Source organism: Scardinius erythrophthalmus (genome assembly GCF_964197995.2).
Source record: "Scardinius erythrophthalmus genome assembly, chromosome: 5".
In the NCBI taxonomy this organism is placed as follows: domain Eukaryota; kingdom Metazoa; phylum Chordata; class Actinopteri; order Cypriniformes; family Leuciscidae; genus Scardinius; species Scardinius erythrophthalmus.
This window is the reverse complement of record NC_138225.1, coordinates 6,310,491-6,856,373: the sequence shown is the minus strand read 5'-3', so window position 1 is coordinate 6,856,373 and position 545,883 is coordinate 6,310,491. Positions and strand designations below refer to the sequence as shown.

The window sequence follows — 545,883 nt, the reverse complement described above, 5'->3', positions numbered from 1 at the left end:
ATGTGTTCTGAATATAAAACTAGTGCTTACTGCAAAGTACACACTGAATATATTTTAAGTATGTGAGTATGCTGTGTGTGCTAAAGGTTTTAAAAAGTAGTATGCAACATTGTTTCATCATAACATGCAAGATAACTGGACGTTATGCTGCGAGTAGAACCTCTTAGAAATGAAAAGGTTTTTAGCCTATATGCATAGAAATGTTGTATGTAAAAAGTTTTGGCAGTCTAATAAAAAAAACTGTTTATGAAAACATGTTAAAAATCGCAGCTGATATAACGTCGGGCTCATTTGTCACATTGGCAATAGAAGGACACAATATTTCAAATGCAGTATTTTCTGTTATATACTGGTAACAAAATTAAAACTACCTTTAAATATCTCTGCCATTTTAACATTGTAGAATTATTTATATATCTAACTACCGTTTAAAAGTTTGGAGTCAGTTATTTTTTTTTATTTTTTTTGTCTTTAAAATAAATGTATGCTTTTATTCAGCAAGGATGCATTAAATTAATGAAAGTTTCACTAAAGACATTTCTAATTTGACAGAAGATTTGTAGTTCACATAAATGCTGTTATTTTCAACTTTTTTATTCCTGATCGAATCTGGAAAAAGTCACAGTTTCCACAAAATATTAAGCAGTGCAACTGTGTTCAACATTGCTAATAATAATAAGAAATGTTTCTTGAGCAGCAAATCAGCATTTAAGAATGATTTCTGAAGGATCATGTGACACTGGAGTAATGGCATCTGGCATCTCATGAATAAATGTTTTAAAATGTATTCAGATAGAAAACAGTTATTTCAAATTGTAATAATATTTCACGATATTACGGTTGTACTGTATTTTTGATTAAATAAATACAGCCTTGTGAGCATAAGAGACTTCCCTCAAAAACAATATAAAAAAATCTTACCAACCCCAATTTTTTAATGGCGTAGCAATAATCATGTTTATAATTTATAAATTTATATCAGAGCCTACTCATATTGCGTTTTTAACAGTCTTCTGACACATTTTGGTCACTGATCGAACAAAATGGAGCTTGCCTAGCTAGAGATATCTGCGTTTGATTTTTTCTCTGTGCAGTTAGTTATAGTTACCTGCACATTTCCAGCGGTGCTCTCTGACCTCTTACAAACTCAGATCAGCACTGAATATTTCACAAGCCCAGGGTTACGGTGCAACTACGATAAAAGACAAACACATACAAAATGTATAATTCACACAAACACTATTGTGCCAGATGCACGGGAAAAGCAGCCAAAAGAAATCATCTGGTTAGGTTTAAATTAGCTCTGTTTGGCAGCACCAGCTTTCAAAACCTTTAAAACTAGATCCTCACAGCAATTGTGCTCATGCAGAAACACATTTACACCCTCAGGAGGCATATCATGGAAAACAGGATTTTTCTTTCTCTTCTGAAGTAAAAGACTTCCACTTTTCATGCTTCATCTTCTCTGATGAGTAGAGTCTTTCCCTACCTTTTTTTCTTCTTTCACTAGGAAACATGTCACATTATGGGAGTAAAACAGGTTACGAATGTCATTTAATGACTTTAAAACAACAAATAAACTTGTGTCAGAGAGAGAGAGAGAGTTAAAAATGGTCATGAAAAACTTAATTATGACTGTTTTGGGTGCAAGAAACCTCGACTAAAGGCCCGTTCACACCAAGGACAATAACTATAACAATAAAGTTGTTCATTAAAAATCTAAACGTAACACAACACAACTATAACAATAACAACAGAGGAATGATAAAGTTGGAATCACTTTCAGAATTATTTTTTTTTCCAGCTAATGAACAAAAAAAATGTTGACAGCCAATCAGAATCCATCCTTCTTTAAAGCGCTCAAGCATTTAAAGTGGCAGACGACAAAATTGCAGTGCGTGCTTTTAATAAACAGAATGATATTGTCTAATAAAGTTGATGTTATAGTCATTTTTAGCGTCCTTGTTATGAACAGGCCTTAACATTATAAAATTACATTTAAGAAAAAAAAATTGCTCAAAAACTGTATAATATTGGCCCTTTTTTATCATATGATAACACAGAGGCAGCAGGGGCGTGTGTGTTTTTTGGGCAGCTCCTGCTCCTCATTAGGAGTCTCCATGGTCGAGCCTTGCTCTTGACTCCGCCCATCACACAAAGAGTGGGAGGAGTCAGAGGAGATTGACTGGAAACGCCCACACACGAGCTCGGCCGCGTTCCCGTCTGTAGTGGACATGTCCGTCACTGTCCTCTCCCTCAGGGACATATCATCATCATCCTCATCAATCAGCACCACATCCGTCTTCACGTCCACCTGGATGCACGGAACGGTCTGAACATCCTCCGAGCTCTCCAGGTTACTGGAGTCGATGAAACCCATGAGAGACGACTTGTCAATGTCCAGTGACGCGTCCATTAGACTGTCCTCCGCCTCGTGGTGCAGATATTGCATCTCTTTCAGATTTTGGATATTGGAAACGCTCCATACATTACATGTCTGTTCATTTGTTTCTATAACACCGTTCACTGCGACCTCTGTCGAATTTGTTTTCTTTCCATCATCAGCCGTGACCTCTAAGGTCAGCCCGGGTTCAAATATGGTCTTCTGTGGGTCCCTGAAAAGCGTCCCATCCTTTTGAGAACTGTTCATCATACACTTTTGCTTCTTCACACAGGTTGTCTTTCCAACAGAGCCTAGGACAGTGAAAAAGAGGATGCATATAGCTATAGATACATAAGCACATGCAAGTCACCGCTACGATATCAGGGCATTGTTATATGCAGTTGCTAAGATATCATTTTTAATGTGTTGCTATGTGGTTACTTAGTCAAAAAAGACCAAAATAGTCTCTACTGTAAAAAAAAAAAAAAAAAAAGTACAATCAACTTAAATGTTTAAGTCTTTTCAACTTAAATTACATTAAAGAAAAATGAGTTGAATCTTGTATAACTTATAAAAACAAGTTGAAAACTTAACTTATTTTGATGAGTTAACGCAATGTAAAAACCATGTTATCATAACTTATTAATCATATCATTTATAATGACAACTATAATACTGGCATCTATAGACATGGTTAGTCCCTCCTTTAAAAGGTCTAAAAGATGTTTTTCATAAATCATATGTTGAAGCACTTCTCCTTAACAAGCCACATAATTTGAGGTTACATTCATATCTGGGATGAGTTATACAGACTACAGTATTTTGAGTTATTGTCTTAATACTTAGTATTAGTAGTTAGCTCAAATAACTCAGCATTAGTAAATATTACGAATAGCAAACGAATAAAAATTGGAATTTATCATGAATTTACAATCTGTCTGTCTGTCTATCCTACCTTTCAATGAGGTTGGTAAGATTTTGTAATGTTTTTGAAAGAAGTCTCTTATGCTCAACAAGGCTGCAGTGCATATATAGAAAAAACTGAAAAATTGTGAAATATTATTACAATTTCAAATAGCTTATTTATATTCAAATATATTTTCAAATGTAATTTATTCCTGTGATCAAAGCTGAATTTTCAGCATCATTACTCCAGTCTTCAGAGTCACATGATCCTTCAGAAATCAGTCTAATATGATGATTTGCTGCTCAAGAAACATTTCTTATTATCAATGTTGAAAACAGCAGTGCTGCTTCATATTTTTGTGGAAAGCATGACACTTATTTTTTCTGGATACTTTGATGAATATAAAATTTAATGCATCCTTGCTGAATAAAATTATAATGACCTCAAACTTTTGAAAGGTAGAGTATGTATATCTAAGCCATTTCTTACAAATCTGAATGAGAAAATATTTCTATGACATAAACATTAAGTTTTTGTTCATTTAAAGTGCTCTGAGATCCTTCTCTACTCACCAGAGTTAGCGTTGTCTTTGGTGACCATGGCAAGCTCTTCCTAACACACCTCAGAGAGCGCTGGTCCAAGAGACAGGTCACATCTGGACAGTCAAGAAAACAAAAAGAAATAAGATCTCCTATAAACCCTCTACGGATTCAGGATTACCACAAAGGAATTAACCTTTTGCCCTTCCACCACCACACTAATACCTCAACATCCATGCCTTTACTTTTAGCATCCACAGATCCAGCAATATTAATGCTCCAGATGTTGCAAACAAAGGAGAAATGCAAAACAGCCAACCACAAATGCACTGATACACATTACGATATTGAGAGAACAGAAAGATGAAGAAACTGGAGTAGACGAGGGAATGAAAATGGGAGGTGGGCAGATTCTTCCCCGGCGCTCTCCAAAGGATGAATACACACACGATGCCTTTAAAAGCAGCAAAAATAACTCAAAGATCCCAAGAGACTTCAAGGCATTTTCAGAGGAAGAAAGACATTCAGACTGGCGCGGCCGTCACTCGTGAGGAACACAAAAACAGACACATCTGCATATCAAGAGTCATAAGCAATACAGCACAAACTACAGAAAAGATCCCACTTCTCTTAGAAATAAGATAGTGAAGTCTTACCAAAGCTTATTAGACAATATTGAACTTACACTTTCATTATTTTCTTCTTTGATCACAGCAGCTTTTCCACTCACCGCTCCAAACACACCGATTACACATGACTGCACATTACACACGACAGAATCAGGCCTTTATGAATTAATAATGTCTATTAGGCCATATGAGTAGTCAAGAATTCACTACACAGCAGTCTTATACCAGATATTAGTTTATCGTGTCTAAGACTATATACTGTGCGTGTATAACAACAAATTATTAGGCCCTATAACGCAATAAAAAAAAAAAAATATATATATATATATATATATATATAATAAAAAAAAAATATATATATATATATATATATATATATATATATATATATATATATAAAAAACACACCTAAGTTATATAATACATTAAATTGCTTTATGATGGTTATTTGATTTAGTGTGCTAGCGGGAAATATTTTAGATTTCCAAACATTCCTTTCGCAAATGTGTAATTTGCACCAAAAAAAAGCAATGTCATATTTGTGTAATGTAAAATGTATATTTTAAAGCATCTATCCCACAAAATTAAATATATTAAATTCACACTAAAAAGAGACAACACAACTAGCATCAAAAACTGATCATTATAACTCGGTATTTCCTAACTAATTACGATCATGTTAAATGTGTAGCACTAAATAAACAACAAATTCTCATTTTCTCAGCCATTTACGAGTACAGCTGAATGTATAAAAATACCTCTATCCACCAAATTCCAATGAAATTAAGATTGCATTTACAAAAATGAGTTAATTAATCCCCATCAATAGCTTAATTGTGTTTCAATGCTAACTAGGATTATTAAAACCCTACTAAGTAAACAAGTTTGAAGTAAACAACAGCAACATCAGATCATTTTGTCTGAAAACAAGTTAAGATGTTGCAAATTAAGGATCGCTACAAATCATCAAAAAGTGAAATTGGAGAAAAGGAATTGTTACGTACATATAAAAGTTATAATATATTTATATTGTTCAGAAAAGAGCTTCTGTGAGAAACCCCCTCCTCATATACGCTGAAAACACACTAATGAATAATACACACGGAGCACTTACACACGTGTGTGTGTAAGCATAGGGAAGGGGAAAGAGAAGAAAAGAGGCGAGAGAGTGAAATATTCATGAGAAACGGCCCTCCACTCAACTCCTCCCCACTGATACAGACGCTGATTAGAACTGATACAATATTGTTAGAGAAATGCAAACAAATTAGGCTGAATTCAAACAAAAAATATAGAATAAAATCACATTTAAAAGTCAGTATTTTTCAAATTTATTTTATTCCCTTTAAGTAGGTTATTTTAAGTTATTGTATCCCACTTTTATAAATCTATTTATAGTACTATTTATCACGTTTCTTTGCACAAACAAATACAGTGCATAATTTAGTTCTACATGATGAAGGATATACGTACGGATTTTTAATAGCAAACCTGTGTGTGTTATTTAAGAGAGCAACCATACATCTGTGTTGTTTTATTTTCTTTGTTAATTTATAATTATTTTTAATCATTAGTCATTTATGTAGCTGTCTGTGATGATCCAAGGGGCTGTGGTGCTTTGTTTTGCCAGTAGGTGTCTCTGGGTAACACTTTTTGTGTCTTCAGGTTAATTGCTGTGTAGCAGGTGTGGAGAATTGGTTGATTAACCATGCTGCTTATAAGATGCTGGCTTTCTCACCCTCGAGGAAAAACAATTGGGCTTGGTCTCTGCTGGTCTCGTTGCTTGGTGGACATGCTGACTTTTCACTCTCTCCAGTCCAGGGCTTGATGTTGTTGTTTGTATCTTTAATTTTTGTCTTTTACTTTAAATGTAGTTATGTCTGTTTTTTCTTGATTAAATATTAAATGTTTCAAATTTGATTATGTGTTTGGCCTCCCCATTCATGTTATTGCTCCTTGAGCCAAGGGGTTGTAACACTGTCGTTTGATGATGTCTTTTTATTGTTATTAATTTGTCATATATATAAATATATATTACATTACTTATTTTACTTATTTCCTTGCTGTTGCAATGCTTGCTAGTGTTGTTTAATGTTATGATTGTATGGTTTGAAGGGACGTTTGTTTTCTTGAGAAAGAGATTTCAAGGTTTTTACCGTCACAGGATGATGTTGTGAAGCAGTCATTTTTTATTGTTCTTGCTGTGGTATAATAACACGGATTTGTACTGTTCAGACGGAGTCAGAGCATCGGGATCGGGATCAGATCTAATACATCTCATATTTCTGGAATTACATGGAAATCCATCCGGCCTAACCACGATTTTTCCCAACCTTTATCCAATGTTTAGAAATAATCAGCATTCCACCAGTTCGACACAGTCCCCTGCCCTTAAAGTCACCATGAAATCAAAATTGACAATTCTTACTTTTTATGGAATATTGCGGTGTTTCTTATGATTTATCTGAGCACTTCATTATTTTTTTATTAATGTGCTCTCGTAATCTTTAATCAAAATAATTTCCCCTCCCTCTTGCAGCGTCATCACTTCTCTTCTCTGACGATGTGTTTACTGGCGAGGGCGGGACAACCTGTCACTCACATGAGATCGACCAATAGCAAACCACAACAATCCAACCATCCAATCAATTCCCCATGGACAAATATACATCGCAACTTAAATTTAATGGTGACTTTAAGTGTTTAGTATCCCTTCTGACTCTGTAAGAGTTACATCACCATCACTCTGTCTTCTCCTTTGACTGTTGTTTAATCCGTCCGGAGAGGTACAGTGTCCTGGTTCTGTGGTCCTCCATTGAAAATGATGCTGTGCTTGAGGTTTCAGAAGTGTTTTCACTGACTCTGATGGTGAATTTCCTCGGAAAAGACACAGGCTGTTTGTAACGGACTGACACAGTCAGAGGAGCTCTCACCACTTCAACTCCTACAGGTGCAGAAAACGAGGATGAAACGACATTGGGAAAAGTTGTTATATATAATATAAAAGCAGAAAAATAATCATACATTCTATAATAACTACATTATAAATGTAGGGCAAAAGGGCAAAGGGTTATAAATATACATTTATAAATATATGAATACTATATAATATGTATTACTCTTAAATTTTATATATACAGTGCAATGCATAAGTGAATACACCCATGCTAAAGTTGACTAAAAAGAGGAATAAAAAATCATATTTTGGAAATTGAACTTAATGCCTTAATTTAAAAAATTAGGAAAAATCCAACCTTTAAGGACACCAATTTTCTTTGTGAATGAATAATGTATCGTAAATAAATAAATGTTCTTCCTTAAAATACAGGGTGCATAAGTGAGTACACCCCTATGTTAAATTCCCATAGAGGCAGGCAGATTTTTATTTTTAAGTATTTTTTTTTTTTTTTTTTAGGATTCTATGCATCCTGATAAAGTTCCCTTGGCCTTTGGAATTAAAATAGCCCCACATCATCACATAGCCTTCACCATACCTAGAGATTGGCATGGTTTTATTTCAGTTAGCCTAAAAGCTAGTTTGATTTGCATTGAGAGATGATCCTATGGAAAGTACTCCATGCCAATCTCTAGGTATGGTGAAGGCTATGTGATGATGTGGGGCCATTTTAATTCCAAAGGCCAAGGGAACTTTATCAGGATGCATAGTATCCTAAAATTTAAAAAAAAAAAAAAAATACTTAAAAATAAAAATCTGCCTGCCTCTATGGGAATTTAACATAGGGGTGTCCAAACTTATGCACCCTGTATTTTAAGGAAGAACATTTATTTATTTACGATACATTATTCATTCACAAAGAAAATTGGTGTCCTTAAAGGTTGGATTTTTCCTAATTTTTTAAATTAAGGCATTAAGTTCAATTTCCAAAATATGATTTTTTATTCCTCTTTTTAGTCAACTTTAGCATGGGTGTATTCACTTATGCATTGCACTATATATATATATATATATATATATATATATATATATATATATATATATATATATATATATATATATATACACACACACAAAATTTATTAATATATTATAAATAAAAATATATTTTACTAATATATTAAAATTTATTTTTTAATATATATTATATTATGTTCATTTTTTTATATATTTTATATTTAATTTTATATAAAATAAATAATAATAATATATAATTTTAAAATATAAATTAATAATTATATACTATCATTTAATATATTGTTTATATATTTTGTATATATTAATATATTAATACTATAATATATTATAAATAACTGAATGTAATAAAAAATACAATATTCAAGTATCTAATTATAGTATATACTTAATAAATTATATAATATTGTCGGTGGCCCTCGAGGAGCTGAATTTAACATTAACACAATTTCTTTTTTTATTGTATATAAAATGAATTTAATAAAGTAATACATCAGAGATAAAAAGTCTGAGATAGGCTATTTACACAATGCAAAATTTTGCAGTGAAAGTCATTATACATTTAAGCAGTGTATTCCTATGGACCTAAAAAGACATTTATGCCATTCCACTGCTGGTGTGAATAGCCCTCCAAACATTACTTACCATTGTGCTTCTCCATCTCTGCCATGCATCTGGAGAACATCCACAGCATGTGTGTGGAGGGACGGGTAAACCCCAGCCAAGAAAACACATGCAGAGGGCAGAGGTCACCAAACACCCAGGCACATCTCACACCGCTGGACCAAGGAACAGCCAGGCTGATACATCTCTCTGAGACAGGATCTGGGAAAAACCAAATAAATCACCAGCTGAAAGGGTCCTGCATTAGGACGAACACCCTCATGTTGAGTAAAACGCTTTTCACAGCCACTGATATGAGTCCGTTGTGTGTCATTGGGTCCCTTACCATGGGTGATCTCTAAGTCAGGCTGAGCCTCAGGCCTGAATTTATTGTTTGGAGAAAGTAGAGTGAGTGTGGTGGTCCATACGGTCTGCTGATGTCTGGATGCGGTTAAAGTGAGATCCACCTCCACTCCCGCACTAACGGTCCTGTACTCCAGCACTCTGGCCTGCAGGGAGAACGTCCCTCTCTTCAGCTCATCCACGGGCTCGGTCAGACTCAAGACCTCACGGACACTCAACAGACCTGCAGGAAATAGAAGTAATTCTTATCTGAGTTAACTCAAATGAAAACCATAAAAAACATTTCCATTACTTGAAATAAAAAAAAATGCAAAAACAATAAGTTAAGTTTTTTTTTTTTTTTTCTCATTTACGCAGTTAAAAAAAACTATAATTGAAATAAAAATGGATAAAGACTATATTAAAACAAAACTAATAAAAATTACAAAAAAACATTTAATTGTCAAGCATATGAACTCAAGACCTCACAGACACTCAACACACCTGCAGAAAATAGTAGCAATTCTAATCTGAGTTAACTCAAATTAAAACATGTTCATTACTTGAAATAAAAGAAACGTTAACTGACATAAAATGTGACCCTGGACCACAAAACCAGTCACATGGGTAAATTTTTTGAAATTGAGATTTATACATCACAAAAAAGCTTAATAAATATTATTACCATTGATGTATGGTTTGTAAGGATATAATAATATTTGGCCGAGATACAACTATTTGAAAATCTGGAATCTGAGGGTGCAAAAAAATCGAAACATTGAGAAAATCGCCTTTAAAGTTGTCCATTTATGTTCGCGATTGTGCTGCATCCATTCACAAAAATAAATGTTTTATATATTTACAGCATAAAAGTTACAAAATATCTTCAAGGAACATGATCTTTACTTAATATCCTAATGATTTTTGGCATAAAACAAAAATCGATAATTTTGACCCATACAATGTATTGTTGGCTATTGCCACAAATATACCCGTGCTACTTGTGACTGGTTTTGTGATCCAGGGTCACAAATATAAAAAAATACATTTAAGAATTTTTTTTTTTTACATTTCTTACAAATTGAAATAAAAATGGAGAGAGACTATATTAAAACAAAAACGAAAACAAGGTTAAGAACCTTGAGCATTAAAAAAATGTATTTGTTATATTTGATCTGGATTATTGACATTTATTATCAGATATATATAACTACAGAGCTAGTCTCTGATTCAGATTGGTCAAAATAAGACTTTCTGAAGTCAATTATTCCAAATGGCTGTTTATTTTGCTGACTGTACATTATCTCTGACTTATTTACACACTGAATGATTTGTCGTAAAAAGAAAAATTATATATATATTTTTTGTTTTCTATTGTAATTATAATTAGAATTTGAATTGTATTGTAAATCTTAAAGAGGACAAATAAAAAATCCTATATTAATAAAATAAAATCACACTGGACAAGAAGATTTTGGGACAAATATATGCAGTAGAATCTTATTTGATTCTTAGATTATTCCTGTTTGAATCCAAATTATGATAGAAATAGATTTTTTTTTATTTTATATATATATATATATATTTTTTTTTTTTGCAAGAGTTGTGCTCAACCCACATGCTGAAAAATACGATCTTACCCAAAGGGCTTAGATTGAATCTCTCTGAGCACACAATCATGGTGAGCAGTCTGGTGAAGAGAAACTCGGGATAGCACAAGGGAACATCTCTGAAGACACTGTCAGGATAGTCCCAACCGTAACCCGAAACACTGCAGAACCTCCTCAGAGACACAGCATCATACCTACAGATGATCAAACAATTACAGGTTTGTTTACTTATTAAGAACTGGAAAATATAATGAGTTTCAATACGCTTTTTAACATTATGACATATAAAATGCTTGACAGATGTTTATTCAAATACAATAATTTAATCTGAAAATATATAAAATGATGTAAAAAAAATATAAATAATAGTTTGATAACTTAAAAAAAATACATTATTACTTAGTAATCATTCATAGGCTCAGTACATAATACAATAAATCAATACATTCAATTAAAGTGTCTTTAAGTCAACTTACCTGCAGTTGATCAAAGTGAAAACAAGCTCGTCATTTGTGTCTTTGTTTTTCCACATTTTTCCTCGTTTTTTGCGGAGAGATTCATGAAGGTATCTGGTCATAAGGTAAACAGAACCTGGCAAATGTCTCCGGGAGTCAAAGACTGTGCGAGTTTTAAAGGAGACGTGAGAAGTGTAAAAGACTGAATGAAAGAGGTACACCAAAGTTACACCTGACACCACAGCCACAAAAGTGCTAAAATGATCCATATTCCGGTCCATCATTAACATTCTTTTACAAAAACATGTAAAGAGAAACTGTTTATGATGTGTTCAAAGTTCAAAATAATTTCACGCTACTACATTTTTGCGTGTTTCTTCTTTCTGTTGACATTTTTGATCGTGATTATGAAAGAGAGCGTTATCGCTCTCTAGTGTCTGGGAATGCCAATTGCGAAATCACTGTGGTGCCAAAGTGCCAAAGTAACAACCTGACACGATGAACTTAACTTTTATATTAATTATGAACTAAATAAAATTATAATTAATTAAAATAATTGAGTTATTTGAATAACACAAATGGAAGAATACCAATGAAAATTATACGAATGAATGAATTTATGAAGTAGCCTGTAAGTATTAACATTAATAATAGCATAAATTAAATTATGGAATTTAATAAATTATGACATTTTAGTTACCATATTAAATGTATTGGTTATTACTTTATGAAAATTTCAATAATAATTGCTAATAATAATAATAATAAATTGTTAATATTAGTTATGACGTTTTAGTATTCTAAACTCTAATAAAAAAAATATTATAGAAATAAATTCAATTACACAGTTTATTAAATGTATTTTCAGTAGCCTATTAAATCCGATATCATCGCTCATCATGTGTCAATCATCTGATCAATTAAAGCCGCATCGATCTCAGCTGCGCGCGCGATAAAGCGCCCGATCTCGAGCTGAGTCGGTTTGACTCGCTTTTCCCTGCAGTGAAGTCATGTGTTTATTTGTGCTGCTGAATGTCGCTTCAGGGATCTTTCTGCTTCTGCTTCTTAGAGGTCAGATGAAAGTCTCACATTTAACTTTAGCCTAGCCTACTGTAATATTTTCCTCCCCTAATTTATCTCGTTCTGAGAAACTGGTGCAGCAAATAGGTGTCGATGAAGTCACTGCATACTAAATTACAAACGAATACTAGACTATTTATCCTGTCAGAATATTTTATTTTCAAACACTTCTAACTTTAAGTCGTTTCAGTTTCATAACGTGCTTTAGGTTAACTTATTTCAGAATGATAGTATCTTAATAAGTTATATAAATAACATATAAATATATATAATTAAATACTTCCATTCTTGTAGTCTTTGCCTTAAATTCCAAATTTAAACTTGAAGCTGCCAGTGTGAATGTTTGTATGAATCTGTGTTCTCTCTCTCTCTCTCTCTCTCTCTCTCTCTCTCTCTCTCTCTCTCTCTCTCTCTCTCTCTCTCTCTCTCTCTCTCTCTCTCTCTCTCTCTCTCTCTCTCTCTCTCCCCATTATTTTTGACAAATTTATTTTTCTTCATCGGAATGGTACGGAACTTGGTAAAGGTTTTGGCACTTGCTAAATCTTAATGAAAGCTCTCTTTTTTTTTTTTTTTTTGATCAAGCTCAAATTTGGAACATTTATGGCTTTGATTTTCCTTGCAGTTTTAGAATAAAATATTTTTTGGGAAATATTTATTTCATATAAAATTTGAAAATGGTATTTTTGACATTTTTAATAACAAATGTAAAATTCAATACCTTTTAAGTTTGCTTTTTTAAAAACTTTTTTCACTGTGTCCCCTTTAAAAAGAGACCCAACTGAAGTCCGTGCTCCAAAGCATCCAATATTTATGACAGTTAAGTTGGAAATGTCTTTTTTTTTAGGTCTATGCTCAAAAAGTGAATAAATGGATATAACTACTGCATCTCATTTTTGACCGCCACTCGAAGAGCACCAGAATGTTAAGCACATTTCTACCATGATGTAGGCCTATACATTGTGCTTGTACATCTTGGTAGTTTTTGTTGTAATGCTTTTGTGTTGATTTAAATAATAATGTAAAATGAGTGCATTCCAGTATTGAGGATCTAATGTTGTGCTGTCTCTGCTCCAGCTGAATGTATTGTGGCTGCAGAGGCTTCTGAACATGTTCCCCTGCGCTGCAGATTGGGCTTCAAACCCTGTAAGGACGGGTCAGAGTGTGTTCTCTACAGCCATGTGTGTGATGGTGAGATTGACTGTGCTGATGGCTCTGATGAAGATGAATGTGCATCTGTCTGCAGCATGGGTACGTTTTATAGCCTACATTTGTAACAAACATTTTTATTAATACTTGACTCCCAAGTTGATTTCCAGAATACAGGGTTAATAAATTATAACAACATGCATCAATATTAGGGATGCATGATGCACCGATGTAGTGGCCAGTAATCGGTATCGGCTAATAAAAGCAATTATTTTCTCTATCGGCCATTGGCCGATTGTTTAAAAACAGCCGATGATCAGGGCTGATTATCTCCTGTCAATCAAAAGCGTGTGGGAAAATGTCAGACTGTAAGTCACGCTGTGTGTGTTGAAATTGGTCATAAAGACGAGCACATAAAAACTGCACATCTGAGTTGTAGCTATTCAAACATTTCAGTTTTTGTGTAATTAATACATCTGAAAATAAATAGCATTTGAATATAATAGTTTGGGTTCTTGTACATTTTACCTCTAATATTATAATGTACCAAATGACAGGGTTTACAGCATTAGTTCGAAGGGGTTTTTTTTCTTTAAAGGGGTGGTATAATGCCCTTTTCACATGATGTAAAATAAGTCTCTGATGTCCCCCGAGTGTGTATGTGAAGTTTTAGCTCAAAATACTGCACAGATATTTATATATAGCATGTTAAAATTGTAATTTTTTTAGGGTGAGCAAAAACGCACCATTTTGTCTGTTCCTTTAAATGCAAATGAGCTGCTGCTCCCGACACAGGGGGCGGAGCTTCAACAGCTTGCACTCACACACACATGCATTGAAAATTTCAAAAACTTTTAGCCTTTTATGTTCAAACCAGAGTCAGACAATGATGGAGAGACTCAAGAAGTGACAACATGTAGAAGCAAAAGGACATTTCTGAATGGTTAGTTGATGAATTTAGCTAGCTTATGTTAAGAGTTCTATTCATTGATTAGCATATTCTGTCTTGATAATCTATAAATCGTCTTCCGGGGGCGGGGTTTATGTAAATTTAGGTTTGGTAATGTCACTAACCCGGGAGGAATGTTGTGTAGTCTCTACCAGCCGTTTGTTGAAGTCCTTAAAAAGCGATTTCTTTAAAAGCAAATATCTCCCTTTGCTTTGAACTTTGAGCGTTGTAACTTTGCAGATGTTGTTTATGCTCAAACAGCAACATTACACACTAACTAAAGTTAGAAAAGTGAAATCATAATCAACCACCCCTTTAAGAAAATCAAACTATCCGTATCAGCAGATATCATTCCGAATAATCGGCTGGTGTTATAATGGTGTTATAATAATTGAGCTGGTGTTATTTAACATAACATTACTTAAACATGTCAACTATAGTTGCAAAGGCAACATTTCTCATTTTCATTTAGTTTAACTTGATATACTAAAATAGAAGCTAGAAAAAAAGAGGGAAAAAAATACCAAAAACTAATAAAAATGAGAACTGCACCACAAAATTACTAAAACCTTAAGTAAAAATGAAAACGGAACATAAATAACTATAATACTATCTCAATTATAAAATGAAACGAAACTGAAATGCAGAATTTATTATAATTTCTGGCCTTGGTGCTCATATTAATTGGTTAATGTCTGATAACCACTTTTTAGATTCATATAGTTATAATTGTTCTATAGTCCAAGGTGAACGTGATTTCACCAAGTACCACATGTTCCTGGATCAACATCTTTGTTGATCCTGGAACAACTTTCCAATCAACCAATCAGATTTGAGGAACAAGTTTACAGTTTGTCAAGTTTAGGCTTAAAACCAGGGTGAGGTGCTTCAACATCAGTGTTATTCACCTATCATTTCCCTCTGATTTTAGGGAAAAGTTTGGGTGGGGTTAGGATAGGGTTAGGACTAAATTTTGGGGCAGGAATGTTATTCCAGGATCAACAAAATATGTTGATCCAGGACATGTCTGTCTTGGCAAAATCACGGTGACCGTCAGTCCAAGTATTCAATGCAATTACATCAGATGTAACTAATTCAATTACAGAAAATGAAGAGATCCCTTACTTTACTTTTTCAAGGGAAAAGTAATTAAATTACAGCAATTAATTACTTGGCAATGCATTACATCCAACACTGGCCACCTGATTAATTTATTACACTATTTATAGCAGGCTTCTAAGAATGCTGTAATAATTCCATCTGTCCTCAGGTCAGTTTCAGTGTGCTCATGGGAAGAAGTGCATTGAGCAACGGCAGAAGTGTGACGGTGTGGCTCAGTGTCAGGATCGCTCAGATGAAGTCGACTGCTTTAAGGAGGGCTGCGCTCTTCGTTGTGACGAAACCCGATGCATCCCAGAATCCTTCATCTGTGACGGAGATGCAGACTGTGCGGACGGCAGCGATGAGGCCAGCTGTGGTAGGAGTTTTGTTTAGACTTCTGTATTTACTGGATTCTAGCTATGCTAGAGGAAGTGTAAAATCATCTGCTTGGACCATTGATGGGCTCAGAATGGAGCCTAGCATACTGATTATGGCATACTATTATAAAATGGATATACATTGCATACTTAATTCGGAGAGTGGCAATTAATCTCAATGGATATAACTGGTTATTTTATTGTAACACATGTGGGAAAAGAACTGTGCTTAATTGAAGTAGCCTACATAAGTGCAAACTCAATATTATATATAAACTCAAAATATAAAGTATATTTCTGAAATAAATAAACTTCTTGCAGATAATATATTAATGAAAAGACCACTTAAGTGTATTTGGAGTACACTTTCATGACTTAACAAAAAGTGCACTTTGTAATATCACGTTAAAAGTTGTACTTACTGTTTTAATCTTTTTCATGTTTAAAGAAGTACACTTTTGTTGTGTTGACTCATACTAGAGCGCATGTTAAGTATTTGTAGAGTAGTAATCTGCACAGTATGCTGTATTTTAAAGCGATATGGAGGAGATCAGGAGGAAACTGCGGCTTTGCCGAACTCAACGGCTCTTATGGCAAGCCGTTTTAGCTTAAATTGTACCCAGCATTACTCGTCGTAATTGCATTTTTACTAGTAAGAATTACATTTTAGAGCTCTACAATTCAATTCTTACTAGTCATATGTCTCCATTGTCTTCATTTTTAATTACGGAGCTCTACAATTGAATTGTTACTAGTATTCCAATGAGAGAGCTCTATTTCAATTGTTACTACAAAGAATGCAATTGCAGAGCTCTTTAATTCAATTACAGAGCTCTGCAATTATACATATCTTTAATTCGTTTTTTTACTAGTAAAAATTCAATTGTAGAGCTCCGTAATTGGAATTGTTACTAGTAAGAATTGAATTGGAGAGCTCTGTATATGTAATTCTTACTAATTGAATTGTAGAGCTCTCTAATTGTAATTGCTACTAGTAAGAATTGAATTGTAGTGATCTCTAATTGAATTCTTACTAGTAAAAATGCAATTACGACGAGTAACGCTGGGTACAATTTAAGCTAAAACGGCTTGCCATACGGCTCTGGCCGAACTGTGCTATAAATTAAATGCCATTGGCTATCGAGCTGTTCGATATATCCCACCCTGTCTTCCTGTTTCAGTGGAAATAACGTCAACACATTAAATAATGCTGCGCGTTTAAAAAAAAAAAAAAAAAGGTAATTGCGAGTCTCTCACATTTCAGATTTTATAACTTGCGATTCCGATTTTATAACATGCCATTCAGATTTTTCCCAAATGCAAGAACGTCAATTGTGTTTCCTCTGGTCTTAGATGTTAACCCTAATGAATATGATGAAGACAACACTGAGAATGAAGTAAAGTCAGCGGAGGATGAAGTCTCAAACGCTCCAGCAACTAAAGGACCTCTGCGCTGTTCTATCGGCTCTAGGCCATGTAGAGACGGGACGGACTGTGTGCTGTTTAATCATGTGTGTGACGGCGAGTTTGACTGTAAGGACGGGTCTGATGAAGATGAGTGCCCTTTGCAGTGTGAATCTGGTGAGGAAACCACATAGCAATACTCCCATTTAGGCACTTTTACATGTTGAGAAAATGTCCTCAATTCCTGCTTCAGCGTTAACTTAATATTCCGTCTATCTGTCCTCAGGTCAGTTTCAGTGTGCTCAGGGGAAGAAGTGCATTGAGCAAAGGCAGAAGTGTGACGGTGTGGCTCAGTGTCAGGATCGCTCAGATGAAGTCGACTGCGTTAAGGAAGGGTGTGCTCATCGTTGTGACAAAACCCGATGCATCCCAGAATCCTTCATCTGTGACGGAGACGCAGACTGTGCGGACGGCAGCGACGAGGCCAGCTGTGGTAGGAGTTTAAATTCACTCTTTCTTGAGGGAAGCAACTTTGGTTAGCTGTCAATAGAAACATAAGATTACTTTTGTGTGTCCATTGCAGCATTGTTAACTAAAACAATTAACAATTTTCACTCATTGAAATAAAGCTAAATTAAAAAATAGAAATTAGAAATGTTGCCAACTAACCGAAATAAAATGTGTAACGATGACAAAAGCAAATTACTAAAACTTGAAAAGTTAAAACTGAAAATATAAAACTTAAAGCTAATTCAAAATATTAATAAATACAAAAAAGCTAAGTGAAATAAATATACATTTTAGATGAACATTTCTAAACTCGAAATGTGCCTTAGCAACTAACTGAAATAAAATGTTTAAACTAAACAAACTGAAAATATAATAAAAATAAAGTAAAATTGAAAATAAATGTTAAAAAATGTAATAAAATTGACAAGCACATAAAATTACTAAAGTAAATTAAAAAAATATTTAAAAATGAAAACAAATTCAAAATATTAATATTTACTAAAGTAAATTAATAATATAAAAATAAGATGCTAAAATAACTGCTCCATTATGCATGGTTTCTGCAAGTTGTCATGGTTACTCATTGTGTTTCTAATGATAGCACACCTGTTCTGTGTTGAGTTCTTTTGCCTGTGTATTAAAGACCTTCAGATCTCTCCACTCTTTGTCTGGTGTTTGTGTTCAAGTACACACGGTTACTTCGCTTGACTACTCCGTAAACTCCGTAGTAGTTACTCTATATTTGAAGAGATACCCTTTTCATCGCCATCCTTTGTGGACCAGATCGTGACAATAACAGACATGACAGACAGACAGTCTGAAAAAAGTATTGATTTTTTTTTTTTTTATTGACTTAAAAGCACGTTTTCCATCCCGTGTCCCGTAGGTGAGGAGAGTTGCAGCAGTGCGGAGTGGCAGTGCAGCAGCGGTCAGTGCTTGTCGGTCAGTATGCGCTGCGATGGACACCCGGACTGCAGAGATCATTCTGACGAGGAGGACTGCTCTAAACCTCCGCCGTGCAGCACGAAACGCCGCTGTCCGAAGAGCCAGGAGTGTCTGCTGGACGAGTGGATGTGTGACGGAGAGATGGACTGCAAGGATGGCACAGATGAGAAGGTGTGCGTTACATGACCAAAAACACATTATTAAAGGAACATGATTCCTTTAGTTGTTGTAAACCCCTTTGACTGACTTTCCCATGTGGGACAGAACTGTAAGGAGTCTCCAGTGCAGTGCGGGGAGTTCCAGTGGCCGTGCTCCTCTAACACACAGTGTATTCCACAAGCCTGGCGCTGTGACCGCTCTGAAGACTGTAGCGATGGAAGCGATGAATCTGGTTGTGAGTTTCTACAGTTTTATCTAACTGGAACCGGCTGAACCCAGCTTTGACCCCAATGCAAGAGAATTCCCAAATACTTTAAACATTAGAAATTAGTCAACATGAAATCACTATTGACCCCATTTAATTCAATACACGTTCCTGTTCTAATTGTAAACAACAGTTCTCCAACCTCCTGTTATAGAGATACTTTTAACAATCCCCAATTGATAAAGTTATTGACTCTGAAATATGCCATATTACAGAAGTAAAATGGGTTGCAAGGGTCATTTAGAAATGGATTTTGAGTCACTTCTCAGGAATAAGTTGAGATGATTGTATAGACTAAAATTAAGGAAATATACTCTACCGTTCAAAAGTTTGTGATTTGGTAAGATTTTTACAATGTTTTTAAAGTATCTGGCTGCATTTTTGATCAAATACAGTAAAAGTTTTATATTTCAAAATATTGTTCCATTTTAATATTTAAAAATGTAATTTACTCCTGTTTTTAGCATCTTTACTCCAGTCCTCAGTCACATGATCCTTCACAAATAATTCTAATATGCTGATTTGCTTTTGCTGCTGATTATCAATGTTGATTGTTATGCTTATTAATATTTTTGCGGAAACAGCAGTAAAAAAACCCATTCTGGATTCTTTGAATAGAGTTCAAAAGAACAACATTCATTTGAAATAAAAATCTTTTGTTACTGTTTTTATTTGAAAACATTTGACAAACCCAGACTTTTGAGTGATAGCGTAATATTATTCAATCACTTTTGAAAACCCTGATTGAATATTGTATACATGTAAATAAATAGCATTTCTGTCCACATTGTTTTCATTTTGATACTTTCCTGTATTTCACAGTTTTGGGACAATTTCCTAATTTTACATAAAATTAAAACCATTTCAATGGGATTCTATCTATTGATGATAAACCGTAATGGTTTCACCAATTTTGTAGTCAAATCAGTACTTGATTTGATCTGCATTTGAGCGTCTTGTCTGTTTTAACAGGTCCGAGTGTGTCCTGTCCTCCTCATCTGTTCCAGTGTGGTAGTTCGGAGTGTGTGGACCCGTCTCAGCTCTGTAACGGAGTTACTAACTGTCTGGATGGTTCTGATGAGGGCGGGAGCTGCCAGAAAGATAAATGCTCTGAACAGTTAAAGTGTGCTCAGGATTGTCACAGCACACCTACAGGGACGGTATTCCTCTTTCTGTTCTAATGTTATAAAATTACACTTTTTAATATTAAAACCAGCCTCATAAAGTTTGACTAATAATATTGACATGACAAAAGTTTGGGGTCGATAAGGATTTTGAAGTCTCTTATGCTCACCAAGGCTGCATTTATTTGATCAAAAATACAGTAAAAAAAAAACCATTTTATGAAATATTGTCACAATTGATATTAAAAATAACTTTTCTATTTCAATATTTCAAAATGTTATTCCTGTTATGGCAAAGCTGAATTTTCTTGGAAACCATGATGCATTTTTTCAGGATTCGTTGAATATAAAGTTAAAAAGAACCATTAATTTGAAAATTAATTTTGAACATTATTAATGTATTTACTGTCACTTTTGATCTATTAAATGCATGCTTGCTGAATAAAATAAAAATTACATAAAATAACGTGATTTTAAAAAAGTAGTGTTGACAGGTTTGGGAACCTTTAGGTTCTAAAGTAGATTAAATAATTTTTACAACCATTGATGACAGTCAGATTTGTTAATGTACTACACAAATAGGAATATATATTTATTTACAGTACTGTGCAAAAGTCTTAGGCATGTTAATAACCTAAATATTATAATAAAATAATATAAATATCAGTTATTTATATCTTTTGCTATTTAATTGTAATCCAGTGAGATTTGTGTATGCACAAGGAGTCTAAATCCTGAAGAACTGCGGGAACGTCTCCGAGATGCTTGAAGAAACCTATCAGCAAAGCTACAGTACTGTGAAAAGCACTGGCACTTGTGTTAAAATGCTGTAAAGTGAGAATGCTTTCAAAAATAAAATCACAAATTGAATTTATGATTTAACTTCTATTAACTAATTCAAATCAATATATGGTGTAACGACCCTTTGCATTTAAAACGGCTTTGGTCCAGGTACACTTGCGCACAGTTTTTCAGGGAGCTTTGCAGGAAGGTTTCTTCAAGCATCTCAGAGACGTTCCCACAGTTCTTCTGGAAGTTTGGGGATTAACATGCCTAAGACTTTTGCACAGTACTGTACATAAATAAAATGCATATTGAAATAACTTTTGTTAGGTGTTGCAAAGATCATATAACCTAAATTTAGGTAGGAAAGTTTCAATAAAATTGAAAAAGCAGAAAGGTAATATGGCTGATCTTACAAAAACAGATCTCATTGTACTCCACATGACCCAATGAATCTAAAAGGCTTAAATTAAAAGCATTTTATCAATGTTGACCAGTTGGCGGCACTGTCCTCAAACATGTAAATATCAGGGCGAAGCTCTTGGTGCTTGGCCTCTTATTGTGATAACTGCTTTTAAATTCCTTCCACTGTTTTTATTTTCTTCCTATAGCGCTGTTGGTGCAGGATCGGCTACAAGCCTGTAGATGGTGGTCTGGTGTGTGTTGATGTGGATGAGTGTGTGGACCGTCCAGACTTCTGTTCACACTACTGTAACAACACTCAGGGTTCATTTGTGTGCTTTTGCAGTCAAGGTTATGTTCTGGAACCTGACGGTCACAGCTGTAAAATCACAGGTATATATTATGAGCAAAAATTTACAATGCATTTTTTTGGGGCGGTTATAAACTAGCATAGGCTTATGTTTGGAATGGCATGCATACTGAGCAGCATACACTATTTTGTTTTTAATGTGTTAGACCGTAAGCATTATGCAACTAATATTATAAACAGTACTGTTTAACAGTACTACATTTTTACATGTCCTAATTGCATGCATTTTTAATCGAATAGTGCCATCCAGTTATCTAAAATAAAGCTATTTAGCATTTCAAAGAGGTTAAACATTACATTTATTTGATCTTCAAAGCTTTCATAATCTTTACTTTTTAAAGACATTTCATCCTGTAGTTTTTAAATTAACATTTTAATGACAGTATATTTATTAAACATAATCAAAATGAATAGAAAACGGTTCAAACTTTGCTGACTTGATTTGTTTTTTTTTAAATAACTTTTTTTTTTCATAACCCACAAACTTTGACACACTCAAGCACCGCAAAGTTCGTTCATTCGCCTTTCTTTACACAAGTTAAATTTTGCCCCTGTCTCAGGTGAGCCGTACCTGCTGGCGTCTGTGCAGTCCGAGGTCTTTCTGCTGGGTCTGAGGAGCTCCAGTCTGGACGTTCTCCTCTCATCAGAGAAGCATTTCGTCCTGTCGCTCGACTATGATTGGCAGCAGCAGAAAGTGTACTGGATCAACCTCAACACTGACAACATAAAATGGCTGTCACTGGATCAGAAGAGCAAAGGAACCATCATTAAAGGTCAGTTATTATTTGGTAACTGAAATAAAGTTGAAATAAAATAAGTATTGGATGGAAAAACTCACACGTTAAAAAAAATTAGACAAACATGTTGAAGTTGAAATACTAAAATAAAATAAATTAAAGCTAAATAGAAATGTAAAACATGCGTCGCGTCTGAACGCGTTGTTGTCTTTGGAGCTCTATCGATTTGATTTATAATTCTTGATTTTACTCTTTAAACTTACTTACAACAAACATTTTCTACTTTTCCTCACTGAGAAGCACTACTGCTCAAACCTCATAGTTACAACGCGGACTGTTGAGCAGACGTGTCTCAAGCCTGTTAGTGATTCTACGCTGGATACTCTTATAGGTTACTCCCGGGGATCACGGCTGAACGCGTCTTCTCAACACTCACTTACAAACATTTTTCACCTATCGTGCGTCTACTCTACACCCGTACCACTTAAAAGACGGATTATATCTAAGACGCTTGTCAGAAATTAGTATTAATTGATAGCATCACTGGTAGTGTCGTTGCTAACTTACTGTCCATCTGTTAAAATGGCGAATATATCAGATGCAAGTAGTCTACCTTTTGGTGCAGGTGAGGACACATTTGAGCTGCACGCGGTACAGTCTGAGCTGGAAGCTGTTGAGAAACAGATCCACGACCTTTTAGTGAGACAGGCCGAGCTGAGAGACCGGCGTTTAGCTCTTGAAACATCACGCGCTGATGCTCACAAATCAGAGATTAATGTTACTAACCGGCTGACTCCGACCTCGTCTACTCCGTGCGTTACTCGGCATCGGTTCCGAGCGCCAAGGTCGCGATCAGCCATGGTCTCGTTCACTCCGGCTCCAACACGCCACCACGAAGCCTGGATATTTCCGCAGCGGAAGACGCGAGTCAGGTCTAGACCAAGACCCTCTCCGACCCTCCCGGTTTTCGAGTTATCCACACAAAACCGCTTCTCCGCTCTTCGCGAAACAGAACGCGATGCTGTGATCATCGGTGATTCCATTGTTCGGCACGTCCATGCTACATCAGGTAAAAATAAGGTGCACAGTCACTGCTTTCCTGGTGCTCGTGTTTCTGAAATCGCTGCTCGCGTTCCCGAGATTCTGAACGATAACGAGCGCGTCGGAACTTTGGTATTGCACGCGGGAGTGAACGACATCAGGCTGCGCCAGACGGAAGTTCTGAAGAAAGACTTCAGGAATCTGATCGATACGGTACGCAGCACATCGCCTGATATAACGATCATTGTGTCAGGACCGCTTCCCACGTACCGTCTAGGACATGACAAGTTTAGTAGATTATTCGCGCTAAATGAATGGTTAACGTCATGGTGCAATGAGCAGAAACTGCTCTTTGTAAATAATTGGAATCTGTTTTGGGAGCGTCCTAGGCTTTACCGTGCTGATGGCTTACACCCAAACAGATTCGGATCGGATCTTCTGTCAGATAACATCTCCAAAACGTTAAATACCTTTTGACTAGTAACCAAAAGTCCAAATCATAGTCTCTGCTGCACCAAATTAACTGATATAAATACTAGTGTAGAACATTGCATAGAAACTGTGTCTATTCCTCGCTTAGTGCGATCAAATAATAAATCTACTGCAGGATCTAGGAAAAATCTAATTGTTATTAAAACAGAAAATGTTGCTATTAGTAAACAAAAACAATTTCTAAAGCTAGGTCTTTTAAACATTAGATCACTCACACCTAAGGCAGTTATTGTAAATGAAATAGTCACAGATAATAGCATAGATGTACTTTGCCTTACTGAAACCTGGCTTAAACCAAATGATTATTTCGGTCTAAATGAGTCTACTCCATCAGGATACTCCTATAAGCACGAGCCCCGTCTGATTGGTCGTGGCGGCGGTATTGCAACTATCTATAGAGATATTCTCAATGTTACTCAGAAAACGGGTTATAAGTTTATTTCATTTGAAGTACTTGTACTAAATGTTACGCTCTTAGATGATAGAAAAACATCCCTATTATCTTTAGCCTTGGCTACCGTATATAGACCACCAGGGCCTTATGCTGATTTCCTAAAAGAATTTGCAAATTTTCTCTCAGATCTATTGGTCAATGTCGATAAAATATTAATTGTTGGAGATTTTAACATACACGTAGATAATCAAAATGATACGTTAGGGGCTGCGTTTATAGACTTATTAAACTCCTTTGGGGTTAAGCAAAACGTTACCGGACCGACTCATCGTTTTAATCATACACTCGATTTAATTATATCACATGGAACCGATCCAACCGATATAGATATCATTCCGCAAAGTGATGATGTAACTGACCATTACATGGTAACTTGCATATTACGTACCCCGGTAATATATCATGCTGCGCCGCGTTATCGATTAGGCAGAACAATCCTTCCATCCACCATAGATCATTTTTCAAATTGCTTATCGGATCTGTCTCAGCTGCTGCCTGAACCTAAACAAACAGATGAACTAGACGAACTAACCAGCACTATGAGCACCGTTCTCTCTGGAAAATGGGATATTGTTGCACCTATGAGACTAAAAAAGGTCAGAGAGAAAATTAAAGCACCATGGTACAACAATACTACTCGTGTTCTAAAGAGAGAAACCCGTAATTTAGAGCGTAAATGGAAACAAACTAATTTAGAGGTTTTTAGAATCGCTTGGAAAGACAGTACGTCACGCTATAAAAAGGCCCTAAAAGCGGCCAGGGCTGAGCATCTCCGCAAACTAATAGAAAATAACCAAAACAATCCTAGGTTCTTATTTAACACCGTGGCTAGACTAACAAATAAACAAGCGTCACCTGAACAAAATATTCCGTTACAGTTTAGTAGTAATGATTTCATGAATTTTTTCACTGAGAAAATAGAAAACATCAGATCCACAATTGTAAACGTTCAATCTTCAATCGCGCCTTATAATTCAGCCTCGATTATCACCCCGCAAGAACAATTACAGTGCTTTACAACTATAGAACAAAAAGAGTTAAATAAATTTATCATTTCCTCTAAAACAACAACATGTTTATTAGATCCCATACCAACTAAACTATTGAAAGAAGTGTTACCTATAGTGGAAGAGCCTCTCCTCAATATTATTAACTCGTCTTTATCTTTAGGTCATGTTCCAAGAACATTTAAATTGGCAGTTATAAAACCACTAATTAAGAAACCACAATTAGACCCAAATAACCTAGCAAATTATAGACCCATTTCAAATCTTCCTTTTATGTCCAAAATATTAGAAAAAGTTGTGTCTGCCCAACTGGGCTCTTTCTTGCAAGAAAATGACACCTATGAAAAGTTTCAGTCTGGGTTCAGGCCGCATCATAGCACTGAAACTGCGCTCGTTAAAATCACAAATGATTTACTCTTAGCTTCTGACCAAGGCTGTATCTCAATACTAGTTTTACTTGATCTTAGTGCTGCGTTCGATACTATAGATCACACAATACTCTTAGATCGGCTACAAAACTATACCGGTGTTCAAGGACAAGCATTAAGCTGGTTCAGCACAATTTTCTTTTATTAAATCCAGATAAGACAGAGGTAATACTTATCGGTTCAAAAAACCGCCCACAAAACCTCCTTCAATACAACTTTAACATAGTAGGGTGTCCTGTTACTTTATCCTCTACAGTAAAAGACCTGGGTGTTATATTAGATTGTAACTTGTCTTTTGAAAATCATATTTCATATGTTACAAAAACAGCCTTTTTTCACCTTAGAAATATTGCTAAATTACGTAACATGCTATCTGTTTCTGATGCAGAAAAGCTAGTTCATGCATTCATGACCTCGAGACTAGATTACTGTAATGCTTTATTAGCTGGTTGTCCTGCATCCTCAATAAACAAGCTACAGTTAGTCCAAAATGCCGCCGCTAGAGTTCTTACTAGATCAAGAAAGTTTGACCATATAACACCAATTTTATCATCACTACATTGGTTACCTATAAAGTTCCGTATTAATTACAAGGTATTGCTACTGACTTATAAAGCCCTAAACGGCTTAGCTCCAGTTTATTTAACGGATCTTCTATCGCCCTATAATCCATCGCGCTCTTTAAGATCACTAAATTCGAGGCTTCTGGTCATACCTAGGATATCCAGATCCACCAAAGGAGGGAGAGCATTTTCACATTTAGCACCAAAACTCTGGAATAGCCTTCCTGATACTGTTCGTTGCTCAGATTCGCTCTCCCAGTTTAAAACTAGATTAAAGACGCATCTCTTCAGCCAGGCATTCATATAATATTTTAATCTTACAGTTAAATCCGGTCTCTACTTCATAAACGCCAGAGGAGAACTGGCCCCCGACTGAGCCTGGGTTCTCCCAAGGTTTTTTTTTTTCTCCATTAGGTCACCTAATGGAGTTTTTCGGTTCCTTGCCACTGTTGCCTTTGGCTTGCTCAGTTGGGGATACTTAATTTGATTAATCGATTCAACAGTGCTATTGATCTGCATTACCAAACGTGGATGTTTTACACCAGAAACATACACTGATGTACTATTTTATTTAATACTGTGAAGCTGCTTTGATACAATCTGTATTGTGAAAAGCGCTATATAAATAAAGTTGACTTGACTTGACTTGACTTGACTTAAAACCTAAAAATTACAAAATATGAATAAATACTATAATAGTACATAAATAATACCAAAATAACAGTTAAAGGTGAGATGCAATAAAATAAAGGAGCCTTCTACATTTTTGTCCCTTTAAATCCACTTATAGTGTTGGTCAAGGTTATTTGCACAAATGTAATAATTTAGAACTTAATTTGGTACATAATTTGAACTAAAATGAGAGGCATTAAATTCTGACATTTATGCTAATGCCTGACCTGACTCGACAGGTCATGTTGCAGAAACACTCAGTAGGTGTAAATGTGTAAAAGTATTCATGTTTTTGACATCGCAGAATTGGGAATGTAAGTGTCTATCTTTATACGTCAGGTATAAATGCAGAAAGTCTGGCAGTGGACTGGGTGGCGAGGAACCTCTACTGGGCCGACAGTGTCAACGGCCAGATCAATGCAGTGGGACTGGAAAATGATGCCGCCAAAACCACAGATCGTGTGACGATCCTGGGTGAAGATCTCGGCCAGCTTCGCTCCATCGCTCTCCTGCCACAGAAAGGGTTAGAATAAACATTGTCACATTATTGGTTAGCTATTTTGGATGGATGGGTGGATGGATGGATGTTAACATGCATTTCTAAAAAAAAAAAAAAAAAAATTCTTGGTGTAATTACATTTATTCATATTTGAGAACCACTGATTTTGAATGTCTAATGTAAGCTGACCCTGATATATTTGTCATCCTTTCAGAATAATGTTCTGGTCCGAAACGGGGGACGAGGCTCAGATAGAAAGGGCAGGAATGGACGGCTCAGACAGACGTGTGCTGGTCAGTCACTCTCTCCGGTGGCCGGTCAGTCTGACTGTGGACTCCATTCATCACAGAATCTACTGGACAGATGAGAAACTCAAGTGTATAGGATCAGCCAATATTGATGGAGGAGATATTAAGGTAGTGGATGTCCACCAGGCCGTTTGAGAACTGTAGCATTTCACAAAATGTATAATAGGGCAAAATACTACAGTAGCTTCTAACATGCTTTGCTAGTACTTGAATGTATTTAGTTGGATACCTTGTTTCTGGATCAACATTTCTGTCCATCAATCCATGTGTTAGTCTGTTAGATACAGTGGTGGATGAAGTACACAACTCAATATTTCATTAGGGCAATACTTTCACTCCAGTATACATACTCCTTTTCAATTTCACTCCACTAAAAGTAGTTGAAGTTGCTGATGATTTAAGTGTGCAAATAAGTTAAATATACCATATACAGTAGTATTTTAAAATTGAGGGGAAAATAATTTGTGTAAATATGTGGCGCAACAACTATATACAATGTACACACATCACATGGGCCAAAATGCGTTAACATTGTAACATTGAGAAACATTTTAGTTATTTGATACCGCTACAGATGTTGAGAAATGCAGACATGTCCACATTCATGCATTTCAAGTCATAACGTAAATATGATTTTCATTTACAATAATCAATACTAAAACTTGACAGTAACTCTTCACGCCATCAGCTGCATCCGACAATATTCCATGTCTTGGCTCCTTCTGACTAGATCATTGAATCTTAATAGTTTATTCAAAAACAGCTGTAATCAGATCAGTCGTATTTGCAAGTGAATCGTTCAATGTGATTTGTGAACCAATTCAACAGGTTCATTGGTCTCAGGGAGTGGTGATTTAATTCCGTTCAAAATGAGGTATGATTGGTTTTTATGAAATGTAGTAAAGTATAATATGCTTTGAAATGTAGTGAAATAAAAGTAACAATTTCCCCAAATAAAAATGGTCTGATAAACGGATACTTGAAGTCCACCACTGGATAGACATGGGTCCTCAATGAAAGAAAAGATGAGTTGAAGATATGATCAATTAGATTCCAGCATCTTTTAAAAACAGAATTTCCCCCCTCCATCTTCCATTATTTTGCAGATCTTGCAGCTGATGGAGACTCCCAGTCCATTCTCTGTGTCTGTATTCAATGATAAGGTCTACTGGTCTGATACTAAAAGAGGAACCATTCAGAGAGCTCAGAAAACCACGGGCAAACAGCACCAAGTCCTGCTCAAGCGTCCTGGACAGCCATTCGGTTTGAAGGCAAGTATGATCAGTGATCAGTAAAGTGTATGCTTGCTTTGAAACATGCATGTGTAGGATGTAATGAAGTTTAAATCGGGTGCTTGTGTGCCTCTGCAGGTCATTCATGCACTTTTCCAAGTGGGCGTCTCTAACCCCTGTGCTTCCCAGCACTGCTCTCACCTGTGTGTGTTAGCACCAGGGCTGAAGGCCGTTTGCAAGTGTCCATCTCAGTTGATGCTGGATGAAGATAGACTCACCTGCTCCAAACCCAAAGACTCCTCTTTCCTGCTGTTTCTTTCTCCTGCTGCAGTCACACAGGTGTTGCCGTTAATACCTGATGGTTAAAATTAAATGTTAGAAGTCATCAGTGTTTATTGAGTAGGTCATCTTACCGTGATTTTGCCAAAATATGATGGTCAAAATGACAATTGAAACTGTGGTCTCTTCTGGTTCTAGCAAATGGTCGGGAAAAGGGTTCGTTAGTACTGTGTTTGACAGCAATGTTTTATGATGCATTTTCAGTCAGCATCCCCGATGTATGCGTGTTTGAATACACGGCATATGATCCAGTTAAAAGGTCAAGCACACCTCTAGTTGCACCAAACGGAATTGCGAAAGTAATGATTTGAAGGGATTGTTCGGAGTAAAATCAACCTAGGGTTGATCAACCCCCTTTCAGGACATTGCTGTTTTTTTATAATTATTTTTTTGACTTGAAAGCTTAAAGTTGGCATGACATTTAAAATTTATCCTTTCTATTTTCTAAATTAATAATTCTGAACACAATGTGCATGGAACACAAAAACATCTTAACCAATGGATGGAACTTTTTCGATTATCCATTGCACTCGGATGCTTGTCACAAAATGGAAGAGATCATTTGTCACCAATGTAATGTTATCTAGCTGGCTAACATGGGTGAGGTGTAATCTAAAGTGAAGAATTTTATATATTTATATATATATATATATATATATATATTTCAAACATTCAAACCAAAATATCTGACCTCCTGTTGGTCGGAGCTAATAACTGTAAATTAGAAAGTAGTCCGGCTCGATGAGAACAATATACATACCGATTTTTGTGATTCTAGGAAAAACTAAGCCCCCATTTTTGACTAAAGGTGGCACTACTGAGCCCCTCACCACGCCCATTTCTGAAACTTTGCACATGTCTGCTTGTATATATATATATATATATATATATATATATATATATATATATATATATATATATATATATAAGGGATGGCCCGATACCGATACTGGCATCGGGGATCGGGCCGATACTGTCCTCATATACTCGTACTCGTACTCATAAAAATTCGCCGATACCACGCACCGATACCACGTACATTTTGCAAAACGAAACTGGCCGCCGCGAGTGCTTTGTGGAGGTGAACGGACTGAGGCATAGGAAAGTATAATGTAGGCGGTTTGGGCTCATTTCACATGGTTCGTACAAGGTGCGTGTGTATAGTAACATAGCTGTGGTGCGCGAGCTGATAAGAGAAAAACGCGCAGTGGATTAAGTGCACAACGGCACAGACGCGCGAGCTGGTCGAGCACATCCCTTTAAACAGACATCAGTGGAAAGTTTGTTCAGTCGGATGTCAATGGCAAAGAAAAGAAAACGAGGCATGTAGCTTATTAACGTTAACTGACCAGAGAGAGAGCGAGCGAGTGAGCGCACTTCTGTTGAATGCTCTTGATTGCTGATCGTTCACTCAGCACATGTTATTTGGATGAAAACTAAATCGTTTAAGTAAAGTAAAACATGAACTGTTACCTGATTTAAGTATAACGAGTGGTTCCCTACATTATTACAGGACGTGTGCAAGTCAAGAAGTTCCATGAACGCAAACATCCAAAGCGCGTGCCCCGCAAACCAGCATCTTAGCGCGCGAATACTGAATTAAATTGTCTTGCACTTGTACTGACGAATTCACACAAAATTAGGTAAAAACGCCCGTCTTGGCGAGTATCCTATAGTAAACAAAGTCGGTTATATCTCAAATGAACGTAGCATGTTCAAATGCGGTCCGTGCGTTCGGTCTTAAAGGGGCAGCAGTTTAATAAACCTGCTTGTTTTAATGTTAATCACACAAAGGATAAAGAAATTACTCACTGCTCTTGACTAAATAGGCTACCCTTTTCAACTTTACAAAAATATCTATCTATATATAATTTATACAGTAATGAATATGCTTTATTTCACATTTGATTACTTTATTCAAATTTCTGTACCTGTTAGATCTACCCGAAAAACTCTAATTCTAACTGCTAATTCGATTGTTTGTTCTTATTTTGTTACTGACTGCTTACTTGTTTTAAATTCACATTAATTAAGATGGTAGTTTTTGTTGTAGTATCAAGATTGGAATAAATAATTGATATTTCACTGGTTTTGACAAACATTTGAACATTTGAATTCGATGAACAAATTAAGCAAACTAATATGATGTATATTCTTTTGGTTTATCAACTAATACATTTAAAAATTACAAATGCAGTGTAAATTCAGGTATCGGTTTACGGTATCGGTATCGGCGAGTACCAAAAATCAAAGTATCGGTATCGGACTCGTTCTGCAAAAAGTGGTATCGGGACATCCCTAATATATATATATATCTCTATCTTGAAAGCATCAATGAGCATGTGATAAACCACAAAGAAATCAGTAATGTTTTGCATTATAGGCTGTGCTACTGTTTTCCAGCAAAAACAGTGTTTATGGATTTGAATTACATTTATAGTTTATAAATTCCAGATTTTGTAAGCAAAAAACTGAAGAAATAGAAAAAAAGCTAGATTTAAAAATATTTTGTTTTTATATTTCTAACAAATATAAAATTACATTAAATATGAAAAAAAATGTAAAAAATCCTTTTCAATTGAGTACTTCATACATCTTTTAAAAGTCTCCTATGCAGGGTTAAGTGTATTAAACTGATTAAGTTTGTCTTTCTCTCAGATCTATTTACAGAACAGAGACAGTGGCGTGAACCTACAAAAGTGGCCCGAACATCGCCATTTAGACCTTCCCAACATGAACAAGCCAACCATGTTAGATTTAGTGCTGCGTGACCTGACCCTGTACGTGTCTGATGGTGGTCAGCCCGTCGTGAGACTCTTCAAGATGAAGGACAACACGCTGGTGCCTCGTGGGAAACTTCTCCAGCTACATAAAGACTCGCTGCGTGTGTTTGCCGTGGACTGGATCACCCTGAATGTGTACTGGAGCAGCGAGAAGCTGCCTGGCCTGCAGGTCACCTCACCGGACGGCACACACACCAGTGTGTTGATACAGGACGGCGTCGGAGCCATTGAATCCATTGCTTTGGACCCACCCAGTGGGCGTCTCTGCTTCTCAAACAAAGTCCAGGGAGGTCAGGTGACCAGGGTGGAGTGTGCCTATATGAATGGACAGAACAGGACAGTGGTGTGGAATAGATCAGTCCGGCTAACTTCACTGCTCTTGACGGATGAAGGGAATAAACTGTACTGGGCTGATACTGGTATGCTTTTTGTATCAAAAATACAGTAAGAACATTAATATTGTGAAATATTAAATTTAAAATAACTTTTTTCTATTTGAATATGGTAAAGCTGAATTTTCAGCATCATTACTCCAGACTTCAGTGTCACATGATCCTTCGGAAATCATTCAAATATGCTGATTTGCTGCTCAAGAAACATTATCGTCAATGTTGTAAACCGTATTGCTGTATAATATTTTTGTGGAAACCATGATACATTTTTAGGATACTTGTGTTCAGTATATTAAACGTCTTTACTGTAACTTTTTACCCACTGTTGCTGAATAAAAGTATTAATGTTTTAAAAAATCTTGAGCTGATATAATGAAATATACTGGACTTTTCTCTAGGTCTTGCAGTAATTGGTTCAGTTGGCATAGATGGTTCTGGATACAAGGAAATAAAGACAGAAGGCAGCTTGATGGCATTTGCTTTGATTAACAAAGTGCTTGTTTGGATTACTAAAAAAGGTACATTTGTACGGGGAAGTTTTGTGCTCTTCCTGTGGGAAAAGCCAGGTCATACCAGCTTAAGGTGGTTTTTAACCTGATCAAATCTCCATTGTTATTTAGACTCCACTAAGTGTTGGTTCAGTGATGATGAGCATGTGGGGAAGCTGTGGTTTGAAGTGGACACAGAGATCGTCAGTCTGAAAGCATTCACAAAGTCGAGACAAAAAGGTGAGCAGAAAATCATTTCAAACCTGGTAAACTTCACTTAAGATAACTGTGGGCAGTTGAGCATTGCAAGAGCCGTGATGCAGTGGTAGCAGAGAGTCATGTCGCTCTAGTGGAGACACAGACTGTCGTTTCCTGATCTCGTTCTCCCCTCCTATCTGTCTCTCCTCTGTCCTGTCCATTAAAGACATGCAAATTATGGAGCATTAATTATTCTGTTTTATATTTCAGGCACTAATCTCTGCTCTAATGGTAATGGAGGCTGCAGTCACCTCTGTCTTGCGTTCCCCGGAGGAATAACGTGCCATTGTGCCCATGATCACCGCCTGGTCAACGGCAAAGAGTGCAGCTCCGACCCCCGCTGCCCTGAAGCCACCAAACCTTGCCTGAGCGAGGACCTCTGCCTACCTCTGGAGAAGTTCTGCAACGGCGTCGCGGACTGCCCAGATCATTCTGATGAGAACTGTGAGGAATCACCAAACCCCACCCTTTGGCTTACATTTTTGAAGTATTTTAGGGAGAAAAAGTTGCCTTTACTAACAGTGTGCATTATGCACACTTATTTTTCTATTAATTTTTCTGTTTTGTTTTGTTTAATTTTAGTTGAAGTTTTGTCATTTGTAATAGTTATTTTGTGTGTTTAATGTTTTTAGTTATTTTAGTTCAAGTTAAACTACATTAAAATGAGAAATGCTGAACGTTTATGGTCAGGAAAAGGGTTTGTTAGCTCTGTTTCACAGCAATGTTTTATGATGCACTTTCAGTCAGCATTCCTGATGTATGCATGTTTGAATACACAGCATATGATCCAGTTAAAAGGTGAAGCACACCTCTAGTTGCACCAAACGGAATTGCGAAAGTAATGATTTAAAATAAATTCTGAATTAGGCTATATATTTTTTTTTCTGAAAGTTTCTCAAAAATAAATTATTTCAGTTAGGTTTTTATTTTAAGTACCTTTTCTTTCTTTTTTTTAAGTTCTAGTTAACTATAATAACTCGTTTGCTCTTCTGTTTTGATTTCTCAGGTCTCCAAGATGCACATAAGAACGTTCGGATCAATCCTAAATCGTTCCGTCCAGGTTTGAGTGAGAACGTCATACCAGAGAACGTGGAGTCTGGGGAGTGTGGCTTTAAGCGGTGTAACGGCAACGGTAAATGTGTGACCCAGAACGGAGCGACCGTGTGCATCTGTGAGCCGGGTTATGGTGGAGAGCTCTGCCAGGATGTTTCAGGAGGGTTTTCACAGGGGCCGGTTCTGTACGGGGTGGCTGGACTGTGTGTCGCTGTGGTCGTCCTGGGGGTTGCCGTCGGCATCATTCAGAAGAGAAAAGCCACAAATCAGAGGTACACTGTAATCTGCTTGCTTTTATTTGCTCAAGAAGGTTGAAACCATATTGGTAATGAGCATTAAAGTATGTGTGTTTAGGCAAGCAGCACAGGCTGTGGATGTGCAGGAAACGGGCATGAAGGATATAGAGAGAAGACCTAAGCCGTCTTCTGAAAAACCTAAAGGAAAAGACACAGAATCGTCAGAGGTAGGAAATAAAATGTAGGGGTGTAACGGTGCATATTTTCATCCTGAACAGTCATGGTTCGGTGCATACAGTCAGATGACAAATACAGTTAGTCACAGGTGATCCACACTCCAATCCAGAGGGGGGCGTGCAGTCACTGTCTCCTAATTTTTTTTCTCCTTCTCGCTCATCTTTCCGTGATTTCTTGAAAAAGCGTAATATCAGAGCCTGACTACGGAGAGCCTGGCCACTCCCTATTAAGCTCTATTGTACCGAATTTTGGTTGTAGTTCCACCAGAGTTCCACTGGGGGCGATCGCCCATGAGTGCAAAATGAATGGGAGTCTATGGGGCTAGACGGCTAAATTTGTCTTTCACCCGATTGCCGTTGAGAAATCTGATTTGATTGTAGGTTTTGCAAGTTCAACATGGGTTATAGGTCGAAAGTTGAATGAACGAGTACTTATGTCCTTTTGATTTCTTACAGGTTGAGTTGTTGCCCATAACACGCTAGCATTCTGCTAATGAACGCTGATTGGTCAGTAAATGACTGATTACGACCAGAGATACCGCTTGATGGCATCGTGTGTTTGTATTTTCGGCGTGGTCTTTTAAAACAACAAAACAAAAACTCTTCTAGCACGTGTGTTTACCTGTGTCAGCTGTGTTGTCGATACCTCGAGAGAAAAGTGCAGAGCACCAAAGTGACTGAAGGATTGCCATAAAGCAGTATCTCTGGTCGTACAATGTGTATGACGTCATTGACATTTTAAAAGACTTTTTAAAGCAAATAAGTGACTGTAAAAAAAAATCTAACACCCAGCAATGTGTAATTTCTTTGCATCTCCTTTTCTAAAGCAACATTCAAATTACTAGACAAATTATATCCTGAGAAAAGTGGATTTCGAGGGGTATAGGTCCATAGACCTCCATTCATTCTGCACTCGTCCTGTGAGCGCCCTCATATGGAACCAGAGTGGAACTGCAACCAGTTCAGAGGCCGGAAGTTTACTGAGAGTGGAACTTCTCCCCTTATTACTATTAGACATTCTCTGGTAATATTGAACTTTTCACATCTGTAAATATATCGAACCGTGACCCCAAAATCGAGGAACGTTCTGAACCATGACTTCTGTGTAGCGTTACACCCCTAATAGAATGGTAATGAGTTTAAAGAATTAATTTACCCAAAAATTAAATGTCATAATCTCACCCTCTTTTAATTCCAAAACCACTTGACTTTTATTTTTACCCTGTCATTGGTGATGAAAACAATTAGCAAAGATGGTGTAATATTCGGTGTGAAAATGCTTCAGAAGGTTTTGGAATGGCTTGAGTCTCTGGACATCTTTTGTCCAGTTTTGTCTTTGCATACATCCGTTCATATGGAAACCGTGTGAACATTCTTTTATGCTCCACAGAAAGAAATCCATATTTGGGTGGGTGACTGAATAATGTGGTTTTGGGTGAACTATTCCTTTAACGTGAGAGAGAGAAATCATGTCATATCTTGTACATGCAAATAAACACACTTTGTTCTGTCTTTAGGAAAATGAGGTAACGTCTGTGGACTAGCTTCATCATGTCAGCTGTAGCATCTTGGTTTCTTTGAAATAAAGTCTTGTTGCGGTTTAACTTTTGCCATCTGTTTTCATAACTATCATTCTGTATTTATTTAATGGGTCACTTACTGACGATAACTTGGTTTACCACACAAGTACAGCAGAAATAAACTTTTGCCACAGCACCACATTGTGTACCTGACATGCCATGAAAGATTCAAGTAAATTAAGAAACCTATTGTGAAATGATCACCTTTACCACAAAATTTTGGGAAGGAAGATGATGGGAAAACTGGCTGCATGGAAACCTTTGGCCTCACCTACAAAATGACCAAGTCAACAAGGGTTTAATGCATTTAAAAACTGTGTAGGAAGGTACAACACTAGAGGAGGTCCTTGATATCTTAAGGTAACAATTTATAGTTTGTCAATCTTTACACTTAAATTTAAAAGGAATTAAATTAAAAATAAAATCTCTTTTCTAAAATGGAATGAAGAATCTCATAATTTGTCACCATTAAAAGCATCACCCCTCGGCTTCCCAGTGGGTTCACCTTTATATTAGGTGAGTTTCACAATTGATAAAATTTAATGTCATTTTTTTTATTTCAAATTAATTATAAGATACGTTATTTATATTTTAATATTAAATTAGTTTACAATTAACTTACATTTAAATTGTAAAAAAAAATTTGCTTTTAAGTATAATGACCTCTCACGTTATCAAGACATGTAATGAAGTGTTTCAGTAAACTGTTTTGGATATGATCCAGAGAGAAAGATGCAGACGTCAGCTGGGTTTTGGTTATGAATATGGACCGGATTATCCGTTCTATGGTCCCTTCATTCAGCCAGATCATTACAATGACTTCACTCCTGAAATTTACATCTGTATCACGCAGACCTTCCATTCCCAGGCCAGTGACGCCCAGGTCACCGTAATGTCCACTGACGTTTGGTGACCTCTGCCCTCCGCCAAGAGGTGGTGATTTAAACAACGACCAACTACCAGTTTTCATCTGTCGACCCCAAGGAGAGGAGCTTGATGGGTGAGGACAGACATCTTTCCCCTGGTCAGTCTGGGTCCAACAATCTTCAGCCATTTTTCGTCATTGTCCCTACTGTCTTCCTCCCCGCATCTGAGGACAGCCAAGTAACACAAATTCCCATGCAAAATACCAATGGGCCAAAAGCACCAGACCCCCTGACGGTCACTGAATCTCACAGAAAACAGAAAGACTGTTAAAGACGTTGGCCTTTGGCAAATCTGTCAATTAAAGGTCATGAAAGTAAATATATATCCTTTTAAAGGCTTGTTCACTCCAAGGACTCCATCACTCTAATTCTATTAGAATAGGCAAGTCCACACCGCAGCTGTAACGATAGTGAAACCTATGAACTACATTATTGGAGTCTCTTTCGATCCTTATAATAAATCATATTAGTTCATTGGTATGGGAGCAAAGTGTGATTGGTGTGAACAGGCCTTTATGAATAAATGAATGGATACATTTTTATTTTTTCATGAAATTGGCAAACTGCAATGAATTTTTCCTACATAATCATTTACTTTTAAACTGCTGGAAGATTTACCAACCAAGGTTATATGTAGATGAAATGTTAAGTACTGTAATAAAAATGTAGCCTCACCCTCATGTTTTTCGAGCCTAATTTTGAATGTGTTGCTGCTTTCATGCAATGAAAGCATATAGTGACCAAGTTTAACAAATGACCAAAGAACAAGCAGTCTATAATTGTGCATATCCCACTTCTTTTGAATATATTTTCTGAGAGACTGAAATTTAAAGGGATAGTCTACACCCAAAGAATGTCTTAATTTACTCAACTCCAAACCTGTTTGACTTTATTCTGCAGAACAGAAATAAGAATTCATTTCCTTCTCTCTGGGCCTCGAGTGAGTTCACGTAGTGTTTTTGCATAGCGCGTCTGTGTTGTACGTCACACGCATCACACATGACCAGCGTCGGCCAATAGTGAGCCTACGTGTGACGTACAACATACACGCGCTGCGCAAAAACATTACGTGAATTAGCTCGAGGCCCAGAGAGAAGGAAATGAATAGTGGAATAAAGTCGTTATTTTTGTTTACTTTTTGCGCACAAAAAGTGTTCTCGTCGCTTTATAAACTTAAGATTGAGCCACTGATGTCACATGGACTACTTTGATGATGTCTGTACTGCCTTTCTGGACATGGACAGTATGCCGTCCATTGACTTTCAATGGAGGAACAGAAAGCTCTCGGACTAAATCTAAAATATCTTAAACTGTGTTCCGAAGATGAACGGACGTCTTACGGGCTTGGAACGACATGAGGGTGAGTCATTAATGACATAATTTTCATTTTTGGGTGAACTAACCCTTTAAGGTTTTATCTTTTTATTTTCACGTAAAGCACTTTGGGGCAACCTCGGCTGTAAAAATAAACGAAAGAAAGAAAATCATACAGGTTTGGAATGACATGAGGCTGATTAAATAATGACAGAATATTCATTAAAATGTAAAGGCTTGTGTTTGTGATTTTATTCCACAGTTTGTGCTTTGTGTTGATTAAAAATAAAGTTTTGACTGGTTTCCTGCAGCGTTTTTGTCCTCTGACTGGAATCTCACTGTAGGCTGTTCCTGTCACACTGCGGCTGCTCTGAACATGTTCTCACCACAGACACGATAATGTGTTTTCCTATAAAAGCATTTGAGGGTTTTAGATGGATTCATCTTTACCATAAGAGTTCACAATGACTAGCCCTTGGGTGTGTTCTCAATTAAGTTCAGCCAAACAAAACATGTTTACTGAAATGATCAAATCAACGTCTTTGATAACCACATGATCTCTTCAGCGGAGGTCTGACTTCCGACTAAAACCTTGCAAACCAAATGTGAAATTACAGAGAAAAGGAGCATAAACACATCAAAGTTTTGACACCAAACGTAAATTTGTCCATGTGTCAGAAACTAAACCTCATATAAAAGTGCTCAGTTCTGTTCAACTTTCAGTGCAAGACTGTCACACCTCAAATATTCTTGCGTTTTTCCGAGGAGCTTGAACAAGGTAAAATTTTAACAATTTATTCTTTCATATTGGATGCTTTTTTTTAATCATGTGTTCCTTTTGTAATGTTAGAGTTATTGTCTATTATGTGTCCATTATATGTACACATTGTTTTATCAATTTTCTTTCTCTAACAGAGAGAGACATATAATAAGAGATGGAGGGTTTGGGACCAGCACTGTTTGGATTATTTTTAGTGTCTTTCGCAGTTTCTAAACCGGTAAGCAAACTTCATCATTTAATTTCACAACCAGACTGACTTATGCAGTCTCATATATTAAGCATGTTTACTTCGTGGAACTAGGTCATTACAGTATTTGTGTCCTTACTTTTTTCCCTTTTTTTAATAACATTTTAAACTAAACTCTTTCTTATTCCCTGTATCATTGTCCATTACAATTTCTATGCAATTTACTTGTACATTAATCATTAGTTACAAATTTGTGAAATGGATCGCCAATCCTTTACATCTTTAAATTTTTATCCTTTACATGTTTAAAGCTTGTCTTAAAGAAGCTTATTTCACTACTTTTTAATTAAGGTTGAACGAATCCATTTAGGATTGTATTTTTCTTTTTCTATGATATTTTATCTTTGTGTAACTAAAGCACTCTGTATAGAGCTTCACAAATAAATTGTGATTTTATTTAAAAAAAAAAACACTTGCCCTTGGTTTCATAGACAAGGCTTAAGATATAGTCCCAGACTAAAATGCATGTCTGAGCTGTTTTAACTGAAAGTAACTTGCACTGACGTATCTTAAAATGTCACTGCCATGATTTTATCTCAAGATGCACAGCATAATGTTTTTTTCTAAGGCATGTTTATAAAAGCTACTTAAATGTCCTAATTGAACTAAGACCTAATCCTGACTTAATCCACGCCCTGTCTATGAAACCGTACCTTAATCTGATGATTATCTATGTACAATCCTCTGACAGGTTTGTCTGCATCACCAGCTGGCATTATCCAGTTCTGAATCCTCTGAATCAAATGAGCCAAGCTCTTCGGAGGAGATCAAGGTACACAGAACCACAATAGCGAGAACCACAATAGCACCCATTGTGCAGAACACCTTGAGACCGGACATCCTGGAGGACAACCGGCCCCAAACCAATGACCGTACTGCGCATCCGGCCCTTGCGCTGACTACACCTAACCCTGCCAACACGGAGCAAAAGGTTGTGGAATTGGGCCTGGATACAAGCCTCAGTCCTCCTCAGCCGGGGCCGGCTGTGCCAGATCTCGTGTCTCCAGACGTCACCACCCCAGAACTACGATGTTACGTGGTAGATCTCACCAGTCCTGCGCCCAAACCTGCCAGAGGAGATAACATTTAATTAGCCAGCATGCTTTTATTTTACTTCACACTACAACTTTCATGTGTTGCATTTGTTAAAATGGTGTTCTTCATTAGCATTTTTTCATCATTATTATTAGCTGAAACAGTATTTAAGAAATATGAAATGGTTATAGGCGGCTATAAAGCAAAAGACAAAGAGGCATCCTGACGCTTATAAGGGACAAGAGGTTCTTCAGAAACTTTGCAAATTCAAATAGAAATAAAAACGTGCAAAATAATATAGTAAAATCACTTAATTGTTACTAATAAAACATTGGGTTATAGAATGATGACATTTGTGAGCTTTTTTTCCACATTTAAAACACGCAACAATTTGGCTATCAGGATAACTCATAATTGGTTCAATGCAAATTAAGATAATTGCACAGAAATAATTATAATTTTTCATCTAGAAGATTTAAAAGCATAAATGCAGGTCATATTTTTGATAAAGCACTTTAGTCTCCCATATAGCTAAAATGGCGCTATACTTTTAATGTAACTAATGTATTACTGATTCTTGTGGCCAAAGTTGGCAACATGTTTGCTTGGCTAGACACTCGCCCCCGGTTTCAAAGACAAGGCTTAAGCTATAGTCTCAGACTAAAATGCATGTTGAGCTGTTTTAACTGAAAGCAACTTGCATCTTAAAATGGGCTACAGTAGTCAACATTTGAAGTGGATCAAAACCTTTCTTCAAAGTTATACATGAATTTTGAACAATACCCGTTCTTGTCTCAGGACAACTTTGATTAACTTTTTTGATCCACTTCAAATGTTGACTAATCAGGGCACACCACCACTATATAAGGGCTATATAAAAGCACGTTAAAAGGTTAGTTGGTGAATGCTAGTCTCATGGTAAGACATGTAGGCCTATACTGTCTAAACATTAGGCTACTAAATAATTATGAGATAAATTAGGCTACATCAATTTTGATTTTGTTTTGTTTTTTGGACTAAGTATACGCCCTAAAGGGACATGGTGGTGGAAAAAAATGAGATGGGAGGAAAATTAGTAAGTCAATGCTTTTGCATTCTCCCGAGAAACTTGTGTTCTTTGCGAGTGAACGCAAAGTTTCTCAGGGAACGCAAACATTTTGCGAGCGAACGCAAAGACATTGGCAAATAATTTTTTCTCCAAATCTCATTTTTTTCTTTCACCATGTCTCTTTAGGGGCCCAGCAGTAGACTTATCATAACTTTTCATTACTTACCAATTTTCTTCTTCTTCTTGTGTCCGAAATGAGCTTCCCGTGTCGAATTTTAAACTAAAAAAATATGTTGCGTGAACGGACACTTTTAACTTGACAAGTTCTAAAAACTAGACGCAAGAACAAGTCGAAACAAGAAGTCTGCCTAGCGGATGTTTGCATAGAAAAACAATGGAAAACTGAACAGTGGAATGCAAAAACGCGTTCTGTGTGAAGCAGCCCTAACCTATAGCCTACTGTCTGCTGTTAACGTTTCTCATTCAGCTCATAACAACTAACAACTTCTGCTAGCTCGTACTGAGAGTAACTGCTCATTCAACTGCTCATGTACAAGTGGATACAGTTTTAAGTATAAATCCATTTCCTATAGGCTATTCAGAAATGGGCATAAATACATGAAAATGTATTTAAATAAAAATGCATTTAATGAAATGTATCAAAGTAAAAATCAGATACTGTGTAGGGAACGTTTTTTTATTATTATTATTTAAATACAAATACAGTATTTTGTATTTGGAAAATAAATACAAAAAATACATTTGAAATTGGCCATTCAGTGAAGTTTCACTATCGGGCTGAAATCAAGGAACTAATCTGAATGCAAACAACACTTTGGTGATCACAACTGCTTAGAAACTTTTGTTTTTATTTCACTTACCTCTTCCCCTGCCCAGTAAGAAATCATTTTTTCACCATCATTACTTCTCTAACAATGACATGTATGTTTCAGACATTTATTGATTCAATACTGTTTAGCATAACCAACTTTTCAAAAAGACATGCTTTAAGTTGTCATCTGTGTGCAAGATGCCAAATAGAAGCCATTTCTATACTTATTTCTGACCAGGTTACACTGCAGCCTATTACTTGTGGTGAACTGTGGGAACAATATGTTATTCATAAATGCTTTTCTAAAAACCTGAGGTATCCCATGAGTCATCATGACTCCATTGAGATTTAGGATTTAGTATGGTAGAACTATTTTACTGTTTTCTTACTTGGATTATTCATGATAGATTGTTTTATTCTCATCCGAATTGCTTCAAACACAAATGCTGTATGCATGTGAATAACACCACTCTGATATAGTCATTCAGGTTGAGAAAAGCACATACTGTCTGCATGAACTTGTGTTTCACCATTCACTGCTGCCAGCAAAACAACACATGAATAACCCACCGCCGCAGGAACAGGAGATACTGCAGAAGTTATTACCGGATGGTGCAACCCAATCTGACTGAAAGCAGCTTTGAACCCTGCAATTCATGAAGGTTGGCCACCACTGTTTCTGAGAGCAAGTAAGGTGGAATAAAAGCACACTTCGGATTTCATTCTCAAAAAGTCTGCACTACAAATATCAACAATATCTGAAATCGCGCTCAACAAAATAAATAAAACGAAAAAATACAAGCACAAAATTATTTCTAGAAGGAAAACTTTAGGAAAATAAGATTACTTCAATTTTTTTTATTCAATGAAATGTGCAATGCGATCACGCAATGTGATCATTTTATTTTATTTTTGTAACACAATGCTTCTTTCTTGCCCAGCATTAACCAATAAATAAGCATTAAATCATTTTAAAATTAACAAAGTTCAGAAATGATGTCCACATTCTTAAAAAAAAAATATTCTTGATAGATGAGGATTTAGTAATCAAATCATATTTTAGTAAAAGTTTATCCTCATTGCACTGGATTATCTTTAACATTTTCAAAGAAATTCAAAAAATGTGTATATTGCAAATCTTACTGTGCTAGATCAGTTGGTTTCCATCAAAGGCGGGAAAAAAATTTCTCATCCAGTTTAATCCAGCAAAAAAAAGTAAAGAAAAAGACAAAAGAGAGCAGTTGTACAGACATGGAAGCAGTGAGAGAGAAGAGTTTGTATTTCTAAGCACAGTCAGTTCTGTAAAAGCTTAACTGGGAGATGAATCGACAGCCTAAACATCAGTCGTGGTTCTGCGTGTCGGTCTCTTCTTCTAGCGGCTGCGGCGCAGGCTGTCGTGGGTCAACAGCGGGGGGCGTGATCAGACCCCCGTCCTGTGCCGTGTTGTAGGAGCCACAGGTGCTGCACTTCATGCCCAACACGTGGAAGGACACAGTGCAGTGAGCCTGGCAGTCGTTGCATATGATCTGTAGACAAACACAAAGTCAAGTTGACTTATTGGGGAAAATCTCTCAAAATAGGTCACATTTCACAGTAAAATCAAGGAAAAGATAACTTGTGGCGCTCTAGCGGTTAATAAACAACACTGCATGAGTCTTGCATTGTAGCCGGAGCTACTTCTCTCCGTTTAAGTAGATGACGAGTCACACAGGAACTGGTACACTCCGCAGCGGTTGTCTTCCCGCCCGGTCTAAAATAGTCCGAATATAAACACTTATTAGGAGAAGACAAAAACACGGTTTGGATGATGTACTCGCTCATTTAAAAAAAAAAAAAAATTACTTGGTGTACCTTAAAATAAACAAATCGTAAAGAAAATTAAGCCAATTTCAGGGTTATTTAGAATTGTTGCATTGTGACCCATGGTTTTGGGAATTCCCATTATTACTCCCAGATTCTCATTTCTGTAAAATAGTAAAAGTACTATAATTATACTGATTTAATAAAAAAAATAATTAAAGGCAAATTCTACGATGAGGTAAAAATAACAAAATTCTTTCTTTTTTTGCATTATAGAAATGAGAACGCAATTTTTTTTTTTTTTCAGAAATGAGAATTGGGAAATAAGAGAAAATTGTTATGAAAACAGTAAAAATCATAATGGTCCTACAAGGTGCAATTTTTTTATGCAATGCAATACAATATAAATATATATAATTATAAATGTACCCAATTTAAGTAAAACCACATAAGATTTTCTCCAGAAACTAAAACTAGAACTTTTAAAAATAATTTTCGTTCATTGAAATACAGCTGGAAAAATATATAATAATAAATAAATAAATAAAAAAAGATTTAAAACATTTCATATAAGATGAAAAACTCAAAAGAAAATTAGAAATGTCGCCTTGGAAACAAATTAAGTTTGTTGGAGTACTAAAATTACTAAAACTAAGCTGAAAATAAATTAAAGCTAAATAGAATAAAAAAAAACTAATAAAAATGGCAAAGCACTAAAATTAAAATGAAAACAAAACATAAAAATCAAATAATATTAATAAAATCTCTTTTTTTTAAATCAACAGAATTAAAAAACTGAATTAATAAAATAATTATAATGAGATTCACATTGAAATGACCAAAGTAGATTTCTCCAATCTGAGCTGTCATCATTTTACAACTGCATGGTATATGAGTACATCTTACACACTCATTAACGAATATTCACTTCTGCTTTGCTCCTCATTTGCATGTCCAGTTGGATAAAAGTGTCTGCTCAGTGAATGCATGCAAATGAAGGCTCTGTTACCTTTACTGTAGTGTCCTGGTACTCAGTGGGCATGGGAGTCTGGGCAATCTCCTTATCTCTCTGTTCCCAGAACTGCTTCATGTTGAAGGCAGAGTGCATACACAGGGGACAGCGGTAAGCACTGTGGGACAGACCGCCACATGTAAGCACATCTCTCCACAGAGGCTGATATTGTATATGGCTGTGACACTTATTAAGTTAGAGAAATGTCACTATGAACATATGCAGAATTAGCAATGAGCCATAAGACGACATTAATACAATAGTCAGAAAACAACAACATTCCTTACCCAGTTTTGCACATGTCATCAAAGCATGTTCTGCAAGCAAAAAGATAGTGTTTTTACATCAAATCACATTCATTTGATAGGGCACCAGATGATACACACATAGAGACTTTTATATTTTATGGAAATCATGACTTTTTTCTAATATATATTGGCCATTACTTGTGTTCAAACCTTTAACTGGTAAAAGCCTAAATTCAATCAAATAAAGCAATCAAGTCTCTTCTGAAAATCTAGACTAAACCGCTCGATTCATATGGATTAGTTTTACGATCTCTTTATGAACTTTTTGAAGCATCAAAGTGTCAGTTGTGTAGCTGTCAATGGAAGAACAGAAAGCGCTCAGATTTCATGAAAAAGATCTTCATTTGTGTTCAGAAGATGAACGAAAGTCTTACGGGTTTGGAACGACATGAGGGTGGGTAAATGATGACAGAATTGACATTTTTGAGTGAAGTATCCCTTTAACCTTTAAGTGCGTAGGGGAAATCTACCACAACTTTGAGCATATAAAATTTCACTTTGCAGCCTCTTTTTTAAAAACATAATTCGAAATAAAGTAGATGAAAAATGTGAGAATATGCAAACACAGCATCTTGCAGATTTAAAGTTTCATTTCTTTTAATTCAGCTAAAAGCTCACGCTGTGGCGTTACAATCTTCTTTTGGTCACGTGAAACAAATTCGCAGGTCAGAGTTCACCAAACTTGAACTTTGGAACGCTTTGAAATGTGAAACAACTTTACTTGAGCCTGCGTTTCCAGTCTCCTGCATTTGCTTATGAATGGAAGTCAATGGAAGGAAAAAGTGTGGTGTGACCGCCTCTTAACACAGCAGATGATCAAACACTCACTTGTGTAGCAGATGACCGCACGAGAGCACATGAGCCCCTATTCTGGACGTGTGGATGTCCTCCATACACACAGGGCAGTTCTGCCTAGACACGTTCTCAACACACTGAAACCACAAGCACCGCTTAATATTTCACTATTAACAACAAAATGATCAAGTAACGTACTTTTCATACCTTGTGATTATCTTTTAGATCAGTGGCTAAACATAAATTGCACTTCGTACAATGGAAGTATTTCTCTCTTGGGCCAATTCTAAAAGTAACAGAGGAGAAGAAGGAGGTCAATGAGAATCTTATTAAAAGAATTACAAATGTATTGCTTCGGTTGAATAATGAAGGCACCTCTCATTTGTTTTGCATGAAAGTGTGTGCTAAATTGATGAATGTAAATGCCATGCAAACCTGCATATCCCGCAGGGCTGGCAGTGGTACTGCTTCTTGTCTTTGTCAAACAGATGGCAGATGTCACAGTAATACTCCCCGAACTTCACTTCACATTCTTTACATGTCTGTTGAGCCTGATGAACACAGAATGAGCAAGAGTTTTAATATTAGCAAAGCTGAAAAGCAAAAAAAAGTAAGAAATCATATTTGGCATTAAGAAAAAGCCTTTTTAGAGGACCATTAAAATGTGCTGCACTTTGACATTTAATGATTTATACAACAAATAGAATCATGATGTGTAATTATTTATTTTGCATTACAGTAGCCTAAAATTTTATTAGATGATGACAAGAATTGCGTGTAATATATACACTGCCGTTCAAAAAGTTTGGGATCTGTAAAATGTTTATAAAAAGGTCTCTTATGCCCAACAAGGCTGCATGTACAGGTGAAACTCGAAAAATTTGAATATCGTGCAAAAGTTCATTTATTTAAACCAAGTACTGAGTACATGTGCATGATTATACTTTTCAGAGGGCTGACATTTCTGTATGTAAAATCCTTTTTTTTATTGATTTTGTGTCATATTCTAATTTTCTGAGATTTTGAATTTGGGGTTTTCATAAGCTGTAAGCCATAATCATCACAATTATATCAAATAAAGGCTTGAAATATCTCACTTTGCATGTAATGAGTCTATATAATATATTAGTTTGACCTTTTAAGTTGAATTACTGAAATAAATGAACTTTTGCACGATATTCAAATTTTTCGAGTTTCACCTGTATTTGACAAAAAATACAGTAAAAAAAACAGTAATATTGTGAAATATTATTACAATTTAAAATAACTGTTTTCTATTTGAATGTATTTTAAACTGTAATTTATTCCTGTAATGCAAAGATGTATTATTCAGCATCATTACTCATGATCCTTCAGAAACCATTCTAATATGCGGATTATTATCAATGTTGAAAACAGTTGTGTCCAATTTCTTTCAACATGCTTTGATGTATAGAAAGTTGAAAAGAACGGCATTTATTTGAAATAGAATCTTTTGTAACATTATAAATGCTGTTACTGCCATTTATGATCAATTCAATGCATCCGTGCTGAATAAATGCATTAATTTATTCTTTATTTTGCGTTTGTGGTTAAATAATAACCACAAATAATACCCAGACATCTTGACAGATTTTGTGAGATTCACCCAAGCAAATTTTAGGTGTTAAGAGGTAAGCTTAAATACGACTTTACCTCTTGAATAGTATTGCACGATGCGCATTTGACCTCTCGGACCTTAAATCGGTCCATTTGATGGTTCTCTTCATCATCATGACAGAGTCTGCAAACATAAAACTTCCCACAGCAGGGCGCCTGCAGAGACATACCACAAATATAATAACCTATCACCATCAATGCACATACAAAAGTCCGCATATATTACAGCAAACACATCAAACACTCACAGCATAACTTATTGACTGACATCAGAATATGTTGTAAGTGCAAATGCAGGACCATAACAAAACCCCTAAACTGCTACTTCTTAGTCCATACCGAGCAAAGCAACAAGTCTAAACTAACATATCTTATTTGTTGCATTTAAACCAACAATAATTCAATTTTACTTCATAAAATAATCTTATATTACAGCTCAAAAGTAGTCAATGGGTGTTCAGTGATGTATATACAGAGTTAGCTATATGCTAATAAGACTTGTTTCAATCACACGCTACCGTGCGACCAAGGAAAGTATTTACCAAAACAATCGTGCAAACTTATTGACATTGGCAAGCATATATGAAATACAACGTATACATGTAATGAAATGTCGCTCACTTTTAACAAACAGCTGCGAACATAGTGCACACATCCAACTTCAGTGGCGGCCATGTTTAGTTCAAATACGAGAGAACTTTATTTAACAGTCGGTTATGTATCAAGTGTTTATCCCGCTTTCACATTATAATGTTCCCTCGTAATATATATATATATATATATATATATATATATATATATATATATATATATATATATATATATATATATATATATATATATATATATATATATATATATATAAATAAATAAAAGATTAGCTTTGCCTTTTGATTTGTTGATTTGTTGATTTGAAAATTATTTTCTGTTCGATAAGTTTAGTGTTAATTGAAGCTATTTTTATGATTTTTACATGAAACGGTCACACGGGACAAGCTTTGATTGTAAACAATCGACATTTTTGAAGATTACCATGTAGGAGTACATGTAAAGTGAAATAGTCTTAATGAAATGAAATGATGTAGAATTACTTCATATTTCGTGTTCAATTTATAATCAATATGTTTATTATCACAGTAAAGTTGTCACTAGGCTTATATCTCAGGGTTTTGAGTCAAACATCCAGCTAAACTAATGTTTAATTACTTAAACATTTGGTTCTAATTTACCGTCTTATTTCTGTAACAGCATTTTGAAACAAACATTCTGTCCTGTAGCCTGCTTTTATAATATTAGATTTGTATTATTAATATTGTCCCTTTATTTTAATATAAAATCACCATGCAAATAACATTTGGTGGATAAATCCTTTATTAAAGCTGCAAATAAAAATCAGACCCATTTGTGTGGGTTTGTCACAAACTGAGCCCAGTGGCAGACGGTGGCAGCATCTGCCCCTCCAAGATTAAAAACCTGCCAAATGTCTTTCCTGAAATGATTGCTTAATCTAATCTACTGTGGGTTTAAGTCCTAAAGAGTCTATAAACCAATGAACATATAAGTATATTCATGTTATAGCTGAATATATGATTTATTAAGCTCTGCTTTTGGACTTGATGTTGTAAAACTTGTTAACATGCTCAGTTTGATTTGTTTCTCTCTCTCAGATGCCCTTGAGATCTGGAGGGATGTGGATGTGTTTGATGTCACTATTATTTGTTATACAGGATTATTTTGTGTGTTGATTCTTTGTTACATCCTGCTAGACTTTTATATGGAAAAATCAGTTTTTAAGATATAAAATAAAGAGATATAATAAGAATAAAATCAAATCATAAAATACAATGGATTATTTCTACAGAAGAGAATATATTAGATGTGGATGATGGCAAATATCTTAACACAAGTTACTGAATAAATACAAATTCATTCTTTTATATATTTCCTTTTATTATTCTATAGAAATTAGGAGAAAGTCATAAACATCATGTGATTATACAAAACTCTAGAAAGTAAATAGGATTAATTACAGTAACTGAACTCAACTTATTCGTAACTATTGCACATTTTGGTGAATTGGTTATAATGTGTATGAATTTGTACAATCTCATTCATAGATCTCATGACGGTCAGGTTTAGGGTGAGGTTCTTTCTAAAAAATCGTACTTTTCCATACGAATCACATTGTATGTTTTCTCATTAGATCATGTTGAAGCCTAAGTCTCGAAGGTCTTAGTGACCCGGTTACCTTAAGTGACTTGGCATTATCCAACCTGCTCTTTCCAATGTTTACAACTCTTGATTCATGCCCATTTGAATTTGTTTTGTTCTTGAAAGCAGATAAACACTGCATACATTATTCAAAGAAACTCTTAATTTCATAATCACATTTTCAATCCTGAATTCCTCTTCACCAGTTTTATATAACATTATACTGTATATATCTTTGATTATTAAAAAGCTCAAAAGAACATTATTTTTTAAAACAGAAACATTTTGTAACATTATAAATTTTCAAATTCACTTTTGTTCTATTTAATGTGTCCTTGCAGAGTAAAACTATTAATTTCTTTCTTTAAATCATATACCTCAAACTTTTGAATGGTGTATAATTTTCCACAACAAATATTAAACAGCAAAAAATAAAAAATAAAAATTCAACATTGATAATAATAGTAAATTTTTCTTGAGCAGAAAGCATATTAGAATGATTTCAGAAGCATCATGTGACAGTTTCCTTCATTCATGAATTCCTTCATGTCCACTTACTTCTGTTTGGCTGCTTGTTTAAATGTTACTATCATTATCCTCTAGTAAATATCTGCTCTATCATTAACTAGATAAAGATGCCCATATTTTAGAAGCAGTTTATAAATAAGCCTCATTCATTAGCAAGCATGTCATTTCAAAGAATTAAAAGCAGACTTCCCCCTCAATCAAAGGCTTAACGGATATTGGCATTTAAGTTGAACCCTTAGCTCCTTATAGGTGGCATTAGAGGACTGGTGCTTCCTCCTGCCTGTCTCTTTATACTTAAACAGAGTAGGTTTTGTGTCAGTAAAGCTCTGAGATTAACAGGCGCGCTGTACAGTTCCTCCTCTAGGAGGATAGCGGAAGACTGAGAGGATGTTCAGAGATCAGAGAAACAGGAGACAGAGCCTCTTTCCCAACTGCAAAATAGCAACTTCTGAGTCAACAGACGACACCATCCCATTCGCAAAAGGGTGTTTGGTGAAACAGTGGAGCTCTTTAGAGGAACTACAGGCGGATTTCTATGACATCTTTGGGGATGTCGACGATGGGGAGATTGAGAGGTATTCAGAGCCTTCGATATGGTTTACCAGCATATCACCAAGCAGGAATTGCACGCTTAACCTCAACGTTGGAGGAAAGTCCTACCGTATCGCCTACAAAATGGCAGCGAGATACCCACAGAGCAGAATTGGCCGTCTGGCCACCTACACTGACCTCAAAATGAAGCTGAACCTCTGCGATGACTACGTCGTGAAGGACAACGAATATTTCTTCGACCGAGATCCAGACGTCTTCAACAGCATCTTCAACTTCTACAGGACCGGTGTGCTGTGGATCAAGGAAGAGCTCTGTCCGAGGAACTTCTTGGAGGAGATCAATTATTGGGGCGTTCGGATCAAATACTCTCAGCGGTGCTGTCGGATCCTGCTCGAGGAGAAGCACGACGAGTTGTGCGAACAGCTCAAAGTTCAGAAGGAACTGGAGGCGGAGGTGGTAATCGAAGAAGACGAGGAGGCATTCGACAGCATGTTTCTCGGCGAGATGCGACGGTCACTTTGGAACTTCATGGAGAATCCGTTCTCCTCGTTCCCGGCGAAACTCATGGCAGTCGCCTCGAGTATGTTTGTGCTGGTGTCGCTGGTTACGATGACTCTGTCTACGGTGGAAGAAATGGAGAACATGGCATCTACTAACCAGTTTAGTGGCAAGACATTCGGAGAGTTTGTAGAGACTCTGTGCATAACCTTCTTCACCACTGAGTACCTGTTGCGTCTGGTTTCAACCCCAGATATCTGTTGCTTTGTTAAGAGCATACTGAACGCTGTAGACCTCTTGGCCATCCTACCGCAGTTTCTGCAGTTCGTGCTCGAGAGCTTCGAGACCTTCGGTCCTGGGAAACAAAATGCGGATATGCAGACTGTAGGTCAGGTGAGCAAGGTTGGACAAGTGCTGCGAATCATGCGACTCATGCGTATTTTTCGGGTTCTGAAACTGGCACGTCACTCCACGGGACTGAGAGCGTTTGGCTTCACGTTGAGGCAGTGCTATCAGCAGGTGGGGTGTCTCTTTCTCTTTATTGCCATGGGGATCTTCATATTCTCTGCCATGGTTTATAGCGTTGAATTCGACGCCCCTAATACCAACTTTACCAGTATTCCACATTCTTGGTGGTGGGCATCTGTAAGTAAACATTATTTCTATTAATCATGCATATATGATATATTATAGATGATGTTATTCAGTACTCACCCTAATGTCTGTCAAAACCAGTATCACTTTCTTTTTTCTGTGGAAAACGCAAAAGGAGATCTTGATAAAGTGCAACAGTCAAGTTCTAGAGGTAAAATCCAATTAATTTTCTCCATAGGGGAATTGACTTTGAATGATAAACCTTTAAAGACAGACCTACAATGAGCTACAGTACGAGGTTATTAAAGGAACACTCCTGCGTTTTTTCATATTAAACTATGTTATTCCCTTAACTAAGACGAGTTGATACATACCTCTCTCGTCTCAGTGTGTGCACTCAATCGCTCTGGTGCGCGGCAACACTTCGATAGCACTTAGCTATCAAAAAAAGAAGAAGTAAAAAGTCACGCCTGAAAAAACCTCTCCCCCTCTCCCTCTCACTTCTGTCATTAGAACCAACGTGACTTTTTACTTCGCCGAGTCGAAGTGCTCCCAAGTGCTATTCCGCCATACATTATAGTTATCCTTTTTACCCGCTTAGAAAAGCGCCACGTTTTATTTTGTGTCACCCATACTTGGTCGTGTAACTACTCGTGTAACTGTATTTAAATAGGGAAAACGTGGAGGTGTTTGGTCGCTTCTAACTTCATCTCAGTTTGGTCCCTAATGAATGAACTGGGCTAAGCTAAGTGCTATCGTGTCGCCGCGCGCCAGAGCGATTGAGTGCATGCACTGAGACGAGAGAGGTATGGATCAACTCGTCTTAGTTAAGGGAATAACATAGTTTAATACGAAAAAACGGTGGAGTGTTCCTTTAATCAATGGTACATTTTTAAATAATCATGTTTAACAGTGGAATTCCTGAGATGGTCCTCAATGCAGTACAAAAGATCCGGAGGGAGGAGTCGGATCCAGATCCAACTCCTCCCACCTTAGATACCTAAACCTACCCAACTCCACCCCCTGATCCCTAGACCCACCCCTAAACCTACCAATCTCCACCCCTTATATGAGATCCGACTCCTCCCCCCGGATCTTTTGTACTGCATTGAGGTGCTACTGGAATTCCTGGTGAAAAGTGGCATTAACCATGATACAGCAGAGAAATCTCTACCAATCAGAGAATCGCAACAAGCAAATCGTGCCAAAATAACTCTTTAGCTCTGCCCACGCCCTATCTGTGATAGAGTCAGTCTCCTCACACTCTCAAACTACTTACACATTTGTATGCATATTATTCCCTCATCTTTCCCACAGTCTTGTACCTGTGTCTTTTCGTCCAATTTTCAAATGTTGTGATTGTTGGTTTGGTGCATGGCTTATAACTCTTATAACTTATAACTCTTAAACAAAGTTTTTTTTTTTTTTAATCCCTATGGGAAAAATACATACGGAACCAAGGCCGCTGAAAAAGTGGACTGGCACTATTGCTCTCTATAGCACAAAATCCTCTGCTCTTTTCCATACAATAAAAGAGAATGATGATTTACAGTGAATTTTCAGTGAAATCTATTATAGCCTACGTCTTCAGGTTTGGAAAATGGTGCAAAAAATTTGGAAAAAGTCATTTTAACTACTTTTATGAAGTTTGCATGGTGTATTTGGAGCTTTACCACTTATGGTCCCCGTCCACTTTCACTGTGTGACGTAACGCTCTGCTAAACTTCTCCTTCAGTTTTCTATGGAAGAAAGAAAGTCATAGGGGTTTGCAACAACACAAGGTTGGGTAAATTATTTATTTTGATCAGTTTACCAATAACTTCTCATTCCAGGTGAGCATCTCTACTGTAGGCTATGGTGACATGTATCCAGAGACCCTATTGGGGCGGATATTTGCCTTTGGCTGCATTTCCTTTGGGATCATATTGAATGGCCTTCCAATCTCCCTCCTCTTCAACAAATTCTCAGATTACTACGCCAAACTGAAGTCTCATGAATACACTTCCAACATGAAGAACAGAGGGAAGGTTAACTTCATCCTGAGAGCCAGGAAGAAACTAAAAGAATGTGGCTGCATCGAAACTAATGACACTGTTTCATAGACACTAGTGAAATTGAGTTCCCAAAAATATTATTTTATTGATGGCATTGTTAAGATGTACTGACATTTTTGTCAGAATGGGATCATTTTGTAAAAAGCCTCTCATGTAAAAGTGCCAAATGATGAAATTTTCAAACACAAGTATTAAGTAACACTGATTTACAGTAAACGATCAAGTGGTTCATACTTGCAGTCTGTTATTCCTCATTTCCTGATCCTTGAGCATTATCGGTTGTTTAATGAAGTTGTACAACAGCAATAAAGTACATTTTAATGTTTGGACATCATGTTTTGTTTTTGTAACTCTGTACCACTGTAGTTCTGCTCTTTTGAATTATTTTATGCTTTTCACCTGGTTACAGAAGCACATTTAGCCACATAACACTGACCTGCATTATCCTCACAGTTGACGTTCTACCTTGCACGTCCTGATTTTCCACAAACCTAACACCGTAAGTTATCCCTAAAATCAGAGGGAAATGATAGTGAATAACACTGATGTAGAAGCACCTAACCTTGCAAGCCTGAACTTGACATAAACTGTAAACTGGTTCCTCAAATCTGATTGGTTGATTGGAATGTTGTTCCAGGATCAATAAAGATGCTGATCCAGAAACATGTTAAACTTGGTGAAATCAGGCTCTGCTTCTAACCTTACCTGCCCTTTATATCCCGACCTGTCTGACAAACACAAAAGAAGATTAATCTAATTTACAAATAGAGTTAATCTAATTTACAAAGTTTCCCTGACACGTCCAATTAAATCAACACCGTATTTAGCCTCCAGAGACCGAGCAATTCCTTATTTGTTCTCAGCAATTTCTCTGAGACCATACAAGCCTTTGGGTTCAGTTAGGTCAAATTGTCACAACACTTAAGAGTGACTTATATAGTGACTTAAAGGGGCTATATGCTTTTTTCTGAAATTTAAACTCGCGACTGACACCTGTGGCCAAAAAACAGAACTGCTCTTCCTTTCTGCTCGCTCGTACGTGCACACTTCACAAGTCATCCGCTGCAAAGAAGTCAACATTATGTTTACTGAGGTAAGAACAGTCAAATACATATATACATATATTAGCGGTGGTGGCAGAGTGATCTGAAACGTTTAACATGAACGCGCTTGACGTCACATCCGCAGACAGCGCGGGAAAAATCCGACCCGACAGAAAATAGGAAAAATATAATACAGGCTTATAGGTGCACCCACTGTGAGCGGACAAGGTGTCAGTATGCTCATCAGGAGATGTTTGAGTCATAAATGGTAAAATAAAAAGGCTATTGTTACGTTTATTTTGGGGAAAGAGCTGCATATAGCCCCTTTAATATCCCCCCCCCACACACACACACACACACACACACACACACACACAAAAAAATGACACTGGAAAAACAAAATCTGTTTTGATATTGAGTTTACTAAGATTCTCTGGAAAAAAATTTTGAGCATTTTGTGTGTGTGTGTGTGTGTGTGTGTGTGTGTGTGTGTGTGTGTGTATATGTGGTATAATTCCTGATAACTCTTTGAAATATGAAAATGTTATTCTTGTTATTCTTTTCACTCGTTAATTGCTAGTAAATTTCATAAAAGATTACAAAGAAACGGCAAGACAAATAACACACTGAATTAAACGTATACTATTGAAGTAGAAAGAATGAATTAATTAGTAACTCCAAATTCTTGTTTACAACTTGTATAATGGTTTACAATAATGGTTTACACTAGGTGGCTAATGACAAAAAAAAAACTCCTCAAGATGTGAGAAAGAACCCCTTGGTTTGGCGGAACATCCTCTCTCAAAATACATTTTAGCAAGACATATATTTATAATATATTACATATTAATAAAAAAGAATGTCAAACCTCTTTTTCGGACTCGTCGACGACACCGCGGTTGCTCTCCAGGACTGCAGGAGGCGGTATGACGTCGCGCGCTCATAAGCCTCACTTCTTCTTGCTGTGCTCTTGCGCGTCTCTGACCTCTGCATACTGAGTGCGGTCCTGAAGTCCGGCAAAATGGTTCCTCCAGTGCAAGTGTCGCCGCTGATTAAGGTTTGTCTTTATAAATCCATCATTCAAGATGTTTATTACTCGATTTAAACGAAGAATGGCGTCTATCTTTCCCTCCTTCTGTCAGAGCGGGCTGTGATGTTTTGACGTCTGTTAAAATGGCCGTCACGATATTACCTTCCTTTTCTGTTAATAAAAACAAAATTACTGCTATTAATGAGATTTATTTTGTCTTTCAGACAGCCAGATGGTCTGCATTGCTTGTTGGCATTATCTATGGAAAGCGCAGATATGGTAAGAACAAGCAAGTTGATCTGAAACAGTGAGACAGGTGTTCAAATGACATTCAGTGGACAGAAGGACCTTTAAATCATTCATAAAACATTAACAGTGGTTATATGCTTGCATACATACTTGCATACACTCCCTTTTAACAGACTGCTTGTGGAAGTCGCATGTTTCAGAGGTTCATTCTTTCATTTTTAAGCTTATCAACTCTAGAGTGCATGTTTCTGTAGGTCTGAACTACATTTATTGGTTTAATTAAAATATATACAGGAATGAAAGTTGGTGGCCAAAATGGTGCTAAAAGTTTAAAAATGTTTACACACTTGATAAAGTTAAAAAAGCTTTTCTTTATCTCCAGATAATCTGAAACCAATCGCAGAGGAGGAGAGGAGAATAGAAGAGGAGGAGAAGAAGGTGCGAGAGGAGAAGGAACGCATTGCTAAACAAATAGCAGAAGGTAAGGTTTCACCTTAACATTTTAATAGTGATTCTTCTGCATATTCATCAGGTGAATATTGGAATTGCTTGCTCGGTCATCCTGACTTCTTTTTTTTTTGTATTCAACAGCGAGTGAGGACACAATCCTGAAATGAGCTGCCCAAAATGTCGGTTTTATCGTGTCATTGTAAAAATCTTGTTATCTGACTGGATAACTAATGATGCTTGTATTCTGCCATTTTGATTTTACAGTGCCCATTTCACCCCTTTCAATGTTTTCTCTAATAGGTTATGCCAGACTAATACCTGTTTTTGTGAAATAATCACTGAGTACATGCAAATATGTGTGTATGACCTTGTATAAATTCCCTCTGATATGACCACTGGTTTGTTCTTTAATTGAAGAATCTTTGATTACAACATGATACAGATGTAGTCCATGCAATGTTAAATATACACTGAATCAGAGTTTCACTTTGGTAAACATCCCCACCAATATTTATTAATAAACTGTTAATCCCTATTTCTTTGTTTAATTTAGATGTATAAAAATAATTGATGTCCAGGTGGTTCAAACTATGAACTGAGACAGCAGCATTTTAAATTAAACAATCATTCTTCTGGGAAATCCTATAAATAAAACTTCAGGTTATTAAAAAAATAATCATACAGTCAAGGTCCATTCAAACATTAACCAATCCATTTTCATCCCAGATGGCATATGCCTGTGGACTGTCTTTTATGCACACTGAAAAAAACAATTCTTCTTGTGGCGAGCCCTAATCTGATTGGCTGGCTTTATGCAACTTCAGTTAGTAGGGTGCACAGACTTGTATAAGTCTGCTGGTTAAATAGTTGTTTTCAAGTTGTGTGCTTTTTACAAACTAGTTACTGTATTTGCCAAAGATAGATTAGTGCTATCAAATATTTGATACTGAAGAGTTTCGTTTGAGGAACCTTATGTTGGTCAACCCAATCTCATCTTGTATTTATGAGTGTTTGTTGGTTAAAATAAGATACAAAGTAAAATATAATGTATGTGGACAATTATTTTAGTGTCACTGAGATACTTAATTTTAGTCCTCCCAAAAATGAGAGTTTCGTTCATCTTAGGAACACAAATGAAGATTGCTTTGGATTACTTAAATTATGTCTTTTTAACTTTCTGGGGCTTGAAAGTGGTAGTTGCATAGCTGTCAATGGAGGCACAGAAAGCTCTCAGATTTTATCAAAAACATCTTAATTTTATTTTTCTGAAGATGAACGAAAGCCTTACGGGTTTGGAACGACATGAGGGTTAGTAAATGATGACAATTTTCATTTTTGGGTGAACTAACCCTTTAACTATAATAACCCTGGTGGACAGTCAAAAGTCTGGCTGATCAAGACTACCGGTTCTCTGAATATTTCTCTGTGAGAGAATATTCTCCATTTCTTCCCCAGTAATCCACGGCTCTCACTCTGTAGTAACCCTTGACCTCCAGACTCTCTGTGCAGGGAAAAAACACAAGCAGGTCAATATAATATGGATCAGTGCTTGAAGTCATACATTTTGATTTCAACTGAATTCATACCTGGAGAAAAAGTGAAGTATGTGAAAATAGTGTCTCTGTGATTGATCCTCTGGAAAGTGGTTTCATCTTTGGAAAATTCCACTTCGTATGTCTTTATACACCTACAAATGGCATGCAGATCACATTTACAGTTTGAATGAACTAGTTTGATGAACTGCTGTACTTTAACAGTTCTTACTTTGTGCCGATGCAGTGATCCTTCCAAAAGATCAGAACTTGTCCTTTGGTGACGGTGATGAAACGCACCCCGTTCACCTGCAGAACGATAACTGCAATATTAAAACCAAACCACAAGGTTTCTAAATCTCTGCAAAGAGTAACATGCACCTGGAATGCAGAAGTTTTGCAATCATACTTAAATTAATTTCATGCACAGACAGACACAATTTCGGGGCGTAGGTGAACAGCAGATGCTATAAATTCACTCCACATCATGACTTCAACATTACACGATATTAAACTCAAGGGCAGGTCCAAAACCTGGAAAATGGTGCCTTACTAAGCTTCATGAGGTGCATCCTGGGATGCTTTTAAACAGTATTAATGGAGTTCACATGCATAAACATAATTTATATTTGTCTACAAAGCTAATTTCAAGTATTTCAGCATCAGCCTTCAGATCAAAATGTTTTTAAAATCGTGATGTCAATGTTATGTCATGTTGCCACCAACCTGGTTGGGCTTTTCTTTAGACTGGGCACATATGTGTACAAGCAGCACTGAGGGGACGGGAAGGATTGTCTTCAGCGTCAGAGAGCCATCTGGTGGAACCGGCAGAGGTCCATCAGTTTGTGGGTCCTACGACGTACACATTCATTTAAAGACTCCTTTTTTTCACTCTTGGCGTGTGATTTTGATGTTTTATGTAGATATTTATATAAAATAAGCTGCAAAACCAGCTCATTTTGAAACCATAAAGGTTATGAAGTCGCAATCATACACTCATTAGCATATGGCCAGCCAACACCGTGAAAAAGTATTTTTCTAAGATGTACAGTAGTGGCCAAAAGTGAAGTCCAGCCTAGGAAAATTTACATCTTCACTTTTTATTCAAATATTAAAAAAAAATTAGTTAAAGATTTTGTAAGTGTAATTGTGCTTGGAGTCAATGAAACAAATCAAATTTTACTGACATCATTTTTGGCCATGCAGTCATTCAAAGAAATGATAAACACTTGCAAAACCAAGAGAGAACCAACGAAATATTAATAACTGATTATGTTGTAGTCAATGTATGCTTTTTCCTGTGAGCTGTTTGTTTGTTTTTTGCTAATAAAACCTGGAGTTTGCCTTTTTTGCTAAATAACTGTGTCAGATAAATACCCTAACCAACCTTAGTTGTTTTGTTCTGCCCTCATATTTAAAATATTTAAAAACATAAAATATTTTCCTGATATTTTGACGGTTTCATTAAACTTACGGTCATTAAAAATAAATAGCCCGTCCGGATATCACTTTTGGCCACTATAGTAAATAAAGTTTATTGGAGTATGTTTTAGACTATTTCAGTCTTTCTACTTCAAAATTTCACATTTAAGTCAGTGTGTTATTTGCAGATTCTTTGTAATTATTTGTCAAACTCACTAGCAATTTAAAAAAAGAGTGAAAAATTTTTCTACACCATTTTTTTTCAGTGCATATGAAAAACATACAGAAGTCTTAAAGGCACAGTAGCAAAAACAGTTTTTTGTCCAAGAAACCAGTAACATTATAAGCAAACTTCATGGAAGTCATCAATAAAGGTGTGTGTTATGAATGAGTGTGCATGTGTGTGTGTTGAACCTCTCGGCTCCGCAGTGTTTTGAACTGCTGTGCGGTGGGATAGTCAGGGCTGCCCATGCTCTCCCACAGTTTAAATGGGTTTGTCACGTTATTATCCATGTAGTGTGTCACATACATCAGACCTACAAACACAGACAGGATAGAACTATAAATACAAACATATTCTGTATTTTCGTTATACACAATACACAGTTTCAAAGCAGCTTTAAAAAAAAAAATTTAAGTTAATGTTTATAATATCTTAAAGTCACATTTAGCAGATGAGAGCTGTGCGATAATATAGTTGACATTTTTCAACGATATAAACGATCAAGTTGAGATTTGCTATATAGTATGTCAACCTACATGAGTATATTGTGTGTATGCGGTTAAAGTTGGACATACTTATATATACAAATTTATATAAAGAGCTGGATGATAATACAGTTACATTTTGTAACAAAATAAAAAATCTACATGCTATATAGTATATATCGCTTTACGTGAGTGTACTGCGAATACAGTTAGATATAATATACAGTATATACAACTTTGTAGGTACGGTAGAGCTGTGCGATAATTTAGGTTACATTTTACGATGATACAAACAATTATGCAGCTGAAATCTGCTGTATAGTATATAATGATTAATGTGAATAATATAATATTATATATATATATATATATATATAATTAATATATCGCTGGGCGATAATATAGTTTACATTTTCCTAAGATACTGTTGTATAATATCAAGAAAATGCAATTACCTGCCTCCTTATTTATTATAGATGCCTTTATTGTTGCACATATTTAGCCAATGTATTGGATATAATGCATTGCATTCAATGTTGTTATTTATTCTGTTTGTAAAAGATGGCTTATATTGTTTTGGCATAGATGTACAGTAATTGGTTATGTATATATGTGACTGTGCCAACCCATGTTGAGAGGAGCAGAAAAGTGAGATTATGTGTGTGCACTAGACTCCTAGAACTGTAAATGAACTCAGCCATCTTAGTTGAGTTTACTGTAGTTCAAGGACATGAAGAGGTGGACCGCTTGCACCTGCCTGGAGAAGGATCTGGGAAACTTTGGAGGAGTTTGAAGGAGTGACAACCCAACGCCTGTTGTAAACAACAGAAGTATAAAAGACTGAAGAACTGATTTGCCCTTCGGGATACTGATACGCCAGTGCCCCCGACGCCTAGAAGCCCAGAGCTGAGGACAAGAAACCCCAAGCAGAAGAGAAGAAGCCCAGAGCTTACTACACCTTTGATTCAAGACGTGATTATTGTATTTTATACTTAAACGATGAAGTTTTATTTGCCTTTATATTTTTGTTTATTATAAAAGAAAAGTAACCAATTAAAATAAATTTAATTGATTACAAAATCTGCCTACCGAGACTTAGATTTATGATGCTGGAAGACTTTTAATGCGAACATACCACAGGGGAGTCTTCTGACCAAATTGTAAGTACTTTTTGAATGCTTACGGTTTAGGTCAGATTTGACTTTCTTTACCTTACCTGAGAATAATAAATAAATAGGTAAAAGGTGTTAAGATTAAAGTACACACCGTAAAACAATACACAGAATCGAGCAGATATGATTCGCTACATAGTACATACAGTTTAACATGAGTGTACTGTATGCATCCAGGTATGGTTGGATATACTTATAATAGTTGTTTTAATTAATTATTAAATTGTTAATTCATTCAAATTATTAATTCGTTACATGGTGATATTGAGTTCTGAAACCTGTGAGGTTTATTCAATTTGGTGTAGTGACAAGCCTAAGTTCTATTCAATTCTACATTCTTGAGCAAATATAACAGAAATGAATTGTATTTTTATTCAATGGGGAGGTCTTTTGTGATCACTGACCCATATGTTTAGGTATTCCAGTGAGGCGCAGATTGATGATGTCAGTGGTGGAGGAGGTCTGGTTATCTCTGCTGTTGTACAGCAGGACGGTGGTCTGCCAGCTATCGGCTGTGAACCGCACCTGAGGGACGTGAACGGTGGCCAACACACCCACTGACGAATTCACAGTCAACACCTCAGCCTGCACCTGAGTCTCGCCTGAGGAACAGTACATGAATATGAGATTATCACAAACTCTCCATAGATGCAACAAATGCATAATCAACAGCAAAGTCCAACAATTTTGAACATTTATACTCTATGTGATATACAGTAGTAGTGGGCGATATAAGCATTTATCCTAAATTTATTTCTTTTTATTAAACATAATACTGAATTTGGTTAAATATAATATTTTGGTCATTATATCACAATATAGACTTGCGATGCACCGAAATGAAATCTTTACCAAAACACTTAACCTGAAATTAGGCTTTAATTTAGCTGAAAACCAACACTAAAGTTTTGTTTATTTAATTTTGGGCAGCTGAACTCTTTATGCTATTCAGGGTGTTGTGTTTTCAGGTGATAAATTAAACAAGTCGTAGTAAAGTTCTTCCTCAAATTTGTTCAATGTCACTGTTTCGCTCCATTGGTGTCGGCCTTCCTAAACTATTCTGGCCGAAACTAAAAAAATTTTGCCAAATATTTTCAGATGCCAAAATTGTGGTGCATCACTAATATACACATCTTTATAGCAAAGTAATTTAAATACTCGGATGAACATATTAAACAAATGAAAATAAAAAAATTACATATTAAAGTAACACAAGATATAACAAAATATTATACAATTATTATATAAATATATATAGAATTACTAATTATTTTATATAAATACATTAGTAACACTTTACAATTAGGTTTCATTAGTTAACTACATTAGTTATCATGAACTAAGAATGAACAATACTTCTGCAACATCTATTATATTCATTTCAATTAATACATTATTAAAATCAAAGGTTATATTTGTTAACATTAGTAATGCATTGTGAATTACCATAAACAAGCAATGAACAGCTGTATATTTTAACCAATGTTAATAAAGATTAATAAATACAGTAACAAATGTATTGCTCATTGTTAGATCATGTTAATACATTAACTAATGTTAACAAAATAAACCTTATTGTAAAGTGTTACCAATATGTAATATGCAAAAAAATATATATTTATGTTTAAATAGAATATTGAATTATATTAATATTTTGGTCAATATATCACAATATACATATTTTTATAGAAAAGTAGCACTTTTTTTAATCTACATGGCATTCTTTCTTCTAAGCTTTGAAAGGCATTTGCCATGAGCTTCTTTAGCTAATTATACAGTTTGACATACTTAACTGTTATATCACCCACTAACACTGATGATTCATTATAAACGTTCATTACCTAACAATGCCAACAGGCCCATCGCAGTCAGGACAGGTTTCCGCAGAAACTGCACGTGTGGCGGGTTTGTGTTGTTGATCTGGAATCGAGCGGTGAGCGTGCGCTGGGTAAACGGGTGTGGGTGGTAACTAAGGAAAGCATTGTCGTTGCTAAGCAGCGTGTAGTTGACGGTACTGTTCTGGTCCGCGATGAGCAGGTTCTGATGCTGTGTGATGACCTACAACGCAAGACGCATGAAAGGAGACTGTAATACTGCACCAAATATACCTAGACTCACTAAACTAACAAGCTTTAACGAATCATAGAAAAGAAAGCAAATAATTGAAGAAATTAAAATAAAGACCCCATTAGAAATAAAAATATTTTGTGTCTTTAGGTTTGAATTATAGGGCTGCACAATTAGGTGGAAAAAGTTTAATTGTGATTTTTTTTTCTGAAAATAGTATTGATATATATATATACAGTACAGGCCAAAAGTTTGGAAACATTACTATTTTTAATGTTTTTGAAAGAAGTATCTTCTGCTCATCAAGCCTGCATTTATTTGATCAAAAATACAGATTTTTTTTTAATATTGTGATATATTATTACAATTTAAAATAATTGGTTTTCAATTTATTATACTTTAAATTATAATTTATTTATGTGATGCAAAGCTTAATTTTCAGGATCGTGATAACAAATAGTAAATTGAAAACCAATTATTTTAAATTAATCAAATAAATGCAGGCTTGATGAGCAGAAGAAACGTCTTTAAAAAACATTAAAAATAGTAATGTTTCCAAACTTTTGACCTGTACTGTATGTATATATGTATATGTATATATATATATATATATATGTATATATGTATATATATATATATATGTATATATGTATATATATATGTATATATATATATATATATATATATATATATATATATATATATATATATATATATATATATATATATATATATGTGGTCATAATAATAATAATAATAATTATTATTTTTATTATTATTATATACACTATATATATATATATATATATGTTATGATAATCATTGTTAGTATGATAACTATTAGTTAGGTATCTCATGATTTCTGTTTTATTTTGATTAATTGTGCATACCTACTTTTAGCTACTGGCTACTTAAAACTTTCATTTGTCTTGCTCTAACTTTGTGTTTTAATAGGAAATACATCAACTGAGGAAAGACAATTTTATTTGTCAAACCATTTAAAGTAGTTTTTGCTATTAAGGAATGGCCTCAGGACAATATGATGTCCTCATGTAAATCACATTTAGATATGTCCTACTGATGACAGAAAAACACAGCTGGTGAAATGAGATATTAGAGCGAGAGCAGAGAAACACAGCACTCTCGTGTACCTTAACCACCATGGCTGCATAGGTGACATCCGCTCTCCAGCTGAGCGGTTTGTTCCAGCCAACCAGCGGATCAGCCTCGTCGTTGTAGATCGGTACAGAACCGAACTGTGGGAACCGCTGCTGGATCTCTCGTACAGTGGCCACTTCCTGCTGCAGGATGGGCAGCGAGCTTCCACCTCCCTGAAAAACAAAGAAATACATACTACAATAATCAAAAATCGAATTACTCATTTATATTTATTTTACACATTTATCTGAAGCTACTTGCAGTACACTTATTACAGGGACGAGATCAAAGTCAACATGCAAAACTATCTCTACACATTTTACTTCGGTTCGGGTATATAATGTGATATTCAACAAGGACAAATTTAGGTCATGATTTGATTTCACATGTTATATTTGCGTTTTATTATCACTTATTACACAGGTCTCTGAAATGCTTGATTCTGATTGGGCAGTTGTGACATTAATTCCCTGTTAATGACCACCAGCAACCCTGTATAATTTCACATTTAGGGATTTTGCAAATGCTTTTATTAAAAGAGACTTGTATTGTATTCAAAGTACACATTTTTATCAGTTCTTGCATTTGAGGCTAGCACATCCACATCTTTCATGTCTCTCATATCACAACAAGGACGTGCTCTCTCTCTCGTATCATCTCTCTCGTATCATACAAACGCAGCTGGTGCCATTTTGTGTCTCAGTTATTAACTTGTTACAAGCCCAGTTTCTAAGGTCTAGGCGCAGGAAAGGAGGGAAACCAAAATTATTGGGGGAAAGAGAGAGAGAGGGGGGGGGTCCTGGGACAGGAACAAAGCACCAACACCAGATGTTAAAGAAAGATAAAACAATTTTTATTTAAATAATCAGTGGGATATAAGGAAATAAGATTTCAGGAGGGGAAACGGCCAAAACAATAAAAAAAAGACATTCTTTCTGAGGGCATTTAGAAATAACTTACCTATATTCAAGAGAAAAGAGAAATCAAAGACATAAACTCTACCTTTACTCCCTCTTTATTTAAAAACATGGAATCTCAAATGAAATGGCATCCACCTCCATACAAATGATACCACAATAAAGATCTAAAAATAAATCTGTGCATTACAATAGTTCTTCTCAAATCAATATTTATGTCTGCGTCATTATTTATGTAGTGAAAAGCTGTTTAATAAGTGATACGACTGTACATTATCCCTTAAATGCCGTCTTATTGGAACCTGTTCATCCGTCTAGGCTCAAATCTGTTTGCAAGTAACCGTTTTTCTTTGCTGAAGCTTTGTGTTTAAAGTCGACATGAAATCAAAATGAACCCTATTTACTTGTTAGTGCATATTACTAGTCTTGTGGTGAACAATTAATCCGTGCAAGTTAATACACAGAAAAATCTAAATCTGAAAAGTTACTTCCGGTCTGGAATGGCGTTCTTTCTCTGATGACGTCAGTTTGACGGCTTGGGTTGGGAAACGCTTAACCACTCCCCTCAAACCGTTAGTCTGCTATGAGCAGAGATGGAGAGGAGGAGTGCTAGAGTAAAACCCTGCCCTCTGTTCAATATTCCCTTTAACTGGGAAATACGTCACAACACTGGAGAAAAGTCGTTTGCAACTTCTGGTTCACGGGGACTTTAATGATGAGATGATCAAATTTTCCCACTCAAATTAATATTTGTTGTCTGATTATTTATGTGGCAAGCAGCCATGTAATGTGTGCATCTGGGTTCTGATCATGCTGTCAGAGTTTATTTTGCGGCTGGATGTACATTACTTATCATAAACTATCATGTACCTTCTTGTGTAGTGCGATGTAGTCTAGCCGTACGCCGGTCTCTCCAGTAAAGTAGTTTGTGCCGTTGTAACAGTGCTGCAGCATCTCCCAGCAGTACGGCGAGCGGGGTGGAGAATGACAGGAGTCTCCCGGACCCCCGAACTTCAGGACTGGGCTCGCTGCGCGAAGGCCCTCAGAGCAGGCATCGTAATAGTTTAGAAACCCTGGAGGAGTGGAGCGGGAAAAATTCACTGTCACCACAATGAGGCTGGTAGATTGCCCTCAGCAAAACCACTCATTCTTCTATATGGTAGCATTCAATTAAAACTTGTCAGACACTTTCTTGTTTTGTCCACACCACAAAGGCGCACAATTTCAATGCTCGAGAACAACAACATAGACGGTGCTATATAAATCCAGAGAGGACTTACATTAGAGCATTTGTTGTCACGTTATATGACGAACAGATTGAATTTAGGCTTTTTATTCACATATAAACATTGATCAGTGAACGTAAACAGAAGCTCAACCAAATCTGCTTGACGCACGAGAACAAACTGAAGCTCAAACGTGACGCGTAACACAAGAATGAACCTCATTGGTTCTCACACGTCAAGCGAACAAGTGGGAGCTTCCGTTTACCACAACTGATGTGTGAGTTGATGAATGTTAAGATGTGAATAAAAGCCTAAATTCAATTTGTTCATCATAAAAAGTGATCAAGTCTCTTCAGAAAATGTGGACTAAACCGCTCAATTCATATGGATTAGTTTTACGATCTCTTTATGAACTTTTTGAAGCATTAAAGTGTCAGTTGTGTAGCTGTCAATGGAGGAACAGAAAGCTCTCAAATTACATGAAAAAGATCTTCATTTGTGTTCCAAAGATGAACGAAAGTCTTACAGGTTTGGAACGACATGAGGGTGAGTAAATGATGACAGAATTTTCATTTTTTGGGGAACTATCCCTTTAAAGCTGCTCATTTACAAATTTCCCCAAAATACAGACATAAACATAGACCCTGGTTCAGTTTGGTGCAAATTACATATGTCTATTTCAACATCTCCCCTCTACATGGTACAATAAAATTGATGACTTCCAGATCTTCCAAAAAAATATAGCTGCAATTACAGGGCCTGAGGTTATATACCCGCAAGACACGGTCCCAATGGATCTCAAGACGATTTTAAAAGTTGGGCAACTTGGGACTATTATTAACTTGCAGCAATCATTGCGGGATGTTCAAAGAACAGAGCAAGATATGCAATGCAATGTGCGTGACTGTCAGAAGACTAATCAAAATAAATGCTGCTAAAAATACGGGGAAAAAATCTAGGAATCTAGATTTTAAGAATCTAGGAACATTTTGTTTCTAGTCCATTTGGATAAAACTGTTTTGGCTCAGACAACAAAAAATCTATATTAGACTGTACCTTGGATTGACACAGTGATGTTGTCAAAGTCGTGGTTGTTCGGCTCATTCCACGTCTCGAAGTTCCACTGAGAGACAAAGCTGAGGCCATATTTCTCTGCACACATATAAAACAGCAGGAACACACACAGCTTCGCGGTAAACACAGCTAGAAAACAAAAGGTTCGAACTGCACAACAAGTGCTTCCTGATCCATCATCACTATCTAAGACATTACAGCTTCACTCTCATACTCACCTATGTATCTTTTGCCGATCAAATAGACCAAATTTCTCCATTCAGTAACTTGTCTTTTGTCTTCAAAGTTGCTGAAGGTGTTGGACACACTGCCCATCAGTTCAAACCCTTTAAAAAGAAGCAATCCTCTTTGACACAATGCAAAGTTTTTAAATTAACCCTATTGGGAGCAGCCTAATAATCCTACATTATGCAAGCACAGATTTTACTGTAATATTCAGAATTTGAAAAACAATATTTGAAATCTTAGTCCTACTTAGTCAAGAAATAATGCAGAATAGTTCATGTGTCTGTTGCATTACATACCCGGCTGCAGTCCATTCTGCCAGAGAAGGTCAATCAGCTGGTCTAAGTGAGTGAAGTTGTAGTGATATTCTCCACTGTTAACTCTACACAAACATCAGAGATAAAAAAAATATCAGTACTACAGTAAACTAGTTTATATGGAGATATAAAAAATGCATTTAAGTAAGGATTATTTGTTGATTCACAAACAGAAAATTAGATAGTATGTCAAAACCAGATTCCAAGAGAATATTAAAGTAGTTTTTGTAGCATTTAGATTTTATTTACTGCATCCCCTGAAAACTAATAAAATCTTGTTAACACTTTACAATAAGATTTCATTTGTTAACATTGATTATATCAGTTAACATTAACTAACAATGAACAATACTTCTACAGCATCTATTAATCTTAGTCAATGAGAATTTTGATATTTCCTAATACATTTTTAAAGTTTAAATTTGTAAACTGTGAACAAACATAAAGAAACAATGCCTAGTTAAATTTTTACTATCTAACATTAAAAAAAATGCTTTAAGAATATATTGCTCATTTTAAGTTCATGTTAGCAAATGCATTAACAAATGTTAACAAATATTGTAGTTACCAAAATCTTTAACAAGCAATAGACATCTGCACGATAAATGCTTGATAATGTAAATCATTTGAATTTTATCTTAAACCTTTGAATTTAAATATGACCCAGATGTTTTTAGACAAAATAATAATAATCAGAGCTTAGTAGCGAGGTTTAAGATTTTTAATGAGAGAGAGATGCATATGCATATTACATATTATTATCAATCTTAATGTTTGCATATTTACATACACAAGCTAAGTATGTTATTTATGAAAATATTTCACATTCACCAACAGAAGACGAGAAAGTCTGACTCTGGGAATATGGAGTGACTGACCGTGCGGACACCAGCTCCAGCATCCAGTGTATCCGCACCTGCTGGATTCCTCTGTGTGGCACAGAGCCGATCAACGCCAGGTTCATCTGCTGGTCTGCACTGAGATCGTACAGGTGTGCATCAGTGTGTGGCTGTGGAGGGCTGCAAAAACAGGACACACAGGTGAACGATGTGCTTATTCATATTTATTTACACACTAAAACAATTACATAGACAATGTTTTCCTGGAAATGCTGCGGTAGATGTCACTAACAAAAGAGTACAAAAATTATAATGGTATTAACACACTTTATTTATTCATTCTTTCTTTCTTTCATTTATTTGTTAAATAAGGTAAGAGTTTGGGCATGTATCATAGCACTACTACTACTAGTTTACAACTACTTTGTTTTGAGTATAATGTAAACACTGTGATGTATGAATATGTAATCATGCAGTGCTATGGTTTCCCTTAAAGTAGCAGTATTAAGTAAAGTGATTATATCAGAAGGTAATATCATGATAATTAATATACCATACATATTTAAATGGCAATCCAATGTCCAAAGTAGTACCATGGTACTCTTTTGCCGTAATATCATTTTATACTCTTGTACCATGATATTATTAGTAAAGTTTAGTGTTCAACATTACAGTTTTATCCTACCAGAATCCAGTGCTTCTCCAAAAGTGCTTCAAGTTTCGTAGGCGCTTGTCAACATTCACTTGAACCTCCACAGATGAAGATATAACAGACTGCAGCTGTTTTAGCATCAGGACTGATATAAACACTGTCCATGTGAACGAACTGTGTTTACATCTATGCATGCTGCTGATGTCACTTGTAAACACACACGTTCACTTTACGTGTCTTTCACTTAGCAACTTCATAGACATATTATGTCATGTTTAAAATTTCAGAAATCGTTCTGAAATATAAATCGAAATATTTCCCCCAACTTCTGTGATCATAAGATGCACTGACGTCATTGAAGTGCGACTTGTGTGTTTGTGTCGACAGCTGAATGTCGCTGCCAGCTGGTCTAAATGTGAAATGCCGTCAATGAATGAAGGGCAATGGAAAAAAACTTTTTTTTAGATCTACACTGCATTTTTATAAGCATATAGTACAGTATAATATAGTATAGTGACAATATAGTAGCCCAAACAATATACACAATCAAGCTAAATGTTCAAATATCCTTTTGTCCTAATGTAAAACTCAGTCAAGGTTGTTAAACAAAATTTTACTTTATTTTATTTCATCAGTCTTTCTTTGCTTGTTTTTTTTTTTTTAAGCATCTGAAGCAGCGTGACTTTTAGGATAATAAAAAAAAAGATGTGGGTTTTTATTATGATCAGTGGGTTTAAATTGGCAAATGTTGTTCTAACAGGCAAGGCTGACATATGTATATAGGCCTAGCACATTTATTACATTTATAGAATATATCTATATACATAGTATTTATATATGCATAATATAGAAAGAAGAAATCATGTTAAAAAAAATCATATAAGACCATTTTAAAATGGAAGAAAATAAAGGAACAAAAAAGCATTCAAAAAAATTATAATAAAAGTAAAATAAGGCATGACGATGTTTTATAGATTGCAACTACTTTAATGTATAAGATAAAATCATACAATAAAAAAGTCCCATCCTTTTGTTTTAACTCTTTTCATCTGTATCTCATCCATCTTCTTGGTGGTGTCTCATATACAATGTGACTTAAAATGACCCCTGCGTAGTAACCCACGCCCCCCGAATAAGACAGGGGGTGATATTGCATCATTGGGCATGCCGTAGCTAAAATTGGGATTGGGAGGATACATCTGTGGATAAAAAGGGTATGGACCAAATCTTTGAGGACCTAGAAGAGGATTTACAGGCTGAAAGTATGGGTTAGCCTGTGGGCAGAGGAAAGCAGAGATCTGATTAACAGTTTGCAGAGATTCGCATTAACAGTTTGTCCTTCACAACCAGCTCTTACCTTAGTTTTTCCTCCAATATATCTGCAATAATATAATATAATATTTATATATATATATATATATATATATATATATATATATATATATATATATATATATATATATATATATATATATATATATATATATATATATATATATATATATATATATATATATAAAGCACAGGTGCTGTTAAAGAAACAAATAAAAGTATCAAATTTGCATTTATGTCCTACAACCTGCTTATAAAACTCTTACCTTCTGTGAACAGTTGAAGTGAAGTTCCCTCAGATTAGAGTAGATGCTTTAAAGGCCTCCTAGTTTTGTAAGAATTTGGATTCATCCAATCAGCGATGTTTTTTTTTTTCTCATTTCCCCCTAAATTGCAGAATGTCTCAATATTAAACACCATTACCGCTAAAAACTCCAAGATTTATTGGTTTCCAAATGTGTTTTAACATCAATGTTATGATGCAATGTTTGTAGTGCAACATGTCTCAGTATGTTACGCAAGTGGCTTTTCCTTATATTGAGGAAAAATCAAAGATATGAGACACAAACAAGATCAACTGACTGAGAAATAGAGGAAAACACCCCAAAAACCCTCTTTTAAACATGCATATTGCATCGACTGTCTGAAATCAAATGTTACATGTTAAATATCTTTTTATTTTTATTTGAGAAAAACCAAAGCTGAAGAAGTTTCATTGTCCCTTGAAATGTAAGATGCAAAATTAAAATGCACAAGTATGTGATTATGTTTGTTTGCTATTTATAAGAAAGTATATTAATATGGTTCTTACGCATGTTATTTTAGGCCAGACACTCAGTTTTTTACAGTCTATGGTTTTATACTATGATGTAAAGGTATAATGTTTACTAATGTATAAGTTACATTATTTATAATATTATATTTTTGATTATGGACCAAAAGTCTGTCTAGCAAGATAAAATTAAAAATGATGGAGCGACCATTCCATGATTAGAATGGCAAGCGGTTTACTTTGCAGGTCAGAATCAGCTGACAACCCTAATCTTGGTTTTCAGTCTCCTGCATGTCTGAGTCTCTGTTCCTGTGAGTTGAAAATATGATTCTGTTGGAAATAGGTGGAAAAATACATTTTAATAATGGATTAATAAATGCGGATAATTGAACTTTCTATTCATCAAATAATCCTAAAAAAAGTATCACTATTTCCACAAAAATATGAGGCAGCAGTTTTCAACATTGATAAGAAGAAATGTTACCTGAGCAGCAAATCAGCATATTAGAATGATTTCTGAAGGATCATGTGACACTGAAGACTGGAGTAATGAAGCTTTGCCATCAGAAGAATAAATTACATTTTAACATGTATTAAAATAGAAAACCGCTATTATAATTTGTATTAATATCTGTGTTTTTTTGCGGTCATGGTTCATTTTTACTCCCCTTTGCAATTTCAGCTAGTAATGCTGAGACTAAATATAATGAAGGCAATACCATTTCATATGAATAAACAACCAAAAGCGAGTCATATGAATGAGTCCTGTTGATGAGATTTATTTAAAAGAAATGAACAGACTCAAAAAAAAAGGTTCCATTAAAATACAACTCAAATAGCATTGTTAAACAGTCAGTTTTACATGTTTTCTTTATACTACCTGTACATTAGACTTCACAATTGCAACTATTTTCAAATAACTTAAGTAACTTGTTTTTAAAAGTGCAAATTCATAATTCATACATGGGAATTCCATGGGTAAGACGTGGGTACATGGGAAAGTTCACATTTCCTTTGTGCAACGAGAGTGAGAAAGAATGAGTGAGCGAGTGAGTGAGTGAGTGAGTGAGTGTGAAACGCAGTGTATTGACTATGACTTCTGCTCCGCTCCTGTGGAGGACTGAGGCGTGCTGTCCGGCTTTATTATCTGATAAGTGATGAGATACTCTGGATAGGCCTGGAAAACAACAAAACACATTAAGAGGCCATTCACACAGAACATGTTTTTTCTTTCCACTGTGTTACTTTTCCATTGTTTTTCAATGTAAACATGCTAGGTGGACGTGTTTAACCATTGTGTTCGTATCTCACGCATGACACGCCATTCTAAAAACAGAGACCTAGCCTGCGTCAAAAATGCGTTCTGTGTGAACCGGCCCTAACACACTACGGTTACACTAAAGGCCCTGATATACTAACAAAATCTGGCCAAAATGAAGCAACTTATCAAAGCAAACTTTCCAGAAAAGACTGTTAAACAACTTGGAACTATCATTGGTCTTTGGCGTACCTGTTCTCCGCGGTAGATGACATACTCGGCGTAGGCCAGGCCGTTGACACTGGGACGGCCGATCACAGAGTGATGTCCAGGGGGAGCGTGGGCCATCTTCATGGCGCTGAACTGCAGAAAGGACTTTCCCAATGTCACACGACAGAACAACATTTGCCTGTGGGAAATCAACACATGAACATGAAGAACATCCACTTGTGCATGTGTTTACATTGCATGTCTTATTGTGTCAGGTGTGTTCATGTACCTGTGGCACACGTAACAGGAACGGTCTTTGTGAGTGGGGCAGCCAGTGCCGCCCCCGATGCCATAGACGTACTGGTTACTCTTAGACGAGTTCTCTGCAAAATATATGCCAGCTCCAAACATGCCACCAATATATGCATGACGCTCATCGAATCCTTTATGGATGATGGCATTTATGAACGGAGATCCTGAAAAAACAAAACATGCTTAGGATAATGATAAGGAAAACAACTCAACTCAAAGCAAAATGCAATTCATGGCTACACATAGCAGTGATGCATTTACAGCACATTTCAATGACAGAAAGTACTTTTAACTTGAACTTTGAAGGTCATTTGGTATTAATAATTTAATTTGTATAGGCAAATGGTAAGGTTTGTGGTCTTATAAGGGATAAAAACAAATAATGGCCTACCAAAACTAATTAATTAAAAATTAGCAGCTCAAACAGAGCATGGTCGGTACAATTTTTTAAATGTTTTTGTAAGAAGTCTCTTATGCTAATCAAAGCTGAATTTATTTCATCAAAAATACAGCAAAAACTGTAATATTTTGAAATATTTTTTACAATTTAATTTGATTGTATTTCAATATATTTTAAAATTTAATTTATCCCTGAGATGCAAAGTTGAATTTTCAGCCTTCAGTCTCATATCAATGTTGAAAACAGAATTTTTTGTTGAATAGAAAATTCAAATGAATTGAATGTGCATATATAAAAGCAAACAAATTCCCAGTATGAAGATAATTACATTGGGGCAAAAAAGTAAATCTTAGAATGGACCATTTTCTTTGTGTCCTTACAAGGTAATATATTGTTTATATCAACGAGGCCTACAATTTATGCACTAAATATAAAAACTGAAATGAAACTGAAGTTATACATTTATAAATATAACTACTTTTATTCTTTACGTTTCATTTGTCTAAGCATGTTTTCAATTCAAGCGAGTTCTGCACTTACCGTGAAACAGCATTCGCTCATTGTGGTGGTTGTGATTCTCGTCTGCAATCTCTTTCTGCCTGTGTGTATATCGCTCTCTCAGTTTCTTATTCACCACCTTCTGGATCTACGTGACAATTAGATGACAGTTAGATTTTGCTCAAGAGTAAAACCGATTTAGATAAAGTGATAGTTTATACAAAAATTTTAATTCTGTCATTTACTCGCCCTCATGTCGTTCCAAACCCATAAGACTTTTGTTCATCTTCGGAACACAAATGATCAGCAAACAATGTTTACAGCATTCAAATATGGTCAAGGAAGCTCAAGCATGAGAACCAATGAGGTTCATTCTCGTGTTACCAAGCATGTTTGAGCTTCTGCAAGAACCAATGAGGTTCATTCTTGTGTTACGCATCACGCTTGAGCTTCTGCAAGAACCAATGAGGTTTGTTCATGTGCATCAAGCAAATATAGTTGAGCTTGATTTTATCTTTGCTGATCAATGTTTATACGGTATGTAAATAAAAGTCTAAATTAAATCATAAAGCGATCGTGTCTCTTCAGAAGACTTGGATTAAACCACTAAATTCACATGGATTTTCTTTACGATCTCTTCACAACCGTCAGAGCTTTGGGTGAATAGACTTTCAATGGAAAGAAAGAAATCTCTCAGATTTTATAAAAAATATCTTCATTTGTGTTCCAGAGAACTAGTCTTATGGGTCTGGAACGACATGAGGATGACAGAATTTTCAATTTTGGGTGAACTAACCCTTTAAAGATATGTTTCTATATCAAAAAAAGACCATACAATATGTTTATGTAATACTCTTTTGGACAGCAATACCCATTTTAGATCAGTTAAATATCACTAATGTTGAATACATTTGGTGTGTGTTTACCTTGAGGACATTATATCGACTGAAAACGCCTCCCGCGTTTCCTCCATCCCTGTGCTCCCGAATTGTGCTTTGCATCTGTGAACAAAAAACAAACACTCATCACACAGAGCCCAAACACACGGCTATTTGAAACAGCCCAGAAGTGTTCATGTTTTACCTCTTCCTCAACGGACTGAAACTCTTTATCATCCACAGCCAGGTCAATCAAAACTGTGCCCTGATTGGTGCAGTGGAAGGTCAGGTATGGGTTGGCACCTGCGGCGTTACAGATAACAAGATTCAAATCTAATAAAAATATACTGATGCAAGCAGGAGCAGCAGAACTGATGTTTTAGGGGATAGACACTCACCCTGCTGTCCTCCCAGAAGCCTCTCAATGCCTTTGATGAGTTTATGACGGTGTCCGTAAGCGTTGATGCCGATCTCCTTGAGCTCCTCGTGACCCATGTCAGCCAACACGTCCAGAGTGATCTAATGGAAAAAGCACACACCGTTACAAACACGAAAAAACTTTGCACTAGAAGAAATAAAAAAGTTGAAAGATGTCTGTCTTTCTCACCTGTTCTCTCTCAAAGATGTCCCTCAAGTGTTCAAGCCCCAGACTCTTCAGGAATTGTGAGATGTTCATATCTAGGACAGCTATGATACAAAAAGCCATTTTAACAAAAATTTTTTTTTTGCAAAAATGTTAACTTTTTTTTCAGAAGTGAATGATTTTAATGATATAAAATTCTACTAGCGTTACTCAGACTTTCATTCCTCTACCAATGTTAGCAAATTTACTGAAATACTATTCATCAGCAGCAGAAGTTAGTCCGATACCCGAACGAATGACTCATGTGCCGGTTCTTTTGAATAAATCAGTGCGATCAGTGTAGTTTGATTCCAGACCAAATGTTTCTTATAAGGTAGTAATTTTTAGTTGGGGAAAGTTACTTTAAAAGTAATGCATTACAATATTGCTTCACTCCCTAAAAAGTAACTAACTGTAGGTGCGTTTCCTTTACAGATTTGCGCAAAACCTTGCGATTTTTTCTAAATGTCGACAGAAAACTATTGTGAAATGACAGCGTTTCCATTAACCAATGTTATGCGACTAAAACTTAATTTTTTCCTTTCGCGATGAGTAAAATCATTCCAAAAACCATGGCAACGGACGTTGGTAGGTTTATGTACTAATCCCAGCCACTGCACTGTCCATTATTATTAATCCAAGGAGATGTATGTGTGTTTTCCAAGCATTAATGGTGAGGAACGACCCTTATTATACTTGTGAGCAGCACATATGAGGTGTTTCTGGGTGTTTCTCCCTCATTTCTGCTTCGAGATCTTGATTGTGGCATTTATTTGAGGTTTAGAATCCATTATTCCTGTAATTATTTTGTGTTACATGAATTTAATAAAGAACTCTGTCTCGTATTCTGTCCAAACACACCGCGTCGTCTACGTCTGGTGACCTGTAAATGCGCAAAAACTGTTTCCATTGCAGTTTTTCGAAATATTTATTTTTCGAATTGCCTGAAAAACCTCCTCATGCGAGCGTGAAAACTTTTTTGCGATAAATGGAGTTTTTGCGAAATTGACGTGTTTCCATTGGGCGTATTTTCAATTCGCAATTTCTATTTGCGCAATTTGAAGGGTAATGGAAACGCGGCTTGTGTTAGTTACTTTTTTTGGAAAGTAATTTGTTACGTTACTTTTTTGCCAACTTTTTCTCAACTGGGCTGGGCTTGTTTGTTTAAAAATAAAACTTTTAATTTTGGCAAATGTAAAGGCCATTTCCCACTAAAAAAGAAGTGAATAAGCGAACGAATGAAGTGAACATTCTTACTTCAGCATTAAAAATAATAAAATGAAGCAAATATGATGATTAACTAAAGTCAGTTTTCCTTATTAATTGGTTAATAAAGTGAGATTATTTAACATTTAATTATTGCATAATATTCTAAGTTTGCATTTAACTGTCTTTATTCATTTTGAGGAATACTGAACCTGTTTTTGTGCAAGTGAGATTTAGTCTAGAACTACAATAACCATCATGTTTACACAACGCCTCCACACTTACTCCCGATTTCTCTCAACATGGGGAAAGGAGAGCTGTCAGTCAATAAATGGGAAAACAAAGTCACTTATTTAAAAAAAAATTAACTTGTAAATTTAAAAGTAGTGCATCTCTTTACTAGTTACTTTAAAAAAAGTAATCTGATTACATTACTCGCATTACTTGTGATGCATAAGCCCCAACACCGGTGATCAGTGTAATCTGGTTCAAGAACAAGCTATGAAGTGGTTCTTTTTAGAGAATCAAAGCAATACGGTATCAGTGTATTCTGATTCCTGAATGAATGACTCTTCTGAGGCAGTTCTATTGTTTCTTCTCACTAACTTCTTTTCACAACATCTTGATCTTTCTCACCGTCTCCTTCCTTCCGCTCAGTCCCGGCGGCTCCATCAGCAGGTCCTGCCGCCCCTCCACTGGCCCCGTCGCAGAGGGGCCCGGCCAGGTTATCGATGCTGGAGGCGGCGGAGAGGCAGGAGGGTGTGGAGGCGGGTGATATCAGAGCGGCGCTGAGGACGGTGGCCTGCGGTTTGAAACAGCTGGGAAGAGCATCAGGAGGCATCGCGTCCATCAGCAACGCACGGATGTCATCGGCCTGATAAACACAGAAGAATGAACTTGATCAGTGCCTTACTAGTGAACACGAAATCCAAAAATCAACCTTTATTTACTTTATTACAACATGTTTCTGGTCATATTGTGCATTATTCATCTGTGTAATGTTGAACACATGACAATAAGGTTATATTTGGTAACAGTAGTTAACGATAGCAAACATGAATTAATAATGAAGAATACAGCATTTGTTTATCTTAGTTAATGTTGATATCAACACTTACTAATACATTTTAAAGTCGTATATTGTGTATATGCGCTGTGAACTAACATGAACAAACAATGAAGAATTATATTTTTATTAACTAACATTAACATAAATTAATAAACGCTGTTAAATATTAATTACTTATTGTTATTTCTTGTTAGCTAATGCATTTACTAATGTTAATGAATTGGACTTTGCTGTAAAGTGTTATGTTTTTACAATCTTCATTACGATTACGGTCTGCTTTTTGACTAATTGCTTTTGTTCCTCTTTTGCAAGTTGTGTCTGCTGGATAAAAGAGTCTGCTAAATGCAAAAATGTTAAAAGTTAAATAAAATTCTCCACCACTGAAACAACTTTTTTTCTGTTTACATAAGTGGGGAAAATAACATTGACCAATAATATTGCAGCCTAATTTTCCACAATTCAATCAAATCTGTTATTCACAAGTTCTGTTATTTCAGAAACACGTCATATGTAGAAGTTTATTTTAGAAGTAAATTTTCAAAGCATTTGCACAATTGCTTGTTGAATTCCTCATTTGAAAGCCTAAATGAATACATGTAAATGCATACATTTTCACTTTCCTTTAACATTTTTATTGCAAATTGCAATTTTAGTTTGGAAGTTTATGTTCCAGGATCAATCTCTTATCTTAAAGCCAAGTCAACACTGATATTTTCTTAAGTGGAGTATAATCTAACAGTTCTGGTAGGGTAGTTTACCGTGGCCAGGTCCAGAGCGGTCTGTCCCTCCTGGTTCTTCATGGTGGGGTCAGCGCCGTGTGCCAGTAGCAGTGCACACAGCTGTGTACGGCCCTTCTGTGCAGCCTCGTGCAGCGGAGTGAACGCCCACTTATCTGTCGCATTCACGCACGTGTTAAACTTGATCAGGAGGGCAGCGATGTCCACATGCTGGACAGAACGAGAGAGAAAGCAATTATAGAAGCAGTATTAGTGTCATGATTCCACCACAATATTGCTGTTCAGCACGACATATATATATATATATATATATATATATATATATATATATATATATATATATATATATATATATATATATATATATATATATATATATATATATATATATATATATATATATATATATATATATATATATATATATATATATATATATATTTATTTATTTATTTATTTATATAGAGAGAGTTCAGATGCAAAAGCCTCTAAGTGCCATCTGAAATTTTCTTCTAGAATGATAATTTTTATCAAGCTTGTATATTTAAGTTCAATAATTTCACTTAACAGCAATGCAAATTACCTATTACTTGTCATTTAAGTGAAATTACTTAACTTAAATATACATGCTTTATAAAAATTTCAGATGGCACTTAGAGGCTTTTGCATCTGAACTCTTCATATATATATATATATATATATATATATATATATATATATATATATATGTATCACATTGTTCTCTACTGACTTTGGGGCAGTGAGGCAGTATTTATTTTTTTAAAGAAATTACTTGTATTCAGTAATGATGCATTAAACAAAAGTGACAATAAATAGATGAAATTCAGTTCTTTTGAACTTCCTATTCGTCAATGAATCCTGAAACAAAAAATTTATCACCGTTTCCACAAAAACATTAAGCAGCACAACTGTTCTCAACATACTGATCATAATAATAAATGTTTCTAGAGCAGCAAATCAGCATATTAGAATGATTTCTGAAGGATCATGTGACATTTCAGACTGGTGTAAGTATTCTACAAAACCAATCCTTTAAAGATAAAGTCATTTATGCAGACTAAACTTCCCAAAGCCTGATCTCTCACCCCATATGAAGCAGCGTTATGCAGAGGGATCAGTCCTCCTTTATCCTGAGCGTTCACATCCGCTCCGTGCTCCAGGAGATACTCGGCCACCTCCAGGTTATTGTAACCAGCTGAATTCATTTAAAAATGAATTAATTCATCAATAAAACAGCAGACAGACGAGATGAATGCGTGTTCATTGTGAGAAAGCACGTTACCTGCCAGGTGCAGTGGTGTGGAGTTCCTGCCCTGTGTGTCTCTGCAGTTGATGTTCTCAGGACTGCAGAGTTTCTGCACGCGAGCTAAACAGCCCTTCTTAGCGGCATCCAGCAGAGCAGCGTCTCCACGCAGAAGGTCCTGGATGTCCGTGTCTCCGTCCTTCACCATGTCCAGAGCCATGTTGCCATCGCGGTTCTTCTTAGATGGGTCAGCGCCATGCTAAAGAGAGAGTAGATATGATTTAAGATTGCCAAAAAAGGTAAAACATAATTTTAAAGTTGATGCTAAAGGCACAATTTCACCTTTAACACAGACTTTAAGTGAGGAAAAAGTAGCATGCACGTAAAATTACTGGTGAATGGTTTAACTGGATTTAATCTAAATGGCAGCTAAAATGTTTAATGAGATTCTCAAAAAAGAAAATTCTTAGTGAACAAATCTTAATTTGTCTTTTAATAGATATTTTTAGGACACTTTGTTGTTGTTTTTTATAATAATAATAATAATAACTATAATATATTTACAGATATTTAAGTATTTATATATATTATTAAATATTATTAAATATCATTATGTATATTACAATATTGATATATTCCAAAAAGTCTATCTATTTTTATCTAGAATCTGACAAATTTAAATATGAAAAAAAAATGCACACATATACACACACACACACACACCAAATAAATACAGGACACTGGATAATACTATATTTATTCTCTTCTATTATATTCTATTCACGCATAATCTACGAAACATGGGTTTGTTTATTTGATAGTATTTGTGAGCCGAAAGAGAAATGTAGAGTGTGGCAAGATAAGCGGTGAGCGTCTCAACGATATGAAAATATGAAATCCCCAAGGCAATCATGATATTCATTATGAGGCCAACATGTGCATGATTTCTCCATCTGAGATATCAAACCTTGAGCAGTAGTTTGCAGATCTCATATTTGCCCTTGGCTGCAGCTTCATGTAATGGTGTGAACTTCCAAAGGTCCGCCACGTTCACAGACGCTCCATGTCTCACCAGCAGCTCTGCCACCTCATAGTGACCATACGAACACGCGTTGTGTAAAGGAACCAGACCACTGATCAAGAGAAAGATAGAGAGTCAGTGACAGTCACATAATGCCAACACAGAGCAATGATAGTCAGAGGAAGAGGATCGTACCCTTTATCTTTAGCGTGCACATCGGCCCCATGATGCAGCAGGTATTCCACCACGGCCACGCGGTTGTAGCCTGCAGCAAAATGCAGCGGGGTGGAGTGACGGCCCTCCAGATCACGACAGTTCACGTTTTGAGGGGAGCACAGTTGCTATGGAGGACACACATAAACATATTCCTTCACAAACCACCATCAAATGAATAATAATAATTTATTAGGTATGTTTACATGAACCAATTTTCCCCAGAAGTCGAATTCGCTGCTGGTTCTTTGAGATTTTCCTGTTTTTTTTTTAGCAAAATAAGGTCTGTGGTAAATATCTTGACAATATGTTTTGCTCTTCAACATAAATTCTTATCTAGTTATTTATTAGAAGCAAAAATAAAAAACAAACTGTGTGAGCAATTTAGTTTGTAGAACAAGTATCGTCGAGTTAGTTTACCACAGACCTTATTTCACCATTATAAATAAAAGAAAACATCGTCCTGGTTCTGCCGTCATACCTGCACCACTCTATTGATCAGATTATTAACTTCATTCAAATCGAGCTCAATCAGACTGGTCGAGGTGTTTACATGAAGGCTTTTCAGTCCGATTAAGCCATCAATACAATGAGCAGATTATTTGAGTGCAAGTAAACATAGCTATTGATTTCCTGATGGATAAAATCGCTAAAAAAAAAGTCCTTTTTATAATGTCCTGTTTTACGTCACATTGCTGAAGTGAAATGGATTTTGAACATGTTAACATTAAAGTTGCTAAACTGTTATTTACCTTCACTGTGTCAAGGTCTCCGGCTTTAGCAGCCTCGAGAAAACGATAATCCACGTCCGAATTACGGGGAGGAATGTTCTCTGGAGAAATAAATGCAGGAAAATCATTACAGATTAAGGACATCTTTAGCATTTAATTCAGAAAATTCATTAATCATACTGGAAATAAAGCTCAGAGTAATGGATGTAAAACTACCATTAAGTATTTGCTGAATGGCTTCATTCCCCATTTGTGAAGCTGTGAAGCCCTGCAATGAAATGATTGACGGGTCGGCTCCGTAACTCAGCAATAGTCTGCAAGTCTGGATGTGGCCAGCAAGGGCCGCCCTGTGCAGAGCTGTCTGTCCCAGTGTGTCCACAGCATTGACCTGAACACACACACACTCACAAAGCTCAGTGAAAAAGGTTTATTATAAAGATAAAGTACTGTTCAAAAGTTTGGGGTCAGCTTTTAGTAGTATTACGGTTTCCACAAAAATATGAATCAGCACAACTGTTTAGAAACATATTCGAATTATTTCTGAAGGATCATGTGACACTGAAGACTGGAGTTATGATGCTGAAAATTCAACTTTGAATCACAGGAATAAATTACATTTTAAAATATATTCAAATAGAAAACAGTTATTTTAAATTTTAAAAATTTCACAATATTACAGTTTTGAAGAGAAATCGGTAACACTTTACTTGAAGGGGTGAACATAAGACTGACATGACACCTTCATAATCATGACATGACATGTCATGAACATGAAGGAGGTTTTATGCATGTTTATGACAACTGTCATTAAGTGTTATTCGGTCCAATTATGACATTTTAATGCAAATATGACATTGTTTGTGATGTCTTTGTCATGACAACTTGACATAAATCAATACATAATATCCTGTCATAAAAGTGTCATAAACATGACAAAGCAGATTAATTATCAAACTTAAGAAACCACTTAGCTTTATGGGTTATGATGTATTGGTTTGTCAAGTTGTGATAAAGACATCTCTAACAATGTCATCTTTGCATTAAAAATTACATAACTGACCGAATGACACTTAATGACAATTGTCATTAACATGCATAAAACCTCCTTCATATTCATGACTTGTGTCATGTCATGATTATGAAGGTGTCATGTCAGTCTTATGCACACCCCTTCAAGTAAAGTGTTACCGAGAAATCATACCGACCCCAAACTTAGAAAATAGCTCCTAGTTAAAAACGGCACAATTTCACTCAATATTTGTGTGCAAATGTTCTGCATTTTGAGGGAATTTATATAGTGAAAAGCCATAGTTATATAGTATATATCATAATTATAGAACAGTATATAACATTTTGGTAACACTTTACAATAAGATTTCATTAGTCAACATTAGATAAATACATTAGTTAACATGAATTAAGAATGAACTGCACTTTTACAGCATTTATTTATCTTTGTTAATTTCAACATTTATACATTATTAAAATCTAAAGTCGTATTTGTTAACATTAGTTAATGCACTGTGAACTAACATGAACGGCTGTATTTGAACTAACGTTAAAGATTAAAAAACACAATAACAAATGTGTTGCTCATGGTTAGTTAATGTTGGTTAACACATTAACTAATGGTAACAAATGAGACCTTATTGTAAAGTGTTACCAAAATGTTTAATGTATCATTGATTTATAATTTACAATTTGATTTATTAAAAAAAGTCGTCCTGAAGTGTGAAACACATCGTATCCCATAGGGTAAGGTATGAGATAACAGATACATTTATATAGTTGAAGATGAAAGCAGCTGCCAAAGTAGACGGCATATAGCAAAGCAGCTCACTAGATCCTGGAACATATCCCATGCTGGTACCTTCGCTCCATGTTTCTGCAGGACTTCAAGCGCATCATTATGACCCCGCTCAGCCGCTACGTGGAACGGAGTCATAAAACTAGTGGAAGAAAGAATAAGCGAATGTGAGAAACAGCAACCAAGAGATTCAACAACGCATCTAACAAAGTGGAAGACTCACTCCTTGTTCTTCTCGTGAATGTTGGCACCTTTCCGCAGGAGCAGCTCTGTGACCTGTTTGCGTTTGGGATGAGGAGACGCTACGGCGCAGTGCTGCGAACAAAAACGGTTAGAGATCTTAATAAACACATCATCAAAACCCTCAGCATTCAGAGATCATGCCCTGCGCTCACCAGAGCGGAGTCGTGCGAGTGAGGGTGTTTGAAGCTGATGATCTCTTGAGCCGTTTTCTTGACCTTTGCCATGTCTGCCTCACGGGCCGCTTGCAAAAGCGTGTGTCCTTTAAACTCATCTGGACGAAGGAAAATCGCAAAAGATCAAATGATTGCACCTAATATATTGAAATAAGCGGATGCAGGGTGAATTGCACTTACAGGTGAGTCTCTCTTTAAGCTCAGGTGTGGGCGCCACATCCACCGCGCTCTTGCCGTGGCAGTTGAGCAGTGTGGGATCGGCGCCGTGACTCAGCAGCAGTGAACACACCTCCACTCGATTCTTACTGGCCGCCTCGTGCAGCGGGGTGAACTGCCATAAGTCCATGGCGTTGACGCACGCCCCGTGCTGGGAGCGAGACATACAGGAAACCGTCAATCACAATAAACAGAAACTCAGAATCAAAACAATAAAGCATCTGTGCTGGAGGAGCAGATATATTTCAATCAGTAAGTATCGGCTGGATTATTCTATTTACCTTTAACAGGAGCTCTGTGACCTCGTAGTGACCATAAGAGCACGCATTGTGCAAAGGAACCAGACCACTGATAGAGAGAAAGGGATAGAGGAAAAAAAGATTATTTGAGAATTTATCAAAAGATCATGATAAACGCTGATGACCTTGTGTTAATACATGTTCCTGGTCTAATTGTTCAGAGCAGATTATTTAAAATAAATAATATATGAAGAGTTCAGATGCAAAAGCCTCTAAGTGCCATCTGAAATTTTCTTCTAGAATGTTAATTTTTATAAAGCTTGTATATTTAAGTTAAAAAATTTAACTTAAATGACAATTAATAGGTAATTTGCATTGCCATTTAAGTGAAATTTTTGAACTTAAATATACAAGCTTTATAAAAATGATCATTCTAGAAGAAAATTTCAGATGGCACTTAGAGGCTTTTGCATCTGAACTCTTCATATGCAATCAAATATGTATTATATATATATATACACATATACAATACTAATGATATTCAAAAGTTTGGGGTTGTTGTTTATTGAAAGTCTCTTACACTCACCAAGACTGCATTTATTTGATCATGTAATATTTTTAAAGATTACAATTTAAAAGAACTTTAAAATATATTTTAAAGTGTAATTTACTCCTTTGATCAAAGCTGAATTTTCAGCATCATTACTCCAGTCTTCAGTGTCACATGATCCTTCAGAAATCACTCCAATATTTGCTGCTATTTCTGATTATCAATGTTGAAAACAGCTGTTACGCTTAACATATTTGTGGAAACCATGATATATATTTATTCAAGATTCTTAGATGAATAAGAAAGTTCAAAAGAACAAAGTAAAAGACTTAACAGTCAGTTTTGATCAGTTTAATGCATCCTTGCTGAATAAAAGTATTAATTTCTTTAAAACAACATCTTACTGACCTCAAACTTTTGAATGGAAATGTATTTATATAATACATTTTTTTTGTTTGTTTTGTTTTTATGTTTAAACTTTGAAATGTGTCAAATTGTGGAAGTAAAAATAGGTTACATTTCATGTTGGCTTTACACACTGTAGTTGCTCACCCTTTGTCTTTGGCATGGACGTCAGCACCGTATTGCAGCAGTAGCTGCACTATACGCACACGATTATACCCAGCGGCCAGGTGAAGAGGGGTGGACTGCAAAAGAAGAGAGAAAAATGAATAACCTGTCTAAATATATTCAGTTCACTTAATGGAGCTAAATCAGTAATACAAGTGCTCATCTCACATAACCCAAACCCAAATATAATTATATAAACTTGCATGTAACTCATCCCAACATTAGACAGCTAACTTGAGTAATGCATTTCAGTTTTGAAATGACGTTCTTGATGTTTTCGTGATGCAAATGGAGAAGCGGTGCCTAAACGCCCGTTCACATCAAGAACGATAACTATAAAGATAAATATATTAGCATCCACACAAACGCACAATATCATTGTTTATTCTAAGCGCGCTGCAGTTTTGTCATCAGCCACTTTAAATGCTCGCGCTCTTAAAAGCAGGATGGATTCTGATTGGCTGTCAATGTTTTTATCATTCATCAGCTGGAAAAAAACATTCTGAAAGTGATTCCAACAAAATAATTTCTCTGTGCCGTTATCATTATAGTTGTGGTGTGAAATCTGCTATTCTTTTATACTTTTTAGAACTATATCATTATCATTATTCGTCATATATATATCAGTTATTGTCCTTGGTGTGAACGAGCCTTTACTAGTACCTCTAAAATCTGTTTCTACAGTCCACATTGAATTGTAAATATATGGATGCAATTAAAGATCTTAAAGAACAGGTAAAAGCCTACTCGCACCAAGAACAAAACAAAAAAGTGGAACAAATCACAGACGAAAGCTCACACCAAAAGCGAAACACTTGGGTCAAATCACATGCCTTAGCCTGATGCGTTTTATACTTTCTTAGTCATTATATATGCTTCTCTAGAAGCCGAAATTCAGTGTCCCTACCATAAACCTAGAAGAGTCCAACTATTGAGAAAATAACCACTGTTACCATAGAAACAGAAATAAAAAGCAAAAGAGCTCAGCACCAACAACAAACTCCCATGAAGCACTGAAAATGATGTAACAGTCAGTATCCAACATTATTTTGCATTAATTTTTTTTTTTAAATTGGTTTTATACTTCTAATCGATGACTCTAAGCCAATAATAGTTTTATATTTTACCACCGTTTTTTAATTAAATCACATAATTTGCATTGCACTGCCTTAAGTACACAGACCAGCAAGTTTGTGATGTCAACTCGACTCAATTGTCAGTCAGAGCCGGTTGGATTGGTTCATGTCTTAGATATCTTTATTGCAAGATTATTGAAATTCTTTTAAAGAAAATGGGGAAAAATAGGAATACTTTGTGGAACCACTAAAAAAAAAGTGAGCAGTCACTGTTGCGCACTATTGCCTCTTGGTGCAAATAGGCCTTTACAGCTACAATCTGTCTTGAGCTCAATCGCTTAAACGGATAGTTCACTCAAAAATGAAAATTCAGTCATTATTTACAAACCCTCATGTCGTTTTAAACCTGTAAGACTTTTGTTCATCTTCAGAACACAAATGAAGATCTTTTTAATGAAATCTGAGAGCTTTCTATCCCTCCATAGACAGCTAGGCAACTACCACTTTGACGCTTCAAAAAGTTCATAAAGAGATCGTGAATAATCCAAATGAATTGAGCGATTTAGTCCAAATTTCTGAAGAGACTCGATTGCTTTATGATGAACAGATTGAATTTAGACTTTTATTCACATATAAACATTAATCAACTCGGAAGCTCGGTAAACGGAAGCTCAAGCATGTTCGTTTGACGTGTGAGAACCAATGAGATTCATTCTAGTGTTACGCATCACGTTTGAGTTTCAGCAAGAACCAATGAGGTTTGTTCTCATGTGTCAATCAGGTTCGGTTGAGCTTCTGTTTATGTTCACTGATCATAATATTAATAATACATTTTATTTGTAACGCACTTTACATTTAAAGCAAAATCCCAAAGTGCTACAATTTAGAAACAACCAAAATAAAAAAAAAAACTCTTCTAAAAAGGTGAGTTTTAAGACCGCATTTAAAAGCAACCACAGTGGGACTGGGAGCGGCTGCACAGAAAGCCCGATCTCCCATAGTACATAGCTTAGTCCACTCCTGATCAATGTTTATATGTGAATAAAAGCCTAAATTAAATCTCTTCATATAAAGCGATTAAGTCTCTTCAGAAAATTTGGACTAAACTGCTCAATTCATATGGATTCATTTTACAATCTTTTTATGAACTTTTTGAAGCATCAAAGTGGTAGTTGCGTAGCTGTCAATGGAGGGACAGAAATCTCTCAGATTTCATAAAAAAAATCTCTTCATTTACTGTATGTTTCAAAGATGAACGAAAGTCTTGCGGGTTTGGAACGACATGAGGGTGAGTTTTGAATGATGAAAGAATTTTCATTTTTGGGTGAACTATCCCTTTAAAAAGAGATCATTATAAGTGACTCAATAAACCACTAGTAACTTAAATAGTCTAAACACACAAAAAAGTTACAAATTCATTCTCAGTTCATGCAGTGAATAATGAAGAAATAATGGTGACATGCCCTTGAACACAACCACAGCAAAACAATCTCAACAACGCAGCCATTTAGTAATGAAGATGTGCCTCAAATGTATGATGCATTCTCTGAGAGAATTATGTTTTTCAGTGCAGGATGGAGAGGCAACATTCAAGTTCATATCATTATTAATGAGGACTGAAATAGAGTACAGAACAAGCAATGGGCAACAGTGCAACGTTTCTAGCAAACACACAATGGATCTAAACAGGGCAGGATGTCAATCAGAAATCAGGAGTTAAACACCACGTTTGTGGAGAGCATGCGTGCTGATCACAACAAATCAAACAAACGGATTCAAAAACGTGAGCGATGGTGCGTGGATGTGGAGTTTAGGGGTAAAAACATGGTGGAGTTCTTGCAAAGGAAGACAGTTTAGAGAAGTTTTGTAAAAGAGTCAAAAAAGAGGTAAATGAAAGCCTTGTATTCAGAACCTGCAGGAGTCATCAAAACATTAGCAGAGCTATTGGTTGATTGATGGATTGTGACCAGCAGAAAAATAAGGCAGGTTTCTGTGCATTTTAAGTGTGAACCAGCGTATGGATGGATTTTTAGGGGCAAAAATTAACAAAAACAAATTGTAAGAAAAAAAAATGAACTCACAGAAGACCAAATAAAACTAATTTCTGTTTCACAAAATAAACTTACCAGCATTTTTTGTGATGTTGACTGAATGTCGCCAGAACAAAAAACAAAAAAAACAAAAAAACAAAAAATTAGCTATAAACTAACATATTATCCATCAGAGCTAACTGTGGTGCTTGAAACCTAAAACAACAGCTAAAGCATCCTACTAAATATTTTGCTACTTTTTTTAGAAACATTATTTCTTTGAAATGTATATTTCAATTTTTATTGATCAGTTCACACAAGAAGATAATGCTAAAATCGATTAGAAATTTTCAATGGCTGATATAATACTTACACAGTAGGCTATATACACACGACAGTTCAAAAGTTTGGGGTTGGTGAGATTTCTTTTCTGCTCACCAAGACTGCATTTATTTGATGAAAAATGCAGCAAAAACAGTAATATTGTGAAATATGAATTACAATTTAAAAACTATTTTAATATATGATAATGTGTAAATTATTCAAAGCTGAATTTTCAGCATCATTACTCCAGTCTTCAGTGTCACATGATCCTTCAGAAATCAGTCTAATATGATGATTTGCTGCTCAAGAAACATAACTCATTATTATCAATATTGAAAACAGTTGTGTGTGGAAACTGGCTTTTTCCCCCCTGATTCTTAGAAATGAATAGAAAGCTCAAAAGAGCAGAATTCAAGTGAAATAGAATTCTTATTTCAACCTACATTCATCCTATGTATTTACTGAGATCCTAAGACACTGTACAATGTGTCCTTACTGAATAAAAGTATTAATTTATTTAAAACCCCAAACTTTTGAACGGTACATACACACAATTTAATGACAGAAAATGAGAAACAAAATTAGTTAATTACTTTCAACAATATTTCTTTGTATTCTTTACAACACAGAAAACCTTTATTATTGTATCAGTGCATCCCTTAGGTCTATAACCCCTTTCTTTGCTTATGCTCAGATATCAAAAACGATACCTTTCATATATACTATGTTTGTTGCATAAATGTTGCCACACAAAAAATCTCAGACTGCAAAACAAAATGTCAGCGGTTCAAGGATATTTCTAGGTTTACAACGTCTAAGGCATGATATCACTCCCAATATTAATGTCTATGTAGTTCATTCAAACATAATTTATGCTTGATCAACTATAATGTCCTGTATTTGATGTGAATTGTGGTGTTAATAGTTTAAAAAAATGCTAAACACGCTACTCTCAAATTATCAGTCCAAATTATATCACTACACAATTTACACATAGGTATCAAAATCAGTACCAGTAAAAAAAATTAAGTATCAGCCTCTAAAAAAATCTATCACTATACTACAGCATGAGTTACAGTAACTCAACATCCACTACAAGAAAAACAAGCAAATATTTAAGAAAAGCACTAAAGTGAACTCATTCCTAAAAAGTCCTTCTGATATAAAGACACAGAGGTCTGGAGGGAGAACTGATGAATGAAGTGACCTGAAATTATCAGGGATGACAGAGGATTTAAAGGGAAATCAACGGTCCTGTTATAATGTTTAGAGAAAGAAATGGATCACAAGCTTTTGCCTAAAACATCATAAAGGTCAGATGTGCATCCAATAAGCGGCAAAGACCAACTGAAATCCCTTATAAAAATAGCTGACATTAAAAAGCGGTCAGAGAGAACAAAGGGGCAGTTAAGACTCGAAACTAACATTATAAAATGACATCAACCATACGTCCAGACTTGAACTCATTATGGGTAAAACTAGGTCAGAGCTGTTTACTCTAAACATGGTATTACGGAAAGAAAAAAACTCAAACAAGGGGACTTAGGATTGCCTTGACCTACAACTATATCATTTACATGACCAATGAAATACATGCAATCACATCCTGTATTTGAGTTTGAACAGAAACAAAGTCGGACATAATGTTTCTAAAATAGTCATACTAGGAATTTACATCTTATAAGGTATGTCAAATATTAAAAGGAAAAATGCATGCTGATTAAATAAAATAACTCAGATCTGTTACCTTGCGTCCATCGCTGGCATGACAGTTGACGTTAAGTGGGGTCAAAAGCGCCATTAGCTTTTCCTCATTCCCGCTCCTAAGAAAGACGTTTTTCAAACAGAGGGAGACAAACACTGTTAGGAATGGCAACTTAAAGAAAAGACATTTCTGGATCAGTGACAGTAAGAGAAGATTCCAACGTACTTAATGGACCACGTCATCTTTTGAAATGCAAAATTTAACAAATTATTGAAACCTAGCTGCAAAAACGGCTTGCTTTTGGATTGTTTTGAGAGCTGTAACTAAAGGATAAAGGAACTATATTGGACTTAGTTACTCATTTCGCATGCAAACACAGCCAATTTACATAGTCATGAATCTTTTCAAGGCACAGTTACAAAAAAATCTATTTAATTCTAAAAGATCAGAGAGAAGGTAGAACAAAGCAATGAAAACATAGATTCTGGGAGCAAGAAACCTATAAAAGTCTAATGTCATATATATTTTAACATAATAGAATATAATTTAAGAGTTCATTGCACTATCACTCACTACTAAGAAAATAGTCAGTAATTTTAGGATTTAGGATTCTGTAATCTTAGGGGACTATTTAATCTCCCCAGTCCAAAAAACATTTATTGAAAACCAAATGGCTAAAAACGCTATATTCTTGAAGTTTTCTAAACATCAACAACATATGACCAATATGGCCAATACAGCACCTACAGCTCTGCACATTCTTCCCAAAGTACTCAAACAATCAAATCAAGATGTTTGAACAACAATCCAAAACCCCTTGAAACCAATTATAGAAGCATTTATTTCAGCAACACACTGATATTAAATTATTATAGTTACTGTGTGCCATAATCTCACCTTGCTGCCTCCAGCAGTTCATCCTTCTTATATTCACCTAAGGAATAAAGACAGACAGCAGGTGTCAGACAGACTTGAAAGATGTGTGAATATGCTTAGTGTTCAGTGTAATGAAGCTATTTTCAGACTGGAAAACAAGCATACGGTTTATATTATGCAGTACTTTGCAGTTTTTTTATTAACATGTGAAACGGTATGCGGTATGGATTGATTAAAGTGTTCTGCTGCAACTTCACAGTTTAATTGGGCGAGTGCTGTCAAGATGGCATTTTAATCCAATTTTGTGTACAAACGCTTTGACATATGGCCACCCAGTCAAATAATGGATGATGGCCTTCACTTCTCAGACTGGAGTGCAGTACATTGTGGCACTTTTGTTATATATTGCACATTTTGTAGCGGGTCATTCAGGCATTCCGTGCAGTCAGAAATCTAGGGAAATTTATTTACTGTGAATAATATCCATACTACATGCCATTGCAAAACATACCCAATGTGCATGTACATGTCTGCTCATCAGCTTGAGTGTGTGTGTTTGGTAATGACTGTAAAGCAGATGTGTATACGTGCATGTCTCACCAGTGAGGACGGTCTTAGCAGAAGGGTCTGCCAGGTCCAGAGCTGATTTGCCGTCAGTGTTTCTGATGTTTGGATCAGCACCGTGCTGTAGCAACACTGTAAGAAACAGAATCAAGCAATAAAGTCACAAGGGATGCTCCGATACTGACGATTTCAAAAGCATATCATATTTTAAACTTTGGCCAATAACTATAAATATCTATACTGTTTTGCCACCTAAAATGTTCATACTAGATCTGCAATTGGAAATTTTAGTACAATCACCCATTGAAACATTTTAACACATACATATATAAAAATAAACATACATAATTTACATATATATGAATATGGCGAGTATATGAAACGGTGTCACTCGCCAGTATAAGCCTATGCAATGTTAGTTTACATTTGCTTAATTTATTTCATTTGTATCTTTTTTATATTGTTTTTATTTGTGCTTTTGCTTGTAATTTGATTATATGTTCTTATTATATTACTGATTGTTTATTGTCTTTAATAATGTTTTAAATTTATATTAGTTAAGCTAGTAGTTTTAAGCTGTGGTGTTGAAATTGCAATAGAGAATTGTGAATTTTCACTGGTATCTAAAAAGTTGTTGTCAAACTGCCTGTTTTTGCAACAACAGCTATGTTCGGTACATTTTCTTAAGTCACACAGTTATCCATCTACATACTATAAATATTTTTGGTAACACTTTCCAATAAGGTTCCCATGCGTTAACATTAGTTAAGGCATTAGCTAATATGAACTAACAATGTGCAGTATATATTTTACAGCATTTATTCATCTTTTTTTAATAAAAAGACAATTTTTCATCGTTTCTTCATGTTAGTTCACAGTGTGCACAGTACATTAACTAATATTTAAAAAAATCCTGATATTATCGGTTTCTAATATCAGCATAATATCAAACCGGATAAGCCAGAAAAATATATAATACTGACCAAACCTGATATTTTCACCAATATATTGCACATCCCTAATGGTCACTCTCCACACTACGCCAAATAACTTCGAAGAAACAGTACACACCGTACTCGGACAAACCCATTCATTGTGCAACTAATGCAAACATCAGAGATCCTGTCAGTTTTTCTCACTGAGAGTGCTGTTTCAGCACAGAGGTATTCAGCCGGACACTATGACATCAGGCCGCAGGAGACAAATGCTGCAGGACAACAACATTACTATCACAACACAGCAATCCTGCAGCATGCTGGAACGCAACATCAGCTGGAACAGCTCTATAGACAACTGCTCAACTCCACACAATGATGACTGAGACTCATTTCTAGACAACTAGCCTTTCAGCAAGGGATGTACGATATATCGGTGACAATAAGAATTTGTTATTATTAGAGCTTTTTTAATGATCAGTATTGGTCTGATTAGACTATAATTGAAAACACAGGATTTCTCATATTAATCCGTACCAATGCACACGTCTATTTTGCCCTTGATGGCGGCCTCGTGCAGAGGTGTGTAGTTCCAGTTGTCTCGAGCGTTGGGGTCCGCGCCGCTACACAGCAGGAGGCTGACCACCTCCGCGTGTCCGAACGAGCAGGCGTTATGGAGCGGGATCAGACCACCGTCGTCGCGGGAATGGACATTCGCTCCGGTCTGCAGGAGATGCTCAACCACGTCCTTTCTGCCAAAGCCTGTCAATCATCACAAATGACAATCAGTTTAAAATGCATTGAATCTAATATGATTAAATGAAAAAAAAAAATCACATATCAGATCTTATTGCACCTAACGAGTCTACTGAAAAGATTTTAGGTTAAAAAATATACATTTATGACAGTGAATGTGTATATGGTTTAGATGCAGCAACTCTCTTAAATGATAGTTCACCCAAAAATTAGTGAACTACAATTTTCATGACATTTCAAACCCTTTTGATTTTCTTCATTAAACAAAACCAGATAGAATTTAGTAGAATGTTAATGATACTGACAAAAAGCTTAATTCTGATTGAAATACTGCGTTATTTGTTTTAAATCAACTTAAAAAATTAGCTGTCATTTGTTAGCCAAATTAAATGGTCCTGCAAAGCCACATACATTTTTATAAAGTGCTAATAATGAATCCATATAGTCTCTTAATTAATATGAGATCATGAAAACTGCATGCTTATGCTTACTAATGCTGAAAATATCTCATTATATTAGCATGTCTGTCCACAAGGTTCTTTTTTAAAAGGCAAGCATTTTTTTTTTACTTCATAATAGAAATTATAACACATTGAATAGATATTTGATCTCATAGACTGTCATTTTCCTTTCAGAACTGCACAAATACATGTCCAAGTTACCAAAACCCATCTTTTACACATGCAGATTTGCTTCAAATGATACATTATGGAAGATTATACCACGACACAATCACTGTGAGTAGTCAACTTACAGTACATCATTTTTATCAGAAAACAGCGCGCACTCTCTCTAAACACATTATATATAACGTTACTTCTATTGACAAATCTCATGCTTCTATAAAACAGATTATTGTGGAACCAGAGGCAAAGGTGACGTTTTGTTGTTTTATAAGGTCACGAAACAAAGCAAGATGCTTAAAAACACATTATATCTGGCAAATACATAAATATAGACCTGCTGCGAAATGCAGAGGGGTTGATTTTCGTCCGGCCATGTCTTTAGCGTTCACGTTCACCGAGTCCACCAGCCTCTTCACCCGCGACACATCTCCGTTCCGACAGGCCTCAAATAGCTCTCTGAACGCTCCGCCAGCCCCGCACACTCCTTCCCCGGGACTGGTCGCTCCTGAGCCGGGACTCTGGCTGCCCGCGGTCGCGCTTGAACTAATGCTGCTGCAGCTGGAGCTCCCCGGTGCTGTCGACGCTGCGGCGGCCACTGCTGTTACTGGGGAGGGCCGGTCCGGGGAAGAGGCGGAGGAGGAGGAGGAGGCCGCTGCGGACTCCATCGCCGCTCCGCCGCATTCCGCTGCGCCAGTAGACGAGGGGCTCAACAAACTCGTCGATTCGGGGATAATCGCGGACGGCGATTCGGGAGGGGGGGACGCGATCAAGGCGTTCCGCGGAGACGGCTGCAGGCTGCTTTGTTGGTGCTGCGAGGATCGACGGGGCACCGCCATTTTCCCCCCGAAGCTCCGTCTGTCAACAATAACAGCTGGAGCCGCTGCACTTCCGCTCAGTGCGAGGAGGCTTCCGGTTGCAGGCTATGCACTACTGATGATGCACTGCTGTTAATTGCCTTAATTTCTTTTACTACATTACATTGTAGTAATGTTTACTACATTAGCCTAAATTAATTATAACTTCATATTAAATTATCTGCATTATCTATCAATATCCATCCATCCATCCATCCATCCATCCATCTATCTATCTATCTATCTATCTATCTATCTATCTATCTATCTATCTATCTATCTATCTATCTATCTATCTATCTATCTATCTATCTATCTATCTATCTATCTATTAGTTTATCCAACTATGTATCCATATATCTATCTATCTATCTATCTATCTATCTATCTATCTATCTATCTATCTATCTATCTATCTATCTATCTATCTATCTATTAGTTTATCCAACTATGTATCCATATATCTATCTATCTATCTATCTATCTATCTATCTATCTATCTATCTATCTATCTATCTATCTATCTATCTATCCATCCATCCATCTATCCAACTATCTATCCATCCATCCATCCATCCATCCATCCATCCATCAATCAATCAATCTATATTTTAGTTTATCCGACTATCTATCTATCTATCTATCTATCTATCTATCTATCTATCTATCTATCTATCTATCAAGGACCAGCAGGTTGATTAAACAATGTTTATAAAACGGTTAATTCCCATCCTCGATTCTGATGTTGATTCGCGATAAAACACGGCTATGACCGCTTCACCCAACGGTTCTATGTATTACACAACAGCCTTAGCAACCACTCTTAGCAACTTAAACATATGTTTGTTCTCATTGATATTGTTCATTGAAGCTTGAGTAGAGTATTGTGAGAGATTGAGTAAGCGAGTGTACCTGCATTTACAGTAGACATAGCAATTTCCTTCAGGTCAGTAAAAATCAGTTTGAATGTCCGCTACGATATGTTGTCCTTTAAACAGTTAAGGGGTTTTCCCGTGCCCTAGTCATCTGTCAGTTGCGTCTGGCTTTTCTGTGTTCACAAGTTTGAGTCCTTTCGATGCAGCACAGCCTCTCGTACCTTATTGCTTACATAATTTAAATTTTAACAATTGATATACAGTATTAGTTCAGGGCCAGCTTGTGTGCTGTATGTTGGTTAGTCTTACTCTTGGTGTAAAAGAATATAACGTTACACATTGTGATAGTGAGTAGTGTGTTGTGTTGTTGTAACTTAGCTGGAGAGATGCCCAATTCCCCTCGTGCTACAGATGCTGATGATGGGAAGCAAGATTCCTATTTGAAGGAGTGAGTTAAGCTTATGCACACATTTTTAATGTATTAACCATTTTATTTTTTCATTATAATCATATTTGGCAGACTGGTTCTGTAAATGATAGTCTGCCCATTCACAGGTATTACAGAAGCCTTCCCAAAGAAAAAAGATTGATGATGGAAAAGTCTTTGATGGTACGTTACAAACATTAAAGAAATAATTCAGACAAAATATATAATTCTGTTATCATTTGAACTGAATGATGAGGACTGAAGCTGGCACGTTCCAATATGAGTCGTTTGAGCTACTTGTGTGTGTGTGTTGTGCAATTATAATAACCATGTCTTCTTCATCCAGAATGCAATTAATGACCAAGCACCAGCGAAGGGTCATGTGGGTGGTTCCACACAAGGTAAGATGTCAAAAACATATTGAGATTATTTAGCTAAATAAAAAATGAATCCTAAACTGATCAGATGTTTGTAATGTTGATGTATGTTTCTGTGTGTGTAAGTTAGTTCCTGATCCACAAAAAGAGGCTAATAAACACAAGAATGTGGCAGATGCTGAAGAAAAGCCTTCGTCCAAAAAATCCTCCACATGCATTGTGTTATAACATAACACAATTACGTGCTTTGGGTATAAGAAAAGCGCAATATAAATAAAATGTATTATTATTATAACATCACTTCAGAATTACCTCACTGGTAATCTTTTGCCAGTCATAATCATTTCAGTGTATTAAACTTGCTGGGAATGCAAATGTACATGCCATATGTTGTATTAGCAGTATTATTTTTTATTTTATTTTTCTACTTAAGACTTTTTGTGACAACTGATTATGATGAAATTAAATCTGCATTACCTACTGGTACATTTTCTGTTGCATTAACCAACACTGTTCATCATCATTTCATAAGTGCAGGTTTGAAAATAATTATTATGCATGAAAAATTCTGTCTAAATTTATATTTCATTTCAAATCAAGACTGAATGGGTGTTTTATTAAATTCGCAAATTACATTCTGTGTGCAACAGGGGTTTGTAATCAGCACTAGCAGATTCAATGCAACCAGTCTATACAGTCTATAGAAATATGGTGTTTGTTTTCTTTGTATTTGACTGCTCACCTCTCACAGAGAAAGTGTGACAAATAAGAGCAAATGGAGCAGATCAGTGTCATAAAACAGCCAGACACCAGCAACACCTCTAAAACTGTGTGTGTATATGACCATGCAAGCACTATAAACTGTGAAAGAACTGAATTCAGGATTCCTGATCAATGTGACTTTGGCTATCAAGATAAATCACTTATGTAAAATGAATTCATGACATTTGGTTATCCATATCGGAAATTGCAAACAATTTTTATAGAAACTGTCTATATACTCAGTATAGAAATTTACTAAAATGATTAATTGATTAACTATTAAATTGAGTTGGATTGAACCGAACGAGAAGAGATGCAAATCAAATGTTTGATAGTAAGAGGAGAGCTTTATGAAAGGTAGGCTATACTGTGAGTGACACATTTATATAGATGAAACACTTAGTGAAAAAGATACTTTGTGATTTTGTGCATTGTATCAACACAATTGAAAATATGCTGAAATGTTTGAAAAATGCATGTTTGATGATTTTTAATTATATAATAAAAATATATTTCACAAATTCCCACAAATTTGCCCTTTATCCCTGATATTTCCAGCATGACTGTGGAGACCCCAGCAATCATGATAGTAGACATATCTGACAAGAACAAAACTTAAAAAAAGCACAAAAGTTTATTTGAGAAATAAATTAGCACACACTTGAACTGAATATTAACCCCAATCATGCATTTAAAATTTTGTCCTTTTTACATATTCTGAATTTCAAAAATGAACTTTCAAAAGACACAAAAGCTTTTTCACTCAAATAAAACTCTTCACAGAAAAGCAGTGTGGCCCATATGACACTGGGATCTATAGCGTTTGCAATAAAAACATTTTTTATTTCCATTTATTTTCTAACTCAATTCATTAACACATTTAAACTGTATTATAGCAGCAGTAGTATAAAAAGTCCCTCCTGTTCGTTCATCCACAAGTTGACATATTTCCAGTGATTGGTGAATGAGAATATCAAGCCCTCTGATCATTGGTGTGTGTGTGTGTGTGTGTTCAGTCACTGCTGTCATCACCCACCACCATGTGGCTGTACTTCTTCTGCTGTTGTTCCTTGAGCGAATCCTTCACCTTTGCCCTCTTCAGACCCCCATCCCTGAGAAGCACACAGAAAAACACACAAAGTCATAAACCTTTAGTGTGTAATGTTGTTGTTTGAGCATGAAAAAGGTCTGCAAAGTTACGAAGCACAAAGTCGCTCCAAAAAGAGTTATTCTCTATTTCAGTGTCAGTGTTTCTGAACTCCCTGAAACTCCTCCATTGTAGTCTTGAGTTTACTTCCAGAAACAATCAGGTCATAAAATTCCTCTTTTAAATAATTCATAAGCAAAGCAAAGGGGCGGGGCCTGATTGAGTTACTAGTAGTGTGTTGAAACTCGCACTCAAAACACACTGATCCAGCCGACCAATCAGAGCACATTGGGGTTTTAGAAAGGAGAGGCAGGAACTAAAGAGAGCATTACTGACAGACTGGAAAGAGAGGTGCTGCAACAATGTAAAATATGTGAAAAATATTGTTTTTTGAACATTCAAGCATGAAAACCTATAAGGTAGACCACAAAATTAAGGCTTAATTAAGACATAATATGGCTTCTTTAATTCATTTAGGAAGGCAGCTGAAGAAAAACTCATTTACACACCAGGCCAAGTCCACTAAACCTCCTTGTTGTGCAATGGTTGATTTCACCCTGTTGGCAAACTGCACAGCATCCTCCCCTTCCTGTGCACACAGGAAATGAGTCAGTGAGGGTGTAATCAATCGCATCAACATCGTGGCACAAAAATGCGGCAGTTCACTAGTTGTGGAGATGATGACAGCTACTTTATCATTTTCTGCTTGATCTCTCACCTGCTGTGTCATTGGAGGCAGATACCAGACGTTACACACTATCGCCCAGCTCGTCATCATCCGCAGCAAATAGCTCACCATGCTATATTTGCTGCTGTTCCAAAATGCATCTCCAAACTGAGGGTCGTACTATATATAACACACACGGACATTGCTTGAGGGTCACAGTAGGCCGAAACACAAACACACACTATGAAGATTATTGCAACGTGTGACCAAAACACAGTACTCTGTTGGAATTAAAACTGTATACTACCAATTTATTTTAAATAGTGTGTGAAACAGTAGGTGTTATTTAATGATAAAACATTTAATTTATTAAAGTTAATTATTTTTAATTATTATTTTTATTAATTATGCTACAGGAATTATTTTATATATTAAATAAACAAAATTATACAGATCAAAAAGTATACATAAATTATATATATATATATATATTTGTGTGTGTGTGTGTGTGTGTGTGTGTGTGTGTGTGTGTGTGTGTGTGTGTGTGTTTGTCTCTCTCTCTGTGTGTAAATATATATTTAGGCAAGATTTCTCATTTTCATTTAGCTTAAAGGAGAACTCCGGTCAATTTTAAAATTGAGCTCATTTTTTTGTACATTTGGAGTGCTGTCAATACAGAGAACAACGACAAAAATCGGTGTTGCCTACACCGAGTTATTCTATTTTTAAAATTTGCACCCTGTTGACTTCAATAGGGCAGGTACTAAACCTGCTTTTAGCCTCTTAACATCCTTGATGTGTCATTACAAGTGCACAGAAAATGTGAGTGATTCCTTCTGAGTGAACACGAGTGAATCTGACTGCAGTAGATGTGAAAGATAGGGATAAAAATGATGTTATTTAAGCCAGCGCAAATACCTTTGTTTACATCCTGTTTTCGGGTGAAGTCCAAAGTAGTCGATTGCCGAGTTCACGCGCATAGGTTTAGTACCTATGATCACGCGCGTGAACTCGGCAATCGACTACTTTGGACTTCACCCGAAAACATCATTTTTATACATTTCTTTCACATCTACTGCAGTCAGATCCACTCGTGTTCACTCAGAAGGAATCACTCACATTTTCTGTGCACTTGTAATGGCACATCAAGGATGTTAAGAGGCTAAAAGCAGGTTTAGTACTTGCCCCATTGAAGTCAACAGGGTGCAAATTTTAAAAATAGAATAACTCGGTGTAGGCAACACCGATTTTTGTCGTTGTTCTCTGTATTGACAGCACTCCAAATGTACAAAAAAATGAGCTCAATGTTAAAATTGACCGGAGTTCTCCTTTAACTTGATGTAGTAAAAATAAAATAAAATATAGACATTACATTAAAAAAAATTTCAAAAACATTCAACAAAATTACTAAAACTTTATATTTAAAATATTCTATTTTATTATAATTAAAATTATACTGGAACATATAAAAAATAATTTAAAATATTAATTAAAACTATAATAATATCTCAATGATACTAAAATAACATTATATGACCCCATAACATTATAATTCACTTTATAATGGGCAATGTGCATAAAAGACGAGTACTGATATATTACCTTTATAGCCACGGGGTAAATAGTTCCTCCAATTTCAAAACTTCCCTTTTTAAACATCATTACTGATGTATTATTGATGCAAGTTCCTGCAGGACAACCAGGTGCAAGCATTAGACTTCAACCTTAAGAGGCTTTAGAAACAACTGTGCTTAGCAGGACCTGAAATACGATGTTCCTCACTATTATTATGCACTTACCCTCAGGGAAGATGAGTATTGGCAGCTTTGTTTTGTCATTTACGTGATCTCTTAACCTGTGAAGGATGAGAAAACAAGAAAGATGAGCAGACCATTATGTTAACAGAGACAATATGAGGAGGACACAGGATACTCGTGGAAATATGCATGAAAATTTGATAAATTAAAGAAAATGTAACATGGAGGATGTAAGAAATGAAGTCATGTCTTTGAATTATTGGAGCCAAACTGTTATTTTTAATAGATACATACATTCATATCTATAAATATTCAATCATATTTCATTATTATCCCTATTAGAATTGCATTTAATTATTATGTAACCCTAAAGATAATGTCACTATCTCAAATATAATATTATTATATTAATCTTTAGATTACATTTGACATAGATTAAATGTACAAGCAGAATTTAACTGATATTAATAGAAAGTAAGGGAAGAATTCTGTATTTTTTTCAACAACAAAAAACTTATTTGTGAAAATGTATTTTCTTTTTTATTCTAGGTTAAAATGTAATGGTGATGAATGGCAAACGTCATTAGAACAATAAACGATATTTAGACAAAAAATAAAAAATGAACTTTTCGTTTGCCTTATGCTAAACAGAGATAAATCTTTCATGTAATGTGACTAAGTTCAGTTTCCTGTTAATTTAATCAGCAGTGTGATGCAAATGGGGCACAAATGGCACAGTTTCCTGAGACTGACGCATGTGCAATAGCTCCACCCAGAGACGGATTATGACCTCGGCACGGACCTGTCTAAACCCCCCCCCCCCCCCCCCCCCCCCCCCCCCGCGTTTAGATGTCAATGAGCGGGTGGGGGGTGGGGCAGGGGCGTCACTAGGCCCATTTTAGGAGGGCTGTAGCCCCAATAAAATTCCACCCAGCCCTGCCTAAACAGGACAACATGTGTGCATTTAGTGATATATTCTTATGATATCTGCATCTGTGTAGTTCTTTGTCATAAATGCAGTTTATATAATATGATGCGGGAGCAATATAAGACGTTTTCCCATCCACTGTAAAGGCTAGGCTTATTTATTTATTTGAATGAAATACCTTTCATCTAAATGGCATGAGACTTTGTGACTTTTCCTACTCTTGCTATACTTCATACTTTAGTGCAATAAAATGGCTAAAATCTGTTATAATATTCATTTTATAATAAATCCAAACACAAAACACATAAAAAGAACAATAGAAAGGGAGTGGAAATGGCAAATGAGCTAATGAGTGGTCCTCTACTGGTTATATTGGTAATTTCATATCATTTTCAGGTTAAAAGTGTGTTTTCCACCAGGTGACAGAAATCCTGCACTAAAGCATGGCACATTTTCCATGTCATCTCCATGAATGAAAATGAGAAATGTAATGATCTTCGTTAAAGTTAATTTAACTGCATAAATGTAGAGTTAAAAAAATAAGGGTTTAAAACTGTTAAATTTTTTTACCCACATCTTGCCAATTACAGTTATATAAAGTTTGTCTATATTATTAATGAATATTAGCTGGTTACGTAAAAGGATTAGAAATTAATTCAATAATCAGGGACTGACTTGATAGGTAGTGTAGAACCTACTGTATTGTTCATGCCTACCCTAGTATCCAAACAATATATATATATTTTTTTTTTTCTTAGGCGGAGGGCCATAGCAATTCGTAACAGTGCAATATATATATATATATATATATATATATATATATATATATATATATATATATCTCATTGCTGTCCGATTCGATTGACTATTTAAAATAAGTTTAAAATATGAAATATAGTTAAGTCCAAATCATTTTGGAAATTCTCATTCAAGAAACTGGAGCTGCACTGACACGAAAAGCTGCCTGGGGCGCCACCGAAATGGCCATGGACTGAACTTGCTTTAAAACAGCATTATCTGGGCCCACAAGGAAACAGACTGACAACAAACCCCAATGAGATCACTGTGCATGAAATAATATTGAATTGTTGCCTACATTAGATACCATTATGTATGAAAATATATTTGTGTGCGTGTAATTTCCAATACTGCTTGAGTCGTCAATGCATGTCAGAACACTGTGTGTTTTTAAATAAACGTGTTTCTGTTGCGCTGTGAGGCAAATAGCAGAGAGACATGACCCAGCATGAAACAGGGAGGTATTTTGTCTCTAGAGTATGTAGAGAAATATATGCATTTGTTTACGCATATATGTAGTTTTACGAAGAGGAAAGATGAAATGAAAGTAGAAAGTTTGAAAATCATGAAAAAAATGAGTTTGTAGTGCTCTGAACTTGATTAACAATAATAAAACATTGTTATTGTTGTTTTACCTTTGTGTCACTAGGTGGCGGTCTCTCATCTCTGCTCTCTCAAACCAGATGTGAGGGCAAGATCGCTCCATAGCGCGCTGGACAACTCCCATTAAACCACCATGAACCTGCCCTACCTGTTAGAGAGAGAAAACGAGTCTATTCACAACATTTCACTTTTAGAACAAAGTGCTAATCATGCAGAGAATTAATTCCTATGTGACTAAAGTGGGGGTTCTAAAATGATTTTGGTGACACATACACACACAAAAAACACATTTAATAATGAAAATAAAACACATTATTTACATGAATTAATTTAGCTGATACTGACAAATGAAACAAACACAGCAGCCCACAATATTAACAGTTATGTTATTATTGAAAAACATTAATCTTCTGTATTTTCTTTATATATATATATATAGTTTTAACCAAGTCAAGTCACCTCTATTTATTTACCGCTTTATCCAATACAGATTGGTTCCACAGCGATAAACAGGAAAATAACGAATAATTATGAAAATTACATCAAATATTCATATGATGAATAATGAAAAAGAACTTTTACTGGATAAATAATTTTTGTTGAAAATAAAATACATAACATTTAAGGTATTCTAAAATGGCTTTTAATATATATAATACGTTTATACTGGCTACTTTTGCTAAAAGTATTTGTGTCCCTCCAAACTCCTATGACTTTTTTATTTGTTATACACAAGAATGAAAGATTGGTGACTGTAAATATCAAGCTCCAAAAAGCACATAATGTGCCGTTTGCTTAATGTGAAAAGCAGAGTCATATTCATACAAGTTATATTCATTAAAAATTCTACCCCATTCGTATACCCCATGCAGATATAACTGCAGGCCTGAGCGCTATATGCAAATAAAATCCAATGTAAACGCGGACAAAATGTGAAACAAGGTTTAAGAACCACTGCACTAAAGTGTTAATTCTGTCTCACTCACCATGGCGTAACAGCTGTCATTAGCCAGAATAACGACATCAATTGGCGAAGTGTGATTAGCCACACAAATGCCTCCTCTCTTAGGTCTGTTCTGTCTGAAAAAAAGAATTAGCATTGCACAGTTAGACTCATTTAATTTACACAATTTACACATTTGATACAGATGTTCGTCAACTAGGCCCTGGTGGTAAATGCTGCAACTACACCCATTATGGGCATAAAAAAGCTATTTTCTCCACTGACAGCCATTCCAAATTAGTCATAGTACTTTTACAAAATATAAATAGGCAAGCAACGTGAAAACAACATTATATTATAGTAGATGTTTCCTCAGTGTCATCTGCAAGGAGTTCAAAGAGAGTAATCAGCCACATGACATTTACAGCTCAGGTGATTGGCTAAAAAATGTCTCTTGAAACGCACATGAAGCAAAGATGGCAGCATCTGATTTGGGTACATGTGCTCTCATGGAGATGAATGGTCTAAGACTCTTAGCAAAGAATGAAAAAAAAAAAGAACTTCGCCGTGAGTATATCGGGGAATTAAATCTCGTTCAGTCTCTTGTGTGTTACGTGGGCATGAGCAATAAGGTGCTCACTGTAGTTCACCTAACGGCCACCGGTGTCGCTAATAACAAGGGTTTCTGAATTCTAAATACACTCACCTAAAGGATTATTAGGAACACCATACTAACACTGTGTTTGACCCCCTTTCGCCTTCAGAACTGCCTTAATTCTACGTGGCATTGATTCAACAAGGTGCTGAAAGCATTCTTTAGAAATGTTGGCCCATATTGATAGGATAGCATCTTGCAGTTGATGGAGATTTGTGGGATGCACATCCAGGGCACGAAGCTCCCGTTCCACCACATCCCAAAGATGCTCTATTGGGTTGAGATCTGGTGACTGTGGGGGCCATTTTAGTACAGTGAACTCATTGTAATGTTCAAGAAACCAATTTGAAATGATTCGAGCTTTGTGACATTGTGCATTATCCTGCTGGAAGTAGCCATCAGAGGATGGGTACATGGTGGTCATAAAGGGATGGACATGGTCAGAAACAATGCTCAGGTAGGCCGTGGCATTTAAACGATGCCCAATTGGCACTAAGGGGCCTAAAGTGTGCCAAGAAAACATCCCCCACACCATTACACCACCACCACCAGCCTGCACAGTGGTAACAAGGCATGATGGATCCATGTTCTCATTCTGTTTCCGCCAAATTCTGACTCTACCATCTGAATGTCTCAACAGAAATCGAGACTCATCAGACCAGGCAACATTTTTCCAGTCTTCAACTGTCCAATTTTGGTGAGCTCGTGCAAATTGTAGCCTCTTTTTCCTATTTGTAGTGGAGATGAGTGGTACCCGTGGGGTCTTCTGCTGTTGTAGCCCATCCGCCTCAAGGTTGTGCGTGTTGTGGCTTCACAAATGCTTTGCTGCATACCTCGGTTGTAACGAGTGGTTATTTCAGTCAAAGTTGCTCTTCAATCAGCTTGAATCAGTCGGCCCATTCTCCTCTGACCTCGAGCATCAACAAGGCATTTTCGCCCACAGGACTGCCGCATACTGGATGTTTTTCCCTTTTCACACCATTCTTTGTAAACACTAGAAATGGTTGTGTGTGAAAATCCCAGTAACTGAGCAGATTGTGAAATACTCAGACCGGCCCGTCTGGCACCAACAACCATGCCACGCTCAAAATTGCTTAAATCACCTTTCTTTCCCATTCTGACATTCAGTTTGGAGTTCAGGAGATTGTCTTGACCAGGACCACACCCCTAAATGCATTGAAGCAACTGCCATGTGATTGGTTGATTAGATAATTGCATTAATGAGAAATTGAACAGGTGTTCCTAATAATCCTTTAGGTGAGTGTATAACCCCTTTAAATTTTGCATTTTTAAAATTCGGCTATGAGATCATGCCATGGCGTATCAATCTTCTATTAATCAGACCTCTTCAAGTGATACGAACTTGCAGGTCAGACTTTACCAAAATTGAATGCAGCGAAATGAGGAACATCTTCGCATGAGTTTGTGTTTCCTGTCTTCAACATTTGCTTGCGTATGAATGGAAGTCAATGGAGCGAAAAGTGTAGTGTGATCGCCCCTTTAGAAGGCAGCTGACTATGTAGAAAGTAGACAAAACAGCTCAACAGGTTTTTAGAACAGAGCCACAGTGTGACTGTACAAGTCTAAACCATTTAATTGTTACTTGATTAGACGGGTTGTCGTCAAATGGAGCCTTGAACTCACTTGTTGTGGTAGTGAATCGTAGCTGAAAGGCCTCTGGCACAGATCCTGTAGCACATCACGTGTACGAGTTCACTCAACCAACCCTTCACTCTGAAACAACAAAGGTTTGTAATGAATATAATTAGGACTAAATAACACTTTAATGGACACAAAGGAAAAGACTATGGATAAATGAGCTCAACAGGTGTTTTATTATGAGTGCATTTTTCACCATTCTGCATAGACGTTTGTTATTTACATGTAAATAAATACATTTGTCTAAATAAACAGATTGATGTAAATTGTGTTATTAAATTTTAATAGTATTATTAGGAATACAATTATATATAAATATAAATGGTAAAATGATTCGTATAATATATTTAAAAACTTGTTTTGTGTGTGTAAATCATTGATATCAATGCAGATTTGATCATTCACTTCTTAGCTGTTGGACCTTTCAATGTCTCAACTGTTTACCCATAATAATCATTACCCACTCATCAAATGTTTTGGGAGAGAAGTAGATTTGATTTGTTCATCAAGCCCACTGAGTCTATATTGCATTAAAGAAATGTGCTTGGCTTCGAAAATGTCTTGTAAACTGCAGTAACAGCTTATGATTTTCTCAGCATCCAAGTGGTGTAGATGCCTCAGGTTGAGTTGAATAATGAAGAAATATTCTTTTTAACTTTTTGTTGGCTAAATAGTCTAGCAAATTTAGACATTTGTTCATAAGTTTTGTGGTTAAGAAGCCTAGTGGAGACCAGCACACTATTATCTCATGTTGGAGACACCAGTGTCCAAAACATAATATAGTCTGGGAACATAATATAATGCTGATCTCTTCAGCATTAAGTGATCTCAACTTGAATCATGAATAATTCACGCATTTGTAAGGCTGATAACATAACCAAAGCATTACCTGAAATTAGGGAGGAATCCCACCATCGTTGTGCCAATTACCAACCAGCTTAACCCTATAGTTGTCAGTGTAATCCTGAGACAACAACAGAAGAGCAGATGCATGAAAAAGATGCATGGGAAAAAAGTAATAAAAAATTTATTTGACATGACAATTTGACAACTGAATCAAACTGAATTGAAATTAAATCAAATTACTTTTTTACAACAAATATACAGCCAACAAAAGAACAAAGCACCAAATCTAACTACTATACACTACCATTTAAAAGATTATAGTCTGTAAGATTTTTTATTGTTTTTGAGAGAAGTATTATCTGTTCAGCAAGGCTGAATTTATTTGATAAAAAATACAGTAAAAACAGTAATATTGTGAAATATGTCTGTTTTCTGTTAAACTGTTTTCTATTTTAGTATATGTTTTAAAATGTAATTTATTCCTGTGATCAAAGCTGAATTTTCAGCATCATTACGCCAGTCTTCAGTGTCACATGATCCTTCAGAAATCAGTCTAATATGCTGATTTGCTGCTCAAGAAACATTTCTGATTATTATCAATGTTGAAAACAGTTGTGTTGCTTCATATTTTTGTGGAAACTGTGATATATATATTTTCAGGATTATTTGATGAATAGAGAGTTCAAAAGAACAGCATTTATTTGAAAGCTTTTTCCTTGCTGAAAAAAGTATTAATTTCTTAATTAAACCCCAAACTTTTGAACACTAATGTAAAGTATAACTGAATTGGTACACTACCGTAGAGGAAGCAATATGCCGTATCTCACAACCACACCAACCCCCCACAGTACAGTGAGCCTGAGAGAGATGTACTGGAAGTTGTTGTTGGTTCTGGTGAGGAGGTTCCAGGACACCAGCTCCTCTGAGGTGAATCTCTGCGTGACGTCGTCTTCCACTATGCTCTCGATGCCTGTCTTGGTGAAGTACAGGACGTCGCTCAGGGTGAAGTCTCCGCGCTCGGCCGACTTTGGCCTGTTCCGACGCAACTCCTCAATCTCCTGCTCCAAAGAGGAATTATCCCGCTGAATCAAACCTGAGTCACACACACAAAAGTCCTGGTTAACTTTATAATGAAAGGCTCAACAATGATCAAACTGTAATATTGTGAAATATTATTACAATTTAAAATAACTGGTTTCGATTTGAATATATTTTAAAGTGTAATTTATTCCTGTGATGCAAAGCTGAATCTTCAGCATTATTACTCCAGTCTTCAGTGTCACATGATCCTTCGGAAATCATTTTAAAATGCTCATTTGTTGAACAAGAAACATTTCTTCTTATTATCAATATTGAAAACTTTTGTTTTTCAATATTTTTGTGGAAACCGTGATACATGTTTTTATTTAGATGCATAGAAAAGTTCAAAAGTACATCATTTATTTGAAATAGAAATCTTCTGTAACAGTATAAATGTCTTTACTGTTTGTTACCATTCACTTTCCCTATATGGAAAAGAACAATGTGAACATCTCTCTTTTTCTATTCTAGGGAAGAAATAAAGTCATGCGTGTTTGTAGCAAAATGAGGTAAATGATGACAGACTTTTCTCTTTAATGTACGTAACCACAGTGAACACAGTGCCCATTCTGTGCCATAATAAGAAACACATTCAAACAAGAACACAGTCAGACGCTTTATAACTGGGTATAACGCTATCATCAGCTTAGATGTTGATTAATCAGTGAAGATCAGGGAGGTATTGATAAAGAGCATTGATAAATCTAATGGAAGGTGTAACTGATAGAGACAGACTAAAGTCCATCATGAATGTGTGAGAGAGCAAGAGCAACTGTAATCATTGTGTAACACGTGATTGTTTGAGTAGACAGATAAGCTGAGAACCCAAGAGATCCCAAAGCTCTGCTTGCGTCTTGAAAACAGCCATCATGCAGCTAAACTAAAAGACATAAAAGACGTCCACATTTACAAGAACATGAGGAATGATATAGAAAAGACAGAAACTCTTTTTCCATTGAAAGAAATGCAGAAATACTCAATAATCATCATAAAATGGCAAGCTGACTGATATTTAAGTCGTCATTCATTCGCATTTTGCCGTCAACAACTTTGACATCAATGTGAATGACTTTTAAATTTCAGCTTGTTCCTCATTCAAAGTTGTTGTCATATACTTCATTTGAATTAGAATATAGTACACAAGTCATATGGACCAATTACACCTCTGTGAAGTAATAAACGAAAACGAAATAATACCCAAAAATATGCCATTCATTGTGCTATGTTCGCTAAAATTATTGTTTGTGCTGGTTTGGTGTTTGAGATATTGAACATTATTTTTTGGGGATGTTGTGTGACGTCGCTCTCCACCCCATATCGTCCAAATCACTCCATTCGTTTGTGCTCGGTTTGTGGCGTTTAAACAAACACTAACTATTTTTTTGCATATTTAACAAATATAATTCGGGAGCTGTGACGTCACTCTCCACCCCATTTCGTCTAAATCGCTCAAAGCGGTATCATTCGTTTGTGCTCGATTTGTGCCGTTGAAATGAACACTGTGTCTATTTCCCCTCCTTAGAAACAACAAATAAAATTCGGGAACTGTGACATCACTGTCCACCCCATGCCAACTTCACAGAGGTTAATGAATGAACACACCGCAAAAGCAGTGCTAATAAATTACAAGTGTGAAATGTTCCTTTACCGGGGGTTAAAAGCAGTGTTTAGAAGGATGATAACCCGTGGTCAAGCACAGTGTGAAAAGCCCTTATGTGTGTAAACTCACCATTTGATGCAGAATGTTTCAGTATTTCCTCTGCTCTACTCGCTCTTTGTATTCTGTGTGTTGCCCACTGTAAAAACACAGAGTAAAGCTTAATATATATTGTATGATTTCATTTGCTTCTGACACTAGGCTTTAAACTTGCATAATGAATCCCAATTCATTAAGACCAAAGGGCACTTATCACTTATGATGATACAGCACATTTCAGTTTAAGAAATACGTACAGTGCCATCTGATTATGCCACAGTGTTCATTGGTCAACAAAACTGTTTCATTTCCCCTCGGGGAGTGTGTGCAATAGTGTAGCGTCCTGGTAGATGTAACATGTCAAGGACTATTCTAGAGTGTGTCATGCTGTACATCTCAAAGTTGTGTATAAATAATATATGCAGTTTTTAAAAGCTCAACAGAGAGAATTTGTGCTTTAATAAAATAATCTGCCACAGCAGAACTTTAACTTTAATGCAGGACTATTTCAGGACTACCATTTGAAAAGATAAAGAGTGATTAAAAATGGTGACAAGCACAATCAACATGAATTGAATGGCTTTGTAAACCATTTACAGTTTAGAAATAAATGTAGGGCATGACACTTTATCTTTTGGGAGCTGATAGGAGGAAAATTGGGTGTTACATACTAGAATGGATCCAGACAGAATGTCAATCGGTACGGCTTAACTTACATCAGTGAGGAAAAGGAAAGTCGTCTCAGTTGGTGGAGGAAGTTACAATATTTTGATAAAGGGCTACATGGATTTTTTTTTTCTTTGGAGTTATGTGCACAGTCAATTGTTCACATTAAGACATTCAGTGTTTTAAAGGTCCCGTATTATGCCCCTTTTCACAAGATGTAAAATAAGTCTCTGATGTCCCCAGAGTGTGTATGTGAAGTTTCAGCTCAAAATACCCAACAGATAATTTTTTACAGCATGTTTAAATTGTCATTTTTTGGGGCTCAGAAAAACGCGCTGTTTTAGTGTGTGCCCTTTAAATGCAAATGAGGTGCTGCTGGACGACACAGGGGGCGGAGCTTCATGAGCTCGCGCTCAGTCTGTCAGGACAATTTCATCTCACGAATGATGATAATATCAGAAACTCTCAGTAACGGTGTTCAGTTCGAGTCGGACAATAATGCCTACAGAGTCAGAGTGCTGTATAGAGATGAAACAGGTATAGTTTAGCAGTTTAATTACGGTTATTATAATGTATTTGTCGTCTGCTTGTATGTATCCATTATTTATTAATAGCCTACAAGTCTGCTGTCTGAATGATGATCAAACATACTGATGAGTTTAATAAGTTTATTGTACATCACACAAAAGATGAAGCGTCAGTTTTACTTCAGAAAATCACCGTAAGAGCTGAGTAAACAGTAAGTTATTAGAAGTGCGTTAGTACATAAACGAATTTCGGTAGAGTTGAGGGAGCATTCCTGTGGGCGGAGGTTAGTCAAAAAACTGTTCTAGTGACGTCATTAAAGAAGGAAGTAGAGGGATGTAGTCCAAACGGGCCGCTTGATGTAGTCGACTTCTGTTAAATAAAATATCTTGCTTGGCATTGAACTTTGAGCTTTATAATTTTACAGATATTATTTATACTCTAACAACAACATTACACACTAACTAAAGTTTGAAACATGGGATCACGAAGAACGGGACCTTTAAGAAAGTAAAAAATGACAGTTTAATGTCATTAAAAGAAAATGTGACTAGATATGGTGCCTAAAATATACTTTCTTTATAAATTCATATATGTAATATACATATTAAAAGCTTAAGGTCATGCCACAAATTTATGTCTATAAATATGTAAGTCGTACAGTGTTATTTTAGTATTGTTTATATACTATTATAGCTTTTATAAATATTTTGAACTAGCTTTTATATTTTTATGCTTTCATTGTAGTTATTTTTTTCCATTTTAGTTTAATATTTAGTCATTTTTTAATCTGATTTTGTCATTTTATTTAGTTTAAAAAAAATATGTCAGTTTTACTGTTATTTTAGTACTTCAACTGAAACGTATTCCCTTTACTTGCCAAGGCAACATCTCGTTTAAGTTTTCATCTAATATTTATATTTTATTTTATTTCAGCTTTAATTACAATTAAAAGGATAGTTCACCCAAAAGTGAAATAAAAGCCTAAATTCAATCTGTTCATCTTATAAAGCGATCGTGTCACTTCAGAAAATTTTGGACCAAACTGCTCAATTCATATGGATTAGTTTTATGGTCTCTTTATCAACTTCATGAAGTGTCAGAGTGTCAGTTGTGTAGCTGTCAATGGAGGCACAGAAAGCTCTCAGATTTCATTAAAAAGATCTTCATTTGTGTTCTGAAGTTGAACGAAAGTCTTACAGGTTTGTAACGACATGAGGGTGAGTAATTAATGACAGAATTTTCATTTTTGGGTGAACTATCTCTTTAACAAAACTGATTTCTAATAGTTAACAATAGCAACACAGGTCTTACGCACCTCTAAGGATTTGATAAGGAGCTTCATGTAGGTCTCTGTGATGCCTAGAGAGATGCCAAACATGGCAGGCAGCATTATCAGGACCACCACACAGGTGAACCAGATCCTCAGCACAGGGAAAAACGCAGCCCAAAACCCCTCCATGACCACACGGACTACACCACTTCACTGTACACTACAACACTGGGAGGAAAATATGATTAAATGCATTCAGTAATGTTTATTTAAAATAAGCATAAACATTTATGATAGTAATAAAACTTGATTAAAACAGACTTTTGATGATTTGATATAGCCCTGAAAGTCTTAAAAATCTGTATTTCTCTTTTAAATCAATCAAGGCAACATGTAGTTTAAGCCATAAAGCAATATAACACAAAGCAATCAGTCAGATTAGCTTTTGTTTTCTCAATGAATTAAGATCAAACTCACCAGGTTTGCTGAATTCAGCAGCTCTACAGGACAGAAAGCAGAGAATGTCCCTCGATGTCATACTCCTCTGACCCTTAGCATGATGGCGAATGTAACCTGAGGTGTTTAAAAGTCCGTTTAAGGAACTTCTTCAGCCTTTACTCAGAGTGATTGGGAAATGGCAACGCTGGAAGACATCCTAGACCAGTAAAATGTAGTACAAAGTTCAAGAGCAACAATAGAAAAATCCGCCATCTTGTGGAAATAATGTGTAGTGCATTTATGCACAGATGTGGGTTAAAAAACAAAGGTCGTAGACAGGGACATGACCATTTCTCAACATCAACAGGTTAGAACCTATTTATATATATTTTAACATATAATATATAATATGTGCATTTACATTCATGCATTTAGCAGATACTTAGACGCTTTTTTAATCAACTTAAGTTACAATAGAGGAATAATAAGCTATTCGTCACCAAGCCAACCATATTTGTAGTCTACAATCTTAATAATAAAAATAATTATTATGATATTATTATATAATGAAAATGTCAGTGGATGGTCAAAGGACAGGACTACAGTGGAACCCTTTTGAGCAACTGGAAGATCTTGATTTTGAAGATGACCTGGCTTTGATCTCAGAAACACATACACACATTCAATGCAAGACCACAAGATTGCATGAACACAGTAAACAGATAGGGCTCAGGATAAATGTCGGGAAGACCAAGGTCATGAGACTTAACACCAAACCTACCAACCTATCACAATCGAGGATAAATCCCTGGAAGATGTGGTCGAGTTTGTATACCTCGGAAGCAACATCAGCACAGATGGTGGAGCTGATAAAGATGTCAAGCTGCGTATCAGCAAAGCAAGATATGGCTAGAACGCTCCGACCTGTATGGCTCTCTTCCCAGCTCTCTAGAAACACCAAAATCAGAATCTTCAATACAAACGTAAAATCTGTCCTGCTATATGGCTGTGAAACCTGGAAAACCACCAAATCAATCATTGATAAATTACAAGTGTTCATTAACAACTGTCTCAGATACATACTGAAGATTTGGTGGCCTAATAAAATATCAAATGTTGACCTGTGGAGACGCATGAACCAGGAGCAAATACACATTGTAATCAAATCTAGAAAGTGGGGATGGATCGGTCACATACTAAGGAAGGATTCGAGGAACATAGCAAGACAAGCTCTGGACTATAACCCCCAAGGCAAGAGGAAGTTAGGGAGACCTAATCCAACTGGAGGCGGTCCACGCTTGATGAACTGACCAAGACGGGGACCTCCTGGCAAGAAGTAAAGTCCTTAGCACAGAGGAGAGTGAGGTGGAGATCCATGGTGGACGCCCTATGCTCCCAAGGGGGCCAAGAGGATTAAAGAAAGAAGAAAGAATAAATAATAATAGAAGCAATAATAATGTGTCTCTGTTTTTTTCAGTATCCCAAAACTTACTGTTTAAATAATATTTTGAATCCCAGATTTCCAAATTGTAAGGGAACATCAGCATTTTAGGGGATGTAACTAGTCACCTTAAATCACCATTTTTAATCATATTTTTGTAGCTAATTAAAATAGTACTGCACTGACATAAAACGGCATGCATGATTAAGCAAATGTTTAAACCAGTTTGACGTTTGGCATGACACTTCTGTCACTGCATAAATGAATGAATGAATGAATGAATGAATGAATGAATGAATGAATGAATGAATGAATGAATGAACGAACAAACAAATGAACAAATGTATGAATTCCTCTCTTTTTTCACAGCATTCAGCGAAATTAATGAAGAATATAATAAATAATGTAGGAAATTAAAGGGTATATAAAGTTAAAACATCTTAGTGGGATGGAAAATAAAATCTGCAACAACAGAGCAATTTTGGCCGGGGTGTGAGAGCATGTGTGATCCATATGGATATGTAATCTTCTCTAAAATTAGACAGTCTTTAATTAAATAACCATATCAAGATGAGACAAAGGAACTAGCCCAAAATAGTTTTCTTTCCCTAAAAGTGTATGCTTTAAAACAGGAGAAAGGAGATTTGCCTTTGAATATAAGTTCAGTTTTGCTACTGTACCAAATGTACAAATATAAATGTACCACATGAGCAAAATGTGACTTTTTTTGTCCCATAGTTCAAAAAGCACTTAAAGTCCCCATGAAATCAAAATTGACCCTATTTACTTTTTTAGCGCATATTACTAGTCTTGTGGTGAACAATTAATCCGTGCAAGAAATGCATCTGCATTGGAGGACCTTCCCTGATGACGTAGGTTTGAGGAATTGGTTTGGGCAACGCTTAACCACTCCCCTCAAACCGTTAGTCTGCTATGAGCAGAGATGGAGAGGAGGAGCGCTAGAGTAAAACCCTGCCCTCTGTTCAATATTCCGTTTCACTGGGAAATACGTCACAACACTGGAGAAAAGTCGTTTGCAACTTCCGGTTCACGGGGACTTTAAACTGTCACGATTCACTCTGTAATACTTGATTCTAATTGGTCAATAGCGCCTTCCAGCGGTCAGATATTTCCTAATATTCGCTGAAATAACACAAAAAAGTGACTCAAAAAGGTACTCCGAGGACTTCAGTGTTACATTACTGTAATATTTTTTGCGTTGTTTTTTTTTTACACAATAAATGGCCGTTCACACAGAACCCTTCGTTTTATTACATTTTTATGTAAACATGCGGACGTTCTCGCCTCACGTATGAAAACGGCATTCCAAAAATGCGTCGAGCTCAAGTTTCTTTTCATCCCACTGCCCTGCGTCTTGCGTTTTTATGGTCGTTCACAAAGAAATGGCACACAGTGGAAAGGGAAAAACACAAGATGCGTTTTTTAAAGTCCCCATGCAATCAAAATGTAAGTTTTTTTAGCTTTTAGTATGAATATGTTAGCCTTAGGGGAGATTGGGAGCGGTTGCAACACTTTTTACATTTCCTTCAGTTTCTCAGCGACTGTTTGTAAAGACAAATTAATTAAAATATATATATTTTATATATATATAGGCTATATATATATATATATATATATATATATATATATATATATATATATTAAACCCATATATGTCACCTACCTGCCCATACTGTTGCAACATGTGTACATGTGATAATATGAAAGTAATTTGTTCTTAAATGGACCCTGAAAAATGTTGCACAACAGTAGGCTACCGAGGAGCAGTTGCAACAGTCATTTAGATGTAATAAAAGTCATACTTCGGCATAATTTTTAAAATCTTTTTTTTGTTTTTTTTGAGACCAGAGTTCACTGAGTTAACTTATTAAAGTAAAAAAACAAGTACACAACCATGTAACACCTTTGTCATTCCCACAAACTGATTTAAGTAGGCCCTAACAATTTCATAACACCACCAAAAGAACACAAACTGATTATTTCATAGCATCAAGTATTCACAATTCCACATCTGACTCACAATTGTGGCAAACGTAAATGGAACCACCATCAGTGCAGGCTTCATGAGCCCATGCCTTGCACTGCCAACATTGAAGCCACACCTCGCTCGGTCTGGAGTAGCTCTCCAAACAGACAATGCAAAAATCTTCTTCTTTCTCAGAGTCACTGTCCTTCTCTGTATGCTTTTTCTTCTCGGTTTTGGTTTGTTGGCTTGTTTCCAGTGTGTTTTTTGTCAGTTTTCTCTTAACTTATGTTGGCTTTCTCTTAACTTTTGCTTTCTCCCTCTCCAAAGCCTCCTTTTCGGGGGTGTCTGTGCATTTTTTCCTACCGTTTGCTTTCGTTATTTTCCGTGGTCCTGCTCTGGGATGAGGTCTAACAGTCTCAGGTGAGAACTCAGCTTGCACTGGAGGAACTGTAGTAGAAGCAGAAGTCCCAGCATGCACTGGAGGAACTGGTGGTGGCAGCCGGTCTGTCACCAAAGATGGTGCAAAGTCACTGTCTTTGAATTTATCACGGTTATAAGGCCAAATTCCAGTGCTGCTAAAGCCATTCTGCACATTGCCTGGTGTTCCAACCAATGGGAGGGCCAACCTAACAATTCCAAGAATGTCATAGATGGACATCGTCAGGCCTGGGTGACTTCTCATCCAGGTATCGTAAAATATATTGACATGACGTTTTAGGAGGCCATAAACGGTACGATCCAGTGGCTGTAATTTGTGGGAGCAATGGGGTGGAAACGATAGCATGACAATGCCATTTTCTCTGCAGAAATCTATATTCCTCTTACAGAAAGATGGGAGGAATGATTATCAAGGATCAAGAGGACTTTGGCATCCAATGAGGCCCTCGTGTGGTGGTGGAAATGTTTAAGGAACTGAACATCCACCCTGATTTATTGGCGGCTCCAATGCATCCAGGTGGGCCATCGCGGATAAAATGGTCCTTGAAGTTAACCCGCGGGAATATGAACATGGGTGGAATCATGTTCCCTAATGCATTGCCTGCCCATGCAACTGTTACTAGTGTTCCTCTCTATCCGGAGGTTACTGCCCCCACATGTCTGACGCCGCACCCGGCAACAACATTTTCTGGTTCTTGGACAGTTGTGACCCCGGTCTCATCCATATTCCAGATGTCCTTCCCTTCAAATTTGTTTTTGTCAAGCACATTTGCAAGATTGTCATAAAACAAGGATACATTGTGACGGTTGAAGCTTGTGTTCCGTGTGAGACTGGTAGCTTGAGGGCACCGTATAGACAGACTGGGCTGTCTTTTCATGAACCCCATAAACCAATCCCGGCTAGCCAGGGAGCACTCATTCCAGGTTTCAGAGTAGGAGCACTTTAGTAGACAGCCAGTTGGAAGGCCAATGTCGAACCTGCGAAATGGATGGTAAATGAAAATGGATGGCAATAATATCTTATTATTTCACAGTCTCAATATTCTTATATAATCCTCCCTACCAGCCTTCCCTTTAAAGGTTGTATCAGTGATTTCAGGCCCCCCCAAAAAAAGATCACATTCATCTAGTCTTTCCTAACGATCCGCTAAACAAAAACAATTGGTTTCTCCAACCACTCAAAACCAAAACAAATAGTGTTCCAACCAATCACTGACAGGGGGAGGGTGTTGTGAGGTTTTGTGCTTGTGCACGGCTGCAGCGAAGTCGGAGCTGAAGAAGAAAGCTGGCTCAAAACCTCACAACACCCTCCCCCTGTCGGTGATTGGTTGGAACACTATTTGTTTTGGTTTTGAGAGGTTGGAGAAACCAATTGTTTTTGTGTGCAGATCTCAGAGCCTAGGCTGCCTACAGAGACGCGTTTTTTTGACGGCATGCTTATGGGGCGGGCAGCTAGCGGATCGTTAGGAAAGATTTTTTGGGCCTGAAATCACTGATACAACCTTTAAGCCTACACTCTGCTTTAATACCTTCCTCATGCTTACCTCTTTAGTGCTGAGACTACTGTATTACTGTATGGATGGATCAATGTAAAATACCAGTAAATTACTGGTAAATGCGCTGTGTCAACGCAGAATGAAGATTACTGGTATTTTGCACGTATGAGGTCAGAACGCGCTGACGTAAGAAGTGATTTGGGCCAATCAGAATCCGTTGAAAGAGCAAAGGCTCTGGCCTCTGGGCCATTCATAAAATTATGACGCAGATGATGCGTTTACTTAGCACTGTTTATAAATGTCTTCAAATTGGAGTGATACCGAAACTAAAGCGCTAAAGCGTTTTCAACAACTTTAGAGGTCACTTCCGGTTAATGACATCATCACAGAGATTACCGGTATTTTGGAACTGATGTGTGAATGATCTGTTACCGGTAAAAAGCCAGAACGCTGTTGCTTGTGTGAACAGCACATTTTTGAATCACCTCCTACTCACACTCTCCGTCTCTGCAAGTTTCGGAAGGGAATGATTCAGATTTCTCATGGCACAGCCACTAGAAGACAGACGGGTTGCTCACGTCACATTTACGTCGTCAAGCACAGTTTGAGTCTGCGCAGTACGCTCGGCCATCAGGAAGTGAGAGCTTCTAATTGACTTCACTTTTCTCCGTTGAATCCAATGGGGTCGCTGTGTCCATTTCTTTTACTGTCTATGTGTGAAACGGGCTACGCAAACCGTTGCAGCGATAGCATAGAGCGGATCACATGCACGCGTCGGAGCAAACTACAAAACATATTGGACTCATTTGAATTCTACACAGAATGCTATATTTTATAGCGATATGGAGGAGATTAGGAGGAGAAACGTTTAGAAATTAGGAGAAAACTGCAGCTTTATCTAGCTCAACGGCTCTGGCCGAACTGTGCTATAAGCGAAATTATATAGAGACAGAGCGCATTTAGGCCACGCCCACACCGGGGGGGGGAACAATCCAACCGTCTCCATTGACTTTGCATTGCGAGAGGCTGCCTCCTTGTCATTTATTGCTTTTAACAAAAGACAGAAAAATGCCTAAAAGCTGCTGTGTGACAAGGTGTACAGCAAACAAGCTAAAAAACCCAGAAATAAGTTTTTATTAGCTCTCGACCCCAAAAAATGAGTGTTTAGGACATAAAAGTGGACACAGGCAGTTGAGACAGAGCGTCACGTGTCTCATTACTCTGAGAACTAACATACGCCCGCTGGAGGAGACCGTAATCGGCAACACAGGATAGTTTATCTTACAGAAATATATATAAAACTGACATTTGGATATTTGACTCACCAGTGACCAAATGTTTAACTTACTGCACACGTAGTGTATTTCTAGTGCATACTGAGTGTCAGGATCCCACAATTTACCCATTCGTTCCAGCCTGTATCCACTTTTATGTCCTCAAACGCTCGTTTTTTGGGGTCGACAGCTTATGAAAACTTATTTCTGGGTTTCTTAGCTTGTTTGCTGTACACCTTGTCACATAGCAGCTGTTAGGAATTATTCTGTCTTTTGTTAGAAGCAAGAAATGACAAGGAGGCGGCTAGCCTCTCACAATGCAAAGTCAATGGAGACGGTTGGATTGTTTTCCCCCTTGGTGGGCGTGGTCTTCAGATTATGACGCGTTGCGCTCTGTCTCTATGCTATTGGCTATTTAAAAAAAGGGGAGGAGCTGTTCGATATGTCCCGCCCTGTCTTTCTGTTTCAGTGGGCCTTTAATCTGAATTAATCTGTGGGCGAGCGCAGCGGTAAACACGTCCGCATTGTTTACATTGATAGCTTTAAGACCCTATTGGCTACTTATAAAATTATGAAAAAAAATAAATCAAATCAAATCATTATTTATATAAACGAATTTGGTGAGGAGCAGCCCCTGGAGTAAGCGGGATTATGTAGAGTCAGCTGGTCATTATCGCAAAATAAACCACTGAGGAATAATGACCAGCTGACCGTACATTATCCCTTACTTAAGACACGTACACAATTCTGGGTTGAACCAAGATTTCCTTATGGATAAGCATCTATTACAGTCTATTTTTGACAAATAAAAAGTGTCATTTGAGCGTGTACTAGGTACCTCCCTTGTTTTTATTCTCCTGTGTTGATCTCCTCTCCTCTCCTCTCTCCTCCTGCGCGTGGAAACAGGAGGAATCTCTCCTCCCACTCCACATCATATTCCTTCATTCTCTGTTCACTTTTCCTTCTCCGTGTCGCTGACCCCAGAGGTCTCCCGCTTTCACCAGAAACTCCCCTCAGGACTGACTTTAACTAGTTCTTCGGCTTCAATGCCGCAGAGCGTTTATTTACCCTTTTAATTTTGCGTTGCAGAAACATGCCAAGTCGGGTCAGCGTCGCGATTTTGCGGTTTAATTGTGTTTTCTTTCTGGCTGCGAGCCACGTCAAGAGCTCTGATCCGGACTACCTCTTTCCAGACACAGAACAAGGTTTGTGTTTTCATGCATAAGAATTATACAGTTGTGTTCAAGCATATTTTACTACAGATTTTAGGCTGTTTTATTTACAGAAGCAGCTGGTAAGTCTTATGATATGTCAAGTGTTTCACTGAGGCGAGTGGTCAGTCCATGTTTCTGTTTATGGATCCTGAACTTTACACAATCTCATATAAAAGCACATTTAACCCTTTGACTGATTCAGTTACAAAGGATTTTTTTAACTTCAATATAACATTCTTTCTTGTATGGCTATGTATTTGGAGAAACTTGCACATCTGTTCATTGCAGTAAAAGGTACTTGGTACATCAACTCTTTCATCAGTCATTTTGACTGTTTTATGATGTCTGACATGAAGAGGACAGTGATGTAGAATTATGGGTAAGGATCAAAGGTAATCATTCATTGTGGTTTGGATAATGTCACTCTCTGAATGGTTAAAAATGGCTTGAATAAATCAATGCCTATAGGTTATATTTCACCCTATCAGAAGAACATTTTTTTATTACAAGTAATCTGATATTAAAGGATTTTAGGAGTATTAAAATTCACACATTTTGTATTTTTCACACTTTCCACATTCACTTTTTGTGTCATTTGTTTTTAGTTTTTTTAAAGAATGCATGCATATATATATATTGTGTGTATGTTTTTATTATGTATATATATATATACACACACATACACGTATATATAGTGTATATGTGTGTGTATATATTGATGCTATGTATAGCATAATGAATGAAATAATATTATAATTGAATACAAATATTTAATAAAATGTCATAAAGATGCAAAAAGATTTAATGGTCCTAAAGGTCCTAGTCTTTTGCTAAATGTAAATTATTTATTTATTCATTCTCTCTTTTTTCCCATTTAATTTTATGATGAAATATGACTGAAATAACTCTTTTTTGTGAGTTGTGCCCTTATCCTCTGGTAGCTCCAGAAATGATTATCTGCTGTAATATGTACTTGAACTGAAAAATTTAAAGTATTTCTTGTTTTCATTCATTCGTAGACCTCTTCATCAAGCAACACTCTGAATTTTATGTGGATCACCCTGAAAAAGTGGACAGGAATGGAAAATTCATCTCATACGCTTTATCACATCACTTCACTAAAATGCGACATAAGAGGGACCTGAATTCAGCGGAGAGGCGGGTGTATTACAAACTCAATTACAAAGGTCGGGAGTACACTCTCAATCTAACCACCAATGACAACCTACTCTCTAATGAATATGTGTTGGAGAGACACAACGGGAGTTTAATGGAAAAGTGGCCACGAACATCTGGGAATGGTGCCTGTCACCTTCTTGGCACAGTAACGGTTGATAACATGCCAAGTGTTATCCGGACCGCCGCTATCAGCACCTGTGAGGGACTGGTGAGAAATATCTGACTTAATCTGTCAATTGTTTATCATGCAGTTCATTTCTGGGCCAGTTGCATAAACTGCTTAGACTAGTCTTAAAAGTAATTAAAAACTTTTTTTTTTCAAGACTGGTCCTAACTTTTTAAAGTCAGTTACATAAAAAGTTAGATCTGTCTGACTGATTACCTCGTAACTCATTTCTAATTGGTCAAATTGTTTCTTAAGACACAGTCTTAACAGGCTAAGTTGATGCAAATGGCCACTGGTGTAAATTCACATACTTGCAGTAGTGCTGATATTGTCATTAGCTGAGTCAACATAAAATTTCTATTGACCTTATTACTTTCTTTACGGATATCCCTGATCTAATTCTGAACAATTGATCAATGCACGTTTTAAAGAAAGCCATTTTTTCTCTGAACAACTCAAGTGAAGTCTCCTTTATTTACAGTATATAACGCTTTATACAATTCAGATTGTGTCAAAGCAGCTTTACAGTGATAAACAGGAAAGTAATGATTCGATGATGCCAACAGAATTCAACTCTGCAGTAAAGCAGCTCTAAAAGGACAACAGTACACAGTTATTATGCATTTGAAATCAGTTCAGTCAGTGTTGATTCAGTTTTGTTCAATAACTGTGTAAAGTCAATTATGGAATGAGTTCAATTCATCTGTAAAGCAGCTCTGGAGAAATCAATGATGTCGTCGTCCAGCTCAGTTCAGTTCTCATCCAATAGTGTCAGTGCAGTAACATCAATAATATTTCTGAGTATTAAGTGTCCCCAACTAAGTAAGCCAAAGGCGACAAAGGCAAGGAACTTAAACTCTCCCTTAAGCCTGACATTACCTGTCGTCCTATTCCCAAATGATCATAGTTTTAAAAATTTAGGAAAATAATTTTTACCGTGTTCTTATCCAGCCTTACATTTTAATTTTGAATATTCTGTTATCTCTGAAATCCGCCACATTATGGAAGTAGAATGGGTTGCGAATGCAGTTTCATGTATTTGAAATGAATCTGACTGTTTCTTTCAGAGTCCACTAGTAAACAATGTTATTTTAGTATTATTTAAGCCCCTGGTTTCACAGACAAGGCCTAAGTCTAGTCCAGACTAAATGTCTGAGCTGTTTTATGAAAGCAACTTCCATTGACGTATCTTAAAATATGTCAGTGTCATTGTTTTGTCTCAAGATGCACACCAGTAATGTTTATCTAAGGCATGTTTATAAAAGCTATTTAGATGTCCTACTGAACTAAGGCCTAATACTGGCTTAATCTAAGCCTGGTCTCTGAAACCGGGCACTATACTATTATATATTTATTTTAGTAATTCAGTAATAAAATTTTCAGTAAAAAGAAGGAAAAAAATAAACTTCAACTTAAACATATACAATTTCAATATTTCTAATTTTAGTTTTAGTTTTTTTTTTTTAAGTTTAAGCATTTCACCTTATATTTATTTAAATGAACGAAAACAAGTTTTAGTTTTAGCTAACAATTACCAAACAGCTAGTGAAAAGCTCCCGTAAACCTGGTGGTCCCAGACAGAACAAATGCCTGTCTGGAGCGACATCGACTGGCCTGGTCGACTCTTAACTCTTTGGCCCCTGTTTTGTTTGCAAAAAGAAGTCAGTGTTTAGCCCTCAGAGTGACTCTACAATGGGCTGACTCACTGTGTGCTCAGCAGAGTAGATATGAAAGAGTTTATATTTTCCAATAATGACTGTAAATCGTCCCACTATTACACAACTACTTACCAAATAGATACACAAATGGACATGAACTATTGATCTGAGTTTAAATGATTTTAAATCTATGAAGGAGATTGTGCCTGACAACTAAATTTCACTGCAAAATGCCACGATTGACCAATCAGAATTAGCTGTTCCAGAGACCCATGTAAAAAGATCCAATAGTAGTCTGTTATTCGAAGTGGACGCTCATAAAAAGCGGGGAACTTGAGAAGAACTGTAACCAGGTCAGTGTGTCAGCACATAACATGACTCATTCTGACTTGGCAATTGAACAAGAAGTTGCAAACAGGGAAAAGAGGAGAGGCAGAGGGATTCGATCGCTGGTGAAAGCACAGCAAAGAGTTCTGGACTTGAAAATGAGCTTCGATTTATTAGGTGCATGCATAATTTGCAGAAGAATGCATGCATTACTTGTGGTAAATGCTGTCTCTCTCTGTCAGTCACTGCCTGAGCATGCATGCTCCTCCTGTAAGGTCAATCAACAGCGCTTCATTCCGTTCTCATGTTATCTTCCCCTAAAAACATTCTCTCTCAGTCTCGGGTGCCATTACACTCGCATTCCATTCGCTTGTATGCATTCACTCCTCAGAGACTCAGGTGTTTAAGCAGAAAATAAATAACAGACAGATAGAGCTCTATAAAAATGCTGTACAGGTTATTGATACAATGCCAGGTGCTTGAGACAAAGTCAGGATTCCTTGTGACCAAACTAAAATATAATGAGGTGCAAATGATCAGTACAGAGCGTTTATACACTACAGCCAGGCACACAAAAACAATGTGCTAATGCAAAGCATTTGGTGGTGGAGCAGAGGCCAGAAACTTCACGTTCAACATTGCAGGGCTTGTGGAAATTCTTCTGTAGTTTTTGAAGTAACAGTTTACCCAAAAAATAAAAATTCTGTCATCATTCTGTAATTTGAATCATTCTTTTTTTTCCATACAAGGAGAAACTCACGCCATTGGTTCAGCCAGAAGTTGACATTTTGAACCACTCAAACAATACACTAGTGTTCAAAAGTTAAATTTTAAAGTTAAAAGTTTAATCAATTTAAAAATGAAAAATTTTGTTAGTATTTTTTCAAATGTAATTTATTCCTGTGATCAAAGCTGAATTTTCAGCATCATTACTCCAGTCTTCAGTGTCACATGATCCTTCAGAAATCATTCTAATATGATGATTTGCTGCTCAAGAAACATTTCTGATTATTATCAGTGTTGAAAACATGTAGTGCTGCTTAATATTTTTGTGATAACCAGAGTTAAATTTTTTTCATTATACTTTGATGAGCATAAAGTTCTAAAGAACAGCGTTTATTTAAAATAGAAATATTTTGTATAACATCAGAAATTGTCTTTACTATTTAATTTGTCCTATTTAATACTGATCCCAAACTTTTGAACGGTAGTGTATCTTGAAAGCCGTACAGAGCCATAGTGTTTATACTTATAGTCGTCTCGCACAGAAATCGAGGATGGGAAAAAGTATTTTAGTAATTTTATATTTTTTATTTGCATGATAAACTGAACTTTAAGACTGTTTACTGATTGGTTCATGGTCCTTGCAGTGGTCCTTCACTCATTAGCACTGAACTCTTTTGACTTCATTTTTGTTAAACTTTTATTTCAAACCAGAGCAGTGACAGATAAACAAATCTACCCGTCACTGACCCGCTCTGCATTAGTCATTAGATCCACACATTCTTCCTGCCCTCCAGAGGATGTATGGCTGGTTTTGAAGGACTATACTATAGTTTATAGTCCTTTACATAAGCCTATATCCTGTTAGAAGTCCTACCAAAACCTGCAGGAACTCTGGAAGCCGAGCAACACACACATGGCTTCTGTATTTAGCAGTTCAGGTTTTGTTTTCACAATGCCCCCTGACACCAAAGCTCACGTTTCTGCTGTGAGGAGCAGATGAGGAGAGAGAAAGAGAGGACAAAAAACAGAGATGGAGTGAAATGTCTTATGTGCTCATGTAAAGTACTTTGGTAGAATATGGCGATTGTATTGTATGGCGATTGTATTGTATTTTGTATGCAGTGCATATACTGTGTATGAATGTATATATATATATATATATATTAGGGCTCGGTGCTAAGTGGATCGGGCGGCAGTCGAAGGCGGGAGCCTAGACAACCCGATCCCTGGACGTGGAATCTAGCTCTAGGGACATGGAATGTCACCTCTCTGGCGGGGAAGGAGCCTGAGCTTGTGCGTGAGGTTCAGAGATTCCGACTAGAGATAGTTGGGATCACCTCCACGCACGGCTTGGGCTCTGGAACCACACTCCTCGAGAGAGGATGGACTCTTCACCACTCTGGAGTTGCCCATGGTGAGAGGCGGCGGGCTGGTGTGGGTTTGCTTATAGCTCCCCAGCTCAGCCGCCATGTGTTGGAGTTCACCCCGGTGAACGAGAGGGTCGCTTCCCTACGCCTTCGGGTCGGGGATAGGTCTCTCACTGTCGTTTGTGCTTACGGGCCGAACGGCAGTGCAGAGTACCCGGCCTTCTTGGAGTCTCTGGGAGGGGTGCTGGAAAGTGCTCCGACTGGGGACTCCATCGTTTTACTGGGGGACTTCAACGCCCACGTGGGCAGCGACAGTGACACCTGGAGGGGCGTGATTGGGAGGAACGGCCCCCCTGATCTGAACCCGAGTGGTGTTCTGTTATTGGACTTCTGTGCTAGTTACAGCTTGTCCATAACGAACACCATGTTCAAGCATAAGGGTGTCCATCAGTGCACATGGCACCAGGACACCCTAGGCCGGAGGTCGATGATCGACTTTGTGGTCGTTTCATCCGACCTCCGGCCGTATGTCTTGGACACTCGGGCGAAGAGAGGGGCGGAGCTGTCAACTGATCACCACCTGGTGGTGAGTTGGATCCGATGGCGGGGGAGGAAGCTGGACAGACTCGGCAGACCCAAACGTACTGTGAGGGTCTGTTGGGAACGTTTGGCCGAATCTCCTGTCAGAGAGATCTTCAACTCCCACCTCCGGCAGAGCTTCGACCAGATCCCGAGGGAGTCTGGAGATATTGAGTCCGAGTGGACCATGTTCTCCACCTCCATTGTCAACGCGGCCACTCGGAGCTGTGGCCGTAAGGTCTCCGGTGCCTGTCGAGGCGGCAATCCCCGAACCCGGTGGTGGACACCGGAAGTAAGGGATGCCGTCAAGCTGAAGAAGGAGTCCTATCGGGCCTGGCTGGCTTGTGGGACTCCTGAGGCAGCTGATGGGTACCGACGGGCCAAGCGGACTGCAGCCCGGGTGGTTGTGGAGGCAAAAACTCGGGCCTGGGAGGAGTTCGGTGAGGCCATGGAGAAGGACTATCGGTCGGCCTCGAAGAGATTCTGGCAAACCGTCCGGCGCCTCAGGAGGGGGAAGCAGTGCCCTACCAACGCTGTTTACAGTGGAGGTGGGCAGCTGTTGACCTCGACTGGGGATATCACCGGACGGTGGAAGGAATACTTCGAGGATCTCCTCAATCCCGCCGTCACGTCTTCCATTGAGGAAGCAGAGGCTGAGGGCTCGGAGGCAGACTCATCCATCACCCAAGCTGAAGTCACCGAGGTAGTCAAGAAACTCCTCGGTGGCAAGGCACCGGGGGTGGATGAGATCCGCCCTGAGTACCTCAAGTCTCTGGATGTTGTGGGGCTGTCTTGGCTGACACGCCTCTGCAACATCGCGTGGCGGTTGGGGACAGTACCTTTGGACTGGCAGACCGGGGTGGTGGTCCCTCTTTTCAAGAAGGGGGATCGGAGGGTGTGCTCAAACTATAGGGGGATCACACTTCTCAGCCTCCCTGGGAAAGTCTATGCCAGGGTACTGGAGAGGAGAATCCGGCCGATAGTAGAACCTCGGATTCAGGAGGAACAGTGTGGTTTTCGTCCCGGTCGTGGAACACTGGACCAGCTCTATACCCTCTACAGGGTGCTGGAGGGCTCATGGGAGTTTGCCCAACCAATCTACATGTGCTTTGTGGATTTGGAGAAGGCATTCGACTGTGTCCCTCGCGGCGGCCTGTGGAGGGTGCTCCGGGAGTATGGGGTCCGGGGCCCTTTGCTAAGGGCTATCCGGTCCCTGTACGACCGGAGCAGGAGCTTGGTTCGTATTGCCAGCAGTAAGTCAGACTTGTTCCCGGTGCGTGTTGGACTCCGGCAGGGCTGCCCTTTGTCGCCGGTTCTGTTCATAATTTTTATGGACAGAATTTCTAGGCGCAGCCAGGGGCCGGAGGGGGTCGGGTTTGGGGACCACACGATTTCATCTCTGCTCTTTGCGGATGATGTTGTCGTGTTGGCCTCATCAGACCAGGACCTCCAGCATGCACTGGGACGGTTTGCAGCCGAGTGTGAAGCGGCTGGGATGAAAATCAGCACCTCCAAGTCCGAGGCCATGGTTCTCAGTCGGAAAAGGGTGGCTTGCTCGCTTCAGGTTGGTGGAGAGCTCCTGCCTCATGTGGAGGAGTTCAAGTATCTTGGGGTCTTGTTCACGAGTGAGGGAAGGATGGAACGGGAGATTGACAGGCGGATCGGTGCAGCTTCTGCAGTAATGCGGTCCCTGTACCGGTCTGTCGTGGTGAAGAAGGAGCTGAGCCGCAAGGCGAAGCTCTCGATTTACCAGTCAATCTACGTTCCTACTCTCACCTATGGTCATGAGCTGTGGGTCATGACCGAAAGGACAAGATCCCGGATACAAGCGGCCGAAATGAGCTTTCTCCGCAGGGTGGCTGGGCGATCCCTTAGAGATAGGGTGAGAAGCTCGGTCACTCGGGAGGAGCTCAGATTAGAGCCGCTGCTCCTCCACATCGAGAGGGGTCAGTTGAGGTGGCTCGGGCATCTTTTCCGGATGCCTCCTGGACGCCTTCCCGGGAAGGTGTTCCGGGCATGTCCCACCGGGAGGAGACCCCGGGGAAGACCTAGGACACGCTGGAGAGACTATGTCTCCCGGCTGGCCTGGGAACGCCTCGGTGTCCCCCCGGAAGAGCTGGAGGAAGTGTCTAGGGAGAGGGAAGTCTGGGCATCCCTGCTTAGACTGCTGCCCCCGCGACCCGGCCCCGGATAAGCGGTAGAAGATGGATGGATGGATGGATATATTAGGGCTGTGAAACGATTATTCGTGATTAATCGCATCCAAAATAAAAGTTTGTGTTTACATAATATATGTGTGTGTACTGTGTATAATTATTTTGTATATAAATACACACACATGCATGTATATATTTAAGAAAAATGTGGTTATATGAAAAATATTTATATTTCTATATACTATAATATAAATTATATATATACAGTATATACATGCAAATATTTCTTAAATATATACATGCATGTGTGTGTATTTATATATACAAACTTATTATACACAGTACACACACATATATTATGTAAACACAAACTTTTATTTTGGATGCGATTTAATCGTTTCATCGTTTCACAGTCCTAATATATATATATACTCACCTAAAGGATTATTAGGAACACCATACTAATACTGTGTTTGACCCCCTTTCGCCTTCAGAACTGCCTTAATTCTACGTGGCATTGATTCAACAAGGTGCTGAAAGCATTCTTTAGATATGTTGGCCCATATTGATAGGATAGCATCTTGCAGTTGATGGAGATTTGTGGGATGCACATCCAGGGCACGAAGCTCCCGTTCCACCACATCCCAAAGATGCTCTATTGGGTTGAGATCTGGTGACTGTGGGGGCCATTTTAGTACAGTGAACTCATTGTCATGTTAACCAATTTGAAATGATTTGAGCTTTGTGACATGGTGCATTATTCTACTGGAAGTAGCCATCAGAGGATGGGTACATGGTGGTCATAAAGGGATGGACATGGTCAGAAACAATGCTCAGGTAGGCCGTGGCATTTAAACGATGCCCAATTGGCACTAAGGGGCCTAAAGTGTGCCAAGAAAACATCCCCCACACCATTACACCACCACCGCCAGCCTGCACAGTGGTAACAAGGCATGATGGATCCATGTTCTCATTCTGTTTACGCCAAATTCTGACTCTACCATCTGAATGTCTCAACAGAAATCAAGACTCATCAGACCAGGCAACATTTTTCCAGTCTTCAACTGTCCAATTTTGGTGAGCTCGTGCAAATTGTAGCCTCTTTTTCCTATTTGTAGTGGAGATGAGTGGTACCCGTGGGGTCTTCTGCTGTTGTAGCCCATCCGCCTCAAGGTTGTGCGTGTTGTGGCTTCACAAATGCTTTGCTGCATACCTCGGTTGTAACGAGTGGTTATTTCAGTCAAAGTTGCTCTTCTATCAGCTTGAATCAGTCGGCCCATTCTCCTCTGACCTCGAGCATCAACAAGGCATTTTCGCCCACAGGACTGCCGCATACTAAATGTTTTTCCCTTTTCACACCATTCTTTGTAAACACTAGAAATGGTTGTGTGTGAAAATCCCAGTAACTGAGCAGATTGTGAAATACTCAGTGCCCGTCTGGCACCAACAACCATGCCACGCTCAAAATTGCTTAAATCACCTTTCTTTCCCATTCTGACATTCAGTTTGGAGTTGACCAGGACCACACCCCTAAATGCATTGAAGCAACTGCCATGTGATTGGTTGATTAGATAATTGCATTAATGAGAAATTTTCCTAATAATCCTTTAGGTGAGTGTATATATATATATATATATATATATATATATATATATATATATATATATATATATATATATATATATATATAATTTATAATTATAATATGTTATTAATTATTAATGTATTATATTCTGTGTACTGTTCAGTATCACAGTACTTTAAATATATTGGTACGGAATGATTTCCATATTCATATACACTTCAAAGAATATTGTGTCATCATATGATGATTTACTGATTCAATTATACTCCTATGATAATCATAGTATTACCATGGTAAATGCCCAAAAACATGGCACTTTTTGTAGCATGAAGATTTAAATGAATTATTTGTTTTGGCTATAGGATCCAGATGAAACTTTTATTGCTCTGCCGTTTCACTTTCTAGATAAATAATGTTTTAACTGTGTCCCAGATATTAAGAGAGAGAGAGAGAGAAAAAAAATAGAATTATAGAAAATAGAACACAAATAAGACACTTGTTGACATATAGTAAGAGTATGGCAGCTCAGATTATTTGGTTTGGGAAGTATTCAATGAGAAATGTTTGAGTTCATATTGAGATTTTTGATGCCAAATTTTGGTATCTTGGCAAATCTGAGCACAGTTTGAGATCTCTTCTGAAACTCTAGAGGAGAAACGTGAGATTACTGGGTTCTTTTCTCAGGAGAAAAATCAGAGACGTAAACAAATCCATACTTTTATATTGACTAAGGGAAGCAATTGAGACACTAAACAGATCTCAGTTGGGATTTTTCTTTGATTTGAGGAGATAAGAGTGCTTCTCATGCTATACCTGTACAACACAGGGTTAGTATTGTTTAGACTCTGTGGATGATCAATATATGAGTGTGTCTCCAGCCCCCTGGAGGATTCATGGTCTTTTCACAAATCCTAGTATCTGTTTTGCATTACAAGCAACCCAGTTTCAAAACATTTGGAATGTTTTTCTGGTCACATGTTTATTTAGTTTGCACTGAACACACACACACATGCATACACACCTGTTTTTGGCCTGTGGGACTGATTCATTCAGCTGGGTGGTGAAGCTGGGATTTCACTGCAGCTCCAAGAATGAATGGCGATAAGAGAAAAATGGCACGTTTCAGAGATGTGTTGTTTGCCAAATTAAATCTCGCAGGTTGAAGTGTTCAGAGTCCAAGACATACAGACAATCACACTTTAAGAACAATCTAAAAAGTTAACATGCAACCTGATCTGACCCTTAAAATGTGTGTTTAACAGTTGGGGTTATGAGTTTGTTCAAATCTCTAACCTTAAGTATAAGCAATAGCAATGGTGCTTGCTTAGGATTCAATTCAATTGACAAAAGTAAAGACAGTAAATACTTTTATAAAATACACAAATTCAATAAAATTTCAAATAAATGCAGGAAATTTCAAAGCATTTAAAAAAAAATGATCACAGTTTCCACCAAAATATTAAGCAGCACAGCTGTTTTCAACATTGATAATAATAAAAGTGTTTCTTGAGCTGCAAATCATCATATTAGAATGATTTCTGAAGAATCATGTGACACTGAAGATTGAGTAATGATGCTGAAAATTCTGACTTATATCACAGGAATAAATTACATTTGAAAATATATTCAACTAGAAAACAGTTATTATAATTTACAATATTTCACAATAGTACAGTTTTGACTATTTTTGATCAATTTACTGCAGCCTTGGTGGGCATTAAAACATTAAAAATCTTTTTGAAAGGTATTGCATATATATATATATAATCTTAAAGGTGCAAATAGGATTGAATTCAATTTAACACTTGCATGTCAAACTGCACGGATGTGTGGCATTTAACAGTTATAATGTGTTCGTGCTGTGTTTTAGCATGTGCACGTGACACATTCTGGCACACCAGGTGGGTAGTAATCCTACTAAAGCCCCCGCAGTGTGGAGAAAATGTCAGGACTGGCAAGAACTTGCAGGAAAAATGAACAAACAGAGGGAGTGTGACAGGGAAAATACCTTCCCTGCATTCAGCGGAATTCCAACAGATCTAAATAATGAGACTTGACACCTGAAGTGTCATTACAGGACAAACTACTTTAAACCATTTGAACAAACCCTTCCCTAGTCCCTAAATTTTAACCGTTAATGTGTAATGCGTCCCACACTGTTTGGGCTACAGACATGAATGACACATCAAACTGAGTGGCTTGTTGTGGAGAGTTGGGCTGTAAATATGTTGGGTGTGCCATTTTCAACTGGTGGATGTTAAAGGGGTGGTATAATGCCCTTTTCACAAGATGTAAAATAAGTCTCTGATGTCCCCAGAGTGTGTATGTGAAGTTTTAGCTCAAAATACCCCACAGATATTTTTATATAGCATGTTAAAGTTGTCACTTTTTGAGGGTGAGCAAAAACGCATTGTTTTGTGTCTGTTCCTTTAAATGCAAATGAGCTGCTGCTTGTGGCACAGGGGGCGGAGCTACAACAGCTTGTGTCCTTTTACCTCACACAACATGCACTGGACATTTAAAAAACGTTTAGCCTTTTTATGTTCAAACCGGAGTCAGACAATGATGGAGAAACTCAAGAAGTGACAACATGTAGAAGCAGCAAGACATTTCTGAATGGTTAGTTGATGATTTTAGATAGTTTATGTGTAGTTATCTTCTAGTCATTGATTAGCATATTTTGTCATGATAATCTATAAATTGCATTCCCGGGGGTGGTGTTTATGCAAATTTTAAGGTTAGTAATGTCACTAACCCGGGAGGAATGTCGTGTAGGCTCTACCAGCCGTTTGTTGTAGTCCTTAAAAAGCGATTTCTTTAAAATAAAATATCTCCCTTTGCTTTGAACTTTGAGCGTTGTAAATTTGCAGATGTTGTTTATGCTCAAACAGCAACATTACACACTAAGTAAAGTTAGAAAAGTGAAATCATAATCAACCGACCCTTTAAAACAGGTGAAAAATTACCACAGATTTACACTGACAAAGTGCGAACCCATGGGACCCCTAAATCATACAGTAGATACAGGATGGTTGGCTCTTTTGCTTTTGAGCAATGTACACAGATCCCAATTCATATAGATAATCATAAACTGTTACATACAATGTAACAGTATATATTGTGAAAAAAATACAGTAATATTGTGAAATATTTGTTACAAATCATTGTTTTTTTTAGATATTATATAAAATATATAATACATCAAATGTAATTTATTCCTGTGATGCAAAGCTGAATTCTAAAGGGTCATGTCACGTCAGTCACACGACCCTTAAGAAATCATTATAAAATGCTTATTTAAACATTTCAAATTATTATCAATGTTGAAAACCGTTGTACTGCTTAATTTTCTGAAAGTCGAAATATAAATATTTATTTGAAATACAAATATTTTGCAACATGATAAATGTCTTTTCTCCAACTTTTGGTTAATTTAATGCATCCATGATGAATAAAAGTATTCATTTTGTTTGTTTTTAAAGGACTTCCCCCAAAAATGTTTACGGTAGTATAAATGACATCTGTTATGATTTATGACTAAGTGTGTTGTTTTTTACTTATAGAGGGGGCTGTTAAATTTACCGGAGGGGCCGTTATTGATCGAGCCGGTCCGTGGCCTCGCCCCAAATGTCACTCATCCTCGACACCCGCACGTGATCTACCGGAGTTTAACCTGGAGCGCTCTCAGGCGGCGACGCAGCACAGATGCACACAGTGTTCACTATAGTCCCTGTGGTGTCAAAGGTCAGAGAAGCAAGAAATATATTTCATTATTTTAGATGCATAATCTTTATATGGTGTTAAAAGGATATTTCACCAAATAATACTTTGAGAAACTAGTAAGTACTGCCCGGTTTCACAGACAAGGCTGAAGTCTAATCCCAGACTAAAATGCATGCTTGAGCCATTTTAACTGAAAGCAACTTGCACTGACATATCTTAAAATGTGTCACTGCCATTGTTTTGTCTCAAGATGCACAGCAGTAATGTTTTTTTTCTTCTAAGGCACGTTTATAAAAGCAACTTAAAGGGATACTTCACCGATTAGCATTAAGCTTTGTATCAGTTGAGACCGTGCTTCCCTCCCTCATGTGCCCCTGAGACGAGAGATTTCTGTATTGTGTGTCTGGAAAAAAACACAGATGAGGCAAAAATTGTCATTTTGCGTCATCTGAGGCTTTTTTGTCCAGAGGCGAGAGACTCCAGCCAGTAGGAGGAGCTCGTCCCGCATGTCTTCAACCCGCTCATAGGGGGATCTCACGATAAAACGCCGTCTTTTCAGTTTCAAGTCGACTAGTAGCCTAGTTGTATCATTTCTTCCGATACTGCCCTCTGTAACCGGTAGGCGTGGCTTGGGAGTGTCCTTGTAGGGCAGCGAAGCAAGTGCATTCTGGGAGTTGTTGTCTTTCATCCACATGAGCCAAAAATACATTTTCTGGCTTTTCTCAGTCTAGAAGACACCAACTTCTAAAATAATTTCACATTTCTACTACATAAATGACCCAATTTAAATACACATTAATCTTTCCAGCGGTGAAATATCCCTTTAAATGTCCTAATTGAACTAAGGCCTAAACCGGGCCTACATTTTTTTAATCAGTGTGAACTGTGTTGCATGAGCAGGATTTGTCTGTGTTTGTGCAGATGGTTCCAAGTATTCCCAACAGGTGGAGCAGGAGAGAGAGCGCTGTGAGCAGGAACTGCAGGGTGGGGATCGTGATGAAGAATGGAGTCGACCTCGGAGGATCTCCCCTCGCTCCATCAGCAAAGAGCGCTGGGTGGAGACCATGGTGGTGGGCGACTCCAAACTCGTGGAGTACCACGGAAGTGGAAACGTTGAGTCCTACATCTTTACCATCATGAACATGGTAAGTGATTCAGTTTTAACTAAGACTTTCATAGTATAAAAAAAACAGCTAGGTGAACTGTTACTTCGATTGCACCGCTGACTTTCATATGTAAAGATTTTGCATTACTTTCTTGTAGGTGGCTGGAATTTTTCACGATGCCAGCATCGGTAATGCAGTCCATATCATATTGGTCCGGCTCATTCTGCTACAGAGAGAGGAAGTACATATACATTTATTTTGATATTTATAGATTTATTTTGTCAAACTGATTTATGCTAGTTGATGAGGCTGGTTAAACATAGACATGATGTGCTTTTTTTAGCAGGGTTACTGGACACCATAGAAATAAAATTAGTTTGGACTTTTGTGTGTTTTCAGAAAGGGCTGAAGATCGTTCACCACGCTGATACGACTCTCAACAGCTTCTGTACATGGCAGAAAAACCTCAATCCTCAAAGTGACACTCATCCTGCGCACCATGATGTTGCTATACTCATCACACGGTAAAAACACTGTTAATATCTTTTATATTTATATAGATTTTTATTTATTTATTATATTTTATATTTTTCATACCTTATATATTTAAAAAAAAAAATATTTAGGTTTTTATTGCAGTAATTTCAACATTTCTTTACAGGTGGATGGTACCTGAAATATCAGACAGTAAAGTATAATAAAGACAATAGTATAAAAATGACAATAAAGACATCAGTTGTGGTAACAATGATTATATGATATTATATTAATAATTTTATAATAATTTTTACTATATATTTATATATATATTTCCCCCCAAATAAATGCGGCCTTGGTGAGCATAAGGGACATCTTGCAAAAACAATATATATTCTGATGTCTCTACATTTTTGTTTTATTTTGCGTGTGTTATGATGTATTCACTGGAGGCAAGCTGGTTGAGAACCCAAACGCAACTTTAATAACAAAACAATTCAAAAACAAGTTAAAACGTAAAACAAAAGCGTGGCATAGAATTAAACTAGAAAACAGGAAACTGGAACCGAGACATAGAACAAACAATACTTGACAAGAACACAGGCCAAACATGAGGGCTTAAATACATAGACTAATTACAAGACAAGGAACACCTGTGAACAATGATCAAACGATTAACCAATGACAAGACACATGGCAGGATCACATGACAAACAGGGAATCACATGACAAGACACAGAAACATGACAATGACAAGAAAACCCAAACTGTGACAGCGTGCACACACACATGTATATACAGTATATGAAATTAAAAATGCATAAGATGGATATATGAATATATAATTATGAACAGTACATATTCATATATTCATTCTTTTGCCAGTAAAATGTATTGCCAGTTGTCAGTATCTAAATGATCCAAATAATATTTAAATATCTTTATCTAAATTTACTGGATTTATTCAATTATTTAATAGTGCTATATTTATTTAATATTTAATATTGCTGACCTAAATACAGTGGAATGCACCACTGAAACAATTGCACATATACAGCTACCTAGTAAGAAACCTAATCCAATTTTCAAGAGGTAAAGTGATGTCAAACATTCACATGAACTCGCTCACTCTCATTTATTATCATAAATATCAGTTTCTTGGTTACAGTAATGGAGCTCTCGGTCTCTGAGCTTTTAACAGTCCCTAAACGCTCTCTTTTCAACCCAGAGCACCACAGATGGAATGACCTCATCATGCTCTGCGTCCAAGGCTTTGAGATTCTCCAGAGCTCATGCATGCTTAACACAGTTTTGCATAATGGCAAAGAATTCAACCCAAGACCATAACCCTTGTTCAGCAGTTTTTCCCCTGTGGCACAACTTTAGTAGCCTATAAAATGAAAGCTGTCTGTCATGCTCTTTTGTGTCTGACCCGATGTGATCTCTGCTCTCAGGAAGGATATCTGCGCAGGCATGAACCAGCCGTGTGAGACGCTAGGCTTGTCTCACCTGTCAGGCATGTGCCAGCCACATCGCTCCTGCAACATCAACGAGGACTCAGGGCTACCGGTCGCTTTCACCATCGCTCATGAGCTTGGACACAGGTACGTTTGGATCAAATGCTGTCATTGGTGCCTGAAATATGGCATTCATTTTTTAAATCCATCATTTGGAAAGGTCACTGTAGGTGAACTGTAAAAAGTTTTCTTCCTTTAGACCCAATTCCCTTAGGGTCAAATAAAAATATTTTTTTTTTTTATCAAGGATTCATTATATAGTCAGCGTTGGTTGCAGGAGAGATGACCCAGGATCTAAATGCAGCAGTCTTTATTTAGAAATAAACTCAAATCTTCACAAAACAGAATCTCAGGAACAGGAACAAAATCAGGAACAGAACAACCAACTCTAAACATGAACACACAAACTTAAATATGCAACATAAATAGATCAAAATTGAATCTATTTCAAATAAATGCTGTTCTTTTGAACTGTATATTCATCAAAGATTTTTTTCTTGAAACCTGAAAACTTGAAACTGCACAATTGTTTTCAATAATAAGGAATATTTATTGAGCAACAAATCATCATATTAGAATGATTTCTGAAGGATCATGTGACACTGAAGACTGGAGTAATGATGCTGAAAATTAAGGAATAAATTACATTTTAAACATATTTAAATAGAAAACAATTGTAATATTTCACAATAATACTGTCTTTACTGTGTTTTTGATTGAATATATGCAGCCTTGGTGAGCATAAAAGATTAGACTTCTTCTAAAAACATTTAAAAATCTTAGCCAATAGTGTACATTTGAAGGGATAAAAGGTGTTGAGTGATTTAAGGAGTGATTCGCCTTGTTTTGTTGTAGTTTCGGAATCCAACATGACGGTCAAGGGAATGACTGTGAGTTAGTGGGGAGACATCCCTTCATCATGTCCCGTCAGCTCCACTACGACTCCTCTCCTCTCACCTGGTCCTCCTGCAGCAAGGAGTACATAACCCGCTTTCTCGAGTGAGAACACGCTCTCTAGTACAGGAACATGTAATTGCATGCTTTATATCTTACGTCTTACCACTGATTTTTGAGAATTCCATACTATGACCTTCATTTATAAAGCTCTGTCATCTCCCTCTCACCTGCTCAGTCGCGGTTGGGGTTTCTGTCTGGATGACCGTCCATCTAAGAAGGGCCTCAGCACCCCGGGGGCGGCGCCTGGAGTGCGATACACACCCCAGCACCAGTGCCAGCTGCAGTACGGGCCCAACGCCACCTTCTGCTCAGAAGTGGATGTAAGGAGTGCATTGTTCAGAAAACAAGATAAATAGAAAGGATCCAGGATCAAATCAAGTTAAATATCTAAATATTAAACAATAATAATCATTCATTCATATTATTATCATCCAGCTCAAGTTGTATATGTAAGTATGTCCAACTTTATCCGCATAAATACAGTTTACTCACTTTAGCAATCTCAATTGCTTGATTGCCTGTATTGTTGTAAAATGTAAATTATCGCTGCGTCCAAATATGCCAACTTCCATACTTTATAGTTGGCAAAAAAACAGTATGGCTGTGTCCTAAAAGTTAGGCAGCTGACTTGTTGCCTCGCTGCCTTATCAGGCAATGACTTTATAGGCAGCGTTGCGCACAAAGGTACTTCACAAAACTGATTTCGGACGGACTTCTGAGGCAGCGAAACGGTTTAATGATCTACAGCAAAATGGAGCGAGCTTTGGTAAAACCAAGCAAATATTTAATTACACTGAAAAAAATTATTCGTTGAAATTAATCAATTTCTTTATCGTAAGTGGTTGCATTCAATTGCTTTTATCTACATTTAAACAAATGCATTAAGTTTAATCAAAAATTGATTAAGTTGAACTTAATGCATTTGTTTAAATGTAGATAAAATCAATTGAATGCAACCACTTACGATACATTTTTTAAAATTAATTTCAACTAATCATTTTTTCAGTGTACTACAATAGTAATTTACACACAAACTGACCACCAACCGAAACTTTCAGACGCCATCTTTATTTTTCTTGCTCAACTGTCACAGAATGGAAAGCACAGGATTGTGGGATATCAAAGGCAGGGAAGGATACATCTATGCTGCCTTTAAAACTCGATCAGATGAAGGTATCTCAGGAGACAGGAAGTGAAGCTACCATTGGATTCGAACGTGCCTTGATGCATTCCTATCTTGTTATGCATCCGCCAAGGGCAACATTTATCAGTTTTCGGACGCAGCCGATGTGAGCCGAGTAATGTGTCCGAATTCATAGTGTTCATAAAACAGTAGGCGAAAAATACCCGAATGACCTACTACTTCTGGTGAGATTATGGAATGTGCATTCGACGGATACTTTACCTATCCCATGAGGCCACGGGAGAGGATTTGTGAATGGAAGTGAAGCAACACAACCGAAGGTGTAGGTCACATGACAATGTCAACACAGCGAATGTAGTACGTCCAGATTTAATTCTTTCTACACATATACACATACTATATAGAACATACTTTTTTAACGGTCAACGGTTTCAAACCAAATGTTACATCTACTACTAAATAGTTTGCGATTTCAGACGTAGCAACTATTATTGCCCAGCTCTAAGGCATGAAATTCTTAAGATATTATAAACATTAGCAATGTAATTTTCTGTATAGCTGCTTTGAAACTATATCTACTGTGAAAAGCGCTTTATAAAAAAGAGGAGTATTTACCAAGCGAAAGTCACCACTGTTATACTAGCATGTTCTGGATGGATTCCAGGGTGTTGAAATGTTGTTGCTAGGCGGATTTTAGTGGATTGCTATGCAGTTTTCAAGATGTTCCTGGTGGTTGTTTATTGCCTCTGTTTAAAGGAGTCTATGCCCAAGTTTCTGTGGTATTGAGGTCCCTAGATTTGGATTGGGACACTGTGGAATGTTTTTGGCCATTTTATTTTTCCCCAGGCAAAAGTTTTCAATCAAAATTTTCAGAAAAATCACTTAAATAATAATAATAATAATTGCATGCCTCACCTCAATAAGCTGCATGATTTGGTGCTTTTACACCAGAGTTTAATGCTTTCGGTGTTTGTTCTAAAAGTTTAAACTTTTTAGCTTAAAGTTAAGCTTTAACTTAACTTTTAACTTTGCTTGTTTTTACAAGCTGAGGGGAAATATTTTTGTTATAATGGACACAGATACAGTTTAGAGTTTAAGTTTATTCATTACAATATTAGGCTACTTAGATTTTTTTTTTTCAAAAGTATAATATATTTTCTTGTCTCAAATAACAAAAGGGGATCTTCAGGTTGTCAACTAAATAGATAAATAATTCTGGCCCTTTTGGTTCCAGAATGTGTGTCAAATTCTGTGGTGCTCTATAAATGGAACGTGCCGCTCCAAACTGGACTCGCCAGTGGACGGAACCAAGTGTGGACCGGAGAAGGTAGGAGAGATTTACATTAAGAGAGAAGTGTTTTTTTGTGTCACTATATATTTAATCTTGTATCTGTGTGTGTCAGTGGTGTATCTCTGGTGAGTGTGTCATCGTTGGGAAGTTACCGGAAACAGTGCATGGAGGCTGGGGTCCCTGGAGCACCTGGTCCTTCTGCTCTCGGACCTGTGGAGCCGGCGTCCAGTCCGCAGACAGGGAATGCAACAAGCCTAAGTACCATTATTCCTCAGTGATGTACAGTTTTACTGTATGTTTGATCAAATGGTAAAGTGTAAAGTGTTACCGATCAAATAAATGCATAATTTGTGAGCATAAGAGACTTCTTTCAAAAATATTAAAGATCCCAACATTTTGAACTTTAATGTATTTGTGTGTGTGTATATATACATATAAATATGTATATTGAAAACTAAAAAGTTAAAAATCAAATATTTATTTGTCACGTGAAATGAAAGGTCAAGTTGGGTGCATTGTATTCTGGGATATAGTATTCTGTTCCTGCACATTTTTGTAAATGTATTGAGCCATTATTGGGTGGATATTCTATGCATACAGAGAATTTACATACTGGCTACAATAAACATACTGCATAAAAAAGTACAGTGGTAGTTGTATGCGATCCTGACAGCATGTTCATGTATTTCTGCATATTATCTTCTGTACTACCTGCAGAAAACACTAGAGGGCACACCTGTACCTATTTTGCGAACTGCTACTGCCTTTAGTGTTGTCATATATTCACACTAGTGTCTTAAATTTATCATTTTTACCATTTTGAGTCTTTAAATAACCACTGTCTCTTTTTTTCTCCTTATTTCAGTTCCTCCCCCTTCTCAGTCTTTCCTTGTATATTTTGCTGAACACATGATCTGTAGCATGATTTTTGTTTCCATGTCCAGACCTGAGTTTGGAGGGAAATATTGTACGGGTGAGCGGAAGCGCTACAGGATTTGCAACACGAAGCCGTGTGCCAGAAAACAGCCCTCCTTTCGAGAGATGCAGTGCAGTGAATTCAACACTGTGCCTTACCACAATGAACTCTACGAGTGGATCCCTGTTGCGGCCAACTGTAAGATCACATGCATCAAAATATTCCATTCAAGTGTGTATATGCATGGTACAAGATCAGTATTTGTGGTCAAGAGAAATTACACTACCGTTCAAAAGTTTGGGGTCATTTATTTGCTGCATTTATTTGATCAAATGTGAAATATTATTAGAATTTAAAATGACTATTTGAATAGTCTATTTGATTGTTTTCTATTTGAATATATTGTAAAATGTAATTTATTCCTGTGATCAAAGCTGAATTTTCAGCATCATTACTCCAGTCTTCAGTGTCACATGATCCTTCAGAAATCATTTTAATATGCTGATTAGCTGCTCAAGAAACAATTCTTATTATTATCCATGTTGGACATAGTTGTGCTGCTTAATATTTTTATGAAAACCATGATGCATTTTTTCAGGATTCTTTAAATTAATAGAAAGTTCAAAAGAACAGCATTTATTTGAAATATAAATCTTTTGTAATATTATAAAATCTTACCCCAAATTTTCATTATTGTTTATCTATCTTAACTTTCATTAGCACATTAGCATATTGATGGCATCAAAGCTTGTATACTTAGATTAAAAGAATTTCATGGGTCATGAGGATCTGCTTCAGAAATAATTGTATGTAAACCTCTCTAGCTTATTCAAAATATTTTTTTGTCAGCCATATCATGTGGACTAAACCACACCTAATTTTTTGGGGCATGTAAGCCACCACCCCTGCTATTTCTTCTCAAGAACTGTTTGAATAAACACAACTTTCTACAGATCTGTAGCGCTATTAATGTTTGTTACCCTGAAGACTCGAGAAATGAAAACATGTGCTCTCTACAACTGAACAGCTGAGCCAAGACACTGAGTTAATGCACGCTGCGGCGGGTCGAGGCCTGTTGACATTAACATAAAACTCCTTACACGTGGCTGCTTACAGCTTTATAGAGTTTGTTGGTTCACTTTCAAGAATGCCCCACTTTTATTAGCCAGCTTTAGAGGTGTGTGGGTTCCTGACACAAATGTTTAGTCATTGTTGTTTGCTATGTTTAAGCAGTTGGAGCACAGCAGGAATTTTGGATTGTAGATTATAGCCTAAAGACTATTTGATGTTTGCATGGTAACAATATCTATTAATTATAAACTTTATATGGTCTTTTGGTAACTTAGATTTACAAAAAAAGTTCTGTGGCAGGCAGTACTATGGTATAGAATAGTATCTATGCCTAAACTACTGTTCAGAGGTTTGGAGTCAGTAAGATTTTTTTTTAATAAATATTTGTATTCAGCATGGACACATTAAATTGATCCAAAGTGACAGTAAAGACATGTATAATGTTACGAAAGATTTATAGTTCAAATAAATGCAGTGACTTTGACCTTTATATTCAGGATAAAGGATCCTGAAAAAATCGTGTCATGTTTTTCCACAAAAATATAAACTGTTTTCAACATTTATAATAGTAAAAATTGTTTCTTGAGCATCAAATCAGCATTTGAGAATGATTTCTGAAGGATCATGTGACACTGAAGACTGGAGTAATGATGCTGAAAATTCAGCTTTGAATCACAGGAATAATTTACATTTTACAATATATGAACATAGAAAACACTTGTTTTAAATTGTAATAATATTTCACAATATTACTGTTTTTACTGTATTTTTAATCAAATAAATGCAGCCTTGATGAGCATAAGAGACTTCTTTAAAAAACATTCAATAAAATCTCACTGACCTCAAACTTTTATGATACTTTCCATGATATTAAATGTATTAGTATAAAGGATTTTACAAACACTTATAGTGAAATTCTTCACTGTATCATACCGTAAATAGCAGGCCTGTCTCTCTCTCTCTCACAGCGCGTCCATGCGAGTTACACTGCAAGCCTGTGGATGAGGACTTTTCTGAGAAGATGTTGGACGCAGTCACAGATGGAACGCCCTGCTTCATGAACAACAACAGCAGGAACGTCTGTGTCAATGGTGTGTGCAAGGTAGTGTGGCTGGGTATGTCTTACTCAACCCAATTGTGCTTGTGTATTGATGTTTTGTCTGTTCTACAGCTGTGTATATCAGTGTATAACAAAGTATTTAGTGACACGTTCACATGTCTGAATGTCATTACACATTAAATGATCCAAGCTGCATCTGTGTTGCACAAGCTTCACTAACAACTTTTTTTCTGCATTATTATTGTTCAATGTTCTTTTCAGCTTCATTTTGAACTGTATTCACTACCATTCAAAAGTTTAGGGTTGGTAAGATTTCAAAAAAGAAAAAAAAAGAGAAAAAAAAAAGCTCACCAAGGCTGTAATTATTTGATCAAAAACTGAAATATATATTTTCCTTTAGAAATATTTATGACAATATAAATGTCTTTGTCACCTTTGGTTAATTTAATGCCTCCTTGCTTAATAAAAGTATTTCATTTCTTTCACACACACACAAAAAAATCTTACTGACCCCAAAATTTTGAACAGTAGTATATATTATCCAGATATGTCACCTACAGGTCCATTTACAGGTAAATCAACCTTAAAGTAATATTACATGCAATTTTTTTTAATTCTGTCATCATACTCACTGTTCTGCCTTAGGAAAGCCAGTCATACAGGTCTGGAACGACATAAAATGTTTAAATTATTTTCATTTTTGAGTGAATTATTTACAAACACATATATTGGATGGTCAACCGCAAGTAGGTGCATTTTTTTTTTGTCTCCTAATATTGGCCTTTCATGTTATGTGAAAAGTAAATTGTGTTTTTGTGCCATAGAACAACTATATATTGTGTGTGTGTGTGTGTGTGTGTGTGTGTGTGTGTGTGTGTGTGTGTGTGTGTGTGTGTGTGTGTGTGTGTGTGTGTGTGTGTGTGTGTGTGTGTGTGTGTTTGTGTTTGTGTAATCTTTCTCCAGGAGGTGGGTTGTGATTTTGGCATTAATTCTAATGCTAAAGAGGACAGCTGTGGCGTTTGTCTCGGTGATGGATCCACTTGTGAGACGGTGAAGGAGAACTTTGTGAAGCAAGATGGATTTGGTGTGTAGCACACATGAATTATATATTTATATGTATATTTATATATTTTAGAGATTAAATTACATTTAACAAATGATAAATTGAATTCTATATGTCCAGATGAATGTACTGTTTGTTGAAACTCCAATGTTTGAATGATGTCTTGTATGGTTTATAAGTGAGATCATGTGATTTAGGTTACATGGACCTGGTTTTGATTCCTAAGGGAGCTCGGGATATCTTCATACAGGAAGTAGAAGAGGCTGGGAATTTTCTTGCGATCCGAGCGGCTGATTCGGATGAGTATTACCTCAATGGGAATTACATCATTCAGTGGAACGGAGAGTATGAGGCAGGTGGCACAAAGTTTTACTATGAGCGGAGCGGAAACATGGAGAATCTCACCTCTGCAGGACCAACAACTGAACCTGTCCGGATCCAGGTATCTGCCTAAATGCATACAGCGGGGGAAATAAGTATTGAACACGTCATCATTTTTCTCACTAAATATATTTACAAAGGTGCTATTGACATGAAATTTTCACCAGATGTTGGTAACAACCCAAGTAAGCCATACATAGAAAGAAACAAACAAAAATAAGTTCAGAAATTAAGTTATGTGTAATAATGTGAAATGACTTAGGGAAAAAGTATTGAACACATGAAGAAAGGGAGGCGCAAAAAGGCATGGAAAGCCAAGACAACTGCTGAAAACTTACAGTAATTAAAAAGCAATCCAGCCCCCTGTCAGTGGACATTCATAACAGCTGGTTCAGTCCCAAATGATGGCCTACAAAAAGGTCTCATTGCCAAGGTGCCACACAAGACACATCTCATGATGGGTAAAAGCAAAGAGCTGTCTCAAGACCTTCGCAACCTAATTGTTGCAAAACATAATGATGGCATTGGTTATAGGCGCCATTCTAAGCTTCTGAATGGTCCGGTGAGCACTTTTGGGGCCATAATACGGAAGTGGAAAGACAATCATTTCACCATAAATTTGCCTCGACCAGTGCTCCTCGCAAGATTTCTGATAGAGGAGTGAAAAGAATAATCAGAAGAGTTGTCCAAGAGCCAACACCAAGTTGTATGGTGTTTTTAGGGTAATGTGCACTGCCATTTCTCCTCCAAATATGGTGTGTATTATGGCATCCAAACAGTTCAATTTTGCTCTCATGTGACCACACTATATTCTCCCAGTATTTCACTGGCTTTTCCAAATGTTGTGCAGCAAACTTTAAATGAGCTTCAACATGCTTTTTTTCAGTAATGGAGTCTTGCGTGGTGAGCGTGCATACAGGCCATGGCGGTGGAGTGCATTACTTACTGTTTTCTTTGAGACAACAGTACCTGCTATCTGCAGGTCTTTTTGAAGCTCTCCACAAGTGATCCTTGGCGCCTGGACAACTCTTCTGATTATTCTTTTCACTCCTCTATCAGAAATCTTGCGAGGAGCACTGGTCGAGGCAAATTTATGGTGAAATGATTGTCTTTCCACTTCCGTATTATGGCCCCAAAAGTGCTCACTGGACCATTCAGAAGCTTAGAATGGCGTCTATAACCAATGCCATCATTATGTTTTGCAACAATTAGGTTGCGAAGGTCTTGAGACAGCTCTTTGCTTTTACCCATCATGAGATGTGTCTTGTGTGACACCTTGGCAATGAGACCTTTTTGTAGGCCATCATTTGGGACTGAACCAGCTGTTATGAATGTCCACTGACAGGGGGCTGGATTGCTTTTTAATTACTGTAAGTTTTCAGCAGTTGTCTTGGCTTTCCATGCCTTTTTGCGCCTCCCTTTCTTCATGTGTTCAATACTTTTTCCCTAAGTCATTTCACATTATTACACATAACTTAATTTCTGAACTTATTTTTGTTTGTTTCTTTGTATGTATGGCTTACTTGGGTTGTTACCAACATCTGGTGAAAATTTCATGTCAATAGCACCTTTGGAAATATATTTAGTGAGAGAAATGATGACGTGTTCAATACTTATTTCCCCTGCTGTATATACCAAAGGAATTTTCTTGGTTCAACATCTTTTAAACCCTATAGACACCATCAGGTTTATAAAAACAAAGAAAAAATGTGAACTTACATTTAAAGACGTTCAAGAAATTCTTAAAGTAAAGGAAATGTAAAGCTAAAAAACAATAAATAATAATAATTATTTTAGTGTTTACGGATAGTTGCATCACATCCCTTTCTGGCACAGATATTTCTGTTGAGAACAGAAAAGGTTGGCAAATGATTTTATAGCACCATTCTCATACATGATACATAAAAATGTGAAGCCATTTACAATTTAATTCCTGTTGTATAAGTTCAAATCAGTGTGTATTTTGGCTTTTATTCTTGAGCTTTGCTTTGCCACATAGACTTTCATTTAAAAATGCAATTTTTGTTTGTATTAACACATTGAGTAAAGAGTCTGTGGCTTTACTTTGGTAATCAATTCTAGTGAACCTACAATATTTGTTTAATAAACCAATGGACAATTTGCCCAGAAAGCATTTTTGCTAGAATACCGGATTTTAATTCAATTCTCTGGTGAAAAACAAAATCATTATCGGGGCAGGCACAAAGAGTGTTTTTTATTTATGTGAGAAAGCATGAAAAATACCATGACAAATAAAGCCGTTGCGTCTTAGACTGGCCGCACTTGCAGAACAAGATGATTTCTTGAATACTGCGATTAAATGATAGATGTTTTTGTTTTAATTTGAAATGTTCAGTTGTTGTTCCAAGAGCTGAATCCTGGTGTCAAGTATGAGTACACCATTAAGAGGAGTCGCCCGCTGGGGAACGATATTCTGGAACCTGAATATATCTGGAAATACGGAGCCTGGACTGACTGCAGCACCACCTGCGGGCTTGGTATGGAGATTTTCTTTACTTTTCATTACAGTCCATACTTAAATTGACTCATTTTTGGTTCCAAACAATTGAATCGCAGTAGTTACTGGGTTTGTTGTTGTTTGAAATATTCTCCCATTATTTAGATATCTTTGAAAGCTGATAGATCTGATTTTTTTTCTCTCTCTGTATAGGTGAGCAGCATCAACCTGTGCGCTGTTTCGAGGCAGAGGTTGGCGTGGTTGAAGAAACACTATGTGACCCCAGTACGCGTCCTGATGACAAGCATCGCAAGTGCAAGAACATGGACTGCCCTGCAAGGTACGGTAATGTATAAATAATGGCTATGTGTTAAAGGAACACGCCAACTTTTTGGGACTTTATCTTATTCACCGTATCCCCCAGAGTTAGATAAGTCCATACATACCCTTCTCATCTCCGTGCGTGCCGTAACTCTGTCTGACGCACTCACCACTAGCCTAGCTTAGCACAAAGACTGGAGGTAAACGGCTCCAGTTAGCATACTGCTCCCAATAAGTGACAAAATAACGCCAACACAGCAAAGTATACTGTTCTGATAACTGTATCCCATAATACAGCATGTCGTTTCCAGCGTGACAAAATAACCAGAAATCATATCAGTGAGCTTTTAAAAAATCTTTTTCTTGAACCCTAGATTATAAAAAATATTTTTTTTTCTTTAAAAAGAAAACTTTTATATTTGCGTATTTCATACCGTTTCAAATATAATATAGGCCACAAACAGTATACAACATTGAAAAGGGGGCCTCATTATTCATTAAAATAGGCTAAAACAACCAAAAATCTAGATATTTATTAGTATTTGGTTATTTTTATAATGAATATACATCTTTCTAGTTATGCCAAGCACTAAAATATTTTATTGGGGAGAAAACAAGGCTGTGAGGTATAGAATACATATGTGTATTTTGGCTTTTATTCTTGAGCTTTGCTTTGCCACATAGACTTTCATTTAAAAATGAAATTTTTGTTTGTATTAACACACTGAGTAAAGAGTCTGTGGCTTTACTTTGATAATCAATTGTAGTGAATCTACAATATTTGTTTAATGAACCAATGAACCAAATTTCGTTCAATGGATTGTACTGTTGTTTAAAAACATAGCATTTATTCAGCTTGTAAAAATTGAGTTGTAAAAATTACATGATCTAGGATCTTTATTCAGTGTACGCAATTGTAAAGGCTGTTACGGAGACCCTGAGTGGAAAGAAATATGAGATGGGAGGAAAAATCAATGTTTTTGCGTTCCCCAAGAAAGAAGTTTCTCAGGGGAGAGAATGCAAAAGCATTGCCAAATAATTTTAACTCCCATCGCATATTTTTTTTGTTCACCATGTACATTTAGGGGCTCCTCAGGCTGTAAGTCTATCCCTCACAGCCTCATTTCCATCCGTGTTAAATTTAATATGGTATCTAACCTGGCTAAGGTTTATTGGGGGCCTTGAAGTCAAAAAGGTTGAGATACACTGGCCTAAACCCTCGCTGACTTCAGGTGGTGGCTGGGAGGATGGCAGACATGCTCAGCTACATGCGGTCCAACCGGAGTGAGAAAGCGCACCATTCTGTGTGTACGTACGGTGGCCGGAGAGGAACGCGTTCTGCACCCTGGGGACTGTAAGCAGCTGCCCAAATCCAAAACTGTCTTACCTTGCAACCGAGATGTACCGTGTGGGTCAGAATGGACTGTGGGGAACTGGAGCGAGGTGGGCTGTTTTATTGCAAATTAACCTGATTGATGTTCTTTATGTAAGAGCTCTTATAAGAGCCCCTAAAGGGACATGGGAATTGCAAAAAAAATGGAAATGGTAGGAAAAATTATATATCAATGCTTTTGCGTTCGCTCGCAAAATTTTAGCACTGTCGGAAATATAATTTCTCCTAGCATCTTATATATTTTTTCTATCATCATGTCCCTTAGGGTCTCCGCATCAGTTGCATGTTTTGTGGATTGTTTGGAATTGTTTTTTTACTTTGAATTGAAAAAGGCCAAAAATCACAGTAAAAGTCATAAAATCATAATAAAAATATCATAAAACTGGTGTCTGTATATGTACTTAGACAGATAGATAGATAGATAGATAGATAGATAGATAGATAGATAGATAGATAGATAGATAGATAGAGATGGATGGATGGATGTGCATTATTCCAAGTCTTCTGAAGTCATGCAATAGCTTTGGATGAGGACAAGACCGAAGTTCAAGTTGTTTTTTGCCTGTCAAATCTCATTCATGTATGCACATATTTATGTCACTTTTGCGTAGTAATTAGTTGCACTGTCATATTATTTCATTTTTGTGTTACTGGAATATATGATTGTCACCCCGCAGTGCTCTCTGTCTTGTAATGGAGGAATACAGTCCAGAACCGTCAAGTGCGTTGCAAAACAACCCAGCCAGTGCAACCCTTCCAGTCGGCCTCGTTCCACAAACTTCTGTAACCTCCAGAGCTGCAGACCACGGTTCCGACCTAGAGTCCCTCCTAAAATCCCAACGCTGGCCCCCGCCACCCAAACACCAGGATATAGCACCACTATCGTTCCTCCAAAAACCCCTACTCCCATAACGACACACACCAACACTTCCCCAACATCCACAACATCTGATATCATCCATGAAGATGACCAAGACTTTATCTTGGTGAGGGATGGTCACAAAGACAATGATGGTCGGGGAGCGGATCCCACAAATACCAATGACCGGGGAACTCCTGAGGACGAGGAGGGAAGCACAGACCTGCAGCCTCCGGATAAAAGCTACACAACGGGTTATGATTACATAGTAGAAGATCCAACTGGAGAAGAAAGAGCGCGTCATGATGATATGTTTACCAGCCCTCCTGAAGAAGTCCCCACATCCACTGTCCGACCAACCACAACCGGAGCACCAGTGCATACTATCACTGACACAACAAATCCACCCTCTACCAGTAGAACCCAATACATTGATCTCACAACACATCAGTGCTCTAAAACAAGCCCGTTTGAGCTAAATACCACCCCAAAACCCAAAGTGCCACTTTTAAATACTCAAAGTCCCCAAGCAACTTTTCCTACAGTGAAGATACTGAAGAAGGCCTCACAAACATTGAAAGGTCCCAGCAAAGGCAAGGCGCCTAAAGCTCTCAGGCAGAGGCCGGAGACGGCGAACACCACCGATGACTATGGGAACCTGAATGCACGAGATCCCATCAGGAGGAGTGCGTTTTGGGAAGTTGGCAACTGGAGTGATGTAAGAATGAAAACTTAATTAGTCGATGTCTAAGGTGATCATCTGCCTCTCGTTGCATTACCTGCAAAAGAATTATAACTAGATGTGCATTTCCAGAAAGAAACAGCAATGCTTGTGTTGCAGCAAAATAATTGTGTTAAAGGTTTAGGGAAGTTTAGGTTTTAGACTTTGAATGGCATGATGCTGTTGTTGTTCTCATGAACTTCTTCCTCAGTATTTTTGTCTTGTTTTTCAGTACAAATATCTGAATGTTCTTGAATCAAGATATATTTACATGAGAAGCAAAATAAGTCTTTTTCTGATGATTATATATAAATATTAAGTGAGTTTATGCCTAAAATGGGGGGAAAAAAATCTGCTAAATTCATTTTAGTTTTCTTACCCCGTTTTAAGCACAAACTCAATTTTGATATATTTCTGAGAAAACAAGACATTTTTTCAGGATTTTTTGATAAAAAAGTCTTCACTGTCACTTTTGATCATTTTAATAATAGAAGTATTACATTTATTTAAAAAAAAAAGAAGAAAAATTATACTTACCCCAAACTTTTGAACATTGACCCCCAAACTAGTGTAGCTGTTTATTTAGGCTTGAATCACTTGCAGTTATGCAGTCTCCAATGTGTTTTTTTTCTTCAGTGCTCCACTACGTGTGGTCTTGGAGCGGTGTGGCGGTCTGTAACCTGCAGCTCAGAGCGTGAGGAAGACTGTGCCAGTGTGAAGAAGCCAGAACCTGCCCGACGATGCAACTTGCAACCCTGCGCCATCTGGAAGAGTGGTAACTGGACCAAGGTAAAGCCACGTTTTCAAGCGAAACCTTAATTACTGTATGCTGTTCTGAAATGTGATATCTCCCTCTCTTTAGTGTCCTGAAGGCTGTGTGACTGATATGAAGCATCGAGAAGTGCAGTGCATCGACACTCAGAGCGGACGACCATTGAGGCCGTTTCACTGTCAGGCTCTGTCATATAAACCACCCAGCAGTCTGCCCTGCACAAGCCGGCCCTGCCTGCAGTGGACGCACTCGCCCTGGGGAGAGGTACTAAACTGAGGATGCACACACTAATGTGTCCGCCGGATCCAGGCCATATCCAGACCTGATGAAGGACCTGCGCCTGGACACGGCGACAACGCAGTCCTGAAGTGTCAACTAGTCTCTCTCCTGTGAAGGCCTCCTTCCCTTTACCTCTGTACAGATAAAACGTTGTCAAAATGATTCCAGTTCACATGGATACGCGGAAGCGACAAAAAAATCTGTATTATGATTATTTAAGGCCAGACAAGTAATTTGGTGGTGTCAATTTGTAAAGAAGGAATACACGCCTGCGCACATATATATTCAAACACGCATACCTATAGACTGAACACGTAGTACGCATGTGCACGGCGTCAGCATTCTCGAGGATTCGCGTTTTTGAAGTTCGCGCGGAGATGATAACGGTTTTCAAAATTTTTCATTTCAAGGTTTGTGTTCTCGAGCCAGCAAGCTCTGTTGTTGTGCGAATGAGCGGGCCGGAGTGCGTTAAGGGTTTTCTGTTAGAACGGTGTCGTGTTAGCGGCCCCTAAGTTAATAACTAATGATCGTTGCGACGGAAGTGAATCAATCAAAACTAACTTTAGCTGGACAATAACTTTATTCTAGAGCTGCTGTAAAGCCAAAACAATCTCGGTTACTTTAATTTCCTATTATCAATGTAAAGCTGCTTTGAAACAATCTATATTGTTAAAAGCACTATGTAAATGAAGGTGACTTGACTTGACTTAAAGGGTTAGTTCACCCAAAAATGAAAATTCTGTCAGTAATTACTCACCCTCATGTTGTTCCAACCCCGTAAGACTTTCGTTCATCTTCGGAACACAAATTAAGATATTTTTGATGAAATCTGAGAGCTGGATCACTCCTTCATAGGCCTATGGACACGTTAACTTGCTGGCCCAGAAAATGTATTAAAGACATCGTTAATATAGTCCAAGTGACTCCAGTGGATCAATCTTAAGTTTATAAAGCGACGAGAATACTTTTTATGCGCAAAAACAAACAAAAATAACGACTTTATTACACTTTTCATTTCCTTCTCTCTGGACCTCGAGTTTTTTTTACGTAGTGTAATAGCGTAGCGCGTCTCTGTTTCACGTCAAAACTCTGAACATTTAAATACAAAAAAACAATACACAAAAATAATGTATAAAATAAAATTTTCAGTCTCAATCTAGGGCATGCTTTATTCCAGATTAAAATGTTAAAGTTTGAAACTTTTTGAGGTCATGCACATTGTTATTATGATATCGTATTACCATATATATACAAATCTAGTCTAGATAAATGTTTTTCATCTGTGATTGACAGTGCTCTAAAAGTTGTGGGCAGGGAGTGAAGGAAAGACTTGTGCACTGCCCCGAGTATCAGCGCTGCAACATCACGCTCAAACCCTCCAGCACTGAGTCCTGTCGTCTGCAGCCCTGCACCGGCTGGGCCCCCGAAGCCTGGGCTCAGGTAAAACACTGCACAAACCTCACTCTTCATTTATACAAAAGAGGAAATGTGGTGTTTGACTTGAGATCATGATGAATGCAATGTGTTGATGCACTATTAGTAATATAAATTTTTTTAATGAATGCTTTTATTCAGCATGGATGCATTAAAATTTTAAGTTGTAATAATATTTCACAGTATTACTGTTTTTACTGTAATTTTGATTAAATAAATGCAGCCTTGGTGAGCATAAGAGACTTCGGTAACACTTTACAATGAGGTTCCATTTGTTAACATTAGTTAATTCATTTACAATCCATGATTTGTGTCTCTATTCCAGAGAACATTTTATTGGACAAAAGTTGGTATACATCCATCTCTGTGCATCCATGATGTCATCCTGGTTTTTATTGATTGACAGTGCTCCAGTAGTTGTGGTGGAGGGGTTCAGAAGAGAGCGGTGAGGTGCGTGAACCAGGAGTCCGGCGAGGAAGAAAAGGCGTCACTTTGTGCAAATAACAATAAACCTGACAGTGTGCAGAACTGCAACCCAGAGGAGTGCAAAACTGATTTAGGTAAACTCAGTTAAATAATATCCTTCATAATTTATGATTAACATACAGTGTCCCCTAAATATGTTTGGACACTTAATAGTGCTTGAATGTCATTGCATAACAAAATATCAAACAAATACTGCAAGATATTCTCTTCACTCTTATTTTTTCTTCATCATTTTTGCTCAGTGCCTTTTAATCAGCATGTTGATTTTTAGTGGATGTATGAAGTCAGTTTTTCTCAAACAAGTTCCCAAACAGAGAAACCACAGGTTTAGTTCATTACATTACCTATCAGCATGATCCACTATACACTGCAGTTAAACGCTTTCTATTGGAAACAAGACCTAAATATTGCAACCTGCATCTGCCTACTTTTAATAACTCCATAAACTGGATCGCTTTATGAGCCAAGCGTTAACAAGTCTCAAAACGTGTATAATAAGTGTACATGGCAACACTTCAAGCCTTACAAACATAAACAGAACATGATGCCTCCGTCCGTAGACTGTGGTTTGTTTAAAATTACAGAACACAAGTGTTTGGTTAGTTGTGATATTACTTTTCAGTCAAAAAGATAGATGATACCAAACACACAAGACTCCAGAACATTGCTATGGTTACCATACTGTCAATCATCTGTCATTTTGGAAGTTATTTGTGTTCCGTACACACACGGAACGCTAGAGATTCACTCCTATATTTACTCTCATGTTTGGTTTAATTAAAATGAACCCTGGTGCCATTGCTCTGTTAGTGCGGTTCATTTGAATAAGTGTGAACGCTCCCATCTGAACCCTGGTGTCACCAAACAAGCGGACCGAGACGCTGAAAAGATGGGTCTCCCAAACGATCTCTGATGCGGTTTGACTAAAATATGAACGCAACACAGACCAAAGACATAAACAAACCAAAAACGGAACATGATGTTACAAGATGCGACCCTAAAAAGGACAGAATGCTCAAGCATACCTGTTTTTTCTCGTCATAATCGCGAGATTGTCCATCACAGTTCAGTACAGCCATCAGAACCAGTAGATCTCTGTTTGTGTGTGTGACGGAGGGATTTCTGCCGCTGTTTTGACTCCTTTACACATTTATAAGCTCTTCACGAGTTCTCAGCTGGTCAAAACACCATCATATGTAGCTACGCACATACAACAAGCACATTTATCCCAGAACACGGCATTGGTTTGGATGTTCTGTAAATTCCATGTCATAAAAGCCAACCAATCAGGTTGTGAACATATCCCTGTGCCTTAAGGTTGAGTGTTAAAATGCCAATGTGAACGCTAAGCGAACCAGGACTAATTTTTTTTTCTTTTTTCGGTCTGTATCAAATGAACCAAGCGAACTACAAGTGTGAACACCCTTAATGCGGTTGTCACTCCAAAAAATTTACTTATTGTTATTTTAGTGAAAACTTATTTTTGTAAAATGGTTTGCTTCAAAAGTCTGCTTTCTTTCTGTAAAATAAGTTATTTGATTTAATGTTTTGCTATCTAATGCAATGACAATTCTCTTTTATACATTTGTATGCATGGCTTTCATGTGCCATTGTATGAAATCTTTTTTTGTGTAAGAGACCAACGATTGATCTCCTTACCCAAGACATTGTGGAAAACAGTGTGCTACCATAGATCACTCATTTTAATGAGCTGCTCCATGTCTTTATAGTTTATTTTTAAAGCCCCTTAAATATTTTTGTTGTTTTTTTCCCTCTTCTTCTTTGCAGGTCTAGTTTGCAAGAAAAACAGCATGTCGACACGTTTCTGTGAGAAACTCAAGCTGCTGGGTCGCTGCTCCCTGCGCTCCATCCGTAAGCAGTGTTGTGTCACTTGTATGATGTAACACTTGCAGAGGTCAGGCTTGGGTCATCGACCAAAAGCGCAAACTACTGGACTTGCTGCGGGCAGGGTTCACGGTGCTCTAGAAATGCAGAAGTCCCTCTCAAATATATGAAAATATGAGGTTTTTACTTGAACAAATTAATCCTGGGCATGTTTCCCTCCATTTGTTTCAAAGTGCATCATGAAATGCATCCGGACACATCAAGCTTTAGTTACAGGATTCATCATCAGTTAGACAGTTAACCTATGTATTGTTTTTTGCACTCATTTTATGTCATTATTTTAACCCAAAACGGTGCGTTTTGACAGGTTTACCAGTCAAGAACTGGTTGAACACATAGCAAGACACCTGTTTTTACAGAACCATTATTTAAAAATCATGGATCAGTTGAAACTGCCATGAAGGGAGCAAAACCTTTGCATGTACAGACTAATATTCAGGTTATTCATTAAAAACAGTAGTTTTTATCTGATGTGTCATGTGACCACTGTCTGATGAACATTAACGTTTTCACAGTATAAGGGGAACATGTTTTTCCATTCCACTGCGGTGCTTTTCCATTGTTTTCTATGTAAACACGAGCTAAAAGGACAAGTTTAATTTTTGATTTCGCATCTCACGCTTGACACGCCATTGTAAAAATGCACCTCTCAAGTTAAAAGCAGTTCAACTTTTAAAAAAAAAATGTTTTTTTGTTTTTCCACTGACCTGCATTTAACCGCAAAAACTTGTTTTGTGTGAAACAGCCCTAAATGTGCAGTTCTTAAATGATTGTAGTTTTATGAACTTATTTTGCACAAACCTAAAGTTAATAAAGGGTTTCTGCAGGTTTAATGAATGTAAATTTAAGACTTAAAAAAAACCTTTTTAAGTCTAAGTAAAGAAAACGCATATCAGATTATATAACAGATATCAGACATTACGTTTTAATTCATTTTTACAAAAAAGTAGCTTGAAAACCTGTGCTTTCAACCATCTAGAATATGGAAATATCTTTTACTCACACTGCAAAAAAATATATACTGTATATATGTCTTCTTCAATATTTTTTTTTTTTTCCAGTGCAAATGTTTTAAGATTCCTAAATCAAGATGCATTTACTGAAGATTCAAAATGACAAAATAAGTCCTAGTTTTATGCATAAACTCACTTAATTTTGCTCAGACTTTTGTGTTGGAAAACAGGCCAAAAATATTGAGGAAGTTATTATTTGCAATGCATGCTACATTTACTGCCATTAAGACTTTCTGCTCTGACTGAAGACCCTTCATTTGTGTAAGCGCAAATGAAGACTTTTAAAGACCTTTTTAGATCCACAGAAACCCTGTAATACAATAATTTGTGAATGTATGAATCAGTTTATGTAGAATTTTTAACAGATTAACCCAAAATATTATTATACAGCATATTATTAGGCTGCATGAAAAATTGAGAACATACATTTGATTTCCGAGTTATGATCTCAGGTTTTTTTTTTGCAAAAATTGCTTCACTAAGCAAATAACATCACTAACATCTCAACATAAACTGAGAATTTTAACACTTTTTTTTTTCTCTGCTACTTTTGTTGATTATTCGTTTCATTCTGTGAATATTGTCATAAAGCTTTTCATTCAAGCTGTTTATTTTTCCTGCATTGCTATAAACAAAAGATTCATAATTGTAAATGCACCAAAAAACACAAAGTAAATGACTGTAAAGTAACAAAAATGCAAAAAGTAAATGACTTTGAAGTAACATGCTGTTTAAAAAGAAGAGAAATGGTACTTTAAGCAGTGTGTATTTGTAACTTCATTCTCCTCCAACCATTAATAATGGATGTTTTTAAAATAGTTCTTGTCATCCAGTGAATCATTTTTAGTATTGTGATGAAATGCAAGTAAAATTATTTAGGTACAAATAAAATAAAATTAAATCCAAAGGAGCCAGCAGCATCAGAATTTTGGGTTTATGAAAGATCTAGTTTAGTTTCCATACAACTATTGTTATTTTAATAAATAAATAAAAATGATTCCTAACAAAACACAACCATAACTAGATTTTTTATAAGTTGTTTATAAGGTAGATTTGGGTTATCTGCACTGTATTTGTGGTAGGGTTTTCTAGTTAATGTCATATGAAAATATGGATCAAACGTGAATATTGTGCTCGTGTGGCTCATGGGAGCCTCGTGGTGCTGTAAACTGTTGGTGCTCTGTGCTTGTGAAGATTCAAGCGTTTAAGACATTGTTAACAAGTTAAATGCACATTACACTGAGGATGGAGGTGTTGCAGGTCAATCCTCTGAACGTTTTATACTGCTCATCTGTACTGCTGATATGATCATCAATAAATGCAGTCATGATGCGCGCAAGATCTTTTGTCTGTTGTTTGATGATTTTCCTGATTGCTTTCAGATCATTCTGAGACCGTGTGTGAGATCCAAGCTCTGTTCCCAAACCTAGCGAGCTGCCCTTAAAGATCTGTATAGTACCCTTAATATTCCCATTCATTTCAATGGCATTTGCTTGACCCTGTGTCAGTTCTGTAAAAGGTACTGTAGGCAACAACATTGTGATGATGACTTTTAAGACCTTTTTAAAGTCTACATCCTAGGATTCATTGTGTGCAAAAAAATATTATCCAAGGATGGAAAACGGAAATATAAATGTTGATTGAAAATATATTTAAAAGTGCACTATGTAACTTTTGGCCCTCTAGTGGTTAAAAATAAAACTTCATGCATTTTGCAGAAGAACATTGTTTTGGTTGTGCTTCGGCTCTGACTGTGTGGATGAATATGGTTATCCGACTGCTCATAAAAGATTCACTACTAGGCTTAAGAGATATAATCAGTTTAGATGGAAGGGATCTCAAGCTGACTAGCTGAAGACATTACTGTATCTTTACCCGTTAATAGACACGTTAAAAATAAATCCCAGCACAGCGTTACAACCACCATAATGAAATGAGCCTTCACAATAGATAATGCTTTACAGAGAGAGCTATATATGGCAATTTATCTGTTCAATAAAATACCATACTCCCCTGTTGAGTAATAAAAACGCCATCATCTCCGCATCGCTTTTACAATATTTTAAATTCATCAGTTCTCTCAGAAAAGCCAAGCCAATGTTGATTCTTGTTTTATTACGAGCTCTGTCTCGTTCTCTTTTTTCTCTCTCTCCTCAGTTCTGCTTTTTGTTTTTGTTTTTAAAAAAGTTTTTTAAAAGCGCTATATAAATTAAGATGACTTGACTATTGAAAATATTTTCAAAAAATTTTCATTTCTAAATAAAATTGATTTTATGGATATTATATTATAAAATGTAATTATCTCTATTATTTCCATTTCAAATAAATGCTGTTCTTTAGAACTTTCTATTCATCAAAGAATGAGAAAAAAAAAATTTATCACTGTTTCCACAAAAAGCACTGTTTCCACAACTGTTTTAAATTTTTTTAAATTAAATGAATGATTTCTGAAAGGATCATCTGACACTGAAGACTGGAAACCGAGTAAGAAGGTGGCTGGCCGCACACTGAATTCAGGACAGACTACAGAAGTCTATCAAACATTTTTTTTTCTGGATTGCATAGTGCAAAAAGTATTAAAAACAAATGAACGAAAGCAAACGTTACAGCACATTGCCATCTTCAGTACTCAACTGAAGACTGGAGTAATGATGCTGAAAATTCAGTTTGATCACAGGAATACATTACATTTTAAAATATATTCTAATAGAAAACCGTAATTTTAAATTGTAATGATATTTCACAATATTACCAGGGGTTAAAGTGAAAAAAAATCCTGAGCCTGAAAATTTTTTGGGAGGCGCGGGTGGGGGGGGGGGGGGGTGGGGTGCGGTGCGGTGCCTTGGGCTTCATTGGCACCATTTATTTTCAAGCATGTTAATGGCATATTTTTATGAATAAAGACCAGTATCACTGATATAGCTACTTATGTCTCTTTGTCCAAAATTTGAAACATTTATTAGGCTTAAAAAAATATAACAACTTTTAATTTAAGTAAACTTAAAACAATCATCACTTAAACCCATAATAAATGTAATATTTACCTGTACCTTACCTGTCTAACCAATGTGAATATAGAAATTGAATACGTTTATAAAACAGTCCGCACTGCATAAATTATAAATGAAAAATAGATTAATCCTTAAGCGTTTGGCAGTTAGTAATTTTCTCTGTTCCCATTGTTCTTTGGTTAACTTTACTAACAGAGAGAATTGCTGTCACTTACCAGCCGCTGCTGACAGGATCTCACGCATTCTCTACTCTTTACGAACTATTTAAGATTGTATTTAACTCATTTTACTGTTCTTGTGAAGATACTCGACAAAACTGACAATTTGACATAGCCTAAATGTGTGTGTTATGGTTCGTACAAGCGCGAAAGGGAACTCGATGGCGCGCTGTCGACTGCGAATGCGATACTGGCGCGCGTCTTTCTGTGTGTGTGTGTCAGGACTCAGGAGGACATTCATTCACTGACAGCGCTCTTTTGTCTTCTCGCGCATTGATAGTTTAAAACATTTGCGTGAAGGAGAGCATGATCATATAACCCAAAGGATGACAGAAAGAACAGACGCTGCGATAAATATTTTAATACGTTAAAGCTGGACAAATTAATCGCATGCGTTTACTTTGACAGCACTAACGTTAGGCTACTTGTTGTACATTGCTGACAGAAAATGCTGCGGTTTAAAGTGGACTCGTTTTCATGGTAGGTCTACACAGAATGTGTTTTTTTTTTTTTTGTAAGCTACACAGAATATTTAATTAAATATTCAAATGAAAAATTTAGCCAAGTCTGAAGTTACCAAGGAGCAGCATATGTTAACGTTAGCTCAGTTATCAACAGGTGTAGACAGAAAAGATGATTATCCTGACCTGAGCTAATTTACTGAACCAACTCACACCTCTCCTTTCTTTCTTTCTTTTCATCCATGATGACATTAAGTCACGTACCGTTACCTGTTGTTTCTGGCGTTTCATCGCTGTCTGTGCTGCAACCGCTAAGTTACTCGCTCATTAGAACATTCAGTGAGCTATTTTACACAGGCTCGGTCCTGCTCCGAGTCCTCCATGTCAATGACGGCGTGCGGTTAAACATGATAACAAACGAATTTGAGTGGGGGTGGGGAGGACAACGGGATTTTGGAAAGTGTCCCCATAGGAAATTACGCCCGTGCAGGACATCATCCCCAAGCATCATGAACTAGCGCTCCTTTCCCCCACAACGTTAACGTGACGTATACATCTCAATCACACTGTGTTGCCAGGCCCCGCCCTGCTCTGCTTCTGATAGGCTTGTAACGTTAGTAGAGCTGCGTTTCTTTCATATGATTGGTAGGTGAAATCAATTGACTCGAAAATATTAAACCGCATGCAAGATTCAAATTTATTTATTTTTCTTCCTCACGGCCGCACGCCGGAGATCCGGCACAGTGCCGGAATACTTTAAGCCCTGTATTACTGCTTTTGCTGCATTTTTAATTAAACTAAATTCAGATTGGGATACCTTTTACCTGTGTGCTATAGGATCATGATAATCCAATGGTATCCCAATATTACTAAAAGGTTTTGAAGAACTCACTGATGGGTTGATCCAGAAAAAAAAAACACAATTGGTTTTTATAATCTAATCCGTTTACAGAATCTTTTTTTTCTTCTTCTTTTGAGCGACCAATTTTCAAGATTTGATCCAATCAAATTACTTTAGAACAACAGGTCCATGGCCTAAATAAAAATTTGGTGTGGCTTCAGACCTTTGATACCAATGTAAGTATTGGTTGCTCTTAACGTCAAGAGGTTTAGACAGGACATGCAGAAATATTGTGGGTTTTTTTCAGAAACTTGTATAAATGTAGCCTGCCACTCACCCACTGTTTGTTCTTTACCAACACTTTTTCAGGTCACCGTAAAATGGGAAGAGGTGACTCTGCAATCCAAGCCATGCCGAATCAGGCTCCATTACAGAGGTCGGGTTGAATTAGGCCAGATTTGGCAGGTTCTTCTATCCCTTATAACTTGAAACCCACTTGGCACCACAGCACTGTCAGCTAGGTCACAGAACGATCACATTTGTCAGCACTGTCACACCATGCTGGTGCCCTAGATTTCATGCGCTTCATGACAAAGCGCATTACTTAACCTTGATTTTAGCTCAGTTATATAATCACACATTACCGTAATGTGCTTCCAGCAAAAGAGGTCCGGATACAGAGGTACGACTCTTGAATGGCAGTGTGGCGACTTCCCTTTCCTGTGTACCACTAAATAATTCAGACATCCAGTCAGAGCGAGAGACCTGATTCAACGGTCCTGATTAAACTAAAAGCAGATCACTCCATAATATTAGTTAACTAGAACAACTTGTCTAGCTTTACACCTTGGACCGACTGGTGACACGCACGTCACTCACTACAATATCATGACCACACAGCGCTTGTAGAGTCAACAAGTTCAATTCAGTGTATAATTAGAGAGTTTACGGGCTGACTTGGGTTAGGATGAGTTTATTTTATATCTGTTGATTTACAGATGATGTAAGTTCAGGTCAACTGATCAAGGATTACATGACAAGCATGTCCAGAAGCAGGAAAACAAGAAACCATCACTGCAAACCGACACCCCGACACCTTCAGTGGACACTCGCCTCATCAAATATTTACATTTAGTGACTGGCAAAACTGCTCAGGGCCAGAATGGACGAAGACGAAGAGATTTCAGAGCCAGATTCAAATTCCCTTACTCTAAGTCTTAAACTTGACTGTTTATGCTACAAACATGGATGACACCTTAACATGGACCCACCTTAACAGTCTCAGGTGTTCCCAGAATGTGTCAGTGAAGTTTCAGATCAAAATACCCCATAAATCATTTATTATGCCATGTTGTAAATGGCCATTTTTAATTTGAAGCAAAAACATGTTTTTTTTTCGTGCATGTATCTTTAAATGTAAATGAGCCGCTGGTTTGCGCTCATGGGAGTCAGATTTTACATACTGTACCAGACGTTATCAAGAAAGTTGCGAAAGGTAGTGGAAGGACAGTGATGTGTCAGAGCTCATATTACAGTGACAGCTCAACATGAGGGCTCCTATCATAAATGTTTAAAACCTGCTCTTTTTTCGTATTCTCACTATGTTTTTTATATTGCCTGCGCTTAAATTCACTGACTTTGGCAGTAGATCAAACTATAAATGAACTTGTAAACGCATACTTAAAAGTTTTCCGTGTTTACTTTCTTTTGCACATGTGGTTCAGTCTAGAACCATGATCTGTTCACACTAGGATCTGATATTGGCCACATTTAAAACAACAATGTGAACAGCTATACAAAAAACAAAAAAATCGGATATGAGCAAAAATTGAGTACTAAGCCTTGCAAGTTCTCTTTCACGTCTTATTGCGCTTAAACTATCAAATACACACAAGGTTATGTCAAAAACACACAAAGTTCACGTAAACACAGCCGGTTATGTCTGTGAATGTAAACAGCAGGGAAAGAAATCCCATGTGTATATTAGATCTGTGTACACAGCGTAATATACAGTACCTACTGCTATATATGCTGTTATGAATCAAACAGCAAAAGAAAAACAGAAAATCACTCACTGATCTTGACTGATTAACTTTAATAGCTTTAAAAAGAATAAATGTCTTACTTGAATGCTGCTGTGAAATGTTCTGGCGAGGAGATAAACAAACATGGCGGACTGTGTGAAGTTTCACTCTCAGTACACTTCCGGCTTCTGAACTGGTTGCAGTTCCTCTCTGATTCCATATGAGGGCGCTCACAGGACGAGTGCAGAATGAATGGAGGTCTATGGCGCTATACCAATAAAAATCCACTTTTCTCAGGATATAATTTTTTGTCTAGTAATTTGAATGTTGTATTCGAAAGGAGATGCAAATAAATTACACATTGCTGGGTGTTAGATTTTTTTGAGTCACTTATTTGCTTTAAAAAGTATTTTAAAGTGTCAATGACGTCATATACATGTACGACCCATAGACTGTAAAAAATATGGACAAAGCGTCTGTGACGTCACCCATTGACCTTCTGAAGAACGGTTTTGAAGCCGTTTATGGGGGGTATGGGCGGCGCCATCTTTGAAAATGACGTCATATACATGTACGACCAGAGATACTGCTTCACGGCAGTCCTTCAGTCACTCTGGTGCGTTCGCGCTCTGCACTTTCTTTTCACTCGAGGCATCGACAACACAGCTGACACAGGTAAACACACTTGCTAGAAGAGTTTTTGTTTTGTTTGTTTCTGGTCCCGCTGCGGATGACACGATGCCATCAAGCGGTATCTCTGGTCCTAATCAGTCCTTCACTGACCAATCAGCGTTCATTAGCAGAATGCTAGCGTGTTATGGGCAACAACAACTCAACCTGTAAGAAATCGAAAGGATATAAGTACTCGTTCATTCAACTTTCGACCTAAAACCCATGTTGAACTTGCAAAATCTACAATCAGATTTGAGATTTATCAACGGCAATCGGGTGAAAGAGACACATTTAGCCGTCTAGCCCCATAGACTCCCATTCATTCTGCACTCATGGCGATCGTCCCCCAGTGGAACTCTGGTGGAACTACAACCAAAATTCGGTACAATAGGACTTAATAGGGAGTGGGCAGGCTCTCCGTAGACGGGCTCTGGTGCAGCTCACTCAAGGGGAGGAGCTAAGTGGGCGGAGCCTGTTGATGTGACGTCAACAAATAGAGTGGATGGATTTTTCTTCTTCTTCTTCTTTTTTGTTTATTGGCGGGTGGCATCTAACGTCTAGGTGTGGATGGATTTTTCAAATCCAAAAACAATTTAAAAGTAAATTTTGCATTACATGTCCCATTTAAAGGGGTGGTTGATTATGATTTCACTTTTCTAACTTTAGTTAGTGTGTAATGTTGTTTGAGCATTAACAACATCTGCAAAGTTACGATGCTCAAAGTTCAAAGCAAAGGGAGATATTTTCTTTTAAAGAAATCGCTTTTTAAGGACTACAACAAACGGCTGGTAGGGACTACATGACATTCCTCCAGGGTTAGTGACATCACTAACCCTAAAATTTACATAAACCCCGCCCCCGGGAATACGATTATCATGACAGAATTTGCTAATCAATGACTAGAAGATAGTTAACTCTACATCAGCTACATACATTTAAACATAAACAAAAAAAGTTTTTGACATTTTCAGGACACAAGCTGTTGTAGCTCCGCCCCCCGTGCTGGGAGCAGCAGCTCATTTGCATTTAAAGGGACAGACACAAAAACGGTGCATTTTTGCTCACCCTTAAAAAGTGACAATTTTAACATGCTATATAAAAATATCTGTGGGGTATTTTGAGCTAAAATTTCACATACACACTCTGGGGACATCAGAGACTTATTTTACATCTTGTGAAAAGAGCATTATACCACCCCTTTAAATCATGTCTTGTTGAGGAAAGTTTTACTTTTAATAATATTTAAATAAAGGGTGAGGGTGTTCATTTTCCAAGCCCTTTTTTGGCCACTACTATGTATTTATTTTTTAGTTATGTCATAAAACAAACATGTTGTACTGTCATTCTTTGTAGGTATGCTCTTATTTGATGCAAGTCTCTCACTGGAACTCGAGCATAACTGCTGTTTCTAACTCTCTACGCTTGGATTTGAGGGGCATTACCACGAGATAGATCTACTGAGATAAAACTAAAACTCTAGCTTCCGCACAAGTCCTCTAAATCTTCCTTATATTACATGTGGCCCGAAAAGGAGTTGGGAAAGGCCACATTTCAATTGCATTGACTATTGCACGTTTTTCAAATCAAATCCATGACTGTGAGATTGCATACGGAGCGGTTGTTGGCTACTGCAGCATTTGACTTTATTTGAGTTTTATCCTTGGGTTACAAAAACAAAGCCTCACAGAAAGAGCATGTTGCACACTCACTGCATGTTAAAATGCAGGAATGTGTGACTAGGACTGGATAAGGTTTAAGGCACTGTGACTTTTTATGATTGCATATTTCAAGAAAGAATAAACACATTATTGGTGTGATCGTAAGAAGGGGAACAAGTCAACCTCATTTCCAGTGAAGAATCCAGCAAAGGCTTTTATGGGGGAAAACAGGAAATGCAGATAAGATAGTGATGTTTGAGCAGATAAACCAAACCACACAAACCATTGGTCACTGGCAACACATTTCAGTTCATCAATACTCCATAAAAATCTGTTGGGTGGGATCAATGCAATCCCTGTAGAAGTCGCACAACTTTTTAATTCTTGTTTTGAAGGGATTTTAAAAAGCAACAAATATTTCGAAATAGAAAGGTAACAGAACAGTCTTAGAGTGAACTAGAACTAGCGGATAAAAGAGTGTAGAAGAATAGTTTACCTGAAAACGATTGTCATTATTTACTTTTCATAATTTTTCATGTATGTTTAAAAAAGTCCAAGACACACTATAAAAACAGCATAAACGTTGTTCATATGACTTGCATTTTTGGGGAAAGTTACTTTTAAAAGTGTGTTCCAATATTGTGTTACTCCCTAAAAAGTAACTAATTGTGTTACTTGAAATCTATGAGTGTTTTATGCCAAGTTTATGCTGTTTTTATGGGGGTTTTTTTAAGCACGCTCACTAACCGTGACTGTATATGGACAAGAGCAGCGTAATTATTCTTCAAAATGTCCCATTTTATGTTCAACTGAAGAACGAAAGTGGTTTGGAGCAGCAAGAGGGTGACAGTTTTTCTTTTTGGATGAACTGTACAACATGTTCAGATCAACATCTTTGTTGATCCTGGAACAACATTCCAATCAACCAATCAGATTTGAGGGGAACGTTTACAGTTTATGTCAAGTTTAGGCTTACAACCAGGGTTAGGTGCTTCTACATCAGTTGTTATTTACTATCATTTCCCTCTGATTTTAGGGATAACTTTTGGGTAGGGTTAGGTTTAGGGGTAAAAAACATGTAAAACACGTGAAAAATCAACACAGAAAATTCCTTCATATTAAGTAGTCTTGAATCTTTTCGAATCTTTTATATCATTAGTTTTGATGACAATTTAGAACTTTCTAAAGGTTTTGTGACTTTTTGAACTAGATCGCTTGCTTTAGATTCTTAATTAAATGCTTGTGGCTTTGATAAAGTAATAAATTCATAACGTTCCGCAGAATAGTAATGACATGTAATGTGTAACAGACAAAACCAATGTCTTGACTGTTCAGATGCCTCAGGATAGCATACGAGGTGAAAGGGACATGATCCACGACGAAAGGAAAAAACAAAACATGATGATTCCCAAACTTTATCAAACTAAAAGCTTCTTATCATCAGATTGGACCAATCAAGAGTGGCCTCTGGTTAGGTTTGTTCATCTTTTCAAGCGTCTGTGCTCTTTTCCTAGTCCACTATCAAAGAGCTCCAGATAACAGCCATTCACAAAAGCCCTATCAGACAAACCCACACCTAGGGAATTCAGCGAGGAGGGGCAGAGTGTGAGAATGGAGGTAGGGACGTAAAATGACAGACAGGAGTATAGGGAGGGGTGAGGAACCCGAGAGAGAGAGAGAGACAGCAGCATTTCTATGACCATCCTGGAGGTAGAAGATCACATCAGGAGACAGGATGCCAGGAACAGGGTCGTTTTGACGCGCATTCCCTGGAAACGCAGGAGGAATGAGTTTTGCCATGATAATGATTCCCAAATGGGATTAATAAAGTGCTCTATCTCACCATCAGAAGCTTCACAGACTCGCCTAATTCCACAACTTGATGGTTTCTTCACTGGTCTTATGTGGAGTTCTCTGGAGCGAGAGGCATCCATGCACATTCACTGAGCAGCATGTTCCATGAGGAGTACCATGAGGAGATGGACAGTGAGTAAGAGTGTGTCTGCATGCTTATCGGTGTGTGTCGTGTATCTTCTCGCGGTCTCCGTCAGCTGTGGCCGCGCATGTCCCGTGCAGAAGGCGCTCAGGGTCGACAACTCTTCATCCTCATCCTCATCCACCTCCACCTCAGGCCGGCATGTGCGCAGTTACGTGCACCTCCAGGGAGACGTGCGCCAGAGGAAACTCTTCTCCTTCCAGAAGTTCTTCCTTAGGATCGGGAAAGACGGGAGAGTCAACGGCACCAAGAGAAAAGACGATCCCTACAGTGAGTTACCTCAGAATAACGTTACGTTCGGTTTATTCAGAATCACGTCGCTAATGGCCAAACAAAAACATCGTGATGTGAAATTTAACAACGTCTCTGTGAACATTGTCAAACTAGTCTGTTAAGAAAATATAGCTATTGATCAAGTTTAAATGCATAGTTGTATTAATCCTGATTAAAATGTAGGCTACATTTAAAATGTTTGAATGTTGGATAGCATCTAGGCTAATCTTTTGGAAGTTATGAACTGAATTTTCATTTAGAATTCAATTAAGTCCAAAAAAACAATTCTGTTTTTCTGAATAATAATATAGGCTAATAATAATAAGAATTAAATAAATTTGGTATAATTAGTTTTAAACCCATTTAGAATAACTTCATTAATTACCTAACATACATAGTTCAGATCAGTAGGCTAGTTGATGTATAAAAAAAAAAAAGAATATATATGAAAATAAAGTTTAATGTATATATAGCCTATTCAGTAATGTTAGTCCCTTTTATTTATGGAAGTTATTATGAAGTGTTTCTGGATAAGAATATTATAACACGTTATAAATACTTTTATCATTAAATTAGATTGTTTTTAGATTTACCTCATGTGCATTCACATATGAATCAAATTACCTCATGTGCATTCACATATGAATCAAAAGTTTTATGACATTTCTATTTGAATGTTGAATTATTATGCTGCAATATTTGTTAATGACTTTTTTAAATAAATTTTTTAGCAAATTGGTAGACATAAAAAAAACACCTGATGTGAATTCAGAGGTAATGGCTGTAATGAACCTCACAAGAATAATAATACTAATATTTAAACCCCATAAATGAAATTAGCTGCTCTAATAAAACAAACAAAATTAATGGGCCATTAAAGAATGGTGCTATTGGCTGTAATAACCTTTTAAATGCGTAATTGTGTCCTGCTGACACCCAGAAATCTGAGAGCAATTAACTCACATATTGCCGTAAATGTTTCCCCTGACACAGCAGAGGAAACACATCCCTTATAATGTGATCAAGGGTTACGCTTGTGCTTTCAATGGCTATATGTCCATAATAGAGTCAAGTGTCTGTTATTAGATAGTTTGTGGTTTGTTTCATGTATTATGAGCCCATCAGTGAAATGCAAAATATGTTTTGGTGTTTTACAAAGAACAAGTTAATTAGCCATTGCTCATATGGAGCCCATGTGCAGATAAGGGTCTTCCTGTTTCCTCTGTGTGTGTGTGTGTGTGTGTGTGTGTGTGTGTGTGTGTGTGTGTGTGTGTGTGTGTGTGTGTGTGTGTGTGTGTGTGTGTGTGTGTGTGTGTGTGTGTTTCCTTTTCAAAGACGCTGGGCATCTTGATTCAGAAGCGTGTGGTTGTTTTTGTCTGGTGCTTCTATAATCAAACTTTCTTTTTAAGGTCTCATTTGTTTCTCCTGCATAAAGCATGCAGTGAGTTTCCTCTTGAGTTTCAGAAGAGATCTCAACTATGTCTCAAAGTGTACAAGATACCACAGACTGTCATCAAAAGTCTGAGATCTTAAATATTTCTCATCAAATTCTTCCATGAGCTGCTCCACATTCATATATCAGCTCTTTAACTTTATGACTATTCATATGGATTAGTTTAACAATCTCTTTATGAACTTTTTGAAGCGTCAAAGTGTCAGTTGCGTAGCTGTCAATGGAGGCACAGAAAGCTCTCAGATTTCATCAAAAAGATCTTCATTTGAGTTCCGAAGATGAACGAAAGTCTTACGGGTTTGGAACGACATGAGGGTGAGGAATGACAGAATTAAAATTTTTGGGTGAACTTTTAAATGAAACATAAAGGAGTCTCTTGAGCTATAAAGGAGCAACCTCTGTGCAATAAAAGTTTGATATGAAGAACATATTTTGACAGAACCTCCTTAGCTTCTTCTATAAAAAAATGAAACAACGAAAAATGAAACCTTTTATAGAAAGTGCACTCTTTAATTGTAATGTTTTTAGGTCATTAGAGATGCATGGAAATGTACCGGGTGTTTGAGTTGTCCCTGTTAGAGGGCAATGTGTGTTTGTGTAGCATCAGACATCACTGTGACATCTGACTGTGTAAACATGTAATCAAGCCCTCAGAGGTGATCAGGCATTGAGAGGAAGTGTCTGTCAGATCTGTGTGTGTGTGTGTGTGTGTGTGTGTCAGTTTTCTTCTGATAGCCTCATCTCTGATAAAACAACAGACACAAAACACCCAGCCAGAATACACAAATCCACACCAAGCTGTGAATTGAAACATCATCAGCAATCATCAGGTAATCAAACTGTTTTCTCTTGCTGGATGATAAAATTAAAAATGGAGGAAAACAGACTTACACTAAAGGACGCTCATATCATAAAGCCATATCATTTGACAACCACTCATTACATTTCCAACTACTTAGAAACCACACTTTACATCCTAGTAAACACCAACCGCTCAGAATGCTATTGTAACCACTTGTCTACACACTTAGAACATCCTAACAACTTCTCAAAACATCTTAGCAAACACTTAGAACATCCTAGCAACCCCCTAACAATTACTCAGAACATCCAACCTCCTAACAATCATTCAGAACATTCGAGCAACCCCCTAACAATCACTCAGAACATAGCAACCACCTAGCAATCACTCAGAACATCCTAGCAACCCCCTAACAATCACTCAGAACATCCTAGCAACCACCTAGCAATCACTCAGAACATCCTAGCAATCCCCTAACAATCACTCAGAACATAGCAACCACCTAGCAATCACTCAGAACATCCTAGCAACCCCCTAACAATCACTCAGAACATCCTAGCAACCCCCTAACAATCACTCAGAACATAGCAACCACCTAGCAATCACTCAGAACATCCTAGCAACCCCCTAACAATCACTCAGAACATCCTAGCAACCCCCTAACAATCACTCAGAACATCCTAGCAACCACCTAGCAATCACTCAGAACATCCTAGCAACCCCCTAACAATCACTCAGAACATCCTAGCAACCCCCTAACAATCACGCAGAACATAGCAACCACCTAGCAATCACTCAGAACATCCTAGCAACCCCCTAACAATCACTCAGAACATCCTAGCAACCCCCTAACAATCACTCAGAACATAGCAACCTCCTAGCAATCACTCAGAACATCCTAGCAACCCCCTAACAATCACTCAGAACATAGCAACCACCTAGCAATCACTCAGAACATCCTAGCAACCCCCTAACAATCACTCAGAACATCCTAGCAACCCCCTAACAATCACTCAGAACATAGCAACCCCCTAACAATCACTCAGAACATCCTAGCAACCCCCTAACAATCACTCAGAACATCCTAGCAACCCCCTAACAATCACTCAGAACATAGCAACCACCTAGCAATCACTCAGAACATCCTAGCAACCCCCTAACAATCACTCAGAACATCCTAGCAACCCCCTAACAATCACTCAGAACATAGCGACCACCTAGCAATCACTTAGAACATCCTAGCAACCCCCTAATAATCACTCAGAACTTCCTAGCAATCCCCTAACAATCACTCAGAACATCCTAGCAACCCCCTAACAATCACTCAGGACATAGCAACCACCTAACAATCACTCAGAACTTCCTAGCAACCCCCTAACAATCACTCAGAACATAGCAGTCACCTAGCAATCACTCAGAACATCCTAGCAACCCCCTAACAATCACTCAGAACATCCTAGCAACCACCTAGCAATCACTCAGAACATCCTAGCAATCCCCTAACAATCACTCAGAACATAGCAATCACCTAGCAATTATTCAGAACATCCTAGCAACCCCCTAACAATCACTCAGAACATAGAAATCACCTAGCAGTCACTCAGAACTTCCTAGCAACCCCCTAACAATCACTCAGAACATAGCAACCACCTAGCAATCACTCAGAACATAGCAACCACCTAGCAACCACTCAGAACATCAGAGCAACCCCCTAACAATCACTCAGAACATAACAACCACCTAGCAATCACTCAGACCATCCTAGAAACCCCCTAACAATCACTCAGAACATCCTAGCAACCCCCTAACAATCACTCAGAACATAGCAACCACCTAGCAATCACTCAGAACATCCTAGCAACCCCCTAACAATCACTCAGAACATAACAACCACCTAGCAATCACTCAGACCATCCTAGAAACCCCCTAACAATCACTCAGAACATAGCAACCACCTAGCAATCACTCAGACCATCCTAGAAACCCCTTAACAATCACTCAAAACATAGCAACCACCTAGCAACCACTCAGAACATCATAGCAACCCCCTAACAATCACTCAGAACATAGCAACCACCTAGCAATCACTCAGACCATCCTAGAAACCCCCTAACCATCACTCAGCACATAGCAACCACCAAGCAACCACTCGAACATCCTAGCAAACCCCTAGCAATCACTCAGAACATAGCAACCACCTAGCAACCACTCAGAACATCCTAGCAACGCCCTTACAATCACTCAGAACCTAGCAACCACTCAGAACATCCTAGCAACCCCATTACAATCACTCAGATCATAGCAACCATCTAACAACCACTCAGATCAATCCTAGCAATCACTCAGTACATCAGCAGTGCACTATCAAGCACATTGAACACCTCATCATTGTGGCAGCGCGTTTTGCATGAGTAAACTCTAGTTTTATGTGTTCTTATTAGCAAGTGTGCCTTAGAAAAGGCATTTTAGTGTTTAAGCATACATGTGTCTCTCAAAAGCTATGTGCTGTCCTTTTAAATTTCACAACTCATTTATTCATAAGAGATTAGCTAATTTAAGCGGTGTACAGCACAGCTGCTTGCTCTTATGTCTGTTGGGGTGAGCACATGTTACTTGTGTGTGTGTGTGTGTGTGTGTGTGTGTGTGTGTGTGTGTGTGTGTGTGTGTGTGTGTGTGTGTGTGTGTGTGTGTGTGTGTGTGTGTGTGTGTGTGTGTGTGTGTGTGTGTGTGCGTGTGCGTGTGTGTGTACATGTGTCGGGAACAGCAGCAGTAATACACATGTTCTCACTTAACTGCTCTCAACTTTAACTAGCCCTAAAGAGCCTCATGAGAGACTGAAACATCACATTCGGTTAAAGTTTCTCGATAGTGAGAACAAATGTGACAGCGTTCAATATGTAATCCCAGAGGACAATGTTACTGCTCGAAGATATCGACTTCATCTCTGATATTTATCCTAGAAGTAAAAATAGACACAAATGAAACAATTGTTGACAAAGTAAGAGTACAGAGTTGTGCCCTCTTTTGCCCTCAGCTGAATTTGATGAGAAATGTTTGAACTCATATTGAGATCTCTGACTTTTGATCGCAGGTTTAGTATCTTGAGCAAATCTGATCAGAAAAGCAGTCTGATTCACTGTTGAAGCACAAGGGTGAACTATTTGAGAAGCAGGAAACATCATTGTATACTATACTTATTAAAAGTTTGGGGTGTAATATATTTAACGTTTCTAAAGAATATTCTTATGCTCACCAAGGCTGCATTAATTTGACCAAAAATACAGTAAAAACAGTAATATTGTGAAATATTATTACAATTTAAAATAAGTTTTCTATTTGAATATTTTTTGCATGTAATTTATTCCTGTGATGAAAAGCTGAATTTTCAGCATCATTACTCCAGTCTTCAGTGTCACATGATCCTTCAGAAATCATTAATTTAATTTCAAAACCTTTCTTGTTATTATCAATGTCGAAAACAGTTGTGCTGCTTAATATTTCTACAGAAACCGTAACAAATAGAAAATTCGTAATTGATGAATAGAAAGTTCAAAGTAATGGCATTTATTTGAAATGGAAATCTTGTGTAAAAGCTTGGACTTTTCTTTCACTGCTGTAAGATTTTACATTTTGACATATTTTGAACATATTTGCTCAACACACATGACATCCTGAACCTTACGGATACGTCCGAGCGAGAAACAGGGCTGCTACTGTTCGAGTTTTATGAATGGCGTGATGTGAATATCACCAGCGACACATCAAAGGTGAGCGTCTTTCACATTCAGCAATGGCCTCCGACAAAAGAATAATCCTCCGCGGGTGAAATTACACTAGTCTTTCTAGCACAGATCCAGTGTTGGTGGAAATGGATACTGCAGTAGTGATGCTGTCCTTAGGCAAGACATGATTTGGGAAACACTGGCCTTTGAGGTGCTTCTGAATGATGTCATGCATTTGAAAAGACACCGTTAGCTGGGAAAAACAGAAACAAGGGATCTGAGAGGGGCGAGACATCATTCTGATGACCCATGATGCAGAACAGCTCATGTCAAAAACTTATTATCTATGTTTCGGAGAGAATGTTAGATGTAGGTCATTGGAGTAATGTAATCCTAAAAGAAATATCACTACAAAAGTGTTTGGGGTCAGGAAGAAATACATGCTTTTATTCAGCATGAACACATTCAATTGATTAAAAGTGACAGTAAAGACATTTATAATGGTACAAAATATTTCTATTTCAAGTAAACGCTGTTCTAAGCTTTCTATTCATCAAATAATCCAGAAACATCATCATATTAGAGTGATTTCTGGAGGATCTTGTGACTGAAGACTGGAGTAATGATGCTGAAAATACACATTTGCTTCACAGGAATAAATTACATCTGAAAATGTATTACAATCTGAATACATTATCAAAAGCAGTTGTTAAGAGTCACATCAAGCAAAAAAAAAAAGAAAAAAAAGCATAACCTTAAATCAACATCATGTTCCTGTATGATTCATCGGTGCATAATAATCCAATCAGTTTTATTTACTTTTACTGTCATTTATTTACTTATTTTTGTCCTGTTTCACATTCAAAAATATGTCACATTACACAAGTAAAATAACAATAAAAGGTTTCATGTTGATTTTAAGCAACAGCACATTTACAATTTTTGTCTGTAGAAAAAAGCATATGTACGTTCACAACAGCAATTGTAGTTTTAAAGATTAAAAATTATTAGATATGAATGTCTCACAATACATTTTAGCATTATTTGTTCTACGCAAAAAAAAAAAAATAAAAAAAAAAATTGAAAAGGACAACTTTGCTGTTGTCCTATACTGGCAGAATCTGATTTCACCAAGTACAACATGTTCTTGGATCAGCATCTTTGTAAATTCTGAAACAACATTCCACTCAACCAATCAGATTTGAGGGACAAGTTTACGGTTTATGTCAAGTTTAGGCATACAAACAGGGTTAGGTGCTTCGACTTCAGTGTTATTCACCTTCATATGATAGGTTATGGGGTTAGGGATATAGGATTATTTTTACCGACAGTGATGTTGTTCCAGGATCAACAAAATATATTGACCCAGAAACGCGTCTAACTCTGCAAAATCAGGACGTGCCCTACATTGAGTGTGGCAAATTGAACTGTATGTAAAAGTCTTGGGGAATTGAATCAGACTGATGATTATAGCGCAGTGGGGGTGTTTAACTCAGCGTCTGGTCTGTCCTTGTGAGAGACTCCAACAGATTTATGAGCTTTTATGTGGATTCCAGTGTAAAGCTGTCCCACGTGTATCCTGATCCTGTTTGATAAAGCAGAAGTCTGCTGTCTGTCTGACTGGAACAGGGTTTGATGCTAATAAGGGCTCATGCTAACTAAACCACATGCTAAAAAGGCTAATTAGCAAAACAAACAGACAGTTATATTTACTGAATATTAGTTTTAAAGCGTTTTTTTCTTACTTATGTGAACGTTGGAGAAAACAATAAGCGTTTTTTTATCATTTTGTCAACTATATGTCAACCTATATGTCAACTAACTCTCATTAGAGTACTAGTTAAGTATTAGTAGACTGTAAGGGACTAGGGTTTGTAGAATAAGTTGACATGTAGTTGCAAAGTTACTTATGGTCATTAGGTCTGTTGGTGGAGCATCAAGTGAGTATAAAGTGTTAGCAGATATTAAGCAGACGGTCTAATACTAATACTTTAATGAGAGTTAGTTGACATGCAGTGGTGCAACGTTACTTATAGCCAAGAGAATGTCTAAAGGGGACCATCAAAATAAAGTGTTACCAATGTGACTTTTGAATGTTCTCTAAACCATCTAAAGTAGTAAGTGCAGTTGTAACGTTATCAAAACGTTAGATTAACGTCCAACTAAGGCCTCGTTTACACCTGATATTAAGAAGGGTTTTGGTCGATCGGATCGCAAGTGGATGACTGTAAGTAAACGGGGTCTGAAACACTTTGAGCTTGTCCACATTTGATCACTTCTAGAGGAAGTTGAAAACGCGTTCGTTCGGATTGCTTTCGTAGTGTAAACACTTATGTGATCGAATGTGTTCAAACAGACACAAAAGAGCGTCTACTCTCCGTCTACTGACCTAATGAGTAACATTATAGGAAGAGCGATAGCCAGACGGGATTTAAACTGTCGGCTGAAGACCCAAGTTTGGTTTGAAGACGAAAAACGTACCAATCACAGTGTTCTCTCACCATTCCTGATTTTTAACACACACTCACAGTTTTCGGCTGGTCTTGCGGCTGTGAGAGCAGAAATGAAACCTGATGATCTCTGTGTGTTTTTCCATTGTCTTCAGGTGTGTTCATATGTAAATTGCATGAGCTTACTTGGTCAACTAGATCGAAAGATCTGAAAAAGCCCATAGATTTACATACATAGACCGTCCCCTCGAAGAAATCAAAAGTGGTTGGAAGTGGACAAAAGAGACGGATTAAAACACCAGGTGTGAACAGGGAAACGCCAAAGTATAGTCACTATTTTACAAATAAATCGAAAAAACCCATTATAAAACTTGAACATCTTGAAGGATCTCGAATTAGTCTTCCGGGTTCTGACATCACACCTGCACCACTCTATTAAGTAACAAAATGAATATGAAATTTTGAAGTAGAAAGACTGAAATAGTTTTCTCATGTAAAACATACTCCAGTAGTCTTATTCACAACTTTAAAAACCATGTTTTACAGTGTACGCATGTCATTTTTTGAAATGCATTGGAGTAGCATAGAAATACCATGTTTTTTGTTTTGTTTGTTTTTTCCAACATGTTTTTAAGGACGTATTTAGCCCAGTTGTGTATTCCTTTTGTGTAAAGACTAAATATCAGCGATGACAGGGTTTATTTGTTGCGTCTGCTATCATGTCTTCAAACATCCTCAGTGTCGTTGTCTCAGGAAGCAGTCGGGACGCTTCAGGCATGAGCCGGACGTACAGGAGACCACCAGTACAGTGCGAGATCGCTGCCATGTGTGCCACAGATGCCTTCACAACTCCACCGACACAATAAAACCAAGCCAAGCGCCTCCATATCACTGACAAATAGGCATGATGCAATGCTGTTTTGTAATCTCAGAAAATACAACTGTTGATTTAGCTTTTTTTAGGCACCAGACATCATCATCCCAGCACAAAAACACGGCCAGTTTTGGCAGAGCGCTGTGGAAAATGCACGTCTGCGCAAACAACTGCAAGCCAAAGACGCAGCGTTTAGTAACGTGCAGCAGAGCATGACGCGCGAGGGAAAACAACAGCGTGCGAAGACAAACCAGGGCGGATAGACCCAGTTTAAAGTTGACCTCCTGGTGCGCTGCTCGACATCTGCTGAGGGCTTTCTCGCCTTCGGTCGCTCTCGCAGGTGTTTGGCTCGAAAGGTGGGATTACGAACACATTTACTGTAATGGCTTGGCTTGTTCTCCGATCTCTCTTTTGTGGTTAGTTAAGTGTGGCCTCACTGACATGGAACCTCAAAGTGTAGAAATTAGTGCTGTTTTTGTTCATTTTAGTGTAAAAGTGCAGTCATCAAAACTGTGAAATTACATAAATTGAGGTTTGGGAAATGAATAGGGACCAGAACATGCAAAAAAAAATATATATATATATATTTGAGCTTCTTCTCTGACTAGATTCTAGCTCTGCAACTCTGGACATTTGCAGATCAAGACAACATCTTTGTTGATCCTGATGATTCCAGTCAACCAATCAGATTTGAGGGAAAAGTTTACAGTTTATGTCAAGTTTAGGGTTTCAAACAGGGTTAGGTGCTTCTACATCAGTGTTATTCACCTCTGATTTCAGGGATACGTTATGGATAGGGTAATTTTTGGACAGGAATGTTGTTCCAGGATCAACAAAATATGTTGACCCACATCTCGGCAAAATCAGGATGTGCCTGCCGTTCATCATCCAACTTTATGACGTGCATCTTGGGATGCTTTTTAAACATTATGATGCAGTATTAGTGAGATAGCCTATTATAGTTTTTATTAGTTGTTTGCATTCGTTTTTATTTTTACGTTTCCCAATTTGGTTGTTTGTTTTTGGCATTTTGATGACTTTTTTATTCATTTTTATTTCAGTTTTAGTTTTAGTTATTTAAGTACATCAATGAAAACTAAATGAAACTGAGAAAAGTTTCCATGCCAACTAGCTGAAATAAAATAAGTTTAATTTTTTATGCATTTTATTTCAGTTAACATATGCTTTTAATTTGAGTTAACTAATAACCCTGGTATGATGGACATGTCAAATCTCAAAATCATCCATAAAATGTAGTTTTGTAAAGCACTTCATATGTAACCACAATTTATAACTTTTCCCAGCATACTTCAACTTTTTTGACTAGGGATTCTATATTTTGGGGACAAATTTGTACCCAGAAGTGACCAAAACCTGACAAAATCTCCTCATTTGTAGATCCGGTATAAAAATAAAGCAATTAAAAAAAATGTTAAATGTAAAAATGCAGAAAGTTTTGTGTGATGGGTTTAGGAGTAGGGTTAGTGTAATGGGAGAGAATATGCAGTTTGTACAGTATAAAAACCATTACGTCTCCATTTAGTTAGCCAAGTAAACGTGTGTTTGTGTGTGTGTGTGTGTGTGTGTGTGTGTGTGTGTGTGTGTGTGTGTGTGTGTGTGGTACAAGCATATGGCAGGCTGACATGCATGCTTAATTTCGCATGAACTTGTTGGTGGTTGGAGTCTGAATGTGTGTGTGTGTGTGTGTGTGTGTGTGTGTGGGAGAGCTTCATTCAGCTTTTTGCAGTAGGCTTCAGCCTGGTGTCGCTCTCATCTTTGATCACTGATCATTGAAGCTTCTCTAATCCGTCTCACTGTCATCCTGTCTGTGTCGTTCCTTCCTTTCATGCTTTCATCCCAGCGCTGAGAGGACACAGAGCACTCAGATAGTTTTACCGTCTCACTTGATACCTGCAACCCGAGACCCCAATGGAGCCACTTCACACACACACACACACACACACACACACACACACACACACACACACACACATACACACACACACACACACACACACACACACACACACGGACAGATGAGTGCAAACGCTACCTGCGGACATATATTCGCTCACTCGCATGAAATAAATGTTGTCTGATATTGTTGTTTGAATTTTTTTTATGTTATGGCCGAAAACCAATTGATTGCAAATTAAAAAAAAGAAAAAAGGTCTTAAACCCACTACAGTTCTAGAATTTTATGTATGAAACAACAAGTGAAATACACAAGTGAAATTAGACAATATACAGTTGAAAACGGATAGCTGCTTATTAGAATCTTAAAATTAAAAAATAAATTTGAATTGGGGAAAAATAATCACAAATGAGTTCTCTTTAATATCTCAGTTGTTTCTCATAAACATCAGGGGGATTAAAGGGAGAACAAATGGAGAAATTCTGACATATTAGAGAAAATTTGGCCAAACAATTATCATTAGGTTATGACAATATGACATTAAATAATTTCATAATATAAAAAAAAAAAATCTATTTCATTCATTTTAGTTTAAAATTTAGTTCTGTGTTTTGCCGGTTTTAAAAAAAAGAAGAAGATTTTATTCATTCAGTTTTAGTTATTTTAGTACATCAGGTTAAACTAAATGAAAATTAGAAATTTTGAAAAAATTTGAAATGTAGATAAAAGTTGTTTTTTATAATTTATTTTAGTTAGACCTCTGATTTCCCCAAAAATAAATACTGAATATATATTATTTTATCCTTAAAATATATATGACAGATAAAATTAATATTATAAATTACAAATGTATATATATATGTATATATAATTCATGACATAATGACATATAATTCATAATTATTATTCATTAATTCAGTATTTAATAATTATTATTTAATATTAATTTAATAATTTAATTTTATGTGTATACAAACAAAACGAAAACATTAAACAAGAGATTGAGATTTCGCATTAAATGTCTTTCTCATTTAAAAAATGCAGGACAAAGTTGATTTTCCGCTGATGATCTGCATCCATCAGCATCAAACTGATATCGACAATTAGGAAAAACACAAATATTGACTGATAGTGATGAGCTCACTGATCACATATAAAATAAAGCGTAACATAACCCAAAGCCACACGACTCTCAGTGGATGAAGTGAACAGGAGTGTTTTAGATCTGAGGAAGCTCTCGGTAGGAGGGCAGCACAACTGTCCAGAAGAGCAGCTTCAGCTGTCGTGAGAGAAGCATCTTTCCACACTTTTACTCTGATCAAAGAGCAGCCGCACAAACCCCCCGCAACCGCAGCCCCAGGGTTCACACTCGCTGCCACTGGGGTTATCACAGTCTGATAACCAGCGTCACATGCTCCGGTGCGCGTGTGTGTGTGTGTGTGTGTGTGTTGACAACTGAACTAAAACCTGCCAGTGAGCAAAGGTCAAACAAAACTGTCATTTCACCTCTGACCTCTTCACAGAAACACACACATGCACACACCCTTTGATTTGTTCCCCAAAATGTTATTCCTTATTGAGGTTTTAAAGCAGAAACTTAACCATTTAAATGTTTTTACAATTGCTGAAGAAAAAGTGAGGAGTGTATATGCTCATGCAAGAGTCACATGGTGCAAACTAAAACTAAACATGGAATAGTAAACCTAAATAGTTTGCCCTGTTTCACATGAAAGCCTCTGTATTGTTCTGTTAACTGTTAATGTGTTGTGTATTTCAGGTATTTTGGAGATCACGTCAGTGGATGTTGGGATCGTTGCCATCAGAGGTCTCGGCAGTAACCTGTACCTGGCTCTCAGTAAGAGAGGAGAACTGTACGGAGCGGTGGGTGTCCTGCACCAAATCTCCATCAAAATACACCAGGAGTTTAGTCTAGGTTTTTTTTAAACTGGGGTTATGGGAATATTTAGTGAGCCACAATGGGGTGCTAAAATAAAATAAAATAAAATAATGTATTTAATTTATTAATTACTATTAAATTATTTGATTATATTGTCATACAGTTTATTTACATAGTTGACATTTCTGTTACTTAATTTAAATACTGTTAAACATACTATTAATATTGTTATTTATCACAGTATAAATAGGGCTTTATACATGAAAACATATAGCTTATATTTTAGGAGTTCTACAAATAATCTTCATATCTAGGGGTCCATAACACCAACAAGTTTGAAACCCCCTGTTTTAGGCTGTACCCGCTGAAAAATAAGGTGTTGTGTGTGAGTTCTGCAGCACTGTCTGTCATTGGTCAAACTAACACGTAGCCCCGCCCCAAACTCACACCATTGGTTGAGTTAGTGTTGCTGACACAGTCAAGGGCTGCGTCCGAAATCACATACTCTCTTGAGTAGGTGCTTATTTTTGAATAAGTACTTCACGACCACTAAAAAGTATAGTATGTGAGTGTGTGTATGAATGTTATCTGGACGTACTACATCCGCCATGCTGTCATTATCATGTGACCCTCCACCATTCACAAATCCTCTCCCGTGGCCTCATGGGATAGTAAAGTGTCCATCATATGCACACTTCGGAATCTCACCGGAAGTCATCCGCGTACTTTTTATGAACACTGCGAATTCAGACATACTTCTTTTGTCGTATACTGTTTTTCACCTACTAAATAGTAGGGAAGTGTGCGATTTAAGATGCAGCCAATGCTTTTTTGAGGGAAAATGTACAAATAGCTCACTTATTTTAGTATTCAATACAATAAACACATCACCTTTAACATATTTGATAAACTTAACCACATGTGATAAAGCGATAAGTGATTGAGAATGAGATTTATTCAGTCAGAGCTGATACACTCGACCATGTTGGACCAGCAATGTTTCAAAAACCAGCGTGACTGTGGCCTTGCACTGTAAAAAAATATATATTTTCATTATTTGTTATCACAACTTTTTATCTTTTGTCAAATCAATTTAGATAATTAATGTGGCTCAGATTACATAATATTTAGAGTTTCTATTGATTAAACCAATCTCCTTCATTGCATTAACTAAAATTTTTAATTTCAATCAACTTAACATTTTAAGTTCAAACATGTAACTTACTCTTTTAAGTTGTTACAGTGTGGTTTTCCTTGCTGGAAGTCTAATAAACTCTTTGTTTCTTGCATTTCAGAGAAACTATGGTGTGAACTGCCGTCTGAAGGAGCGCATCGAGGAGAACGGGTATAACACGTACGCATCCGCCGAGTGGAGGAACAAGAAACGACAGATGTTTGTAGGTCTGAGCGCTCATGGGAAGTCTCTGCGTGGGAGAAAAACCCGCAGGAAGAACACAGCTACACACTTCTTACCCATAATGCTGTGACTTTAGTTCTGCAATGCTGACGGGATGGAGAGAGAGACTTTGTCCACACACGCCTCTCTTTGCTTGCTCCTTCATTATAACTTTATGCTCATGCCAGCTGATATTAAGTGGTAAACATTCTCAAAACAGCAAATGTTTCATTTCCATTGTGCGTTATTTCAGTTATTGTGGATTATGTGTGCAAGAGTTTCCTTCAAGCTCTCTTCAATAGGATCATATTTCTAAGATCATTTATTTCTAATGGACATGAAGATCGTGTATAGGAGCGGCTCTACGGCTGAATGCGTCACACTGGGAAAGATAGTGGGGATGTACAGTATATGGGGAATTTGTATCTTCAGTTTTGGACTGCTTTGAAATGACTATATTATTTATTTGTATTGTATTTAAATAAAATACTCTAAAAACATATTAAAAGCATATCAAATGGATAACCTCTTCCTGTGAAATAAAGTCTATTTTGTTATCCTCCTGCAGAGCAGCTTGTGCCGTGTTTCATGTTCACGTCCCAGACTGGAGGAATAAGAAGCACATGTGGGTGAATCTCACTAAATGTTCAGGTCAAACCAAAATCAAAAGAAATATTTGAAAAGTAAATAAAACATATTTCAATTTTCATTTTCATGATAATTAAGCACAAGTGTCATTACCATTTTTTTATTTTATTTTTTATTCCATAATTCATATTCGGAATTCTATTTAAACTTTTATTAATGCAGTAATTAATGTAATTCACTGAAATATAGATATTATAAATATTAACATTTAAACTAAATTAAAATTAGAAATATTGTTTTGGAAAATAAGTTGAAGCACTAAAATTATTAAATAAAATGGAAATAAATAAAAACTAAAATTGTTAAAATTTTACCTAAAAAATTACATAAATAAAAATCACATACATTAATAAATAACATAAATTAATAAAAATGACAAAAGCACATACAAGGAAATTACTCAAAATTAAACTCAAGTTAAAATAAAAAACTGAAAATATTAAATTAAAAGCCAAAAACAGATAAAAATGGATCCGCAATAGAAATCAAATGGAAATTAATAAAAACTAAAAATGAAATGTATTAAAAGTTTTTTCAAATTAAACCAAGAAATTACAAAAATAAGTAAATAAAAACATAAATGAATAAAACAAAAGACATAAATTGATAAAAATGACAAAAGCACATACAAGAATATACTAAAATATAAATATAAAAGCGAAAATGGATAATAAATAAAACGGAAATAAAAAATACAATTCACATGAAGTAATAAATTACATTAATTAATAAAAGATGACAAATTAATAAAATGACAAAAGGACATACAAGAAAATTACTAAAAATTAAACTAAACCTACAAATAAAAAACTGAAAATATAAAAATAAAAGTGAAATAGTATGTAAACAATACTAAAATATCAATGCAATCTATAAATATTTTAAATTTAATCATATACAATGAGAGTGAGGGATTTTATTTTATTTTTGCATTATAATAATGTATCCATTAATGGTAAAGATATGCAGTGGGGTGATTGAATTTCCCGTAATAACACTTGGGAATCATTACCTTTGCGGATGCTGTTTGGTCACAACAACACTTACATCACTTACAACATTTACAACAGCCCAGAGAGAAGTCTGGCTTAACTGACACATACAAAACAAAGTTAAACACACTAACCATTACATTTTCCACTCGCTCCTTGTCTCCAACAAATCATTTGTTTAGTTTCACACCTATTGCATCCACTTGCAAAATCAGTTGTTCCGTTTCCTTTACAGATAAAAACATTCAGTAACGGGAACTAAATCCTGCTATCTTTTATCTAAATAGTTCTAGATAATTGGGGGAGCGAAAGGCGCTCACTCAAATAATGTGATCCAGCTTGGAGAAACAAGTGGAAAAAGACTTGGGGCGAGTCTTCTAATGAATGCTTATGTTGAGCGGCCGACTCTGACACACGGGGTGTTAATGGTTTCTTCCCAGTGACTCGGGTGGAGAGGCCACCGTGGCCCGTTGAAGCCTTATGGGGGTCAGGCCTGGTTTATAGGGGCCCGGGCCCTTCCTTATTAGTGACTGTCACACTGCTTCAGTCTGGGCAGAGTGTGTGTGTGACGTTCTCTGAATCACTCCTGCTGTCATCAGACATCACACCAACATTACCCTTGACATAAAAGGTTATCATCTGTCAGCAGTCATTAATGGAAATTTAAAGAAAAGGCTGCTTTTTAAGTGGATTAACAGTTTGACATGGTTGTTTTAGATGTATTAAAATGTATAGATATATTTTATATATTTATAGATTAAAATATATAAAATATTTTATGTATTAAAACATAATTTTATTAAATATTTTTAATCTACATATAAGTATATCATATACATATTTATTATATATAAATGAGAGTAAAATTATTTACAAAATTAGGCAGAAGTTATGTAATTTATCTTATTCAAAATGATATTATGTAAAGATATTACAATTGGTTACATTTTCAATGTAAAATGTATCCAAACTTTTGTAAAAAATAAATAACTGAATACATACATAAATACATACATACATACATAAATAAGGCAGTTGTCCTCAAGAATTTTTTATTGCAGACTGACAACACGTTATCGTATATCCAAATGAAATAAGAACAGAAACAAAAACAAAATACCAAGTTATTGGTTATATTACATAAAACAGAAAAGGTATACAATTCATTCTATAACAATATAATAATAACAAAAATATATAGGCATAATTTATGTAATATTTATCTTAGTTTAATAGTTTAAAGATTTTAAAATCAATGTTATATAAATATATTACAATTGGTTTCATTTTTTACTTTAAATTATATTGGTAATATTTCATAAAAAACTGGGGGAAAAACTACAATTTATACTATAACAGCTCTGTTTTAAAGACATCCTTTTGTGGTATTGTTTAGGTAAACTATTTTTTAATTTAAAAATAAAATAATTATAAAAAATAACGTTATAAAGAATCAAATTATTTAATAACAAATGTTTCCGATTCCTGACCTTTATTATTTAGTTTGGGAGAATAAAGCTTTTATTTGTTCAGTTTCTGGTTTGAGACTTTTATTTTGAATTCACTGCGCGGAAGTTAACCCCGGAAGAAAACGTCTTTGCGACCTCCCCACACGTGTGCGCCACACTCTCATGATGGTTGCAGTGATGCAGGGAGAGATGGGAGAGATCGAGAACACCACCGTGCGACCCAAAGTTACCGATGCTAAAGGCATTCTCAATCAGAACCGACAGTTTCTGGATTATTTCTGGGACATCGCGAAACCCGAGCGAGACATCCGCCTCAAAGCGATAGAGGATCTGATTGAACACCTGAAGCAGAGCGAGAAGGTATGAAGTCATCATATTAATATTGGCTGATCACTGTTGATCAATATTGTTCTCAGCTAGAGTTGGTCGTTAGTGCTGTTTTATCACCCGATGTAATAAGCTGTCATTGCCTGAATACTGTGTTCTGGTTTGGTTGTTGACGTAAACACGTGGGTTTCATGGGGCTGTTGTATATGGGGGATTTTTTTATTTATGAAAACTTTAATATCCACTGACTCCAGACAAGATGATTTAAAGAGAAAGAGGGGAAAAAAGTTTAAATTGACCACATTTTCCCATTATTTGGAGTGTTAGAATGGGTTTAGTTTGTCCCTCTATGACAAATATGAAGACTTTCTATTCTGTCACGTATCTATCTATCTATCTATCTATCTATCTATCTATCTATCTATCTAGTCACATGTGTCTATCTATCTATCGATCTATCTATCTATCTATCTATCTTGTCACATGTATCTATCTATCTATCTCTATCTATCTATCTGTCTATCTAGTCACATGTGTCTATCTATCTATCTATCTATCTATCTATCTATCTATCTAGTCATATGTGTCTATCTATCTATCTATCTATCTTGTCACATGTATCTATCTATCTATCTCTATCTATCTATCTGTCTATCTAGTCACATGTGTCTATCTATCTATCTATCTATCTATCTATCTATCTATCTATCTATCTAGTCACATGTGTCTATCTATCTATCTATCTATCTATCTATCTATCTAGTCACATGTGTCTAGTCACATCTATCTATCTATCTAGTCACATATTTCTATCTATCTATCGTTCTATCGTTCTATCTATCTATCTATCTATCTATCTATCTATCTAGTCACATATCTATCTATCTAAAATCATTCCATCTATCCTTCTGTTTATCTATGTAAAATCCATCTAGCCTATCTGTCATCCATCCATCTATCTAAAATCTATCTATCTTTCTATCTAAAATCCATCCATCTGTTTATCTATCTATCTTATCAATCCGTTATCCACATGTTTTCAATAGTGCTCCTAATTGAAGAATGCTAAGCTGATCAAATGACCTTGCGTGATAAAGTCAGTGGATTCTAGATGATGGCGTATATTTATGTGTTTCCTCAGTGTTTCTGTTCTGTGCTGTCTTCTAGGCAGATGAATTGAAGTATTCACTGAAGAGACTAGTGGATGGTCTCTCTCACACAAGAGAAGATGCTCGATCGGGATACAGTGTGGCTCTCGCTCAGGTATTTTTAGCCATTCAAGTGTTATCTTCATGTTTTTCCTTATACAGCAGTCATTAGTTATGTAATCGGCTGTTATTGTTTCTTGTCTGAAGCTGCTGAGTGTGTTTGAGGAGATCTCGCTGAAATCCACACTAGACTGCGTCAAAGAAAAGCACAATGTCCAGACAGCCAAAAAGGTGAGTTTTTGTTTTGTTTGTTTTTTAGCGTGGAACCCTTATTAGTCCATATTCTAATCATTAATCTGTCATATTCACGAGCGCCGATTGTTGTGCTTTGATTCTTTTAACAGAAATTCATCAGAAATGCAGCATTTGGGAATTTCTTCGGGGTGCTCGCCCTGTCTCAGTCCACACGCCTGCATAAGGTAAGAGGAGGATTGTTACATCACATAATTCTTAATTTGCATATTATTTATGATGGCATTTGGGATGCATATAAACGCTTATTTGTGTTCATGATCTCTTTCTGTCTCTCAGGAGCCGCAGGTCATGCTGGAGTGTGTCCAGCTCCTCCAGAGTCTGTCCCAGTACAGAGAACACCTGAAAGACCTGCCCAGAAAAACCATGGTGGACATCCTGTCAGAGGTGATTAATGACATTCTGTCATCATTTACACACTCTCATGTCATTCCAAACCCGTAAGACTTTCATTCATCTTCAGAAACACAAATGAAGATCTTTTAATGAAATCGGAGCGATTTCTGTCCCTCCTTTGACAGCTACGCAACTCACACTTTTAAGCCCCAGAAAGGTAGTAAAGACATCATTAAAGTAATCATAGATGCACCGATGTGTCGGCCAATAAGCGGTATCGGTCGATTAAAGCTCCCGTTATTTGTAGCGAGTCTCTCATCCAGTAATTGCAAAGAGCTTTGTGCTCTGTTACTTCTGATAAGAAACAAAGTCTCAGCTTTCAAATTCTGTCCATTTTATCATTTTATCATGAAATCCAAACAGTAAATGGCGGGGTTGACGCTCTTAAATGTGACGTGACAGATCGCTGTAGCGCCTCAGTTCAAACAGCAGCTGCACTTTAATACAAGTCACATGTCGAAAAACATGAATGAATATCAGAAAGTATGTTGAAAGATACAGTACAACTCACCGAAATCCGTATCATGCAATCACTTAATCTGCGTTTCAACCGCGGAAAGACGTCGATAAAACGGCTTGTGCACAATATCACTTAGTGTTGCATATACCTTAGGGAAGTCATCCAGTGTCCACAGTTCCGTTAGCTATTAAAAACACTAGAGAAGAGCTTATTTACTGTTAATTATACATGTATGTTTGAATAAATTTGCCATGAAGAGTTTGCAGCTTTCAATTTCAGCTTTTATTTGAGTGTAAATATTATATCTGGAAAGGAAATAAATTGCAGTTGAATATAATAGCTCTTGAAGAGGTGCTTTTGGGCTCCCCAAAAGCAGTACAAATATCTATAGCATTAATAATACACTTATAATTATAATATTATTTTAAATAATATTCATATTACATTTACATTTATGCATTTGGCAAGCGACGTACATTGCATTTCAAGGTACACATTTTTATCCCAGGACCTTGGCGTTGCAAGCGCCAACACTCTACTGTTTGAGCTACAGGAAAGCTGTTAAAAACATATTAAAATATTAAAAACAGTAACTATAAAAAGTATTATTATTATACAAATTAATATAGAAATGTTAATACTAATACTATTCATTTGTATTCTATACATTATACACATTAATAATAAAGTGTATATGTTACATGTAATGTTTAATTTGCGTTGTGTTTTGTTGTTTAGACATCGAAGGACGTGTTTGAAGAGGTGCTCTTGAGCGCCCTGCAGTCGGACCTGACCTCTGCCCTCCAAACCCCCGAGCAGCTGGAGCTCCTCCTAGTGGCACTGCACAAGTTCCCCTCGGTGCTCAAGCCCAAAAAACTCAAGAAAATATTGGGAACCACAACAGTCATCACTAAAGAGAACATGCCCAAGTGAGTGTGTCGAACTCTCCTTTTCTGCTTTCTTTCTCTGTGTTGTTTTGCCTTTGCTTTCAGAGATTTTTAAATGTACAAAAAAAGATGTGGTTTAATTTATTTATAATATAATTTATTATTTATTTTTTTGTGTTGTTTTACACATGGTAGGTTGAAAACACGCTCGTATTTTGTGTGCTTTCTTGTTTTGTTAATATTGTTGATGTGCGCTCCCAGGTTAGTGGAGGTTTTAAAGATGGCCGCTCGCTCTGTGAAGAAGGAGAACATTCTGCCCCCGGTCGCTTTGGATTTGCTGCAGGCGTCTCTGCGAGAGGACAACTTCGAGATGTTCTGGACTGATGCCATCATCAGAGGCATGATGTCAGAGATGCCTGGACCCACACAGTGAGTTTTACATGTGTAGTCAAACCTTAACCTGCTAGTTTTAGTTTGTTTAATATGCAGCCAGATATGGACACGCCTCACTTCATGTGATGAAAGGTTATTTTGCACGTAATTATGACACATATTGATATGCGAATGCATCCTTTTTTTAATATAAATGATCGTAGTAGAACAATTGCAACCAATGGCCTCTACGATCAACTTAGGCTTACGATGCTTTTTGGAAACACAGCCTAGAATGTTTTCAAGATCTTAATTCATTTCTACTACATAAATGACCCAATTTAAACACACATTCATTAATTTCCAGCGGTGAAATATCCCTTTAAGTTAGCAGAAATTGTTCATCTGGGTTGGTGTCGATTGTGTTCTTCAAATCAACCAACTGCATAATAATAATAATGAACATTTTTGTATTGTTTGGGAATGTATTTGCCCTGCTCACTTGACATTTTTATGTATGCATGTAAATTTATTTAAAATGTAGTTTAATTGTGTGTATGTATGTATGTATATATATATTAGGGCTGACTTCAAATAGTCGAGGATTCGATTCGGAGAGGTCTGATTCGACTATGAACCTCATAGTCGAATACATGGGCTCAGTTTGGTTTGAAATGTGCTGGGGACAGAGACGCATTCGCATTTTCAGAAGGGCTGGGTACCATGTTTATTTTATTTTTTCGCTTTCGCGCAGGTCATGTTTTGAAAGACGATGTCCTGTAGCGTACTAATGTAAATAAATAAAAATGTATTCAAAAATCTGCTTCACATTTTCAGCAGGGCTGCGGAGCGGCTGTGAGTTGACTCCACACGGTTCTCATGTGCGTTAAAAAGCTTTACGTGGTTTAATGTACCTAAACAATGATTACCAAATTCCCCTCTCATGTTGCTCCTCATAACCACTTAAAATGGTAAAAAAAAATCGAACCCAGAGTCCAATTATTATGGACTTTAACTGATATTAAGCGTTTCTGCTTCACATTTTCAGCAGGGCTGCGGAGCGGTTGTGAGTTGACTCCACGCGGTTCTCATGGGCGTGAAAAAGCTGACTCCACACGGTTCTCATGTGCGTTAAAAAGCTGACTCCACACGGTTCTCATGTGCGTTAAAAAGCTTTACGTTGTTTAATGTACCTAAACAACGATTACCAAATTTCCCTCTCATATTGCTTCTCATAACCACTGAAAATGGTCAAAAAATCGAACCCAGAGTCCAATTATTATGGACGTTATCTGATATTAAGCGTTTCTGCTTCACATTTTCAGCAGGGCTGCGGAGCGGCTGTGAGTTGACTCCACGCGGTTCTCATGGGCGTGAAAAAGCTTTACGTGGTTTAATGTACCTAAACAACCATCACCAAATTTCTCTCTCATATTGCTCCTCATGTTTATGAAATGTTATGATATATGTGTGATATATATGTGTTTTTAGCTCTTTTGTTTGAAATGGAAAAAATCTAGCTGCTATCAAAAAAAAGAAGAAAAAAAAAAAGGTTCGACTATCAGTTGACTACAGCAAAATCTAACGAATCAGATTCGACTATGAAAATCCTTAGTCGAAAACAGCCCTAATATATATATATATATATATATATATATATATATATATATATATATATATATATATATATATATATATATATATATATTATTTATTTATTTATTTATTTAGTGTGTGTTAAATTGTTGATTCATTTTATTGGTTTAAAATGTAGTCTATTTTATTTATTTTAAGTTAAATAATTGAATTGGCTTAAATAATAGTCTCTTTGTCTCACTATCTGTCAGTTATTTGAGTTTCCGGTTGCTGGCCGCATCCTTGCCGCTGCTGTCGATCCCTCAGCTTGAGTTTGTGTTGTCCGGTGATGTGATGAGACATTACGGTGAACACATACTGTCCGCACAGGTCTGTCTTTATGTTTGGTTATATATGTATATGTTTCATAGGATTGATGATAATGATAGCATCCATTATTTTTACTTTAAATTTATTTTATTTTTTTAAATCAATTGAATAAATGATTCAATGACTCGCTCATAAAGACTTCACATTCAATGAAAAAAAATTAAAATTTGAACAGTTACTTGTCACCACCTACTGGTGTAACTATGTAATTTATGCAATCTTAGGGTACGTTTAAACGACAACAATGTACTAAAACCGGAAAAGTTTTTCCTTTCAATTTTTTGTGTACAGATTTGAATGTTCGCTGGGTCTAAAAGACACTGTTGTCATTTAGGAATAAGATAACGTGGGTGTTTGAAGATTGTATGTTTAATGCTCATCTCTCCCTTCAGTTGCCAGATCGATTCAAGTTTGCTCCGGAAATGGAGAAGTATGTGAGCGAGTTCATGCAGGGCTGCCCTGACGCTGACAAACAGCTCACAGTGATGCTCAGCTTCACCCAGCTCACCAACCAGGGCTACCCAGTGGTCCCGTCCTACTGGAAGGTTCTGGAGCATGTGGTTCCGTCGGCGCTGGAGCAGTACGTGGAGTGGCTGATGGAGGCGTTCTGCAAGCCACAGCTGGAGAATTGTCTGGACTTCAGCACTCGCAGACAGAAAGGAAGCCAAGAGTCTGGACCAGAGTGAGTTTACACTGTGTTTTAAAAGAATTAAGATTAGAAGCTTCGGGGGGGAAAGTATCAACTTCGACAAAGTTTTGCACTAGGGTTGGGTTGGTTTTATTTTAGTATTATTTATATACTATTATTTTGATTTTTTTCAGCTTTTATTTTAGTAGTTTATTTAATATTTCTACTACTTTTCAGTTTTAGTACTTCAGTCGCCATGTAGCCGTGTTATAATTTTTTTATCTTATTTTGTATTTTATTTCAATTAACGGAAACCAATTTTAATAGTTTGTTTTAGTTAACTGTAATAATAGTATTTTTATTTTATTTTATCAAATTAAAATATTATAATTAATAGCAGTAATAATAGTTTTTGTTTAAAATAGCATATATTTAGTATTGTTATTATTAATTAAATAAATAAAGTGAAATTATTTGTTTTAAGAATTATTTGATAATTTTTGTATCTTTTTATTTTATCAAATTAAAATATTATAATTAATAGCAGTAATAATAGTTTTTGTTTAAAATAGCATATATTTAGTATTGTTATTATTAATTAAATAAATAAAGTGAAATTATTTGTTTTAAGAATTATTTGATAATTTTTGTATCAATTAATTTTCAATTCAAGGGTAATTTATTTTTTGTCACCGTTCAGGCATTTTCCTTATGTCAGTTTCATATTTCTTCAATTTTACCTCGTCCTGTAGGAGTGACAGCTGTGTTGCCAGGTTTCGTAAATGGATCATTCCACGCCTCACTTTCATTGTGGAAAACCATCAGATTAGGAAGCAGGAGGATCTCGTCATGAAAATAGCTAGGTATATTTATATTTTATATTAATATTTCACCAATGGTCTCTACCTGGCATGTATACTGATATGAATGGATGGCGTTGTGATGTTTTATCTTTCTCCTGTAGGTTTATTTTCTTCCACGGCTTCTTTGATGTGAAGAAACCCACCCCTGAAGTCCCTGAGACAGCGCAGGCCTTTTCAGTGCCCATAGATCAACAAACACGAGCCACCCTCTCTGCAGCCTTCTACAGGTCTGATTTCTGTTATCACCGCCACACCATACATGTTTAATTGTCTAGAACTATTCCCATGTTATGTATCACTGGCTATGTTAGTCTTGTTTCACACTAGCGATTTGCTGATGCCAGTAATTATTAGGGCTGCACGATATTGAAGAAAAATGCGATATGCGATAACTCATTCAATAATGTGATATGATAATGCTTAAAGTGTGTAAAATATACTTAAATTATCTTTAAAATATATTTAAAATTATATTACATTTTCACATTCTTTTTGTGACAAGAACACATCCCTACAACTTCTGAAAGTGAACATCAGTGTTTTACTGTAGCATAAGAAGTGTTATTTTAACATCACTGGGTTTAGGGTTTCAGGAAAGCCTTCATTAGGTTTATTTAACAACAGAAACTGAATAATCAAATGTAGAAATAAAACACTGCTTAATTTTGACTGTATGAATTAAATATATACTGATTCTTATTAAAGCTACAAAAGTTATTTAGCCAAGAGCAGTGAGTGATTTTCTCTTTGTCCTTTGTTCATGACCACAGTTATTGCAAGCTGTTGCGATATGCATATTGCGAAATATACATTAGCTATATTTCGATAATTTCGATATATTGTGCAGCCCTAGTAATTATGGCTGATGATAACTAATAAAAAGGCAATATTAGAATTAAATACAATTTTGGAAATTAAAAATAAGTCGTCATGAAGAGCATTTTATACAGAGATTTTTTTTTGTTTCTTTTCTTCTAAATGTTAATTAAATTAATAAATATAATTAAATTAAAGGTGCTGTATGGTTTTTTTTCTTTCTTTTTTTTACTGTAGTAAAGCATAAAAATACCATAGCATGTTTAATAAAAAAAAGATAATCTGCATCCGTCTAAACAGCTCTTTTCCCAGAGGCAAATTAAAATGCTGATAAATCAGTTTACGGTGATCGTCGCCTTCAATGTTCTTGTTCTTGTCCTTGTTGCATGTCCTCAATCTGGCTAAATGCTTGAGCGTCGAGTCTGAGGTGGATGTGCAGGAGAAACAACTTTTTCCAATATTTAGAATTTCGACTGCAGTTCCCAGTTCAACCACTAGCTGTTAATATTACATACTGCACCTTTAAATTAAATGAGCTCTATCTCCTCCAGTCTTCTGCAGGGCCTGAACACAATGGCTGTGTTAGGAGATTCGCCTGAGGTGGAGGGACTGAACCCCAGGAGGAATCTGGGTGTTAAAGCAGACGGGACCATGTGGATTTACTGTCTGGTGCAGTACGCCGCCATGCTCCTCAACCAGAGCAAATACGTTCAGAGCGTTCAGACCTTCAGTTCAGAGCAGAGACAGGGCTGGGACAGGTGACCTATCCTACAAAACACTACTTATAATATAAAGAAAAAAGCTGTTTTCCACAATATGACTGATTAAATGCAAACTAAAGTGAGGTGCTTGTAGTGATTTTGTGTTATGTCTGTGTGTGTGTTTTCAGTATGCTGGAATCAGTGGAAGCCTTGAGGAAAAAAGCAAAGAAGTCTTCTTCACCTGAACACACAGCGTTCCAGCACCTCTTCCTCCTCGTTGGGATTCAGATGTTCAAGGTTTGAATCTTTCTGGCTTAAAAAATGCCTGGTGTATTAGATCAGGAGTTCCCAAACTTTTGTCACCCAATATATTTTTGAAATTCTGAGATTTTTAGTTAATATTTAACAATTTAACAACGCATGCACGTTCATGTTTCTCTGATGTCGATTAATTGTCACACGGCATGCTGGTAAACAAATAAAATATTAATATAAGCTATAAAGTATAAAAGCTACGCAACTGACACTGTCAAGCGGCCACTTTATTAATTATTTATTCATCTGTTAATTATTCTATATCCTTGTTGTGCATGGGAAGCTCTTTTTGTTAATACATATTCATGTTGCTGCTTGAAAATAGTTTTTGGATATTGAGTACAATAAAAGATCAAGTGCTTTACATTCCTTTTCCAGATAAACCAAACAGAGTGATTGTAGACTGATTTCAGAAAGTTCTTAAGACTGTTTTACTGCCTATATTTTGTGATCTTGACAGAAGTGTTGATGTTCTTTCCTCGCTCCAGGCTCCAGAAGAAAGTTTGGAACTGTTGAATGATTTGCGGACTTGCATGGAGAAAGCTCAAGCTAAGAAATCCAAAAAGAAGAAAGCAAGTAAGTTGGAGCGGTTCAGTGATGTTAATGGATTTAATGAAATACGGCCATTGTTTCGGCTTCTGTTATTGATTTGTGATCCATAATTCCTGATGTGTGTTTGTTCATTGTGCGTGTTGTGTTTATGCACTAATGGTGTGTGTGTGTTACAGATGGCAAGGGCTCAGACGAGGAGCCGCACTGGGTGGAGGTGGTTGTTGAGATCCTGTTGTCACTCCTGTCTCAGCCCAGTCGACTCATTCGCTGTGTGTGTAAAGCTGTGTTTAACCGTATCTGCCCTCACCTCACCCAAGGAGCTCTCAGCTCCATCCTGAACGTAAGAGACTAATGAACAGTGCTTTTTTACTGTTGTATTATATACTATTATAGTATTTATTCATATTTAGAATTTAGCTTTTTATTTATTTATTTATTTTTATGTGGTTTTGACATTTTATTCGTTTACTATATTACTTTTTTTTGTTTTTTTTGTTTTAGCTTTAATAATTTTAGTACTTTTTATTTTATTTTTTTATTTAAGTTACTTGCCAAGGCGACATTTATCTTAAAAAAAAAAGTTTTTCATTTAATATTTATATTTTATTTCATGTTTATTTAAATTTGCAAAAACACTTTTTGGTAACACTTTAGTTTAGGGTCCTATTCTCACTATGAAATAGTTGTTTATTAGCATGCATGTTACTAGAATATTGGCTGTTTATTAGTAAATATAAAGCGCACATTATTATTTTGCCTTACTACATCCCTTAAAGGGGATAGTTTACCTAAAAATTCAAAACCTGAATGAGTTTCTTTAAGTTACCTTAAGTTTCTTAAGATATTTTAAAGAATGTTGGTAATCAACAATGTTGGTAAAGGTAGTCATTGACTTCCGTAGTAGGAAAAAAAATACTATGGAAGTCGGTGTCTACCGTCAACTGTTTGATTACCAACAATCTAAAAAATATCATCTTTTGTGTTCAACAGAAGAAAGAGCCTCATACAGGTTTAGAACAAAATGAGAGAGTAAATGATGACAGAATTTTCATTTTTGGGTGAACTATCCCTTTAATTTCATCCAATACCTAAACTTAACAACTACCTTACTAACTATTAATAAGCAGTAATTAGGAGTTTGAGGCAAAAGTCGTAGTTGATAGTGAGAATTGGACCCTAAACTAAAGTGTGACCCATTTTTTAAATAGTTTGTTTTAATTGTAGTTTACTTACAGATTCTGTCAATGTGAGCTTTAAAAGAGCTTCTTCGTTGTCTTTGCTAGCTAGTATAATTTATAATAAACAGACAGTTTTCATAACTTAACACCTGTAATTTGACCCACAATGCGTTTAGCTTCCATAATGTGATGTATTTCTGAGCGAACATTCTTCTGGAAATAGTGTTGGGCGGGGCTTTACTTTAAAAGGATTTGATTGGATCGTGGATGTTAAGATCCTGTGTTTTTCCTGTAAGATCCTGTGATTTTATTATTGGTTAATTCTACATTTCCCCATCCACGTGTGTGTATTTTTTCTTTTGAAATAATGTACATGTGATTATTTGTGCAGAATAAGATGCAGAGAATTTAAGAAAGTAAATGGGGTCTGTTTCGATTTCTTGTTGCTTTTTAGGTTCTGGACCCTAGCAAGGATGAGGATGAAAGTGGTGTTATGGTTACTGATGAGAGAGACAAAAAGAGAAAACAAAAAGATGAGGAGGAGCTTGATGACAAAGAAGAGGAAGAGGACGAGGAAGAGGAGGTGAGACTGATCAACATGAATATTTATCGCATCAAACCAACTAAATCGGTAAATTAAAAAATGTTCTCGCCTCTCTTTTTTAAATTACATCAGGATGAAGAGGGTTCTGATTCCTCAGATGATGATGATGATGAAGATGATGATGAGGATGAAGCCATGGAGGAAGGAGGAGAGGTTGATCAGAACTTCCGATTGGAGTTGATGAAGGTTCTGCAGGGTCAGAATGCTCTGGTATGAACAAATAAATGAATTTTCACTACTAAAATGCAGGCCTGGGCGTTACAATGAATATTGCAGATATTATTGCAACATCTTTTCATAAAGCGATGTTCTGCATATGTGCAGAGCTTAGTCAGTGATTATAAAGGGAGTGTTCTCTGTTTACTTTCTGTTTTATATAACTCATTCATAATTTAAACAAAAATAACTACATGTGTGGAGCAACAGTAGCAGATGCTCTGTTCTCGTTTAGGCCACTGAAGAGGATCGCAGTGATGATGAGGATCTTGATGATGCGGCGATGATGAAGCTGGACGGAAGCCTGTCTTCTCTCTTCCTGGAGCAGAAGAAAAGGATCCAGGCCAAGAAAGACGAGAAGGACAGAATCAGCAAGGAAAAGGTCCTCGTGCGGGACTTCAAGATTAAAGTAGGTCTTGCCCCGTTGGACTGTCTCACATTTATCAATATATACAGGATTATTTTGATCTTATTCTTATCTATTTGTATCTATAGGTCTTGAATATATGCATTGTTTTAGTAGTAGTTCTTCTCTGCTTGATGGAACAAAGAAGTTTTATGCTTTAAAACACACACACACACACACACACACACACACACACACACACACACACACACACACACACACACACACACACACACACACACACACACACACACACACACACACACACACACACACATAATATGTACATTATTAAAACATTTTATCGTAATGTATTTTTTTTATAGTGCTGTTAGGGTTAGGCCTAACCCTAACCCTAAATTAGCAAGGTTGAGTTTAGTTAGTTAACTACACTTTTTTTAACTACACCTTTTCTTTCTTTATTTATTTATTTATCTTTCTTTATTTTTTTTTTATATATATATATATATATATATATATATATATATAATTTTTTTATTTTATTTTTTTTTTATTTTTTTTTTATATTTTCAAATTATTTAATCTGACTGCATGATGTGCTTTTTAAAGTTTCGAACCATCAAATCCTCTGCGGCTGCAGCCATACACAGTCGGATGACTTGTTTTTTGAGCTTTTAAACTTTTAAAAATCATTCTGTAAAAATGTCCGATTGAGGACAGGTGAAACTGAAACCAGCCCAATCACACAGCGCTTCCTTAAGGCTGATTAGTGACTTGTCGATTTTTAAAAAAATATGTAGTTAAAATATGTGGTGTTTGTCTCTCAGTGGCTAATTTAAGTAATTTGGGGTGTTATTTTCAGGTCCTGGACATGGTGGAGATTTTCTTGAACAAACAGGGAAGCAGTGCTCTGGTTCTTGGGATGGTGGAACCGCTGCTTAGTGTGATCGAGAACGGGATGAGCTCTGAAACCAGCCAACAGGAACAGGACTACCTGCGCAAGGCCGCAGACATCTTCAGGTGAGCAGTGTTGTTTTAGTATTATTTACTATTATAGTATTTATTCGTATTTTGAATCGGCTTTTATTTTTAGATTTTCAGTTTTCATTTTAAATTAGTTTAAGGGTAAGATAGGCAATTTCAAGCTTGCTTTTGAAAGCTTAAGATCCCACCCTCCCTTCAGAGTGTTTTCAAAGCCACGCCTCCTTCAAAACACATGAACGCACACAGCAGAGTCTGCAAAGCGTCATGAGAGATGGCGTTAAACTACCCCTCTACTCAAAGCTCAGAACATTACAATAATAATGAACGTAAACAAAAGTTATATATGGTATATACAGTGCTATGCTATATAAGTTTAGACACCCATACTAAAGTTGACTAAAAAGAGGAATAAAAAATCATCTTTTGGAAATTGAACTTAATGCCTTAATTAAAAAATTAGGAAAAATCCAACCTTTAAGGACACCAATTTTCTTTGTGAATGAATAATGTATCGTAAATAAATAAATGTTCTTCCTTAAAATACAGGGTGTCTAAGTTAGACACCCCTATGTTAAATTCCCATAGAGGCAGGCAGATTTTTATTTTTAAAGGCCAGTTACTTCATGGATCCAGGATACTATGCATCCTGATAAAGTTCCCTTGGCCTTTGGAATTAAAAAAGCCCCACATCATCACATAGCCTTCACCATACCTAGAGATTGGCATGGTTTTATTTCAGTTAGCCTAATAGCTAGTTTGATTTGCATTGAGAGATGATCTTATGGAAAGTACTCCATGTCAATCTCTAGGTATGGTGAAGGCTATGTGATGATGTGGGGCTATTTTAATCCCAAAGGCCAAGGGAACTTTATCAGGATGCATAGTATCCTAAAAAAAATAATAAAAAAAAATACTTAAAAATAAAAATCTGCCTGCCTCTATGGGAATTTAACATAGGGGTGTCCAAACTTATGCACCCTGTATTTTAAGGAAGAACATTTATTTATTTACGATACATTATTCATTCACAAAGAAAATTGGTGTCCTTAAAGGTTGGATTTTTCCTATTTTTTTAAATTAAGACATTGTTCAATTTCCAAAAGATGATTTTTTATTCCTCTTTTTAGTCAACTTTAGCATGGGTGTCTAAACGTATGCATAGCACTGTATATTATGTGGTATATATATAGCTTTAATTGATTTCAGTTTTAGTTTCAGGAGTTTTGCTTCAACTTAAAATATTTTATATTTTATTTCAGTTTTATGTTCCTTAATAGGTTTGAGATTCGCTTCCTTAAGTGAAAGCTCATGGAAAACATTCTGCTTATTTTCCTCATTTTACATACAATTCTTATAGACCCCTTTTGCGCCTACGTCACGGCGCTAGCTGGAGGCAAAACAAACGGAAAACTGGAGGCGGTTAATACAAACCAGCACAGATTCGGCTACATAATAAGGAGCTTAAATTATTATTTTTATTATTAAAAGTCATCTTGTTGTGTTCTTGGGTGCAAGAATCAATGAAAAATGAGTATGCTGTATCTGGAATTTTTATTTCTAGAAAATATTCATATCATTAAAATTGCACCGTAGTGTCACTCTTTACATTGTCGTCTTGGCGCTGGCTAGGCAGAACTGCGGATTGAACCACACAAGTCTTTACATGACCATTCAGCACATAGTTATATTATTATAGGCATCTAAATATATTTATATGTCCTCAGTTTCTCTTTACCCTCAGTTTCTCTATCGGGTAGGTGTAGAAGTCAGGCCACTCAACCGGAGGTAGCGTTAACATTAATCCTGTCAGTTCGTCCATTGACTGAGCGTGTACGGTCATCTGGTTCCGTCCGTTAAAATTAACTTTTGCAAATAACAATCGGCATCCTGGACAGTGAGTGACCTTGCACATTAAGACAAAATCGGATTTTCTCCAGTCATTGTTAAAAAACAAGCTAACAAAACTTGCAAACTAACGTTAGTGAAGCGGCCAGAGGGATCTTTCTGCCTCCAGCTAAGCTCCGCCCACACAAACACGTCACCGTGTTTACCAACTGTAAAAGGGTCTATAGCTTGTTGCTCTGTCTCTGATTGGCAGGAACCGACTCTGTCGTGGCAAGTATTACTGTAGGGAAGTTGATGGGCGAGAGGCGGAGCTTCATGAAATGTTTGAGCGTCTGATTGGTCGAGCTCAGAAACTGACAGACTCATCTGTGTGTCTGTACTACTTCAGGTAATGACTTCTGGATGTTGATGCTTATTCAAATATTGCAGGCGAAACTTCTATCTGTGGTATACAAACTCTTTTATGTTCATTGTGAATATATTTATGTGTTCAAATTACATTGTTTTGTAGTGCTGCTCTCTACTTGCTGAAGGTGTTGAGAGGCGTTGTGAGCGGCGAACAGGGCTCGACAAACGCACCGTCACAGGTAATCTACAATCTCAAATTGATACAGCGTTGCTAATCTCTAAGTACTGAGCTTGATGAGATAACTTTGTGCTAATTGCAGGCAAAGTTTATGGGTAAAGTGGATGTTGAGAGGGTCACAACTTGCTTCAGGAATGCGTTGACGTCTTTCATGACGAGAAGGAAAAGCGCTTTCACTGGAGCCATGTTCAGCGACCTCTTCATCAGGTTCCCTGTGAGTCTAAACCGCTTCAATAGTAAATATCAATTGTATGGTTAAAGGTGCAGTAAGCGAGTTCTGAGAAACACTGTTGATTTAAAATCAACTCAAACAAACACACACTTCCTTGCTCCGTCCCCAAAATGCACAAACTCGCTATGCGAGTGTCTCTAAGAGTGTCTCTTTTATCATAGCAGATAATTGCCTAAATTTAAACATAGACAGCTCATTATTAGTGAGATTTGATAAGGCCAACAAACATCACTATTGCTTTTGCTCATACTTGATGTTGGCATTTTTCAAAGAATATAAATGTTGATTGAACATCTTACACTGGAAAACACCACTCAAATATATATATATATTTTTTTTGATGTGTTTGAAGGTGTTGTGTGTGAACCTGTTGGACATAGCTGTGGAGAACATCACAGGAGGACTGAGGGAACATCAGCAGGTAAAAAAAAACCTAAGAATATTGAAGTATGACATTTATTACTAGGTCATTTAATTATAATTTATTGTTATGTTCAATGTTTTTTTTCAGGGTCAGGCATGTGTCATGGTGCTGCAGGCCCTGCAGACTAAAGAAGTGAAGAAGCTGATGTCTGATGTCCAGACAACTGAGCTGCATCAGAAAGTTGCGGATCAGCTCGCAAATGTAGGCTTCCTTCAGCTCTTAGCTTGAATTTCTCAAAATGCAACGTTTTTACTGTTGAGAGTATCTGTACTCTCAACACACAAGTGCATGGTACTAAAAGATCAGTGCTTTGCACTAATTCCTGTGAAACCACCATTCAAAAATCTGGGGTCAGTAGGATTATTTTGAAAGAAGTCTTTTATGCCCACCAAGGCTAAATTTATTTGACCAAAAATACAGTAAAATCTGTAATATCGTGGAATATTATTACAATTTAAAATAACTGTTTTCTATTTGAATATATTTAAAAATGTAATTTATTCCTGTGATCAAAGCTGAATTTTCAGCATCATTACTCCAGTCTTCAGTGTCACATGATTCTTCAGAAATCATTCTGATATGCTGATTTAATGCTCAATAATTATCATCATCAATAATGTGAACGTCTTTACTGTAATTTTTTATAAATATAATGACTCTTTGCTGAATGAAAGTAATTTTTCAAAAAAACTAAAACTAAAAAAAACTTACTGACCCCAAACTTTTGAACGGTAGTGTAATTATTTTTTAGGTATTTTTATTTATTTATTGCAGAATAACAAGCATTACTTAAAATTACAGTTTAAATAATTAATACATTAAGGGAAATGGCTTGTAGCAGTCAATTATTTTTCAACAAAGTAAATATATCTACAAAATAGAAAAGTTGCTTAATCACTATACATTAATGTTTACCATTTTGACCAATAAGCTTTCCTTGAGTGCTCTTGAGGGAACATGTGCATATTACTAACAAAATAATCCTTTTCTTCCAGAGTTTTGAAAATGTACAGTGTAAGAACAAAACGGTTCATGAAAAGATGGTGAAGGCGCTGGAGCTCTGTCAGTACCTTGTCAAAACCGTTCACCATCAGGTAATGAATCACTGTTTCTACTAAACCTTGTGCTTGTTTACGTCAGGTCATTTGTGAGAGTGAAAAGGGAATTTTGTTTCTTTCTGAGCAGAAGATGCAAGTTAATCTGGAGCTCCTTCAGAATATTCTCAAGTCCATGAACGCAGAAGGAATCCTGCAGAAACCAGGGAAGCTGGAGGACACGTACTGGAGCGTGATGAGATTATTTGGCGTTCTGTGAGTCACATTACTAACATTTATTTGGATTATAATTTTGAGCATATGTGTGTGTACATAATCATACATCATTTGTTTGCCATGAATAATCATCTCTTGGTTTGTGTCCATGTTGCAAATAAAAATAGACAATAATAATCAAATAAGTTGTGTACCTTTCAAATACGTCTTTAAATAAGTAATTAAAGCAAAGATATTCTAGAAAATGTAGCTATATTGCTAGTACCACCCATCTGATAATGAACCTGTATTCAATGCTCCTTCGCTTTATGTAGAAAACCAAAGATGGAAAAGGTGAAGAAAGTTGTAGAGGAAAAGCAGACAGAAGAGAACACAAAGAAGAAGAAGGGCTTCCTTCCTGAGACGAAGAAACGCAAGAACCGCAAGAAGCCCGCGGTACTGGAGGGGAAAGAAACGCCAGCCGCCACAGAAACCCCTGAAGGAGCGTCAGGAGAGGGAAAGAAGAAGAAGAACAAGAAGAAAAACAAGAAAAGGAAACAGCAAGGAGGAGAAGAGACACAAGATCAGCCGGCCACTAAGAAAACCAAAACACAGCCGCAACAAAAGAAGAAGAAAAAGAAAGGAGGGCAGCAGGGAGATGATGGGAAATAATTGGACAATAATGTGATATAACTGTGATGAATACAGGACTGTTGCTGTTTGTCTATGCAGTCCAAAGTGTGGTCCTGGTCATCATAATTCGGTGATTTAATGAACGGCTCAAGATCAGCTTTTCTGTTCAGAGAAATCAGCCAGTGTGAAGAGAGACTTTTTTTTGTTTCAGATATCTGTATTATTTGCCTGTGTGTGATTACTTGCATGATACAATTTTTGTAAAAGCAATATGTGGAATACTAAAAGGTATTTTATTCTTTATATGTGGTTTCAGTGTTTTTACTGTATGTGTCTGGCAGTAATTGAAAATGACTTGCTGTTTTTCTGTTTCAGTTTCACTGTAAAAGCTATGAAACAAATGTACAGTATTACTGTACAGTAATGTAAATAGATGGATAGATGCATAGTTGGATAAATAGAGAATGGCTGAATAATTAGATAGAAAGATGGATCCAGCAGTAATTGAAAATGAATTGGGTTGTGTTCCAATTAAAAGTACAACAGTGAAAACTAACGCCATGCTTCGTAATGATATCTCCCAAGCGTAGCATGTACAGGGTGAAAAGCAACGGTCCTAGTTCTGAGCTTTGAGGTACTCCATACTGAACTTGTGATTGGTAACGGTCAGATGAGTATGATTTGAACCATGCCATCCATATGTGTTTTACTCTCAACTGTAAATTGATATTCAATTAATTGTAGTAAAAAATTAAAATAATTTAAATTAAAGATTATTTAATGACCAACAATTTTATATTTAGCTGCATCCAACTTTTTGTGTGCAACTTTAAATAAAATTGCCACACCCAAGAGATGACATTATTTGGACCCTTTCTAAAGCATGATGGGAATAATTTGTTCCGTTTGATACATTTTTGACAACGCATTGTAGTGCTGAATCAATTTGCCATGCATCAGATACCAGTAATCTCATTTTTTACATTTATGAGAAATATATATCAGTAAAAAATTATGCTTAACTAAAAGTATTAAAAAATTCAGTAACTAAAATGAATCTGAAATAAAATAGAAATTTTAGATGAAAAACTCATTAAAATGTAAAAAAGAAAAAAAAAAGAAAATGATAAATGTTGCCTTGTAAACTAACTGATATAACCTTAAATAATTATTAAAACCAACACTGAAATAAAAATAAAGCTAAATAGAAAAAAAACCCGAATTAATAAATATTATAATAGTATATAAATAATACTAAAATAACACTGCTACAAAATATTGATGCCAAACTAGCTGAGTGGATGAGTTGCTCATTGTGTTTAATGTAAAGTTTTATAATCTTTTTTAAATTGTAGGCATGTCCCACATTTTGTTATCAAGCTGTAAAGTGATTATAAGCCTCGTATAAAATGGTTGAGCGACTTTTTTGTTTGTTCATTTGTTGTTAAAGAAAAATGCTTTCTTTTTTTTAAATGTAGGACTTATGTCTTATGTTTATGGAAAATATATAACAACAACAATAATTGTTATAAATAATAAATAATATTGTGGTATTTTCGTCGGAAAGTGTAGTAATCATGCTTAAAGCTTAAAATGTCCTACATCTATTTGAAAAGCCATGATTTACTGCAACAATAGTGTGATTTTTTCATTTCCAATAGATGGCAGTGCTCCTCTGATGAGCAGGTATTTCTGGAGAATGACTGAGGAAGTGATTAGTTCTTTATAGACTAGACTAGGGCCAGATGCCAGAAACAGAAATAGTAAACATGAAAGTGAGAAGCAGACTGTAGATTGAAGCTGTCTGTGTCTGTAGTGTTCAGCGGCCTCCTGAGATCTGATCCGTGTGTCTATTCGTGTCTGACGCCAGACGGGGACAGAGAAGATCAGCGAGAAGAAGATCATGTACAACAACAACAACAGCACACCATCCTCCTCCTCCTCATCCGAGGCTGGAGATGCTAGAAATTCGCTGTTTAACCCGGGAGAGCCGCTCAGACAACCGCGAACGACTCCTCCGGTGTCGGACGGCAACTCAGGTGAAGTAAAGTTCACTGCTAGCTGACATGCTAGTCCGCTAATAACCACCTCTGTGAAGTAGCTAACTGTGTCAGAGGCTTTTGAGGGGAATACATTCGCACATTTCTTTGTCTTTTTTGTTTAGTCCTCTATTTGAGTCAGGCTCGGTTAAACAAAGCAGAACATGTGGCTTAATTAGCCTGTGGAGTGACTTGAGTCGACGGCAGTAAATGCTAATCACTGTTTAGATGTGTATTATCATGATTTGACTTGTAAAAAGACTGATATATGTATTTATATTTATATGGGTGTAAATGTGTTTGTATGTATGCTTAGAATATAGATTTATAGACTAATGCTTTGTAAGTGCAAAGCTTCTTTTTTATTACAATGCCAGTAGAGATGCCTGAATATGCTTGTCCATGTTTGTTTAAATGTCTGAGGTTACTAATGTTTTGACAATGTAAAGCTTATTTTTACAATTTCAGTAGAGTTGCCTATAGATATATAGACAGACAGACAATCAGATAGATTCATACATGGATAGATGGATGGATATATAGGTAGATGGATGCATTGTTAGATAAATTCAATGGATAGAAGTTGATGCATAAATGAATGAATAGATAGGTGGATAGGTGCATATATATAGATGGTAGATAGATAGATGGATAGATATAGATTGATAGATGAATGGATAGATATAGACGAATGTATATATTTAGATGGTAGATAAATATAGTTGGATAGATGAATGGGTAGATAGACATGGATAGAAAGAGACACATGGACAGATGGAGATAGGTAGATGGAAAGACAGACGGATGGATGGATGCATGCATGGATAGATAGACAGATGGGTGCATAGATAGATAGATGGATAGAAAGATAGACAGATAGATATATGGATAGATAGATGATGGATGGATGGATGCATATATAGATAGACAGCACACATAGACAGATGATGTATGGATAGATAAGATAGACAGACAGATGGATAGAAAGATAGACAGATGGACGGATAGATAAATGGATAGATGGATGATGGATGGATGGATGGATGGATGCAGAGGTAGATAGACAGATGGATGCATGGATAGAAAGATAGATAGATAGATAGATAGTAGAGATGCACCGATTACAATTTTCTGGGCCGATTCCGATTTCCGATTTTTCATTAAGTTTGACCTGCCGATACCGATTTTGGCCGATTCCGATTTCATTTTTTCTAACCACTTTACAGCACACACAAATATTTATTTTATATAATTTCTGTAATAGAACATTTTACAATTTGCATAGTTCACACACATCTAAAGTGCAGTGTTGTGGAAAAACCATTTCCTTTTCACATTCAATATCCAATAATTTTATATAGCCTATATATGTATTTAGCAAACGAAACGTCTGTATGAAAACAGGGAATGGCAATAAAATAATATATAAATACAAAATAAAATAAATATAGCCTTGCAGTATAAAGATATTTCTCAAAGCACACACACACAGGCCTATTGCAATCACTTGTACAAACTGAATAATAAAACAATTTTAAATGGGTACATTTTCTATAAATATTAGTCTTTGTTTTCTTTTCTGACATAGCCTACTCCAGTACTTGTTAAAACACGCAAATTCTGTGCATTTTGGGCACTTTTTTTGTAAAACCCTATTTAGGCTATTTTCCATCAAAAGTGTGCTTTCCCTTTAATTGAGCGTGAGCAGTGCAGCAGATAGACTCGGCGCCGAAACACGCGCTTCACTGCTCGCGACGCTCCTGCTTGACGCTCACGCGCTGCTCCTGCTTCCGTTGTGAATGCACTCATTGATTAACATGCACGCCGAAAAAAAAATTCGCGCTTGCGGTCTGAACGGACGTAATTCACGAGGTTTTCTACATGTGCTCTGCTCCGTGTGCACGTGTGATGCTGATGTTGCGCGATGTTAATTATGCGGCGCCCGAGTGCATTTGACCGGCATAAAATCGGCATTTGTCAGACTGACCGGCCGGTCGCCGGTTATGGCCGATCACGTGAAAATCGGCCAATTCCGGTCACCAGCCGATCAATCGGTGCATCTCTAATAGATAGATAGACAGATGGACAGATGGACAGACAGATAGATAGGTTATTGCAGTCTTCAGAATAAAGCTGGTTAAACGGTCACCAGCAGTTAGTGGGCGAGATGGTTAATCTGGCCAAATCTGTCATGTGACCTGAGTGGAGAAGTCATCTTGATGGAGTTGGTTTTGCATCTACACTACAAGTCTTTATTATTATTGTTTCCCAAGTTTTAGAATAGTCATCAAAACCATGAAATAACACAGATGGGAATTATGTTGTGACTAAAAATGTTAAATGGATTAATTAAGGTCTTCATTGCTTCATCTTCCAGATAGCAGATCCCCTGTACTTCCTAATTCAGGACACAATAGCAGCAGTGCTGCAGATGCACTGGTGAAGAACTCCACACTGTCTGCTGCCGCACCTGAGTTTGTCCCAGGATGTTATGCATTATGCCAGGTGAGTCTATGTGGCCCTTTAAAAAAAATATATATATATATATTTACCCGAATGTTGGTCTAATATTCTCTCTCTATAGGGTGATGTGTATTCGGAAGAGTCTGAAGAATACTTCGCTGAGGCCTCACTGGCTGAATTAGTTCAGGATTTTGTAAGCCATCTGAACTCGTCTCCAGGGTCCTTTGAGTCAGAAATTGAGTACATCACAGACACGCTGAACAGCTGGGTCACTACAGAGGAGATACTGCAGGAGCTCGTAGAGCTCATCTACGTACAGGTGTGCTTGTGATGAGTTTCTCAGAATGGATCTGTGTGGTATCCTGCCTAAGTGCACATCTTAAAGGAATAGTTCACCTGAAAATAAATTTTTCTGTATTATTTACTCACCCTCATGTTGTTCCATAATTATGAGAGAATTTTCAAATTTGAGTGAACTATCAAAATTAGGGTTGACTTCATAGCGACCTTTTTGACTTTGGTGCCATACTAAGTTATATTTTCCAAATGCATTTTCAATAATATATTTTGTAACAAGATACATTACTGTATCAAATGAGCATTTATAATGATTTCTGAAGGATCATGTGACACTGAAGACTGGAGTAATGATGCTGAAAATTCAGCGTTGCATCACAGAAATAAATTATATTTTTAAGTATATTAAAATAGAAAACCATTATTTTAAATTGTAATATTATTTCACAATATCATAGTTTTTATGTATTTTTTTGATAAGCAAGGCTTGATGAGCATAAGAGACTTCTTATAGAATAGTAATGTTTCCTAACTTTTGACCGGAGATATATATATATATATATACACACACACGTGCATTTTTCAAGTGGACACAAATGGGAATAATATGAAATTAAAATTATGACAAAAAGCTGCATGAATTTTACTCTAAATTGTGTTTTTGTTTTATTTAGTTTTGCATGTTCATTGTGTGTTCTGTTGAAAAAGCATGCATGTAACCTGAGATGGCCTCTGTAACACCTTTGGTATTTTTATATTATGGATAATCATTTATTAAATTTTGTAATTGGTAAATCTCAAATCATGCAACAGTGCTGTATTTGCTTTCCACAGTCCACGTCTCTCCCTAACTTCGCCTACACTGGTGCGCGGCTCTGTAACCATCTGTCTCTTCACATCCGCCTCACGCCACCCAGCGGTAACTTCCGCCAGCTCCTGCTGAAGAGGTAAACCATTAAAAAAAAGGCCTCCTTAAACGGTAAAACTATGTAGCTTTTTGCCCTCTAGCGGTTAAAAAACAAAACTTCATGCATTTTGCAGAAGAACATTGTTTTGGTTGTGCTTGTGTGGATGAATATGGTTATCATACTGCTCATAAAACATTCACTACCAGACTTAACAAAACCAGTTTAGATGGAAAGGATCAACAACTAGCTAAAGACGTTACTGTATCTTTACCCGTTAATAGACACGTTACTTCCTTGAAAATAAATTCCAGCACAGCGTTACAACAACCATAATGAAGTATTTCACAATAGATAATGCTTTACAGTGAACTCTGTTAGAGAGCTATATATGGTAATTTATCTGTTCAATGAAACACCTTACTCTCCTGTTGAGTAATAAAAACGCCATCATCTCTGCGTCACTTTTACAACGTTTCAAATTCGCCAGTTCTCCCGTCTCTGAAAAGCCAAGCCAATGTTGATTCTTGTTTTATTACGAGCTCTGTCTCGTTCTCCTTTTGCCAGCAGATTCTCCTCTGTTTGGCGTTTGTTTAAAACAGATGCACATAATAATTTGTAAGACAAAAACACATTTTTGAAAAAAATGGATAATTTATTGACTCATTTAAAATATTATTAATTTTGAATAAAAAAATAATCTAATAATCTATCAGTCATAATCTTACACCTGACATACAAGTCATAGTTTTCTGGGTGTGTTTCACAAAAGTGGCTTGACTTTTTGTTCTTAAAGTCACTGATTTCTCCCCTTTTCTTAATAGCCTTTACTTTCAGTTTTGTTTACTCTCATTTTTGTAAGTTTCATTTCCTTCCTTAAACCCTTAAATCCTTAAACGCCATTCTGTGGTGCTTGTGTAGGTGTCGAACTGAGTATGAGCTGAGGGAGCAGTCCATGAGAGGAGATCCAGAGACCCAGAAAAAGTTTCACTCATATGTGCTGTTTCTGGGGGAGCTTTACCTGAACCTGGAGGTCAGTTCACAACCAATGCTTTTCTTTTCTTACCACAAAATATGGTTATTACACAGCTATCTGGAATACAGTCTAATAACCAATGGACCCTTTTTAAAGACTGTGATGAAAGGTAAAAAAAAAATGTAATGTACATTTAGAACGCTATATATTGTGTTATATTACCTTGTCAGTACACACTTAAAAGTGCTGGGTTGATTCAACCCAATTTGGGTCAAATATGGACAAACCCAGACGTTAAAGCGGTTTAAATTTTTAAATAAACCAGTTTTAAACCAATTTAAACCAATGGTTGGCTTTGTCCATGTTTCTAATACAATGCCTGAGGGAATGACGGCAAATTTGAAATCTTTCTCTCTGACCAACATAATCAATTTTCCTCTTTTGGAAAGCCATGGAAACTCTATCATGGATTTTTTTCTCTTGCTGTTGGAGCAAATGGAAACACAAAAAAATTATATATCTGCAGTTGTCTCCCATTCACCTCTATAGAAGTTTACCCAGCTATGACGAATTTCACTTCTGAGAACCCAAGAAATGTGAAAAGAGTCCATAGAAATCAATAATAATTTACTATATAGTTCACTAGACGTCATATAGGTCATTGACTCATGGATTTCTGCTTAAAGACGAAGACCCAATTTTATGCATGTTCTAATAGAGACCACTCCTTTCCATCAAACATGTTTTATTGGACTGTCCCACTTTTAATGCAAGTAGACAACATTTCAATGTAGTAAGCTCTCTTTAAACGGACAGTATGGCATTTTTCGCCTCTAGGGGTCGCTAACCTATTTACAAAAACAAAGGCGTAGATTGATGACGCAACATTTGCTAAGAATTATGGATCTTGTCGTCAACGTCAAGCAGACCGATCTAATAATATTTATGGATGACTGAATACATCGATGCTTTTATCATGACTGTGATATAAAGCAGTTCGGGATTGCTATGACAGCTATCAGCTCCACACGCGACGCGAGTCCCATATTAGAATGAAATATGGACATTTCATTCTACCGAACTACACGCAGAATTACTACTCACAGGTCAGTTTATTAGACAAATTAAACTTTGAGGTAACGCAGCGCTGTTTCACTTGGTCTAACATTACACTATCACACTAAACTGCATTTAAATGTGTTGAAATGTATGTGTTTGTCTGTATGAGACTAGCAGTAAACTAGATCAACATTAGAATAACATACAGATCATATTCTGACATTTATAAAACATTGATTAGTTTTATGTAAATGTGCTCACCTGTTTAATAAAGTACATGTAGGAGCGGTCGAAGTCTCGGACGAGGAGCTCTCGTTTATATACGCTCTAGGCATCTCGAAAACACCGCGCTGATATTGATTCTCGTTTTAGTTCTCCTTTTTTATCCAAAGTCTGCTTGCCATGGTCCATAATGTTTGAACGAAACAACAACAGCGTGCAAATAGACATTGCGAACTACAAAGTTGTCTGCGTCAATCGCTTTGGTTACTATCAGAGGGCTCTGGTTCATAGCTCTGGTTGCCATGGCAGCACGAGCGGAAACCAGGGACAACGCGGATATGACGCCATTGACGGCGACAAAACGGAAATAAAGAAACGGGACGTTTCTCAAATTAAATTACAAATTTCTCCTGGTTTGAAAGTTGTTGGAAACAGTCGGGATAATGTAAGTACACAAAAAAAAAATATATAACATAGATATAGTGATTTTGGTAACACTTTATTTTGATAGTCCGTTTGTTGAGACTTTACTAGTTATTAGTAGCCATTCAGTAGCTTGTCAACAGTGCATCAGTTGACATTCAACAAAACTGTTTCAACTGACAAGTAACATACGTTCAACTGACTGCCTATAGACTATAAGGTACAATTCAAGAGTTAATCTACAGATTTTACGAAAAAGTGCCTGTTGACTGTCAATATTATTTTGCAACAGGTTATTAACCAATTGTCGACTAACTTTCAATTGTCAACTAACTTTCTGTAGATTGAGTACCAACAACTCAAGATCATTCTGTCAGTTAAATGTCAACAGTCATGTCAGCATATGAAGTATATGATACTGTATATCCTACTCAAGGGGTCTGATGTGCATCAAATTAATGATTATATTAGCTGATTTAAAGCTGTTTTTAAAAAATCGTTAACCATTCGTAGATAATCTGTTGATAGTCAACTAAAGATTAGATCTGTTGCTTGTCAACAAATGAATTGTTTATGATCAGTAGACTATTAATAGACATTATCCACTAAGTGTTAGTAGATACATTTTAGGACTATCTAATTAAAGTGAAAGACAGTTTATATCAGTAGAAAGTCTATAACCTATCAACAGATTAATAGGCTATATTGTTTATGATCAGTTGACTATTAATAGACATTATCCACTAAGTGTTAGTAGATATCTTTTAGGACTATCTAATTAAAGTGAAAGACAGTTTATATCAGTATAAAGTCTATATCAACAGATTGCATACCTAACCTGACTGAAGTAGAACAAACACTATGGCCAGCACATCAGAGAAAAAAATATTAATATCACTTTTATTAAATAAAAAAATAATACAACCCATTATTTACTAGGATATCACGATCACATCTGAACCATCTGATTATGTGAAAAAAATTATATTGAGCATTCCAAATGAGAAAACTCTCAATAGTCTACATCATTTCAAATGCCCAAGGCCAAGATCAAAAGTTATAAACAACAAATAACAATAATTATTAATTAATACATTTAGCCTTTCATAACAGTAAGTTTTACAGAAAATCGCATTTATTAAATGCAGTTTAGGCCTAACAGTTACTCATTTAAGAAATAATCTCTGTTCCTGCTACAAACTCTCTCGCTTCGGAGGATTAACAGACAGGACTATAGTTTAAACCCTTAACAATACCTTCTTTAATAGGGCTGTAACGATACGCGATATGAAATCGAAATCGCGACACTCGGATCCACGATCCTGTTTCGCGGTGTGAGAAGGCAAAATCGCGACACACCCCTTCCAACTCTCAGAGTAACGGCCGTTTCACACATACTCCGTTTGCAGTGCGTATACGGTGCATATTTTTTCCGTAGCCTACCCATGTTAACCGGTCAGAGCTTTCAGACTGCACGCGGTTGCCGTCCGTCGATCCGTTCCAGTTGCCGTGCGTATACAGCAGTGCAGCGATCGTTTCCGCAACGAGTATTTCTTTTGTGCTGCACGCGCTGAATTAAAGTGACAGCGCATGGTTCGTGGTCAAAATGAACACAGATTGACAATAAATGCGATTAATTAAATAAAATGTAGTAATCTCACTATAAATGTATTTAATTAAATACTACCTTTTTCACTTTATGACTGGGGAAAAGCAAGAAAAAACACAATTTACCTCAATTTGTAAGGTTTGATTGGTGGTTTGCAGCACAGGCAGTAAGCCTCAGTTACCTCAGTGTGAAACAGTAGCCATTTAATTTAGCCTACTTTGTAAATGTAAGAGAACTTGATTGAAGGAGAATTTTCAACATGCTCATCACCACAATGGAGTTTAGTTCTGTTTGCTTTTCAACAGTATTTTGTTACAAAGAAAACAGAAGTGTTATAGCTTTGGCTATTTATTTATTTTATATATGGCTATTTATATTGTTAATAATTTGCATAGTTAATCTTGTTCTTTGGTGTTCAGTTTATAAAGGTTTTACAAATGTTATTTAATAAAAAATATTGTTTTAATAAAAATCATTCCCCCCCCCCCCCCAAAAAAAAAAAATCGTGATACGAACCGAATCGTGGGTCAAAAATCGTGATACGAACCGAATCGTGGGTTTGGTGTATCGTTACAGCCCTATTCTTTAATCGTTTTGTAACATCTAGTTTATTTAACGTTACGGTGAGACACAAAAGGCGTTTTCTCCTATAGAACCATAATACACCAAAACACAATATAAATTAACAAAATACATCATTTTTATTAGCTAACATAACGTTAGATGTAATCCAAATCTTTATAATCCATACGCAAGCAAGAAACAGATCCAAATTCAGCCCTTCATCCACATCCAGCGATCTCCATCTCCATTCTCAGCAGCGACCGTATGTCAAATCCCGCGCTCGTGATGAATTTAAATTTAAAAATTGCGCCCTCAAGAAGCGTTACGACATGTTTTACGGCAGTGATATCAAACGCTCATTGGCTCTCGCCTGGTTCGTCACAGATTGCAGCGTGCCGTATTTCAGTTGAAACAACATTGAAATGCAGAAGCGTGTGCGCGCGCGCCGTCTTCACGCAGAGGGAAGCTGGGTTAACATTTTCATGGACTAATAACTTAAATTCTGCTCTGTCTCTTATACAAAATTATTATATACTGCCAGAGAGGACTGCAACACACATCGTCATTTGAGCGACTTTTGGTACCGATTTACATTTTCGCAATAAATTATTATGACATCTGATGTTTTTCTTCATAATTTTAGCCTGCATAGTTTTAAGAAATGGTTATGGGTAGGTTTAGGGGCAGGAGTAGGATTAATGTTAGTGGCTCAAAATATATTTTAATGCTATAAATAAAACTGGCATTTCCCTACACATCTCTGTCCATAAAGTGTTTTATTCTTTTTATATTCTGTATAAAATGAGTAATTTATATTTAGGTTTGGGAGTAGGGTTAAGGGAACTTACATTTATCTATAAAACAGTAGGCTATAAGGGAAATGATACAGATATCTTTATGATTCGTAGACGTTTTGTAGTTGTGAATTCGTAATAATTCTACGTTGCAGACATGTCTGTATCATACGTTTCAGCATCTATCCAAACGTACAAAACAAGTATGTTTACAATCTGTTGATAGGTTATAGACTTTATACTGATATAAACTGTCTTTCACTTTAATTAGATAGTCCTAAAATGTATCTACTAACACTTAGTGGATAATGTCTATTAATAGTCTGCTGATCATAAACAATTTATTTGTTGACAAGCAACAGATCTAATCTTTAGTTGACTATCAACAGATTATCTACAAATGGTTAACGATTTTTTAAAAACAGTTTTAAATCAGCTAAAATAATCATTAATTTGATGCACATCAGACCCCTTGAGTAGGATATACAGTATCATATACTTCATATGCTGACATGACTGTTGACATTTAACTGACAGAATGATCTTGAGTTGTTGATACTCAATCTACAGAAAGTTGGTTGACAATTGAAAGTTAGTCGACAATTGGTTAATAACCTGTTGCAAAATAATATTGACAGTCAACAGGCACTTTTTTGTAAAATCTGTAGATTAACACTTGAATTGTACCTTATAGTCTATAGGCAGTCAGTTGAACGTATGTTACTTGTCAGTTGAAACAGTGTTGTTGAATGTCAACTGATGCACTGTTGACAAGCTACTGAATGGCTACTAATAACTAGTAAAGTCTCAACAAACGGACTATCAAAATAAAGTGTTACCGTGATTTTTGCTATTTTAAAAAGAAAAAAAGTTACATATTGTGCCTTTAAGGACAGTAATGTTGTCAGAAATATCGATATTTCAGTATGTCTCGATATACAAACGGTTTAATATCAGAAACGGTTTCAATACTCCTTTTTTCAGTGTCGCTTTTTTGCTCTTCTCTCCGACAGCGAGTGACACGCACCCGCCTCCTCTCATTCAGTCATCTCATTCACTCCAGTTAAATAGTGTTGGAGTGACCAGGTCTGAATTTCGGCACGGTACATGCATAATAAAGCTGCCTCTGACATACAAGTGCCAAAATTAGTTCTTTTTCGCAGCTTATTAATGGTCAGATACACTCAAAAATAATGTCACTATGCCCATCTTGGTGAGTATTATCATAAACAGTTCAGGAAGAATGCGTAACAGTATTTTGGATCCGTGCGTGCGTCAGGTCTTAAAGGGACAGCAGCCTAATAAACGTTAATCAAACTACAAAAGACAAAGAGAAAATCACTTACTGCTCTTGACTGATTAACTCGTGTAACTTGAATTGATTATTCTGTATTTTTACAATAAAGTTTATCCAGTGTTATTTTAAATTTGATTATTTTGTTTCTTTATTTAGTTTCTTACCTGAATACTACTGTTGGACCTACCTGAAATAAATAAAGCAGTCTATTTCATTTGTATCTTTAATCTACTGTTTTTATTTGTGATATGGTTAGTAATGTTTATTTGTTCTTATTTTATTACTTTTTTAAATTCAATTTACCATTTGAAATCAAGCTTCCTTGTGCTTTGTGAAGCTATTGCAACAAAATTACCCCATTGCAAAAACAAATACATTGAGTTAGAAAATATTTGTGAGATAATTGTAATGGTAATTGATCAACGTTTATATATGAAAAAGCTTAAAAGCTTCATCATATAAAGTGATCTCAACATGAGGAAATTTTTGATTGCCTAGACTTTGAATAGAAAGACAAAAAAAGAAATAATAATAAAAATATCTATATGAGTATATGCAGCGTTATTTTTCTCCGTGGTATCGAATATCGTTACTTTAAGGTATCGTATCGAAGTTAGAAATTCCAGTATCGTGACAACACTAAAGGACAGTAAGATATCCCTGAAAAAGTTAGCTACTGTATTTTTCTTTTTGTTTGTTTTTAATTTTAATTGTATTTATGCAACTCTTGTATTATTTTGTAATTCAGTTTTTGCCATGAAGACATGGCATTAAAATCTGTACTACTACTATATTTACTATATAATGATGAGTCAGAATTGTCCGTTTTTATATATCTGTCTAATAAACTCTCCTCATTTGTAAGTCTCTTTGGATAGAAGCATCTGCAAAATAATTAAATATAGATTATGGACAGTTTATTTATTTATTTATTTATTTTATTTTTAAATATTACTATTTAGTTTAAATTTGTTTTTATTTATTTCCAGTTAGTAATTTTTGTACTTAAACTTATTTCAGTTAAACTTATTTCTCATTTTCAGTTAGTTATATTTTTTCATCTCATATTTATGTTTTCATTTTTATTTATTTTTTCAGTTTTAATTCAGTTAACCGTAAAAAAAAAAAATATGTAGTTTAGTTAATTTAACTAACCCTGGTACATTCAGCCGTTCATCCTTACTAAGTAAACCCCAGGGCAGAGCTTGATCTGCTATGTCTGAGCAAATTATGTAATGCTAAAGCCTAAACCAATTAAAACCCTTTGTCTATTCCTTTGCATAACCTAGCATATAAAACCTGCCATATATATCTGCTTGAATTCAAATGTCAAGTCTTTTTCAATGTCTTTCATATTTGTAGCTGGTTATTCAAATATGAACAGCTACAATTTTAAATTTCAATTCTTTTAATGTCTTTCAGGTGAAAAGTGGTAAAGGCACACCAGGACGAGCTAATGTCTTACTGGGAGCGCTAAAGGATCTTTTGAACACATTATTCTCTCACCCAGATGACCCAAATCTAATTTGTGCTGTCAAATTACTCAAGGTGTGAAATATTCCTGTTCTTATACAGTGCAAATGTAAGACTAAGTAGAGCCAATACTCTGCAGGAGTTATCAAGTGATCTCAGGACTCAGCTTAAGATCATTTGTGACAGTAATCCTGACGTAAACAAAGACAACTTAAAGGGATAGTTCACTTTGAAATAAAATTTTGGTATGTTTTAGCTTACCTCAAGGGCATCCAAGATGTAGGTGTCTTTTTTTCCGCAGTAGTTTCAATTTTGATATTTTTAGGTCAAACCGTTCTTGTCTGTCAGTCATATAATGCAGGTCTATGGTCACTGTCTCAAAGAGCATGCACAGAGTCCAAATTAAAACAATTCCCCATCGTTCAAATTAAACAATTCCCCAACGCAAGTACACATTGATGGCCTAAGACACGAAACGAGCGGTTTGTGTGAGAAAACGAACAGTGTTTATATTGTTTATACCTATAACACAGCCACGTCCGAGTGATCTGAGGGCGCTCGCTTCCTGCTGTGTGACGTGTGCGCAGACTGGTGCATAGATATATACACTAGATGTCACCTTAAAGACATTCGTTCCAATGAACTGCCGTAGACAAGGCGACATCTAGTGTATATATCTATGCACCAGTCTGCGTACACGTCACACACCAGGATGCGCGAGCGCCCTCAGATCACTTGGACGTGGCTGTGTTACAAGAGGTATAAACGATATAAATACTGTTCATTTTCTCACACAAACCGCTCGTTTCGTGTCTTAGGCCATCAATATGTACTTACGATGGGGAATTGTTTAATTTGGACGACGGGGAATTGTTTAATTTGGACGACGGGGAATTGTTTTAATTTGGACTCTGTGCATGCTCTTTGAGACTGTGACCATAGACCTGCATTATATGACTGACAGACAAGAACGGTTTGACCTAAAAATATCAAAATTGAAACTACTGCGGAAAAAAAGACACCTACATCTTGGATGCCCTTGAGGTAAGGCAAAACATACCAAAATTTTATTTCAAAGTGAACTATCCCTTTAAAACACTGAAATGGAATAATACCTTTAATTTAATCAATCCTCAGATAATAATGCTGTACTAAGCTATTGGCGCTGACTTGCATTGTTTTACTGTACTGATCTGACAAGCTGAGCGGCTCCATTCTGGATGACACATGGAAGGAGAGAGGGCAGTCAGACATGAGTGAGATCATCAAGAAGATTGAAGACATCTTGCTGGACGCCAAATGCAGCCGGTGAGTGAAAAGTGGCCAAAAGTGATGTCCAGCTTAGGAAAATTGACATCTTCACTCTTTATTTAAATATTATTAAAGATTTATTAAACGATTTTGTAAGCATATTGCTTTGTTGGGTTTGGAGTGAATTGTTTTATATTTGTGATGATAACGCAATGAAACCAAATTGTGCAGACATCATTTTTGGCCAGACTGTCAATTAAAGAAATTATGACTTGCAAAACCAAGAGAGAACCAATTAAATATTAATAACTGTAATTAATGTTGTAGTCAGTGTATGCTTTTTACTCTGAGCTTTTTTTTACATGGTAAAATAAAAACCTGTAGCTGTCGTTTTCCTTTTTTGCCAAATAATCTTGTCTGGTTGGTTCTTCAGTGTTTTGGACTTCAAAATATTTTGATGTAGGGTCAATGATAACAAATATCCCCTCCGGACATCACTTTTGGTCACTACTGAATGTGTGTAGCGTTGAGGTTTTTGAACAGAGCACTGTCTGCACTCCCATTTGTGATCACTGACTGCACACTTGCATAAGAGCACAACTTTTCAATTGTTGTTGTTGCTCATGACGATATAAAAATGTCCTCTTCCAGTTGCTTTGTTGCTGCGTATGACTGTCAGTGTGAATTGCCTTTATATTGATGAGAGCTGTTCAGTTGCATTATTGAGATGTCTATTGTATCTGTGCTTTTGTAGAGATGTCAGACAGATGCTATTGAAACTGGTGGAGTTACAGTCCAGTAACTGGGGGCGAGTTCTCACAGCCGCTGTGTCCAGTGATGCTACACCTGACAATGACCCCAACTACTTCATGGTGTGTATATGCTGAAGAAATTAAATTCATTCAGATGCACATCATTTTGGAGTAAAATATGTCATCTGTGACAGTCTCTTATGCTCCCAAAGGCTGCATTTGTTTGATAAAAAATACAGTGAAAACAATAATATTGTGAAATATTATTACAATTTTAAATAACTGTTTTCTCTTTGATTATATTTTAAAATGTAATGTATTCCTGTGATGGCAAAGCTGAATTTTCTGCAGCCATGATCAGTTTAATGCATTCTTGCTTAGTAAAAGCATTATTATTATTTTAAAGTACTCTGTGACAGTATCTTTGGAGGCTCTCTTACTGTGTTTCTCTCATATTCATATTCCTCAGAATGAACCAACCTTCTACACGGCTGATGGGACGCCTTTCACAGCAGCAGATCCTGGTGAGTGTCGTCTGCTGGTATGACCCGTGTACAGACTTCATCTGAATATCACAGAACCATGTTCCAGTCCAAAAAAACAAAGCCTATTTTATGACCATTACTAATACTTGCATTAAGTTTTTACATATTTTTGTATAAATTCTGTAAGTTTTAAAAATAATTTTCTACCAAATGTTCATTATCATACCATGTTTTATTTTTTTGTAGTTTTTTTTTAAAGATTAATAATAATTACTGTCTTTTTAAATATATTTTTTTACTTCATTACACTAAAATTTAAGATATATTTTTTTCAGTACAATTTTATGTTTTTTTATTTTTTAAAAAGTCTCATGCTCACCAAGGCTGCATTCATTATACAAAAATACAGTAAAAATTCTGAAATATTTCTACAAAAATAAAATAACTTTTTTCTTTTTGAATATATTTAGGGGCCAAGGCCCGAAGGGGATAGCCCCTATTATATCTGTTAGTTTACTTATTATTATTATTCCGTAAGTGGAAGTCTATGGCAGCCCTATGAACCGTACATAGGAAAATGATGAAATTTGGCACACTTGTATTGATGACCATGAATAGTAAATGTAGCAATTTTTGTGTCTCTAGGACCAACTCTATAGCGCCACCACCAGTTCAAAAATACTATCAATAATAACTGTTTTCTTTTTTAATATATTTTAAAATGTAATTTATTCCTGTGATGGCAAAGATGAATTTTCGGTAGCCATGATCCTAAATACTTGAGTTTTTTTTTTTTTTAAATTTGCATTATGGTAATGAGAAATGTATTTTGATTTTTAATACAAATGACACAATGCTCATACAGGTTTAATTTTCTCTAAGTGATGCATAATTTCTTTTTTCTTTTTAAATTGGGTTTAAAATATGACTGACATTCTACTAATTTGTTCACATTCAATTCGATTCACATTTATTTGTATTTTCAAAGTAGCTTTACAAAAAATACATATTTCTAGGTTACAATTAAGAGTAATCTGTTGGTGACTGTCAAAATAATGTCCATATGGCAGAAATGTACAGTTCAAAGATAATACAAGTTAGCAAACATCATGTATTAATTTAAGCAGAAACAATGAGCAAGTTAAAGTGTAATTTGTCCTCTCTCTTTTTTCTTTCTTTCTTCCCCACCACAGAATACTCAGACAAATATCAGGAGATTCTAGACAGAGAAGACTACTTCCCTGATGCATATGAAGAGAATGGAAATGAATCGTGAGTAGATGTTTGTACATTTGTGTTCAGAATATCCATTATAACGTCCGTTTACTGCACAACTTAGCAATATAGTAAAGCTGAGGGGATAGTGAGACCAGCAGCAGCAGTTAGTGTGACCTAGTGTTATTTTAATATCAATGACATAAAAAAAAGTGTCTATATAATTTTTATTTATTTTTTAGATATTTATTTTATTTTAGTCAAGTTAAAATAAATGAAAACAAGAAATTTTGCCATTAGCTGAAATAAAATAAATAAATAAATAAATAAATAAATAAATAAATAAATAAATAAATATATATATATATATATATATATATATATATATATATATATATATATATATATATATATATATATATATATATATATATATATATATATATATATTTATTTCAGTTAAATTTCATTTTATTTCAAGTAACAAAAGTTTTTTTTTTATAGTTTTAGTTATAACTAAAATAACCCTGGTGTGTGACCATCCCCTCTGCTCAAACTCCAGTAATTGTCCTCATCACAATGATGCTTGATGGAGTCAAAGAGCAAATTTTAGTGAAGTCAGCAGTCCAGGGAGAGCACTCTACTCTAACAGTTTTGTTTTAAACTACACAGTTGCAGTGAGGCTTTTACAATGAAGGAATCCATGAACATAATAAAAATGTTTAGTTCATAGTGCAGTCATCCAATCTTATATTGATGATTTAGACAACTGCACACATTTATTTATAATTAACTGGTTAAAGGATAATTCCGGTATTTAGCACTTTGAGTCTCTTTTCTGGTTTGTTTTGGATGAACTAGAGTGGTGGACACAGAAATGTTGACGATGGGTCCTGTCTTGACTTTGACTCGTTTAGAATCGCCTTTGACCGCTTCAGAGTGGCTGTCTACGGGCATGCACGAACATGTCCTTAAAACAACCATTAACGTCCGTTTTCAAAACTGTGCAACTCACCGAGTGGTTAGTGGTGTTCGTTGATGATTAAAAACAAATATATCGGCGCAATGTATGATTTCAATCCGTGTTATTTGCTATAGTGGAACTATTTTTTAGATACCTCACAACCGCGTATAAACTTCGAACACCACTAACCACTCGGTGAGTTGCACATCGTCAAAATTTCTGTGTCCACCACTCTAGTTCATCCAAAACAAACCAGAAAAGAGACTCAAAGTGCTAAATACCGGAATTATCCTTTAACCATTTACCAACTATTAATACTATCAGTTAAATGGTTTAAAAAGTAATTTTTCAAGATTTTTTGAAAATGTTTGCTGTATGTTTTAAAAAATGCACTATACATATAAAATTGGGTTTCTAGGAGAGAGAACATGTGACGCTCTGTCTCAACTGCCTGTATCCACTTTTATGTCCTCAAACGCTCGTTTGTTGGGGTCGACAGCTTATGAAAACGTATTTCTGGGTTTCTTAGCTTGTTTGCTGTACACCTTGTCACATAGCAGCTGTTAGGCATTATTCTGTCTTTTGTTAGAAGCAAGAAATGACAAGGAGGCAGCCTCTCGCAATGCAAAGTCAATGGAGACGGTTGGATTGTTTTCCCCCTTGGTGGGCGTGGTCTTCAGATTATGACGCGTTGCGCTCTGTCTATATCCTCAGGAGGGTGGAGCTTAGACGCGAGGAAAGGAAGCGAGAACGCACAAATATAAGGCCATGTAAATAAATATCTAAGCTTTCACTGTTCCTTCTGTTTCAGTTCCGATGATGATGATGATGAAATGGATCCAGAGATCGAGGAGGCGTTTGAGAAGTTTTGCATGGAGTCGGACGCAAGAAGAAAGAAATGAGAGACTGTGAGATTGTCATGTTAACGCATTACCCGACCAGCTGGAATGTTTCAGAGTGGGCGGAACCAAGAACATTTTGGTTGATTTTTCGTTTAATTTCTCAACATGCACTTCTTGGCTACAGTGTCGCTGGATTTATGGCTGCATTGGTTTAGTTGAAATGCAGAATAATTTGCAAGTCCATCAGGCCATCAAATTGTCAGTAGCCATTGGTTTGGCATTTGGGTTGTGAGGTTTATTTTATGCGTGTTCTGATTTATCAAACACCCCCCCCCCCCCCCCCCCCCCCAAAAAAAAGTTTGCAGTGAGATTTTAATATGAGCCGAAGAGTAGCATCATCAAGTGTACGTGTGGTTTGTTTGCAGATTAACTGCTCAGTAAATGTAGGAGAAATGAGGCGGGACGCATCGGTTTGTGTTTTACTCCTCAAGGCATTGCCATTTAAAGTTACAGAGCACAGAAAGTAAGACAACAAAGTTTTAAGAAAACAAAACTACTGTTCTTTCTTTCACAGATTCTCCTCGAATCTTTTCTTAGCGTTCTACTTTCGATTTATGCACATGTTTGAGGAAAGGAGAAACCCCAACTTTAAAGTCTGTTTTTTTTTTTTTTGAATGCAGGGATACATTTTCCACATATGTTAAGCGTGTTAAATCAGAGGAAAAGCTCAGTACAGTTTTGGGGCTTTACACAGATTCATCCGGCACTGTGATTTACAGATCACCAACATCTCATGGATCCCAGATAAAGGAATGTTTATTTTAATATAGCTGTAAATATTATTTGCTGCATTGTTTGCCTGCAATAAATCTTTATTAATACACTGTCTCTTTGTGTTTCTGTTGGTCAGAACTGAGCTGTTTTTGTTTTTTTCTTCTTTAGTTAATGGACTGTTAGATGAGATGCTGTCCAACTTGTTTTGCAATCTGTTAACTCTTTCATGAGTTAAAAGCATGGCGTCCCCAGTTGCAGACCAGTGAATGAAATATTTTTACACCAATGTAATATTAAATATAACATTAACTATGACCCTTTTGTAAAACTGATGATGATTTACAAAGTAAGAAAACTAAATTATACTGAAATTCAGAAAAAAAAATTTTATGAAAACGATTATTTATATGCAGTTATAATGCAATATGCAAAGAAGTGGTGAATATTTCACACTAAAATAATGAAAAAGATAGCAAATCATATATCTAAATTAAATCTTTATTTATGTTCATAGCTCAGGTTAAATCTTTACACCAAGGGGGCGACAACAGACACACCGAGTTATGACTATTGTAGAAGAAGTGGTTCATCCAATCAACGTCGTCCTCTTCATGAACCGCGAAAATTTACATGGCAACTAAGGACAGTCCGATTCATTTCTGCGAATCGGTTCTTTTGAACAGTCGTGTCAAAGAAATGAATCAAAAAACGATTCGGCGATTATTATTTGGTCCATGACATCCTGACGTTGCAATAAAGTCTTATCTAGGAACACATGGCTGATTATGATGGGTTTTTTTTCGAGCAAGTTTAATCAATAAAAGTGTTGTAATTCCGTGTCGCAGTTCATTTTGATATAGCTTTTAAAAATAATTAAAATCTCCATGAAAAAACTTTTGACTTCCACATTTTGATGTAATGCTATTTATTTGAGTCATACAATCAAAAAGTACATTTCTGCTTTTTGGCTATTTACTTATATTTCGTCCCATAAGTGAGATCCCGGGTGTGTAAACCAGTTCTGTCGATTCATTCAAAAGATCCGACTCCCGAGAACGATCTATTTACGAATCGAACAGCGTAATTTGACTCGCGCCTGTGGAGTTTGTTTTGTGTCTCTTCAGTTTAGTGTTTACGTTTAGACCGTCGCAGTCAAATGATTATGTAAATTGTTTTGAGTTCCAGCCGTAGCGTTTTCAGTGTCATGTTGAGTGAGTCATGTGTTCAGTTAGGTTTATGGTAATGTATGTGGACGAGTCTGTGGATGTGTATTACGCAGACGGGTGCAGACTTCAGCTCTCACCCTGCGGATCTGAATTCATGATAGAGAAACACTTGTCACCCTCTGCACACCCGCTACAGCCCAAAGAGAGAGTCAGACAGAGAACAAGATTCGCCATCAGCGAGTATAAGGTACACATATCACCCTTTCATCTGTATAACTATCAACTGTGTCATTGTAATGCTAAACGTTTTGTGTCTGACTGTTGCATTGCAGTCTATCTATCTATCTATCTATCTATCTATCTATCTATCTATCTATCTATCTATCTATCTATCTATCTATCTAATTATCTATCTATCTATCTATCTATCTATCTATCTATCTATCTATCTATCTATCTATCTATCTATCTATCTATCTATCTATCTATCTATCTGAATAACTCACCATCTGCTGTTTATACCGTATTATCTATCTATCTATCTATCTATCTATCTATCTATCTATCTATCTATCTAATTATCTATCTATCTATCTATCTATCTATCTATCTATCTATCTATCTATCTATCTATCTATCTATCTATCTATCTATCTATCTATCTATCTATCTATCTATCTGAATAACTCACCATCTGCTGTTTATACCGTATTATCTATCTATCTATCTATCTATCTATCTATCTATCTATCTATCTATCTATCTATCTATCTATCTATCTATCTATCTCTCTGAATAACTCACAATCTGCTGTTTATACCAAATAATCTATCTATCTATCTATCTATCTATCTATCTATCTATCTATCTATCTATCTATCTATCTATCTATCTATCTATCTCACCATCAGCTGTTATACCATATCCCTCCATTCATCCATCCATGAGCCGTCTTTTGTTTGTCTTAAGTGTTTTACTGCTGTTAATATGGATGCACAATATAAAATTAAATCACTTGTTTTTTCTTTCTCTTGTTTAGGCACTGGTAGTGAATGCTTTGGCATTCAGAAACAAGTATGCAACTCATCCATATTTGCCTGAAGAGCTCATAACAGTGGAATTCAACAAGGTTAGACTGTCCTTAAGATGTACTTTTTATTACTGAAATCATGTAAATCCAGCTTAATTTCTCTTTTATGTTTATTTGCTTAACCAAATGCTCATTTGCAGAAGTTCAACAGTGCCATAACTGAGGTTGAGTGGCCTGGGTCTGACTCTTGCACCACTGGGTCGCATGGAGAGATCACAGTTTGCTCTGTTGATGGACATGCTCAACTGGTGCTTTCCTCTTCTGGAGAAGAGTTCACGGTGGAGTTCATCTGTCGGTCCAGCCAAAGTGAAGTAGAGTCGCAGTATTTGCAGCTTCAGGGTCACCAACACAAAAGCACATGTTTATTAAGTGGCTTGTCTTTAAAATCCGCCACGGTTAAGGGCTTAAACTCCTCAGCTGGTGCTTGGTTGGACGATCCTGGGTCAGTCGGAAAAGCCCCCAATATGGAAAGATTGGAATCAACAAGCTTGAAGTCTGAAAAGGTGCATGTGTACACCACAGTGATCCAGCAGTATTCCCGAGTGCTTTACCCACAGATGTGGTGCTATCCTCTCTCATTGGCTGTCAAGCAGTGGGAATCACAGAAAACTAAAATAAATGCTATAAATGGGCAAGATAGAAAAGGTTTAACAGACAGCGAAGATCGACAAACATCTGAAACAGGGCTGAAGACTCATCTTCCCAAACCATTGCCTTTAAAATGTCCCTCTCCTCATCAGCACAGGTGAGGAACTCCAAACAAACACACACAGTCTCATCTCATCTCTCTCTCTTTGGCTTTATTTATGGATGAATCTCTCGACCTGTCAAGAACCCCTCAAATAAGTATGTCATCCCCAAAATCGACCATGTGATGTTCAGGTGGAGGTATAACACCGTGAATCCTGATTTGCTGGAAGAGGAAGTCACAGCTGAGCTGGTGAAAGTGGTCTGGTGCAAAGGCATTGTATACCGGTGATTACTGATTCATTTCATGTTCATACATCATTACCTACTGCATCATCTTAAAGACCATTACTAGGGTAAAAACTTTACAGAGGGCAAAAATATAATTTGTAAGGTTAATCCCAATAGGTTACATTTATTTATATATATATATAGACACACACACACATACATACATGCATACACATTTTAAGTAGTATATTATATTTTTATATTATGCCTTTCCATATTACTTTCAATTAAAAGAGGATTTTATCTAATCATTATTCTTAAGGATTGGTTTCAAATTGTATGAAAAAAAGCAATATATTTCAGTATATTTACTTTACTTTTGATTCATGATTTTTTTTGCACACAGTCCTTAAATGGATAGTTTACCCAAAAAATAATTTGCTCACCCTCATGTTGTTCCAAAACCAGTGTGGTTTTCTTTCTTCAGTAAAACATAAAGGAAGATATTTTGATAAGTGTCTGTAATTTTTGTCCATACAACGAATGTCGAAGGAGTCCAATGTTGTTTGGTTTCCCAGAATTCTTCAAAATATCTTGATTTGTGTCATTTGGAAAGGTTTGAAATGACGTGAGGTTGAGTAAATGATGACAGCTTTTTCATTTTTGGGTGAACTGTCCCTTTAAGGACTATGTGCCAAACAAATAGAGTATGCATTAGACTTAAACACTGACTGATGATGATTTCATGTATTTTCTCTCCTTTAGTATAGTAGATGGAGTGATACCGATGGTAGAAATCTCACCTGGTGATGGTTCAGTCATTAGATCCAATGGCGTTTTAGCCAATTACTTCACACATTACAAAGCTGGAGCTGCTCACAGAGATGTAAGACAACACTGTCAAGATGTGCTTGGTCTCAAGAGAGGCTGATGTACTGATGCAGAGAGCATTACATGAATAAATGATTCAGAAGATGAGTTGATTTCTGTGTTCTCAGGCAGTGGAGTGTGTGTATTACCTGTGTGGTCTCCCACCTGATGTACCGGGTCAGCTGTATTCTGTCCAATCTATTGTCACACGGGCCAGCAGGTGAGATGAGAGGTTACTAGCAGACAGCTCACATTAAAACCAAAACCAATAGACAGGATTCCAGGATAACTCATAATGCCATAATATTCCTAAATAGAGGAAAATTCCTATTTATAGAATTCAGTCACTAGGGGGTGATAATGAGACCCAAAATGTTGCACTGCAAAGCTATTGAACAATTGTGTTTGCTAAGTCAAGCATCACTGTTAACACATTTATTCAGCAAGGATGCATTGAACTGATAAAAAGTGACAGTAAAAGACATTTATAATGTTGCAAAAGATTTCTATTTCTAATAAATGTTTTGTTTTTAACTTTCTATTCATCAGAGAATCATGATTTTTTTTTTCATTATGGTTTGACATAAATTATTCAATATTCAACGTTGACAATAACAAGGAATGTTTCTTGAGCAGCAAATCATCATATCAGAATGATTTCTGAAGGATCATGTGACACTGAAGACTGGAGTAATGATGCTGAAAATTCAGCTTTGATCACAGGAATAAATTACATTTTAAAATATCTTTAAATAGAAAGCAGTTATTTTAAATTGTAATAATATTTCAAAATGAATGTTTTCACTGTTTTTTGATCACATAAATGCAGCCTTGTTTAGAATGAGAGAGTTCTTTCAAAAACACATTACCGACCAATAACTTTTGAATGGTAGTGTATAATTTGTGTATTCCACAAACTACATTACACAAAAACAAAGAAAGACTATTTGGTCTGTGTTTTGTTAGGATTCTGAAATGTTTCATCCAGGCCAGAAGCTCCCTGAGGGTCCCGCTCTCTCTTTACTGCTGGAACGAGGTGTGTGTATGACGGAGACTCGCTCAGTGTCCGGTGTTTATGTGTGTGTGTGTGTGTGTGTGTGTGTGTGATGATAATGGTTCTGTCTTCAGCAGGCTGCGGTGTGTGATTGTGTACGTGTAGTTCAGGAGGTGACGGTGGCAGGTACAGGACATTTCAAAGCTCTCTCAGACGGGGCGGTCGAGGTCTTGTTCCTGGATGGAGTTAGGGCTCAGATGATGTGGAAGTCTGACACATGTTCACCTGCACAGGTACATAAACATACTGTGTGCATTTCATTAGTGTACAACTACACACTGATCATGAATCATCTCACCAAACTGCTTGTTTACTTCCACATTTAATCAGCTCTTCACCAGAGCCTATTTGTTAATGCGATATGCTTACATCGATTCACATGCTAAGTTTTTAGTAATTTAGGGGATTCAAACTCAAATTTGCATCATCGAGTTTTTCATAAATTAAAAATATGAATTAAATATTATTATATAAATGTGATATATTATTTTATATATTAAATATTGATCATTACATTACAATATGGTTATATTGGTGTATATAAATGAAAATGTAATGTTCATTTAGTGAAAAACACTTTTTTATTTTGGTATCATTAAGATAATATAGTTTTTATTAAAAACAAATTTAATCAGTTTTTATTCTTATTTTTTTTTTTTTTTAATTTTATTTGAAAGTTTTAGTAATTATGTTGTGTGCTATGTCTATAGTTTTAATTCATTTTTCTTTGTTTTAGTTTATTTTAGTACATTAAAGTCAAACTGAATTAAAATGTTGCCCTGGCAACTAGCTGAAAAAAAAAAAATTTAAAATGTATATATTATAATTTTATTGATATAATAACCAGGATTAAGCCTGATTTTTTTTTTTATATTTAACTTTTATAAAACCTTTTTTTCTTCTTCTTATTTTACATTTTAAAGGTATATATTAATTTTGTCATATGTATTGTTTTAGCTACATGGCCCAGTCCTAATCAGCTTGCCAAATGCTCAATAGAGCATAAATTAAGTTACATTGGAACCATGTCAATAAACAAAGTTTAAAATCCAGATTTTAAAAAAAAAAATGTATTATGAATTCATGATTTATATATATGTATTTTAATTATGTGTTTGTGATGGCAGTGTGGAGAAATGGAGCAGAGACTCAAGACAGAAGCCAAACCATCTCACAGCTGGTGCCAGCTCAGTTTGCCAGATGGGCACCAAACTCTTGTCCAAGTCGAGACAGACAAAACATATCACAGGTAAAGAGATAATGAAGAAATCAATGCACCAATTACTTAAGAAAATACGTAATTTCCTATTATACATCTCTCTCTTGCTCAGGTATGTGTCGGTAGTAGTGCAGTGGTGTGACTGGGTGAAACAGACAGAACAGAGCATGAGCGCAGTGGGTGTGGCTCTCTCAGACTCCGCCCATTCTGACACTCCTCAGCCAATAACGTGCAGGTATTAAGGAACTCTTATTCCCTGTATCATCTTTATTATAGTATTATAGTGATGCATATCAATCAATCACTCTCTCCCAGAAACCTGCTCTCTATGTTCTTTCCAGGGTATTTTAAAATATAGTTATCCAGTATAATTGCTTTTCTATGCAGTGAAATTGAATGGAGGATTGACACAACAAACTTATTTGTCTCTTTACTAAGTTTAATGCATTTCAAAGTGTAAAAGGAAAAATCTTTTTTATTTTTCCTTACATTTTTGGGAAACTATCCCTTCATCATCCTGATTTCTTTCACCCCTACAGGTCTGTTGTTTCAGAGCTGGAAAAGATCAAGAGGTTTAACTGTATCCTTTTTTTTTTTTGCTGAGATTATATGTGTATGTCAGGGCTGTCAAAATAAAATTAGAATTTTTAATATTCGTCAATCAAAAATAAAAATCCACATTCTAATTTTACCTGTGCGTCAGTCAGCCTTATCAGTGGCGAACGAGATGTGATGATGATGTAAGAGTTGTTTTAATGTTTTTCTTAGCCTATCCAATTGAACCCACTTGATGCAGCGCTGCTGTGTTGCTCATTCAAAACACTGCGGAAATAGAGAAGCTCAATGCGATCTAAGTTACGTCAAAACCGTAACCAAGCCTTTCACACAGAAGGCATTTTCTGCGCTGTTTTCTATGTAAACAAGCGCTGGACGGACATATTTGACCGTTACACTCGGGTCTCGCAACAGAGAGCCACATGTTTAGAGAGCTACATAAAGTAAAAGAAGTTCAACTTTTAAAAAAACATGTCTCGAAACATTGTGGGTGTATTTCCATTCCACTGCATGTTTTTAAACGTAAAAAAAGTACTCTGTCTGAAAGAACTCTTTGTATTAAACTTTGCATAAATATATGATGCTGTTTTGTTCATAATCGTTTATGCAATTTACGAAATTATATTTGATTTATAAACATTAGTTTAAATGTAAAGCACTCTTTTGTACAGACTTTCATGTTATTTCATTGCTTTGAATAAACCATCATTTACCGCAGTGCATTCATATTTTGCTCATTGCGCCCTCTTGTGGCCTCAGGAGACCTAACTGAAATTATGACTTTTAAATTCAAATATAATTTGAATGTTAGCAATATTTACATTTACAGTTTTTCAGCCATTTTGACAGCCCTATTGTTGATGCAGAAGTTGATTATTGAGAGCAGGATGTTTCTTTAACACAAACCATCAGTTTTGTTGGAGAACAGTCCTGTCCTGCGTTCTACAGCGAGATCTTTGAGATGTGAGCGTTCTCCTGATCTCTCCGAGATCAAACTCACAGAGAACTGCATCTCTGAGGCTCTGCTGAAAACCTCCAGAGCCATACGGGACATCGACACGCTCTTATCGGACAGACCGTAGGCTAGACACGCACAGTTCCAGAAGAGCTTTCCAAAAACATTCCCCAAAAATTGTCTGGTTTTATGGATCAGGGAAATGGAAATGAGGCTGTATGGGACAAACATGAATCTCACTAAACCTGTCAAGAACATGTCTGGGTCATATTTTACCCCACAAAAAAAAAAAAAAAAACATGGTCAAAAGACAATTTTATTGTGCCTATTTTATATAAGTAATTATATGATTAAAATCGTAAGTATTTATATATTATAGTAATATTTGTTATATTGCCTTTATTACTTTTAAGAATAATTATAATAAAACAATTATGGAAAAATGTGCTTAATTGTACAAAAATGTCTGAGAGAAAAAAGGAGCAATAATTAAAATTTTCATGCAAAATATAATTTATATTATATAATTTATAATTACTTTTCTTGTTTTGAATTCTGAGGTGAAATGTTACCTAGATATGTTTTAGCAAGATTCACCCCTTAAAGCCATTGATTACATATTCATTTCCTGAGTTTTGTTTCCATTGACTGTTTCACACACACACACACACACACACACACACACACACACACACACACACACACACACTTTTTCATTGTCACAATTAAATTATATTTTTAAGGTTTTGTTTAACATTATACTATGCAATATCATATCTGATTGTGATTGAAATTACTTATTAAATTATTGAAGTTCTCTTTGCCCTATAAATACATGTTCTTTACTCATTGATTTAACTGAGTGTGTTTTGCTTAAACGTTTTAACGGATAGTTCTCCCAAACATAAAAATTCTGTCATCATTTACTCATTTACTCCTCGGAACACAAATAAAGATTTTTGATTAATCTGAGAGCTTTCTGTCCCTCCATTGACAGCTACACAACTACTACTTTAACGCTTCAAAAAGTTAATAAAGAGATTGTAAAACTAATCCAGTTAGTCCAAATTTTCTGAAGGAATTCAATCGCTTATATGATAAACAGATTTTATTTAGGCTTTTCTTCACATTTAAACATTGATCAGTGAACATAAACAGAAGCTCAACCGAATCTGCTTTACACGTGAGAACAAACCTCATTGGTTCTTGCTGAAGCTCAAACCTGATGCGTAACACGAGAATGAACCTCATTGGTTGCCACACGTCAAACAAACATGCTTGAGCTTACTTTTACCACAACTGATGTGTGAGTTGATGAATGTTTATATGTGAATAAAAGCCTAAATTCAATCAGTTCATCATATAAAGCGATCGAATCTCCTCAGAAAATGTAGACAAAACCGCTCCATTCATAGGGATTCGTTTTTATGAACTTTTTGAAGCCTCAAAGTGTCAGTTTTCATCAAAAAGATCCTCATTTGTGTTCTGAAGATGGATGATACAATGGTAAAAATGAAGTAAATACTACAGGAAAAAAAAACAATGTAATTTACATGAAAAATTTGTTGGGCAAGAATAAAAAAAAAAGTACATTCTATATTAGTACTCAATTCAAGCATGTAGAAATGAAAGCGTAAATATCAATGTTATAAAATGAAGTAAAATTACTCAACTTTTCTGATACTGGTGTTTCCATCATGCACTGGGCCTTGAATAATTAATGAGGTTGATTTTGCACTGTTTTCCAGCTGTATTTACATTATTTTATCATTGCTTTTCTTGTTAGGATTTGTAACTTGCCATTTTGTGACATTTAGACTTCAATTTCTACTAATGACAATTGACAAATTCAAACACAAAAATGACCCATCAAATGTTACCGTCATTGTGTATTGTCTACCAAGTATTGAGGTCTCTGCGTTTGTAACCCCTCTCACCCACACGTTCACATAATGCGTAACTTCTGATATGTAGATATGGTGTCTCACACAATATCTATTTACTCAACCTTTTACTAGACAAGTTAAAAGTACTTATTTTCTTTGTTACTTTCCCTTAATTTAGTTAAGTAGAGTTTACTTAATTCCATATGTGAAATGTACTTAAAAAATATGCGTGAAATTTGACTTAAAAAATATTTGTGCAAAAATCTTGCCAAAGTAAATTTCACTTATTGTTTTTTTTTTCAGTGTAGACTAACGGGTTTGGAACGACATGAGGGAGAGTAAATGATGACAGAATTTTCACTGTTGGGTTGAAACTAACCCTCTAAGCCATTTAGGAGAAAGAAAAACAGTTGCGGCAAAAAGTTTTAGTCATCAGTTCTTGTGCATGTTCAACCACACTCCTTGAAAACTCATCAGACAAACTAATAACCTAGTGGAAGTTGTTCTGTTCGTCATTATGGTGAGTCTCACTTGTTTGCTCTCACTGTGATATTTGTGAAACACTTGTGTGGCGTTTAGAATTAGACGACTGACCTTTATACGCGGCTCGTCTTAACACCAGATATACTATTATTATCATTGTTCATATTAGAACAGTGATCTTATCATTGTCATTTGGAACATCTGACCAGAGTTTGTGTTGTTTCTGACACTAAATGGCTGTCCAAAGAATGAAACACTGGTTTTGAGCCAATATTAAACCTGACCTCAGATCAGGGATGTTATGCTCGATAGATGAAACACTGGTTACACCTCTTCCTTATTAAAGTTATAGAAACGTGCATGCATTTCCTTTGGGTGTATTTGTGATTCTCACCAGTTTCTGAGCCACTGTACTTCTACACACACTTATGTGCTGGCTGGGTGAGTTTGCGGAGAAATATTGCTGCTTTATTTAAATGAGTGTCTTTTATTTCGATTTTTGACTTTTCTGTTGATTTAGTTCTTGATTATCTTGATTATACTTGTGTTAGTGCAGTATATTAGAGCAGATGCCTTCAATACTTGAGGATTTTATTATGTTTCTTATTACGATTGATTACTAGTTTGAAGATGTGACTGATAAGAGAAACATACAATAATATTTGATCATATAGCTGCATTTTGAAGAAGCAGATGCAGTAAAGCAACTCAGTGTTTTTCACACTTGTGAATGTAAAGAGTGGCTATAGTGTAAAGGCACAAAGGTGTGAATTTAGACTGTTTTCACAGCTTCTTTAAAAGTTCAGAATGTTTTATCTGTAGCCTGTTCAAGGAGGTTTGCTGCATTAATTATAATGTTAGGGATTATTGTAATAAAAAATGTTTTTCTTATTTTCTGGAGAAAATGAGTTGTTGACTGTAAAACCACAATGCTGGGAGTGGTTGCTAAAGTGTTCAGATTGGCTTTTAGTGTGTAAAGGTTCTTTATTGGCATCAATGGTTCCTTAAGGAACCATTGAAGCCAGTAAAGAACCTTTACTCACTAAACTTTAAGTAATTTTTGCATTTTTGTTAAAGTAAATTTCACATATGGAATTAAGTAAACTCTACTTAACTAAGTTAAGTGAAAGTAACAAAGAAAATAATTAATTTTAACTTGGCTAGTAAAAGGCTGAGTAAATAGATTATTGGGTGAGACACCATATCTACACATCATACACACCATTGCTGAGTAAGAGAATCTTTGTTTCTGGAAGTTACAAGACAAATTTCTGAGATATTTTGGTATGCAGATGATCAAAAATTATTATGCTTGTTTAACTATGATGTATTTGTTTCAAAGGCCTGGAAAAGAAGGCAAGCCAGTTTGTTTAATTAGATTTAATTTTGTTCTGTGTAGGATTATGGGTTTATATGGGTGGTTATGTGAATAAATGAGAATACACGTACATGATTACATATATGCATGGATTTGAATACATATGTACTATTATTATTATTATTATTATTAATTCTATTACTATTTTTTGGGGAGCATGTATTCGGTGTTCTCTGGATCTGTCTATTTTGTATATTTATCTTGTATATTAATCGTCTTACTTATGCTTATTAATGTTGGTGTCTTGTAAGTCCATGCGGGCTGGGCGTAATCATACGCATGACACAATAATAAAACTTCATTCATTCATTCATTCATTCATATCAGAAATTACGCATTATGTGAACGCAGAGACCTCAATACTTGGTAGACAATACACAATGACGGTAACATTTGATGGATCGTTTTTACATTAAAAAATTCTTGAATAAAATTTGTCATGCCTTAAAATATCTTGAATGTAACTCTACACCCTTGCTTAATTTAGTATATGTGTATTCATGAATATGCAAATTAGTAAAGGCAGCAGGAACACTTACTTTTTTTAAGTTGAATTTTTTTTACAATGCACTGTAAAAAAAATTGTTTCAACTTAAAAAAGGAAGTGTTCCTGCTGCCTTAAAATGTTAAGTTCAGTCAACTTGAAATGTTTTCAAATGTTTACTCATTTGCATATTCATGAATCCGCATATACTAAATGAAGCAAGGGTGTAGAGTTACATTCAAGATATTTTAAGGCATGACAAAGTTTATTCAAGAAAAAATGTTTAAATATGTAATTTTTGTGATCAAAGATACACTCACCTAAAGGATTATTAGGAACACCTGTTCAATTTGTCATTAATGCAATTAACTAATCAACCAATCACATGGCAGTTGCTTCATTGCATTTAGGGGTGTGGTCCTGGTCAAGACAATCTCCTGAACTCCAAACTTGAATGTCAGAATGGGAAAGAAAGGTGATTTAAGCAATTTTGAGCGTGGCATGGTTGTTGGTGCCAGACGGGCACTGAGTATTTCACAATCTGCTCAGTTACTGGGATTTTCACACACAACCATTTCTAGTGTTTACAAAGAATGGTGTGAAAAGGGAAAAACATTTAGTATGCGGCAGTCCTGTGGGCGAAAATGCCTTGTTGATGCTAGAGGTCAGAGGAGAATGGGCCGACTGATTCAAGCTGATAGAAGAGCAACTTTGACTGAAATAACCACTCGTTACAACCGAGGTATGCAGCAAAGCATTTGTGAAGCCACAACACGCACAACCTTGAGGCGGATGGGCTACAACAGCAGAAGACCCCACCGGGTACCACTCATCTCCACTACAATTAGGAAAAAGAGGCTACAATTTGCACAAGCTCACCAAAATTGGACAATTGAAGACTGGAAAAATGTTGCCTGGTCTGATGAGTCTCGATTTCTGTTGAGACATTCAGATGGTAGAGTCAGAATTTGGCGTAAACAGAATGAGAACATGGATCCATCATGCCTTGTTACCACTGTGCAGGCTGGCGGTGGTGGTGTAATGGTGTGGGGGATGTTTTCTTGGCAAACTTTAGGCCCCTTAGTGCCAATTGGGCATTGTTTAAATGCCACGGCCTACCTGAGCAATGTTTCTGACCATGTCCATCCCTTTATGACCACCATGTACCCATCCTCTGATGGCTACTTCCAGTAGAATAATGCACCATGTCACAAAGCTTGAATCATTTCAAATTGGTTTCTTGAACATGACAATGAGTTCACTGTACTAAAATGGCCCCCACAGTCACCAGATCTCAACCCAACAGAGCATCTTTGGGATGTGGTTGAACGGGAGCTTCGTGCCCTGGATGTGCATCCCACAAATCTCCATCAACTGCTAGATGCTATCCTATCAATGTGGGCCAACATTTCTAAAGAATGCTTTCAGCACCTTGTTGAATCAATGCCACGTAGAATTAAGGCAGTTCTGAAGGCGAAAGGGGGTCAAACACAGTATTAGTATGGTGTTCCTAATAATCCTTTAGGTGAGTGTAAGTTTTAAGGGATACAATTATTGTCTACAGGGGAAGTTTCACAGGAAAAACATTCAAAGTCCCCCTGTGGTGAAAATCAAGTTTTTATTGTTGTTTATATGTCTATGTGGTGTTTTAATATGATTTAAGACAAACCATGTGCAAATTCATTAGTCGACACCATTGCTGAGTATTTACTCCTAAAACTGCAGTGAACCAAAGACCGTCTCAAAAACACAGTTTGAAATCGCTGGTGTTTCTGACGTCACAAACTACCTGTAACCAATCAGATCAATGTGTGATCGTCAACGATCGGATCTCCGAGCTGCTTTGAGTGAGTCGAGGCGGGGATCATTTGCATATTCGTAGAACCGCGTATACTAAATGAGGCAAGGGTGTAGAGTTACATTCAAGCTGTTTTAAGGCATGAATAATTTTTTTAAAAATAATTCCTTGTCATTTTGATGATCAAAGATGAGTTTTAAGGGACAACCACATTATTGACTACAGGGTAACTTTAATAACATTAACATGCAAGTTTGTGCATTGACTAATGTTAACAAATGAAACTTTATTGTACAGTGTTACCAATGTTTCTTTTATATTTGACTTCTTTTAGGCCACATTCACTAATGTACAAGCTCTGATGTCTCACTTTAACTCACTGGCTGGTGAAAGTAAGTTTTCCCAACCTAATCAGAGCAATCAATTCAGGAGCACCAGGACTGAGGACCAGAATCCACCGTTGATCCCCAAGCCGGTGAAACTCAAACCTGTGGACATGCATAAAGGAGCAGGCTCCAGGCCTTTCCCTAAACCACTCATGGTCAAACCCAACTTTACAGTCAACTCTTTACAGACTAGATTCAATCCTCAAGTTTCTAGCAACCCGCTCTATAGTGACTCGAGAGGGGATGCTGTTGGAGCGAAGCTGCCCAATAGAGAACAACAGGAGAACTTGCATACAGAATCCCTTTCTGCAGGAGCCAGACCCTGGACTCCTGCCAAACCATCTGCTATGCAGAAACCTGTTTTTCATAAAGACATCTCTGCAGCGCCGGGAACTGCTACTGATGATTTGTCAGCGCCAAAAAAAAAGCCTCTCCCCAGTGTGTTTGCTTTAGGAAAATGTCCTGCCAAACCAGAGAGACCTCCACATGTTAACCTCAACAAGTTCAGAGGGAACGGTAAGACATGGACATCACCATATGGGTTCATTCTTTTTAAATGTCTAGAATTATGTGAGTGTACAGCTAAAATACAGTGGTGTCAATAAGATTTTAGACACTTACACAACTGTTCAAAAGTTTGGGGTCAGTAAGTTTTTTTTAATGTTTTGTGAAAAGTCTCTTAAGCTCATCAAGGCTGTATTTATTTGATTAAAGGTGCTCTAAGCGATGTCACACGTTTTTTAGGCCAATACATTTTTTTGTCACATCCAGCAAACATCTCCTCACTATCCGCTAGCTGCCTGTCCCCTGAACACACTGTAAGAAAACGCGGTCTCTGTAGACAGCACAGGCTCCACAAACGGCAAGAAAAACAAAGTGGCCCAGCCTGGACCACGAAACATAACAAACAGTGTTCCAGCCAATAACCGACAAGAATGATTTGGGGATGGGGGATGGGGTGTTAGTGTGCATGCACATGAAGGGGGGTGTGGGGGGTGAAGGAGAGAGAAGCATGAAGAGGGAAGTTAGCTAGAGGAGAGATGTCCGAGACAACGACTAACGTTAGAATTATATTCTCTTGAATTTTGATATGGCCGACACACGACCAAAGAGACGACGTTCCGATGAACAAATAGCAAAGAAGAGGGAAAAAGGAGAAGGAACGCGAAGTCACGAATTTACATCGGGGGAGGGGACAGGATGAGGAGGAGGGAGGGTCGAGCTAGTCTCAATTTTGTTTGACTTTGACAATACTTCGAACGTCAACAAGAAGTGGCGTCACCCAACTCGCTTAGAGCACCTTTAAATTATAGAAAAAACTAATATTGTGAAATATTATTACAATTTAAAAGAACTGTTTTCTATTTAAATATATTTTTTTCAAATGTAATTTATTCCTGTGATCAAAGCTGAATTTTCAGCATCATTACTCCAGTCTTCAGTGTCACATGATCCTTTCATTCTAAAATGCTGATTTGCTGCTCAAGAAATATTTCTTATTTTCAATGTTGAATTTTTTTTTTTTTGCAGAGTTTAGAAATTTCAAAAGAACAGCAATTATATGAAAGAAATCTTTTGTAAAATTATAACATTCTTTGCTGTCCCTTTTGATCAATTTATTGTGTTTGTTGAATGATTAAAGTATTAATTTCTTTAAAAAACATTACTGACCCCAAACTCTTGAACTTAATTTTGAATCACTTAAAAATGTCTGAATGTCATTGCATTATATTACAAAATATCAAAACAAGAGTCAAAAAATGAAAACATTCCACAAAAAGAATTTTAAGATACTAGAATAATAAAGAAATAAAGAAAATGAATCCTTTAGTAGGACCATTCATAAAGTGTGACTCAAATGTCCAAATACTTTTTTGGGCCCACCATATTCTTGCCTAAACACCCAAAATCCATTTCCCTGAGCTATGAAATATAACCTATATTTGAAAAAAGAGATTACATTTACAGACTCATGGACGATTCAGTGTCTAACAGTTTAGTTTTTGTCGCTTCATGTTCTGTTTCCATCTGCTGGTTCATCAGTATCCGACACCAATAATCCTGAGCTTGATCCTGGAATTTTCCCCCTCCCACCGCCACCGGAACGCCTGTCAATCACATCTATGACTCCGCCCCCATCGCCAAACTTCACACTTCCACCTGCTCTCCCTCCACTGTGAGTGCTGACTTTGAGATGCACGTAAACACAAATCTGGAAATACATACAACATTACAATGCAATACATTAAAAAAAGAGTGTCATGAAATAATAATTACTAATAATTAGTTAATTTCTTGGGACATGGTACTATAGTAATACCATGGGGATTTAGTAGTGAAATACACTGTAAAAATCATTTTTTTCAAAGTTGTAAATAAATAAAAAAAGAGTTATTTTTATAAGAAAGTACTATTTCAGTCTTTCTACTTCAAAATTTCATATTTAATTCACTGTTACTTGTTTCTTTGAATTATTTGTGAAATTTACTAACAATTTCTGAGTAAAAATAATTTCAAAGTAAAGCCTATACACCATTTGTGTGTGTGTGTGTGTACGTTGACATTTAAATACCATGGTACATGAATATGGTACCACTGCTGTACTGTGAGGTAATGCAATAGTACAATTGCATATATTATCATTAACACAAAGCTGTGAAGCAGAAATTCACAAGTAAGCTTGTTTTTACTGTTTGTTCTGTTGTGAACAGGGATCAGACTCTCCAGGAAGATTTGTACGATGATACGGACACCCTGAACAGGACAGAGACTTCACTAGGTCTTCAGAGAGAAGTTATATAAATGAGTTTCAAATTAACGTTTGATACAGTAACCCCAAGAAATTAATGTCACTGCATTAGATTACAAAATATCAAAGATATCGACCTCATTTTAAGAAAAAGCACATTCAAGCATCACATGAAATATAGGTGTTACTTTAATATTATTACGGGGGTTTTTAGGTCTTTTTTCAAAGTCTGTAAACATCTCTCTTTTCTGTTTTAGGTAAAAGCAGCAATGATCACGAGGTAAGGATTGTGTTTGCTTAAGCTGACATCTCGCATAGAGCTGTTTTAAATAGCACATCAACATCTCGCTGCTAAAACACTTGGTAAAAATAGTCTGCAAAAGAACCAGCTTCTCAAAAGGAAATGAAGGCATTAACAAGACAGATATTATTACAGACTGAAGAAAATGATTGTGGAAATAAAACACTGAATGTTTAAGATTAGTTCATTTTAACTTTTACCGTCTCTGTTTGTTTCTTGTGTAGGAGTCGGGTGAGGAGATATACGAGGATCTTGACAGCAACCGGTGAGATCTCTTATTTAATTGTGGTTGCTAAGTCAAGCATTATTATTACTCAAACTTAGATTTAGTGATTTGAACAAACTCCTGCACCAAAATATAAAAAGCATAGGTTATGTTATGCCCTTGTACAAAGTCTTGATTTTGTTTTTGGGGTCTTGTTTTTTTTTTTTCATGCTTGAATGTTAAAAAAAAAAACAATTATTTTTCACATATTTGACACTGTTGCAGCTCCCCTCTTTCCAGTCTGTCAGTAACGCTCCGTTTAGTTCCTGTCTCTATGAAGCCCCTCCTTCTGAAAAGCTCAATGTGCTCTGATTTGTTGTGATTGGTCAACCGCTTTGTGCGTTTTGGTAATGTCACGCCCCTCACCATAACTGTGAGTTTCAACACACTACTAACACATCTCAATCAGGACTTGTCCCCTTTATTTTGAGTATGCGGGTAACACTTTATAATAACGTTCAGTTCCTGATACTGTTCGTTGCTCAGACTCGCTCTCCCAGTTTAAAACTAGATTAAAGACGCATCTCTTCAGCCAGGCATTCATATAATACTTTTAATCTTACAGTTAAATCCGACCTCTAGTTTATAAACGCCAGAGGAGAACTGGCCCCCGACTGAGCCTGGGTTCTCCCAAGGTTTTTTTTTCTCCATTAGGTCACTTGATGGAGTTTAAGGACACCATTAGGTCACCTGATGGAGTTTTAGGACACCATTAGGTCACCTGATGGAGTTTTAGGACACCATTAGGTCACCTGATGGAGTTTCAGCTCACCATTAGGTCACCTGATGGAGTTTTAGGACACCATTAGGTCACCTGATGGAGTTTTAGGACACCATTAGGTCACCTGATGGAGTTTTAGGACACCATTAGGTCACTTGATGGAGTTTTAGGACACCATTAGGTCACCTGATGGAGGACACCATTAGGTCACCTGATGGAGTTTTAGGACACCATTAGGTCACCTGATGGAGTTTCAGCTCACCATTAGGTCACCTGATGGAGTTTTAGGACACCATTAGGTCACCTGATGGAGTTTTAGGACACCATTAGGTCACCTGATGGAGTTTTAGGACACCATTAGGTCACCTGATGGAGTTTCAGCTCACCATTAGGTCACCTGATGGAGTTTCAGCTCACCATTAGGTCACCTGATGGAGTTTTAGGACACCATTAGGTCACCTGATGGAGTTTCAGCTCACCATTAGGTCACCTGATGGAGTTTTAGGACACCATTAGGTCACCTGATGGAGTTTCAGCTCACCATTAGGTCACCTGATGGAGTTTTAGGACACCATTAGGTCACCTGATGGAGTTTTAGGACACCATTAGGTCACCTGATGGAGTTTTAGGACACCATTAGGTCACCTGATGGAGTTTTAGGACACCATTAGGTCACCTGATGGAGTTTTAGGACACCATTAGGTCACCTGATGGAGTTTCAGCTCACCATTAGGTCACCTGATGGAGTTTTAGGACACCATTAGGTCATTTACTAGTGATTGGTAAATGATTAACTAATTATTTACGAAACATGACTATGCGTTCATAAATGATTAATAAGTGATATGTTAATAATTGTATGTAGAATCAGTTTAAAGTCATTTACAATTGATTAGTAAATGATTAACTAATCATTTACAAAACATGAATATGCGTTTCATAAATGTTGAATAAATATTTTTTTTTTTTTTGTATGTATGCAACAATTAGAGGGTGCAGACAGTGTTGTAAATGCCTTGAATACATGTACAGATCATTTGTAACAGTTAAGTGTAACATATTTACAAGTGATGAATAGTTTACACTTTAGATTAGGGGATGCAGAAAGTGTTGTAAATGATGTATAACACTTTCTGCATCCCCTAATCTAAAGTGTAAACTATTCATCACTTGTATATACATTCGTAGATAACATTCGTAGATCTTATGCCTATTTGATTCTTGAAGTGGTAGTCTACAAATGAAGTGTAAGACATTTACAAGTGATGAATAGTTTATACTTTAGATTAGGGGACGCAGAAAGTGTATGATTTATTCATGCGTTTACACATCATCTATGACAGGTGTTGAACACTGTAGTGTGTAGTGTAGTGTGTACTGCAGTGTAAGTGCTGACTGGTGAGGGTTTAGACAGCTGTCTTCTCTGAAACACATGGAGTCTTTAACCTGATGTGAGCAAAACATACAAAAAATGTTACATCATTTATTAAACATTTATGAAAAGCATAGTCATGTTTTATAAATGATTAGTTAATCATTAACTAATCAGTTGTAAATGACTTGTAACACAATTTACAAAACATACATAAAATGTTAGTATATCACTTGCTAATCATTTATGAATGTTTTGTAAATGATTAGTTCATCATTAACAAACCACTTATAAATGACTTAGAACTGAACGTTATTATAAAGTGTTACCAAAGAAATTAGAACATGTAAAAAAGCATAATTGATCCACTTTAAACACAGCATTAAACTGAAGTTGCGATAGTCTTTTCTTCCCTATTGTGATGTATATCCGAGTGAAATGACTTTTCAAACGAGAAAAAATGTAGGGTGGGACTTGATTTTGTCCATGGGGAATTGATTGGATGGTTGTGGTTTGCTATTGGTGGATCTCATGTGAGTGACAGGTTGCCCCGCCCCCACGCCAGTGAACACATCATCAGAGAAGAGATTATCCATTAGAGAAGTAATTTTCAACAAACTTGTGAACCATCACCCATCATAATAGCAAGTTCTGCACCGACAAATGCCACTCACATTTTCTTCAGGAAATCTAGTTACCTTTTAGCAAAGGCTGCAATTCAATTGGTCTGAAATTTTAATATGATTAAAGAAATAAAAGAAGAAAGAATACTTACTCAAAACTCTTCTAATGGAAAGCTTTCCTCTACACAGGCCCGAAGACAACAAAGAAACGATGGAGGAAAAGACGACAAAAGAATCAAAAGAACTCAAGAAAAAGCTCGAAAAAGAAGAGAAGAAACGTTTGGAGCAGGAGAAGAAAGAGAAGAAAGAGCGAGAGAAAAGGCAGCAGGAGGCCAGGAAAAAGTTTAAAGTGATTACAAACAGCTCAATACTGGATATCTCTATCTGTTTTGAGATTATGTGGGGGGGTTTATTTTCATGAATCTTATAAAACCTGTCAAGGACATGCCTGGAGACACGTTTCACCTCAAAATCTAAATTATATTTCAGATTAGAAGATATTTTTTAAGTATATTAAGACTTATTTATATATAAGACTTATAATATACTTATATTAAGTATATTATTTTTTATAATCATATCATTTTTTCTCTATAATCATAGGAGTCTTTACTTTTGATATAAATTACTTGGTTCATGTTGATTTTAAAAATCATGTTATTACCAAAAATTTTAATTTGTGGATAGAAATTGTTCTTAATTTAAGTTATTACGTTTTTGTGTGTGTGTATTGGGATTATCCCATCTTTCTAAAAAATGCTTGGTTGTTTCAACCCAACTTTGGGTCAAATATGGACAAACCCAATGGCTGGGTTACATTTTTAAATTACATGTTTAACCCAATGTTTGGGTTTGTCCATATTTGACCCAAAATTATGTTAAAACAACCCAGCATTTTTTAGAGTGATTAAGTAACTGGAATATTTATGTGTTTATAACCTTTTTTTCTTTTTTTTTTAAATGAAGGCTAACATTAGTAAGTGGTATAGCGATGGCTATAACTTCACCATCACTGTAATTTCTGCTTGGCTAGATCAAGGGTACGATTGAGGTAGTGGACACAGTGAAGGCCAGAGTGGACCACAAAGGTGGGAAGAACAAACTTCCACTGAAGCAGGGAGAGACCATTGAAATCGTGCGCAAAACAGAAAACCCGAAGGACTACTGGCTCGCCAGGAACACTGAAGGCCACTGTGAGTTCATCTGGATTTACACACAAGACATATGCTGATATTCTAATATATGTATATGCTGATATGTTTTGTTAAACTGAACATGCTCAGTCTATATTAGACTAAAGCATCATGTTTGTCTCTTCCTCGTTGACTAGCCGTGGTTCAGCTGCTATTATTGTGTTGGTGTGTTTTTCCATACAGATGGTTTTGTGAAGCCTGACACTCTAAATGTGCGAGGTGAAGTGAGCAACACACAGGATGGACAGGAGGTGTATGATGACGTGTGTGCTGGTGAAGTCAATAAGTAAGAGAGTAACTAGTACACTTATTTACAGTATTAACATTATTGAGGTTCATTTATTATTTATGCTTTAACTAAAAAAAACATCTATTTTTTTCAGTCTTCCAGATGGTAAGCCATTGCATTATACATTTAATAAATATAAATGTAAATAGCATTGCAATCATTTATTGAGTGTCAAGTGAAGGAAGCGTAAAAGGATATACAGTCTTTGTTTTGTTTCCCCTTGTTCACAAATTTGTCATGTGACTACTGACAGCAGTTGAGTGTGAAGATATTTATGAGTGTGCAGAAGATACGCAAGATGATTTCAGGTGAGTTCATTTTTCATGTTCAAAAGCTCTTAATATTTCACTAAAACTGGTATATGCATCTAAGCAATCAATGACAGCACTTTTCATTTGACTCTCTTTTGTAGTACTTATATAGTTTTTGTATATATATATATATATATATATATATATATATATATATATATAGTGTGTGTGTGTATTCCTGTGATGGTAAATTTGAGTTTTCAGCATCATTACTCCAGTGTCAAATGATCCCTTGCTTCAGAAATCATTATAATATGCTGATTTAGTAATCTTGAAAACATTTGTGCTGCTAAATATTTGAATGGAAACTGTGATGCATTTTTACAGGATTATTTGATGCAGCTTTAATTTGAAATAGAAATCTTTTATAATATTATGTATATTTACTGACACATTTGATCATTTTAATGCATCCTTGCTTGCTGAATGAAAGTATTATTAAGCAAATGATTGAAATCAACATTTATCTCTAAATTTAGGGGATTTGAGCTTATGTATAATAAATACATATTGTATAACAATAAATAAATATATTAAATAATGTTTCAAATGCATATTAAACATATTTGTGTATAAAAACACACAGTTTTATAAAATGTAAAAAAAAGAATAGTCATATTTGTAGTAAAAAAATAAAAAATGAACACTAATCTGTGCAGCTTTCACTCTGATAGGTGACAGTCTAAAGTCCTTTTTTAGAAAACAAGTATTATTTAAAGCAACTTTAACCTTTGTGAAGCGCATGTGGATTTACTGGTAGTTTTCTGTCATTTTGCAGCTTCCTCCCTCCACCCCCTTCAGCTGATTTCCCTCTACCCCCTCCAGACTTTGAATTTAATGTTACGGGTGAGTAATACTCACTTTAACTGTACATTAAAATAATATTAATTTAGTTCATAATCTAAAAGCACTCTATTTCATTTAACATTTAGAAATGCTTAAACTGTAATGTTTGCTCACTCCTATTTAAGAGGAACTCCTGTGAATGCATGATCAAAGGAAGCACAAATCATATATTGGATGCAGTGTAATTCACTTTGGATAAAAGCATCTGCCAGTTGCATTAATGTAAATGCTCCACCCAGAAACCCCTGAGATGTTTTTGGTTTATGCCCAGCAGATGCCACTGATGACACGTATGATGATGTGACTACAACAGACTTCCCTCCACCTCCTTCTCCTTGCAGGTTACTTCATACATGTTACTAAAGAAGAACAGCAGACACACATTTTCATCCACATGTTGTTTTAGGAGTAGGGCTGTCACGAATATGATATCGCGATTATCGCATCCAAAATAAAAGTTTATATTTTCATAATAAATGTGTGTGTACTGTGTATAATTATTTTGTATATTTAAATACACAAACGTGCATGTGTATATATATATAAAAAATGTTATTTAGATATACAATATTTATATTTATATAATATAAATTATATATATAAATCTATAAACAGTATATACATGCAAATATTTCTTAAATATATACAAGCATGTGTGTGTATTTATATATATAAAATAATTATACACAGTACACACACATTTATTATGTAAATACAAACTTTTATTTTGGACGCGATAATCGCGATATCATATCGTGACAGCCCTATTTAGGAGGTCCTCCATTTAATTAGAATTGGCAACTAGGTAACTTTAAGATCATGACTATAAACTTTGGCCTTTTACCCCAAGACCTGCATGGTCTATTTTCTGTGAATCCTTGAGTTTTAGTGCTTTCAAGTCCTCTTGGGGAGTTCATATTTATGAGTTGTGAAGTCGTAATTAAGATTTAAGGTGCGTTCAAGTCATTGTCGTCGAAGCACGATGGCAGCGTACCTTCTCAACTACAAAAGAAATACAGAAATACATTCTAGGAAATGACCAAAGCACTGTAAACATTGTTACATGTTATATTGTTATTAGGGATACACGATATATCAGCCATCATATCGATATCGGCCGATATATATGTTAATTTTTAATGTTATGGTTATTGGCCCAATAAGAAAATTTGGCCGATATATTAAAGCCGATAATCCGCCGCCATCTTTAGAATATTGTCTTTGAACTTCCATTTTTGCGGTCGCTCTGTATATTTCTATGGCATTGCTGTCCAGGAGTAATTAGTTTTTGAAGTGGATTTACTTAATGTAAAGTTAGCGAAAGTCATCATGAGGGCTGTAATGTTTAAAGCAGATATCTTAACAAATGTCAGTAGACCGGGAAGATTTTAAAACGAGCCGTTTATTCATAAATACGCAAGATCGCTGTGAAAATACAGACCGGAAGTCAAAAGACAACGAGTGCAGCGCTGAAAAGGGGCGGGGCTACATAAGGTCTATAAGATGACTTAAAATTATAATGAGAACATCATTATAATTGTGTGCTTGGCATGGCTTTTAATGGTGAGACTTTTGTTTTTGTAATCAGGCTCTCAAAAATTATGATTATAATTATGACAAATTTGGATTTAGATTCATCTGCCAAAAAAAACGGTTATCGGGTTTCAAATATAAAGATTTATCGGTTATCGATATCGGCCTAAATGTTCATATCCCTAATTGTTATATTACAATGCTATCACATTTTGTGCAGGCAGTGAGCTTATTTTGTTGTAAATAAAAAAGTCTGACAACGTCACTTCTAAATAATTGTAGGTATTGTGATATTCCGCCATGTTTCTCACTGAAACGCCCCCAACTCATAAACTCAAGGCTTAAAGAAAATCCTCGCAATTACAACTTCATGTGTGTTCACTTCGTAAATACGATCTTTCTGACATGACTTGAACGCGCTATTTTTCCTGAATCTAGAGGTATCGTGGATTGTAATTTTTTCCCCTCATGTTTGTATCCACAGATCTATTCTATCAGTTACTTTCTTCAATAGTTTGGACCTGATTAGTGCTCCTATTTAACCTACGATTATCATTCATCATATTTTTTCTCTTTCACCCCAAATTTTGGCAAGTAACTGTTCTCGTGATGTTACACTACAGTTCAAATGTTTTTGAAAGAAGACTCTTCTGCTCACCAAGGCTGCATTTATTTAGTTAAACATTACAGTAAAAACCGAAATATTGTAAAATATTATTACAATAATTCTGTTTTTTATTTGAAGATATTTTAAATGTAATTTATTCCTGTGATGCAAATCTGAATTTTTAGCATCATCACTCCAGCCTTTAGTGTCACATGATCCTTCGATTTATTTATTGTCACTTTTAATTAATTTAATGCATCCATCCTTGCTGAATAAAATAATCGATTTCTTTTTAAAAAAAAGTCAGTATGCGTAAACTTAAACATACAGATTTGGCGCAACTTGAGGGTGAGTATAGGATGACAGATTTTTTTATTTTTGGGTGAATTAGACTTTTAAGTGATCCGACTTAAAATGTTGAATAATAAGAATGGCAGCTTCAAAATTATGTCAGTGAGTTTTGCACCACTCAGATGTAAAAAAATAATGTTTGTATCTTCTTTTCTTTTCTTGTTCACTGCAGTAATCCAAAGTTCACCTCAACAAGCAATACAAACGTGATGGACCCAAAGAAAAGGAAAAAGTTTGAGAAGGAGGAAAAAGAGTTTAGGAAGAAGTTCAAAGTAAGACACACACACTGTTTTAACTGCTGGTGTGGAAGCGGTCAGTGAAATGATTCTGTATGCTAACCCCCTTACTGCCTCTTCTTGCAGTATAATGCAGAAATCAAAGTGCTTTATCAAGCTACTGTTCTCCCATCACTGTCTGTGAAGAAGTTTGGTAATAAAGACCTGCCGATAAAACCCGGAGAAATGATTGATGTGATAGTTCACCCTGTAGATGACAAACTCATCTGCCGAAACAGCGAAGGGAAATGTGAGTTGATTGAGGGTATAATACCTGTGCTGAGATGCACATGACAGCCAAATAGGAAACTGTTATTAAACAGTCTCTCTCTGTTTCAGTTGGCTATGTGTCTGCAGCTAATTTGGAGCAGTAAGTACAATCGTCTTGTTCAGTTCACTATTTCTATTCTGGTACATCCTTTTGCATGTAAATTTCTTTTTTCTTTCACACCTGTCAATAGCTACAGGTTTTGATTTTTTTTAAGCACTCCTGACTCATTTGATATGCCTAAATATTTGTGAATATTAGTGAATTTTGAGTAAATATTGTGTACAAATCAGCAATACCATCAGCCACCTTGCTCTCTTGATATTAAAATAGTTTCATCTGATCAGTTGACCACAACTTCATATTTTTTGTCTCACTTCCTCTCCTCTCTAAGGGACGGATCTGTTTATGATGATGTTGGTGATGGTAAGGTTCAACTTGCACCGGCACAGTTAATGAATATGTATTTAGTTTACATCCTTTTACTGCAAATAATTGTTTCTACTTCATCTTGTATGTTACAGAGTGCATCTACGACAATGATTAAGCACGGATCAACTCATCTAGCATGTTTTCATCACTTTGAACATCCTTATTTGTCATCGATCCTTTCACAAAAAACAATGTTTTATCATTGTTTGAGAATGATATATGGGTGGTTCTTCAACTATGGGCACTTTTGGCCTTTTTTTTTTGGTAAAAAAAAGTGTTCAAATCAAAATTGTCACAGTCTAACAGTTAAATATAACTAGTCTAGTTTAATGATCCATAAGAGAACGCACTTACATTATAAGACAAATCGGTGTTTTTTGACATATTTTCCGATCCACACTGAACAAATGTCATTTCCATCACATGCAAATATTTGATTATTATTTAAAATTATTATGAAATACATAATTTCTTAACAGTGTAAGACCACTTTCACACATAGGTTTACCAATTTATACCTATATTGCAATTACCATAGATTTGTGGATTAAGTAAATTAATTGTCATGAGGCCCAAACACAAAGCTTACATCCACCACAACCTGAAATATAATACTGCATTGGTTAGATACATTTCAGAAAAATAACTACTTGTGTTATTACATTAAGTGGAACATTATCCCATAAACTATGCAGAAATTTTTAATGAGTGATTAGAATTTTGTACATATTTTTTAAAAAGTTATGAGGTGGTGGAAATGACTGGGTGTTGTGGAAATGACAATGAATGGACATCCATGTAGAAAAACAGAAAACATTTATTTGAAACCCATTTAACAAATCATTAGTCATTAGTCTGTTTGGTTCCATAACCAGATGAACAGTTACTTACTGTAAACAAACTTTAACCACAAATAGTGAGACCTTTATCCAGTTGACCTCCGCAGCATCTTAAAAATAGATGAAAAGGCATTTAAACAAATAGATATTTGAATAAATACATTAGCGTTGTACATTTCAATAAGTAAAATATTCATATGTAGCCACTCAATCTATGAATTCCACCTTGTAAGCATAAATGTCATTTCCACCTCACCTTTGTTATTTCCACCCAAGAAGGTAATGCGGTGGAAATGACGGTAATGTGGTGGAAATGACGGTGGTGGAAATGATAATCCTACAGTATTTTGAAAAAAAATCCAAGCTAGTATTACATATTAGCTATGAATTGATAGTTAGCATTGCATGCATGCAAAATACATCTATTTGTGTTAAAAAATCTATTTATTTACAAACTCATTTATTGTTACGCCATGTTTGGAAATGACATACAATAAAAATATTTTCATTTTAAGCAACATTTACCTTGAGTTTTCTTCTCCAAGTTGCTGAAGAAATTTAAAATCTCCTCCATGTCAGACATGTACTGTGATGTCATTGTTCATTTCCATAGAAACTACCCAAACAATCTTTCAAAAAAACTTTTTAAAGGGACATTACAGCGTTGTGGTGGAAATTACAGCAATACTGTGGGACAACTATATTTTGTATATAAAATCACATTAATAGTTGTCTGACCTTAAATACCTCAATTATGTTTTTATTCTTTTACGGATACTTTATTCAGTCATATTAAAAAAAAATAGATAAATCATTTTTTTGCACTTCTTTTTCATTATTGAAGGTCAGAAGTCTGGGTATTTTTGCACAAAACAGCAATATTTGCATGTATAATGATGTTTAAAAAGGTGAAAAAATCATCGTAGACTACCGGTAAAAAGTTCCTAAAGTACTTTCATTGTAAATTTAACTATGAAAGTGTTCATTTTTCTAAATTAAATGTTTTTTATAAAATATGATCAAAGGACATGAAAGTGCCATAGTCTAAGAATTGCCCATATAGTGAATATTATACATAGTGACCTCAGTAAGAATAAAGTAATGTGATCAAAAAACTGTAAACATGTCCTTTCTTTCATGAATTAAATGTTTTGCTCTAACAACTTTAACTAAAACGTAAAAATGTACACCAGTGAAGCGGCAATTGAATTAAAATGTACATTTAAAATAAAAATGTCCACATGACACCCCAAACCATCCAAAAAGAAGTTTTGACGATGGAAAAAACTAAACCTGTGCTTGAGACTGTCTGAATAGTAAAAAAAAAACAAGTTTATAAAATTATTCTACATATAATAATGTTATAATATTTTAACGAACCCCGAACCTTTATAATTAAACACAGTGTGTATATGAAGTGCCATCTGAAATTTTCTTCTAGAATGATCATTTTTATCAAGCTCGTATTTTTAAGTTCAGTAATTTCACTTAATGACTTTAATTGTCATTAAGTGAAATTACTGAACTTAAAAATACGAGCTTGATAAAAATGATCATTCTAGAAGAAAATTTCAGATGGCTTTAGCATCTGAACTCTTCCTATATATTATAATTCAAGTGTTAGCTTTTAGAACATTTTCTGACGCCCAAGATAATGAAAGAAAAAATAAACCTCGCGAGAGTTTACGAGAGTTCCGGTGTTGTGATGATGAACGTCCCTGCCAACATGGCGGTCAGCATCCGCGGCCGTCCGACCCGGAGTGTACGGATGAGAGGCAAGTTAACGGCACCCACACCCCCGTCACCATGCGCAGCACGCTCTGCTTAAATCCCTCCGCTTGTGCAGTTTCCGTTAAGCCTCGGATAAGGGATTACTATGTCTTTATTGTTTCGTTTTTTGTGTTTGACAGGTCGGAATGACAGCGGGGAGGAGAATGTACCGCTGGATCTTACGCGGGGTGAGAGTCATCATAGAGATCATAATGAACATCTTATTAGTGTCTTTCTGTAATAATAACAACCAGGCCATGAACAAATCCCCCTTAAATTCAAGAAATTAGAGATAATAATTTCTCATCTCCTCTCTCTGGCCTGCAGACAGGAGAATGAGACTGAATAAGATGTTGTCTGTCTCAAAAACTAATGGGTTTCCTTAATAGACTGTGAAGGCAAGCCCCAAATATGCTGTCTAGCTAGGCAGCTCACTATGATTTGGGACCTAGCTGTTGTTTTGATCTGTAATGCACAGCCCCATCAGTTTGTGTTGTCCAGTTAGTAAGCATCTGCATGTCAGCAGAATAACTGCAGTGCATTTATCTCGGTTAGGCTGTCGGTAAACAAACATGCGTCATGATGCCTTCATATCTTCATATGCTGCCTTATAAATCTGTTTTTAAGGTTTCAGTCTCTGATTCATGTAAGCTGGTGGGTATTAAACGCAGAAAGTCTTTGACAAGCCTTATCTTGATGAAACTTGAAGTGACATCCCTCTTGAGAAATGTACTATTTAAAGACTAAGACTAATCTTGTATATGCAAAAAATCACTCTCATACAAGATCCTGAACTATGTGATTATGTTGTGATTTTAAGAGTTTTTAAAGAATATCAACAAATTAAATAAACATAAACATAATTTCCAGTTGCACTAAAATATCTGATATATTACGTTCCACTGGCTATTAACCTTACTGTGTTTTAAGGATTTTAATCTGATTGTTTATGCTTTCCACAGAACCCTCAGATAACCTGCGTGAGATCCTTCAGAACGTTGCCAAATCTCATGGGGTTTCCAACATGAGGAAGCTCGGCCACCTGAACAATTTTGTTAAGGTAGTGCAACTTTTATTTATGCTGGTTGTTGTATGATTTCAGCTATGAGAAAACATCATGACTAGGTCTTGCACTGAAAATACTACAAAATAGTAAATGTAAACATGGTAGAATGTGTTAAATGGAGCTGATAATACTATAATCTTACCAATTTGCCGAAAGCAAATTTCCCAAAAATACTTGCAATCAGTTTTTTTTGTTCTGTAGGTGTAGATGTTAAGTGGCCGTGATCATGACCTGAACTGCATGGTCTCATGTTTGTATTGCAAAAGCTTTATAGGAAGCAGGGGCATCAATTGGGTATGGCGGCTGCCATACCTTGGCTTCCTGGTCAGGTCAATACAAAGTAATATTTTTATTGCAGGATTAACAGAGTTTTATTAGTACGGGTAACATATCATTTTTAATTGTTTAATAATAATAAAAGCCATCCGGTTGTTATATTCATGTCACATGAGTTCAACGGCACTGCAAATGTGTCTGTTTACAACGGGATTTTGCAGCGTTGCGTATTGTAGCCAATCACAGGCATTTCTGTTGAAAATAATGACCAATCAGAGGAGTTACCTTTAGTGAGAATCGGCTCAGTATTGGTCAAAAAGCTGAATGAGTTTGTTTTGTGCAAGTTTACTAAGTTTTACTCGCGCACAAATCCTCTCATCATAACAAACAAAGTGGACATGATGTAAATAAAAGATTCAGTGTGAAGTTTAGTCAGATTCATTGGTTAAACCTGGAGTTTTCGCACAGTTATTAAATGAAGCACTCTTTACTCGCTGGCTGTCTTGTTAGGGAGTGAAGATGGCTAATGAGCAAATAAGTTCTCCTCTGTTGCCATCTACTGGTTATAATGGTAATTATGTGTCTTTTTTTTTTTTTTCTTTAGTTTTAAAATAAGTGTTTGTATTTCACCAAGTGTTTTCGGACAATCTTTGGAGGATGAACAAAAAAATATTTTTGGTCATCACATTTAAATTGGATACTATTCAGACTTTTGAGCTTTAAAGTCCCCGTGAACCGGAAGTTGCAAACGACTTTTCTCCAGTGTTGTGACGTATTTCCAAGTGAAAGGGAATATTGAACAGAGGGCAGGGTTTTACTCTAGCGCTCCTCCTCTCCATCTCTGCTCATAACAGACTAACGGTTTGAGGGGAGTGGTTAAGCGTTTTCAACCCAAGCCTTCAAACCTACATCATCAGAGAAGGAACGGCATTCCAGACCGGAAGTAACTTTTCAGATTTTGATTAAAGATTACCATGGCAAACAATTTTTTTCTGTGTATTAACTTGCACGGATTAATTGTTCACCACAAGACTAGTAATAATGGCTAACAAAGTAAATAGGGTAAATTTTTATTTCACTTTTAAGTGCTGGAACATTTTTTTGTAGTACTTAAAGTCCTTATAACAGTGGTCTATAACTTTCTAATTTGCTGTGGCAGTGAATTGATACACATCACAAAATAATAATTAGGCTTGTCACTGCATCAAATTGTTGTAAATCGAACAAAATCTTACAAGTTTCATAAATACAAATATCACAAATTAATAACTTCAATTTGATGGCGCAGTGGATAAGACACATGCCTTTGGTGTGAGAGACCCGGGTTCAAATCCACTGTGAGACACCAATGTGTCCCTGAGCAAGACACTTAACCCCTAGTTGCTCCAGAGGCGTGCGACCTCTGACATGTATAGCAATTGTAAGTCGCTTTGGATAAAAGCGTCAGCTAAATGAATAAATGTAAATGTAAATGTAAATGTATATCCAACTTTGTCTGCATACCGTACAGTATACTCACATTAAGCAAGTAAACATCTCAACTGCTTGATTGTTTATATGGTCACAAAATGTAAACTATTTTATCGCACATCTCTAATCTGCTAAATGTGACTACAAGGCATTAAGATATTATAAACATTACATCACCATGATTTTCTGTAACTACTAATCTTAACAATGGACAAACAAATACATTTGACTTGACAAAGATTGATTTTGGAGTCAATAAGGTTGAAATACACTGTTTTAGAATGAGTTAATTATTTTATTTTTGTGTAATGTTAATATTAATGAGGTGTTTTTTTGGCCTGGTCCTGTAAGAAGATCTGTTCTGTAACATGGTAAACAGCAGCAGGCAGTGTGTGTGTGTGTGTGTGTGTGTGTGTGTGTGTGTGTGTGTGTGTGTGTGTGTGTGTGTGTGTGTGTGTGTGTGTGTGTGTGTGTGTGTGTGTGTGTGTGTGTGTGTGTGTGTGTGTTGTCCAACTTGGGTGCCCTCGTCTAACTTTCACTTTCTTTCTGAGAGAGTTTGTTTTGTGTGTGTGTGTGTGTGTGTGTGTGTGTGTGTGTGTGTGTTGTCCAACTTGGGTGCCCTCGTCTAACTTTCACTTTCTTTCTGAGAGAGTTTGTTTTGTGTGTGTGTGTGTGTGTGTGTGTGTGTGTGTGTGTGTGTGTGTGTGTGTGTGTGTGTGTGTGTGTGTGTGTGTGTGTGTGTGTGTAAGTTGTCCAACTTGGGTGCCCTCGTCTAACTTTCACTTTCTTTCTGAGAGAGTTTGTTTTGTGTGTGTGTGTGTGTGTGTGTGTGTGTGTTGTCTATCTTGGGTGCCCTCCTTTCACTTTCTTTCTGAGAGAGTTTGTTTTGTGTGTGTGTGTGTGGTCTATCTTGGGTGCCCTCCTTTCACTTTCTTTCTGAGAGAGAAAACTTTTTTTGTTTTGTGTGTGAGAGTTTCATCTCAGTGTGACTGAGGTCAAACCTTAAGACTGTTAGGTGTGTGCAGTTTTTCATGTGTTTAACTGTTTTGTGTGTGTGTGTTTAAGTGTTTCTTTGGTGAATAATAACTCAAGCGGTGTGTGTGCATGAATACCATGTATGGCCTTTTAAGGATGCTGAGATAGAGGCGATGTAATCCTCTCCGAGGGTCACACGACCCCTTCAGACTTCCTGAGCTCTGACATCATCATAAACACATGCACAGCCTGCCAAGTTCATCACACTACTGCTCAGTAACACACACAAACATCTTTAATAGACACAGCGCACTTATTTTACACTGTACAGTCAGCTTAGTGCAATTGTTGCTGTGTCTGTCTTACATTTTATTTTTGGGTTCAGTTTATGAAGCTCATCATTACCAGATGATGTTTTGCATCTTTGATCATATTCAAAACAGCTTTTATTTGAGAGATTTGAAAAAGGATGACTTTTAAAGAATATTATACATGTGTATTTTCTTTCCTGGATGCTTATTGGTCAAAACAGTGTTCCAGTTGCACTAAAATACCCAACATTTTAGCAGCAACTGATTACCTTTGTTTGTATGTCAGAAACTAGATCTAGTTCTAGTGCAATGTTGACACTAATCAAAATAATGTTGTAAGGAAAATCCTTTTTCTTTTTTTAAATTCTGTTTTATACTCATTTTGTGTCTGACAAATCCTTTAACATTGACTAATAACATTGCTTAATATTATTACCTTTGTTTTAGAGCACTTATTAATTAAAAATTGAAAGGGTTCTGGATGATCCATGTTCAAAGCTGTTGAATTCTAGAATCTTTGATTAATAGAAAAACTGTCATCACTGTCATTTTTGATCAAGTTAATCGGTTTTTGCTGATTAAAAGTAGTCATTTCTTTTGAAAAAACAACAAACAAACTTTTAAACGGTAGTGTATTCTGTGAAATCCATATAAATGCATATATAAATGCATGTAATGCATATAACTGTACATTTGTGATTAGTACTATTAAACACATTGAACACTGAAATCAAGGATTTGAATGTTAATAAATATAATGTGTCTCTCTATTACTATTCTCTCTTATTCTCTCTCGTTCTCTCTTAGCTCCTGAACAGTGTAAGTCACTGTGAAGAGAAATTAGGATTTACACATGAGGAAATCATCATTTGGTAAGTTTAACAGTAGAACTTTCTCTTATTCTGTTCCAATAGCTGGTCACCGACTACATCTCACAGATGAATGATTTGGTGCGCTCTTCTTGTGTTTCTCATTTATCGTTTTAGTCTGCGTGTGGCATTGCTGAATGAGGTGAAGGAGGTTCGGGCTGCAGGTTTGAGAGCGCTGAGGTATCTGATCTGTGACAGCAGCATCCTCCAGAAGGTTCTTCAGCTGCAGGTGGATTACCTGATCTCCAGGTGAGCTCGCACTCCTGCTTAACTTTCTCAGTGTCTTCAAGATACAAAGAGACGATGTAGATACCCTACTGTCTTATGTCGTTTTTTTGTCTGAGATTTGTGAAATGATTTGCTCATCTTTTCAATGTAAAACTAAATTGTGAATATATTACCATTGGTAAGCTTTAAAGTGCTCATGTCGGTGAACTTGACTTTCAGACTCCGTGTCCTGGTCAGAAAGTTTATCTTCAAACTTGTTGATTTGTGTTCAGGTGTATTGACATTCAGCAGAGCAATGAGGTGGAGCGAACGCAAGCCCTCAGACTGGTCAGAAAGGTACTACCTTACAACTGTTGAACTTAGTATAACCTGTTTATGATTTTGCGCTGGGTGAATTTGATCTCAATCTGTTATTTTTCCCTTTCAGATGATAACAGTGAACGCACAGCTCTTTCCCAGCTCTGTGGCGAACTCTCTGATCGCTGTGGGCAACGACGGGCTGCAGGAGAGGGATCGCATGGTTCGAGCCTGCATCGCCATCATTTGTGAACTTGGTGAGTTAAAGGAGTGATGAACTGAGAAATAAAAGTTTCCTTGAGCTTTTGACATATAAGAGGTCATCATACTATAAGAATATCCTGTAAGTTTCAGAACTGAAAACTTCCTTGCTAGTCCAATAAAAGCTTTTATTGACACCAGGCACAGCGAACGACGGGTTTTTCAAAGTTGGGATCTATGACGTCAAAGGGTATCAAACACCGCCTCCACAGAAGAAGAGCAACGCCTACTTCAACACTGCCTGTTTAGCCCCGCCCTGTTTACATGAAACTTATTATAATATGCAAAACTGTTATCCAATCATAGCAGTGGGCGTTTACTTCCAAGTCTTCAATGCGGCACGTCCATAAAAACCGAGCGTTTCAGGAGCAAGGCTCAAAACCAGGGTAGAAAATAGCCTATTACTTATTCATTTTGATGTTTTTAATGTAAAAACCAAGCGAACGTCATAAGTTGACCTCAGACAACAATATAAAAAATTTAAAAAAGCTAGTTCATGACCCCTTTAATAGTGGCGTTTGTTTAGTCAGCGTGTTAATACTTATTTTAGTGAATGCACACATTTTCCTTTGTGTGCACAGCTGTGGGTTTTTAGGCCGTGTCCTCAAACGCGTTGCTGTGAGTGCTTTGGTGACGCAGCATTTTTTTTTCCAGTTGAAACGCTGATACGGAACATCCACGGAGCTGTTACTTGTGTCTGATTTCGCAAATAGTTTGTTTCTATATAAATATGTCGACACAATGTAACACTCTTGTTCTGGCACTAGCTTTGGATGAAGAGATGTGCTTGTTGTTGTCGTTTGTTATCGTTGCACAAACAGGATGTGGCTGTTGGTCAGTGTGGTATTTGTCCCGCTGAGATTCAACGGCTGGATAAAAAGTGATGATGATTATTCTTTTACTTTTCGGTGTTAATATTGTAAGCAAATGTTATGTAACAGTGTTTTGTTTATGAAAAAAAAAAAATCTATAAAAACACAGTAAAAAAAAAAGTGATGAGCACCATGGAAAACAATTGGAAAAAATACGCTAGCCTCGGGGAAAAAACGCTTTGGTGGACACACGGCCTTAATGCCAATTCTATTATAGAATATGGACTCAGAGGAGCCGATTCATGTGTGAAAATGATTCTTCATGCTTTCTCCCAAACATTCTTTCACAATGTGAGCCTGATGAATCTTGACATTGTCTTCCTGGAAGATGGCCATGATGTGTCGTCTTACATGGTTGTTTAAGAAATGAAAAGCTACACACTCCATCAGTCAGTGTTAGAAGAACTGCTGGCAAACATATAACATGCTAGAAACATAATAATCACTGCAATAATGATCCAATCATTGACTCTTAAGTCATTTGCCTATTAAAATCCAAACAGAGCGACTTTTTTTTTGGTCAGGCAGTGTATATCAACAATATATATCTCTGTTGTCATCCAGCACTGAAGAACCCAGAGGTTGTGGCCCAGCGGGGGGGTCTGAGCACCATCCTGAAGAATGTCATCGACTGCCAGCTGAGCCGCATCAACGAGGCCCTGATCACCACCATACTGCACCTGCTCAATCACCCGCACACGCGCCAGTTCATACGCCCTGATGTTGAACTCGAGGTATGCATGCGTGCAGCCGCATTGTGGCCAGTGCTCATGCTCTTGCTCAAATTAAATTGAATTAACTAAACTTTTCTGACAGCAGTATGTGTTTTTTTTCTTTTTTTCTTTTCAGCAAATCCTTGCACCTTACACAGATTTTCACTACAGACACAACCCTGACACAGCAGAGGCACAAATCAAGTGAGCCCTGTTTTTTTTATTCATTTGATTACATTTTAAATGATTGATTAAATTGTTAAGATTTCTTGAATTAATTTCATTAGACACCATCAATATCAAAACAATATTTAAAGATAATCCATATCTATATTTGTCTAAAATAAATATATGAAAATAATTCATAGTTCCATAGTATAATTTTTGGTAACACTTTAGTTTCGGGTCTAATGCTTACTATTAACTAGTTGCTTATTAGCATGCATTTATTAGTACTTATAAAGCACACATTATTCTGCATGAACATATTCTACGTCCTTTAATCCTGCCTAATACCTAAACCTAACAACTACCTTACTAACTATTAATAATCTGTAGGAGTTTATTGAGGCAAAAGTCGTAGTTAATACTTAGCTATTTGTGAGAATTAGACCCTAAACGACAGTATGACCTAATCTTTATACATTTTTGTGTGTGTTGGCAATACCTTATTTACCTGCAATGCACTGTGATCATGTGCATTTCTAAATTAATATTTTATTGAATCATTGTGCTCCACAGGGAGGACAGAGAAGCTCGTTTTTTAGCCAGTAAAATGGCCATCGTGGCAGCGTTCCGTTCTTGGTCAGGTATGAAATCGACTTCATCCATGAGTAGAAAAGAGAAACGGCCAGATTCTGCTCTTCATCCTTCTCTTCTGCTGTTCTCCTGCAGGTATCATAAACCTGTGTAAAGTAGGGAACTCAGGGGTCCAGTCTTTGATAGGCCTGCTCTGTATACCAAACATGGATGTCAGGGTGAGTGTTTTTTTTTTCTTTTCTTCACTTGTTCATGCTAAAATGTGTTAGCTCTATCAACTCTCTGCTCTATCTTACAGAAATGCTGGATAAAATAGCTAATACATTTTCCACAGCATTTTTATTCAATATATACTACCATTCAAAAAACTACCATTTTTTTTAAAGAAATAAATACTTTTATTGAGAAAAGATGCATTTAATTGATCAAAAGTGGCGGTAAATACATTTATAGTGTTATAGAAAATATTTCTGTTTTATTTAAATGCTGTGCTTTCGATCTTCCTATTCTTCAAAGAATCCTGACAAAGTGTATCACAATTTCCACAAAAATATGAAGCAGCACAACTGTTTTCAACATTGACTATAAGAAATGTTTTTTTAGTTGCAAATTATTAGAATGATTTCTGAAGGATCATGTGACACTGAAGACTGGAGTAATGATGCTGAAATTTAAGCTTTGCATCACAGGAATAAATTACATTTTAACACTTATTTTAAATTGTAATAATATTTCACAATATATATATTTTTTTTTTTTACTTTTTTATGATCAAATAAATGCAGCCTTGGTGAGCATTGGGATACTTTAAAAGACCTTCAAAAGCAAATATAACGTTTTGGACATGCATGGGCATAAACCGCAATATTTATTACATATGTTTTAACTGAAACATTCTAAAGTGCATTAAATTCCATTTGAGTGATGAATTTGGAAACCTACAGTAAGTGTTGAAGCATTTGCTGCGTTTACATGGACACTTATAATCGGATTGACGGCTCAATCGGACTAAAAAACCTTCATGTAAACACCTTAATTGATCCGATTGAGCTCGATCCGAATGAAATTTCGATCGGATTGAAAGGGGTGGTTTATCCCTTTTGTAATCCGATCGAGAGAACATGTAAACACTTGATCGGATTGAAAACCGAAACTGAAAGGTCTGCGCATGTGCAATGACGTTAACTAGCGTAATGACGTATGACGCGCGGAACGAGCTGTTCTTCCTGTTGAATAAAGTGTCATATTAATAAGTTTCCCGTCATTCTAAAATTCTCATTTCACTCGCGCGTCTGTGAAGTGAAGCAGGACAACGTCCCACCAGTCCTTGTTTTGGATTCTCATCCACAGACGTCTGGTTTTGGCCGCGGGGAGGGGCATTTTTACTGCGTGATCAATAAGCAGCACGGCAAAACGGTTAATGTGCTCTAAATTATGACCAGAGACGAATTCATATTACGTCTGCTGTTTAAAACAAATAAAGATCCAATAGAGGAGAATATTTATGCGCGAAAAGCGGGAAACTCTGTATATTCGTGCAGTGTGCGCATGTCAAAACATCAGATCCGATTTAAAACTTGTGACATATAAACGCGCACATCAACCCGATTACTTTATTTATCATTCATGTAAACACCTTGTTCGGATTCATCAGTCGGATTGATTTCATTCCGATTGTGTCCATGTAAACGCAGCTAATGTTTGCAACTGATTCACTGAAAAGGTCAGTTCGAAAGAACTGATTTACAGCAATGAACACATTTTAAAGCCAGATCTGTCCATTTATGTTTTTGTCTACAGAAAGCCTTATTAGAAGTCATGTACGAGATCTTCAGATTGCCAGTTCCTATAGTGACAGGAGATTTTGAGGAAGCTTTGCACAGTGTGGGTAAGAAAATGAAAATGCCTCACAGACTGCTTTGAACTCAGTGAAGGTTTTTATGTTTGCAAGTTGCTTTTTCTGTGTGGGATTTGCGTTTCATGCGGATGTTTGTGCCTTTCAGACCCTAGCAGGTTTCAGGACAGCTGGAGACTATCTGATGGGTTTGTGGCTGCAGAGGCCAATGTCATATTGCCTCACAGAGCACGATCCAGGTGAGACACGTCCAACTGATGTAACACATATTCTGGGTTACATGTATTCATGCTCTTCTGTTTTCCATCACCAGACCAGACCTCATGGACAACTACCTGGCCCTTCTGCTGTCTGCCTTTATCAACAGTGGACTACTGGAGGTAAATAATCACAAGATCACTTGATGGATCCTTGATTTTCTTTAACTTTAATGTAAGAGATCTTACATGTTTTTATTGATAATGTTTACTCAGGGTCTGGTGGAGGTCGTGACCAGCAGTGATGATCAGATTTCAGTGAGAGCCACGATACTGCTCGGAGAACTTCTGCACATGGTATTACACTGCAACAGGGCCCAACATAATTATTTATTACTGGGCTGTGAACTTGTATTATGTAATATTTCATATTAGACAACTTACTATGTTTTTGTAAACTGTACACAAATGTAGCTTTACTTAAAATGTATGTAATATTGTAATTTTTTTTTTCTTTATAATGAGTTTTTTTAATTCACATTTTGGTGACGCTATTGAACAAAATGTATTAATTTCCCCTATGGCAGCAGTGTTGTTATTGTTACCTAAAACAAAGAATATTAAAAATGTGTTTTTGGTAGTGGAAATAAAGCTGAAATACAAATATAAATATCGTTGAAGTAAGTTAAAGTAAACTAAAATTGAACTAAAAATAAATTAAAGCTAAATAGAATTTTTGTAATGAATTCAAATGACAACAGCACATTACAAAATTACTAAACTTGAACCAAAATTAAAATGAAAAATTGAAAAGCTTATTCAAAATAGTAATAATAATACTATAAAAGTATACTAAAGTAATACTAAAATAACATTGTATGGCAGTGAAAGGGAAAAAAGCCTTCTTAGATAAACTTTAAATATATATAAACCGGAAATAAATTTAGACTTTACATAGAATGGATTATGTAAAAGCAAAAACTAAAGGGAAAGTTGTCGGACAGTGCAACTAGGGATGGGCATAATTAATCGACGATCGATAATCGATCGTTAAGAATTTCGTCGATCACGTTTATTTGTTATCGATTAATCTAATGCAGGTTGCGTTGCGTGAGTCTTGAAGCAATGGAATTGATTTTAGCGCGGAGGTACCTGTGCATCCCGGCAACGTCATTCCCCTCAGAGCGGGTGTTTTCGGCGGCTGGACTGGCTGTCACCAGGTTGCGGTCGCATCTGATCCCAGATCATGTCAACATGCTTATCTTTCTCAACAGAAATCAGTGGACTGGTGCAGAAGTTCTATGGGAACTAAATGCGTTTTCTCAGATCGGATAGCTATCTGATTTATCAAAACGATTCCATTTACACCCGGTCATATAAATGTGTTTTTGCAAAACGGATATAAATCCGATCTTGAAATCCCGCGCTACATTTTTAAATTGTTGCACGTCCGAAAGCAACTGATATGAGCTGCATTTTATTGATCATCAGCGAAAATTTCTAAATCAAAGACTGCAACAATATTGCGGCAACAGCCCTGGTAAGATCATTTCGGTTCTTTACTTTTAATGAAGATGATTGTGTTTTGATGAATGACTTTCACTTTGATTTGCGATAGTTTGCACGTTGGCTTGAATAGATGCTCATCTGTGGTGATGCGTGTTCCAGTAACGCCGTCATATCTGGCTATAACATGACATATAGCCTAGGCCTATAAAACGCTCTCACATGTTTATTTCTTAGCATTTTTGGGATAAGTCAAATTTACATATGTAGTTTCAACAACCAGATGCATTTACTCTTGTCCAGTTTCGTCTGGAATGCGTCTCAGATCTCCTCCTGAAGTGGTTTGAGCGATCGGGTTTAAATCCGCCTCGAATGCGTTCCGGAGGGCATTTACATTTGGTCTTTTCACGATCGGATAGTTATCCGATCACAGAAAACGGATGAAATGGCCATGGGTCTCTGTTTAAGAACGCCGGCTCGCTGTTCCGCTGTTTTAGAGCACCGCAGGGCATCTTCAAGTCTAACGTTACCGAACGTGCAGTTTCACTGCCACAAGTTGATCTTCTTGTAATAAAGATCTCATCGAGGACAAACAAACTGTATTTTTGTATTTTCATTGCATTTTTAATTTATAAAAAGTTGAAGAAATAATGAATTTCAACATAAAAATATTAATGATTAATCGATAGTCGATCGTTAATTCTCCCGACGATCGACTAAGAAAATTTAATCGAATGCCCATCCCTAAGTGCAACATAGTCACTGAACTGTTATTTAGTGAACCATTTATTTTACATTTTGTTTTACATTGTGATTTGAAATGTATATAATATTAGTTTGTAAAAATGTATGTTATTTTCTTGCATTTTTTACACTTAAAGAGTGTAAATGTTACACTCTGTCTGCACACACATTTGGACTGCCGTTTAATTTTCCTTTTAGCCTTTATTTTTCAACCTAAAATGATTTGTTCACCTACTGTACATCTTCATCTTGACTCTTCTCTCTTCCAGGCCAATACGATTCTTCCTCACTCACATAGTCATCATCTGCACTGTCTGCCCACGCTAATCAACATGGCTGCTTCCTTTGACATCACTCAGGAGAAACGGCTGTGAGTGCAACAATGCAAACACACACTCAATAATCCACAAGCATGTGTCCAACAGCATTCTCTGTTAGTTTTTGCTTCTGAATCTTGTTGTCTCCAGGCGTGCCAGTGCAGCCGTGAACCACCTGAAGCGATTCCACGAAAAGAAACGACGTGGCCCCAAACCTTACAGCCTTTACCTGGATCACATCCTGCACAGGACGTCCCCCTCCAGTCACAAGAGAGACCAGCACCAGCGTCCGCACAAGGACATCTATATTATAAAGGTACACACACTATATCATTGCTGTGCCTGCTGAATGTCAATAGACCTGTCAAGTAAATGTCTGGATCATTTCACCCCAAAATCAAAAGAAAGTAATAAGAAATTAAATTTTGCTTAATGAAAATGGTGCCTACTTTTAGAACCATCAAAATGCCCATATTATGCTTTTTCAGATATGACCTTTCATGTAGTGTGTGATATAGCTGTTTGTGAGTGTAAAAGGTCTATAAAGTTTCAAAGATCAAAGTGCATAATAAATGGAGTTAACGCCATCAGCGTTTCTCACAGGTTCGCGTTTAAAGTCTGTGTAGAGAGAATGGTGTCGTCTTAGCGGCCCCTAATTTAATAACAAATGATCATTGCGACGGAACCAAATCAATTAAAACTAACTTTAGATGGAAATAACTTAACTCTGCTGTAAAGCCGAAACAATCTCTGTTACCTTAAATTATACGCTTATCTCTGTAAAGCTGCTTTGAGACAATCTACATTGTTAAAAGCGCTATATAAATGAAGATGACTTGACTTGACTTTTCCGAAAGAAAGAACCGATTCTGATATATATGAATTTAGAACATTAACTTTTAATTACATGAATACTAATCACCATTGAAAATAATTGGAATTAAAACAAGTAAAACGTTCAGATGCATTATGGTATTAAGAATCTGGGGGTCAAAATGCGCTTAACTGACATGATGATAATGTCACAATGTAAAAAAAATAAAATAATTATGATCCTTATGATAGGCTTAATTTTGGAGTGATCTTGACATGGTTTTATGAAATTCACACAATGTATATGTAGATTAATATAATAAGATACTTAAACAGAAGACTTTGTTTCTGAGTCGTGTGCTGTTTGTGTTGTGTAGGACACTGAAGAGGCGCTGATGATGAACTTGAGGGACAGTCAGATCCTCAATCACAAACAGAACCTGGACTGGAACTGGGTTCTGATCATCACTATACTGAAGGTAAAACCTAAGGCCATACTGTACAGTATACTATCCACTACCTACTAATTTTGAAAAATAGTATGTGAAACCACTATGATAAACAATTGATTATTTTTCACAATGTAGAATGCTAAGTTGTTACTACACTGCATGTTTAATTCAGGAAGTTACAGTACATTCAATTATAAATATTATGAAATAGTACATATTTAGCATATTCAATCTGTAAAATTTCTCAGCTTTTTAGCAGTTCAATTAAATAGTCACATGCTGTGTACAGTATACATGCTGTATGTTTCATAAATTGCATCAAGTATGATAGTGTGCAGTACAATGTGCTATATATGATAATGATAGTGTGCTATACAGTGACCCTTAACACTTTAGTCACACTTTTAAATGTCAGAATTGTCAGCATTAGATTATAAGTGGCATTTAAAAAATAATAAATAGAAATGTTTCTTGAGCAGCAAATCGAGTAATGATGCTGAAAACTCAGTTTTGCATCACAGGAATAAATTACATAGGCCTATTAAAATATATACAAATAGAAAACAGTTATTTTAAATTGTAATAATATTTCACAATATTGCTGTTCTTACTGTATTTTTGATCAAATAAATGCAGCCTTGGTGAGCAGAAGAGGCTTCTTTAAAAAACATGACAAGATATTACCGTCCCTACTTTGTGTGTTGTTGCTTTTCTTTTCTAGTGGCCAAACGTGAATCTCAGAAACAACAAGGACGAGCAGATGCACAAGTAAGACACACAGTGTGTGTTGTGACCTATCTTCAGATGTGTGCTTGCTAAGCACTAACCACAAACTACATCCCTAACGTATGTGTGTGTGTTTGTTCGCAGGTTTGTAAGGCGTTTGCTGTATTTCTATAAGCCCAGCAGTAAGCTGTACTCCGCTCTGGAGCTGGATCACGCCAAAGCCAGACAGCTGACGGTAGCGGGCTGCCAGTTCAACCAGTTCCTCTTGGATTCGGATGAGGTGAGAAGGCAAACAATTAAGACCCATGAGCCTTTGATAAATTGCTCTATAAGAAGCACAGTAGCAGTTAGGGCGGCACCATTAATGGAAATAAAACCAAAATAGTGATATGGCTTAGTGCAAAGATCAAATCACAAAGCGTGTTTCACACAAGCAGCTCATGATCTGGTGTTTTCAGCGTCTCGGAGCTTCACAGTAAATGCTGCTCCACGCAAACTCAACTATACATCTGCTCTCATTTATTTGGGAATGTGCATTTGGGAACGCAACATTCGCTAACCATCTTGCCAAACTTAATGTAAAATGCTCATCAACAAAAGAGAAGCTCCCTGCGGTGTTCTGTCGAAATAAAAGTAAGAAAAAAATTAAGAAAGTTAGAGTTTTGTAATTTTACAATTGTAATGATAAATTAAATTATTATTATATAATTTGCTTAAATACTTGTAAACTTGTTATTTTACAGTGAAGTAATACAATACTAATATTTCTTATTTATTTAATTTGGTAATTTGTATATTTTCTAATTTAGTAACAATAATAATTATATGAATTATTATTATTTTATAGCCATATTGATATATAATCACAACATTTTGACCAAATTGTGCAGCCCTACAATCAAGCACAGCAAACCCGTTCACACTCTAAATCGCAAGTGCAATTTTTATCAGAAAAATCACAGTCGTTCCCACCCCCCAAAGTCATGCAGACTGACAGTAGTAGCAGTTAACTTGGTTTATTGTCTTCTGTTTTTTTTTGTAGGATGGTCAGATGTATTTGGAGGAGTTAGTGAAGGATATCGTCCAGTGGCTCACATCCTCTACTGGGCTTAAACCTGAACGCAGTCTCCATAGCAATGGTCTTCTTAGCACCCTCAGTCAGCACTACTTCCTGTTTCTGGGTACTCTATCTTCACAGCCAAACGGTGTCAAAATTCTGGAGAAATGTGGTGCATTTCAATGGTGAGAACACACATAATTTAATATCTCAGTGTCCTAATAAACTTTATTATTCTGGCTATATGAAAAAGTGAAAGTACTGTGGCGGTACCATATACAGTGGTGTAACGAATGGAACATTAAAATATACAGTTTCACGGTGCTGAATTATTACCATTTTTTAACATTTATGCATTTGGCAGACGCTTTTATCCAAAGCGATTTACATTGCATTTTCAAGGGACACATTTTAAATTCTTACCAGTTCTTGATTTCCCTGGGAATCGAACCCATGACCTTTGCGTTGCAAGCACCAACACTCTACTTTTACATCTCAACTTTATTTCTCAGAATTGCGAGATATAAATTCAGAATTGCATGAAATAAAGTCTCAGTTGCGTCTTATAAAGTCAGAATTCTGACTTTTTTTCTCGCAATTGCAACTTTATATCATGCAATTCTGACTTTTTATCTCACAATTAGAGATATAAACTCAGAATTGTGAGATATAAAGTCCAATTCTAAGGGAAAAAAAAGACGGGATTTCTTTTTTTTTTTTTACCTCAGAATAGTTTATTTCTCACAATTCTGACTTTATAACGCGCAATTGCGACTTTATATCATGCAATTCTGACTTTGTCTCCCAATTGCGACTTTATTTCTCAGAATTGCGACTTTATATCTCGCAATTGCGACTTTATTTCTCACAATTGCGACTTTATATCTCGCAATTGCGACTTTATTTCTCGAATTGCGACTTTATTTCTCACAATTACGACTTTATTTCTCACAATTGCGACTTTATTTCTCACAATTCTGACTTCATATCTCGCAATTGTGAGAAAAAAAGTCACAATTCTGACTTGATATATCGCAATTGTGAGAAAAAAAGTCAGAATTGTGAGATAAAACTTCGCAAGTATTATTATTTATTATTCAGTGGCGGAAACAAGCTTCCATATGTTTATACTATGATACTCGGAAGCGGTGTGATTAACTATGTTTGGTTTTGATCTGTTTTGTCCAGTCTGTTGAACTTGTGCTCGATGAAAAACCAGGATCACCTCCTGAAACTTACGGTCTCCACTCTGGACTACAGCAGAGACGGACTCGCTCGAGTCATTCTGTCCAAGATCCTCACCGCGGCCACTGACGTAAGAGCACGCTCATGGCTTTTCTGTGTTCTGAGCTGGGTTATTATACTTTTCGAAAACCATAAAAAGCTTAACATAACATCATCAAAAACATAACCTTATTTTATTTCAGCTTATTTCTCATTTTTGTTTAGCTTAACTTGAACTAAAATAACTAAATCTTACATAACATTTCTGTGTTCTAAGTTGGGTTATTATACTTTTCTAAAACCATAAAAAACATTTTAGTTATTTTAACTAAAGTAAACGTAAACTGAAATAAAAATCGAATATTAAAAAAAAACATAACCTTGTTTTATTTCATCTTTTCTCATTTTTTTATTTAATTTAACTTGACCTAAGATAACTTAATCTTAAACTGAAAAACATTAAGTTCTTGAATTTACTTTTTACACCTTTCACTCATTTCATCCTGTTCTAGATCAATATCATTTTAAGTAAACCACATAAACCAAACATTTCTAAACACATAGCATTCAAACATCTTTATATGGCATTATCTCAAATAATATTTCTTTTAAACTTTTAAATAAATAGCTATCAAAACAACTAATGTAAAGATGTTTTATTGATTCTAATCTAATAGTAACGTTAAATAATAAAACTAACAAGATTTATTTAAGATTTGATATACGGCAGATAACTGTTATATCCATCCTATACGATTCTTGTTAAACCTGATTGTATATTTGAATTCAGATTGATCTGACTGAGTGATTGTCCCTGTATGTCCTGCTGCAGAACTGCCGTCTGTACGCCACCAAACACCTGCGTGTGCTTCTGCGTGCTAATGTTGAGTTCTTCAGTAACTGGGGGATGGAGTTGCTAGTCACACAACTGCATGACCACAACAAAACGGTCTCCGTTGAGGCGCTGGACGTCCTGGACGAAGCTTGTGAAGACAAGGTAATCAGCATCACCGTTACAGAAATTGATGCAATTAAGTAATGATCTGCTAAGCATTAAAGCATTTTGACATTAAAAAGTGTTACCCAGGACCTCGATTGGTTTGTATTAGTTAAATGTGTTTCTTACAGCAACTCTTGTGCTCTTTATTTCTGATGTGTTGTGATCACTCCAGGCCAACCTGCACGCGCTGATCCACATGAAACCTGCTCTGTCTCACCTGGGAGAGAAAGGCCTTCTGCTGCTGTTGAGGTAAAACACTCTTGGTTTTTAGTTAGTGTCTGCTTAGTACTTAACGTCATAGAGCTTAAAGGGATAGTTCACCCAAAGATACCTGTAATCCACAGCCTCTGCAAACGGTCCTTAGCGCGTTGACGACAGTCTGAAGCACTTCCTGTTGCATAATGATGCTCAAATGTTGGGAATCTGTGAAAAGTCAATGTTCCCAATTGAGATTGCACAAGCAAACGTAATCTTATGTTGCAACATTCTATAGGGGGCAGCAAGTAAGCACTATTTTGATGAAAAATACAACACACGTGTCCTCCCTTTCTGTTGTAAACAAACACAGCATCAGCTCACGTGTGATTTTGTTCCTGCGCATATGTCATACTACGACAGGAAGATTGCACACCAGACTGCCATTAACACGCTCAGGCTGTGGATTCAGTCAAGTCACCTTTATTTATATAGCGCTTTTACAATACAGATTGTTTCAAAGCAGCTTTACAGTGATAACAGGAAATAAACAAAGATTGTGTTGGCTGTACAGGTAATAATGTTATAAATAATATTCAGTTTCTTGCACAGACAGATTGTTTCGCTTCATGTGTTGAATTTAATGTGTTACATTTGTTTTGCCTGTAAATGTTTTTTTTTTTTTTTTGGCTCATTGACATCAAATCATTGACTTGCATGATTTGCAAGGACCACAGTTTCAGATAGAAATCTTCTTCTCTGTTCTACTTTTTGAGTGAACTATCCCTCAAAAAAAAAAAAAAAAAAAAAATTATATATATATATATATATATATATATATATATATATATATATATATATAAACAAAAAATTCCGGGTTGAATTCCCAGAATTAACAATTTTGTCATATGCAAATATATAATTATCATTTTAGTCATAACACATTTCAATAGATTATTGAAAATAATAATTTTTAGTTCATCATAATTTAATTTCAAATTTATCTTTTTTTTGGAGTTACTTAGAAATTTCATATTTTAATGCAACTTACCTTTTAAATAATGTTTTATTAGTGCTGCAGTAATCTACATTTCTCTGTGTAACCCTTTATCTAATCATTTATCACAATAATCTAACCCTAACCCTTGATTGTTTAATATACAAAGAATGCAAATAGTTTTTAGTAGAAGTCCATAAAGTTTTTATTTAAAAACAAATTTACCATCAGTGAGCTTTCTCCATCATTTACTAATAAACGAATATCCAGTTATGGCGTTTATTTATATAATTTTTTTATTTAATGATGTTTAGCCATATTATTTAACAGTCATATATAAAGACAATGTCTGAATCTGTCAACTTTGTAAAATGAAATATTTAAATAAGGCCATAAGCTTTTGTACTCATTTGTAAGTTGTTTGGTAAATGAATAAATGTGTTAAATGTGTGTCTGTTCTCCTCTGTAGGTTCCTGTCCATCCCGAAGGGCTTCTCTTACCTCAATGAAAGAGGCTACGTCAACAAACAGCTCGATAAATGGCAGAAGGTGAAAGCAGCAAACCAATAACTCTCTCTCAGTCTCAGTTTCACGCCTGTGTGTGTTTGTTCCTCTTGAATGCAAATGTGTTAAGCTGTGTGTGTTTTTGCAGGAGTATAACCTGAAGTATGTGGACATGATTGAAGAGCAGTTGAATGAAGCTCTCACAACATATCGCAAACCTGTCGACGGAGACAACTACGTCCGGCGCAGCAACCAAAGGTCTAAGCACTGCTTATCTTGTAAAGATCTTGAAAATGAAGAAATCAGTTTTTAATATCCTATCAAATGACCATTGCTATTGCACATACTTGGTTAGTGAGATGTTAGGTATGAATTAGTAGTGTTATTGTAAACTAAAACTATAAAAAATAGTTTTCAGTAATTAAAATAATGCTAAAATAAAATATAAATATTAGATTAAAAACTTGTTAATAAAAACTTGTTGCCTTGTAAATATGTTTAAGTTCTAATAAATCTAGATCGATATAAAAAATAAAAATGACAAAATTACTAAAACTAAAGTTGAAATGAAAACTGAAAAGAAAATTAAAGCAGGAACACTTTACAATAAGGTCCCATTAGTAAACGTTATTTAATGCATTAACTAATCAACAGACAATGACAAGTGCATTGTTATAGAATTAATTCATCTATGTTAACATTAATAATAGTAATAAAAACTGCTGATTGTCAGGTCAGGTTCATTAAATAATATTAACAGATACATCTTTTGATTTTAATAATGTATTAGTAAATGTTGAAATTAATATTAACTATGATTAATAAATGCTTTAGAAGTATTTTTAATTGTTAGTTCATGTCAACTAATATTAACAAATGGAACCTTATTGTAAAGTGTTACAATTAAAGCTCATTATACTATAATAGTATATAAATAATACTAAAGTAACACTGTTATGAATATGAAGCATACTCTCTCTCGCTCTCATGTTGTAGGTTACAGAGGCCAAATGTCTTTCTCCCTGTGCATTTATATGGGCAGTTGGTCCACGATAAAACCGGCTGCCTGCTGCTGGAAGCTCAGGTAGCTGATTATGCACACACTGCTTGCTGTCTCTGTATAGCTTCGTATATGTTTTTGTGCATTTATTTGTGTGTATTTGTTAGGGTGTTATCCCGGATCTTAGTTACACTGTCCGATCTCCAATGTTGGATAAATGGGAAGGTGTTAAACTGCTGAAGGCGGCACTATGGGCTCTGGTCAGTGATGGTTTTGACTTGAGTAGCTAAGGATGTCCTTAAATGTCTCTAGTTTCATGTGGTGTTTATGGTTTTAATGTTTAACATTTTTAAATGTTCCAGGGCAACATTGGCAGCTCAAACTGGGGTCTGAACCTCCTACAGGAGGAGAATGTGATTCCAGATATTATTGCTCTGGCTCAGCACTGTGAGGTTCTGTCCATACGTGGGTAAGACTGCCTAATATAGGAATGTACTGGGTTATTCACAGCTTAGTGCGTATGAACACCATCTGTTGGAAACCAAGAGGTGATGCGTAACAAAGTCATATAGTTAAGTTAAGGCCCACTTACACTAAGGAAGATAACTGTAACATAAACGATAAAGATGTAGTTATAATAATTGTTCTAATTCTATGAGAATAGGGAAGTCCACACAGCAACTATAACAGAACAGAGAAACTCTATTGTTGATCACTTTCACTAAGATTTTTTTTCCAGCTAATGAGCTATTAATAGATTGAAAGCCAATCAGAATCCACCTGACTTTAAAGAGCGTAAGCACTTGAAGAAGAGGACGGCATCTGCAGCATGCACTTAAATAAACACAACGATATTGTGCAATGGTGTGTACGCTAATCTAGATATCGTTATAGTTATTGTCCTTGTTTTGAACGGGCCTTTAGACCCAATGTTTACATGCAGTTTGGGGTCAGAGAGGTTTCTTTAAAGGCACAATATGTAACTTTTTTGCTTTAAAAATAGCAAAAATCACTATAGCCTATCTATGTTATATATTTTTTTTAGTTGTGTACTTACATTATCCCGACTGTAAACTGTTCAACTGTTGTAAATTGTTCAACAATGATAAAATTTTAGTATATGATCTGTATGTTATTCTAATGTTGATCTAGCTTACTGCTAGTCTCATACAGACAAAGTAACACATTCATTTCAACACACTCAAATGCAGTTTAGTGTGATAGTGTAATGTTAGACCAAGTGAAACAGCGCTGCGTTACCTCACAAGTTTAATTTGTCTAATAAACTGACCTGTGAGTAGTAATTCTGCACTTGCGTGTAGTTCGGTGGAATGAAATGTCCATATTCCTTTTATATCCGCGGGACTCGGGTCGCGTGTGGAGCTGATTGCTGTCTCTTAGCAATTAGATCGGTCTGCTTGACGTTGACGACAAGATCCATAATTCTTAGCAAATGTTGCGTCATCAAACTACGCCTTTGTTATTGTAAATAGGTTAGCGACCCCTAGTGGCGAAAAATTCCATACTGTACGTTTAAAGAAATTGCTTCTTTTATTTGTCATAGATGCATTAAATTGAACAAAAGTGACAGTAAAAAAATTTAAAATGTTCTTTTGAACTTCCTATTCATCACGGTTTCTACGAAAATATGAAGCAGCACAACTGTTTTCAACATTGATAATGATAAATGTTTCTTGAGTGACAAATCTTCATATTAGAATGATTTATGAAGGATCATGTGACACTGAAGACTGAAATAATGATGCTGAAAATTCAGCTTTACATCAGGAATAAATTACATCTAAAATATAGTAAAATAAAAAACAGTTCGTTTGAATTGTAATAATATTTCACAATATATTTTTGATCAAATAAATGCAGTCTTGGTGAGCAGAAGAGACTTCTTACAAAAACATTTTAAAACTCTTGCTGACCCCAAACTTGTGAATGGTAGTTTAGAATATATTTTCATATTTTACAAATTCCTGAACCACCTTCTTATTTTCTTGACACTCTTAATGTCTTTTTAGTTTTTCCAAAGTGTTTCCACTTTGTCTTTGGACAATAAGAGATTAACTGAAATGATAATAGTGTAAAATACAATTAACTCTTTCCCCTCCGTTGATGAAATTTTCCATAATTTATGAGAGGACACTTCCCAGTCATTGAATGAATTTTCCGGCTTTCCGTGTTTTCACTGTTATACGGTAGGGGGCACTATGACACATCTTCTAAAAGAGTGCATCATCTTTGGATCAAAACATAGGCAAAAAAGGAGAAGAAACAAGCGATAAATGCACGTTTTAGTATTTGGAAAAAAAATAGATTTTTTGGAGAATTTTTTTTTAATGAAATTTATCCACATTCAATGCATGAAGCTAAAATAAAACGGTTCTTTTTGTTTAAAAGCAGAGGATCTTTTCTTTCTTTTGATAAATTGCATATTCAATATTCATACAATAAAATAGTCTTGAGGCCATGAAAGTTTTGTGAAAATGGTTAAAGTGTTGGCGCTGATTAGCAACTTTATAAAAGAAAAAGAAAAGCTGGTGGGGAAAGAGTTAATAACCTGTTAGCATATGTCCAGTAAGTAACCAACAGCTCTGTGTGTGCAGTACGTGTGTGTATGTGCTGGGCGTGATCAGCCGGACGCGGCAGGGCAGTGATGTGCTGAAGGCTTCGGGATGGGACTCTGTACGGCACAGCCGCAGGCAGCTGTGGCCCGTCGTCCCTGATGAAGTGGACGCTCCGCTGCCCAGCGAACTATCTTCTGTGCCCAGCACACTTAGCCTCAACTCCGAGTCCACCAGCTCACGCCACAACAGCGAAAGCGAAAGTCAACCCAGTGAGTCAACATGTCAACATCAAAATGTTTTCTTAAAGAGATAGTTCACCCAAAAATGAAAAATCTGTCATCATTTACTCACCGTCATTCCAAACCTGTAAGACTTTCACTCATCTTCAGAACACAAATTAAGATATTTTAATGAAATTAAACGTGTTGCGTAACACAAGAATAAACCTCATTGGTTCTCGCAAGTCAAGTGAACATCCTTGAGCTTCCGTTTACCACAGCTGATGTGTGAGTTGATGAATGTTTGTATGTGAATAAAAGCCTAAATTAAATCTGTTCATCTTATAAACTGATCGAGTCTCTACAGAAAATTCGAACTAAACCACTTAATTCATGTGGATTAGTTTTATGATCTCTTTATGAACTTTCGAAGCATCAAAGTGGTAGTTGTGCAGGCTGTTAATGGAGGGACAGAAAGCGCTCAGATTTCATCAAAAAGATCGGGTTTGGAACGGCATGAGGGTGAGTAATTAATGACATAAGTAGCATTTTTGGGAGAACCAACCCTTTAAGTTTAGCTAATACCTTTTAGTAACACTGATTGTTGTAATTGTATGCATAAATTGTCATTGCAATCTGTTGTTTTATGTCCATTGTAATATTGCACGTGTCGCTCTCAGGTTTGTACTTCATCGACGATGTTAGCGAGGGTTTGGACATGTACGAGGACTCTTCTCTTAATTCGCACACAAAAACCTCAAAGGACAGAAGCCCTTTCACCATCCTCACCCCCTCGCATCTCAGAAACCGCTTTCTCAACTCCCTGTCCCTCCCCAGTAAGAAGGGACGAAGCCCCACTGACACTAAAGGCACAACCAATGCAGGAAAATCTCCCGAGGAGCTCCAGCTCATGAGGCGTATCCGGACCGTAACCGAACCCTCGAACTATTCTCCAGGCCACTCGGGGCAGAGCGAGGTCTTTTACATTGGCAGTCGCGTGTCCCGCAGCCCCACGGTTAGCCTTGAGACCTCGTTTATGGGTATAAAGGCACTAGCAGAGCCGTACGCCACCGAGGGGAGCTCGGATTCGGAGGGCAGAGGTCAGCATAAGCGTGAGCGGAGCAGCAGGGAGCGTTTGACCTGTGACGGTGCCTCTGTGCTGCCGGGAGGCGGCACGTTTAAGAGCCGCAGTCAGAGCTTCAACACGGACACTACAACCAGTGGCATCAGCTCCATGAGCTCCTCCCCTTCCCGAGAGACGCCCTCTGCCGTGGGCATGGACACAGACTGTGCAAGCCTCAACACGGTGGTCAGCACTAAAACTGTGAAAATGCAACATTCGCTCAGTCCTCAGTCCAACCATAACCACATCCTGTTGTCCAAGTCCAACTCTACCTCGCTGGTTCCTCCCGGGTCGGCGCACACGCTGCCGCGCAGGGCTCAGTCGCTGAAATCTCCCTCTGTGACCACCATCAAGAGCCTGGTGGACTGCAGCTACATGTACACGAGCCCCCGTGATGCGCTGGGCTACGCCACACTCAAACGCCTGCAGCAGCAAAGGATCCACCCGTCTCTGTCACACAGCGAAGCGCTGGCGTCTCCCGCTAAAGACGTACTGTTTACAGACACGATCACCATGAAAACACGGAGCCTCGACTCGCGGCTCACACCACGCAGGTACAGTCTTACTACTTACTTTTTATACAAATTCTTCACATAATTATTTTTGAATACTCTCTCTCTCTCTCTCTCTCTCTCTCTCTCTCTCTCTCTCTCTCTCTCTCTCTCTCTCTCTCTCTCTCTCTAGTGTATATATACATGCATACATTCTGTATATCTATGTACTTATACATATATATATATATATACACACACATACATACATACATATAGCTATATATAGTTTATATATACATGCATACATTCTGTATATCTATGTACTTATGTGTGTCTAATAAAATTTTATTTAAATATATTATTTATATATATATTTTTTTTTTCATTTTTACAAGTTTTTATAAATCGTTTTGTACTGCCTATGATAATGAATTAATATATTAAAATTATGGTAATTTATGGTTGGAAAAAATGACTGTAATGTACATAATTCTATTAACTACATGAATGAGAATCTAAAAAGTAGCAATAAGAATTAAAAAAAATGTCCAGACACTCTACTGTAATAAGAATTTTCTAGTAAATTTTAAAATCTAGTAGATTTTCATGAAAATATGTTATGATAATGTGATGGTCCAAAAAGTCTGAATGACCTATATATTCTTATCATAAAATAACTAATATATATATAAATAATAATATAATTTTAAAATAAATATATAATACTAATAATAATTAATTAATAATTAATATTTAACACCATAATTAAATATAATATAAAAATATAATATAATAAATTATATTTTATAAAAAATAAATGGATATTTTATATTTGTTGGTTCTTGACATGTTTGTGACATTCACACGTACTGTATATGTGAAAGTGCAATTGAAGTTCAGGGTGTTTTTGCTGGTCCTCAGGTATTCTCGAAGTAATTCTGGGCCGTTCAGCCCCCATCGCAGGGTGTCGCGAACTCTTGTGCCATGGTGGGTAGAGCAGCTCAAGAGTAGGATCCCTTCATTAGCTCGGACCACCGTAGAGTTTCCATCATAGAAACATTGTAGAGTACAAGGCAACATCCTGTCCATGCGACTACACTTCCAGTCACCCCCCCCCCCCCCCCAAATAATTTCTCAATCTTTCACTCATTCATTCACATTTTGTGATGAGTTGAGTGACTGGGATACTAATACTCGTCTCTAAGACTCGGTCAGATGCTTGTGCAAACAGTCCTTTAGGAAAGCAGCAAACCTAGTTGATGTCGTGCTGACCCGGGATGCTCAATCTACTCCTGCAGATCCAATACAAACTCCACTCAAACAGACTTAGAAATATCTTCGGCTGCATCCCAATTCACATGCTGTTGTCAGACAGATAATCTGTTTGGGACAGGGGGGATGTTTATAAAATCTACCAGGAACAGTTTATTTGGAAAACCGTGCATCATCTATCTATCTATCTATCTATCTATCTATCTATCTATCTATCTATCTATCTATCTATCTATCTATCTGTCTATCTGTCTATCTGTCTATCTGTCTATCTATCTATCTATCTATCTATCTATCTATCTATCTATCTATCTATCTATCTATCTAATCTCACTGTGATTTGGTATGCACTAATTGTGGTATTGCATACTATTAATTTTGAGTGCTGGAATACAGCCTTTTTGTTTACTCAATTACATCCAGGTATTTTGTGTTAGGATTTAAATGATTTGCTGAAGTAAGGTGGATGTCCAGGAGTAGGTATGAAATATTTTTAGTTGTTTCGTAAAAGTAGTTTTTTTTGTTGACTGTTTGTAGGCCATTTTAATAAAAGCAAAAGTCTAGATGAAGTTTTAGAGCTAATGTTTTGCAGTGCGTGTGCTTGTGTTCGCTCTCCTCGCAGGTTTTTGAAAGCTCTGAGTTTTGCGTCTCTGGATAAGGAGGACTTGCTGAGTCCGATCAATCACTCCACCCTGCAGCGCTCCTCTTCCCTGCGCTCTATGGTCTCTAGCGCCACCTATGGCTGCAGTGAGGACTACATTGGCCTGGCGCTACCCCTTGACATCAACCATATGTTTCAGGTTTGTTTCGTGTTGTGTACTTTTATTAATGTGTATGTGGAGTATATAGAGGTTTATGTAAATTTGATACACAGAGTGTTGATTCATTTGAAGATGCGGTTTTGTAACGTGTTCACCCTCACTATGGACATGACATTACACTGATTTGTGTGGCTTATTTAGGAAAAAGATGCAGTGAGTGGATCAGACTTTTGTATTACTTATTATTTTCACCTGTCAAATGACAAAATTAGTTAAAAATATACCAGTAGACTTGCATTAATGCAGTGAGCTTAGCCGTAGCGAACAAAAAATTAAAAATATAGTTGTCGAAAGACCTGTTCTCTGCTTTAGTTTGTAGAAAACGTTTATGTTCCTGTTGGTCTTTAAATTGTGTTGAGTGTAAATGTTTTTATTTTATTTCATTTCATTTCATTTTTAGATTAAAGAAACCTCATATTTCCAGAAGAGAACAAGCCCTCCTGCTGAAGAAAAATCATCCAAATTTCTTTTTGGAGAGTCTAATGGTATGTAGCATCATCTGTATTTTTCTGGATTTCTAATATCATTAATAATTATGGTAATACTTAACACAATACTATTTCATTTGTTAACATTAGTTAATGAAAATACAGCTGTTCATTGTTTGTTCATGTTAGTTCACAGTGTATTAACTAATGTTAATACATTGCTAATGTTGATGAGCACTCATTTTATTGGTTACAATGCAGTTAATGCAAAATAAATAAGCTAAAATTTATTTACATACTAAAAAGCTCTATAATCTAGCCTTTAACCAGCAATATTGGTGATGCTGTTTAGCACCCCTTGTTTAGGGCTCAGGTGTCCTTCATGATTAATGCAGGCAGCATCTGAGGGGTTCTTCACTCCTCTGTCTTTTAATACTTTTTTGGGGGAATTTCAATTCCATTTCTTCCATCACCTTCCGCTGTTGCCTACGCTTTTGTCTTCTTCTAGCGCTTCTCCCCTTCTTTACTGTAGCCTTCATTACTTTCACTTTTGCTTGTGGTTTGAACACTTTCTCCTCACCCTGTGTGCCTGTCATTGACCTTTGTTGTTGCTTACAAACAGTAAATTCATGCACTTAGGTTTAAAGTCCGCGTGAACCGGAAGTTGCAAACGACTTTTCTCCAGTGTAGTGACGCATTTCCCAGTGAAACGGAATATTGAACAGAGGGCAGGGTTTTACTCTAGCGCTCCTCCTCTCCATCTCTGCTCATAGCAGACTAACGGTTTGAGGGGAGTGGTTAAGTGTTGCCCAAACCAATTCCTCAAACCTACGTCATCAGGGAAGATCCTCCAATGCAGAGGGGAGGGGCATTTTCAGATTTTGATTAAAGATTACGAAGCCAAAACATTTTTTTGTGTGGATTGACTTGCATGGATGAATTGTTCACCACAAAACGATCAATTTAGGCAAACAAAGTAAATATGGTCAATTTTGATTTCATGTGGACTTTAACACCTTTTCTTTTTTTACACCACAGTAAAAGGAAGTCAAATGCAGTTTATACCCTACATCTATGTCACTAACAGGGTTCCCACGGGTCCTTGAAATCCTTGAAAGTTTGTGAATCTGAAAAAATTATTTCAAGGCCTAACATACATAAACAATAAACATAAATAAACAATAAACATAAACAATAAACAAAATAAACATACATAGATACAGGTCCTTGAAAGTGCTTGAATTTATTTTGTGCAAGACATTTTCTGGAAAAAAATCCATATTATTCCCTAAGGTCTGCTAATGTGTTATTTCGCCAATGCATAATAGCTTGCTTGATTAACGTTAGTTACGTGCATTTATGTTTATGTTTATTTACGTTAAGTGTTTCCCACGTGAGGTACTTTGTGTTGAACGTTGCCTTGACATTCTACAACCGCACAAAACTACTACGATGGTACCTCAACGTTTGTTGTTGGACACCACATGTGTCCCCACATTAAGTGCTTGAATTTGAGAGTATTGGACTTGGGAAGTCCTTGAAAGGTCCTTGAATTTGAAGTTAACTAAGTATTTTAGGTACTTTCCACTCATAGCATTCAAGCATTTTTATATTTAAGCATATATGGCATTACTTTAAAAGCAAGCAAAATAACATTTCTTTGAAACAGGCAAATATCAATATCCAAAACAGAGTATATTTTAATATGTAATTTATTCCTGTGATGCAAAGCTGAATTTTCAGCATCATTACTCCAGTCTTCAGTGTCACATGATCCTTCAGAAATCATTCTTATATGATGATTTGCAGCATTTCTTACTATTATCTGTTGAAAACAGTTGTGCTGCTTAATATTTTTTCATGATTCTTTGATAAACAGAAAGTAAACAAACAAACATTTATTTGAAATAGAAAGCTTTTGTAACACTATAAATGTCTTTACTGTCACTTTTGACCAATTTAATGTGTCCTTGTTGAATAAAAGTTTTAATTTATTTATTTACTGACCCCAAAGTGACTATAATTATAATGAAATAATAGTAAATATGAAGGGAAACACTAATCTGTGTGTTTTCCCCGCCTGTGCTCGCAGGTTTCTTAGAGTCGTGTCGTGGTCCTCTGAGGACTCAGGTGAGCATCACGGAGCTGTTAAACAGCAGCCGGTCGGAGCAGCACCACATGCTGGGCTCTGAGGAGACTACAGGCTTACAGGAGCACACGGAGCAGAACTGCCTCTACTGCAGTGCTCTCACCATCCTCGGCTCACACACACACAGCCACCTGAACAACACACACTGTCGCACAGGTGCATTTCAGTCTTCCTCATATATGATATGATACTGCTGCTTTCCGCCTGAGAGTGTTATTAGAGGTGGTGTAGGTTAGTGGAATACAGTAATGGGATGTGGTTACTGGAAAGGTTGTAGGTTCAAACCCCAGTGTCAGTCCTACGGTCTCCAGATTTGGGTAAAGATGTGTAATTTAGTCTTGTGTTCCTGCAGATCTGTCTGATGGTTTCTCTCAGTGGCACAACCAGCCTTCCCATAATCACCTGGAGGTGGTCGCCCAGTCCAAGTTCTCTGGGATCTCGGGCTGCAGCGACGCGGCCGTCAGTCAGGGTTCGGCCAGCAGCACTCCCAGTGCAGAGATCATACTGGGTGAGAGCCCATCAATGCACAATACCAGTTCATGTTTTTCATGTTTAAAATCAAAAGTTGTATTTCTCAACATTAGTTAATGCACTTTGAACTAACATGAACAAACAATGAACGACTGTATTTTTATTAACTTACATTAGCAAAGATTAATGAATACTGTAACAAATGTTGTCCTCATTGTTATTATAACAACTAACATTATGCATTAACTAATGTTAACAAAGTGAACCTTATTATAAAGTGTTACCAATATATCATTAGTTCAGTATAAAAAACAATGGAAAGTCCATGATAGGAAAACAAAAGTGTGTATGTGTGTGGGTCAGGTATTCCCTATGTCATTGGGACACAGGTCCCCACAAAAATGGCAATATTAAAAAAAAAAGTCCCCTTTAGTTTTTGATAATGTTCATGATTGGTAGGTTTAGGAGTAGGGTTAGTGTAAGGGGAGAGAATATACCGTTTGTACAGTATAACAAGCATTATGTCTATGGAAAGTCCCCATAAAACATGAAAACCTAACGTGTGTGTGTGTGTGTGTGTGTGTGTGTGTGTGTGTGTGTGTGTGTGTGTGTGTGTGTGTGTGTGTGTGTGTGTGTGTGTGTGTGTGTGTGTGTGTGTGTGTGTGTGTGTGTGTGTGTGTGTGTGTGTGTGTGTGTGTGTGTGTGTGTGTGTAGGTGGGAAGGCGATATCCGAGGACGGTCCAGCCTGCAGAGTTCTGCTGAGGAAAGAGGTCCTGCGGCTCGTCATCAACCTCAGCTCTTCAGTCGGTACCAAAGGACACGAAACCGGATTGCTGACGTAAGAACTTCTGAGAAATACCGTGCAAGCGTGAGTGTGTGTGTTCCCATTTCATCCCTGTGTAATGTCTGCTGCCCTCTGCAGGATAAAGGAGAAGTTTCCGTACGCGTTCGATGACATCTGCCTGTACTCTGAAGTTTCCTTCCTGCTGGCCAACTGCATGTTCCGCCTGGCCTCGCGCCGCTTCATCCAAGAGCTCTTCCAGGATGTGCAGTTCATTCCGGTACGACATCACTGAAACTTCTCTATAAGAAATCTCTACCACAATATTTTTTATAACACCTGAAGAGTTTTTACATTTGTTAAATACAGGAACATCAAAACTTGCCATACTAGAGACCCCAAGGAGTTTACATCCTGTTTTCGGTTGAAGTCCAAAGTAGTCGATTGCCGAGTTCACGCGCATAGGTTTAGTTACCTATGATCACGCGCGTGAACTCGGCAATCGATTACATATACATATCTTTCACATCTACTGCAGTCAGATTCACTCGTGTTCACTCAGAAGGAATCACTCACCTTTTCTGTGCACTTGTAATGGCACATCAAGGATGTTAAGAGGCTAAAAGCAGGTTTAAAACTTGCCCCATTGAAGTCAACAGGGTGCAAATTTTAAAAATAGAATAACTCGGTGTAGGCAACACCGATTTTTGTCGTTGTTCTCTGTATTGACAGCACTCCAAATGTACAAAAAAATGAGCTCAATGTTAAAATTGACCGGAGTTCTCCTTTAAGCAGCACAACTGTTTTCAACATTGATAATAATAAGAAATGTTTCTTGAGCAGCAAATCATCATTTTAGAATGATTTCTGAAGGATCATGTGACACTGAAGACTGGAGTAAATGACATTTTAAAAATATATTAAAATAGAAAACAGTTCAATTGAAATAATAATTAACAATATTACTGAACGAGGTGGTCTCGGCTCGATTGCTAACAATCTCTGGATCAGTTCGCTAACAGAGCAATCACACCAGGGTTCGTTTTAATCAAACCAAACATGCCAAGTGTGAACACACGTGTTGACTGTGTTTCTGTCTCCAGCTGTATGATGAAGCTGAAGCAGTGTTGACTAAACCATCACAACCTGTTCCGGTGGAGACCGCAGAGTCTTGATACCTCCGTCAGCTTCCCCATCCCTCCATCATCTCACCTCCCATACGCCACAGAGACACTTGCTTCTGGGGATGGAGGAGAGGAAGGAAGCGATCGCAGGAATACTGAGCAGTTTACCAAATAACGTCTTCAGACTGTGAAACAGGTGAACCGGAACAAAACATCACAAAGACTCGTTTTTAATAAAGAAAAAATTGCTGTTGACACTTTAAGAGCGCTGGATGCACCGATGAGAAAAACGGTTCTCTGCACTGGTGTGTGTGTGTACATATTCCTGCCATGCCAATGTTTCAACATATCACCTAAACACTACAAAGAATTCTGTGACGGCTTTGGATTGAGTGCAAATGCTTTGACTATGAATTTAGGACTTCCAGAAGTGAGAGAATGGACGAAGCGTTGATTACATTTGTACTATTTATTAATTCCTTTATTTTGTATGTGTGTGTTGGGATTTTTTATGACCTCCAGACAATCAGAAGTCAGTGTTTTGGGGGGAAAAAACGTAGTGTCGGACATTCGATCCTTAGCGTCACGCATCTTTTGTTGGATATCTTGTCATCCGCAAGCTTCTCAGAAATACTCTTGCAGGAAATTCTCCTCCAAAAAAAAAAAAAAAAACGCAAGCAAAGAGCATGTGAGCACTGATACACACACATACTCTGAATGATAATAGTCCTCCAGGGTGAATCTCATGAAAGCTGTCATGTGCACGTCATTTCTCATTACTATGAAGCTGAATTCTGTGAGAAATGTGCTTGATTATCATAAAATAGGATCTAAATGGTCCAAAACAATAATTGCATCTTTTTTTTTAAATCCGATTTTGGAGTCAAGTGAGATTCACCCAATAATTTGGATCGGACGAACAGCGTAAAACGTTTGCAGACTCACTCTTCATATCTTACTATACCAGTTCAGTGCTGTGGTCTCGTCTCTGATCTGATGGTAATCTGCGTTTAGTTTGACTCTGACTCTATAGGAAATGAAACCGGATAAACATAATCATGCATGGTATCATATCAAGTACTTTTGAAGGGATATCCTGAGTTCAGTACAACTTATGTGCGATGCACAGAATCTTTGGCATAATATTGATTACAACAGTAAATCATTTTGAGTGTGTAACCAGTTAAGCTCCATTGATTTCCATTATAAGTGTGTTTTTGTACAAACTAGTGAATCTCTGGTCAAGAACATGCCTCTAAAAATATTTCATATTTTTTCATTAAAAATTAAGCCTATTTTAGGACCATTTAATATTTTTTATGTGACAATTAAGCACATTTCCTTTACTGGTTGTGATGTGAAAAAACATTATCGTAGTTCTTGTACTGCTTTGATGCTGATTTCGTTTATATATATATAAAAACCTTTTTTTGCTTTGTATTACAGTAATGAAAATCACTTGAGAATAATGGACATTTCAATAGGATTGATTTTTCGGGGGAACAAAATGTGCTCAATTGACAAATTAATAGTTCTAAAAACAGGTTTAATTTTCTTTATGCAAAAGAAATACTTTTATTTTATTCTTTATTTGTTTGTTTTTGCATTCTGAAATGTTCATGACAATTAAGCACATTTCCTTTCCAAATTCACAACTGTAATGTGACAAATTAATTGGTAAAATATTTATACACATAGTAGAATTTTTGTACTGCCTTGATGTTGATTTAATTTTTTAAATAGTACATCTATTTTATATATATATATATATTACAGTCATGAGAAAAATGGTAATTTCAATGGGATTTAAATCTTTCTGGAAGCAAATTGTGCTTAATTGTCTTAACAATAAGGTCACAATGCTAAATAATAGTCCTTAAAACGGTTTAAAATTAAGTACATATATATATATGCATGCATGCATGCATGTATGTATGTATGTGTTTATATATATATATGTGTATGTGTGTATATATACATACATACCTATTGCTAAATAATAGTCCTTAAAACGGTTTAAAATTAAGTACATATATATATATATGCATGCATGTATGTATGTATGTATGTATGTGTATATATATATGTGTGTGTGTGTGTGTGTGTGTGTGTGTGTGTGTGTGTGTGTGTGTGTGTATGTATACACGCGCGCACACGCACACGCACACGCACACACATGCATATATAGTAATAGGAATTTCATTTGGATAATTTTTTTTTCAGGAAGCAAAATGTGCTTAATTGTCATGTCAGTGTCACAATGCAAAATAACCGTCCTAAAAACTGGTTTAATTTTATGTTAAAAAAAACAACAACAACTGTATTTTATGTATTTGTTTGTTATTCAAACTGATGGCCTAGTCAAAATGATTTTCTGGTGTAATTGACAACATGCCAACGATGCGATACATGAAGTGTAAACCAAAAAAAAATTCCTTTAAGCTCAAAGCCCTGCTTTAGAAAGAGTTGAAGTATTAGCTTGACGTGTTGTCGTTTCCCTTCGCGTCCCAGTGTGTGACCTTGAACGTGCTTCTGGTTTATCACGTCAGCTCTAAACAAACCAAACCTGCACTGAACCGTTCGACACGTCGCAACACTGGCACAGAGCTGTTCAAATGTTCCACCAATCTCACAGTAGTCTCGTAGTAAGCCACAGTTTTTGCATTTGTCTTTTTATTGATGTTCTTGACGTGTTCCTGATGTTCAAAGCACTGATCCATCTTTCCTGTTCTCCCAAAATGATGTTTAGATTGCATGCTGAATTGACACAAATTCAGTTGCTTATTTATTAACTGCAAGACCTTTTGTTAATACGCGTGTCCCGTCACGTCGTGTCTCAGCGCTGCTGCTGCTGCCTTCAACTGACTGCGATTTGATTGGCTGAAGAGAGAGTGCCGTGGCTTTTGCCTGTGCTGTGGATCTGTACGATAGTGGCGTGAGACAGAAAAGTACTGAAAAAATATATATATTTATATTTTTCCTAAAAGATGACATTGCAAGATACATTGTAATTTAAATGAGTTGTTTTGTTTTGCCTGAATTGTGGTTTCCCTTGTAAAGTGTGTACAGTGTGTTTTGGGGCACTTTGAGCTCTGGAAAAATCTTAGTCTTATCAAAGGGATGTATAATTAAAGAGAGAAACTCATGGAGTGCATCTGTGTCGTTTGAGCGTGTGCTGCTGAGTATGTTCGAGGCGTTTTACCTCTTCTGTAATAGATCAGTACTAGATAGTCTCAATTTCAGAAGACTTACTGTCTGTAGAATCATGTATTTCATAAGGAAAGCCAAGATTGTTGGCAGAATGAACTGTATAGTCAAATGCACATTGCCCTGAAGCGGTAACATTTTACCAGAAATAATTTGGTAACATTAGTTAATGCATCATGAACTAACAATGAACAATACTTAAACAGCATTATTATATGCATTAAACAGCATTTATTAATCTTGGTCAATGTTAACTTTACACACACTACTGTTCAAAAGTTTGGGTTCAGTGAGTTTAAAAAAAGAGAGAAGATATTAAAAATTTTATTCAGCAAGGACAAATTAAATGAATCAAAAGTGACAGTAAAGACATTTATAACATTACAAAAGATTTCTTTCTAAGAATAAACTTTCTATTCATCAAAGAATCCTGAACAAAATAACACAGTTTTTCTACAAATATATGAAGCAGCACAACTGTTTTCAGCATTGATAATAAGAAATGATTCTTGAGCAGAAAATCAGCGTATTATAATGATTTCTGAAGGATCATGTGACACTGGAGTAATGATGCTGAAAATTCAGCTTTACAACACAGGAATAAATTACATTTTAACATGTATTCAAGTAGAAAACAGTTATTTGAAATAGTTATAATATTTCACAATATTTCTGTTTTTACTCTATTTGTGGTAAAAAAAAATGCATCCTTGGTGAGTAGAAGAGACTTCCTTTAAAAATGTTGAACAATAACAAAATGCATTAAATCCCCGGTTTCACAGACCAGGTTTAAGTCTAGTCCAGACTAAAATGCATGTCTGAGCTGTTTTAACTGAAAGCAGCTTGCATTGACAACATCAAATATATCAGTGTCAATGTTTCGTCTCAAGATGCACAGCAGTAATGTTGTTTTCTAAGACACGTTTATAAAAGCTACTTGAATGTCCTAATTGAACTAGGCCTAATCCTGGCTTAATCTAAGCCCTGTCTGTGAAACCAGGCCAAATAATTGTAAGTGTGGTGTTACCGTAACACCCAGTCCCTCAAGACAAGAGAGAACATTTTGTACTTTCTGACCAGAAAGGTCTACTAAAACACAGATAAAGTACCTGAAAGACATTGCAAAATCTCAAGTGACATATATTGCAAAATCGCATTTCACAACACTTCTTGTTAGGCCGTTTTGCAGAAGGAAGAGGGGCCCTGGTGCCATGATCTTACTGGACATCTTTGTGATAAGATCTACAGTGCTGGCTTGTTTACTTTGGTGTGTATAAAATATCACATAACTGAGTTTTCATTTACTTGTGTGGCTGCAGAAGTGACATAGTCACTTGAAAAGCCTGAGATCTCAGACTCTTGTCTTGTGGCTTCTGTCTTAGGGGTCTCCAGCAGCTCTGAAGGCACTTCTTGCTGCACAGAGGACATGTATGTGAAGTTTGTGAGAACTGTGGTGGAATGGTATGATGGTGTCAGGAACGAGGGCAGCGTGACTTTAGGGCCAGTGAATGAACAACTCGGGTCCTCTGCGCTCGCTAACCATGTTTTCTCTGCCACGGTGGGCGGCAGAATTTCGACGTCACACCATTTGCAGTCCTCGATCCTCAGAGAATGGATTTTTTCACTCGCCTTTTAAAAGAACAGAAAACTGTCAAAAATGTAAAAGGAAAAAAATACTGGGTAAAAAGTTTGGGTAAAACTTTAAAAGAAGGTTTCATTACTTAAAAGTGATAGTTCACCCAAAGATGAAAATTCTGTCATTACACCCTCATGTCGTTCCAAACCCGTAAGATTTGCATTCATCTTCGGAGCACAAATGAAGATCTTTTTGATGAAATCTGAGAGATTTCTGTCCCTCGTTTGACAGCTACGCAACTACAACTTTGAAAACTTCAAAAAGTTTGTAAAGAAATCGTAAAACTATTATCTTCCATCAATCCATATGAATTGAGCAGTTTAGTCCAAATTTTCTGAAGTGACTTAATCGTTTTATATGATGAACAGATTGAATTTAGGCTTTTATGTTGAGGGTGCAACATGAGGGTGAGCAAATGATAATTTTTTGGGTGTACTGTCCCTTTAAACCACATTGGTTAACATGAACTAACAGTGAACATCAGCCTACATCTAAAGCATTTATTAGTATTAAAGTTAATTTGGTAATTACGTTTTTTAAATTAAAAGTTTTATTTGTTAAGTAAGGGTTAATGCCCGACGAAGTCCGAAGTCCATTAATACCTGACAATGGACACCTCGAAGGGCATTAACCCGCTTATACCATGGTCACTTGCCAAATTGCATTTATTTATTAATTTCGAACGGTAAACTGTCAGTTTCACCAGAACTCCTTTACTAGGTGTCCTCTATCACTTTTTAATGGACACCGTTGTCCATTAATACCTGACAATGGACACCACTTAATGCACTGTGAACAAACATGAACAATTGTACATTGTAAAAAATAAAGGTTCTAAAAGGGGTTTTGCAGTGATGCCATAGAAGAATCATTTTTGGTTGCTGAAAGAAGAACCATTTTTTTCTCAAAGTACGTTAACGCGACAACGATGTACAAAAAGCGGAAACGTATTTCCTTTGCTTTTTTTGCGTACAGGCGACGACAACCGTTCACACGGATTTGTGAAAACGACTAAAAACCGTGTTCTGCTGCCAGGTCAGTAGTTGGCGATGTAATTTTGTAAAAAAAATACTACGTGAACACGTAATACACATGCTATTACCGTTAAAAAAATAAATAATAATTGTTAGTTTACACGGAGACAATAAAGATATCAGTTTTCAAAAATGTGCAATTAGGGGGAATTTATTTTACATGACACTGTTTTCAACCAAAAAACAGTTTTGGCCGTTCATTTACACGACAATGTTTTGAGGGCCTGTAAAAGCAAACTTTTGTTTGTTTTGTTTTTAGTAGCCTACATCATTGTCGTGTTACAAACGTACCCTGAGAAACACGTTATCTTGTGTTTTCAGGACCCTAAAGACAATGTCGTGTAAATGCATAAAACGCATACAAAGTTTTCTGTTTTAAGTTAACAGTGTTTAAAAAGAACCTTATAACGAGTTTTTGGGACTTTATAAAAAACCTTATGTGCAATGGAAAGATTGAATGTTAAAGGTTCTTCATGGAATCATCAATGCCAATAAAGCAAAGCATAAACTAACACGTTCACTAAGTTCATGTTAGACAAATTATACATCATTGTGAAGTCTTACCAAAACCAGATAAGTAAATGATAGATATTTATAGATAATTTTTTTGTATTGAACGACATGTAGGTTTTATTTATAATTGATTTTTCTCTTAATTGGTCCACTCTCTTGGATGCAATTGGATGATTTTCACACTTTACTGAGTAAAAAGGCTCAACTAGAACATCACTGTGATCTATTTTGATCTGTTCTGTAAACTGCTCACAAAAACAGCTCATCTAGCCTAAGATGGTTTGCTTGGTGATTTTCACACTTCTTCAAGCCTGTTATCTGCTGGTTTAGCTCACATGCTGAAAATTGCCCCAAACCTGTCTGAAACCAGCCAAAAAGAGACAAGCATGGCCAGACTGGGATTCCAGAAAAGACCATCAAATCAACTTAGGCGGGTTTATGCTGTCAAAATAAATGGAGGCACTGCAGTTACATTATTGTACAGCATCAATGTAATGAATTACTTCATAAAGATCTTCATCCAGGTCCAGTGCTTTTATGTGCAGGAAGCCGAAGGTTTCTTTCGGAAATCCTCTTAGCCTGGAAACGGTTGGTAAGAAATCATCAGCACGTCACAGATATGAACTGCATATTAGCTCACAGCTAATATTATAATGGACTTACGTGCTTCTGTTCGACCACAGACAAATGCAACAACAGACCAAAAACAGAAGAGGAATCAAAATCTTGGCCATCAGCAGGTAATCTGTGGAGAGAATTATTATCTCTTATTACTGTTCAACATTATGAAATTATGGAAGCTTGTTTCCGCCACAGAATAAAACATTTTAAAAGATAATTTCGAGTTTACATTTGCTGACTTTATATCTCGCAATTCTGACTTTATAACACGCAATTGCGACTTTATTTCACGCAATTCTGACTTTATATCTCGCAATTCTGACTTTATAACACGCAATTGCGACTTTATTTCACGCAATTCTGACTTAATATCTCGCAATTCTGAGAAATAAAGTCAGAATTGCGAGATATAAAGTCAGAATTGCGTGAAATAAAGTCAGAATTGCGAGATATAAAGTCAGAATTGGGTTTTATAAAGTCAGAATTCTGACTTTTTTTCTTGCAATTGCGACTTTATATCACGCAATTCTGACTTTATAACACGCAATTGCGAGTTTATATCTCGCAATTTTGACATCTTTTCTCAGAATTTTGAGCTATAAAGTCCAATTCTAAGGGGAAAAAAAAGACGGATTTTTTTTTTTTTTTTTTTTTTACCACAGAAAAGTTTATATCTCACAATTCTGACTTTATAATACGCAATGGACTAGGTGCACGTGGCCGCCATTTTGTATTTCGGATCAGCGAGTATGCGCTTAGACACTTCCGGTTTCGCATTACGTCCAGTGTAGTGAGCCGGAGAAAGCCGAAATTGATCTTTTATAGTTGTTTATAGAATCAATTATCACTTAAAATACTACTAAGATCCATATTACTATCACACGAGCCAATGGCAATTAAATACACGGATGCATAGTCAGATTAATGAATGAAATAACTGTTCACGAACAGAAGATTGTATTTGACTCATATGCATACGCAATGACAGTTATGCCTACTGTAAATATAGAGTTACAACTACGATTAGAGTTGTTTGCATAAAATGCACCGTGAACATTCACACGTTTGTCCTGTGATAGGCTACAATCACTGTCTATGGCTACAATTCGCTCCGTGCACGGCGACCGTTCGAACTTGAGTGTGTGGGCCAGTACTTCCAGTGAAAACTAACGGTGATCTGACAGCGAGAGCGAGAGACAACAGCGACCGAGTTCCATTACCACAGAGATATTTTTTTCACAATGAGTATTCAAGAAATGACTTGCCGTTCAGACAGTGACAGCACTTCATCGTTGTGTGCCGTTTTGTACCATTTCGTCACGTTACAACAGAGAAGTCAGCTTTCATGCATTCCCCGTTGACGCTGCGGTAAGTGGATACAGAAGATCAGGAGGGATAACTTCAACCCGACCAAATTTTTAAATGCATATAATTTTCAGTGTATTTCACCTGTGCGTTTATATGCTTTCTATTAGGCGCATTTATTTTGTGCAAGTGAGATGAGTAAAGATCTATTTCATAAATAATAATAATATGTCTGGTGTTTATAAGCAACACATACAGTGTAAAAAACTTACCTATATTAAATTGTTTATGGTAGGCTACCTACAGTAAAAAAAATGTAAATGTAAAATATGTGATGATAATATTGATGAGCTAAAATAAGTAAAAATGCATGCAGAATTGAGAAAATAGTATTTATGGATATAAATTGTAGCCTGTCACAGGGCAAACGTGTGAATGTTCATGGTGCATTTTATGCAAACAACTCTAATCGTAGTTGTAACTCTATATTTACAGTAGGCATAACTGTCATTGCGTATGAGTCAAATACAATCTTCTGTTCTGAACAGTTATTTCATTCATTAATCTGACTATGCATCCGTTAATTTAATTGCTATTGGCTCGTGTGATAGTAATATGGATCTTAGTAGTATTTTAAGTGATAATTGATTCTATAAACAACTTTAAAAGATAATTTTCGGCTTTCTCCGGCTCCCTGCACCGGGCGTAATGCGAAAGCGGAAGTGTCTAAGCGCACACTCGCTGATCCGAAATACAAAATGGCGGCCACGTGCACCTAGTCAATTACGACTTTATATCATGCAATTCTGACTTTATATCTCGCAATTGCGACTTTATTTCTCACAATTCTGACTTCATATTTCGCAATTGTGAGAGAAAAAAAAGTCAGAATTGTGAGATAAAAAGTCGCAATTATTATTATTTATTTATTATTCAGTGGCGGAAACAATTAAGCTTCCATACAAATGGCCTGTCCACAAAAAATATAGTTAAAATTAATTATGAATATGCAAACAAAATTTTGTATAGAAATTATCTGTTTCTATGGAGTTATTTACACTTGGGACAAACATTTTTAATTTTGTAACTTTGCTTTTGTAGAACATTTTTCAAATTTTAAAACAATCAGATTAGGTGTTTAGTTGTATTATTAGGTATATATCAATGTCCTGTGCTTTTCTATTTTCTCTATTACAAGCAGAAGGCAGATTTTGTTTTGAAAAGATTTTACAAACGATTTCTATTTCAAATGCTGTTCTTTTGAACTTTCTATTCATCAAAGAATACTGAAAACTGTTTTCACAACTGTTTTCAACATTGATAATAAGACATGTTTCTTGAGCAGCAAATCAGCATATTATAATGATTTCTGAAGGATCATGTGACACTGGAGTAATGGAGCTGAAGATTCAACTATGATCACTTCACAGGAGCAAGCAGCAAGATATATTAATATCATCTTTTATGTACCACAGAAGAAAGTACAGTAAGTCACACAGGTTTGGAATGAACTCCCCCTTTTAGATAGATGTAGAACAGTATGGAAAACGCTGTTACATTATAAAACAGGACTGGCTGATTTCTGTTAGTGTGAATGTGGTGGTTTGGCTCACAGTTCTTTCTGGTTCTGAAGGTGCCGGTGGTCTCGGGTCCACAGCCTGCAGATGTACATGCTGCCAGGTGAAATGTGTACAGCTGGTCCTCCTCAAGACCACTGACCGTGAAAGACTTGCTGTGAGGATCGTCCACCACCTGTCTGAAGGAAACTGCCAGAACAAACAGGTGCGAGGGGAGTGTAGGGAACGGGTTAGGAATACAGTATAACGTGAGATTAAAATATGTCAGAAATATGGCTTTTGTTCTATCAGGCTTTTGAGGGAAGTTTATTTGTTCATGTCTCAATCATCATTGTATCACATTGCACTATATGTTTAATAAAAATTGCAGAGTTTTTAAATCTTACTAAAACATATTATTGGGAGATAATTGAGTCATTGATATTTATAAGTATTTTGCTTTATTTGCTATATAGATGCCATTGATTTACATTATAAGCTATCAGGATGTAATCTTACCTTATTAATCTTATTAATCAGGATCTTAATCTTACCTCCATATAAATACAGTATCAGCAAATGTATAAAATATATATATATATATATATTTTTTTCTCCTCGAGTCTGAGCTTCATATTCAAACTATATCATACTATGTGAACCGTAAAAGCCTGAAGTATCAAATATGATACAAAACAAAAAACACATACAAACTGTTCTTTTTAGATTTTGTCTAAAGGTTCAATAAACAAACAAAAAAAAATTAGATTTGTCTTGACTATTATTTCATGTGTCAGGATGAAGCAGCTCATGTTTTAATGCTCGTTTAAGGGCAACACAACACTTACTGAGATCGGAGTCGGCCTCTGAATCTTCTTGTGCCGTAATCACATATCCGGTGATGAATCCAGTGTGACTCGGATCCTCCTCATTGAAACTCCATTTCAGGTTTACCGATGACCAGGTTATGTTTGGGTTAGTGTCCAGTGTAGGGTACTCCACGGGCTCTTCAGAACACACACAAAAAATACTGTTTATATGTTATATTGCGCAATGCAGATGTGAAAATCCATTTTTTCAAGTGCAACATATAGCAGCACCTACAGTACAGTATAAGCACCTGTGTTTTGCTCTACTTTAATGACCTACAGATGTGTATCAGGTAAAGTGTGTGTGCAATCTTACTCTGTTCTTCAAAGTATCCGATCTGTTTCTCACGAGGTCGGTGTCCCTCAGCGCTACAGCTGTAGATTGTAAATGTGTATTGAACTCCTGCTTTAAAATCTAAAAAAGAGATTTTTTAAGCACAATAATAAAAAAAACTAGTTTTTCTAGATAACCATTCAAATAAACAACTAAAAATCGAAATATTTCTTATTTTTATTCACCCCCTCAACTACTGTTGGTAACACTGTATTTTACAGTGTCCTTGTTACATGTACTTAGCGTAGTAATAAAAGGTAAATTATGCATAATTACATGCAAGTAACCCTCAACCAAACCCTAAGCCTATGTTGTTAACTAATATTACTCAGTACTTAAATATATAATTACACTGTAACAATGACACCTTAAAATAAAGTGTAACCCAACTGTTTTTCTTTCTTCTTTATTTGAAGAACCATGGTCTAATTTTAAAAGTGTGATTTCTAAAACTTAGTCATGTAAATGTTAAAACTCCATGGGCAGTTTTTATATCTACACAGTAAAAAAATATAGTAGCAACATTTTGGTTTTACAGTTTGAACTTAAATGTACAATACCCCCCCCCCCCCCGATTATAGTAAAATTTACTGTTTTAATGTTCATTTACCTACCTACTAAAGTGCTAAAATATCTTTTGCACCTTTATAATATACTGACAACCACCACAAAACACAAATGCTAATGAGAAAACCATGTGATGAATCAAAGCTCATTCATTATAATTATGTGCAAATTATAAGATGACTTGTTCTTGTTCATTTTGATTTATTTAACATTTTTACAGTCTTTTACCATTAAAATCATGGTCATTTTTTACACTGTGGTTATGCCAAGCTCTAAAATATTTTTCAGCTAGAAATTGTGAGTATATCTTTTTTAAATGCACCAAAAAAAGCATAAAACTAGGTTGCCTATATTTTATAAGAGCTTTTATATATACAGTAATGTCACATATCTAGAAACACATTAACTACTATTTTATTTTGTTGTTACTTGAATTGTAAGAATATGCACCGCATACAAACAGCTTTATACCTGTGTCCAGCTTTAAGGAGGTCTGATTAACTGGGACTTTTCTCCACTGTAAGTTGCAGGGGGACGCAAAACCCAGCATGCACCACTCTACAATGTAATCACATGTGGCGACAGAGTCCCTCATCCAGGTGAGCTGAAATTCCTTTGCATTACCTATAATCCTCTTCTCCTTCAGCATGTCTACAGCAGTACCAACAGTCAGTTATCTCACGTTATACAGAAGCCCTTTGCACACTGAGCATTAAGCTTGTCACCTGTGTTTGCTGAAGGAATAGTGATGTGGGATGGTATAGATAAGCCAGATTGAATGATGGCCCTCACGGTGATGTTACACATGTGAAGATCTAAGGGTGCTTCCGTTTGTTTCTGCGTGACATTCATGCACACGCTCCTCTGTGGATTTCTGTTGCTCACACACACCTCATAGGCTTCAATAATATGCGACGAGTTGCTGCTGACCTGAGGGACAGATTGCTTGTACGAATATTTGTGTTGTTACAGAAAAAAAAAAATTATATATGTTTTTTAATACATTTAAAAATATTTAAAAAAGGGCAAAAAATATATATTGCCAATATAGCTGCAATGCAATTCAGCCAATAACATTAACTTTACCAAACATGATATAAAGTACCATGCATGGTGGAAATTCTTAAGAAGTATGAACAAGTTTGAATAATATTGAATATGTAAACTTACACTTTTCCACACAAGTGTGACAGTGCGTTTGGGATCGTCCCTGATTCGTCTCCACAGATCTATGGTCACAAGAGGCTCTGAAAAACAAAATAACGTCAAACTATATATAATTATGTGCCAAATTTTTCAATATTACATGTTTGAAAAATGTGTAACCTTTGGTGTGAGCAATAGAAATAATCATGTTTAGATCAAAGTTTTTCAAACTTCCTGACAACAAACCCCCGAATATGATGATTCCCTTGCAAAGGACACCCTTTCTATATCTATATATACGTATAAAGAAACATAAAGAAGGTATATTTTAAATATTCTTTTAATGGAATTTTTTTAACTAAGCACTATGAATGAAGGCCAGTATCACTGATACTGATGTCTCTATTAAATATTTTTTTCCCTCAATTTCTGCAGATGAAATGAGTTATTATAACCATTCAACATAACAGTATAATTGAAAGCCATCATTTTTAACATTTAATAAGCTTCAAAAATATAGCAACTACTTCACATGAAGCCATTATTATAGATGTCACATTTAGCTGTGCCTTTAATGTTGTCTATATAGTAATATAGTGAAATCTCGGTCAAAAAAAAAAGAAAAAAGATTTATTTATTTATTTATTTATTAGTGCTGTCAAATCGATTAATCACATCTAAAATAAGTTTTTAAATATGTATATATGTGTATGTATGTTTGTCTGTACATTTCCATGGACCCTAGTATGAAAACCCCTTAGTTCTCTTATCAGGGTTCCCACGGGTCTTTGAAATACTTGAAAGGTTGTGAATCTGAAAAAAAATGTCAAGCCCCTGGAAAGTTTTTGAAAATAAACATAATAGATACAGGTCCTTGAAAGTGCTTGAATTCATTTTGTGCAAGAAGTTTTCTAAAAAAAAAAATCCATATTATTCCCTCCGGGCCGCTAATGTGTTATTTCGTCAACACTTTGTGGCCTATGCATACTAGCTTGCTTGATTTACGCTAGTTACGCGCATTTACGCTTTGCGTTAAGTGTTTCCCACGTGAGGTACTTTGTGTTGTACGTTGCCATGACGTTCACATGCACAAAACTGTAACAATGTATTAAAAAGGTAACACGATGTAACCTTGCTCTCACTTGAAACGTGTCCCCCACATTAAGTCCTTGAATTTGAGGGCATTGGACCTGGAAAGTCCTTGAAAGGTCCTTGAATTTGAAGTTGACCAAGGTGTGGGAACCCTGTCTTATCTATTATCAGTGATGATTCTCCATGACTTTACCTGTGTTGAATCGCCTTTGTTCTGTCCATTGCCCCCAGTTGTTCCCCTGAACGGCACAGCGTCCCCTAGTGTAGTACTGCGTGCTGGGCTTCAGGTTCTGGAGTCTGAATGTGTAATTCTGCACTGAGTCAGATCCATTCTTATCTAACTCCTGTAAGAGAACAAAACAGGACGTGCCTCAACATTTGAGTTAAGATCATTGACTTTATCTGATGTGGCGAGTCTGTTTTCACGAAAGGTTAATAGATCTTTTGAAACTCCCTCTTGACGTATTTCAGATGCCACAACATTATTTGGAAACATAAAGACACAAAAACATGTTGTGAAACAAGATAAGAAAAAAACACCTTAAAGCGATAGCTTGATTCATATGGATTTCTTTTACAATCTCTTTATGAACGTCTTGAAGTGAAGTTTTGGGTGAATAGACTTTAAAAAAAATCTTCATTTGTGTTCTGAAGATGAACAAAAGTCTTATGGGTTTTATGGGACATGATGGCGAGTAATTGATGACAATTTATATTTTTAGGAGAACTATCCCTTTAATGTGATGCATTACCTCTATTGGCACTCTTGGTTCAGTTTCAATCTGGCAACTCAAAAGAAGTCCCTTGAAACTCCCATTCAGCTGTAAGACCACCACTGAGTCCAACACACCTGCAGCCACGTCAAGACGCACAGGGACTGGAAAAACTAATGCGAGATTGAAAGGTTAAGAAATTAACGAGGTGATCCCAAAATCTTGACATTATTCCTTCAAAAAGCACTGTGAAATTCACTTATTATAAGGCCAATGCCTCTGCAACCTGAGGTAAAGCATCTTGATCTTGGGTACAATTGTGATGGTTCATATGAGGTTTCATTTTACAACCTTTTTTTTTTATCTGACCCAGATCTCTAAGTATGAGCCCTCAAAACTGCTAACTCTGCTGTATGAATTTTAGTCTTCACTTTCATATTCATATTCACCTCTGTCTTTGATATTGAATATGTCGGTCTCGCTCTCTCGCCCCAAACTGTTCGTCACAAGTAAGGTGATGTTGTAGTGGATCTGCTGTGGAACGACTTTAAAACTGCAGGCTGCAGATTTTGATTCAGGATCCCAGCGGACAGCCCTGGAGTCACTGAACAGGAATAAAAGTGAGTTTTATTCAACTCGTAATGTGTCAAAACTAAAATGAGTGTGAATTTGGCCCTGCTGAACACAGTTAAAGGGATCGTTCACCCAGAAAAGACAATTCTTTCATCATTTCCTCACGCTTACGTCATTTCAAACCTGTATGACTTTCTTATGAACACCGAAAAATCTGTCCTTATAATGAAAGTTAGGGTTGTCTGAACCCTAAACGTTGGCAATACCAGTTTGTAACGACATGAGGGTGAGAAAATTTCCATTTGTGGGTGGACTGTCCCTTTAAGAGCATAAATGAATGTCTTGTGGTGTTGTGTTGAACCACTACATCTTTTTGATCTTTTTGATCTTTTCTCCCTTTTGCATATTCCTTTTTTAAAGCCTTATTAGGCAGGTGATTTTGCAGATAACCTTACAAGTACGGAGATAGTACACTGTGTTCTTTAGTAGTGATCAAATCAAACTGACCTGATTAGTAATGTGTAGATCCTTCTGTGCTCTCCGTATAGATTAGGAGCTCTGCGTATTTTCCACGAGCAGGAGACGTTTCGCATATCTTTGGTCTCGCATCTGAAGTCCTGAGGTTTCTCAGGAGGAACTGAACAAGGTTTAGCAGAAATTAAAATCTCTAATCAGAAATCTCCCATCATGATTAAAAGGAAATGTTTCCGTTTGTAATGGATTACTATTGCATTTTTTTTGCTTCTTAATTTAGTTCAGTTCTACTCAAGTTTATTTGTATAACGCTTTTCACAAAACATTTAGTTTCAAAGCAGCTTTACAAAAAATGCTTGTTTCAATGTTACAGTTGTCTTAGGTCTTAAATATATTTATATTTTATTTAGTGGAAAAATCTTTATTTCAAAAATGTGCTTGTGCTGCCTTTCTTTAAAAAAAAAAGAATTATCACATTTCAAACGTACAAAAGATAACTTAAAATTATTTAAATTCAGTTTATATATATATATATATATACACACATACAGTACTGTGCAAAAGTCTTAGGCATGTTAATACCCCCCCCCCCCCCCCCCCCCAAAAAAAGGTTTTAAGTCAGTTATTTCTTTTGGTGTAGTGTGTCAGTAGGAAATATCAGTTTACATTTCCAAACATTCTTTTTGCCATTAATTGTAATAATCCAGTGAAAATTGTGTATGCACAAGGAGTCTGACAACAGCTGGTATGATCTGATCTCACCATCATCAAGTCCGTCTGTGATTACATGAAGAAACAGAAAAAACTGAGACAGACTAAATCCAGAAGAACTGCGGGAACGTCTCCGAGATGCTTGAAGAAACCTATCAGCAAAGATACTTGTGGCAATTGTGTTAAAATGCTGTAAAGTGAGAATGCTTTCAAAAATAAAATCACAAATTGAATTTATGATTTAACTTCTATTAACTAATTCAAATCAATATATGGTGTAATGACCCTTTGTGTTTTAAAACGGCTTTGGTCCAGGTACACTTGCGCACAGTTTTTCAGGGAGCTTTGCAGGAAGGTTTCTTTCTGGTATTAACATGCCTAAGACTTTTGCACAGTACTGTAAATTTTTAAGGACCCCCTAAAGGGACATGGTGATGGAAAAGATATGAGTTGGGATGAAAAAATATATGCTTTCGATGGTAAAATGTTTGCATTCCCCAGAGAAACTTTTCTGTTCTTTGCAAGTGAATGCCAAGTTTCTGAAGGGAACGCAAAACATTTGTAAGAGGATAAAAAAATGTCCTCCCATCTCATATTTTTTTCCTTCACCATGCCCTATAAATATGTACCTTTTCATTCATTAAAACAATATAACTTAATTAGTGCTAAAAATATTTAATGAAAAAAATGTAACCTGAAATCACATTTCTCTTTTTTTAGTATTAAACAACATCTTGGAACTTCGGGAATCACAAAATGAATTGTGGTTTATTCAATTAATATACTACGGAGACCATAAAGGGACATGATGGTGAAAAAAATTGAAATGGGAGGAAATATAATAAGTCAATGCTTTTGCGTTCCCCCGTCAATGTTTTGCGTTCCCCCGAGAAACTTTGTGTTCACATTGGCGAGAGAATGCAGAAGCACTGACAAATAATTCCTCCATCTCATATTTTTTAGCTTCACCATGTCCCATTAGGGGTTCCGTAACATACTGAGGTGAATTAAGTTATAAATATTAAGACTAAGTAATTAAATAAATAAAAAATAAATATAAATATTAAAATAATTTTAAACTAGCATCTTTGTCATAATTACTGCAGAAATAGTGTAAGAAATATTTTAGCCTGTACTGTATATGGGGCCATTTGACAATGAAGTTGAAGTTGAACTCACAGGTGACATAGTTCAGTGCTGTATCATAATCACTATCCCTACTGTAAAAGTTGACACCGTATCCATTTGTGGCTTTGATGTTTTCCACTCTAATGGCTTTGACCTGTGAGCTTATGTTGATGACTTCGTAAGGGGTGTTGTTGAAGAACATAGAGGGGGGTGTCTCTGTGGGAAAAATGCAGCAGAACATCACCGTTGAACCCTCCCGTAACACCTGTCTATCTGGGAACAGCCGGATTTTATTGTGAGTCAAGTTCATCTCCCCTGTAAGAAAATGAGTAAATAAATATATATGAATAAATATGCTATAATAAATATAGCAACATCCAAACACTCCACAAATTTAAACAATGGTGTTTGCATGTTCAGAAATTGTCACCACAATGCTATGGTCACGTGATTTGTTGTAGCATATTTTCTGTTGATGCTGTAGTAAATGTGATGTATTATTTTGTAAGCGTTCATCTTCGAAACACAAATGAATATCTTTTTGGTGAAATCTGAGAGCTTTCTGTCACTCCATTGACAGCTATGCAACTACCACTTTCAAACCCCAGTTAGGTAGTGAAGACATCACCAGTGGTTTAACGTCAACTTTATGAAGTGATACGAGTGCTTGGTTTGTGCAAAAAAAACATAATTTACCACTTTATTTACAAGATATTAATCTCCAAAGGGTGTTCACACAGCAATGTCTGCTCTTGCGTCAACACATCACTCCTGTGTCATTGTGCTCTCGTGAATGGAGATTTATATTTTACAAATAAAGTGGTAAATTATGGTTGTTGTTTTTTAGCGCAAATAAAGCGCTTCATAAAATTAAGGTTAAACCACTGGAGTCACATGGATTACTTTATTGATGTCTTTACTACCTTTCTGGGGCTTGAAAGTGTCAGTTGTGTAGCTGTCAACGGAGGGACAGAAAGCTCTCAGATTTCATTACAGTTTTTCTCGATTGCTTAAACACTATAACCAGGCTTTTGAACTAAAATTTCAAAACCATAATGCCATTTATCAAAAAGCACACCCATTTCACTCAACTATAAACACTATTCCCTGTTTTGACACATGAGTCAGATTGGTTGAACTGTCACTGCAAAACTCTACACACAAATCCCTTCATTTCTCATTGCCTACACCATGTTGTCATATAGAAAGCACTAGCATTCAAAATTGTTCACTCAATCAGCACAGCTTCAGCTCAGTTAGCACACAATTATCCAGGTGGAAACACTAAGAGTCAAAATTTAACACACATCAATCAGAACTTCAATAGATATATAAAAGGGCCCAAATCAGTTTATTGCGTTTTGGAACAATGGATCCAGAAAGACATGAAGGAAGAGATCGAGGAGTGATAAGAATGAGGAGGAGGAAGGGCAAGGATAAGAAGACAAGCAGTCTCAGATGAAATTCAAGCCACTCTAGTTGCCCATGTGTTAGTCAATGGTGTGATTGAGTCGCCTTGAGAGCCTTCAGGGAGGTGTGGTGACAAACAAAATTCTATCACTGAATAAGAGACAAACATTTCCAATAGTCTTTGAGGTTTATTTTCTTGCAAGAAAAGGCCAGCAGTCGTACAGTCACACAGAGTAACACAGAGTGTGACAGTGAAGAGAGGGCATCCTTTCTCCTTTATAGTCTGGACTCCCAGAATGTTATCTTTTCTAGGCAAATGATGGTATTTCAACCATATGTGGAACATTCTTAGACGTGTCCATCATATTGTATCCTTGAGTGGAGACCCTCCTGTCACGTCCCAACACTCTTTACCATTCCAATACAATTCGAATTCCATATTAGAATATGGTTTGTGTGTGCTCTTTTACTGTCATATGTTGGTCACACACATCTTACTGTAAGTAAATATATAAAAAAAAAATTTTGAGGAGAGAGTAAAAAAAAAAGAAGAGTAAAACAGGAAAAAAAAATATTTTCGTGTGTGTGTGTGTGTTTTCTGTGTATGAATAAAAATGTGCCAATGTATCCACTGGTTGTGTCTTTTGTGTTCATCATGTGAAAAGGTTTGTGAGGGGGGGAACCACAAGCAACATAACATTCCAGTTTTGGAAATGTTGTTTTGAATTTATTGCACCAGTGTCTTAGACTATGTTGTAGTGTGTGTGATTTTGATGGCTTGTGTGTCCTGTCTGAGGGCAAAGTTTGGTTTTTCAGCAAGAGTGAATGGTTTTGAGTGTAGAGCTTCATTTTGACCTGAAAATAGGATGTTTGGGGAATTGGGTGAGACGTTATGGATTTGTGTTTATAGTTTTGAGAATACGAGGCATAGTTTCAAGAAATGTGTTTAAGCAATCGAGAAAAACTGTAAAAGATCTTCATTTGAGTTCCGAAGATGAACGAAAATCTTACAGGTTTGGAACGACATGAGGGTGAGGAATGACAGAATTAAATTTTTTTGAGTGAACTATCCCTTTAACTTCCTCTTTTAACCCATGACTGTCCTGACTTTAAACATGCCTGTCATGTGCCTCTCAACTGTCACTGATGAGTGTGCACTTCTGAGAGCATGTTGGTCAACCAGCCTCACCAGCTAAATGATACCAGTCTAACTTGGCCCAGTAATTTGTGTACAATGATACTTTACAGAGAAAATGCCATAAGAAATTATTTCATAAATGCGAAAGAGCAGCAGAGGAAGATGCTTATATCATTTACTCACCATCAAGATTATGAGGAAACATGAATAAAAAAAAAAGATGATGTGCTCAGATAATTAATTTATAATAAATACTGCAATATTCCATAAAAAAATGTTTTACCCATTGTAATTTCAAATTGACTTTAATGTTAAAGTGCCTTCCAATATATATCACATTTAAATGTATACATAAAAAATAAATAGTGAAAATAAGTGTTTTTTACAAACTCTACGGACTTGAGTGTGAGGAATAAAAATATGGATGGGATAAGATATATATATATATATATATATATATATATATATATATATATATATATATATATATATAGTCATGGACAAAATTGATGGCACCCCTGGTAAATATGATAAAAAATGGCTGTAAAAAATAAATCCGCATTGTTTATCCTTTTGATCTTTCCTTCAAAAAATTCGCAAAAATCTAACCTTTCATTGAAGTAAAATAATTGAAAGTGGGGGGTAAATCACATTATAAAATAAATGTTTTTCTCCAAAACAAGCTGGCCACAATTATTAATATCTCTGAAGTATTTTCCCATTAATATTTACATTTTTAAGCACACCAGGGTGACTAGGAACATGAAACTGTCCAGCTATGACTTCTTGTTGCACATGAGTTTAAATATGAGGAAACACAAAGGCCAAATCCCCAGAATCATCAATCACACTGAGGAAAACCAAAGAATATAGTTCTGATGTGCAGCAAAAGATTGTTGAGCTTCACAAAATAGAAAGTGGCTGTAAGAAAATATCTAAAGAATTGAAAATCCCCATTTTGACCATCAGGGCAATAATTAAGAAGTCATAATCAACTAAAGATGTTACGAATCTGCCAGGAAGAGGACATGTGTCTATATTGTCTTAATGCACGGTGAGGAGGAAAGTTTGAGTGGCCAAAGACTCTCCAAGGATCACAGATGGAGAATTGCAGAGATTAGTTGAGTCTTGGGGGTCAGAAAGCCTAAAAAAAAATTTATCAAACAACCCCTACATCACCACATGTTGTTTGGGAGGGTTTCAAGAAAAATCCTCCTCGCTCCTCCAAAAACAAATTCCAGCAAATTCAGTTGTCAGACACGGCTGGATCTTCAAAAGGGACCAGGTTCTATGGTCAGATGAAACAAAAAAAGGGCTTTTTGGCAGCAAACCCAGCAGATGTGTTTGGTGCACACAGGGATGAAGAGTACCCCATGCCTACAGTTAAATATACTGCTGGATCTTATATGTTGTGGGGCTATTTATTTGCTGGAGGTCCTGGACATCTTGTTCAGATTCATGGTATTATGGATTCCAACAAATACCAACAGAAAAAAAATCAAAACCTGACGGCCTCTGCTATAAATCTTATAATGGGCCGTGGTTGGATCTTCATTTCAGACAACGATCCAAAACAAACATCAAAATCAACACAAAAATGGGTAACTGAGCACAAAATGAAGCTTCTGCAATGACCGTCCCAGTCCCCTAAACTGAACACTATAGAAAATGAGTGGGCTGAACTGAAAAGGAGAAGCACCAACATGAACTTGTGAATCTGAAGGATCTGGAGAGATTCTGTATGGAGGAATGGTCTCTGATCTCTTGTCAAGTGTTCTCCAAACTCATCAGGCATTATAGGAGAAAACTCAGAGCAGTTATCTTGGCAAAAGGAGGTTGCAAAAAGTATTTAATAACAGGGTGCTAACAATTATGGCCAGCGTGTTTTGGAGAAAAACATTTATTTTATAATGTGATTTTCCCCCCACTTTCAATTCTTTTACTTCAATGAAAGGTTAGATTTTTGTGATTTTTTTTAATTAAAGATCAAAAGGATAAACAATGCAGATTTATTTTTTATAGCCATTTTTTTATCATATTTATCAGGGGTGCCATCAATTTTGACCACCACTGTGTATATATATCTATATCAGGTCTGCACTTTTCCCTCCACAGACGCATGTCGGTAAGCTAGGAAATACACTTGTGCTCCTGGGGGCGGTTCAGCGAAAAGAGGAGGCGTGTTCCAGCGCAAACGTTCCCTCGTGCTATTTTGCAGGTTTAGAAAACAATTCCACCACTGACCAGAAAAAAACCCAGTCTAAAGTCAGTGGCGCGTTGCGCATGTTATTCAGATGCTATTTTAAGGGCGCATGCTTGGCCATAATCAATGTAGCGTGTGCACAACGCGCATACACTTTGCTTATCTCATCTACACAGAAGCAGCAGTTTTCATTTTTGCAAACCATACATTATTACAAGGAAAAATATTAACACACGAGGGAAATCATTGTTGTGTCCATGAAGATGTGAAAAAATAGGCATAAATCTAGCTTACACATTTACCCAAATTATTATATGCCTTTTTAACCGAAGCTAATTTGGGTGGGTTTCTCCATCCCCAATGTCACTTCTCTGTCTTTTACGGCCCTGACGAGAACGTCAGTCTCCTCGGCTGTGAACCGCTCCTGGCGTGTGTCTGACAAATCCACCATTATAATAGCAATCCGCCATGGCACAAGCACGCCTGCTTTTAAAGGGAATGTGAGATGTCGCTCTGATTGGTTTATTTCACGTTATGCCCAAACCACACCCATGAGTAATGAAGCTACTTCTGACCAACCCATTTTAGATTTGCGTCGAGACCCGCCCACAAAGTTACTTGCATTTCGTGCTTGATACTTGTGTTTCAGATCGTTAAAATAGGGCCCAAAGAGAAAATCACTTACTGCTCTTGGATAAATAACGTTTGTAGCTTTAATAATAATCAGAATATATTTAATTCATACAGTCAAGCAATGTTTTATTTCTACATTTGATTATTCAGTTTCTGTTGTTAAATAAACCTAATGAAGGCTTTCCTGAAACCCTAAACCCAGTGGTTTACACTGATGTTAAAATAACACTTCTTATGCTACAGTAAAACACTGATGTTCACTTTCAGAAGTTGTAGGGATGTTTTCTTGTCACAAAAAGAATGTGAAACACGTATGTAGTAGGGCTGCACGATTTGGGGAAAATGTAATATTGCGATTATTGAGGTCAATAGTGCGATTGCGATATGCGATTGCAATATAATAAACAAATGGTTTCATGAGTCAACTTGCTTGGTTCTCAAGGAAAATTCACACACAGATTAGTGATAATGCTGAAATGCGTAGCCCTATTTCTCAACTCAAACTAGCAATAACAACAAAATGCACAGAGTTTTCAAATATATATATATATATATATATATATATATATAATATTATATATAAATATAAAATTATATTTTTTACAAAATTAAATAATGACATCTTTGCATTACTGCTAACTTATTGTCTCAATAGTACAATAGTAAAAAATAAATAGAACAATAAATAAGAACATTTGTATGCTCATGAAAATAAGATATTTTGAACATTCTGTCCAGACAAACAGGGACATTTAAGCAGGATGTGTATTGTGATTTTCAAAACATTTGGTAACTAAACAGAATTTTGTTAAGTTTAGTGACAACATGTGACAATGTTTACATGCAGTGACTGGTAGGCTACTGTTTTATTATTGCTTGACACAAATTTTATGATTTCAATTCAAATCTTGTGATTTGATTCCGATCTTGATTCAATATATATTCATTTGCATAAATTTTAGGCACAGTAGATACATGGTAATAATTTCTCAAGAAAACAATATCTCACCTAATGCTGTAAACATACAGCTGGTATTTTTATTAAAGTTTAAAAATAACAACTCAAATGAAATATAATGTGTTTTTTACTAGGCTATAATAACAACGTTACAATATTTTAATGATTTAAGTAAAAAGATAATAAATATTTAATATAGTGCACATTTTTAGCAAAATACTCTATCCAACTAACATGCTGTCAAATGGCTTTGTTCTCCAGCTGTTTTATTGACCTCTTTCTGCGGTTAGAAAAACACTGATTGATTGATATTATAGTATGAGGCATAAACATTTCGGTAAGTTATACTGTATCTTTCAACACAACTATTGTTCATTCGTGTTTATTTACTATTAACTAGAAAAAGAGTAATAAAGGCTGATTTATACTGCACCGGAGCCTCTACGCTGTAGGCTACGCGTTGGTTTTCATTTACTTCTGCGTCCTTATCCGCGTTGACGCACAATTACACATGCAGAGGGAACATGTGAAACCCGAGGGAGGGGTTCAAGCAGACCAATCACAGCGCTTGCGGTTCACGTAGAATTGACGCGTTGTTACATTTTTGTAGAGGTGCACGTCAGGGTGCACCTGCTACACACAGCCTATGAAGTAGCTACGGCGTGAGTTCGAGGCAGAAGTATAAATTGGGCTTAAAAGATGTTCGGTTCACGACCACGATCTGTCACATCACATTTACAAGCGCCAAAACGCAATTGTTTGAATTTCGTAATAAAATTGACAGAATCTGAGAGCTGAGAATTTGTTCCTACCAAAAGTAACCTGCTCTGTCTAGTCTGTCAGTGTCCTCTTTGCTTCACGATTTTTCTCTGCGTGAGAAAATGGATATGTGGCGTGAGAGCGTGTTTGAAAAGTGTCAAAAGCGTCGGATAGACGTGCAGATCTTCATGTCTATATTGGGTCCGTTAGTCCATGACCAATTCTGGACATCTCTTCGACGTGCAAACTAGGTCCACTATTTGGACATCCAACCATGACCCAACATGGATGTCATATTAACGTTCAACATTTGACCTTTGAACTGGGTAATTTTTTTGAACCATTTGGACGTATATGAGAGGTGCAGGAAATTTACATGATTGATATGTAATTTTTTTTATTACAAATATCAACATTGCTGTTATCAACATGATTAATACATATGAATATAGATTATTTATAATTATTTAAGATCATTTTCCAAAAACTCTCAGCTGCAGGTGATAACTGGAGACGCATACAAAGGTGTAATGCATTTCCTGTTGTAACTAGCCGCTGAGCCAAACAAAGCTTAATATAGCTTTTCTGTAGCTCAAACAGTAGAGTGCAATGTAAGTCACTTTGGATAAAAGTGTTTGCCAAATGCATAAATGTAAATGTTAATACATGGTACAGAAAACATGTCCTCCACCGTTTTGAAACATGGGACTACAGTTACAGAAGTATAAAAACAACGTCTAAAATTAGTCTAAATATGATGTTGAAAAGACATCCACAACCGACCACATTTGGACTATAAATAGCCCTTACACAGAGGTCCCACGGACGTCAACATTAGACATGCGGTAGATGTTGAAAAAAGACGTCGCCTGGTGTTACAAAACAACCCCTTTAGTGGACCGAAACTGGATGTCCAAAAATTACTTAGAAAAGACGTCACTCCGACGTCACATTGCAGTGGGGTGAGTCTCACGCTGAATGAGTCAGAGTTGGCAGCCCTGCTCTCTCTGCTCAGTGTCGGTTATCTTATAGCCAAAATATCGCCGTATATAGTCTTGACATCGCGATTGCGAATTTGCGATATGATTAATCGTGCAGCAGTATGTAGGTTATATAATTTTGAATACATTTTAAAGATAATTTACATTTATTTTACACACTTTAAGCATTAGCATGATTATCGTATTGCATATCGAATATCACATTATTTAATGAGTTATCACATTTTTCATCAATATTGTGCATACATATGTATATGTATGTGTGTGTGTGTGTGTATATAGCCTATATATGTGGTACAAAACCAGTCACAAGTAGCACGGGTATTTGCGGCAATAGCCAACAATACATTGGGTCAAAATGATTGATTTTTCTTTTATGCCAGATATCATTAGGATATTGAGTAAAGATCATGTTCCATGAAGATATTTTGTAAATTTCCTACCGTAAATATATAAAATATTTATTTTTGTGAGTGAATGCAGCACAATCGCGAACATAAATGGAGAACTTTAAAGGTGATTTTCTCAATTTTCTCAATTTTTTTTTGCACACACAGATTCCAGAATTTCAAATAGTATCTCGGCCAAATATTGTCCTATCCTAACAAACCATACATCAATGGAAACCATGTGACTGCTTTTGTGGTCCATGGTCACATATATATACACACACATATCTCAGTGTTCTGGTTTAGTCTTAGTGATTTTTAGAATGTGCAATTTTACTGAAAAGTTGTATAGAACATTTTTTGTCTCTCTTTTGTGTTTTTCACAGCAGATCTTATATTTGCAATGTTGTCTTAGACTTTTGGACCCAACTACATTTTTATGGAGTTCTTCTTATGAACTTTTGAAATGAACTTTAAACGCCTACCATAGTTGGTTTTCCATGAACTCCAGGAGCTGGATGGTGAAGCATCAGAGATGAGTCTTATTCTGACAGAGTGATCAGCACAGTTCAGCGGGAGCTCTGAGGTCCAAACCCTCTTGTGAACTGTGTCCAGTGATCCTCTGCTAATATTTATCTGTGAATAGACTGTAAACCATTAGTGCAAAACAAAAATCAGGTATTAATGAAAAGGAATGATGAGTTTCACGCACGTTGCCGACAATATACATGTTTGTTGTGCGTCCAACTTGTATTTCAAACGTTTGGTTTCTGCCTTCTTCTTTCTGATTCATTGTCCACTCCATCTCCAGTCTCCACATGTCCAAAGGCTGAAGTTTAATTATGGTCGGCACAGAGACGGTATCTGTGGTAAAATCATTTAGGTATTGTAAACCTCTAGGAGAAATGCTATTGTACATTACAGAAAAAGAACACTAAAGTGTGACCAATGAAACGTATTCTGATTTATATCTGACCTGAAGAAGAATTCCAGCCTTTAGCATTTTCAAACAGGATGACAATTGAAAGCAACTTTGTCCAATGGAGAATCATTTTGGTGGATGTGAACTCTTTCAGCTTTTTGCTCTGTGGGTCTGTACGAGTGTAGGAGGTGTTATGAACCGTTACATTTCTCCTCCTACTGCTGCCTTCCGTTTGAGGTTAAAGAAATAATGCCTTCAGGCTTAAGATTTATTGCCTGTGATTCATGAACTGAAGTCTAGATGAAGTATATTGGTGTTATTTTTAATTATTTTCTGGTTCAGAAATCACTATGGACAGAAAGGTACACTGATGATAAACCATATATATCAGTGTCATGGTTGTTATGCTAAAAATCATGAAGCTTAATCAAACTATGCATTCTTTATATAAGCACAGAGCTCCATCTACAGGATATAGAAATGCTTCAGATGCTTTTAAAATACATCTTTTGACAGCAATTCTCTGACACCATAAAAATATTTGTATCATAACATAATTATAACCATGAGCAACAAATTCACTCTTAAATAAATACTGTCAACAAATAGAAAAAAAATATAATCTCTGAATGCTTATATCAAGATTTGGATGTTACTATATTTAAGATTTATATTACTAATACTAATGCTTAAGAATGAATAAATAGCTAATAGGCCTATATCAAATATATTTTGTAAATAAATATTAATTATAAATGTGTAATTTATACATATATTTTTGTTCATTTAAAAAAACAAACTTTTTTTTACCTTGTCCCCTATATAAATATATACACACACACACACACACACACACACACACACACACACACACACACACACACATATATATATATATATATATATAGATATACTGTATATGTGTGTGTGTATATGTACGTATAAAGCATATACCTGTTTTTACTTTATCTCATTTATTTTGGTTAGGCCTAAAATAAAATTCTGTATTATAACTACAAGCTGTGGTCATAGTACATGTTCACTATAGTTTTGTTTGTCGTACATTTTGGTGTTGGCTCAGTGGTTCTTCACCCACGTCACGAAGCCGCCCACGCTCCCATGGCCCGTCCCATCACCAATCCCCCTCCGTCCTGTGTCCGGTAGCCTTGAGGAATAAATCCCTCAAAAAGTAAAGAAGAGGATCCAACTGCAGAAACACTGAAAAACGGGCAGAATAGGCGTGGCATGGCGAACAGAACGTCGCATCTGATTGGTATGTAGGGGCTTAATAATAATTATCCAGTTTTTCCTCTTCACTATGTATTTTTAACTTAGTGGCTATTACATTTTCTCTGAATCATGCTTCATTTAAAAATATTATTCGTATCACTGCTGAAGAGACACACCAATAACTTTGTCACATGGTACCTGTTACTTTTCTCAGCGCTGGTCGAGATGGACTAACCACAGTCGTTTGTAGTGATCAAGAACTAATCAAAGTCGTTTGTAATGACAGCAAGAATGCCGTTTAATCATTTTTTTAAGAGATTACCGATTTGTATATCCATATATGTGTCCGGTACTAATCCGTGGAATTACTAGATTTAAACCATTATATTCACTGTCATACAATACAAATGATGTACAAAAAACTAAAACATGCTGCGATTCTTGAGCCAACATTCGCCCCCTGGAGGAAGTCAGTGTTTGTCGCATAATGAACGCTTGGTAGAACGATCCAATCCAGTTCATATTCTGGAGCCATTTGGGAATGGGAATCCGGTTCGGTCCCCCCAGTTCCGACAACCGACACCCGTCTGGAAGGCCATGCGCTCGCGCTGCCATTAACCCAAACACACCAGATCGGATAGCAGCCGTTATTTTTATGGATATAACCGGGTGATTTCGAAGACATTGGATACTAAAAACATCAAGGTAACTTAACAGTTTGGGAACATCATGTTTTATTTTTAATGTTAGAAATCCCCTTGTTTATCTGTATTAGCTCGTGACGTTTGGTTTATATAACGAGTTAAAATAGAAGTCTTATTGACATATCGAAATGATTCGCTGTGAAATTACGTTAATAACGTAACGTTACTTATAAGATTAGTTGGAGGTATTATGGTTATATGACCATTCCGTTTAAGGCATTTGACTTTTGCTTATTTGTTAGTTTTAATAACCAACTGAGGTGTATTAAAAGAATTATATTCGTTTAAAGTGGCTGGTTTGATTGGTTAAATTGGTTATGTATTTTCGTGTTGTTTTCTTTCCTGGACCGTTTTGGTGTGGTTTATTGTAAACAGTCTTTTGGGGCGTTGCTTTAGCACTTTATATTTTAACCCAGAATACTTTGTATCGTCCATGTTATCAAGTGACATGTGCTACAATACATCAATTTGTATTTTTAAGGATTTCCATCAAATTATCAGATGTAACACCATGGTACTTTATTATGTACCATAGTACTGAATTATTGCTGTAGGCTATTTAAGTGGTACTACAAGGTAATTCAAAGAATACTAATATCGTGGATCATGGATGGTAGTACTTTGGTACTTTCTATTAGTGCATGTAAAGTGAGACTCAGTTTTTTTTTAAATACTAGCCTATATACTGGTTACCAGTGCCATGTGATAATTTGATATCAGTGTTGTGAATGTGACCATACAATGGAAGGTTATATTGTAAATCAACAATTACAGGACAATTTCCACTAATGATACACCTTGTACCATTGCTTGTGTTGACTGTATGAATCAGTAAGTTATTACTCAACAATTTTGTACATGTGTGGTCCTTTGAACTATAAGTACACAGAGCCAGCAGAATATTCTGTCGTTGTTTAGATGAAGATGGAGATGTTAGGCAGAATCTTATCAACTGACAGCCTCAGTCAACATTCACTTTAATTGCTTTTTTTCCTATACAATTAATTGAATGGTGACTGAGAACAATGACATTATTTCATTTTTCGTGTGAACCGTCCCTGTAATCTAATGTCTGATGAGATCTCATCTGTTGAGTTACTGTCTCACAACAAATTGAGAGGGTCTTTTTTTTTTTTTAGCACACAGATGTTTGCTAAACTTATGGATATTTAATAATTAGGCCTACTTTATGTTGGGTTAGGTGGCCCTCAGAATTTGGGTCACCCTCAGTTAGGTCTGCTCGATTATGGGCAAAAATCATAATCATGATTATTTTTGGTCTATATTGATATCACGCTTTTGTAACATGATTATTGGTTGGTGATATGTTCAAAGCCCTTTTTCACGATATGAGTAATCTTAAATATCAGTGAAATTTCACAATTATTGAAACTTCAGAAAAAAATAATACTGGGTTAATATGATGTAAAAAAAGGTCCTCAAAATAGTTACATAGTCAGCAATACAATAAGAGCAAAGGAACTTGCCTAATTACAAACAAAATGAACAAATAAATACAACAAAACAAAAATACAAGTTAAATAGCCTAGTTTTTCAGGAAGATGTAGTGGTATTCAGATATTCTGTATGCCTAGGAAAAAAAAACATTTAATAATCAAATGTAAAATAACACTTATATAAACTTACTGTAGATTAATCCTTATTAAAGCTACTTGCGTTATTCAGTCAAGATCAGTGAGTGATTTTCCTTTGTCTTTTGTTGTTTGATTATCATTAGACAGACTGCCGCAGGTATATGAGGCTGCTGTCGCTTTAAGAGCTAATGAACAGATCCAACATACTGTTACACACGCGTTTTCTTTCTTAAAGCTCCAGTATGTGACTTTGGTATTTGACCACAAGAGGGCGCAGTTTCCAACAATAACAAAGGCGAAGCTTGATGACGCTATGAAGGAGGTGACGATGGGAGATGTGGTTTATAATGCCTTTTCACCATCTAGCGATGTATCTAAATGGAATTAATGAATCATGATCACGGATGAGGTAATTTATTCGTTTTTGTATTACCTGTATGTCTTATCGTATTATTTTATGTCATCATAATTAATGAACTGCAAGGGACGTGAAATGTTATGCTATATTAGGCTATCCCGTTACAACATACAGCTATTTGTCAAATGATTTGTTTGGTTAATGTTTGGTTAATGTTGTGCAGTTTTACGTTTTTTATGGTTAATGCCGTGTTGTTTAACATGTTCAAACCAATATCTAAAGGTAAATTTGAACGAACATTTGCAAGTAATGACTAAATATTTTTTTTAACATCATCTCCGATTGTAATTGTACTGCCATAATCTCGGTCACCACACGTGATAAAAAGCCTTACCAAAGTACAAAGAGCAATATAACTTTGTTTATAAGTGCTATTATTGACAGTTGCATGTCTTACCTGTCTCAATACACTCGCGAGAGAGTCTCTGACAAGTCCAGACGCGCAGCTCTCTCCATCTCGAAAACGCCTGCCGATATTTATCCGGGTTTTATTCCTCCGTTTGTCACACAGTCCGTGACTCCGCGTGTATCCGAATATGGACGCTTTCGTTTTGTTGGCACTTCAATACTCGCCAAAGAGTTTGTGATCCATAACAGCTATAACCATACAGTCTATGGCTATAACGCTTTAACCACCACTTCCGCATTTGACCATGCGATATTCCGGTGTGGTGGGTCATATTTTTTATTTTATTCCTTTTTTTATTCTTTGTCAGATGTCTTTATTGTTTATTGTGATAAGAAAAAAACCTCAATAAAGTTGTAAAAAAAAAAAAAAAAAATCCGGTGTGGTGGAATATCCTATCACATGGTCCACACCGGAAAGAAGGATAGAGAGAGCGGACATTGCGTCACTGAGGCGCGACATTTCTTTTCCGGGACGGCCAGTTATTTAAAATCGGAATTTCTCTGAAATAAAAAATCTTTGGAGACTTTTGAGATATTGTAAGTACATAACTGGAGGAAATATATCACACTGTGCAAGTTATTTTTGGAAATTTTATTACAAAATCCCTACATATTGGAGCTTTAACTGTGGAAGTTTACTTTAGATACTTGCCAAAAAGGCATTTTGACATCTTTGTGAAGCACATTAGGTTCAGTTCTGACTCGAGCGTGCACACATAACGCCTCCTGCAACAGTGTCTCTTTTGCGGCTGAATGCAGTTTTATCAACACTGTTTAATATCAAACACGTCCCGCAGTTTAGCAACAGTAGACTCCATTTTACAACACTCACTTATTTGGATGATTTGGATGTTAAGTTTGGGCTTTTAGGGAGGAACGAAAGCGCACCGCTGTGAAGGAAAGGAAGGTGCGCTGGACAGAATGCAGTAGCATACCTCGATTACCTTGTTTTCATACACCCTAAAAAAAATTTGGTTAAAACTTAAAACCAGTTGGTTTAAAACTAAAAAAAAATTTAAATCAACGGTTGGGTTTTTACATATTTGACCCAAAAGTGGGTTGAAACAACCCAGCGTTTTTTTTGTGTGTAATTATTGGAAGCCAAAAACAATTGCGATTAGGACTGGGTATCGATACCAATATTATCGATACCTTTTTTCGATACCAATTTTATGAAATCAATTTTAACAAGATTACATAACACATTACCTCAGAAAACTTTTATCAAAAAAAAAAAAAAAAACCACTAAGGAACAAACATTTTTTTATAAAGAGCTCATTCTCACCAAAGCTAAATTTGTTTGATCAAAAATACAGTAAAACTTGTAATACTGTGAAATAGTATTACAATTTAAAATGTGTTATTTTATTTGAATATATTTCAAAATGTATTTTTTTCCTGTGATGTCAAAGCTGAATTTTCAAAATCATTACTTCAGTGTCACATGATCCTTCAGAAATATGAAAACGGTTTGCTGCGTAATATTTTGGAAACTATGATAACATTTTTTATGATTCTTTGATGAATAAAATTTTCAAAAGAACAGCATTTATTTGAAACAGAAATCTTTTGTAACATTACACATGTTAAGGTCACTTTTGATCACTTTAATGCATCCTTACTGACTAACCAACACATTTCTGAACGACAGTGTACATTCAGTAGGTTATTATTGCAATATAAACACTGTCAGAGTGATCGACAAGGTATCTCTTCGTTTACCACTCGAAGACGGAGCTACTTCCTGCTCTTATGTTTACTCCGTGCACTGTCAAGTTGCTTGATCATATTTGTCGTGGTACCGGTCTTTGCAGCAATTATTTTACCGCAAATACTGCATCGCGCGCTGTTGGCATCGAGCCCGGAGAAATGTAGCCACACTTTTGATCGACTTTTCCACATCTTTAGGGGTTTGGGAGTCGGGACACCGACGGGGGTTGGGGCGCCTACACACTTCAGGTGAGCCACGTCTCTGGGCGTAACCGCGTAAACGACGAGTTAACCCCTTAGGTATCGAAATCTGGTACCGAACAAGTCATTTTTCGATACTCGATAGTATCGACGCAATTCGGTCGGTACCTAAAAAGTATCGATCTCGGTACCCAGTCCTAATTACGATTAATGGCACAGCCGTACCCTCAGTGTTATTGTAGTAATATATATAGCCTATACTTTTATAGTATTTATAAATATTTTGTCTTAGGTTTTATTTTTATATTTTAAGTTTTCATTTTAAGTTTTTGTAAAAAAAATTTTTTTATTGTATTAGCTTTAATTTATTTATTTTCTTCAGTTCTAGTGTTTGTAATTTATTTATTTCCATAATTCATTTTATTTCAGTTAGTTACCAAAGCAGCATTTCTAATTTTAAGTTATGTTTTCCATCTAATATTTGTAGTTTTTAAAAATATATATTTTTAGCTTTATTTTAGTTAATAAACTATGGTCACCCTTATAATGTGTTCCAAGTCAAATGTGGTAAACTGTGAAACTGCAACTTTCTCCCTAGAGTTTTGGATGTCTTATGAATCAGTGCGTATCGTGTAGTTTTGTGTGATATAAGTGGAAGGAAGTCGTGTAGTTTTGTGTGATGTAAGTGGAAGGAAGCCATTAGAGCACACTGCTCTGGACAGATTATCATTGTTCTCAGCATGTGTAAATGCGCTGGGTGGGAAAGAGAGGAATTTGTGTCTATTCATGGCGCAGAAATAATAAATGAAAATGATGTCACGTAAGAATTCTGTGCGATCGTTCATGGATTTCTGAGGAATGATCTGAGCTCAGACTGTAGTTCCTGCAAAATATTGGAAACTGCTGCAAATTATTCTCCTTCTCGTTTTTCCACCAGCTTTAAAGCAGACACACATTTTTATGTTATATTTAAATTTAATGGCATTTCAGTTGTTCTTTTTTTGTAGCACAACCAGCATATATTTGTTCATGTTTTTAGTTTTGTTTGTTGTTGCCTATTTAGTGCCAATGTTATTTTAGCATAGTATATACTATTATAGCTTTTATTAATATATTGATTTAGCTTTTTTATTTTCAGTTTTCATTTAAATTTTTGTTTTATTTTTTGTCATTTTGTTTTGTGGTTTAGTAATTTTTATTAGTTTTTTTTTTTTCAAGTTTAATATAGATTTAGTTTTTATTTATTTCCAGTTACTTTTAGTTCTTCAACTTAAACGTTTCTGTTAATTGCCAGGGTAAAAAAATAATAATAATAATTGTCTAATACTTATAATATTTTATTTCAATTAACCATTTTTTTTCTTGTTTTTAGTTTTAGTTAGGCCTAATGGAAAATAACCCTTAGTAGACTAGTGCACATTTGTGTTCAAATTGGCTCTGACTTGTTACTAGTAAGGACTTGCGAAAATGTACGAAATTTACAGATATACAGTATGGTTGTATAATATATTTACATCTATTTAATTTGCTGCCCGGAGCTATTGTCCCCCTAAATATCATCAATATACTTGTGTTAGTAACTTTTTGCATCACTAACTACTTTTTTTTAATGTAGCTTGACTGTTACTTCACAAAAAATTGTGAGTAGCTTGTAGTCGGTATGTTTCACAGTCTTGTCTGTAACTCTCTGAACATTCGAGTTTCACAGTTTGCTGCAGACCCGCCGCACAGGCTGCCAACACAAACACTGGATTCCTGCGCCCTGTCGAGGTCTGGGCATGGGTGGGCTGTTATATTTGGATGATAAGAGCGAAATGATAAATCTATGAAAAATACGGTAACCTTTCAAAGAATGTAATCGTGTTATCTCAGATGACTTCTAGTAATCATAACTTTATGTTGGTGATGCAAGGAAACGGGTTGGCAGTGATCCATGGGATTGTTTTCCAGCCCCTGTTTCAGTAAAAAAAAAAAAAAAAAACCCAGTGTCTGTTTTCCTGTTCTTTGCCCTCGGGCCGTTCACGCACGTTGGAACATTAAAGAGATCTGTCAGCGAGACCATTGTGAGCTCTCAAAACAAAACCGCTAACAAGGTCTGCAAACACAAACGTGATGTTTTATTTTACCGTAACACATGGATCGTCATGGAAGTCAATATTGAGAATCCTGTTCCCAACGGATATTTGTTATTTGAAAACAAGCTAGATGTGCTTTTTGCCATTATAAATGACAACTTGTCTAGTAGGGAAATGTAAAACAACTACTTTTTTTTTTTTTTTCACAAAAAAATGTTGATGGTTTGTCTGAATGAATGTTCCTGGGTTTTAAAGTTTTTCCCCCAAAACAAGATTTTTCTGTTTTCTGAAGAAAATGTAAGTGGTGCTTGCATATCCAAACCTCGAGAGCATGCTTGTGTAGTAGATGCCACATTCAGCGGCTTCAGACACATCGACGCGTCCGCCATCTTGGAATGGTTAACACGAGTCTGTTCAGCACTCAACTAACAAATAAATGCATTTTCATCGATAATGTCATAGCATTGTGCAGCCTATGGCTGTAAAAACAACCAAGCTATAAAATCCAGACGAAATGGGATAACCTTTCAGAGGTGTGAATGTGCAATATACATTTGCAGAATTATAACATTGATGATCAACTAAATGCTGTGAAACCCATCTGCTAATCTCTGTTGCAGATATAGATATTCATGCTTGTGAATAACTAGGTTTCAGATGCACAGTCGACTTGCTATCGAGTGTTCACGGACTGGATTTGACTGTTCCAACATGGCGGATGGCTTGCATATAGCAGTCCGTAAACACTAATGAGGCATCTATGTATAAATGTAAGATTCTGGGTTGTTACCGGGGTGTTGCTATGCGGTTGCTAGGGTGCGCTGAGGGGTTGTTTGCTATGGGATATGCATTGGGTCTGTCTTTCAGAGTCCTATTGTTTTAGAATATTGTGGTGGATTGGTTACATGCTGAAGGTAAATCAATTCTTGGGTTTAAAGGTTTGCTTACATTATTTCTTAAAGTTTGAGGTTTTTGCTGAGGCAAGAATCACCACTGCATATGTCTATTGGTTATTCTGGCAGAAAATTTAGGGTTATTTGCATAGCCAAAATGAGCTTTTCTTCTAAAAATATTTATTTTCTTCTTGCTTGGCTTCTAAAAGGTTTCTTTTTCTGCTTAAAATGTTTGTTTTTTTGCAGGCTTCAGTTTACTGGAAAAATGAAATGGCTTCAGTTTCAGTATGAGTTGGTGTTCGGGGATTCACTTACGGGAGGGGCAGAGTTTGAAGGCTTGTTTAAACTTGTATTTGGCATCGGTGCTCATGGCCAGATCTGTAAAATAAGCTGCAACTTCACCCTGTGTTTCTTCATGATCCATTTTGCTTATTTTTATCTAAATGATACCTTGACTGGAGGGGTTTGCTGAATCTGTTAGCTTGGTAGTCAGTGGTCCATTACCTGAAGCATTAAGCTTTGGTGTGTAAATGATTCCTCAAACTACCTAGAATCCACATTGAAATGTGCTAAAAGCTGCTCAGAAGACCTTTTGACCTCGATTGCACAACAGTGCCCTACCAACCACGATGTCTAGCATTCTTGTGAACATGTAAACATCTAGTTATTAAGTTACTGTTTTCATGTGCGTTTTTTTTTACGGCTTTGATCCAGAAGTTTCTTTGATTTAGGTGAGGTAGGAGTGAAGTAGGAGATGCAGTATTGTGCTAATTTAATCTTTCATAGGAAGGCATGTGATGCATTTTGCTTTTGCTCCCTCGTGAATTCACTTTGGAATGTCCAGCGCTGATAAGATACTCATGATGCATATCAACATTGCGCCACATTTTCTCGGCTTCAATCCTCAAATATGATTGATCAGACATCTTGTCAAATGCTGTGTGAATGCCATTAAAAACAACTGAACATGTTGTATCTACACAAGAGAGGGCTTGTTTAATCTGATTTTTGCATTTTGCATTTTGATGTTTTGTTTAGGCTATGATTTATGCTTGATAAAAGCAGGTGAGGACTGGAAATTCTGGATTTTCGGGGAATAAATAGGGGGTAGTGATGATGAGGTAGATTATTGCTTTAAGACAAAACATTGAATAGTGTGATTAATTCTGATTTACATTGCATCAAGCTGTATAATTATATTAATATGGAAAATCTATTCTGTAGGATAAGGAAAAAATAATCTTAATTTAGGCAAATACAGAAGAATATGTTATAATATTGTTGATAAATATGGTGATTATGCAATTACTCTTTTTTGGTTTCATATTTTAAATGCTTTGTAGTACGTTTATTTAATCCAAATAGCAATGATGCATAAAAATGTATTGAAATAATGGAATATTGAAAAGAGAAACTGTATAAAAATGATACCAAATGCTATTATGTGTGTGTATACTAACCAGAAGAACTGCTGTAATCCGTAATGTGTGTGTGTGTGTGTGTGTGTGTGTGTGTGTGTGTGTGTGTGTGTGTGTGTGTGTGTGTGTGTGTGTGTGTGTGTGTGTGTGTGTGTGTGTGTGTGTGTGTGTGTGTGTGTGTGTGTGTACTTGCCCAATGTTCTTGGCTTTCCGGCCTTCTTTACTTATGTATGTGTGTGTAAAGAAAACAGTGAAAATGTGGTGTGTTTATTAATTTTTTATTAAAGTGCCCCTGTTGTGCTATTTTAAAGGCTACAAATTTAGTTTTGTAGGTCTCCTACAATAGGAATTGCAAGGTGATCCAAATTGTCAAGAGTGCTTGTTATAAAAGAGATGCATCATTCTTATACTGTTGTGTAAGTCAATGTGAAAATGACATCATTGTTTGTTAATAAAATTGTATATTACTAATAACAGTCTTTAGGTCTGAACACAGCATGCATATATATATATATATTACTTCATTATCTTAATTCCAAATTTTTCTGTTGGTTTTGCAAAATTGAGATTTATGGCAAAAGTTTGTGCAATTAAAAAAGGTTGATGATAATGATGAAAAAAAAAAATTATCAATAGTGTGTCAGTATCACAATTGCAAGCTGTTATAATTTTTTTCCCCAGATTATTATGTTATACCTTCTGATTTATGTCCTGTAAAACAGATTTTTTGTGTGTTTTGTCATAGGTTGTGTTCTCCAGGTCTCAGTTGTGTTCAGCTCTTTCTGTAAGCGGTAAAGCGGTGCTGGTTCGGTCAGTATGCAGGGCTGGGTGATTCTGGCTCTGTGTCTGAGCCTCGGGGTCTTACGCTCTCGAGGGCAGAATGGTGAGTGTCATCAAATTCCTAGCCAGACTGATCAAGACATGTTAGAGAATTAAACCTGGTCACCCCAGGTTTAACTCGGATTACATGACATCAACAAAACATGTCGTAACCCTGGTTAAATTTAGTGTTAATTCATTTTATTCCATTCAAAATTCTGAGGACTGTAATATAATGTCATATTATATTCAAAATTCTTTGAAAAATAGCAATATTGTGAAATATTATGTAATGCCCAAGTCATTTCTTCTTCTTCTTCTCTCTCTCTCTCTCTCTCTCTCTCTCTCTCTCTCTCTCTCTCTCTCTCTCTCTCTCTCTCTCTCTCTCTCTCTCTCTCTCTCTCTCTCTCTCTCTCTCTCTCTCTCTCTCTCTCTCTCTCTCTCTCTCTCTCTCTCTCTCTCTCTCTCTCTCTCTCTCTCTCTCTCTCTCTCTCTCTCTCTCTCTCTCTCTCTCTCTCTCTCTCTGTTGTTGTACAGGTCTGAGTGAACTTCCTGTGCCCCATGGTTTATCACTACAGCCTGATTTACCTGCACAGACGCTTTCTTTGTCATGGCAAAGTGACTCATCGCTTTTTGACATCGAGATTTTCCACACCGAGCTCATGAATGTGGTGCTAAATGTAAGCGCTTTCACATCTCCGCCGTTGGATGTCATGTCAACTGTTAATCTGTGTTTTAGTTATTTAGGGTTGATGCATGCATGTGGGTGTGAGCCATTAAGCACTGGGAATCATTACTGGAACATCATGTCTTTTGTGCCACATCCAGGTCTTTATGATACAATGCGGTTCCACCTTTATTTCAGTAACAAGAGATTAAATGCAAATACATTCAAACCAGTTGTTCAAACTCCACTCAATGTTTTCCCATCTCCTATGAGTCACCGACTGTGCCTTTAAGAGCAACATGTTATGATAGCGATTACATTCATGTCTAACTTGTTTTGGGAATTTATTGGCGAATGTTAGTCTGTCTATATTGCAAAATATTTTTTGCTTGTTTGGATTGATTGTTATTGCATTCTAGACCCATAAAGCAATAATCAAGGCAATGTTGATTACCACAGAAAACAATATCTGCTGGCCTTTCATTGTAATTGCATTACCGTTCCTTTTTAACTGAGGGACGACGAGTCTAAATGGCTTCCTGTGGTAATCGATGGCATGCCACAGACTCTGTCGATACATCTGATGTAATTGCTTTAGAATATTCATGTCAACATGAAATCTGAATTTATGTGTTTACTTTCATAGTTTGAGTTCTTGGTCTTATTGAGTACAATTCATCAGTGCACATTATTCCAAATCTGCCATCAAAAAAAAAAAACCATCCTTTGCTTCTAAACCATCTTTTTGATTTGGGCTGATTATTTTTATTTGTATTTATTTTTTTGGGCTGGAAGGAAGGAAAATAATTTGAACCAATAGGTAATGCAGCCTTTCTAAATGCATTGCTGATAATTAACACAGGAACTTATAGCCATACAGTTTCCAGTGATAATAGCAAATAACAATTTAAAAAAAAGCATTATGGGATATTTTGAGATGCTTTGGAGAGTGAATTTGGCCTTCAGCATACACGTCCCCATCAAAAGTTGTACGAGTAGATCACTCACAATCCACTGCAAACTCATTCAGCTCCATAGAGTCTCTATTAGTGCCCTCACACTTTTTCAGCGGCCTTTGTTATTGAAGTGTTTTTCCATTCGTTTTTTTCTATAAGGATTTCAAAAAAGACTTTGTTTAAGAGTTACAAGCAATGGCATGAACCAAACCAATCAGCTTCATGGTGAACCACAACATTACAAACTTTGATTCCAAGTAAAAAAGTATTTGAATATCAGACACCGGCTTTAATGAGGGAAAGAACTACAGTTCCATGAAGCATTGAGAAGGACAATCAAATTTAAAATGGGGAATTATAAAACTATTAATTTAAAGAAGTTACTTATATACTATACAACGAATTGTATATCTTGCGCAAAGTAGTTTAAGTCTATTACATAATTTGCTGTGCTTCAAGGGAGCTAAAGACTTATTTTGGTGAAATTTGCTTAGTTGTCACGATTCTTAGATTGATGGAGATTTTATCTTTATTATGGGTAATGTTTTCACCATTCCGCTGTTTAGCACGATTCTTAAAAAAAGTTGAAATGTGGGCTGACTGCTTTAACAAAATCTTATACCATCAATTAACAACCTTGGAGCTCATAGACAGGTCTGTCTTTAAAGGTTTATAAGTTATTGTTAAAAATCAATTCCATTATGGAAAAAATGAATGGGGTTTTTGCTTCCAGAACCCGACTGTTACACTCTATTCTGACTTTACCCATCCAGTCTAATGCAGATGGTATAAATTACATAACTATATGTTGTTTCACTCGGAATCACAGTATGGAAGTGAATTGGGTTGCGAATGCTGGCTTTAAGATCAAAGGGTCAAAACTGCTTATCACTTTCATAATGTAGAGCATGGTGCTTTCAACATTCTCAGGAAATGCATGAACTAATCAAATTTGAGAGACAATTTATATGAATATATTTAGCAGATGCAGTGATTTACATTGTTTTAATTTGTAGGAGACGGTGGCAGTTACAGCAGATCCTGTGACAGGACATCGTGTTTGGACCTGGCGCTCACCGTTACCCTTGGAGTGCACTTCTCATTCAGTGCAAATCAGAGCACGAAACCAGCAGTCGGTCAGCCAGTGGAGCCCCCTTCAGACCATTCCAGGTACTGAAAAAACACTTCCGAAATGATGCTGGTCCTGAAATCGGCAAACCTTTCTCAAAATCAGCCCACAAACAAACGTACTAGCACTTTGTGGTCCTTGTTTTGAGAACTAAGTCATTTAATTCAGTGGCTCTATTGTGACAGTCATTTCAGTTTATACTGTGTTTATACAGTATTTCACAAATATGATATTTAGGATCTAAAGGTGTTTTATTTCAGACAGACATGGAAAATAAAGTTGCTGGAGCAGCTTTGCAGAGTGACAAATTTAGGAACTGGCCTTTTTAAATGTAGACAGACACATCTGTTGATTATAATGGCAGTGATCTAATTTTGTACCAGATAGTTTTGTTTCTGCTCTTGGAGCTGTTTTGAAAGCTATAAAAGGCCATTTTCTGTTTTGATGTTGCTCTTTGGATGCACTAGAAAACATTTCTTCTTTAAAGAAAAGTTAAAGTTGTTATTTACACCCCTAACCCTCATCCTTTTGTCTCTAGGGTCGGATATTCCTGAGAAGTCTGAGTCTAACATGTATCCCCAGGATAAGGTGGTTCCTGTGGGCAGTAATATGACATTCTGCTGTATTGTTAAGGAAAAGTACAATTTCAAAGAAATATTGTACAAGGGTCAGAAGATGAGCGCCACACGTCTGAGCAGAAGAACTTACGCCATCACCGTAACCAACCAGCCAGCGTCTGGCGACACGGGCACAAATGTGGTCTGCTGTTCCCCAGCGTTGACCCTCACAGGAGCTGTGGTGTTTGTAGGCTGTGAGTATAATTCATCGTTATATAAGAAATAATTAAGAAATGTGTATTAAATATTCATAATTATACATGCATACCATTCAAAAGTTTATGTTAGGGTTTGTTTTTATGCTCACCAGAGCTGCATTTATTTGATCAAACATACTGAAATATTAATAATTTGAAATACTTTTACAATTTAAAATAACAGTTTTCTATTAAAAATATTTTCATCATTACTCCAGTCATTACTGTCACATGATTCTTCAGAAATCATTCTAATATGCTGATTTTCAGCTCAAGAAACATTTCTTATCATCAATTGAAAACAGTTGAGCTGCTTAATATTTTTATGGAAACTGTGATGCATATTTTCAGGATTCTTTGAAGAATTAAAAAAAAATAATATAATTAGATAATTTTTTTAATGTTTTATATATAAAATATGTAAAATGCTATATGGTTGACTGTGGCTATAGTTTTTTTTTTGTTTTTTTTTCACCTAGATATTTATCTTAATTAGTGGTTTGCCAAAATATCATGATATATAAACTCAATAAACATATATATCCACGACTGTGAAATACACATACAATTTCAGAAAGCAGGAAGATCTGAGTGTTCATTTTTAGCATAATGGCTAGCACTGGATGATTGCTGTGCAGTGTTAAAGAGCGACTTCATGTGGCTTTTGTTGTATGTAATTGCTGCAGATCCGCCGGGCGATGAGGGGTTGGTCTGCGAAACGCGGGACCTGGCATCCGCAGAATGTTCTTGGAAGAAAGGACGAGACACTCACTTGAGAAGAAAGATCAACCACACTAAATACACCCTTAATGGAAGGCAAGAAACACACTACACAAGAACCACTGACCACACTATAGCATTTGGCGCTCGGGACCGTAATGTCCTTGGTACATAAAAAGATCACCAAACAGCAAACCACATTAAATGAGATGGAAAAGTATACTTATGTCATGTATATATTTACTGCTAATCAAGGAATTCCATTAGCTCTTGTCTGATGTATATATATTACATATTATGAATATTTATAAATATATATTATTTAATAATTATAATAATTATTTGTATTAATAAATGTTACATGCACTAGCATGCAAAAGTTAAGGATCGATTCAGTCTGATTATTGAATGTTTTTTTTTTTTTTTACAAGAAGTCTCTTCTGCTCACCAAGGCTGCATTTATTTGATCAAAAATACAGTAAAAACTTCTATATATTTTCTATTATAATATATTTTAAAAGGTAATTTATTCCTGTGATCAAAGCTGAATTTTCAGCATCATTACTCCAGTCTTCATGATCCTTCAGAAATTATTCTAATATGCTGATTTGCTGCTTTGTATTAGTAACGTATGTCCTGCATATCATTACTGCAGATTCAAGAATTACATTAATGTTCTAATGTAATCATTGCACCATTTCCTGTCTGAATGAATGAACGTCTAGTTTTTATAAGCCGTGTTTCTGTCTGCAGGGACTGTGTGGAGGCTAATGAAAGGAAGGCCTGGTTGTGTAGCTCGAAGGTCTGGGAGGAGAACTGGACTCTGGTGGCTCGAAATCCTCTTGGAACAGTTCGGCTTACTGACTCTGCCCGACTCGCTGACCGCGGTACCACATTTTCAATATGTTCCCCTTTTAATCGAGAATATCTACATTATAAATAGAGTCCAAGCGACTGTGTGTTAATATTCTCACGAGTCTGACGGTGTTGTCTCTCTTCCAGTACATCTGTTGGCTCCAGAAAATGTGACAGCGGTTGAAGTCGAGGCGTGGAACGCCACACTGAAGTGGAGCTGGCCTGTGGCGGCGTATAAAAAGCTGGAGATGCTCTGCCAGCTGAAGCTCGTCGGCCATGAACTTTCCAGCACAGTGAGTTCACTGCTCAGATTTCAGCTCCCAGGATCCTGCTTGCTTTTTGTGTGGTCTTGGGAGTTAAAGGGGTAGTTTACCCCAAAATGTAAATTCTGGCATCATTTACTCAAGAAAAAAACACAGCTTTTATGTCAAGATGTTGAGAAAATTATGACTAAACAAGACAAAGCCAAAATGCGAGGTGCATCATGCTTGTCCTCAAAAAGCTAAAAAAAAATACTATAAAACACCATTTAGTTTGTTTAAAGGTCCCGTATTATGCCCCTTTTCACAAGATGTAAAATAAGTCTCTGATGTCCCCAGAGTGTGTATGTGAAGTTTGAGCTCAAAATACCCAACAGATCATTTTTTACAGCATTTTTTGGGGCTCAGAAAAACGCGCTGTTTTAGTGTGTGCCCTTTAAATGCAAATGAGCTGCTGCTGGACGACACAGGGGGCGGAGCTTCGTGAGCTCGCGGTCAGTCTCTCAGGACAATTTTATCTCACGGACACGGAATGATGATAATATCAGAAACTCTCAGTAACGGTGTTCATTTCGAGTCGGACAATAATGCCTACAGAGTCAGAGTGCTGTATAGAGATGAAACAGGTATAGTTTAGTAGTTTAATTACGGTTATTATAACGTATTTGTCATCTGCTTGTATGTATCCATTATTTATTAATAGCCTACAAGTCTGCTGTCTGAATGATGATCAAACATACTGATGAGTTTAATAAGTTTATTGTACATCACACAAAAGATGAAGCGTCAGTTTTACTTCAGAAAATCACCGTAAGAGCTGAGTAAACACAGTAAGTTATAAGAAGTGCGTTAGTACATAAAAGAATTTCTGTATAGTTAAGGGGGCATTCCTGTGGGCGGAGGTTAGTCAAAAAACTGTTCTAGTGACGTCATTAAAGAAGGAAGTAGAGGGATGTAGTCCAAACGGGCCGTTCAATGTAGTCGACTTCTGTTAAATAAAATATCTCGCTTGGCATTGAACTTTGAGCTTTATAATTTTACAGATATTATTTATACTCTAACAACAACATTACACACTAACTAAAGTTTGAAACATGGGATCACGAAGAACGGGACCTTTAACACGTGTGCTATTGTACAAGTCGCCTAAAGTCATACAATAGCTTTAAAGTTTTATTAATTCACCTCAGCCAAATTTAATTTGTGCATGTGCATTTTTTAAATGAACAATTGTCTGTGAATAATGACTTGTATTTCAATTTGTTCGTCACATAAACATTATGGTGTGCATATTGTTACTGTTATTCATGCAACAAAATTGTGTTTAAAAGAAGACTACACAAGTTTAAAATGATATGAGAGTGGAATAAATGATATCAGAATAACTTTGGGGTACGTTTCCTTCATTGTTTTCCCCGTTCTTTTTTTTACTTTAAACTATTATTCAAGCCACCTTGGCAATGATGTTTTTAAATCACTTTAACCAGTCATGTAGGACTATATAATATTTAAAAATGGCTACTGATTTCTAACCGATGGGCTGATATTTCTCTCTCTGTGTCGTTAGCGTAACTACAGTGGCACAGGTTTGTCATCTGTGATGCTGGAGGACCTGTGGCCAGATGTGGACTACACTGTGACTGTGCGCTGCGGATCCAAGCACGCTTTCTGGAAGTGGGGGGATGAGAGCGCCCCCTACAGCATACACACAAAAATGGACCGTGAGTGGTTAAAATAACTTGCAGAAAATTTAATAATAAATCTGAAATGATAGAGTCTACTTTGTCTGTTTCTTAGTCACCACATATGACAGGTCAGATATATTATGTTTAATCACTCACATGCTCTAAAACACGGTGTCATTTCCTTATTGTTAACCCTGCTTTTCTACATCATTTCCTGTTATTTTAATGTTTATTGTATATTAAGTTTCTATAGATCTATAACAAAGTCTGTTCATTTTCAGGTCCTGATGCTCTTGATGTCTGGCTCTGGATGGACAGCAGTAACACAGGACGTGTTTTTTGGAAAGTAGGAAAAAACTTTATTTTACATTCGTCATAATCAAGGATATGAAACGTAGCTTATGTCAAAAAAACTGATAATGTGTTATTCTTCTAAGAAGTAAACATGGTGCCATCTGACTCTTTCCATTCAGCCGCTGTCTGTGAGGAAAAGTCACGGTGCATTAGTCGGCTACAAGGTTTCTCAGAGCTCAGCAGAGGAAGACGGGTGGACACCGGTTTCTCTTCCTCCTGAGAGATTAAACTTTCCCATCATCCTTAACAACGGCAGTGACATCACCGTTGCCGTGGCAGCACAGAACCCAGCTGGTCTCTCTCAGCCTTCCGCTGTGACCACACCAGCATACAGAGCAGGTAGAGGGAGCCTGGGACATTTCCTCAGATACCAGATGATTCAAATGTTTTGTGCATCATTTTACCACACCTTCTAAAAAACTTTAGTCAAATAAAAGTATTAATATTTAAAAATGTAAATAAATTAATATGTATGTATGTATGTATGTATGTATGTATGTATGTATGTATGTGTGTATGCGCATGTTTATATATATATATATATATGAAGAGTTCATATGCAAAAGCCTCTAAGTGCCATCTGAAATTTTCGTCTTGAATGATCATTTTTAACAAGCTCGTATATTTAAGTTCAATAATTTCACTTAAATAGCAATGAAAATTATCTATTAATTGTCATTTAAGTGAAACTACTGAACTTAATTATACGAGCTTGATAAAAATGATCATTCTAGAGGAAAATTTCAGATGGCACTTAGAGGCTTTATATACACAGACAAACATTTTTATTAATTTTATTATTTTTATACTTTAAAAACATTTAACATGGCTTTCAGTCTATTCTGTGTGAAAAAATATCCCCAAAAAGGCCTTTATAGCTATGTTATGTATAAATTAAATAAAAATAACAAAATCATTTTTAATTACGGAGCCCCAGCTCATGACAGGCGGACAAAAATTATATATATATATATATATATATATATATATATATATATATATATCGTGGCGACGAATTAAGAATTTGTTCCCAGGACTTATTAATCTGTTCCCTCGTTTTGATTTAACAAGGGAACAAATGATTACAATGTGGCCATGATTTAGTAACTCAAGGGAATTCATTATGCTATTGTGCGGACGATTTAAATCTTAAAATGAGGGAACAAATTAGTAAAACGTTGTTGAATTGTTAATTTGATTATACACATTTTTTTTCCCTGCATGTCATGTGCAGGGCTCCTTATCAAATTAATTCTAATTAATTACGCTTTTCTGAGTGGCACTTCCGCACTGATTGCTGTATAATGCAAGTAACTGTTTTAATCCATTGACATTTGATCATTTGTCCTGTAGATTCCCAGCTGTCTGTGTCCGAGCTGCTTGGCACAAATGGGACGTTTGACCTCTCCTGGCAGCCTAACGCCAATGCCAGCAGAGGGCACGTGGTGGAGTGGGTCCCGACCGGCTGCCGTGGCCTGTGCCCGGTTAACTGGGAGAAAGTTCCAGAATCAGACAGCAGCTTCACTGTGAAGCCAGGTGAGTCCTTTAAATGAATCTACAAGTGACTCATCTATTGAAGTTTTCTTTTTAATTTCCTGTTCTTTTATTAAATACATTGATCCCTAAAAGTATTTGGACACTGAAAAATGTCTACATGGCGTTGCATTAGATAATAAAATACCAAACCATGTGCTCTCAAATGCTGTAGGATCTTTTCTCTTTTGGGGGGATTTTTAGTGGATTTATGAGGTCAGTTCTTCTCAAGTTCACACTGGTGTCCTAGCAGAGAAACACAGGTTGAGTGTTCATCACATTAAAGTGCCCCTAGTATGTTTTCTTTTCGGATATTAACTTTTATATAGCAGTTTGTGAATGTTAAAAGGTCTGTTGTTTTAAAAATCAAAGTGCAGGATGAATGGAGTTATTGTCTCCCAAAAGAACTGATTCTGAACTCCCTGAGACGAGTCGTCAGTAATTCCAGCCTTCTTGATCCTATGTTGGTTTGTAGCAAATTTGCATAATGCCCAGCTATGGCCTTCATTGGCTGCCCACGAACAAAGACGTCATTGTTACTGTTCATATCACTGTGTTTACTGAGTAAGCCTTAGGAGCTGAATCTCACATATGGTAACAGGCGTTTAGTTTCCGACGCACACTGTTAGTGTTTGTCCAGTCACAACAGACTGGGCCGTCTGACCAATCAGAGCAGACTCTCAGAAAGGAGGTGTTTAGAATGACTGGATCCTTTATTGAGAAAATTCTCCAATACATGCCAGTTGGTTTGATATTTTGTAGGGTTGGGCGGTATTACGGTAATATCGGATACCGCGGGATCTTAAAATAGCACCGGTATCAGTTTCAATACCGTCATTACCGGCACTTATATAGCCTATAATATATATAATTTATTTATTGCCTAAAAATGCTTGTGTGGTTGCAGTTTGGTAATATTTCTGGTTCCAGCCAAATGAGAAGGGAGAGGCGGTAAATACTGACGAGGCAATTTGTAAATTGTGCCATAAAAAGGTGACCGCGAGAGATGTAAACACCTCTAACCTAATGTCGCATCTCCGAAACTACCACCCACTCACTACTGCCAGGATGCATTTTGTTCTCGAGTTCATTAAATAAGCGCATTAAGTTTCGTATTTGTTAAAATATTATAATGTTATTTTTTCCATCGTTGTTGATTATGAAAAGTGAACAGCACAAATAAGATGGGATGCATCGGGAGTCAGACGATTTGACCACTTCAATAAATTTCGTTTTGTAAAAGGCCTCTTTAAAACGAATTTCGTTTTGTATAAATTGTATCTTAATTTTAATAAAATTTTCATCAACCAAATTGCCTGGATTTAATATAATCATGACATGATGGGCGCTGGCATGCCACGGTCACTTGAAATTGAAATCTCATAAATTAACCGAAACTCAGAGATGGCGATCGTCAATTTCTTTAAACAAAACAATTCAAAACGAAAAGAAATATAGGGTAGGCTACTCTCTGATTAATCCATGATGTGCATGCCGATCGTCAATTTCTTTAAACGAAACAATTCAAAACGAAAAGAAAGAGTCCACTCTGATTATTTAATCCATGATGTGCATTTCTCTCTAGGCGCGTTCATACAGAGATGCGATCATCAATTTCAGTAAACGAAACCATACAAAACGAAAAGAAATAGACTAGCCTACTCTCTGTAATCCATGATGTGCATTTCTCTCTATCGTTCACTATGGAGATGGCGATCGTCAATTTCTTTAAACGAAACAATTCAAAACGAAAATAAATCTGATTGATCAATGATGTGCATTTCTCTCTATAGGCGCGTTCACTACAGAGATGGCGATCGTCAACTTCCATCTTTGCAGAAAAGATTTATTAATAAAAATCAATGGACACGCGTCAACGGATTACAAAGGCACTTCTTGCTTGTTGCACGCACACAGATATTATGTTGAATAATGGTGGGCTCCGGCTCATAATAACAGTTAATGCCGTCGGCCGGACTCAGACACAACGTGCACGGCTTGATTTTATTTTATTTTTTCTTTTTTTTTTTATCTGGCATTCAGTTTCTGAACGGTGTAGGCACAAGCCAACAGTTTGGTGACGCCATCTGAGCCCATTATGTCATAATTTTTAATTAGTCACGGTAATACCGTATACCCCGGTAAAATAGGGAGGAGGTTTGACGGTATCAAAATTCCAATACCGCCCAAGCCTAATATTTTGTTATTTCTGATGCAATGGTATTAATTTTTTAAAATGTGTGACTTGAGTGTCCAAATACACTGGAAAATTTACTGGAATTTGAATTTCTTCATGCTTTGTTTACACCACAACTGAATGTTTTTTCCATGCGCCTGGTTGATTGATGAGTCTCTGCTGATTTCAGACTCTCTGGAGGAAGGAGTGAGGTACACCGTATCAGTGTATGTTCTCTCAGCCGGCGCTGCTTCGCTGCTGCAGAGATGGCACGGATACTCGCAGGAAATGAGTAAGAGAACCATTGCTCTTCATAAAGAGCTTTCACACATACAGCCTTTGCCCGTAAATTTCAACAACATTTTTCCACTAAGAAGTCCTGTGTGACTTGTTGATAAAATGCTGGCAAATCTTTCAACTTTTTGTGCAGGCATGTGAATGGCAGCATTATGTAATTTATGTAAAACGCAGATAGCCGATGCTTGTGTAAATAGCATATTCACGCCTTTACTGGAAACGTTAATTCACCAATTTTATGGGAAGTTTGTGTGAATTGGCTTTTGACTATTTTTACTAATGCAAAATAGCATCTGGTTATTTTTTGGTTAACCGCTAGTTTAAATAACCCATGCAATGGTTTAACAAGCACAGGTTTACCTTCAAGAAGGTGGGGCAGGACATATAAAAGATCCCACCCCTTTCTTTTCATATAGTTTATGCTAGAGCCTGGAAAAATACTAGTTAGGTTGTATCATGCATGAAAGTCAATGAATAAAGCAAATAAATTCCAACCACATTTGAGGTTTAGGGAAGAATATACTATATGTCGCTTAACTGAAACCACTGAGGAATCAAGATATTTAGTATACACCCTTGTGCATGTTTGTATTTAAATATGTGTATCTGCAACTTTATTTAGTCAACATTAAGTCAAGTATGCTTGCATATCATTATCGAAGTCCTCTAAGCTTACAGACATGAATGAAGATCCACAAAACTTTGTGACAATTTTGATTTCATGTGGTCTTAAATGACTTTAACCACTGCTGATAATGATACTCACTGATTTATGCACAATCTCACTGTCTAGAATTGCTTTGTTTTTGACTATTTGTATGTTAATAATTTATTTTAAAACTCTAAAACAATAGTAGTGCTAACTATGCCAATTTACATTAATAACAAAAATTATGGCACAATATACACGCAGTAACCATTTCTATACCTTCAAATAAACATTAAAAGAATAAAGCATGTAATGTAGTTAACAGAGCCATTTGCTTGGGTGATAACTAAAAACAAAACAAAAAAACAGATATTAACCTAACCCACTTATTGGGACGTTACATACTGTTGCTCACTTTTGCTCTTTTTGCTTCTCTCGTTCGATCTTCTGTAGTTCCTGCAGAGCCAGTTGGTGACCTATCAGCCAATCAAACTGGCTCGGACGTGCTGTTGTCTTGGAAAGCTGCCGCGATGGAACACCAGCGAGGCTTCATACGCGGATACACCATCTACCTGGCAAATGCTGCACGTCTGGATCTCGTTGGTAAGCACTTCCCCACATTTGTGAGTAGAAAAAACATCTGCTGATAAGAACAGAAATGCTTTATTATTGCATTATAGTGCAAGCAAAATGACTAACTGGGCAATGGAAAGTTTGCCAAAACACGCATTTGGCCTCTTGTTACAAATTAAAACTTCTATCTCATCATGTATTAAATGATATTATATTACATTACATTACATTACATTATCCAAAGCTCGATTTTAATTCGTAAAAATCGCATTTCATCTGATTTTTTGTTTTTGCCGTTCAAACTTGCTAAATCTGATCGGATTTCAATTGGTTATGCACAAATTGGATTTGGCCTGACAGTCTGTCTATAATGTATATAAAAAAAATTAAAAAAAATGTTTATCTTTTGTTATATATTTTAATACTTGTCTCATGTGTTTGTGCTCCTAGCTAACATCTCTGATCCTGAGGTGCGCTCATACAGGGTGAAGGGTTTGCCTCTGAGCTCGCACAAGTTCATAGTGAAGGCCTACACTTCAGCTGGAGAGGACACGGGGTCGACTGTGGCCATTAAAATGGAGATGGACAGTAAGGCATTGTGATGCTCATTCAGAGATTTTGCCACTAATCTGTAGCCTTACTTAGTATCAATGCCAGCATTTGTTGGGATATTTGAACTGCTTAAATAGAACAACTAATAAATTCAGATATTGCAGATAACACAAGATTATCCTAAACCTCTCGTTTTCTCTGTTCATCCAGCAGCCGACATGCTGTTTGTTGGAATTCTTGTGCCGTTGGCAGCCATGTTCAGCTGTCTCATCCTCATCAGCATCTGCTGCTACAAGAAGAGAGAGTGGTAGGACTTTATTCATGTGTTTTAATGTTAAATCATTTTGACCTACTGCGATGTTTGCTACAACAGACACTGTTCTTTCAGTCTTACTGATCAGTCAGTGTTATTTTGGTAATGTTAATATACTAATACAGTATTAGTATTTGGATTACATTAATTGGTACATTAATTAGAATTTTAGTTGGTTTTAGTAATTTTATTGTGTTTTTAACGAAAACAACACCGATATAAATCAGTTATTAATATGTTTTCTTAATGATTTTGTGTTATTTATTTAATTCCAGGGTAAAGAAAGCTTTCTATCCTGAAATTCCTGGACCTAAAGTACCTGGAGACTGGTCGTCCCCACCGGTAAAACAGTTTTTAGTGGTGTTTGGCATTGAATCATATCTTGATTTAAACACAGACGCAATCTCATTCTTAAATGTCAGTGATTCGCCAGTGTCTATTAAACCTTTGACAAAATCACAAATCTTATGTTTCGTGGAGCTTTGCACTGCCACACTGCCACTGCGCTGTCAACAGACTTTTCGCAACCACACAGTTTTATGATTTCTGTGTTACAAATATTCATATTATCACAGAAGTACTGGGATAAAAGTTTATAGTTCGGATATAAACACTGATGTCTACGGTAGCGATCAAAGTAGAGCAAATCACCTTGAAAGTTACTTGGTGATTTAAACAACAATTGTATCAGTTACATCATTACACCAGTAGGTGAAAACTTAATGTTTGATATTGAATCATTCATTCTAGAGATGCGTTCACTTGTTTCATTACTGGATTAGTCAGTGTTTTTGAAGTATTGATGAGTGAGTCATTGAATTATTCAATCAAGCCATTTTTTTTTAAATAATTGATTCAGATTGATTAAATATTTTAATCCGCAGTAATAAACATTTTGTCAGAACCTCTAGGAAGTTGCATGTTATTTTGTTTAGTTGTCTGTTTAGAATTGTGATCTCTGTTTGAAACAAAAAAATGGTGATTCTCAATTTAACCATTATCACTTTTACTATTGCTAATAACTTTGTGCTAGGAACATGAATGATTGTTGCTGTTGTTTGTGTTTAGGGTCCTTTGGATGTGAAGCCCTCTCCCCACAGTCTGGTCCAGATTGTGGAGAATCCAGAGTGGGATTTCAGAAGGAAGGGTCTGGTCCCGGTACCAGAAGAAGAGGAGGAGTTTGAGAACGACAACATCGAGGTAGACACCGACTCTGACGAACCGGCCCTCCTGAGGTATTACAACCAGGTTGTCGGTGACGGCTCCCACAGTAACCACGTCTCAGACTCCTCTGGTTCCTCGACCGCCTCCGTGGGCTCCACGCAGACTGAAGTCACCTACACAGGCATCCAGAGCCCGAGCTCTTCACAGGGTGCGTGTGACGGTGGAGGTTACAGGCCTCAAATGCAGTCCGCCGCGGATCCAGCCGAGCCCCAAGGCGAGTTTGAGGCCGACTTCCAAGACGACAGCTTGAATACAGGCTATAAACCCCAGTGTTCCTGGCAGCTGGATTCTCCGGAGGCGGAAAACTTAAGTGGTTCGCTTGGCAGCCCTACGTCGGTCACATCATCCCAGTTCCTTCTTCCAGAATCCTCTGAGGAGAAACCACAGCCTTCCAGCACCTGGTTCCACAGTTTTCTCTCGGGAAAATCCTGAGAACGCACTGCTTCACATATGTTTTCACGTTAGTTTGTGCCGTTCACCTTTACGGAGATGTTTTCGGTTTGGTTTAGACTTCGTGCCCTTACTGGAAATCGTTCACAATTATGTAATCAACATCACTACTGTTTCTCAAGGACTTGTGTTACTGGCCAGAGAGGTGAAGTACTACTGAAGAGCTGAAGGTGGCCGTATCTTCTTCCGCTCGCTCGGAGCAGTATGACGTTTACCCCTTGGAACGCCACTTTCGTTCACTCAACAGTGTCCGTGCCTCTTTCTGCAGTGTGTTTGGCACGATCGCTGTAAATCTACACCCTTACAGCATTATATTGTGCACAGCATTTCACTGCTCTCTTTTTTATTCTTAATTTAACAGTTTTGTAGCAATCAAATGTAGGAGGACCGGTAAAACATGTTGATTTGCATTTCAAAAGATCAAAATCAATGCATTCACGAAGGCTGCACCATTTTCAGGTGATTTATAAGAAATATTATGTAGCCTCAAGCTACTTTTTTCTCGATGTAGATGTAAACCGATACGTGCGCGTTGAATAAGCTGACAGAACAAAAGGAAAAGCAGAATGGGGAAACGTGCGTCTCGGGTTTTGCTTTAACCCTTTATGACATTTCCCTGATTAAGGAACACAGTTAAAGTGTTCACATGATCTTACACTGCCGGCTTCATCGGTGTAAAATGAATGTAAACACACTCAGTGTAGCTTAATGATGTAGTGCAGCTAGTTAGTTCTGTGTATTTTTGTTTGGAGTTTGATGCTCAATCAGTGTCATTTGTTAAAATGTACATTCCTGGCTAGGGCTGCACAATTATGTGGGGGGAGGAGGTGGGGGGGGGGGTCAAAATATGTTTTTTTTTTTGTGAGTGCGATTTAAAAAAAAAAAAAAAAATCCAGATTTGCTATGCTTTTTTGTAGGCCTTCACAATTTGGCCTAACATTTTGTAATTGTATAGTAATTTTATAGAATTAGACTAATAATAGTATTCATTTTATTGAAAATTAATAATAAATAATAACTATTATTATTACTACTACTAACTATAACATTAAACAAAATAAGAAATATTACACTATTGTAATATTTCACTCTAAAATGTATTTAGTTTTACAGTACAACTGTAAAATTACAATACTAATATTTATGGATGTCTTAATTTCTTTATTTTCAAACGTTAAACCAACATGCTTTTATTTTGACAGAAAACCACATGGTTTACTTTTGTTACCAAACAGCCTTTGCAATTTGATAATCGCACTAGGCCATATTTGTTTGTTTTTTATTTTATTAATAGTGCAGCCCTATTTTCTAAAACATTTTTTTAAAGAAAAATTGGTAACATTTTACAATGTTTCATTTGTTAGCATTAGTTAATATATTAACTATCATGAACTAACAATGAGCAATACATTTGTTACTGTATTTGTTCATCTTTGTTAATGTAAGTTAATAAGAATCCAGCTGTTCATTGTTTGTTCATGTTAGTTCACAGTGCATTAACTAATTTTAACAAATACAGCTTTTGATTTAATAATGTATTAGTAAATGCTGAAATTAACATTAACAAAGATTAATAAATGCTGTAGAAGTATTGTTCATTCTTAGTTCATGATGTAGTTAACTAATGAAACCTCATTGTAAAGTGTTACCGAAAAATATCTGCTATTGGTCTAATAATCTAGATTGTAGGATATTGGACTCTTCTAGTCCAAGTTTTCATTTTAGCTTTCCAAAGGTCAGCAACATTTGAAATTGGCATTATCCGTACAAGATGTGAGGCCCCTTTTCAGTTTTATGAATATGCATACTTTGTATTTCAAACCCAAATGTCCTTGAACACGACTCACTTCAACTCTCACACATGCATTGCATCTCCCAGTATAAACTCAACTAAGTGTTATCGTATGTCCAGTTGTAGATGCGTCTGTCCAGGATGCACCCCTGCTTGTTTCCACATGACCACAGTGCCTCAGGAGCTTAGTCATATTATTTCCAAAGAACAGCACCTTCTCTCAGAGCAGTTTCCTCATCATTAGGATGGGTTACCACAGGGTAAATCACTTCAACTGGCCTTACCGACATCAGAGCAACCTGCTATTCTGACATACAGATATATGGGAGATATATACGTGTTTAACGTTACTGTGAAGGCCTTTTCCTGAGCACTGTGCATATCGCTAGTCCTCCAAATCCTTGTGCAGCAGTCAGAACAACAGATACGTCACATCAGGACAACATGACGCTTGTCGTGATGTCGCTACACTGAGCCTGAATGGTAAAAGTCGACAAGAAATCAAAAGCGACCCCGTTTACTTTCTTAATCCTGGCGCTGTTGTGATTCAGATTTGAATAGGGTGCTCCACCTCTGAAACAATAGTTCAATTCATGTCTGATTATTTTCTTCCATGAAATACCCACTTTTCACCATCCAATCAATGTCTAATAGATAAAATCAAACCCCGCCTTAGATTTTTTTTTCTAGTTTCCCTCTGAAACATCATGAAACGGAAGTAAAATGGGTTACGATGCACTTTCTTGTCGACTTTAAAGAACTTCAGATAGCAATTATTAAACTCCTAATGAGGCATTTGATTGAAAGGGCATTAGATGATAATTATTAGGAGCAAGATTATGAAAGATTATGAAATATTATGGGATAGGTCAGCATCTACTGTTGCTTAAGCTTTAAACACTACTGTGAAATATTTTATTATGTTGGAATAATTAGTTACTAATGTCATTTTTGCAGTTGTATGTAGAGATAAGCCTACTAATGTTTATTTTTTTATTTGCTTGTATGAATGTGAAATGCACAAATGTCATTGTCTATATAATGTTTTTTAACTGTTCAAGAATATGCATAGAAAGTCTTAGCTGGGGATTTTATAGCCCAGATGAGCCTGTTAATAGCAGTAAAAATGGAAAATGAGCTAATGATATATATTCTGACAACATCATCTCAAAGGCTACACTACAGGGATAATGTGAGACAAATATGATATAAATATCCAGATTTGAGCAACTTCCGTATGCGATCCAGATGAGAGATCAGTGGGATGTCACGTCAAGCATGAGGCATTAATGTAAATATGTTAACACTAATGTAAATAAGCTTATTTCTTGAGCATGGGAATATTGCACCAAGTTAATAATTACGAATTAATATTACAATAATGTTGTTGCCTTTGCATGCATGACAGATTCCACATTCAGTGTTCAGAGAGGGGAAAGATGAACTTTGAATGAGGAATGTGGAATAATTTCATTAGAAACACTATATGAGTGTGTGTAAACACGTGTAAGAAAAAACAAAGATGTATCCAGGCTATTCAGCTCTTTATACTCTGCTAATACACTAACAGAATATTGTGCACTCTGTATTATTATAGACAATAAATCCAGATAAACCACAGTTTTTCTTTGGTCGTTTTTGCCTTTGGGCGTTGCATTGCCTGTAATAGCATTGAGAAATCTGTATGCAAGAAAGTGCAGTAATATTTTCTTTGTCAGTAAATCCCCTAGTGATGTTTTTCCGAAGCTCTAAACCCCATTTTACCCTTAGTGTGAAATGGGCCTGATCATCATTATGTGCAGAATGCTTTTGTGTTCTCCAGACAGGATGGCAGCAGTGCTTGTAAAAGCAGGACCGCTCAGAGGAACATATTGGTCAGTTGTCCTCATTTTCACCTCTATAAACACACCGCAACTTTCAGCCTATTCTCTTGTTTTATTGCTGCTCCATCTTAATCCTTCAGTTCTGTCCTTATATGAATCTCAGTCTTTTTTCTGGGGTATGATGGACTTTCTCTATTAGCAATAAAACACACACAAGTTAATATTTCTGAGGTGATGGTAATTTAAAAAAAAATTGGTTACTCTTTATTTTAAGGTGTCATTGTTACAGTGTAATTAATATATTCAAGTACTGAGTAATATTAAGCAACTACATACTATAGGATTAGGATTTGGTTGAGGGTTAGTTGCATATAATTATAAATAATTTACTGTTATTACTATGGTAAGTACATGTAACACATGTAACAAGGACACTGTTAAATAAAGTGGTACCAATTTTTTTTTTAAAGATAAATTTATGCATTTTCAAACAACCAGCAATAACTATATGGCAGAACATTTTGAAAATACAGATACATTTTTTATTCATGTGCATTAATAAATAACTAAACAAAATAATAAAACTTTTAGTAATGTGTATGATTATTTGAGATCATAATTTGGAGCCAAAGCTAAAGGATTGCAATTTAATTAAAGAATAATTTTAAGAACTTCTTTCTTTTTATATATATTATAATTTTTTTTTAATTTTTTTACAGATTTTTCAAATGGATAAGCATTGGATTTTTGGAAACCTTATTTAAAAATGTCGGTTCATTTCAAACTGGGATGCATGTGGAAGTCATGCACACACTTTTTTATATATATATATATATATATATATATATATATATATATATATATATATATATATATATATATATATACACACACACACACACACACACACACGCGCGCTTATAATTGCGTTTCAAATAACGACAGAACCGAATAAAGGTGTGTGTCGGTCACAAGGTATTTCCACTCTGAATCCCATTCAGGGAATTTTAGTTTGGTTACTGTGGCAACACCAAGCAAAAACGAGACACTCCCCAAAACAATGTCATCCATAAACTAACGTTACACAGATGTCAAGATATTCCCAAGACCGATATATATATCTAACGTTATATAGACATTATTGAATTTCCTTAAGAAAATTAAACGCTCAGAATGTCAGACATAATCTGCCAGTGGCTGAATTCAGAGCTCCAGCTGTCTAAAGTCGTTGGTAAGTTACGAAGTAACGCTAACATAGCCGTTAGCAAACGAGTTAACGATCCGTCCTTAAACGTGTGTATTAAGACCTGATTTATAATTTTATCAGCTAAACTATCAGTAATAATTCCGCCTTTTTTTCTTTATGCCATATGAATCTTTTGCAGAGCCGTATTCCTTCGCCAGGGATTTTGCAAACGGTTATTTGATAGGAGAGATCCTGAACCGATATGAGCTGCAGGAGGACTTCCACCTGTTCACCAAACAAAGGTAGAACTTTAGATGGATCGACATAGGCCTGGCCTACATATTTTTGTTTGTATGTTATGTACTTTTTATGTGTATTTTTATTTTTATCTGTTTATTTCCGGTTCGGTGAATCAATAGCCTAACGTTAGGTGTTGATGGATATGTTGATGGATAGATAGATAGATAGATAGATAGATAAAACAGGTATGACTGGATGGATTGATTTGTTGAATAGGTGATTGGTGGGTGGATAGAAATATATTAAAATAGTTATCTTTTATGAAATGTATACATTTTTTATATGTATCCATCCTTTTATGGATGGATGCTCATACCATAATAACATGACCTAAAAGCAATGGGCTTTATTTTGATAGATAGATAGATAGATAGATAGATAGATAGATAGATAGATAGATAGATGGAGAGACAGATAGACAGAAAGGTAGACAGACAGACTGTCATGTGTGACATAGATAGAACAAATTGAGAGCTGTTAACAAATTGAGAGACAAGATACGGAGAGCTTTTTATGCTATTGAGACAATATCAAAATTGACATCTCAATCAGAGTCTGGCTAAAAATAATCAAAACTGTAATAGAGCCCATCGCGCTGTACGGGTGTCTGGGGCCACTCACAGACCAAGAGTTCACTAAACGGGACAAAGACCCAATGCAGGAGCTGTGCAAGCTGTGCAAAATCTTGCTTCAAGTTCAGCGCAAAACCCCAAATAATTATGCAGAGCAGAATTAGGATTATACCCACTTATAATAATAATTCACTAAAGAGCCATTAAATTCCATGCCCACTTAAAAAATAACGATGAACAGGCCCTCCATCACAAAGCTCTGACATACCAAGAGCTGAAGCCAGAGAAAAACGCCCTCAGCCGATTGGTCTTAGAGCTGACGTCACAAACTGACAATAAAACCCAGCCAGACCAAACCAAATAATTAAAACACAAAAAGAAAAATACCTACAACATTGGACAGACGCAACAGCCAAACAAAGTAAACTGGAGTGCTGTCCTGCCCTAAACAGAAAATATGAATTGCCAAGATACCTGAGTACACTGAGCGACGCTAAACTGAGAAAACTCCTTAGCATGTACAGACTCAGTGAACACAGTCTGACCATAGAGATAGACAGACATACACACACACACACACACACACACACACACACACACACACACACACACACACACACACAGACCTGGCTGCCAAAGGAAGAGCGACTGTGTCCTCACTGGAAACAGAGCTGAACTTTCCAACATCCTGCCCAAATTAAACACACATTAGGGACACTTTCTATCCCCATTTCACAACCCACCAGAAAGACTTCCATCAGAAAACAAATATGGAAAACTCCCCACACCAGCGAGGAGAAAGCCCAGCTAGCTCAAACCTGGCTTCCAGACAAAAGCGCCTCCAGTGGGACAGAGCTACCAACACACTCACTATACGCCTAGAGACACTGATATAAATATTAGAAGATTATACATTTTAATTGCTATGTTTATTTTCATGTAAAAAAATATATTTTTTTATTCATTTATTAATTTATTCATTATTTATTTATTTTTATTGTATAGTGTTATTGTAAAGATTGATTTCACCATGCCAATGAACCTATTTGAATCTTGAATCTAAATAGATATGCAGACAGAAAGATGGTCATATGTTGCCTAGATAGATAGATAGCCAAATATCTTAATTATTAGTATTTGTGTTATTCCACAGCACGGCGAATGCGAAGCTGAATAACTTCACTCGTATAGAGCCCACGCTGCAGCTGCTAGGCGTGCCCTTTGACCTGGGCAGTGCCAAAGCAGTGATGCAGGGCAGACAGGGGGCGGCCACACACCTGCTCTACCAGCTCTACATCCTTCTGCAGAAGAAGAAGAAATCAGGCCTCACTGCCACAGCCATGGAGGTCATGCAGCCCGCGGCCACGGCCCGTCTGCACCGTGTAGAGAACAGCATCTATACTGAGGTGATCTTCAGTTCATTTCTTTCTTCCTCTCTCAGGGGTGGTCATACTTTTCTGTTTATTTGGCACAACTTATTGCCCTGAAATATATTAAAGATCCCTAACATGAATTGTGTACACAGATTGGCTCTGTACAATACAATTTCTCAGTGGAAAGGTGGTAATGTCACTATTTATCATTTAGATATATTTATTCATATTATTCATAAACTTCAATTAGTAGTGTGTCATGTGAATAAGTCACAAGTGCAGTTACTTTACTGAAGTTTGGGGTCTGTATGATTTTTGAAAGAAGTCTATTATGTTCACTAAATACAGTAAAAACAGAACAAAATGTGAAATATTATTACAATTTTAAATAATTGTATTGTATTTGAATATATTTTAAAATGTAATTTATTCTTGTGATGCAAAGCTGAATTTTCATCATCATTACTCCAGTCTTCAGTGTCACATGATCCTTCAGAAATCATTCTAATATGCTGATTTGCTGTTCACAAAACTGTGTTTTCTAATAAAATATTAGATAAAATTGCATCTAAATATTAATAAAAAGTAGTAAATGTGGCAGGCTGCATATGTCATCTTGTAATAATTGGTAGCCTGGTTAGTTTCATGTTTAGATTAGCTTTACCAACACTGCAACCTTAGGACCAAAGAAAAGAGTCTCATGTTTGTCCCACAGCGCTTGAAGACTGTGGTGAAGCGTGAGGCGGATCTGAAGATGCAGAAGATCGCAAACCGCTTCCATAAACGAGGGCAGGACATGTACAAGCGCTCGGTCATGACTGAACTCCTGAAGGAAGAGGAACGGCTCAAACGCCAGGAGGAGAGGAGGCTGAAGGACATTGAAAAGGTCTGCCTTTCTAGTGCTAAACAACAGCTGACATTCCCAGTGATAAATATAAGCATTTAACTCTATTATTCAGTAGCATCAAACAGGCATGAACCTGAAACTTCTACATTTTTTACTGTTTAATGGTGTGTTAATCAGCCTGTAATAGTGTTGACTGAAACTGATAATATGATTTGTTTGTCAGCACCGGCAGGCACGCAGAAAACAGAATGAGATTCTGATCCAGATTCAGTCAGCTGTAGTCCAGATCCCGAAGCCTCCACACACTCGCACGTCAAGAGCTTCTGAGAAACACCATCAGTTTCGCAAAAAGCAAGAGGCTCAGGTGAACAACACACAACTGCACTTTTGACATTATTTTCATGATAATTATGCACGTTTACAGCCCTAAGTTCTCATTATTGTAATATAGTACACCAAAGTTGTTATTATGAACTAAAACTATTAAAAATTGTTTTTGGTAATTGACATGAAGTTGAAATAAAATAAAGTATGAATATTAGATTTTAAAATTTTAAAAAAATTCTTTCAGTAAGTTGCCCAAAGGCAAAATTTCTAATGAGTATATAAATAAAAGCTATATACTGTTTGTATATAAGTATTACTAAAATAACCCTGCTGTACAGCACTGTGATGCTTAAATACATGTAAATGCTGTATTTCTTTTATTATATTTTATTACAATAATTAGAATTACCATAAATGAATTTCTTGTTTCTTTTTGATTTTGGGATTACACAGATATTGTGACAGACTGGAATAAAAACAGTTCATATTGAAAAACATAATGAATTGTCAAAGATTGTTTTGACCAGATTTGATTGTTTGATTGTGACCCTTTAAGATGAAGTATGATTTTCAGCATGTTCATCGTGAGATCGAACAGTTTGAGAAGCACCGGAAGAAGATTTCTCCAGCTGGTGGTGAAGCCTTACTCGGGTATGTTTGCATAGTGAGGAAAATCTGGAACACAATCAAACAAAAAAACACACAGAAGCTACCCACAGCAGGCTATACCGTTCACTGACCGTCTAAGTGCACACCAAACAGGAAAATATTATCTTCATTAGGTGAGCTCTGGGATGTAACATGTAACTTTACCTGGATTTACAGTGGCCGTGTGACCCAGCCAATGAGCACAGGCGACAAAGAGAAGTGGAACAAGGAGTACATCGAGAACATCCGTCAGCATCTGGAGGAAGACGCCGCTGCTCGGGAACAGAGAGAGATGAGGAGACGACGTGCTCTGATGGAACAACTCCACATTCATGAGGCTCAGCAGGTGACCAATGGCGTTGCTTATTTCAACACTATAAAACCAGAATTAAAATGATTTCTAAGGCCTCTAAATTATCAACATGATCAAAACTTTGCTGGATAGCCTGTTGAACGCAATCTAGTACATGCCTTCTGTCGTCTGATTGATAGTTTATATTTTTTTTAGCAAGCAAAAGGCCTTTTAGTATAATTGTAAAAACATCCCCCCTCAGGTTCTTCATGTGTCGGTCTGCTGTGAAATCTTTAACAATCTTTATAAAGCAAACTTTTATATTTTTAGTAACATTTCAAGATGAACACTTACTGGACTGAAGCAACATCGGTTTACTTGATTATCCACACATCATTTTTTATAAAAATCATGTTAAAATTTGAGTGTCAAATGTGATCCATCAGGCTTTTGAGGAACGTTTATTTGTTCATCATCTCTCAGTAGTCATTGCATTATATGTCCCCCTCCATAATAAAAACTACAGAGCTTTAGTCATAAAACTAGGCATTGAAACATCATCTTCAATATTTATATGCAGTTTATGTACTGTAAGTATCTGCTATACTGTTGTAAAGATCCCATTAATTTACATTACAAGCTATCAGCATTCCATCTTACCTTTTTGTTGATATAAATATCAGCAACTGTTTTTTGCTATTTTTGCTCAGTTTGGTCCTCTGAATAAATTTGAGGTGTTTTTTGAGCTCATTATTCTCACTATATCATACTATATGAGCCATAAAAGCCTGATGCATCAAAAATGATACTCAAAAAACTCATGGAAACTTTTTTTTTTTTTGATGTTTTTTTGTGTGTCTAAAGGTTCAATAAACTGTTCCATAAAAAGAAATAGATTTTTCGATTGTTAATTCAAGTCAGGATTTACAGAGTTAAACATCAGCTGTTTTAGGAATGCAATACTAGCATATTGCAAAATGTGTTTAGTATTTTGAGTCTTGCTTAAAAATATATGAATGTCAATAAAGTGTCAAACTTTTTGCCAGCAGTGCATCTTGATCATATCTGGTTCTTGCGATGATATTTGTCTGCAGGAGGCAGTGCGAGAGGAACAGATGGTCAGTCGTTTGATGCGTCAGACGCAGCAGGAGAAGAGGATCGCCGTGCAGCTGATGCAAATAAAACAGCAGAAAGAGGTACTTCGACAAAACCGGATCTTCCAAGAGAGACAATACCAGGAACGCCGCCTTCGAGACTTCCAAGAGGCCTTGGATAGAGAAGCTGTGAGAGAATATACATACACATATGCACAAACAAAAACAAAAGGTTTTTGAGAGGTTTTGATCATGATTGTCCCATCACTGCTGCCGTCCAGGTTCTCGCCCAACAGGAACGTCTGGAGCGCAGTGAGCAGATCAGGATTGAGCATGAGATACACAAACAGCTAGTCGCCGAGCGCGTTCAGGCTCGCCATCGCAAGCACATCGACATCTGCAGAGGAATTCTGGGACAGATTGTCGATCTGGCGACAAAAGCTGGAGAATATCGGCTTCTTACATCCAAGTACTTATGTCCCTGATCACTCTACTAAACAGCAGTCATGGAGTTTAAAAAGCTCATATGATGGAAATTCTTGCTATTTGAAATAAAAAAGAGTTCAGTGTGCTATGTAACATAACTCATTAGTGCATTATAATAAAAATAAATTTGTAATATAGACACTACTGTATAAAAGTTCTGGTTTTTTTTTTAATTTTGAAAGAAGTCTCTTATGCTCACCGAGGCTGTTTTTTTATTATAAATATAGTAAAAATAGTAATATTGTGAAATATTTTTTCAAATTAAAATGATTGTTTTCTACATGACTACATTTAAAATTTAATTTATTCCTGTGATGCAAAGCTGAATTTTCAGCATCATTACTCCAATCTACAGTGTCACATGATCCTTCAGAAATCATGCTAATTTTCTGCTCAAGATCCTTTCCTTATTATTTTTAATGTTGAAAATACGTATGTTTACATGTTTTACTTTTGATCATCAAATGCATCCTTGCTAAATAATAATAATAATAAAAATTCTTACTGACCCCAGACTTTTAAACGGTAGTGTGTGTAAGGAAATATTATGGTATGTTAGAAAAATGGTATAAAAAAGGTAAAATGGCCATCTTCACTCTCTCTCAGTCTGATACCAGTGAAGCTGATGCAGGAGTGGATGGAGCTGTTTTTCAGTGGTAAGCCGCTGTATGAAGTGGCCAGTGTGCAGCCCACCCCTACTGACCCCACGCCAGAACAGATCATTGAGCTGGAGAAGCTCCATATACTCAATAATCAAGACTACAACGAGTATGTGGTAAGGACAGTATGTTAAGAGTATTTTGAGTTCATATCAACTGACCATTCATTCTCTTGAAAACCATGTATTTGTTTCCTATGAAATAACAGTCGAGGGATGGACTCATTTACGTGTCAGTGCAAGTATTATGTATGTGTATCTTTCTGTCTGTTCACTTCAGGCCATGATGGGCGAGTGGGTTTTGAATGAAGAGGGCGAGAGTCAAGCCTCACCAGTGAATAATGATATTCTGGATCATGTGTTGAGTCGTCTACAGAGCATGGTAGTCCGACCCAGTGCCAGCACTACTCCTCCGTTTCCCCGTTTCACCATCAGAGCGTGCATGCTGGGAAAAACCCACTCAGGCAAAACCTCCTGCCTCACCAGGATCAGCAACGGTAGGAGTTGATGCTTCATCATAGTAAGAGCTGTACTGGAAGGAAAAGTGGTATGATACATCAGGACTGTATTAACTAAATTTCCTGACTTGCTATTTGTTAATCTCTGGGAATCAGTTCTTGGTATCCATGTGCTCTCAGCCAACACTTTGATCCAGGATGCTCTATCAGACTATCAGAAGGAAAAACAGGCTGTGAGTGAAAGCCAAAAAGTGTCACAGGTCAGTAAACACTCTTAGTATTATGTTCGTTTCTTGAGGTGGAAACCCAACAGAACTTATCATAGTTTTCAGCAAAACCTTTATTAGAACAGTTTGTGATGTATTTTACTGTACTGTTGTCTGTTCAAACTTTTTATTTACTACATTATTTACACTGTTTTGTCCCGTGTTGGTGCTGATCATGTGTTTGCCATGCTCAGAAGAACCTGGAGAGAAATGGTTCTCCGACGGAAGGTATAGAGCAGCCTCAGAAAGATGAAGAGGAGGAGACATCCTCTTCTCTAGAATCAGGTTTGTGAGAATATTAGATAACTTTTAAAACTGTGACGTTATTTACACTACCATTCAAAAGTTTAGGGTCAGCAAGATTTTCTTTGGAGAAAGAAAATAATACTTTTATTCATCAAGGATGCATTTAGTTGATCAAAAGTGACAGTAAGGACATATCATGTTACAAAAGATACTTTCTCTTTCTTTTCTGCTGTCTGAAATCGCCCCCATCCCCGTAAATAGGGCACCATTTGAGGGGACAGCCATTTGTAGTGGTGTCTGAAACCATAGTGGATGTTATTGAGTGTACTCATTCAATCCCATAATGCACTGCAATAATGAGTGTACAACCAATGTACACCAGAAGATGTCGCCACAGCTGAATCTTCCATCCATCCATTTTCCAAAGCGCTATATTGCTGTGGTCTATATTAGTAGTAATGTAGGGAATAGTGAATGAGGGTATAGGGGGTGATTTCGAACACAGCCTTCATCAAAGAGTCCTGGATTTTTTCTTAGTACGGTTTCCACAGAAATATGAAGCAGCCCAACTGTTTTCAACACTGATAGCATGAACAGCAAATCTACATATTAGAATGATTTCTGAAGGATCATGTGACACTGAAGACTGGAGTAATGATGCTGAAAATTCTGCTTTTATCACAGGAATAAATTATTAATTTATAATATTCTTGTATGTATCATGTAAATTTATTTCCTTTTTTTCCATTAATTTAACTGTGTATTAGTTATAGGGTTCTCTATAAATGCTCTATACCAAACCCTAAAACCCAATAAAAGTAAGGTTTAAAAAGAGTGAAATGCATACTATGGAAATGCTCACTCAAGTTCCAGTAGTGACTGACTCTTCCGTATGTCTTGCATCAGGACCGCAGCCTCATGAGATATCTGGACTTCACGAAAAAGAAGAAGATAAAGAAAAAGTAAAAGCACACACAAAGCCACATAAACTCTCTGTATTTTATCAGCATTAAGCTCTTTGATATCATGGTTCATGATGCACAATGCTGTGTTGTGCAGTGGTCGTTGCGAGCGCAGTGTGGTGCAGCGGTAGAGGAGGCTCTCAGGACAGGCAAAGCTGTTCCTGATCAACTTCTGGTCGACATCATAGTGGACGCTATCAGGTAAAGAGCTCTAATGCTTATTTTCTGATTTCACATTTTGTTTTTTGCACAAGTTAAAGTATTTTTTTTAGTTTTCTCTGTATTACATTACTACACAACACTCTCTGGAATATTTTATTCTGACTCGTTAATCCCAGAATTCTGATTCAAATAGTTTTTTGGGGGCTATTTATTCTGCAAGCATTTCAAATGTCCCGTATTAGGGGGCTAACTGATATAAATTGAGTATTGTTCAGCTGGTCATGTGATCATCGTGGTGACTTCAGCATTATCATCTAACTTAGTTTTTTCATTTCCTTTGGTGAATTAATTAACAAATTAATAATGAATTATACAACTACTATAAGTGTTTATGCAGAACCTGATTTCACCAAGTGAAACATGTTCCTGGATCAATATCTTTGTTGATCCTGGAACAACTTTCCAATCAGATTTGAGTGAAGTTTACAGTTTATGTCAAGTTTAGGCTTACAACCAAACCCTGGTTGCTTCTATATCAGTGTTATTCACAATCATTCCTCTCTGAATTTAGGGATAAGTTATGGATAGGGTTAGGACTACATTTTCGGACAGGAATGTTGTTCCATGATCAACAAAATATGTTGACTCAGGAACGCGTCTAACCAGGATGTGCTATACCTACTGTACATAGTAAATCTGAACTGCTAGATTGTTATATCGCTGGAAAATGTAACTATATTATTGTACAGTTCTATATATAAAGTTAGATACAAAAGTCAGTCCAACTTCATCCACATATATAACACTCTTCTCGTGTAGGGTGATTATGCTATATAGCAAATCTCAATGTCTTGGTTGCTTGTATCGTCGTAAAATGTAAATCGCCCAGCTTTAATATGCTGAATGTAACTATAAGGCATGAGGCTCGTTCACAGTCACACCAAAGGCTACACCTTGAACGATAAAGATGTAGTTCTACAAATCATTCTAAATATAAAAGAATAGCAGTCTACACCACAACTATAATGATAAAGGCACAGAGCAACACTATCGTTAGAATCACTTTCAGAATGATTTTTATCCAGCTGATGAACGATAAATACTATGACAACTAGTCAGAATCCTTCCAACTTTAAAGAGCTCGAGCATTTAAAGCGGCAGAGGGACAAATATAGTTATCGTTTTAGTTTTGTTCTTGGTGTGAATGGCCTTTAAGATTTTATAAACACTAACATCACCATTTTCTGAAAATCTGCTTTGAAGTAATGTATTTTATGAAAAGTGCTAGATAGATAAATTTGACTCGACTTGACTTGTACTGTAGATAGTCTAGTTCTTTTAAAACCAGTTTGATTCCCTCCTGCTGTGTTGTTCAGGAACATCCCTGCTGATAGTGGCTGGATTCTTGACGGGTTCCCAGTGGACATCAGTCAGGCTCAGATGCTGGAGAAAGCTCTGAACGTTACAGAACCGGATGAGACCGAGACGAAAGCACAAAGCAGCTTATCCACAAACACTCCTAAAGATCCAAGTCCTCCATCCCCTGCACTGGACGTCGTGCTGCTGTTAGATGTTTCAGATGAGCAGGTTCTGGAGCGAGCCGCTCACCAGGATGGTGAGTTTATGCAGATTGAAATGCCAGATATTATTAACTATTCAGTTACTCTTAGCAACATGACAGGCATTGTTGTTTTTAGTATGGAATAAGCTGTGCTATCTTCACTAATTAGTAGATGAGGAGAGCAGAGGGCAGGAGAGAGAAAGCAGTGATGCTCCAGATGAAAAGACGAGTGTGACAGATCTGGACACACAAGGTCCGGCATCCTTGTCTGATGACAAAAGCCTGGGGACGAACCAGATACAGCACAGGTGTGTGAAAACAGGGGTTGTTTTCAGTACATGGGACATCATATATAGACACAATTACAGTTGGAAAAATACAAGCTTGATTTTGTAAAGCCCAAACTATACATATGGTTCACCAGTTTTCAGAACTAGTTCATGAGCCTGGCAAATCCTGATGGATAAAATCAAGTGTGTTCATTGAATGCTATTTCACCCGAAAAAGGTTCATTTTATGGAGAAAAAAATGTTTTTTAAAGCTCAAAATTATAATATAGTCTTCTATGGTTTCTTTAATAGAATTAGTGGGTTCCATGACACATGGCCAAAACTGGAGAAATGGTTTGGTGATCGGCAGAATATTCTTGTAAAAATCACAGCAGATGTAGATGAGGAAACTCTCTTCAAAAACGTGGAGATGGTTCTGATGGACACTCTGGACTCTGTTGAAAAAGGTACATTGATTTGCTTCAGACTGCAAAATAAAATGTTATATATATAAAAAGTTTCTATAAAATGTGTTTCTATATAGAAAGAGATCTATATAGCAGTATAGCAGGCTACTTACATAAAATGCATATAAATATCAGCTGTCACTCCACATCTCCCAATAACATGTCTTAGTAAGATTATTTAAATAATATTTAAGTATATTTAAGTGTTTAAATGCTTAGTTTTATGATCAAAGTTCTGTAGTTTTTATTGTGGGTAAAAAAATTCAATGCAATACAATGATGATTAAGAGAAAAGCCTGATGGATCATATTTGATATTCACATTTTTACATGACTTTTCTAAAACATGATGTATGGATAATCAAGTAAACCAAACATATAAAAATTATTCTTACATTTGCTTGAAAAAAATCAGTAAAGATAACCTTGAACCATGACCTTAAGGGGGGTTGTTTTTACAATTATACTAAAAGGCATTTTACTTGCTAAAAAGTATAAACAATCAATCAGATGACAAAAGGTCTGTAGTAGATTGTGTGCAACACTTTTCTGCAAAGTTTTGATCATGTTGATGATTAAAAGTTTTACAATTTGCGATATCAAATATGATGCTTTATAGGGCTTAGCTTCTGCTCTTCTCTACAATTTTCTGTAATTAATTCAGTTTTAATTGTTACAGACTTGTTCAAACATTTTGTAGACTTGAAAGTTGGAAAATCTGACATTCTTCTACCTACAACTTACATTATTGATTTGCACTTATATGTCTTGTGTAAATGCATCTCTAGTGAAGTGTGCTCTCTGCCCTGACCCATAGAAGCAGCTCTGGGTCACTCCAGGAAAATGTCCTCCTCACTCGAACACAGCCGTCCTGAGAGTGCCTGCTCTGCGAAGTCTTCACCAGCGCCCCCAAAATCTGCTGGAAGGGTCTACGTGGAGGAACCCTTACCCGAGGCACATACACACACATAACACACCTTCTCTCAGAAGACTGGCAGATGCTTCAATTAAACATGGAGAAATGACATTCAAAGAGTCTGTTTGATTTTAAAGAGCAGATGCAGAGCCATTACACTTATCTAGTTTGTTTATTTTTTTTAATCAGTTTGATACTCAAGTTGGTATGAGATTTATGTTAAAGTCTCTTAAAGGAGTTATAATATAAGGGCAATAATATCTTGAAAGAGTTGTATGCTACTGTAAAGACAAGTTCACACCACCAAAATCAACTCTAAACTTCTTTCCCATTCCAAAAAGAGAATTCCAATTAAGCTAGAAAAATAACACATATTTTGTGATATTAAACAAATATACAATACTGTTCAAAATATACAGTACTGTTTAAAATATACAATACTGTTAAAAATTCTGTTTTGGAGTCAGTAAGATATTTAAAAACATTTTTTTGAAAGAAGTCTCTTATGCTCACCAAAGCTGCATTTATTTGGTAAAAAAAAATACAGTAAAACAGTATTTTAAATATTTTAAAATGTAATTTATTCCTCTGATGCAAAGCTGAATTTTCAGCATCATTACTCCAGTCTTCAGTGTCACATGATCCTTCAGAAATCATTCCAATATTTGCTACTCGAGAAATATTTCTGATTATTATCAATGTTGAAAACAGTGGTGCTGCTGCTTAATTTATTTGAAGAAATCATGATACATTTATTTCAGGATTTTTGATGAATAGAAGGTTCAGAAAGACAACATTTATTTTAAACAGAAATTGAATATAGGAAATTCATAAAATGGTTTTGAAAAACTAAACTGAAATGGTTTTTGGCACAAAAAAGTATTATATGATCCATTTATATCATGTCAGTTTTTGTGTTTTTCTTAATATGTTCATCTTTTTGCAGGAGATCCCAAAGTATCTTGTTCCGTACTGGGAGACCGTCGTTAATTCATATGAGACTAACGTCAAAACAGTGATGCAGAACCTCCGCGGTGAACGCGAGCTCATCATTCACCACCTCTACAACATCTGGTGAGAGAACAGCGCTCGCCTGTGTGTGTGATGTGAGGGCATGTGAATGTGTGTGTGAGTGTATGACGGATGTGTGTTTGTGTTTCAGGGAGGACTTTAGGCAGTACCTACAGAAGCCGGATCTGAAGCAGGAGTTTGTAAGCGCATGGCAGCACGATTATAACAGCGTTCCTGACAACATCAGAGAGGACGAGGAGACCAAAGGAGAGCTCCATCAAAGACTGGATGTGAGACACACTCATGAACTGCAAAAAATTCTTTTCTTCCTCAGTATTTTTTGTCTTGTTTTCCAGTAAAAATATCTAAACATTCTTAAATCAAGATACATTTATTTGAAAAGAAAAATGACATCAGATATAAAGACTTTATGCTTAAAACAAGAGAAGAAAAACAAAGATGTTTTCACTTTGAATTACATTTAATTTTTACCCTATTGACAGATTTGCTTTCTCGTATTGAGTATGAAATCACTTCATTTTGATACATATTTCAGAAGACCCAATATCTTGTCATTTTGCTTCTCAAGTCAACGTATCTTGATTTAAGAATTAGAGTTAGAAAATAATTTTTCTAGTTTAACTCATAAAAAAAGACGTTTCTGCAAGCTTGTATTTTCACAGGCAAAGACATGCTAGATTTCAGCACAGAAAACACAATGTACAAATCATGTGTTTTGTGTGATATTTGCAGTATATTTATTTGCAGTATTAAAACAAGGATATGCATTTTAAAATATTTATTTATTTATTTTTCTGTGCGAGTTTCATTTAAACCTATCTATGTTCCATGTTTTTCAAGTAGTTTTGATGTTACGTGATATTTATTGTTAAAAACCAATATAAAGTTTATGAAAAAGTCAACAAGCAGTAGTGCAAAAAGTTCACATCTAATCAGTGCGTGTTTTCATTTTGTGCAGGACTTGCGTGAGCGTCTGTGGGACATCTGTGATAAACGCAAGGAAGAGGCGGAGCAGGAGAGAGCAGGAGTCATTGATGGTGGCTGGTTAGATGATCACACTGCTGTACTAATCAACCATTATTCTGCATTAATGCAGGTAACACACACACACACACTCCTCTAACACATCATAGAACTGCCTGAGTTTGAAGTCTAATGGTTCTGTCTGTGTGTGTGTGTGTGTGTGTGTGTGTGTGTGTGTGTGTGTGTGTGTGTGTGTGTGTGTGTGTGTGTGTGTACAGATAGAAGTGGGCCGCTTTCAAGACTCCCTGTGTCTGCTGAGAGATTACTATTCAGCGATGTGTAAAACTGCGTTTCCTGAATACACACGTGGCTTCACTCGCGTCCCATTGCTTGACATCACTGCAGAGAAGCATGTCGAGCAAGAGGGGTCAAAAACGTAAAAAGAAGCATTACACATCATGATTTATCATCATGTCACAGACATTACAGGACTATAGATCTTCTGCCAAGCTCCTGCAGTCATCCATCTGTCTGTCTCGCCACTTTAGCTGTGTTCAGAATTGCATATATACTAGTTTCTCAGTATGCATGCAAATTTTCACCTATTTGCCAACATGTCCAGTATAAAACAAAGCATAGTGTGTGGAATATTGTGTCCCAAAAATGGAGTGCGCTTTTATTTTAACCTTCAATTTCTAGTGTGACAAATTAACCTATTTAACATTTTGATTGTTCTGCCTAGAGTTTTATTTCAGAGGTGATACCTGGTCACCACTTGTAGAGCTAAATATTTTCATGATAAGGTCAAGTCACATTCATTTAAATAGCGCTTTGTTATTTTCTTGTTTATTAATGTGAAGCTGCTTTGAAACAACTTGCAGTGTTAATGTAAAATTAATTAATTATGAAACAAATTCAGTTTCAGCTGTTAAGCAGCTCTACAGAAGTCAATAATGTCATTATTCGACTCAATTTAGCTTCAATTGAGTTTAATAATTATCATTGTTGCAAAGTTCATCAGTTAATAATCGAGTTCAGTTCAGCTGTAAAGCGGCTCTACAGAAGACTCAGTTCAAGTCAGTTCAATGTTGATTCAAATTAGTTCAATAACAGTGCATATCCAGCGCAATTCAGTTTTCGTCCTATAGTGCCAGTGCAGTTAAATCAATAAAATTACTGAATATTTCTTGTCTTTGCAATATACAGTAGTGTATACTGTGTAGTAAATGTTATATAGTATTTAATTCTGAATACAGACATTTGTTTTTTACAGTAAAGATATTTAGAAAGACGAGGGGACCACAGTGAGAGACCTGATGTTTTGTATGTTAAAATATTATGCATTTTTATTTCAGCCCTGGCCCTGCGCTGTTAGAAAAACCTGGAAAGATTGCTGAAGAAAAAGACTGTGAAATGGAGGACAAGAAGAAAATTAAAGTGTATGTGTGCTTAAAATGTTTGTCTTTTGGTGTGTTTAAAAATCAGCATGTTTGTTGAATAACTGGATGTGTTTGTGCTGTCAGGTTTCCATTGGTTTCCTGCAGATCTCCCACTTCTGAGATTCTGCATCATCCCGATGAGAAACTCCTGCAGGAGTTCTTCCAGACCGCACTCACTGCCGTCAGGACCATGGTGTGTTGGGTATTAGAAATATATAATCATCTTTTTGCTGTTGAGCTTAAAAATATGGGCCATATTTGCCATTACTGATTTACATCTTCTGACAGACAAATGCAATTAGTTTATGTAAAAAAAAACTTGCAGCATCTTTCAGTTAAGGCAAGAAATACTCCTCTGAACTACATCATGTTCAAGTAGGCAGTGTCTTTGTATACAGTTTTGACTCAAATCAATTAAAAAATCTGAAAATATTTTAGCCTGGAAATCCACTAAATCTAAAAGATTAATGGTCTGGCATCGACTTTTTAAAAAAAATTGTTTAATACTGTGTACATTTGTTTATACATACGATATGCTGTAACTGAGAAGAAAGAAAATGCATCAAAGAATTTATAATCACATTAAAAACAGAAAAACAGCAATTTTCAATTTAGTAATTTCTATAATGTTGGTTACTAATTTGAATAAATTGTTTATAAACACTACTGTTTAACAGTCTGGGGTCAGTAAGAATATTTTTAAAAGAAATAAATACTTTATTCCTCAAAGATTGATCAAAAATGACATTGACATTTACATTGTTACAAAATAAAATTCTATTTCAAATAAATGCTGTTCTTTTGAACTTTCTGATCATCAGAATGCATCATGGTTTCCACAAAAATATTAAGCAGCACAACTTTTCCAACAATGATAATAATCAGAAATGTTTCTTGAGTATCAAATCATCATATTAGACTGATTTCTGAAGGATCATGTGACACTGAAGACTGGAGTAATGATGCTGAAAATTCAGCTTTGATCACAGGAATAAATTATAAATATTTCACAACATTACTGTTTTACTGTATTTTTGATCAAATAAATTCAGCCATGGTGAGCAGAGACGTTTTTCATTAACGTTTCATTATAATGTTGATTCTTTTATCTTTTTGTCCATGTTTAGACGTTTCATAATTTATTTAACAAAAACGATAGTTCCTACTCAAGATTCTGTTTGGATAAGCTTTGAGTTATGAAATGATGATATACTCCTGTGTCGGCACATCTGTCTTCTTCACGTGTGTTTGCACACAACTGTGTGTCAGGTGTTGGCAGAAACGCAGCAGCGAGAAGAGGAAGGTGATGAAGAACAGAAGCCAATAGAGAGACAGACATCGCAGACTTCAAACTCAGCTACGGACAAGAAGAAAGCAGGGAAAAAGAAAAGTGAAGACCCTCCACTCCATCATATGTATGAGTTTCAGCGCTGGTGTGTGTTGACATGAAGGGTGTGTGTTGTTTTAGGTGATCCCACCCCTCCTCCGGAGCCCAGTCCTCAGCCCACAGTGGTGAAGAACCCTGAGGAGATCAAGAGGAAGGCAGAGAGGATGAGAATCAAACTGGAGTTCACAGCCGCCCTGAAGCGTGAAGGTACGCCGTGAGCTATTGGCTGACATTGTCTCTTGGTGCCTGTTGTGCTTTTCATATCACTGTGTATATCAACAGTACAGAGCTTCAGGATGTCTGTGTGTTCATGCGATGTGTAAACAGTAAGAATGTGCTGTGTTTGTGTGCAGAACATGCGGTGAAGCTGCGTTTGGATCTGGTGAAGGCTCATGCGCTGAGAAACGTGAGCAGTTTGCAGCAGAGAGCGGAGCAGGTCTACAGGAACATGGAGGAGTTGCTGGGAGCTTGCTTTCTGTCTGAGATGAACAGGTGAGAGGAGGAGGATGGCAGATCAGGAGAGGAGGAGAATTAATCCATTTAGCTGCAGAGATGAATGATGACTTATAAATGACTGAATATCTCAAATAAATGGGTCGTATGTCACTCCCAAAACCACAATATATGCAAAAAATTTTAATTTAGCTAAATAAATTAACTGTGCAAATGATTTTCATTTTATTTTATTTTATTAAGATTAGCATAAACTTAATTCTGTACAACAAATACCATGATGTATAAAATCTTGTTTTGCAATATAAATTCTTAGTCAACTTATTTTGAATATTTTAAATATTCTTAAGCTATACACTATAGGCCAAAAGTTTGAAATAAAATTTTTTTGTAAAATTTTTTTTTTATGTTTTTGCAAGAAGTCTCTTATGCTCGCCGAGTCTTCATTTATTTAATCAAAAATATTGTGCTTTTTATCACAATATTAATGTTAGTAATATTGACATTTTATTTCAATTTAAATTAAAATGTAATTTAAGCAGCCATTGCTTCAGTCTTCAGTCACATGATCCTTCATAATAAGAAACATTTCCTGAGCATCAAATCAGCATATTAGAATGATTTCTGAAGGATCATGTGAAATAGAAATTGTAGAAATATTTCACTATATTTATGTTTTACTGTATTTTTGATCAAATGAAGCCAGACTTATTTTAAAAACATTAAAATTGTATTTTATTATTATAATTACAAACTTTTGACCAGTAGGGTGTTTTTAATACTTTAAATATATTTTCTTCTGTTCCATTAAATTTTTTTTTTTTAAATTGATACTGTAGATATGTTTGCATGTGTTTCCAGTATCGACCGGCTGACAGAGTTTGTGCAGAAGCACATTGAGAATGCAGTTCAGATCCATCATGAGCTCGTGCTGCAGAGCGCTGACTTCTGCGTGGATGGAGACACACGTGTGGTGGCGAGTCCAGCATCCGCTCTGCGCAGATCCCTGGAAAAGCCCAAAAACAGCACTCTCACAGTCCAACAGCTGCACGTCCTCTGCGCTCAGCTGAGCAAGACCGCCCCGACAGGTCAGACAGTTACTACACAGAAGTCAAACATACAAGGGATTGTTTTTTGATTGAACAATTCCTTTAAAATTGTGTGCTAAACTGAATGAACAGATTGAGAGTTAAACAGAACTAAGCGAACATGTTTCGGTTGAAGTTAGTAACTTTATTGTGTTGTGTGTTTAGGTCTGCTGTGTGGTAATGAGTTGACTGAAGTTCTGCATGAACTAACTTTTCATATGGGTAGTGATGTCCTACCTGAGCCCTGGATGCATATCACTCCCTCACAGGTACATCTTCACTCAAACACCTCCGTCTCTGACGAGCAGAGCAAATTATGGTTTATCGTGTGTCTTTGGTTGCAAACACTCATACATAATTTTCTTTCCCAACAAACCTTTGCTTAAAGTCCACATGAAACAGAAGTTGTGTCTTTTGTTCCCTAATGTGACTTATATCCAAGTATAAACAGCCCCTCCAACCAGAATTTTTTTTAGGGCGGGACTTAATTTTATTCGTCTGGAATCGATTGGATTGTTGTGGTTTGCTATTGGTGGATCTCATGTGAGTGACAGGTTGTCCCGCCCTCACACCAGTGAACAGATCATCAGAGAAGAAAAGAGATGATGATGCAAGATGGAGAGGAAGATATTTTGATTAAAGATTATATGAATAAAGGGAACATGAATTTAAAAATAATGATGTGCACATACATCATTTATAATGAACAGTGCAATATTCCATAAAAAATAAGAAATGTCCATTTTAATGTCATGGTGACTTTAAACCAACACCAAAGATTCTTTTGTACCTTAAAATAATGTTTCTAAAATCGTTTCAGTGGTTCATCAACTCGTAACAAGGTGAACAGCACTTCTGCACTCGCTTTGCGACCCTCTATCAGCTATAACCGCACTGTGCCAGTCTGCCAGATCGGGTAGTGGATTTGTAGTTCGAATGAGACATAAGAAACTACAAATTTGACTTGCTTTATGGCAAGCGTTACATTAGCAAAAAAATAGCAAGCAATGTCATTATTTTGTTTTTCTTTGTTTCTGATGTTGCAATACATCATACTTTCATAAAATCATGCAAACATACTCTACCTTGTCTGGGGACATCTTCCAAAGTCGGTGCTCGATAAACAAATAGCGCGCGTGCGACGGTAGGCTGCGGTAGGCTAAATTATTTACGACAGCAAAAGTGCTTTGGTGTTGCTTTAAGAGGGAAGTGGCGGGAATTTATTCATTTTGAGAGTGTCTTCAGAAAATGTCTGAAGAAGAATGTCTCGAGAAGTTTGTTTCACTCAGTAAACTTCCGGCTTCTGAACTGGTTGCAGTTCCACTCTGGCTCCATATGAGGGCGCTCACAGCACGAGTGCAGATTGAATGGAGGTCTATGGAGCTATACGCCTCAAAATCCACTTTTCTCAGGATATAATTTTTTGTCTAGTAATTTGAATGTTGTATTCAAAAGGAGATGCAAAGAAATTACACATTGCTGGGTGTTCGATTTTTTAGAGTCACTTATTTGCTTTAAAAAGTCTTTTAAAATGTCAATGACGTCATATACATCATACGACCAGAGATACTGCTTTACGGCAATTTTGTTAGGCAAGTTTCATATCCATAAATGTAAATTCCAGAATTCTTCACCATCATTTAAGTTGTTTTTGATAGAGGTGGATTTTTATTTTAAGTCTCTTAAATTAATTACAAACAAGAAATGCATATCAATAATGAACATTCATTCAGAAATGTTTAATGGATAATATGTCACTAGTCATGGGATACAAATCTGTCACAAAATGTATTTTTATTTATTGGTAACTTGATTATTTATTTATTTTTTATTTTAATTTATTTTTTCTCTTTCTTCTTTCTTTCAACCTTTAACATATATTGTATTGTTACTATTATAACAAATGTGAACTGGAAAGACTGAAATGTTGTTATAATAATAATAATAATAATAATAATAATAATAAAAAAAACTGCTTTACGGCAATCCTTCAGTCACTTTGGTGCTCTGCACTTTCTTTTCTCTCGAGGCATCGACAACACAGCTGACACAGGTAAATACACGTGCTAGAAGAGTTTTTGTTTTGTTTGTTTCTGGTCCCGCTTCGGATGACACGATGCCATCAAGCGGGATCTCTGGTCGTAATCAGTCCTTCACTGACCAATCAGTGCAGTGCTGCTAATCTTCATTAGCAGAATGCTAGTGTGTTATGGGCAACAACAACTCAACCTGTAAGAAATCGAAAGGACATAAGTACTCGTTCATTCAACCTTCGACCTATAACCCATGTTGAACTTGCAAAACCTGCAATAAAATCTGAGATTTCTCAACGTCAATCGGGTGAAAGAGACAAATTTAGCCGTCCAGCCCCATAGACTCCCATTCATTTTGCACTCATGGGCGATCGCCCCCAGTGGAACTACAAGGCTCTCCGTAGATGGGCTCTGGTGTCTTCCTCATTGTAGACAAGGCCTTATTTTTTTACCTTTTTCTCCTCAACTTCCTGCTTTAATAGGAAATGAGTCCAAACAGAAAAAAAACTGCTTGTCAAGCAATCTATAAATTTAGACTATAAATTCTGATCTGAGTATAATGTTAAATGTCAAATTATAGTAACCAATATTAACAATATTTTTAGCTGAAATTATAAATTAAAGTAAATACATAAAAAATTAGTTTGGTAGAGCTTTAAACTAAAGACAATACATGAAGAAAACACAATTTTGAGATCATCGATGTTAAGACATAATTGACAAAACGAATTGTGTCAAATGACACGATGCCTTACAGACAAGTCCTTTTGATGGTGTATGTGCTATTGTGTGTGTGTAGGTTGATGAGCTGGTGTGTGTATTAGCTCAGGACTCTGAGATGCTGGACTGGCGTCAGTTCCTGCTCAGCGCTGCTCTGCCGTGGCCGTTTCCCTCTCAGATTGAACTGTTAAAAACCCTCCAGCGCTTTAGAGCCGTCGACACTGCAGGAACTGGACTCATCACACAAGAACAATACACACAGGTCTATTACGCTCATGCACATTTCACAGAACATCACTGCAACGGTCAACAGTTGTACAATCACTTTAACAACATTTTTATTCCAATTACATGCTACTTCTACAATTAAAATCAATTGTAGCAAACCTCAAATATATTATTGTGCTACATTGTGTATGTGTTTATCAGTTCAGTTTATCATCTGTTGTGTTCTATGATCAGGTTGAATTGTGGTTTCCCAGTGAAAGAGATGTTCCTGTCCCGGATGACCCAGCTGAACCTCTGCCCTACGACAGACTAGCCAACCTTAAGAAGGTAATGCAACATGAAGGATTTTGTCAACTTTAAAGGGGGTCATATTATTGCTTTTATTGTTTTTTTACTGCCTTTTTTTTACATTTAGAAAAATTCACAAAACAATCAGCATTAATCTGCCTCTCAGATTGACTTCAGCTGTTCATTTCTAACAGAACAGTTCTGAAAGCTGATTCCTCATGATTTGACCCCTTTAATTCTTTGAGTAAATCATCACTGAATACAATAAATGCATTAACATTGGTTTATAATTTGAGACTCTTTGAGGTGAACATATACAGTAATCAGTTTATGAACATGCATGTTTTTCTTTATGTGTGTAGTTTTTCTTCAGTCTGTTTGCGAGCTCACACTCATCTCCGCTGATGCTGGACTATCTGAGCTTGCTGCTGTATTTCTGCTGCCATCCTGAACCGGCTCAGGGCTTCACCAGAGCACTGGGCCTCGTGATCGGACACACACTGCACTACAAACACACCGGCCCACTCACACAGGTACACACACACATCTAACCTTAATTATCACAACTAATTGCCTAACCTAATTCTAACCTTAAAGGTGCTGTATGTAACTTTTTCACTTTTTTAAGATACCATAATTTGTTTGCGGATATTTAGGAAGATGCTGAGTTCACATATTCGTTTCTCTGAAAAACACTTCTACAGCAAGTTATTTTACTTTGAAATGTGCTTTCTGTGTTGGATTGTCTGTTTTTGTTTTGGTCTGTGTGATCTCGCCCACTGTCAGTTCACCCAATAGTATTTCGACACCCTGGGATTCCAGTTGGTAGGAAACACAGCGTATTACAGCCAGCAAACAAACTGGATCAGAGATTGCAGATTCTACCCAACCTAAAAAGCCTCGATATCCATCTAAAAATTTCTACGAACGATAGCATATTAAAACGAGCATATTATAAATTAACTCATCAACTCACAGTGTGTAAGAATCCACTGCTTTCATTGCCAATTGCACTCGTTTCTGTTGCGTGTCCTCCTGCAGTACCTATTTCGACCACTAGCTGTCATTCTTACAGACTGCACCTTTAACCCTAAAACAAAGTCTTAACCCTCAAGCAGCCCTTTAAAGGGGCGCCAGACAGTGAGAACTGGCCAAAACGTCCTCACTTTACTCACTTTGTTCTCACTCTGATGGTGAAACTCCAAACTGATCCTCACAAAGATAACTGTACAAACACAAACACACCCAGTGTGACACAGTTAACAGTCTTCTGAGCTGAGGAATTTGTTGGTGAATTTCACAAAACCTGCCAAGAGCTTGTTGGGGTCATATTTTACACCAAAGTCAAAAGAAAAAAAATGTTAAGTAAATCACTTTGGATAAAAGTGTCTGCTAAATGATTAAATGTAAATATTTATTTTTTTCTACTTGTCATTACTGTAATGTGCAAAAATAATCCATTATTTACTCTTGTATTGGTTCAAACCACTGTTCCTGCTGTAGTCTGTGCCATATATAGAGGGCGCTGGAGTCGAGGCTGATGAAGAGGAGGAGAGAGGGGAGGAGCTTGATGAAGAGGAGGAGAGAGGGGAGGAGCCTGATGAAGTGGGCGTGTCAGTTGATGATGTGCTCAGAGTTCTGAGTCGTGGAGATGATCACGTCTCTTCACATCTGAACCGATTCCAGCCGAACCGCAGGAGCAGAGATGAATTCAGAGAGGTAGAATATAACAGCTCTGATCCAAACCTGTAAAGATTCATCAGCCCAACTCAAACCCCATTTCATTTGAACTATTTTAATTCAAAATATAAACAAATGAGAAACTTTTCGATTTAAAATAGCAAGCAAGATGGCAAAAATACTTAACAAATCCATAAACATAGCTAACAATTATAACCATAACCAACAGTGTGCATGTGTTAGTCACTCTCATTATTGTCTTATAAATGTAGAGCTATTTTGTGAAATCTTTGTGTGTCCAGTACATGTTCACTGGAATGTTTTTTTCAGTTTTGAAGCAGAGCAACATAATCTGTGTTTCTGTAGATCAGCAGATGATCCTGAGTCTCTACAGGACTGTATTTAATGTGTTGTGGTGTGTACAGGAGCTGCTGAAGGTGTTTAAGGAGTTGGGTTTTAAGGGTGAGGAGAAGATTGCTTTCACCACACTTTCCCAGCATCCTTTTCTGCAGGATCTAATAGAAGGATCCTCACAGTACCGGCTTCCTGTGAGTATAACACACAAACACGTGATCTCACACACATACTACAACAGAGCTCAGTGGTGAGAGCTAAATACAGTTAATATATTATTTTAGTGATCGAATGATCTAAACAGAAGATTCCTGGCACTAAATGATTCATCTATTTGAAACATTTTAAGCAAGTTTTGTGGCTTTTATTCCATGTTCCACGCAAACTTCCTGTTTCAATAGGAAAAACACAGGACAGAAAAATGCACTCGTCAAGCCTTTTGATGGGATATTTATTGTAATTGATTATGTGAAATACAAATAAAAAACAAGTTTGTATTTACACTAAAACATAAGTGTTTTTATTAATTGATTATATGTCTTCTTTAAAGGACATTCACAGAATTTTCATGACACAGCAAACGGAAGATTCTCAACATGATCAACACTCAATAACAACACACACCAACTCATGAATCACACAAGGTACATGCTAATGCTAAATTCATCATGAAAGCATGAAAAACAGTGATCTGCTGAAATAACCCTTTAATAAACTAAATGTTTCTAAATGTATTTACTGTAGTGAAGATACACATTTGATTGTAGCTGTGTATTCTTGTCTCATATTACAGTGAATAATTTGGTGTATTTGTGTGATTCAGAGATGATATATGTGGATGCTTGAACATGATTGCTTACAACAAAAGCAAAATATTCAGATAAATCAATGTAAAATCAGCATAAAACCTCAACAAAAATGTAAAGTAAAAACATTATCTAAAAAAATAGATATAAAAAATACATGAGTGAGAGATTTGATAAATTAATGTTAATGAATGTATATGAAAATACAGATGTATGAATAACAATGTAAAGAAAATACAATAAAGAATGAACTGTGAATGAAGAATGATCAATAAACAGGGTTCCCACTCTAAACCAAATGTCAAATTCCCTGACTTTCACTGACTAAAAAGATGAATTTCCATGACCTATAATGAACGGCAAAACAGGCTGCTGTATATGGCAAATATAGCAGACAATATAATCATGGAGGTGCGCCGCGGTCACTTGCATTGCACCAGAACTGGAGCACATCTCATCCTAAATTAACCGAAACTCGGTGTATGCCTCACATAGGCTATATGAGAAAAAGATAGCTTGGAGTGTATCTGAAGATAGCTTGGAATGTCTTTAAACGAAACAATTCAAAACGAAAAGAAATAGGCTACTCTCTGATTATGTAATCCATGATGTGGGACCTGATATTCATTTATGTGATATTCATGCTTTTTTTCTTACAGTAAAGCACAGTCCACAAACAACCTCCCTATAATAAGTAAAATCTCTGGAGGCATGCTCCAAGCACACTTTCATCTCATCCCTTTTCCCACATTTGTGGTAATGACACTATAACCAAACCGGAAATTGTAACGCGTGCGCACGCAAAAGTTTCTCATGCGCACGTGAAAGTCCGTATAATTATTTTTTTGCAAAGGTCCCCTCAGGGGCTCCGTAGAAAGATGTGTGAAACAGCGCGATAAAAAAAAATCGGTATAGAAAAATTACATTTTGATAAATGGAAACTAAAATTTAAAGCAACAAACTAAATTCCCTGATATTCCATGACTTGGACAAAAAATATATAAAATTCCCTGACTTTCAATGTCTGGAATAGACCTTTTAAAATTCCATGACATTCCAGAAATTCCATGACCCGTGGGAACCCTGAATAAAGAAATAACTGTATCTTTAGTCTCTGCCAAATGAATAATGTTCACTGTTCTGCAGTCTTCGCACAAGTCAGTCCCACAAACACCTGCAGATGAGATACATGACTTTACACTTGTCAAAATTAACGGAAACAGAGTGTAACTTCTGTTGAGCACACATTCAAACCTTTAAAAAAATTATTTAAAAAAAGTAAACCCTATAATGACAGTGAAAAATTCTAATATTTTAGGTCTCTCAGAATGAAAGACTTTGTAGTCCTCCCCCAAAAAAATCAGCATAGACGTGTGGACAGAGTCATTCAAGACTCTTCAGGCCCTTCGGCATTGCCCATCTCATAGTCGGTCTGATCCTCTTGATCTGCAGCCCCAGACACATTGTTTTTATTGCTGTAGGGTTCTAAGATATTTACAATCTCATGCAAACCTTTTATCTTAGCCCGTGCTCTGATGTCTTCCAGGATGGACTTCATGGTAAAGCCGTAGTCCATAACGCTCCAAGTTTTAGTTCCTTCTTCTTTGTATTTATAGCCACCAGTGTGCACACCAATCAGATTGCAGTTTACATCAAAAACTGGAGAGCCAGAAGATCCGTGAAAAAAACAAGAATCATAAGTCATCTTGTTTTCATGTGCTGAAAAGTCCCACTTCGCTTCCAAAGACTTTTGTGTCATAACTTGAATTAAATTGTTATTCTCAGATGCATGTTTATTTGCAGCTTTCATTCGATCCTCTCTCTCAATGATGATGCAGGGGTCCATTTTCTTGACCCCTTCTCCTGGATGTCCCACAATGCAGATCTGACCTCTTTTAGGAGGGTTTGGACTGTAACAACTGAGCAATTCAGGATACTTTTCTTGATACTTGTTGATTTTATCAACAAGTGATGAATCCAAATCCAATTCGAGAAGAGCATAGTCAAGATGCCTACAACTGTCACCCTTCCCATAACTGTAAGCTATGAGTTGTTTAACTGATATGCGCTTGATCTCTGAATCCATGTCTTCATAATCAAATACAGCTGTGTACTCTGCAAAGTTGACTGTCGTAAGGTCAGTTGATATCCCAATAACATGAGCATTAGTGAGAATGAATCTGTCGAAGAGTAAGAAACCGGTTCCTATGCCGGACCCCCGAGCTCGAATCTGACACACAGAGTTAGAGAGTCTCATGAGCTCCCTCACTTTCTTCACCTCTGAAAAATTCTCAACACTTTTATGATATTCTTCTCTGAAGAACTTCTGGACCTGAGACTTGTTCTTTATGTTCTCTCGCTGCTGTAACGTCTCCAGTAAACCTTTAAACTGATCACGCAGAATTCCCAGAATCTCTTTGGAATTTTGAATCACCATTATAGGACCTGTTCTTTTTTTAGCTGTCTTTCTCCTTTTGTTTTTTTCTTTTTCGTTGTGGATGGGAAGCTGGAGGCTGAGGTCAACATTTTCTGTCAAAGTACTAGTCGAGGCTACTAAATCTGATTCAGTCTTGATAGTATCGAAGACATTTTGAGTATCTGGCTGATCAATATCACTGATAAATATTACCTTAAAATGCATTTGATCAAAATGCTTCACATTGTTTGACATTTCATGGATTGTCTGACTATCCATCTCGCAAAGGGCACAGAGTTTCTTGAATATATCATCAATAAATCGTCCATCACGGATAAGAGCAGTTAAAAAATTCTCTTCTTTGAATGCATACACACAAACATCATCAACATTCAGCCTCAGATACTTGTTTTTCATTAACCGTTTTACTTTCTCCCCTCCTGTTGTGTGGATGTAAAAAGTGACAAAAGAGTCAGGATTTGAAATATCTGAAGTTGGCTTTTGCTCTGCAGAAGCATTTCCATCCTTACTGATGAAGGTTATGTTTAAGATCTCATCACTTTCAATAAGACAGCAGGGAAAATCGGCCTTCACAGCCGCTCTAGGAACTTGTCCTTTGGGTCTATGGATGACTATTTCTTTCTCCATGTTCTTCTTTTTAATGTTCTTGAAAATATTGTTTGTATTCAGAGCCTTGTCTACAGTCATGGATGTCTCACAGGTCACTGTGTATGTATTGTTCTTGAAACGGAACTGGATAGAGTGGCTTTTCCTTTGTGAATTCTGTTCATTTTAGAAAAACAGTCACATATAAACACATTTGAATGTACACTTTTTGAATAATATTTTCATTAAACTATTCATAATATAGTGTAAAGTGATATACCTGCTGAGGATCATATTTTGACAGTTCTGCTTTAGTCCCTTTCTCCCACGAATCATCCATTCTTTCCTGTGGGAATACCAGCAATATTGTTAAAAGATATTTTTACTAGAATGTCCAGATTTCTCAGTTTGGAGAAATGGGGCTGTCAAGCTTAAACTTGTGCATTCAGGGTTTCTCCAGGTTTTATGGAAGTAATTTTAAGACATTTTTAAGACCAAGTAATGAAAATTTAAGAAATAAATTAAAGGGAACACAATACGTCAATTTGATCTCTAAATATAATGTCTAGGGAGAAACAACATTAGCAACATTTCAGAGTTTGAAAATACAACTTCCAACAGATATCCATTACTTTTTCATTTATTTTACAAAAAAAGCTTGAATCGCTCTGCTCCCAACAACTATTATGAAAAACTCTTTTACTCTACCTTCTGATAGAAAAAGTGTGATCTTTCTCAGTATTTTTGTCTTGTCTTCCAATAAAAATGTCTAAAGATTCTTAAATCAAGCTGCATTTACTGGAGATACAAAATGACAAAAAATATGAAGTATTGTTTTCTATGAAATTGATCAAAATGAAGTGAGTTTAATGATTAAAACAACAGCAAATATCTTCCAGTGGGCCAATTCAAATGGACGTTTTCATAACTCATTTGACAGATATTAGTTCTTGTTTTTAGCATAAACTATTAAATACATTTCTTTTCCCTCAAAAATATTTTATTTAAAGCTTTTCACATTTTACAGAACATATAATAATGCATTCATGTAATTAAATGTGTTGCTTTCATATTCTGGGCTGGGCTCATCTGCTTTTCTGTACATAGGTATGCATTATTAGTATGGTGTTTGCTGAGTTTGATAATATCATGCATTTCTTTTAATATCACTCTCTAATGCATTAAGCCCGAGGAGGAAGCGGGTTTCGTGACATCATCGTGTACAAAAGAAGTCCCATTTCATTAGCTAGAATAAGTTCAACTGTGTACTACAAGTTTCTGTCTGTCATTGTATTTTTGTGAATGACATTTTACACATTTGTGACTACTTGTCTGCAGCTTCAAATTCAGTTTGTGACTATTGTCTGCGAGTACAAATCTCAACATTCAACTTCAGATTTTTATTTTACAGGTTTTCACATCAGAGCTGTGACTAAATTTTAGCATACAAGTATGAATATTTGTTGTACAAGTTCTCAAATTCACATCTACATGCTCTCGAGTTTTGCTACTCTTTTACCTTCATAGAAAACCCCTAGCTAAGAACTTTATGGCCATGCAAGCTTCAAAAAGATGAGCCCAACTAAAGGAAGAACGTTGTCAACGTTAGATAGTTTGGAAAAGACTGATTAGTTCAGAGATGGCACAGCTCGGGACCCACCAAGATAACCGCAGAGGTTGTTTGACCCCAAGACAAAGGATACAAAGACATAGGCCATTTCTCAATACCAAGTATGCAAACTTCAGACTTGAGTGCTTGGTAATTCGGACTTGACAAGTTCGACTCAGGAGAACGAACTCCCGAGAACAGAATGACTCAAGTCTGATGATTCTTCAAATGGAACATCGGCGTACTTTATAGCGTCACTTGAGCTCGCTCTGGCTACTCCGGTTATCTCTTTATGTATATTTAGGCTACAATAAAACAAAATATGTTATAAACATCTTTTCATTTTCATTAAAAAAAAATCTTAATGGCCACACAAATGTGGTTCAGGCAACGCAATTGATTATCTTCACTGCATATATTTATAATAACACAAAATATAAACCCTGACTCTTTGTTTTCATTTTAAAAATATGATACATTAAAAACATTATAATATTGATCGTTAAAAATGACATTTAGCAAAAAGAGACAGGGTTGTGTCATTTGATTTGATTTGATTATATATGTACATACAACGAAGAGAATGTAGGCAACATGTAATAAAATATTTTGTTTTAAATATATAAAATAAAATGACATAACCTTTTTTGTTAAATGTCAGTTTTAATGATCAATAATAGCCATTATAAAAGTATAAGTAGCCTAAAAAGTGTAAGAAGCAATACAATAATAAAGCAAAGATTCAGTAAAACATAAGTCAGCTCTCTAGGCTACAACGTTAAAGTTAAATAGACTAAATATATAAAGCTATGAAACTTCACTTTGCCCTCAGCCAAAACATTTTGCCAGGGAACAAATGATAGATTGAGACAAATAAAATAAATAAATAAATCGCCCGTTAGATATACACACGATTTATATCTCATGTTAAAACACTAGACTAGAGACATCCGAGCCAGCGGCAAACGTCAGCAGCACTAGCCGAGGAAAGGCTGTTCTCGGCGGGGTACATGAGTGCCGAGCGTCCGATTGCCTGGATCTCACAACTCCGAAAATGTCAGATCAAATTTTCAAATAGGCGCTATCTTTATAAATAAACCAAAGATTTGAGCTTTAAACAACTACATTCTCGCCTGAAAAACTCTTAAAACTACATTTCGTGACACAATAACAGCAGTATTTTTCAATTACGCTGGGTTTCTCCTCTGCTATTGACGCTTGCTGGTTGGTGTGAGATGCATTCTGGGATACCTCATACCTGACTGTCTCAAGTCAGCACAAGTCACCTCTCGATGCATCCTCGGTAAAAGAGGCAGATCAAGAACACATCCGGGGATTTGAACTGGACTTGGCTAGATGTGAACTTTGAATTGGAACAGTACTAGGGCAGCGACTGATGACGTTTCACAAGTCCACAAGAACACAAGTACAGACAAGAAAGCATATTGAGAAACGGCCTGAGACTTTACATATCAAAATACATAAAATCATCCCCAAAAAATTCTTGATGAACTTATAATCAAACATCGTTCAACTACAGAATTCTATATTATGTCTACAACCTATATGTTACTATTATGCTTAGATCACATATAGGCCTAAGTCATGCAATTGTTATTACTATTGGATGGTTGAATGAAAGTGTTTCTTGTTTCCTATCAGTACAATCGTATGTTCATAATTCAGAAGATGGCTTGACTGAAATCTGTGTAAAATGTTTCGTAATCTTATAATAGGAATCATGTCTAAACTGTTCTCTCGGTACTCTCTGCTAGAGCTGAGATAACAGATAAGGCATGATTTATGACGAGGGGAAGAAAATGCCACCTCTCAAATAAAAACAGTATCTAATGGGTCAGAACTCATCAAGGAGGCTGGACAAACATTTCAGTTTAAAACCTTAGGACACAAACAAAACATAGAGTATGCATAGAGTAGCCACTGAGTAACCAGACAGACGAGTAACCATGTAGACGAGCAGACGAAAGAACCCAAATCAAGATCAGAAGAACATGGGTTAAACAGCTTCATTCAAGCCATCTAACTACTCTCATCTCACTTTTCTTTCTCTTACTTAGTTAATTTTCTTTTCCGTTGAGAGTCTCGGTTCTAAGTTAAGTTTTGCTGTAAAGTTTCGATCCATTCGCCAGCACACCACATGATTGGCCACCCCAGAAATCTATCCAGGCAGAAGAGACCGCCAGCCAATCAACGAACCCGGGAAACCCCCTTTTACCCCCTTTTATGCTGACGAAAGGAACCCCTAAATGAACAAAGACAAGCGAGTAGCCTCCAGGTTCTTAACTGAACTGGTGCTTTGATATAAAATGTAATAACCCCGTCTAAGAAACGATAGAAGGGTTAAATTAATGATTGATGGTTCGTTCAGGTCATGTCTTATACAGTAAGTGCATATTGAAACTTGGGATTTCATCATCTCACTCTTAAAACTTATTCTTTCCTCACTTTCTTTCTTTCTGCAACTCTTATGAATGTGTGTGTTTGTGTTAGATATTAGTTTATGTGTTAGAATAATCAGTCTTGTTTGTATTTTAAAGAGAACTACTGCGTTATGTGCTTACGAATTTAATGGGCTGCATTAGGGACATTTTTGTCCTTTTCATTTTTATTTCTTTGACCATTTTGGCTGTTTTAATGCCAATGGTATGTAATTTGCCACAGTTGTGACTTTTTGCATAAATTAACAAATTTTGAAAAAAAAAATTAAAATATGTATAACACACACGGTGTAGAACAAATAGCACCATTCAGTACCATAAGGGACAAAAATGTCCCATTGACTCCCATTAAAACGTAGTTTAAAGCCGGGGCCATCATTAATACATAAATCATGATTTATGTTGAAACATTCTTTCATTTTGAAGCAAAGGCATTATATTTGCATTATATAGTGTATTTTACCAGATGACGTCACTACATGTGTATTCCCTATAGGGGGAAATGAACGCTATTTTCCTGGTTTCCACTATAGGGGCACTTGACTGTGCATGAAGGATTTGAATGGTTCAAAGATTTAAAAATTATGTTTCCGAGTATGTGTGGATGTCTGAGAGCGATGTGTGTCTGCGTTGACAAAAATTGTGTGTGTGTGTGTGTGTGTGTAGGGTCGTAATGCATGGTGTTTAGGCGAGTGACAAAAATCACAATATCCTGAAAGTCATGTTTTTTCTCTCTCTCTCTCTCTCTCTCTCTCTCTCTCTCTCTCTCTCTCTCTCTCTCTCTCTCTCTCTCTCTCTCTCTCTCTCTCTCTCTCTCTCTCTCTCTCTCTCTCTCTCTCTCTCTCTCTCTCTCTCTCTCTGTGTGTGTGTGTATGTCTGAGAGCGATGTGTGTCTGCGTTGACAAAAATTGTGTGTGTGTGTGTGTAGGGCCGTAATGCATGGTGTTTAGGCGAGTGACAAAAATCACAATATCCTGAAAGTCATGTTTTACTCTCTCTCTCCCTCTGTGTGTGTGTGTGTGTGTGTGTGTGTGTGTGTGTGTGTGTGTGTGTGTGTGTGTGTGTGTGTGTGTGTGTGTGTGTAGGGCCGTAATGCATGGTGTTTAGGTGAGTGACAAAAATCACAATATCCTGAAAGTCATGTTTTACTCTCTCTCTCTCTCTCTCTCTCTCTCTGTGTGTGTGTGTGTATGTGTGTGTGTGTGTGTGTGTGTGTGTGTGTGTGTGTGTGTGTGTGTGTGTGTGTGTGTGTGTGTGTGTGTGTGTGTGTGTATGTCTGAGAGCGATGTGTGTCTGCGTTGACAAAAATTGTGTGTGTGTGTGTAGGGCCGTAATGCATGGTGTTTAGGCGAGTGACAAAAATCACAATATCCTGAAAGTCATGTTTTACTCTCTCTCTCCCTCTGTGTGTGTGTGTGTGTGTGTGTGTGTGTGTGTGTGTGTGTAGGGCCGTAATGCATGGTGTTTAGGTGAGTGACAAAAATCACAATATCCTGAAAGTCATGTTTTACTCTCTCTCTCTCTCTCTCTGTGTGTGTGTGTGTATGTGTGTGTGTGTGTGTGTGTGTGTGTGTGTGTGTGTGTGTATGTCTGAGAGCGATGTGTGTCTGCGTTGACAAAAATTGTGTGTGTGTGTAGGGCCGTAATGCATGGTGTTTAGGCGAGTGACAAAAATCACAATATCCTGAAAGTCATGTTTTACTCTCTCTCTCCCTCTGTGTGTGTGTGTGTGTGTGTGTGTGTGTGAGTGTGTGTGTGTGTGTGTGTGTGTGTGTGTAGGGCCGTAATGCATGGTGTTTAGGCGAGTGACAAAAATCACAATATCCTGAAAGTCATGTTTTACTCCCTCTCTCCCTCTCTGTGTGTGTGTGTGTGTGTGTGTGTGTGTGTGTGTGTGTGTGCGCGCGCGCGCACACAAGAGAGAGAAAGCGCTTCTCACGGCATTGTTTTCTTTCGGTTTGATTTTTTTGATATTAGATTTTAGATTGAGGTTTTTTCAAAATTGAGGGTACCGTCACCAAAACTGGAATTTAAAGGGTTAAAATCCTGAAATTGAATAAATATGTGGTATGTATGATAAGGACTGATGCTGGTTAAAATATTGAACTCAGTCAAAGTGGAAAAAAATAATAATATATAATAGTTTTATGGCAGTGTTTAGAGTGGACATTTTTGTCCCTTAATGCGCTGAATGGTTTTTTTTTTATTTTAATCTGATGTAGCACAAAAAATAAAAATGCACCAAAAATTTTTTTGCTGCTAATCTTTTACATATTCAAGACTGTGATAATCCAAAGCCAAGGTTTTCAATTTGCATTTACTATATGGAAAATAATTACATTTTTGTGTTTTTTCCTCTTATAAAAATTGAGGGTACCGTCACCAAAACTGGAATTTAAAGGGTTAAAATCCTGAAATTAAATAAATATGTGGTATGTATGATGAGGACTGATGCTGGTTAAAATATTGAATTCAGTCAAAATGGAAAAAAATAATATTATATAATAGTTTTATGGCAGTGTTTAGAGTGGACATTTTTGTCCCCTAACGCACTCAACGGTGTCAAATATATAATGCAGCCCAAGGGTTAAACTGCTGATCTAAGTTACCTTGCTAATAAATAGCTAGTGCTTGCACTATAGTTTGGATATGTATAGCAAATATGGGCAGAACTCTTTACTGCCCTAGTACTTCAGAAATCCTTTTAAAGGTAAACATGTGAATTAAACGTGGCATAATGGCCTTCATCATCACAGTATGCTAATGCCTATCTAGTGCAAGGGATTTCACCAATATGATTGAGGACTGTTGGGACACTCCAAGGCACAGGATGGTTCTGTCGGGAGAGACAGAGTCATTTGCACCTCAATGACACGTCTGTAGACTCTGTACCATTTGCTTCACAGGACATATAATAATAATAATAATAATAATAATTCGTTACATTTATATAGCGCTTTTCTAGGTACTCAAAGCGCTTTACATGGAAGGGGGAAATCTCCTCAACCACCACCAATGTGCAGCCATACTGCGCCAGAATGCCCACCACACACCAGCTTATTGGTGGAGAGGAGACAGAGTGATGAAGCCAATCAGTATATGGGAATGATTAGGAGGCCATGATGGATAGAGGCCAAGGGGCAAATTTGGCGAGGATGCTGGGGTTACACCTCTACTCTTCTTCGAAGGACATCCTGGGATTTTTAATGACCACAGAGAGTCAGGACCTCGGTTTAACGTCTCATCCGAAGGACGGTGCTCTTTGACAGTATAGTGTCCCCGTCACTACACTGGGGCGTTAGGACCCACACAGACCACAGGGTGAGCACCCCCTGCTGGCCTCACTAACACCTCTTTCAGCAGCAACCTGGTTTTCTCAGGAGGTCTCCCATCCAGGTACTAACCAGGTTCAGCCCTGCTTAGCTTCAGCGGGCAACCAGTCTTGGGCTACAGGTTGATATGGCTGCTATGGCGCCATAGCTTTCAATGCTTTCATATGCATTGAAATATGCATTTTCATATGCTTTCAACTACATACTGTTTATTTACTAGTGTGTTCTAATATGTAACTATGTCATGTTTGGTCTCATCTGACAGCTAATAAACTGAAATGAATGGTGGTGAACTTAATAGAGATATTATAGTATCCTAATGTACAATCTAGGTAGGCTACTATTGGTTGAACATGCATTGAGGAGAATATGTTAATGTTCTCCCCCCCCCCCCCCCCCTCTGGATCTCCACCCATTTTCCTCATCTTTTGGTTTCCTGTCGGTCGGGTTTGGTGTTGGTATTCCACTAATGTTTAACAATGCTTTGCTCAGGGTATAAGAAGGAAAGGTAACTGCTGATCTGGGAGAAAGGCTTTAACCCCGCCACTCCCGCACACCGGTGCGTAACCTCATACTAGGAGAAAGGCTTTTACGGCCTCTTCTGCACGACAGTGCATTATTGTTACAACTAAGTTTTCTATACAGTACTGTATGTTGTTCCATTCTACTGTCTGTATATTTAAACATGTAACTTAATAAATAACTTTGCCTGCTTTAAAGGCTTTGAGAATATTTCCTTTTATCACTGATTATGTTGAAAGCTAAAGTGATTATAACTTTCGTTATCTAAACGTTCAGGTTAGATCCTACGTTTTCCTGTCAGTTCTAAGAAAGATCTTTACCTTTAAAGAATAAGAGGTTAAAGAATAACAACAACTTTAATGGAGTCAAATTAATTATATTTGAGTCAGATAAATTTTTGAATTATACACGTCATCCTTCAACTGCCTTTTGCTCTGAATATTGGTTCAAAAATAGCAGCGTAACAGTGTATTTAAGCCCTTAGTTTTGTATTCATTATATTCCTGTGTGCATAGTGCTTATGTTCCTGTTGTCTCTTAAGTTATTTGATCATCAGTTCCACTTCTGCATCCTGTATTTCTCTCCTTTGGATCTACACACGCATAGGCCTACTGACGACAGTTTACAACCCATGCAATTTGATTAGACAATAATGCACAAACAAGCATTCAAGTGAATGCACTGAAGAAAAAAGGGTTGGCTTTAAATGATGCATTTATTAGTGTATGTTAAATGATTTACCTGCTTCAGATCTTTTGAGTGTCCCTCATCAGCTTCTTTTTTAGACAAATCCATTGTTTCCTGAAAGAATGCCAACAAGGATGTTTATTTATACAATATTTTTTTTGTGTGTGTGTGTAGTAGGGCTTTCTATCATCATATTAAAGCAGTAGAGGAAGTTCAATGATTCGCTTCTTTGGTCTTGAGCTACAATTTTGAACTCTGTTTCTCTCATTTCTATTATCAGTTTCTCTAATACAAGCAACACTTATAAAGACAACACAAGAGCCTTGGATATGATAAATGTTACAAAAATTACCAAAAAATGTGATTGGGTACCCTTAGATTATTTTCATTTTGATGTTTATTCATGTATGGGTCGACACCTACATACAAGTCTATTCAATTTATAATATGCTTTAATTTAATGATGTCACTGTTATTTTAATTGTCTCAATTGCCTGTATCCACTTTTGTGTCATTTTGTTTCATACTGTTGTGAGATGTGTCTCCCATGTGTTTAGTTTAGGACAGCTCAGAGTGTGTGTGAATGAGAGTGAGTGAGTGCGCGTGCCCGTGGCGCGCCCTTCCCCCCGCCCGCTCTGTGTTATGATCGCTGCTAAGCAACGGTGTGTGTGTGAGACGGTGATCGGTGCGGGTAGTTGATTCGATATTGCAGTGAGTGTATTTAGTACGGCTGAAAATAAAGCAAATAACTCTTCGGCACGAAAGTCTCCTGTTTATATATATATGCCACCACAACTAACAGCGTGAAGTTTTAAGGAGTTAACCCCGGGAGGAGAACTACCGGCCCTGGAGAAGACAGATCTCCCCTGCGTCACCCAACCACGGTTCGGAGACGAGCAGGAAAGGTTAACAATACAATAGCACTATTTCAAAACATTCAGTAGCAAATGTCACTCAAACACAGATGTGACAGTGACACAAATAACATGTTGAAAAAAATATTACCGATTTTAATGCGTTTAATTGACATTAAAAATATCACTAAATTAGGCTATTTATTTAGGATTTTGTGTCACAATTACGTCAGTCACTACTGGAGGTGTGAGGTGTCACTACACACGGCGAGTCGGCGACATGTTCTGTGTCACTATATCATATGTGCCAAGTCTTCTGTGCGTCAGATATAATGTCACTTAAAGCTACACTGTGTAATTTTTCAAGTTGATTCTTAGCAAAAAACACTAACAGATTATAATACTTGTGCAACTTTCTGAAGTTGAAGACATTCTGAAGTCAGATGTGATGCTCAATGATGGAACTTCCTTCGGAGTGAACGCGTGTGAATCTGACTGCAGTAGATGTGAAAGATATGAATAAAAATGATAATAATTCAGCCAGCGCTCATACCTGTATTTACATCCTGTTTTCGGTCGAAGTCCATAGTAATCGATTGTCGAGTTCACGCGCGTGATCATAGGTAACTAAACCTATGCGCGTGAACTCGACAATCGATTACTATGGACTTCGACCGAAAACAGGATGTAAATACAGGTATGAGCGCTGGCTGAATTATTATCATTTTTATTCATATCTTTCACATCTACTGCAGTCAGATTCACCCGTGTTCACTCTGAAGGAATCACTCACATTGGCTGTGCACTTGTAATGACACATCAAGGATGTTAAGAGGCTAAAAGCATGTTTAAAACTTGCCCTATTGAAGTCAGCAGGGTGCAAATTTTAAAAAGAGGATAACACGGTGTAGGCGACACCGATTTTTGTCGTTGTTCTCTGTATTGACAGCACTCCAAATGTACAAAAAAATGAGCTCAATGTTAAAATTGACCGGAGTTCTCCTTTAAAGTAACTGCTGCCGCCCTGCAAGGAACATCAAATCTCCAGGAAAAGACTGGAAGTGGCATTTGCTTGGATTTGTAAATTGCAGAATCTACTGAACAATCTACCTCAAAAAGAGAAGGAATTACTATTATTGAAAATAATTAAACTACTACATCCACCATAGACGCACAGATGAAGCTGTTTAAAGTAATTTAGGGTAAAGAGTTTGTCACCAAATTATCTCTTTGAAGCTGAAATGGTTGTTTTATTGGGTACTGGAAATTCTTCCAGATGATAAAGGTTTAGTACGTACATATTAAAGGAGGTAAATCATTTCATACACATGTGGTTTAATTTATGATTATAGTAACAATATCATGAATTTATGGTCAAATGTCTGTATGTGTTGCTTTATTTGTTATAGCTCTTTTATGTATGTTTTGTGAAATTGTTATGTCTTTCTACCACAAGCAATTAAGGGGCCAGTGTGTAGGAGCCATTTATATGCACTTATATGTGTGTCCATTGGGTGGCGCTGTGGCATGGTATATTAGGGCACTTGGTTAATGAGACAACAGGTGTGTATTGGGAGTAGGGAAACAGTTTTTGACCATACAGGATCGTGGTAATGCGTGCTTTATCAATCATGATGATCATGCTTATGGGTAGTGATGGCAAAATGAGGCTTCCTGAACCACTGAGACCTCGCAGCCCATTGCTTCAGCCAAAGGTTCATTACTCGAAGCTTCATTCAGCATTGCTCACTAGTGACACCTAGCTACTGTGCAAAGAAATAGCAGACAAATTCATTCATTCTGAACCAGTGTCGCGCCCCACCCTCCCTCCATGCCACCCACCCTTCCAATGCATATTTTATAAAAATACTTTTATAAATAAAAATATTTATTTGTAATGTAAATATACAAATAAATATTTATATCTATTTGTATATTTATATTTAAATTTATATTTTATAAAAATATTTTTATAAATAAAAATATTTATTTATTTATTTTGTACTCACTGTTGATGTCTGTAACCTTTCATTTGCAATAATAAAAAGACATGATCAGACATTTGTCCATTACTGTGTATAATATAAAATATGTATCTTTCTCTGTCTGAATTTACTTGTGCCGAGTCACACACATAGTTAATTAATTATTCATAAATTGTTTGGATAGTGACAGTATGAACAACAATAGTGACACTGTGTTGAGTGTAGTGCTTATGTTAGAGGGAGTGTAATAAAGTACATTTATTCATTTAGCAGATTATAGATAACAGATTAAAGTAAACTGCATCAGAATAGTCTGGAAGGAAGGATTACAATAGATTTTTTTATTGAGAAACAGAATTATTTCAAGTGTGTTGGGGTTTAGACGATTCCTCTTCTTGGACAAAATCTCTCTAGCCTTGGAAAATATCCTTTCACAAGGAACAGAGGATGCAGGGGAACGTAAAATGGCAGTGGTACAAATGAGGACACTGATGCTTCTGCTGAGTCCAGACAGGGGAGGATTCCCTCTTTCTTGCTGTCTCCATTACCAGGAAAAAGGAATAGTCACAAAAAGCAAACAATTCCAAAAGGGCAATCCAAATCAAAAAGGGCAATCCAAATCAAAAAGCAGTCCAGTCCAGATGCAAAAATCCAGAGAAATCCAAATAATCTTATCTAATTAATATAACAAGACTATAATATAGCGAGGCCTACTATAATAATAATATACTACGACTATTCTAACCTGACAATGTAATAATATACAGCCCTCACATATGCCACAATAACGACACTGACACTGACAATGATAGTTTTCTAACTCTCTGACTCTCTGACACTACTACAACTGCTTCTACTACTCCTGACAACACCCACAAGGTGGCGCGAGTTTCGAACCGCATTTTATCTGGAAGCGACACTCAGACCGAACCGATGACGTATCCACACAAACCGAGGCCTCGTTTGTCATTAGTCACGTGATTTTCACGTTAACAACACAAGCCTCGAATCGCGGCTTCATCTGGCACGCCCACTTTTTCTCGACACACGCTCCGACGCCTCGCTTCAAATGTCACATCACTACTTATGGGACTGTTTCAGACTGTGCTGTTGTTTGTTAGTTCAACTGTGTCTGAAACTAAACTAAACTAAACATTTGTTAGGCTACTGTAGGCCTATTTGTTAATCTTAGTTAATAATAATACAACTTTTTGTTTGTTCATGTTATGTCACAGTCAGTGCATTAACTAGCCTACTGTGAACAAATACAACTTTTGATTTTAATAATGTTTTAGTAAATGCTGAAATTAATATTAACTAAGATTAATAAACTGTGTAGAAGTGTAGTTCATTATTAGTTCATGTTAATAAATTTAACTAATGAAACCTTATTGTAAAGTGTTACTGATTTCATGATAGCTAACACTTTATTGAATACATAGGCCTACAATTTATAACATCAACATAACTAAACATGAATTCCTCATAATTACCGACTTAATTCTCTGTTTTGTTTGGTAAAGTAAATAATAATTAGTTCTATTATCATCATTGCCGAGATAGGCTCTCTGACCTACTGCTGCTCTCCATCGAGTGAGATATTCCAAATAATTGTGAGGAAGTCATTAAAATATATAAAACACAACAGACAGACGGATACTGCTTTAAATACAGGTGATTTATTTTAAAAATAAATGTTTTTTTAAAAAAGTGCCCTTTTTGGTCCTTCCGCCCCTGCCCCGGAGGAGGTCTGTGCACGCCACTGTCACTGAGTCAAAGTTATCCATCTGTTAAAAAACAGAACCTTAAACAACAAAATCATGGTAATGATATCTTTGTAAGACTGCCGACTCGACAGTGGCAAGACAATGTCCGGTGAGTATCGAACCTAAAACTAACTTTGCCGCGTTTTAAGTCGGTTTGGTGTATCCCGGGAAAAAGCCATGAACAGCAACGATTCGTTCACGAATGAAACAAATGAAACGAATAATTCACAGCATCGGCTTTAATCAATTATCGAACAGGTGCGGGGTCAGGCGAGAGTATAAACAAGGCAGATGATGCTCAAGGTCGATGAATTTATCACAGCCAAACAGTTTTAACGTAGAAGACATGAAACTAGGATCCCAATGTAAGAAGTCATGATTTATTCCAAGGTTACATTGCAAATATTAATGTCCTTTTAAAGGATACCTGGAAATCTTACCTTGTCCGAGTAAAAAGGGAATTTAGATGGTGTTGGTCAGAATCTAAACGTGACGACTTAACTTCAGAGTTTCTGTTCTCATCTCATTCAGTCCACGATCGCTTTGATCTGACTTCCTGCTCTTCAGTTCATGCCCATGAAAGGGAATCGAAAGTACTAGAATTTATGATGAAACAAAAGCTATTCATTTGCATAACGTGGCAAGGAGAGATGCTGATGAGCTACACCTAAAAAGTCATAAATTATATTACTATTATTATTATTATTATTTACTTTTACACAGAGTAATTTTTAGGAGTCAAGAATGAGGCCAATATATTTGGGCCTGATTAAAATAAGTAATTTTGAATATTTAACTTTTTCAAATATATAGCCTAATTTAGGCCTATATTTCTGTCCACATTTCTGTCCTACTCAGTGAAGATGCAATTGTGCGAAGTCATTCTCAGGTCAGTCTCTCATTGTATGTAATATTTTCCCCACAAAATTAATTAAATATCCTTTATTGTGTTTTATAATTCGTTACATTTATAATAGCTTTTTTCTCTCAACACTCAAAGCGCTTTACATGAAAGGGAGTAATCTCCTCAACCACCACCAATGTGCAGCATCCCCCAGATGTGACGGCAGCACACACCAGTGTTAGGGGATTTACAGTTAAAGACCCAAGGACCAGATATGATTAATTAAGACTAGGGGTGTGCCGGTTTCAGAATTGGTGATGACTGTTATGACCCAAAATCTGGTCACAATCTGATTTTTTTTACCAGATTTCAAAGCCGCAACCGCCCGCCCATAACCGGCATCACCAATTCTGAAACCGGCACACCCCTAACGCTAATAACTGTATAGGGGAAAAAAACATTAAAGCTGCATGTTGCATTAAATGGTTTTATTCATTGCAATTGATATATACATTCACAGTTCACAGTATGAAGAACAGCGATCTGAAGTTTTGCTGTACGAGTCCTGATTTTAACCCTCAAAGTTTTAACCCTACCGCGACCATGTAACTCTTATCTTGGTCATGAGCCACTTAATCTATATTACTCAACTCCTTTAAAAAGTCTACCTTTATAGATTCAGGAGGAATCAGGTAGGCATATAATATTCTCTTCTTTGATTATCTCAGGGTCTACTCTGATGATCACTACCGTACCCCCTAGGCCTACGATTCAGATAACAACTAAGCCTACCAGGGTGGGGTGGTTAGCCTTGCGTTCAGTGCACCACAGCTGGCTCTCCGCCCTCAGAGAACAGCTATACCTGCTCATGCACTCCCACGGCCCATTCTGTTGCGACGGGTTGGCAACCTTGACCGACTTAGTAAAGTCTGTCATGATATCGCTATACAAATCTATCTTTTTCAGAGAGTCATCTCATGATACCCCAAAAGGATTCTTACTCTGCAATAATCAGAGTTTTGAGGGCAGTCCTCATTCTCAATTTATTATTTCTTGCAGAGGCAAAAGCTAAATACACCACTCTTATGTCAGCTGGAAGCTGGAAGTTCCATGGGCCAGATACAGGATTACATTTCAAGGCTTACCCTTTCTCCGTTCAATATATGAGCTCTCTCTAAGAAATTCAGGTGTCTTCTTCTGAGTGTTGTGGCCTGTGGCTGGCTTCCGCTTGCTCTCTTCAGAAGATCTTACACACACACATCTACTCTGAGAGAGATCAAAAAGGCCACATTTTATAATCACTAATAACACACAATATCTCTACATTTATGCACACGTTGCTTCAACATGTGGTGACGTAGACGCAGCGCACAGTATGTGCTTCTATCACCTTATGAATGTCTGATAAAACGTCATGACTCGTAGATATTTTCCAATATCAGCAATTTTAAGATCTGCTTTTTATTATATATTTTCTCATAATTTAGATCTTTATCTAAATGTTTATAAGAGAACACTCCATTTCTCTTGACAAGATAAATCAATGTAAAATCACTATAATACATCAATAGACATAAAAAAGTAAAAAGAATATAAGGAAAATGCATATAAAGATATGAGTGAAATGAGTATGTATAGATAGTATATTAATACACAAGTCTGTATTAATAACAATGTAAAGAAAAAAATTATAACTCTATTTTTAGTCTCTGCCAAATGAACAATGTTCTGCTCTCTTCGCACAAGTCAGACCCACAAACACCTGCAGATGAGATGCGTGACTTTACACTTGTCAAAAATAAGAGAAACCAAGTGTAACTTTTGCTTTTGAACACACAATCACTGCTAAGAATTATATGAAATGAGAAACCCCATCATGAAGACATTGAAAAATCTCTCAATAATGAAGGCTTGATGTCATGTTTATCCAAGGAAAAAAAATTCCCTTCAGTCAGAATCTTCCATCTCATAGTCGTCCTGATTCTCTTGATCTGCAGTTCCATACTCGTAGCTTTTATCGCTGTAGGCTTCTTCTAAGATACTGACGATTTCATGCAAACCTTTTATCTTAGCCTGTGCTCTGATCATATCCAGGATGGACTGCATGGAATAGCCATATTCAATCATGCTTCTAGTTTTACCCTTTTCTCCTGGGTAAACATATCCACCAGTGTGCACACCAATCAGTTTGCAGTGTTCATCAAAAACTGGAGAGCCAGAAGATCCGTGAAAGAAGCAAGAGTTATAAGTAATCTGGTTCTCATAAATGTCCCATTTATCTTCCAAACTCCTCTGTGTAATCACATGAATGAAATCACGATTCTCAGATATGTGTTTATCTGCAGCCTCTTGTGTTTTATCTTTCCCAATGATGAAGCAGGGGTCCATTTTCTTAATCCCACCTTCTGGATGTCCCACAATGCAGATCCCACCACGGCTAGGAGGGGGGCCAGGACTAAAATGACTGAGCAACTCAGGACGACCTGTGATTTCATCACCAGCATCCAGTTCAAGAAGAGCAAAGTCAAGACGCCTATTGTTGCCGTCTGTTATGTTACAGTAAGCAGCGATCTGTTTCTTGACCCGCACCAGCTTCACCTTTGAGTCCAGACGTTCAAAATCAAATGCAGCTTCTAAAGAAAGCTTGTCTGGAGCCTCGAGAAATTCCCTAACAACATGTGCATTAGTGAGAATAAATTGCCCAAAGAGTAGGAAGCCGGTTCCTCTGGCGGATCCCTCCACTCGAATCTGACACACCGAGTCAGAGAGTCTCATGAGCTGCTTTATTTTATACACCTCAGAGAAAATCTCAACACTTTTATCATATTCTGCTCTCCAAACTCTTTGGACCTGAGATTTTTTCCTTGGCTTCTCTTGCCGCTTTAATAATATATCCAGTAAAAATGGAAACTGATCACGCAGAATTCTCAGAATCTCTTCAGAGTCTGGAATTATTTTAAACGATTTAGCTGAAGTATTTGTGGATTTCATTGCGTTTCTCTTTTGAGTTTCTTCTTGTTCAGTGTTGACGGGATGCTGGTTAGGATCAACGTTTTCTTTCAAATCAGCGGCTGAAGCTTCATTCATTTCAGGGCTGACATCACTCAAGAACTCTTCTTGGCTCTCTGGCTCTATTTTATCACTGATAACAATGATCTCAAAATGCTTTCGATCAAGATGCTCTACAGTGTTTGACATTACATGGTTTATCTCGCTCCCAAACTCACGGAGTGCACACTGTTTATCAAATATGTCATTGATGAAGCGTCCGTCACGCCGAAGAGCATCCTTCAGTCTGTCTTCTTTCAACGCGTACACACAGACATCCTCAACTTTCTTCCTCAGCTCATGGTTTTTCATTAAGCGTTTCACTTTATCCCCTCCTTTTGTTTTAATGTAAAAGATTACAAAGTTTTCTGATTTATTAGATAATGAAAGCCGTCCAGTTGTTTTTTTCTTTGTATCAACATTTCTAGTATTTTTGATGAAGGTTATGTCTAAGCGCTCATCTTTTTCAATAAGACAGCAGGGGAAATCGGTCTTCACAGCAGCTCTAGGAACTTCTCCTTTGGATCTCTTGATGACTATTTCTTTCTCCATTTTGTCATTTTTAATCTTCTTGAGAATGCTGTTTGTATTAAGAGCATCAAGCACAGTCTTGGATGTATCACACGCCACTGCATGCCTCTTAGATTGGTAGCAGAAATTGAAAGTGTGGCTTTGCCCCTCGTGACGCTGTTAAATTCAGAAGAACAAGAATACAGAAAAAAATTAAAGAATTATAAATAAAGGATTTCCATTAAATGATTAGCAATATTGCAAAAATATTATAATATATACAAATGTTATACAGCAGGGATGAGTATCCGCACAATTTTCCAGATTTAATTTGGATCCTCAAGCCACTGATCACAACAGTTCATAATGTTCACTTTTTTAATTCTTTAATTTAGGTTTATTATTCATGAAGTAGAAGACCTGAAGGACAAGAAATGCAATACAGGTAAAGGCATTTGAATTGATAAGCACCAAGTACCATTTAAATTCACAAACCTGCAGCATTTGGCTTTTTGATGGACCCTCTTTAACTTTATCCTTGAAAAAATCATTCTTCCTTTCCTGAGTGAATGTCAACACAACAGTATTAATAGGAGTCCACTAGTGAACATGGGTTTACCATCATATTGTAAATCACAAATGCAATAATTTATCACTCTAAAAAGATATGGCCTTTTAAAGCAGCTTTCAAGAAGCTTTGACTTTACAAAATGCTTTAGCTAGAGTAATTCCACACACTTTTTCATGAGACCCTTAAATAATCCTCATCCAATGATACAGATTTGTCAGTATGCAACAAACCTTTAGAGGACGGCCATCGTTTCCTTTTTTCTTTCTTGAAATATTTATTCTTTTCTAGAACAACGGCATAAGAAACATTAAAATAGCATGTATTATTATTAACACATTTGAATCTAATACCATTTAGGACATTACCAAAATTACATAGAATTTTATGATATTTCCACAAAGAATTAATGAAAAGTGCACTCAAAGTATATAAGATTGTTAGTTTTTTTTAACATGCACCATTTAAAAATATGAAGTCTCAGAGTGGAAAGGAAAAGTGGTTAATATATTGCAAGTCTATTAAAGTCATAGAGCAGCTTTTTTGTGAGCAACTGACCAACATTTGTTATTTGTATTCTTTGAATATGCAGAAACAAATGTGGAGGTAAAATATTCAAGAAAATTATTTGAATAAATGCAAGTTTTTGGTCTGTTCCTCACACGTAACAGGATCCAGAAGTCTGGGAATAAAGTGCACAAGCTATATAGACTACTTTTATAGTGCTATTTTATGAGCAACTTCGTGTCTCTGAACTAATGATTAAAGACATTGGTCTTTAAAAAGTATTTTTTATTTTGAAATAAATGAAAAATCTTTTTCTTTTGCACTTGCTTATTTACTTGACCTTGATATCTTCATTGGCTAAGACATGAGCAATTACCTAAAACTTTGTTTCTTAAACCTGAATTATTTTTGAAATATCATGGGCTTACCTGTACATTTTCACCAGTTTGTGACACCCTTCCGGCTATGTTGCAGTCAGTCTATTAATTTTGAAATAAAAGAAAAATCTATGTTTCTTTTGCACTTGCTTATTTACTTGACCTTGATGTCTTCATTAGCTGAGACATGAGCAATTACCTAAAACTTTGTTAAACCTGAATTATTATTGAAATATCATGGGCTTACCTGTACATTTTGCTGTCAGTCGGCTGCATTCAGACATTCCACAATCATTACCATAATCATTTAGACTATAAGGAATTTCAATACAGTGTTCAATATAAACAAGTAATAAAAACTCGGTGAGTGTTTTAGCGCAATTTTCTCACCTCATGGGATCACAACACTAAGAGTTAGTAAATCTTTTCCTGGATTTTTTTTTTTTTTTTTTGTGCGTTCCCGAGATTAGACCTTCCTTAACATAATGCCGAAAACCCGAAGTCTCTAGGTGGTCTGGTTGAGGAGTAGATAGAAGTGCAAGATTGGTGCGCACAGACAGATCAGAAATCATGAGTTAACAATCGCAATTTTGTCCGTTGGAAAATTGCGCTAAAAATGGCAATAGCCAATGTAAAAATCAATATTCATAAATCAGATATATGACTCATAATATCTAGCATTTTGTCACCTCAAAATAATTCAAAATGCTGTTCTGATGCGATTTGATGAATTATTTTAAAGGGGTCATGAAATGCATTTTCAGATCTTTATATATGTTTCTGGAGGTTAGCTCCTTGCATTAAGAAACACAAGTAAATGTCCACTGCTGTGATTGGCAAAGTTTATCACACCGCACACACTACTTTACAGCATGTATTATGTGTGTTTTGTTGCACTAGATGGCTTGAGTCAGATTAAAATCAAAGGCCAAAAAATATTTTTTTAGCTTTTAGTATGAATGTGTTAGCCTTAAAGTTATGAAAAATGGATCACAGATGACATCACCACGGACTTCAGCTTCTCACCACATCTTCTGTTAAAAAATTAATTAAAAAAATAAATTAGCTCCAATTCTGCAGGACACCAGCACATTTAGGGATACAAGAAAATGAAATAGACAAATTAGCTAAATATGGTGTAACCCAGGTTAAAAAAAAACAGTATTAACAAGAATTAGAAAATTTAAATCCTATATATATATATATATCCTATATAAATTCTCTTTTCATTTCATAAATTATTTTCATGCGTTTTAAAATAGCCAATTAAAATTAGTTTTATTTGGGAGGATTGACCAATGAGAGTGCATTTCTGTTTTCCATATTTCGCACGCTTTTTTTTTTTTCGTTGTGTATATATATATATATATATATTAGGGTGCATCAAATTTGAATGGAAAATTTTAATTTCAAAATATCAATTTGGCTGGCATTGCATTTTGTTCCAATTAACATAAAAATGACTTTTGCAAAGTTTTGAGGGATTCCATTGAGATTTAGGGGTGCCACCTAACACATGAACTTTGGCGAAATTTCGAAAAATGTGCAAATTTTAGTCTAATTGCCAAAAGGTTGACCTGGAAATGTTGAGTACAGTGAACTTTTATACAGTAACATGTTCTATAGGGTTATCAAAGTAAAAGTGGTTTGTTTGAAACCTTTGGGCAACTTGGGCATTTCTCAGAATTCAACTTTCAAGATTGTCCATTCAGTTGTCCTATAGACAAAATGAATGGAGGTCAATGGGACATGTTCATGTGGCCTTACCCTGTTAATTTACTGTAACAACTACAATGCTACTCTCAATACACATGAGACATCTACAGTGGGGAGAACAAGTATTTGATACACAGCAGATTTATTAGGTTTTCCCACTTACAAAGCATATAGAAGTCTGTCATTTTGATCTCTAAAGTTGACTCTTCAACTGTGAGTGACAGAATCTAAAACAGAAATCCAGAAAATCACATTGTATGATTTTTAAGTAATTAATTTGCATTTTATTGCATGACATTAGTATTTGATACATCAGAAAAGCAGAACTTTGGTACAGAAACCTTTGTTTGCAATTACAGAGATCATACGTTTCCTGTAGTTCTTGACCAGGTTTGCACACACTGCAGGAATTCTGGCCCTCTCCTTCATACAGACCTTTCTCCAGATCCTTCAGGTTTCGGAGCTGTCGCTGGGCAATACGGACTTTCAGCTCCCTCCAAACATTTTTTATTGGGTTCAGGTCTGGAGGCTGGCTAGGCCACTCCAGGAACTTAAGATGCTTCTTACGGAGCTACTCATTAGTTGCCCTGGCTGTGTGTTTCGGGTCGTTGTCATGCTGGAAGACCCAGCCACGACCCATCTTCAATGCTCTTACTGAGGGAAGGAGGTTGTTGGCCAAGATCTTGCGATACATGGCCCCATCCATCCTCTCCTCAATACGGTGCAGTCGTCCTGTCCCCTTTGCCGAAAAGCATCCCCAAAAAATGATGTTTCAACCTCCATGCTTCACGGTTGGGATGGTGTTTTTGGGGTTGTACTCATCCTTCTTCTTCCTCCAAACATGGCAAGTGGAGTTTAGAGCAAAAAGCTCTATTTTTGTCTCATCAGACCACATGACCTTCTCCCATTCCTCCTCTGGATCATCCAGATGGTCATTGGCAAACTTCAGACGGCCCTGGACATGCGCTGGCTTGAGCAGGGGGACCTTGTGTGCGCTGCAGGATTTTAATCCATGACGGCGTAGTGTGTTACTAATGGTTTTCTTTGAGACTGTGGTCCCAGCTCTCTTCAGGTCATTGACCAGGTCCTTCCATGTAGTTCTGGGCTGATCTCTCACCTTCCTCATGATCATTGATGCCCCACGAGGTAAGATCTTGCGTGGTTCCCCAGACCGAGGGAGATTGACCGTCACCTTATTGCATTTTCTAATAATCGCACCCATCCTAGCATCCTAGCCTTGTGCTTGTCTACAATTTTATCCCTGATCTCCTTACACAGCTCTCTGGTCTTGGCCATTGTGGAGAGGTTGGAGTCTGTTTGATTGAGTGAGTAGACGGGTGTCTTTTATACCGGTTCTGAATTTTTGTTTTAGATACCGTCTCTCACAGTTGAAGTGTGCCTATGATAAAAAATAACAGACCTCTACATGCTTTGTAAGTGGGAAAACCTGCAAAATCGCCAGTGTATCAAATACTTGTTATCCTCACTGTATACCCTGAATATGACATTGTCCACTCTAGAATACTGTTGATGTTAACACTAGAACTGCCATGGCGGTCATTTTGACCGTTTTGAATTTTATATCTGCAATAACTTTGTTGAAAAAATAAATACAATCCTGATGGTACCTGACTTTTCCTAAAAGTGTCTGTATTTTCATTTAAAATGTTTTTCATATAAAATACACATAAGGCAAAAAAACAAATTAACATATTTACCTATTTCGGCCATAGACGGTCATATTGACCGCACTGAATTTCGCGGTATTATATAGGCTATACTAATATACACAACAATAAAATGTGGTAAAAAATACACTAAACATATTCAAGAACAAATCATTAAAATGTAATGATATTCAGAACAGAACAAGAATGAAAAAATAACTATAAACAAGCCAAAATAAAATAGGCTACTTTATAAGCGAAAGTGAAAGTAAGCGGCGTTGGGCTCACGTAACAGGGTTGAGGTCGGGTTCTAGAATCAAAATGTTTCAACATTCGCGATGTATTTGAATGGTAAACTATTCTTTATTATAGGCTTTGTACTTCACTCACGTTCCAATATCGACGGAAAAAATCATCCTCTTCACATGCACAAAATGGTACGAATTGTACTAGGCTACTGACAAACAGAGCAGTGGAATTTTTATATTTTAGGTTGACTATTTTATTATTATATTTTATTATGGCCATAATGAACAGGCTGCAATGTCAAGATTGCAATGCTGGAATATGGTGTGTGTGTGTGTGTGTGTGTGTGTGTGTGTGTGTGTGTGTGTGTGTGTGTGTGTGTGTGTTTGTGTCTGTCGGCGGGCGCCGGCGCGATCAAACAGAAACATGAAAACATAGGCTATACTCCGTCATTTTGTTCAGGACATATATGGATATTATTTATTTATAAATGTATAATTAAACTTGTTTAAATGTACAGTTTGGTTTTGTTTTGTTTTTAAAAGACATCCTAATACAATAAATGCATTAATCTCTCAATTGGGTATTTATCATTAAAGATATAGCCTAGTTTGGAATCTAGCGGTCAAAATGACCGCTTGCGGCAGTTCTAGTAGTTATGGAATTCTGGCACTTCTAGTGTTAAGCTTAATAGCTTAGCTAACATAGATAGCTAACTGTGGTTAGCAAACTGTTGCTAGCTAACGTTAGCTAGATGTAATGAGCACCAAATACCCATAAATATGACTTAAATGACTTATGATAAATAAGTATACAAACACACAATTACAGATATGATAATAATTATGTAATAATACATACCCAACACAGAAAGAGCACCTCAAATAGAAAGATCACCTCAGTTTTCTTGAGCTGTAGTATTGTTTACCTCAGATCTCCATTGTGACCATTGAGCACTGTTAAGCACTTTATCCAACAAAAACAGATGTGTGGTGGCACCCCTAAATCATCATGTACTGGAAAAATATTTTGTATGTGTTGTTTCTACATATATTGGAACATTTTTAGCACCCAGCCATATCAAAATTCAAGAATTGTGTTTTTTGATGCACCCTAATATATATATATATATATATATATATATATATATATATATATATATATATATATATATATATATATATATATATATACAGAATATTAATTAAAATTTGTTTGATTTAAGCCTACATTTCAAAATTTTGTGTCATAAAATTTCTTGTTTTTAAGCCTTTCGCACGTACGATCGTGTAATGCCATAGCTATATCACAACTTTTCAGTGTTTTCAACCACATACTGTTTATTTTAGGTATTTTAGGTTTCAGACATATAAATTCACATAAGTACTAAAAAAACAATACATTTAGACTTTGTAAAATACACACTGATGTCTATGGAAGAGGTAATAATAATCCTTTCCATTATAAATCGGCACGTTTTATTCATTTCAGATACACATTGTGTAAGTAACTTTAAAGTTTACTCTATTCTTCACCCAGTTCACCAGCCACTTACTTTTAAGTATTTCGGGAGAAGTGGATGAATTCACGTGTTGTAAATCCAACAGATCCTGCGTCTGCGGCACAAACATAGCGGCGCCCATCGCGCATACAGCTCAACTAACGCGATCGTTATAAAGGTGTTTAAACAACAAAACACTTCCACTTGCATATATTTGACAATCAGAATATCAGATATTTCATGCCATAGCTAACACATTTGTAAATATTCTGAATAAAAAAAAAATGACATAAAGGCAGATCATCATTCATTCAGCGCTGTTAGTTCCTGCGGTGTGTCACGTGACAAGCAATGACGCGTCACCATGGAAACCATAAAGTAGCCCCCCCCCCCCAAGAATCCCGCCCCCCCTCTCACAAGATAGTTCCCACGTCCCTGAGTAAATTTGATATGAAAGAGACCGAGAAAAATAGTTAAATTGATTTTTTTTACTGTGTGACGCAGTTACAGAGAAACCGCATATGTGACGAAGTTACGGAGAAGCAGCCGTTGTAACACAGCGCGTTCACAAATTGAGGTTTATTTATTGAGAAACAGACTTATAATACGAATATATTTTTGAGTGAGGAAGAGAAAAGGATTTTTCTGAGTTGTAACCGTTCTTCAAACCTAGAAAAAAGGTTTATGTTCAAGCTCATCTGGTCTTGGTGAGTTAAACTTTTATTCCATTTGGGTTAAATGTTCATGACATGTTTATATTAGAGAATTGTAAATGAGAAATCTGTTTATTTTATAAGTAATGTATTTTCTTCATAACCACATTTGGTGAACGCAGGGCTGCCAACTTTTGAGTTTAGCTTGGAGTGAGATTTTTTGGGGGGGGGGGGGGGGTATGTAATTGTGATTGTCAAAACATTTGGTAACTAAATAGAATTTTATGAAGTCATTTGTACAATGACTGGTAGGATACAGTTTTTATTATTGCTTGACAAAAATTTCAAGATTTCAATTCCATTCTTGTGATCTGATTCCGATTTTGATTCAGTATTGACTAATTTGGATACATGTTTATTTTAAATTTTATTTAAAAAAATAATCTCACCTAATGCTGTAAACATAGAGGGCCCAATCTGCTGGTATTATTAAAGGTTAAAAATAACAAATTAAATTAAATATAATGCAGTTTTTGTTATAATAACAATTATTTAATGACATAAGTAAAAATATAATAAATATGTAATATAGTGCTCAGCAAAATCTCCTCTCTAACTATTTTTTCTATTCAGTTAACATGCTATGGTCATTAAATGGCTTTCCTGAGTTAAATGTAACGTTATGTGACATAATTGTTCTCCTGCTGTTATATTGACCTCTTTCCGTGGTTGAAAAACACTAATTGGTCGATATTATGTATACTTTCGGTAAGTTGTACTGCATCTTTAAAAAAGTAACAGATGATCGGTTCACGTGCACTTGAACTGAGGCGCTCAGCGATCTGTCACGTCACATTTACAAGCGCCAAACGTATTTTTGTCTGAATTTCGTAATAAAATTGATGAAATCTAAGAGCTGAGAATTAGTTTAATATTAAAAGTAGGTTACCTCTTTGCTCCGCAATTTTTCTGTGCGTGAGAAAATGGATGTGTGGCGTGAGAGCGTGTGAAAAGTGTCAATTGCGTGAGTCTCACGCTCAATGCGTGAGAGTTGGCAGCCCTGTGAACGAAATGATTGCACGTTGTATGTGAAACGCAATCGCCATTTTGATGCCGTGTTAAACACTGTTAAATGATGTGATGTGTAACGTTATGTTATGGAAAACTAACAAGGTTTTTTCTGATCTTGTATTCAAGGTCAGGTTTTTTTGTTTTGTTTTGTATTCTCTCTGTTTTCTTCTTGTCCTTTCCTGATTTTGTTTTTTCGTCGTCGTCGAGTGTGTGCTGAGTTGAGTCAAAGAGTTGATGCTGCTGTGAGATCGAATCTTTCCGGATTGGAGTTCCTGGATTTTGTCTTAACTCTCATGTTCGCGGAGGGAGTTGGGACTGGCGAGCCGCACGAGTCTAACAACGAGTATTGATCGATTGCCTGAAACTGACATTATCGTTGCCGAACTGGATGGTAGGAAATTGAACTAACAGCTCTCACACTTTTCACTGTTACTGGGAGGAATTTCACTCACGAGGAGAAACGGACAAAATCATTGTCATTACCCATTTCAGCCATAACTTCAGAGACTGCACTCAACTCATGTCGAAATTGAAAGGTTAAATTCCTGAAAAAAAAAAGAATTTAAATGTGAATTTATTAATTATTTGTTTTATTTTGTGTTGCTTGATCAAAGGTAATTGTTTTTTTTTTTGTCCATTCTTTTATTTTGTTTTGAAAAATTAGAAGATAAGAGAAGAATTTCAAAAGGAATCAGATTAGGAGTTTAGCTTGAATTGATTATATTCTAAAGTGGTGACTAAATTGAATTCTAAATTTTTTTTTGTTTGTTTCTTTTATTTTCCAAAAGAACCACTGAAATATAAGTGAAACCTAAGAAGGTTTAAACAAAAGTGTTTAAAGAAATTAATTTGTTTGAGACGCACACTTCATTGTATTTTATTTTATTTACTTTTCTATTTCCTGTATTTTATTTTATCTATCTCTGTTTTTCTTGAATATCTTGAAATTCTTGAATACAAATTTTTCATTATACTAAATCAGTTACAATTTAAACCTTGTGTGAGTGACTCATTATTGTTGGGACATCCTATTCTCTACAGGCGAATTCTAGGCTTCTGATTTGACTGGTCCATACGCAGACATTGTCTGTATCAAATTTAGTGAAGGGTTACAATAGCATTGAAAAATAATTATAAAATAGAGATTCCTCTTGGAAAAAAAGAAGGCAAATCACCAATTAAAAGCAACTTCGACATACACTGGCAAAATAATCGGGGATAAAGGTAGAGAATATTCAACACGATCTTATGGAAGTGCGTACAATCTCGTGCCATTTATACGCCAAACATTATGTTTTTTTGCGTGCATATACTTCCTAAACCCCTTGGGTAGGATTAGGGGTGCTCAGTGCGCCATAAAGTGCGTATCATATGCACGCAAAAACTAGTTTTGGCGTATAAATGGCACGATAAATAATATTCGTATAGAAACGCACTTTCATGAGATCGGTCTACACAATATTAAAAGTCTATTAAAATTAAAACCTTTATAGGTAGAAATAGAAGATTATTTATATGTGAAACTGGTAAAAACATGGCTTGATTGATCTCTAGAATTTAGAGACTCTAGACTAGAGTCTAGACCAAAGACTGTAGGTAGGCTACTTTGATTTGATCATTTAGGTGGCGGTATGCAGCTTTTACAGTCAGAGATCAAAATTTTCCCATTAAATCTGCGTTTCAGTATACAAACACCTGCAGCCTGCTCTGTGCCATGGGACATCCACAAATCATCACCCCACTGCGACCTCCAGAAAGATTTGTCTTGTTCTGTTGAGTGGGACTCTTGTATAAAGCAAAAATCTATGTTAAACTGCTTGCAAAACAAAAATACGGCTTTACGTTTAATGTTGTTTCTTAAACCTCTCGCATTTAAGGAAATAATAGACAAAGACATAAGGATAAAATAAGAAAAAAAAAGAAAAGAAAAAAAAAGAAGAAATAAATGAAAGCTTAGACCGAATAAGCGAATGAGTAGTTAAGTTGAAAACCTGTGGTCACTTAAGAGAGTACTGTATAAGAACTGCAAACCCTATGGGGGAAATGTGAACTTAGAACATAGCAAGAAATAGTAGTAAGTTAAGCTAATGTGGCATATGTACCATCTCAAATAAATGTACAGTTGAACAAACTGTACAAATGAACAAACAATTAAACCTCTCACTCTTTATAGAAAAACAAAACAAAAACCTCGCTCAATAAAAAGGCTGCTGTTCTGCTCTGCCAGGAGCAATAATCAAAGTGCTGCATAACTACTTAAATTAAAGGGCATATTTAAATTATCAACAAAAGTACAGCAGTTAAATTCTAATTGGCTCTTTAGCGCGATTGCATACAAAATCAGGTAATAAAGAGAAGAAAAAAAAAATAATAATAATGTGAGAGATAGTAAAGACAGCTAGCCATATTGTAACCATACTACTCGTTCGAGAAGCCGTTTCACTCAGAAATACGTCACAATAGTAAAGAAAAAACTATCACAACTTCTGTAGATTTTAAAGACAAAAATCAAATCAAAAAGGAATTTTGTGGCTTTTAATCCATTTCAACCCTAAACATCTGGTTTCCATAAGAAATATGTCAACACTCATCAAAGCTTTTCATTGAGTCTTTATTGTAATTAGCATGAGCAATGAAGGTTTTTGTTTCACAATTATACACTAAAAGTGTTTTTTATTAATAATTCTGATTACATTTCTTACAGGACATTCACAAAATTTTCCAGACCTAACAAACTGAAGATCCCCAAAGCCTCTCAACATGATAAACACTAAAAACAACACTTTGAATCACACAAGGCACACACTAATAAAATAATACAAATAATAATTACATTTATATAGCGCTTTTTCTCAGCACTCAAATCGCTTTGCATAGAAGGGGAAATCTCCGCAACCACCACCAATGTAAGGTAAAATGTAAGTGTTAAAATTAAAAAAGTGTTAAAATAATAAATGTAAGTGTAATTAATCGAAAGCTTTGGTTTTATTTGCTGCAATTTACATCTAAAGTCAGCATGAATACACAAAGATATGAGGGAAATGCCCTTCAATAAACTCAATTTAAATCTAAAAACTAAAAATAAATCTCATTCTAAATGTATTTATTGTGGTGAAGATACATATTTGATTGTAGCTTTGTATTGTTGTCTCTCATTAGAACGGTTCTGTCATAACGATAGTTTTGACGTACCGTATTTGTGTGATTCAAAGCGAAGCTTAAACATGATCTCTTACAACAAGTAAAACATTAAGATGAAGTCAATGTAAAATCAGTATAAAACAAATGTAAAGTTAAAAGAATATATAAAATGCATATAAAGAATTTATGAGTGAATGATCTGTTAAATGAGTATGGAAATATGAATACACAAGCATATATGAGCAATTAAAGAAAATAATAGTTAGTAAAGAAAATAATGGCCTATAACTGTATTTTTGGCCTCAAATGAATGAATAATTTTCACTGTTCCTCTCTCTTGACACGTCAATCCCACAATCACCTGCTGTGGGTTACTTGACTTTAAAATAAGAGACACTTCTGCTGTTGAACATGCAATCATCTCAACAAATGATATGAAAAGTAAAACCTATAATGACACTGAAAAATCTCTGATAAAGCAACTTCCTCGCAAAGAAATGTCCATGTAGACATGAGGACGGGGAACACTTTTATCATATTCAGCTCTGAAGAACTTTTCTGCGGAGGTTCTCTTGTGCTTTATTTCCAGTAAATCTTTACGCTGATCACGCAGAATTTGCAAAATCACATTAAGAGACGTTATTTAAAAAGTTATTAAAAAACAAAAATCTTCAATCTAGAATACATAGTAATATAAAAGAAGTAAAACAAATCGATAATGGGATTGACAAATCTCTGTCAGATATTTTTCCTGATGGATTGGTGGGTCTTCAATCAGGAGACAAGGATCAGGTGTCCCTTTAGTTTACTTCCATTTCCTCGACTTCAATCGGCTGTTCTTCCTCAACAGGCATGTTTGCTCCGTATGCATCCTCAATTTCCCCAAGGTCAAAATTTTCTTGTATATGTTTAAATTTTTCATTTTTTAGTAATTGTATGATGTCACTTCTTCTTGTCTTGACCTGTGTGATGATGCTTTCCACGATGGGCTGCATGGAATATGAAAACTCAATAACACTTCTATCTCTTTCACCTTCTTTGTAATGAAAGCCACCAGAGTGCATGCCAATCAGATTGCCGTGTGCATCAAACACCGGGGAGCCAGATGATCCATGAAAGAAACAAGAGTTATAAGTTATCTGGTTCTTGTATAGATTTGGCCAACATTGCCATGATACATATGGACAGGACACATTCTCAGATCTGTGTTTGTTTATACTCTGTAGTTGATTCTCTTCTCCAATGATGAAGCAGGGGTCCATCTTTTTAACCCCACAATTCGGGTGTCCCACAATGTAGATCCCACCACTGTTAGGAGAGGGGCCATGCTTATAACAAGTGAGCAATTCAGTACAGTTATCAGGAGCATCTTCCAATTCAAGAAGAGCATAATCATGGCACCTGAGCTTCTCATCTTTTTCATATCTGTAAGCAATAAGGTCACTCTTTGCTTGAAGATTTATTGTCTCAGATCCGACAACTTCATAATTGAACACAGCTGTCAGAGTCAGAGTCCTTGAAAGCTTATGTGTGTGAGGATTAACAAAGTCCTTAACAACATGAGCATTAGTGAGGATGAATCTGTCAAAGAGTAAGAAGCCGGTTCCTCTGGGAGAACCATCAATTACTATCACACACACAGAGTCAGCCAGCTCCATGACTCGCCTCACTTTGTTCACCAGAGTGAAACACTCATCAACACCTTTATCATATTCTTTTTGGAAGAACTCTTGAACCTTGGGGTTCTTTCGCTGTTTTAGCTGATTCAATACATCTTTCAATACAGTCTGCAGAATGTTCTGAATGTCAGTAAAGAATGAATTTCTAGAATCACCAGAAGAATTTCCAGAAGAATTTCCAGAAGTATTCTGAGTTGTACTCCCTTCAGTTGATGGATCTGTGCCGTTTGTCTTTTCCTCTTGAATTGTTTTTTGTTTGGTGTTTTTAGGCTGTTGGCTGTGTTTAGCAGACTCACCATCATTCTTGTCACCAAGTTCAGACTCTTGTGGCTTTTTTAACTCTAACACGAATGTCTTGCCATCACAATGATATAATTTTGAATTTATTGAATAGATACTTTTGTCATCAGCAATGAGATTACAGTCATCTTTAAAGATGTCCTTCATAAATCTGCCATCATCAACAAGAGCTTTTTCAAAAGTGTGTCCTTTGTGTGCAAATACACAAACATAGTCAATGTTGTTCTTCAAAAAATTACTGCTCTCCATTATTGTTTTCTTTGTCTTCCCTCTCGTTCTGATGTAAAAGGTGACTAGGCTTTTAGGGTCGGTATCTGTAGTTGTTTCCTGGTTTTTCCTGGTTTCCTGGTTAGATGCACTATTTTCATCTTTGTAGAAGTTTATTTGTAAGGTCTCATTCTCTTCAATAAGACAGCATGGGAAATCTGTCTTCACAGCTGCTTCATGGTATTGTGCTTTGAATCTTCGGATTATTATTTCTTTCCCCTCCTTTTTCTGATTTTTAAATTTCTTATTCTTATTAAGTGCTTCAAATACAGTTTGGGATGCATCACATACAACATTATATTTCCTTCTTTCATTTTTGATATGGAACTGGAAAGTGTGGGGTTTTCCTTCAGCATTCTGTTAAATAAAAAAAATATATATATGTTCAAATAATTTTAGTATTTACCCCAACACTTGTCAAACAATGACTTTATATATACACAAACCATCAGAAGTAAACTCAGAACTCCTTTCTGGGAAGAACTATGTCCAAAGCTGGGGATATATATATCATTAAGGTTTATTTTGGTCAAATGTTACAGTATAAGCAGAGAAGTTCCACACAGATTTGATGAATTATTTTAAAGGGGTCATGAAATGCATTTTCAGATCTTTATATTATGTTTCTGGAGGTTAGCTCCTTGCATTAAGAAACACAAGTAAATGTCCACTGCTGTGATTGGCAAAGTTTATCACACCGCACACACTACTTTACAGCATGTATTATGTGTGTTTTGTTGCACTAGATGGCTTGAGTCAGATTAAAATCAAAGGCCAAAAAATATATTTTTTTAGCTTTTAGTATGAATGTGTTAGCCTTAAAGTTATGAAAAATGGATCACAGATGACATCACCACGGACTTCAGCTTCTCACCACATCTTCTGTCCAATCAAATGCTCTCTAGAATCTAAAGCGTCCCGCCCCCTAAGCTATATACAGTATACCACCTGGCCAAAGCGACCGTTGACACATCACAGAGCAGGGTTGGAGCATAGACTGTAAAAAAAAGATGGATGACGCAACTTCACTCTCTTCCATTGTATTCAGTGAATATGGCGCTGACATCTTGAGTCTCTAGTCTGCGCAGTAGTGAGTGCGAAGTGGAGCCGCGATATCAAGGTCATGGACAGTAGGCCCCAAGGACTTCTTCACTCAGAGAAGCTGTCAATCATGGCGTCACATCCACGTTTTCATAGCACCAAATAACTAACTAAAACCAAATTTTTTAAAGAACAAACTCTTGAACTAACAGCAGCGTGATTTAAAAAAAAAAAAAACCTTCCTAATATGACAGAAACCATCTTTGGAAAAAATCATTTGAAGTGTAATTTGATTGTTTAGTTTGCATAAAGAGGGCGGGGTTTATGACCTATAATGCATCCAGCCACCTGGGTTGTTTAGTTTGCATAAAGAGGGCGGGGTTTATGACCTATAATGCATCCAGCCACCTGGGGGCGATCAAGACAATTTGGCTTCACTTTTCAGGACCCGTTTGGGTTGGAGACATAGGCGTCCCCACCACTTTTCACCAGGGTCGATATTGTCCCTACCACTTTTTGAAACATCTCGCAGCACGGATGTACCCAATACAAATAAATAAAACATCTCCAGTTAACTAACAGGGCATTCATATAGTTAATTTGTTAAATAAGAGGTCGTTCTAGCGCTGAAATGTTTTTTTTTTTTTTTTTTAAATCAAGCTGCTGAGTGCTTCATTGCTTCTACTAGTGGTGCGGATACTGTCTCTCTTGTGGCTCGTGCACAGTCTTCACTCGGACGGCCGCTTCAATCTATCGCTTAACTCTCTATTCGTTCCGTTGAAATCACAAAACAAAATGCACACAAACGTGTCCCTGCTTGATATGCAACCACTGATGAACATATTCGGTTTTGATGAGAAAAATATTTATGCATTTATTCATGTGAAAATTCTCACCACCCAACCCAATTGAAATTGATTTCTGGACAAAATGTTATTTAAAAAAAAAAAAGATTATTGTACACAAATATTGTACATATATCTGATTTAGCATTAACAGCAAACCTCCCCCTACACACACACACCTCTGTCCCACCCACTTTTTGAAAACAAAATGACGCCACTGGTTGGAGATGTGTGTTCGGTTGAAAATCATGACATCATGAATGGCAATTTCAAATCCTGCTGTTTCAAAAGAGTGGAAAACAAAAACTTGAATTAAAAGAAAGAGAGAAATAAATAAATAAACATCAACAAACATCATAACAAAGAACGAGACCCGCTTTGTTTACTCAATGTGTTGAGCCAAAGGCTAACTCTAGCAAATACAATTTCAAGTTTCTTTTAAAAGAACCCAATGTGGGTAATAATCTAAGATCTAAAGGCAAACTATTCCAACGTTTTGAAGCCTCCACTGAAAACGCCCGGTCACCACTCGTTTGTAATCTAGTTATTCCTCGGACGTCAAGAAACATCCGGTTCGATGACCTTAGAATCCTTTGAGGTTTGTGTAAATGCAAATGATAATCTAAATAAGAGGGAGCCAGATTGTGTAAGACGTTATATACTAAAATAAGTCATTTAAAATCAACCCTGTAGTCGATAGGAAGCCAATGTAAAGATCTGTGTTATATGCTGGTGTTTACGAACACCAATCAGCAATCTAGCAGCAGCATTCTGCACCAACTGCGAGTGAGTTAACAGCGATTGGCTCACACCTACATACAAGGAATTACAATAGTCCAATCGTACAGAAATAAAGGCATGGATAAGCTTTTCAAGATCGCTAGGTGATAAAAACGGCTTTACTGTCTCAAGTATAAGAAACAAGACCAATTCTCTGTCTTACCCCTTCCCCTTAGTTTTGCATTTTCACGTGAGAGTGCAAAACTAAGGGGAAAGGGTAAGACAGAGAATTGGGATTGGGAGTTGATCTGTTTATCAAATTTAAGAGAGACATTGAACTGAACCCCCAGATTCTTAACTAACTTAACTGATATTAACTGAAAAGGTCCTATAAGAAAAAGAAAAAAAGATCTAAACCACTCAAGGGCCGTGCCTTGAATACCCATAGTCTTTCTAAATGAGTAATAAGAATGCTGTGATCAATAGTATCAAATGCTACCCTTAGATCTAATAAAATCAAAATCACAGAGTCACCTGAAGTTAGAATGTAATTCTCTCACGAGAGCACAAGTTGAATTTGCTCAGCGAGTTACTCTGGCGTTGAGTAATGATGCTCATTAAATATGCCCTTCTATCTGAGGTCTGGATTTCCAGGCTAAGAAAAGCCTGTAATTGATTTAAAATGGCCTTTTCTAAGACCTTAGCAAAAAAAAAAAAAGGGTAATTTAGAAATGGGATGCTGGTTAGAAAAACAGTCGGATCTAAATAAGATTTTTTCAAGAGGGGCTCTACAATGGCATGCTTAAATTTTGTAGCAGGAAGAGCAGAACCGGCACCGGACGGATTTGGTACAGAATTTATTGTATTAAACAATACTTTTTAATTCCCATTATCAGGGTTTCTGCAGGGATCTTCATTTTAAATGTAATGCTTTTTTAATGCCATACACGATGACTAACCACGGATATTATATATATGTGTATGTGTAATATATATATATATATATATATATATTAGTCCTGTCAATCGATGAAAAAAATTAACTTGATTAATCTCACATTTGCAATTAAAAACACTTAAATTTGTATAGGTTTATATTAGTTTATATATTTTATAATGTAATAATTTCACAGTTAATCTACAAATGAATGTAGAGACAACATAAAGGCCAGTCTCACCGATTCTAATACAGCTATTGATGTCTGAATAAAACTTATTTCTCCCCCCTAATTTTAAACATTAATTATAACCATCCAACATTACAGTGTAATTGAAAGCTATCATTTTTTTTTTAACATTAGGCTTTAAAAAAAATATGACAACTTTTAATTTACGTGACCTCAACAAACAATCCTCACATAAAACCATAATAAATGTCACATTTACCTGTGCCCTTTCTGTCTAACAGGTAGTACAAATACAAAAATTGAATAAAGTTATCAAACAGTCTGCACAGCATAAATTATAGATTAAATATAGACTAATGCTTATTAAAGCTACAAGAGCTCTTTAGTCAATAGCAGTGAGTCATTTTCTCTGGTGCCTTTCAATTCTGTGATTCAATCACGTCAGAAACAGGAAGAGTTAAGGAAGAGAAGCCCTCAAAAAGTGAGGTAGGCGCTGCAGCTGGTATGTTTCATTTGTCACTTTGCCCACTTTATTAATCCATACTGAATTAAAGGGATCATGAACTGGCAAATCAAAATATTATATTTATTTACACTCATAGGGCTAGATTTACTACCAGTTTGCATAAAAAAAAACTACTGTCAGGATTTACTGAAGATACACAGTGAGAAATTAGCGCTGAAAAGGTGTGGACAGTTATTTGGATATTATTGTATATGCATTTGTAGTTTTCCTTTCAGATGTAAAATTTATGGGAGGAGAGTATTTAAATGAATCATACAACATGATTTACTAAGGTTTGTGGCTGTCAATTTACTAGTATTTGTGTTATTTACTGCCTAAAAAAAATCATGTCTTAACCCATTTTGCTCTTGACATGCTGCGCTTGTAGGAGGAACCACAGAGAACAGAGAGTAAGTGGAAAAAGGGAGAGCATTTTCTCCACTCGTTCATTTATCCGAACATTTAGAGGTTGTTCTCTCTCTCTCTCTCTCTCTCTCTCTCTCTCTCTCTCTCTCTCTCTCTCTCTCTCTCTCTCTCTCTCTCTCTCTCTCTCTCTCTCTCTCTCTCTCTCTCACTTCCGGTGTGACTGTTGGGAGTGTTGGCGTGGAGACTGATTGCGGCTCTGAGAGCGTTTGCGAAAAGCCTTAATTTATCTTAAGCCTATATGTTTCTTTTCTTTTCGTCTTTCTTTTTTTGTTTTTTGCCTTACCCCTCGTTATTTTTTGACTCAAATTAAGGATAGTTTTTCATCGCGTGCCCGTGGAATTTTAGACGCCGGGATGGCGTCAATTCCCGGGCAAACGTCACCTAATTTATCACTCCGAAATGGGTGCAGGTGTGTACCAGAGCCCGGTGTGACAATAGAGGAACTACTTGTAGTTGTTGGAGAAAAAGTAGGGTTTGAAAATATAGTTTCAGCTTCACGCATGAACAAAGCGGTTGTTGTTTTTTTGAGATCTGAAACGCTAATAAATCAGCTGACTGTGAGCGGAATATGGGTAAAGGAAATGTTTGTCCCGATTAATCCACTATCCGCTCCAGCAACAAAAATAACGATTTCGAATGTTCCACCTTTTATTAGTAATGATGTCATAACGAAAGAGTTGCTAAGATTCGGAAAAATAGCAAGTCCAGTGAGAATGATTCCTTTAGGCTGTAAAAACATCGCGCTTAAACACGTCACGTCTTTTCGCCGCCAAGTTTTTATGATTCTGACTTCGCCGGAGCGTACTTTGGAAGTTTCGTTCCGAGTTAATCAAGGAGAGAACTCGTACATGATTTACGCAAGCACTGAAAATCTGAAGTGCTTTGACTGTGGTGACCTAGGACATAAACGTTTTACATGCCCACATAAAGACGATCAGAGGCCATCTACATCGCGTGGAGATGTTAATAATGCGAAACAATATCAGCAGGACACAGAACAGAGAACGGAGACACAGGTGAAAGCAGCCTCTGAAGAGGTGAGTGATGTTCATTTAAATACTGGTGGTATGGAGAAGCTGGTTTGCGTTGCTGAGAATATAACTGATGTAACTGATGACAGTGAAAGTCAGGGATGTGATGAAGAATTGTGCGAACTCAAAGAAATACCAGTAACGTTAGGTGTTTCTGAAGAAAATATGACTGATGAGTTAGATGAAATGTCCCAATGTACTGATGCTAGTTTGAGAAATGAAGAGCAGTGGTCCGATACATCTGATATGGCAAAAGTGGCTGAAAAGGATATGTACACTCTTGAACAGATCAATTCTTTTTTAGATGAAACAAAAGGAAAAACAGGTGTAGAAGTCAGTGATTTTTTCCCAGATCTTGAAAAGTTTATTGCCTCTGTTGTATGGGCAAGGAAAACAAATAGCATTGAAGAACTTTCACAGCAAAAGAGGTTTCGGTTGAAAAAGCACATAACTGTTATTAGACAAGGAAAACAAACAGGGAAGGGACGTATAACAAGGGGAAAGGCAAAACGCAATAATGATGAGGACTGCTAAATCTTTTTTTCTCTGTACTTTTTCTTTCTTTCTCTCTCTCTTTCTTATGGAAGTTTTGCAGGTGGGATCTCTTAATGTTAATGGGATGAGAGATGGGAGAAAGAATAGGTTACTTTCAGAGATTGTACGTTTGAAAGATATAGGTGTGGTCTTGTTACAGGAGACTCACAGTGATCAAAGTAATGAGGCTGAATGGGGCCTATGGTGGGAAGGAGAGAAAGTTATTAGTCATGGGTCCAATCTGAGTGCTGGAGTGGCAGTAATTTTTTCCCCTGTAGTTAAAGTGAAAATCTTGTCAAAAAATGAAGTTGTTCCAGGGAGATTGCTGATTGTGAGGGCAGAAATTAGTAATCTTATTTTTCTTTTTGTGAATATTTATGCTCCAAACATAGGTGCAGAGAGAATACAATTGTTCAATAAATTAGATTTTTTTTTAAGACAACAACATGAAGGAGATCTCATTATCTTAGGGGGAGATTTCAATTGTACATTGGATTTTACAAAGGACAGGAACAGTGAGGAACCTCATTTAAGGAGTGCATTGTGTTTAGCCAATGTTATTAAAAATCTAAACCTATCTGATGTATGGAGAGAGTATAATCTGTTAACGCGTCAGTATACATGGGTGAAGATTAGTAATGAGACGGTTTCTGCTGCACGGTTGGATAGAATCTATACTTCACGTAACATGAGGAATAGAGTTACAAATGCAACTATTTTTCCCACTTCAATGTCTGATCATAAATTTGTCACTATTGAGTGTACTTTATTAAAAAAAATGCATAAAAGTTATTATTGGCATTTTAATAATAAATTATTAGAAGATACTTTTTTTTGGACAATTTTAAGTCTTTTTGGGAGTCTTGGAAGACTGAGAAGAATTGTTATGAAAATTGCATTCAATGGTGGGAAATCGGGAAGGTACAAATAAGGAATTTTTGCCAGCAATATTTATCACATTCTTCATTTTGTATAAAAAAGTCTTTGGAATGTCTTGAAAAAGAAATTATTGGTATTGAGCAAAGTATGATTACAAATGATTCTGTAAACCTGAAAGATATGTGGACTGAAAAGAATAACCTGTTGAGCTCAATTTTAAATGAAAGAGTGAAGGGTGCTCTGGTAAGAAGTCGTTTTGTAACAACGAGAGATATGGACGCTCCTACTTCTTTTTTTTTCAATCTAGAGCGTAAAAAAGGACAAGAAAAATTGATGTACTGTTTAAAAGACTGTAATGGTCAGGATATTTCTGATCAAACAGAGATGCGAAAAATTGCTGTGGACTTCTATTCAAGTTTATACACCTCTGAGGAATCAGAAGAACAATGTAGAAAAGAACTGCTTTTTGACCTTCCGGTTTTAACCCCGAAGCATAAACTTTTTTTAGAGACCGAACTCACCTATGAAGAAGTCAAGGCTGCTGTTATGGGGCTCTCTGTAGGTCGTGCACCCGGGATAGATGGACTGTCTGCTGATTTCTATAAGGCTTTCTGGAATGTTATTGGTCATGACTACTTTGAAGTTCTGCAAAAAAGTGTCACTGAAAGAATTCTTCCGACGAGCTTTCAGCGTGCAGTGCTCACACTACTCCCTAAGAAGGGAGATCTAACACTCTTAAAGAACTGGAGGCCTGTGGCAGTTTTGTGTTCGGATTATAAAATCATTTCCAAATGTTTGGCCACAAGATTAAGTAATGTACTGCATGAAATCATACATGAAGATCAATCTTACTGCATAAAAGATAGATCTATTGTAGATAATCTACATTTAGTGAGAGATGTGTATGACTATGCTTTTGATAACAAGATTGAAATGGGGTTTTTATCATTAGACCAAGAGAAAGCTTTCGATCGCGTGGATCACATTTTTCTCTTTGATGCTTTAAAGGCCTTTGGTTTTGGTGATAATTTTATTTCAATGATACGGTTATTGTACACTGAAGCCACATGTATGATAAAAATGGCTGGTGGCCTAAGCATCCCTGTGAAAGTACAGAGGGGAATTAGACAGGGCTGTCCCCTTTCGGGTCAACTTTATAGCATAATTATAGAACCGCTGTTATGTAATTTAAGGAAAAACTTAGCAGGTCTACAGATTAACTTTCAAAACTCCCAGCAATCTGTCAAATTATCTGCATATGCAGATGATATAACAGTTTTAATAAGGGGAGATAGAGATGTTGATGTGGTAAAGCGTGCTCTAGAATGTTATGGAAAGGCATCATCTGCCAAAGTTAACTGGTGTAAAAGCGATGCTGTGTGGTGTGGCCAAATTGTAAATAGTCCACCACTTCCTGGTGGTCTACAATGGGGAAGGGCAGGTTTTAAATATCTGGGAGTTTTTTTGGGGACAATTGAATATAGAAAGCAAAATTGGGAGGGCCTGTTGGAGAAAGTACGTGCGCGGTTGTCTCATTGGAAATGGTTGCTGCCCCAGCTGTCCTACAGGGGAAGGGTGCTGATATGTAACAACCTTGTAGCCTCTTCCCTTTGGCACAGAATGATGATCCTTGAACCTCCAGAAGAACTTGTGAGACAAATTCAGAGATGTCTGGTGGATTTTTTCTGGTCGGGTCAGCATTGGCTGAAGGCTCCAGTGTTGTCTCTGCCCAGACAGGAAGGAGGACAAGGCCTAGTGGACATCAGATCCAGACTAAAGACTTTCAGGCTTCAAGTGGCTCAGAGACTCCTCTATGGGAAGGACGTGAGCTGGGCTGGGGTAGCGTGCATCCTATTGAGGAAAGCAGGGAACATGGGACTAGATCGCCACTTGTTCCTGATGGACATAAATAGGTTGGATCTTGCAGGATTAACAGCGTTTTACAGATCACTCCTAAAAGCATGGACACTGTTTAAGATTTCTCGGGAGTCAAGCAATGCACAAAGTTTGTGGCAGAAAGAAGAACCATTGCTTTTTAACTCTGCATTGAATCTGGACATTTTTAAAGACCTATCACTCAGGAGAAGTCTGTGGGCTGCAAAAATTACAAAAATTGGACACTTAATACCTGAAGGTGAATGGATATCAGCTGAGATTTTTGCTGAAAAAATGGACATAAGATCTATTCGAGTGGCAAAGAATATTTTGACTCGGATAGTTGAGTTTTTGCCACAGAGTTACAGACTCTCCTTAGAAACATATAATGGAGAACTGAATATATGTGATTTCCCAGAAGTAAACATTGCAGCTGAGACTGGAAGCTGGGAAGAAAATGAGGGTGGACTATTAACTTTTAAGACACCTCAGTTGGGACTTTTCAGCAAAACGGATAAAAAATCATTGTACACAATGTGTGTCAAGATATTGCATTTTCAGGCTCTTATGAGTTTAAAAGAGTCTAAATGGCAAGAGGTGTTTGGAGTAGGTGCCTCCCCCAAGGGCAGCTGGAGGACCTTGTACAAACCTCCTATTGAAAAACGGGCTGGAGATCTTCAGTGGAGGTTAGTGCATGGTATAATAGCTACGAACAGACACAGAGCACGTCTTGATCCACAGGTGAGGGAGGGATGTCCTTTCTGTGGGATACCAGAAACTGTTTTTCATTTATTTTTAGATTGTACTAGATTACAACAGTTGTTTCCAATAATAGAAGGGTGGTGTCTGGACTTGGGAGAAGTTTTCTCACCTATGGTTTTCATATATGGTCCGAAGTATAAAAAGAGTAAAAAAGAGGCCCATGTTTTAATGAACTTTTTATGTGGACAAGCTAAAATGGCTATTTGGGTGTCACGGAAAGAAAAAATGAATGGTAATGAGTCTTGTGATGTTGAATCTGTCCTAAGTGGGTTTATAAGGTCACGATTAAAAATTGAGTACACTTATTACAAATTGGTTAATGATATTGAAACGTTTAAATATAAGTGGGGTGTGAATCAATGTATTTGTGATGTTGATCACGATGGAAATTTAATTTTTTGTTAGTTTTTTTTTTTTTTTTTTTTTTTGTCTTGTTTTGTGATGTCTTAATGTTTGTATAATTGTTTAGAATATAAGAAGAAAAGGAAGGAAAAAATAATTTTTTAACTTTTGTATTAAAGTGATTGTTAAAGTCAAGTCTCTCTCTCTCTCTCTCTCTCTCTCTCTCTCTCTCTCTCTCTCTCTCTCTCTCTCTCTCTCTCTCTCTGAGCGGATGCTGTGAGTGAGTGGGTGGAGTTTGCTGTGAGAGTGCTGCGGGTGTGAGTGCTGAGTACGGGCCGAGTGTGTTTGGACTCTGTGAGTGTGAGTGAATTTAATTTTCTTTCTTTCTGGCTTTTTTCTGGTCTTTCTTTTTGTTTGTTGTTTTTGTGCGGTTTGGGGGGTTTGTTGTAGTTGTTTTGGGCCGCGTGCCACCTTACCGGGAGCATGACGGCCCCACACTCACGGTGTTGTTTGGGTTCATTAACCCGGCGTCACGGCGTGAAAGTGGCGTCCGCGGTTAGTGTGGAAAAGTGCTGTCTTGCAGTGGGAGAGGTAGTTGGGCATGAAAACATAATGTCTGCCTCTAGGATGAATAATGCCACTGTGGTATTTCTCAGTACTGTCGAAAAAGCCAATGAATTAGTTGAGGCAGGAATCGTTGTTGACGATCTGTTTAACCCTGTACTTCCGCTTTCTACACCTTCAAAGAAAGTCACGCTATCTAATGTACCGCCGTTTTTAAGTGATGAGATACTAGCTAAGGCTTTGTCTCGGTATGGAAAACTTGTCTCCCCCATTAAAAAGATCCCTATCGGTGGTGGTTCGCCTTTATTGAAGCATGTTGTTTCATTTAGGCGGTTCGTCTACATGGTAGTGAATGATGATGCTGATATGGATCTGTCTTTGCACTTTCGGGCGGATGATTATGATTACATCATTTACGTGACATCGGGAAACATGAAATGTTTTAGTTGTGGCCAAACTGGTCATTTAATTCGTGCTTGTCCCGGGAAAAATTCAAACAATGTGTCAGGTGGTGGTGACGTCAGAAGTGATGTTGTTGTTAGTGCTGAAGCAGGGCCGGTTGACGAGGCTCCGGGTGGGTCAGGGACAGGGTTACACGTCTCAGAGGCTACAAGTGATGTTGTTCCTGTGATCGCTGTAACTGAAGAATCTGCGCTTGAAAGTACAGTTTCTGGTGTTACATTAGTTGTGTCTAATGTTCAGGCGGGGGGAGCTGTTATTGAGACGGAGAAGCATTTAAACGATGCTCTCGATGTTGAGCTGCAGCCTACTGTGGAGAACATAGGTGACGTCATTCCAATGGAAACGGTGCAGGCAGATTTTAAAGTCCCGTTAAAGAGGAGGAAGCCTGGTAGAACTGGGATTGATAGACACGCGAAAAAATCAGATGCAAGTGAGTTGTATGATGACACGGAAAGTGATAGTGCATCATCTGATTCAAGTGTTTGTCTTTCTCAGAGTGATTTTTCTGGTCATTATGAGGTTGATGATATTAAACTGTTTCTTAGAGCTACTAAGAATAAGAGGGGTGTGTGCATTAATGATTTTTTTCCTAATACAGAGCAGTTTGTTGAGAATACTAAGGCTTTTATGATGGAGGGATCCTTTACAAATAAAGAGGTCTACAGGTTAAAAAAAATAGTGAGGAAACTTAACGCTGAGTGTAGTAATGAGGATAGGGGGGAAACCTAATTCCATGACTTTTGGTGGGTCTTTTCTGTGGGCATTGTTTTTCTTTTTTTTCTTTTTTTTAAGTATGTGTCACGCTAATGTTGCTACTCTGAATCTGAATGGTGCCAGAGATATGTATAAAAGAGCAGCATTATTTGAAGTAATTAATCAGAAAAAAATTGATGTTATGCTGTTACAAGAGACACATACTGATTTTAATAATGCTGCTGATTGGGCAGTGGAATGGAGTGGGGTTGCTGTTCTAAGTCACAATACCACAATTAGTGGTGGAGTCGCTGTTCTCTTCGCTAAGGGTTTCAGCCCACACTCTTATCAGGTTGAAGAGGTTATTAAAGGTAGACTTTTAAAAGTAAGAGCCTCTTTTGAAAATGTTGTCTTTGTTTTTATTTGTGTGTATATACCGACTTCAGCTGTTGAGAGAATGCTTTTTTTAAGTACTTTGTCTTCTGTCTTACAAAATGTTGCTGTTGATGAGTATTTAATTTTGGGTGGTGATTTTAATTGTACAGAGTCTAATTTGGACAGAAATCATGTGGAACCTCATGTACCCTCACGTCAGCGTCTTGTTCAGTTAAAAAAAACGCATGAATTAATTGATATTTGGAGGCAGCTTAATGGAGAAAAAAAGCAATACACTTGGTCTCATGTTCGTGGTAATACATTTTCTTTAGCAAGACTGGATAAGTTTTATGTTTTTAAACATCATGGCAGTATTGTTGAGAGCTGTTCTATTATTCCATCAGGTCTTTCGGATCATAGTATGGTGCAGTGTGGTATCTGTTTAAATTCCATCAAGCCAAAGAGTGCCTATTGGCACTTAAATACCACTTTATTGGACGACAAGTGTTTTAGGGAAAGTTTTAAATATTTTTGGAGTATGTTTAAAACTACAAAGAATTCTTTTAGAACACTGCAGCAATGGTGGGACTTTGGGAAAGTCCAGATAAAGCAACTATGTCAACAATACTCTCAGAACGTCACTAGAGAGGTAACCCTGAGTTTGAGCTCCTTAGAGACTGATATTTTAAAATTGCAAGAATTGGCTCACTTGCCTGAGGTGGAGTCTCTTATAAAAAGTAAGAAGACTCAGTTATCTGACCTTTTAGGGGTTAAAACGCAGGGTGCTCTGGTCAGGTCACGGTTTCTAAGCATAAATGAAATGGATGCACCATCAAGGTTTTTCTTTAGCTTGGAAAGGAAAAATGGGCAGAACAGAGTTATTCATGCCTTACGGTCTGAATCTGGAGCATTGCTGACTGACCCTAAGGACATCCGTAAGAGAGCAGTCAATTTTTACGAGTCTTTATATAAAAATGAACTGGGTCCAGATTACAGGTGTGACAGTGATTTTTTTGAAAATCTTCCTCAAGTGGCGGAGGAAGTCAACGCAAAGATCTCAGGTGCTGTGACCATGGGGGAACTGGTTAAAGCCCTCCAAGGCATGGCGTTGGGAAAAGCACCAGGGATTGATGGTTTGCCTGTTGACTTTTATAAGTCCCTTTGGTCAGAGATTGGAGAGGACTTGCTAGAGGTGCTGAATGACAGTTTAGCCGGAGGGCTTCTGCCGTTGAGCTGCCGCAGAGCGGTTCTGACTCTCCTACCCAAGAAGGGTGATCTGACGGACATCAGGTGTTGGCGGCCGGTCTCCCTCCTGTGCGGCGACTACAAGCTGCTTTCTAAGGTCTTAGCTAATCGATTGGCAGAGGTAATGGACCAGGTAATTCATCCTGACCAGACATACTGCGTCCCCGGGAGGTCAATTTTTGATAATGTTTTTCTGATTCGTGATCTTCTTGATGTCTCTAAGAGGCTAAATTTAGATTATGGCTTAATATCATTAGATCAAGAGAAAGCCTTTGATCGCGTTGAGCACACTTATTTATGGAGAGTTCTGGAAGCCTTTGGTTTTTGCAAAACATTTATAGATCATGTGAAAGTTCTCTATAGTGACGTTCAGAGCATTCTCAAGGTTAACGGTGGTTTGTGTGCTCCCTTTAAAGCCTGCAGAGGTATTAGACAGGGGTGTTCCCTTTCTGGTATGCTCTATTCTTTGGCCATAGAGCCTTTATTACAGCAAATTAGGTTGAAACTTGAAGGCATTTCTTTGCCAACGTGTAATTGCAACTTTTCATTATCAGCGTATGCTGATGATTTAGTAGTTATGATTAGTAAACAAAGTGATGTGCAGGTTTTATTTGAATTGCTTGGAGATTTTAAAATATTGTCTTCTGCTAATGTAAATTGGAATAAGAGTGAAGCCCTTCTGATAGGAAGCTGGGAAAGTGGAAAACCACAACTCCCTTCTGGTTTACAGTGGGGGAAAGAAGGATTTCGATATTTGGGGGTTTTTCTGGGTGAGGAGACAGTAGTACAGAAAAACTGGGAAGGTTTAATCGAAAAAGTCAAAGGACGCCTAGACAAGTGGAAGTATCTGTCTCCAAAATTGTCATATAGAGGACGCATTTTAATTGTTAACAACTTGGTGGCGTCTTCCTTATGGCATAGGTTTGCCTGTGTAGATCCTCCTTTGCAATTACTTTTAAAAATTCAGACTCTCATGGTGAACTTTTTTTGGGATAGGTTACATTGGGTTTCACAAAATGTTTTGTTTTTGCCTAAGGAGGAGGGTGGCCAAGGGCTAATGCATCTTCAGAGCAGAATTGCAGCCTTTCGGTTGCAGTTTGTGCAAAGATTGCTGGATGGACCTTCAGACTGTAACTGGCGTGCTGTTTCATGCCTGATTCTACGGAGTTTTGCAGGTTTGGGACTGGACAAAGCACTTTTCCTGATGAATCCCCTAAAACTGGACATTTCTAAGTTGCCAATTTTTTATAGGAATACTTTTAAAGTTTGGAGACTCTTTGTTGTTCAACGTTCAGAAAACTCACCTTCTCTTTTCTGGTTACTGGAGGAGCCGTTAATCTATGGCGCTCGGTTGGATTTAACGGACAGTTCCTTTTTTCCTGGACTCAATAGGGTGCTGGTGGGACATGACGTTATCACTCTGAGTCAGCTACTGAACATTGTAGGACCAGACTTCAAGGATGAAGTAGCTCTAGCTCAACACTTGGGAATCAGGTCTATTCGTCTGGTTACCCAGTTGCTCATGAAATGGAAAGCTGCTCTTGAAACAACTGAAATGGAATTGTTAACCGAATATTGTGAAGGCTCTTGTGTTGCAAATCCCAAAGACTCTTTTCCTTGTTTATCTTTGTCCATAAATGTTGAAGGGATCACTTCCCCTTTTTTTAAAAATTCTGCATCTCTGTGTAAAGACTTTTTTTTAAGTGCTGGTAAATCTTTGTACAGGTCTTGTGTTTTGGTGTTTAGCAAAAATGTCTTAAGTGCAAGAGTTGATACTCCCTGGCGTGCTGTTTTTAAACTGGATGAAGGCGTAAAGCCTGAGTGGAGGTCTTTGTATAAACCACCGTTGACCAAGAGAACAGGTGATTTACAATGGAAGATCATTCATGGCGCTGTTGCGGTTAACGCTTTTGTTTCAGTTTTAAACCCTGAGGTTGACTCTGGATGTCCTTTTTGCTCTACTAGAGAAACCATTTTTCATGTGTTCATGAATTGTTGTAGACTACAACCTTTGTTTGAAGTTGTAAGCGATGTTTTTATGAGGTGCAGTGAGACCTTTTCTCTGGAGACGTTTATTTTGGGGTACAAGTATGTGAGGAAAAAAAGTGTTGTCTGTCAGCTTCTGAATTTTGTTCTAGGCCAAGCAAAACTGGCCATTTATTTAAGTAGGAAAAAGAAAATAGAACAGAATCTAAATCAGAATATGGTTGCCTTGTTTTCTAACTTGGTAAAGTCAAGAGTTATGGTAGATTTTTTATATTATAAGTCTATTGATGATTTTGTTACATTTGAATGTATTTGGTGCTACAAGGAGGCTCTGTGCTCTGTTTTTGAGGGTGAATTGATTTTTGTGCTGTGAGTTTTTATTTATTTATTTTTTTTATTTTTTATTTTTTTTGTACATATATACTTTGGTGTAGAAGTCTATGGTAAATACTAGGTAATGTCTTGTATACTGTATTGTAATAAAAGTTTTGTTAAAAATCAAATCTCTCTCTCTCTCTCTCTCTCTCTCATATATATATATATATACACTACAGGCCAAAAGTTTGGACACATTACTATTTTTAATGTTTTTGAAAGAAGTTTCTTCTGCTCATTAAGCCTGCATTTATTTGATCAAAAACACAGAAAAAAATGTAATATTGTGATATATTATTACAAATTAAAATAATTGGTTTTCAATTGAGTATACTTGTTTAAATTATCATTTATTTCTGTGATGCAAAGCTGAATTTTCAGGATCATTACTCCAGTCTTCAGTGTCACATGTGACATCCAGTCTATCACATGATCCTTTAGAAATCATTGTAATATTCTGATGTATTATGAGTGTTGGAAACAGTTCTGCTGCCTAATATATTTGATGAATAAAAGGTTAAAAAGAACTGCATTTATTCAAAATAAAAAATATATTTTCTAATAATATAAATCTTCTTTACTATCACTTTTTATCAATTTAACACATCCTTGCTGAATAAAAGTATTGATTTATTTCAAAAACAGAAAGAAAAAAAATTACTGACCCCAAATTACTGACCAGTAGTGTATATTGTTGTTACAAAAGATCTCTATTTTTAAAACATTTGCTTTAAAACATTTTTTTTTTTTTTTTTACTTTTTATTCATCAAAGTATCCTAAATAAATATCACAGGTTATGAAAAAATATTAAGCAGCAGAACTGTTTCCAACTTTGATAATGAATCATCATATTTGAATGATTTCTAAAGGATCATGTGATAGACTGGAGTAATGATCCTGAAAATTCAACTTTGCATCACAGAAATAAACGATAATTTAAAGTTTAATAAATTGAAAATCAATCATTTTAATATATCACAATATTACATTTTTTTTCTGTATTTTGATCAAATAAATGCAGGCTTGATGAGCAGAAGAAACTTCTTTCAAAAACATAAAAAATAGTAATGTGTCCAAACTTTTGGCCTGTAGTGTATAGAGAGAGAGAGAGGCATTGTAGATCTATTGTTATTGATGGATCTTGTGATGTAAATGCTGCCTTTGATATATTAAAGGCAGGGTAGGCAGGTTCTTTCTAAAAAACTTTTTCCCAAATTTGTTTAAACTGTCTTTATAAACCAATACATAATTAAAATGTAAGTACTCTGAAAAAGAGAGTATAAAAATCAAGTGTCTGTAGTCCTCTCAGGTCTGCAATAAACACAGCTACTTATTCCATTCACTCCCACCCCCTCCCTTCTGGGCTCCTTCCAAAGCCACGCCCCCAAAACACATGAACGCGATGCCGACCGCTCAGCTGGAGGAAGCGTTTGCCAGCACCGAGCGGAGAGGAGCGCAGTGCATGTAGTGACATCATGTCAGAATCACATGTAATAAAATACCTAACTACTTCATTATGACCCTCGAGGTCCCTCAGTTGTCACCACCGCTGGAAACCCACGCCGATATTGACTCTCGTCTGACTTCTTGCTTTATCCAAAGACTTTTTGGTCATAGCCTTTTCGAATACTGTCTTCCTTTTTTGCCTTGTTTGCCTTTGCTGACTGTATATGCAGGTACTGGGAATTTTGACTGCTCTTTCTCTGCCATAATTGTGATTCTTCCAAGCTTCTGTGCCCCTCCTCGAGTCAAATGGGTGCGCGCATGTGGGCAGCTCCTGTAGCAGCAGGGGTGGTAGCCATGGTAGCGAGGGAGAGTGATAGTCGCCCAGCCAATCATTTCATTCGTTCCGAATGGAAATAAGTAGCTGTGTTTATTGCAGCCCTGAGAGGACTACAGACTCCTTTTCAGAGTACTTACATTTTAATTATGTATTGGTATATAAAGACAATTTAAACAAATTTGGGAAAAAGTTTTTTAGAAAAAACCTGCCTACCCTGCCTTTAAATTCTACATGCTCCTCTATCCTTAACTCTATAGCCCGTTAAGGGCTAAGAGTGGTAAAACGAAATCTGATCCTTGGTTAAATGGGTATACACGTGATTTGAGATGTGCTTTTAAAGGGCATCTTTTTTCTTTTTTCAAAATGAATATAACCTTGTATGAAAATACCATATGAAAAGTAATAGCAGGATTAAAAATTGTTTTGCAAGACATAAGGGCACAAATTTAGTAGAAAACGTGACAGTTTCCTCGACCGTGTTGAAGAAACGTTTTTTTTTTCACCATCGCGTCATATTACGTCACGAGAGGGAGTCGTTTGCCGGCTCTGTGTTGGCTCACCGCAGAGTAGGTTGGTATTCAGTTGGAGCGGTCGTGATTCAGTGTGTTTTCGCTGGTTATTGTATTTCAAGTAATCATCGTCGTGGTCACAAAAACAACTCCAGAAGCCTAAATAGCGTTTTATAAGTATGTTTAAATTTCAATCTAGTTCCTATGTTATTTTTCTATACATTGGCTTACTGGGTACTCTAACTTGCAAGATGCCCTTTAAGAGAGCAGAGCATAGGTGGAAGAAGGATAAGTTACTAGTTTCAGAATGCTGTAAAATCTGCTAAAATTAACTATTTTGCTGGGTTAACGGGGCATTAAAAAGCATTAAAATTCATTAAATGGATTTTGCGATAATTAAGGCCTTAAATGGCATTAAAAAGCATTAAATTGTTATCCTACAGGCATTACATTTTTTTTATCATTTTGAAGAAAAATTTATATTATCAATTTATTTGAATATAGCCTTCATAATTAATCATTTTTATTTGCTGTCGCAAAATATGTACGTTAGTGTGATGAACACACGGAACCAGTTTGGTGATTGCCTCCGGCCGGAGCAAAGTTGCGGAGGTGACGCGAGTCATTTTGAACAACAGGAATAAGACTAGACCAGAAAACTGGGAAAGTGCAAGGAAGATAAACAATTTAGAACATGGTTGCAGCCTGTTGGTGGTCAAAATAAAGAAGGACGTTTGTAAAAAGGTATTTAAGTTGGGTAGCTACAATGGGAATCAACTCCGTAAAATCTCATATGCAGTCTGACAGCCACACATCGACGGTAAAAGGCAGACAGCTATTAACTATGCGTAGTAACTTTCTCTCATCAGCTTGACATCCGCTGTTGAAGCTCACTTTGCGTTTTTTTACGCGTTAACGCATGAGATTATTTTTGTCCAGTTTAACGCGTTAAAATATTTAACGCAAAATGCAGCATTCGTAAATTTTTGTCATCCTTTGGGTAGCGTTACATTTAGGGCTGTCAAAAGATTAATCGCATCCAAAATAAAAGTTTGTGTTTACATAATATATGTGTGTGTACTGTGTATAATTATTTTGTATATATAAATACACACACATGCTTGTTTATATTTAAGAAATATTTGCATACACATACTGTACATATTTATATATAATTTATATTATATATAAATATAATTTTTTTTATATATAAATTATACAAAAATCAAAATTTTTCTGAAATATATACAAGCATGTGTGTGTATTTATATATACAAAATAATTATACACAGTACACACACATATATTATGTAAACACAAACTTTTATTTTGGATGCGATTAATCGTGATTAATCTTTTGACAGCCCTAGTTACATTATATGATCCCGCTCTCATTCATGTAAATGCTTTTTAATGCCTGCCTGTGAACGTCCTGACACACACACACAGAAAGACGTGCGCCAGTATCGTGCGCACAGACTGCTTGCCAGAAAACGGTCCTCTTTCGCGCTTGAACAAACAATAACACACAATCAGGGGCTTAGAATTTAGTAGAGACGCTAGGGACTTGTCCCTACCAATATCCAGTGACACTGATATGTCCCTAGCAATAAGTTTTTAATCAAAACTTAAAATATATTTATATAAACACTGTTTTCCGGTTGTGTCTTGTGGTTTTTATGTATTAGGCTTATTTTATTTAATCAGAAAACATCTTATTTAGATTAAAATCTCTTACAAAAGCGTTCTGAGAAAAATTCATGGTACACAAACAGTAAATATATCTGAGTCCCGCCTGCTTAACACACATCGCACACAACTGATTGGCTTTGTTTTTTCTTTCTAACTTGTGAGAGGCTCTTGTGTGAAGCGGCAAGAATGCTCCTCCGAAGGAAACTAGATGCGGTAAGCTAGGGAGAAATCAACAGTTATAGTGACAAAATGTCCCCACAAAGAGGGCAATATCTGAAATACTTGTCCTTGTGGGGATTTTTTATTTTTTTGGGGAAAAAACTTTTTTTAACAGTATTGCTGTGTGCCATGTCTAACAGGACAAACTGGACATTATTGATGTGAAACAAATATGCCAACAGTTAATTTCCATTAAAGGGATAGTTCACTTAAAAATTATTCATAATCATACTCACTTAAATTCGTGAAATAAAGTCTTAAGTGAGTTGTGAGAGAATGAGGCGCGTGTGAGATGTGTCTGTCTCTTAAAGGGACAGCAGCCAATAAAGCTTTCTGTCAGTAAAGTTAATCACATTGAACCCATTCTTTCCTGCAAAATGGACAAAGAAAGTTTAGGCTAAAGCATCCTGCTTTCTAGGGCAGCATGAGATGCTTCTTGATCACAGCTCTCAGATGAACACATCACTTCATGAAAATTCAGCATTATCTTCTTTTTGTAAGATAATACTGCCATTGTTGCATAGTTTTGCTGTTGTAAAAAACACATTAAAGTGCTCTAGTTAATGTGGCTATTCTATTTATGTTTGGCTTTGAGAATTTCAGAAAACTGTCATATTTCATATAAATTTTCACACGTTTTGATTAAGATACTGGATATATTTTATTAAGTAATTGGTGATTTTTATATTATATTGTTTTATATTTATTTTGATAACCCTCAGCCACTGTAGTGCAGTAGATAGTGAGAAATTTACAAAAAAGCTTTTTGATTCATAGGCTTAAAACACTATAAAACAAAAGCCACAAATCATGACCTTACCTGAGCTTTATGTGACGTCTCCCCAGATTGATCATCTCTGGCAGTCTGCTTTTTCAGAAAGAGACAAAAACATTTCTATCATGTTTTCTTTATTTGTGGCTTTGAGAATTTCAGAAAACTTTCATATGGTGACATTTGGATTTAGCTACTGATTACATTTTTTTAGTATAATTAAAAAGTATAATTGGTGATTTTATATTTTAATGTTGATAATGATAACCATCAGTTACCAATAGCTTTTTGTTTTGTAGGCCTAAGCACCATAAAACAAGCTACACATATTATGTCCTTACCTGAACATTGTCACTCGCTTGTGACGTCTCCCCAGATTCACTGACTCTGGCAGTCTGCTTTTTCTGAAAGAGACAAAAAACATTTCTATTACAACTAAGCCTAAACCCAACGCAGTGTCTAAGCAGAGAGAATGAGAAGGATAACAGTCACCTGTCCTACAGGACTCTGATGGTCTCTTTTCTTCTGCTTTTTATTGGCTGGTACTTTAGGCTTGTTTTTGGCCGTTCCGTGTATCTTTGAAAAGGACAAACGATGATGAGATGAGAACTTGCTTTAATAATCTCACTTGGTTATTTTTAACAATGTTACCTTAAAACTAGTAATAGTCATATTATTCTTAATATTAGTATTATCTTAAAACAATCTTCTGTTATTCTTTTGCTAGCAATAATTGTAATTTATCAATGGCAATGTAGTTACAGACCAAACTTTGCTAAGGAAGCTGTCTCTTTCTGTAAAATATTATATTCCTCAACCTTTTCCTCGGATGACGCCGAATCCTTTTTCAGCAATATTAAAGATATGATTCCCTGTATAGATGATGAGTATGTACTGTTATGTGATGCCGATATTACCTCTAATGAGTTGGATAAAGCTGTAGACAGCTTGTCTGTAAATAAATCTCCGGGTAGCGATGGTTTTACAGCCAATTTCTAAAAACACTTTTTGGGTTTATTAAAAGATCCTTTCTCTCTCATGTTAAAAAGAAGCGACAGATAATATGACATTCCCCCTTACAATGAAACAATGTGCAATAACTTTAATCCCTAAATCTGATAAGGACTCCAAAATTTTAGATAATTTTAGGCCCATTACTCTATTAAACAATGATTACAAAATTGTAACCATTGTCTATGCAGCAGATTGAAAAAAATCCTACATAAAATTGTAAGCGACTCTCAATCAGGTATTATGAAAGGAAGATCTATCCATAATAATATTTGTTTAGTTCTGGATATTTTAGATTATAGACATCTTATTGATGATGATGGTTTTATTTTATTTCTTGATTTCTTTTAAGGCATTTGGTTCAATTTAACACCCATTTATTGTGGATATAATATTTATAAATATAATTGAATCTCTTTATGAGAATTCAAATAGTTCAATTTCTTTATCAGGAGGTACATCACCCCGATTCTCTATCAAACGTGGAGTTAAACAGGGTTGCCCCTTATCCACATTTCTCTTTATAATAACCACAGATCTGCTTTCTATCTTTCTTTAAAACTAAAATATAGCTCCATTAGAGGTGTTTGGGCATTCAGTTCCCTTTCAGTCGCTTACGTTCGACGTAACGTCGACGTGACGACGTAATTGGGATCACTTCAGGGAGCCCTATCAACTTCGAGTGTCTAAAAAACGAGCCAATAAACGTTGGTCGTGCATGAATCGCGTCACGCGCCCCAGCCCCCGCCCCGCAGAGCGGGTATAAACAGGAAGCGGCCGCATGCACACATTGTCTTTCACTTCGGAGCCGAGCTTTGCGAGACTTCTGTCTACAAATCAGCCCTTGAAGACTTCAAATAGAGAAACCACTCTGCCTACAGTGTTGGTGTGACGGCGCGATCAGCGGTGGCCGCGAGCATTGCAGCTCACAACTGCTGTTTTCACAGCACTATTGTCTGTGTTTGTGTGTGTCGGTTCGGTGGGCGTTTCCTCGTGTGTTCATTCACACCGCGGCTACCCCTGGGTGCCTCAACACTGAAAGAGTATTTTCTACCTTTTTTTATTTTTACTAAAAGAGCAACACAAGCGTGACCCTGCGTCTTTTTCAAGATGTCATTCCGCTTGTGCGTTTCTGGATGCCATCGTTCCCTGGCGCCAGCAGATGGCCACAGCAGTTGCCTCTCGTGTTTGGGCATTCAACACGCTGAGGCAGCTTTTGTGGATAGTTCATGTTCCCATTGCGGGAATATGACTATCGCAGCGCTTAGATCGAGACTCGCTTACCTCAAGGGAGGTGCAGTCCCCTCGCCTATGCCCCGATCTAGTGTCTATTCTGCCCCGCAGAATAGACCTACTTCGGTGCATGACCAGGGTGATCTGAGGATTACCATGAGGGCTTCCCCGTCGAGTCATCCTCCGCGGGCCCCTCACGCCTCACAAGCGCTGTCGCCATTGGGGACCCTTAGTGAACGTCTTGGTCCTTCTCCGGAACGACCGTTTCCTTTGGGGCTCCAGCTGACGATCAGATGTCGATCGCAGCATCGGAGGGGGAGCTTCAGTCCTCTGGAGATGAAGACTCGGCTGCGTTGCCCCCCTCTGGGCGTGTAGCGTTGTCCGAGACAGATCCAGAATGGGCGGCTATGCTTTCCCGGGCTGCCGAGAAGGTTGGGCTTGCGTGGAATCCTCCACCCCGTGCTGGTTCTCAGTGCGCCTCCCCGGTACCTTTCTTTCCGGAGGTGCATGAGGAGCTTTCTAGGACGTGAAAGGCACTGTAAAGTGCCCGAAGCCGTTCTAGTGGCTCCTCCCCCCTCGCCACCCTCGACGGCGGGGCAGCTAAGGGGTATGTGGATATCCCCCCAGTGGAGCGGGCCGTCGCGATGCAGCTGTGTCCGGCGTCCGCTTCCTCTTGGCGGGGTAATCCGCGCCTCCCGTCCAAGGCCTGTAAGTTTTCGTCCGGTCTAACGGCGAGGGCTTACAAGGCCTGTGGACAGGCTGCTTCTGCCCTCCATGCCATGGCGCTCTTGCAGGTCCACCAGGACCTGAACGAGGGTGGTTCTGACCCAGAGCTCCTCCGGGAGCTCCGTGTGGCAACCGACCTCGCCCTCCGGGCGACGAAGGAAACCGCACGTTCAGTCGGTCAGGCGATGTCCACCTTGGTGGTCCAGGAGCGCCACCTCTGGCTCAACCTGGCGGATATGAGGGACACCGATAAATATCGGTTCCTGGATGCACCTCTTTCCCAGGTTGGGTTGTTCGGCGACGCGGTCGAGAGCTTTGCCCAACAGTTCTCGGCCGCACAGAAGCAGACGGAGGCCATCCGACACATCCTGCCCCGGCGGACCGCTGCTGCTTCCACCCGTCCGCCGGCCGCAGACCCTCCGTCTACTCATCGCCGAGGTCGACCTTCTGCGGCGTCCTCCACTCCCGCTAAGCCCCAGCAGCAGCAGCAACCATCCAGGCCTCAGCGTGGAGCAAGCCGTAGGAAGCCAACCCCGCCCGTCCAGGCCGCTGCCAAACCAGGAGGCAAGCGACGGTGCAAACGACCCTGAGACGGGCGGCCCGGAGGTGGATCAAGTTGCTCTTCAGGAGATGGCGAAGGCGCCACTCCTTCCCCCGGTGGAGGGCCAGGCGGAGAATCTTTTGTTTCCTTTTCTTTTTGTTCCGCCACTGACCCACGGAGCAAAAAAAAAAAGAGCAATTTCTGAAACCTCTGGGCCCCCAAGAGGGCGCGCTTGGCAGTCGACGACGCCGCCATGCCTTGTCACACCCGAGCCCCTCTTTCATCGCCAGCGAGCAGCAGTGGCTGTGTTCCGGACGCACTGACGCCTCCGCTCACTCACTCTGCCCTTCGACGGAAGCAGGTATGTGCTGCACCACACACTCAGACCCCACTTTGGGCCGCTGTGCCGTCCGAGTTGGGTCCCTGCATTCCGCCCTGCTGCCCCACCCCGGGTACGTCTGTGGTGCCGTTGGTCCCGCTTGCTCGGTCTGTGGGAGCCTGGTTAACGCTTCCCAGCCCGTCTCGCTGGCTCATCCGTACCATCAGACTCGGCTATGCGATTCAGTTCGCCCGGTGTCCCCCTGCTTTCAGGGGCATTGTCCGCCAGAACACGGGTGAACAGAATGCCCCTGTGCTCAGGGCAGAGATCGCAGTCCTACTGGCGAAGGACGCGATCGAGCCGGTCCCTCCAGCCGATATGAAGACCGGCTTCTACAGCCCGTATTTCATTGTCCCCAAGAAAGGTGGTGGGTTATGACCAATCTTGGACCTGCGCGTCCTGAACCGGTCCCTTCACAGGCTACCGTTCAAGATGCTTACGCAGAAAAGCATTTTCAAATGCATCCGTCCACAAGATTGGTTTGCAGCGATCGACCTGAAGGACGCGTACTTTCATGTCTCGATTCTCCCTCGACACAGACCGTTTCTCCGCTTTGCGTTTGAGGGACAGGCATATCAGTACAAGGTCTTACCCTTCGGGCTAGCCCTGTCGCCCCGCGTCTTCACGAAAGTCGCGGAGGCGGCCATTGCTCCCATGTGCGAGCGTGGTGTTCGCATCCTCAACTACCTCGACGACTGGCTTATTCTGGCCCAGTCGAGAGAGCAGTTGTACGAACACAGGGACATGGTGCTCAGTCACCTCAGCCACCTAGGGCTTCGGGTCAACTGGGAAAAGAGCAAACTCACCCCCGGGCAGAGGATCTCTTTTCTCGGTATGGAGTTGGACTCGATCAACATGATGGCGCGCCTCACAGAGGCTCGTGTCCAGTCAGTGTTGAACTGCGTGAGTACGCTCAGGCGCAGAACAGCGGCACCACTGAAACTTTTTCAGAGGCTCCTGGGGCATATGGCATCTGCAGCCGCGGTTACGCCGCTCGGATTGCTTCATATGAGGCCGCTCCAACACTGGCTCCACGATCGAGTCCCGAGATGGGCGTGGCAGAGCGGCTCGTGCCGGGTCCAAGTGACTCCGCACTGTCGCCAAACTCTCAGCTTGTGGTCGGACCCTTCGTTCCTGCGGGCAGGTGTTCCCCTGGAACAAGTGTCCAGGCACTCTGTGATCTCCACGGATGCCTCTACCACCGGCTGGGGGGCCACGTACAACGGGCATGCAGCTTCAGGTCTGTGGACGGGGCCTCAACTGCATTGGCACATCAACTGCCTCGAGTTGTTAGCAGTACGTCTTGCACTGAGCCGTTTCAAAACGCTGCTACTAGGCAAGCACGTACTGGTCCGTGCGGACAGCACTGCGACCGTTGCGTACATCAACCGCCAAGGTGGTCTACGTTCCCGCCGCATGTCACAACTCGCCCGCCATCTCCTCCTCTGTAGTCAGAAGCATCTGAGGTCGCTTCGTGCCGTTTACATTCCGGGCCTGCTCAACCGTGCAGCCGACGAGCTCTCACGACAGCAGGTGCTACCGGGAGAATGGCGACTCCATCCCCAGGTGGTCCAGCTGATTTTCAGGCGCTTCGGGACCGCACAGGTAGATCTGTTTGCCGCCCCGGACACGTCTCACTGCCAGTTGCTCTATTCCCTGACCGAGGGGACCCTCGGCACGGATGCTCTGGCACACAGCTGGCCCCGGGGCCTTCGCAAGTATGCGTTTCCCCCAGTGAGCCTTCTTGCACAGACCTTGTGCAAAGTCAGGGAGGACGAGGAGCAGGTCTTGTTAGTTGCGCCGTATTGGCCCAACCGGACCTGGTTCCCGGAACTAGTGCTTCTCGCGACAGCCCCTCCCTGGCCTATCCCTCTGAGAGAAGACCTGCTCTCTCAGAGATGGGGCACCTTATGGCACCCGGTTCTAGGTGACCTACCCCCTGTGGTAGTTGACACCATCACTTCCGCTAGAGCCCCCTCTACGAGGCGCCTCTATGCATTGAAGTGGAACCTGTTCGTTGACTGGTGCTCCTCTCACGAGGAGAACCCCCGATCTTGCTCGATCAGAGCCGTGCTTTCCTTCTTGCAAGAAGGGCTGGAGCGAAGGCTGTCTCCCTCCACCCTTAAAGTGTATGTTGCCGCTATTGTTGCACATCACGATGCTGTTGATGGTAAGTCTTTGGGAAAGCATGACCTGATCATCAGGTTCCTGAGGGGAGCGAGGAGACTGAATCCTCCTCGCCCACTCTCTATACCCTCTTGGGATTTGTCTCTGGACCTTTCGGCACTTCAGAGACCACCCTTTGAGCCTCTGCAATCAGCTGAGTTAAAAATCCTGTCCTGTAAGACAGTACTCCTGGTTGCATTGGCCTCTATCAAGAGGGTAGGGGACCTGCATGCATTTTCGGTGGACGAATCGTGCCTAGAATTCGGCCTGGATAACTCTCACGTCATCCTGAGACCCCGGCCCGGATACGTGCCCAAGGTTCCTACCACTCCCTTCCGGGACCAGGTAGTGAACCTGCAAGCGCTGCCTTCAGAGGAGGCAGACCCAGCCCTGGCTTTTCTCTGTCCCGTTCGCGCTCTGCGTCTGTACGTGGACAGAACGCAAAGCCTCAGGACCTCAGATCAGCTCTTCGTCTGTTACGGAGGCCAGCAGAAAGGGAAGGCTGTCTCCAAGCAGAGGATGGCCCACTGGATAGTGGATGCCATCGCCTTGGCTTACGAAGCCCAAGGCGTGCCCTGCCCGCCCGGGTTGAAAGCCCACTCCACTAGTAGTGTCGCTTCTCCCTGGGCGCTGGCACACGGCGCCTCGCTGACAGATATCTGTAGAGCTGCGGGCTGGGCGACACCTAACACGTTCGCTAGGTTTTATAGCTTACGTGTTGAGCCGGTTTCTTCCTGTGTGCTCGCTTCTACTAGCCGGTAACACCAAAGTTCCCGCTCTAGTGTCGGCTTGCTGCGCCACTCCCTTCCTAGGAACGGATACGTGCGCTTTTTACTCCAGTCGAGTTCCCCACTTGGCGAACCCTGTGAGTTCCTCCACACCCCTTCGGCAGTCGGACGTTGCGGAGCGTCCGACGCCAGGCCTAGTGCTCGTATGCTTGTGTAACTGTGCTAGGCTGGGTTCCATATGTGCGATCCCTGCGGCGATCCCATATGCGTATTCTTCCACGACCAGCTCCCTGCGGTGAGCCTGTGTCTTCCCTTGGCAGAGTCTGCTCTGCCGTCACTGTCGGTGTTGTCTCCCCCTTCGGTTGGAGCCACCCCAGTGACATTCCATATGTCGCACTGCTCCTTCGGCCAGTCCATATGTGTATTCTCCACATGTTACCTCCCTTCGGGCAGGATGTGGCTCCGCAGCGTTCTTTCCCCTGGAAAGGTACGCTTTCCCAGTGTTATCCAAGAGTTCCACTGTGTGGGGTATAATAGAACAGCAGTTTAACTCCCTCTACGCAGGTCTTGCGTAGAGTCTTGCGTAGGGCGCTGGATGTGGCAGCAACCGTGGCGTTTTCCATGGGATCCCAATTACGTCGTCACGTCGACGTTACGTCGAACGTGAGCGACTGAAAGGGAACGTCTCGGTTACTAATGTAACTCTCGTTCCCTGAAGGAGGGAACGGGAGACGTAACGTCCCGTCGCCACCGTTGCTGACCATCGCTGCATGGCCGTCACAAATCTCGGCTCCTCAGCGAAAAACAATGTGTGCGTGCGATTCACGCACGCCAACGTTCATTGGCTCGTTCTGTAGACACTCGAATTTGATAGGGCTCCCTGAAGTGATCCCAATTACGTTGTCACGTCGACGTTACGTCTCCCGTTCCCTCCCTCAGGGAACGAGGGTTACATCAGTAACCGAGACGTTCTCATTAGGCAATTAGCTGACGACACAACCATCTTTATGAAGCAGCCTCGGGAGTCCCCAAAATTCTAAAGATCCATATTTTTTCTAAAGCTTCTGGCTTAAAATTAAATTTGAAAAAGTGTGAGTTAGGGGTGTCGCAATATACCGGTATTGACGATAATCGTGATATTCAAAGCATGAAATATCGACATCGTGTTAATTTAGAGCAATACAATATACCGGTATTGGCGATATTGGCGTTTTCTAGACGCAGCGCTCGTCCGCGCCCGCGCAGCTAGAGTGAAACTCTCTGTCCACACCCGAAAAAAGTAAGCTGAGCTCGCCAGTATTAACAACAGAGTTCTTCGGCTTCAAAGAAAACAGCACCTTAGAGGTGGTCGCACACCGGACGAGAAGCGCAGCGCCACGTCTTTAAAATTCGAACACATTCTGTATGAGTGTACACACACCGGACGAGAAGCACAGCGCGGTCCTATTCGGCGTCTGTCCGCGGCGCCCAGCAACGGCTCAGGACCGTGTTCAAAATCCTGCCGCGACACAGAGCGCAGAAAAAAGTGTTCAGATCACAGACTTAACAACTATTGTATTTAATTGTACAGTATAATCATAACATAGTACAGACATTATCTCAATTCCATAATGTCCTTAAACATAATGATATTGCTGGCCATAAACTGAGAAAGTGCGTGTCCGGTGTGCAATACCTCGAGTTGTCATAGACGCGACGCGGCTATTAGTCATCATAGAATGGGAAACGTGACATTAACTGTAAACAGGGGGTTTCTGTGTTCATCTATTTAATAAAGGGTGATTATTAAAATTAAGAACCCCGTTTTCTTTACTCATCTTATTTTTGTATTTGTATCTGCATGACTTTATTGGCGCTGGTGCAACAATAGGTTTAAGAGTTTTCAGTTCTTCAGGAAACCTTCAGACAGTGTTTGGCTTCAGTTTGAAACCAGATAAACTTCACATGCTTGTCTTCCTTCACAAAAATTTGCCATAGATTGAGTACGCAAGAAGTAAAAATGCATGTGCCTTGTGTGTATCAGTATCCTTATGTTTGTTGGGTAAAAAAAGAAAAACTATACCCCCCCCCCCATAAATTCTATAGATATCGCGATATATCGATATCGTGAATTCTTTTGGCCACAATAACCGTGGTGTGAAAAATCTAACATCGTGAAAGCCCTAGTGTGAGTTAATGCCAGTGATCCCATTATCAAACCAATATTTAAAAAACAATGATTTACGTTTATATATATATCCTTATTATTCCATGTATAATACTTATGTGGTGAAAAGTTGTGCTTGAAAATCAAGGACCATAATAAAAAGGCCTGGCGATGAAATTCTGATAATTTGACTGGTATTTTGTCAATGTTGTAATTACAATTAAGAATAAAATTTGTATTACCAACGTTAGAAAGCATATGGGAAGGGATAAAGTTCCAAATGGAGTAAGGATTTCTAATAACCTGAGTAAGCCAATTCTGCTCAAAACATTGATGCAGCTTCCATCCCAACTCGTTGTCATTGCCACTGCTACTGCTGAAAAAAAAATGGATTTCCTCCACTGATCTATATAATGACTGGATAGCTCATGATGTTCTAAACTGCCAGTAGGCAGTCAGAGCCTGTCAACGGAGAGCCTGGCCACTCGCTATTACCGTGTTGTTTTCTCCGAGGCAAGAGTAATGCTTCTTAACCCCCCCCCCCCCCCCCCGATAAAACAGTCAACAGTCACCTATAAGAAACCTCAGAGCAGCAATAATCACAATTAAGTGTCCAATAGCGACACCATTTGATTTGACAGCTTCAAAAGAGCTTCTTGCAGAGTCAGTTTGACGTTACTTACATTAACCCATACAATTTGTATTATGCATTTCCTGAACATGTACTTGCTAACTAATCAAACACTTTATTTGAACAAACAACTGATCTATAAACACGTTTAACTAATTCCATCCATCATTTTGATGTAATGAATTACAACGTGGCCACAATATAGTAAAACGAGGGAACAAATTAATAAAACGTGCTGAGGTATTATTAATTCGTGGCCAAGAAACAATATTCACCTGAATATTCACCAATTCACAAAAATATAGGTCTTTAGCATTCATTATTTAATAGTATCATGAGCTATCCAGTCATTCTATGTAGATCAGTGATTTCCCCATTATTTTCTTGTTCAAAGATAAAATTGTTCTAAAAGTGCCATTGTTACATTTTGCTGTTGTACAAAAAAATATTAAGTGCCCTATCTATCATGTTTTCTTTATTTGTGGCTTTGAGAATTTCAGAAAACTTTCATATGGTGACATTTGGATTTAAAAAGTATAACTGGTGATTTTATATTTGAATGTTGATAATGATAACCCTCAGTTACCAATAGCTTTTTGTCTTGTAGGCCTAAGCACCATAAAACAAGCAACAACTATAATGTCCTTGCCTGAACATTGTCACTCGCTTGTGACGTCTCCCCAGATTCACTGACTCTGGCAGTCTGCTTTTTCTGAAAGAGACAAACACATTTCTATTACACCTAAGCCTAAAACCAACGCAGTGTCTAAACAGAGAGAATGACAAGATTCACTTACAGGCCTCTGTTGAAAGAAACTCCGTAGGTCTCTCTGCTTCTGTTTTTTGCTGGCTGGTACTTTAGGCATGTTTTTGGCCGTTCTGTGTCTTTGAACAGGACAAATGATGAAGAGCTGAGAAAAATGTTTAACTTGCATAACTTGGTTCTTTTAACAACCTTAAAATTAGTGATAGTCACTATTATTCTTAAAATTAGTATTACCTTAAAACAGTCTTGTGATAACCTTCTGCTGACATTAATTGTTTCTGTCAACTCATTTGTCTTTTATTTTTGCTTTGGAGAGACTTAAAAGTAATTTTGTGTCAAAAACGTACAACGATCGATAGATAGAAACACGGTAATAATTTAATATTGTGTTTGGAAAAGGTTTACCTTGTTTATTGTTGCACAATTAAATTAGTCTGAAGCATGAATGTGTTAGTACGTAAATTATTTCTTTCTCTTGTCGATCCGTCAATCCGTCCACGCCCGGTAAACGGAATCGAAACTCACTGAAGATCTGCGAATGTGCCTGGATGATGGTGCACAAGATGAATTTACTATCAAAGCCAAGCATTTTTACGTAGAAAACAAGAAATTAGTAGCTACATTTAGTAGCCAGAGACTAGTTATATTCCAAATATCATTAACTTTTCCGTTTAAAATGTAAATCAGGAAAACGTAGCTTACCTTGTCCAAGTTAAAAGGGTATCTGCCATATTAGACATTCTCTGGTATCTGCATGGTTAACTTCCGTCCGGGTGTCTGATATCAATTGTACGTGCTCCTCCTTCCACGCCCAGTAGGTTCCAGGTAATCAAAAGTATTAGAAATTATGATGAAACAATCTTTACCTGTACAATGTGGCAGGGATGGGCGCCGAAGAGATCATGATCATCAGTAGGCGAATATTACTGATTCAGATAATAGATAAAACGAATGTATAAATATAGATAATAAATATAATTAAAAAAGAAATAGATATAATTTAATAGATAATAAATATCATTTATTTAGACATAATTATTACAGTTACTAAGTTAAATAATACAATCTTTATTTAAAATATTCAATAAGGTTTAAATAAATAAAGCCATCATAATGAAATAATGCAGGCCTATTATTATACATTTTATGTCACGTGTTATTTATTTATTTTTTGACTTCTTAAAGGTTCTTTATTCTGTAGGATTGAAAATACGGCCAATGTATTTTGTCACGTGTGATTAAAATATGTATAGCCTATTTATAAAATATTTAGAATTAAAAATAACTTTGAAGTGTTTTTCAAATAAATATATATATATATATAGCCTATATATGCCTAATAAATAAATGCCTAATTAATATTATTTACAGTCAGATAAGCATCCAGTTAGTTATCTATGAGTGTTTTTTTTATTTATCGTCCTCCATCTATGTTTCTGGATCAGTTTAATTGGCTGGTTGGTGATTTTATGTTTTGTCCTTTTGAGAGGCTGGTACACAGTCATTTGTTTGTGATCATATTTTAGTTTATCAACGGTAAATACTTTGAATGATGAGAGCTCTATGTCTGTTATCACAGTGGTTTTCTACTCTTTTGGGCGAATATAATTCCTCTGCCATAGAACAGGGGCCTGTTTCGGAGGTTAAGTGAAAAGTTAAGAGTATGTTAACCCTGAAATGAGGGAAACTCTGAGTTTTCTGTTTCAGAATGGGAGGTATGTTAAACCTGAGAAAGCAGGGTAAGTCAAGCCCGCCGAGACGGGCGTGGCTTACCTCTATAAAAGGAGCTCGAGAAGGCTTACTCACTTGATTTTAATCTCTTCAGCGAAGCGCACGCACGTCGTCCGAAGCAAGCACTTCAGCGGGACGAGCCCTCGAAGCCGCTGGCCTACGCCGCCTTCTACAGCCGTACCTGCTGCGCTTTCCGACGCCCATATCCTTTATTGTGCTCTGTTTTGTGTGTGTGTGTGTGAGTGTTCTCGTAGCACTCACCCCCTAAAAGAGCGGCGTCTTCCTAAAGATGCCTAAATCCTGCGGCTCGTGCAGAGCCCCACTCGCCGGGGGAGACGACCACGTCATCTGTGTTTCCTGCCTCGGTGAGGACCATGCAGCGCTCACGCTCGCTGACGGCGGCTGCCCTCACTGCGAGCTTTTGCCTATGGTGGCTCTGAGGACCCGCCTGGCATCCTTCTCGAAGCCTGCATTCTCCACCTCGATGCCGCGCCGTAAGAAGCGCCGCTCGCAGCGGGTCCCGGAGCCCTCTCCACCCCGACCAAGCTCGCCGGTTCGCCCGCCAGCTTCACCGACCTCCCCCGAATCACTTCCTGATGCTCAGCGCCCGCAGCCCGCCGCCGTGTCATCAGAGGAAGTTGTTTCGGAGGCCGCGTCGGGGGAAAAGGATTCCTGTTCTCTCCTCGCTTCAGGCAGCGAGGATTGGGCGAGCTCTGAGGACCTCGCGCCTCCTGCCCGAAAGCCCTCAGTGAGAGCCAGCATCGAGACGGAGCTCATGCGAGTGCTCGCGTTGGCCGCGGCGAACCTCGGCCTCGAGTGGTCTGCACCGGAGCCCCCCTCTCGCACCCGGCTCGATGGTAGCTTCCTCCCAGGTGAGCGCAATTCTCCGGAATCTAAGCCCGCTCCTTTTCTTCCTGAGTTACATGAAGAAGTTGCGAAGGCCTGGAACGCGCCCTACTCTGCGCGTACACGCTCATCTGTGTCGCCTGCATTCTCCTCTTTGGACAAGGCGAATGAACGAGGCTACCTCTCTCTGCCGCCGGTGGAACAGGCTATAGCGACCCATCTGTGCCCGCCCTCTGCTGGACGGCGAACTAAACCGGTGTTGCCTTCAAAAGCCTGCCGCATGACGTCGACGCTGCTCGCGCGAATATTCTCCGCCGCTGGGCAAGCCGCGTCAGCGCTACACACCATGGCTACATTGCAGATTTTCCAGGGTGATCTCCTCCGTAAATGGGACGAGGCTGGACCTGATGCTGTCTGCATTGCGGATTTGAGGAGTGCTTCGGACCTCACGCTCCGAGCCACCAAAGCTGCCGCACAAGCCATGGGACGCTGTATGGCTTCCGCCACTGTCGCTGAGAGGCACTTATGGCTGACGCTCACGGAGATAGCCGATTCCGAGCGCATCGCGTTTCTCGACGCCCCGCTGTCTTCCGCTGGCCTCTTTGGTTTTTCTCTCTCCGAGTTCGTAGAGAGATTTACCAAAGCCCAGAAAGCGTCTCAAGTCTTCAAGCACTTCCTTCCGAAGCGCTCTGGTTCCGCGGCGGGTCGAGACAAACGGACCCCGCGAACCGCACAGCCTCAGCCGCCGCCTTCGGCCCCCTCTTCGCAGCAGCCTCAACAGCGCAGCTCGAGACCCCGCTCACGATCGAGCGCCCGGCGCCCCGCGCGCGCACCGCGACCGAGGATTGTAGTGAAGCCAGAGGTCCCGAAGAAGTCCTAGCCCGCCTAGGAAAGCGCAGGTGTGTGAGTCCCGTTGCGGCCGGCCTCCTACCCAAGCGCCTCGCTGTCTCAGCCCCAAGCTTCGCGGCTGTCCCAGCGTTCTCTGCAAAGCGCAAGCCCGTACAAGTGCCCGCTTGCCTGCACTCAAAAGCCGTTTTTACGGCTACCCAGATATGTCTCGAAAAGAGTGTGTTTTCTGGTGTCCCGGCCACGGCCGATGGTGCTATAAGTGTAGTGTCGATGCCCACTCCTCTGTGCCCATCCATACACATAAGCACAGCCCTGCACCCAGGGCTCGCGCAAATAAAATCGACTCAGGTCGATTGCGCCCCCCACATAGTAAAAGTGCCCACTACTCAGTGCCCACGAACACTATGTCTATCAGATCACAGGCTCTCTGTAAAAATGAGACCTGTGAGCGCGCGCGCTGCTTACACAAGCAGCGCGCCCCAAGCAGTAAATGTGCCCGCTCACAGCCCACATCTACTCGCACACATGAGTCCCACGGGGCTCGCGCAGCCCTCCCTCACTCAGTTAAACACTGTTGTAAGGTCGAGGGTGAGCGCTCCACCCGCTGTATTAAGCGCGCCCCCCGCCTCAAATGCCGCAGGCATAACGCCTATGTTTGTGAGCCCCGTAGCACCTCTGTCGCACGGCGAACAGAGCGCGCTCTGTATCCGGCCCTTAGCCAACCATGCAGATGCATGGGCAGCGCTTCCAGGGGTTTCGGACTGGGTCTTAGGCATTATAAAGAGAGGCTTCTCGCTACAGTTTTATCGACGCCCTCCGCGCTTCACAGCGCGCGTCGAAACTTCGGTACCGCTGAATGTAGTACACCTACTTCGCGCCGAAATATCAAAACTGATAAGCAAAGGGGCAATAGAGCTTGTTCCCCGAGTTCAAAGCGAACAGGGGATATACAGCAGATATTTTCTAGTCCCCAAAAAGGACGGCGGTATCAGACCCATTCTGGATCTAAGACGACTGAACAGAGTATTAGTGAAACGCCATTTCAAAATGCTCACAACCAGCAAAATTCTCGCGCATGTTCGCCGAGAAGACTGGTTCATGTCGATAGATCTGAAGGACGCGTATTTTCAAATACAGATAGCGTCACATCACAGGCGATTCTTAAGATTCGCCTTCGAGGGTCAGACATACCAGTATACAGTCCTGCCTTTCGGCTTGTCCCTGGCACCTCGTACTTTTACGAAATGCATGGACGCAGCGCTCGCTCCTCTCAGACTCAGAGGCATGCGAGTGCTGAACTATTTGGACGACTGGTTGATCCTAGCCCAATCACGATCTCAGCTCATAGAGCACAGAGCCATTTTACTCGATCACCTCGAGAATCTTGGTATCACGGTCAATTGGGCGAAGAGTTCACTGAACCCCAGCCAAACGATTCCGTTTCTGGGTATAGTTCTGGACTCAAAGTCTATGACAGCGCGGCTGTCGCCACAGCGCGTGCTGAACATTCAGCGCGCGGCGATGTCTTTCCGCCGCGGCGCTTTCACCCCGCTCAGAAAATTTCAAAGGATGCTGGGTCTCATGGCCTCAGCATCGTCAGTTCTCCGGCTGGGCTTGCTCCGCATGCGCCCGCTGCAGTTCTGGTTGAAAGCGCGGGTTCCGCGCAGAGCGTGGGTGTCCAGTCATTTACGCCTCAAGGTCGATCAGGACTGCGTCACAGCCCTGGTACCTTGGATGGAGAACGACTGGTACCAATCAGGTGTAAGCCTGGGGACTTCCTCGAGGGTGAAGATGGTGTCTACGGACGCATCCACCTCGGGATGGGGAGCGCTGCTCGACGGCAGACCGTCCTTCGGCCTATGGTCGGAACGGGAAAAGCTCCAACACATAAACTGCCTAGAAATGCTGGCAGTGCACAACGCGCTGACGCGTTTTTGTCCCCACATCAAGGACCAACACGTCTTAGTCCGTTCGGACAACATGGCAGTGGTGTCCTACATAAATCGCCAGGGCGGTCTGAATTCCAAACCCCTGTACAGGCTGGCGAAACGCCTCCTGCTATGGGCTCAGCACAACCTACGCTCGCTGAGAGCAGTACATGTGCCCGGGCTGCTAAATGTGGGCCCGGACAGACTGTCCAGGAACAACGTTCCTACGGGCGAATGGTCTCTACACCCACAAACAGTCCGGCTGTTGTGGGAGAGATTCGGCAAAGCGGAGGTGGACCTATTCGCGTCCCACGAAAACGCTCACTGCCCCGCATTCTTTTCAAAGACCGACAGCGCGCTGTCCCAAAGGTGGCCGCGCTGCCCGCTATACACTTTTCCCCCCGTCTCCCTCCTGCCTAAGGTGTTGGAACGGGTCAGGAAAACGAAATGCCCAGTGCTACTTGTAGCACCGTTCTGGAAGAACCAGGCATGGTTCCCAGTTCTGATGCAGATAGCAGACATTGCTCCATGGCCAGTGCCGTTGAGGAGAGATCTCCTCTCGCAGGCCAGGGGCTCGATTTGGCACCCACACCCGGAGCTATGGTCCCTTCATGTGTGGGCGCTCAACGGATACCCGTTGGTCTCGCAGAGGGAGTCATGAATACCATCACGGAGGCTAGAGCGCCGTCGACCAGGCGACTCTACGCTTCAAAGTGGTCGGTTTTCTCCGGCTGGTGTACAGCTCGGAGCCTTTCACCCTTCGAATGTGAGGTAACGGAGGTTCTCTCCTTCCTACAAGAGCTGTTGGATAAGGGCAGATCCCCTTTCACGCTCAAAGTGTATGTGGCGGCTATTTCAGCGTTCTCAGGTTCAACGCTGGGTCAGTCACTAGGAAGGAATGATTTAGTCATCCGCTTCCTCAGGGGAGCTAGGAGACTGAATCCACCCAGGCCTCCGTCAGTCCCTATGTGGGACCTCTCTACGGTCCTGGCGGCCATGAAGGGTGCCCCTTTCGAGCCTATCCAGTCAATCAGCCTCAAACATTTGTCTTTCAAAACAGTGTTTTTGATGGCTCTCGCTTCAGTGAAGCGCATAGGCGATCTGCACACGCTCTCCGTGAGCCCGACGTGCTTGGAGTTTGGTCCTAATGACTCTAAAGTCATACTCAAACCTAAGCACGGCTATGTGCCGAAATCCCTCAACACGCCTTTTCGGGCTCAGGTCATTTCCCTGGCTGCCCTGCCGGCGTCGAGTGAGGAAGGGGACTCGAGTTTTCTTTGCCCTGTTAGGGCTTTAAGAACTTATATGTCCCGCTCTGCTGCCTTTAGACAGACAGAGCAGCTCTTTGTCTCGTTCAGCGGACGTTCCAAAGGAACGGCTGTTTCGAAACAAAGCCTATCCAGATGGATAGTTGACGCAATAGCGCTGGCTTATACTGCCAAGGGCATTCAATGCCCGTTGGGAGTCAGAGCGCACTCTATGAGAGGCGTTGCCTCCTCGTGGGCTTGGTCCAGCGGGATTTCCTTACAGGATATATGTACGGCGGCAGGCTGGGCCTCTCCGTCTACATTTATCAGGTTTTATAACCTAGAGGTTCCCGCCTTACAGGCTAAGCTTTTGTCGGTGTAATACTATGCCGACTATGCTGGGCTGAACTGTGTAAGACCCACGTTTTCCCACATTAGTGCAGGCTCCCTACCCTGGCTATGTGATGTCATATTCGCGTCTGTGGACATGTCTATATAAGGACGGAGGAATCCCCTCCTGTCTTTAGACTCTCCCTGTGAGGTCATGTTAGGCCTGCAGACGCTACAGTATAGGGAATTAAGGCTTTCCCCCCTTATTCCCCGACTCTGTGTGAGTCTATCTGGTGATTATGCACTGTATGCCTGAAATAGCTTCCGGTGATCAGTGTTTTTATCCCAGCACGCACGGCGTTTTGCAAGGGGTTCCCGCAGCGTTTTATCAAACGCAGTACGAGAGAACTCTCGTAAGAGAACGTACTCGGTTACTAACGTAACCTCGGTTCTCTCTAGAAGAGGGAACGAGTACTGCGTTCCCTTGCCGTGCGTTTGGTTCACTCTGGTTCGCTTCGGCGATCAAAATCAAGTGAGTCAGCCTTCTCGAGCTCCTTTTATAGAGGTAAGCCACGCCCGTCTCGGCGGGAAGTGGCGAGGAGGGCGCGAAGCGCCCTCATTGGTCTGATGTTGCATCAGCCTGCGCTCGATAGGCTTATGCAGTTGCCGCAGAGCAGCCAATGAGCAGACAAGCCGTCTTGCTTCAGCTGTCTGCTGCTGCCGCAACGCGTTTTACATATATGAAAAAATTAAAGGATAATTTTTGCTTCAGTGTTTCGTGAAAAGAGACTTTTCCCGCAGCGTTTTATCAAACGCAGTACTCGTTCCCTCTTCTAGAGAGAACCGAGGTTACGTTAGTAACCGAGTACGTTTTCCTCTCACATGTGTGTGAGACGTTTAATAGCCTAAAGTAAAGAACAGCTCAGGCAGTTCTCGTTTATTGTTATCTTATTCATAAAGTGTTTAGGCGAACCCTGCACGAACGCTCAGTCACATAATCATCATTCAGATCACCGCAAGGGGGGCTTGAGATCATCTTAGGGGGGGCTAAGCCCCCCCAAGCCCCCCCTTGACGCCGGGCCTAACACCAAACAGAGCGGTGCGTAATGGAGCGCATCAGAACAGCATCAAGAATATCAAATACATTGCAGTGAATCTTTTATTTGCATCTTAAGTTTATAGGCAATAATAATGACTGGTTTGCGAAAGTGTAGAACTCGGTGAGCTCGCGCAAAACACATCTTCAGGACAGCGACTCATTTAAATGCCTCTGATTGGCCAATGCGTTCAACAGACATGTCAGTGATTGGCTACAATGCTCAACGCTGCCGTACGCCGTGCGTGCGCTACAGTTTCTGTCTCGCATGCGTGCTCGCTCTAGATTCCGGGAGATTTTAACTAATTTGCGCCATAAATAGTGGTCCATCCAGTAGTTAAGAGCCTGAATTGTTTATAGTAATTCTGAAATTTAGTGCACACGAGTGAAAAAAAATACAGCACAGAAGAATGTCTAATTTAGCGTGAGATTTCTTTGTTAAGCGTGAGATTGAGGCTGAATGTGACTGTCACGCCAGATGCGTGAGAGTTGGCAACCCTGCACACACACACACACACAGACACAGACACAGACAGAGGTCAGTATGCAGCAGACAGAACACCAAACATAACCTGCTTTACAACAGTTATGCTTTACATTGGCCTACTTTTATTTATTAGGGTGAAGCAAATGATGAAGACACTCTGTCTGTGTGTTCTCAGACAGTTGCGTGAATGCACTGGGCTTTTTATTATGGCAAACATTTGAATGTGTGGCATAAAAAAGGGACTGGCCCTTACACATCTCTTTTGTAGGATTTTTCACAACCTGACCCAGAAACTGAGGCCTCTACCTCAATGGGCTTCAGAAGAAATGTGTAAGGATTTAAAACCCTTGACTTAAATTACAGTCAGTCCTGTGTTTGTAGGAAGTCAAGGAACTTTTGGTCATTTTGATGAGCCTCCAGAAAACTTGTAATGATCAAGTTTGTGGTGGAATTATGTTTCAGGTGGAAACCGACTCAGTCAGGGCCCTATACAAAAGGAGTCTTGAACTAGACTGCACACTAAAGGAGACTTGAACTAGACTGCAGGAGCTGACTGTGAGCTGAGGAGGCTCCAAACAAAATCAAACAGCTGGATAAAACTGATCCCAGTATGTATATAGTTATATAGTATATATTTAACCAAGTAACACTTTAGTATGAATATTTATTAATGCAACTTTCTCTTGCTCTCTTTCTCCCTCCCATCCCACAAAACCAATAAAACAGTTTGAGACATATCTGCAGTTTCAATGTGCTTTTATTAAGTGTAATATTGTATGGTGATTGCATCTACATCTGCACCAGCTGGGTGGTCAAGTGTGATCGGGTCAGTTTCATCGGGTAGAAGCTGGTTTTGTGTTTTTTCTCGCTCCTTTCTACTGGTGGCTATATTGTGCAGAATGGCACATGCAGCCACTATCTGTGATGCCCGCTCTGGTGACTCTGAAGCGCCGAACACAGTTGAAATGTGCCTTTAGGATGCCAAAGGTCATCTCTATCTTCACTCTGGTTTTACTGAGGGCCACATTGAAGCAGTGCTGTGGCCCTGTCTGAGGGTCATGATAGGGGGTTATTGTGTAGGTTTTTCTATCTCAGTTTAAATGAACAGTGTTTTGTACTGTACCAAATTTAACTTGCTTTCCTCAAAGCGCTGACACAACACAGAATCAAGAAAATTCATGAGTCAAGCACTGGAGCCAGGCCATTTGGCATCCAAACTTGATCATATGTTCATGACCACAAGTTGTCTGCAGATGAAATGTTTAGTAGATCATTGTTATATCTGTTAAAGTTACTATTAATTTAAAGATTCATCTCACAGAAAATAATCATCTCACATATTCACATCATCTCTACCTGAACATTAAGGCTGTGATAGGACTTCCTATTAACATAATCTGCCTCATGTTCCCTAGAGCAGTGGAGATTGGAGTAATAGACTGCATACATGTTGCAATGACTTGGGAATCCTATCATAAGATTATCAGAAGAATAATAAAAAAAGATTCAAAATAATTCTTAACATGTATTATATTGTATAGTACATTTGTAAAATTTGCTTTTTGAGAAAAAAAAAAGTGTTCATGTGATGTCACCCTATCAATATTTCTTACCGGCAATTTTATAAAAGCCCTCTTTTATGGACATGGTCGATAAATGTCCGGGGAACATTATTAATTAAACTTTTCATGTACTCCTGAGTCCTGCAGAGCGAGGACCACCTTGCGAATGGTTCGACAAACATATGTTTTCCCCTAGCTTCTGTGCGTCACCCACCGTGCAAGAATGTACCACTTGCAAAAAAAAAAAAAAAAACTGCAACGCAATACCATTTGCGGTACAGTAAGTGCATGCATTCGACGTGTTAAATTCTTTGTGCGGCTCAAGAAGTTCGCAAAGATAAGACATTCCTTCAGCGGAAAATCTGTATCTTTCATACAAGTAGGCCTAACTATCAGTTAAGGCAAGGGGATTTTGTCTGGCTAAAAACTCTTTCTCTACGAAGTGCTCGTCAAACAATTTGCGCTGAGATGTTGGCGGAAACTAAGCTGAAACATAGCTGGCTAGCCACCTAATCCGGCTTCATGGTACAGGCCCCTGGTCGGGAGCAGGTTTTCTTCAGTAAAGCCAGAGTTTCTTTCGGTCTCCTCCCCTTTTTTAAAGTGGAAGTGGTGTTTCTTTCAGTACATTTTTATTAATAAAATTAATCTTTTATTAATAAATAAAATATTGATTTTTTTTTTTGCGTTACATAATGTAGTTCTAAACAAATTCTACAGAATTAAACTGTGGCATTTACTGAAAATCACTGAACTGTTCATGTGCACCAGAGGTTGATGGACCGTCCTCCTGCTGTTCTTCCACACTCTGGGGGCGGGGAGAGATAAGAATACCCATTTATACTTAGATTTAAACTAGGCTTCTCCACATAAAAATGTGAATGTGTAGATTGTTTGATGTGTAGACACAATGTTAACATTACCTCTGTAGGCCTCTCTGTGGCAGCAGAAACTCTTTATCCCCATGTGATGAGCATTTGGTTGAGTACACTTTGTAACACTATTTGTCATCATTTCTGGTGTATTGAGTAGGCGACTTACGACTGCCTGGGGTTCTGTTGGGACAAGAGGCTCCAAAAGACAGATATTACCATCAGAATATTGGGACCAACAAAAATCCTAACCTAATCCTAAAATAAATGGAAACATCAAAAATAGCCTATATCAAAAATAACACATATGTAAACCTACATTTTATGAAGGCCCTTGGATCTTTGGGACTGGCTCTGAAGTCCGTCCAGGAATTCCCGCAGCCAAAAATGCTGCAGCACTGCTACACTGGATGCTTTAGTTATTTAATATGTCACATGTTTGTCACATGCTCAAGCCTTACTTGAGAGATCAATGTTTTTATATTTAATTTTCAGCTGCTGCCATGTTCTTTTAATGCCTGCAGGATTGCACCTATACATGAAAATTAAAATTAGGTTGAATAACATACTGTTCTTCCAGTTTCACCTCTGATATTATAACATTTGGGCAAGTTACTTGTATTACTAACTACAAATGACAACTTAAACAGTGTAATTAGATTAATGTAATAATGACAATCTTTAGAAATTATTGGTCTACTTATTACTAATTACTAAATCCCATGTCAACCTTAAACATTTGAACAATACAAGGAGAGACAAACTGCACTTTTAATGCTTTCAAATAAACAATATACAGTTGCATAAATTATTCTTGAATTGACCAAAGTGTGTAGAGGGAGAAGGTTACATTAAAAATATAACTTTTAAAAATGTATGTTAAATAGCCTACAGAATTGTTCTATAGTCTAATACAATTACATCAGATTTAACTTTAAATTACAGAAGAATTAAGAGTAATCCCTTTCATTAAACTACAGTATTTAGATTACTTGGTAATTAATTACACCCATCACTGTATAACAGTAATTAAAATGTGAAGAAATATGAAGACCTCTTTTTGTCTGGCGCTGTTGCCATGGTGACTCGTAATATCTGTGCTCCATTGATAATGGCTTTTTATAGTTGTGGTGCACGCGCTTAACTCAGAGTCAGTTAACTCAGAGTTGATTGAACTAACTCATTTCAGATGTTCTGAAACCAAAAACTCAGAGTTTCCCATCTCAGGGTAAGTCAACTCAGAGTTCAAGTTTTAACTCAGAGTTGGTTGAACCTCCTTATTGAAACAGGCCCCAGAACAGAATGAAAAAATAACTAAAATTATGCATGTCAATAGATATAATCATACTCATTTTAAGAATCCACAAATTCAGTGGAAGTTAGCACCGAGTTCCAACCCTGATCAAACACACCTGTTAGATAATTTGTATTCAACTGTCTGCCTACAGTCTTCTGCATTGCCCTCCAGCTTGTGAAGCCTTACAGTGCACTGGGAGAACCAAATAAGAGACACCGAGACCAGACTGCTGCTCGGTTGATTCTCAGTTTAATACAGTTGGACAGAGGATATGTATTATTATTTATAGAATTATAATTACAATTGCTGCATTCACCTCCATCAATAAAGTTGGACCTGTGTCAATACACACGTTAACCTGTTTTCTGTTTGCAAAATAATGTGGCAAAATAATGGCAAATTTGCATACAGGAAGTCGTAAACAGCTCACACTCACAGTATGCAAACTCAAACAGGGTGATAGAGAGCCCAAAAATCTTTTATAACACCTGAACCATCTAACCATGGTAGAGTATTTGAAAATTACAGGCAGGTGTGCTGATCAGGGTTGGCACTGAACTCTGTGACCACACATTTAATTCACACATGATTAAAACACTGTATTTTGAAATATAAGGACATTTTTATAGGCAATTTTGTATTTCAGTGGAAATTTATACGCACTGGTTCAGAGGAGATGCAATTGTACTATCTCATATTAAGGGCTCTCAGGTCAGTCTATTGGGGATGTCATTTTTCCAATAAATCCACCCTGTATTGTGGGCTTTTTTTCTTAATTAATTAGTTAGCCATGAAATAGTCCACTTTTCCGCTGTATTTCCAATTACTTTCATATTGTAGGATATTTTCATTTGAGATATTGAGGAAACGCAAACAAACAAGACAAATATAAAAATAAAGAAAATGAAACATCTGGTATACAGATGTGTGTCATTCCAAAAATTATGAATCATTCTTTAAAATAGCACTGTGCAGTTATTTAATAATATTATTTATAATATTAATATTAAAACATTTATAATAACATGATTAAAAATGTTCAACAGCATTCTTGTTATATGCATTCAGACAACATTCACTGTTCGATCAATTAATCTGTATCTTTATCGAAACTAGTAGTTAGGTGAATATAGGTGAAAAACAGTGTCTGAATCCGAAATCACCCCTTATGTCCTCAAATAGGGTGTTATTTGAGGGGACAGCCATTTTTAGTGTTGTCCGAATTAACCATAGTGGACATTATTGAGTGCACTTCCCACAATCTCACATTGCACTGCAACAACAAGTGTACATCTGATGAATGCTCGACGGCTGTCCGAATTCACTCACTCGTTTTCATTTACTCCTTTAAGTGAACCGTTTTAGTGGACTAACGTAGGGAATAGTGAATGAGACAAAAGTAGTATGTCCGATTCACAGAGAATAGGCAAAAAGTACCCGGATGACCTACTACTTTCAGTGAGATTCTGAAGTGTGCATATCATGAATACTTTACTATGGCGGGTGTAGTACGTCCAGAATGTGTTACATTCATACTACACACATATAGAACATACTTTTTTAGCAGTCGTGGAGTAATTACTTATTCAAAATACCTACTCAAGAGATATTTTGGATGCAGCCCCAGTGAGACCTTCATTCATCTGGGTGAGTTTAAATACTGTATTCTTTAAATAGAATTTTTAAACTTCAAATAGGATTCTAAAGAGAACTAACGTGAAACTTTCTTTCCTCTTTAGTCTTATAATGATCTCCTACATGAACACCAACCGTCACTGCTGTGAAGATGCTGTACCTTCAGTGTACTACACATGTGTATAGGGTTTGCTAGTTTGGCTTCATCTGGAAGTAAATAGGAAGGGCAATTGGAGGTAAGAAAAACACGGACACTAAATATTACAGAAAGACAAACAGAAGTGTTGAAGCTGCAGTCCCTCACAGGAAGAGCTGAAAAATCTGCACCCAAACCAATAAATCGGGCGATGGTTTTTCTCAGGCCAAACAAACCAACGTGGTGTGGTTATGATTTTAATTTGTGCTGAATCACAAGTCAAAATTGTGGATTGATATCATTCAGAATATTTCTTCCAATTCCTTCCATGTTAAGATCAGAGTACATGAAGGCGGAGGAGTTAAAGCTGGCCATAGAGTCTGTGCAGAGGACTTGTCTGGTTCTTGTGGTCTCTGCAGGGGATATGTGCCGATGGCTGTTGTGTCTTATAGTGTTTACAGTCTGAAAGTGCTTATAGTCAAGAATGAGGTCAATATATTTTGTTCAGCATGATTATTTAATAGCAAAAATAAGGCACACGGTTAGAAAAAATAAGATTTATAAAGAGATATACAATGTAATTTATATGTGTAGCTGTAGGCCTATTTCTTTACAAACATCCGCAGAATTGAACAATGCTGGAGCAGTCAAAGATATGTAAGAAGAATGTTGACCCTTTAAAGGGATACTTTAACTAAAAATGAAAATTCTGTCATTATTTTATTCATGTTGTCTATTTTTTCCCCTGAAATATATTTCTTCTGCTCAAGAAAGTCATGCAGGTTTGAAATGATGAGAGTAAATAATTCATGACAGCATTATAATTTTGTGTCCATCACTTTAAAATATAGCATCAAGGATTTCTGGAAATTATGCAGAATATAATTTATCCTTTGGAATCATATAAATACAATCTAACAGATCAGGATGTAGTTTTCTGGTTGCTCCATTGCATATTAAACATTGAATGTACGTTACACAATAATCAAGTCAATAGACAATGACAATAATAGTGACAATGGATAGACACATTTGCATAGAGTAATCCAGGGATCACACAGAACTTATAACTCTACATATAATTGAATTAAATTGTTAATTAAACATCCCTGCATAATACCCCAAGATATACGAACATGATTGATATAGACACAGTGGTGCCAATCACTTTGTGTGGTTGGGCCTCCAATGATTAGGCCTCCTAATCATTCTCATATTTATATATATATATATATATATATATATTATATATATATATATATATATATATATATATATATATATATATATATATATATATATATATATATATATATATATATATATATATATATATATATATATATATACACACACACTGATTTACTTCATCACTGTCTCCTCTCCACCAATAAACTGGTGTGTGGTGGGCGTTCTGGTGCAGTATGGCTGCCGTTGCATCATCCAGGTGGATGCTGCACATTGGTGGTGGTTGAGGAGATTCCCCCTTCCATATGTAAAGCGCTTTGAGTGCCGAGAAAAGCGCTATATAAATTGTTGTATAATATCAAGAAAATGCAATTACCTGCCTCCTTGTTTATTTTAGATGCCTTTAGTGCCCCCGACGCCTAGAAGCCCAGAGCTGAGGACAAGAAACCCCAAGCAGAAGATCAGAAGCCCAGAGCTTACTACACCTTTGATTCAAAACGTGATTATTGTATTTTATACTTAAACGATGAAGTTCTATTTGCCTTTATATTTTTGTTTATTATAAAAAGAAAAGTAACCAATTAAAAGAAATTTAATTGATTACAAAATCTGCTTTCTGAGATTTATGATGCTGGAAGTCTTCTGACCAAATTGTAAGTACCTTTTGAATGCTTACGGTTTAGGTCAGATTTGACTTTCTTTACCTTACCTGAGAATAATAAATAAATAGGTAAAAGGTTTTAAGAGTAAAGTACACACCGTAAAACAAAATGTAATTAATTATTATTATTATTACTATTAATCAAGACTCTGCTGTCCCATTATTCATCTACAGTCTTCCTGGTTTTATGTATCTATTTCCATGTTCACGTCATTGTCTTCACATCATTTAAAGATTTATATTCAGAGAGAATGTTTTTCACTCAGTTTTGAAGCAGAGCAAATCTGTGTTTCTGTAGATCAGCAGATGATCCTGAGTCTCTACAGGACTGTATTTAATGTGTTGTTGTGTGTTCAGGAGCTGCTGAAGGTGTTTAAGGAGTTGGGTTTTAAGGGTGAGGAGAAGATTGATTTCTCCACACTTTCCCAGCATCCCTTTCTGCAGGATCTAATTGAAGGATCCTCACAGTACCTGCTTCCTGTGAGTATAACACACAAACATGTGATCTCACACACATACTACAACAGAGCTCAGTGGTGATGCTACGCATCTGCTCAGAGACAAGACGTTGAGATCCAAATGCAGCTTTTATTCAAGGGGTTATCCAGAATCGAGCACAGGAAGACAGTCCAAACAAACAAACAAACAAACAAACAAACAAACAAACAAACAAACAAAACAGGCAGGGGTCAGAGGCACAAAAGTAATCCACAGGACAGGCAAGAAATCCAAAAAACCAAGAGACAAGAAAACCAGGGAAAACGCTCAGAAGTGCAGTGCAACAACATACAAAATTTTGCAGTGAGTGAAGGGGTGAACCAGGCTTATATGGGGTGAACTAAACAAGAAGATGAGATACAGGTGAATGTGATAATGAGTGCTGATGAGTCCAGGCAGAGAATGATGGGAGATGTAGTCTGTGAGTGAGCGTGAGAGTCTGGTGTGGAGTGCCCTCTGGTGGCTCTCAAGGGCACTCCAGCTGGTGACCGTTACAGGTGAGAGCTCCATGCCAATCAATGTTCAAATGAATACATAAAAAAATTGGTAACACTTTAGAATACTGTTCCGTCATTAAGGAATAACTACACAGGAACAAATGAGTAATGCATTATTAACACTCTACTGTTAACTAACAAGACACTCTGATTAACGAATTAGTAAGTAATAGTGCTTAGTTGAATGTTCACTATTAGATAATCAATAACTACTATTTTGTTCATACCTCAGAGGACTATTAAGAACTATACAGGTTCATAATTAATGTGAATAATGAATAATTTATAATCAATTCTAAAGTGAAGGTCATGGTAAGCCACTAGTAATGACTCAAGTATTACCAATACTAATTATTTGAATCAGTATTCTAAAGTAAAAAAACATGATAACTCTAATAATGACTGAAGAGTTTTTTGTAAGGTTTTGGATAGTAATGACTCAAATGTTACTACATCCTTCTAAAGGAATTACTAGTTATGTGGATCAGTATTCTAAAGTTGAGCTACCCCTAAACCTTAATTTAACCCATGTACTGCAGTATCTTACACTATTCAGTACGTTTGTGGTAAGAACACTGTAAGTACATAGAAAGTGCACGTACTGTAAAATAAAGTGCAACCTTGTAAGGTTTTGGATAGTAATTCCTTCTGATGGATTTGGTAACACTTCAGTCATTACTAGTGTGCAATCGCAGCCCGGTCTCACCCCAAAACGTCACATACTGACGCGTCTTGACCAAACGGCAATATACGACGAAAAGGGTACCCCTAAAACGTCCATATGAGACGAAGACATAAGCGCACCAGCAGCGCCTCTTAGCGGTACCCTAACGCATACCTAAACCTACCCATAACCCTAGAATACTGTTCCAAATAATTATTCCTTCTGTAGGATTTGGTATTGCTTGAGTCATTACTAGTGGCTTACCATGATCTTCACTTTAGAATGAATTATAGATTATGCATTATTCACATTAATTATGAACCTGTATAGTTCTTAATAGTCCTCTGAGGTATGGAATAAATAGTAGGCTAGTTATTGATCTACACTCAAAAAAATAACTCTTTGAATGAACATGCGGCGGCGGAGTAATACCGTACCTCACAGCACATCCAATGCAAGTCAATGGAGGAGACAAAAACTACGATCAAAAACTACTTTCACGTCTTTGTAAACGAAAGTTTAATGTGTTTTAGGAAGGAGTGTTCGAGTGCACCTATACACCCAGTCTACTGGTGGGGGGGAAACCAGGCGGGAAGGAAGTCGACCGGAAGTTGAAGTCAGCCGGGTGCCGACATCTTGTAGCAGAACTTCACTTGCGTTAGCATCCCATTGATTCCCATTCATTTTGGCGTCACTTTGACAGTGAATAACTTTACATCTGAGGCGTTTAAAGACTCCATTTGTCCATTATTTATTTCTAAAGATACACGACAATGTATAAAATGCTCCATTACCTTGTAGCTTATGTTATGGACCCGTAGAAGCAGTTTTTGTAAAAGTAGGCTAACGATTGCGTCATAACCACGCGACTCTCTGTCGCACACTAGAGAGATTACCGTATGGACGGGAGGAGAAGCTCGCGAGCAAACGGGGGGACGTGGAGGCAAAATGACAATATAATTAATCAGAATACCTAGCAAAAGTTTCTCCTGCTCCAAGCTTATGGACAGCTCCTACTCACACTCTCCGTCTCTGCAAGATTCGGAAGGGAATGATTCAGATTTCTCTTGGCACAGCTACTAGAAGACAGACGGGTTGCTCACGTGGTCCGTGTAACGCTTTGCTCAGTTTGAGTCTGCGCGTCAGGAAAGGAAGTGCTAAGAAATCGCTGAAAATGGGCTTCACTTGTCTCAATTGAGTTCCAATGGGGTCGCTGTGTCCATTTCTTTTACTGTCTATGGGGGGAAAGCGAAAGAAAGCTAAAATTCTCGGGACAGCAGCATTTGTCCAAAATTTTATCTTAACCGTTCTATTTCATCAGAAACGATCTGTAAACAGGGCTTTAAGTGTAAAATACCGAACTTGTCCTTTAAGGTTGATTCAACTTATTTACTATGGTTGGAGACAGCTTAATTTAATAGTGTCAGCCCAACTAATTTGCAATGTTTTGGACCAACTAATTTACATAATTTGCATTCTACTTATGTGTTTGTTATTTTCATTCATCCATTAATATTTCATTTATTTAAGTGATACATATTAGCCGCTTTTCCACTGTCGGGCCAGGACCGGGCCGTGCTAGTGCGTGCCAGGGCCAGTCGCGTTTCCACTGTCACTTCCGGGGCTTGATCGGGGCTTATTCGAGGCCAACGGCCAGGATTTCTGGCCCGTCGAATACCTTGGGCCAAAGCGGGCCAGCTCGGGCTAGAGGAGTGGTTACCAACAGAGGAGGAGATTATCGTTGGGAGACGGCAGCGCCGGATGATTCTGTCAGCATTAAATACTTAAAAATAAAATAATTTAAATCGCGTTCATGTTTGAATACCTTCTGTTTGTGATGCAAAAGACTATGCGTGCTAACCGTTACCATAGTAAACATAGTAAACGCTTGAAGATACGCATAGTAAAAAAAAAAAACATAGCGAACGCTTGAAGAAATCAGACCAATCTTAAAGGCTATCATGTTTTTATTTTATCTGTCATAGCCTACGTCTCGTCTCTTTAAACCGGACTATCATAAAATAAAGTAACTTTTTTTCGGGAGCTTCCTCTGTTTCTCTGACTGAAAATATCTGTATGGGAGTCGAGAGATTGCTAAAGCTCCTCAGGTCGTATGGCATATATTTGTAGAAATTATAATTTTTTCTAAATGTGATGTAAATATGTCCTGTAAGCCTACCAGATAAAGAAACAGACTGTCACAGTGTCTGGTTGTGTTCCCCTGGTATCCACTAGATGTCCTCCTTTCCCCACGGTGTCATTCAAGAACTACCTTTCCCACAATTCCTGTTTGTATGATTGCACAGGTGTTTGTTATCTGTTCCCAGCTGTTTCTCGTTGTCATCTAGTTTGTTCCTGTATTTAAAGCCCTGTTTGTTCCATGTCCTGTGTGTATCGTTGTTTATGTCACACCGCGTTTGGTTTACCGTGTTCCCTGCCTGAGTCTGTTTGTTGTTTTTGTACTGCCTGTCTGGATATCGAACCCTGCCTGTTTGACTACTCTTTTGGATTACCCTTAATAAACCTCAATTTGACTGCACTTGGATCCACCTTGCTTTTTCCCTTGAGCGGATCGTGACAGAATGATACACCATGTATGGATCCAGCAGTACGGGGTTTCGGATCCTTCCCCCCACCACTGAGAAGGAGAGGAGGGGAAGACTCCAAAATTTAATGGCCCTACACCAGCAGGGTCAGACAGTGAGTTGTTTGTCTCAAACTTTTTGGACCTTATCGAGAGGCATGAACTATAATGATGCAACCTTGAAGGACCTTTTTAACCACTGTCTTGATGACCCGTTACCGCAATGGGAGATGAAGGGACTGGAGATCCTTGACTTTTGGGGGTTTACGAGGTATCTACACCACCGTAGTCACTGGGATACCCCAGCTTTGCCGGCATCTCCTAGCGAGATGTTACCACTGCCCAGCCGAGAGAGTGCATCACCGCTGCCCGGCCGAGAGAATGCTTCGCCGCTGCCCAGCCGAGAGAGTGCATCGCCGCTGCCCAGCCGAGAGAACACATCGCCGCTACCTATCAGGCCCGGAGCCGGATCAGTATCTGGGCGTCTTAGATTAAGGTCCAGCGTGATGGACCCAGCGCTCATGTCAGCACAGAGGGCCCAGAGGATCAGCCGAACGGGGTTCCACAAGCTCATAGCATCCCATCAGCCTGAGCCCTCTTCACCGCTGGTCCCGTCCAGCACAGAGCCTGTGCCGGTGGTCCCAGTGCCGGTGGTCCCAGTGCCGGTGGTCCCTGTGCCGGTGGTCCCAGTACCGGTGGTCTCGAGTCCGGTGGTCCGGAAACGGCGGAGGAGGAGGAGGACTTCCTGCCTTCCCAATGGCCTGGAGGTCGTCCCCGAACAGCCCGCTGTCTCCCTGGAGGTCGTCCCCGAACAGCCCGCTGTCTCCCTGGAGGTTGTCCCCGAACAGCCCGCTGTCTCCCTGGAGGTCGTCCCAGAGCAGCCTGCTGTCGTCCCGGAGGCCGTCCCCAAGCTGCTTGCCCTGACGGCACCTCTCCAGCGTCTCGCCCTGCCGGCGCCACCCCAGCGTCTCGCCCTGCCGGCACCGATCCAGCGGCTTGCCTTGCCGGCACCACCCCAGCGCCTCGCTCTGCCAGCGCCATCCGAGGGTCTCGCCTTATCGGTTCCTCTTATACTATCTGCCCAGCCAGAGACTGTTCCTGAGCCGGAGCCAGTGTCTGTTCCTGAGCCGGAGCCAGTGTCTGTTCCTGAGCCGGAGCCAGTGTCTGTTCCTGAGCCGGAGCCAGTGTCTGTTCCTGAGCCGGAGCCAGTGTCTGTTCCTGAGCCGGAGCCAGTGTCTGTTCCTGAGCCGGAGCCAGTGTCTGTTCCTGAGCCGGAGCCAGTGTCTGTTCATGAGCCGGAGCCAGTGTCTGTTCCTGAGCCGGAGCCAGTGTCTGTTCCTGAGCCGGAGCCAGTGTCTGTTCCAGTGCCTGAGCCGGTGGTGCCAGTTCCAGTGCCTGAGCCGGTGGTGCCAGTTCCAGTGCCCGAGCCCGAGGGGTTGTCTGAGCCGGTGGTGCCAGTTCCAGTGCCTGAGCCGGTGGTGCCAGTTCCTGTGCCTGAGCCGGTGGTGCCAGTTCCAGTGCCTGAGCCCGAGGGGTCGTCTCCGCCCTGGCCGCCCTGGCCGCCCGAGGGGTCGTCTCCGCCCTGGCCGCCCTGGCCGCCCGAGGGGTCGTCTCCGCCCTGGCCGCCCGAGGGGTCGTCTCCGCCCTGGCCGCCCGAGGGAAAGTCTCCGCCCTGGCCGCCCGAGGGAAAGTCTCCGCCCTGGCCGCCCGAGGGGTCGTCTCCGCCCTGGCCGCCCGAGGGAAAGTCTCCGCCCTGGCCGCCCGAGGGAAAGTCACCGCCGTGGCCGCCCGAGGGAAAGTCTCCGCCCTGGCCGCCCGAGGGAAAGTCACCGCCGTGGCCGCCCGAGGGAAAGTCACCGCCGTGGCCGCCCGAGGGAAAGTCTCCGCCGTGGCCGCCCGAGGGACTGTCTGCTCCGCCCTGGCCGCCCGAGGGACTGTCTGCTCCGCCCTGGCCGCCCGAGGGACTGTCTGCTCCGCCCTGGCCGCCCGAGGGACTGTCTGCTCCGCCCTGGCCGCCCGAGGGAGAGTCTGCTCCGCCTTGGCCCCCTGTTTCTGTGTCCCTTCATGGACCTGGCCCCCCGTCCCTCCCCCTGATCCTCCACCTTGCCACCTCCCTCCTGAACTTTTGTTTTGTTCTGTGTCCGGTCTTGGAGTGTCTGGGAGCCACTCCGTAGAGGGGGGGTTATGTCACAGTGTCTGGTTGTGTTCCCCTGGTATCCACTAGATGTCCTCCTTTCCCCACGGTGTCATTCAAGAACTACCTTTCCCACAATTCCTGTTTGTATGATTGCACAGGTGTTTGTTATCTGTTCCCAGCTGTTTCTCGTTGTCATCTAGTTTGTTCCTGTATTTAAAGCCCTGTTTGTTCCATGTCCTGTGTGTATCGTTGTTTGTCACACCGCGTTTGGTTTACCGTGTTCCCTGCCTGAGTCTGTTTGTTGTTTTTGTACTGCCTGTCTGGATATCGAACCCTGCCTGTTTGACTACTCTTTTGGATTACCCTTAATAAACCTCAATTTGACTGCACTTGGATCCACCTTGCTTTTTCCCTTGAGCGGATCGTGACACAGACGCGACTGAAAAAGTAAGTGTGTCCTCTTTCTTTTGTGAAATAGACCTAACGGTAATTTATTTCTGAGTGACTAATGTGCAAGTTTCACATAAATTAATTCATTATGATCAATGTATCACTTTTTATTGTAAACCTGTGGTAAAACATCGATGCTTGGGTTTTAAATATTCAAGTAAACAACAAAAATGCCAGCAAACAACCGCTTTTATCATGTTTGTTTTCAACGCTGTTTCCAGTGATTTCTGATTAGTTTTCTGATAAAACTTCCATTTGTTGGTGAAATGATGGGTTAGTGTGACGTTGTTCCAGAGAGGCGTGTTGCGGGCGTGTTTTAGTGAAGCTCTGTGGAGCTTCTGGCCCGACAGTGGAAACGCAGGCCCGGTGCTATTGGCCCGAGGCTATTAGCCCGGCACGGCCCGTTTAAAGCCCTGGCCCGACAGTGGAAACGCAGCTAATTAAAATGATAGACTATAGCTAGCTATTTGCTAGCAGTAGCACATATTAGCATCTTAAATAAGATTTACATGCTCCTTCAATCTAAGCAGTTAAAAGTAACAAAATCAGTCCACAGCCAAACGAAATGCTCCACACTTCTTCACAATGGTAACCCACTGTATGTTAAATGGTTCTAATAATTCCAATGTAATTGAACATTAAACACAATTACACACTATCAAGTCTTCCCCTTTTCTCATTTTCTCAAAAAAACATAAAATAACACTTAATTTTAACATTTATTCTCTCTTAATTCAACCGTATGCAAAGGATGCTGGGAACTAACAAGCACTGCCCAGTTTCAGTTAATGCAACACAAATCATTCATGTAATCCAACACAAATGGATTAAGTAAACTTAAATTTTACATATTAAGCAGACTGAACACAATCAAATTAAGTTAAGGCAAAATGGCAGTTGGCGTCACACTATACTGCCACCCTCTGGATGTAAGATTTTTTTTACTTAACATAAATGGTTTGTGTTTAGACAACATGTTAGGATTTTGTACTGTTAAGTTGAGACATAATTACGTGGACCTTAATAGAAAAAAAATTTCAAGTCAACAAACACAATTATTATAAGTAAACTAAATATAAATACTGTATATTATGTAAAGTGCACAACCTTCCTAGTTAATTTTTTTGAGTGTGATAGTGCACTACTACATTCAACTAACCACTATTACTTGCTAATTTATTAACCAAGAGCTAATTTATTAATCAACAAGAGTTTTTTTGTTAGTTAACATAGTTAATAGTGTTAATAATTGCATTACTCATTTGTTCCTGTGTCATTATTCATTAATGATGGAACAGTATTCTAAAGTGTTACCAAAATGTTTTATGTAGTGATTGAATGATCTCAACATAGAAGATTCAAGTCACTAAATAGATCAATTCTGTGATCTAAAGTGTTTTTAAAGTCACCATCAAAATAGACATCTTACTTTTTTTACGGAATATTGCAGTTTGTTATATACAAAATATGTTATGTTAAGCACATAATTTTTTCATGTGCCTTGTAATCTTTAATCAAAATATCTTCCCCTCCCGACATCTCTTTCCTTCTCTGATGTGTTTACTGGCATTAGGGCGGAGCAACCTGTCACTCACATGATCCACCAATAGCAAACCACAACCATACTACTCGTTCGAGAAGCCGTTTCACTCAGATATATGTCACTATAGTAAAGAAAAAACTATCACAACTTCTGTAGATTTTAAAGACAAAAATCAAATCAAAAAGGAATTTTGTGGCTTTTAATCCATTTCAACCCTAAACATCTGGTTTCCATAAGAAATATGTCAACACTCATCAAACCTTTTCATTGAGTCTTTATTGTAATTAGCATGAGCAATGAAGGTTTTTGTTTCACAATTATACACTAAAAGTGTTTTCAAAAAAGTTTTTTATTAATAATTCTGATTACATTTCTTATAGGACATTCACAAAATTTTCCAGACCTAACAAACTGAAGATCCCCAAAGCTTCTCAACATAATAAACACTAAAAACAACACTTTGAATCACACAAGGCACACACTAATGAAATAATAAAACTAATAATTACATTTATATAGCGCTTTTTCTCTGCATTCAAATCGCTTTAGAAGGGGAAATCTCCTCAACCACCACCAATGTAAGGTAAAATGTAAGTGTTAAAATTAAAAAGTGTTAAAATAATAAATGTAAGCGTAACCGAAAGCTTTGGTTTTATTTGCTGCAATTTACATCTAAAGTAAGCATGAATACACACAGATATGAGGGAAATGCCCTTCAATAAACTCAAAGATCTCATTCTAAATGTATTTATTGTGGTGAAGATACATATTTGATCATTAGAACGGTTCCGTCATATCGATAGTTTTGACATACCGTATTTGTGTGATTCAAAGCTGATTACAGTGAAGCTTAAACATGATCTCTTATAACAAGTAAAACATTAAGATGAAGTCAATGTAAAATCAGTATAAAACATAAATGTAAAGTTAAAAGAATATATAAAATGCATATAAAGAATGAGTGAATGATTTGTTAAATGAGTATGGAAATTTGAATACACAAGCATATATGAGCAATTAAAGAAAATAATAGTTAGTAAAAAAAATAATGGCCTATAATTGTATTTTTGGCCGCAGGTGAAATAATCATTTTCACTGTTCCTCTCTCTTGACACGTAAAACCTATAATGACACTGAAAAATCTCTGATAAAGCAACTTCCTCGCAATGAAATGTCCATGTAGACATGAGGACGGGGAACACTTTTATCATATTCAGCTTTGAAGTACCTTTCTGCGTTCTCTTGTGCTTTATTTCCAGTAAATCTTTACGCTGATCACGCAGAATTTGCAGAATCACATCAAATGACCTTATTTAAAAAGTTGGTGTCCCTTTAGATTACTTCCATTTCCTCGACTTCAAGCTGCTGTTCTTCCTCAACAGGCATGTTTGCTCCGTATGTATCCACAATTTCCCCAAGGTTAAAATTTTCTTGTATACGTTTAAATTTTTTATTTTTTAGTAATTGTATGATGTCACTTCTTGTCTTGACCTGTGTGATGATGCTTTCCACGATGGGCTGCATGGAATATGAAAACTCAATAACACTTCTATCTCTTTCACCTTCTTTGTAATGAAAGCCACCAGAGTGCATGCCAATCAGATTGCCGTGTGCATCAAACACCGGGGAGCCAGATGATCCATGAAAGAAACAAGAGTTATAAGTTATCTGGTTCTTGTATAGATTTGGCCAACATTGCCATGATACATATGGACAGGACACATTCTCAGATCTGTGTTTGTTTATACTCTGTAGTTGATTCTCAATCCCAATGATGAAGCAGGGGTCCATCTTCTTAACCCCACAATCCGGGTGTCCCACAATGTAGATCCCACCACTGTTAGGAGAGGGGCCATGCTTATAACAAGTGAGCAATTCAGTACAGTTTTTAGGAGCAGCTTCCAATTCAAGAAGAGCATAATCATGGCACCTGAGCTTCTCATCTTTTTCATATCTGTAAGCAATAAGGTCACTCTTTGCTTGAAGATTTATTGTCTCAGATCCGACAACTTCATAATTGAACACAGCTGTCAGAGTACCTGAAAGCTTATGTGTGTGTGAAACCTCCAATGGAGAGTAAACAAAGTCCTCAACAACATGAGCATTAGTGAGGATGAATCTGTCAAAGAGTAAGAAGCCGGTTCCTCTGGCAAAACCATCAATTACTATCACACACACAGAGTGAGACAGCTCCATGACTCGCCTCACTTTGTTCACCACAGTGAAACACTCATCAACACCTTTATCATATTCTTTTTGCAATAACTCTTGAAGCTTGGGGTTCTTTTGCCATTGTAGCTGATTCAATACATCTTTCAATACAGTCTGCAGAATGTTCTGAATGTCAGTAAAGAATGAATTTCCATAAGTATTCTGAGTTGCATTCCCTTCAGTTGAAGGACCTGCGGATCTTGTCTTTCTCTCTTGAATTGTTTTTTGTTCAGTGTTAGTGGAATGCTGGCATAGGTCATTTTTTTCTGAATCAGCAGCTGAAGGTAAATTTGGTACACTACTGGTTTTAGTTAGTTTCATTTGGGTTTCAGGCCGTCTGTCACCAATAGCAATTATCTGAAATGTCTTCTGATTAAGATCCTCAGCAAGGTTAGACATTTCATACATTGATCCTTGACTCTTCTCTGCTTCACATTTATACTCCTGATTGAGGACACAGAGTTTCTGGAATATTTTATCAATGAATCGTCCATCACGCTGAAGTGCAGTTTCGACTTCCTCTTCTTTGAATGCATAAACACAAACATAATCAGCTGTGTTTGCCAATTCAAGGTTCTTCATTATGTGTTTTACTTTTTTCCCTCCTGTTGTTTTGATTTTAAAGGTGATTAAGTCTGTCTGTCTGTGGAGTGGAACATCTTCATGTGTCTGTTGCTCTGTAGAAGTTTTTTTTTCCTTTTTGATGAAGGTTATTTCTAAGATTTCTTCTTTGTCAACAAGACTGCAGGGGAAATCTGTTTTCACAGCAGCGCCGTCAGATCTCTGGATGACCATTTCTTTCTCGCTGTCCTTTACATTCTTATTAATGTTGAAAGTGTCTCTTTTAATAAGAGCATCAAGAACAGTCATGGATGTATTACATGGCACAGACACTGGCTCATGATGAGAGTCGAAACGAAACCTGAAATTGTGTTTTTGCTCTTCTGCTCTCTGTTAAATTCAGATAAACAATCCATCATGTTCAAACAGACATTCAAGTGAATACCAATGAAAAAATTTTTGCAATGAAATGATGATTCATTATAAGTATATATGTGATACTCCACCCCAAAATGAAAATTCTCTCATCATTTACTTACCCTCAAGCCGTCCCATAAGTATGCCTTCTTTCTTCATATGAACACAAATGTAGATTTTTAGAAAAATAATCTATCTATCCCAGAGTTGACAGCTGGCCAGAATTACCGGCGTAAACTGTGGTCTCACTAGACTTTGAGCATGTGAAATTTCTACAGACATTGCATCGATGATAAAATAATGGCATGCACTTCGCTGCAATCTTGCAGATTTCAAGTTTGCAGCTAAGAGGTCTGTCACATGCCTGTCCTGTCTTGTGCTGCACATGGGTGTTTGTTATGTTGGGCCATGTGCTCGTGTCTATTGTCTAGCCCCTCCCAGCTTGTTATTTGATTATTGGTTAATTTATCCCACCTGTTAGTCTCATTACCCTCCTTTGTTTGTTCCCCTATTTAGCTTCCTTGTGTTTGTAGTCCTGTGCTGGTTCGTTGTCCGAGTTACCTGTCTTTGATGTTCCTGTCTGTTGTTTATCTGAGTTCTGAGTTTTCTGTATTTTTGTCTGTGTTTGTTAATTAAATCTTCTCTGCACTTGAATCCTCGTCTCTCGCTCACTCGCCCGTGACAGAACGAACCAGCCGAAATGTGGATTCAGCGGAGCGAGATTTTTTCTTCAGAGGAGGAGAAGGGAAATTCCATTTCCCTATTGGAATATTTCTCCAGATGTGTTCAGAGGACTTTGGAGGAGGAGAGCACCATGTCAGACGGTGATCAGATCGGAGGAGGTGGTCCGGTGGTCCGGAGACGGAGGAGGAGAAGGAAGACCTCCTCTGTGACTATTCCGGTGGTCCCAGTTCCGGTGGTCCCGAGTCCGATGGTCCCAATTCCGGTGGTCTCAAGACACAGGAGGAGGAGAAGGGTTCCCTCCATAATTGTTCCGGTGGTCCCAGTTCCGGTGGTGCCTGCCGAGCCTGTGTCTTCGGACAAGATGGCCGCCGCCGAGCCTGTTCACGTCACGTCTGCCGGGCCTGTGTCTTCAGACAAGATGGCCGCAACAGAGACTGCTCACGTCACGTCTGCCGAGCCAGAGACTGTTCACGTCCCGTCTGCCCAGCCAGAGACTGTTCAGGTCACATCTGCCCAGCCAGAGATGGTTCAAGCCACGTCTGCCCAGTCGGAGATAGATCGGGAGATGCCCATTCTCATGGCCGGGGGGGCACTGATCGGCTATTTAGAGCGTTTAGCTCGGATCCTGGAGACGCCCTTCAAACCTCCAGTGTCTGTTCCTGAGCCGGAGCCAGTGTCTGTTCCTGAGCCGGAGCCAGTGTCTGTTCCTGAGCCGGAGCCAGTGTCTGTTCCTGAGCCGGAGCCAGTGTCTGTTCCTGAGCCGGAGCCAGTGTCTGTTCCTGAGCCGGAGCCAGTGTCTGTTCCTGAGCCGGAGCCAGTGTCTGTTCCTGAGCCGGAGCCAGTGTCTGTGCCTGTGCTTGTGTCTGTTTCTGAGCCGGTGGTGCCTGTTCCTGAACCCTCAGTGACCGCGACACTGGCCATTATGGCCACAGCCATGTGGTGTGTGTGGGCTACGCACACACTTGGACCGGTTGTGTCTGTTCCTGGGCCGGTGGTGTCTGTTCCTGAGCCGGTGGTGCCAGTTCCCGAGCCGGTGGTGCCAGTTCCCGAGCCGGTGGTGCCAGTTCCAGTGCCCGAGCTGGAGGGGCCAGTTCCAGTGCCCGAGCCGGTGGTGCCAGTTCCAGTGCCAGTTCCAGTGGTGCCAGTTCCAGTGCCTGAGCCGGTGGTTCCAGTTCCAGTGCCTGAGCCGGTGGTACCAGTTCCAGTGCCAGTTCCAGTGGTGCCAGTTCCAGTGCCTGAGCCGGTGGTACCAGTACCAATTCCAGTGCCAGTTCCAGTGCCAGTTCCGGTGGTGCCAGTTCCAGTGCCTGAGCCGTTGGTGTCTGTTCCAGTTCCTGCACCGTGGCCGCCCGAGGGGTCTTCACCGCCGTGGCCGCCCGAGAGGTCTTCGCCGCCGTGGCCGCCCGAGGGACAGTCTCCTCCCTAGCCGCCCGAGGGACAGTCTCCTCCCTGGCCGCCCGAGGGAGAGTCTCCGCCCTGGCCGCCCGAGGGAGAGTCTCCGCCCTGGCCGCCCGAGGGAGAGTCTCCGCCCTGGCCGCCCGAGGGAAAGTCTCCGCCCTGGCCGCCCGAGGGAAAGTCTCCGCCCTGGCCGCCCGATGAACTGCCGTCTCCGCCCTGGCCGCCCGAGGGAAAGTCTCCGCCCTGGCCGCCCGATGAACTGCCGCCTCCGCCCTGGCCGCCCGATGAACTGCCGTCTCCGCCCTGGCCCTGGCCGCCCGAGGGAAAGTCTTCGCCCTGGCCGCCCGAGGGAAAGTCTCTGCCCTGGCCGCCTGATGAATTTCCCGCTCCGCCCTGGCCGCCTGAAGGAAAGTCTCCACCCTGGCCGTTTGCACAGCCTGCCCCGTCCTGGCCTCCTGAACCCTGTGGACCACTCTGGTGTCCCAGACATTTTGTTTACCCTGTCCCGCCCTGGTCTGTCCCTCCCGTCCCGCCCTGGTCTGTCCCTCCCGTCCCGCCCTGGTCTGTCCCTCCCGTCCAGCCCTGGTCTTATGGAGCGTCTGGTAGCCGCTCTGTAGGGAGGGGGTAATGTCACATGCCTGTCCTGTCTTGTGCTGCACATGGGTGTTTGTTATGTTGGGCCATGTGCTCGTGTCTATTGTCTAGCCCCGCCCAGCTTGTTATTTGATTATTGGTTAATTTATCCCACCTGTTAGTCTCATTACCCTCCTTTGTTTGTTCCCCTATTTAGCTTCCTTGTGTTTGTAGTCCTGTGCTGGTTCGTTGTCCGAGTTACCTGTCTTTGATGTTCCTGTCTGTTGTTTATCTGAGTTCTGAGTTTTCTGTATTTTTGTCTGTGTTTGTTAATTAAATCTTCTCTGCACTTGAATCCTCGTCTCTCGCTCACTCGCCCGTGACAAGGTCAAACTGTGAAACGTTAATCTTCTATTAGTCACATGTCTTCAATTTTTATGAATTTGCAGGGTAGAGTTCACCATATTTAAACTTTGAATCAAAATAATTTGTATGAGCTTGCATTTCCATGTCTCCCGCATCCACATGCTTATAAATGGAAATTAATGGAATGAAAAGTGCAGTGTGACCGTTTAAAGTAGTAAAGTTTAAAATATATGAATTTCTCACACACACCCCTATATTTTTTATTCAAAAGACATTGATTCATCCACTGGGGTTGTATGGATTACTGTTCACTCTATGTAACTATTGGGGTCCCGTTAACTATTATATGGTCTCAATGAGATGGATTATTTTTCTAAAAATCTTCATTTGTGTTTATCTGAAGAAAGAAAGTCATACATATGGGACTGCATGGGGTGAGTAAATGATGAGAGAAATCTAAATGAATAGATTTTTCATTTTTGGGTGGAGTATCCCTTTAAGCTACCTTACCTGCTGCAGATCTTTGAAGAATCCCTCTTCAACTTCAGTCTTCAATGAACAAGCCATCGTTTCCTGGGGGGAAAAACTGTGAATTTATGGGCTTACCACTCTTTCTATCATGATTTAAATCATGAAAAGGAGAGGTAAGTGCAATGTTATGGTCCTATCACACCAAACAGGGTGCAGCAAAGCAAATATGCTCTTTTGTTAGATTTATTTTATTACTTGACATGTATTTTCTTATACTGTAGAGCAATTTGAGAAGCTCCTTTAAAGGTGCTATGAAAATAAAGTTATTATATATTATAAAACAAATCAAACACTGAGAGGGAATGAATATGTATTGAGAAAATACAGTGCATGGAAAAAAGGCAAAAACATCAGCTGTGGCAGACAACAAGCATTTTGTCGGTCAGAGTGAAAAGTAGCTGTAGTGATCCAGCGCTCAGATTTAATCAAAAATATCTTAATTTGTGTTCTGAAGATGAACGAAGGTCTTACGGGGTTGGAACAACATGAGGGTGAGTCATTACTGACAGAATTTTCATTTTTGGGTGAACTAACCCTTTAATTGTTGCCAGTTTTAGAGCCATCCAGTTGAAGTTTCAGTTTACGCTTTATATACTTTGAGCTATTAATACAAAACTTGAAATATATTAAGTCAAGTGGCTTAATTTCAGTTAGTTCAAGAGAAGTGTTTTGTATGTCATAGTAGCTGTACTGTTAAGTGCTATATTTTCCATCCTTCGGATAAGATGTTAAACCGAGGTCATGTGAAATTAAACATTTATCGTTTTTAGTATTTTTTTAGTTAGCTTAGATAGTAGCATAGCATACAGCTATCCGAAATGATGTAAAAAAAGAGAAAAACTTTCATCGCAATAAGAGTATGCTATTGTGATGTCAAAACATTTGGTAGCCTAACTAAACATTAGTTTATTAAGTTTAGGGACAACATGTTACCATGTTTACATGGTGCAATGACTGGTAGGCTACTGCTTTTATTATTGTTTGATACAAATTTTACAATTTCAGTTAAATTCAATTCTTTTGGTTTGATTCCGATCTTGATTCAATATGGATTTAATTGGATAAATAGTACAGTAGATAGGCTACATGTTCATTTTTCTAAAGAAAGAAATTCTCAAGTAATGCTGAAAATAGCCCTGCTAGCTGGTACTATTAAAGGTTAAAAATAACAACTGAAATTAAATATAATGCAGTTTTTATTATAATAACAACTTTATAATATAGTAATGCGCATTTGAATTTATTTTCGCAGGTTTGTTGTAATAGTGTAAGAGCGCAAGGGCTGTCTTATGACGACACACAAGACGGACCAAAATCATACGGTAACATTAATACAATGGAGACGACCATGACAGTGATTCTTATAAAACTTCTAGATGATGCACAAGATTGTTAAATTTACAGCCTAGCAGATTTAACATATGTCAATAGGTCCCAATTTAAGAAGTCAGAGACATTCCAAGGTTATATTCGAAATAGTGATATTGTTTGTACATGGAAATCTTACCTTGTCCAAGTTAAAAGAGAATCTAGATTTACTAGAGTCTAGTGAAAGCCAGACTAATTCTTAGGCTGCATCACAAGTTAAAATTGTGGATTGATATTATTCAGAACATTTCATCAAATTCATTCTGTGTCAGAATCAGAGTACATCATGCCAACATATGAAGGCAGAGGAGTTAAAGCTGGCCATAGCGTCTTTTTTTATTAGGAGCGCTGTAGCCCCTGACTTAAAATTTTAGGAGCGCAAGCAGAAAATTTAGGGGCACACCTTCACATTTTCCCCATAAATAACTATTACAGACAAATGCTTTGATAATAAATAGATTAAGCGTACAGAAATTATGGTGCAGTTTTATTTTAAGATCACAGGGCTCCAGACTAACATCTGAGGGCCGCGGCTCTAAGTTCTACAGAAAGTATTTGGTAGCACTGTGGGATGACAAAGCACTGAGCTTAATTTGAGGTGTATAGATAAAGTTAAATTTAATTATTATCCTTCATAATGTCTTAATATTATTTCAAAAGCAAAATGAGTGACAAAATAGATATTAGGGAGTGAAAATAGCCAATAAGCACCCTCAGCAGCTGTTTACAATGGTAATTTAGTCTTCTTTTTTTAAAAAAAAATAAGTGTGAGTTTTCCTACTTCTTGAAACTTTCAGTTTTATAAATAGAGACAATCTTTAAAGGATGAACAAAAATGTTTTGGTCGACACATAAAAAAAATATATATATATTTTAATAGGATATAGTTTTGAAGTGCTGTAAAAAGATGTGTAGGCTACTTTCATAACCACAGTATACCATAGTTATAGTTATGTCTGGTTCAGAATACGCAATTTTTTTGTCTGTTACTATAGTCAATGTATCAGATTACACGATTTCGAGTCTCGACTCCTAAAAATCTTGTCATGTCCTGGACAAGAAACATTGTCAGACTACACATTGCTTTACGACCAGTCATCTCGAGCCGTCTCACACACATATTCACTCGCACATGTACGCACGCACACACTCTCTCACTCTCTCTCGCTCGCTCACTCACTCACTCACTTGCGCGCGGGCGCGCACACACACACACACACACACACACACTCATTCATTCGCGCGCGCGCGCGCACACACACACACACACACACACACACTCATTCACTCGGAACCCTTCATGGAGGACCGTTAAAAAAAATAATTGTTGTGATGTCGTAAACAAAGCATCGCAGACGCGACGTCGGTTGTCGCCCACTATGAACGAGATGAAATTTACTGGTCGCACATGTGCGACTGGATGTAAAATTTAGTCGCACACTCTCAAATTTTGGTCGCAAAATGCGACCATTTGGTCGCAGTCTGGAGCCCTGCAGAGGATATGTGCCGATGGCTCTTGTGTCTCATTGTTTACAGTCTGGAAGTGCTTATAGTCAAGAATGAGGCCAATATATTTTGTTCAGCATGATTATTTAATATAGCAAAAATAAGGCACAAGGTTAGAAAAAATAAGACAACAGGTTTATAAAAAGATATACAATGTATATGTGTAGCTGTAGGCCTATTTTTTTTTACAAACATCCACAGAATTGAACAATGCTGGAGCAGTCAAAGATATTTAATTACAATGTTGATCTTTTAAAGGGATACTTTAACTAAAAATGAAAATTCATGAATATTTATTCATGTTGTCTATTTTTTCCCCCAAAACATATTTCTTCTGCTCAAGATTCAAGAAAGTCATGCAGGTTTGAAATGATGAGGGTAAATAATTAATGATAGCATTATCATTTTGTGTCTATCACTTTAAAATATAGCATTACGGATTTCTGGAAATTAAGCAGAATATAATTTATCCTTTGGAATCATACAGATACAGTCTAACAGAGATCAGGATATTAAAGTTACACAAGAATCAAGTCAATAGACAATTACATAGGATCAATGAATAGACACATTTGCATAGAGTAATCCAGGAATCATACAGAACTTATAACTCTACACATAATTGAATTAAATTGTTTATTAAACATGCCTGCATAACAGTGGCGGATACAGAATGTCATTAATAGGTGGGCCTGGTGAATATACGGAGGGGCCTCGGTTTTTTAAGCTTATATACACGCCCAGTGGCGTAACTTTGCTAAATCAGATATATGTACAATAACATTACGATGTCCAGCAATCGATTTAACCCTCAGACGGTCTTTCGTTTCGGAGTCACATCCTGGGCCTTCCCGGTCAGAAGTGACCGGAGGCCTAAAAATGAAACTTCCTCCATCCCAGTAAATCCAATGCAATTTATTTTTGTTCTATAATATTTATTCTTTTTAATTTTGTATTTTGAGATAATTTTATTGAATTTATTAATATTTATGCAATATTTATGGTCTATTTTTGCCATTGAAATTAATAAAAAAATATATAAATATATGTAAGTAGTATTAACATATACCATGTGTCACTTTTGGCTTGATTTATGACCCCTTTGATTGATTTATGACCTCATGATTGACAGGGAATCCTTGTCTCAAAAAACAGGGTCTCTGATTTACAGTGCAGAGCTGGCTGTGATTTGCGTCCTGATTGACATGTGACCGCGTTGTCACACGTTCACCCACGGTGATGTCTGGTGAGCTGTTGTTTTAAAAGACAAAAACAGATCAAACAGATGTGTCTTTGATTTACAGTGCCAAACTGTCTAGCCATTTGTTGATTGGTATCTGACTCCTTCCAGTCTGATGGTGCGAAGGTGTCTGGACAGGACGCGCGATGTGTATTGCAATATTTTCTGTGATGGTAGGTGCGTATGTAAATGGCGTTGTGAGGGAGCAGCCTACATTTAACACTTTTGACCATGCGTAGGTACCTGTATAAAAATAGGGGTTTATTTCATTCAACAAACAGCTTGCATCGACGTCTCTGTCTCGTTCTCAAACTACAATTTTCCACGCTGCATTTCGTTATTGGAAACGTGTGTGTGAATTCACAAGAAGATGGACGCCAGTCTTAACAGTAAGTGTTTTTATTGTTTAGTAATAGCAGAGAATGTCTAATAGGAAGAGAATTGGCACTCTCTGTTTACTTCCGGTTTCTGGACTGGTTGCAGTAACACGTCTCTGTCCATGCGGGGGCGCTCGCGAGCGAGTGCAGAATGAATGGAGGTCTATGGCGAAAAACCCTCAAAATCCACTTTTCTCAGGATATAATTTTTTGTCTAGTAATTTGAATGTTGTATTCGAAAGAAGATGCAAAGAAATTACACATTGCTGGGTGTTAGATTTTTTAGAGCCACTTATTTGGTTTAAAAAGTCTTTTAAAATGTCAATGACGTCAGAATGCTGACGTCATTAGCAGAATGCTAGCGTGTTATGGGCAACAACAACTCAACCTGTAAGAAATCGAAAAGAAATAAGTACTCGTTCATTCAACTTTCGACCTATAACCTATGTTGAACTAGCAAAGCCTACAATAAAATCTGAGATTTCTCAACAGCAATCGGGTGAAAGAGACACATTTAGCCGTATAGCCCCATTGACTCCCATTCAGTCTGCACTCGCTCGCGATCACCCCCAGTGGAATTCTAATGGAACTGCAACCAAAATCAATACAATGGGGCTGAATAGGGAGTGCCAAGGCTCTCCGTAGACGGGCTCTGGTAATAGTGTTAAGAAACTTACGAGAGTTACTGTTCTATTGCGTTACTTTAACAGGTTTCTCTGCGCTTCAGGTGATGCAACTGGAGTGAGTCTTTTCGATATTGTTGAGGAGATTAATTTCCTGAATCAAGCGAGTGGTACGTAATAATTACGTTTTATGTTTAAATGTTAATATTGTTTGTATGTTTGTATGTACGTGTGATGCATAAACGTTTTATATATATATATATATGAGTCATTCTAGAATTGGGGATACATTTCGAGTCTCCCAGATAAACCTTCTTTTATTTAAAAAAAAAAAAAAATTTAATCAATTTTGAATAATAACACAAAATATATTACACTATCACTAAAAATAATGCTTTATGTATATTTAGGAATACAATTTAATGGGGAAATATTAAGTAAATGACTCCCACTGCACCTATTATTGACTGTCTCCGCCTCCTGATTCATACATTCAACTTGAATTATCATGAAATAATTAAGTCTAATTTTCAAATTTTTTGTTTGTTTACTCTTTTAAGTTATATAAACAATTGCATAGAATATATATTTTCTGTATTATTTGTAATTTAATTAATAAATAAATAGATTTTGTGTCTGTCCCTACATTCTGGTCAACTCTGTTACCTCTGTTATAAAACAAAAAAAAAACCTCCAAAGCATTTGTAGAAAAAGCATGTGACTTGCACCAAGGAATGTCACTTCCTCTGGTGGGAAACTCTGGAAAGCGTGAAGTATTTCATTATTCTTCTCTCATTAATTTGTACAAAATGATTAGTATACACCAATAGTAGATTAATTATTTGTCAAATCTATTATTGTGATATTGCAGTGAATCTCTCATTCACTTTTAAAAAAATGATTATATGGTGAAAACCCATAAAATTATGATTTTAGACATGCCATGTGGTATCTGGTTTGAGGTTAGCATTTTGAGATAAAGCACAAAATGGTGGAAAATGTCAACTCTGTTGTCGTCAACTCTGTTATCAACCCATATAAATCAACCCATTTTGTCTGTAACAGAGTTGATAGATTTTTACATTGATGTTCAGTTAGTAAATTGATATTCAGCATTAATATTTTAAATCTTACAAGTTTAAGATCAGCAAATATTTAAAATGTTGAATTTAAAGTGCCTTCTATGAAAATAAAAAGGTTTAAAAGAAAAAGAAAATCATATTTTTTTGTTTTATTTCTATACTTGAAATGTACCCGCAATTCTGGAATGACCCATATATACCAGGAGGAGCTCCGAATCGGAGATCTAGCACTGTAAATGATCCTTTGCCAGAGCGCGCGGACGTCCTTGTGCATAGTAAGTGTTCTGCTTCCTAAAACTGATCCGTATGCGGTGTGTGTGAGAACACATGCTTCATATATTGTAATGTGTGTAGAAAAAAACATTGTATCTTCTTTGTAACTAACTCTCTCTCTCTATCTTTTTTACCAGCCCGACCGAAACGGGAAACTGTCACAGCTTTAGTACATACTAGAGCGCCGTGTGACAATGTGCTCATTCCCCCGATCCGTGAGTGTATTTCGACATTATCGATCGTTATACTATTTGCTATTACGGTGTGATGATTTTAGTTTAAAACTTCCTTATATGTATTTCCAGAAGGCTTATCAAACTAATTCGCGTGGAATAGAGGCGAAACCGAAAAACAGACTCAAGCGGAAAGCTGGTGTGAACATCGCCCCAAAAGCAAAAGTACCAGTTGATTTCAAACCACAGACATCGAGCCGGAAGAAGCCAAGACGATCAGCTGTTAAAAGTATGTGAACAAACAAAACTGATGGAATGATTTCTCTTTATACTAAATCAGACACAAACAATGTAGTAGAGTATGATATTGTTTTTATTTGGATGTAATAGAGAGAGAGCTCATGTCTCTCTCTCTGGGTGATTGTGTGTGTGTGTGTGTGTATGTGTGTGTGTGTGTGTGTGTGTGTGCGTGCGGATAGTTTAAACTGTATGACATGCATAATGTTTAAAACGTAAACATGCATATCTCTTAGAGTATGCTTTTAGCCTACCTTTTTTAACTGTCTGTAGTGGAGAACACTGTGTAAAAGTGCAGACATCTCTTCTCAAATACCTTTATAAATAGGTATGTTGAAAATAAAATAAAAAATATAATAAAGTTAGTCTTTTAATGCATAAATTATTCTAAATTATTCTATTTTTCCCCCATCTCTTTTCTCAACAGATGTGGTCGTGGACGACAATGTGGTTCCCGATATAAATGATGTTCAGAGCTGGAGTGATGGACTGATAGAATCGTGGGATGACTGTGTGTTTACACCCGAACCCGAAACACAGCGACCTGTTCCATCCAGCAAACGTGTGGTGGCTGTGGAAGAATCTGACCCTGAACAGCTGCTTTCAAATCAGGAGGCTTTCAGACAGGAATCACAGCCCAATATAGACACTCAACAAATAATCAGTGCGATACATGCAATTGAGAAAAAGATTGATGCTCACGCACATTCTACAGCTACAGTGCTACAACAGCATGGTGTTTGGATTAAGCAGCTCATGGCAACACAACAACAGCATGGTATTTCGTTCAAGCAAGTCATAGCTGCACAACGGCTGCATAGTGGATCTGTCCAAAAAGCGGCCGTAGATCAATGTTTGTCGGTGGAGTTGTTAAAGAAGGTCGTGTTCATGGCAAAAAAGAATCACTGGTGAGTTGTCTATTTCATTTTGCTGGGTGTGTTATACTTTTTCTTTTATACAATGTTTTTTTTTTTTTTTTTTCATTTCTTTTTTCTTTTATCCCATGCTGTGCGTGTGTTATCGCTATGATTGTATAGTTGTTGATTAGTTGGTTTTCTTTTTTTTCCACTGGTTTTATTTACCGTAGTTATTTCATGTATAACCTACGTGTGTTTAAATAAAAACAAAACAAAAAATTGTTTTAAAATGGCCAAACGTTGTCGGGAGTCAGATGATTTTGATCAGGATCGGGTGGCGAGGTTTAGACGGGACGATGGTAGTATGGTGCCCCTTGATCAATGCAATACCACAGAAACATTGCACTATTTAATACAGACAATGGATGAAATTAATAGGCCTAGGTCTACAACAGACACATTGCTAGAATTATTAACCATTATGAGCACGATGTCAGATGAAGAACCAGAACCAAATTCTGATTTTGAACACTTATTGAATACCCAACGTATAGGAGAGGTACCTGAACCTACTCTAGAACCAAATTCTGATTTTGAACATTTTGATACCCCCCAACAGTCAGGAGAGGTGTCTGAACCTACTCCAGAACCAAATTCTGATTTTGAACATTTTGATACACAGGAGAAGGGGTGTGTACGCAGTCACAACACACACTCAATCCTGATGCACCCAACATGGGTCTCACACATGATGATTATAGAATCACTTGTAAGAGAGGGTGGTGATGTGGGTGGGTACACTGTACTGCCGCGAACTCGGTTTAATGGTCTGGAAATCCATAGGCTTATAAATCTGCGGGAGATATCTTCTACTGATTTAGCAGCCTACACAGTGTTTTTACACGATGCGCTTTCTGAAATAGTGGCATTTTCCAGACTGTTAGGCGGAGATGGTAGTTTAATCAGCATCACCTTGAGGGGTCCTAGTTTGACATCAGATGTTAGTACACTATTGTCAGGTAGCAATGGTTACAGTGTAGATCTATTTATAAACGAGCTTGAAAAAATAATGCAGAGCAACTCTGATGTGCAGTTTGATGAGAGAATGAATTTAAGAGTGTCGATAGCGAGAAGTAAACGTGGCGGTGCTTATCGTAAGTTACGTGACCTTGCACACAATGAGGTGATCGCCAAAAACAGACTTAATCTGTTCTGCCCCACGAACGTTTCAAACAACCTTTGTTTTGCAATCTGCCTGGCACATTTCCTAAACCCACAGAAACCGCACACTGAGCTAGAGTCAGTTGCATCTTCATTGCAGAAGTCAGCTGGATATGCTGATCAACACAAGATAGCGTTTAATGACATCAGACAGTTTGAACGCATGCTGAATGTTAAAATAGTTGTCTTCTATCGGTCTGATACAGGTGTTTTGGAGAAGTATACAAACAAAGACGATCCGCATCCTAAAACAGCATTTTTGTACCTGCATGACAATCATTATTTTATGATTAAAAATCTACGCGGTACACCATATGTGTGTGAGTTTTGCTACCAAGGATTCACGTGTAGGAGAGATCACAGATGTCGGTACGTCTGCGATGTCTGTAATGACCCAGAATGTCATAAACAACCCAAAAAGCCAAAACATTGCGACGACTGTCTGCGTTACTGTAAGTCTGACTACTGTTTTGAGATGCATAAAAAACCACCTCAAGGTATGCAATTCGCGCAGTGTGATGTCACCAAATATTGCGGTAAATGTAATAGACGTTACCATGTCAGCGGCCCTAAACCCAGACCCCATAAATGCCCGGCAGATCGTTGTGTGCACTGTGGTGAGAGTATGGTTACCGATGGTGTGCATCAATGTTTTATCCAGCCTGTTAAGGCGGACATGCCAAACGATCGTTACATTTTCTACGATTTTGAGACCCGTTATGAAAACGGAAGGCACATCGCCAATTTCGTATGCGCTATTACATTTGCTGGCGAAGAATTCATGGTTGAAGGACCAGATTGTGTGGATCGCCTCGTTAAAAAATTCAGACATCCTCGTTACCGTAATTACACGTGGATTGCGCATAACGCATCAGGGTTTGATAATTTCATCCTTTTGGAATACTTTACTAAGAAGGGGTTTGCCCCTAAAATTACGATGCAAGGCTGTCGTCTAATCTTAATGTATGACGCAGCATTCAAACAGCGGTTTATTGATTCATACTCTTTCTTCTGCCCTCGGTTGAGTGTGTGTCTACTCAGCCTATGCAGCGAGCTAAACATGCAGTAAAGAAGGTGGTTCCAGGAACGACAAGACACAGTTTTCCTCTTAAGTGTCTTTACTGAAGACCTCTCTCTTTTCTGACTTTTTTGTAAAACTGTGAACATACAAACAAATTGTATTTAAAATACATTATTTAACAAACAAAATGCATAGATGCAAATTTTAATACTGCAAGTGACGAGAATTCAAAATAAGAATCACAAAATTACAGTTTACAAATAATTCAGGTTGTATCGTATGCCACCATGTGGTAGCAGAATACACTGCAGCTAATTACAGTTTCAGAGCACACGTTTATAGGCAATGCAAAACTGTTCAACATATCTGTGATCCCAACATTTTTACTGAAAACTGTAGAATAAAGCTGTAGATTTATTTATCTTCTCACTATTCTGTAAAAGTATAACAGCTCTTACTCTTTAATTAACAAACTCAACAAGCCTTGGTTCAAAGCTACACTGAAACCCAAAACCTCTGATTTTACATTTATAACCTGTATGTACAACCTGACGATCTGAATAGTGAGAAAAAAGTGCTAACACAGGCTTATATATGATATTGTGCATCCACATACACCCACATGGAAGCTAGCAACATTAATTAGACTTAGATCACAAACAACTTTTGTTAGTAAGAATTAAAATAACCTCTTAAAGAATGAGAACAATATCGACAACCAATAACTCACAGATTATGGCATATCAACACCTCTGGACATTCTCACCGCGTGTGACAAACTTTTTTTGCCTGTTCCCTCTCAACACTGAGCGCCGTCTCGTGCACGCAATGTAAAACAGAAGAAGAACCCCAAAACTCTAAAAGAGATACTGACCCCTAGTGGGAAAATAAAGAAATGCACTAGATAATTAACGCAATACTATTGAAACATAGAGGGACAGAACACTCCCCGCCTGACATCTGTAGAATGTCATCCATAACTAGCATAGCAAAGTACCTGATTCTAAGCACTGTCCTTAGACACCAATAACACAACCTCACTTATAGGTCTTACGTAGCATCGGAGTTCACCCTTACGGAAAATCTTAACCTCTATTTTCCTGACAAGTCCATCCTCGCTTGGGAAGATTTTGGTTATGAGTCCAAGTGGCCAGTTGTTCCTATGTTCAAGTGCCTCCTTTAGCAGAACAACATCTCCTGTTTGTAGATTTGGCTTTACAGTTTTCCATTTTCGGCGGTTCTGAAGTCCTGAGATATATTCCCTTTGCCATCGGCTCCAGAAAACATCGGCAAGGTATTGTACGCGTCTCCATTGTGCTTTGAAAAGATCCCTGCTTTCAAACTGACCTGGAGGGACTGGTGGGGTTGCCACCTTTTGTGTAAGTAGCATGGCAGGGGTAAGAATGGCTGGGTTTTCTGGATCTGTGGAAACTGCTGTGAGCGGACGTGCATTCACTATAGCAGTGACTTCAGCCATTAATGTCACTAAAATCTCATGAGTAAGTTTTGCATTTTTATGTTCCAGGAGCATTGCATCGAGGATTTTGCGTGTGACCCCAATCATGCGCTCCCAGGAGCCACCCATATGCGATGCATGTGGGGGGTTAAAATGCCATTCGCAGCCTGAGTCTTTGAGAAAGCTGTGAAGTTTGTCATTGTGACAGCCCTGTTTGTCTATTTGGAGTTCTTTGCAGGCGCTCACAAAATTCGTCCCACAATCGGATCTAAGAAGTTTGACTGCACCCCTGATGGCGAAGAAACGACGCAGGGCATTGATGAATGATGACGTGTCCATTGATTCTATTGTCTCAATATGAATGGCGCGTGTGCTCATACAGGTAAATATGACTGCCCATCGCTTAGCATCCGACTGCCCCCCACGTGTTTTTCTGACCATGACAGGCCAGGGGCCAAACACATCGAGGCCTACATGTGTGAACGGAGGGTCCGTGGACAACCTGTCCTCTGGTAGCTCAGCCATGATCTGTTCCTGTTGTCTACCCCTTAGTTTACGGCATGTGACGCAGTTGAATATCACTCTGCTTATAGCTCTTTTGCCTCCCACAATCCAAAAACCTGCAGACCTGACTGCTCCTTCAGTAAAATGTCTACCCTGATGACATACTTTCTCGTGGAAGTGTTTTATAATGAGCTGGGCAAGGTGGTGCTTTCCAGGGATGATTATGGGATTTGTTTCGTCCGTTGTTAACTGTGCTCGTTTTAGTCTCCCACCCACTCTGAGGATCCCATTATCGTCGACCATAGGGCTTAGCTTGCTAAGTGGGCTTGAGTTTTTTAGAGGGAGACCTTTTTCAAGTTGTCTTATGTCCTCTGCATAAACTTCTCTTTGAACAGTGTGAATGATAGTGCTCTTTGCTAGGTCGAGCTGTTTTTCAGCTAAATGTTCATTACAGCTGTGCCAGCCATGACAGGAGCTCTCTATGTTCGGCTTGAATGACTGGGCAATGTGTTGGAGTTTGGATATAGCTTTAAGTAGTACATTCCAATTTGAAAACCTTTCAAATCTGACACTACTAAGTCTATCCTCTGAGAGAGTGGTGGCACAAGTAGTGACCTCAGGTCGCAGTTCCTTGTCAGTCTCTGGGTCTACAAGATCAAACAACTCTGCCTGTGCTTGACTTTCTCCTGAACTGGAAAGGAAAGCGGGTCCACTGATCCATGTGGAGTTAGAAAGCTGCTCAGCGGGTAGTGCTCGTGTGGCATGATCAGCACGATTTAAATGAGTGGGCACGTAATGCCATTGGTGAGCTTGTGTGAAGCGCCTGATACGTTCCACTCGGTTATGCACATAAACATGAAAGCGTCTCTTTTTGTTAAAGGGTAACTAAACCCCTGGTCAGAGCCTGACTCCACCCACTGGCAAATTTGAAAAATGCTAGAAAAGTAGGCAGAGCCCAGTGGAGAGGGGGCGTGTATCTGAGACGTATCTCTTTGCAGGCAAGGGCGTGGTTAGCTGGTACCCTCTGACATCACCGGCCACCATAACTTCCAATAGGAAAATTCAACTGCAGTAGCCACTGTTCAACCTGAAGAGGGCAGCACTCAGACGTTTTTACACCATATTTTGTAAAATTAAAACACTTTAAACACAAATGTCAAAAAAATTACTTGAATCAATGAACAGCACTAATAAAGCCCCATTCTTACAGATCATTAACTAAAAAAAGTTGGTTTAGGGTTTAGTTACCCTTTAAAGATGTAACCGAGCACTACCTTGGAGTCTGTGTAGAAGTTCACCTGTTCGACAGCGATGTCTAGCTCCTCCAGGACTAACTCGGCCACCTCCACAGCCAGGACTGCTGCGCACAGTTCAAGCCTAGGTATGGTGATGTCTGGTTTTGGGGAAAGCCGAGCTTTGCCGAGAAGGAAACCCACTTCACTGTGACCATCTCTATCTGTGAGTTTGAGGTAAGCAACAGCGCCCACTGCCTTAGTGGAGGCATCACAAAAGACATGGATCTCCTTAGTTAGAGCTGCAGATAGTGGTATTGAGGTGTACATTCTGGGGATTTCAAGTTGTTGAAGATATTTGAGGGAGTCTTTCCATTGTCGCCACTGTTCTAATTTGTCTTTAGGCAGTTCGGTGTCCCATTCGCAAATGTCAGTGGAAATGTCTCTCAGTATGGTTCTGCCTTCTACAATGACTGGGACAGCAAAGCCAAGCGGGTCGTACACACTATTAATGACTGACAACACTCCCCGTTAAGTGAAGGGCTTTTCATTGACTGTTACCTGAAATTTGAACAGGTCTGTGGACAGATCCCAGCCCAAGCCTAAGCTGCGCTGCATGGGTGGGTTAGTCTGCCCGAGGTCAAGGCCCTGCATGTCCGTTGCAAGGTCCTCACTTGGAAAGGCACTTGTGATGATAGGACAGTTGGACGAGATTTTGTGCAGGCGTATATTACACTGAGCCAGCATCTTCTGAGCTCTACAGAGGATGTCAATGGCCTCATCGGCGGAAGAGAATGATTTCAGTCCATCATCTACATAGAAGTGACGCTCAATGAACTCTCTCGCATCACTGCCGTATTCCCTTTCTCCCTCCATCGCTGACCGTTTCAGCCCATAGATAGCCACTGAAGGGGAGGGGCAGTTCCCAAATACATGTACCCTCATCCTGAATTCCTGCACTTGTCCATCCAGATCATGGTTTCTGAACCACAAGAAGCGAAGGTAGTTGCGGTGGTCTTCTCTGACTAGAAAGTTGTGGAACATTTGTTCCACGTCTGCCATGACTGCGTATGGGTCAGACCTGAAACGCATCAAAACTCCCACAAGAGTGTTATTGAGATCTGGCCCTTTTAGTAGCACGTCATTGAGAGAAACATTACTGCATTGAGCACTCGAATCGAAGACCACCCTAATTTTCCCTGGCTTTTGATGGTGGTAAACTCCAAAGCTAGGGAGATACCAGCATTCTTGGTCTGGAGTAAGATCCGGAGCTGGTTCGGCGTGGCCCTTACTGAAGATTTTATCCAAAAATTCAACATAATGCTCCCTCATTTCAGGTTTCCTTTTCAACGTTTTGCGGAGCGACATTAAACGACTGAGGGCACGGTCTCTGTTGTTGGGCAAACGCTGCCTGGGGGTGCGGAATGGGAGAGGAGCTACCCAATTATTCGCATCATCTTTTGCAAAGTCTTTGTGCATAATGTCCAAGAATAAAGCATCTTCTGCTGAAAGTGCCACTTTGTCATCATCTGCTGTTTGATGGAAAATGTGTCTGCCCAATTCCACTTGTGTCTTAAGTGTATGACAGCTTTCTGTGTATTTGTCTTTGATATATATTTTGTTTTCACAGGGGCTGAGGAAAGTAGGACGGCCGTTGCTAAGAATGTTTGTCTTACAAGCGTTCACTGTGGGTTTGTGGGCACCTGAGAGGCAGACCTCACCTATAACTACCCATCCCAAATCAAGGCGTTGAGCATAAGGCGCACTGTTTGGACCATTCACCTGAGTGCGGACCTTGTGAGCTTGAATGATGTCCCTGCCCAGGAGGAGAAGAATTTCTGCTGATGGGTCCAGAGGAGGAATCTGCGAAGCAATTGCCTGTAGATGAGGGTGAGCCGACGCCGCCTCAGAGGTGGGAATCTCGTCCCTGTTATCTGGAATCTGATCACATTCTGTTAGTATGGGCAGCAGCATGGACACTTTTCCATTTACATCCTCAATCACAAAGTCACTCGCTCTGCGACCACCAGTCTCTGATAAGCCAGCACATGTTTTCATGGTGTATGGTAGTATGGTACCCTTTACATTGAACATGTCAAAGAAGGCAGACCTGGCTAAGGATGAATTGCTTTGATCATCTAACATGGCGTACATCCTCCTTTTCTCTTCAGGGGATGTGCGGGGGTAAACGTTGACTAAGCAAATCTTAGCGCAGGATTTACCTTTGAGGCCTTGGCCACACACTTCTGTACAACTGGTTGTAGTTACGGAGCTTGGGGAATCGGACTCCCCGCCGTGGCTCTGAGGCAGATGGATAGAGTCTTTAGGTGTCCACGGAGGTGGACCAGCATGCATGGCGGACACGTGCACATCACTATTACATTCTGAGCATTGGATAATGGCTCTACAGTCCTTAGCTCTGTGACTTGTGGAGGAACAACATTTATAACAAATAGAGTGTTCCTTGAGAATAACTTTTCTTTCGTCCAGTGTTTTTGACCTGAATCCCCTGCATTTTGCAAGTGAATGGGGCTTGTGGTGAATAGGACATTGCTTGTCTGGATTGAGAACGGATGTTTGAGCTGTGCTGTTTGTTTGACTGATATCTGTTTTATTCACTGCAACAGGAACTCTGTATCTGGCTGGTTTTACCACTGTCTTGTCAACTCTTGGAGCTACTATGTTTGAACTTTGTAACATAAAGCTAGGGTCTGTTTTCATTTCGGCATAGTCATTTACAAACTGAACAAAATATGAAAAAGGTGGGTAAACTGCACCATTTTCCTTTTTGTATTTTGTCCCTTGTTTCACCCATGACTCCTGGAGTCCGAAAGGGAGCTTTTCCACTATCGGGTTTATCCCCCTTGGGGTGTCAAGAAAGCTAAGGCCTGGCAGATAACCTTCACTTTGTGCATACTCTAACTCTAACTGAAGATCTGCAAGCTCTTGCAGCAGTTGAGTATCTTTATTGGATACCTTTGGAAAAGTCTGTAAGCGTTGGAAGAGTGATGCTTCGACGACCTCGGGAGAGCCATAACTCGTATCTAGCCGTTGCCACAAACGTTGGAGGCCTGCTTGTGGGTTGTTGACATGGACCGCCCTGATCCTCAGAGCGTGTTGAAGTGACTCCCCGCTGAGCCACTTGGTAAGAAGGTCAAGCTCCTCGCTAGGCTTGAGGTTGAGGCCTCCTATGGCGTCCGTGGAGTCGCTGAGGGTCTATGCTGGGGTGAAAAGTCAATTTTCATGTGTTTAGGAGGGGACGTCAGCCGTTCCCTGTCTACAAAATCAATGAGATGTTCACCTGGAGAGGAAGCGACTGGTGTTTGGCTCGGTTGTAGATGGCAAGAGTCGTTATGACTGACCAGTTGTCCTGTGTCAGGCTTCTCTTCTTTCACTTGCAAACTGGAGTTGGCGAAGTGAGCATTTACATAATCTTGAGCACGTCTGATGGAAGGAGGTGTCTTTGGGGAGATGCCTTGCTCAATGAGGTCGATGGGGTGGTGCTCCTCGTCAGCCGCCGCTTCCAGGACATGAGCTGCAGCAAGCGCTGCTTCAGCCTCACCCTCCTTCTTCAGAGCGTTAAGCGTTGCCTCAATGCGAGCCTTCTCAACTTCCATGTCGATCTGGCGTTTGGCGTACTGTGCTCTGGTGCGGGCGGCTTCTGCTTCTGCTCGTGAAGAACGCGAGAAGCACTCTGACCGGGCCACCATCTGTGATAAAGGCGGTGTAGCTTCAGGCTGAGACATCTTGGGTGCTTGATAGGTAGATAATCTTTTTACTCTTCTGCCCTCGGTTGAGTGTGTGTCTACTCAGCCTATGCAGCGAGCTAAACATGCAGTAAAGAAGGTGGTTCCAGGAACGACAAGACACAGTTTTCCTCTTAAGTGTCTTTACTGAAGACCTCTCTCTTTTCTGACTTTTTTGTAAAACTGTGAACATACAAACAAATTGTATTTAAAATACATTATTTAACAAACAAAATGCATAGATGCAAATTTTAATACTGCAAGTGAAGAGAATTCAAAATAAGAATCACAAAATTACAGTTTACAAATAATTCAGGTTGTATCGTATGCCACCATGTGGTAGCAGAATACACTGCAGCTAATTACAGTTTCAGAGCACACGTTTATAGGCAATGCAAAACTGTTCAACATATCTGTGATCCCAACATTTTTACTGAAAACTGTAGAATAAAGCTGTAGATTTATTTATCTTCTCACTATTCTGTAAAAGTATAACAGCTCTTACTCTTTAATTAACAAACTCAACAAGCCTTGGTTCAAAGCTACACTGAAACCCAAAACCTCTGATTTTACATTTATAACCTGTATGTACAACCTAACGATCTGAATAGTGAGAAAAAAGTGCTAACACAGGCTTATATATGATATTGTGCATCCACATACACCCACATGGAAGCTAGCAACATTAATTAGACTTAGATCACAAACAACTTTTGTTAGTAAGAATTAAAATAACCTCTTAAAGAATGAGAACAATATCGACAACCAATAACTCACAGATTATGGCATATCAACACCTCTGGACATTCTCACCGCGTGTGACAAACTTTTTTTGCCTGTTCCCTCTCAACACTGAGCGCCGTCTCGTGCACGCAATGTAAAACAGAAGAAGAACCCCAAAACTCTAAAAGAGATACTGACCCCTAGTGGGAAAATAAAGAAATGCACTAGATAATTAACGCAATACTATTGAAACATAGAGGGACAGAACACTCTTTCATACCCATGCGGTTAGCCAAGACACCCGTCGCATTTAATCTGCCTAATGCTGAAAAGGGGTATTTCCCACATCACTTTAACCGCGTTGGAAATGACAACTACATAGGCCCGTACCCTGACAAGAATTTTTACGGGTACTCGACTATGTCAAGTCAAGACAGAGTGGCGTTTGATAACTGGTACAGTACCATTTCAGACAAAGTGTTTGATTTTAAAAAAAGAACTGGCGATTTATGGTAAAAACGACGTTGTTCTGCTGAGGGACGTGTGTATGAAGTATCGCGATGAATTCCTTCTGTGTGCAGGCCTTGATACGTTTAATTACACTACATTGGCGGCCACATGTATGGCTACGTATAAAACACACTTCATCCCTAAAGACACAATAGCGCTAACACGCAACAATGCGTACATCAACCAGAACAAGACGTATTCAAACATTTCAATTGAATGGCTTGAATATATCCGAACATCACGCTCCATAGATGTTCAACATGCTCTAAACCGTGGTGAGGCGTCATTTGGAAAATACTATGTGGATGGTTTTTATGCCGACGGTACCGTGAAAAAAGCATTCGAATTTCTCGGGTGTTTTTTTCATGGTTGCGAACGTTGTTATAACCCTAATGATCTCAATCCGTTATCAAAAGTACATTATGGTATTCTGAAAAGACAATGTGATGACAAACTTGAAATTTTGGAGCGTGCGTACGGTCTTCAGGTCGAGGTGGTTTGGGAGTGTGATTGGGTCCGTGCTAAACAGACCGACACAGCTGTGATGGACTTCATGGCTACTTACAATCACCCTGAAAGATTGAAACCTCGTGCAGCGCTGTTCGGCGGTCGAACTAATGCGTTAAAACTGTACCATAAAGTCACAGAGGGTGAGCGTATTAAGTATGTAGATTTTACATCGCTCTATCCATTCTGTCAGGCTCGAAAATGCTATCCAATTGGCCATCCTGAAATAATATACAAGGATTTTCAAAACCTTGAAGATTATTACGGCCTCGTCAAGGCTACGGTCCTCCCTCCGCGGAAGCTGCTTCATCCTGTATTGCCTTATAGGACAGGGGGCAAGTTAATGTTTCCACTGTGTAGGTCCTGTGCTGAACAACAAAACCAGACACATCCGTGTGTGCACACAGATGAGGAAAGGGCTATTCACGGATGTTGGGTCAGCATCGAGCTGTTAAAAGCAATTGAGAAGGGTTATGTAGTGACAAAAATCGATGAGGTTTGGCATTTTCCCCAACGATCTGAAACATTGTTTTGTGATTATGTTAAAACATTTTTGCAGTTCAAACAGGAAAGTTCAGGTTTTCCAAAAGATGTTGTGACTGACGCCGACAAAGAATCTTATGTTAAAGATTACTTTGAGAAAGAAGGGATTAAGCTGAATCTGGACAAGATCGAGTTTAATGCCGCACGCAGATCCATTATGAAGCTTATTCTTAACTCATTGTGGGGCAGGTTCTCTATGCGCGAACAGCTCCCGACGACTGAAATACTTACAGACCCTGAACAGTTTGCCCGACACATTTTTGGCATTGAGTATGACGTGAAACATTTCTCATTTGTGTCAGACACCGTAGCGATCGTTCAGTGGTCTTACGCAGATGGGAAAGGAGCTCAGACTCGTGACATTAATGTTTTTCTAGGCGCTTTTACGACAGCCCATGCACGGTTGAAGCTTTATGATCTTATGGACAGGTTGGGGGACAGACTGATTTATTGCGATACCGATAGCGTTGTGTACATATCTAAAGACGGTGAATACGAACCCCCACTTGGTCCATACCTTGGCGACCTTACTGATGAAGTCGGGGGCGACTATTTTATTGTTGAATTCTCATCGAGTGGTCCTAAAAGTTACGGGTATCGTACAGCCAAGGGCAAGGTCTGTATGAAGGCCAAAGGCATCACACTGAATGCTGTAAACTCTGAGGCCATCAGGCTAGACTCATTAATAGGACTTGTTGATCAGTATGTGAGGGGGCGGGGCGACAGCAGTTATATTCTTGCACACGCCGACAGTATAGTGAGGAACAAAAAGCAGTTCACATTACACAACAAGTCAGTTGTGAAAAAATTCCAAGTTGTGTACAACAAGCGTGTTTTGCTACCTGACCTAACTACATTACCATATGGCTACTGACAACGTTTTTGGTCATCGAGGGGTGGTAGACACAGCCGGATTCGATTTCAGATTGGATCACCCATTTTCTTGTGTATTAAGTGGTCCTTCTAACTCAGGAAAAACATTTTTTGTAAAAATGTTGTTGGAAAATGCTAAAAGTGTCATTTCAAAAAATGTTGAAAACATTGTATACATTTATAATTGTTGGCAACCTTTATATGACGAATTGTTGAAACTGTATGATATTAAATTTATTGAAGGTATCCCCCAGACTCTGAATGATGATCATTTGTTTCCCCCTGACAAGTATAATTTTGTTATTTTAGATGATGTGATGCAGGATGCTAGTAACAATTCTGAAATCCAGCGTTTATTCATGATGTATGTACACCACAAAAACCTGAGTGCATTGTATATTGTACAAAACTTGTTTTCTCAAGGTAAATCCAGCAGGACCATCAGTTTGAACACCAATTATCTGGTGCTGTTCAAAAACCCCAGAGACAATACACAAATTAATGTATTAGCACGCCAAATGTACCCCCGAAACACAAAATTTTTTATGGAGTGTTATGAAAATGCGACCAGCATGCCTTTCGGGTACCTTTTGATTGACTTTAAAGCAAAAACACCAGAGCAGTACCGTCTCAGAACAGACATTCTGTCACAATATCCAGTTGTGTACGTTCAGAAAAGAAAACATTGACATTGTTAGACGGAATTTGAAAATGTCTGCAAGACTTTTAAGAAACCTGCCTCTTTTAAAACTGTTATTAAAAGCTACACCTAAACAAAGACGTGTTATTTTAGAGGCTGCTGCAGACGAACTCATTGTGACGTTGTGTGAAGTAGCTCTTAACGTAGTCCATGGAAATATTCCACTATCACCACAACAATATCAGAAACTAAAGAGAAAAAGAAACGAGATCAAAATTGTTGCAGATAAAAAGGTTGGCGTTAGACGTAAAAGACGGTTAATCAATCAACAAGGCGGATTTCTATTACCTTTGTTAAGCGTTGCAATTCCCTTTATAACCAGTTTAATTACATCTAAATAAGCTGGTGATGGAGTATGCCGAGAAGATGTTTTTAATCCCGCAACACCAGTTGGATAAACTGAAATCCTCTAACACCCGCGAGTCTATACATCATGTTGTGGAGAACGATTTAGATACGACTATAAGAAATATATTGCAAAGGTCTGACATAGATCACCACGAAAAAGCTAAGATGTACACCACTGTTTTACAGAGGTTTTTAACACTCGCTAGACTGGGGGATAGGGAATCTTCCACATTAACATTAAGTCTTCCACAGCCTGACAGCCTTGTAAAAGAAGGTCCACACCCAACAGACAGCGTTACAGCCCACGATGGTTTAGATGATTTTGCAGATGAGGTTTTAAAAAATATTTCACAGAGGAGCGTGAAAAATGTCCGTTACATTTTAGATAAAATGTCTAAAACTAAAGATATTACGTCGTGGACTGAGTCGGGGGAGTTTGTGTTCAAAGGCAGAACAATCCCCGGTTCACACATGCTTGACCTTGTTAAAAGCATCACAGCTCCGCATAAGATTGCTGATGAGCGGAGACCAGGCGGATGGCACGAGTTTCTGGAGGCTTTTGCTAATTTAAATCTGCCATACTCTGTGGTACCAAACCAGTATGTCAGACAAGCAATTAACTCATTCAAAACCAAATCGACCCCTACTGTAGCCGATTTACCTAAGAAGAGTAAAAAACGGAAAGTGCATCTGAGCACACCGATACATTCAAAACATCCAGAAGACATCTTGTTCAATTCACCCAGGGCCGGCCCGAGGCATAAGCGAACTAAGCGGCTGCTTGGGGCCATAAATTAATGAATGGATTAATAATTCAAGACAAGAAAATTCTGATTTCATGATCAATATACCTGCCTACAACTGCTGCTGTGTCTGCCAGTGTTTGAGTCATATGCGCATAACCTCGCGTGCATAGAAAATTCGTGCGCAAAGTCACGGTAATGTTAGGCCATTTCACACAAATTTGATTTGATCAATGATTTATCCTTTAAATTGAATGATATTCAGAACAGAACAAGAATAAAAAAATAACTATAAACAAGCCAAAACGAAATAATTTAAAGCGAAAGTGAAAGCGGATCTCTCTCATTAGAATCAAAATGTTTCAACATTCGCGATGGATTTGGATGGTAAACTATTCTTTATTATAGGCTTCTTTGTTCTTCACCCACGTTCCAATATCGAGGGAAAAAATCATTCTCTTCACATGCGCAAAAATGTGCTTGGAAACATCACAGTGGAGCGGTGCTTAGGCTACGCAGCGCTGAATGTACGAATTGTAGGCTACTACTGACTATTTAAAAAGAGCAGTGTCATTTTTATATGTTAGTTTGACTATTTTATTATTATATTTTATTACGGCTATAACGAACAGGCTGCGATGTCAAGATTGCAGTGCTGGAATATGTTGTGTGTGCGCGCGCGCGTGTGTGTGTGTGTGTGTGTGTGTGTGTGTGAGGCGCGGGCGCGATCGAACAGTGGAAACATAAACACACTCCGTCATGTTCATATAGGCTAAGACAGCATTCAAACTGCAAAGGGTTGCAAAATGTTGGAGGATATTTTGCAAATACATTTTTTTATATGTTTTTTCAAGTTTTAATTCAAGTTTCAAAGAGTTAGTAAAAGAGTAAAGAAAAAGTTAAAACATTTTTATTTAAGTATCTGTTTTTTATTAAGTAGGCTATTTATTTTGTATTAATACATAACCTCATTGTATTAATTTATAATGTAACATTATAGAGTGACATTGTGTCAATAATCTTCAAGCACGATGACTCGCGTGGTGGGAGGGGGCCCCCAAATCAAATTCTGCTTAGGGCCCCCAAAAGGCTCGGGCCGGCACTGAATTCACCCAGTCTAGACCAGAGTCGATGGTTAAGTTTTTAATCCCCCAGTTTGTGTGTAGCCTATTGCGTTCTCTGTTGTTGTTTTTTTTGTTGTTTTTTTGAGAACTTATGTGTTATGAATTACATGTATTGTTGAATATGTAGTGTGTATGTGTAATAAAAAAGAGTTTAAAGAAATATCTGTTTCTCGAGTATCTTTATTTAAAGATATTAAGCATGATACATGTACATTGCACCCAATTGCACACACTGAATACATTTGAAAACATTGTCATTACATGGAACATGTTTTAGTTTTTTCACAAATGTTGACACCATTTTATCATTTTTAATTAAATCATTGGTATACAATTTCAACACATAATCATAATCATATCCCTTTGACATGTGGTAGAGAAAGAACACACAGTGTTGACCACACGTGTCTGATGAAAAATCTTGGACTTGCACAGTGGAATGTAGTACTTTACTAGAATTGTGATTTAAAAAGTCTTTGATAACAGGGTGAAAGCCTGGGTAATCTGGTTTATTACCAAAACTATCGAAAAAACAACCTACTCTATCAGCATTTATGTAGTTTGCCAACCAATGTTGGCCTGGGAGTCCTGATGGATCTGTATTGATTAAAACCATTGATGGTAATGTTCTTAAAGGGGTTTTCGGTAGATAGTCACACGGTAGTACTCCAAGAAAATAAGTATTGCACGAAATCTTATCCATGACACCCGTAAGTTGTACTGTGTTCATTTAAACGCCTTAATAGTAATCAACAAGTACCTGTCGTCGATTTGACACTTCAATTATGCTGTCAAATAATGCGTAAACAATTAAGTTAACAGTCTGTGGTAGTGGCTGTCTAAAGCGCGCTTCTAGTCTTATATTGCCGCTTTTGATAAGTGATACATGCTGGCTGCACTCCTCGTCTGGTGTAAAATTGAACGAGTAGAGTGTATAGCCATGCAGAAAATCCTCCCTATCGATACTCAGAGCCTGGTTTTTAAGATGCTTTCCTGAAGCCAGCGCCAACTGGTAAAACTCCCGCACTGCAGAACCATTTTCATATTCAGGCTGCAGAGGCTTCGAGGGGTATTGTTGACCATCCAGATAAATTGCTAAAAATTCTAAATCGTAGTTTTTAAAGGCAAAAGGGTTTTTATTATATGCCCCGACAAATGCATCATTATCAACCATCGCTAGAACCAGAGATTTTGGTAAATGCCCTAAGAATAAGTTCTCTTGATTACAGACCCGGGAGCCGGCTGGTAATGAAAAGCTTTTCAAACACACCCTGTCGATGGGGTACTTGGCTGTGGTTGAGAGTAGTGCTTGCGCATGACCCAGTGTCACAGCTGGTGACACTGTCACTTTTTTCACAAATAGCGACGCTGTCTGGATGTTCAGTTTGTAGGCTCTGTCATTGCTCCTCATCAGACAGAACTCATCTTTACCCCTTGTCATTCTAATTTTAAGGTCCAATCCATTGAGTAAAAGTTTATCTTGAAAGAAGATGTCACTGTGAACTGGCGCAAGTAGTTCGACCATGTTACTAGCGTTGGTGAAGGCTGCTCTCTTTGTCAGACCGCTATTTTCTCCGGCGGGGTCCGACACATCCATATGCCCCGCCTTGTCTTTGTAAAAGAGTCCCGCTGAGAAAAGTGTTTCAAGGGTGTCTTTACCATAATTAGTAAGACACTCTATCATACAGCGGTATGGGTATGTGCTAGAACTCTGTGAAATGAGTCGATCTCCAAGTGATACGTCCACTTGTGAAAAAATTGTGGCTCCCGGATAGTTAACAAGCCCCACGGGATCTCCGTCTGCAATATCCGTTCCATCTGCATAAGTGATTTTGACACGCATAAACAACAATGTGTTGTTTAGATCCACGTAATCCTCTCCATTCCCCGCAATAAAAAATTCCAGAGGGGATGTGTCAGATATTGCTGATAATGGTGGTATTTCTATATAAGTGTTTTTTTCAATAGCGGTTTGAGTCAGTGGTACAGTAAACAGATCCAGTTCGGTTTTTAAACACTCTTCTGACATGTTGTGAAGTAACGCCATGATCTAAAATATTGTTTTAACAGAACTCCTTGATCTTTTTGAAGCACTGCTCTTAGCTGTCTCCTTGCGCTTGCGTTTTACAACTGATGTTTTCTTGGGGGGCTGTTTTGTTTTCTTCTGCTTCTGGCCACTCCTCCGCACTCCCGGCGGCCTAGGTACGCTTCTGCGTGCCATCACCATTAACCCGGATCCGTCTTGAGTATCGTGATTGTTATTAAAAGACCGTGATAACGTATTACTAACAACGTCACTTAGTATGTTTTTCGCTGCTGATTTAAGATGTGGCTTGGCTATGCTAAATCCTCGTCTTAGTAGTGGTATAGCCATTCTAAAGAGACCCCTAAAAAGACCACCCAAACCAGCGCCATACATAACTCCGCCTCCTGCATACCCCGGAAGTCCATTTCCCGCTTGATTCTGGTAATAGGCCACATAACGCATGGGATCAACATTGTGATTGTTGAAATACACCATTTTAATGAAAATTTTTTACTGGCCTAAAGTGTAGTTTAATGCACACTTTCCCGTAAGAAAAAGGGATATGGTGATTTTGATCGTCCTTCACTTCTATAGCAATATCTGTGATGACCGATTTGTTGACAGATGCGTAGTGGGGTTTGTCGTATCGAACACTGACTGTGTTATTGTTATCCCCTGTTATTTGTACGCACTCCAGGAGTGGTACGAAGGCATCACCTACTGACTGGTATCTGATAATATCTGTGTATATATAAAGAGTATAGAAGCCACCGTGTATGTCAGCCTGATGCATTGCATATGTTACAATATCCTTTTCAAAATTAGTTTTTCCAGGGTTTGTTTTTTGTCGCATAGAATCTCCTATCGGGACACCTGGTTTCAACCCTAAAATAATAGCTAGTTTTCCATGGAAGGTTATTGAAATGTTGGGTTTTGCTTTCAGAAATACTTTTTTACAACATCGTAACCGAATGATCCATGAGGGGCTAGTAAATCATTTATCACACTAACAAGGGATGGGACCTTGTCGTAATAACCTGTTTTTATCGGTATGCGTAGTCTCGATAATTCGGTCTTCTTCACATCTACACCACGGCGTATGTTGTTAGTGTTTTTTTCGTCGTCGACAGTGATGGGTTCGATGTTTATCTCAAAAACGGCATCTTTGCTGTTAAATGTGTACCAACTTCTAGGATATTCGATTTGAACAAGGCCCACCTCCCATTCTCCTTTTATATTTATAGGTGTAGCCATCCTTGTTCTATAATTAGAGATTGTATTATCAGGGTATACAGACCGTGAAGCATTGCATGGTAGTGTGACATAAAAACCACCCTCTGCCATGTCTGTTTTTTATACAACTGCAGACAGTCTGTGTTTGTCCTTTGTTTTTATGGCACCTGTACGTCGACTAATTCTTTCTGATCGATCCATGACGCAAATTTTGCAGGCCATCCGAGCCACTGTACTAATACTAATGTTTTGCGACCCTTCGTCTTCTTATCCAAAATCTTTTCAACTTTAAATGTCTTGTTTTTACTGACAAATATTTTTTGCAATTCTTCAGCATAAAAAACACCGTTGATAACATCCCCGTCATAATCACTCAATCTGTAAACAGGGGGGTCTCGTGGAATACGCGCTGATACAGTAAAATACTCTTGTGTGTAGTTTTCCTCATACCCTTTTGCAAACGGACCTCTGACTTTAGAAATTCGAACCACGTCACCGATCTTGTATTTAAATATGGGGTTAACATTGTAAGGTTTGGTATCTCCATACAAGTTATGTAGCACCACAGATTCGTTTTCTTTTCCCACATCAATCGGTCTCATCTTGATGCTTCTGTGATAGCTCACATTGTATCCTTGTGTAATGTCTTGAAGTATGTCGATGTAGCGTTTGGAGTTTATAGCTGTTAAATATCGCCACATTCTTCCTTTTAAGGTTCTATAACACAGGCCTTTAATTCTGTGTCTGTTGCAAAATGGTTAATATTGTACTTTTTTGCCACGTTTTGAAAGTGTTTGTTAAAAAACTCCTTTCCTTTATCAGTTTGTAATTTCTGTGGCACACGACCCTCTTTCAGTATGGATTCAAAAGCTTTAGAGACCTCTGCACCACTCTTGTTTTTTAATGCACGCGTCCATGCGTACTTACTAAACAAATCGATGCATGTCAACAGAAAGTGATTGTTGTCATTTACCTTGGCATATGCAGACATATCTACTAGATCGGCTTGGAACTGCATATCAACACCATAGACAAAAACCCGATTCCTTTTATATTTTAGTGGTGCACTTCTGTGTAGTGTATACGCATCCTCACCAGCGAGCCAGTCTGAAAGTTCTTTATCGGTTAAACGAACCCCCGTCTCTTTTAAAACAACTTCTTTTAAACGTTTTTTACCCCCTAAAGAACCAGGGTTAGAAGGTGTGTAATAAATCTTTTTCATTTCTTCTGACATATTGACACTTCAGGCTCCACAAAAGAATAACTCAAATGGTTTAAGTGGTTTGGGTTTTATTTCTTAAACATTAAAAGGATACAAAAGTTATCATACAGCATCAATGTAGTGTAGAAATTTTATACACATCACAATATTTTTCTCAAGAATGTAATCAACCAGTGTTTCAACAATTTCACATACATTAGTCTGATTGTTTCTTGTCAACATGTCCACACATAGATCCGATACATATGTACACAAACATAATATATCAGCTATTCTAATAAAGCTACCACATTCAGTCATCAGGTCTAAAACTTTTTTGATGGTCACACAAACAGGATCACCACCATTAACACATAATCGCATCATATCAGACCATTCATTTGACACATTTCTTACAAAAGACATTTGTTTCTTAAGGTTTGTAAAACGTTTGGCATCAACACCACATCTGTTTACAGTAACCGATACATTGGCACATTCATTAATGTTGTTATACAACAAGGTGGTCATCTCACATCTAATACGTTGTTTAAGTAGACACTTAGCCAGTCCAGTTGCAAAACAAGTGTTCCCCATGTTGTTGTCACAAACAGTCAACTTGGACAATACCTTTCCAGCTGTCCACAGCGTCATAGACAATTTGTTCACTGCTGCCATCCACAACTTTCTCTCTGACTTCGCGAAGCTTCTCAACAATGAAAACCTCGTCACGCAGTTCGTGTAAAATAGCATCCACTGACCCCTGAATCCTCTGGGGGTGTACCCTTAAACCACAACGACTCAATGCTTGAGCAACGATGTGCTTAAGGTCTGGTCTAACCAGATTACGTGTCAGCTCCTCAAAGTAGGCGTCAAAGAAATAGGGGTCCGGTTCAAACAAACAGGAATGTCTAATCTGACTGGGGTGATCCACTTCACACCCCAAACAGATTTCTTTCAGCTTTTTGTTGATAACGTGTTCCAGAAGGACCACAACAGTTGCTTTTATGATTTTGAACCCGTCAGAACGGATACAGCTGTCTGTGTCATCAATTCCTGCTAAGGCCGCAGCTCCAGCTATGGCACCGGTGTTGCCGTATGGAGTTGTAAGGAAGGTCAGGTTGTGATATCCTAGATCCATACAAAATTTATCCAACCAACTGTTGTCACAGGTTTGTGGGTGGGGTTCCAGCAGTATGGCATTGTCATCAGGCATCGCTGGGACAGTCTCAGGGGTCTTGCTGTAGCAGTAGACAGGTGTAGATCCGTGAGACATGGTGAATGAATGTTGCGATTGCACCGATCCGTACGCGTTTTTAATGACTGTAATATGTGGGTGGGCTTAAGAGGCGGTCTTCGGGGTTGGTAACGCCCTTCTCAGGGTGAAACAATTGCATCTTTACAGAACTGTAACGATCATACATGTCACACCATCTAAACATCTTGTTTATGCTTGTAAATATATTGTCAAGCATACGAACATCTCTCCATTGAAACAGAAATTTCATGTCGTAGCACGTGTGATGCTCAGATCCTCGAATAGGCCAGGCATGTACGTTGAGCTTTGTCTTGTCGTTACAACAAAAAATATAAACACAGTCGTCTGGTAGCTTTTTACTGTGGTCCCCGACCACCCGAAATCTTGTTAGGAGTTGATCCATCCCACTCGGCGACATATAACGGATCATCACCACAGTCGTTCAAATCTCTCCAAACGTAGTTGAAAAACAGAAACCAGTCTTTGTCTTGAAAAATCAGACATGGAGTATGCCATGTAAATTCGTCTCCAACATCAGCAGTGTAAAGTTTCACAATACGTAGCACCTTGTCAAACGCATATCTCAGCACACGATTACCAGACAATGGGAAATCACTTTTCACGTTAGCTATGTCTTCATGAAGAAACTTTGTCAAGCTAACATTTTGCTTTTTCCTTGGTGCAAAAGTTAGTTCCTCTCTCATTTCAACAGGTCCTCTTGTTGGCGAAATACACATAACCTTTCTAGGGGTTTTAGGAGTTCCCGGAGCAGCCATTGTAACAGGAAAAGATGCAGATTGTCTTCTGTGTCTAACACTGCAACCCCTAACCTTATTTAATCCATGGTGTAGGTAGTGACGTAGGTGTGAAAAGGCATACCAGGGAAGACCATATCATAAAAACTTCATTGGCATATGGTGAGGTGTGAATATTCACATGTCAATCAGGACGCAAATCACAGCCAGCTCTGCACTGTAAATCAGAGACCCTGTTTTTTGAGACAAGGATTCCCTGTCAATCATGAGTGACAAGGGGTCATAAATCAATCAAAGGGGTCATAAATCAAGCCAAAAGTGACACATGGTATATGTTAATACTACTTATGTATTTTTTTATTTTTTATTTATGCAGTATTTTAGTTTAATATAGAGTCTAGGCCTTCAAAAAAAATGTTTGAAGCAGATTAGCACCATCTGGTGAGAGTATGGAGAGAAAGCGTAGAACCATGGTGTAACCACTAGATGGCATCTACAGTTCTCTATAGAGAGGCATGTGAATTCCCCAGCTGTTTATGGACACATTTACTTTTTTTTTTTGTACAGAATTTGTAACAAAAAATGCAATTCATTCAATTATAACACTTTTTGTAAAATAATATAATTTTTTTTTTTTTTTTAATTTCCCATTCATTTTCTATGGGGGTTATTTTTGACCAAAGACCACAAGTGTGACTATTTTTTTTACGACCACTTAGCATGCTCGAATCATGACCTCAATTTTTTGTGTGTGCACATACCTAATGCCAGACAAGTCACCAAGTTTCGTAACATTCCAATGAAGCTGTGATTTTTAAAAATTCAAAACAGATTTTTTGTAATCAAAATTTATTGGTGTTTATGTGTATAAAAGTGTGTGTGTATGTGTGTGGGTGGGTGTGTCTTTTTTGTACTCTTGATGCTGTAGAGTGTCACCCCTTTACAGCGGTGTACTTTTTTTTAGGATTGAGGCCGATTTGTAGATTGTACACACAAAAATTCTGAGAATTTTTTTTTTGTCAATTTCCCATTCATTTCCTATGGGTGGGTAATTTTTGACCGAAGACCAAAATCGTCACTATTTTTTTACGACCACTTAGCATGCTCGGATCATGACCTCAATTTTTTTTTGTATTCACATACCTAATGCCATAAAAGTCACCAAGTTTCATAACATTCCGATGAAGCTGTGATTTAGAAATTCAAAACAGAAAATGTTTCGGTCAGAAATGACCAAGGACCATCTGAGGGTTAAATAGTAGGCTACATGGGTTTAATTTGTCGTATCCGCCTATTAGATAAAGTATACTTTAATGGTCCAGTGGTAGAACGTTCGTCAATCGTGCCAGAGGTCAAAACCGATTATGTTCTGTGTGCATTATGTTTTGTGATTTCACCAGAACGAATAGAGAGTATCCGCAACGGATTGAAGCGCGCGTCCGAGTGAAGACTGTGCGGCGTGTGCGCGAGCCACACAAGAAAACACTGTATCCGCGCCACTGATCGCAGCGGCAACGAGCACTTTGATCACTTGATTTAAAAAACACATTTCAGCGCTAGATCGTCTCTTATTTAAAAAACGAATGAAATGAATGCTCTGCCAGTTAACTGGAGATGTTTTATTTTTTTGTAGAATTGGTACATTCGTGCCGCGAGATGTTTTAAAAAGTGGTGGGGACAATATCGACCCTGGCAAAAAGTGGTGGGGACATGTCCCACCCATCCCACCCGCAAATTACGCCTATGTAACACGCCTAATAAATATGTCAACTATAGCACATCGGTACTTCGGTAGTAAATTTAAATAGGCCTATGCCTTGAACTCATGTCAGTCAGCCCTCCCGGCTGCTTTAAACCTGAAGGTCATCTGTCTGTCACGCGACTCGCATGTAGACTACAGGCATGAAAACAGGTCAGGGGTAAAAAAGGTGAGAAGGCGGCATACCCAGCCCCCCCCCCAAAAAAAAATAAATGTAATGAGTGAGTAACGCGTGACAGTTAACATGAACAGATGAAATTAGTACAAATTTCTCATTTATTAATCAAATTGAACTATACTCCACAGTGATGAACACCCCCCCCCCAAAAACATGTAAGCTGCATTGACATAGTATTAGGCTACCAGTGTTTCTCACAGGATTTTTGGATCACTGTGATGAGTGGACCTCTGCCACTCTAGGGGGGTTCGGGGGCATGCTCCCCCGTAAGAAAATTTTGTGCTTTTTAAATGTTAAATTCATCAATCTGGTGCAAATTAAACAAAGAAAAATTCAAAACTCTTTTAGTTACAGTGTCTGTCTACATTACTACTACAATAATAGTTATAATATTAATCCCATGATAGTAATAGCCATATATTGTAAAACAAATGCACTGAAAAATAAAGGAAACTTTCATAATTAGTTTTGTACTAATTTCTATACTAACTTAATCAAGAAAAGAACCAATGGGCCGCTGATCTACTCATTTCATCGGGTGTCAGAGAAAAAAAACTATTTACTACTACTATTTATCACGCATTAAAAATGCCCCAAACCAGTCGTCTGTATGATAATCTGAAACAAGGACTGTCCTGCTTCACTTCACAGATGCTGAGTGAAAGGAGAATTATAGAATGAAAGGATACTCATTTATATGACACTTTATTCATCACGAGAACAGCTCGTTCAGCTCGTCATACGTCGTCCTTTCAGTTTCGGTTTTCAATCGATCAAGTTTTTTCACGTTCTCTCGATAAACCACCCCTTTCAATCCAATCGAAATTATTTGTAATAGAGCTGACACTGTGAGTTTTTAACGGGTAATGTTAAAGCCCTACTTGTTATTAATGTTTTTATGAAATATCTCTAGTGAATGCATTATCATATCACCGTATTATTTACCGCCATGCGAGCCACAAATTAAAGCTTGGCGAGCCACTTGAGGCTCGCGAGCCGCGCAATGAATAACACTGCACTAACTGTTACTTGTTTCCTGCTCGCTCAGCGCTCACGGCGCCCGCGCCCGCTCGCGATATTATCTCGCCCACTTCTATGTCAAAATGTAAAAATAATGACATTGGCAACATCGCTGTCTGTATCTGACAGGACAGTTAACATTGTAAGCTAACTTACCTCAGGCTTGCTTTCCGACGTGCGGTTCTATGTTCGGCAGTGTGTCCAGTTGTCAGACTCGCGGTGTAAAAGACTTTGAAAACATTTCTGCCCGTTACTCTGACTCGTATTGGCTGTCATGTTTCGGCATTAGGAATGATGATTGTTTTTTAAAGCTGCGAAGTTTATGGTAACTTTATAGGGGATAAATGCTGGCCTCGACCTCGACCCCCCCCCCCCCCATTCAATATTTTCTCATCGGATCTGCACAAATCACGTAGGTGACCCTTTTAGGTTTTAAAACGGCGAATTTCGCCGAAAGGTGAGGAGTTTTCATGCCTGAGACTATCACAACGTTAAGTCAGTGCGCGCACGGAGAGCGGTGTTGCGTGATAGCATAGTTTTCTTTTGTAGCTATTTTTCGTACCTACTGTACATAAATGTCCTCAGGAAACTATTAAAATGAAATGATTTGTTAATTCATTATTATTATTAAAATTAAAATTTTAAATTGTTTGTATTAATCTGATTGGGAGGGCCACCGGTCAATCTGGGTGGGCACATGCCCAGGCCCACCCATAAATCCACGCCTGCTGCATAATACCCCTAGATATATGAATATGATATAGACACAGTAGCGCCAATCAAAACTCAAGACTCTGCTGTCCCATTATTCATCTACAGTCTTCCTGGTTTTATGGATCTATTTCCATGTTCACATCATTGTCTTCCAAGTTAAGATTTAAAGATTTATATTCAGAGAGTAATTTTAGGATGTCAGATCTCTCACTTTTCTTGGCCTGTGTGATGATACTTTCCAGGATGGGCTGCATGGAATAGCCATATTCCACAATGCTTTTAATTTGCTGTTTTGCTCCTGGGTACGCATATCCACCAGTGTGCACACCAATCAGATAGCAGTGCTCATCAAAAACTGGAGAGCCAGAAGATCCGTGAAAGAAACAAGAGTCATAATGGAACTTGTTGTCATGATTTTCCCATTTCTCTGCCAAACACTGTTGTGTAATCACATGAATGAATTCACGATTCTCAGATACGTGTTTATCTGCAGCCTCTTGTAGATTCTTTCTCTTAATGATGTAGCAGGGGTCCATTTTCTTGACCCCTGCTCCTGGATGTCCCACAATGCAGATCTGACCTCTGTTAGGAGGGGGGGCATGAATGTATCGACTGAGCAATCCAGGAACGTTAGCAATTTCATCAGTGGCTTTCAGTTCAAGAAGTGCAAAGTCAAGATACCTGCCCATGTTGTCTTTGCCATAATAGTACGCTGCAATCTGTTCCTTGATCGGCACATACTTGGTCTCATTTGCTTCCAAATCTTCATATCCAAATACAGCAGTGAATGTCTTTGAAAGCTTCTTGGAGAAAGGGTGAAATTCTCCAATTACATGAGCATTAGTGAGAATGAATCTGCCAAAGAGTAAGAAACCGGTTCCTATGGCGGATCCCTCCACTCGAATCTGACACACAGAGTCAGAGAGTCTCATGAGCTGCTTCACTTTCTTCACCACCAAGAAATTCTCAACACTTTTTTGATATTCTTCTTTGATGAACTTCAGAACCTCAGACTTGTTCTTTAGGTTCTCTCGCTGCTGTAACGTCTCCAGTAAACCTGTAAACTGATCACGCAGAATTTTCGCAATCTCTTCAGATTTGTCTATGGGTTTAACTACATACCGCTTGGTTGAAGGATTGGTCGACTTTGTTGTGTTCCCATTTTGTTTTTTTTCTTGCTCAGTGTTGATGGGATTCCGGTTTGGCCCGGCATTTTCTGCCGCATCAGCATCTGAAGCTTCATTAGGCTCAGTTTGGACACGAGTCGCATCCTCCTGACTCTCTGGCTGATTGTTGTCACTGATAACAACTACCTGGAAAGTCTTTTTGTTGAGCGTTTTTGTTACAGGTATTGAAAATTCATGTTTTATCACTGTACCAGACTCAGAAAGTCCACAGTGTTTACTGAAAATTACATCTTTGAACCGTCCATCACGTTTAAGAGCAGTTTCGACTTCCTCTCCTATGAATGCAAACACACAAACATAACGAACACTTTCCCTCAAAGCTTTGCTCTTCAGTAAACATGTCACTGTTGGCCCTCCTTCTTTTTCAACCAAAAAGGTGACTAATGTTTCAGGTTTACTTCTTTTACTGAGGAGTGACGGATCTGCAGTGGTTTGTTGATTTGTGGAACTATTTCTATCCTTTTGGATGAAGTTTATATCTAAGATATCATCTTCTTCAAGAAGACAGCAGGGGAAATCTGTCTTCACAGCAGCTCTGGGATCTTTTCCATTGTATCTTTGAATGAGTATTTCTTTCTTCTTCTTTTTGTCTTTTTCATCCTTGAAAATTTTGCTTGTATTAAGAGCCTCAAGCACAGTCATGGAAGTTATAAACGGCACTGAATATGTCTTAGAGTTTAAAGAGTTTAAACAAAAATTGAAAGTGTGATTTTTCTCTTCGACTTCCTATAAAAATGAGAAAAAAATATTTATGTACACAAACATTCAAGTGAATTCCACTCAAGAAATGTTTGTAATAAATGATTAATTATGCATGTTACAAAAAGTGATCTACCAGCTGCAGATCTTTTGAGGGTCCCTCTTCAACTTCCTCCTTGAATGAATGAGCCGTCGTTTTCTGGGAAAATGTCAACAACAGTGAAGTTAATGCAGGCGTACCACTGTCTACATCTTTCTACACTAATTTAAATAATGAAAAGGACAGGTAAAAACACAGTTATGGACCCATCACAGCAAATATGATGCCCCAAGGCAAAACAAATGTCTTTTCACCCTGAGAGGGAAACACATATACCTCAAGAAAATACAGTACAGAGAACATTCAAAAACATCAGCTGTAATTGACAAGTCGGAATCAGTGATATTTTATTAGTGTCTTTGATACATTAAACTGATATATTACAGTTCAAACAGAATATTATTGATTTGTTACCATTCCATCTGTGACTTTTTTTCTTATTTCTACAGTGAGAGTTAAAACACTGCGAAAGAAAAATTATTTCTTTAAAAATCATCTTTTATAAGAATATAATTTAAGCCGGCTACACACTGTGCAATTTTGGCCACGATTTGGCCGCCTGAGACAAATTTTCCAAATCCTATAAGATTCTTCTGATCCTAGGATAAAATCTTTGATCATCAGTTTGACATGTTCACTGACAGCTGATTAATGATAGATGCGATCAAATTTGACCTCTGATGAAATTCTGGCAGTATCAGAAGATTTGACTCACAGTCCTGCAGTGTGACTTCTCCTACGACGACCATTAAATTGCCTTTGTTAATCAAGACAAGCCATGACCAAAATAAACATTAGAGATTTCTTTGTAGTCACCATTTCAATCCTGCATGTAATGCAGCTCAAGGTGAACTTGCGTGTCATTGATTGATGTAAAACTCCAGACAAGTTTTCTTGTGTGTCCGTTTTTAACGCATCTTGACTTGTACAGTCTGACATTAATGACAACTGAGATCTTACAGTGTGACATGGCTTACAGCGATGATCATGTTCAAATAGTCTGACAACCAACAATCGTAAAGGACTATTATAAATCGCACAGTGTCCACCTGGCTTTAGTCATAAAACCTAAGGAATTAACAGATTTAGCATAATGAATGGTTTTGTCAGAGTGTTCCAAGTAAACATAGACTCCATATATGCCTGCTTCCATACAATATAGTAGGCGAAAAACAGTATGTGAGCCGAGTATTACACTGCCTGGTCAAAAGAAAGAAATTGCTGTTTGGATTTAAATAGGCAAATTCTTAAGAGTCTATGATTGGATCATTATTGCAGTGATTATTAGGTTTGTAGCATGATGCTGCATCAACTTTGGGCACAGTTTTGACATGTTCACTTAGGGTGTACTCACTTTTGTTGCCAGTTATTTTGACAATAATGGCGTTATGTTGAGTTATTTTCAGAGGACAGTAAATATATACTGCTATACAAGCAGCACATTGACTACTCTAAAATATATCCAAGTTTCATTTCTATAGTATTGCCCCTTGAGAAGATATACTAATGTTTGCTGAAATGTGAGGGGTGTACTCACTTTTGTGAGATACTGAATATGTTTGGCAACAATTCTTACAACACTAATTGATGAAGTGTGTAGCTTTTCATTTCTTAAATAATCATGTAGGAAGACACATCTTGGCCATATTCCATGACAATGTCAAGATTCATCAGGCTCACATTGTGAAAGAATGTTTGTGAGGGAGCAAGAAGAATAATTTTCACACATGAATCGGCTCCTCTGAGTCCAGAGCTTAAATTCATTGAAAGCAATTTGTGATGTTATTTCCATCAAGAGGTGCATACATTTTTGGCCAAGACGTCCATATTATAACATCCTTTTTTAACAGTCGCGAAGTAAGACTCAAGCCCATTGTAGTACCTGCTATATGTAGTTTGCAATTTCAGATGCATCCAGAATGAAATATTTGGGTCCTGGACATGAAAGGTTTAAGAACAACTGGTCTAGTGCGTCCTGTTCGATCAGCTCTCAAATTCACTTCAAATCAAATGACAGCTTTCTCACAACAGTGCTCAAATCATTGATGCAGCTTCATCTCAACTCGGCCATTGCCACTGGAAAACACCATTATTTTCTTTGTTCTAAGCTAAAACTGTGGCATTGTTACATTATTTTGATGTTGTACAAAATACATTCAAGTGCTAGATAATGTTTTCTTTATTTGTGGCTTTGGGAATTTCAGAAAACTTTCATATGGTGACATTTGAACAGTGTTGGGGAAAGTTACTTTTAAAAGTAATGCATTACAATATTGCGTCAAAAAAAGTAACTAATTGCATTACTTAGTTACTTTTTATAAAAAGTAGGGTTGGGTACCGAAACTCGGTTCCAATAGGGAACCGGTTCCGATGTAAACAGTAGTAACCAGACCGAATAAGAACGAAACTTTCGGTGCCTGATTTCGGTGCCTGACGTTTTTTACCGCCCCCTATAAAACATCTCGCGGCACGAATGATCCAATAATAAAACATCTCCAGTTAACCAGCAGAGCATTCATTTAGTTCGTTTGTTAAATAAGAGATCTAGCGCTGAAATGTGTTTTTTAAATCAAGTGATCAAAGTGCTCGTTGCCGCTGCGATCAGTGGCGTGGATACAGTGTTTTCTCTTGGCTCGCGCACACACTTGGCTTCACTCGGACGCGCGCTTCAATACGTTGCGGAGATCGATCTATTTATGAGGCGCCGTCTATATGATTATGTGCGCGGAGAGTTTGTGTGTGTGTGTGTGCTCGCGTCTCAGATGAGTATGTGCGCTGAGAGTTTGTGTGTGTGTGTGTGTGTGTGTGTGCTCGCGTCTCAGATGAGTATGTGCGCGGAGAGTTCCGCGCATCTCGTGTGTAGAGTTTGCGTGTGTGCATGAGCGACTTTAGAAGTTGTGCATTTCATTAGTTTGAGCATTCAGCAGTATACATGTATGTGTGACTACCTAGTACATTTGTATGCAAGGGTTTCATATGTGCGTGAATGAAGTTTGATTTAAGCCCTAGACGGCGCCTCATATCTATTCGTTCTGGTGAAATCTCAAAATATAATGGACACAAAGTGTCCCTGCTTGATATACAACCACTGATGAGCATAATCGGTTTAAAAAAAAATAATAATAAATAAAAAACTACGAATGTGGATTAGAACCCAAAACCTCTGACACGCTTGACTAAAGTTCAAGTTCAGCTGCCAGTGTTCCTCTTAGGGTAAGTCTAGCATTTTAATGCCAACTGCAAATCTTGAATATCAAGTATGAAGTATATCAATATCAAGTATATTTATATGAGGCTATACTGTGTGTTAAATATTTCTGCTCAGTGTCAGATATTTCTCTGTTTTGTAAAAGTCATAATATGAGAAGACAATTTTGATCTTAACTCAAGTGTTTTGTGCTACATCAGTAGCCTTTTAAAGGGCACAATTTTTCATTTAATCAGAAATCAGAAAATCTTTTTCAGAAAATCACACACACACACACACACACACACACACACACACACACACACACACACACACACACACACACACACACACACACACACACACACACACACACACACACACACACACACACACAGGTATTATTTTTTTTGATAAAGTGTGTGCAGTTTAGTTTTCTTAAGTACCGTTTCAAGAACCGTTTAAGCACCGGAACCGTTTGAAAAATACAGAGTAGGTACTGGTATCGGATAAAACCTAAACAATACCCAACCCTAATAAAAAGTAATGTTACGTTACTTTTGCGTCTCTTTTTCTCATCTGGGCTGGGCTTGCTTGTTTTTTAATAACAACAAAAAAAGTTATAATTTTGGCAAATGTAAAGGCCTTTAAGGTCACACCAAAATGAATAAGCCTCAGGCATATAAAATGCATATTTGCACCTGTACAGTAGAGGGCGCCACTCAAACTTACTTTTCAGCTGTGCTGCCATTCTGGATTAAAGAACAATAGGATAGAGGAGAAGGAAGTTCAATGCTCTTATTTGTAAATCTAATCTAAAGTCCTTTTTGCTTATTAGTATGGTTGAATTAGATCATTGAAGGTCAGCAGCAAAGACATTGGTAAATAAAGTATAAAGTATATTTGTGTAATTTAATACAGTTAATTTATGAACATTTTGCGTAAAACTCTGAGATTGTATTTTATTGTTTATTCATTTTGAGGAATACTGAATGTTTTTGTGCAAGTGAGATGAGTAAATGCATGTTCACATTTAGTCTAGAACTAAAATAACCATCATGTTTACACAGCGCACACAACACCTCACTTAATTTCTACTTCTCACTTTAAAGCTCCAGTATGCGACTTTGGTATTTGACCACAAGAGGGCGCAGTTTCAACAATAACAAAGGCGAAGCTTGATGACGCTATGAAGGAGGTGACGATGGGAGATGTCGTTTTTAATGCGTTTTCACCATCTAGCGATATATCTACATGGAATTAATGAATCATGATCACGGATGAGGTAATTTATTCGTTTTTGTATTACCTGTATGTCTGATCGTATTATTTTATTTCATCATAATTAATGAACTGCAAGGAACGTGAAATGTTATGCTATATTATCCCGTTACAACATACAGCTATTTGTCAAATGATTTGTTTGGTTAATGTTGTGCATTTTTACGTTTTTATAGTTAATGCCGTGTTGTTTAACGTGTTCAAACCAATATCTAAAAGTAAATTTGAACGAACATTTGCAAGTAATGACTAAATTTATATTTTTTAACATCATATCCGATTGTATTTAATTGTACTGACATAAGCTCGGTCACCACACGTGATAAAAAGCCTTACCAAAGTACAAAGAGCAATATAACTTTGTTTATAAGTGCTATTATTGACAGTTGCATGTCTTACCTGTCTATCAATACACTCGCGAGAGAGTCTCGGTCAAGTCCAAGATTGACGCGCAGCTCTCTCCATCTCGAAAACGCCTGCCAATATTTATCTGGGTTTTATTCCTCCGTTTGTCACACAGTCTGAGTGTATCCGAATATGGACGCTTCCGTTTTGTTGGCACTTCAATACTCGCCAAAGAGTTCGTGATCCATAACAGCTATAAAAAGGCTATAACGCTTTAACCACCACTTCCGCATTTGACCATGCGATATTCCGGTGTGGTGGGTCATATTTTTTTATTTTATTCTTTTTTTATTCTTTGTCAGACGTCTTTATTGTTTATTGTGATAAGAAAAAAACCCTCAATAAAGTTGTTGTAAAAAAAATAAAATAAATCCGGTGTGGTGGAATATCCTATCACATGGTCCACACCGGAAAAAAGGGATATTGCGTCACTGAGGCGCGACATTTCTTTTCCGGGACGGCCAGTTATTTAAAATCGGAATTTCTCTGAAATAAAAAATCTTTGGAGACTTTTGAGATATTGTAAGTACACAACTGGAGGAAATATATCACACTGTGCAAGTTATTTTTGGAAATTGTATTACAAAATTCCTACATATTGGAGCTTTAACATGGGGACAGGAGAGCTGTTAGTCAATGAATGTGAAAAAGTAACTAGCGTTACCTATTTGAAAAAGTCATTTGGATATTTTGTTGTAAATTGAAAAAGTAATGCATTACTTTACTAGTTACTTGAAAAAGTAATCTGATTATGTAACTCAAGTTACTTGTAATGAGTTACCCCAACAGCATTTGGATTTAGCTACTGATTACATTTTTATTAGGTATAATTGGGATTTTTTATTGGAATGTTGATAACCCTCACTCAGGCACTATAATTCACAGTAAATTGTGACAAGTGCTTTGTGATTTGTAGGCCTTAAGCACTATAAAAAATCAACAAATATCATGTCCTTACCTGAACATTGTCACTCGCTTGTGACATCTCCCCAGATTGATCATCTTTGGCAGTCTGTTTCTGAAAGAGACAAAAACATTTCCATTCCAACTAAGCCTAAACCCAACGCAGTGTCTAAGCAGAGAGGATGAAAAGGATAACAGTCACCCACACGGCTCTGTTGAAAGGAGCTCCGAAGGTCGGTCTGCCTCAGTTTTTTGTTGGGTGGTACTTTTGGCATGTTTTTGGCCGTTCTGTGTATCTTTGAACAGAACAAATGATGAAGAGCTGAGAAAGATTTTTAACTTGCTTTTTTTGTTACTTGTTTTTTCTTAACAATGTAATCTTAAAATTAGCAATGCAAGTTTGAGAGGTGGCGCCCCCACAAATCTTGCGAGAATCACGACTTTCTTTACGGCACGACGTCACATACATCAACAACATATGAAGCCTCTATGGAAGACAGAATCGACGAAGAAAATGAAGAACGTGCGGTCGGAAGAGAGCAGAGACGGCTCTGCGTGAGTGGCATTTACGACAGTAACGTTGTTTGAGAAAAACGGAAACTGCATAGTGTGCCTTTAAATTAGTATTACCTTAAAACAGTCTTGTGTTATTCTTTTGCTAACATTAATATTCAATTAATATTTTCACAGTCAGAGAAGTATAGTTAGCATCCAGTGAGTTATTTGTGAGTGCTTAAGTATTTATCTTTTTTTTAGCCCATCTGTATGCAGTTTAATTGGCTGATTAGATTGTTTTGTCCTTGTTTTGTAAAATAAAAATTGTAATTTACTCACCCTCAAGTTGTTTCAAACCTGTATGAGTTTATTTCTTCTGTTGAACACAAAGAAAGATATTTTGAAGAATGTTAATAACCAGACAGTAAATGTATGTACCCCATTGACTTCCATAGTAGGAAAAAATATACTGTTTGATTACCAACATTCTTCAAAGTATCTTCTTTTGTGTCAAAATCATGACAGTGATTCGACACGATTCGTTCACGAACGAAACACCACTAATCCAAACTATCTATGATCCAAACACCTTTAATAGCCTTGCGTTTTAGAGCCTTTGATGTTCATAGATACAATGTAAGCTTTTTGGACTGTGAATTCTTTCACAAATAAGTCACAACAAGCGCGTTTTATCCTTTATAGCATTTGTTTGTAACCGGTGAAAACATACAATAGGTGTTTGTAATGATTTGTGCTGATATTATTAAGGTAGCCTAACGGAAATCATTCAATAAAACATTTATGCTAGAAATATATTAAAAGTTGTTGTAAACATTTAGGGTAATGTTACATTTTGTTGAATATGGTATTTTGTTTTAAAAAGTTACCTTATGTGAGTTAACAGTTTAGGAGAACGTGAAGTGTGTGTCGTCCGTCTGATCATCAGCTGAGCTCATGCAGCGCCGCGCGGAAAAGCAAATTCTTCTTCTAGTGTTTTGGCGGCTTACAGACCATTGTAAAAGCTGCATACCGCCACCTACTGTATTGGAGTGAGTAAATGATCAAATACAGTGTTTGGTAAAATCATGGCTTCATTGATCTCTAGACCAGATTCATGTAGAAATAATCTTCTGTTTCTACTTATAAAGGTTTTAGTTTTAATAGATTTTTTAAATATATTGTTTATTCTCTACCTATACCTCGATTTGGCCGATTTTTTTGCCAGTGTTTGTCGAAGTTGCTTAGTGATTTAGCTTCATTTTTCCAAAAGAAATCTTTTTATAATTTTATAATTATTTCCCAATGCTATATTTTGCTAATTTGCCAATAAACTTTTCTTCTCCCCCTATATATCTGGTATCCAGCAGAATTGGAGCTATTTTATTTTTTAACTCAAAATGCTTCACATACACTCATTACGCTGTGATTTACAAAGAAATATGTTTCTGTTAATCATTGGCATGGCAATAAACAAATACAGTCCACTTTAATTTTATGAATTTTTATGTTTTGTTCAGCTCATAATAGAACATAATGCAGAGAAACTCATAGTTGACTAATAATAAATTAGATAAATACCCATATATTGCTTCATATCTGATTATGTTAGAGCCACGTGGTGGTAAAGGGACTTTGCAGTGTTGTGTGAATGAACTGAAGCACTTGAGATTTTTTTGAATGTCAGAGACAGCACTAAAACAGAAATGGCATAAAAAACTCTATCCTTTTTAGCTCTAATTCTGAATTATGGTGGGTGCGAGCAGCATGATGAGACCATAGATTGCCATTTTAAATGTTCTTTAAAAAGTAATCAAATCTGCCATTGAGCAGTATTAAAATTTCTCTCATTCAGTAATACACACTTGTACAGTAAGGTAAATTAAAATCTCAGGAATATTTATTTGAGGTATTGAGAAAAGTCAAACATAAACAAGAACACAAATAAAAGAAAGAAAACTTAGGCTATCTAGTTGTTTCATTAAAATGCTCTTGTTAGGCTTACTGTTGCAAGTTGGTGAATAAGGACGCTACACAAACGGTGCGGTTAAGATCCGTGTATTGATATATTGCAGAACTTACATGCACTCGTAGCACAAAAACTGCTGACTTCCTGTTACATGTTAACATACCCAATTTTCCCACAAGGTGGAGCTGCTGCCTAAGCAGTACAACAGGATACCCTGTAACATCTCCCTTCCTGTAGTAAGATATCCAAACATTAAATGGCATTGCCCACAAACCTGAACTTCATTAAACTCCACCTGTTAACTCTGCAAAGAACGCCCCGACTTATTAACAGGCTATTACCATGAACAGAAAAAAAACTTATATACCTAACACAGCTGTTGGAACACAAATACTGATATGACAGCTATTAGCAGTGTTCTTGTTTTCCAGTATTCACTTTCCTTGTTCAGTTTGCCCCACTTAAAGGTTCAATCTATCTCAAGATTAGATGAAAATAACTTAACTCTGCTGTAAAGCCGAAACAATCTCTGTTACCTTAAATTATACGCTTATCTCTGTAAAGCTGCTTTGAGACAATCTACATTGTTAAAAGCGCTATATAAATGAAGATGACTTGACTTGACTTGACTCAAGGCTTAATTAGCCTGCCACTCCGGGAGTATGCCTGGCCCTGCTCCGCTCGGTGTGGCGTGCAACTGGTTTGTGATGAATGGGTTGCACCCCCATGACTGGTGCCTGTCTCTTCACTGCTGTCCTCGCTCGCAGAGCCCTCCTCTGTGGCATGTGCGTCCCCGGGATGCTCCGGGGAATGTTCTAGATGCCCTGATGACAACGAGGTGACTCTCTCCGCAGGTCTAAGATCAACCCTGTTGCGACAGTACATTGTCCCCTCCCTCCACATTAACAACATAGGACCTGGGGCCCGCCTGCTGCAGGCACACCCCTTTTCTCCACCGGCCAGTCCTGTCCCCGGGGAGTGGTTTCATCCTGATGATCTGGCCAATGTTTCTCCAATGGAGAATAGCTTTCCATGGGTCCTCGCCAGCAAACACGGCTCTTCTGCACAGGTTTTTTACCATCTTTACTGACGACTCTGCTTTGCCATTGGCTTTTGGGTGTCTTAGCGATGAGGTAACATGCTCAAAGCACCACTCTTTTGCAAATGTCCTAAAAGCTCCACATGCATACTGACATCCACAGTCAGAAATTACCCGGTCTGGTATGCCATGCATGGCGTGCAAATTGAGCCTTGCACCTCAGGACCGTAGTTTCAGCTGAGAGATCAGGAAGCAGATCGACCTCCCAGGAATCAGAGTAATGGTCCACCACAAGCAGGAAATCCTTTCCTGCATGGTTGAACAGGTCCATGCTCACTATCTGCCAGGGACGTGTGGGTAGTGGGTGTGACATCATGGTCTCCTTCTGTTGTTCATGTGCGTACTCATTGCACACAAACCATTGTTGCACAAAGTCTTTGATTTCCCCCTGACTGTTGGGCCAGAATAGAGTGTCACGAGCTTGCCTGTAACAAGCCTCTCCCCCTATGTGGCTGTAGTGGATCCGTCTCAGCATTTCCGGTCGCAAAGTTTTAGGAATGATAACACGCTGGCTTCTGAAGAGTATGCCATCTTACACACTGATTTCGTCTCTGATGGCCCAGTACCCTCTAATCATTATGGGCGTCTCCTCTCTGCAGTCTGGCCATCCTTCAAGCACGACAGTCTTGAGCATCTGAAGGTGTTCTCTGTGTGTTGTCAGATTTGTGTGAGGCGTTGGCTGGTGACGTTCAGATAGTCTGTCTGCTGAATTGCTGCGGTGTCGTACTGTTCCTGCCGCAGGCTTCAGACCATTTCCCGCCTGTACTCTGTGGTGGGGTAGCAGCTCTGCTGAGCGTGTCACTGATGTACATTTCCGGGCCTGGCTTACACCACTTTGAGGCAGTAGTTCTGAAGCGCAGGGCCGTGCACAGACTTTTTGAGGGGCATGTGCTGAAACTAAAACAAGGGCACACCCCTCCCATTTTCAATAACACAAAATAATAGTCTCAAAAGCTTTAGATTTATTCACGATTAATAACAATCATCATAATAATAATATAGATAAACATGGTTTTAAGGGCTTCTTTAAACCTAACAGCAACCTTCAGTGGGCCAGGGATGTTGGTCTCTTGAAGGTCTGAAAATGAAAAGCAATGAAAAAAAAAAAATAGTGTGAAAAGTACAGTTGCAGTGAAAAGCATTTCTGAAGGATCACGTAACACTGAAGAGTACTGAACTGGAGTAATGATGCTGAAAATGCAGCTTTGATCACAGAAATAAATTACATTTTAAAATATATTCAAATAGAAAACAGTTATTTTAAATTGTAAAAATATTTCACAATATTACTGTTTTTGCTGTATTTTGGATCAAATAAATGAAGCCTTGGAATGAATTAAATCATGAATTACATTCTGCATGATAAAATATGAAGATTTCAGTGATCTTCTGTAAAAAAAAATGTAAGTCACTACTACAATATTACTGTAGTAAAACCATGCGAGGACGAGCGGAGAGTATAGAATACTATAGATTAAAAAATTAGCTAGATAATACGTGCATATTAACAGCCTTGAATTAACCATAACATGATTAGTCTAAATGTTAATAAATTAGGTGTATATCAGCAATCATAAATCAAAGAAGAAATGTCTTACTTCTTAGAAATATATGTTACCTAGGTGACGAGGATCACTCGTCGCTTTGTGTAAGTTCCAGTACGAAACAGCGCGGGGGCGCACCTGTTATTTTTCCGATGGTAAAAACAAATTATATGTTGTTGTATTACTTATCAGTATCTAGTTTTTTACAAGCGAATGTGTGAAAATGTGCATTTTTTGTCCGTCATTAAAACGGCGCCGGCGGCATCACATTACATTTTCATCAACAAGTTATAACCAACTAGTTTGTTGTACCTATATGGGCGCTCAGTTTTTCCTTCTGTAAAATACATTTGGCCAAAATCGCATTTTATAAAAGATGAAAGGCTACTGTATGCACAGGCTATTTAAGTGTCTATGTATTGGCTATGACTAGATGGCAAATGCTAGCCATACGTCTCAGGCGACGTCCCACATGTCTCAGTGAGTCAGACATCAAATAAATAAAATATTAGCCTTTATAGACAGTGTTTAGTAGTAGCCTATTTATTCAAACAACAAGATATTTATTTACCCTTCGCAAAACTTCGTTCAGCTGCTGTCTACTGTGCGGCTGCTGTGGAACTTCAGTTGATTCCGTGAATATAGAGGGGGCGGAGTTATCAGCATACTGACAGCTTGAGGATTGAATACGATTTACACAAGTTCATTTTAAGAACTTTCATTGGCTAAATATTTGTAAAACAGACAGACGGACGTAAATGGTAACCAATAGCATTGATAAAAAAAAAAAAAAAAAACACCACCCAAAAAAGGGCACTTCGGAGTGTCAGGGCAAAAAGGGCATGTGCTCTGCACAGGTTGAGCCCTACCTGTGCACGTGCCTGCTGAAGCGTAAGATCCCTTAAGATTAATCCCACGTTTCACATCTCCTTATTAAAACCTGTTGTTTTTTCTCCCCTTGTCCCGGCAGGAAGACCTCGCCCTCCGCCCTGTGTCATCGGAGGCCAGCCGGCTTATACCGTCCACCGGATACTGGACTCCCGCTGGGTGCAGCGGTCCTGGCAGTATCTGGTGGACTGGAAAGGCTATGGTCCCGAGGAGCGCTCCTGGGTTCCTGCCAAAGACATAATGGACCCTGACCTCATTCGACAGTTCAGGGCCCTCCACCCCGAGAAAGCTAGTAGGAACGCCAGGAGCCGTTCCTAGAGGGGGGATTCTGTCAGCATTCGGCTGGGGTTTTTCGTTTTTGGCCACTAGAGGCCCCCATTGTGCTTTTTGTCTGATTCTTTTGTTTTCCCTTGTTTCCAGTAATCATTTGCACCTGAGCCTTGTTTCCCTTGTATGTATTTAAACCTTTAGGCTACGTTTACACGTAGGTGGCTATTTTCATAAACGGACATTTCACCCCTCTTCGTTTTCAAAAATAACATCGTGCACACGAACCTGTGTATATGCTGTCAAGAGCATGCCAAACCTGTAGGTGGCAGTGTAACGAGAAGCTCAAGCCCACCTTAGCCAATCAGAATCCCGAAAATAGTCACATTCTGTGACGTCGCTACCTAAAACTCCGGTTTTCTCTGTTTACATGCAAACGTGCAAACGAAGATTTTCAAAATCTCCACTCTGGCCGGAGTTTTTAGAAAGAATCGGTTTCATTGGCGAATCCTCCGTTTGCGTGTAAACGAAGGGCGCAAACGAAGGGAAATGTCTCCGTTTTTCAAAATAACCATGTACGTGTAAACGGGGCCTTAGTTTTCCTCAGTTCTATGCTCTGTGTTTGTATGTTAGCACCCAGCCTTATGTGAAGCTGTGAACGTTTGTTGATCCAGTTGGACTCTCTTGTGGAACTCTGTTTTGATACTTGTTTACTTTTTGGATTATTTTTGTTTAGGCTTTTTCTGCTGTACCTACTTTCCTTGTGGATTTACCTTTTGACTTGGTGGATTATGCTTTTTTTTTTCTCTTGGAATTACTTTTGACGTTGTGGATTTATATTTTTTGTCTGAAGAACTTTACTTTTTACATTATTAAAACACAGTCTCTAGTACTGGCTGTGTATGCCTCATCTTTTGGGTTCTGCCGACTATTAGTGACTCAGTTTGCTAAGTGACTGTTTCTCACACCGGAGACCCAAGTTCATAACCGGGTCCTGACAACATTTGTTAAAAGCTATCTGATTGCTGTAGAAAACCGCTTGCTCTGAAAAAAGCAGTAGAAGAAAAACTGGAACTGGACAGCAGATATAAACAAGCAGCTGTTTCATTTCTCAATCTTCACTATTCACTCCAGATGGCATGTCATGCACATTTACCACTTAAACATTTCGGGTATTGACAACATGCTTGTTGCTACGGGTATCGGCAACATACTTCATTAGGTCATCTGGGTAAGGGCAACATGCTTGTTGCCTAAAGCTCTTCGGTATTGTTGGCAACGTGCTGTTGCTCAAATCTTTTCAGGTACCGGCAACATGCTAAGTTGCCTTAGCTCACTCAACCCTACACGCTTAAGCTATGTATGCCATTAATCATGGAGCAAGAACCCCTATAAGGAACCCCCCCCGCCAAAGATAAATTGTGTTTAATAAACTCAAGTAACTTGCCAGAGTGGTCCTTTCTGAACTTAGTTAAAGCCCAAACAATAACCAGAGGTTATGGCTAGTACATTAAGATAATGCCGCTTCAATGCTTGCTATTACTTTAATAGTATTTTTATCTAGCCCCCTATTTGCAACTGCATATAACTTAGTTAAAATCAAGCAGTTAGCCAGGAATCTAGAATCCCACCAGATGTGCCTCTACTCCATCTAAACTGGGATCTAGTATGTCCTTAACCCTGGACGCAGATTTGTGGAAACATAGACTTCACTTAATCTACTTGAGAAAATAATTTCAGAGTAATTTAGAATAAATTTAAATGTAACAATGTCAGGTAAATGTATCATGCCAATTATATAATCAGTTCAAAGATAATCAATACAATAAAATCAAATGCTCATAGATAGAGTAAAATATGTAAACCCGACATTTAGAAAAATACATAATGCTGAAGTCTTTGAGGACCTTCAACATTATGGGCTGATCTGAGTTATAGAATCGCGCTGAGCATCTCGTTGCATTCCTTTAAGTACTCAGACCGAGACAGAAACTTCTTTCACATGGAAACATTTGCTAAAAATGGGAATTTGCATTCAGAGTTTACACCTTTTGGGAGCAGGATGCCATCCGATGCCATGCCAGGCGTGGGTCAAAATACCAGGGCGAACAACAATATCAGAGACAGAAAAAACAAACGTGGTCAAAACTGGAAAAAGTTCAAGGCAGGCAGCTAACAACAGAAGTGAGAGTCCAGGCAAAATGGAGATCAAGGGCAGGCAGAGAAGAGTCGTAAACGGTAATCCAAGGCAGGGTCCAAACACAGGCAGAAGATACAATAACAAGATAATGCTCAGAAATGCAGCTGGTGCAAACAAGACTTCGCAAATTGTGCATGAACAGGCAGGGTTTAAATAGTCTGGTGATGAAGATCAGGTGTGCAGTAATCAGTCCCAGTATGTGGCTTCTTGGGAAATGTAGTTCAAAGCCAACGCTAATATTCAGGAGAGTGAGACCTCCGGTGGCCGACAGAGGATTCTTCACTGGCGTTCGTGACACATCTCAACATTTATACTGTATACAGACTTATCTGTGTACTATGGAAGCTTGTTTCCGCCACAAAATAAAAAAAATAAAAGATAATTGCGACTTTTTATCTCACAATTCTGAGAAATAAAGTCAGAATTGCGAGATGTAAACTCGCAATTCTGACTTTATTTCTCAGAATTGCGAGATATAAAGTCAGAATTCCGTGAAATAAAGTCGCAATTGCGTGTTTTAAAGTCAGAATTGCGAGATATAAAGTCAGAATTGCGTGAAATAAAGTCACAATTGCGTGTTATAAAGTCAGAATTCTGACTTTTTTTCTCGCAATTGCGACTTTATATCACGCAATTCTGACTTTATATCTCAGAATTCTGACTTTATATCACGCAATTGGGAGATATAAAGTCAGAATTGCATGATATAAAGTCGCAATTGCGTGTTATAAAGTCAGAATTGTGAGATATAAACTATTTTAAGGTAAAAAAAAAAAAAAAGTCTGTCTTTTTTCCCCCCTTAGAATTGGACTTTATATCTCACAATTCTGAGAAAAGATGTCAGAATTGCGAGATATAAAGTCAGAATTCTGAGATATAAAGTCAGAATTGCGTGATATAAAGTCGCAATTGCGAGAAAAAAAGTCAGAATTCTGACTTTATAAGACGCAATTGCGACTTTATATCTCGCAATTCTGACTTTATATCTCAGAATTCTGACTTTATATCTCAGAATTCTGACTTTATTTCACGCAATTCTGACTTTTATATCTCGCAATTCTGAGAAATAAAGTCAGAATTGCTAGATGTAAACTCGCAATTGTGAGATAAAAAGTCGCAATTATCTTTTAAAATGTTTTATTCAGTGGCGGAAACAAGCTTCCATAGTGTACTTATTTGTAAAAAAAAAAAAAAAAAAAAAAAAAACCTGTCACAAGAAGTATATTGTGGTTGTCTGGTAACATTTGGTAAATGAACACTAGGGGTGTTTCTCAAAACCAAGAATGCAAAGAACGGACTTGAGTTCTTGGGGAGAACGCTCTTGCTAGTTGTTCTTGGAAGAATGAACTCACAAGGTGACGAGCACACAGAACGCCGCTGACAGTTTGAGACGATGTGTTCTTGCTGGTATTGCGCAATAACACCCCCCCACAGACGCCGTCTGCAGTGCCCAAACATAACGAGAATAATTGACGGTAACAGCCAGGCTTTATCGCCCAAGCCTACCCCTTAGCTCAAGGGATTACTCTACAACTGTACACTATGTAATGTATATTCATAGCAATAAAGCTACCTACGTTGGAGATTCTCACTTCCGAAAACGTTTGAGCGCATTTTCGAAAAATGCCAATATTTGAAATCTACACAGTTGATTTCTCGCATCAAATGTTCTCAGAAGTGAATTTAGTGATGAAATGGCGTACGAAATTGTAGAAAAACGACTTGCTGTATTGACCTCTCGTTCCTCGAATGCTGAAATGAATGCTGGGATATTTCTGCCGTCAAGTTCACACAAGTTACCAACCGATGCATCCTCGGTAAAATGGGAGTGTCAAGAACACTTCCGGGATTTTTAACCGTTCTTGCCAAAATGCAAACTTGTGTATTGGGACGGTACTTGGGCAGCGACTGATGACGTTTCACAAGTCCACAAGTACAGACAAGAACGCATATTGAGAAACGGCCTAGGTTTAAAACAAATAACTTTGCTATTGCTAACATATTTCTATGCTGGCTACTGAGCCTGGCCTATAACATAACCAGTGTTGGGGAAAGTTACAGTATGTGTTTGTATTGTCCGTATCTCAGGAGATCAAAGTATCTGAGGTTCTTAATACTGTGTTGTTCCCTGGATGATCAAAAACTGTTTTTATGTTTAGTGATAGCAAGTCCCTTTTTGTCCTGAGCAGTTAAACTGCTCAATATAGTCTTCAGGAAAAACCTCCAGATGCTGCAAAACCAATCAAGTTGCTAGACCTGGAGGTCATCTAAATGCAAGTGTACTCCTCAAAGTTGAATGAATTGACTTTTTAAATTAACTTTCAATATGTCTAAAACTTCATGTTTTACTGGGAAATAGATCAACATAAGACAGAAAACATCAAGCCTTTTCATGTTTTATTTAATGTATTGTAATACAAATTAATGTTTTGTTTTACAATTCATTCAGAGTTTGAATAGCAAGATTATGTATAAAGATTCAATGTTTTCCTATTTCTTAATTACAGTAAATTCAAAACAATTTTCAGACCCAACAAACTGAAGATCCCAAAAGCTTGCCAACATGAGCAACAATAAAACCTTAACCAACACATGAATCACACTAATGGAAAAATGAATGTAAGTGGAATAAACATTAAAGCTGTATTTGTTATATTAAATGGTTTTATTTGTTGTAACTGACATCTACATTCATCAAGCAGGTATGGAGAACCGTGATCTGGGCTTTTTATTGATTGAGTATTGTTGTCTCTTATTACAGTGATTGTCAAATCAATTAATTTGGTGTATTTGTGCGATTCAAAGAGGATTACTGTTAAAGCTTGAACATGATCTCTTACAACAAAGACAAAACATTCAGATAAATCAATGTAAAATCACTATATCAACAGACATAAGTAAAAATATAAGAAAAATGCAAATAAAGATATATGAGTGAATGAATTGTTGCATTAGTGGAATGAGTATGTATGGATATATGATTACACAAGAATAACAATGTAAAGAAACAAATAGCTCTAATTTTAGTCTCTGCCAAATTCATAATGTTTACTGTTCTGCTCTCTTCGCACAAGTCAGACCCACAAACACCTGCAGATGAGATACATGACTTTACACTTGTAAAAAATAAGAGAAACCAAGTGTAACTTCTGCTTTTGAACACACAATCGGTGCTAAGAATTATATGAAATGTGAAACAATATAATGACAGTGAAGAATCTCTCAGAGTTGAAAGCTTGATGTCATGTTTTCCCAAAGAAATGGCGGCACAAATGTGTGGACGGCTTCAATCAAAATCTTCCATCTCACAGTCGTCCTGATTCTCTTGATCTGCAGTTCCATACTCATAGCTTTTATCGCTGTAGGCTTCTAAGATACTGACGATCTCATGTGAACCTCTTATCCTTGCCTGTGCTTTGATCATTTCCAGGATGGACTGCATGGAATAGGCATATTCCACAATGCTCCTAGTTTTACCTTTTTCTCCTTTGTACACATATCCACCAGTGTGCACACCAGTCAGATAACAGTCTTCATCAAAAACTGGAGAGCCAGAAGATCCATGAAAGAAACAAGAATTATAATTAATCTGATTTTCATAAATGTCCCATTTATCTTCAAAACTCCTCTGTGTAATCACATTAATTAAATCGAAATTATCAGATATGTGTTTATGTGCAGCCTCTTGTGTTTTATCTTTCTCAATGATGAAGCAGGGGTCCATTTTCTTAATCCCACCTTCTGGATGTCCCACAATGCAGATCCCACCGCGACTAGGAGGGGGGCCAGGACTAAAACGACTGAGCAACTCAGGACGACCTGTGATTTCATCACCAGCTTCCAGTTCAAGAAGAGCAAAGTCATGACGCCTCTTATTGGCGTCTGTAATGCAACAGTAAGCAGGAATCTGTTTCTTGACCCGCGCCAGCTTCACCTTTGAGTCCAGACGTTCAAAATCAAATGCAGCTTCTAAAGACTTTGTAGAAGAAAGCTTGTCTGGAGACTCGAGAAATTCCCTAACAACATGTCCGTTAGTGAGAATAAATTGCCCAAAGAGTAGGAAGCCGGTTCCTCTGGCGGATCCCTCCACTCGAATCTGACACACCGAGTCAGAGAGTCTCATGAGCTGCTTTATTTTATACACCTCAGAGAAAATCTCAACACTTTTATCATATTCTTGTCTGAAGAACTTCTGGACCTGAGTCTTGTTCTTAAGGTTCTCTCGCTGCTTTACCGTCTCCATTAAACCTTTAAACTGAGAACGCAGAATTCTCAGAATCTCTTCAGAGTCTGGAAGTATTTTAAACAAATTAGTTGAAGTATTTGTGGATTTCATTGTGTTTCTCTTTTGAGTTTCTTCTTGTTCAGTGTTGACGGGATGCTGGTTAGGATCAACGTTTTCTTTCAAATCAGCGGCTGAAGCTTCATTCATTTCAGGGCTGACATCACTCAAGAAGTCTTCTTGGCTGTCTGGCTCGTTTTTATCACTGATAACAATGATCTCAAAATGCTTTCCATCAAGATGCTCTACAGTGTTTGACATTACATTGATTGTCTCGCTCCCAAACTCACGGAGTGCACACTGTTTCTTGAATATGACATTGATGAAGCGTCCGTCACGCCGAAGAGCATCCTTCAGTCTGTCTTCTTTGAACGCGTACACACAGACATCCTCAACTTTCTTCATCAGCTCATTGTTTTTCATTAAGCGTTTCACTTTATCCCCTCCTTTTGTTTTAATGTAAAAGATCACAAACTTTCCTGATTCATTGGAAAATGAAAGCTTTTCAGGTTTTGTTTTTATTGTATCATTTCCAGTATTTTTGATGAAGGTTATGTCTAAGAGCTCATCTTTTTCAATAAGACAGCAGGGGAAATCGGTCTTCACAGCAGCTCTAGGAACTTCTCCATTGGATCTCTTAATGACGATTTCTTTCTCCATGTTGTCATTTTTAATCTCCTCGAAAATCTTGTTTGTATTAAGAGCATCAAGCACAGTCTTGGATGTATCACACACCACTGCATGCTTCTTAGATTTGTAGCGGAAATTGAAACTGTGGCTTTGCCCCTCGTCACGCTGTTAAATTCAGAAGAACAAGAATACAAAAGGCATTTAAACATAAATAAAGGATTTCCATAAAATGACCATATTGTGCAACATTATGATTTATACAAATAATAGACAGAAAGGACGAGTATCCATACAAATTTAATTTTAATTTGATTTAATTTGGATCCACAAGTCACTGATCACAATGTTCATAATGTGCACTTTTATTTTTTAATTCTTTAATTTAGGTGTATTATTCATGAAGTAGAAGATCAGCCACTGATTACACGGCGATCTGAAGGACAAGAAATGCAATACAGGTAAAGGCATTTGAATTGATAAGCACCAAGTACCATTAACATTCACAAACCTGCTGCATATGGCTTTTTGATGGACCTTCTTTAACTTTATTCTTGAAAACATCATTCTTCCTTTCCTGAGTGAATGTCAACACAACAGTATAGTTAATATGAGTCCACTAGTGAAGGTTTACCATCATATTGTAAATCACAAGCAATGAAATAAATTGTCACTCTAAAGATATGGCTTTTTAAAGCAGCGATCAAGAAGCTTTGTCTTTCCAAAATGCTTTAGCTAGAGTAATTCTACACACTTTTTCATGAGACCCATAAATAATCCTCATCCAATGATACAGATATGTCAGTATGCAACAAACCTTTAGAGGATCACGGCCATCGTTTCCTTTTTTCTTGCCCGTAATCTTTATTCTTTTCTAGAACAATGGCATAAGAAACATTAAAACAGCATATCTTCTTCTTATTAATCGAACACATTTGAATCTAATACAATTCAAGACATTACCAAAATTACATTGAATTTTATATTGCCACACAAAATTTATAAAAAGTGCACTCAAAGTATGTAAGATTGTTAGTTTCTTTAACATGAACAATTTAAAAATATGATGTCTCAGAGTGGGAAAAAAGTTCATTAAACTTTCTAGTTTAATAGATTCTATATATCAATAGAGTAGCTTAGTGTGAGGAACTGACCAAAATGTGATATTTGTATTCTTTGAATATATGCATAAACAAAATGTGGGGGAAAAAACTTTATCCTGTAAAAAACTTAGTTGAATAACGGCATTTTTTGGTCTGTTCATCTTCCTCACATGTGAAAGGATCAAGAGGTCTGGGAATATGCTCAAGCTATATAGACTACATTTATAGCGCTATTTTATGAGCTTGACAACTCAGTGACTCTGAACAAATGATTAAAGTTTTTTTACATTTTAAAATAAAAGAGAAATCTATGGTTCTTTTGCACTTGCTTATTTACTTAACCTTGATATCTTCATTAGCTGAGACATGAGCAATTACCTAAAACTTGGTTTCTTAGATCTGAATCATTATTATTGAAATATCATGGGCTTACCTGCACCTTTTCACCAGTTTGTGACGCCCCTTTGGCTTCACTGTTGCTGTCAGCCGGCTTTTTCTGAAATAGATATTCCACAATCTTCACCATAATCATTTAAAATTAAGGCTAAACATTTCAATATGATCCCCATAGAGAATGGCAATAGCCAAGCTTAGAAATGTGAAAGTCAATATTTATTAATCAGATATATGTCACCGGAAAATAATTCAAAATGCTGTTCTTCATTTTCTTCGCTGGTGTTGATTGAGGGTGATTCATTGTGTTTCTGTAAAGAGGACAAATTATGAGTTCTCAAAGAAATCTTATAAAAAATATATTATACTACATTACTTAAGTATGTAACTTATAGTGCAGTCTACATAATTGGTAAATAAAAATTAGCTTACAATTCAGTTGTGTGAAAAATGTCTTCAATATTTTGACACAACGGGATTATTTGCTGAATTATAAAACACAAGGAGATTGTGACAAAAAACACATTTGTATTGGTTCCTACTATTTGCACTAGTTTTAAAACATTAGGCAAATCAAAGCCTATATTGTACACAGTATTTAATAGGCATTTGATTGAGGACACGTTCGTCGTCCAGCAAATCTGTGAAAGCGGGAAAAGGCGCCAAAGCGAAGCGCCTCACGTGAGACTAGTGATTCGACACGGTTTTTATTTTGTTCACGAACGAAAGGCCACTAATCCAAACACCTTTGGTATCATCGCGCTTTAGAGTCTTTAATGTTCATAGATACACTAAAATGCAAGTTTTCCCCAAAAAATCATGTCACGACAAACGCATTTGATCCTTTACAGCATTTGTTTGTTTTATTGCAAGTGAAACCATTAAAAGTATAACCGAAATCATTCATGCTAGAATGTATTTTTAAAAGTTGTAGTAATTATATGTAGTGATATTTTGTTTGAAAAAGTTACCTTATGTGAGTTAAATGAAGCAGGAGAAAGTGCGTGTCGTCTGTTTTCCTTTATGTGGAAGTGTAATCTGATCTCATGATGCAGCGCGCGCAAAATATTAAAAATTCTTCTGTCTTCTGGCGGGTTACAGACCATTGCAAAAGCTGCATACCGCCACCTATTATACTGGAGTGAGTAAATGATAAAATAAATGTACACTGTACAGTCTTTGGTAAAATCATGGCTTCATTGATCTCTAGACCAGATTCACGTTGAAATAATCTTCTGTTTCTACTTATAAAGGTTTTAATTTGAATACATTTTTTTATATATTGTTTATTCTCTACCCTTATCTATACCCTGATTATTTTGCCAGTGTTTGTCGAAGTTTCTTTTAATTAGTAATTTACCTTCATTTTTTCCAAGAGGTGTCTCTATTTTATAATTATTTCCAATGCTATATTTAGCTAATTTGACTATTTAATTTCCTTGTACCCCTATAAATATGGTATCCAGCAGAATTGGAGCTAATTTATTTTTAACTCAAAATACTTCACATATAAACTTATGTAGAATATGTTTCTGTTAATCATTGGCATGGCAATAAATAAATACAGTTCACTTTAATTTTATGAATTATGTTTTGTTCAGCTCATAATAGAATATCTTGTAGAGAAACTCATAGTTGACTAATAATAAATTAGATAAATACCCATATATTGCTTCATATCTGATTATTTTAGAGCCATGTGGTGGTAAAGGGACTTTGCTACAGTGTTGTGTGAATGACTTAAAGCACTTAAGATTTTGTCAGAATGTCAGAGACAGCACAAAAACAGAAATGGCATAAAAAAACTCTATCCTTTACTCTAACTCTGAATTATGGTGGGTGTGAGCTGCATCATGAGACCATAGATTGCCATTTTAAATGTTCTTTAAAAAGTAATCAAATCTGCCATTGAGCAGCATTAAAACATCAAGATGTTTTTTTTCTCATTCAGTAATACACAATTACACAAGTAATTAAAATCTCAGGAATATTTATTTGAGGTATTGAGGAAATTCAACAAAAAATAAACAAAATAAAACAGCTGCTATTCAGATTTGTGTCATCCAAAAAAAAAGAAAAGAAAAAAAAGCACAAATTGTCCTTCAAAATTTCAGTAGCTCTGAGCAGTAATTTAATATTAATTCAGAGACATTTATAATAAATAGAACATAATTGAAAAAGTAAAACAGCATTCATGTTATATGCATTCACTTTTTGATCAAAGAGATTTGAAGTTTACAGTACAAAACACGAGCTGAATAACCAAAATGAGACATATATTCTTCATATTTTCTTCTGTAACTTTAAAGTGTGATCTGTTAAATAATGAACAGTTAATCAAAATCCTCAAACAAAAGACAGAAGTGTTTCCTGTTGGTGATTTACTGGTCAAACAAGTTCTCATCCTGAGGGTGAAAGTTCAGAATATAAATTGTAATGAACCTTAAATAAACTTCAAATTAGGATTCTATAGAGAACTAACGTGACACTTTTTCTTCCCTTTTTCAGCCACATAATAATAATGTTCCTCTGCATAAACACCAACCGTCACTGCTGTGAAGATGCTGTACCTTCAGTGCACTACACATGTGTACAGTATTTGGGGTTTGCTAGTTTGGCTTCTTCTGGAAGTAAAGGGACGATGGGAGGTAAGAGCAACACACACACACAAACACACACACAGAAAACACATTCAGTACAAAGAGACACAGAAGCGTTAAAGCTGCAGTCCCTCACTGGACACTTCAGGAAGAGTGTGAAGATTAAAAAGTGCAAACAGTTTCCCTTTATTGTTCTCCTTGTTCTCATACGTCATCAAAGATGCGGCTGCGAGACGCAGAGGTCGCGAGGTAATGTCCTCCAGCGGTGTACCTACAGAGAGATGATGACATCCATTAACAACGAGAGCTACATGTTCTTCAATGAAAACCTATAAAATGCCTAATGTCCCAATAGTTTATTTTTATATCTTACACTTGAAATGTGTCATTGTGTGCGGCAAATGCCATTGGCTCTTATGATAAATAGCCTGTGATGTTCATCATTTTCAAATTACTTTCAGTAAAAGCGTCAGTGAGTAATGTAAATCAAATCAAAATCCCTGAACGTTTACACAATATCATCACACAATTAATGTATTTAATATTAAATAATTATTGTATTTAATATTAAACATAAGTATATATATATTTTTTTTTATTTTCTCTCTCTCTCTCTCTCTCTCTCTATATATATATATATTTACTTTCTCTTTTACGTAGGTAAGAAGTGTTGTATGAACAAAATAAATATTCAATAATCCTTAAATATATAACATAAATATATAACTAAATATAACATTTAGTCTTTAAAAAAAAGTGTTCTGGGCGACAGCATAAAAATGCATAAGAAAAACAATTTTCTCAAGCTCATGCTATTAAGTCAAGTCAAGACAAGTATATTTGTATAGCGCTTTTCACAATACAGATTGTATCAAAGCAGCTTCACAGTATTAAATTAAAATACTACAACAAGGTTTGTTTCAAGTGGAATTTATTGATTGATAAAATTAAATTAAATATCCCCAAAATATCCCCAACTGAGCAAGCCAAAGGCAACAGTGGCAAGGAACCGAAAAAACTCCATCAAGTGACCTAATGGTGAGCTGAAACTCCATCAAGTGACCTAATGGAGAAAAAAAAACCTTGGGAGAACCCAGGCTCAGTCGGGGGCCAGTTCTCCTCTGGCGTTTATGAACTAGAGACCGGATTGTAGTTTGAACTGTAAGATTAAAAATATTATATGAATGCCTGGCTGAAGAGATGCGTCTTTAATCTAGTTTTAAACTGGGAGAGCGAGTCTGAGCAACGCACAGTATCAGGAAGGCTATTCCAGAGTTTTAAAAGCTAAATGTAAAAATGCTCTCCCTTCTTTTGGTGGATCTGGATATCCTAGGAATGACCAAAAGCCTAGAATTTAGTGATCTTAAAGAGCGCGATGGATTATAGGGCGATAGAAGATCGGTTAAATAGACTGGAGCTAAGCCGTTTACGGCTTTATAAGTCAGTAGCAATACCTTGTAATTAATACGGGACTTTATAGGTAAACAATGCAGTGATGATAAAATCGGTGTTATATGATCATATTTTCTTGATATAAAAAAAAAAAATAGTTTCCATGACTGAAAGTATGAGATATAATGTAGTAATACAGACCTCCTGTTATCCGTTTCCAGCTGTTCTTCACCAGTGAAGTCCAACGGTTCAACGTCTTGTAGTAATTCAGCCTTGTCGTTTCGATCTCTACGAGACTGAGCTGCACACACACACACACACACACACACACACACACACACACACACACACACACACACACACACACACACACACACACACACACACACACACACACACACACACACAATGCTCTTCATCACATCTGACCAAGAACTGAAAGCTAGAGTATTTTCAGTAAGACTAACAGTGTGAATCTGTCCTCACCTCTGCCAGTGTCTGTGCTGGAGCCGTCCGTCTCCTTCAGCTCTGAGTACGCACTTCTGCTCCTCCCGCCATATCTCTCCCTCTGATCACTGTAGCGTTCCCTCCATTCCTGACAGACAGAGACGTGATGAACGGGGTTCAGACAGGTACTGTATTACAGTACTGTAATCTATCCTCATCATTAAATGTGAGGCAGTTTAGGCAGAAACAAACTCACTCTCCGTCTGGTCTCGCCGTCCTCTGTTCTCTGACGTTTTCTTTTTTCTGAAAACAATAGCAACGTTTAGCGATGAAATTATAACATGACATAACTTTTTATATTTTACAATTTTTCTATATTTGATATAATATACAAATATAAATATATTATCGTTATTTTGTTTTTATATAGACTATTGTTCAAAAGTTTGTGGTCGGCAAGATTTGTAATGTTTTGAAAAGAAGTTTCATGTTCACAGAGGCTGCATATTCGTTCAATAATACAGTAAAAACAGATTTTTTTTAAATATTATTACTTTTCAAAATAACTTTTCTATTTTAATATTTACTCCTCGCAATTTTTTCCTGTGATCAAAGCGGAATTTTCAGCATCATTAATCCAGTGTTCAGTGTCACATGATCATTCAGAAATTGTTCTAGTTAATATTTTTGTGTAAACCGTGATTTTTTTTTTTTAAGGATTCTGTGATGAGTAGAAAGTATTTATTTGAAATTTATTTGAAATATAAAAAGACAGCATTTATTTGAAATATAATTTTTAATAAATAAACATTATTAATGTCTTTACTGTCATTTTTGATCAAGTTAATGCATCGTTGCTAAATAAACGTATTAATTTCTTTTTTGAAAAAAAAAAAAAAATCTTACTGACCTTTTGAATGGTAGTGTGTGTGTGTGTATATATATATATATTATAATTCGTTTTAATTGCAATAGGTCTATGACTGTACATTTTAAAAGCATAACATTTTTATTCTATTCAGATGAAAAAGTTAGATTTGATTTTTGATTGACTGAAAAAAATGTAATTAATTATATTCTGATTGAAAATATACTTTGAATAAAATATTGATATATAGAATCTAGCAATATCATCCAGTCCTTCTTTGACTGTTGTGATTACATCAAATAATAATACAAAAATAAAAATAAATGTAATTTGTGTATATCTGCTAAAACTATTCTATCAGTTATCAATGAGGTTTGGACTAACATAGATTTGGACCAGTTTTGAATTTGGTCTATTGTACTGTACCTCTCCGGATGAGTTCTCTCCCCTCGTCCACCAGGTCAGAGGTCAGATCATTCTCACCCATAAACTGCTGGAAGCCCAGCAGATTCAGACAGCGTGTGCCCAGACTAGAATGAACGAGGAAAAACAAAGAGCTAACAGTCTTCCAACAACAACAGTCTCTGTAATATTTCAAAGCTAAATATTTGTTGGAGTTACATCTTACCTGAAGTAAGTTGCAATGCAGAGCAAAACGATGAGCATAGGATAATAAATATAAAATCCATTAGCGATGAATGACAGGACCTGCATGGATCCCATTATCTATCATAGTCATAGAGAGAGAGAGAAAGATTTTGGAGTGATGTGGCCATAATTATCAATACGGCTGGGTGATTTACTGAGTGTATATGATATAAAATATGACATAAAATTAAGCAACATCATTAATGCTGTAATTTTAATACGCTTTTTATATGGCCAATTATTTTTCCTATGGACAAATTAGACAAAGATATTTTAACGGTGTCTCTAATTTAAAGCACAGTAGCAAAAATAGTCATTTGAGAATTCCAATTAAAAACACAAATTCTGTTTTTTGTTTGCAACATCAATAAATGTGCTAACAAGTCACCATATTGCATGTTTAGCAAATAATCATATGGTCATCACACATGGTGTATAACCATAAATATGATTATTTGCAAAAAATGCAGTATGGCTCCTTCATCTTTTGTCTTTTCAATAAATTGCTTGCAGGGACTGCATATAAATGCATGAGAAAAACAATATTCATTATTATTATTCTCAAGTTAATCGCAAATGAATGCTGTGATTTTAATATGCTTTATGTAATGTATGCCAATTAGTTTTCATATAGACCTTAGACTCATAAGACAAAGATATTTTAATAGTGTCTCTGACTTAAAAGTCAGTAGTAAAAATAGTGGTTTGAAAATTCCAGTTCAAAACTCAACTCAAATTCAATTCATCAATAAAAAGTGTTCATAGAAGTGGTCATTTTTAGTAAATTAAAGTTTAATTTAAATGTCTTAAAATAAAGTAAATATTGTTGTTTATTACCAAGTATTGTTACATGCATACATTTAAATAAATCTATCATTTTATGAAGATATTCTTTGAATAAAAGAATGAAAATATCATTATTATTATTATTATAGTAATATAATCTAGCCAATTAAAGTCTTACATGCTAGTTATATAGATGTGTGATCGTATTTTAGCGTGAGAGTGGTGTGTGACTCACTGAATTGTACGCTGTCTGCTGTCTCTTCTGATGGGAGATGGTGGAGTCCATGTGAATCACACCCAGAAAGTTCAGACACAGCGGAGGCGTCAAACGACAAAACAACCTGCACATCAATCAGAATGAAAAGCTGAATACTGATACAGCAACAGATCAAAACAACCCGAGATGGTTTTTGTAACAGTCACGTGGTGTTTCGTACATGCCGCTGAACTGCAGGCTGTAGGCGTCCGTCTGGTGGTGAGGGGCCAGGTAATAGTAGTTAAAGACTCGGATCCGGAACACAGTGGAGTACACGCAGTAACACAAGAAGAATATGGTGACAAAACACGCCATCTAGAGGACACACACAAAACAACAATGTACAGGTTGTAGTTTTTTTAGCGCAATTTTCCAACGGACAAAATTGCGATTGTTAACTCATGATTTCTGTTCTGTCTGTGCGCACCAATCTTGCACTTCTATCTCCTCCTCAACCAGACCACCTAGAGACTTCAGGTTTTCGGCATTATGTTAAAGGGTAACTAAACCCTAAACCAACTTTTTTTAGTTAATGATCTGTAAGAATGGGACTTTATTAGTGCTGTTCATTTATTCAAGTAATTTTTTGGACATTTGTGTTTAAAGTGTTTTAATTTTACAAAATATGGTGTAAAAACGTCTGAGTGCTGCCCTCTTCAGGTTGAACAGTGGCTACTGCAGTTGAATTTTCCTATTGGAAGTTGTGGTACCCTCTGACGTCAGTACCAGTACCAAAAAATATTACCTGCAAAGCACCACGTAGACCTGTCACTAGGGCTGGCTAAAAAATATTGATTTCTCGATTTTAATCGATTCTCATTTTTACGAACCGATATCGTTTCTTAAATCCCAAGAATCGATTAGTCATCCTGTTTTCAGTTGATGAATGAATGTAACATTGTAGCGCGCATCCCATCCAATAAATCGCAATAATCTTTGTGCTTTGTTACTTTTGATATGAAACAAAGTCTCAGATTTCAAATTACGTCCATTTTCTTACGAAATTCAAAAACATAAATACCGTTTTGGCGCTGTGGCGTGAGATCGCTCTGGCGCAGCTCAGCTCAAGAGAAGCACATGATCTTCTCTTCCACCTTAATAATACCAGTTACATCGCGAAATAGTAGGCTAATGAAGCCTAGCATGCTACAACTGACTCCCTTAATTTACAGCATTAGTTAAGAGATTTGTTTTCCTTGAGAAAATTTGCCATGTATTATACCTGATATCCAAAATAATCAATACTGAATCGAATCGGATTCGAAATCAAATTGAATTGCAAGCTTGTGAATCAAAATTGAATCGAATTGTGAAATTTGTGTCAATACCCAGCCCTCCCTGTCACGATCATGAATTTTGTGCTGACGATTAATTGTCATACAAATAATTGTGATTAATGATTTTATTCTGTTTTGTTCAAGTCACTTAGTGTAAACCAAATATGTTTTTTTTTTTACACTTGGAATCGTACATAAAAGAAAATAAAGCAATAAGCCCCAAGAAGTGGTTGTTTACAGTGAACAACTAAATAATCACAGTCTTGGTCTCAAAAATGTTTGTAATAAAAATAATGCAAAATACGTTTTCATGCATGTGGCAAAAAGTTAATTTTGCACATTTCTCAGCCGTGTTGGCGGAAGTACGCAGCTTTCTGATTGGCTGTATGCAGATGTGTAATTGTGCTTGTGTTCCTCACCTCTATGTAAACGTAGTTGTAGTCTCTCTCTGCGAGCTGGATGAAGACAGCGAAGAGAGACAGAACGGGCTGTGTGCTGAAGAAGGTGCATTCAGACCAGACCACGGCTGCAGAGAACAGGCATAAAAGCACAGCCAGCACGCGATAACACCAGCGCCGGAAAACACACTCCCAGTACCACTCTACAAGACAGAGAGAGATGCATGAGTTTATTACCTATACAAACTGCTCCTTTGACTCAATATCATAGCTTATGATAGCATTCATTACTAAAGGTTAGCGATTTGAACCAATCCTTAACCCTAAAAATCAAACTTTACTGTGCAATGTGTGCGCTCTGACATGAATAACATCTCAAATTGTGCGGCTTGTTGATGAAAGGTGTTCTGTTCTGTAAGCGATCATACTTGGATTACAAAACAGGCAAAAGTCCCATAGACCTCCATTGACGGAGGGGTCCAAGCCTTTGAGAACAACTTAGCAACCGCATTTCAACACCCAGAATTTCTCTTTGTGCTGGTCACGGGTAGGTGGACAATAGTCATATGTGTGCTGAAATGAACCAACCATTCCAAACATACATACTATAGAGAGTCTTTTCAAAGTGGATTGACATTTGATAAGAAAACTATTAATATTTCCATTGGCATTTGGCAAAAAAAACCTGTTCCACAAACATTGCAATCTTGCTAAACTTGTTTTTGAGGAAGTCGAAAAATCCGCTCATCTGTTTCATCAACGCAAGCTTTACCTGGGTGGTTTCTGACGCTCTATATTTTAGGATTTTTCATAAAACCAGACTGTTCCACAAAAACAAGTTTAGCAAGATTGCAATGTATGTGGAACAGTCTTGTTTTATGAAAAATCCTAAAATATCGAGCTGCAGAAACCACATAGGTAAAGCGTGCGTTGAAGAAACAGATGAGCAAACACAGTTGTAGGCATCAATTAAACGGTGATAAAGGTAATAAGATGTATATTTTAAGCCCTATTCGGACGGGACTAGTTTAACATGGAGAGGTGGGGTAAAGTAATAATTACCAGAGCTTCTCAGTGATTTTAGGTCCGTCCGAATGCCATCTCAGTAATCATTACGGACAATGTCAGTGAAGATTACGGCGACTTCTACCTGGAAAGGTCTGGAAAAATTACCTCAGGTAATACTAATCCCTTTGAATAGACCCGCTTTAAATATGTACATAAATATTTTGTCATTTCCTGTTTAAAAGTAGTTTTCCGCGGTTTTTCAAGTATGGAGACGCTTGAAAAAGCATTCAGTTGCGCTCTAGACGCTGGGACTAGTCTGTGGCAAAACTCAGGTGTTTTCCACACACCATTCTGATCAGAAAGAAGATCGAAAGAACTTGTTAGAGGCATGAAACATCTTTTAGCGTTAGGTAAGTGTCTATTACCGACACAATCCAATCTGAAGTTACTTAATACATCGTTCGACCAGACCTAACTGTTTTATATATATAAATATAGGTTATGTGTTTGCAAACGTGATATCAGGAAGCAACGTAATACGCACATGACAACAGGAGGGTGACGGCGATGCGCAAATCGAGTTACTCTCCCACTTCTGCTAGTTTTACTGAGATATCTTATCCCGTGCGAATTGGCCATTAATATTACAGACGTCCTGTGGTAAAATAACATTACTCCATCTACCCTTGTAAAGTTAATCCCATCTGAATAGGGCTATAGACCATCTTCACAAAAAAATCTTAAGGCTAAAAGTTATTCCTAATGTGGAAATGTCGCTCCTAATTTTAGGACTGGTACATTTTTAATCTAAGAGTAATTCACAAAGCATTGTAACATTAAAAGTATCTCCTAAACCTAGTACAGCGCAGAAGTCCTTCTGAGGACTTTTAAAATCATAAGAGAGACTCAAAAGCATGTCCTGCTGCATTGTTTGTCAGGAATGCATTGTTTTAAAGTTTTGTTTGTTGGCGTGCTCATTGTGAATGAGCCTTTACTCTGTTGAATTGCAGATCTCTGTCTCTCATAAAGGTGTTATTGTAGTAAGAGCAGAATGGTATTTTCGACTACAAAAGAGAGAGAGAATGTGTTCACAGGTTTCCTCACCCACGCTGGGCGTGTACAGGTACTTGCTGATCCATCCAGGCGGTTCTGCAGAGGGGAAGCTGTGAATGAACTGGTGGGTCAAGCTCGTCTCATTTTTGGCCACGTCCTCTAAGTGAAAAGCCTCGTCCAATAGAATCTGCCACTGGACTTGTGTGCGGTTATGCCTCTGAACAGCATAGATCACCTGACGGGAGATATCAATACAATGCAGAAGTCTCAATCATGATATTTGAATATAAATACATTTATGTAATACAAAATATTTCATTTTATATTTATGTAATATTTACATTTATAATTATACTTCTAAATAATACAATGAACAAAACTTAAATTTACAATTTTAAATGCATTTAATATTAAAATTAAATTAAATTTTAAATATTAAAAGTGAATTTTTTTAAAATTGTAAGTAATATTTATATTGTTTATAAATAATAAACATCAGCGAATTTGCTTTATATTAATATTCAATATATCTGCAGTGTTTTTATTACCTTTTTATGTAGTTTGACTAAACTATTTTTACTAGGATAAGGGTTTCCTTTGTCATCAAAGTCCTCATAATCGTCCATGTTTCTGCCCATCTTTTCCTGGTATTCTACAGGACACTGAGAAAGATGTGAGGGTATTAATACTCCATAGGTGCATCACAATTTGCGTACTTGTGCACTATTCTATAATGTTTTGTAGTATAAATAGTGTGAGTAGAGTTTAATAGGGCAAAGTGCACTTTAAATACCTATGAAGCACTTAATTAACTGAAAAAACTAAGTGTGTAATGTTGGACACATCATGCACTCAATTGTCACAGCTTTAATTAAGTAGCGGAGGGGGAGGGGCATCAGACTCAGATGTTGAATGATAAAATAACCTATATAAAATTCATTCACTACTTGTTTAGTGCACACATGCATAATGTATAGTCTGTCATTTGGGAACCACCACATATTTACATATGCACAATCAGGAGGATGAAGATTACACGAAACTTACCTTTCTCAGAATAGTGTCAATGCATTTGCGTAGAGGATGGTTGTATTTGATAGTTTCATTAACCGTTCTGACATCCTGCAAAAGAGTGGACATTTAAGTGTGCATTTATTTTTTGATAAGACAATGCATGAACTTTGATCAAAGAAATGACAATCCCTCACCTCCATAACATCTTCCAGGTTTTCTTCGGCATCTGCTTTTTCCGTCATCAGTTTCGCAGCTTTAAAGTACGTCTTTGCCAGCAGCTGTCCGTGGCACGATGCCCTCCAATAGGAGCGCGGGATTTCCACCAGGCCGTATCCCAGCAACAACACCAGCAGGAAAAGCCCCCAGGTGTTGGCGGCGGTAATGCCAATCGTCCGCAGGTCAGACCTTCACAAATATAGGTTAAATATGTCAGCTAGCTTTCAACAAATGAAAGGAGTATTGTGATTGGCTGAAGGGGAAAGAAGAGGGCGTAACACTAACCAGGAGAGGTGCCACTTCGGAGTGACGGCGACGTAGATGAGCAGGGAGCAGAAGATAAGCAGGTATGTGCCATAATAAATGGCGTTTTCTATCAGGGCTGTTTTTATTTTCCCTGAGATGGAGAAACCTCCTGAACGTGCATACGACTGCATGAAGGGAATCAAGAGCCTGCACACATGGGAACAAGTTGTTAGATTTTTTTTAAATCCTTTATACTTTTGTAAGAGCAAAATCTGACACTGAATTTATAATTTATGTTTACATATATGTTTATTGCAGAATATTTAAATATATACAAGTATTACATATATTAAGTTTAATACTTGACTGCATGATTTGCAATGCTTCAAGAGTGGGATTTTACTGCTGAGCTTATTTGATGTAATGTCCATTTCTGGTGCTGTTCACGTATCTGTCAAAAATTACAGAATTTTTTTTTTTTTTCAATGAAATGATTGTACTATATTTTACTTCAATAATGTTTTTTATTTAATATTTTGTATTTTTAGGGGATTTTACGGTACTAAATTATATTTATGTAGTGGTTATTATCCATTTATTCACTTTTTGAGCATGGATCTGAAAATTAAATTTCCAACTTAAACTGTCACAAATCTTTAAAGCTACACTGTGTAGGATTTTCTCCCATCTAGCGGTGAAATTGTATATGACTACCAACTGAATATTACTTTCTAGCCCCTCCCATTCCGAGGGCGTTTTAACTCCTACGGTGGCCGTATTATTTCAAACCTGCCGGCAGTCGCGAGTAATCTCCCTCTCGCATTCGTCACGGCGCCACTGAGTGTAAAAACGTGAAAGGCAACGCTTGAATTTCCAGGAATGTCCCTCTTTGGCGAATGTAGTTTCAAGATGGAGGCGCAACATGGCTGCCGCCATTCGAACGACTCGCTCGTATGTATTCTAAACGGCAGATTCTACGCTTACGAGAATACTTGATTAGTTGGCAGAAGTAATTACACATTAATAAACACATATCCTTTTGAAAGAACAAAGTGTTAACTTAAAAATTACACAGTGTAGCTTTAATGCTTTGGAGCACATACTTTAATTTGGACTCTTTTTAAAGGAGACACTTGGCAGATTATTGCTGAAGTGAAAAAAGTTATAAAAAAATAAACTTGAAAAACGTTATACAATTTTACATTTATTCTTATGAAAAATACAATTAGAATTTTTTTTTATTTAATATATATTTTCCAAAACATGTTTTACTCTAAAACTGTAAGAAAATCAAAACCATAAATCTAAATCAAATTTGAGGTTGAGATCGCAAAAAAATAGCTTTCAGTAAGTTTTAGTTTGGGCGCAGTACCAAACACTTCCCCATTCATTTCTAATGCGGTCGTTTTTGACCACGAACAAGTGTGACTTGTGACAAGTGTGGGAAAAAACAAAAAAAACATTTTCTTTTGGTCAAAGATGACCGAACAGTACCAGAGGGTTAAACTTATTTTTTTAATTGAGTGAAAATACAGCTAAAAACATTCAACAATATCAGATCTCATAGTAGATCTGTGTTGAAAAGATGTTTATTTCCAGAACCCTACTGTTGACCTTCATTGTAAAGAAACACAGGAATGACATAATTTCTCTCGCACCATGTCAGGAACTGTGACGTCCAGTACACCACCCTCCAAAACACGGGAAGAATCCCATCTGGGATGTAACTCCAAGGCTTATGGCAAGACTTTGCGGCCCTATAATCAGGAGAAGCGATGTGGATAAAGTTAATGTATAACCAAATTCAGCGTGTTAACTAAACATAAAAGTCTTAGCACTATTTGTACAACAAACACATTTCAAGGCTTTATTTCTTCCTAGCACTCAAAGCACTCTTTACCTTTGTGTCGGAAATACCGAAGTGTTGGAGGAATTATCACGTTGCATGTTGTTCGGCGTCAGGTGGACACTATCAATCTCACACTGGTTATATATGGTCTGCAGATGCACAAGGAAACAAGCGTTGAGAATACAACAGATTTAGGTTTTATTTGTGTTTTGTTAGTGCTTCTTTTCCCCGCAGGAAATGTCCTGTTTTTCATGCATGTATGCCATCTGTTGATCATGTCAGTCATGCATACAATAAAGCATGTTTTGTAAATGGCTCTAGATAACAGCATATGTTAAATGCCTTAATTATAAATGTAAACATCAGTCTAACTAATTGTCATTTACAGAGTTGTAAAGAGAGTTTACATAACTTTCTATATTTTCCATTAAATGTCCAGTTATATTGCATAATCATTTGAACTATAATTTCATAAAGATTGCACAAAAAAGCATTTTTTTTAATAACATTTCTGAATTTCCCATGACTGCATTTAGCTCACACTTTATCCATACTGAGAACACTTCTTATGTTTATGGACCTGCAACCTTTCAGTTTCCAACTACTAAACCACAACACTTCTCACTACAGTAGTCAGCATTTGAAGTGGATCAAAAAAGTACATCAAAGTTGTCCTAAGACAAGAACGGGTATTGTTGTAATTCATGTATAACTTTGATGACAGGTTTTGATCCACTTCAGATGTTGACGACTGTAGTATGGTCTGTAACTGCTTCCAGGAGGTCTCACCGTGCTGACGTCCAGCGGGAGGATGAAGACGATGAGGAAGCACAGGAACCAGGCGAGGAGGGTGGCGAACAGGACCATCCGATGCTGCTTGTGAAAGTCTCCATAGCGGTGCAGCAAGAAGAGCGCGAGGAAGAACACCACCACCACCTCCAGCGCGAGCGCCACGCCGCTCATCCCGACTGATCTCTCTCGCTCTCTCTCTCTCTCTCTCTCTCTCTCTCACATGTAACCCGTCAGACTGGCACAAGACTCGCCATCAACACAAGCACTGTTTGGATAGAGCAACTTGATCAAGATTCATAGCGAACATCTAATATTGACATTAGTAACATTGTAATCAAAGCCAATGACAAACAGGGTGAATCTTTCCCAGGAAAATTTAAAATTCCCAGGAAATATTTTTACCCCCAAATAAAAAGTATAAAAAAATATATTGCATTTTAAAATGTATATATATATATACATAGTTACACAAATAAAGGAGTTTTCTTTGAGTGAAATATGCTCAATTAAAATATGAAATTAATTAAAATTATAAAATAAAAATCAATAATTTCAATAATTCAATAATAATCAATAATTAATTTGTCATTTTATAATGTACATTTAATGTTTCCATTACTTAAATTATATATATATATATATATATATATATATATATATATATATATATATATATATATATATATATATATATATATATATATATAATATACACACACACACACATTTAAGCAATGGAACAAAAAAGTATTACTGGTAAATCGATTAACAGTAAACATGCATTATTAAAATGATGTAAACAATAAAAATTATAATTCAAAGACGTTTAATTCTTTTAATTAAATAATCAATATTTACACTAAATTATTAACAAAACACTAATGCAAATCAAATAAAGGTGAAAAAAAATAGAAAGTATCAGAAACCCAAGTAAAACTGGTGCTAAACTACTGAATTTACTACCGTTGTAATATCGTGTTTGAATTTATGTCGTTAAGGTTGAATACCTAAAATGACCGGTCGCTAAATGTATTTCATGACACGTCAATCATTGCGTAATTAATAGTACAGAGTCAAAAAGCTTCTGTTCAGTCACAGCTCGGAGGACTTTCCGTTAAAACTCATTCTCTGACCGTCAATAAAACATTAGAAAGACATGGACAGAAACTTACGCGTTAACCAGACTGTGAGGACGATATCTGAAGGAAGAGTGAAGGTCCGTTGAGTGAATGATCACATCTCGTGATAGAAATTAAGCTGTCCGTGATATTTGTGTACAGTAGAACCTCTTGACGTGTCACGTAACTGAGCAGTGATGCGCTTCCGGTTCTCGTGATGCATTGTGGGAAATGTAGTTTTTCCACAGGTTTATATACAATATTGTAAAATAAGTTTTAGATTTTAGCAACATGAAAACACTGGGCACTTAAAGATTCCTCCGAATTTTTTATATTTCTTATTTTGTGTTTACATTAAATTACATTTTATGAATAATTTTGGGTAACACTTTATTTTACAGTATCCTTTGTTACATATGTTACGTGTACTTACCATAGTAATAACAGTAAATTATGCATAATTACATGCAACTAACCCTCAAACAAATCCTAATCCTACCCCAACCCCATAGTAAGTACATAGTTACTATATAATTACACTGTAACAGTGACACCTTGAAATAAAGTGCAACCTAATTTTGTGATGTAAATTTTAGTTTTAATTAAAGATTAAATGTCCCTATGTTAATTTATACAGGCCTATTATGCTGTGTTTACATTGATTTAGCCCCATTGGTAAAAAAAATAAAAAATTCTGTGAAGTATATAGTAACATAAGCTTCACATGGTGATTAAAGGCCATTCAGTTTATTTGTATTTCATATTACTGTTTATAACCTATTGAATTCTTTTTGTTTACAATTTTGTGTAGTAAATTTTTGTTTTAGTAACAACATAAACACAAGATTAAAGGTCCCTCAGTTCATTTATATTTCATAATACTGTTTATATTGAATATACAACCATTACAGTGTTAGAATAAATTAAATGTCACCATTAATCAAAGAAATTACATATAGAGTTGATTGTCAGATGCCAATAAATACATAAACCAATAAGTGCAAACTTTTCATGCACTCTCAGAAAAAAAAGGTACAAAAGCTGTCACTGTGGCGAGACCATTTCAAAAGGTACACCTGTGTACCTAAAGAGTGCATATTAGTCCCTCAAAGGTACATATTGGTACAAAAAGTGTACATATTATTCCTAAAAGTGCATATTAGTACCTAAATGGTACATATTAGAAGAACCCCTTTGAAGGGCATTGTCCCAGTGACAGCTTTTGTACCTTTTTTTCGACTTTTAGGCCCTATTTGTGAATGAGCAGATCAGCAGAATATGATGATATCAGAGAAAGCGTTGCTGCATTGAAATCCTCTGGATCATTGTTCTCCGTTGCTTTGTAGTAACATGAAGGTCTAGATGTTGAGGAAAGCCCAGGCCGAGAGATCGTCTGCCCACAGCGAGCCCAGGAACTGAGCACACACCACTCGGTCCTCCAGCAAACACTGCACCTGACCGAGCAGATCCAAACTCAGATTCTCCAGTAATCTCAGACACAGATCCCAGTCCTCCATGTAGTCCGTGTTCCCCAGAGAGTCGAGCAGCAGAGACACCAGCACATCCGCAGACTGGAGCCAGGCCTGGACGCTCATGCTCATGCTGGAGGTTCAGCTCGTCCTGCACTCACTGCCACACACACACAAGCGGGACGGAGAGAGTCGGATCGCCACAGTTAACAGGTGTGTGGATGTTAAAGCCATCTGAGCCTCTGATCTTAAACCCTTTAAGCTCACTGGATTACGGCGTATATGGCAAAGTCATCATATTATCAGCAATCTTTTTTTCCTATTTTCCTGTTTATTTTCCCTTATAAAAAAAACGAGTCCTGTATTTATAAATGTATTTAATATATATATATATATATATATATATATATATATATATATATATATATATATATATATATATATATATATATATATATATATATATATAATCATTTTTTAAATTCAAATTCTATTTAATTATATTGCCACTCATAAACAAACACAATGTTTTAATAGAATATAAAAAAATATATATTTTTTTTTATTTAGATTTATAAATGTCTTTAATTTCTTTATATATATATATGTATGTATGTATATATATACATATATATGTATATATGAGTATATAGGCTCTTTTATAGGCTCTCTCTATATATACAAAAGCATTCCAGAATTGACCATATGAAGTGATGTGGAGAATATATTCTTTATAAGAGTATCATCATGCTTTTTAAATATAATGCTTTTTAATCACTAGGATGAAAACGTATGATGAACATTTGTTGGCTAATTTTCAATTTAGACCAAAACTATGCAAAAATTCAGTCTAGATATTTTTCTGCTGGTTAACTCTTTGTCCACCAGGCGGCGATATTTGTGCTAAATATCGAGTGCACATTTCATCATTAAAGTTTGGACGCGATTGCCTGCTTTGTCCACCAGGGGGCGCCTTTTAGCAGTTTGCTTTTGTCCCAATTGAACGTGCACAATTACATTTAGTTGTCGTGAACGTCTGTTTTTATTTTAAAAGTGATTTGTTTCATGTTCAAACTCTACAGTGACTTAGAAACCATTCACCATGTAATTAGTTTTGTCCTTCCCACGGCTGGATTTCAGGCCGTCTCATGCTGGACTCTGATGAATGACAAAGAAATCAGATGCCTGAGAAGATCCATAAAGTGCTATTGTTACTCCAGCAGCCTTTTATATTCTCTCCATTATAAACTGCTATTGTTAATCTTGGCTTATTAAAGACGTCAAACCACATCATTTAAAAAGTGAAGGCATCCGCTATTGCACTCTTGTTAGAGAGAGAAACCTAAAACATGCAGCGCACAAAAGCTGTGGCAAACTGATCCTGATTCTTCCCTTGGCTCCAGCCAGACCGATCACAAAGTGTAGAACAAACCACACAATAACACCACAAACCCAGCCAGACGACTGCTTTACCTCAGTTACTTTCAACTGTTTTAGACATTAGGCTATTAAACTAAACATGTCCAGCTGTTCTAAATGAATTTGCATGCAAATTGTGTAGTGCAGTATTAATTGTTTTATTTATTGTAGATTTTAATAATACTTTGAATTAACTTTAGTTTTAGTCCGTTTTTAGTTTTTATTTATTTCCAGTTAGTGCTTCAACTTAAATAGTTATCCTTTTGTCATTTTTTATTATTTTATTAAATATTACTATTTAGGTTTAATTTATTTTCATTTCAGTTTTAGTTTTTATTCATTTCTACTTAGTACTTTTTGTAACTCATACAGGTTTAAAACAACTTGAGGGTGAGTAAATGATGTCAGGATTTTCATTTTTCACAAGGCTCAATTTTAGGACCCAAACTTTTTAATTTATATATTAATGAGATTTGTGAGGTTTCAAACATGTTACACTATGTATTATTTGCAGACGATACAAATTTATACAGTTCAGGAAATGACTTGAAAACCTTAGCTAATAATATTGAAGATGAAATGATTAAACTAAAATTGTGGTTTGATGTAAATAAATTATCTTTAAATTTGAATAAGACAAAGTTTATGATATTCAGCAATAAAAGAAAGGAGGAAGTCAGCTTATCTATAAACAATGTAAACATTGAGAAGGTGTCTGAAATCAGATTTCTAGGAGTCACCTTAGATGAGAAATTGACGTGGAAAAGTCATATATTGCATGTAAAAAATAAAATGGGAAAAAGCTTATTTATCTTGAATAAGGTTAAATACAGTTTACCATATAATACAATGAAAATGTTATATTGTTCAATGATTTTGCCTTATTTAAACTATTGTGTAGAAATATGGGGAAATACATATCATAGCAACATTACGCCTTTATTTATTTTACAGAAAAGAGCCATTCGCATTATTTTTAAAGCAGGATATAGAGACCATACAAATCAATTCTTTATTAGGTCAGGATTATTAAAAATTAAAGACATTATAGAATTACAAACTCTATTAGTGATGTTTAAAGCTAGAAGCAAAGCTCTTCCAAATGACTTACAAAAGTTATTTGTTTTTACTTCTGAAGATGAAAATCACAGACGGCCGTATGACTTTAAACATCAAATAGCAAGAACAAATTTGAAACAAATGTGTTTGTCTGTTGCTGGAGTAAAAGCATGGAATTCTTTAAGGAAAGATTTAAAAAGCTGCAAAAATATTTTGGAATTTAAAAGGAGTTATAAAAAGAAACAACTTGAATTATATCAAACTGAATTTTGATTTTGTTTGTATGTGATCATTGTAAAACGTTTAAATAAATATCAGATATGTTGGAGTGTGGGTGATGGTGGAGGGAATAATGCTAATGTTATCTACTATTTATGTTAATACATTTTGGGTGATGCTAATGTCATCTATTATTTATGTTAATAAATTTTAGGTGGTGGTGGAGGGAACAATGCTAATGCCATCTACTATTTATGTTTATAAAGGGGGCAGATAAATATAAGAATATTATTCTTCCATCTGCTCCTTTCTGATCATGGAAATGTAAAGGAAAAATTCATATGAATTGTATGTGCCTTGGACAAATAATGCATTTTCATGAAAGGAATAAAAGAGAAATGAATGAATGAATGAATTTTTGGGTGAACTATCCCTTTTTCTACAAACACCACAGAATGGAGTTTAAGGATAAATGAAACGTACAAAAATGAGAGTAAACAAAACTGAACGTAAAGGCTAAGAAAAGGGAAGAAATCAGTGACTTTAAGAACAAAAAGTTAAGCCATTTTTGTGAAACACACCCAGAAAACTCTGACCCGCGCACAGCGGACTTTTCCCTCCACAGACGCACGTCGGTAAATTAGGGAATGAACTTGCGCTCCTGGGGGCGGTTCAGCGAAAAGAGGAGGCTTGTTCCAGCGCAAACATTCCCTGGTGCTATTTTGCAGTTCCAGAAAACAATTCCACCACTGACCAGGAAAAACCTCGTCTAAAGTCAGTGGCGCGTTATTCAGATGCTATTTTAAGGGCGCAAGCTTGGCCATAATGTAGCGTGTGCACAACGCACATACACTTTGCTTCTCTCATCCACGCAGGCACCATTTTCACAAACCATACATAATTACAAGGAAAAATATTCCACACGAAGGAAATCATTGTTGTGTCCATGAAGATGTGAAAAAATAGGCATAAATCTAGCTTACACATTTACCCAAATTATCATACGCCTGTTTAAACGAAGCTAATTTGGGTGGGTTTCTCCATCCCCAATGTCACTTCTCTGTGTTTTACGGCCCTGACGAGAACGTCTGTCTCCTCGGCTGTGAACCGCTCCTGGCGTGCGCCTGGCAAATCCGCCGTTATAATAGCAATCCGCCATGGATCAAGCGCGCCTGCTCTTAAAGGGAATGTGAGATGACGCTCTGATTGGTTTATTTCACGTTCCGCCCAAACCACACCTATGAATAATGAAGCTACTTCAGACCAACACATTTTAGATTTGCGTCGGGCGCAAGAGTCATTTATCCCGCCGGTATAATAGTAGCAGCGCCAGAGATCCGCCCACAAAGTTACTTACGTTTCGCGTTTGATACTTGCATTTCAGATCGTTAAAATGGGGCCCTATGACTGATAGATTATTTAAAAGGTACACTATATAACTTTTTTTATTCAAATTAATAATATTGTAAATAATGAGTCAATAAATTATCAATGCTTCTTCCTTTGTTTTTGTCTTACAAATTATTGTGTGCATCTGTTTTAAACAAACGCCGAACAGAGGAGAGTCTGCTGGCAAAAGTAGAACGAGACAGAGCTCGTAATAAAACAAGAATCAACATTGGCTTGGCTTTTCGGAGATGGGAGAACTGACGAATTTGAAACGTTGTAAAAGTTACGCAGAGATGATGCTGTTTTTATTACTCAACAGGAGAGTAAGGTGTTTTATTGAACAGATAAATGGCCATATAGCTCTCTAACAGAGTTCACTGTAAAGCATTATCTATTGTGAAGGCTCATTTCATTATGGTTGTTGTAACGCTGTGCTGGAATTTATTTACAAGAAAGTAACGTGTCTATTAACGGGTAAAGATACAGTAACGTCTTCAGCTAGTCAGTTTGAAATCCTTTCCATCTAAACTTGTTTTGTCTCTTAAGTCTGGTAGTGAATGTTTTATGAGCAGTCGGATAACCATATTCATCCACACAGTCAGAGCCGAAGCACAACCAAAACAATGTTCTTCTGCAAAATGCATGAAGTTTTGTTTTAATAAACTCATTTCCTTATGGTTTGAGATCCTTTCAATTTAAACTGTTTAGCTATTCTCTGTTTTTTAATTATGAGAAAGAACCATATTCAGTTCCGCAGAGCACAACCAAAAGTCCACAAGTTACATAATATAACTTTAAATGTACATATCATCACTATAATCTGGTTGCCCAAAGTTTGGACGCACTTGACTGAATTTATGTTTCTCGTGATCTTACAAATGTTTGGGATTAGACAAACATAAACTGTGTTTATGAAAATCGTTAGAAAACTAAAACTTTAAAATAATAACAATAAATATTAGAAATTGATGATTTGTTCCAGAAAGCAGCCAACAAGTGTCAATCATGTTGCTCCTTGAATAGTTTATAAAAGCATCCCAGGATGCACCTCATCACATTTATTCAAGAAAATGTCCAGTTGCAGTGACAAAGCCATAAGACCGTTATCATTTTATGTTCACCACATACGTTTCATAATTCCATTGTTATTTCTTTATTTTGATGACTTGTAATCTAAAATTTTGATAATAGTCATAATTACGAGTTATGTGTCAAATTTTTTCATGCACAAGCATATGCGGATGCATGAGCACCAGACAATAAACTGAGCAAACAAGTCACGGACTCATTAAGAGATCATATCGACAGCATACCCCAGCATTCAGACCTGGGATCAGCCGTGTTTATTTAATTCAGTTAGTGCATTAGCGTGTTTCGGTGAGTCCGGCCCTTGGTTTCCCTCCTTCTATTCAGAGAGAATGTACTTAGGCCTCCTTGTCCTGCGAGCGCTGCTTAACAACAGTGCAGCAGCATGGGGAGGTTACGATTGAAGTTTGATCCTGGGAACCCCATTGCACAATGCCATAGCCTCACAAAGCCGGCCCACAACTCCCCGCGTTCCCACTGTCTCTGTTCTCTGGAGGGTAGAGAAGAGAACGGATCGCATCACCTGCCCCAAATACAGCCCTCTCCCCTGGGAACCCCCACCCTGTCTCACCGGTCTGAGATGGATGCTGTAATGCCACAGAGAGGTAGACGGGTTTTAAAGGTCTACTTGGAAGGGATGGACAGAGAACGAAGAAAGGGATGTAATGTTGCCTGGGAGTTTGAGCAAATCTCTAAGCATGTTCTTCGTCCAACACTGTTTGTGCTATACAGACTTTATTGATAAGACATCCGGT

The 545,883-nt window shown here is 37.4% G+C and overlaps 26 protein-coding genes across 35 annotated transcripts in view; 14 read left to right on the top strand and 12 right to left on the bottom strand.

Annotated features, from left to right (window-relative positions):
• Positions 1–7,272, bottom strand: part of LOC308690419 (uncharacterized protein) — a 7,402-nt gene extending 130 nt beyond the window's left edge. Inside the window, exons 1-3 of the mRNA XM_081364822.1 lie at positions 7,198–7,272; positions 3,863–3,945; positions 1–2,694 (exon numbers count right to left, since the gene is read on the bottom strand). The exon at positions 1–2,694 is cut by the window's left edge and continues 130 nt beyond it. Coding sequence (XP_081220948.1) covers positions 2,048–2,694; positions 3,863–3,890 — 675 coding nt within the window. The 5' untranslated portion in view covers positions 3,891–3,945; positions 7,198–7,272 and the 3' untranslated portion in view covers positions 1–2,047. The remainder of the gene's footprint in view (positions 2,695–3,862; positions 3,946–7,197) is intronic.
• LOC308690418 (uncharacterized protein) lies at positions 6,521–11,802 on the bottom strand. Its single transcript, XM_081364821.1, has 5 exons — positions 11,421–11,802; positions 10,975–11,138; positions 9,339–9,578; positions 9,035–9,214; positions 6,521–7,402 (listed from the first exon to the last, which is right to left on the bottom strand). The coding sequence occupies exons 1-5, from the start codon at positions 11,687–11,689 to the stop codon at positions 7,200–7,202; spliced, it is 1,056 nt and encodes a 351-aa protein (XP_081220947.1). The 5' UTR covers positions 11,690–11,802; the 3' UTR covers positions 6,521–7,199.
• Positions 11,803–12,348: 546 nt separating this feature from the next.
• lrp13 (low-density lipoprotein receptor related-protein 13) lies at positions 12,349–36,947 on the top strand. Its single transcript, XM_081364820.1, has 21 exons — positions 12,349–12,470; positions 13,554–13,727; positions 15,845–16,051; positions 17,406–17,633; positions 17,743–17,949; positions 18,853–19,082; positions 19,176–19,305; positions 20,308–20,495; positions 21,854–22,037; positions 22,575–22,787; positions 27,748–27,931; positions 28,122–28,323; positions 29,322–29,486; positions 29,586–29,786; positions 32,445–32,988; positions 33,360–33,479; positions 33,582–33,689; positions 33,918–34,151; positions 34,714–35,032; positions 35,115–35,223; positions 36,750–36,947. The coding sequence occupies exons 1-21, from the start codon at positions 12,410–12,412 to the stop codon at positions 36,774–36,776; spliced, it is 4,035 nt and encodes a 1,344-aa protein (XP_081220946.1). The 5' UTR covers positions 12,349–12,409; the 3' UTR covers positions 36,777–36,947.
• Positions 36,948–39,583: 2,636 nt separating this feature from the next.
• Positions 39,584–42,829, top strand: LOC308691511 (uncharacterized protein). Its single transcript, XM_081366824.1, has 3 exons — positions 39,584–39,830; positions 39,968–40,050; positions 40,772–42,829. Exons 2-3 carry the CDS (start codon positions 39,988–39,990, stop codon positions 41,168–41,170), a joined length of 462 nt encoding a protein of 153 aa, XP_081222950.1. The 5' UTR covers positions 39,584–39,830; positions 39,968–39,987; the 3' UTR covers positions 41,171–42,829.
• A 1,009-nt stretch (positions 42,830–43,838) lies between these two features.
• rchy1 (ring finger and CHY zinc finger domain containing 1) lies at positions 43,839–49,241 on the bottom strand. 2 transcript variants are annotated; one of them, XM_081366823.1, is made up of 8 exons: positions 49,170–49,241; positions 48,585–48,704; positions 47,346–47,461; positions 47,118–47,196; positions 46,944–47,047; positions 46,095–46,124; positions 45,805–45,925; positions 43,839–44,745 (listed from the first exon to the last, which is right to left on the bottom strand). In XM_081366823.1, the coding sequence occupies exons 1-8, from the start codon at positions 49,221–49,223 to the stop codon at positions 44,683–44,685; spliced, it is 687 nt and encodes a 228-aa protein (XP_081222949.1). In that variant the 5' UTR covers positions 49,224–49,241; the 3' UTR covers positions 43,839–44,682. The 2 variants fall into 2 exon arrangements, with proteins under 2 accessions (XP_081222949.1, XP_081222948.1); XM_081366822.1 differs by having other exon boundaries at positions 43,839–44,521.
• Positions 49,242–51,674: 2,433 nt separating this feature from the next.
• kcnv2b (potassium channel, subfamily V, member 2b) lies at positions 51,675–55,033 on the top strand (the record flags this gene model as incomplete). The annotated part of the gene is made up of 2 exons (XM_081366410.1): positions 51,675–52,982; positions 54,764–55,033. 2 exons carry the CDS (start codon positions 51,675–51,677, stop codon positions 55,031–55,033), a joined length of 1,578 nt encoding a protein of 525 aa, XP_081222536.1.
• A 1,872-nt stretch (positions 55,034–56,905) lies between these two features.
• atp5meb (ATP synthase membrane subunit eb) lies at positions 56,906–58,149 on the top strand. The gene is made up of 4 exons (XM_081365883.1): positions 56,906–57,085; positions 57,283–57,337; positions 57,690–57,788; positions 57,899–58,149. Exons 1-4 carry the CDS (start codon positions 57,050–57,052, stop codon positions 57,922–57,924), a joined length of 216 nt encoding a protein of 71 aa, XP_081222009.1. The 5' UTR covers positions 56,906–57,049; the 3' UTR covers positions 57,925–58,149.
• On the bottom strand, positions 58,141–71,451 carry idua (alpha-L-iduronidase). The gene is made up of 14 exons (XM_081365882.1): positions 71,100–71,451; positions 70,454–70,594; positions 69,558–69,640; positions 69,252–69,359; positions 69,016–69,111; positions 67,604–67,806; positions 65,810–65,989; positions 64,433–64,649; positions 62,996–63,193; positions 61,126–61,247; positions 60,016–60,141; positions 59,522–59,598; positions 59,344–59,444; positions 58,141–59,258 (listed from the first exon to the last, which is right to left on the bottom strand). Exons 1-14 carry the CDS (start codon positions 71,258–71,260, stop codon positions 59,158–59,160), a joined length of 1,914 nt encoding a protein of 637 aa, XP_081222008.1. The 5' UTR covers positions 71,261–71,451; the 3' UTR covers positions 58,141–59,157.
• Positions 71,452–73,933: 2,482 nt separating this feature from the next.
• Positions 73,934–97,170, bottom strand: tnksb (tankyrase, TRF1-interacting ankyrin-related ADP-ribose polymerase b). 4 transcript variants are annotated; one of them, XM_081366972.1, is made up of 28 exons: positions 96,614–97,170; positions 95,435–95,659; positions 93,999–94,094; positions 93,420–93,456; positions 92,565–92,640; positions 90,590–90,610; positions 87,370–87,464; positions 86,310–86,376; positions 85,993–86,179; positions 85,792–85,910; positions 85,620–85,711; positions 85,430–85,538; positions 83,806–83,977; positions 83,611–83,690; positions 82,841–82,986; positions 82,592–82,757; positions 81,664–81,883; positions 81,467–81,576; positions 80,382–80,570; positions 79,191–79,428; positions 77,334–77,413; positions 77,125–77,245; positions 76,932–77,029; positions 76,775–76,849; positions 75,891–75,996; positions 74,928–75,114; positions 74,681–74,837; positions 73,934–74,347 (listed from the first exon to the last, which is right to left on the bottom strand). In XM_081366972.1, the coding sequence occupies exons 1-28, from the start codon at positions 97,113–97,115 to the stop codon at positions 74,261–74,263; spliced, it is 3,858 nt and encodes a 1,285-aa protein (XP_081223098.1). In that variant the 5' UTR covers positions 97,116–97,170; the 3' UTR covers positions 73,934–74,260. The 4 variants fall into 4 exon arrangements, with proteins under 4 accessions (XP_081223098.1, XP_081223100.1, XP_081223099.1 ...); XM_081366974.1 differs by having other exon boundaries at positions 85,460–85,538; positions 96,614–97,160; XM_081366973.1 differs by lacking the exon at positions 90,590–90,610 and having other exon boundaries at positions 96,614–97,160.
• A 2,879-nt stretch (positions 97,171–100,049) lies between these two features.
• agpat9l (1-acylglycerol-3-phosphate O-acyltransferase 9, like) lies at positions 100,050–115,529 on the bottom strand. 2 transcript variants are annotated; one of them, XM_081364693.1, is made up of 13 exons: positions 115,295–115,529; positions 114,863–115,045; positions 112,387–112,453; positions 110,376–110,670; positions 109,621–109,695; positions 108,717–108,806; positions 106,461–106,554; positions 105,507–105,622; positions 103,188–103,243; positions 102,991–103,076; positions 101,440–101,568; positions 101,231–101,310; positions 100,050–100,686 (listed from the first exon to the last, which is right to left on the bottom strand). In XM_081364693.1, the coding sequence occupies exons 2-13, from the start codon at positions 115,004–115,006 to the stop codon at positions 100,587–100,589; spliced, it is 1,332 nt and encodes a 443-aa protein (XP_081220819.1). In that variant the 5' UTR covers positions 115,007–115,045; positions 115,295–115,529; the 3' UTR covers positions 100,050–100,586. The 2 variants fall into 2 exon arrangements, with proteins under 2 accessions (XP_081220819.1, XP_081220818.1); XM_081364692.1 differs by having other exon boundaries at positions 100,192–100,686; positions 101,231–101,568; positions 115,295–115,430.
• A 7,394-nt stretch (positions 115,530–122,923) lies between these two features.
• On the top strand, positions 122,924–160,624 carry LOC308690893 (A disintegrin and metalloproteinase with thrombospondin motifs 12-like). Its single transcript, XM_081365669.1, has 24 exons — positions 122,924–123,096; positions 124,125–124,492; positions 136,412–136,592; positions 137,493–137,716; positions 137,835–137,918; positions 138,077–138,201; positions 139,609–139,758; positions 140,527–140,670; positions 140,804–140,948; positions 143,007–143,099; positions 143,176–143,321; positions 144,008–144,177; positions 146,019–146,152; positions 147,074–147,194; positions 147,371–147,615; positions 149,911–150,052; positions 150,226–150,352; positions 151,566–151,776; positions 152,404–153,303; positions 153,943–154,095; positions 154,169–154,342; positions 155,651–155,797; positions 156,198–156,351; positions 158,066–160,624. The coding sequence occupies exons 1-24, from the start codon at positions 122,985–122,987 to the stop codon at positions 158,179–158,181; spliced, it is 4,566 nt and encodes a 1,521-aa protein (XP_081221795.1). The 5' UTR covers positions 122,924–122,984; the 3' UTR covers positions 158,182–160,624.
• A 5,677-nt stretch (positions 160,625–166,301) lies between these two features.
• fgf10b (fibroblast growth factor 10b) lies at positions 166,302–185,424 on the top strand. The gene is made up of 4 exons (XM_081365762.1): positions 166,302–166,425; positions 169,930–170,346; positions 183,343–183,446; positions 184,758–185,424. Exons 2-4 carry the CDS (start codon positions 170,040–170,042, stop codon positions 184,947–184,949), a joined length of 603 nt encoding a protein of 200 aa, XP_081221888.1. The 5' UTR covers positions 166,302–166,425; positions 169,930–170,039; the 3' UTR covers positions 184,950–185,424.
• Positions 185,425–188,025: 2,601 nt separating this feature from the next.
• Positions 188,026–206,331, top strand: mybbp1a (MYB binding protein (P160) 1a). The gene is made up of 27 exons (XM_081365635.1): positions 188,026–188,327; positions 189,462–189,557; positions 189,650–189,733; positions 189,847–189,921; positions 190,034–190,141; positions 191,349–191,539; positions 191,759–191,926; positions 193,717–193,834; positions 194,227–194,516; positions 195,215–195,325; positions 195,427–195,552; positions 196,693–196,899; positions 197,031–197,139; positions 197,646–197,733; positions 197,886–198,049; positions 199,342–199,470; positions 199,564–199,701; positions 199,943–200,116; positions 200,937–201,094; positions 203,157–203,291; positions 203,415–203,490; positions 203,572–203,703; positions 204,074–204,142; positions 204,233–204,346; positions 205,141–205,239; positions 205,331–205,455; positions 205,731–206,331. Exons 1-27 carry the CDS (start codon positions 188,130–188,132, stop codon positions 206,065–206,067), a joined length of 3,819 nt encoding a protein of 1,272 aa, XP_081221761.1. The 5' UTR covers positions 188,026–188,129; the 3' UTR covers positions 206,068–206,331.
• A 1,336-nt stretch (positions 206,332–207,667) lies between these two features.
• Positions 207,668–226,539, top strand: paip1 (poly(A) binding protein interacting protein 1). The gene is made up of 11 exons (XM_081365132.1): positions 207,668–208,067; positions 210,445–210,572; positions 210,652–210,849; positions 211,662–211,774; positions 212,654–212,765; positions 220,099–220,224; positions 221,351–221,457; positions 222,155–222,272; positions 222,622–222,676; positions 223,831–223,909; positions 225,628–226,539. The coding sequence occupies exons 1-11, from the start codon at positions 207,932–207,934 to the stop codon at positions 225,716–225,718; spliced, it is 1,263 nt and encodes a 420-aa protein (XP_081221258.1). The 5' UTR covers positions 207,668–207,931; the 3' UTR covers positions 225,719–226,539.
• Positions 226,540–227,452: 913 nt separating this feature from the next.
• On the top strand, positions 227,453–235,229 carry cUnh5orf34 (chromosome Un C5orf34 homolog). Of its 2 annotated transcripts, none has more exons than XM_081364842.1 (12): positions 227,453–227,845; positions 228,638–228,727; positions 228,829–229,433; positions 229,571–229,663; positions 230,372–230,492; positions 230,605–230,696; positions 231,443–231,512; positions 231,605–231,763; positions 232,658–232,779; positions 232,862–232,984; positions 233,289–233,329; positions 234,217–235,229. In XM_081364842.1, the coding sequence occupies exons 1-12, from the start codon at positions 227,651–227,653 to the stop codon at positions 234,384–234,386; spliced, it is 1,881 nt and encodes a 626-aa protein (XP_081220968.1). In that variant the 5' UTR covers positions 227,453–227,650; the 3' UTR covers positions 234,387–235,229. The 2 variants fall into 2 exon arrangements, with proteins under 2 accessions (XP_081220968.1, XP_081220969.1); XM_081364843.1 differs by having other exon boundaries at positions 227,490–227,845; positions 231,608–231,763; positions 234,217–235,088.
• A 1,767-nt stretch (positions 235,230–236,996) lies between these two features.
• On the top strand, positions 236,997–254,767 carry fyb1a (FYN binding protein 1 a). 2 transcript variants are annotated; one of them, XM_081364713.1, is made up of 17 exons: positions 236,997–237,069; positions 240,623–241,190; positions 242,718–242,850; positions 243,386–243,453; positions 243,681–243,703; positions 243,949–243,989; positions 246,895–247,054; positions 247,739–247,898; positions 248,082–248,192; positions 248,441–248,495; positions 249,277–249,344; positions 249,619–249,685; positions 252,008–252,107; positions 252,198–252,360; positions 252,450–252,480; positions 252,773–252,804; positions 252,903–254,767. In XM_081364713.1, the coding sequence occupies exons 2-9, from the start codon at positions 240,650–240,652 to the stop codon at positions 248,186–248,188; spliced, it is 1,233 nt and encodes a 410-aa protein (XP_081220839.1). In that variant the 5' UTR covers positions 236,997–237,069; positions 240,623–240,649; the 3' UTR covers positions 248,189–248,192; positions 248,441–248,495; positions 249,277–249,344; positions 249,619–249,685; positions 252,008–252,107; positions 252,198–252,360; positions 252,450–252,480; positions 252,773–252,804; positions 252,903–254,767. The 2 variants fall into 2 exon arrangements, with proteins under 2 accessions (XP_081220839.1, XP_081220838.1); XM_081364712.1 differs by having other exon boundaries at positions 237,006–237,069; positions 248,082–248,184; positions 252,903–254,758.
• Positions 254,768–255,348: 581 nt separating this feature from the next.
• On the top strand, positions 255,349–288,214 carry rictora (RPTOR independent companion of MTOR, complex 2 a). Its single transcript, XM_081367220.1, has 38 exons — positions 255,349–255,424; positions 255,560–255,607; positions 256,382–256,479; positions 260,325–260,389; positions 260,504–260,635; positions 260,887–260,950; positions 261,042–261,168; positions 262,609–262,778; positions 262,894–262,961; positions 263,499–263,566; positions 263,652–263,734; positions 265,317–265,404; positions 265,520–265,610; positions 265,685–265,751; positions 265,845–265,925; positions 268,088–268,188; positions 268,286–268,451; positions 269,326–269,427; positions 270,122–270,168; positions 270,271–270,406; positions 271,169–271,368; positions 272,372–272,498; positions 273,240–273,404; positions 273,580–273,656; positions 275,069–275,147; positions 275,251–275,360; positions 276,099–276,186; positions 276,270–276,362; positions 276,465–276,571; positions 278,718–278,947; positions 279,577–280,573; positions 282,408–282,585; positions 283,007–283,091; positions 285,127–285,339; positions 285,536–285,691; positions 286,369–286,492; positions 286,577–286,715; positions 287,539–288,214. The coding sequence occupies exons 1-38, from the start codon at positions 255,355–255,357 to the stop codon at positions 287,608–287,610; spliced, it is 5,112 nt and encodes a 1,703-aa protein (XP_081223346.1). The 5' UTR covers positions 255,349–255,354; the 3' UTR covers positions 287,611–288,214.
• Positions 288,215–291,074: 2,860 nt separating this feature from the next.
• On the bottom strand, positions 291,075–315,601 carry osmr (oncostatin M receptor). The gene is made up of 18 exons (XM_081367221.1): positions 315,515–315,601; positions 314,506–314,622; positions 314,242–314,393; positions 314,015–314,165; positions 305,090–305,353; positions 303,233–303,362; positions 302,602–302,756; positions 302,192–302,325; positions 301,633–301,783; positions 300,372–300,448; positions 299,927–300,131; positions 299,673–299,852; positions 298,617–298,715; positions 298,280–298,438; positions 297,489–297,641; positions 294,613–294,694; positions 294,453–294,528; positions 291,075–292,395 (listed from the first exon to the last, which is right to left on the bottom strand). The coding sequence occupies exons 2-18, from the start codon at positions 314,579–314,581 to the stop codon at positions 292,048–292,050; spliced, it is 2,592 nt and encodes an 863-aa protein (XP_081223347.1). The 5' UTR covers positions 314,582–314,622; positions 315,515–315,601; the 3' UTR covers positions 291,075–292,047.
• A 566-nt stretch (positions 315,602–316,167) lies between these two features.
• Positions 316,168–342,004, top strand: lifra (LIF receptor subunit alpha a). Its single transcript, XM_081366810.1, has 18 exons — positions 316,168–316,386; positions 325,850–325,987; positions 326,461–326,603; positions 328,563–328,716; positions 329,214–329,486; positions 330,176–330,305; positions 330,963–331,096; positions 331,212–331,357; positions 332,892–333,045; positions 333,291–333,355; positions 333,483–333,702; positions 334,717–334,899; positions 337,263–337,364; positions 338,472–338,621; positions 339,042–339,179; positions 339,354–339,450; positions 339,732–339,798; positions 340,525–342,004. The coding sequence occupies exons 2-18, from the start codon at positions 325,921–325,923 to the stop codon at positions 341,110–341,112; spliced, it is 2,811 nt and encodes a 936-aa protein (XP_081222936.1). The 5' UTR covers positions 316,168–316,386; positions 325,850–325,920; the 3' UTR covers positions 341,113–342,004.
• A 3,914-nt stretch (positions 342,005–345,918) lies between these two features.
• On the top strand, positions 345,919–370,328 carry spef2 (sperm flagellar 2; the record flags this gene model as incomplete). Its single annotated transcript, XM_081366409.1, has 36 exons — positions 345,919–345,976; positions 346,131–346,233; positions 347,957–348,209; positions 348,892–349,062; positions 349,247–349,387; positions 349,925–350,001; positions 350,176–350,344; positions 351,385–351,573; positions 351,666–351,853; positions 352,477–352,645; positions 352,809–353,025; positions 353,143–353,246; positions 353,447–353,537; positions 354,405–354,478; positions 354,558–354,661; positions 355,999–356,237; positions 356,356–356,491; positions 356,765–356,919; positions 357,736–357,872; positions 358,781–358,908; positions 358,997–359,135; positions 359,825–359,962; positions 360,108–360,265; positions 361,185–361,268; positions 361,353–361,470; positions 362,538–362,658; positions 362,737–362,862; positions 363,009–363,147; positions 363,970–364,196; positions 364,362–364,465; positions 367,029–367,211; positions 367,412–367,504; positions 367,828–367,998; positions 368,969–369,184; positions 369,571–369,693; positions 370,323–370,328. 36 exons carry the CDS (start codon positions 345,919–345,921, stop codon positions 370,326–370,328), a joined length of 5,049 nt encoding a protein of 1,682 aa, XP_081222535.1.
• LOC308691769 (serine protease FAM111A-like) lies at positions 369,934–387,091 on the bottom strand. The gene is made up of 4 exons (XM_081367321.1): positions 386,982–387,091; positions 381,991–382,050; positions 373,608–373,673; positions 369,934–373,504 (listed from the first exon to the last, which is right to left on the bottom strand). The coding sequence occupies exons 2-4, from the start codon at positions 382,042–382,044 to the stop codon at positions 371,693–371,695; spliced, it is 1,932 nt and encodes a 643-aa protein (XP_081223447.1). The 5' UTR covers positions 382,045–382,050; positions 386,982–387,091; the 3' UTR covers positions 369,934–371,692.
• A 69,029-nt stretch (positions 387,092–456,120) lies between these two features.
• On the bottom strand, positions 456,121–466,738 carry LOC308691332 (serine protease FAM111A; the record flags this gene model as incomplete). The annotated part of the gene is made up of 4 exons (XM_081366408.1): positions 456,121–456,349; positions 456,525–456,859; positions 461,453–463,123; positions 466,682–466,738. 4 exons carry the CDS (start codon positions 466,736–466,738, stop codon positions 456,121–456,123), a joined length of 2,292 nt encoding a protein of 763 aa, XP_081222534.1.
• A 4,053-nt stretch (positions 466,739–470,791) lies between these two features.
• Positions 470,792–474,794, top strand: LOC308691262 (uncharacterized protein). 3 transcript variants are annotated; one of them, XM_081366307.1, is made up of 6 exons: positions 471,098–471,205; positions 471,921–471,986; positions 473,102–473,173; positions 473,309–473,386; positions 473,477–473,633; positions 474,069–474,794. In XM_081366307.1, exons 4-6 carry the CDS (start codon positions 473,366–473,368, stop codon positions 474,551–474,553), a joined length of 663 nt encoding a protein of 220 aa, XP_081222433.1. In that variant the 5' UTR covers positions 471,098–471,205; positions 471,921–471,986; positions 473,102–473,173; positions 473,309–473,365; the 3' UTR covers positions 474,554–474,794. The 3 variants fall into 3 exon arrangements, with proteins under 3 accessions (XP_081222435.1, XP_081222433.1, XP_081222434.1); XM_081366309.1 differs by lacking the exon at positions 473,102–473,173 and having other exon boundaries at positions 470,792–471,205; XM_081366308.1 differs by lacking the exon at positions 471,098–471,205 and having other exon boundaries at positions 471,797–471,986.
• Positions 474,795–499,980: 25,186 nt separating this feature from the next.
• On the bottom strand, positions 499,981–509,139 carry LOC308691261 (serine protease FAM111A-like). The gene is made up of 5 exons (XM_081366306.1): positions 509,038–509,139; positions 507,862–507,951; positions 507,711–507,770; positions 501,916–501,978; positions 499,981–501,806 (listed from the first exon to the last, which is right to left on the bottom strand). The coding sequence occupies exons 2-5, from the start codon at positions 507,928–507,930 to the stop codon at positions 500,010–500,012; spliced, it is 1,989 nt and encodes a 662-aa protein (XP_081222432.1). The 5' UTR covers positions 507,931–507,951; positions 509,038–509,139; the 3' UTR covers positions 499,981–500,009.
• Positions 509,140–518,503: 9,364 nt separating this feature from the next.
• On the bottom strand, positions 518,504–523,648 carry fam111.2 (family with sequence similarity 111.2). Its single transcript, XM_081366305.1, has 6 exons — positions 523,491–523,648; positions 522,761–522,830; positions 522,560–522,622; positions 521,841–521,897; positions 521,535–521,600; positions 518,504–521,191 (listed from the first exon to the last, which is right to left on the bottom strand). Exons 2-6 carry the CDS (start codon positions 522,821–522,823, stop codon positions 519,401–519,403), a joined length of 2,040 nt encoding a protein of 679 aa, XP_081222431.1. The 5' UTR covers positions 522,824–522,830; positions 523,491–523,648; the 3' UTR covers positions 518,504–519,400.
• An 843-nt stretch (positions 523,649–524,491) lies between these two features.
• Positions 524,492–538,676, bottom strand: lmbrd2a (LMBR1 domain containing 2a). Its single transcript, XM_081365078.1, has 18 exons — positions 538,542–538,676; positions 537,367–537,634; positions 536,629–536,726; positions 536,387–536,485; positions 534,768–534,935; positions 534,461–534,671; positions 534,300–534,374; positions 533,801–533,914; positions 533,304–533,487; positions 531,213–531,394; positions 529,698–529,831; positions 529,496–529,601; positions 528,455–528,552; positions 528,253–528,356; positions 527,215–527,261; positions 526,998–527,106; positions 526,713–526,812; positions 524,492–525,390 (listed from the first exon to the last, which is right to left on the bottom strand). The coding sequence occupies exons 2-18, from the start codon at positions 537,538–537,540 to the stop codon at positions 525,324–525,326; spliced, it is 2,070 nt and encodes a 689-aa protein (XP_081221204.1). The 5' UTR covers positions 537,541–537,634; positions 538,542–538,676; the 3' UTR covers positions 524,492–525,323.
• Positions 538,677–545,883: the final 7,207 nt, after the last annotated feature.

Bases quoted from the DNA above. Each gene is read 5' to 3' on its own strand.
- LOC308690418 (XM_081364821.1), bottom strand. From the start codon at position 11,689: ATGTTAATGATGGACCGGAATATGGATCATTTTAGCACTTTTGTGGCT. The intron at 11,139-11,420 runs GTAAGTTGACTT...GATCATCTGTAG, and splicing joins TTCACTTTGATCAACTGCAG to GTATGATGCTGTGTCTCTGA. The intron at 9,215-9,338 runs GTAAGGGACCCA...GGTTTTTCCCAG, and splicing joins TGACTTAGAGATCACCCATG to ATCCTGTCTCAGAGAGATGT.
- lrp13 (XM_081364820.1), top strand. From the start codon at position 12,410: ATGTGTTTATTTGTGCTGCTGAATGTCGCTTCAGGGATCTTTCTGCTT. The intron at 22,038-22,574 runs GTATATATTATG...CCCCTGTCTCAG, and splicing joins TCACAGCTGTAAAATCACAG to GTGAGCCGTACCTGCTGGCG. The intron at 29,487-29,585 runs GCAAGTATGATC...GTGCCTCTGCAG, and splicing joins GACAGCCATTCGGTTTGAAG to GTCATTCATGCACTTTTCCA.
- LOC308691511 (XM_081366824.1), top strand. From the start codon at position 39,988: ATGGAGGGTTTGGGACCAGCACTGTTTGGATTATTTTTAGTGTCTTTC. The intron at 40,051-40,771 runs GTAAGCAAACTT...ATCCTCTGACAG, and splicing joins CTTTCGCAGTTTCTAAACCG to GTTTGTCTGCATCACCAGCT.
- rchy1 (XM_081366822.1), bottom strand. From the start codon at position 49,223: ATGGCCGCCACTGAAGTTGGATGTGTGCACTATGTTCGCAGCTGTTTG. The intron at 47,197-47,345 runs GTTTGCATGGCA...TGTTACTTTTAG, and splicing joins CAGCCCTGCGGGATATGCAG to AATTGGCCCAAGAGAGAAAT. The intron at 45,926-46,094 runs GTAAGGAATGTT...TCTGTCCCACAG, and splicing joins GATGACATGTGCAAAACTGG to TGCTTACCGCTGTCCCCTGT.
- atp5meb (XM_081365883.1), top strand. From the start codon at position 57,050: ATGGTTCCTCCAGTGCAAGTGTCGCCGCTGATTAAG. The intron at 57,338-57,689 runs GTAAGAACAAGC...CTTTATCTCCAG, and splicing joins CTATGGAAAGCGCAGATATG to ATAATCTGAAACCAATCGCA. The intron at 57,789-57,898 runs GTAAGGTTTCAC...TGTATTCAACAG, and splicing joins TGCTAAACAAATAGCAGAAG to CGAGTGAGGACACAATCCTG.
- idua (XM_081365882.1), bottom strand. From the start codon at position 71,260: ATGCATAGATGTAAACACAGTTCGTTCACATGGACAGTGTTTATATCA. The intron at 69,112-69,251 runs GTGAGTATGAGA...ATATGTGTGCAG, and splicing joins GATCGGCAAAAGATACATAG to AGAAATATGGCCTCAGCTTT. The intron at 60,142-61,125 runs GTTCAACACACA...TGTACGTCGTAG, and splicing joins AAACACTGCGGAGCCGAGAG to GACCCACAAACTGATGGACC.
- tnksb (XM_081366972.1), bottom strand. From the start codon at position 97,115: ATGGCGGTGCCCCGTCGATCCTCGCAGCACCAACAAAGCAGCCTGCAG. The intron at 85,712-85,791 runs GTGAGCGCAGGG...TTTTGTTCGCAG, and splicing joins ACTCGCACGACTCCGCTCTG to CACTGCGCCGTAGCGTCTCC. The intron at 81,884-82,591 runs GTTTGATATCTC...CTCTCTCTTTAG, and splicing joins TCTGCAAACTACTGCTCAAG to CATGGCGCTGACCCATCTAA.
- agpat9l (XM_081364692.1), bottom strand. From the start codon at position 115,006: ATGGAGGGGTTTTGGGCTGCGTTTTTCCCTGTGCTGAGGATCTGGTTC. The intron at 105,623-106,460 runs GTGAGTGAGACA...TCTCTCTAACAG, and splicing joins ATGACAGCTGTTACGCCATG to GTAGGGCAGGTTCATGGTGG. The intron at 101,569-102,990 runs GTAATATATCAG...TGTTATATATAG, and splicing joins TTTACCCCGTGGCTATAAAG to TACGACCCTCAGTTTGGAGA.
- LOC308690893 (XM_081365669.1), top strand. From the start codon at position 122,985: ATGCCAAGTCGGGTCAGCGTCGCGATTTTGCGGTTTAATTGTGTTTTC. The intron at 140,949-143,006 runs GTAAGGAGTGCA...TTTTGGTTCCAG, and splicing joins CCTTCTGCTCAGAAGTGGAT to AATGTGTGTCAAATTCTGTG. The intron at 154,343-155,650 runs GTACTAAACTGA...TGTGATTGACAG, and splicing joins CGCACTCGCCCTGGGGAGAG to TGCTCTAAAAGTTGTGGGCA.
- fgf10b (XM_081365762.1), top strand. From the start codon at position 170,040: ATGAGGAGTACCATGAGGAGATGGACAGTGAGTAAGAGTGTGTCTGCA. The intron at 170,347-183,342 runs GTGAGTTACCTC...TGTGTATTTCAG, and splicing joins GAGAAAAGACGATCCCTACA to GTATTTTGGAGATCACGTCA. The intron at 183,447-184,757 runs GTGGGTGTCCTG...CTTGCATTTCAG, and splicing joins GAGGAGAACTGTACGGAGCG to AGAAACTATGGTGTGAACTG.
- mybbp1a (XM_081365635.1), top strand. From the start codon at position 188,130: ATGATGGTTGCAGTGATGCAGGGAGAGATGGGAGAGATCGAGAACACC. The intron at 197,734-197,885 runs GTAAGTTGGAGC...TGTGTGTTACAG, and splicing joins ATCCAAAAAGAAGAAAGCAA to ATGGCAAGGGCTCAGACGAG. The intron at 203,704-204,073 runs GTGAGTCTAAAC...ATGTGTTTGAAG, and splicing joins ACCTCTTCATCAGGTTCCCT to GTGTTGTGTGTGAACCTGTT.
- paip1 (XM_081365132.1), top strand. From the start codon at position 207,932: ATGTACAACAACAACAACAGCACACCATCCTCCTCCTCCTCATCCGAG. The intron at 210,573-210,651 runs GTGAGTCTATGT...CTCTCTCTATAG, and splicing joins GATGTTATGCATTATGCCAG to GGTGATGTGTATTCGGAAGA. The intron at 222,677-223,830 runs GTGAGTGTCGTC...TCCCCACCACAG, and splicing joins TTTCACAGCAGCAGATCCTG to AATACTCAGACAAATATCAG.
- cUnh5orf34 (XM_081364842.1), top strand. From the start codon at position 227,651: ATGTGTTCAGTTAGGTTTATGGTAATGTATGTGGACGAGTCTGTGGAT. The intron at 231,513-231,604 runs GTGTGTGTATGA...TTCTGTCTTCAG, and splicing joins CTCTTTACTGCTGGAACGAG to CAGGCTGCGGTGTGTGATTG. The intron at 232,985-233,288 runs GTATTAAGGAAC...TCACCCCTACAG, and splicing joins CCTCAGCCAATAACGTGCAG to GTCTGTTGTTTCAGAGCTGG.
- fyb1a (XM_081364712.1), top strand. From the start codon at position 240,650: ATGTCTCACTTTAACTCACTGGCTGGTGAAAGTAAGTTTTCCCAACCT. The intron at 241,191-242,717 runs GTAAGACATGGA...CTGGTTCATCAG, and splicing joins CAACAAGTTCAGAGGGAACG to TATCCGACACCAATAATCCT. The intron at 242,851-243,385 runs GTGAGTGCTGAC...TGTTGTGAACAG, and splicing joins CCACCTGCTCTCCCTCCACT to GGATCAGACTCTCCAGGAAG.
- rictora (XM_081367220.1), top strand. From the start codon at position 255,355: ATGATGAACGTCCCTGCCAACATGGCGGTCAGCATCCGCGGCCGTCCG. The intron at 265,752-265,844 runs GTAAATAATCAC...ATGTTTACTCAG, and splicing joins TCAACAGTGGACTACTGGAG to GGTCTGGTGGAGGTCGTGAC. The intron at 276,572-278,717 runs GTAAGACTGCCT...CTGTGTGTGCAG, and splicing joins GAGGTTCTGTCCATACGTGG to TACGTGTGTGTATGTGCTGG.
- osmr (XM_081367221.1), bottom strand. From the start codon at position 314,581: ATGATTCTCCATTGGACAAAGTTGCTTTCAATTGTCATCCTGTTTGAA. The intron at 302,757-303,232 runs GTCAGTTTGATT...ATTCCTGTTCAG, and splicing joins ATCTACACATTACTAATCAG to TGACTCCAGGGCTGTCCGCT. The intron at 301,784-302,191 runs GTAATGCATCAC...GTTCTCTTACAG, and splicing joins AACCAAGAGTGCCAATAGAG to GAGTTAGATAAGAATGGATC.
- lifra (XM_081366810.1), top strand. From the start codon at position 325,921: ATGCAGGGCTGGGTGATTCTGGCTCTGTGTCTGAGCCTCGGGGTCTTA. The intron at 329,487-330,175 runs GTGAGTATAATT...TAATTGCTGCAG, and splicing joins AGCTGTGGTGTTTGTAGGCT to ATCCGCCGGGCGATGAGGGG. The intron at 339,799-340,524 runs GTAAAACAGTTT...GTTTGTGTTTAG, and splicing joins GAGACTGGTCGTCCCCACCG to GGTCCTTTGGATGTGAAGCC.
- LOC308691769 (XM_081367321.1), bottom strand. From the start codon at position 382,044: ATGGATTTGTCTAAAAAAGAAGCTGATGAGGGACACTCAAAAGATCTG. The intron at 373,674-381,990 runs GTAAATCATTTA...GTATTCCCACAG, and splicing joins ACTCAAAAGATCTGAAGCAG to GAAAGAATGGATGATTCGTG. The intron at 373,505-373,607 runs GTATATCACTTT...TAAAATGAACAG, and splicing joins CAAAATATGATCCTCAGCAG to AATTCACAAAGGAAAAGCCA.
- LOC308691262 (XM_081366309.1), top strand. From the start codon at position 473,366: ATGTGCTCATTCCCCCGATCC. The intron at 473,387-473,476 runs GTGAGTGTATTT...ATGTATTTCCAG, and splicing joins TGTGCTCATTCCCCCGATCC to AAGGCTTATCAAACTAATTC. The intron at 473,634-474,068 runs GTATGTGAACAA...TTTTCTCAACAG, and splicing joins AAGACGATCAGCTGTTAAAA to ATGTGGTCGTGGACGACAAT.
- LOC308691261 (XM_081366306.1), bottom strand. From the start codon at position 507,930: ATGCCAAAAGTACCACCCAACAAAAAACTGAGGCAGACCGACCTTCGG. The intron at 501,979-507,710 runs GTAAGGACATGA...ACATTTTCCCAG, and splicing joins AAGCGAGTGACAATGTTCAG to AAAACGACGGCTCATTCATT. The intron at 501,807-501,915 runs GTAGATCACTTT...TCATTTTTATAG, and splicing joins CCTCAAAAGATCTGCAGCTG to GAAGTCGAAGAGAAAAATCA.
- fam111.2 (XM_081366305.1), bottom strand. From the start codon at position 522,823: ATGAATCACCCTCAATCAACACCAGCGAAGAAAATGAAGAACAGCATT. The intron at 522,623-522,760 runs GTGACATATATC...TATCTATTTCAG, and splicing joins GCATTTTGAATTATTTTCCG to AAAAAGCCGGCTGACAGCAA. The intron at 521,192-521,534 runs GTTTGTGAATGT...TGAATTTAACAG, and splicing joins CAAAAAGCCATATGCAGCAG to CGTGACGAGGGGCAAAGCCA.
- lmbrd2a (XM_081365078.1), bottom strand. From the start codon at position 537,540: ATGAGCGGCGTGGCGCTCGCGCTGGAGGTGGTGGTGGTGTTCTTCCTC. The intron at 528,553-529,495 runs GTGAGTCACACA...TGACTATGATAG, and splicing joins AGCAGACAGCGTACAATTCA to ATAATGGGATCCATGCAGGT. The intron at 527,107-527,214 runs GTGAGTTTGTTT...TCTGTCTGTCAG, and splicing joins ACGGCGAGACCAGACGGAGA to GAATGGAGGGAACGCTACAG.